We start from the raw sequence: 576,230 nt of genomic DNA on the forward strand, positions 1-576,230 counted from the left end.
AGGGAAAGGTTCTGTCTATGCTGGAATATGTGACTGTTTCTATAGGAACAGTTGTATCACTGTACATTTTATAGTGATATTGTTAAATGAATGTGCAGCCATTAAAATGACATCAATCTTTGCATGGCTATGATTGCTGTAGATTAAAATAAGCCTTTTGACTGTAGCTAAAACTCTTTCCAAAGCAAAATAGTATAAAGGGAAGAAAACATCCAGTTTTTACAAAAGGAATCATGCTGCTACAAGTATTTCTGTATAAATGCACATGTTAGCACATGCAGTATTACTTTCCATGTGAAAAAAATCTGAGATCAATTCCTTCAAAGGAGAAAAGAAGCAAGTCACAGAGTAAAGGACGCTGAGAAAAGGATAAACTGAGGAAGGGAAAAGAATTAGAGGAGTCACTGTTCAACTTCTGTTGTGCTAGTATGTGACTTGAATGAGGAAAAGAGCTACACTAAGACCACTGCTACCTATGCAATTTATTAGCAATTTGAAAGACAGACGCTAGTAAAATGTAACTATTCATAAATTACTTAGATTAACGCATTTGCAGGGAGGTCTAAACATTTTAAAGCTGCATTTAATTGCATAAAATTACAGGTCTGGAAGGCACCTTAAGAGGTCATCAATTTAAAACACCCTCATAAAGCAAGGTGAATAAAATCTGTTTCACTGCTTATGTTTATTTATTCAACCTTTTCCCAAATTGTATGTTTCTGGAAGTAGAGATGTATCTCCATGCTTCTGATCCAATTAGCTCTAATTTTTTAAATTGTATGAATTTCTAATATTTCTTGTTCTTTTTTATCATATCAAAACTAAAAGAAAAAGAACTTATGAAAATGTAGAACTTACTCCTCCACTAAGCTTAAAGTAACTAAACCCCATTTTCTTACAAGTGTAAGACAAGGATATTATAAATGTGTAAGAAATGCATTTATCTTACAAGAACTTTTTAGATGATTGACCACAACTCACAGTTTAGACTGAAGTAATATCATGCCATCAATTTATATAATAATAATAATAATAATAATAGAACTTGTAATACTAATGCATAAATATATGGGAAACCCTCAGCTTGACATGAACTCTGAAATATGTTTAGCTTTTAGCACATACAAAAGATAAAGAAGAAACAGAGTCCTGGAAAAATAAACTAAAATTGTTTAGAAGCATAGTACCATACACATAGAATTGCATGTAAAAAATTAAGATAATTTAATATACAGAGAATAATAACTGCAAATGTACTCAAAGTTTAACTTGGTAAATAGCATGGAGAGTAAGAAAGACTCATACCTTTACTATGTTCTCTAATGGAAAAGGGAAAGGAAATAACCTATTGAATTAAAAAGGAGTATGCTCAAAAGCAATCAAAAGAAACAAATTATGGATCTCACAACCTTTTCAAATGAAATTGTCATAGCCACGATTTTCTAAAGATGTAAGAGAAGCTCATGTTCTAGTGAGAAGAAAGTCTTTTGAAGCCAACTCACGTTGCTAGCAAAAACATTTTATGACATACAGAACTTCTGCTGCTGGTTTGAAGAACGTGTGTCTATGAAAGCCTGTCTGGCTTATCCAGTTGTACCAGCTCATCTGATTAAAGAACCACTTTTCTACTCAGTTTTCCAATTAACTTTTATCACCCACAGGTATGATAGTCACAATGCATATATGTGCTAAAGGATAGCGATACTTGCGGTTTAGGATTTATTACAGCAGTATGGGGCCAGAAAGAAACTTCCAGTATTGGTAAAACTATTATTTTATTTCTCTGTCACATTTGATATCTATTGCACTTTGAAACAAGACAGGGACTACATTTCAGATAAGCATTTTCACTCTTTATGACACATGGCTTGTATTTAGTGAATAGAGAAGAAATCTTCCATTGTAAACATACTGCTCGCTATTTCATAAATCGCCACTCACTGAAAAAACACAAACAATTCTGTCATTTATAACTATTCACTTTGTGGAAAACATGAGTATCAGTTAATTGGGTGTTTGTCCAAGCACAGAAAACTATCCTTTCTCACTATCTCCTTTCCCATCCACTCCCTCAATTGGTTCAGTAAGTGTGTTATGAAAAGCCTACTGACAGCTTTCTGAAGCAGTTCTGCGTCTCCACTGCTGGTCCTCAGCTTCAGCTGCCACCACATTCCTCCACTGGTAACATTTTGGGTGGAAGTTTTGTTCCATCAATTCATGGTGTTCTGATCAGCCTTGTTCACAAAACCTCAGTATTAATAAGAGCAAAATTTTGTTCTTTGGGATGTTTGCAATATTCTTTCTTTTTTCCACTGAATAGTTTAATACCTAGTTTAAAATAATCTCTAAAAGCTCACAATAGGTGAAAATACTAATACTCTTAAATATATTAAAATATTAATATTTATGATATAACTATTTTCTGAACACCACTTACCAAAAAAAATCACCTGTTGACGAACTAATAAGGAAAGACAATGTTTCTGACTATATTACAAGGAAAGAATGAGCCTCATGAATGAATGGTGAAAGAGCTAATTCATGTCAACATGTATGAAAAAGGATGAAACTAGATTTTAGTCCTGCCAAAGCAATCATAGTCGGAGAGAATTGATGGCTTAAAGCTAGTAGAGAAAAAAATGGAGCAAGGCTTGATTACTCTTACTTTAGTAAATAAAATAAGGAATACATTTCTGAAAAACTGCCTGTGTACAAATATTCCTTCACAGATATAGGAAATTGCTTTGAATCCTTCATTGTAAGGCTTGATACTGTACTTAAAGCCCCTAAAAAACCCCAGCAGATGTTTTGAAAAGTCAATGTAAGTATTTCCATCTTCAAATATCATATATAACAGATTTAAAACAGGATGGTTGTGTTAAGTAGTAGTTACATTTATCAAACACAGCACAAGATATAAGAGTGAGGAATGAGATCCACAGTGAAGTATAGAATTTTAGAGCTTGTGAGAAATTACAATCCATGTACTAGATGTTAGTATGGAGTGAAATTATTTTCACCTCAAAAGGATAAAGCCACGTGCTTACTCCCTTGCATGGTATGAAATTTGACAAAAGTTAAGCCAGTGAATTACAAAAAAAATGCCCAAAACCAAAAAAAAAACCCCACCCCAAACCTCAAATAAGGTAACTAAAGTACCCTGTACTGCAATTTTATCTAAAACATTGGTATGGGCTCTAGTTAGTCAACTAGACTAACTAGTCACACTTGCTGGTGAAAATAGGATCAAAGTAGATCTTCTCTTAAAGGTCTTGCAAACCTTGCTTCCTACAGCCTAACATTATCTTCAGATAATAGTTTAACAGTATGATAGATTTGTCAGACCTGTGCAATATCTTTTAGTATTTACCCTGCTATAAAAGAGCAATCAGAAATTATTACTTCTAGGTAAACTAAAACTTTAATAAAACTAGTACTACTCCCAGGATGGCTGACTGGATTTATTCTTCCCCTATAGCATAACGATATTTTTTGATATCATATTGTTGACAGACCTTGCATTTTATTGTCACAAAAACTTAGAACTTAGTTACTGTAATCAACAGCAGAAATAGACAATAATTCCACAAACAGACACAAATGGGATGCAATTAAAGTGACAAAATGCAGTATGTATCGCAGCAAGCTCAAAAATGCTTTCTTTCTGACTAAATGTAGGGGCAGGTTGTGATAGCAGTGGTGTTGATTCATGGCTCAACCTGGCAATCAAAGTCTATGAGGAATGTTCTACATGAGCAGATGGAGCTTGAAGCCACACGTTAGCTGAAACACTCAAGCAAGGAAAAGTTGCTTTTATATTGAAATGGTTGGTTGTCATGCAGTCTCTATAGTGTGATGAAGATGCTAAAATCCCATATTTCTCTAAAGGATGCAATTTAGTCCTAATCTTCACTGCATGCTGTAAAGACAAGTCATCACATGAGCTGCTGTAGTCCCAATGGAAGGCACCTTTGTCCAGTCTTTGCAGACCTGAAAAATCAAAAGCTTCTTAAATGTTATGCAAATTTCCAAAGCTAGTGGACAAGTGTGTAGCTGTAGGGGAAATCTGGGCCAATACAGTCAGTAAATATCATGTAGGGAATGCTTCTGTCCGGTGAAAGCAGTAAATATGAAAGGAAATCAGCACATAATTAGAATAGCAAAATTTCAAACATCTCTTTCCTGAGAACTGATATGAAATCTTTCACTAAGAAGTACTGATAATTTAAATGTTAGGGCTTAAGCATTAAACATTTGCTTAGTAAATGAACTGAAATGGTTATCTATGGCATCCTGCTTGCTCCTGATGTGGCTTCTCTATTGCTAGAGATTTACTGCTGAAAACTCATTTCCCATCTCTTATCAATATGAACAAGACAATCTGTGAAACTTTAAGGCTATGCACTAATAACAATGACAACTAGGATGATTGGATGTAGCTTGCTACCTGTAAAAGGATTTTTTTGTTGTTATTCATCTGCACAAAGAGGTAGAATCATTTTAGGAAAAATGCAAAAATAGCTTGTGTCCTACAATTACGCTAAGGCCCAGAAGTCTGTAGGCATTTCCTGGGAGTGCTGCCAACTGAATACAGCTCCTGTCCCACATTATCTGCTCCTCCTCTGCAAGAAATGAGAGTTAGGGATACAGCGTAAGCCATGCTGAGCACATGATCTCTAAACTTGCTTCGTGTACAAACTGAACAGTCCTTTATTCCAGAATGAAAGCATGCACAGATGATCTCTTCAGTCTTGTATACAACTATTGGCAAAGGGGTTGAGGACTAGAAAGACTTGGAAGCTGAAGTCCTTCTGTGTGTCTGTCTTTAGAAACAGCAGCTGAGACCCTGGAGGGAATGTGGAACACAAGCGACTGTGTGGGTCCTGAATGGTCTCCCAATTGCTCAATGTCTTAGGAAGCAACTGGCTCGAACTGGGGTTAACATGCCAATGGTAGTATGTGCTGGATACCTCTCAGGGTGAAAATCAAAAACTTACCACTGTTGTGACCAAGGGTCTCACTCCAAGTAGCCTGTTCAATTAAAAATAGGAAACTGGAACTACTAATGAAGTTAAGTGCTAAATTGAAAAGAGAAGAAAGCAATCACATGAGGAGTAAAAAACTGCCAAGGGTTGCATTTTGCTCAATTAGCTTACTGTGGTACAATGAGGGAAAGAGGATATACCAAGTAGGACGAAAGAAAAGAGGAAAAGAGGATATACCAAGTAGAATGAAAATAAAAGAAGACTTGTCTTCTAATTGAAAAAAAAATGGAGAGGATAGAAAAAAAAAATCCCAACAGTTTATTTACTGTCTATCCACAGAGCATTGCTTGCAGCTGCTGTTTTTTCACTGCTGAAAGCCAAGCAGCTTCCCAGGCGTGGCAAGGAATTTGACTTTCTGATTATGAGCAAAGGAAACACTAGTAAACTTTGTTTCACATTGGTCAGTTCTTTCCCATTGCAGCAGCTACTGGAAGAAGGCGAGGCTGGCAATTCATGGCTGCGCACCCTCACAAAATTCATTAAGACTAAGCGATATCAGGAATACCATCTGTTGCTACTGACTATCTAATAGCATAATCAGCTAGGATGACAATGTTGGCCAACTGGTATTGAGGAATGATAAATATTCACCTAAAGCTGATCTCCCTGAGCAAAACTTTTCTGAACAAATTATGTATAGAGACCACAGGTGATAGTAAAATACCCGCAGAAAGTAAAGGATAGGTCAAAAAGACCAATCTGGAGACAAAGCCTTGATCAAATCAAGGGAAAGAAGAAATCATTATAAATTTATATATCTATAAATAAGTAAATTAGATTGCAAAATGTGGCTTTGATAACAGAGATCACCTCTTGAAGCAGCAAGTGATGATGGGTAACCATGCCATGGCTCTCGTCTCCCTGGGAATTTGGAAAGCCTTTTCTGGGCACACCCTTTCCAAATCAAACAAATCCGGTGGATCTGTTTGAGCACACATGCAGTCTAGAGCTACTGTAGCAGAACAGCCTTTACTGGTATCCTGACTGAAAATCCTCTATGTCTTGGGAGCATCTCTTTATTGAGCTCTCCAATGAACCTGGGAAACCTCAAGGTCTGACTGTAAATATCACCCGTGTGAAAAACCTGCACTTCTCCTTCAAAGCAGTGAAGATGGCAGGATGAAGAGTTAATTCATATAAAACCAACAACCTTAGGGGTTAGACAGGTTGTTATCAAAGCTAACTCCCTATCACCAGATGCACAAGTATTGTAAATATTTCTTAAATCGTCAGTTTTTAAGTGACTCAAACTGCAATTCAGTCCTGTGTGAAGAAAAGGAATTTTGCATTTTTGGTTTGTTTGTTGCATAAGCAATTACTCTAATTACTTCAATCCTTGTTAGAAGATACTGATTGACAGAAGTGATACAGACATAGGCATCCAAGATGCTTTCCAATCTGGGCAACTCGAAACGAGTATGCTGATGAAGTTACATGCACACAAGAACACAAGCAGCGTAACTGATTTAAATGCCCTCTTCTGGGAGTCGGCTCTTGAAGCAGGATGCCATTTGTTTTAAGCTTCACTTTTGATTGACTTCACTTTGTCTAGGTTCATAAATTACAATTCTATTTTATGCATGGCTCTTGTGTGCTACAAGACTTGCCAATTCTTGCACACTATTTTAACAAATGGTTGTAGGCAAGACAGTACAATTAACAGACTACTCCTGTTACAGCAGAAGGATAATTGTCAACTGAACTGAACACTGCTTTGATACTAAGTGAACAGTTTTCTCTTAAAATTTGTCTGGGGTGTGTCAAAATGCTTGGTGCAAATAAGTGACATAATGTAAGGCTGTCTGCTGACCTATTGGTAATCATTATTGGTAATCAATTGGTAAAAGCTTTGTTTAATTGGTGACCTATTCTTCTGAGTTTCTGTCAGGACGACACAAAGCAGTGGTCTGTGTTTCAAGATACATGCAGCATATGTTTTTCTGTGTATACAGTGCCTTTTTTCCTGTGGACATGCTAGTGGGTTTTAGGCATGAAGGGCAAAGGGTCTTTGGACACAAGTTGTATATCATGACCAAATAAGATATCACTGATGCCTTCAATGCATAAAATGTCATGATGTTGGAATACTGTCCAGTAGTAACCACACACACACATATTGTCAGTAGCACTGGTAACATACGTTTGATAGGAGCCCACTCCGCTGTCAGCAACCATCTATTCAATAACATTCCCTGAACAGGAGCAAGAAATGGGCAGATCTACAGAGTATGCCAGGCTTGAGGTAGAGGCTTTCCTTTAGGGCTTAACAGGGTTTGTATACAGATGCTTTTGGCAGTATGGTACATTCAGAACAATGGGAACGATGTGACACAAGCCACTGACTCAGTTGCACCATTCAGTTGCTCAGTTTACAGCTAAAACTAGGAAAGCAAGAATCTGGAAGCCCAAGAAGGAAATCATTACAGTGATAAGCTCTCTGTGCTTTCTGAAGTGTAAGCAACAACTGTGTTACAGCTTTTGCTTTGAAGTAGTCATGCAAACTCTTAATTATTCCAGTTAATCTGGTCCACTGGAGCCCACTTAAACTTATGAAGACTTGGAACTAGATGATTTTCTTTGTAAGGATTGGCATGGGAGAATGTAGAATGTGGAATTCAACAATAAAAGGAAAATGTTGAATTTGTTCCCTGAGCTTTTTTCCTAAAAAGCTCTTAAAGCTAAAGAAAGACAGGAAACATATTTAACACTTCATCAATTATGATGAATGCATCTAGTGATGCCACTCTTCTTATCCAGGGATAAAACAAAGGGAGAAAAAGACACATCCCTCTAGTTACCTGGAGCCATACCCTAGACAAAAACCTAGTCTTAGAAAATTCAGGGATGACAACGTTAAATGATCGAGGAAATGTAATTTCATCTGTTGTGGAGTGAGGAGCATACTGCAGAATGTCTAAAGGAAAGTCTTGTTACAAGCAGAATAAGAGGTCGTGCTACCTTGAGAATAACTAGTTAAAAAAGATGAGTAAATCACCCACAGAGGCTTTATCGTGCATTATCCTACTGATAGGATTGCTGGATATGATCTACCTAGGCTGTGACCTTATAATGAATGCGCACATGAGGAAAATACTCTTTGAAAGTCCAGTATGGCTTCAATGTTAATGGTATTGATACAAAATCTGAAGTTAGAGTGTGCATGAGTGTGTCCATTTACATGTATGCACACTTCCTTAGGGAGAAAAAAGTGTTTCTGAAAACCTGGATAGCAAAGGCGATGGAATAACGTGTCTGAGATACAGCCGAGCGATTCGGCCACCAACAATTGTATAATAATGTAGAATTGTGAGAGCCTGAGTGTAAAAAGAAAAACCAACACCTCATTAGACTGAGGCTAGTCAACAGATGGCATATAGACCACCAATAGTCTATAAAACATCAGATGGCTGGTGTAATTTCTACACAGAACAGAAGTGTCCTTGACAGTGACAAGTCAGTACATGCCACGTAGCAGAACTGGGAGCTAGATTTTTATAGAGATATCACATCATTGAAATGGTGAGAAGTAAGAAAAAATGTGGTTTGGTTATAAATAAAATCAGGATGGTTAACATTTTTGGTAAGTGATATGCAAAACCACACAACTTGGTCTGTAGGTTATTAAAAACCTGCTTGATTCTTTGCTTAAGACTGCATAAGACCACATAGGCAGGAAAACTTCAGTTTTAGTGACCATCAAACACTGTCCCTTCACAGTTTTTAATTTCATTTACTAAATTCTTCCTTGCAGGTGCTAGGAATATCTGTGAAATATCCTGATAGGTGCTCGCAGTGCTGCTCTAAGTTTACAAGGAAATGTACAGATGTGTAAGGCTTTACCAGTGGAAGCACGGAGAAAACATTTTCAAGTAGACTGGCAATATTTTACATAGGTGATAGGTAGTTTATCTCCTAGCAGGTACTAAGAAATGTTACTGGTTTTCAGAAAAGTAGGAAAAAACAATCAAGAGGCAAAGGAAGAAGATACAATAGCTGCCAGAACTCATATAATGAAACGAGAACTCTATTTTACAGCATAAGGAAGTGAGTTTTGTAGACTTTGTGCTGTTCACAACAACTTTTCACACAGACATGGATGCTTCTGCAGAAAAGTGAGATAATAATGATAATGTCTGAAAAATGCCTCAGTGCTAGTCTACAGATAAAGGAGATGGATCATGGGCTTGGTGAATAATTTGAAATTGACAAATGTTGCTGTAACAGAAGCATCATTTAGATCAGAAACCAGATAGCAACTGGAGGTGGTACACAATAATAACTTTGGTTGCTTTCCTTAACTGCAACAAACTTAAAAGAAGCCTTGTCATCTGACAAGCACAGCAGCAACTGGTATGGCCTTCTCTACCACTTACCACAAGTGCTTTTGCCTTGTTTTGTAGATTCATTTGGAATTCCCCAAAAAGCCTGCTGCAGAAAAATACTGTTTGTCAAAAGCAGTTCTTACAGGCTGTCTGGGCTGAAGAGATGTCCACGCGCATTTTCCCTTCAAGTGTTTTCCATGTGGCAGTCTTGTCCTCATGCTATCTTTTATGTTTTGATTTGTGAAATGAACAATGAAGCTGGTGAACAACTATGAGAACTCCATTGTGAAAAAATAGGTTGTTGGGTAGGTTTTGTGGTTTGTTTTGGGGTTTTTTTTTAAATGAACCTTTGCTCTGAGCAAGTAGACAACTCAAGACTGACTGTGCAGCTCAGCATCATCTCCTGTCTGGTCCAAACTAATGAGTTTCTGGGTTGTTTCTGAAAGCTTGCAAGTATCAGTGATTTTAAATGAAACTGTTGCCCTGTTTTCTTTAATATCTTATAGAAATGAGGCAAACTTGGGTGGAGCTTTTTTTTGTTTTCTTCATGAAGTGGACAGCGAATCCTGCAGGAAAAGAACTCAAGTAGCATCCAGTTTGCACATTGCTTTAGGGATGAAACACGAGGTGACATGTGACACTTCTCAGCTTGAATACTTAAGGTTAAGCATTGGACAATCTTTTTCCTCACAAGAGACCTCTTTGACAGGAATAAACATCTTTGTACATTGAAACACTGATTTTACAGTGACCATTCAACCGGAGTAAGACACAAGTAAAATAAAGGACATTCAAATGAAAAAACACTTCTCTTACAGCATGTATTTTACCAAGGTCTAAACATTTTTCAACAGTTTGCTTATTTATAAAAAAAGCATTTAAAGCAGGTAGAGAAATTGAGCATGACTTCAACAATTAATCCTTTTAAAATTCCTGGTGTACAATTTAAATAAACTCTAATTTGAATCTTGGCCGTAACACTTTTGATGTTTATCAGATCGCAGCACTCTTAAAATATCTTTTACATGAAGAGCAATACGTTTTCGTTGCCTGCATTTACCATTGCAATTGGTGCAGAAACACTCACTGGTTGACAATAAAACAAGATCAGCAAAGCAGGAGTCGAGAATGGAGAATATGGCTATTCCCTAATGACAGGCTTCCAAAGTAGGCAAATTCACGTGACTTTTAAATGTGCAATTTCTCTACAAAGAAAACCCATCCCTTATTTGTTTTTTTGGCGTTTTGATCTTTTGAGTTTCAAGCCTAAAACAATCAAGAAGAACCAGAGTAACAAACTTAATTTCCTAATGTCAAAATATTAAATATGATATTTCATATCTAAAGTGGATACCTCTGAGTGACATCCTTGTTTTATTGGAGGTTGGACTAGATGATCTTTTGAGGTCCTTTCCAACCCTAAAGATTGTGTGATTCTGTGATTACAGTGCATTAAGTAGCTTTGTCATAATGTCATTTTCTCTTTAACTTCCCCCTAAGTAAATACTGCATCCTGAACATCAGCATGAGCACATCTGTATTGCTATAATCCTTTTGAGCACTGCAAAAGATACAAGTATACTTGGCTGTTGAAAGTTTCTAAGAGCTACCTTTACTGCAGATGAGGAACTTAAATTGCAACTAGTCAGTCTCAGCCACTTGGTCTGTGAAGAGAGGCTCTTGTAGTGGGGGACATGGGTCAGGGCATCCATGTATTAAAGAAAAATCACCATTTCCTGCAATTTAGCAAGTGGAAGGGACAGAGGAAGGGACAAAATTTAGTCATATGGCCTTCAAAATTGGATTTTATGACCATTGGCAAATTGTACAGTACAGTATGCTGTATAAACAACTAAGTGGAGATAGATGTTCAGTGTCTTATTTTCAACAGGCGAGGAACAGTCTTCCAAGGCTTCTTCCAGTGTTGCACAGCATACCCAATTCTTAATTCAAATTCAGAAAACAAATAATCTTGAGCACTTTTTGCTCTCCAGCCACTGAAAGGTCAAATTATGAAGACTCCAAAAGACCTCTTTTTCTTTACTAATATATTATACCTTTTTATTAACTTATGACATTTTCTCATATTCTTATATGCTTTTTTTTTTTGCTGTGCTGCTGATGGAAATATCTGTTTCTACTCTCAGGTCAACTCACTTTTTTCTTGAGAGCACCAGCATTTGTCCCTGTGATGTTTTTTTCCTGGGTGGATGGTGCTAGGCCAGCTAGAAAGGAATTCATATTGCAACCACTTCTGTCAGTGTGGTGCTAATTTGGAACTCCTTCCTGTGCCCACTGCCTGAAAGAAAAATATTTGTTTTCAAAAAATCTTTTCAGTCAAACTAATCTCTTCTCTGTAAGATAAATTAGGGCTGCTGTAGTTGAACAAAAGCTTGTTCATCAAGTTGTACAGTTTCAGACAAATACAAACCTTAGGAACCTTGCGGATGACTTTCACACCATCTGACCGTGATAAAGTAACAGAACCCACATTTTTCTTGAAGTTAACTTTGATTTTCACACTTGTCAAAGGTTCGGGAGTTTAATTCCTGAATCTGTACCTCAAGTGCGCTAATAAGCAACGTCTCCGACCATTCGCCACAAGCATTTGAGACGTAGTACTCAGCTTTATGAACTCTTGCAACTGCTTAATTTCCCGGTTTGACACCCTTTCTTGAACCTCATCTACACACAATCTTGTTCTGGCAGTTTAACAGGAGGAGCTCGACCCTGCTGTGAGGCACCTTAACCAATCGCACTTTCCATCACGAGCTCTTGGCTTGTTTCACGTTAATCGTCCTGGTCCACGACACGAGGTATTTCCAAGTGTCCCGCTGGTCCGTGAAGAAAACCCAGCACGCTACAAATTGCAACGTAAGGGAGCTGTTTCGATGCCTTTTACAGGCACTTTGCCGAAAAGAAAAGAAAAATACGCACTCTCTTTTTTTGTCCTTCCAGCGGTAAGTGCTTCTCTTGGAGACTGCGACTGGAGGAGGCTTTGACCGAGCACAGGCCCTCGGCCAGGCCCTCGCACCCAGTCGCCTGCCCAGCCCGCGGACTCGCCCCCGAGACGGCCTGACCCAGCTCGACCTCCGCACACGGGCCAGCCAGCAGCCAGGCTGCCCCGCTGCGTCAGTCTGAAGCGGTTAAAGCAACCACCCGATCGTTCCCGGGGCAGCGAGGGCCTGTAACCCCCAGCCCGGCCCTCGCCCGGCGGCTTCCCCCGGCTGCCGTACCCCTGCCAATGGCGAGCGGACTCGGCGGCAGCGGTGACGTCCCGCGCCGCTCCGCCCCTTCCCGACGGATGTCGGACGCAGCCGGAGACTCCCGAGCTCCCCCCGCAGCCCTTGTTCCTCGGGCGGGGACTCGCTTCCTTTCCCGGCTCCCCCTTCCCACCCACCTCCCAGTCAAGATGGAGGACGGCGCTTGCTGCAGCCACCGGCATCACGGCGGCTAACGCAGCTGCTGCTGCTCCGGCTCGCTTCTCGCTCTCTCAGAAAAAAACCCACCCCTGGAAACGTTTCTTCTTTCTCCGCCCATCGGCTGCGCGGACCGCTGGCCCTTCCCATGCCGTCGTCGTCCTCCTCCTCCTCCTGCGATTGTCTGCGCTCCGGCTGCCGCCCGTCCGCCCGCCCTGACTCCCTGCATGCACACGCCGCCTCCTAGGTGGCTGCGGGGGGTGGGCGCTCCCGGAGCTGCCATTCCGCACATACCTTCATGTCCGTGCGCTCGCCGTGGCCGCCCGCCGCCGCCCCGCATCGCTCGCCCGCTCCGGCTGCCGCCCCAACGGCCGCTCCCGCCTTGAGGTGAAGCCGGGACCCGCGGAGGGGGCGGTGGGGTTGGCAGAGGGTCTCGCCCCGAGGAGCAGCCGCACGCAGCAGCCATGAGCAGCGCCGCTACCGCCACCTCCGCCGCCACCACGGCCGGCAGCGGCGCGGGGGAAGGGGCCGAAGAGGCGGCCAAGGACTCGGCGGACATCGCGGCGTTCTTCCGATCCGGTGAGTGCGGCCCCGTCCCGGGGGCGGGGGTGAGGAAAGACGGGGCAGCGGCGAGGCCGCGGCTGGAGGTGGCGGCGAAAGGTGGAGGGAAGCGACGTCTTTCCTCCCAGAGCTGGGAGAGAGGGCGAGGGCAGCCGGCTTTGTCAGGTGGCCGCAGGGAAGGCTCGCCCTCTCTTCGCCGCCGCGGCCGCCTCGGCAGTGCCCGTCCGCACGGGGCACCGCCGCGCTTGTTCGGGCAGGCGGCGGTGCGGTACCCGGCTCGCGCAGGGCGGCCCGGCCGTGCGGCAGCGGGGGAAAGCCGAGCCGAGCCTTTGCGCTCCGTCCTGGGGGGCAGCGCGGCTTCGTCTCCGGCCCTGCGGCGTCCGGCCAGCCCTGCCGCTAGCAACGAGCCGTGCAAACGGGTGCGGCGGGCGGCCCGGCCCGGGCGGGCGCGGGGGCTGGAGGCAGCCCCGAGGCGATGTCGGCGGTGACAGGTGCGACTCTTGCTGCGATGCCGGCCCGATAACGGGCGTGTTACCCGGGGCCGGGCGGCACTGCTTGGCGTCGGGCTGACTCGGGCCCCCCAGAACGTCCCGTCGGGGTCTGAACGCGTGGAGGGGCCGCCACGGGTTCGGGCAGCCCTCGCTATGGAAGGGAGAGCGGGGCGGCGCGCTGCGGGGAGCGGGCTGCGCCGGCCGGGCCCCCCGGGGAGGCAGGCGGGCAAGGACGGATGACACCGCTATAAAAGGTAACGCGCCTCCGGTCGCGTTCCGCCGGTGCCGTGCTGCTGGGATGCGGCCGAGGGCAGCGTTGAAAGCGGGTGTTTATAGCAGAAAGGGGCCAAAATAAAAAAGACAAAAAGGGAAGCCCTCGTTAAGGGATGTCCCTGCCTCGGCTGAGCAGCGGGGGCCGGGAGGCGGCGGCTGTCGGGCGCTGCCGGCTGGGAAGCCAGGCTCGGTGCAGAGGTTCGGGAGGGGAAGGGGGGGAGCCTGTTGACAGGCTGCCGGGATAAAAAAAATGGAGGCCGCCTTCTCCCTCGGTGCTTGCTCTCGGTACGCAATCGGGCGGGGAGGGTGGCTGCCCCCGCTACCGAGATGTGGTCCCCGCGGGAATGGCGGCGGCGACGGAGGGGAGGGCACGGCTGCCCGGGCCGCACGAAGCGCCGGCGGCGGCGATGGAGCCCTGCAGGCAGCCTGGGCGGCGGCGGCGGCTGAGCCTCCCTCCGGTGCCGGGTGCCTTCTCCCGAGCCTCGGCGGCTCCTCCCCTCCCTCCCCCCTTCCTCTCCGCTCCGCCGGCGGCTCCGCGCCCCCCCGGGCATCCCCGGCCATCACTCCCGGGCGGGGCGGCAGGGCAGGGCTGTGCACTTGCTCCCTTTGGATGCCTAAAAAGGAGCGGCGAGCAATGAAACTGCAGACTCACCGCCAGAAAGATGAGGGGGATTGCCCATTTCGTATGAAAAAAAAAGAAAAACAGATAGTGGTGACAATAGTAATAATAATAAAAAAGAAAGCTGTGTTAATTGGGTTTTCAAGGAAAGTCCATGAGGGAAGTGGGAAACGGCATCATTGGTGCTGTTCATGGTTGGTACTTGCTGCTGAATGTGCTTCATTTAATGAGGATGAAGGCGGAGGTGTGATTTGCAGCAGGCATCCCTGAAGCAGGATTCTGAGCTGCACTTGCTTGGACAGGCATCCAAACAAGGGCTGTGTCCCATCTGAAGGACCTGATGCTCCCTTGGCAACCTGTTTCACATGACAGAAATAAGCGTGAAACTCCTTGTGGAGTCAAGATGCTGGCCTTGGTGGGTTTTGTCATCGAAGAAGGACTGAGCTTTGTCATTCTCAGGAAGAAAATCCCCTTGAAAGGGAAATGATGGATTACAACAGTAGACTTAGAGTCTACAAATGGATATGTGTGTAGTAATCTGGCAGTTTTGGAAGACTATGCCAGCTGTATTAATAGTCAGCTTCCACATTTATGTGTGGGTAGAGGGATGACACAGAGTTGATAAGCTCATAAGTGTTGCAGTGATGACTTCTGATACTGGTGACTTCTGATAACGGGGAAGTTGCACTGAGCTTAGTCTTGCAGCAACTGAAAGTCTTAAAGCACTAGAAGGACATGTCAAATGCTTATCGAAAAACTCTTAGAGCATATTTAACAACTGGCGTTCTCATTTCCGAATTTACGTGTGGAGATTATCTGGTTCGGCCTTGGCCGTGACATATGCTAGAAAATGTTCTGGCATCTCTCGTGTTTGATGTTGGGAAGAGCTCTTTCAAACTTTGCCTCTGTACAAGATCCACTCTTCTGTAAGGAAAGGGTCTATTAAGATATCTCCGGTGCTTCCCTTTGTTTGAACAGGAGACAGGGGTTTTTTTTCAGTGAAATACAATGAACATAGGGATCAATGAAAGAGTGAAAAAAGTTCTGTGTATGTGGAAGCAATAAAATAGCCTTCTTCAGAGCATTTACTGCCTTTTTCCTGTCACTTGCAGAGAATGTCAGCAAAACTGTAGCTGTTACTTAAAGCAGAAAATTAATAAAAATGTTGCAGTGGTTTCCTGGAGGGGAGAAAAACCCCAAAACATAAAACCCCCCCACCTGAACAGTCAGTTCTAATCTTGGTTGAACTGCCAGTGGGGGTTATTGGTTTTCCTCCTGTCCTTTTGTAAAACTGAAGCCTGTACTTATTTGGAAGATTTTTTTAAAATATTTTTTTTTTAAGGATATTGAAAAGCAGCTATGTTTACATCACCTGAAGTGTGTACATTTCTAGTTTTCACTTTGATTATTTAAATGTAAACTCACTCTGAGTTGTTGTGGAAATAAGTTGCAACTGAAATGTGAAGAGAGCAGCTGAACTGGAAGTGAAATAGTAATATGAGAACACAAAGATTATCTGTCTTGAATTTAAATGAGGAATCCCTTTATTGCAACTGGAAGAAATGGAGATGCTTTACTTTTTGTTTTCTATTTGCTATCTAAATCTCATTATTTGAAGTTCAAAAGACAAGAAAGCCTTGTTAGATCTGTCACCTTCTTTGTGTTTGGATTAAGAGCCAAACTGCTAAGAAGCCAAGTTGAGAACCAAGCAAAGTAGTTACCTTTTGATGGAAAAAACACAGGGGTTGTAGAAAGTGCTTCTCTGTCCTATATGTAAACTGGAGATTAGAGACAACTCTGTAAACTGACAGAAGTGGTATTTTTTGAGCTAAATATATATAGCAAGCATCCTTTTTTTTTTGTTATTAAAAAGTGCACTGATGTGACTTGAAAGGACTAATAAAACCTTTTTAGAAATACGAGGAATCAGACTTCTAGTGTATGAAAACCCAGTGGCACAGAGTGTAAGTGACTGGGTAGTGGGATGTTAATACGTGTGTTAAATATGCAAGATCTATTCTGTATGAAAAACTATTAAGGTAAAGCTTTTCAAAAGATATTCTAAAGTTCAACTTGAGATTCTATATATTTGGAAGGGCTGAAAACAGCTAACGTGAGCAATATTGGACTTGAGGGACTGGCATCAAGTCATAGCTTACAGGCCAGTCAGTAACTGTACAGAGGATTTATTTGGTGGTTGTTCTTCTGTTGCTTAGATCTTCATCTTTGCAGCATTGAGGCCTCAATACTTTGGGAAGGGGACTCTTCAGAATGCAAGAATGAGTGCTACCAAGGTCAAATCATGCTAATAGAATCATTTCAACTGGAAGAAGCCTTTAAGATCATTGAGTCCAGCCTTTGTCCCAGCCCTATGCACCACTAGAATTATCAACCAGTATTATAACATCATCTTCCAAACCAAAGACTTTTTGCTAACTGAAGTTAACTTTCTTTTGAGCATAAAGAATAAGACTTCATGTAGGTAAAAGATGTATTGATTATACATGTTGTATTTAAACGTACCTTGCTGATATGGTGGAGAAATCTGTGAATACCTAAGGATGCAGAGAAAAAGGCTTGTAAGTGCTTCAGTCAACTCCCAAACTAGTACATCAAGCACCTTTATAAAGTACTCTGACAAGTCTTAGTGGAAAAAAACCCCAAGTTATGAACTGATAACTCTTTGTTCAGGGTTTTACGTCGATGGGTGTTTTTCCAGAAATCTATTACTTTGTCCTTTGAGTTGCTTTAGTCAGTGTGAAAGTTGCAGCGGTATTACTACCTGTTGACTTGGGCTGATGGAATGGGTCTTAACATGAAGTTTTGAATCTCATTCCAGCAGCATCTGTTCTATGAAGATAGTTAAAATTCATGCACAGGGGAAATGATGTTTTGAAAAACACCATAGAGAAATGTCACAACTAGATAGTTGCTGATATACAGTATGCAGAACAAAAATAACTACCGAAATAATGCAGTTTCGAAGGAGAATTAACTCTGGGAATAATATGTTGGATTGACATTTCTTGGAACAATGAAGATGAGGACAGAGAACTTCAGTGTGAAAAGCAGCAGCTGTTGTGCAACTTGGCTTAGTGTGGAACAGCCAGACTTCTCAGGGGATAGTGAAGGATAGAGAAAGTTAGAGCTTAGGGTGTGTTTGAAAGAGTTGGAGGCAGAAGTCATGAATATTTCTAGGAGAGAACAGATAATTACTTGTAACATCTGTGATAGCTGACAGTTGATGAACTAAATGCACATTTGGAGTGGAAGGTAGATGGGAGTTAGAGAAAAGCCAGGCCCATTCCTAAGAGAAGTATATTTGAGCTGGCATGGAGTGCTGATGTGCTCAAGAAGGAGCTGACAGAAGTAGGAAGAGACTTGATGCAGCTGAGGCTTTCATTAATTGTGGAGCATGGTCACTATGTAGACAGGGTGGATAGTAAATGTTTCTTAAAGAAGTGTTTCCTCTCCAGTTAAACATGTCCCATAGCAACACAACAGAAAAAGGAATGAAATTTCAATCTGAAATATGATGCATCTTCCAAAAGCTTTTCTTTGTAAAGTGACCACTAGGTAAAGAAAATCTGAGCTAAGACTGGACTGACTTTTGCTACTCCTGATAGAAAGAGAAAATGTTCATGTTGCTCTACTCTTTCTTAACTCAAAATGGAAAAAAAAAAATTCTAGTGTCAACAAATGTGCCTGTTTAAATGCAGACTGTCAGGTCAGTTTAATAGGGTGAAACTGCACAGTGATTTTGGTCTGTAGCTTGAACAGATTGAGATCACTGAAAAGGGCCGTTTGTGGTCAGCAGAAGTGTTGAAATAGCAAAGATGCACTGAAACTTCAGAAATGCACTGGTGGTTTAGTGATGTACTTCTGAAAGTGTGTGATTTTGATAAGAACAAAGGATTTTTCTGCTTGATGTTGATGAGAACCAAATCTAATCTTAAATGCTACTGAGAAAAACAACTAAAAAAAAAGAAATTGAAGGTCATAGCAGGCTGTTTGAAATCTAATGACTAAAATGGTTGCATCTACTTGGTTTTCTCATAAAGAAATATGCTTAATTTGGAGAAGAATCTTTGTTTAACTTAGCATTTTTCTTGGTGCAGCAAAATCAGAAAGTAGACTACTGGTGAAGTAATACTGATGATCTGCAAAGCTGAGTCATATTCCTTCAGGAAGGATACTGCTGTTTTGAGAAAACAGATCACTTACCCAGTAGTGAGGAGGAGGAATTGAAGTGACAAGGAGCAACTCAAGTGCTTTTAGCAGTAGACACTACAGTACATTAAAGCATCCGTTTTTCAGCCTCTCGAGTAGGTTATATTGATATACAAAGAAGAAAGTCATAAATTAGTTGTGTCCACAAAGTTTCACTAAACAGTCTGAGTGACAAGACTCTGCTTTAAAGATACAAAGCTCTTTCCAGCACCTTCTCTGCTCTAACCCATGTGAAATGGGAGCTGTTGATCCCAGCCTTTTGTGGTTGCACAGCTGAGGAAGGAACAGCCTAATCATCTTTGTGCATTTGTTTAAAAAATAAGGTTATTGTCCAAGATTGTTGAGCAAAGTCTCCTCAAATCATGTAGTCAAATTTTGTTTCATCTCACATGTCACTGTTACTGCCATGGGTAAGTGGCAGTAGCACTGGTTAATAAAATACACTGCAAGTATGTATCAGGTTTTCCTATTGAACAGTGCCTAACTGTGCCTCTGGCTGGTGCTTTGAATGTGGCAGTTTGTAGTCTGGACCTTACTCAAGGTACTGAAATCAGAATTACTGTTTTGTAATTATGATGTTTTTTTTCTTTAGAAGAAAAAGGAACCTTCACAGGGAGATGAGAAAGTTCCTTAAGTTCTTTAGTCTCTCAGGACCTAAGGAGATAAGGAAGTAAAATGTAAATGATAGGAAGAAAAGTATAGACTTCCAACACTAAAATATGCCAGTAGTTTGCTTTATTTAGTGTGTTTTTAGCACAGTGTTTCAACAGAGTGCTCAGATAATTCCTGCAAATCTGTGTAAGAGCCAGGTTAGTGTTACTGACTTGTGTAAGAGAGTCAGAATGTGAGGCTGAGGTATTGGAAGGTCTGTTTTACCAGTGTGCATGGGGATATATGTGTGCATTTATACACAGTCAAACTAAATATTCTGCGTAGCTTAAAAAACTGAGTTTGCATGGTGAATCTTTTTAACGAGAAGTTGGAGAAAGTATGCTGGGCATCAGGTGCTGAGCTGGACTATTGTGAGTAATCCCGACGTGTTCTAGCTGGGTGTGAAGCTACCCAAAGCTTAATTACTTATGTTTCCTTGTAGTCTTAGTGCATGTATGAACAGTAATAGTTACTTGTGAGATGTCTGCAGACTGTGTAAACAACCAGTAGTGATTTTTGTGGTTAGCTTCATACGTAACTGTTTAGCAATTAGAGGCTGAGGGTCTGGGGTCATAGCGAAGTGAGATTTCCTAAGTCCTAGAAGTGAACAGGGAAATACACTGCAGCAAGTAGGTCTCACAAGGACATGTTAAATACCTTCTTGTTTTTATGTAGTCCATACCTCACTTCTTGCATAAAACAATGGATTAAAATCCAAACCCTTTAGATTTTAAACTGAATTTTTGCATTTTTGAGGCTCAGTGAAACCTGTAGCCATATGAGATACTTTGCCAAGGAATTTAGTCCAAGGTTTTTCACAAAGCTTTGTGATGTTCATGTAGCTGGTAAGTAGCTTTGAGGCCATCAGACAGTGAGGAAACATTATTGCCGAGATTTCTTGAAAAAAGAAAATTGTTGAACGTTGAAGTCTTGGGGACTGCTTGTTTTCAGAGCCCAAGCAGCTGTTAAATTTTGGGATGAAATGAGGTGATGTTTCTTAGAACTTGGCCTAGATACAATACATCAAGGACAGCAGGAGAATACATCAAGAACACGCCAAGAAGTGAGTTAGAATAAATGAGGTGTTTAAATACTAACTAGCCTCTTATGCTACACAATGGACTTTGCTGTACCCATTGTGTACAGATTTGGCTGCACACTTTTGGATATAGTTTTCTATCAGCATTATAGTAGGAAATCCTTTACTTTCAAAACATGTATCATGCCACTAACTTTTGAACAAGTTGAGTTATGCAGCATTGAGTGCAAAGGTGATATCATTTTCTGAGATCATAATGCTCCTCCCCCTTCTAAAAAATTTAGGCAAAGGTTGAAATGTCTTGGCATTTTGTAATTCTTCTGGGATTAGAGGAATAGATATCTGCAGCTGAAAACACAGAAGAAAGGTAGAAACCTGTCAGCAAATCAAAGTGAATTGAAATACAAGTGAACTGGATTGTCCTATTTTATGTGAAAGCTGATAATACATAGTACGGTGAAGATCAGAATTAAGAGCATGTCAAGCCCTCTCTTTAGAACTATCCTTCTGTCTATTGCTATAGGGAAATTAAGATATGATTGCTTTGCTAAATAAACCAAACAGTTGTAATTTTTGTTGTTTATTTTTTTTTAATAAAGCTTTAATCTCTAAGCCTTATCCCTGTCTTCGCTGGTTTATTTACTTTATTAATATTAGTTACCAGAGCCTTTTTGGCTGCATATTGCACATCAGATTAGTCCTAAAAAATGTAAATGGACCTGTTACCAACAGTAGCTTATGCCTTTGCTTTGTATCCCTTCAAGTCACACTTTGGGTGCCTCAAGTATTTGTTTTCTGCATTTAAGGATAGTTGTTAACTTGTAACTTGCCATGACTTGCAAAGTTCAAAGAGGAAATCAGTGCTATGCCTTGCTTAACTGACAAGGGATCAGGAGAGCCAGGCTTCTCTAAGGATAAAGACAAGCCAAACTACATTATCTTAGGACAGTGACACTTTCTCAGTTGGAAAGGTCAGGCTTACCTAGTAGCTTGTTGATTGCCTTGTTATTGCTTTATATAAATAAATAAACATAAAGAGACCAGCTTTTCCGGATACAGTGGAAGGCTGCCTTTGGAAGGAAAACAAGGACACTCACTTGACTGAATTTCTTGCCTCAGTGGTTGGGCAGAACATTAGAAACCTGAACTTTGTTTCTGTTCCCATTATGGGAAAATCCTACTATTTATTGGTTGAATTATGAAGGCAGCAGAGCCAAGTCAAGCCTGCTTATGAGAAAGTGATAAAATACTGTTTGGCTAGTGATGATCCTTGCAGAATATAGGCATGACATGCCATTGCCTGTCAGTGCGGAAGGAGCAGTATATTTTGTATTACAGTTTGAGGACTGGAGTCAATTTGGCCTGTCCCTAACTCTGAAAAAGGGTACAACTCTTCCAACAATAACCACTTGGCATCTGTGTGTTAACTTTTTTTTTAGCTTGGAATCAGATGCATCCTCCTCTAGCCAAAGGGAAACATTTGAGAAGCTGTGACGCATTTACTCAGATGAAGGAAGGAAATGTCCAAAAGAGTCAAAAGCTAAAAATAGATTAGTTTACTGAGTTGAACTCTAGGTGGGAATTGAAGAGCTAAATATAAATCTAAATTTGAACCTTTGTGACTTAGATAAGTGAGAAGTGTAACCCTTTCTGGTTTGTTTTTTTTATATTAAACTTTATAGTGGACAGCTTCAAGTGAAAACTTGTGTCAAGGCTTGTGAGGTAGCTTTTCAGTGCTTTAAATAGCACTGAGAAGTCTGATGGTTATATATGATTATTATTGTTATAGCATAGTTCAACTTACTGGAAAAATGGATTGTGGGTTGGTTTTGTTTGTTTTGAAGAGCTTCTCTGTGGAAATGATATCTTCCAACTCTACTGAACTGAAGTTGTAAGCTGGTAATTATTAGAAGCAGTACCTGTGAGATTAAAAGAAGAGGAATAACTTTAATTTTTTCCCCAGCTTCTCCAAGAAGCAGTAAATTTACCTCTGTCTGACCTGTGTGTAAAAAAACAGTGGTAACCTAAACATTTAAGAATTGATCTTTGGTTGTCCAAAAAAGTTTACCTTCTGCCCTACCACAATGCCCAGTTTGTAAACTTATCAGCTTCCCTTTGTGATAAATAAAAAAATAAGCTTGTCTGAGTGTTTAAAAATTGTGTAATGGAGGAGAATATTGAGGAAATTCTTCGTCTGTGAGAGTATTCTAAATTACTGTCCTTAGATGGTAGTGCCATAAAAATCAAGATAAGCAATTTTTCTTTCACCCCAGAGCAACACTCTGAACACCTGGGGGAGGAACTGGGGCAACCCACACAATACTACTAACTAAAACCTGTCCCTTTCCAATCCGAAGAAGTGGGGCAAGTGCAAGTGAATACCTGAGGTTTAGCATTTGTCAGCTGCTGGCAAAAAGTGGGTGTTTCATTATGCTACACTTAGTTCTAAACTTTGCATTGGAAAGGTGAAATACATATAGTAATGCTTTGACTTTATCAGAAAAATAAACTTTACTGTTCAAATAGATGTGTTTACAAATGTAGTAAATATATATATAACTTATGGGTAAAAATAGTAGCATTGATTAGGTTAACTTTAGCAGTAGCTGTCTTCCCCTTGACTCTCAAGATGGGAAGGTTAGTTTTTATATTTAATACCTTACCTTTTCTTATTATGTTGTCTGCTGTAGAGTGTTTACTTGGTAGATGTATAAATAGTTGTGCTTTTGTTTGCAGTGTTTTTGTTTGGTTTTCAAGAGGATTTTGAGAATGTATTTGCCAGGTTGTTTTGAACAAATTTAGTGTCTTTGATTACTAAAATAGTATTTGTTCCAAGCAGCAATTTCCTCTGTTAAAGCGATGAGCAGTTTGTTGCAAAATGACCTAACTACCTGCAGTCATGTGTATATACCAATGTGCCAATTAGAACATTACATAGTAAAACATGGGAACTGCTGTTTGTAAAATCTTGTTTTTCTAGAGTATGCTTTTGAAGTGGATTTGTCCATGTTGCTATCTTCACTGTGTTAATACAGTGTTAGAAAGTTAAAGCTGTAAAAACCTTTGGAAAGACCAGTTGGTTAACTGGGCAGCTGCTTAATCTGTAATGTTTCTGCTTGTAGGCAAGTTCGTGATGTAGAATCTGAGCAGGACGTGACTTGCAATTCATATCCACTGAGGCAATGAGAGTAGGTTCAAAGAGCAAGAAGGTGCTGCTCTTCATAATGCTGTAGTGGCCTCTAGGCAGTGAGAGGAAGTGGCAGAGCCCTGCTTTTGAGTGTGGGAAGAAGAGAATGGCTATACCTTGATACTAAGGCAGAGCACTTAATAGGCAGCCTTTAAGTTGTTTGGGCTGCCTGAGCTCCCTTCCCTTCTATGCATATGCTGCAGTTTTAGGGTGTGTTGATAGTGCAGAGAACTAGAGACAGGGCTTTTGTGGTCTTGAGCAGCAAACGTAGTATCTTAGGCTGTAATTTATTTCTTCGTGGAGTGCTTTCAGTACTTGAAATCTCACTCTCACTTGCCCCCTTGCTAAATACTTTGTGTTCTGGCTCCTGTTGTAGTTACAGGGCTTCATAGGTGGTGTGTAAAACTGGCTGGTTAGGGTTCCTCTAGTTTAATGAGACTTTCCTAACCGTAAGAGAGATGAGTGTTAGAAGAGGGATAGCTATCTTTTTCCAGAGCGACTTTTTACTGTCTCAATTGTTGTCATCACTTGTGCTATCCCTTCTTTTGTTCCTTTTCCTTAATAACTAAGACAGAGGTCCAAGGGACAATAAGCTCAATCACTAGGCATCAGTGTTCATCTCTGCAGGAGGTCCATTATGTGTACAGAGATAAGTAGGGGATCTTATGGAAAGCACTGCATAGCTTGAGTGTTACAGCATGTGTGCTGCTCTGACAAATAAGGGTTGCACAGGCAGCGTTAAGGCTGCATTGCCTAGTTTTTTGAGTGCTTTCTGTTGCAGCTTCGATCAAGTCTGGGCCTAGCTGAAGCCATTGTTTAGCATTTATGTAAAGTTTTCATTAAGTTCCTCAGTGGATGACAGTAGATGACATTAGTTCTACCAGACTGCACTAGATTACTGTGTTACATCAGGGTTATTTTAGGAATAGAAATACATTAATTCACTATATAATATTAAGCAAGATGGATGTGTAAGCTGCTTGATCACATAGACATGGTGAGGAAAACATCTCTTTAAACATGTAAATACTTTAAATGGAGGCTTTTTTTTTTGGATAAACAACCTGAGTACATTCTACTGTCACATTTTTAGGGTTTAGTTTGTGAGTCTCATGTTAGTTCTGCCATGCTAGTAAAAACAAAATGAAGCAAGATGTAAAAAATGTCAAATATCAAGGAGGAAAAAAGGAACCAAATGCTAAATTATCCTTTCATAAGCTTATATGTAATTAAAATCTAAAAGTGTGTTCAGGTGAGAGAAGATTTCCACAGCATAACAGGCTAAGTTGCACGTGCAAAACTGCTACGGAAGAGTAGATGACACTGAAGGATTTAATTGGAAATACATATTGATAAATGATGTAAGTTACTATGCTACTTCTTTCTTGCCAGCTATGTGGACTGTATTAGGCAATCAAGTCGTACAATTGCTGCTTTAATAAGAATCTTTCTGAACTGAGTTGTCATGTAACCTATAAGGAAGGACCAAAATGAAGGTGAAGGGATACTTCTCCTCAGGACTCAGAATTATGTTGCTATGTAAAAGCCACATTCCTCTTGTTTTGTGAAATAGAAATTGGCTGAATAAATTAAATAACTGTTTCTGTAGTAAACTAAATCTCTTAATGCAATTAAATAGGTTCTTTTTTGAAAGGTGGCTGGGAGGATAGTTCTTGGTAAGGGACAAGGTAACCCTACATTTCCATAGTGGAGTCTTATGTGAAAGGTGACATCTAGAAATGTTAGTGTTATATTTAAAACTTGAATATTCATTGGTTTCCAAGTCCTGTTGTTGGAGATTGGTTCTCTTAGCTTTTAACAGCACACAGCAGAAGGGTGGTATTATCATCTGCATTAAAACCAAGAATTAATTGATTCTATTTAAGTGACACATTTTTCATCCAAGCATCCATTCCTTTTGAAGAAAATTGGAGCATAAGGCCAGGATCCAAATCAAGATTGCTATTTCTGTTGTGCTATTGATATCTTGGGGAAAGGGAGGGAGAAGTGAGCAAAACAATTACTCAAGCGATGGACCAAAGCAGAGAGGTGGGATTTCTCTGTGAATTGTTGAGCATGTCGTAGTTGAAATAGAACTCTAGAGAATAAGTTGTTCTGTCCTTATCTTGGATCTGGCAAATATATTGATGTTTGATACTGATGTCACATATAGTCTTAGAGAAGGCAGCAATAGTTGCCCAAGGGGCAGGCAGGAGCATATTTTAAGATGATGGAGGATGAAAGACAGAACAAGGAAGGAGAAGGTAACTGATGGAATTCAGGGTGAGAGTCAGTCACCACACTACCTACCTACTACAAAAGCTGCTGTCTCTTTTGTGGTTGAGGTCTCAGAGTAATACTGTAGAATTAACAGTTCTACTGATGTACACATGTAGATAAATAGATGCAAGGGAGCCTAAATTTTCTGCCATTTGACAGAAAATGTACTGTTTTCCTGAAGTAACTACTGATTTCAAGGCTGACGAGAAGGTTTTCTTGTTGTAAAGCAGAGCATCGAAAGAATGAGCTTAGGCAGACTGAGAGGGAGATAATGGATGTCTGATGCAGAAGACTTGGGATTGCAAATGTGTTGAGGTCATGAGGAGAACTGACCCTTGAAAGAGACAGGGAGGTGCGTTGCCTTTTATGTACCCTGCAGCTCAGATGTTTGCTTTACAGGGATAAAGTGCTTAAATCAGAAGGACAAGCCGTTAATATGCCTTGGCCCAGATAGGTCTGTTTATTTCTGGAAGAGCAAGAAACAGAAAGGAAGTTGCATAGAATTCCTTAACTTTGTACTACAAAGTACAATCTTGATGACATAATTTAAGAAAAAGTTACTGTTAACCCATTTCTACATTGAAATTACTTCCCCCCCCCCATGCCACTCTTCCTTAAATTCCTGCCTCTCACAGTAAAAACTTATTATTTGGCTTTGTGAGGAAAGAGCAGCTCAATTGTTCCAGGAGGTCACTGATGCAGTCTTAGCTTCACGAACAAGTTGGTGATGAGTCCTCTGGCTCTACTCTATGATCCGACAGGAGCACTGCAGAGGATATGTGTAAGAGGCTGTACTGATATCAAGAGATTTGTTAAACCTTATCTCTAGGTAATCATCTTGTTGTGTTCAGATGAGATTACTAATCACATCTTTTAATTAGAGAAATGTCATAGCTGTAGGAAAATAAAGCTATTAGGAAACGTTGGTGATTATTTTGCTGACAGTCTCCTCTGCCTAAGGAGGCTGGTTCACATCTCCTGCATAGGCAAATATATGCTCTCGAATTAAAACAAATGGTGACTAATTTCGGGATGACTTCTTCCAATGGACTTTTTCTTCTTCGTGGTCAAAAGTTGTTATTTGTGAACTAGTGAGAGATGTGAAGCACAAATTGCCTTATATTGAACCTATGAAGAGGCAACTAAATCATCCTCACTTTAATTACTGTCTTCTAGTAAAGTATGTTGAAGGAAAAGATGACATATTTAATGTAAAGATAGGTTTCCAAAAAGGGCAGTTCATATAGCTGAAGTAAACTGAAGTAAAGTTGAGGGAAAAAAGAGCTAACTTGAGTTTACTCCCTGGGCTAACAGTAATTTCAAAGTTAACATATTCTGAAATGTTGCTTTGACAGCAGTCTTGGATCTAATCCTGCAGTATGCAATTAGAATTGTCATTCCCTGTGATATTTAAAATGCATATAACTGGCTTCTATTTAGCACAGAAAATGAGTGTTGCTGAACTATTTTTTTGAATAACATCTACTTCAGCAGTTGCTATCTGTGCAGTTTATCTACTGTTAACAGGATTCGAGTGTCTAAAATTAGAAACATGTTGCCATAAGAAACAAGCAAACCACAGTCCCTGTGTTTTGCTCACTGACTTTGAGTGGTGTTACTAGTGGGTATCCTGCTCTTGTAGCCTATTTGGTCAGAGTTCTCAGTCCATTGGGGATATTTTGGTCCACGTCTTGAAGGTAAAATGAAAATCAGTACTTTGGCATTTTGAGCTGGTGGAGGAAATTGTCAGTTAGCCAAATGTATGAAATTACTAATTGGATGATAGCTTGAAAATGGTTCTTAATTAAAAGCATAAGTTTTATAAAGATAGCTATGTATTAATGAGGTAATTTTATATTTTCCTGTAAAATTTGCCTTGCCAAAGGGAGGCTTTGTGATGGCATCCTGTAAAGGTAGGAGTGGAAAAAATGGTTAGTGGAATGGAAGGACGGATAGAAAGAGGTTGTTGTTTATGTACAATTGAAAAAAGAAAACAGGAAAAAAAATGATGTAACAGAAGAGCTATACTACTAAGAGGGAAAAAAAGTTCGAGGACAGTAAATTATGACAAATGTAATGCACAGTTCTAAACAAGATCACAGAAGTCCTTAAGAGCTTAGCTTGGGTATAAAATGTTGCACCCCTTGTGCTGCCAGTGGTTCTCTCTGTGAATGTATTCTGTTCCAGCTTTTAAGCTGTAGTCGTTTCTAAGGCTAGAAATGGTTAGTCAAGTTCTACTGAGACTTACTATCTGATAATACTACACTTTTTCTGGCTGTTTGGATGTCTGTGGTGTTTACCCATTCCCCTGCTGCTTAGAGCTGGCGTGTAAGTCTTTCCTGAAGAAGTGGCTGTATACCACCAGACTTTCCTCTGCTTTGTTCAAGGAACCTGTGGTCTGCCTGGCTCTTGTGTGTTGAAGAAGAGTTGGATGTAGGCTACGCAACTTGAATTCCTGAGGAGAAAAAGGTCATACATGTGTTCTTTAAAACATTTTTAGTTACTGTATCTCTGCCCTTCCCTTAAGCTTTCAGAGACATATCTGAATATAGCCTCAATTAAATTCATGTCCTTTAATGAAGGAAGTCCTTTGCTTAATGCATAGCTGATATACTTGGAACATTAGGGCATCAGTCAGGATCCAAAATTAATTGCCACTTGGGACCAATAATGCCACATGGGCATTGGAAAGAACATTGTCTCTTTCAAAAGCCTTCTGAAATGGTCAGCTTTGAAAATGAGGCACATACTTACTATGTTAAAGGTAGTGAGTATTGAATCTTGCTTCTCGATTTCACTTTGTAACCACAAAAGCAAATATTTTATCTATTTAAGATGGCACAAGTTGAAAGTCGAAAGCCATAACTTCCTTATTTGCTGCTTTCTTGCTGCCTTATGCTCTCTGTCCCTTCCACCAGCTCCCAAATGCAGGAGGAAAAAGCCCAAAGCTGGCACAAAGGGAAGAGGGCATCTCGTTCCAAAACCAGTGATTAATGCATCAGTCCATGGCAGAACAAAGTTGTTTTAACGTGGACAAGTCCCTGTTCTTTCTTTCATGTTGATTTTCTTTCTGTTTAGTAACACTGTCTTTAAAATACACTTACATCAGCTTGAATGGTAGAAGCTTTGTGCTTATTGCCATAGTACTTGTATTCATTGTTTGGTGCAGCTATTTCAAGTAGCAAAAAGGGAAAAAAAAGAGTTAAGCTGGCATTGGCTGTGAGATAGCAAGTCAGTTTGGTAGCTGAGCTGTTACAGCATTCTAGATGGATGCAGAGTTAAAAGAAGGCAGAACTAGGGAGGAGCTGAAGCTCAACATGTTTTTGGGAGGAAGATCCAGCAATCAGGCAAAACTGTTAGATAATGTGGATCCAAACGTACAGCTGTCAGTTAAATAGCCCAGATGAATCTCAACTAATGGATGTTAAGAAACTTGGTGTCAGCTGTCATGGCCCCTCGCATTTTATCACTTAATATAGGAGTTTAGGCTTCATTTACACGATTAAAGGAAATGCGTAATGTTCGGTTAATGTTTGAGCTAATATTCAGGCATTTCTGTGACATGGACTTCAAAAGTAAAATTGGAGGTAGCTACACTATGTGTTCTCTCTGACTAGTTTCTTTGACTTGTATTGGAGTGGTTGTGGGCAAGCAGGGAAGGGAGAGCACTGCTTTTCTTCAATAATTGTATAATTAAATTCATTGATGGTAGGCCAAGAATACTGATCACAAGGGCTGGTGCTGAATCAGAAGGAATACTATAAATGACGCTCTGTTGAGCAGAGATATAATTGCCCTCTCTTTCCCTGTCTTGGCTTATTGGATGACTGAATTGCTCATTTCATACGTGACTTTGAGTGTGACTAGAGCTGTGAATCAGTGTTTGTTGGAGTTCTGCATCTGGTTTATGTTCTGACTTCCCTTTCATGAGCTGGAGAGGCTGTCTCTGTTATTACAAACTATGTAGGGAAAATGTTCTTAAACTCTCCTTGTTATGAGTGGGTGAAAATGTTTGGCAAACACACGAATCAATAATTGCTTATTTGCCTCACTGCTGCTTTTCAGAAGCCTCACTATCCTTTTCCGTGTTTGCACAGATAATCGATGTCTGTCCCCAAATGATAATTAACAGGGATAGATAACTTTGAAGCCTTGCTTTACAAAGTCATCCTGCCACTGTGCCTCTCTGAAACTGCACTTACTCCATTTCTGACCTTTCACCATCAGCAGCAAGGCCTAAATCTAAATTGCAGTACCTTATATGCAGTTAGAAAAACTTGCTGATTGTTTTAGTTAGAGTGATTCACTGGTTTACCATGCTACTGAAATGTCTGGAGCTTTCTACATGACAAAAAGAGTAAATAAACTGAATGAAGGCTATTAAAAGGGAAATAAACTCAGGTCTCAGTATGAGGAAAAACACCACATATAACTTGACCTGTCAAGTTTTTATAAAGAAGATACTGGCTTTTTAATGACCTCGTCTAACATGTCCATTTTGTTCTGCTGTTGCTAGCTGAAATTGAAAATTAAAATGAGGGAAAAATATCCTTCATGATTATAGTTTTCCCTTGGGAACTATTTAAATTGTGGCTTTCTCATGAGAGAGATTGTGGCTTTGTTTCTATTTCTGTAGCATGAAAATTCAGATTTGTGTAGCCTGTTTCTAAAGTTAAGAATATTCTAGATGCCAGTCTTGGAAGACACAACCAACTTCCAGGTGCCTGCAGTTTGAGGAAGTCCCTAGCTGAATCAGATTGCTATCTTGATGTGACCTTTGCCAAAAATAACTGGAGTAGTACATGCACAAACTGTCTACACAGTTTAGTATGGCGAAGACAAAGACATATGTTTTAATATACAAGATCTATTTGCTTTTTTAGATTTGCATTTCTGTATTGGAAAGGCAAGCTTTCAAAAGTGTCTGTTTTACTTTATTTGGTGTTCAGGTCAGTGGCATCTTACTCTGCTGGAGAACTGCAAGGTAGACTTGAGCTGTTCTCATGATTCCAAATCAGTGGGGCTCACTGTCACTGAGCGACCTGCTTCATTCCAATGCTTGGCTTTGTCACCCACTGAAAGTACCATAATTGGTACCATAATGTATGCCACTGAAGAACTACTTCTTGTAGTTTATATTAGCTGGCTGATAACACAATTAAAATGTCAAACTATATTGCTACATAGATCAGATGAACCATAGATGCAATATCTGTACCTGCCAAAACCTTAAAGTAAGTGCAGATTTTTTTTTTATCTCAGTGGTATTGATATAATGGCAACAAAGTTTCTTCAGTGGACAGAAAGTAGAGGGAAAGAAAGATGACTTTACCCTGCATTCAGTAGGTCTGGAACTACATATCATTGATATGGATACCTAGAGTCTTTTAACGGTGATTTCCCTTAGCAATTTAGTTCAGATCAAAGTGTGTTTTTGAAGCACATCTCTTGATTGTCCCATTTTATAGTTCATTGCTCTTCACTGTGGAGCATCTCAGGTGCTCAAATAGGATTCCTTTCAGATGAAATTGAATTGGAAGACATGCTCTAGTTACAAATAGATATTAAGTGCACAGAACCAGACAACAGCCAACTGAAAGTAAAACTTCCAGCAAAACGTGTAGAGGCCTCTGTACCAAAGTTTTGCTGCATTAACCCTCATCTCATGTGCTGAGTGACAAGCTGATGTAGACTCGGCCAAAAAGGGGCAGCAGGTAAGTCCTGAGAAGTCATCAGATACCCTAATGAAGTAAGAAAAACCTTATAGTGACAAAGAGTTAATTTATTGTGTGAATTAGGTGACCACTCTACAGAAGTGGATCCTGTTTCAGAGCAAGGACAGTTGACCTTTCTCAGTATCAAAATAGTCCTGGGGCTCTAAGGATTTGGAGAACTGAAGGAAGGGAAGAGACGGTTGCTCAAGATACAGGAATGAGATGAGGGGCTTGGTGCTGCCTGTAACACAGCAGTTGTTGCAGTTGTGCTTTTGTCTGTGGCAAAGTATTTATACTACCTGTCAGCGCTGCTGTAATGCAGATCCTAGTTTTGACTGGGACGTGCACTTCATCTTGTGAAGAGCTCTGTGTGTCTAAAAAGCACAAGTTAATCACTAATGCTGTGGAGAGGGACACACGTTCAGGATTCCTCTCTACCTCATGTGACTGGATGGAAGGTGTGAAGATGTTTTCTTTCTCTACATATTCACTCCTAGAGAAAACATGGTTGAGGTGTGAGCGGGAAATTAACTATAGACTTCCCACTCCTGTGTTTGTTGGAAATGGTGATTTGTGTAGAGCTGCTCAAAGCCAAGAAACAAATGAAATGCTATTGGAAGAAGATAACCAGGAGCAAGCGTGTGAACTTACTCTCAGATGCAGATATGCTGGTGAAGTCCTTCTCACCCAGAAACTGCTCTGAAGTTATGTATTCAGAAAGGAATTCAGTAACTAAATTGTCTTCAATAATTGAGCACTGGTCATACCTTTTGAAAAGTTTGAAATGTTATTGTAGAATTTGTCATTAGTTAAAGTATTTTTGCAACAGGGTGGAGAAGTATAACTATCCAGTAGATAACATTATCCTTTCACTGTGTCCCTTCTGATGGGCATACATTGTTAGCTCTGAGTACCTAAATGAATATTGGAGTTGAATGTTACTAATTGGCCTAACATCAGCATAAGACTTAAAGCTCAAGTAGACGTGCTGTGATAGCTAGATTTTACTTCCTTACCCCATTTGCCAGATTTTTAATCTCTGTAGTAATCTGAGTATTTTCTGAAGTTTGAACTGTTTGATTGCAGCAGCATTGTAGTTCACTCCAAATTGTGCTGGCTTGTGGGTTGGAAAGGTGGAGCTTCGGTCGAGATACCAGCGCTCCTGCTTGTTTTCTCTTTGGTTGACTTCTGTAATAGGAGTGTGTCAGGATAACTCCGTAAGAGCAGTAACATTGCAAGCTGTAGGCAATATTGATCAATTTTGATTAAAAATCTTGGTGTGGAAACCTTGTACTGAAGGAAGATGTACTGAAGGGCCTGGTGAAGGTCACTGCTGACAGTAGGAGTTTGTTGAGATCCTATCTCAAAGGCTACTGACAATTTAAAAAAAAATATTCCAAGAGCCCTGTTGATTTGGCTGCTGAACATGTTTGTATTGCCCAGGATGGGGTGAGGGGAGGCTAAGGTGAAAATTCAGATTTCTAAAGACCTACTATGAATGAGTTCATTTGCTCTTGCAGACTTATCTGGAGACATGATCTGGCAGATGAGTGAGACACTCTATTTTTCAGTCTATCATGAGTTGCAAGTTGACACTATCACATTAAATTAGAAAACCTTTTTTTACAAGTTAACCTGAAAGACTAGAAGTGATAATTCTAAACAAGCCCTCCGGTTCCTCAAAGCCCCAGGTGTAAGTTTCATATTTAGTTCTGATATAAAAAGACTTAGCATTGAATTTGAAAAAATATCAGAATCTTTGGCACTATAAGTAAGACTGCCAAGCCAGTCAGAGTTATATAGATTCTCAGCGATACATTTGGATCTTTCAAATTTGTGCGTCTTATGTGTCTTGCCACCTTGTGTTTAGTTCCTTGATATTGACATGTTTTTTGCTGGAGGATGATGCAAACCTTAGTCCCCTAGCAGTCCTTTGGGTGCCTGGACATGGATGCATCAACAACCAGCAACCATCTGTTTCCTACTGGACTTTATCCTTAGCCTGTCAACTCTAAGCAGATCTAGTTGTACAGCTTCATTTCATGAGAGGGAGACTAAGTAATGGTGTGACTTAGTGGGTATTTGATAAATACTTGTATTAGTAGACTTAGTTTGATTTTTGGATGAGTATTGCTAATAGCATTTGCAAAAAGAATTTATTATATTTAAGATGACAGTATTACTAATAATGTAGTGGAATAAAAATGATGTATTTTTTAATCTCAGAATCAGTTGTGAAGGAACACGTATGAAGGGAGGGTGAAAATCTTGTTTTAGGAAGGAATTAACTTTGCTTTCCTTGGTTCCATTTACAGCTTGAGTTGTTGGTTTCATAAATTTGGTGGTAGAGCTCAGCCTGTACTTTGTGTATGTTCTAGTAGCACAGTTAGAATTTGAAGTAATGGAGAATTTCAGGCTTGTCTTTGCCTCTTTTCTCCTCAGGGAAAGGAAAAGATTGTGACTGGAAGTCAGTCTGTGACCACTCAGGAAAAATGGCATATATGGATAAACATGCCTGCATCTTCTTCACGGGAGAGATTGTTTTTGCATCTCTTGTTTTCAGTGAAAGTGAAACAATATTTCTAAAGTGTGCTTAGATATCAAATCTGTGTCCTGAAATGATACCTCAGCCTGTAGCATATTCTGACTTCCGTCTCTTGCTCCCTATGTCCCAAACTTTGGTATGTTTTTCTCTCCTCTGATGGATAGTCACAAGGAGTTGTAGCGTTTTGCATGAAATCAAAATGGTCAGGCATGATTGAAAACAGTCCCTACAGAGCCAGAATTGCTATATTTGGAGTTGTCTAGCAAGAAAAGGGGAGAGGGAATATTTGTGGGTTAATTTTCTCCTCTCCTAATACAGCCTGTTTCCCACACTGCCACTCTATTTTGCAGTCAGTGCTGTAAGCTCAGAAGTTGGTTGGTGACAGAGCTATTGAATGCCACAGATATCTGTGTCAATAACAAGCAAGAGATCTCAGAAGAGGTTTTACTGGAATAGACAGAGCTCTGGTGGGAATGTCGTCTCAGGTTGAATTCTGCCTTTCCCCAGTGTAAGTTGTGCTACAGATAGCCAAGAATTCAGTGTTGTCTCTTTCAAAAGTGTCTCTTATCCCCAGTTGCTTATTTGACTAAAGTTCTTATGGATAAAAGACCACACATTGCTTTCATATTTATTATCAACATTCAATTGAGAGAAGCAGTCGTTCCTCTAACTCCAATACTGTAAGCACAAAGATGTTTCCTAGGTAATAGTAAAATGACTAAAGCAGTCTTTTAGTAACCTGTCATTCTAAGATGGTAAACTGTGGACATGAGTTATCACAGAATGCTACTTATTTTTGTGTTACGGAGTTTGGTTGCTATCCCAACAGATGCTGGTAACTGAAATGTTGTTAGCAACTGAAATTCCTGCCTGTAAATTTTTTTTTTTATATGTGGTTAAGCTACAGGGTCCCTACAGGTCAAGCCAGATGTACATCTGCCCTACTATCCCACCTTTGCTGGTGACCAAACCAGATGCCCAAGAAATGCCCCACTAGGATGGGATGACCTTTGTGGAGCTTCTCTGTTTTTTGGCCCCAGCATGCAACTGGGTCTTCCAAAGTAATATTTTCAGTGCCACGTAGAAATTTACTTTTCTACTAACTTGTTCAGTGTCTCTTTGGGCCTGTGTGTGCTTTTATATCTTGTAAATCTGGTGGTAGACAATTTCATAGCTTTAACTACGTACATTGTCAGAGAGGCCACCTTCTTGTGTTGTTCCAAACCTGCTACCTTCTAGTTTTGTTTGACAACTCCATCTCTTGTGTTAGAAGAGTTTGTAAATGATTGCTTAGCAACTTTACACAATTGTATGATGTTTTATCTTTCTTTGCCATTAATTCTGTATTTTTAATACTTTTCTTCCTGTGTGCGTTGTTTCATTTTTATCTATATTCAGCATATACTTGAAGAAATGGTGACCAAAATATCTAGTTCACTTTTAAATTAAGCTGAAACTACTACCACATCACAGCCAATATAGTTTAGGTGTTAGATACTGAGTTAAACAACATCCTTATGTAAGAAATGTTTCGTATTTATAAGACATATGCCGTGAAAATAGAAAACATTTGTGGCCTTGGATTGCCTGATAATGGGTAGCAAGACTCAGGTCTAAGATAATCTTGAAATGAGTTTGGTTTTTTAATCTTTAGAAGTATAGTGGTTTATTTCTAGTTTCCTCAAATTCCATCTCTCAGAGATGTTAACTCAGTTTTGAAGTAACTGACCTTGGGAAACCTTAGGGACTCAAGTATATTTGCTAAGGAACAGTGTGGCTTGTCACCCGTGTTGCGTAATAGCTATAACACAGAATGCCTTGTTTAAATGGTCATTTAGAGATATGCAATCTGTTACATCTGTTGATGGAGTTTTCAAACACTTTATGCTGGTAGTGAATAGAGAAACAAAATGCTGTAAGATGTTATTCTAAAATAAGCTCATTATTTCATTGTAAAGAAAAAGTTTGGACCAATGCTGTCATAATTTCCTCTTTGTGTTTGGACATAGGGTGAAGGAAAACCCTTGTGCCTGGTGATACATGCATGTGGCAGTACTGTTAATAGCAACATTCAAATTGTTCTTGGAAGTGGGCTTGATGTGTAAGCTCTGACATTTGTACTCAGTTCTGAAATTGTTGTGAATGGCCTCAGTTTCCAGGAATCTGTATTATGAAATTTTATGGTGTATGATGTTTTGTGCTATTACAGGAGGTAATTTGATTGCCGAGACTCACTGAAGCTTTTTATGAGTACTGCCACGTAAATCTGTAAATAGGTATGAATATGTGATCAGCTTTGAGGAATTATTACACATGAAAGAAAACAGAAGTAGTTGGTCCAATGAAGAATGCACTTTCAACTTTGAAGATTTTTTTCCTTTGAATTCTTTTTTCTCCCATTGAAATAACTCCTTGGAGTTTGAACGCCAAACCTGAATTAGAGAGATGATTTCTCTTTACTGAAGCACTGAAACCAATGGCCATGAATGGTGAGGAGTGTGCTTCATGCATATGTATTGGTGCAGAGGAAAACAATACTAGTTACAAGGGGATTGGAGAGGAATTTGTCACAAGGCCATGCTGGCCATTCCTTGCTAGGTGGAGCCAATTGTAAGAGAGCTTATGATTTGTTCTGTTAGAAGTATGAAGAGCTGATGTTGCACACAAATTCCACTTGCTTATAATGCTGTATACAGCAGAAATGTGAAAATAGATTTATTTCCAAGGACTGATATAAGGTAACCCTATAATACTACAGCTCACATTGTATATATTATTCACCTTAGCCAGATAATTCAACTGATACAGAAAAAGTATTAACTGGTTATTGTTTGTGGAACTTGGTATTTACAACAATAAACCATGAGAACTATATATTGCCATATAGTTTTATAATAATTATAATAATTCATAATGTAATTTGTAACATTACCAATAAATACATTGTAAAATTCAGTCTAAATGCCCTTCATACAAGAAATTATAATAAACAAAGGTACCTATAATCTTCTAAACTGCTCACATTACTATATGCTCTCAGAAGTGTCATGTATCTTCAGTTTAGTCCTGCAAAATTGTGAAGCCTAACGATGAATTAAAATGGCGATGGAATAGAGTTTCAGTAATCTGTAGACTATTTTTCTTATGTAGAGGAAAAGCCAACAATTCTCTTACAAGTTCTCAGTCGAATCCATTTTTTAATCTACACCACCTGTATTTGGTGATAAAATGACAGTGCCTGATTAGCTGCAGATACTTAAAAGATAAACTTGGTTTTCAATTTTAAGTGAAGTGTGTCACTGGCTTTGAAAAAATGCTGTCCCTTTAAGTGTACAATACAGAGTAAATGAGGAAAATACACTTGTAAACTAGCAGTAAATTTCATTTCGTTTGGAGGAGGAAGTGGTCCTTTTCACAGAATACTAAGTAGTCAAGATATATAGAATTCCAGTATTACAATAGTGTGAAGGAATTTGGAATGCATGCATAAATTTACTACACTGGTTCACAGAATCTCAGTGGTTCATACTTACTTTTATCCTGGATGTAGGATAACATGACTTAGTGCTTTATGAGGAAGACACAACTAGCTGTTTCTACTTTGAAATGCTTGTTGACAAAGAAATTTTTAAAAAACCCATTGTCCTTAATCATGCTGTGGTCCTCATAAAACTAAGACCAAAGCTCCTGTTTTGGTTGCAGAGGAGTATTTTTTGGATTAAGCTAGAGTTTGAATAAACTTAATTACAGAAAGAGAAAGTCTATCTCTTTGGTTCTGTGGAAGTTGGGAAAGCTACTGGCCGTGTAAATGAGAATTGTTAAGGCGTAGTCTAGATTAGCTTCTACTGTCCTTGTGGCTTAGTTCTCTTGAGGCTGCCTGTGTTGGCAAATACTTGATGCTGATACCAGTTGAACTTCCCTGTTCATCCTAGTAATAGTATCCTTGAAAAACCTGTTCATGGCCTCGCTGAAATGTGTATGTGCTCAGAACACTTTCACTTTAGTTAAGTAGCACTTATGTGCTGAATTTAAAGTAGATTAGGTGTCATTAGTTAGCACGGTTAGAGAGGGGTCTGTTTTACTTGTTTGTTTATTTATTTGTGGTTTTTTTCTTAAATATTTGCTTCAAGCTTGTAATAATATTTGCAACTATGTTGGAATTAACAAGAGTAAAACTCAGTGTTATTTTATTTCACTTCCCCTTTGCTGAACTTCTTGTAAGAAAGGATTTGGAGAATCAGATATGCCAAATAGCTCAAAGTAGTATAGGTACAGTAATGTCCAGTTACAATAAATGGCACCAAGCATTGTGATTAAATGCTTTTAAAGTGAGAGAGTTGTTACTAGATCTTCCAGAGTGAAAATACTTTTCATGCAGTACAGCAATTGCTTACGTGAGTCATGGCTGTGTGTAAGTTATCTGATTTTGGTGGGGTTTCTTTGAGAGGCATGTTCCCAATTCAATTTGCAATGTTGCTTGGGAGAGTTAACATTTTTTTACTATTAAAATAGAACAATGAGATAAGGATATTCCTTCTCAGAGAAGGATTGTTATAAACAACTCCAGAATGTATGGATGAATAAAAACTTTGTGTTATTTTGGATGTTAATTCAGTACTGATTAAATCTTTATCTATGCAGCATACTGACATCATTTCAGTCAGGCTTTAGCAGTTACACGAACTCCTTAGTTGCCCCTAACTATACTTCATGAAAATGTAAGCAGCTTAGTTTAAATGAAATATTAAATTTTAAATACCAAATTAAGTTAGTCATTTGTTGACACAGTTGGGTACTCTCCAGAGGCAATAGGCAGTCCTGTAATGGTATATTGGCTAGTTCTGATTGTTCAAATCAAGTTGAGTCAACTAAAAGGTTGTTATTGATCAAGTGCAACGTATATAGACCAATTTGAATGCTATTTAATTAGAATAATGTCTGTTGTGTCTTGGAAGTGCTATTAAAGGACAGTGTCTTGAATGCTGGTGTGCCATTGGTCATAGCCAGCACTTCTCTAGGGCCTGGAGGAAAGAGAATCCCTTTTGCATTGCCCACGCCTGGGAGAGCAGGAGCGTGGCAGAGGCCTCAGAACTAATCCAGAGGTTGGAGAGTTTACTGAAGTAAACTAAATGGTCAATTTTTAAGTGTAGTCAGCTTTAACACTGAGATCTAAAATGAACAGATGTATATTTAAATGATAGATCCTCAAAGGGGAAAGGAGCAAACCACACTGACGTGAAGACACCCAACTGTGGAATCAAATATGTCCTACTCAGTTATGTAACAGACTTTTTGCTTGGAAATGGCATGGGCATACCAAAAGATTGCAAGACTTAAGATTGGATAAGGACTTCTGTTTATTTTTACTACCAAGTAATGGTTAAAGATCAGGGAATCAAGTAGTAGTGTTATTTTTGTAATCTCGTACTACGTGCTCTATGTTACAGTGGGAGACTTCTTAAATTTGATGTATAGATTTCAATTTTGCTTTAATCAGATAATATAAAGCCAGCTATTTTTTAAAAAATCATGTTTGTATTAGTTTACATCTTCTGACACAAGTTTATGGTAGCTTTGTCACAATTAACAAAAATAGAACAAAACCAGCCAAACAAAAAAAGCTGTGGTATGTGTCCTGGAGTTAAGAACTTGCCTTTTTTTATGTTCCCAGATGTGAAAAAGTAGGACACCTTCAGTCCTTGTCCTTGTTCTACTGCCTAGTAGTGGATGTTATCAGTGGATGTAATAGTTGATTGTATTAATTGCACAGTGGCTTAGTTCAGCCTGTCTGACAATAACACTGTTATAACCAGCACACATATAACGCTGCTGAGTGGAGAAATTCTCATTTAATGGGAGTGACTTAATCCCCTCTCCCAGTTTGCTCTAATGCTTGGATTTGTAGCAAAAATGCTAGTTTCATAGAGCTTCTGTAGTTGGAACCAGTAATGTTCTTAGTAAAAACTCAAACTAAGACCGTAAATATGTTTTGTAATGAAGCTTTAAAAGCATTTGATAACTTCCATGTTTTAAATGTTACAAATTGTTTCTGTTGTTATAATTTTATCTTTATATACATTAATATAATTATTGTCCTAAGCCTGGTGATTCAAAACACAGAAGTGATTTTAAAGCACACAAGATAAGTGGTATTCAAGTCCAGAAAATAAATTTGCTTTCTAATTATTTCCTCTTGCTCAAGAATCTGTATGTTGGCTTGACTAAAATATTTATTCTACTAAGAAGCTTATGAATACTTAACAGAAATAAAAGGAGACTGTACATAACTAACAACTTAAGAAAAATTAATATAAAAAATATACTTATTTCAGTTACTTTTTCCAAATATTCAATTCCAAGACAAACTGCATGAAAAAAAAAAGAAAGTTGTTAAACCACTTACCTAGATGTTTTGGATTGCAGACTGATTAATCCTCATTGATTTCATATATAATAGTGAAAGCACCAAAAGCTAGAAACTGGTGTGTAACTGCTCTGTGATTTGTTTGGCAAGTAGTATGAGAGTTCATTTTCAGTACTAGCAATGTCATTATGGTGTTTGGAATGCATCTGAGTTTAAGTCGATAAAGCAAAAAATCAGCACAAGATTAGTACAGGTAAGAATTATATGGGGTTTGAACCATATTTGGCTGAGTACTGCAGGTGAGTGAAGTTGCAATATTTTCCAGTTGAAAGGCAAAAATGAATATGGACAAGAACAGAGAGAGGTGCAAATGAGCCATTTCCTGACTTAATCTGCAAGTGTAAGGGGCAAATGTTCAAAAAGGATTGTGTCTGAATTGTTTCAGATTTATCTGTTCCCCAAGTGCCTTTGTAATGAAACAAAAATCATTATTGTTGCAGAGTTTGCTGTTATTTTGGGGCACTTGAAAGTTGGGATAAAACCCAGAATACACTCAGAAGATACAGCAATATGCTTTCCTCTTGAAACAGTAAATAATTTTGAAACAAACTGAAGTTTAAGTACTGCATCAGGAATACCAATTTATCATGTTCTTCAGGATATGACGTAGTAAGAAGCTTATAAGTTTTAGTTAAGATTCAAAGCACTTACTGAAAATAGACAAATTCCTTCAAGCACAGAATGAGGCCTTATTTGCATCATTGAAAAGTGTGAAGACTTTGAATGCCTTACCTTTATTTTCCTTTGGCTGACTCACAGTACTGACATAATGCTGAATGAAGTTATAAAACGTCTTTGCTCAAATATAAGAGCTTAAAATAATAAATGTACAAAATTTTTTATAAGCTAATTCATTTTTTTATTTTACTTCCAGGGGAAGCAACTATGATGTAGAAATGTGAAAGTGACTTTAGTAGTTGTCTGGCAGATGGTTTGATTTACCTTTTTTCTTGATAATCTAGTAATAAGAAAACAAATTTGCTTTGCTTAGGCTTAGTTGCTTGAAATTTAAGTTCTTTCTTCCCAGCCTCACCCACTTTTTTTACTCTTTAGCTTATGCAGTTGTTTCCTGAATGTAGTGTTAGTAGCTAACATAGAGCTGTAAATTTACAACCACTAAATGATTAAGAGTGTTTTGAAAATAGTCTTGAAATGGAAGTAGCATTTCTTTAAGGTGAACTGTAATCACTACAGTTCATGTGGTTTTGGTTTTGGTGTTTGTTGTGGATTTTTTGGGGGGGAGAGGCAGGGATACTCAGAAATATAATTTCAGACTGATGTATTTCAAAGCCTAATGTTAAAGCACAAATTGAGGTGGACAGAGTGAGAGGCAAGATATCTGTGAAAGGGGCTTTTTAGTAGAAGACAAGTTGTATCATCCAAAAACCAGATTGTTAAGAAGTGTGAACTTTGTAACTTTATTTAAATTCTTAAGTGATCAAAAACATGTAGAAATCAGTTAATTCATTAGGCTTTGACAAGTGAATGAAATGCAAGCGTCACATTTTCTGTTTGAGCCATGACTTTGTTTAAAAGAAAGAATAAACCTGAAGATAAAGTAGATACACTGAGATACTCAGGAATATCTGCGTCATCTAAGACAAAAGAAAAATACTTATGTATGATGTTAAGCAACAGAAATTAAAAGAAGCACATATGTTTATATTGGGGTGTTTTGTTGTCTTTTAATGTGAGAAAACTGACAGCTGATGAAATAGGAGTTTGAGAAGTTGGAGATACCTGCAGACAAAATGATGAACTGACATTTATAACTTTCTTCAGAGTAGTAACCAACCATGTGCAGAAGGGATTTGCTGAGGATATTCATAACTTACGAGACAGGATTTGCTTTGGGTGTGAAAGAATAGAATGGAGGAAGCTGACTCTCAATTAGGAACATTACCTTGTAAGTGAGGTTTGTAGCCAAGAGGAGAAAATTTGATAAAACACTGAAGAAACCTTATTCAAAGAGAAAGTTTATTATGTGCCTGTGGCAGTTACCCAAAGGAATCTCCATACTTATTAAATGGTGGGTCATCACAGTCTATTCCTGTGGGTGGGTGGAATGTAAATGTGCTAAAACTGAACGGGGACATTGCTCATAACCTTGTAGAAAGGAATCTGGAAATTTACTGAATATTGTCCTTGAAAAATACACTGTAACGTGTTAAGTCGGTGTTGGCCCAACCTGGGTTAGTTAAACCAGTAAGGGAAGTGCTTGTTTGTTTTCCTATTGAAGTGAAAGTGATTAGAATGAGTCGTGTTTGGAGGAGGATCTCGCATGTAAGAGATCCTAACAATATTTTTATGAGGTGCTGCTATAAGTATGTCTTTCAGTCTGGGCAATAGAAGATTAGTTGACTCACTTAAGATGGATCTGGCAATATGCATTGACTGCTGATGTTGATTCACATAGATTTCCTGTTTAGAGGATTTTGAAAAGAAATACATTATTTATTTATAAATGTTGGTGGAAAAACCTATTTCTAATGCAGAGAAAAGGTATTTTGGTGTAAGTACCAAGCTGTACCATTAAGAGAATCTGAATAGAATAAGTAATAAAGATACAATGATTTTTGCTTTTAAAATATGTTACATCAGGGGTCATCTCAACTAACTGAAGTTGATTGGGGAAAATTGATTTATTCAGTTTTAACTGGTTGTTAGAATACATGCTGGCAAAATGTGGACATTCTTAAACACAGGAGTAAGAAGAGACCAGATCATAATCAAAAGTGCTCACACAAATCAGGTTAAGCACGTGCAAAGAGGTAAGAAGTAACAGAGGTGCTCTGGAAAAGCTAGGAAATGGGTTTGTTTGGGTCTGAAAAATGGTTCAAAGCAGATTTACTGCTTAACTGAACTGAAGAATGGAGTTTTATATAAAAAAGGGGAATAGAAAGATTTGTATAATTTTACTATGACTGTATCTGCAAGTAGGAACATGCAAATTGGTATTGGTAGAAATAGAACGGAGCTGACTGCATACAAATACTTTTACTTGCAATTAATATTTTCTTAAATCCGTGATGTTCAACAGTGGAAAGTAGAGGGGAGCAAAACTCTGAACTGCAAGCAACTTCTGCTTCACAATCAGAATAAACAGGGCTGTATTTTTTGACCAGTTTTGGAGTTTTTAATCATTCTGTAGTATATATTTTTCTGTCCTGCCACAGGAAAACACAGTTTAAGGAGGAGGACTGTAGAATGCCTACTTATAGTGAGATTTTTCATTTTGTGGTATGGTTTAGGTTATTTTTGTTTGTTTGGATCTGGTTTTTTTGTCCTTGGGGGTTTATTTTTTTGATGTGGATTACTGGATGTTTTTTAGGAGGATGGTGGTGGGTTTTTTTAGTTGATATGGATGAGCAAGCATATGAATTAGGGTCAGTGTAGCTAGTACATTGAAGTAACATTTAACTGAAAACAAGGCTGATGATTACTACTTAAGAATTTTAGTTGGTTAAATCTCAGATTGCAAGTTGCGTGTGAGAGTTTTTGGACAGTTTGTGAGCAAGGAATAAAAAACACATCAGAAAGATTTTTCTTGTCATTAGATATTAGTAAACAAGATTCTCCAAATGAACTGTTTGGGCTTCACAATGTAATGTGTGTAATGCCTGTCATTGACTTGTCAAAAATTGGCAGGTTTTTGGGCAGCTGTTGGAAGAAGAAGGAAGTAAGTAAAAATTTGTAGAAGTCTTTGGTAGTTGATATACAGGAAAGAGTAAGTATATATTAAAAAAAATGGTGTTATTGCATTTGATTAATAATTCAATGAAGTACTGGGTATGTCAGAGTTGGCAGACAGCTCAAATGGAGCTGAGACATCCGGCATTTTATGGGCTACAGAAAGCAGGTGGTGATATCCTTCAATGAAAATAGCTACTAGTGCATATAGAGATATTATGATAGCTCTTCTCCTTGGTAACTCTGTGGCTTAGATAAGATGAAATTTTGAAGCAGTATATCTCCAGTGATAAACTGTTTCCAAGCTATGCAAACTCATCTTCTCTCCCCATGTCATACTTGATTGACAGAACACAACTCCATTGTCAGGCATTGCCGTGGTGTTGTCTTCATCTTGTGTTATGAGCATGGGATCAATGCTTGGTGGTGGTTTTTTCCACTTCAGAATCCAGTAATTCTTATGAAAGACAGAAGCTATTCAGTGGTTCAGAAAGCTGGCAAAAATATGAGGCGTGGAAAAAAAAATGGAAGAGGAAGAAGGTTGCATTTTGAAGGAGAAATTTAGACATACACTTCAATGCATTTTTTGTAGCTCATGGCTGCAAGGTATACATGTTATATGTCCAGTGTCCCTAATTTGCCTGGATTTTCAATTTGTTGTGGTAGTTTTGTGGCAGATGGAATATGAGCTTAGATGAAGTGCTAAGGGAAATGGTTTAGTTTAGTGATGGACTTGGCAGTGTGAGGTGAATTATTAGACTTGCTCATCTTAAAGGTCTTGATTCAATGATACGATACCATAATGATTCAATGAAAATATTGATGCAGTTGTGTCAGTTCAAATCACCTAGCCTGTTACTTCAGGTAGTAAAATCTGCTTTTGAGATTGTGCTGAAGCAGAGCAATGCACACAGGTGACCTGCTGGTTGCTCAGGCGCTTGTGTAAGTGCTTCATGTTAATCTAGCTCTTCAGAGATATTCTTCATATACAGGCATGGCCAATGCTGTGAAGAAGGAAGATGTTTTGATCTGACATGAAACAGTGGAGAAACAGCTGCAGATTCTCTGCAGTTTAAGAAATGGAGCTTTGCAAGCTCTTTAGTGTTTCTGGTAATTTGATTAAAATTTTAACTCAGTTGAATTAATGATGACTTCTTATTGTTTAATGAGCTCCTCCTTGTCTCTTTGGTTAAATATAAAATAAGGGAGGGGAATTTAAGCGTAGATAATTGTCTGTTTGGCATACGAGGGAATGAAAGTGTAGCACTGACAAGAGGATATTAGAACAATTTCTTAAACAATTTGTCTCAACCAAAAAGCAAAGGCCATAATTTAGCTTGGTGGGTACAGATTAATTTAAACCATGTGCTTTTTTCCCTCGCCTTATACGGAAATGCAGAACAGTCAGTACAACTCTAGACTGCATGAGTTCACTTAATACAGGGGAAGTGAGTCTTGCTAAAGATGTTTTTTGGAGCCATTTTGCATATTGATAGCAAAGAGTATTTAGTCTCTTGGATAAAACATTAACTCATTCAAGCTGGACTTGGTAGTGGCTTTTGGAATTGTTACTGAAGGCTCCCACTGATGCAAGAGAAGCTCCACGGACATCAGTCTTGTAAGTTGAGGATGCAAATCATATGAGTTGTTACTGGAGGAATTCAATTTGCTTGTCAGCGTCTAGATGTCAAGGTCAACAGTGGAAAGCAAGCAGGTGGTTTTGTAGATCCAGAAAAAAGGAAGAAGATTCTTGGTGAGGAGCTTTGTTATTTTTATTTGTAGCCAAATAATTACTATTTTAGCTCAAGGGATTCCCCGTCCCTTGTCATGAGACAGTCTTCTGCCTACCCCTCAATTCTATTGCTTTTGATTGTGTTAACAGGAGATTTGAAGTTTGCTGGTTGGTAGCTGCTAGAGCTCTCTCTAGTAAATTTGCTCATGATTCAATCCTGCTTGGTCAAATAGTGCAGGTCACTAGTATTTGTAGTAAGCTGCACTTAGGGGAGCACTCCATTGTATTATCAAGATACTTGGGCTTTCCAAGGGGATTTTGTATGACTAGGAGGATTGTTATCTTGGAGATTGTTAAGCATGTGCTAATTGCACTATTTTCGGACAGATTACTTACTGGGAGTAGTGATGATGTGTTGAAGTTCTGTCTGATTGAAGACATACTGAAGTTAAAAATGATGATTAGTGTAATCATAGTTAGTGGCTTCACTGGAAGAGAGGAGTAATATGTGGACTGTACAATGAAGTATATGGTCAACTCAAAGTACCTTCACTTGTTTTACTGCCTTAGTCAAGTACTTGTAAAATGAAATGATATTAGGTAGTCAGTTTTCATTAATGATATTCAGTACATGTAATCCTTGACTTTTTTCGCCTGTATCTTCCCCTGGTAGTGTTCTGGTTCTTAGATGTGTATGCCACAGCCACTCTCTGGAAGAACTTAGCAGGGAGTGAAGTAAACCCTTTAAAAATAGGATTTGGATATGAGTAGTATGATGCTTACACAACACCGAGACTATTTTGTGTGTAGTAGAAATTTATTTGCTCTTGTTTGTAAAATTTCTCAGCAGCCATATGCTTAGGGTGTTCTGTGGCTTTTTGAAACTGGTGAAGAACCAGCAGGGTTGAGGTTGAGCCTGTACTAATTCGCGTGATTTGTTTCCGTGTGGGTAGTGTCTTCACTCAAGGTGCTTAGTCTAAAAGCACAGGGTTCATGCCAAAGTTTGGCTTTGAATGGAATCTGCTGTGGTCTGTAAGCCATCATCAGATAGATGTTTCATAACTTAAAAAGGCTGCTATTTCTGTATCTAAGCTGACCCTTGAAATAACAGAGCACCATCTGCTTGATGATGCATATGCTTCATCCATTTTGGACCAGAGCTTAATCGTGCTGGTTCAGAGCCGCTTCTCTTATCTATGACATGGTTCACCTGCTGCAATCCCCAGTAACTAATATACAGTGAGATAAATTACTACTGTTGATTGTCACAAAAACTATTAGTGGGAGAGTAAATAAGGAAACTGTCTTCCAATGTCTTTAAGATTATTTGCTGTTATCAAAGCCTGTGAAGATCTCCTAGAGGGTACAAAAGAGAGCTCTGTCCAAATGACAAGCTGGGAAGCATTCTATAGGTAGAAATTGCATATACTTTGGGAAACAAAAGCTGGAAGATACTCAGTGGTTTGGTTTGTGGAAGATTCAGTGCAAAACCGAAGTTACTTGTAAAAATAGTATTTTACCATCTGCGCAGAGTTGAGGCAAATGGCTTGTCATGGAATTGTCACATTGAACCCTGGGTTGTATGCTAAGTGAAGGCACATAGGAAGTTTACTGGCAGACAGCATGTTAGAACTGCATGAAATGCTTTCTTAAATCCAAAGAAAAGGCAGTATTCATCAGCAACAGGTCTACTGAATTTTATTAGACAGTGGAAACGTAACTTGGGCATTGAAGGGAGCGGGAAGCTACATGGTTCTGAGCTATGGTAGTTATCCATTGAGATCCTTCTGTCACTGGTAGAAGGACAGCTATCAGTGTTCTGAATGCAGAGAGCATCTCCTGTCTCCTTATGCATTGTGTAGTTAAACCTGGAAACCAGATGAACACTTTAATAGCTAGAAGGGCAGTGTGTGGAGTAAAAGTACACCTGAACTGTTAGTGCTTCAGACAGTAGTGCAATGCTAGTGTATGGGGAGTAATTTTCAGTGGCTCAGTGACAATTAGTAAATCAGCTTTTCTAATCTTGCAATTGAAATTGCAACATGGCAGAAAAACTGCTAGGAAATTACTAAAATGGCTTTAAGTTTTTTGCCTTAATTCTTGTTAAAGGGTAATGGATCCTTGAAGGAGGGTTAAGGATGTCACTTCTTGGTTTTAATGGCATGTAGAAAGTAGGTGTGTCGTCTTCCTGATGTGGATAGTTTGGTTACTTGGGGATGCTTTACATCAACTGAATATTTGACTGTGTGATAGAGAAAACTTTTTTCTTTACTTTAGGGCTTTGAGAAGCCTTTGCCTATTAAGTGACTTGAAATAAAAGGGAACTGTAGGAAGAAGTTAACCATGGATCAGTTGTTAATTGCTAGAATAAGGGAACTTTTAAGCACACTTTTAACTGTTTGGAACATACTACTTACTGATTTGCTTGGTTTATTTGGTGAGTACTCTTAGAAAAGGCTTTTCTTCAAAGCACACTTATTTAAGTGAATTTCCTCAGCTCTCCATTTGGATGCCTTACCATTCATATTGCTATTCTAACAGGGGAACTTTCAGATTTTTGGCTGAAGGTGTTTGAGGAGGAGAAGGTTTCCCATTATTCCCTACTGTTTGAGTTTATTTTGAACTTTATGTTCTTGGTATTACAATCAAGTTGGGATAGTGATTTTAACTGGGACAAATTAGACTTTTGCTGCATTGTAAAGGGCAGGATACTGAAGTTCTTAGAAGACATTTGTTGTTTAAAGAAATAAATACACTTGCAAGGACAAAATGAGACTTGTTAAATTTCAGTGTATGATCATGTTGTTCCCTGTAGTGTGATGAAATAGCAGGAGAAATAAGCACAAGAGAAGTTTTGTATTTCTGTTAAAAAAAAAAACCCAAAAAACCCTAACATACAAACAAACAAACAACCTAAAACCTCACACCAAAACCACAAACTAAATATTATCACTCAAAAGTTTGGCATTACATTATGTTCCTAGAATGCACAACTGAAATGGAAATTAATGAATAAAATTAAGACCAGAGCTAAAAAAAATTAAGATCAGAACCAGAATTTATTGTACTGAACAAGAAATTTGAATATATTATACAAAGGCTAATTTTAGAATCCGTTGATGCTAAAAAGCTGACAACTTTTTCTATATCGAGATTATTTTAGTCTGAAGAAGGAGGTAGTGTGCTTTGGTAGTAGAACAAGCCTGACATATAACTGAAATTAATGTTCTTAGGAGTATTTTCTTCTGTTGTACTAGAATTTCTCCTTTCTTCCAATAGACAGGTCTTCTCACAGACGTAATACAAAGGTTTTGTGTGAAGGATTTTAGTTTTGATATGAATAAGAAGATATTATTAAATGTTTCTAACCAACCTTTCTGTAATAAAATTTCAGGCAAAGCAGGAAAATGCAAGTCTGAAGTCAAGTATTAGCTTGCACCCTAGCTTTGAAATATAGGAAAAATTAAGACATTAAATAGTGTTTGTGAGTAGTGAAACACTCCAGTTTGTGAGCCTAAGACTACCTAAAAATGGGGCAGAAACAAACCAAAAGAAACCCACCCAAAACACTCACCACAGTGTAACTCTACCATCACTCAATATATTGCCAAGCAGCAAGAGGACTGTGGAGTCTTGACTCAACATACGCCATCTGCTCTCATGCCAACACCTTCAGTTTGAATGCAGCTTCTTCATGCTTGACCTCTTCTGGCTCTGTCCTCCTGTACTTCCTCTCCCCTACCCCACACCTCCACCGTTTCAGTAGCATGTTCTTGCCTTGCCTGGATGGAGTCACACCAGCAGCCTTCAGCCTAAGTATCCTATCTGAAGTCACCTGCAGGGAAAAGCATTCCAAAGGCCTTTTGTGACTGTTAGGAAATCTCTGACGGGTTTTGGTTTGTAGGAGACAAATGGGACCTCAATTAAACCAGATCTCGTAATTCAGGGTGGCAAGAAGTCTTAAAGCTGATTTGGCACTCAGCAGAAAGAGCCTGCTGAGAAAGAGGATAAAAAGGATCTTCACCTTAGGCTGTAATTCAGTCTGCAGTTTGGAAACAGTGCCAGATTGAGCTTCCTGACTGCTCATGCTGGTTCCTGTGCACGCTGGATTTGAACAAAATTGAGCCAGCATAAGACCTTCTCCACACCCACCCCCAGTCCCTTCAGCAGGTTATTCTTTGGCTGGATCAGTTCCCTGCTGATTTTCGTCACGCAGCTGCATAAATACTTCTGTTGGCACAACAGTGGGAGCAGTGTAGGGGCAGGACAGCTTAGGGATCCACTAGTCACAGTCCTCAAATTTGCTCTGTTGAAGGAGAAAAAAAGTCTCATGATGGGACTTGTCTGAATGCTTGACTCCCAGCTCTAGGGGGCTGCATGAGTAGCCTAGAGTTTTAGCTTGCATAGGCTTGGAAAATATCCATGTATTTCATCTGAACCCTGTTTTGTCTGGGGGAAGCTGAACATGAGGATGTCATACTGTGTTAGTGACTTTATTGTGCCTTGGCAATGGGTTGAGGTGCTCTCTATAAGTATCATTGCAGCCATTAAATGAAGCTATCCATGGCATGCAGAGGTTATTTCTAATTCAGTATTGATCATCTACTACAAAATATACAGAAATGCTCTTAGTTGTTCTGTAGATAGAAGGGAACATTGGCTTAATTTAGGTGCTTTCCTTATGCTTATGTATGTGAAAGCTGAATTGTTTAGTTGTGCGGACAGCTTAACTTGTTTGAGCATTGATGATGAGTAGAGACTGTTGGAGACTGGAGCACCGTGGAGTGGAGCAGATGGAAGATGTCTAATTTCTTCTTGCTTTGAAAGTCCTTGTAAACCATGCCTATAAGGGTGAGGACCTTCTGACTGAGTTCACCTAAACAAACTACCCTTTGTCTATGAAATGATGCATTTGGGTAAGATTTTTTGATAACACCAATAACTTTGGCAGTGATAACTGACATTAATTTCTTTCTGCACCGTTGGTGTCCAAATGTTGCATAGCCACTTCATTTCTTTAACACTGATAGGGCATTAAAGCTTTTCTGCTTTTGTTTATTATCATGTTCTTGCTTTTGTAGAGATGCATCATGGGATGAAGCTGAAGTCACAACAGGTTGATTTGTCATTGGGTTGATTATGGAGAAAGTAGCATGAGAACAACACTGAGACATAGAAAATCATATTAGGGCTACTGACAGTATTGTCAAGTCGAGTGGAATTAATAGGTAATGTGCAATTGGCAGGAATATGGCTAATCAGATATCCAGTGAAGAATCGTCTTGCATAAAAAGAACTGTTTCCAAAAAGTTGCTTGTGATCTTCAAAACATGAATAGCTCATTTAATTGCCTGTTGACGACTGAATTGCTGCATTGCTTTAGCTGATGTTTAGGAACTCCTTGAGAGCCAGGAGCTGAAACACTTGTTTTGCTCTCAAAGGGCTTTAACTATCTGGAAATAGGTTTTAGAAAGAATGTTCCGTGTAAATTTTAAGTGGACTCTTGAACGGTATCCCTACAGTGATGCAATACGTATTTTAAGACACTGACTCACTTTTGAAATACTGCCAACATTCTGCAAAAAGGAAGATCTGAGTAATATTATCAGTTAGAAAATATGTCTACAGGGACAGTTAATGGCAGAGATTATTTTCCCTCTATCTCCAATAAGCAGGGTATTGTTTGGGGATGGAGATCTATCTACCTATGTGTTTAACATTGTTAAAGAAGATGAGCGGATTTTTCTAGGTTCGTTTAGGTATTTTTAAAGAGACTTCAGGGTGGTTTTAAAAATCATTTTTGCAAGTAAGTTGATATTGAAAAACTATGGAAAACATACTTGATAAATCTGTAAGTACAATCTAAGAAAACTGAAGAATTACAGATGAAAACTAATATAAAAGCTGTTCCAGCTGGAGCAAAAAGCTGCCAAGTTAAGTGACAGGACCTAACTGCAACACAAAATACGCACAAAAAGATTGGACTCCTTAGTGGTGCTGGAAATCTACTCAAATTGGTACATGAAATAGAAAGAAAATCTCTGTCATTTAAGCTAAGTTATGAAATTGAGATGAAATCTCGTATTTCTGCCAGCTTGAAATGGAAATGAAGGAGAATTTTCTTTTTTGTGTTCTGTATTAAAGCAGGAGGCATAGCTAATGCTATTATTACATGTAGTTTTAGATGTGCATACTATCTAAGTAGTGGCCTTTTTGCATTTACTTCTGAGATGAAACAGTTTATAGCTCCCACATCTCTTCACGTTCTTGAGTACTATGGGGAAAAAGTACATAATTTCAGCTTCGTGTCTTATCCAGTGAATGGCCATAGATGATTCCTTTGTGAAGCTTTACTTTCAGTTCAGAATGGGAAAGGGAGAAGATGTTGGTGGCTGTACTTAGAGACCCTGAACTGTACCCTGGTTGTTACTAATAAAAAGGGAAGCTGTGACAGCCTTATTCCCTCTGATAAGATGTTTTTATGTCTTCCTCATTACATTTTGTGGTAAAATCAGCTTAAAAATCACTCTAAATGACTAAGCTTTCTTAGGCTGTTGGACAAAGAAAAAGTGATACTAGCTATTTGTAATAATCAGACTGGCTAGACAGCAGATGATGCCTGCTGATGGTTAGATATGTATTGGTTGAGACAATGAAAATTGGAAGATGGGGGAAGGCAGTTGGGAGCAAGGGGTATTTCTTATTTCCTTTGCCTACTTACTATACTTGCAGTTCATTCGCTCTCTAAATTCCTTGAAATGAAAATAATCTTCATGGAATTGTTGACATTTTAGCATTGAACTTTGTGTACTCTTATGCAGTGTTATGGAAAACTGAAAAGCTAGTAGTCCATGTGTCAGGATTTCCTCCTTGTACACAGATATTTAGGTGGGGAGGCAAATAGAAAAGCTGAACCAACATGTGGACTGTGGTGATAAGCTTCTGCATCAAGATGCTGGTTTGTCAATCTTACCTGTTCTCTATCAGATTGCATCTGTGTATCAGCCTCCTAAATAAAATTCTCCAGAATCTTTTGTTGTATTTGGAAGCTTATATCATGCTGTAAAGGGAGCTCTGGTTCTGTTAAGAGTGACTCAACTTTATTTAGTGTGTTAAATCATTTAAGAACACGGTGAGAACTTGACAAAAGCCACAGGAACTAACGCTGTGAATGCTTTAAATTATCTGACAACAATAGAAATTAGTCTTTTCAGATGGGCAGGCTGACAATAATAAGGAAGACTTCCAAGGAAAATCGAATCTCCACTACATTACTTAGGTGCTTGTTTGATTACTTAAGCACCAATATATAGTTTCTTATGGCAGACATTGTTTTACTTGCAGTGTTACAGCCTAGCTTGATTAGATTAAGCTATATAGATAGATGCAACTTGAATTGTTCAAGCCCTTAATTGGCTGTATCGTGAGTGGAACAATAAAAAGCAGTTCTTAGGATCTTTTAAGTCTAAAAATTAGTATTTTATAACTGAAATAGGATGAGCTAAAAAAACAGTGACTGCTGCTACCTGGAGAACTTTTATACTTGATGTATAATGTAAGCTAAAGCCATAGAAGATAATAACATTTTAGAATATGTTGCAATCTGAAAGACATTTTAAACTATAGTAGGAGACAAGGATTCAAGTCTCTGATTGGGCTTCACTATGTGTCTGGTGAGTTTCCATTTGTGTTTTTAAACTTAAACTGGCTCCCGGTCCTGCTGACTGGTAGGCACGTGTGACAAAGCTGGTGTTCAATCGAGCTCGTGGCTGTAGGTAACTCAGATGTTGGAAGTCTCTGGAGAAGTCAATGTTAGCACTGTCAAGCAAATAAATGACCATTTCTGGAAAAAAACAAGAAAGGGTCAGGGTCCTTTCTGTATGATTTGTGGCCTGACTTGCAGACAGACTTTTGAACTAATAATTAGGTGGGCAAAAGCTAACTTTGCCCTGGCAGAAATCTAGGTAAAGAATTCTATTGTTATTATTATAATTGTTATTACTTTATACTGGAGTTCTCTGGACTCTAAAGTCTATGTTTAATGGCAAAAAGAGAAAATGTGAACCTTCTTCCTCTGTACACTGCAAGTATCTTTATGCTATTACAAATAATCAGAGCTGTTAATTGGCACTTGAAGTGCTTAAAATACAGTTTATAGATTAATGCTGTTTATTAACTGAGTTTAAGAGTAGGTAAGAAGGAGGAACTTTGTGAACAACAGAAGCAAGAGGTGCAAAAACTGTTAAGTTTGTAAATGTGTTTTCCCCTTGTTCGTAACCAGTAAATTCAACCTTAACAAGTTTAAACTTAAAAACAGGTTTTAATGTGTCCTACCCAGTTTGTAACCAGGAGCTTTTTCATCTTGTATATATGAGAGATTTTGACATGAAATCTGTTGGCTTAAGAGGAACTGTTATTTAGTTTGGTTGGAAGTTTATGTAGGTTGTCTAATGATTGTCTTGGTGAAATGTAGCAATGCCTAGAAAAGTGCATACTGGCTTCAGATGGATTAAAACACAGGTTAACTATTGTACCTGTTGTACATGTTTTCACCAACCTTTATAAATAATAATTCTTGAAGTTCTAATATTGTAGAATTCTTTTTTTTTTCTTGGTGAAATTTTAAAAGTCTTTCAGCTACACAACAATAGTTAGCCAAGGGGGAAAAAAAACCCCAAACTTGCTAGTAATTTAAATAGAAACTAGGGGGAGCAGAGGGACAGACTATATTTCAGTGAAGCTCAAAGATAGATGTTTGATTTCTCTTTGTATCCTTTTTCCCATATAAGTTCTTTGAAATTGAGTTTGTTTTAACTCATATATATTTGTATAAGAATTTTCAATGTTCAAATACCTTTGTGGATTGCTTTTGATCAAGTTTGACCCTCTCAGTTGACTGGTGAAAACTGGAATGTGGAGTTCATCTCACTGTTCCAGGAGTTAAAATATTTTTTTCAAACCTCAATCAACCTTGAGGAGCCTTGGATTCCACAAAGTCTGGGTGTGAGCTAAACCAAAATCAACTTAGAAACTGGTAAGTGGGCATTAAGAAAAACATCAATCAGTCCAACCATTGACAAATGCTTTGGAGAGATGTGGAATATTTTTTTGACTGGATAACCTTTTCCATTGACACAGGGGCACGACTGAGATGCTCTAACGTGTCTGAAAGAAATGAAAGCATCTTTCAGTTCATGTCTGCATGATTGCATGGCTGTTAGCCTGTCTAAAAGGATTTACTCTTTGTAGGTTTGCTTACAGTACATGCGTCACTTCACAAATTGGTGCAACTGTCACAGCTACCTAAGGCATAATGTAGGCCAGTAGCTGAGGTGGCCATACAGGCTAAACTAACCTCTTCATTCTTGATGATGTACTTGATACCACCACAACTGTTTTCAAGTTATATTACAGACTGTACTGTGTGCTTAATTTCTGAGTATGGAATGAATAGTCATAGTTGTCAAGCACTTTCTGGATGACTTACAAAGTATAGTTCAGAGAAGAGTCTGTACTTACTAAATAGAGATTCTTTGTAAAGGTCAGGAAATGGTGGCAAAAGTACCTAAAAGTTCAGTGTTTGACTTCCATAAAGGTTTAGGAAAATATTATAGATTCTAGTTGAATTCCTTTGGTTTTAAAAAAAACAACTGAACAAACAAAGCATAGTCAGCTTATCTTTACCATGTGAACATGACATCTTGTTGAACATGGGCCAGTATTTCATAAGGTAGAGGATACCAAAGGCATTTATCTTGAAAGCTTTTTGATTTAACCAAAAATTTGGTTAAATGTAGTAGCAAAATTGCAGGTATGTTTGCAGAGAGTTTTGGCGTGTTTGAGAGACTTTCCTTGAAAAACTGGCCAAGAATTATATAGCCCTTTCTAAGAGTACACAAAATTGTTAAGCATTAGTAGTACATGGTGCTCTGATGTGCAGAGATGAATGTTAGATAGCATGTAGGTTGTGGTTTCAAAATTAGTCCCTCAAAGTTGTTTTTCATTGTTCTGCATGTTACATGTTTCAAGAACCTCCTTATTCTAATTTTTAGCTCTAGACCTACCTTATTGTAGCAATTTGAGAAAGATTTATTTTTAACTTGATCTCTGTTACAACATATAAATTTTGACAGGAGTAATGGGGCTTTTTTGGGGGGATGAAGGGAGAGGAGAATGTCTAAATTGTCTTTACGCCTTATGCTCTTGCCTCAAGTAGTCGCTTTTAAGACATTTCTTCTAGTTTATCTCCTTATCTATTTAAAAAACAAACCTTGCTGATTTTTTCTGAAATGCATCCAGAAACAATCTCTTATTGCCATTTGATCTGAAATTTCCAGTAAAAGTAGTTAGGATGTTAAGCAGAAGAAGCTTTTAAGGCAGGGAGATCATTGACAAAGTCAACTGCGGTATTACAGAAAGCACTGCCATTGTTGGCTTTGCTTTTCTTGGTTCTACAGCATTACTGTAAAGAATGTTCCAATGGCTGATATTGATTTCCCAAGTTGAATGTATTTCATTTCAATGGGATAGGAATTAAATGCCTATCTCAGCCTCATTTAAATCTTCTGTGAAAGTTAAATAATATCTATGTATATATAGATTTGTCTTGTATATAAATGTAATTAACTGGAGCTGAACGGTCTGGGTACTGGAAAAACTAAACACAAGAAAGTAAGTCAGCATTTATAGCATTCTTACAGCTGACACAAGTTTTAGAAAATGAGTTAGCCACAACACATTTTTAAAGTCAGGTCTGATATTGAAGTTTGAAAATATTTTAGCTGGACAGAATCCACATTGCCAGTTACATAACTTAAGCAAAAGGGAGATATATTTCAGTAACAAGTGAAATAGATAATTTTCTAAATACATTTAATAAATGTTTATGGTGAATTTGATGGGTTGAGCTCCTTAAGGTGGATCATTGTCAGTGGAATGGAAGGAAAGGAAATGAGGTTAGTCACAAGTGGACGAGAAGGAAAGCTAGACAGTGGAGAAATTTCTACTGAAATAGAAGGTTCTAAGTACACAGAAGGTAGAGCTGTCTAACCTGAGAAGACATCTGAGTAGTTATTTGTTTAAAAAAACCGAGCCATATATTACAGACAGGACTGTTGTATAGACCTGACCTAAAAATTTGCTGTCATTTTTCAAGGTATACAACTAAACTTAGTCCTCCATCAGATGAGTGTTATGCTATGGTGATTTGTTAGTTATGTTTTACATTTCTGTGAAATGGATTAGTTAATCTCATCAGATAACTAGAATGTACATACCAGCACTTTGATGTGGCTATCTGTTAAATTGGCAATTTACAGTGGAAAAAACCCTGCAACAGAACCATTGGAGTCAGTGAGGTGAACTCACATCCTTTGCTTTGGGCTACAGTTCCTGCATTATGGGTATTGGCACTTGATAAAAAAAGATTTCTTTGAAAAACTAAACTGAGAAATTCTACCCTAAGATGGTGTCTTGGGAGGATGGAAAAAGTTGAGTAATGAGAAGTGTTGCCATGTTCAAAGCTGTAATTGTATCACTTCACTGACTAGCAAAAATTCGGATAAAATAAGTTATTTTTCATGGGGAGTTTTCAAAGTGTTTCCAACCTGAAGCCTGTTACATGTGTTCTTTGTGACAGTCAAACTTGACAAATATAAATTAGTTCAGGTAATTGCTCGCTTACAATAAGGAAGGATTTTCCTGATAACTGAATTGCAGTGTTCAGGAGACTGAAATCTCCTCCCAGTGCAACCTGACAAGAGGAATATGAAGTTAGTGGAATGAAGTGCAACTAAACCTATCATAATCATATTAGCTTTAAGTGCTATGTTAAGCAGAAGCATCAGTGGAATTAGGCTTTCTGTGATACTTGCACTGATTAATGGTGATGTAATTAGGAATGGCAATATCAGAGTTGATCCATCTTGAGCCACTACCAGGAGTAGTGTAAGTAACTGTTGACAAAACAAAAGCAAATGCTTAGTTTAGCACCTGACTTCAGTTGTCTCTGAAAAAGTAAGTAGTTTCATTTATGTATCAGAGTTGCTTTTAGAAGTTGCTTAACTTTTCTTCCAGCCAGGGGAGACAGATCAAAAATGCCATGCTTGCAAGCTACAGGCCACAAGAACTCATCTTTCTAGGAAAACATCTATCTGTTATGTTTATTGTGTTTCTCAACCTCCCAAGTAGAATGCCTTATTTGTCTAAAACCTCAGTACTCTTCCCCAAACAGGCTATAACTGTGTCTGTTGAATTTTTGGCTTGTTAAATTTAACACCAGGGCACAAACAGCATTTTATACCCCCCGTTGCCCCAAAATTTGATGGTTTTCTGGGTCAGAATGTTTGAAATTACAGAGAGCTGCTGTTCTCTCTGTTAACCTTTGGCTGAAGATTACTGAAGGGAGGTGGATGCAAATGGCTAAATTGTTGGGTTTGCTTTGGCAGGAGTGAATAATATTATCATAACACAGGATGGTTTATTGCAACTTTATATATGACAAGTTGACCACCCGTGTTTTTGAACATGATGACTCTGTGGTTAGTTCAAGATTCAATTGTTAAAAACATTGCTGTGATTTAATGATCAACAAAAGATTCCTTAGATCTTCTTTATATATTTACAATGGTAGTGTTTTCTCTGTCACTTTTTCTTCAGAGATCAAACTAATAGCCTATGATATTGTTGGCATCTTTTTCTATTTAACATCTTTCTTACTGCAATCATCTGGATTTATAACAAGAAGGTTAATAATGTGGTAGATGGAGTTTTCTGGGAGTTCATATGAAGAAGAAAATTGCTCATAACTTTAGATGCTCATATGCAGTTCTAGCAGTGACTTTGTTAATATGTTAATTCAATTTGGTTTGCCTAAAGGACCTCAAAGTTTGATTGCAGATAGTTCAGTCAAGAGAGGTTACTCCAGCAGAATTGGAATTGAGTTATTCTGTCACACTAGAAGTGGTTACTTATCCTTTTGTTTCCTGTAGTTGTTCCCTGTTTTAAGGATAAACTGTGTTCTGGATGTTTTTCAGAGATCAAATAAGAATGTACCACATTCAAGGGTAACTGTACAGAGTTGATCTGTTGACTGGGATTTTTTGGAACAGGTGATTAAAAACTAAATGGTTTACAAATAATGTCTCGGTGCACAATGAGATGGTCATTGTTGTACCTTCCTTGCTAGGTCCAATGATAAATTAGAGTTTAGGAGCAATAAATTCAGGGGGAAAGCTCTTGAGACAGTGAATTAGATGAAGTCCTAGAAAGTTCATGATACCAGTTTATCTGCGGGAAAAGTGCCAAGTAGTAATGCAAAGGAAAGCAAAAGTTCAGCCAGAGTTGAAACGAGAGATAGACATCAAGGGCAACAAGAAGAGCTGTTGTTGCTGCCTTAACAGCAGAAGAATAAAGAAGGAAAAAGGGTGCCTGCTACTGAGTGGGGTGGATAATTTAGTTACCGTTGATGCAGATGGGTCTGGGGTACTCAGTGCTTTCATTTCCATGAAGATCTACTAGCTCTTTGTACCTACAGACAGAATTTGGGGAGGAAAGGAGCAGCTAGTAGCAGAAGAGACTCAAGTCAGGAAGCTCTTGAAGTCTTGATCTATACGAAATCCAAGGGACAAGGTGGAATGTATCTAAGGGTGCTGAGAGATCTGCCAGACGTTAAACTACCCCCACTATATCATCTTTGGAAGATCATAGAGATTGGAGTCAGTTAATGACTGTAGAATGGTCTACTTCACTTTGGTCTATGGAGAAATTGTGAGCAGAGTGCACTTGGAATTCAATTGTGGGCATATGAAGGTGCTGATGTTGAGTTGAAATAGGCATCATGGGTTTACCAAAGATAAATCATGTCTGACAACCCAACCTAGTCACCCTCTGTGGTGAAATGACTGGGTCTGTGTATAAGGCAGATGCGCTTTGATTTCAGCAAGGCTTTTGTCATGGTCTCCCCACAGCAGCAACCTTGTATTCAAATTGGGACATTGTGATCTAGATAGTTAGACTGCTTGTTGAGTGAAAAACTGCATGAACCTTGAAGCTCAGAGATTGCTGGAGCTTGATTCATTCTGTACCTGTTACAAGTGGAATTCTATTATTCTGTTCTGAGCTTTGTTCTCTCTCATCCTGGTCAGTGACCTGGAGGAGTTGCTGAGTTTGTGCGTGTCACGAGACTACAGAGTATAGTCCATATGCTTGAGGGCAGGCTGCCATTCAGAGGCGCCCAGATGGTAGAGCTATGTGCCGACTTCATGAAATCTAACAAGGACAAATGCAAAGCCCTGCATGTGGAATGGATTAACTCCCTGCATGGATAAAGGCTGGTGATGGAGTGGTTGACAACAGCTCCCCATAGAAGGCTGTGGCTATCCTGGTAGACAGTAGGCTAAACATGAGCCAGCAGTGTGCTCCAGCAGTGAGGAAGAGTAACAGCGTACTGGGCCATGTTGACAGAAACATAGCTAGTAGATCAAGACAATGAATTTTCATCTTGTACTCAGTATATGGAATAGTGTGTTGAGTCCAGCTGGTGAACCATCAACATTGTTGGGTTGGAGTGAGGAGGGGCTGAGGTGACTGGGCTTAGTCAACCTGGAAACAAGAAGGCTTCAGGGGATCTAATGGTAACTGTCTGATACACAGGAAAAAGGAACTGAGAAGAAGATGGGCTCTTTAGATGCATAGTGGGAGGAACAAGAGGCAACAGTCATGAACAGAAACATGGCAGGTTTTTACTTTAAGGATCATGGAGCATTGGAAAAGGTTGCCCGGAAAGGCTGAGGAATATGGCCCTTGGAGGCTTCCAAGACCCAACTTGATTAAACCTTGAGCAACTTGATCTAACCTCAGGGCTGATCAGAAATTGCCCAGTAGGCCTCCCAAAGTTCTTTCCAATCTGAGCTATTCTATATTTGGAGCCAAGGTACACAGCACCAACAGGAACTGCTTTTTTTCCTAAGTCTTAAAATGTAGTACTTACCTGAGAATTTTTGGATTACTTGTTTCAAATTACAGGCTTCTGTTCACCTAAAGGATGTAGATAGAATCTGAATATTCAGTAGCATCTTAAGACCTTATAGTTGGTTAAATATAGGTCAAAAGATAGCAGTAAGGACTGGCTGGTGTTGATATTTTTGTTTCTACAACTGAGTGAAGAAAACTTGTCACTCGGAAAGCTGAGGGAGAATAGGGAACTCCTGTGTTGGCGTTGTAGGTGTAGCTGTGGAACCACTCCCAGTCAAAGAAAGCAAATTTAAAGAAATGCAGCATAGTTTCTGCTGCAGGTGGAGAGAAAATCATGGACTGTCCATGTCAAACAATTCCTGTATAGCAGTGAAGAACTGTAGGTGGAGACGTGAATCTGAGCATCTTGTTACATTAACAGCAAATGTCTTAAGACTACCCAATTTAACTACTTACAGGTCCTTGTTATGCAGCGTGCCTTCAGGTGCAAGTTTAAGCTACAAGTGTCTGGCGTGTAAACATTGGCTCTAAGGGTGGAACACTAAAGCTGCAGTTAACGGTTGTGACAAAGGGGTCACTAGAAATCCCAGACTTAGGCAGTGTCACAACTCTGCTGTAATTCAGGTGGCATAAACCATACATTATGCATGTAGTCCTCTGTAAAGTGCATGTTAAGTGTGAGGAATTTTTTTAAGTTAAAGTGTAAGATGTGCAGTGCTCCAAGTTATAATCCATTTTCAGATATGCCAACACTGAACAATATATTAATTTTGAGCAAGAATAGACCAAGAATGGAAATAATATTTCCTATTAAAAAAGACCTGGAATGTGAGAATTATTTCTATGACTAGTGAAAAAGTTACCCCCAAATCCAAATCTCTTTCTCGTACTCATGTAAATTAAAAGGAATTATTTAGAAATAGGAAAAAAACAGATCTATAACATCTAGCTCCATGAATTGAATCCTACAGTGATACTTCAAGATAAGATAGAAAATTACCATGGGGGTGAGATTGTATGAAAGGATACAGAGAGTGAGGACAGTGGTCAGTTTATAACTTCTTTGACTCTACCATATGTGCTTGTGCTTTCTGTAGGTATGCAAGCTGTTAAAACACTGCATGGTTTTGTGCTGTTGTAGGATGGCTGGGTGTTCAAGGGCGAGTGACCTGCTGCTGGTGATCTCTAAGAGTTACAGGCAGGCACAGCTGGAACTCTTCCTCCCTGTCTCCGTGGTGGGAGCGTCGGGGCTGTGCCAGGCAGTTGCTGGGGAGAAGTCAACAGTTGCAGGGCTTGATCCAAATGTACGTGCAGTTGCGAATGAAAGAGTTACCTATGTAGCTCATGTTTAGCTTGGAGTTAGGTAGTGTGTATAGACTGCCTTTTTTCCCCAGTTCTTCAAGGGATCATTGTTTCTTTGATAGGTTTGCCCACATGATGTAGTCAGGGCCAGCGTAAAGTCTTGGCCTGTAGTCCTATGTAGATACTTACTGGCCTGTCACAGTGAGCTGCATTCATATTCAGCAGTCAACCCTGGCATCCCGTTGTAAGTTGAATTGCTTGCATAGTTGGCATAGTCTTAGTGGAGTAATTGCTGATGTATGGAGCAGTGTTTCATGGTAAAATACTGTTTCAAGTGCCTGAGTCATGTTGGAGGCATGTTGTCTGGAAATGTCTAAAAGAGATTCCTGTTGGTTTCCTTTGTACTCTCATTTCCTGAAGAACAGGGTGGGGGTTAGTAATTTTCTTTTTGTATAGCAGACTGACATGGAATTGTGGTGGCCCTCAACTTGGACAGCCTGTATGGTAGGTCTGTTGGGAAAGGTATCAGTGCTGCAGATTGATATGCTTGCTGTGACAGGAATCAAATGTTTTCCCATTCATATAGCTCACTGTCAGTGACACTTTCTGGTACATCCATCAGTGAGACGTTCTTTTATATGGGGACTACAGGCAAAACAGTAGAAGATGACCTTGATTTGCTTAAAAAAAGCTTTTCTTAGTCATACCACTTTTTAAAATGGGCTAATCTGCTGTAACTATATCATGCTGCTTTGTTTGGAAGTCCTGGAAACAAAAGGCAAAGTTCATAAAGTATTGGCAACTGTGTGTAGAAATCTGGAAATTATCTGTCTTGCTCCTAGTTTTTCTGTACAGGCTGTTAAAAAAAAGTCTGGGGAAGACCAATGTGGACTGGGAAACCGGAATCTGTGTCTGCCCAAATACTTCTGCAGTACAGAAGAGCAGTGAGTAATATTCCAGACTACAGTCATAGAGAAAGGACTGTCTTAATTGAGAGCTGTTGAATTATTTAAGCACTGAAGTGGCCATGTCTAATTTAAAGGAAATAAACATATTCCCTTTGCCTTGGTGTAAACTGTAACTTAGGTAATGCAGAGGCCAAATTTGAATTCAGCTTTTCCCAAAGCATTAAGGCAACAGCCTGTGAATAAAGCTTAAGCTGTAGTCTGATAAGATGTGACACTTCACCAGAGCTGTCATGGAGTAGAGATGTTGAGTCAATTTGCCTGGAAGTGCTCCAGTTATGGGCTTGGTTTCTTGTGCTAGCACGTGTGCCGTGTGACTGCTAGTCAGTCTTGGAAAATGGCAATGAAAATGAATTTTTTACATTATTTATAATATCTTTGTCAACCCAAATGTGCCAGGTGCTTTAACTGAACGAAGTAATCTCTTACATCTAGCATCAAGAAGTTTAAATCCGTAAGTCATGTTGTTATTCAGGTACGTTGGTTTGTTGATTAGAGGTGATGAAATACTGGAACATTAGATATCTTTAAAATGAAATCAAGCAGAAGACTTTGTTTTTCTCCACCCTGACTTATCTTCTTTATGATCATCTTATGCTGTAGGCATCGGTTGTTATGCATCCTACTATACTTAGTTTGTTCTTAATTAAATTGATAGTGTAGGCTGTTATTTTAATCTTAGGTATGTGTTATGTTGAAACAATCAATTTATCAGAGAGTTAAGAAGTGTTCAGGTAATTTGTTTGTAGCTGTAGAGTAGTAATTAGATAGAATATTGGGGTGTTGATAAGTTTTTGTTTGTTTGTTCCTTTTATTTTGGAGAGGATTTTCTAGTGTTTTAGAGATCAGGATAAACTTTGAATATACCACTTCAATTCCAGTTTTCCAATACCATGTGTATATCAACTTTCATTTAGATCATGGCAATATCTTCTTCAGGATGATGAGCGTTTCAGAAACTAGAATGTGGACGTTCAGGGGTAGTTGAAGGATTCTGTTTCATGTAAATATAAACAGAGATAAAATAATTCTGGATTTTGTATTGATGTGAGATCTCCTTGCTAACAAATTCTCATGTACACTAAAGCTTTTTATGTAACAAATATTTATTATTGTACCGTGATGATTATATAATAGACGTCACAAAAACAAAACAAAGATTGGACTCAATGATCTTAAAGGCCTTCTCCAGCCAAAATGATTCTATGATTCTATTCTAAAACATAGGATTAAGTTTATAGGTAATCCAAAAAGAAGAGACGATACCAGAGATACCTGAAGTTGACAGCTCTGAAGATGGCACTAATAACTGAGCATTGCTAGCAAATGTCCAGCTAGTGTTCAACTTCTCCAACTGTGTAAGATGAGTGGGCAGGGAATATTGAATTTAAATAACATTGCTTTGCACGTTTCAGGTTTTGTTATTTATGGCATTAATGTATGAAGGGCAGCTGAAGTACAGACATTCAGGTGGTAAATGCTGATACTCAATTTTATTGAAGTGTCATATCCTAAAGCACAAACATTCTAAATTTCAGGTTATTGAAATCAATTTTGGATTAAGTAATTAGAAACCTTATTTATAATCGCATGCTTGTCATAAATAAATAGATAAAATATTTCTAACTTTTATCTGCAGTAGTGGTCCTTTTTATTGTTGAGTTTTGTAGCTACAAGATTTCTAGTGCAGGACTCCACATTTGTGTGTAGCCAGGGAGGAGACTGTTTTTAAACTGTCCTCCGATCTGGAACAGTTGCATCTGGGTATTATGTAGGATTAAATAGCAATCATTGTCAAAGCCTATTTGGTGGTAAATCCAGGCAGAGCAACTGTTAAGCAAACTGACAGTCAAGCAAAAACTGTACAGGCAGAAGATATGCATTGACAAAGATGATTTGGATTTTAAACATGTATTGTACCTTTTTTTCATCTGACTGCTCAAACCAGACTAGTTGAAGAATGTTTTTACTTGGAAATAGAGCTTCTTGGAGAAGCTAGAAACCTAGCAGCTATGGAAACTATCAGATTCACTGGAGTCTTGAACTAAAATATGAGGTTTTTAAAATCAGAATTATTTTTTCCCGATGAAGGGATAAGGATTTGATTTGCTGTTGTTTCCAAGCGTCATTTAGTTTATCCATTCTTGTTGACTACAGACATATTGAACCTCTGGGATATGAACAATGTGTTCTTACTTATAAATGGGATACAAACAAAAAAAAAAATAGGTGTGCTGATACTTCTGAATGGTAAGTCACTCAAATATGTTTTTAACTTTGTCTTGTAATGGCATGTTACTATATAATAGTCAAAGTTAAGTTGAATGTGTAGCTGTAATACGTTAGAACGCTTTCTACTTGCATGCTAGTTAATGACCTTGTGAGATACAGAAACAGAAAACATAGCAATGGTGGGTGAAGCTTGACAGTACTTTTTGACAATGTGTCAAAGCAATTCTGTATTCTTTTACTCTCCAAATAGATGTGGGTAACACTTCATGTTTTAGCATGACGTAAGTGATAACAGCAGCTATGGTATTAGGTGTCAATCAAAATATTGTGCTTGTAATATTAGTCATCTGCTGAAGGGAGCATAAATGCAGATACTGAGCTCATTATGAAGAAGCCTTTGGTGTGTTCAGGTCAAATAGCTCTTCCAAGTAAATGGACAAGATTCTGGAGATAAGGATGTACACAAATAACCTAATGGCTGACAGTGTCAAAATAGCATTGCTCACCTCATGGCTATTTATTCAAAGACCATCTTTGAGACAGTGACAACACAGTTGTTTTCTTAATCTAAAGCTGCTATTCTGGAGAGTGAAAAATCAGCGGATGGCATTGTAGCTGACTAGTGTAATGCAGTAATTCTGGCTTTTGTGATTTGATTGTAATCTTTAGTGACTTTCCAACATGTACTCTTGTTTGATGTAGGTTAATGCTATTGCAATGCAGGCATTCCATAATACTCTCCTTAAAAATTTCTTTATCTCTATTTGGAAAAAAGAAGGACCACTGAAAATCTTTCCTGATTGTACTCTTATTGGCCTGTGACATAGAGTGAACTTTGCTTGGGCTTACCACTGGTATGTTAAAACTCAAACTCACAGCTGAGCTTCTAATGTGTGGTACCCCTGAAAAGAAATATGTGTGGGTACAGTTGGTTTATTTAACTTGGATCATCTTTTGTTTGATGGGTGGGAATTTCAGAATTGGATCAGCTCCCATAGTCTGGTGCTGGGACAGCTGTTAGTCTTCAGTAGTATGCTTCTGTTCTACTATACTTTATAACTGTACACAGATACCAGGCATGTTTTGAATGAGTAGGTCATATTTTTGCTTGGTTTTTGATTGTAAGCTTAAGCATACGGGCCTTTTTTTTTTTTTATGTCCGCGTTACACATTTATTTTACTGTGTGATTTATTGATTTCCGTTATTTATAGGCAGTCACTGTATTAGAAATTCAGTAAGTAAAATGTTTTGAGTTTTCGCTAAGTCCAGACTCTCCTTGCAAGATTATTCCACAACTGAAATCATTGAACGGTTTTCCATTACAATTTGATTAATTTAACTTGGTTTTTGGAAGACAACTTGCCGAGTTGCACTCAGATAAAATACTGATGGTTCCTTAAGCAATTTGTTTAGATGCCTGTTTAAACACTAAATTACATTTCTTTTATTTAAACAAAGATCTGTTTTAAGATAACATCTTCAGCCGTGAATTACTTTGTCAGCTTTAGGATGCTGTTTTTTTCTAAATTGAGTTGGGTTTCTTCCAAGTTAATTTAGTGTTTTCATGGCTGTCCTACAAAAGTATTTTGTATTGTTTTTGCAAAGTAGCTCTCCAACTGGCTTATTCAAGTGTTTTGAAGTTCATGCCCTCTTGCTCTTGAGGGTGGTTTGTTGGTGTCCCTCTGCCTTCATGTTAGACACACATACCCTTGTTGGAGTGCCTTGATATTGACCAATAACTGCCTGTCAGTCTTCTCTTAAGGAAGACAAATATGAGCATTTCAACTTGTGTATTTTGCCTATTATTAAAAAAAAGTAAAATCCATTAGAGATAATTGACTTAAATGTAGAAGTCTGTATACACTTGTCTTGAATAAAGGGTTGTTTTGTTTCACCTTGGATTTAGCTCAACTATCTGTCTTGCTTTAAAATTGTGTTTGGAAGTGTGTCTACATGCCTGCCTCGTGTTGGGTTGTGTCTGTGAAGAAAGTCTCATCCTGGTAGAGGATGGTAGTTTTCATAGCCTTTCTTCTTTCAGATTGTGGAGAATTCTATTGAAAATTTCCTGTAGATCATTCTTTTACCTCCCTTAAAGTGAAAGTTACCTAAAATGTTTCTCTCCCAGATGACATGTTCATTTCAGTGGGGAGATCTCTGTTCAACTTATTATTTTTTTTAAACCAGTTTGTCAATGGACAGCTGTACTTGACAAACTAGATTTAATACATGGGAGCCTGTGTTCAGACTACTGATAACTGTGGTGGTTAATCAAGCTAAGAATCCTCAACTTGCCTTGGGTAATTATCATAAAACTCTGGCATAAGCAGGCAATACCACTAAAAGAGAATATTCTCTAAATTGTGTCCTTGATAATGTGATTGCATGGAACATGACAGAACCTGTTCTTTGGCTTTTGCTCTGTGCTAGTGAATATGTGCACACATGTATACCCCCTGCAATCATTTCAGGAGCCATCAATAACTGTTTGCAGAGATGTCTATACCAGAAAATTAAAATATCTCAGTTTTGTAGTGGAATTCTGAGTTAGCATTTCCATTAAGGCTTAATGCTTAATAATGGGAGTGTCTTCTTTTTTGAGAACGATAAGTAACTACAAATAACTTTTCCCTAGGTCTTTGTTTAGTGCAGCCACCAGCAGTTACTTCGTGCTTACCCCGTATCATATTGCAGTATATGTTTGGTAGAAGGAGTTACAGTGCTGGGTATAATTAAGCCTTTAATTCAGTGGTAATCTGTTAGTAGGTGCTGATAGACTAACAAGTAAGAACACTGGACTGAGCTGGTGAAATAGAAGGAGACTGGAAAGTTTTACTTCCTGTTTAGAGGCTCTGTAGTGATTCCTTCTTGCTATAATTGTAATCTAAGAGTGATTTGAGTTATTTAGATATTGCAAAGCAAATACTCAGCGACAGTAAGGGGCTATTGCTCAGTATCATCAAACCTTAGTTCAGCAACAAAAAAAGGGAATCACAATAAACCTGACTGTCACATTTAATTGGAAGACTTTGTGACAAGTAAAGTTTTAAAACCCCAGTGTCTTTGACATGGAACAGAATGTTCTAAATTGGAGAGATCAGGAAAAAAAATATGATAATGTCAAGAAACTTTGGTCCGCAGAAAGTTATTGAGCCAAGTGCTTAAAGAATGACAGTTTGATTGCTATTAAAATAACTTTTCAAATGATTATTCTTGTATCCAGATCTTTCAATTACCCAAAATGATCAAAAGCAGGCCTCATGTAAGGATGGGATTATCCTGCATCTGCCAGCGATGGACTGCTTTGGTAGGCAACGTAAGCTTCTAATATTGGCCTTGTCTGAGAAGCATTTTGCCTCATTCAAGGTATTTTCTCATACATTCAAATAAACTTGAACATTGTTGATTTTTGTTCTTAAATTATCTTCCTTTTAAAACAATTACTTAATAGCAAAGCTATCAAGAAGTCAAGTAAAGACGCTGTATTATGATGCTGTAACTTAGATCCTGAGTGTCATCATGTGTATCGTTATTACAAGCGTAAGGTGACACAGTTAGTTCCTAAGTCCCGGTAGTTCAAAATCTTACCATTGAAGAGTCTCAAGTACTTTGTATTTGTTTTTCCCAGATGCTGAGATGGTAGTACAATTTCTTAGTCTGCTTCGAAATTGGTGCAGTTTTTTGCCGCTAACAGTGTTAGCATTCTAGCTAGCTTACTTGCATCTCCTTTTAAGACTTACGAGCCATGGAGTTTGTTTTTGGTGCTCAGTTGCTGAATTCATTGGAAATGTATTAATTTGAGCTAACTCAGATAAATTTGTATACAATTCTTTCTGAAGAGGACTAGTCCTTCTGATACATGTTGTGATGAGTAAATGGATAATAGATAAAATGCTCCATTTACTTTTATTGTTCTTGTAGCCAAGTAGTGCCAATGAACTGACCTATCATGAGCACAAGCAAGGTTGGTGCAGTGGTAGTGAGGATAAAAATTTAACAGGAAAACTGTGTGTGAAAAGACTTACTGAAAATATATAAAGTGTACTAGGCAATGCTGGTCATCCACACTAGTACTTAGTTAGGGAAGCATAAAGGGAGGTTTTTGTGATGCATCAGCTCTGAAAACCTTTGAGGAAGTCTTTTGTAGAGAAGTTTCAATCCAGTTCTTGCAGTCTTCTGACTGAATGCTCCATAACACAATGCTGGACTCATGACACTTTCCCCTCTGCTGAGTCCAGAATACAACTGTTATTTCTCTATACACTTTCAAATACCCACGTGGCTTGTGCTGGAAAAGGGCTTGATGCTACTTCAAGCTTTCAACAGTTGCCAGGCTAAAAAGACTCAGTAAACCTCTGACATTACAGTTTCTCACGTTTGGTTTGGTTTTTTTTCTTTTAAATAATAGTAGATAACGAGAGCTTGGCAGTTTGGCATACCATGGTATTGGAGCACAAAAGCAAATAAGAATGCTGCCACAGGACTTGTCTAGAAAAAAATTGGCTCTTTACCAAAAGCACTTGAGTAGAGAATGTTTCTCACTAATGTGTAAAAATAAACATATTTGCCAAACTAAATAATGTATCAAATGTTACTGTGCTGTACTACTGTCGTAAACGTGTTTTAACCTGATAAGAAGAACATAAGAGTTTGGTGTGGGAATAATAAAGGTGAAGAAATCTTAATTTTACATTTGTTACTATTCTACTCTACAGAAGTTAATGTCTATAATTAAACTTGCTAGAAGTATACCTATGGACTGCAAATTGGTTTTAGAGTTCAAAATCTTCAGAGACAACTTTAGGTGTCTTTCATCAAGTCAGGAACCCAAGACATGAAGGCAGAGGCATAGTTAACATCTTACCCAGTGCTTTTAAAATACATTGTAGACATCTAAAGTAATGCATTCATATACATGCCAAAGTACACTGCTGCTTTTTAATGCAATTAAAATGTTAGCTCCTATTGTTATCTCTAAGAGCTTTTCCAGGAAATCATATGCATTTAGGGTTTTGTGTAGAGTGAGTCAGTGTTGTAGAAGACCAGCAAACCCGTTTTAATTGAGCTTAAATTAGGTAGGTTTTGTGAACTTAATTAAAATACTGTAACTTGCAGTGCATGAATCGTTGTCATCCTGATTTGCAGATGGTATCACATGGTGTCTGTACCATACTACATAATGCTTGCTAAGTCTGAGCGTGTTCTTTAAAGGCATGGATCAAAAGTGCTACAACATACCCATGTGACAAATATTCCCTATTGAAATAAAATAATATGGAAAACATTTGCTAGTAGTGCTATTTTGCAGAAAGTGTTACAGAGGAGAATGGCTGCGTAGTTTGGGTATATAACATTCTAATACATCTAGCCTAGAGAAGGCTGAAGATGAAAGCTGATGGGTGAATACCCGTTGCCTGTCCTAACAGACAAGTAACGGGCTGCATTTTCTTATTTTAATGGCTGCAACTCTATCAAGGTCCATGGATGTTAGAAGTTTGAACATGAAATACTGGAAGCTCACAAGTATTTATTAGACCAGATTTATCGTACTGGTAAGTAATAGGAAGTGGTAAGTTGTGGTCAAGTTTAAATACTCTTTCTCTGTAAAATGAACAAGGTTTTCTATCTGATATTTTTGAAGCAATGGAAAGAGAACTTGATTAGCAGACTTGGGAGTATAATGTAGTATTCCTACTTTCAAGTAACTATTGTTTCCAAAGAGATTTGCCGCTAGTTTAATAGATATCAATTGTTTGAATATGCACATGAACATTAGAAACAAACAGTTGACTATCTGAATGCCTTTGGAACATTGCATCTACAGGCTTCTGTACTAAAGAGCATTAGAAGCTGCTTGCTTTCTTATCTGTCTCAGTACTGCATATGGTATGTATCCTTAATAAAAATGAGTTTGGAGCTCATTTACTCATGACTTGAGGATAGGTGAGCTGGTGAGAAATCCTGCCCTGGTTTTGAGTGCTGAATTTGGAACTCTGCTTTGGACCGGAATCGTGACAGTGCACATTCTACATATATAGTAATGTGTGTCCATTTACAGAAATGGATGAAAGAGAAGCCAAGACCTTAATCTTGTTCTTGTTACAGTAACGTAGAAGGAGCTGAGTAAGTGGAGTTTGCAGAGAACGCCCAGCCTTGATTTAGGTTAAATGTGTGTGCTTCAATAACTGTGTAAAATGCAGCTCTAATGAGATTCAGCCTGCTTGCCTTTGTCATCTGAAGGGAATAATCTGTTAGAACAAATTTGAGAAATGAAGAGTGAAACCTTTCTTTCTCAGTCATGAAGATCTGCAAAATCCTTTCTGTTGTTCTTTAAGGATATCCGTTCACAAAGCAAAAATGCGTTGAGGGTCTTTTTGTTTCTAATGACATTTGCCAGAGGGATCAGATAGGGGGAGGATTTTTGGCAGGGCGGGGAAGAGGAAGGGTTGCAGTGACTTGCGGTGGCTCGTATTCCCGCCTCCGTAAGGTCTGGGGGCTGGATCTAGGGCTGCAGCGTGTGGCAGCACAAAGCTGGTGATGTAATGCGTGCGGTGGTGGGAGCGCGTTGGCCGCTGGGGAGCGGCGCTGTCAGCGCAGCGGCTGCCGTGCGCACCGCACCGAGCTGCCGCCCGCCGCTCACCCCGCTATCACCGCAGCCGCTGCCTCCGCAATGCCTTCGCCTTCCATTGTCTTCAACCTCGGGTTTTAATTAACGGGGCACGTGTGTTAAGAACGCACCTGCTCAGAGCAATGCAAGCTGTAATTTCTAACGTAATCCTGGAGCAGATGAGATGGGTGTTGGGACATCTCTTTCGGCATTTCATGCTCATCTTGCTCTCCCTTCTAAAGGCAGGGAGGGAGCGAGACAGGTTGCCGTTAGCAACCGCTTGCATATTAAAAGTGAAATACCCAAGCTTTAATTCCCCTGGGGACTTCTGATCACTGTCGTTTTTGTTTTCTTTTCCTTTTAGGAATTGGTTCATTCTAACCATCAGCATATGTTAATCGGTGTTTTAAATAAAACCTGCTCAGTGGAAAGATAAAAAGGGAGAAGCTCTGACGTCAAACTTCATTTGCCCCCCTCTAAATGCTTCTGTCACGTGTCTGAAACTACCAACTGTATAAAACTAGCTGTAAATAATTCTTTTCTCTGTTATTTGAATCAATATAAACTTGACTGTTTTACGATGCAGGATGAAGACAGGCGTCTCCCCCTTCCTCCTCACGCTGATCTTTTGTATGCTCGCTGTAACGTAGCAGAGAAGCTCAGATTCATCCTACATTTCCTGTGCTTTGGTGCTCTTATAGCTCAAGCTCCCTACAGCTGCAAACTAATAAAACAGGAATTTCAAGGAATGAGCACTGTGCACACATCAAGTTATTTGACATACATCTTACTGCAAACTGCTAGTTTTGACACAGAAGGAATAGAAAATGTCGTGTAAAATATGGGAGGAGTATTCAACAAGAACTAGTTAAGTATTAATGTCTCCAAGTATGAACATAACCTAGTCTATTTTTTGCATATGAATCTTAATAAAGAGATCTAAGTCTTGTGAGAATGTGTGCCTGTTAAGAAAAGGGTGGGGAAAAGGAAAATAAAAATCAGAAAATGCCTAATCATAGAGTCTATGAATGATCGGAAGCCCAAAAGCAATACTTGGTGCTATAAAAAGGCATTTGTGAAGAATATGTAGTCTGTTTTTTTGTATTTTTAATTGACCTTAGGGCTGATGGAAATAGTTCATCCTATTGTTACTCAGGCTAAAACAATACAGGACAATTTTCAATCTGTTTTAACTTGCTTACTTTTACTGCCCTTGCTGTAGTCTTCATCAATTTCAGTATGGAAAGCGATTTCTCCAGATGGTGGTTTGGAACAAGAGCCAAAGGACATGATCTAAAATGTTATGTTCCAGCTGTTACTGTGCAGAATTTAGAAGCTACTGCCTTTCACTTGATCTGTGTTTTGAACAGGAAAGAAATAAGTAAAATTGCTTACAGACCTTTAAAACAATTGCATGTTAAACAGATCTTTTATAGGAGACTGGCTACCCTCCTGATAGTCCTTAACAGCATGGACCCCTTAAGCTATGAGTGTCTGTAGGGAAAGCATCTGACTGCAGTGAGAGCAATCTGCCACTGCTGTATTTGAACACCATTACAAAACTGTTTGCCACCTCAGCAGGGCAGTGAATTGGAGTATTGCAGTGCTTAGACATGGATGATCAGTTCCCACCAAAACAAACGAACTCCCAACCATGTCGGTAGGATAGCAGGACAGATTAAACAACTTGAATAGATTGATAAATTTAGGAGTACAGTTAACTTCAAAAGGGGGAAACTGGTCATGAACATGGCTACACTTCTGGCTCCTGCATTTTATAGGAACAAAGGATAATTCGGGTTGTAAAGGACCTCACTACAAAACACAGATAACTCTTAAAGTTCCTGTTACCCAATTAAAAGGAAATTGCATATTGCTAACAGAGAGATAAAAGATTTGGAGTTGTCAACTACGTTCTTAAGAGAGCTCTTCAAGTTCTGCAGTACACACCTGAGGTAGCTTGTTTCCTGGTAATTGCTTCCTCTTAACTAAGGAATAGATGAGTATGGAAGCTTCCAAGAAAAGGATGGTCATTCAATCACACAGAATCTTAAGGGTTGGAAGGGACCTCGAAAGATCATGTAGTCCAACCCCCCTCGCCAGAGCAGGCCACATGGAGCATGTCACACAGGAACTTGTCCAGGTAGGTTTTGAAAGTCCCCAGAGAAGGAGTCTCAACAACCCAGTGCCCACAGTGAATAAATCAGTGAATTTGATGTTGCTTCAATATTCGTGGTCAACTACTAATAGACATCGCGATCCCCTCATAATTTACAGTCGGAAGAGGCACGTCCAGGTGTCAGGACAAACCACAGAGCTGTTAAAAATGGTAAGAAAAGAACCTCTTACACCTAGCAAAAATGCCAAAAACCATAAGTAGCTTAAAGAGCTAGTAGCCTTCTAACAAATCTAACTTTCTTACTTCAAGGTAATTTCTAAGCAGTCCACTTCTTTGAGGTTCCAGTTGCCATGTGGTAGCACTGTATACCAGCTCAGTACTAATGTGGTGCAATTCCTTGCAACATGTAAGGAGAGTGCAAAGGGTGCAAAACAAAACAGGGAGAAGAGGGACATTTCTGTGAGTGATTAAAGTGGAGATTTGAAGTGATAATGTTTTCTGATGATTGGATCTTAGGCCTGTTCAGTGCTGAAGGAAATCAAAAGCCGGACTCGTGTCATGCTCTTGTAATTGCTTGAAATTCAAGACTGGCTTCTTAAAATTAAAAGAAAAGCTATTAGCTACAAGAAATACTTAGCTTATACTCATGGCTGTGGCTGCAGAACAACACTGAAATCAAACACCGCTTATATTCATCTAAGCTGTATCCTTGTTGGAGTCACCTGGAGGCTTTAGAATCTGTACTAAGAAAAAGTGAATGAATAAATGATGAATGCTAAGGTTACTGATGTTCCCCAGTGATCTGCATGTCATTTAAAAAAAACCCCTGCTGATAGTTTCTCATTTGCTCCTAAAAAGAAAGATGTATGTTCTTCAAGGTGCCATGACAGGCATACTGAAAAGTTACTGTTCCTGAGATGAATTGCCATTATACCTTTTTATGCTGGTCATCTGCAAGCTCACAAAGCTTCAGAGAAGAGAATTGCAGTCTCTGCCGTAATTTCCCTGAATTCTCTTGCATTGTTGCAACGTGAAAGATGGTGTGAGATTGCTGAGCACCAATGAATATAGGGAATGTCTATAATGGGAAGCGATAACAGTGCAGTTGGTGAATTGACAGCTGATTGCTCTATGAATCCTTTACTTGCGTACAAAAGTATGACTTTATAGTTAAACCTACCATAAAATTGAAGTTGACACCTAAAGTACTGGAGTTAAAATCAAGAAAAGCTATTGATAATCCTATACATGCACAAACTCTAGTTACCTTGTGCTTCCCTTTCGCTAACCCCTTTGGTTGTGTTATCAATTAATGCTGTGTTTTACCATTTTTGGCTTTATGAAAGCTTCAGTTTTCCTTCTCATCTTTACCTCAGTAGTCTGATGTAATTTATAAATCCAAGAACTTGTGCAGTTCAACAATTATTTTTCCCAAATTGGAAGGAAAAAATCAGATGATTCTACTGAGTTAATCTGTACTGGTTGCTATGTAGGAGCTTCAGAGTTCAAGGTATAAAAGGCTTTGTGATGGCTGCTTGTGAATCTCCTCGCATCCCAGTTAAAATTCTTTTCCATGGAGTAATACCATCTTTACAAATTTGCCCACTCTTGTGTTTTAAAAATCTCTCCATAGCAAAAATGGGGGCACAGGAACCTGCTTTGTGCTCTTTTTCTGGACAGATGGGAGGTAGTGTATAAATCAACTTGCAGCTGAGGTTTATTGAACACAGTTGTTAATTGATAAGCAATGTTGAATAAACCCAGGGCTTTCTAGGATTTAAAATCAATGTCATCATCTTGTGATATCATGGAAGAGAAAGGATAAATAATGAAATCTTAGTCAGTCTCATTTTATTACATCTGAGCTTCTTTATTCTTCCTTTTGTTTTGCTTTTGGGTTTGAGGTGAGGTTTTTTTCCTTTTTACTTAGTTAACTAGAAGGCAGTTCCTCTTGAATTGGAGCTAGGATGGCTTTACAATTGGAGGAATAGCTCAGATTTCAGAGTCGGTGATACCATTTATGCTGTGAAATAGAGGAAATGCTGAAGATAGCATCTTGGATTATTTCTCCTTAAATGTTGAGTAGCTACACGTTGAGATTTTCTGTTCCAAGGTGAAGCTTAATCAACACAAAGGGATGGGTGGATACAACTTGTGCAAGACTGTTTACATTTCCTGCTGCCTTACCTAGATGCAGGAAGTTGCTCCTTGGCTGGGAAATGGTCTCTTCCCCACCCATGGAAGTTGTTTAATTCTCATCTTCTTTCAACTTATGACTAACCTAAATCAGTCCAAATATTACCCGCTCCCCAATCACCTGGACTGTAGCAATAGCATAGCAGTTATGAATGCCCCTGTTGCAGTTTCTAAGTGGGTTTTTTTCCTTCCTGTAGAACTTGGCATAGCATGTGGATCTTTGTGCAGAAGCCTATCAGAGCAGATCCTTTGAAAAGAAGAGTAATCTGTGGGAAAATAACTCACTGAAGGACTTTTCTCTGGTTCAAGATGAGTTTTTTGTCAGATAAGAGGTGGAGATTAGAAGACTAGTGCTGGAAGTGGCAGTCGGTAGATAAGGCACTTGCCTACTCTTGGTGACAGAACACATGGAGTCATTCTTCTAAGTTCCAAATACAGCCTAACACACCAACATATTCTGGACTGACTGGCCCTTTTTTTGTTTTTTTGCACCTGTGAAAAGGTTTTGTTTTTATGTTGCAGGGTAAAACACAGCTGAGTTCTTAAAGGTGCGAGTTTTCAGGATGAGAGCGTTCCCTTTCCTTGTTTGTGTGGTTCATTTCTAGCCACATTTCAGAAAGGTTTCAATTGGGTTGTGTATGACAGCAATGGATGAGTGCTTTGTCAGCCCCTTTGCAAAGAGATGCTGCTCTTAGCTTCAATTTCCAAGTTTCTGCTGTTGATTTCTGTTTCTGTCATTTATGTTTGTTGCCGTAACTGAATGATGCACATCACTGAAGATACTTGCAAAGTAACAAAGACTTCTAGGTTCCTGGGGCAGCCATGCACCTTTGGTGAAGCTGTTTTCACTGTTCCTTTTTATTGTATTACTATAATAAAACTGTTAGCTTAAAAGATGTGTTTAAGAATTTATTTGCTTCCTTTAATTGTGTGGCTGACTAATTGGTGCTCACTGCAGTGCAAGATGGTTATCAGAGTTAACATGATTCCTGTATCATTTGGGCACCTCAGCCTCAGACTCAATACAGCATTTGCCTTGGTTGCATAAACTACAACACAGAATCTCAAAGGTTGGAAGGGACCTTGAAAGATCATCCAGTCCAACTCCTCTGCCAGAGCAGGAGCACCTAGAACAGGTCACACAGGAACTCATCCAGGAGGGTTTTGAATGTCTCCAGAGAAGGAGACTTCACAACCCATCTGGGCAGCCCCTTGCAGTGCTCCCTCACCCTCACAGTGAGGAAGTTTTTTCCTTGTATTTCTTTAGAACCTCTTATGTTCCAGCTTGTACCCATTGCCCATTGTCCTGTCATTGGCCATCACTGAGAACAGCCTGGCTCCATCCTCCTGACACCTGCCCTTTATGCATTTGTAAACATTAATGAGGCCTCAGTGTCCTCCAAGCTGAAGAGCCCTACCTCCCTCAGCCCTTCATCAGAAGTGAGATGCTCCATCATCTCCATCATCTCTGTGGCCCTGTGCTGAACTCTGTCCAGCAGCTCCCTGTCCTTCTTGAACTGAGGAGCCCAGAACTGGACACAATATTCCAGATGTGGTCTCATGACGGCAGAGTAGAGGAGGTACTTAGTTTCTGTTACAGCTTAAAAGGTGACATCCTCACTGTATTTCAGTGCCCATGGGAAGTTCCATCAACTTGGGTACTGAGCAGCAGAATTATTGCAATGCTGTGATTTCAGGGAAAAGGTAGCTCCTTTACACTCAGTTACTCTTTGATCTCCAGGGCAGGTGGACATGCAGTACTGCAGTTATTTCTTGGCCATGGGAATTGAGACCTCTTGCAGCCCATATGAGAAGGGTGGTTATCCTGACCATTTGGTTAAAAGGTTCTCAGAAACCTAGAGGTCATACCTCTAGCCAGGAACACTGTATTTTCATGGCTCTTTCAGATTGGATACGTTAATGTATTCCCGCAAGATATCTTAGCTTCATACAGCAGGAGAAAAAAACAGTACAGACAGTTTAGTTTGTTAAATTTGTGTGGCTGATCCTGTCATCTGTCCCTGAAGTCCAAAGAGGAAAAGATGTGTTTTTGGGAAAAACTTAAGAATTTTCCAGTGTACATATCTGTATAAAAAGTTTAGGGGATTTTGTTTTGCTTCTTTCTCATTTGTGTATTTGAAAGATCTTCAAGCTATGCAATACAGTGGCTTCAGTAACTGCCCAATGATAAGAGACTCTTATTGCAAGACTGTATTGCTTGTAACTCAGGAGACTCTAATTCTGAAAGCTTCACTATAGAATAAAATCTCATCAGTTGAAATAAATGGTCTATAGTCTTGTGTTCCTTTAATCTGCTAAGACTGAATATTAATTAGCATAACTTGAGCAGTGGCACAGGCTGCCCAGAGGGGTTGTGGAGTCTCCTTCCTTGGAGGTCTTTAAGTCCTGCCTGGACATGTTCCTGTATGACCTGATCTAGATTGACCTGCTTCTGCAGGGCAGTTGGACTAGATGATCTCTAAAGGTCCCTTCTAACTCTACCATTCTATGATTCTTGATGGTTGTTATGGAGAAGCATCTGTATGATGTGAGATAATAGAAGGGCATCCACTACCTGTTAAAGGTGTGAAAGTGGAAAATTAGTAGTAGCTATCAAAAATATAATGGGTGGCAGTCCTGTTCAAGACTCAAATTGTCTGCAAAAGATGCTAGCGCAGGATTTATCAGTAAAACCCCTTCCGCGTCAGGTGAACTAGATAAAAGGAACAGCAGCAGAACGCGACCGCACGCTCCGCAGAGCGCAGGCTGTGCCGCGGCCGTTTGTAGCGGGGCCGAGCCGAATGGAGCCGAACAGGGCTGAGCATGTGCCGTGCCGTGCCGTGCCGTGCCGTGCCGTGCCGTGCCGTGCCGTGCCGTGCCGTGGCGGGCACTGCGGCGGCGGCGGCGGCGGGAGCGGTGACGCCAGCCCCCGGGCCACGTGAGGCGGGCGGCTGGCGCGGGGGCCGTGCGGCTATTTATGGCGTTGCGTTCCCGTGCGGTGAAGGACTTTCCCTTTGTGGAAAGGAAAACAAAAACGCCCCGAAATCCTCCTAATCGCAAATATTGCGGACTGTATTTGTGGTGTAGAAGCTTAAAAAACAAAGAAAGATGGGGAGGACCCAGCCCAAGCCCTTAAGACCTGCGCGTATCGCCGGGTTTTTGTTTGATTACTGCACTGCCGGAGATAAAAACATGCCGCTTTTCTTGTCGTATTCCTTCTCTTTGCTCCCCAGCATTCTTCCGTCAATTGTAATCCTCGCAGTCTTTTCAGTTAAGCTTTAAGGCTGCGGAACTGGAATAAAAATAGGCTGTTTAGAGCAGCGGGAATATGATAATCCAAAGCAGTCAGCCTTAAGGATATGCAGATCCGGAACGTGAGCCAAGCGCTAACGTGTTTGCCAGGGTGTTTACCTTGAGCAGCCCCTTAAGAGTCAAGGAAACGTTAGCTAAGTCTTTCTCCCTTCTTACACGCCACGGGCAAAGTAAAACATGCAGCTACTGCTCATCATCCGAGATAAAGTAGTTTTTAAGGGCTTACACATCTGAGCAAGCAAGTTGCGGTAACGCCAGTGTCTTGGGTAATTTTGAGCCAAGATAGACAGCAAAGTACAGCACTAGCTTTTGCATGCTTTTTATGTGAGGAGAAAGTGTTTTCTAACTCGAAATTTGCTGTAAAGAAAAGGAGTTGCCATGGTTGATACAAAAGCTGAGCATGCTAAATTGGCATTAAGCTTACAGTGGGTAGCTCAGAGCATGTTAAAAAAGTGTTTAACTCTAGAAGTGTGCCTTAGCAGTCAGCTGAGTCCAAACGTTGCAAGGTGGAAAAAGATACTTGCTGTGTTTTTTAGATGAGTTTTTTTAAACCCAAGGTTTTTCATAAAGTCTGGTTTAAAGCTTTAGTCCATAGTGTATGAAAACTTAGTAGAAACTAAACTGTAGGCAGTTTCAGTAAAAGTTCGGTAACCCATAGCCAGTACTTTGAAGGAAGGAACAATGCAAGAGGTTCCTTTGGAGCTGTCTCAGGCTCATGAGAGTCTAAGCACAAACAGGAAAGGATTAGCTGTGTTCCTCCACAGCTTTGATGGTCTGGAGTTGTTGTGTAATAGCAAAAGATTGTCTATTTTGTAGAAACCCTCCATGCTGCATGGTTACTCAAGGAACCAGTCTTCCTAGTCTAGTCTTTGAGACTGCCTATCAAATTTTGAGTTTGTTTTGGACTTACTGGTGTTCATGTAAAACCAAGGAACTAGCCAATGGCTCTAAGATGATTTGTTTCATTTCCTTTCCTTTGTAATCTGTGGGTGCTGAGACAGTGTCTGAGCAAGCTGAAGAGAACTCATTGCTGACAGAGGTTTGTCTAAATGCATCTTAAATAAAACCCTCAGTCATGGATAGTCCGTAGTCTTCCTCAAGCAATCCCATGTGCTGCTTCCAGTTATTTCCTTTACAAAACAGCCTGCCATCTAAAGTAAACCTCTCACTGTAATTCTATCCAGCTTTGGTTACCAATAGATTTTACGTATTTTGACATTTGCTACCATGTCTTCTCTCAGTTCTTCAGACTAAACAGTGTTATTCTGTTTAGTCCTCCTGCATAGCTTGTGACTTGGAAATGCTTGGCCATACTTGTCCCTCGAGTGTTCTGTTTGGTGTGTCCTGGGTTTGTTTTGAAGGGTGGTACCCATAATTATATACAAAACTAGAAGTCTCAGTATTGCTGGCTGGAACAGAAAACTTGTGACATATATACGATGTCTCTGTTTTGAAATCACATATTACTTGATGACACTAGTATGAAATCTTCAGGTTTTAGCTCTGAAGTGCCTAGAGCTGTTGTTAAAGCTCAAAGCCTAACACCCAAAGATACGAAATATTGGGATGTTTTTGAGGAGGAAGAGAAATAATTGCCTCCATGCTGGGTATCAATGACAACTTCTGTTGCTGTCTCTAGAGGAATTGTAACCTTGTTGCTCAGAGGAAGAACAATACATTTTAGAAAAAGTCTGCCACACATATACCAGAACTTGCTCCTGTAAGATTTCCCTGTAAATAAATAAGCTTATTTTACCTTCTAAATAGCTCAAACTGTTGCTTTTAAGGAACACTACTGCTGTGTTTTATCAGGCTACTTTGGGCTGTCTTACTCAACAACACTTCTGGGCGTCAACAGTGATACAGAAGTACTTTCCACTTACCCTAGAAGAGGTACTTCTTCAGAAATTAGATTTAGTAAAAAAAAAAATACATGAATCCAAAGAGACTGAGAAGGATCCATAGAGAGTTAGGTGAAGTGTTTGTACAAAGCCAACCAATTTCTGTAAAATTAACAAAATTGGCCCAAAAGGGACTAATTCTGTATGGTATAGGTCAACATGGAATATAAGGTCATAAATAAAATGCTGCCGAAATCTCACTTATTAAAGAAAGAAGTTTAGCGTGTGGCCATAGAAGTGTAATGGAAGTAAAAGGGAGAGACAAGTTGGTGTGTTGCTTTGTGACATTGTCTGTAATCACTCATCTTGGGGACCATTTCAAACTCCATGGGTGCGTAGAGCTAATGTGGCAATGTGTGCTCTCTTACAAAATGCTGTTCCTGTCAGACAGTAGAAAAGACACAGTTTTTTCTATTAGAAAAGACACATCTTCCAATTCTGCTTATTGAAGGGATGTAAGGAAAATTGCATGTAAATAGTGTTGTGGCATTTTAGTGGGTCTATTTGTGTGTTGTTTTTGAGAGGTTGGGAATATGTGGGTCTTTTTGGTTAGTATATTTTTCTGAGGTTACGAGTTTTTTGGGGGATTTTTTTAGTTTGATTTTTTTTTGATTGGTTTGGTTTTTGGCTGGTAATTGTCTTAAAAGTAGCTACTGTTATTGGCTTGATACTAGTTCTCTCTGCTGGAACAAAAAATGACAATGGGATTTGAAATGCATAAAAGCAACAGAATCCAACTGATACTTCTTATTCACTGATGCAAAGGCTAATTTCAGTATCCTGTTTCCTACCAAGGCTTGTTGACAGACCATGCTATTTATGTTAAGCTAGTCAAAGTGATTACTTGTTCATGAATATATTCTTAAAAGTATATTCTTTTTTTGCAACCATTAAGATTATCTAAACTTTCACAATCATAACATTCAGATGCATTAATTAAATGCAGAAGTTGGGCAGGTCTGAGTTTCTGACCAATCATCTTTGTCTTTACTGTTTTTTCAGGGTTTCGCAAAAATGATGAAATGAAGGCTATGGAAGTTTTGCCAATTTTAAAGGAAAAAGTTGCATACCTTTCAGGTACAGTTATTTTCTTCTGTTGTGGAATGCATGACTGTGTTTTTATTAGATGTAAAAGGGTATTTTAAATACTTGAAATATCATTACAAAAGGAACACCTATTCCAGTTGAATATCCCAAATCTTTGTGAAAGGAACTGTAATAAAGAAGATCTGTGGTTTGTTGAATGTGTAACTTACTCCTTGTTGTCATCCTGGTTGTCATATCTCCCTCACATATCCAACAGCACTACTTAGAACAACCTGCTGTACCATAGTCATATTCCTTCTCCTATTTCTGGTTCTTCTGCTAAAGTGTTTTACAGAGAAGGCTTTATTACTGGCTCATCCACAGCACTGAAGAAGTATCTCTGTTGCAAAGATGAAATTTAGTGCATACCTTTTGAAGTATGCTTAACATCTTTGTAGTGAAATGAGTTAGCATGTAATTTTTAGCTATCTCCAGCATACACCTTGAAATTGGTTACTTAACAAGGAATAGCAGAGGATTTAAAAGTGGGGTTTAGATGAATGAATACCATAACATCTTCTATAACTTGATCAGTACTTGATGGAATGGTGGCTGAGGTGCTTATTCTTCTGAACTGCATTTTTGTGTGACTTTCTGAAGTAAGTACTTCCAAATCTATTGGATCATCATTCTCTTTACCATAATCTTGATGCCAAATGGTTTAGAGAACAGTCTCATATTTGAAAGGGTTGCTTTTTTATAAATAATTTGTCAAGAACTCCAAAAATAAAGCTGTTTTGTGTAAATATTAAAACATACAAACTGATCCCTGAAATTGCACTCTTCAGAAATTTGCTGTGCATGTATGCTGATGCTTGTAAGTATAGTATATAGTTCACAGTACTTCATCCTGTCCACTCTGCTATGTGTAATAGAGAAGTAAAGCAAAACAGATGCTTTTTTGTACCTCCCATTGAGGTACTACTTTTTTCTCCAAGCGTACTATATTGTGTTTTAACTATATTTATGTGTTTTCCTTTGACTTCCAATAGGTAGCTCTTTGATCTGTGTTAGCCTGAGTTAGACTGTAATTCTGTATCCTTTTGTTGAAGATTTTGCTTTCATTTATGTACAGATAGATACATTTAACAGATCTACTCAACACCCTTTTCTTTGCACAGTCCAAGTCCTTCATCACTGGGAATTTTAATAGTTGCTTTTGCTCTGCCATAGATCACAGTAAATGTGATGTGATTCACTTTTGCATTCTCTTCCATCATCACAATCCCTTTATTGAGCTGTTAATGATGTGGTTTTGTAAATGAAAAGATGAGTGGAGTTTTCATAATTTAATGTATCTGAAGATGTATTTAGATGGAAGAGAATTCTTTCTACTTGCCTTTGTTATCTATAGCACCAGACAGGGTAGCTTTAAAAAAAAAAAAGAAAAGGAGACAAAACGGGTGAATTTAGAACTAAATTTTGTACAATAAAGAATGTACAAATGAGGACGTTGGTGCATAAATGTCATCTGAATTTGTTAAAATCTGTATGTTTCTTGTATCTTTTAAAATATGTTGGTGTTGCTGTGATGTTCAAACTGTTAAAAATGTAAAGTTAGTGATTGGATGTTAGTTGGAATGAGAAGAAGAGCTGCAGTGTCTGAGAATTCAGTTCTGAAACAGATATATATATTTTTTTTTTTGCTAGGGACCAGGAATTTCAGAACAAATCCTTCTGGGAAGCATTGCAAAGTTCATCTTGTAGGTTGATAACTGTAAAATCCCAAAGCTCACCAAGATAGCCTGAATTCTGAAGTTGATTCTGGAATCAATTCTGTATTGGAAGTACTTGTCTTTCATGAAACCAGTCTGACAGATGTGTAGAAACAAATGCTTGGGTGCAGCTTCCCTGTGAATTCTGTATTATTTTTCTAAAATGGTCAAAAGAGTGGTTCAACAACAACAACAGAGAGTAATGGAGGGAGGGGAAAAGCCTCCTTGAACTGATTTTTTGCCTAACTGGGAAATAATCTACTTAAGTATTGAATGTCTCAACACTTGAAATAGAAAAGCATCCTAGAGATGTAACCATAAAGTACAAATAGAGTCTTGGATGCATTTTTTTCTAAGTTTAGATTGAAGGCTGATGAAGTAAGGATACTCTTATGTTTCTATACATACTTAAAGAGGAGAATATTTTTCTTAAAAGGTTCAACGATCTTGGTTTGATATGAGGAAACAGCCTTTGATAACTTGCCCTGCTTTTCAAATGTACCAGAAAAGGTCACTGTTTAGCTTTACCAAAGTACTTTGAAACTTGATAAAAAGGCATTTCCTGACAAAATCACACCACTCAACCCATTGGATTTCGGTGACATTTGGAGACCATTGACAAGACTGCTCTTAGTGATGTGCACTAGACAGCAGTGATTCATGTTAGGTGACTCATGGGAGTTTATCAGCCACTTACATGACACATCTTGACATAAACAGAGAGAATATTGCAATACTATGGGGTTTTTTAATAGAAGAAAAGGGATAAAAATGGAAATCTCACTGATGAAAGCTGTAGCTTAATGTTTCTGTTAAACCAAGACAAATAGGGGGCTGAACTGTATAAAGACTATTGTGAGACAGGAAATTCCCACCTGATGCCTCATACATTGTTGCTTTTAACATTCCTGTTTGTGTATGACACAGGAGCATCAGGAGGAAAGGAAATGTGAGTTATTTATTGGAAAAGGCCTAAGAAAGCTTTCAGTATAGCTTATGGAAAAAGCCAAGTGATAGGGATTTTTTTTCTTAAACTGGATACCATAATTGTAAATATTAAGACTGGGTAGTGAAACTCTTCTCACCAAAAATCAAGGCTGTAGCAGTTTCTTCATTACTCATCTAGACCTGAAATTTGTACAACAGATTCTGTCTCTAGTGTACAAAAATTTCTGGATATGATTTATCAGAAGTTTAAAACCATACTTTAAAAATCCCCCCCCTTTTTTTTTTCCTGTGGTGTATGTGGAGCTGGGAGACAACTCAAGTAGCATCCAAAATGACATAAAGAATATGGGTTTCTTTCCTCTGCCACGTAGGAGAATTGCATGATACAGGAGTTGCTGTGTGGGAAAAGCCCAGAGGACTGATCTGAGGTGACTTCGTGTAACGAAGCATTTGTTTAAAATGCTTGGAGAGTGTTAAAGACAATTCAGCTTATGCTTTTCCCTGCTAACTGCTGCTTTTTGAAGAAGAATTTTCACCCTGTGGCAATCAAGCACTTTTTTTCTGAGGGCTTGGAATCACTAGTGTTTACCAGTTGAATTTTTAGGATCTGTAGCTGATGACCTGAGGTGCTCTGAGAACATTAGGGGCTGCAGGAGAATTTCTGGTACTTCTAGTAGCTTTGGAGCCCAGACATCACTCTGGAGCTGAGGAAATGCCTGGACTGTTAGACTCTCAGTCTTGTCATTTATCCCTCCTTTCTCTTGTGGCTTCTGTTTTGTGTTTATGTTGTCACTTTCTTTGTAAAAATCCTCAAAGCCTCTACTTGGCAAGTGGGTTGGGGTGGGTCAAGACCACCTCTAAACATTTGCCTGCATAGTAGCACAACTCTCTATTTAAATTTAATCCATACAATTGCTGATTCAAAACTTAAAATACATAACAAAGCACCATTGCTGGAGATGTCACACTGGCAGTCAAACTTGAACGTGACTGTAATGTGTAAGTGTATAGTGCTATGGTTATTCTTTGTTTAAATCTTTTTTGACAGATACTTTATCTTTGTAGGAATTGTGATAATATGCTGATTGATACTCCCAAAATTCCAATTTAGGCTGGTCTCTACATGACAGTGTTGGCATTTAACTTGAAATCATTTCTTTATCTAAGTGGATATTCATGAAACAGCGCAAGACTTAAGTTTTCCAAAAGTGTCCCGAGACCTAGTTTTGCAAACAAGAGTAGTGTTATGCTGAGAAGTCTTTTTGACATGTTTTATTTTTCAGGTGGCAGAGATAAGCGTGGAGGTCCCATTCTAACGTTTCCAGCTCGTAGTAATCACGATAGAATACGGCAAGAAGACCTTAGAAGACTAATTTCATACCTAGCGTGTATTCCTAGGTAAGTGATGGTCTCTTGATAAGCTCTGGAGCTGTAAAACCAGTTAAGTGAATTATGTTGTGATAAACCCACAAGCTGGAAGACTGAATGGATTGAGAAAATGAGCAAATTCATAGCAGGTTCTTTCAGCTACTGTTTTGAAACTGGTTTTTGGAAGAGACCTAAATAATTATGCTGCCTTGTATAGAAGGAAGGCTAGTGTGCCTTAATTTGCAGTAGTTTGTGTCTTGTAAATGGCACTGCTGTGCCATGTTGTTGTTAATATAGAGAAGATTGCAGATACAACTCAAAGCCTTTCAGTACATCAATAATTAGAAACAGGCCAGTCATCAGTCACAATATGCTTTGTGTGACGTGAGGTCAGCACAACACTCTGGTTATTTGTATTAGATAAGTTACAGTGTCCTGATATAGCACAGGAATAACCAGGAGAGAGAGATGTAAAATTGCTTGTACAGGGCTCAGATAGAAGTGTGGAGAGATCTGTGAGAGTACTGATATCATTGTATTATCAACAATTTAAGCTATGAATTACAATGTGCTATTTAAATAAATTGGCAGAAGTCAAATCCAGTGCTAGTGTGTGCATATATGCACACTAATATATATATATATATCTATCTCAACTGATATATATATATATATTTAGGAGTTTTGTTCTATGGATGTAAAAAAGTTAGCTCACACAGGACTTTATTCCTAATAGTAACTGAATTAGGTACAGAAATGATTCTAAGACCCTGAGTTTAACTCCATCTCAGAATCTGTTAGCATTTAATACTGGAGCAACACTGTGCTTGAATATGCCTCTGAGTTCAAGGAGCAGTTGTCATTACAGTTGAAAAAAAAATCCCTTGGATGTCACCCATGAATGCTGTATCTCCCATATTTCTGCAATGTATTCCATTATAGACAGTCTTGTTTGCACCTGATGGAATCAGATGTCAGTTTCAGGTTGATAAAAGTGCTTTCATAAAAATAACTTCAGGACATGCGTGACCTGCTCTAAGCGGCCCTTCAAACCCTTAAGATTCTGAGACATCTAGTTAACAGTTTGCACGGCCTCCCATGACAGCAACTGTTGGTATAATTCAGTTATTCTAATCTTTATTTCACTCTGAAGTGTAGGAGTGTTTAGTACTTCTTTACTTTTTTAGCTCTGAAATAATTTGACTGCTTGAGATGTATTCTAGCCTTCTACAGCTTCAAATTACTAGAGAAGGTTATAGGTAAATATGCATAAAAATGTGCCCAGGAATATTTTCTAGAGATAATCTGGCAAAATACAGTGGTCCTTTGGCAAAAGATGGATTTTAGTTTAGCATCAATAGATTTCAAATGAGAAGAAAGTTAGTGTAAGCTTTCTGTCTTTATAAGTATAGCAAAGCTTTGAGAATAAAAGGAGCTTTATTAAAAGCACAATTCATTTTCATACAACTCATGTTTTAGGGACTGATCATGCAAGTCTTGCTAATTAAGAAGTCCCAATTGTTACAAATAACCTTAAACATTTGGTGTGTCCATTGGTTATTGCAGTACTGTTACTCTGTGTGCCTGAAAATTCAGAGGTATCAGTTGCTTGGCAAGAATTCTAAACACTTAAGGTGATTCTGTCTCTCACTTTTACTAATTTAACAATTAATCTGATTTAAAAATACTACTAAACTTCAGTCCTCCATGCTGACAGGACCAGATATTAGTTCAGGTTTACCTAACAGATGACCTTGCATCACATGTTGAGGGACTTGCTTTCTACAGCCCAATAAACATGTGCCTCAAAATAGTGGCAAGAACTCCTCATGCAGTGTTCATTTTTTGTGGTGAGATAGAGATGGACTGAAGAGCGCTTGTATAATAACATACAGCCTCTCAATAATGAGTGGATCATTAAAACAGGAGTTGTTTTTGGCCTTTAGTTCAGTGAGACTGTTAGAGAACATTTTCACCATGGTCAGAAAATTGTGGCCTACATGTATTCCAAGCTAGTCAGTTTTCATGTATTTTTCTACTGCTCTTGCCATTTTTGGCATTCCTATGTGCAGGTGGGGCAGCCAGCATTTATCCTGATAAACTCCTTTTTTAAATGATGGTTTGTGTGTTTGACTTGTTTTTAAACTTTAAAAAAACTCCTAAGGAACTTGTATTATCTACTTATTTTGAGAAGCTCTTCTGCTCTCCTGTAACAGCCATAACTTGTTTTTCCACAATGTGACCAATGGGACTGTGTAAAGTGTGCCAGTGAAGCTTCCCTACCTATTGGACATTCTGAAAACCTCACAACATGAAGTCCAGGCTTTCATTTATATTAGTCATATCCCTGAAAGTGACTCATGTACTCAAATAATGGGTAGTTGGTCCCTTTTGATAGTCCATTGACTATGACACATTGGCTTTGAAATATTTTCCCTTTCCATGTTAGCCAGAGCACGTAGCAAATTCTACTGGAACAAAATCAAATTCTCTGATGTTGGTGGTGATTGCTGCCTTCAGTCAGTGGCAAGCACTGACATAAAACAAAAGATACTGATGAAAAAATTGTCTGCCATTCTCAGAGGAGTTGCCAGAGAATTTGGATGTAAGGTCTGTCAACTTTTGGACAGCAAACTTGAGCTCAGATTTTGTAGTAGGATGTTGATGCAGTTTTGTTCACAACCCTAAAAAGCTTTCTTACCATTAAGCATCCACAAATCAGTTCTGTTACAGACGGAATGGTCAACAGTGAGGTGTTTTCCTTCTACAGACTCCTTAACTCTCAGGTAATATGGAGTTACATCTGAGACAGTTTAAAAAAACACTCGCAGAAGGGATAGGTAAGGATAGTATGCCGTCTTCTGTCGTTCAGGGAATCCCCTCAGTTGTTAGGCAGGAATATTGTCATCAGTAAAGCTCTGTGTGTTCTGAAGAGTCAATTGCAAATTGATTATATATATCTACTTCAGTAGGTGATGTGTTTAATGTATCTGAAAGGTAAAGGAGAAGGAAGACTGGAAGATGAATCATTGTGAATATAAACAATGAAAATGAAAGAGGAGATAAAGACAGATTATCAAATAATTTTGAGATACAGGTGTAAAGCTGTCACCCACAAGGAGTTTGGTAGGGGGTAGGAGAAGCTCCTTGAGAGGTTCGTGAGGTCTGTTGTTAAGTGTCAGCTGGTCACCAGCAAGACCCCAGAGTGTTAACAGCTGAGGAGATCGTGTTCATTAGGTGGTGTAATACAGTAGAGTGCTGTGTTTCCAGTTGTAACACTTGCTTGATAACCTGTTCTTCTTTCTTCTGCAGTGAGGAAGTATGTAAACGAGGATTCACCGTCATTGTAGATATGCGTGGGTCAAAATGGGACTCCATAAAACCTCTGCTGAAGATTTTACAGGAGTCCTTTCCATGTTGTATTCATGTTGCACTGATAATCAAGCCAGACAATTTCTGGCAGAAACAGAGGACTAACTTTGGCAGCTCTAAATTTGAATTTGAGGTAATTTTCCCTAAGGTATACAAATTCACATTTATTTCATGGTTTTAAGTGTGCTCACGACTTATCAGCATCTCAAAAACTCTCGGATAAATTATGTTCTAGATGAGAGAGTGTGTTAGACTAGTGGTGCTGGAACCAGCTTGGTTTTCATCATGTACTTAGGCTGGGTAGTTATACATGTTGTAATTTACATTCTTTTTCTGAGTGTGAAAAAGGTGGAATTACTGTTTTGCTCCTGATGGTAAAAAGTTAGATTTCATCTGTTTGTTGTCTTGGTGTGCACTGTGATAATTGTGCTATCAACAACATCCAAAGGAAAGCAGCCAACTGAACCTTGCTGTTATTCTCCTACTGCTTTACAATAAGCAAAGTCAAAACTTAAAACGTTGAAAAGGATGGTTGCTGGTTTCTCCTTAAGTGTTGTAAGGTAAGAAAGAAAGAAAATCTTTCATTTGGGAGAAAACCTGCAAGACAGGAGGCTGATCAGAATTGATAGTTGAAAAGGAGTGTACGAGAAGTTTTCACCTGGACTTCATGAGCAAAATGATCTACTCTTACAAAGACAAAAACTTGAAAGGAAATTTCCAGTTCATGTCAGTAACAGCATTTTTTAATGTTCATTTTTCTTTTAGACAAATATGGTGTCTCTGGAAGGCCTTACCAAAGTAGTTGATCCTTCTCAGCTAACCCCAGAATTTGATGGCTGTTTGGAGTACAACCATGAGGAGTGGATAGAAATCAGAGTTGCCTTTGAGGACTACATTAGCAATGCAACCCATATGCTGTCCAGACTGGAGGAACTGCAAGATATCTTGTCAAAAAAGGAAATGCCTCAGGACCTGGAAGGTGCTCGCAATATGATAGAGGAGCATTCACAATTAAAAAAGAAAGTTATTAAGGCCCCCATCGAGGACCTTGATGTGGAAGGACAAAAGCTGCTCCAGCGGATACAGAGCAGTGATAGCTTTCCCAAAAAGAACTCTGGGTCAGGGAATGCAGACTTACAGAACCTTTTACCCAAAGTATCCACCATGCTGGACAGGCTGCACTCAACACGGCAGCATCTGCATCAGATGTGGCATGTGCGGAAGTTGAAATTGGACCAATGTTTTCAGCTCAGGCTGTTTGAGCAGGATGCTGAAAAGGTAAGGGATTGAAGGAGAGGAGTATCAATGGGCACTGCCTGGGGGACTTGAAGTACCAAGGATAACAACTGCAAGTAGTAATTTTTGTCTTCACAGTTAATCCCTAGCCTTTCAATGAGAAATAAAGGATTTTTTGACTGAGAGCAACGTAGTCTTCAGGAGTAAAACGGGTGATGTGGTAATTCTGAGTTGCAAAGGACACAGGTAGTTCTCACTGAGGAAAATTTTAAGTGGTAGTGACTTAAAAGCTTTAGTAAGTTTTCATTCCAGACAGATGCTTTTGCGTGCATCAAGTGAAGATGAATGCTGTGTACTTTATAAATCCAGATGACTAAGGGCTACATCAGTCTGCCTTTGAGTGACCCTTGGGATTAAAATGTCAGGCAGTTGACAAAGTCTGAAGAGACTGACATGGGGAACTGCTTCATTCATGCAGGATTTGAAGTCCCAGGCTAAAAACTGATATATCTGTTTTGACAGTGCATATGTCATTAATAGAGGACTGAGTGATCTCAGAATGTTTTGGGCTAACCAGACCCTTCAAGTGAGAAAGCCATTGATTGTCATGGAATTTGAGGTGGAAATAGGACAGGCAGTGCACTTTGAGATGAACTCAAATAATACCTATTTACATGTAGAATGGTTTTACAATCACTTATTACCTTATTGCCCAGCAGCAAATAGCTTTATGGAAAGGTGGAGAGTTTTTCTCAAAGGGAAGGCATGTCTAGGCTATGCAGTCAAGTGGCAAGTATGGTCTTTTGTCAGATTTCTTAGAATATTTTATGTAAGGATGCCTGAACTGAATGAGACCAAAGGTCTGTGTTAAACCGGTATCCTGCTCTCCAGCAGTGGTCATAAGCAGATGCATGGGGAAGAGTAAAAGCAGAGCAAACATAGATAATGCTAGTTCTTTCTCCTTGTTCCTCTGTTTTCTTCCCCCATACTTTCCCATAACTTCATCATTTCAGCTAGGGACTTTCTTTAGACTAATCTTAATGTTTTCTACTGTGTTTAAAAAAATAAGTAGCTTTTTATAAGTATCACTTTAAGTGTTTACTGAATAAGTATAGCTGAAAATAGTAGAGGCATGTCAAGCTGAAAAAAATCTGATGAAGTGAATTTAGAGTTATGAAGTTATTTAGACAATAACAAGCTGTTGGTGTAGTATTGCTCTTTCAGGCCCAAAATGCTTTTTGGCAACCTTTCAGACACTTAATTATAGCATTAATTATTCTTTATTGCAGCAGGAACAAAATCTATTTTGACATGGTACATGTGATATTGAAAGATAAGTTGTTCTTTTACTCATCTAAAAGTTGCCTACATAACTTTAGCTTTAAGAAACTTCTTGTGAAATACTTGAGCCCGTGGGATCAATCTCTGTCCTGCCTTGTGGTTGTGTAAGCTCCTACCCATGTTTTCTAGGTTCAAAATTCCAATAAATGTCAATATTAAATTAATGCACCTTGTTTTTTTTCAAAACTGAGGGAAATGTTAGGCACCTCAAAATGGGGTTTGAAAGCAGCTATCATACCTGGGGCATTATTCTCTCATCAGCAAGTAGAAAAAGATGTTTGTATACTGTCCCAGCTCACTTTTGAATTAATATTTCTCTCTTTGCCAGCATATTTTAAAAGATCTTTAAATTAACAGTTCCCTTTTTTTGCTGAACATTCTTTTTCAGCTTTTCCGGAGAGTAGGTGAGTCTTCTGAGCTGAGATCAAGCAAAGATTTCAAGACCACTGCAGTGGATGTTAAACTTTGCCTTTTGCTGTATTGCTTGGTCTTGGAAAACTTTTTCTTTCAGTGCCACTGTTAACGGTGTACCTCCATTGGTGGCCATTGTCAGATAAGGTCTTTCCTAAAATTTGTTCCTATATAAAGGTATTTAAAAAACCCCACAATAATACAAACTTATTAAAAGATTGTCTTTAAACTTGTCTAAAAGAAGGTAATGTGTAGTGCTGTGCTAAAGTGTAGCATGGAAGAGTTGGTTTTGATTCTGCTGTAAAGTTATGAACTAAAAATATTAAACTTGCTGCCAAAGTACTTGATCAGCAAGAATGTATTTATATTTAATTTCCATGAGTTGCCATTTTCATTCTAAATTACTAAGCTGCTGACATCATGAAGTGCTGACACTAGAGAACATGTAAGCTTGGTAACTCAGGGCAGTGCTCCAAGCTTCTTTGTTTACTATGAGTTTGTTGTAGTAATGAAGTTTATGACTTTATGACCTTACTGTAGCTTGTTGAGAGAAATACTGATAGTAAAGATTTAAAAGCCTCAGCTGGTTTGATCCAAAACCTCAGACTTCAGCAATGATTTGGTTAACATATGCAATAACTTAAGATGGGGAGAGCATCAGTATTAATTTTCATGGCTTTAGACTCTTTTCTGTGTTCACAGATTTCTCACACTACTTGTCTATAGTTTCTGCCATAACTCCTTAATATTTTCTTGTAGATGTTTGACTGGATCACACACAACAAAGGTCTGTTTCTGAACAGCTACACTGAGATCGGAACCAGTCACCCCCATGCGATGGAGCTTCAGACACAGCACAATCACTTTGCCATGAACTGTATGGTAAGAACAAACCTCACTTCACAGCACTGACACTTTATCTGTTTGATCTGTGTTATGGTAGAAGCCACAAATTATGCACATAAATCCCTTCTCTTAGAAATAGTGTAAATTTTGTAGTATGGTCAAAATAATCAACTTTTCCAAGGGAGTGTTTTTGTAGGACAAGTCTATGAATTGTGGAGAGAGAGAGCAACAAAGTAAACTTAACTAGGTTACGCATGTTGCTGGAATAAGGGAAGGACTAGTAGGGCAGCTTTTGTGTGTGGTAGGGTTGGGGTTAAGGCAATAAAAGACACAAGTAGAGAAGGACCAATTTAGGTTTGGAAGCTATAGGTTCACTCCATGGGCATGGGGACTTGCTCCTTCATGAGTACTTTGTTATTTCTTATTGTTCTGCATATGAAATAGAGCAGAAAGAAACCCTCAGAAGGACAGTGGGTGTCATGGGCATGAGATGACTTTTGGAACTTAGTAATTTTGAATGCCTTTCAGGCAGTTCTTGGGGTTGTACTCTAAAGGTTAAATTCTTTTTCTGTCAGCCTATCCTGGTATTAGTTACTGTTATTTTCCTACTCCATACTGTTCAGATGCTATCAACAGTAGGCAGCACTTCAGCTGATGTAGCATAATTCCTCTTTTGCTGTTTTCACTGTGAGTCTCTTGCTTGTAATCTCTGTTTTGCTTGTAATAGACAAAATATTAATTTCAGAGGACTTTTTCTCAGCCTGTAAAATGACTTCTTGAAGTGTACAAGGAACAGCTTACATTTGGGGCAAATTAAACATTCCAAATGTTCAAAAGGGGAAAAACAAGCCGCAGATTTTCAATGTGTTCCTGTAGCGTGATCCCCCCTCAAACACACACCAAAAGGGATTCTTTGGCACAGAACAGGAGAATACAAATTGAGTATGATCAGTCCCTGGTTTTGATAAAGGGCAGCACTCAGATATTCTGGGTTTTATTTGGTTAAATGGCAAAAGTGTTACATGTAGATAAGGGGAAAGATTCAACTGAATGTGACTCTAAAAAATTACATGAACGGATTCAATTTTGTCAGGCCTTATTTTTCATTAGCTTGTAACAGGAAAAATGTTGTACAGACTTAACTCCTGCAAGGATGTTCAGCTTCTCCCTGACTATTCTTCAAGTACACTCTGTTTAACAAGCTACTATTTGTTCACTGATCCTGTTAGTTTAACTCTTCTGTAATTAGAGTTGATTTAAGATCTCTTATGTGAATAACACTAGAGATGGATTAACTCATCTATAGCCATGCAAATTTATTCAATTGGACAGGTTAAAAGAGGAAGAGTGACAACTCTGTATAATGTTTATTACATGCACGAGATTTTGAAGGCTTTTCTTTGTGACTCTAATTGGACCTTAATAGCTCTTGCTTTCCAGGCAGTTTCCTTAGGCTCACTTTAGGTGGGTAAAGGCTGTTCAAGGGATAAATGCTGCCCAAGTAGCTAAATGCAACCCCTTACACTTGCTTAAGGCTTAACCCTGATAATTGTTGTTGCAGCTGCTTTTCCCAACAAATTGTGGTTGCTGCAGGGCACACGCTCAGCTTCACAGCAGGTGCTACCCTCTGTCAATAGCTGGCTCTCCCATCTCCCCTGCCTTCCAAAGTAGCAGCTTGGTTTTCTGAGAGGTGCAGGAGGGCAACTTCTGCAGCTGCTTATGCCAAACTCTGGTGAGAAACAGTGACGGCCTTTGGGTGAGATGCCAGAATTTGAATCTGGTGTCCCAGTCTGAAATAAGCCACCTGGATGTAAACCGTTGTGAAAGCTGCTTACTTCCTGTCATGAACAGGAGTTGTTTACATCAAGGACAAAGAGGATTTGCTGAATATTTCTTTTTTACCTTGTAATGGCTTTGTGCCATTTTTAGAGTCTGATTTTTCAGTATTACAGCCTAGAGCAGTTGGAAGCTTAAACCAAATGTTATAAAGCAAGAAGATGAAGACTACACTGAGGGGGAGGAGATTTAATGTACTTTCAGCAGTTGTGCTGTAGCTACTTTCAACTGTACTTAGCAAGTGATAGGTCTAGGAATCTTGTCTGTTCAATATGTGATATGCTCACATGGTTACCCTTTAAGGTAATACTCTTAATACACCAACTGGTTCTCATTGCAATGAAACTGTCTCATAAAAAGCTGGACATAAAAATAGACATAAGTTTGGTTACCATTACCTAACACAGGTTGATGTGGCTACAAAGGCTGCTGCCTGAAAGGTATGTGACCTGCTATTGCTGAATTCAACAGACTATATACCGATAAGTGTCAAAGCTGTGTCTATAGGGCAAAGAGGTCCCACGTTCCCTAACTCTGGGGAAAAACAGGCTTACAACAGTTCTCCTCCCTGAACATGAGGATGGATTTTCGGTACAATTTGAAAGGCCTGCTTTCAGCAACAGTAAATTGCTGTTGTCAAGTCCTGAGATTTATTTGAGTTAAGCAATACTCCATTTCAGCCTAAAGTTCCTCTTCGGGTGACTAAACAAATGCTTCACTTCTCAGAGCAAGTTTTTAGTACCTTTTAAGGAAGAAGCTTGCTAATAAGGCAGCATAGGGGTTGCAAATAGAAAAATCATTTGACAAAGTTTTTGAACTGCAAAAAGAAAGTACCCATGATGATACTATTAGTCAGTCTTGCATGCAAGAGTGTGAGACACTGATTCTGTGTCTGTCACCAATTTTTCCTGCCATTTTCTATATGCCTACTGGGACACAAGGGAAATAAAAGCAGTTTTGTGAAATCTGGGTGAGGAGGAAGATGTTACCTACTTGAATGATTTCTTCTAGTCTTCTTGATAGACCCAGTGGCCTCGTTTTCGTTGTAGCTTAACTGTGCCCCTCACTGCAATGGTGAGGGTCAAAATGATTGGGAAGTGATATAGCCAGAAGGAAGCCTTCTTTGGAGAAAGCTGGTACTGACTACTATTAAGGGATATGCTGTGACTACTTATTATCTCAAGGCTGATAGGACCATCAGTAGAAGCTTGCTTTATTAACTATAATCCAAAAAGCCCTGTGTCTGTTGTAAGTATATTGGGCAGTTGATTAATGTTCTCAGAGCAGACTGTTTGCATATACTAAACCATTTTATCAAGGTGGTAATCAAATAATTAATGTCATCTAAAAAGAAAGTGTCAGAAATGGGCACTGTTGAGGGTTTTGGGAGGTTAAACACATCACTTGAGTTTACAGAGTTAAAGGTTACAGAAATGACTACTTTAGCTTAGCTTGCTCAAATCCAGCCACAGAGACTGGTACAAGTTAAAACATTAAGAAGCTCAGAGGAAGGAGAGATTGAAGAACATGGACATTTACTGTGAGAGATGAAGGTAAGTGAAAAATAAGAGAGGAAAGAAGGTGATGTTGAACTATACAGTCTTGCAGTAAGATTCCCTAGGTCCACCATGAGAAATGGAGGAAAGAGAGATGATACATTTGGAGAACTCTAGAGTGAAATTATTTCACTCGTTCCTGTGCTGATAGCAATGGTTAAATAGTTACCTGAGACTATTTTGAGGATCCTTGTAGTTGAAGAGTAGGCTAAACACTTTCCTGAATTGTAGCTTATTTATTTTTCAAGAGAAGAGATCAGGTGATACAGTTAGTTGTACTTAAGCCCTTATCTTTGAAGTCTGGATTCCCAAACTGCCAATTTTACTGTTGCTGTGAGACTGAGAATAGAAGAGACATTAGAAAACATTTAAATGGTTAAAGCAGGTGTTATTTTATACATTAATGCTATGTCTCGTCTTATTGGCCATTTGTATGTGAAGTGGCAGCTGATTTGGAAATTACATTGCTAAAATATTTCCATCACAGAGATGTACCACTTATGATGGTTATGGACCATGTCACTGAAGTAGTTGTTTTTAACACTGAATGTGTAATAGTCTCCCTGTCAGAAAACTTCTGTGTGAAACCTTGAGCTAAACAAACATTTTCTTAATGGACCTGGAAAAATCAGGAAGTAAAATAGAACCTTCAGGGCATCTGCCAGCTTTGTTTTGTATTGAGTGTGAAAGAAGTTCAGTTAAGCTGACAGGCTGTCACCTATATTTTCCCCTGTGTACCTGCCTTTCAGGCACACACCAAAGAATGACCCAATGCACTACAGCTTGTGGTAGGCTACTAATCTGCATGGTCTTGCTTAGCAATACTTATTTTATATGTACACTCTCTTGAGGGAATAATTCTGCCATGAGGAGCTTTCCAGATGCTGTAATATGTCTTTCCAGATTCTGGTTAAAGTACGTTGTGAGAGAATATAATTGTACTAAGTGCATTCATGTACTTACTATACATACTGTAATGCCGTAGCTTGAATTGTTCCCTTTTTAGTTCTGTTACAAGTGTCACATGTAACACAATGAAACAAATGCAGTATCACTTCAGCCTTTCATTCTTTAGACAGTTGATCCACATTTAGAAGCTGCAGATGCTTGATGTAGATTCACATGATGTAAATGAGGTGACTGAATTAGTTATTACCTGGTAGGTGTTGCTTCTTTAGCTAAAACCAGGATGGAACTCCATGCAAGAAATAAGATGTCAGTCCCTGGGGAATGAGCACCAGCCTCTCAAGCAGTGCACATAGTTTCTCATATAATAATGGCAGCAGACCTGTCTGTCCTTTTAGAAAATGGAACAGAATTGTTAACCTCCAAGAATCAGTTAACGACAGTCCAATTGTACTGAGTTGCTATTTGAGATTCTCTTGCTCCTTAACTCTTTGGGTCTCTCTTAGGTCATTGCATTCTAAAATACTGAAAGTTAAATCTTTAGTGAATATATCAGGTAGTGAGAGATACGAGAGGGGCATAGGAGGGAAGTTGAGATCATTATAAGATGATATCTTTTTGGAGGAAAGGAGTGTGATACACATTCCTTGGAAAGTGTTCAACTGTCAGCGTATTAATTCATATTCGTACTGCTACAGAGAGTATTCTTCCACACTTGTGAAGCCAGATTGTCAGGGGAAAACAAATGCATTTCAACCACAGCTCAGTTCTGATTTGTTTAACTTCACATTTCTGGTTCCCTGTTCTTCTTATCTAACTGTCGTTTCAGAATTTCCAAAATTCCTTTGTTTTAAGACACAGACAGTTCAAATGGCATTTTAATGGCCTTTATGCTTTTCTCTTTTGACACTTTTTTTCCCCACCCCTGTAAAGGCAATGCCATGGCTTTCTGGATTTAGCAGTCTCCTGTTGATGCTACATACGTTGTAATAGGCCTGAATGTTCTCCAGTCTTTTACAATTTGTTGGAAGTATCAATGTTCTCTTCCAATTGTTTGGTCATGCATAAGAGGAGAGCATAGGTATGTGGGATAACCTAAACAATGAAAAGATACTATTGGACAGGAAGGGAAAACAGCCAACATAACACTGCTGTGCTCAGTGTACTTAAATGGACCTCTTTACTAAGAGGTATAGGCTCGTGCTCCTGCTTGCATATGTGTATACAGTTAGAATTAAGAGACCTGTACCAATCACCACTTAAATGAGTCAGAAGAGTGAAGCCTGGAGGAACAGTGACACTTGCTCCAGACAGTGTCAGACTCTGGGCTGTGGCTTGATGCCAATAGGTAATGATTCCACCTCAGATACTCAGCTTCTACATGGCATTGGGTGTCCATCTGCCAGTGTTCTCCCCTGACCCCTCTTACTGTTAGAAGCATAGTCAGATTTTGGCACAGACTGCCCATCAAATGTCTGAACAGTAATATAACCATAGAGTTTTCTAGCAATTTCAGGTTTTGTTCTTCTGTCACTTTTTGATGCGTGGCCTTTACTGAGGCTTGTTGCAGTCAGTTCTGTATCCCCTGGCTCATTGGACTCAGTTTCTCAACCCTTGATGAAGGAAGGCTGTGATGCTGCTGCTGACAGGTAGCTAAGTGCTCCATGGCATTTCCTGCATGATGGCATTCCAGAAAGTATTGTGTGGACAAGAGGGAAAAATCACTGCAGAATACTAAGATATTAATGATGTTGGTTGTTTCCTTTACAACTGACAGTGTGGCCCTGCATGTATATTTTTAGGCTATTGGCAAGAACAAGTGCAGCTAACAGAAATAGCCAGTAGATGCAGCAGTTTCTGCTGCAGTTCATGCAGAAACGGCCAGCAGCTCTATGCAGAAAAGCATCTATATACTCAGCAAAGGTGGAAATATGCCACAGGGCACAGTTCCCAGCGGCTGCTGGACCAACTACCCCTTGTAACATGAGAGACCTCAATGCAGAGGGAGCTCTGGAAAGAGAATGCAGCTCTGCAGCTCCAGGGCTGGAGGCAATGCCTGTGGCCTCTTGCCAAAGCTGGACCAGCAGGAGATGGTTTCCTTGCCCACAGGAGGTGTGCAGTTATTGAGGACCTGTGTCACCGAGTCAAGGAACTGCAGGAGAAAGTAAGCAGTCTGCACAGCATCAGAGATAACAAGAAAGAGATTGACCAGGTCCTTTCCATCACTCTAGAGCTTCAAGAGCACAAACTATCAACTGTACTGAAGGGAGGGAGGATCAGGCAGAGTCTGTGCCTGTCTAGCTGAGATGCGCAGGCTCCCATGATGAGGAAGGTTGGAAGATAATGGCTTCTGGCAGTAGGAGGAAGGTTTCTGCTCGACCTGAAGATTTGCAGCTACAGAGTAGGTTCACTGACCTCACAACTGCTGAGGAGCCGGGAGCTGTCAAAGCATCATGACTCATTCTCTACGGAAATTTGCTGCTTGGTGGAGGCTTGGATTTGGGATGTTGTGGAAAGACAACCAAAGCTTGTTCAGCTCTCTGACTATTACCTTTTGCATCTCTTCCATATGAGCACCAGTGATACTGCCAGGGGTGACCTGGAGACTCTCAAGTGTGAATACATGACTTCAGAGGCAATGGTCAAGGGCCTGGTAGCCCAAGTGGTTTTCTTCTCAATCCTGAGGGTGAGAAAGTTGGTGGATCTTGCAGGTCAACAACTGTTTACACAGCTGATGTTGGCAACAGGGTTTTGGTTTCTGCAAACATGGAACTCTTTCTCTGAGGATCAAGGATTGCTGGTGAGAGAAAAGTATCTTTGCCAGCAGGCTGGACAACCAGATAAGAGCAGCTTTAGGGTAAGAGTGATAGGAGAGGGAGAAGAGGATCAGTAATGAAGTGGGAAGCGATGGACTGGGTTGGCAAGCAAAGGGCCTGCTGTGATATGAACAAAAGGGATGCTGTAATTAAAGAAACAGGACTGAGCAGGGGTTGCTCAAAGTGACACACAAATTAGAACGTGCAGATTAGTGTTATGCAGAAAGTTCTTATTCCCTTTCTGTGAAATTGCAACGACCAGGTTCCTCTCTGAAGTAGCTATATAGTATGCTTGTGTTGTACAAGGAGGGACAACTGGGATTTGTTACCCTGAATAAAGGAATGCTTAGGAGGGATCTTTACATGTGTAAAAAACTAGGAATATCTAATGGGAGGAAGTAAAGAAGACAGAACCAGACTTTTCTCCATGGTGTCCAGTAATAGAACAAGACATAATGGGCACAAGTTGAAATACAAGAAATTGCATTTTACATGAGAAACACTCAAACAGTTTGTCCAGAGAGGTTGTGGTTTCCTCATCCTTCAGAAATTCTCAGAACCCCACTGGACATGAACATGAGCAACCTGCTCTGATTTGAACCTGCTTTGAGCCAGGGAGACTGGACTAGATCATCTCCAACCTCAACAATCCTGTGGTTCTATGAGCTTCATTCTAGATGTATGAGAGTCAGCCCAACTGAAAGAAGTGACAGGTCAGCTTATATACATGTAGGTCTATAAAAGCTTTCTCAGACCTTTTGGTGGTGAAATTGTTCTTGTTTCTGGCTTGGAAGAAACCAGAAACCCTTGACTGAAAATTAGAATGATTAAGAGCCATTAGTGAGTAAGGTAGTGTATCCTGGAGAATCTCTCTGCTCTTTGTCCATATTTGTCTAGTTTTTGCTTCTAGCTGTGAGGCAGTATAGTAGCAGCAAAGTAAAAATACAGAAATATATTGAACTCCTTAGAACTCAGTTTGTTACTTAAAAGGTAGAAATACTTGCAGAAGTTTATGTGAATATTTGGAGAGTGATGTTGCACACATACATACCATGGATAAATAAGTTGCCTAGTAATTATACTTTGGTTTTCCTATATTGCGTGTGTCTGAATGTCTTGTTGACTTGAACATCTGTAAACGTTCTCATTGAGAATGTTGTAAAGTACAGTTGATTTTTCCTCTTCATTGTAATAATAGGTCTTCATATAATATGATTTTAAGCTGACTATTGACATTGAGACTCTGATCATTTCAAGCTGTTGTAATATGGATGGGCTGTTATGTTATACGCCTAGATTCCAAAGTTAGGCATGCAGAAACTTGGCAAATAAAACCAATCTATTAAGCAATACTGCAATACAGAAGAATCTTGTGGAAGTATACCTCTGTATTTTAAATGGTCTACTAAGTTCCAATAATTTCTTCCCTCCTCCTTCTCCACAGAATGTGTATGTAAACATTAACCGCATCATGTCAGTAGCGAATCGCCTGGTCGAGTCTGGCCATTACGCCTCACAGCAAATCAAACAGATCGCCAGTCAGCTGGAGCAAGAGTGGAAGGCCTTTGCTGCAGCTTTGGATGAACGGAGCACGCTGCTGGATATGTCCTCCATCTTCCATCAGAAAGCTGAACAGGTTAGTGAAAGGGGAGAGCGCCAACAAAAGTTTCTGAGCGGGAATGGTGAGTACTGTTTGCTTTTGACTTCAACAGAAGTTCAAGAGAGTGACAGAAAAGGTCAACAAGAAAGCCAGAGTGTTCATTTCTGACCGTTTCAGCTGATACTCAAACAAAAACTTGTTATATTCAGGACAGCCTACTGCCCTTGCATTGACATGGGAAAGGCATTTTGTGAAGAATGTAAGATAAAACTTAGCCAAATTAGTTGTATGAATTGAAAATGAAGTAGACTTGAATGCTTCACTATCTGAAGCTTTGAAGTTGAAATAAAGGAAAAAAACCAGTATAGTGAGTATCAATATAATGTCTTTCCTACATCCAGAAATCATCACTTGCTTTATTGTCCTCATCGCTCCACCCTCATCAGTCCTTGAGTGTTAAGTTTTAACTCAATAAATCCTTAAAGAAAACTAAGTTGAACTGACCTGAAAGTTAAGAAGTTAATTAACTGTCTTCTGAATCTGAAATTGTGGTGGCGGATGTTTACTTAGTATCCCATAAGAGATTCCTCCTATATTAAACAAAAATTTTAGCTTCAGGCCTATACCAATTATTTTAATTAAGTCATTAACCATGTGTAACTGCCAGAGAAGAGGTATGTGAAGGGGAAATAGGAATAAATATCCCCAAGTTAATAGTCTGGATGGTGAAAGCCTATTTTCCCTTCAAGGGAATTCAGTTCAGAAGGAGAAGCGATGTGTGTGTTGTTGAGTCACCCATTGATATTACAGACTGTCTGCTCTCTACCTCTCTGGTGAATTCAGAGAGCAAAGGTTCTTGACTGGTTATGGTTGAAGCTCTGGGGTGCTGTGTGGCTGCTGAAGATACTTTTCTGTTTGCCTTGCTAAATTGGATCTAAGAAAAGCTCTCATGCCTGATACAACTTTATTTGGAATAAATGAAGGAACCACTTGGGAGCTGATAACTGCACAAACAGAGAGGCAGTACACTTTTAAAAAGTGCATTTTTTTGTAGTTTGTACCACATAGATATTAAGCTTCAGAAATGTCCAAAAATCAGAACTGTGAACGTATTAAAATGCAAATATACATTGCTTTTCATAAAGTTAGTGGTGACATTAATTTAATTGTCCTTAGACAGACTAAGGTAAAGTATATAAATTGATGCCACTGTAGTAAGTATTTTTAGCAGATTTTACAGAAAAACCACGGAAGACAGAGATGAAGGAATTGTTTACCACTATAAAAGTCACCAATCAGCTTGAAGTATTTGATAGACACAGTGTGGTATCTTACCAGTATTGATGCTTTTCTAATGGCTTGGGTTGTTCTGGTTTACATTAAGCATACACACAAGAGAGAAACAGTGAAATATAAACAGATAGGAACACTCTGCTGTCCTTTTTCATAGGGAAATTGATGTTCATCAGAAGTCAGGGAAGTAAATTTTGTGTGTGCGCTGGGGAACTGTGGTAAGGGTCTGTTACCTTCTTCACCACTAAATGTAAGTGTAAACAGGAGGAAAGAGAAGAATGAGATAAAATAGTGCAGCATCTGCTGGGATTAATTTACTTTTTAATTGCTTCTTCTGTGGTTTTCGTTTTATGATTAACTGTGATGGATTGTCCTAGTTGCTTCGAAAGATACCTGGCTGTGATATATTAGCTGTTTCATTAACAGTACAGAGCTCACAGAAAAGGGTTTGGAATGAGAGGAATGACCCCTTTAGAGACTGGTGATGCTTGACCTACATAAGTTGATTAAAAAATAAGCAGCCAAAAAAATTGCACATCCTCTGGAAGTGACAGGTGAGTGTGACTGCCTACTGTCAGATAGAGTGAAGACTGCACCCAGCTCTCAGTCCCTGCTGACTGGTGCACAAGGTGTGTAGCTCTGTCGTTCTACATGGAGCTTCTTAATGTAAGAGACTTTAAAAGTTGTCCCTTGATGAAATGAGAACTAAGAACCTTAGAGTTAAATACTCTCTCACCCTTCCTCCCAGCTTTCAAACAATAATGGTATACCAGGAGTGGTCTGTGCGTTACTTCTTCCTCAAAATACTACATGTGCCTCAGGAATAAAGATACATATGATGAGAGAACTGGCTTGGTTTCTTAAGACTTTTGAGACTTGAACTTGACAAGAATAGAGGATTGTGGTATCTGTAGTATACTTGGCTGTACTGAGTCTAACTATGAAAACCGGAATCGTAGAATCATAGAATGATAAGATTGGAAGGGACCTTTAGAGAGCATCTAGTGCAACCCCCCTGCAGAAGCAAGTTCACCTAGATCAGGTTACATAGGATCATATCCATGCGGGTCTTGAAAAAGCAGATTCTTTTTTCTTCTTTCCCTTGCTAGCATAAGGGTATAAAATTCATGCCCCCTAGCTGTCAAAAATGAATTGACAGAACTTCTGCTGTGCATTGTATGCTGTGATGGCAGTTTCTTGTCTGTCAGGACAGCTTAAGCTTCAGAGATAACTTAAATTGTCTGCAGAAGGGATCCTGTTGCAATATCCTTGTATTTCCCCTGAAAAGCTTGACTTGAACAACAATGCTGACATAGCTATGCACTACAAGTTCAGTGTTAGTCCTAAGAGACCCACCACTTAAGCTGTAAATCCCTTATGTGCATGCTTCTATAGTAGCTTGCCAAACAGATTTAGTGCTGCTCTGGGTGTAGAAGTTAGTGCTTCAGAGACGGAGGTGTGAATTGACTGTGCTGTAAGGCTGCTTTGTCTCCTTTGATGATCTCTTTCTAGCAAAAGACAACTATAGAGTGTTTCAGTGAACAGTTCACCATTAATTCTTTGTGTGTATGTGTGTGTGTCTGTGCACACATGTACAGAATAACTTGGTTTTCTCTGGAGATTTAAAAGATGAGGTGATACCTCACGATATCATGACTATCTCCACAGGATGTTGATGAGTAAGATCTGAGGACCTGAGAACTGTAGCATGTTTTACCTCTTTGTGTAGACAAGACCTTAATTGGCTTTCATGCATTTGAAATGGTAGGTGCAGGGTGAAGTAATTTTTTTTAGCTGCAGAAACAAGAAAAGGAGCAAGAGTAAACTTGAAGCATCAGTATGGCCAAGAGCTTAATTGGTTCTGAAGGCTGCCAACATACAACTAAGCTTGCCTGTCTGAATGACTCAAAAAGTTCCATGTAAGTAAAAGCACCACTCAGACTTGAGTATTTGTTTCTGTCCTGTTATAAGCTTTGTTTCAGTCAGTGCAGAGAGAAGTACATGAAACATTTTTCCCTTAAAAGCCTTTTCAGTGGCTGTTGCACAGTTACTAGTCCTTTTGTAAGTTACCAGCATGGATGGACTTACTGATAGAACCCAAAATCAAGTAGAACATTTTTCTCTCTGTTGCAGTACATGAGCAATGTGGACTCATGGTGTAAAGCCTGTGGTGAGGTGGAGCTTCCCTCGGAACTGCAAGATTTAGAAGATGCTATCCATCATCATCAAGGGATATATGAGCATATTACCTTGGCTTACTCTGAGGTAAGTTTCTTGTTTGCTCCCTTAGGTTGCTGACTTGATAAAATGGTGTAATGCTAAGTTTGCATCATGATTGGCATCACTTGTTGCATAGTGTGTTAGCTGGAAACTCAAGTGCCAGGCTTCTTTTTTAATTTAGTATACTGGACTTTCCTACTGTTGTTTAAAAGTTAAGTATTCTCCTTAATCTTCTGAAAGAAGTTTAAAAGACAATATGGAACTGTGTGTTGTACAAAGTATGCTTCACCTCACATTTGCTTATTATTGCCTTTTAATAGCAGTATAAAACTATCATTTAAATGTTTACTTGAAGGGAAGCTAGATGGCCATTGTTTGGGAAAGTATTCTGTTGACATAGATTGCTTTAAGTGTGTTTTTAAAATCCATCTCTGAAATTGCCTCACAAAAAAAGGCTTAACCATCGAAGTACGTCACTTGACAAGGCAGAAGGTAACATGCTTAGTTCTGCCACACTCAAAGACACTTCAGTGAGCCAATGTGCCTCTGTAGTCAGCATTGTTAAGATTAGCATATCTCCTGCTGCTGCTCTAATCTTGGATTCTGCACACAATGAAATAAGAGTATTTCTCAGTATTTCTAATAGTTGTATTTACAACTCAAGATAAAATGCTTATTCTGAACGTGGCCTAGAAAGTGATGACTAAAGTATCTGTTGCTTGCTGTCGGATTTGGAATTCTCTCATGTGCTTTAGCTGAAGTGAGAAATGCAAATGGGTATTGATGTCACTGTTAGCTAACGTGTATTTTCTGTATTTCCTGGTGAGCTTTTCTTGCTTTCTGTTTTTCAGGGTTCTCATCACAGGGTAAAACTATTTTATGGTTAAATTGGACCGATGGTATTCTGGGTTAAATACAGCCATTTCTGTTTTCTTGAGAGTTTCATAAAACTATGAATTTGATTAAATTACAGTAAAAAATGGTCAGTGACACAAGTTAGGCTACAGCTTGCACCTCCTTTTCAAAGGAGGTCATGGTATTGGATTAATGGTTATGATTTATACATTACACATTACATTCTTACATTATACATTACATACTATTTTCTGATGAGCCAGCTCTATTATGGGCAACTGAATCATAAGTCTGGTCACATTTCATTTAGCAGAAAGATTAGTGTTGATGATCAGCCTTATTGTTACTATATCAGAACTGGATTTTTTGAAAACCTGCCATCTTAGGGTCTGCATAAACTTTATTACAACAAGTCAGATGTCCAGAGTTCACAGAAGCTGCAATTGTTTTGTATAAAATACACACTGATATCCCCATTCCTGATCTATGCAACCTTACTGTGTTATCTGGTCTAAGCACACCTTTGGTGTTAAAGCTTGTGAGCTTACTACACGTGCCTGTTTTAATTCAGTCTTGAGAGTGTGTTTTGTAGAACGTTCCCTTCCTTATAACCTCTTTTAATTAGGAGAATCAATTTGTACTACATCTCTGTCCCTCGATTACGTTTTCAGTAGATTTATATGAAAAGGGCAATCTGAGATGTGTGCTTCACAAGAGTACAGCAAGGAATAAGAAAGGCAGGGCTCTTTAGAATAATGATTATAAAGCATTGAAGTTAAAATAGTGGGATTTTTTTTGGTTAGTTGGTTTTATTTGTTTTGGATTGAGGTGTTTTTGTGTTCTTTTTCATCAGGGATGTGACTGGATAGGAGCCTGCTGTTAAGTGTAAATAAGTACTGTGGATTACCATGTTAAATAAGTTTGCTTCCTGGTGATGCATAATGAAAATAAATTAGATGGGTAGATTATAGGATTGTTCTGACAAATACCTTGAAAATTTATTTAGGATTTCAAAGCTGTAGCTTTTGACTTTGGGATAGCTAGAGATTTTAATAAAACCTTCATTGCTACAGCTCAGAAAACCTCCCAACATAAGATACCTTTTTTTCCGATTACAGGTTATTACTCTTCCCCATTTGATAAAGCAATAGCTTTGTCTTTAGCATCCAGAGTTGGTGCACAACTAATAGTTATATGTACAAATCATGTTCCTCCTCTGGACAGAAGGCTTTATTTTGCCTTATTTAAACACACGTTTCCTTTCTGAAGATTGATGGAGTTGTCTTTCTGTGTAAAGATACCACAGAACTATTTCTTATCGTTATTAGATGTATGATTTCATTTCTTTTGCAGCATGGAGCACCTTTCATTCTCTGATGAATGAACAGGGGAGGGAGAGAGAGGAACGCTGTGGAAATTACAACACTTAGTCATTCATTTTAGATTACAATGTCTTGACAACATGACTTGGTTGCAAAGTGGAAGGCAGTAATTTTAAGAGAGTAAATGGTTTTTAAAGACTAGACAGTCTGATTTTACTAAGAGTAATTGCTGTATATTACTAGAGAAGTAACTTACTAGCTTACAAGCTTAGATAGCTGGTGTGCCTGAAAATCCAATATCTGTACCTTAAATTAAGTTAAATACATACATTAAGAGTCATATATCTCACAGAAATCTTAAGGTAGTCATGCACTGGAAAGGATACTGTGTTAATTCCAAGGAAGAAATGTACATGATCATTTGTTTGTAAAGCTAATAAACTAATAGATCACAGGTTTGATCACAGTTGATTATTTTTTTCCCCTTAAACTTCACAAATTCTGAATATATAATTGAACTCTATTTTGAAATACTTGAAAGACTTGTACTAGAGGATTGCTTTGGATACAGAACATTTTTTAAATAATGATTGTGATGACTACTATGGACTATACTGTTGTTCTACCTGGCTTGACTTCATAGGACCTAGTTTTCCAAGTGAGCTTCATTCTCCGCCTTGATACTTATTACTAAAACAAAAAAAGCTTAAATTGATACTGAGAAATGAACTCACTTGTAAACTAATTAGAAAGGAATTTTCATTTGGATCTGCTTGGCTACTGAATAGCAAATATGAAATATTCCTAGATTTAGTGAAAATGGCTGAGAATGGCCACTGGGGGAAGACCTTGACAAATTCTCTGTTTCTGACATAATGTTGGTTTGATGATGGATTCAGGCTATTGTTTACACTCCAGTCTTGTGTTTTTAGGGTGAGTTTTTCCTATCTCTTAGATGAGCTGTTAGAAAAGTTCTTTACAGATAGCTGAATGATACCAAATGTAACAGTTCCCTGAGCTTCATACTGAAAGTGGCAGAATAGTTAAAGGTCAGTGAAAAGGGCTTTCAAGAGCCTTGGCAGGTATTGAATTTCAATAGTGACCAGATAAGATAGGATTATTGCTTTTTAATTATCATGCAAAGTAAATCTAAATATTGTTACTGTGGTTTCAATCGGAGAAGACAACAATTAGAAATTCCTAATGTTTGCTGTCAGGATCAGTAGTTAAACATGTTGTGGAAAATAGGATCTTTCTGTGCTGCATGGAGGGGTTTTAAATGATTTAATCAGGTTTAAGTCTACCATAGCAACAGTTTACCTTTGGCTTACCAGTAACAGTAATAATATAGAACTTATAAATTGTGTCAGATCAAATGATGTCCTAAGTTAATATCTATTGGTCTAGATGTATTCATCAAATTAATGTTAGCCTATAGAAATTAATCTCCCTGTTCACCTTCACAGCAAACAAAAAGAGAAATGAAACAAAAAATATTCTTCCTGGAAGAATAATTTGGGGCTGATGCTTAAGTTTTGGTGCTTGGTTGACTAGAGAAAGAGTTGGAAGTTAGACTTAACCTGTTTAAAAGAAAAAAACAATCACTTTTGAGGTAAAGCATTCTTGTAATCAAAAAAGTGAAAGGATAGGCTGTTATTTGGAAGAGTGTTGCTACTTAAAATTATCTTACATACGGGGAGAGAATCCTTTTTTTTCCCTCCAACAGCTGCATATAATCATGGCTGGAATAAAAAAATATCTTCATCACTTCTCCCCGAGTTCTTCAAGACATCTAAAATGGGGAGAGGGAGTGGGGAATGAAATAATACTCTCACAGGCTTTTGGCAAGACAAGTAATTCCATGTCCTTTCCGGTGGTCAGGTGAGCCAAGATGGAAAGTCGCTGCTTGACAAGCTTCAGAGGCCTTTGACTCCTGGGAGTTCAGATTCTCTCACCGCTTCTGCCAACTACTCAAAAGCAGTTCATCATGTTCTGGATGTCATCCACGAAGTGCTGCACCATCAGCGCCAACTGGAAAATATTTGGCAGCATCGAAAGGTCCGCTTGCACCAACGGCTTCAGCTCTGTGTTTTTCAGCAGGATGTTCAACAGGTAGGGTTTATTTCACGTTGCCTAAATATCTTTGCGCTCTGGAAGCCAGTGATTTCAAGCTGATTGCGTTGACAGGTGGGTTTTGATTGCTAAACCCCATGTTCTTTCATTCAGTAACTGAGTAGTTGCATGGAGTCAACTGATTCCAAGTTCTGTGTGTTGCCAAAGGATATTACAGGCTGTTACAGGTAGAAGTGATGTTTCTAAGCTTAGGAACTAGAAAGATTTGTAGGAGTAACATAAAAAAATGGAAAAGAACCTGGAACAGATTATTAGTTCCAAATTCTTAGGGATATATAAATGACTTAATTGGGTTTCTTTAAAACCTGAGAGTAATAAACTGAAGAGATATATGAAGTATAAAAATTAAAGTGGTATAAAAATGAAGCTGTTGTTGAATTAATGCTTATTAGCTGTGATATATGACATCCATAAAACTTAGTAGTTAAGTACAGGCATTAGTATCTCTGACACAGTTTTAGCTTCAAAAGTAAAGCTGTGTAGAATTCCTTTATTGATAAGATTTTTAGTAAACACAAAATGTTTGCCTTAGGCTGCAATTGATGGAGAAATGAATAATTTATCTCTTAATAGCTCATCTTCATAGAAAAGTAGAGATTGCCAGTATTTGCTGATCATGTTCTTTCATTTCTCTGTAAAAGTGTTCACAAACCAGCAACTTCTGAATGGGGTTTTTAGTCAGTCATACATTCTGGTTAAACTAATCTTGTTTCTTCCAAAATTAGTTACACTTTAAGCCAAATTTCTTGTACTCACTGTTTCGAGAACGTGCTGGGTGTGAGCAGTTGGGAGTGAAGTAACCTGCTTTCCATCATTTACAGTGATTGAAAGAGATAATTCAGGCAGATGGTGGGGAGAGTGAGTAATCTTTTTAGCTCAGCTTTCTTCTATAAGCAGTGCCTATCTCTTTGTGTTAAAGAGAACAAAAATAGTTAAGCAGTAAATCAAGTGTAAAATTATTAGAACTTCATTGCTTAATTTTCAATGTAAAAAGAGGCATATATAGAAAGGTAGGCAATTACGCAGTCTTTCAACTCTCAGATGTGATGGAGGATGCAGAAAGGCATGAAAAATGATAGCTGACGAAAAAGTAAAAGCAGAGTTAATGAAATGGTCAGGAAAGGCACAGAGAACCAAACTGAGAACATATTATGCCACTGCATAAATCTTACAGTCTCGTCATCAAGTTTACTACATAAATTGTACTTAGTCAGGAAGGTCCAGTGCTTGAGTAGTCATTGAAGGGCACTTGTCAAAACTGATGAGGCACAGTCTACAAATGAATCACCTCTTAAAATTAAAAGGCTTCATAAGGAGTCTTCAGAAACTGAAATTAACGTAGTGGTTTGCCTCTCATAGATAAAAATCTAGGTCTTCTCAGTGGTAATGTAGTGCCAAAAGTGTGGATTGGATCCTGGAGCTTTCTCTTCTAGTTAGAGTTCAGTTCAAGTAGGACCTATTTGGGCGACCTAGGCCAAGTGGTCTCCTGAGGTTATTTACCAGATATGGGCCTGTAGGCCAGGCTGTAGGCAGTTTATTTCCTAGGGGAAGGCATTCCCTTGCTGCTGTGATTCTTAGTGTGCTATTCCTTCTCTGCCTTAGTTATCTTGGGAGTAGTAAAATGTTCTCATTTTCTGCTACTTCCTAAGTCTTGGCTCTTCGACCAACACCATTTTGTTCTTTGAGATTTGAGTCTAATGAAGGGTTATTTGACATTCACTGTAGAGTCACCATCAGATTCTTCAGCAAAAAGCTGGATTTTACTTCTCTGTTTGAAACCTATGAGCCCTTTGAACTGATGCATTTAACATCAACTGGTCACAGGTTTGAAAACAACAAAGTAGACAGCTTTAAACAACAAAGCAGATAGCGTTACCTCTTTTTATAACTTCAGGTATCCAGAATGTGTTATCCATGCGTATGGATTGTGAGTATACCACAAGTTTTCAGGATGAACCAATTTGCTCAAGAGGGTTAATTCATCTAGGCTTATGATTCAGTATATGTGTTACCTACCTGTTGGAAAAATTTCTTCCCTTCTGATTACACCTCTGGTTTCTTGATATGCTTTGCAAGGCAGATCTTGCACAAAGGTACTCAGATATCCTCTTGAGCATTTGAAGCTGTGGCCTTTGGTGCTAATGCACATCTTTATCAATGCCTTTAGATTTCAAACTAGGTCTTATGTACAGAGATGTAGCCCCTACTTGCTGTGTTCTTAAGCCCTTCCATTAATATCCAGTCATTATCACTGACAGAGACTGGATTGTCCTTTGGTTTGTCCCTGTAATGGTCATTAACCTTCACTTCGGAGGCTTCTGAAATGTTGCATGTGGATGCAGAGCTCCTTGTTATGTTACTTTAAGTTGCAAATATTGGTGTATTTTGGACTCTGCCATATGAATCGCAACATGGATTGTGGTTAATGTTCCCTTCTTTATATGGCCTTTCATACTTAAATTTCAGTAACTGTAATGCTGTAAAACAATGATAATTCAACATCCATAGCAGACAAATTAATGTAAATAGCTAGGTGCAGATGCCTTAAAGATAACAATAAGCACATAATGGTATTTCCCTGGAATAGCTTTGCTTTGGCAGATTGTAGCTCCCTCAGCTTAGAAAATCCATCAGGGGAAAAAAGTGATCTTGAATACTAATGATTATTTTTTTTTCTTGCAAAACAAAACCAAAACAACATTATCAGATCATCTAATTTATCTCAGAAGTGTTAGCTTGTCAATTGAATACACCAGTGCATGAAATTGCTCTGTTTTGAAGTATTGGTTAAATTTATATCCAAGACTGTTGTGGAATGGTTGATGTAGAGCTCAGAAGCAACTTTCTAAAATACTTTAGTATCACTTGCACATTGTCTCAGTCTTTTTAGTCTTTGTTTAAACCTTAACAAATTTAATTAAGCTTATCAAGCACGATTTAAACACTAAAATGAAAAGCTTTTAAAATTACTGTCAATAACATTACATGTGGCTTTTTCAATGTAGAAATAAATGAAGTGTGTCTCTTCCACTGTTTATGGATAACATGCACATAGTGGCAAGCAACCAAATTCCTTCTAAGTGAATCTGTAACTTTCTTTCAGCATGAGTCTGTGATTGCCTCTTTCCCTCTGCTGGCATACTTTTCTGTTGTATTAATGAAATAAATGAGTTAATGGGAGTGTTTAAGTGAGTGACAGAGCTGAGTTGGAGGAGGAGACTGTCAGTGTCGAAATGAGACTTGATTTTGTGTTACTTCCACTTTAGAGAACTTGTGGGTTTTTTCTTTTGCCTTTTGTGTTTAATGTTGGGGGAAGTGTTTCTAGGGGAGCTTTCCAAATCAACAAAAACACTGTGGTGCCAGCTGTGTACACCAAGAATCACCTGCTACCTTATTGGAGCAAGTAGTAAGAAAAGTAGCACATCAAACATTCAAAATAGTAGTTTAGATGTAGATTAGATTAGATTCAGATTAATAGTAGGTTAGATTAGAGTCTAATTATGTAAAATCTGAAATATTAAATGAGAAAACCTATGACAGTCTTAAACTGAATAGGATTTGGAATCTGACCTTAGATAGCAGAAACATGCCAGGAGGTCTAGTTCATGGTTATTTTGTATATTAACACACACAAAAAAAGGGATATGAAGTCATTAGCTGTTGCACTCAATTGTTGAAAAAAGCCCTTCTAATGTCAAACATAGTAATAAAAAGTATAGTTTAATGCTTCAGAATTAATGAGCTTACAAAGTGGAAAGGATACACCAGCCTTTCACCTGAGGAAAGGAGCTAGCTCTGATTCCAATACAAAACTATAAATCAGACTTGCAATAGCAATATGTAGTTTTGTGCTGCTGGGCCATGAAAAGTCACAACGGAACATAAAGATAATATTTCTGTTTAGAGTGATACTGCTGACACTTGGAGGGTGAAAGTTTTGGGGCCTGAAAAACACTTCTGATGGCTCACAAGCCAGAAGTTAGTAAAACATAGTGGTTTTTTTTTTCCTGAGCATAGATTTTTTAGGTCTTACTGACCTTTAGATGTCTGTGCATTCTAGATAAATATGCTGCTTCTCCTTCCTTAATCTGCCTTTGTCAAATACTCCATCTAAGTTGTTGTAACAGTCACTCTTTCAGCCCTGACTAATGAAGGATGGGCCAAGAATGCTTGCTTGCTACTTGCTCAGCATCATTATCATGCTGATCTCATTGGGTGATTCTCTTGAGGCTTTAGGAGGCGGTTACAGTGTAAAATGATTTGTTTGGAGAGAGTATTTCCACCTTTTAACTATCTGAAGATCAGAAATGCAGATTTCCACGTTCCTCTTCTGAATGTTATGACAGCACCAAGTAAGAGGTGGACATCAGAAATGTGAGTGTATGCAAAGTAGATGATGTGGTGGGGAGTAAGGACTGGATAATAGTGTGGGAAAGATGGATGAAAATGAACACTTTGGATCTTCAAAAGATCAGACTGATTATCTCTGCAAGCAGGATATTAAAAAGATATATTTTAGAGCCATGAGCAATGAATTGGTCAAAATTAAGCAATCTTTCCATAGTATTTATTGTATTGTATATTCAGTATTGGTGCTAGAAAAGTAAACTTTTTTTCTAGATCCTACATTGGACATAAGGATGATTCTGCTGAGGCTGTAGTTGGAGCTTAACTGCATCGTTAAAGGAATTTGCTGCAGTAGAGGATAATATTATTTGCCCTTTAAGTGAAAAGTATTGAGCCTCCTAAACTCCTGTGTGTTACTAAACTACCTGAGTGAATTTCATGCGCTTTCAGTGTTAGTAGAAGACTCCTTAGTGGGTTAGTATGATGTTTTCTGTAACTCTTATCCCTCCCAGAAGAGGGAGAAAATGCATCAATTAAGATTGCTAAATGGGTAATATCAGTGCAAGCTAAAGGTACTGCCCTTTGGTCGAAGTGATATGTGAAAGCTCTCTGATGGGCAAGAGCATACCTTAACTGTGACTCTGCCTTTACGTGCTGTGGAATTCCCAAGTAGAGTGTTTCCTCCGTTTTGTTAAGACAAGGTAAGAAGGCTGAGCATGGCTGAGACTTGTATTCGTACTGATGTCAGAGGCAGCAATGTTTCTCTAGTTGACTGGTTTATGTCATGATCTATGTACTGGATTTCTATGCCAATTTGTTCTCTTGAGAAGTTACTGAGCATTATTTGGAGCAAAAATCATTCTTCCTGGGCTTCTTTCTGCTTTTCATCGGATGCTTTCTGGGACAGATTTTGCTGTTGATTTTGTTTGTTAGCTTGTAAGTGTTAGCAGTCTCCAGAGTCCAGTCTAATTCTCTTATCCAAACATATCTCTCTTTAGCTCTTTTTCAAATGCAAAAAGCAGGGTAGTTTCCTGAAACTATTCAAAAGCATTGATAATATAGACAGCACAGATAACTGAAGCCATGTTTGACTCTTTACTTTCTCTGATCAATATTTTGAATTGACCCAAGCCACAATGATATTCCTTTGGCAATACTTACTGGAAAAAAAATAGTTGTATAAGTTGAAGTACATCTGTGAAATGTTGGTGATTTGAGATGCTTGTGTTACATGACATTATGGGATTGTTTGTTCTTCTTAAGATCTTCAGTAGGAGGGAGCTTGCAAACCAAAGAAGATTCTAAGGATCTAGATAAATGAGAAAATCACAGCAGATGGTTTAATTTTTCTACTAAGGAAAGTGTGGATGTTTTGTATGGGAATAGCATGTGGCATTACATGTATGTTGAATGTAGCTATGAGGGATGCTGCAGGAAGGGTTCTTAAGTCTAGAAGAAAAAGGAAGGAAAAAACCCAGTCTTTCTCTTTAGTTACAATATCAAATGCTTTCAATACAGGAAAAGGGGAAAAAACACCTCACCTGACTTCAGGAATCAGAGTAGAAAAGGGGAGAGATAACGTGGTTTCTGGCAGGTATATCCAAAACAAAACAAAATACTCAGGTTTTAAAGAAAAAAGATTGCTGGAGATAAATATTAGGTCAAGTATTCCGCACCACTGCATAAATACTGTATAAAAATCCTTAGCTGACTTAATGAAATTGCTTGTATGCAGTTGTCTTTAGTTCTGAAAAGCATTCTGGAACCTCTGAGTATCTTTCAAAGAATTAAATACCATATGCATGCTAGCTAATGAATGAATGAAGAAATGGCTAAGATGTATTAGTGTGGAGAGAGACCAGATGTTTTGTTCATTCACACTCATCAGAAACTTGGTATGTGTGCAGTAATCCTTTGTATTAACTGGCAGGAACTAATTACACATACAGTTACTACTATTTATAAAACTGTCAACCCAGTCATTGTGGTAGAAGCTTTAATGTCCTGAAAATGTTTTTTGTTGCTCACTCTTTCAGCTATAAAACTGACAATAGACAATTATGCCTATCTGATGTTTTGAGGAGATGCTTCCTGAGAATTGGGGCAAAATACTTGATATACTCTGAATGCAAACCTCGTCATTCATCTCATAATGACTTCAACTCAGTTTAATTGTGTTATTTAAGAAGAACTCTGTAGTGTCATTTTTCTTGACTTAATATTATGTAGTAGGAGAAGCAGCCTCTCATCTACTCATAACTTCACTGTGTTATTCACCAGCCTTGTTGGGGAATGTGCGAACTGCAATAGTGTTACATTACAGAAAGATGTCAGCTGAAAGCATAAACGGATTAGAGACACCCTCACAAGGGGTCTAGCCACTTGGATCAGATTACTGTCAAATTGATAAATGTGTAGAAATGAGGTTGTCCTTGGTAGGCTTCAAAATAAACATACAATCTTAAATCTCACGATTTAGCTAGTTTGAGTTAGTTATTGTGTGGAGAAAAGCTAACGGGATGTAATTAATGTTGTTCAATGGCAATACTGTGTTTTAATCCAACAGTATGGTTCTTTATAAGCCATTCATTACAGCTTCTTAGTTCCTTGAGTGGTCGTCCTTTCATTGCAACAGTCAGTACATCCACTCAGAGGGATTATTTGTGTTTCTCTTCTGTACCACAGGTGTTGGATTGGATTGAAAATCATGGAGAGGCTTTTCTTAGCAAACATACTGGAGTGGGGAAATCGCTGCATCGGGCTAGAGCTTTGCAGAAACGCCACGAAGACTTTGAAGAGGTGGCGCAGGTAAAAACAATCCCATGAAGGACTGTATAATTGTAATGGAAATAAATAACAGCAGCCTGCTCTGGCACTGAAGGACTGGGCAGAGGGAGCTCCACTACCAAAAATTAGTTTTAAAAATTGACTATTTGGTTTCTTTTGCAAGCTTTTATTTCATTTCTCTTTTGCACTTCAGCTTCAATAAGCAAAACGACAAAGCTCCACAGTCTTACCGAGAGTGGGAACATAAAGCCCATCAGAGCTGCTGTTCTTTATTTTTAATTTATATTTATTAATATTATTTTCAAAAGCATACATTTGAATGTTGAGTCACAGAGGAATAAAATCTCTCCTTTTAAAGTAACTTCATTCCATGGTATTCTAGGATTTAAACACTTGTGCAGCCTGTAAGAGAGTATGGACGTGAATTGAAATCCCTACTTCCTGACTTTAAACTTTGAGAGTTCCCAAATCCCCACAGCAGTCTGATAGCCAAACTGTCCAACCTGGCCTTGGGTTTTATGTTCAAATACAGTTGAGTTTATATATGCCTTCCTGTTCTGGATCACCAATGCCAATGTTTTCTCCGTAGGAAGAATTCAGTTTTAGCCTTAAGTGTAATTGATGATAGAACTTCGAAACACACTTTTCTGTGAAAGAGTCAAACCAAAAGAAACAGAGATAGTAAAGAATGCCGGGAGCATAACAAGAGGAAGTTGGTTTGGGTGGCAGCCTTGAAAAGGGAGCATGTGGTAAATAAAACCCATAAGACGCAGAGGCTTCTTCCCCATTAGTAACAGTCTGTCTAGTCTTAATGACTGGCAAGAGTATATATATCTTGAAGATTCATCAAGAAAAATCTCAGTAAGATAGACTTGATACAGAAAGCTTCATCAATAAGCTTCATCAGAGAGCCTCCCCAATATTGTTCTCCTACAGAATTTTCCAAAATAAAAAGTGTTGTTAGTTTCATACATACACATACTGGATTTTTCATGTGCCTGTCTAATACTTCATATTTAGTAAAATGTGTAATGTTTTCCATGTGGGAAATTTTTCTCAGTCAGACAAGAAAGAATCTATTTCTGTAAGACACTTAACAAAACCTGAATGATCTCATATTTAATACTGTGTTATTTGAGCGAGGAAGGAAAAAAAATCTTTGAGTAACCAAAGGGGCTGAAGCACGTAGAGGAACTGTTAGTGGGATGTTAACTGTTAAAAAAGCATCTTGTTAATTTGCATTATGCTTTAAAGTAGAAAGTTGTAAAGCAATACTTAGCAAAAACTTCCTAAAACTGAATGTTACTGGAATTGAAAATAATCTTCAGGGGATGGATGGAATTTCTTTTTTTGGAGACACTGAAAACTGAGACTGGTCAAAGGACTTAAATATACTTCAGGGGACTATCTTCCTCCAACAGAAGGATGGACACAATGATCTAATAAGTTGGGATTTTTTTCATCTCTAACTCTTGAATGTGTAATGACTGCCAAGAGAGGCACACCCTCAGAGTTATTCCTCTTACTGATGGTCTAAAACTGATTGCAGGCAGGCCCCAAAAGGCATTCCTGCTGGTGGTGTTATAAGGAAGATTATGTTCAAATATAACACCGCCATATGCAGTTCTTGTTAAAGCATGAATAACTTGTAGCTGATATATTCTCTAACTACAGTTCTTGTTGGTTCAGGTCTTTGTTGTGTTTTGGTTTGGGATTTGTTTTTGTTGATGTTGATGTTTGTTGTGTTTGTTTTGTTGTCTTTTTTTTAAACTAAGGACCTTAAGCAGATCCTTAATTAAGGGTGGGGGGGGGGGGTCAGTCAGCTCTAGGCAGAAGCTGGGATGAAGCACTGTCAAGTGAACTGTCAGTGGCACAGCAGTGTTTTATCACATGCAGGGAGCCAACAGTTATATTGAAGTGTTCCTGATTGAAGGCTAACTCCTGATTTTGAGGGAAGAAAAATTAATGCTTCTTTTTTTCTTCCCTCCTGCTTGCTCCCTTCTTCTTTTTTAATGTGAATGAGGTGCCAGTTCCTCAGAAGCGTTCAAAGATGTTAAAATAAGCTGTGTCAAATAGAAAAGATGTTGCAGAGTCAATGGGTTGTGGGCTCCCAAATTAGTCACTTAAAGATTTGTGTGAAACAAAGACTTTCTCTTTCTTTGGTCCTTTTTGTTACCTCTACAGAAACACTAAATTGTCAAAACTCAGCCAACTAATAATCCTTCCTAAATTCTGATGTATTGACATTTGTGCTATACATATGCACTTTGGCTCACACCCACTATTGTACAATTGTGTTGCTCTTTTCATGTGAAGCCTGCAGTTCAATTTCTACTTACCCTTTTTTTTTTCTTTCCTTTTTCCCTCTCCCTGTAGTCATCTTTGTATTTGTGAGGCCATTTAGTCAAAGTGTCAAACGGACTCCAAATTTTGATATAACTATTTTACTTCATGGTCATGGATTTTCAGCTCAGAAGCATTGGATGCAGATCAATATTATGGTTGTACTTCCTCATGCATTTTTGACTGAAATTCTAAGTCAGTTTCTCCTGTTTCAGCTATGATCAGTGTCTGCTTTCTGACAGTAGTCTAGGCTCATAAACATGAAATATATATGGCAAGAATTAGTTAGCGGTATCTTTTTCCACAAGTTCTTTTCTCCATGTGCAGACTAAATCCGAGTAAGGAACTGAAGTTTTGGTGCAAGAAATGCATAAGAAAGATTCTTCCTAACCTTGTTTACATATACCTACAATTTCTCTATGACCACCAGTTCCCACCTCCTTTAAGGTTATAAAAAAGGGTTCTGTATTTGAACTGGTTCTTAACTTTACCTTTGAATGACTGTAAAGCATTGAACTAAAGATCCATGTCTTACAGTATTCTGTTGCTATCATCAGATGCTTAAAAAAAAAGGGCTGTATGCTTAAAAAGTTACCTTTAGCCTCCCAGTTGTCTGGACGTATTTGATGTTTGGAACTGAAGAATGCATCAGAACTGGTGTTTAATAGTCACTGATGGACTTTTCCCGTAATCAGGCTAGCTGCTTTTTGAACCCATTTATGCTCTTGGAATGTGTTCCAGTGGCAAGGAGTTATGCAATTTAATTGCACTTCAGATGAAAAGGACTTTTGCTTTTTAATTGTCTGTTGTCTGATGCTTAAATGTGATAACATCCACTGTATTTAATGAGTAATCTATCTTGATTTTCTCTACCTTTAATGATCTGTATACCTCTGTTAATCTCCCTCCATCCATGTATCTCCCTTCCCTCTTCATAGTGCAATAAAGTCCACTTTGTGTGAAATTCAGTCCATACCTCCTCTCACTTTTGCTGTGTTTATTGTCAGTAGTATTCATTTCTTCACTAGTCTCTTAAATTCAACTTTGACTTTTCTCTAACATGTCACTTCATATGGTTTCCAACTGTATGGTGGTTTTTTTTCCTGAAGAATATGTAGAGAAGATTTCTCATCAGGAAGACTAGGAACGTAGTTGGGGAAGGTGGTAAACTCTCCTTTACTGAGCATCTTTCAGCATTTTGGAGAAGAATGCTGATTGAAGAAGAATCCATTAGCGTTGAATGCACCACAGGGCAAAGAGTTCGACTATAGAGGACTTGTTAAAGAGAGCTCTTTAGGTTCTCTTAAAGATATTATTTAAGAAAATCTTAAAGCTCTTTAACTGATTCTTCTTCTCTGGGATTTGGGAAGACTGTCCTGGTGGAGATATTCTGAGAAAGTGTTAATCTGTTTCCATACTGTATATTGAATTTGCCACTGTGGAGGCTCTTTTTATCAATTTAGGAAACGGGCATAAACAGCTTCAAGGGAGAACTCCTGCTCTTTCTGTCTAACTTTCTCTTTTGTAACTGGTGGCAGCCCCCTGTGACCAACAGTTTCAATATCTTCACTTTACTTCTTTTTTTCCCTCCAAGCATTGTTTAGAAGTAAGCAGTGAGTTGGGAAAGGCAGTAGTTAGTAAAACACACCTATGTGCTGCAATCTCTATTCCAAAGGGCAGTTACTATCTACCAAGATAAATATTTATATTATACTTCAACTCTACTTGGGGGAGAAGTTTTAGTGATAAGGCCTGTGTCTGCTGTTAAGGTTTGAGAATTGCAATCCCTTTTGAAGCAGCATCTAGGCTGTGATGGTTTTCTAAGTACAGGCAGTTCACTATCCAGTTTACAGAAAGAGAAATCTGATGTGCTGGGGCTTGTGTTACGCAGAAGATACTCCTGGAATTCATAAACAATGCCTCACATGTGAGATAAGGCTCTCATTAAAATGGGAAACTTCTGTTTCAGCCATCTGCAGTGGGTGTGACTCTCTGGGTTGATGAAGTAGTTGTTATTTGAGGAGTTCCTCAAGGCTTTTCAGCCTTGCCCCTTGAACATGTGTGAGATGAGACTGTGGAAGTCAAAACACCAAAGCACAGATCAGAGCATGTTCTGGACCAGCATGGCCTGAGCCAAGGAGCTGGAGTGTTGAGTAGGTTTATTTTAGCTTCTGCAGACTTTCCTGGGGAAACTGGGAGGAGTTCTCTACCTTTCTCTGCAATTACCAAGCTGAAGGTTAAGGAAGGGCTAATATGCACAGAGTCAAAATCAAGGAGCAGCATGGATTTAATTCCTTACATAAATGGATGATAATAAATGAAGGGGAACTCCCCTCAAAAGAGTGGGAACATATGAAAGCTGCACTGAGGCATGTGATCTATCTTGGGCTTGCCTGGCAATTTGCTTGAAACTCTGGAGGGGAGAGTTCATATTTCCTGCTCCTTATTTGAGTTTTAGTGCTGGGCTTGGATTTAAGTTTTGTGGATATTATAATGTTGATTAGACGTGTGATACTATATTTATGGCAAAAAACCCCACATTTGCATAGGCTTAATTTATCTTGGCAAGCAGTGTTTTACCTGATGTAATTGAGGTTGGGAGAAGAAGGGAAAACAGAAAAGTGTAGTTTATATTGTCATGAATTATATGGTTTTTTAATAGCATGTAGTGCAAACTTACCAGGAGATGTAATGTAGCGACGTAAGCAAAGCTTCTTTACTGTAGACTTGGCTTCAGTCTGTTTTCTCCAGAGATTATAACTTCCTTCTTTGCTTTCTTGATGAGTCTGTTTTGAGAACCATTCTAAAACATGAAAACCCAAGTTTAGGCCCAAAAAGAGCACTTGTATTATAACAAATGTTTGGAATCTGTCCCACTTTAATTTCAAGAGAAAGATACAGATTCAGGCTGCAAGCTCTAAGCTTAGGAGTTGCTAAACATCTCTCTCTTCTCTGGACCACTGCATACTCAACACATCAGGTACCAGACTTTACCTCATTCTGTTCTCTACTTTGACCCAAGTCTCCTTCAGGGCTTCTGGTCTGCATTTGTTAATCCTATGGTGTACTGGAACAGCATTCCACTCTGACATTCTGCCACAGCTGACTTCTAAACCTTCCTCTGTTGCTGCTGTTTCACAAATGATGATCCACTTTACATGTGAATTTTTGGTACCTCACTTCTATAAGGATGGAGAAACATTTTATCCTTCTGTGCCTCATCACTTTCCACCTTCCTGCTGGATGTGTGGATCTGATGCTAAAACATCATTCCCAGCAGCTAGGACTTTCTCACCTCTAATGATACACATTTGAAAGATCTTCTGTCTGTGACTGTAGTGATTTTTCCAGTATTGAAAAAAAGACCACTTTGCATTTAGATTCATCTTTATTCTGGTTGTGAACATAAGATACTAATTCCAAAGAAAAATAAGTAGGCTTCCAAATTCTGGATGGAAGAGACATGAAATAGACATAAATAAGGAACTAAGGAATGAATCTATTCACACTTAAATTAAAAAGTATCTAGAAATGTAACAGTAAGATTATATTTTACTACCTTTAAGCAACAAAGAAATAAAGATACACTCCAAAGGCCTTTTTGTCCTTTGATTTTCATTAGTGGAGCGGCTTTAAAATATCCTGAGCGAATTCTCTTTCGTTTAATCCTGCAAAACTAACTTCTTTCCCTACAGAACACATACACCAACGCAGATAAGCTCCTAGAAGCAGCTGAACAGCTCGCTCAGACTGGGGAGTGTGACCCGGAGGAAATTTATCAAGCTGCCCATCAGCTCGAAGACCGGATACAGGATTTTGTTAGACGCGTGGAGCAACGCAAGATCCTGCTGGACATGTCTGTGTCCTTTCACACTCACGTTAAAGAGGTAAAACTCTGCAGCTAAGCTACACTCGTAACTTTCTGCCTTAAAACCAATATTGTACGATGTTCCATTCATTATTAGAACCTTGCCATAGAAAATCATGAAACCTCTATTGTACGATGAGTTTTGGTTTGTAATTCACTGTGGATTGAGGGCTGAGGTAGAGTGGTTGTTTGCTTTATGGATTTTAAAGTTTATCAGCTTCCACCTCCTTTGTTGTGCGAGCACATGTGTGTGTTCAGTCACAGGGAAGGGGGGAGGGTCAGATCAGGGAACTGATACAGCTACAGGACAGCACTGCAGTGGGAAATGCTGTGCACTTTTGGTTTTGTTCTTTTTTTATCCAACCAGCTCTCTGGTGCAACTCTCTAAGTTGTCAGACACATGGTTAGACAGACACAGTTCAGGAGATTGAAACACAAACACATGAAGCACAAGGCTGTTTAATGCAACTCTGCTGCCCAGAGAGGGACTTTGTTTTCTTTCTATTTTACACATTGCATTTTGCTCTTGGTATATTGATGGCTCTTCACAACCTAAAGAACTTATCTGATAATGACAGTGTTTTACCTTACATTTGTAACCTTCAGAGGTTGAATTGATAGACTAGAAACAGTCATACACACATAACTTTCAGTCAGATCAGTTTTATGCTCAGATCCAGAACACGGGTCATACAAATATATAAGCTCATGGGAGAGGACAGAGTAGGCTAGAGCCTACTCCTAGGACTCGAGTAAGAGATTTTAGTTAAAGGTAATGGGAAATTTCAGCAACTGTAGATTGCCTGTTTTCTGTTTGAAGCTCATTTGACATGTTCTCGCTGCTTAAACTAGATGAAAATATGAAAGGCTTCTGGATCACAGCATGCCATTCTTCCCTGCCCCCCCCACCCAACATCAAGAAATGGTCTGTTCAGTGGGGAAGTATAGTATTCAAAGTAGCTTCTTCAGCAAAACCTTGTAGAGGATAAGGGTAGGATCTTTTTCCATGTGAAACATCTGCTTTGCACTTGAAATAAACACACAAGACAGTTGCTCTTTGAAGGAGGTCAGGATTGAATTGCTTTTTAGCTCTAGACATGAGTACATAGCTCCCCCGTCAGTTTTCTCTTAGGTGCTTCCTTGCCAATATTCTCCCAGATCTCTGTTTAAATAAAGCATAAATGCTCTATTGTAAGCTATTCTTAGGCAGCAGCTTTTGTTTCACTTCTCTGCAACACATGGTTTCATTACCTGTTGTGAAGCACGGGAGCAGTCAGCTCCTGAAAAGCGTTCATTATTTTTCTTAGCATCAAGAAGAGCAGCTGGAATGGCATTTAAATGGATACAGTTGGTTGTAATGATAAAAGATGGAGACTGTAAAAGGATTTGCAAGGAAAGGATTTTTAAAAAATCCAACAAACCCAAAGGCAGACTGATCTGTGAGTCACTGTTGAGTAATTTTGGGAGGCTGATCCAGATGTGCTGGAATGTTGCCACTGCTCCCCTAGATAATAACGTTTTATTGGGGGGGGGGGAAATCTGTAACTTGATTTATTTCTCGGGGAAAATGGATATTATTGTGACCTTGTAAATGTACACAGCTGTTACTATGGCAGCCTCTTTGCAGCCTGGACTTTGGAGGAAAAGGTGCTGTGACTGTTGTACACGTTGATTTTTTTGTTGTTGTTCTTGTCATGTGGCTGACTTTTGTAGCCAATAAAGCAGGGAAAATTAACAAAGAATATTTATTTATTTGCATTCTACTTAAAAATAGAAAAGAGAGAATGAGACAGGTGATTCATATTTAGTAGGCTGGTCCTTTGGTTACACTGCAAATAGCAAACTCAAAGCTGTCTTGTGCTTTCTGTATTCTGATCTGCTTTCACAAGCATGTTGTTTGTTACCACACATGCATGTGGAGTGCTGAGAAGGCACCACAAAGCAGATGAAAGATAAAAAAGCCTTAAACCTGAAAGTCATCCATGCTTTGTTGGCATTTCTCCTGCAGGATGTGGGAAGCTGCTGAATAAATCAGTGCGTACCTGTAAGCACGTAACCTTTCTGCTCTGTGGTGGAGTGAAGGAATTAGTGTGCATGCGCAGCTAGTGAAGAGAGGAATTCAAGTAGTAGGATAGTATGCTAGCTGTTGAATCAGAAAGGCATGCTTCAGTTGTTAAAAGACTCCAAAAGATCTCAAACAAAAACCTGTCCTTCAAGTATTCAGCATGAATTTTGTTTCTTACATCTTCCTTGTGTTTTCCTTGTGTAAAAACTGGACATGAAGAAAACCCCTGTTTGTGTGTGACAGTTTGGAAGGAGCCACAGAGCTAAGAGAAGCTGGTAATTGGAATTGTTAACTGTTTTGAGACTTTGAAATCTGGCTGTGGTAGCCATCTAATCTCATTATTTTTTTTGAAGTAGGATGTTTTGTTGTGTTTTATTCTTTGTCCCCAGAAATACTTCACGTTGAATGAATGCCTCTCATCTGGATGTGAGCATTTCAGTACTTTTACTGCTCTGTAGCTTTACATAACCTTTATACTTGACACAGAATTTAGCTGCAACTTTTCCCAGCTTCCCTGGGAAGCATCAGCTCTGTAGTGTCTGCGCAGTACCGTTACTGCGTTCACAGTTAGTAAATCAGTAGTTTCTGCTTTCAGAAGCAATGTGCTTGCCACAAAAGCAGTAGATGGGCTTGACACGTCCTAGAAGTAACAGACTTCTGCTGTACCTTTGCACAAAGCAGTAGTATGTGTGCAGCAGCCTGTTACGATGCACGTTGGAAATGCTGTCTGTCTTTAACATGTCCAAAAGTTCCGTAGCCAAGTGGTTACAAGCTGGTAGAGCTCACTGTGGCTTGCTAACATGAGAAAACAGCATACGAGTTCTCAGACTCCTCATAGACTAACCTCAATAGACCACATTTCTCACTGGGCAAAGAAAGGATGTATTCAGGGAAGCCAGAAATATGATGTTATGTAATGACATTGCCGTTACTCATTTTGCTTAATGATGATCCAAGAAAATCAATTACTTGCTACATATAAATTGTGGTTCTATGCCGTTACGTTGCTACAAGTTTAAAGTTTGTAAGGTTGTGAATACTGATTTTTATCTCCTGTGCAAACAGGGAGAAATTTCCATCTATAAACCAAGTTTTTCAGTAGGTAATATACTGAAGTTAAGCCGCGCACTTGCGAGCTTTACAAGTGTTTGGGACCGTAAATATTCCTAGCAGAATGTTTGCATTGAAAATAGTGTGTCCTGACAGATTCCCAGCCTGAGGATGGATGAAATACAACTGAATGTCTGACCGCTGCAAGACAGTGAATCCCTTAAGGCTTTTGTGCCTTTTGATGCTTAATAACATGGAGAGGGACAAGGGGAGAAAGAAACTTACACCGATAAATGATACATCTCGTAAATAAAGAGTTATGTGGGAAACAAAGGAGCAAGAGTCACAGTAGAGTCACGATAGTCTTTGCTGTCAAATCTGTAACCAAGTAGACATGAACAGGGATTTGATGTGAACTCAGATTCTTCCATACACGTACCTACAGACACGTGCACACACAGTCGCTCTGAAATGACTCCCTCAGCATCTCTGAGTGGGAAGACTGAAATCCTGGCCAAGCCAGGTGTTTGTAGTAGTGCCAAAGTAGAGCAACAGAGATTTTCCTAGCTGGAGTCAAGTGTGGGAATACAGATCAGGCTGACTACATGTTGAAGAGAATGATCTCATAAGAACCTGTTAGCTTTTTTGCAGATAAACTTTTGTGTGCATTCTGACAAGTTGATTATAAAATAGCTCAAAGCATTTTTTTATGTATACACAACATGCTTAATGGCGTTACTACAAGAGACCTCTCATCTTTTTCTCATCTTACTTTGCACCAGAATAGACTGAGGTTGAAACAAAGAAAAGGGAAGTGGAATTGGCTAAGTTTCCAAACACAAAACATCACTGTTCCTGAAAAAAACTAATAAAACTGTAGTCTATACAAGTTGTGGAAAGAAGCTGGCATGGTTTTGAGGATGCCGGTGCACGGGAAGGCTGAGGAGGCCACAGGGCTGCCAGTTCGTTCACATCCAGCTACGAGACTGTATATTTGATTCAGAAAAACTTTTTGATAATGGTCTGGCTTTTTGTCACAGCTGACTGACAGAAATATGCCCTCCTTTTCATTATCAAATATGGAAGGGTGTCCATCTGCGCAGCCTTTCCTTAGTTTGAATCCTGGGTGGACCCTGAGGTGACAGACCTACTCTTCTGGTTGCCTGCTACTCATGAGTATTTGTGTCTTCTGTGCTACTGTTCTACAAGTTAAATTTGGATGCCATTATGAATTTGATTTCTTCTCTGCATGCCCTTCCCAGTCAGCAGGGTAGCTTCTGGATGCCCCTATGTAAGTGTAAAGGGTCTGACCCTTGGGCTTTTGTGTTTCTCTCATACCTTTACCGTATCATTATAGCGTAGCAATGCTCAGTGTGATGAGTCTGGCAAAATCCATGAAGTGCAGTCTCTGGTCAGTACTTTGATATGTTGATCATCTTGAATCTGAGAGTTGAGGAAGAGAGTTTTTAAACCTGAAGTAAGAGAAGCACATTCAGTGGAAGCACATTTAATTGTGTTGTGGTTTTCTGGTTTGATAGAGCTGGATTCCAGTTACCCAGCACAGATTTTTCTCTTGAGTTTTCAATACTGGTAGCTACCATGCTTGAAAAAGGGGATGAAATTTAAGTCCAAGCATTATTGAAATAGAACTAAGTGTTTGGGACGAGTGAGGCAGAAGTAGGCCTTTAAACTGTGTAAAGCTGGGGTATTGACACTTCTTTCTTGTTCAGTTAAGAAATGGGATGAATGCTAAGAGGGTAATTTTAGGAAGATGTGAGAAACTTGGTTTGTCTTCAAGGATTAATTTATTCTGAATAGGAAACTGTTCTATTATAACTGTAGAATGGATAGGGATATTTTAAGCTTTTTAAGATAATTACATCTAATTTTCAAGAAATGTGCATGCATTTAGTATTTTAAATGTCACTGAAAGACCCTGGAAGACAAACTCAGAGGCATTTAATATCTTACTGGTTTTGTTTTTCAAAAGATGCAGTTTTTGTCCATGGCACGTGGCATATGTCCTGAAAACAAAAGCTTACAGACAGACACACAATCCCTTTTTATGCCCAAATATACTTTTTAGGGAATACTGTTGCGACATTTGGCCCTGTACAAGTAATAGCTCCTTAAACACCCTTGTCTGTGGTAATACACATACTGCAAGGCAGTGGTAAGGGGCAGGGACTGAAAGAGGAACTGGCAGTTTTTACATGCAGAAACTGTGTGACTGCATATCCCAAAGCCAGTATTATAAAAAAAGGAAAGTAAATCAGGTTGTGAAACAGTGGAATGGATATTTTACCCTAATAAAATATCTCTGGGCACTGGGGAAGTTCTCTGATTATATTCAGCAAAATATACAGTAAAGTGTTATTCAGCTGCAGTCGTTCAGGAGATTGCAGGGATGGGACTTAAATGGTTAGAGGCCCATGATGGAAAACACTGAAACTTCCAGGATGTTGCAGACAATTAAAATAATACCATCTCAGTGACTAATGGCATGCTCCCAAGAACTTAGGAAAGAGGTAGCACAGGATGCAGGCTTGTTCAAGCAGATGTTTCTTACTCTATGCTATATTTAGATGAAGAAAAAAAAACCTGCTGGGTGAAACATTTGCCTGTCAGGGATTCAGAATTTTATTTCCTTCTTCAATTTTAATTCTGATAAGATGTGAAGAGCACATTAAAAGAGAAGAGCCTCCTTCTGTGACTGGATTGAGTTATTTATACAGTTTCGTCACTGTGCATTAGAGCTGTCTTGCCACTGAATGAAGCTTTTACTGAGGTCACAGGACTTGATGGGTTTTTTTAGGGATCTTTGTGCTGCTGCTTCAAGAGATAACAGGAAAAAAACATGCCTGGAAGTTGCTGAAAAGTTCACACCAGCAGAAAGTTAATAGATATTTAATGACAAATTTGTTTTGTGTTTATTTTTTTTTTGTCCCCATGGATTTTTGTCTCCAATCTCTCTTTTATGGAATAAACTGTTACCTCAGAAAATCACTGCACTATAAAATCTGTAGTTCTGCACTGCTGAATGTGTTTGGGTAAGCTCCAGTCTCTGTCCACCCCCTATAGTAAACTGCTTTCTTTTGACTTTGCTGTCCAACGTCGTACTGTCTTCATTCTTAGTTTTGTATCCAAAAACAACCTAATTTATGTAGTTTCCAGTATATCCAGTGCTCATTCTGGTTTTCAAGCTGTACACAAGCCCAGCTGGCTTTTGCCACCCATTATGAATTAGACTTTTTTCAGAAACTTGCATTAATTTCTATCCAACTTTTATAACTTGACCATTTTGTTCATCTGTGGTGGCTTTATTCTAACTTCTGTGTATAAACCTGAAGATTATTTTGAGGGGAAGCTGTTTGTCAGAAACTTACTTGGTGGAAAAGTGTAAAAAGCTTATTTGGTAACATATTGGAGTGGCTTTTGCTATCAAGTGTCACAGAGCTATTTAGTCACTTCAGAAATGGCTTACATTGTTCCACTTTCATCAGTGTATGAATCACAGCTAGGCAAGTAATGCATACTAATTATTCTCTTTCTGAACATAGGAAAAATGTTTGTCCTTCCCAAGCAGTGGGCAGTTGAGCTAAGGAGATGGGCAAATGCAATGTCTTTTTGAGCTCTTTGGTACCTTGAGGGCAGGACACTATGCTGACCAGGCACTAAGCCAGTCAGTGCAACACTGTTGTCTTAGTGCCCATGTCTTTCTGCTTGAGGCAGGTACTGTTGCTTTTAACTGGCTACACAGAAGGGAAAGCAGGTCATCTTATTCTATGATGGCCTGGTCTCCAGCACCCAGGTGAGCTTTAAGGGAAATTTGCACGTGCATAGTACATCACTGGCCCAGTGCTCACAAGTTTTGTTGCTCCTGCTAGTCCTCTCTCCACCCATTTATAGAAGTAGCTGAAGCATGTATAAGAAATGAACAGGTGAGGTGTCCCTTGCATGGGTCTCACACAACCCACCTGCAAAGGACATACTGGAAAGATCTGAAGCAGTTCTTGGATTTGTCTTCAGCTGCCTGCAGTACGTGTGCTTGTAAGGAAGACAAGGTGCAAACCTGATTTAGTCCAAAAGACGCAAAATGGTTTTAATCCTGGTTTGTCTGTGGTAATCATCTCTGAAAACTGGGCCTTTTATAGGCAGTACAGTAAGCATGGAAGGTACAGGTCTTCCAGCCACCACTGAAATCATTAGATTTGCAGGCAACAATGAAGCCCTGCTGTCAAATGAATGTATTTGCACAGTTGTGTGTACACACCAGCTCACTTGGAAGGTCTCTAAGGAAGTGCTCTCTTATTGTGGCTCAGACATAAACTTCATAAACCAAGAGAAGAATTAAAGCGCTCCACTAGGCATAAAAACCTGAGTAAAGTTTTCAGACCATAACATAAAGTCATAGAATGGTAAATGGGACCTTTACAGGTCTAGTCCAACCTCCTGCTAAAGCAAGACCATCTAGATCAGGTCACACAGGAACACGTTCAGGTAGGTTTTGAATCCATAGATATTGTCAGGCTTATTGCTCTTCAGTTTCGTTTGTAACCAAGTGAAATTTGAATTCCTAAGTATGCATTTGGAAAACAAAAAAATAAAATTGGATGCTGCATTGGGTTATGCAGGATTGTAAGTGCTTTTGACCCACTTGGTAAGTTCTATTGATTTGTGCTCCTTTTAATAAGAAAGACTGCTGTAACTTGAGCTTGTGTTTACGGCTATGGAGTTGCATTCAAATCTGTGACAAACATTGTCTTTGAAGCGTATGAATAGTCAGAATAACAGTGTGTATCAATAGACAGTTCTGTTTTTTAAGGGCAGTGTTTAATAGGTTCATAGAAAAGAATCTGGTTAAATGTCGTTAATTTCTCTCATTTGTAAAAATTTAGTCTATAACTTGGTTAACTCAAAAGCTAGCTCAGAAGGCATGGAAGTCTCTTAGGACACAAAAACTAGCATTTGTTTTTAAAATAAAGCTTCAGAGGAACTGATTAATCAGGATCTAGATCGCCTAATTGAATTTTCTTCTTTAATGTAGCTCCATTGATAGTTAGGAAACATGATCAGAACATTATATAAACAGCAACATGAAGTAAATGTTTCTGTAGAAAATGTGAGGCAAAAAAATAAAACATTTGGGTTTTTATCTTTTTTAATTAAGCTGATTTTGATTGCTTACTCTCTGTATTTTAACTGTTAACCTTTTAATTAGGTTCAAAGTTAATAAAGGCTATTTGTATCTCTAAAATGGATAAAGGCAGAGATTAAAATGTAGTCAAAAGACCTTAAAACTTCCAGTCACATCAGAGTTTGAGGATTGTTTAAGGATTAAAACCAAACTTTAATCCTAGTTCTTGGAATCACAGTATTTGGAATGTGATGGTAAAACAGGGAGGAGGAACCTAGTTTGAGTGCTTCCTGCAAGAGTAGCTGTTTCACTGTGCTATTATCACTGCTCAGGACTTTTGCAAGAGGCAGCTGTGCTCCTCTTCAAGCAGTGTTTTTTATCAGTTGCACAATAGATGGCTAATGGTTTGCTGATGAATAATTTTCACACAGACCTTAGGATGCAACAACTTGCCTCATAAATTTGTGGAAAAGAATATAGTAGGGTTCAAGTGACCCAGCTAGCACATACCTAGGGATTTTCAGCTGCAGTGCTTGGGCAGTCCTGAGCAGGGATCTGCACACGTGTTAAGTAGAGAAGGAAAAGTATTGAACTACATGGTGGAATTACTCCTAAAGATTTTTGTTGTAATAGTGTGAAATTGAAATCGAGAGGGTAAGCACCACAGCTGTAGAGATCATGGCAGAAAAATTAACTTCTTGCATCTGATTGGTCTCTCTGTTTTGTTTTCTGAAATGCTCTTTTTGCTTTCCTTTCTTTGAAGGCCACTGAAAAGCATTACGTTGTCCATGTGCATGTGTCAGCCTGGCAGCGTAAATTTGATGGTGGCTACAATACATCTCCCTTCCTTCCTTCCCTCCTTCCTTCCTTCCTTTCTCCCTTCTCTCAGGGAGTGTTACCATAGCATTTCCCTCGCAGGGACTCTCGCGCAGAGCCGCAGATGGGATTCTCGCTATGAACTCTGTGCTGCTCAATCGGATACACTCAGTACTGTAGGAGGAAAATGGGAAAGAAAGGGTGACTTAGCAACACGGATAAAGCTTTCCTGGTATTTCCAAGAAGCAAAAACCTTATTTGAAACAAAGGCTCGTTCTCATTAAATTGAGAATGGCATTTTTCTATGAAGAGAAGCAAATCCTGTTTCTCCACTCCACCTCGATCTGTTTTCTCTTGTCCAGGAGGACTGATTTGCAGTAGTGACTGCCTGATCCTAGGGCTTACATATTTTTTTTGCTTTGTTGTGATTTTTTTACTCCTCTCCTTTAGCTGTGGACATGGCTTGAAGAGCTACAGAAAGAACTGCTTGATGATGTCTATGCTGAGTCTGTGGAAGCAGTCCAAGACCTGATTAAACGTTTTGGTCAACAACAACAGACCACTCTGCAGGTTACAGTCAATGTCATAAAAGAAGGTGAAGATCTTATACAGCAACTAAGGTAAGACAATTTTTTATTTCAATCTCTTCTGATGTGCATCTGATATTCTGTGAGGCTCTTTCTGTTTTGAAGGTAAAGATGGTAACTACAAGATATGACCTATAAATAAAACTTGTAAATATTAGGACTACAAGGATATTTCATGCTGTACTGGTGGTCTCTAACCCTCTGTTTACAGGAAGCTCAGCTTATAAACACTACCTCCACAAGAAGGAGACTTATTTACATAAGCTACGTTTTTCATTGAAGCAAACACCAGCCTTTGTAGTCTGGCAGGGCTCCTTGGCATTTGGAGTTCTGAGCAACAGCCCTTTTGTAAAGAGACCCTTGAAATTGTTTTGCAGACTGACAAGTAACTTCATTGTTATAAAGACAGTCAGTTTGCAGTCCATTTAATTCAGTAACAGTCTTAAATAAATTTGGGCCCCAGCTGCACTGATACACGTCCCTTTTGCTGCAGGAGCTGATATTATATTTGAATTTATAGGTTTTATACTAAAGTAAAAGATGAAGTAATTTTTTTATTATCTGATTTTTATTACCTAATAAAGTAAATAGTTATCACATACCACTTCCTTTTCACAACAAAAGGATTTGCCTCAGGTTTTAAATTTTACTCTTCCTGTAAACACCATGTCCTCAAATGTGGATTAGCAAAAAAATGAGTGTCGTTTCCTAATTCTTTTTCAAGTACCAAAACACAATTTGTGCTTTGATTAACAAAGATGTACAGACTTAGGCTTCATGTAATATGTATTGCACTGACCTGATCTGAAACAGTTTCGATTTTGTGGTCATGTATAGCATCCAAATTGATCTTTTTCAGTAATACTTTTTTTCATTCTCCCCCCTCTCTCTGCTTTGAATAGGGATTCTGCCATTTCTAGTAACAAGACCCCCCATAACAGCTCGATCAACCACATAGAGACAGTCCTGCAGCAGCTGGATGAAGCCCAGTCTCAGATGGAGGAGCTGTTTCAAGAACGCAAGATCAAGCTTGAGCTGTTTCTGCAGCTCCGCATATTTGAAAGGGATGCCATAGATGTGAGTGTCTGCTCTTGCAGTTGTACTGCACTTCTTCTCTCTTGCAGGAATGCTGAGATTGGTGTGTAGTTGCATTGGCATGTAGCTCAAATGGCTGATAGACTTAGTTCTTACCTTAACTAAGGCTTTTGTCCTGTATGTGAAAGTGTCAGGAGGGTGCAAAGCTGAGGCTTTTTCATGTCAGCTCAAGCTCTGATTGACTCCCAGTGCATCTTTAAGCATTATGTAAAATCATAATGTACCAGTGCCTTCATCTTGTGGGTTTGGTCTGAATATCAAGCTTCCTAGTGTATTTACAGTTAATATGAATAAGACTTGCAGGATGGTTTAGTCCAAACCCTCTAAACTGTTGTTTTGTAGTAACAGCTCTCTTTCTTTTCCAAGCAGCAGTCTTTTTTCAGTTGGCAACTGAAAGTGGTGTTTGGAATTCTCTTCTAGTGTTTGGGGATGTTATAGGGGTTGTCTGTCTGTCTTGGTTTTTAAATAACATTGTTTTTTCACCTCTGAAAGTAAAGCAAAAGCAGTTGTAGTGCCACACCCCTGCAAACTTAAAAGTTTTGACACAGTCCAAATTGGGGAGGAAGGTTACAACTTATCAGTTGGACAGTTTCTGTTTGTGTGCAGGAACATGTATACAAGCAGACGTGAAACTGCACTTGGAGCTTACCTTAATGGAATTGCATTGAAAAGCTTCAGCTGAGTTTATGTGACTTTTGTAAATCTGCTGATACTGAGAGACTGAAACTGAGTTGGTGCTTCAGAAGATTCAGGGTTATCCATTGGTAAAGGATCCTGTATAGTGGCTTATCTAGAGACTCTGGAAACCAGGAGTTACAGGGATAATAGTTACTTTGCTTGTATGTAGTAAAAGCTGCAACTGTTGGCTAGATATGAGTGATATTAAGGGCAAAGAAGCAGCTGGCAGAAACAGTGGCTTCTTAGCTTTTGGGTTTGTTCTTAAAATCAGGATTAGATATTATTGTTGAAGTCTGGTTTAGCTAGGCGCACTGGTAGGTTCAATGCAGGAATGGGCAGGCACAGTTCCTTAATCCATCCCCATAGAGGAAGTGAGAGTGTGCACTCCGCAGTAATAACAACTAGTGTAAAAGAGGACAAAGAAAGGTTCTTTTATTCTGCAAGTCACACTAGTCTGCAGACACTAGTCTGCAGGGAGTTTACAGCTTCATGGGAAAGGCTTTGGCAGAATTGTGGTTGTAATACTTAGTTGGATGACTGGTATATATGGAAGAACATAAAAGGTGTATCCCCTTCTATGGGATTGCCAGCAATTTTGCAGTCTCTGCAGAAGTAATCTGCAGTGCTTGCTGTCTATGTGATATTCTCAGAACACTTTTATTGAGGAAATGGCAGCCATGGAAGGCAAGGGCATACCAAGATGATTTATGGAAGAGGGAAGAGTTAGGTTAAAGGTTTGAATGAAGTTCGTGATTAAGATGATTGCTTTCTGCCGTAGGTTACATAAACAAGGATTCTGTAATAGCAGAAGGCTGTTTGCAAGACCTCTGCTTTGCAGATATGTTCTAGTCCTTCAGTGCAGGACAGCGTCTGTATAGATAGTGGTATTTCTGTGTGTGTTATTTGGTGATGCCTATAGTTGGTATATTTTGTTAATATGGCTTGGAAACAAAAATCAAACTTACAAATAAGACTGCCAAGAAGCTCTCCAGGGAACAAAATGACCCTGGCTGCAGAGTGCCTTCAGCAAAATGTTGATTGCTTTGCTGTCTCTGTACCATGCCCTCTCTCTGCTTCCTCAGCAAAGCATGCTTCTCTTTTCACTCTCCCTGAAGGCAGACATCTGCTTGGAAACTTCCAGGAAGAAAATGCAGAGACTGGTTCCAGGTCAGTTGTTTGAAAGCAGAAGTTCAGCTGAAGTAACATGATAGTGAGGAGGAGCCAGATGCCAGCTAGGAACTTGCAGACCTTGTTTTGACCTCCTCCCTTGTCAAGGATTTTGTGTGATTGGTCCGGTCAATTAAGACTTGGCTGTAGGAGCAGTTCATTCAGGGGAGCATCCTGTCAGGACAGGTTTTTTGGAAGGCCAGTAGTGTTTCTAGCTTGTCATACTGCTTGCAAAATGACACAGGCTAGAATAGGACAAAGAGTTCCCCTAACAATGCAGAATCGTATTGTGCAGCTGTCCTTCTAGGGACAGGGAGCAGATTTGCTGGCAGAGTTATTCCTCCTCCTCTTGTCTTTACTCTTCCTTTATAATTTGCTGATAAAGTTCTCCATTTCTTCTAGTTACTGTCTCTTACCCTACAACTTTTCACATTCTCCTGCTTTTCTGAAGTTGCTGTAACTGCAGCACAGTCTCTGTTTTGCCCCTTGGTCTTGGCACATAAACTTGACCTTCTTTATCCTCTGTAGGCTTTTAAGTGCCATTGGTTGTGAGCTATTTCAAGGACTCTGTTGTGAATGACTCTATTAACTGAAGACAAGAAGGAGCAAAATACTGTACCTGTAGAGCCCTTTGCTAGGGTAATGAGTAGCATAAGGAAGATGTGTATGAGCCTAGTGAGTAGGACAGTAACATTGGTGGTATTGTATGCAGCCTAAAATGTGTGTGTTTCATCTGTGTCTGTGCATTTTTGCTTGTCTGTAACTTAAATACCTTGAGGCCTGTGTCAGGGCTCCACACAAAGCATACCACACGCTTTTCAACTCCCAGCTTTATCTCTACTCTATTTTTGGACCATACTTACAAGATGCCTGTTAAGTCATACAGCTGAAAAGGCAAGGATGCAACGTGCTGGATCACAGAGACCTAACTCTTCTGCCATTCCCATTTTCCCTTTTTCCTTCACCCCAGCACATAGTATTTTCCAGGTCCTTTGTTAGTCCTCAGTTGGTACAAGGAATGCCAGTTAGACCCTTCTAAGAAGAGACCTGTGGTTCTTAATTTCTTTCCTACTCAGTGTAAAAGTGTTGGCATCCCTTCTGTGTTACACCCTGCCTTGTTTCCCATTAGTGTTACCTTGACATTTGTTAAAACCTAGGAATGTCAGGCAGCTCAGACTCTGCACTAGAAACTTCTTGAGCAAATGGTATGGTAAGTAGTTACCCTGTGTTTGTGCTGGGTTGTCCATTTCCTGAGAGTGGTATCAGTTTGTGATTTGGTTACTTTGGATGTTTATTAGTAATTCATCTTTGTTCTGTTTGTTTAATGCTAATTGTCTTGACAAAACTTTATGCAGAGCATAGGAGCCTGCTTGCTCTGAAAGTGTTACTTGTAAAGCAGGACTTGAGAGGGGGCACTGAAGAGCAGAGGCGGAGAGAGATTGATTCACAATATTTTTAATTCTGCTCTTAATGCATTCCAGATTTGCATGATGGCTGCAGTGGCTGAAATAGACCACCTTGCACCACCTAATTACTGCTGAAAAAATGGAAGTATTACTGCCCTTTTTAGGAACCTCAGCTGTGATGTTCATTGACTTTGTATGTTTTGAGTGAGTGTGGGACCACGCTGGCATTATTTATTGAATCGTGGGCTTCCTGGTATTTTGACAGGGGACAGCAAATGTCTTGCTCTTATACAAGAGTGTTTCAGACTACTTTCAACAATGTGCGAGCTTAACCTTGGAGTTACATGAAATAACATGGAAAGAAGTTATTTTTACTGTTGTTCATTGTTTTCTTTGGAGGCAGCATCACTGAAATCTCTTGGCTGAGGTGACATAGAGTGTTGACCTCTTAAAACTACCTATTGCTCCTGTCAGGCACAATGAATTCAGAACAGTCAAAGAACATAGTGACTATAATCTACTTGAACCATTACATTATTGTAGAAATACTGACACTTAGCTGCAAGAATGTTGTTTTGTGAGCTGCTTGTGTTTGTTACTTTCTTACTAGTAAATTCAGTGGAAATAGTGAGAAGGTTTTGACATCTGTTCTGAAGGGAGATGGGCTGGCTTTGCTTTTAAAACAGTGGCATAAATGTATCATGTTAAATCTTAATCTACTTTTACTGGTGTTTAGAAAGACAATGAAAGATGATGCTTTGTTGGTGGAGTTTCACCTTCTTTAATGCTCATATTTCTCAGTCCGAAAAATCTTAGTGCTTTGTGAGGGAAACTTGGGAACGTTGTTAAGGGAACTGGATGAAAGTAAGATGGTAAATGTGATTTATGAGAACTTACATAGTGCAGTGAATGGATTGGAGAAACAAATGTTAGGTGGTCTCCACCGCTTTTAGTAGTGAATGAACAAGAGTTTTGAAGACCAATTGGCAAGAACAAGATCAACTTTTTCCTCTAAAAGTGAAGATAAAAACATTTTAACTTAATCCGTTTCACAAGTGATGTGTTGATGGAGTACCTTAAATAAGGCAAGGATACTGACGGTATTGCAAGTGCTGGTTGAAGGAGACCTATAGTACTTCTCAAAGTGATTCTTCCAGATTATTTGCCAAAATTTAAAATCCATGCTAAACCAGCCTATGTCTGAATTCACCATGTTGAACCTGATCAGTCAAGTCCGTCAGCAGTGAGCAACTTGAGCTCCTGACCTTCATCCTAAGCGCAACATCGGAAATAAACACGTGTTGTAATGGGTAATGGAACATTGTCTTCCTCCTTTTTCCCCCCCAGATAATTTCAGACCTCGAGTCTTGGAATGATGAGCTCTCTCAGCAGATGAATGACTTTGACACCGAAGATCTTACCATAGCAGAACAAAGGCTCCAGCATCATGCAGACAAAGCCCTGACCATGAATAACTTGACCTTTGATGTCATCCACCAAGGACAGGATCTGCTGCAGTATGTCAATGAAGTGCAGGCATCTGGTAAGATGACTCCTTTATAGTATTCCAGACAGTGACTTTGTACGAATTATCCAGTTATTTCTCCATGGGATGTGTGAAAATGGGATGTTGTTTAACTGTAAACTGAAGACATGTGAACATTATTTTTGTTCTTTATACTCAAATCATTTGACAGTGTTCATGAGCACTTATGCTTATTATGACATGTCGTGGTCATTTAGGCAAGTACTCCAAGGATTAAGTAGAACTTTGAGAAAGAACTGGAAAAATAAGTGTGAATCAGTGGAAATGGGCTATTTGTCTTCAGAGGTCTTGTCAGTCATTTATAAACAACTATCTGATTCCAGGTGTTGAGCTGCTTTGTGACAGAGATGTAGACATGGCAACTCGTGTCCAGGATCTGCTGGAGTTCCTCCATGAGAAGCAGCAGGAGCTGGACTTGGCCGCCGAGCAGCACCGCAAGCACTTGGAGCAATGCGTGCAGCTGCGGCATCTGCAGGCAGAGGTCAAGCAGGTACGCCTGGGCTGTGCCCCCCCATGCATGGGGGTATCACCTCCCCTACAGCTATTCCACACCTTCTGGAGAGGTCTGTTCCCATGAACAAATGTGGAAAATCAGTCTTACATTCAGAGGAGGGAGGCAATTCGAACTGAGCACCTAGAACCTTCATCCTCTGTCCACATGAAGTGCAGTTCTAATTTTGCATCAACAGTCCATAGCTTTCCATGAATTTGAGTCAAACATTTGAAGCGTGGAGCAATCTGAACTAATATTAAACCCATACATTTTATCATCTGTGTGGTGACTAATGAAAATGTTCAGTGGTAGTCCCTACACACTGGCCCAGTACTCTGTGGTGTATTGTTTGAGACATCTGCAAAAGCTGATAACATCATATCAGCATGATTTATTTTCCAGGAGAAGAAAAATTAAGGTTTACTTCTCTTAGCAATAAAGCATCAAGTTTTGAGGTTATTATCTGATAGATACCTAAACCGTTGGTGGATTTGAGATGCTGTGGGCAAAATCACTGAAGCAGGTGAAAGTTTAAAGGTTTTGATCTTGCTCAAGCTTGGCAGCACTGTGGAATTCTGCTGTATTAGTATGTCCTCTTATGACTCCCAATGCAACTTGTCCTCCTTCTGTTTGTCATGGGCTCTTTCAAAAAGGAGTCTCCAGTCTCCTTCGTGAGATTGTGCATGGAAACTCCTGAAATGCAGCCTAATTTAAAAGGGTTCCAGTTAGCATAGGAGAGGTGAATAGAAGATGCCCAAATGCAGCTGTTAGTTACTATGCAGCAGCAGACACGAAATTTCTGGGTGGTCTTGAGTTAAAGGAATGCAATAAACTGGTAGTGTCTGCTCTCAGTGCAGTGCAGGCATTAATGAAATATATAAGCTTCTAGTTCAAATCGTTGCATACTCTGAGCTATCCTGTATCCATCTTGGCCCTTGTTCATCTTCATCAATGCAAATTACAGATGACTCCTTTCACATGAGTAATAATTGAGAGAAAATTATTGCAGATCAGACTAGTTTCTGTACTTGGCTGCGTACGATCTTGAGGATGAAGGAAAAGAGTGCACATTTGCCAAGGAAAGAAAAAAATGGAAAGAAAGAATGTGAATGCCAACTGAAACAGTCTCATTCCTTTGCTGTACATCAGTGGGTTAGGATGGGATGGATTAGTGGGAAAATGAAATGATTAGTTCCCGTGATACTGAAATAGTAGTTACAGAATATGGCACTTGGGTAACGTTTCAAAGTCACACTATTAAACAGTTATTGATGTTGCGTGCTCCCACAATCAAGTGAGCATCTTGCTTCACTGCTTTTTTTTTGCCTGTAAGTTACATGTAGCAAGACACATACATGTGTTTAAAACCTGTATTTGCAGGACAAATGTTCTGTATATTGGCAGATACAGGCAGATGATGAACATCATAGATTGTAGGAGAATATCCTTATTGCACTTAGTATGTGGTTTGCAGGTCATTCTCTAAGATCTTTAACTTCTTTCAAACCACTGCTAGCCCTGGCTGAAACTGAAGCTCGAGTTGAGATTTTCAAGAAAGTCCTGATCTAGGTAATATACTATTATAGCCATTTGCCATTTCTCCTAAACCAGAGTCTATTAAGCAAAGCTTGATTCTCTTTTATATTCCTAGAACATATGTCAAGTGGAATTTTATGTTTAAATGCCATAATAGATGTGAATTTAATAAACAACTTTACATGAGCATGTAGCTGACAGAATGTTCAGGTGTTACAAACTTTTTCCCAGTTTTCATGTAGAGATTAACCTAAAATACTTTCCTAGCCTGAAGGCCTAAAAATTGAATGGAACTAAATCTGGATATTATATTGTCTCATAGTTTTTCTTATGATCCTCTTTTGGATCCTTTGAGGCCAGTAACTCTTAATGTCATTATTTCAGTTGCCTTTTCAGAAAACCACCTCTGACTTATTTTAGATTTCATTAAATATTGTGGAGTGTGATCTTCTCCTGTTTCCTCTGCACTAAGAAAAACTTCATAGCTCACCAGCTCACAGCACGTGCTTTACCTAGGAGTAAAATAGTGGGGCAAACCTCCTTGTCAGTCTATTTTGTTTGTATTTTGTTGCCTGAAGCAGTGAACGTGTGGTTTTACTACTTCAATTACTGTGATTTTCTGCCAGATTTATTGTTGATCAGCTGGGTGTAAGCATACTTATTATGTAGATGGGGTACTGTTTCCATAGCAAGGATTTTAACAAGACTTCCATTTGTATTTTTTTGGCCAAATTGCCCTTACTGCTATTGTATTTATACATATATATATATATTTTACATATAAAAAATACATATCTAGTAGTCCTGTGAAAAGATTAAACTGGAACACCACAGGAATTTTTCCAGAGAGTTCATCTCTAATTTTTGTAACAGAGACTAGCAAACTGTCTCCTGGCTTAGTTTTTTATTCAAATACTTGCAAGGAGTTTCTTCAGTATTAGGTAGTGAAACATGAAGCTTGGTGAATTCTTGTGAAATAAGCAGAGAAAGCGAAGAACATCCAGCGTTGCTTCTCCCTTAGCTACCATAACAGTTCTGCTTTGTGGCATTGAAGTTCTGTAGATGAAGCCTCAGGACTGGGAGGAAACAGAAGAGCCAGAAGACAAACAGAGGCTTAAAGACAACCTGCATACAATTTGTGTGTCAGCTTGATGTGTAATAGGTGCAGAAAGGGCAAAACCAGATGGAGGATTATAGCATAGGAAAAACTCAGAAGACAGGGAGAAGAGAGTGCTCACTGAAATAAGAAGGTACAGCTCTATGTGGGAAAAACAGCATGGAAAAGAAAATGGGACCATGTTACACAGAGCAGGGACATTGCATGTTTGCCAGACAAACTTTTTTGGGTTTTGGATGATCTAAGATACAGCTACTGGATTACTTACTGCTGCATTCACTCCTACATAGTCACTTTGTACAATGAGTGTCTTGCTCTGCTTAACCTACAGCATCTACCTGGGTCAAAATCTCTACCAAGCTCCACAAACAATCCCATTGTCTTTAACCCTTTTCAGTGCAATATTGTCTGCTGCTCTGATAATGGTGTATGTTTTCGGATATGTACCGATGAATTCATACCTGTACAACAGTGTACAGATACTTGCACCAAGTACAAGCTTGTTCCATCAAGAGTACCTTGAGCTACTTTGTGTTCCCACACACAGATCTTTTAGCTTGTTGCAAGCATAGTCCAGTGCTTGAGCTCTGATTCTTTCAAAATACTACTCAGGAAGAGTATTCTGGCACTACCCACGGTGCCATATGGATATGAAGATGTAGCTAGGACAGCAGGCTAAAGTGAGTGTATCTCATGATCACGTTGAGTTAGAGTCAAAAACCAGTCCAAGAAACTAATCTTAGGTCAAGCATTTAGCTGTTGAACTACCCGTTTGACCCTTTCAGGTGTCCCAAACTCTGATTTATTTCCACAGTTTTGCTGAGGCTCTACTGATGCTTTTCTAGCCTGCTGAACGCTGCGAGGGCACAGATGGGGGGGGTGTGATCCACCCAGACAGTGAGGTGATGGGAGCGTGCCAACAAACACTGGCAGACAGCAGCCCTAGAGGAAGAACAGGCTTGCTATTTAGTAGTGCTTAGATTTTTCCCCTTGAGTCAGAGCAGAGGGAAGGGGAAAGTGTTGCTGGCAACTTCCCTCCTGGGAGTTCCACCAGCTTCTGTACTCGCACCCTGACCTGCAACAAACGGGAGGGCAAATCACTGTGTTTGAAACGGCAAGTTCTGTGCTAGCTGTCTCTGCTGTGTATGGGGGGATGCCAAGTCAAGAGGAGCTTTGAATTGGTGCTACTTAAACATTCTTCCTCATGAATTCTCTGGAGAAGGCTAAATGTGTTTTAACCCTAAGAAGATGTGTTTTGTTACACTATACCTGGAAGAATCCTTTTCTGAAGTAGAGAGAGCTTAGAACTGCTTTCGTAAGACAAAGCAGAAATAAAGGATTTTAAAATATCTTCTGACCCATGTCTTCTTAGACATATTCTTCCCTCCAAGTGTGTTTTCTGTCTCCAGTCTGTTGGACCCATCTGCTTCTCTCAGAAATTGCCCTTTTTGCTCCCAAGGCTTACCCAGACTTGCTCCCTTGAGTACTAACAAACCCCAGGTACCTTAGCAACTTAGAAACTCCCTTGTTCCCTTTCATGTGCTGTATGCTGTGATCTGAAAATGTTTCCTGGCAGCAGGATAGGTTGTTCCAAGGCCAGAGCCATCTTCCCCCTCCTCACAAGGCTCCACTGACCCCGGAGCTTTCCGCCGAGAAGAGCAGAATGTGCACCCAGTTACATGTCTGGGAGATGCTGTCACACCCTATGGCTACACTGCAGACTAACCCATTTCTACAGACTTGCTGGTTTTATATAGATTCAAATGCATACTACTGGGGAAGAAAAAAAAAGCTTGTTAGGCTGCCCAGAGGAGTTGTGGAGTCTCCTTCCTTGGAGGTCTTCAAGACCCACCTGGACATGTTTCTATGCGACCTGATCTAGCTGAACCTGCTTCTGCAGGGGGAGTCAACTAGATGATCTCTAAAGGTTCCTTCCAACCCCTACCTGATTCACTTAGTCATAATATAGCACAGTAGCATTATTGGTAATGTCAAATGTGAATCACTAGATGAGAGTATGTAGTGTTAAGAGCTAACTGTGATTTAGTACTTACTAACTGAGTTGAGGTTACTGTGGTTTGGTAGTTAATATTTATTTATTGCCAGTGGTTAAAGGTTTCAAATCAATTGGTAGGAAAAGGTTAGAGAAGGGATGCTGAAACTGATTATTTTCAAGTCAACTGAGCCCAAAGGAATTCACCCAAGAATGCCTAGAAAACTACCTGAAATAATGACATAGACATTAGCAATTTTTTTCTCTCAAATTTTGGAAATTGGATGAGATTCTGGAGGCCTGGAACTCAACATCTACTTCTCAGAGGTGGGAAAGGATTAGTTAAGGGAGGATTGTAGGACAGCTACTTTACCATATTTCCCAGGAAATACATAGAAGCAAGATGATTAAGCCTGAATGGTGGTGACAAGAGAAGAAAAGGCTGATGTAGGTTAATTAAGCATAGTTTTCTGTTGATAAATCTTGTTTCTTCCTGATGAGATAATAAATCATCAGAGTAGAGGGTAAAAAAACTTCTATAAAAACTTTTAAATTAGTTTAGTTCAATCTATCTGCCCTTAGCTTACAATGAGAATGTCACGTGTGACTACATTACTGTGAATAGTAACTTGCTGGAAAACTCAATGATAAAAGTGAGGAGACTCACCAAGTTAGAAAACATTTCAAAACATTAACAAATTAAATCTATGTTTGTATACTAGTTCATGTTTTCAGTCAGAAAATCTATGTGCCAGAGTAGAGATTAAGCTTTTAAGTTTAAAGGTAAAGACAAAAGAAGCTGGAAAAAGCATTTGAGTTCATCAGAAGACCCTGGATTTCTGTTAAAAATTATCTTGATCTGTAGGAGATTTGTGCTGCAGGAAGGATCTAGTGACAAATACAGAACATGATGTACTGGCGTGAATAATCATCTAAACAAATATAGCACAGGGTTAATTACTGCCTGGGCAGCAGTTCAATAGAAAAGTTCTATAGATGACAGTGAATAACCTGAATTATGTCCAGCTTTACTCGGTATTTGAAAGATTTTGACCAAAGTCATGGTTATCAACTACAGAGAGCTTGTAAAAAGGCAGTGGGGAAAATAATGTAGTTGACTTGGCATGAATAGACTGTGGTCATCAGGAAAAGAAGAATCTAGAGGAATGAATCAGGTAATGTTCTTAATGGAGAGAAGAGAGGGAAAAACAAAGGTGATAAGAGGCAGAAAAAGTCTTTCTTTTTTTCCTTTTTGTTTTTTCCTTCTTTCTGTTGTAGCCAAGAGAAATGAAATAGCCAAAATTCAAGTGAGAGAGATTTGAATGACAGACATTAAAAAAAGACTTATGGTGATAAAAAAATATCTGGTGAAAGTGTGGGATTGGAGTCTTGAATAAGACCAAGGCACAGATCTTTTGGGAGGGGACTTAAGGTTATGTGATTGTAAGGAATGACTGGGTAGCCTCCAGAGGCTTCTTCTCACCTGGGTATTCTTCTGGTTTCGGTGGACATGTCAAAGCAGGTACAGTCTGAAAACTGAAGACCTTCAAGCAATTGGAAGACATTCAATGGTCACATTTTTCTCAAATGTTCAAATTATTTGCTTACTTTTTTACTGAGCTGCATGCTCTCAATTTATGTTACTGACACTGACTCTGAGGCTAGTATTGCATGTAACTCACTCCTGTTTTCCAGATGACAGAAATGGTTTTCAGAAACACAACCTTTTTCAGGGTATAAACTGAAACCACAAGCATGTAGTTTGTGTAGTCAGCATGACCAAGAGATAGGAGTTGTCAGCCAAGTCAAATTATAGTGAATGTTATTAATTGTGTTTATTGAATGTCTAATTAACTGTAAATATATAATCGATAAATTATTTAGTAATCAATTCCAGTACTACCTGTGACTCTAAATAGTTTTTGTCCCTAACAGGGATGCTTTTCTTGCTGGCAGGCAATGGAATGGCATATTTCATGGTTGTCTTTTTTGTTACAGGTTTTGGGCTGGATCCGAAACGGAGAGTCAATGTTGAATGCTGGGCTTATCACTGCTAGCTCTTTGCAGGAGGCAGAACAGTTACAGAGGGAGCATGAGCAGTTTCAACATGCAATAGAGGTAAAAGCACCATTTCAGTGACCATAGCCAAGTTCTGTAGTACAGTTAATGAGTCTGCAATTCCAGGTCAACACATTTTCTCAGTACGTTTTTACATCTTTTGTAAAGTGATAGTTCCTCAATTTAACAAAGGGAAAGGTTAAGGCATCCCTTTTTTCAGTGATATCTAGCAACAGGACAAGAGGTAATGAGATAAAGCTGGGACACAGAAAGATCCATTTAAACATAAGGAAAAACTATTCTACTGTGAGAGTGAGGGAGCCCTGGCACAGGCTGCCCAGGGAGAGTGTGGAGGCTTGGAGGTCTTCAAGACCCGCCTGGACACATTCCTGTGTGACCTGATCTAGGTGGACCTGCTTCTGCAAGGGTGTTGGACTAGGTGATCTCCAAAGGTCCCTTCCAACCCTACCATTCTATGATGCTGTGATGCTATGACTACAAAGCTTAAATTCTGACTGTTCTGTGTCATTCTGTATTCAGATATAGTAACACTGTAGTTAGAGGCTTTAGAATATCAGCAAGAATATATTTATGCAGAAAATACATTTAAAAATCTACTTGCAATGGATGGAGAGTTGTCTTTTGTATCAGCCTGCAGGCCTGCACCTTCATTTACTCACTACTAATGTGCAAAAGATTGCAGTAAAGCTGTGAGGGTAGTAATAGCAATCAAGCCAAAATAAGATATATCCCTTCCATCTCTTTTCCTCACCAAGAAGGGAAAGAAAATCAACCTGAAATTTGTAATTGTTGCCAATTGCAACATAGATACGCCATGTGTGTCTTGATACTAGACAGTGGCTATTGCTTACAAACTACTAGTCATTGATTTGACAATAAGGATTTATTTCCTTTTGCATTTGTGTAGTGAATCCACACACAGGCTAATGTTAGTTATTTTTGGAGTGATGGATGTGTGTATTGAAGTGTCATTGATACAGTGGAAATGCAAGCCTTTGAGGTCTTAAACAAAAACAAGTGGTTCACTAAACTCATTAATTTCTGACCTTTTGTCAGAAAACACATCAAAGTGCCCTGCAAGTTCAGCAGAAGGCAGAGGCAATGCTGCAGGCGAATCACTATGACATGGACATGATCCGGGAGTGTGCAGAGAAGGTTGCGTCCCACTGGCAACAACTGATGCTGAAGATGGAGGACCGTCTCAAGCTTGTGAATGCCTCTGTTGCCTTCTATAAAACTTCTGAACAGGTACAGAAATGCTAAATTTGTCTGTCATGCTTATTTCTTCTGTGGGGCATAAAACAGCATTACCTAAAAGGATTGACTAAGGTTAGGTTATATTTTACTGGTTTGATAACACCTGCAGCTATACAAAAAATACAGAAAGCAAATCCTCTTAGCAACTACCTTAGAAAGAGAAACCATGTGTTGTAAGATGGCTTTATATATTGAAAGGCTACAAGGCAAAGTCTTTTTATCAAGGCCTGTAGTGACAGGACAAGGGACGAGGGTTTTAAAGTCAGAAGGTAGATTTAGATCAGATGTAAAGAAGAAATTGTTTACAATTAAGCTGATGAGACACACTGAGAAGTTGTGGATGTTCTCATCCCTGAAAGTAATCCAAGTCAAATTATATGGGGCTTTGAGCAACCTGATTTAGTGAAAGACATTCCTGGCTATGGCAGGGAGATTATCTTTAAAGGTCCCTTCCAACCCAGCCCATACTATAGTAAATGAGTAACAGACAAATTGTACTACCTGCTGAGAACTACAGTGTAATTGGTCTGGCTACACTTGCTTCAATTAGTAAACTTCAAAGAAGGTGCATTAAGGAGTTGTAGTGATTATTGGTGAAGACTGAAATCATCAGGCTCTTCTGTCATTCTCCAATTAAATGTTTTTCAGATTCTTATTTTTAATTGAGAAAAGTCTTGTAGAATATGTTCGAATGGAAACATGCTTTACAAGTGCTTGGTTGGATTTCTGTTGTTTTCATTAAGTTTTGCTTAACCTGTGAATGAGGTGCACAGAGGTTTTAACAGAAGTACTTTAGATAGCTAATTTGGGGGTTTGTATGGGAATCAGAGTAAAATCAGCTTCATCCTGTGTGTTCACAGAACAGTTAGGTGGAAGGCTGGCATGGTTGCTTCCCCTGCAATCATACTAAGCCCATCTTGAACTATGCAGTCACAGAGGTAGACAACGATGAGGAACTTTAGGGACAACCTTCTGAGCAATTCCTCAGAAGCAAGCCAATGTTTGCAAACCTCTAGCCAAAGTTTGTTGCCTTCTCTAAAGTCCCAGTCAAAACATGTCAGAAGCTCAGGTATATGTAAGGGTTAGATTAGTATTCTGGGGCTTTTTTTTTTATTTGGCTTGAATTCTTATTTATTGTTTTTTTTAAGTTGAATGACATTTGAGTTGGGTTCTGTTTTCCTGATAGGTATGCAGCGTGCTGGAAAGCCTGGAGCAAGAATATAAGCGAGAAGAAGACTGGTGTGGGGGAGCAGATAAACTGGGTCCCAACTCTGAAACAGATCACGTTACCCCCATGATAAGCAAACACCTGGAACAGAAAGAAGCTTTTCTAAAGGTGAAGTTTGCCAATTTTTATTGTCTTCTGTGTCTTGGAAAATGTGTAGGTAGTAACACTTATTGTTACAGTGCTGAAATGTATGTGGAAAGCTGTAATGCCCATTGTACAGGTACAAATCCAAGCTGCAAAGATGTGCAAAGTGGGACATAAACTGCTTCTGAGAGTGGTTAGGAGAGCAGTGCCAAATGCATAAAACTGTAGCCAGTTTTAGAAATGTATTTCCTGTTGAACTTCAATAGATGTCAGATCTCCCACTGTGACTGAAAAGGAATTGGGAATAACTGCATTGAGCAACTGTCATTCTAAAGAGTGCTTGAAGACTGGTGCTTTGGAAGAGAAGTGACAGTCTCATAGTGCCATTTCTGCCTGTGCATCAGAGCAGCTCTGAGATGTATTTGGATTACAGCAGAGTATGGAAGGAGGAAATTGCTACACAAGCATCTGGGAGTAGTTGGACTTGTGTGTTGGTCTGCAGAGAAATGAAAGAGTTTTGTTCCAGCTAATGTCCTACTGAAGAAGGTTGTTGGTCATACTGAATAAATGTGTAATAGGTTTTGCAAAGCAATGTGATTAACTGTGTAACAAAAGCCTTTTTCCAGCATCACCTTGAAAGACTAAGAGTTTAAAACTTATTCTTATTTAAAGCCTTTTTGTTCTCAGTGCACAGATGAGAAAATGCAAAAAACATGTTAGTGTAGCTGTGAGTCCTCTGTTAAATAGATCCTCTGCAGCTGGCATGAGAGCTACCAATCTTTGTTTTAAAGTAGTATGAGAAATGACTTAGTGTCTTTGTCATTGGATTGAACTGTGCTACCTTTATCTGACCTTTTAAAGTAGCATTTCATGGTCTCCTCATTAAAAATACGGCAGCCCATATGCAGTGCTTGGTGTACATTAAGATGAAGGCAGCAGCTGAGCTGAGTGTTGGCAATACAGCAGCAAGGATTGAAAGCACTCTAGGCCTTGTCTTAATAATTTAAGGGCATTTAATACTTCAGAATTTCTGGTTTCACTTCAGCAGAGCATTTACTTTTTGTTTAAAATACTGGTGGATGTGTTGGAATATCCAGGTGAGTACATAAGCTTGTGCATTCTGTTTACGCAATAAATAACTACAAGTGACACATGGCACGTGCACAAACCAAACTTATCTGTAAGCTCTGAGTCATGCTGAAAGCTGGCAGTCATTTTTCAAGATCTTCAGTGAAAAAGGAATAGCATTTTGTTTGGGGTTTCATTATCTTTTTCCTGCTGGATAAGGATGGATTAATTGCAATTCATTGGGAAAATTATTTTAGTGATTGGATTGGCTTAATTGTAGAAGGATTTAACAAGCAATGCTTCTAAAATAGGAGAGAGTGGAAGATGCTCAAAAATGTGGTGAGAAAGGTCCTTCGTACCTTTTTGGATGTATATTTGTGCATCTTCAAATAAAATATTACCATTGACTCTCTAGGCTTGCACACTGGCTCGGAGGAATGCTGACGTCTTCCTGAAATACCTGCACAGGAACAGTGTAAACATGCCAGGGATGGTGACACACATCAAAGCACCTGAACAACAAGTCAAGAGTAAGGATTTTGTTCTTTTTTTCTCCAAAGAATGTGATCATCGTGTGCCCTGGTGCCTCAGTGGAAAGGGTTCTATCAGTCTTAACAGGAAATAATTAAAATAGCACACAAACTTTGAAGGAACTGACAGTTGTCAAATTTTCTTACACTCAGATAAAGTTACTTATCATTTATTTATCTCCTGCTTATACTTAATCTTATTTCCATTTGAGACTGAAATATGGCGCTTAGAGAAAATGAGGTAGTAAACTTCCATGTGATAATGTTTGGTCTGAAGCCAAATGGGAGCTGATCACTTGTAAGCTTACTCAGTCTGTTAGCCTGGTGCGTTCTGTGAGTTCCTTGGGAGTACCAATGTCATACAAGATAGTCCTTTGGATGATTCCCTGAGGCCTTTCATATAATTGAATCAGTATTAAGGAGCTTCATGCAATACAGTATAATTGACATGATGTTTAAATTAGATGAGTAGATAGGTAGTAGCTGAGGTGAGGCAGGAAAGAACTTTTACATGGGGCTTGGCTTTTGCTAGGATTAATTCTGTACAAAAGTACAGAAATTAATAGGGTGTGTATAACTGATGGGTGAGGTAAGCAGATGTGTTCCAGCTTCATCCCATCACCCCTTGTCCTGTTGCTAGCTACTATAGAAAAAAGGGATGTCCCAACCTCCTGACACCCACCCTTTAGATATTTATAAATGTTAATAAGATCTCCCCTCAGTCTCCTCTTCTCCAGACTAAACAGCCCCAGTTCCCACAGCCTTTCCTCATATGAAAGATGTTCGATACCTCTGATCATCTTGGTGGCCCTGCGCTGGATTCTCTCCAGAAGTTCTCTGTCCCTCTTGTTCTTCTGGATCATTACCCACTCATACTCAGTTATATACTTAAAACTGTGTGACTGTGACTAGTCTATAGTATATAAATGAACACTTTAAAAACTTGAGTAAGCCTTGAGTCTCTGCAGAACTGCTGAACATTTTTCAAAAGCCTAATTCAGTGGCATACTTGATCCTTACTTGCAGCTCCAGATTATGATACCTAAAAAAGCCATGTCTTAATCTAGGTAGAGTTTAGCTAAGCAAATACTTCACGGGAGACAGAAATCACAGTGGTGCTGAACTGAGAGGTGTCCTTCTGTCCATTCATACCAGTGTAAGTAATCTCCTTCAGCTGCAGTTAGGAGTATCCAAATACTGTATAAGACACCATGCCAAAGCTGAGTTTTAGGAAGGAGTTGTGGCCTGAAACTGTGTTGTGGCAGGTGGATTCGATTGATGATGATTTCTGTAAACTCAGAAATGGACAGAAATCTTTGTTCCTGCTGCTAATTTTGTGTGATTCTTCATTACCTGTGTCTCTGCTCTATAAGCCGCAACTGAACATAGTATAGAAAGTTTTCTAGCGGTCCTTGTATTTTTAGATAGGTTGCTAGAGGGTGCAGGATTCAAAGGAAACAGCTGAAAGTTCTCTGAGCCTAGAAAATAAGATGAAAATTTAGGAAACAATCCTAAAAAATAATTGGAATCAAAGAAAAACACAGGGATTATAGTTCAGAAGGCTTGAGATAGAGCTGCTCATCCAGACCTAGTATTAAATATTCATGTTCTGTAAATTCCTTTGAATATTTTAAAGGATATTTTTTTCTCTTATCAGTCCAAGGAGTTAATGGCAGTAACACTAACAATGCCTAGCCAAATATCTCTCACTGTCTTGCCATCTGTATCATGTCCTGACAGCACAAATGCTGTTCCAATTAGCTAAATTCACCTTGCTTGCTCTTTGTCGGAACTATTTTGTTTGCGTCATTATCAAGATGTCTCTTTTATACGGTGTGTTCAGTGGGGTGTATTGCATTGCACAGTGATAATTGTATCTCCCCCTTCCCCCCTCCCCTCCAAATTCTGTTATATATTCTGAGCAAGCATTTGGGTGATGGTTTAAGGCAGAAAGAAAACTGTGAAAGCAGATGAGACTCATGGTAGATCAGCTTATGCCTTGGCTAAGGGACGGATGAGTTGAGACATATTTGAGGGTAGCCTGACCAGCAGGAACAAAAAACCTTGGCCACAGGGACCAGATACCAAGAAAAAGCAAGTTCTGGGTGATCTCAGCCCTCTGTGGCAAGTGGGACTAAGGTGCTTCCAAGCAGAAGGATGCTGGCAGTGATGCAGACAGGTTTCAGAATCCTCAGGGAGGCTGTGACAAGTGGTTGTAATTGTTCTCAGATCACAGATAGAGAGAAATGCTTTTCCCTTCAGGCTTCCTTGATTTGAGCTTCTCTGTCAAAGTGTTTGTTAGAGTTGTTAGCTTTTGGGATGTAGGACATGATGGAACCTGCACAGTGGGACACGGAAATGCTTTAAGAGGCCTAGCACCTGATTGTCTATGTTCATAACTATGGAAAACAGTCATACGTGGGTGCAAGTAGTAACACAAAGTGTTATTGTGAAGAATGAGTGTTTTTCTAGTCTCTTCTGCTCTGGTAGACCTCTGTGTCTGTGCACTTCTAACAAAATCACCTGGCCGAGGCATTGGGTATTCTTGTTTCTATGTATTTCAGCTTGCTATCTGGATTTTCAGTAGCTACAAAGTCTTATAGGGCTCCTGCTCTGGAAGAAGCAGTGGGTAAAGTGAATTTCACAAGAAGATGCCTGGATTTCTTTGAAGAAAAAAACCCCAAAATATTAAAGAAACAGAGTTTGAATCAAAACTTTTGTGTATTGTAAGCAGATCTTTGCTATCCAGGAAGAATTTATAAGCAAGACATGTGGAATTGCAGGTTAACAGTAGAATTCAGATCCAACTTCTCAATGTCAGACAGTTTCTAATACTCAGGAACAGAGTAAGAAATTGTGGAGTTAATTATTTGGTTACCTGGAAATTCTCTCGAGGCTCAATGAACACTCATATTTGAACAAGTCAGTGTGCTCAATTATACAGCTGTTAGTTTTGATTTTATTATTTTTATTTGAAGGGGAATTACAGACTTAGTAATTGAAACATTTTTTATTACTTGGGTTCCTGTACATTTAATATCTGCTTATTTTGCATTACTTCTTGTAGTGACTGACAGTTATGTATTCACCCATATATATTAAATCAATTGTTTTATAAAAGATTGGGATATTCAGAAGAGTTATTCCTTAATAGTGATTTACTATGAAATGTTAAGCATGTTGTGATTACTTGTGCATGTTCGTTTTTTCTGAGGTAATCCTACCAAGAACCATCTTTATCACACTATATTTTCAATTCCATTAAAAGCAATGTCAATCCCTGTATATATTAAAGAGAAAAAAGGTGTCAGCAGTAAATTTTAATTGCATCTGGTTTCTTTAACTGATGTAGCTGTAAATAATAATGAAAAAGGAACGCCGTGTTTTATAAATACCAGGAAAAAGAGCAAAGCAAAAAGTAACTGAAACAGCAAGTGTATTGTACATTCTACTCTATGAAGCACTTTATTCAGCTGATTTCAATGGGGTATTTCAAAACTAGTTGTCTTAACCTCTGTTGAAACCATTTTCATTTCTTCAGATATATTGAATGAACTCTTCCAGAGGGAGAACCGTGTGCTGCATTATTGGACCATGCGGAAAAGACGCCTCGATCAATGCCAGCAGTATGTGGTGTTTGAAAGAAGTGCCAAGCAGGTGAGGGTTTGATTTTAAAATCCTCTTCAGTGTGATTGAAGTTTGCCATACACTGACTCGTCCCACAAATTATTTGCTTTTCCATTAATACAGAACAACTAAATCCACTGAGGCAGGGTATCTTTCCTACTGTAATGTAAAGATAGTGTTTTGCTTTTGTCAGCTTGATCTGGTGCTAGTGCATTTATTTCTGCAAGCTTGTGTTTGACAAATTGTTACGCTTGTTAACTTTTATATGCACACCTAATTTGACCAGGAAATAGCAGACAGCAACATTTTTCTCAGTTGTTGGGAGGAAATAAACATCTAATTAAGTTGATTGGCAGTTGTAGGAAACTGACAAGTTGGATACCTCATTAAACAATAACCACTAAATGACTTCAGTTTTGCAGTTCTGTATATACTTGGTTTCATGGTTTCTTGCATGGTCGAATTTATCAGTCTGGAAAGAACTATTAAGTAATTATCTCTCACACACACACAAATCTTTTTCACTAACTGAAACACACACACTATAAAAATCAGTAAGGGGTTTCAAGGCAGAATTAGTAACTGGAGTGATCTGCAGTGTTTTTTACCTTTTTTTTTTAAACTGGATATAGGACAAAGAAAGGAAGCTATCTGTTCCTGTTCTACAGAAAAGGTCACAACGCCCATAATGTGAAATATAGCTAGAGCTACTTTAAAGGCCTCAAACAATATATTTTTAATTTCTTTCTTACAGCCAATATGGACAGTAGCTTAAATGATAGTAGTCTGGTTTGGTCTCTTGGAAGATTTCAAAAGTCTGTCTTTCATGCCTTCACAAAGTTAGGCAAGATAAGCCTTCTTGGTGTGAAGTTAAACATCAGTACCTCTTCAAAACAGCAACACCCCTCCTTTTCTGTCCCCTGCCCCACTGTTGAATAACCTTTGCTCCAACCTCTGCCAAGCACGTGACCTACTTGCTTTTATATAGAGATTACTGACTAACAGTCAGACTCTGGGGATAAATATCTGTCAGCATTTTAATTGTAAGTCCCATTTTTCAGCAATCACTAGTTCAGTCATCACAAAGCAAAACAAACCATATATGGACTCTACACTGATTAGACCAAAAAGTGGAAGTGTTGCTGTCTTCATTTAGATAATTATTTGAATGTTGGAACAACCCATTCTTTGTGCTTTCAGAACTTGATGCCCTGCAATGGGAGCAGATACCATAGTTGTTTTTGAGGCCAATGGTAGACTAAATCGTTCCAGAATTAAGGGCTCGCCTGATCACTAAATTGATTGCTCCGGTGTCTCTACAGAGATATGTGTCTCCAACATAAAATCCTGATCTTCACTTGAAATGAGAGCAGTTCTAAACTGTAGTAACTAACACTGAGATGAATTTTCTGTCCTATTGTGACTGAGAGAGCTGCCAGAAAGTTATGAGAGGGCAACATGTTGGGAAGGGCAGCTTTTTATTGTTCAGTCCAGCATTGTGTAAGAAATCCACCATACAAAGGTAGAGGTTAAAAAGTTGAAAGCGAGAAGTATCAAAAGAAATGTTGTTTGTTACATCAGCAGTAGCCGTGTAGCTTGTCCAAATCAGTCTTCACTTGCAAAGATTGGCATTAGAATGACAGGGAGTATCATATAAGGAGTTGGCTGAAATATCCCTTTTCTTGACAATAATTCAAGAGTTGGTGTGTTTCTATCAGCAATGCTTGAAATGTACAGGCCCATCCCATCAGACTTGCGTTTGCCCTAGTGTGTGACTCGGTAAATGGCATCCTAGCAGCCACATTCAGTGGTGAATTTTGAAGGCTTTCTACTCACTTTTGGTTTTGTACCAAGAGGCAAAAAGATACTAAGTGGAAAAAAAATAAAGTTCTTCAATCACAGGCTTGATGAGCTTAAATCGTTGCAAACTGTTTGTTACTGTAGAGGTATTAGGTGATTGCCACAAGTGACAGAGAGTAAAATTTACCTGTGGCCAAACTGTGTTTGTGAAATACTGACTATAGGTGGTTTATATTTGCAAAAGTGTGTTGCCTTCTTTCTTACATTTCCTTCATGATTGCTTTATTTAGGCTCTGGAATGGATTCATGACAATGGAGAGTTTTATTTATCTACACATACTTCCACTGGCTCCAGTATCCAGCACACTCAAGAGCTGTTAAAAGAACATGAAGAATTTCAGATCACAGCAAAGGTAGAAAACATAAATAAAATGATGTAAGAGTTTTAAAAACCAAAACCACCCAAGTTCCCCCTTCCCTCCCAAAAAGACCCCAAGAATGTGTCCATTGAGATTTGTTGACACGCAGTGGTTTTCTCTCTGTATTTCTGGTGGGAACAGAGTAAATCAAAAGCTAATCAGAATATAATCACTGTTACTGGAGCTGCATCAGCCCTATGTGCTGTTGATTTCTCATTACAGAATCGTAGTCAGATAGCTTAAAAATGTTTTGTTAAAGCCTACAAACCGCACAGGGCTTTTGATTTGTCACTTCTATATCACTATGTCTCTGGATTACTGCGTGTTCATTTATGATATAAAATACAACAAGACATTTTATTATTCATCTGAGATCTAAGTAGAAGGCAGTAGAAAAAATAAGGCCTTACTGGTTAGGTTACTGATTTTATTGACCTGTTCTGTGATTCTGCTGTAACTTTTTGAGCCATGGCAGCATTGTGTTATTCTGTGTCTCTGGAGGCCTACACAGGGATGCAGCTGTTGCTTGTGAGGCTTACCAGTTTTCCCATGTGAAAGACAGGCAACTGGTGCACAGCTGAAGTACCTGAGCTTACATGCCTTTGTCTGTCTCTGTTTTGTCAGTCCTTCAAACTGTCACCTCTTTCCACCTCTCCATATATAATAGAAATAATAGAACCCAAGAAATAAGCAAGTGCTCATTTCTCTGAAGGACTACCATAGAAGAATCTTGGAGATGGAGTTGCTCACAGGACATGTGGGAAAGGAGAAGAGAAAAGAGGGTCCAGAGAGAACAGAGAATGGTTTTTTGCTTTCAAACCCATATTTTCTTTCTTCAGAGTTTTGCTCCAGCCTTTGTTCTGCTGGATCCTTTCCAGCAGGCAGAGCACCCTTGCCCCCTTGTTTCCTCTGTCAGGCAGCAGATGACGTGGCTGCCCCTTTTGAAAGGATGTTGTTAATGCCACTCCCTTGGCGTTTTGCAACCTGTCGGGAGGATGTATCAGCCCTTGCTAATTCCGTGGTGCAAAGAAATGCTCAGATGAGGGACCATTAAGAAAGAAGAAGAGTTAAAAAAAGGAAAATCAACAAAACACCACACTGTTGACTTTCCAGCTGACATAGGTGTCAGTTTTTTTACTTTTTTGCTTAACTGTCTGTTACCAAGGGCCCTAACAGTACACTTTGACATGGTATCAGAGAGAGAAAGGTGGAGGTATAAACTCATCTGTTTTGGATGATTTATGGTTTACAGGACAGAAAGTGCATCTTGTTAACTGGAAAGAACACTTAGTTATGGATTTAGTGGTGACTACTTGTTCTCTTAGTTTCTCTCAAGCAACTATGTGACAATAAAACATTAAAAAGATCTAAAGAGTACAGTCTTAATCTGTTGAAGTGTAAAGCATGAAAGAAGACTTACCTCCATCTTGACATTTCAGTGATGTCTAAGGGAGGTGGTTTCTTGAGACTGTAGGCTGGGTCCATTACCAGTGCTTCATCAGTAACAAACAAAATATCCTCTTTGGCATCAAAACACTTTTGTATTACTACACCCATGCTCTGAACAGCTTGCAGAGCAGAATTTAATCTCTAAGTTAGATATGAAGCACATTTTTGAAAGAAAAATGTACTACCTGCTTCTAGTCATGTCACAATAAAACCCAGGGAAACCTGTATCCATCTGATGCTATTTATGTTAAGAAAAGGCTATCATTCAAAGGGGTTTTGGGAAGAGAGAGGAGGAAGCCTGCTCCTTTGATAGCTTCTGCAACTGCACTTAGTAGTAGGTTAAGCAAAACGGCTCCTTTCATGACAGGTCGGGCTACTAACTGTTCGATATTTTCCTGTTTTCATAGCAAACCAAAGAGAGGGTGAAGTTGTTGATACAGCTGGCTGATGGCTTTTGTGAAAAAGGGCATGCTCATGCAACAGAGATTAAAAAATGTGTCACAGCAGTGGATAAGAGGTACAGAGACTTTTCCCTGCGCATGGAGAAATACAGGACCTCTTTAGAGAAAGCTCTGGGTATTTCCTCCGATTCCAATAAATCGGTAAGAGAAATTTGAGTGTAATCACAGACAAACAAGCTTTACTTGCATTTGATTTAGCTATAATTTTCTCCTGTCTCCTTCCTTAATCAATTCTTCCTTTCTTTAATAAAGAGCAAAAGCTTGCAGCTGGATATAATCCCAGCCAGTGTCCCTGGGTCAGAGGTGAAACTGCGTGATGCTGCTCATGAGCTTAATGAAGAAAAGAGGAAGTCTGCCCGCAGGAAAGAGTAATACATTTCTTTATTTTTGATCAATGAGAATGCATAAATCAATGCTGATAATGAAACAACTGTCAGGGCTTGTCTGGCAGCTTAGAAATTGGATAAGTGCTAAAAAGAGAATGATACTACTCAATAGCTTCTGTCTCCTTTTTTTCACATGCTTGTTCTCACAGATAATTCTAGCATGCCAGAACCTTAAACTTTCAGATCTGTTAGATTTACTTTAACATACTTTTTTTCTTTTTAGAAATAATATGAAATAGATGTGTAAGGGGAGGAGGGAGTACAGCAGTAAAATGACTGTAGCAAGTGAAGAGCATTTGAGAAAAAAATCCACCTCTTTCCCCATTTCTTTTTGCACTGGTTAGTAGGAATGAAGGGATGTTACCTCTTATGTTTCCTTCATTTGTTGGCTCTGTTCATGTTTCAGTTCTTGTAGTTTTTCTTGCAGCAATGGGAAGAAACAGCAGCTGATGGGGAGAGAGATGTGTTCTGTTTTTTATGCATTCCTAATGATCTAACAAACTGACATTTGATTATTCTTTCTGTTGTCACCTAAGGTTCATTATGGCTGAGCTAATTCAGACAGAAAAGGCTTACGTAAGAGACCTCCGGGAGTGCATGGATGTAAGTTGTCTTTTTGTCATTAATCTCTGAAGACAGGATTCAATCCGTTGCTGTTTCTTTCTGGTTTTGACAGCCAAGCGTGATTGATTTGCAGTCACAGGACCAAATGAAGTCTCTTTCCTATTATTTATAAGAAACTGAGAATTACATCTGATAACAGCCATTTCAGAATTCATCCTCTGTGTTTTGGTTGTATCAGTATCAGAGTTTCAGTGTTTACTCCTTTCCCAATTCATAAATGTGGGGGGTTTTTTGGTTTAGAGAGCCCGGGGAAAAAGGAGGGATTTACTTTATTTGCTTTGCTAGCAGTAGAGAAGAGCTTGTGTTAATTCTCTCATTATCTGTATCACATGTTCTGCTTCTAGCTGACTTTTTGAATAGAAATTCAGAGAGATTCCATGGAAAAGTGCCCAGTAATTGTTAACACTGCAGCAAGTAACGTTCAGTGTTAGCTGTTGCACAAAGCATGAACTTCTAGACTGCAGACATGACCTTGATAAGGAATATCCTGAAGCATTAGAGGTTGTCAAGAACACTATGCACTTGAAATGATGAAGTCTCAGGGACTATGTTAATCTGTCAGTTTTAGAACTTGGATTTTACTGTCAAAATCACGAGGTATATTTGACACAACAGGTACTGTCACAATTGCAGACAATGATGCTGCATGATCTTTTTGTGATTCCTCTCCAGGAATGTATGCTTACAGATACCTGGGTGCTTCTGTTCATGACTTTTCATGCATCTTTTTTGTTCTGGGCAGACATATCTATGGGAAATGACAAGCGGAGTTGAGGAGATCCCACCTGGTATTGTAAACAAAGAACACATTATCTTTGGAAACATGCAGGAAATCTATGAGTTCCACAATAAGTGAGTGACTTATCTTCCATTTCCATATTACTGCTAAATCCAAATGATGACCTGAGGGGTTTCCTAATGAAAATATTGTGTGTATGAATAATGGATGCTTTTCCATAAAAAATCTAAAGGATTTCTTCTTGCACTGCTGAATTGTTTCAGTAGTTGCTTTTTGCAGCCAGTTAGATGCACCATTAGAAACTTTTTCAGTCTCAGACAACTTTTATGTTTTAATAAATGATTTAAACACATAAACATTTTTACTTTAGGTTTTCTAGTTGTTCTAAAGAGATAGAAACCACTGAACTCAATACAGATATAAAACAATCACCGATTTAAATCTGTGTTGCCAGAACCCTCATTCCCTATGTCTAAGTGCAACTGCTAGGGGGAAATGGTAGAGCTCTCTACTCTTTCCTGACTCTGAAGCTTCTACGGAGATTCCCCATCATTGTTAGATTTGCTTGAGCATAGAGCATTGAAGAAACTTATCCACTACATTTCCTCTGAGTGGAATGGTTCCTAGACAGAGCTGTATACAGAGGTCTTGCTCTAAATCTTTCCTCATTGTCAATTCATTGGTGTTTGTACTGGGTTGGGATTTTTTAAGTAACAAAATATACCTAGCATATTCCAGAACCTGATTATACAATCCTTTGTATGCTTTCTGTTAACTTGAGCATCCGAAAAGCATGTCTCCTCCCTTTTCTCTTGAGATGAAGGCTAAACTTCTTGAAACAGAAACAGTAGGAAACCTTCTTGATGGAGAACAATGGCATTTACTAAATTTTTGTATACTCTTATGTGTTAACTGCATGCCTGCTGGATCAACTTCTGATCCTTCACATCAGAATTTGTATTGAGTTACGTTTTATATTGATTCTATTATTACACATTTTCATTCATTCCTGTTATCTTTATTATCATGGGGGCAGGTCTAGTTGGAGGCCTGTCTCTAGTGGAGACTCTCAGGGATCTGTGCTGGGACTGATACTGTTCAATCTGTTCATTAATTACCTTGCTGAGGGAACAGAGGGCACTGTCAGCAAGTTTGCTGATGATGCGAAACTGTGAGGGGTGGCTGACACACCAGAAGGCTGTGCTGCCATTCAGTGAGACCTGGACAGGCTGGAGGGTTGGGCAGAGAGAAATCTAATGAAATTCAACAAGGGCAAGTCTTGCATCTGGGAAAGAATAACCCCATGTACCAGTACAGGCTGGGGAAACTCGAGTGGTGTAGGGGAAAGGGACCTGGGAGTGCTGGTGGACAGCAGGATGAGCATGAGCCAACGATGTGCCCTTGTGGCCAAGAAGGCCAATGGCATCCTTGGGTGTATTAGAAGGGCTGTGGAACAGTAGGTCAAGAGAGGTTCTCCTCCCCCTCTACTCTGCCATCATGGGACCACATCTGGAATATTGTGTCCAATTCTGGGCCCCTCAGTTCAAGAAGGACAGGGAGCTGCTGGACAGAGTTCAGCACAGGGCCACAGAGATGATGGAGTGGAGCATCTCACTTCTGATGAAAGGCTGAGGGAGCTGGGGCTCTTTAACTTGGAGGAGACTTGAGGGGTGATCTCATTAATGGTTACAAATACATAAAGAATGGGTGTCAGGAGGATGGAGCCAGGCTGTTCTCAGTGATGGCCAATGATAGGACAAGGGGCAACGGGTACAAGCTGGAACATAAGAAATTCCAAAGAAACACAAGGAAGAGTTTCTTCCCTGTTCAGATGAGGGAGCACTGGAACAGGCTGCCCAGGTGAGATGTGGAGTTTCCTTCTCTGGAGACATTTAAAACCCACCTGGACAAGGTCATGTGTGTGACCTACTCTAGGTGGTCCTGCTCTGGCAATGGGGTTGGACTGGATGATCTTTTGAGGTCCTTTCCAGCCCTTGAGGTTCTGGGATTCCTGTAACTTATGCTGTCAATATGACTTACAGGAAGTTTTCTCACCGCCTTTGTTCACAAACAGTAGATCAATATCAACTGAAAATGTTTCATTTATCTTACACTATTTATGTCTTTTCTACCCATAGTATATTCCTCAAGGAGCTGGAAAAATATGAACAGTTACCAGAAGATGTTGGACACTGCTTTGTTACTTGGGTAATGAAGTCAGACTTGTGTTTAGAAGTAAAAAGGGAGATAGGAAGCATGAAGGGATTTATTCTTGCTCTCAGGACCCTTTTTAATATGTAAAATTTATAAAAGTAGCTCTTTCTTGAAGTTGTAGTAAAAATGCATGAATCTTTGAATTACAGAAACAAAATACAAGGCACTGCTGTCAGATGCCAGTGCTTAGCTTCTCTTGAAGCTCATGCAAGTTGCCTAAACCTGCCTTCAGGTTTGGTTTGGTATCTTTCCTTTTAGCTATGAGTTATCTACTTCTGCATACATTGCTATTGTTTTCAGTCTTACTTGCCTGGTACATTTTCTCATGCTGCTAGTTTGAATGTTAAAGTAATTCTGTATAGTTCAATTTCTTGAGAGAGAAACTATACTTGCTGATAACCCATTTAAATGTGTTCTTTGTTCTGCAGGCAGACAAATTCCAAATGTATGTTACTTACTGCAAAAATAAGCCAGATTCTACCCAGCTGATACTAGAACATGCAGGGGCATACTTTGATGTAAGTACCTTGTCTCCATCTTAAAAGGATGCCTTGGCAGTTTGAACCATGTATATGTAGATATGCTGAGTGCCTGATTTCTTAAGTTTCCTGATACTAATGCTGCAATTTAGTGTCAGCTTAGGAAAATCAATCCTACATCTCCTACGGTTAACTTATATCTCTCTCTCAGTCTAATAAAACCATCATGTATCAGAGCAGTTCAGAACTGCAAGCAGTTCTGGCAGCAACAGTTGAGACATGAATCTTCAGCTCTCACAATCACATTCTGCAGATCTTAGCCTTTTGATGTGTGCTTTGTTTACATGGTATGTAATAAAGATAGAAATCTTTGTTAAATTTTTGGAGCACCTTTACATTGTCATTGTAGGTAGTGGTAATTCAGTTGGCTGCCATTGTTGGGCTGCTAAACCAATCACCTTGCTTATTCAGACCCAAGGTTACTTAGTCTATATGTAATATTCCACATGAGAAAGAACCAAATTGTAGCAGCCTGTTAAGAGATTTTAGGGAGGAATTTTGACCACACTTTGAGTGAGTTTTGCTAGAAGGAGTATTTACAGGTTAGTCAGTTACAGTGCTCTCTACCCCTTTTTGTTTCCTTCTCCACTGGGCCAAGCCACTAGCTGTGCAGTGACACCACAGTTGTATTTTAAATGTTTGTAGACGTAAAGGGAAAGACATCATAAAAATCAAACAAAAAATCCCTGAACTTCTTGGGGTTAATTTTAAAAGTCTCTCATTGAGGAGATGGGGATTTTAAACATTGCAAGGCAAAACCATTTTGTAAAGCTTCTGTTGAGTCTTCAGTGTTCAAAGGAGGGCAGGTAAGTTACAGGAAGTTGTGCAGATAAAAAGTTAAAAGAAAAAATAGTAAATAATAGCTTAAAAATAACTGAGGGCTCTGTTAAAACTGTAGTAGAATTAAGCTCTTGCCATCACCTCCAAAGGATCCCTCGGTTTTACCACCGTATCCAGAGCTCTCCATCCTCTAACCCACCTAGATTAGAAGTGTGAAGACCTAATTTTGGGCACAGGTAACTTCAGGAGCTTCCATCGATGCCACTGGAACATGTAAAAATGTCATATGTATCTCATCTTGGCAATTTCTGATACCTAAATGATGGTAATGAAGCACAGAGCTGTGCTGCATAACTTGCTGCTCGAAATTGTGTGGTTAAAATACATCTAATACTGTGATAAATGGCAAACACTGTCTGAGAAATTCGACCACGATCAGCACTTGAAATCTCTAATTATCCCATATAATTGGCCTCAAATTCTGTTTTCCTCCTTTAACTTTGTGTGGAGGTCGTGTTTTTTTTTTCAAGTGGCCGTTTTCTTTCCGTGTGTTTGGCAACCTCTTTTAATTTAGATAGAAAATGTTACTTCGTGCTCCCCCTTGTGGGGTGTAATGCCTTCTGTCACTTAGTTACAGTTTAAGTGGTGAGTGATGCTGAGTTTCACTTCACTACTCCTATGATAGTCCTGGCTGTTCCCTGGAACACTGAAATGTGTTTTCTTTTCTCTTGCAAATATCAGAAGAGGTAAAGATTTTACTTTTTTTTAAAAAAGGTGTTACAACGTATTGACTATCCCTGATAATCCTTATTTGTATTTAGGTTTGTTGTAACACTTCACAAGTACTCTTGGACCTAATACCTTTTGTTTGTACAAAGCAAGCAGGCAGATGCACAACAGAACTATTTATTGTGGCTGTAATATATTGTCATCTTCTCTTTTTTTCTTATTTCTCTTCATTAAAACCAACTTTAATGTATATTATGCCATAGCCCTAAAAGCAGTCTATACCTGAGGATTGGTGCCTACAGCCCTCAAACATTTGCTTTTTTTCCACATAGGAGATACAACAACGGCATGGACTGGCCAATTCTATCTCCTCTTACCTTATCAAACCTGTCCAAAGGATAACAAAATACCAGCTTCTTTTAAAGGTCAGTATTAATTCAGAGTTCTTCATCTGTTTCTGCTGTTCTTGAGAAGGCAAAGCTCTTGCTGAAATTGGGAGGGCCGTCCTACTCCATACTCTGAGACTTTCAGCATCTTGGGCAGCCTCAGATACTGCTGTGATGTATTTTTTTTAGGAGACCACTGAAAATTAAAAAAGGCATAAATAAGCAACCTTTTGTCCAGATTCCTGTAGATCAAAAAAGACCCCTCTCTACTAATGTTTACTTAGAAAATATAATTTGCATTTTCAGAGTAAAAAGCTAATTCATTGCCGTATAGACAGGCACATCTTTGTAATGGTTTCTGCAACAAATTTTGGCAAGCCATTAGCTATGTTTATGGTATTAATACTGTAAAAGATATACTTTTTAATACCTTCATAAATAGTAAAAACCCTATAATGTAAAATATATGTAAAATATATCCATCTATATGTGTATACATGCACACACACTGACTTCCCGTGAAGCTGTTGCACAAACAGTCGTTGCTTACAGTGTTGCCTGTAAATGACAACACTAAGCTGTTAAACAAGATTTTTTGAAACCTTTAGTTAGAGCTTTTACACAGTGGACCGATCCCTTCTTGACTGAGCAGCAGTGTTCATAAACTATGCTGAATCTCTGTTGGGTGGCATTGCTTGTTTTTTAATATCTGCTTACAAAAGCATTGTTACCTGATCTATGCCTCCCCTTAGTACTTGAGAAATGCTATGGTTGATGGGTTTGAAAATTCCTGAAAAACATTGCAGACTATTTCAGGACAAGCTGGATGGAAACACGTCCGTCATGGAGTTAAATCCAGTTGACAGCCAATCACCAGTGGTGTTCCCCAGGGCTTGGTGCTGGGACCTGTTTTGTTTAACATCCTTATCAATGATCTGGATGAGGAGACTGAGTACACCCTCAGTAAATTCACAGATGACACCAACCTGGGCAGGTGTGTAGACCTGCTTGAGGATAGGAAGGCTCTTCAGAGGGACCTGGACAGGCTGGAGCAATGGGCCAAGGCCTATCACATGAGGTTCAACAAGGCCAAATTCTGGGTCCTGCAACTGGGCCAAAACAACCTTGTTAAATGCTACAGGCTTGGGGAAGAATGTCCTGACAGTTGTCTTGCAGAAAAGAACTTGGGGGTGTTAATCACCACTTGAACATGAGCCAGCGCTGTGCCCAGATGGTCAAGAAGGCCAGTGGCATCCTGAATTGTATCAAAAATAATGTGACCAGCAGGACTGTTGTACTCAGCACTGGTGAAGCCGCACCTCGAATACTGTGCCCAGTTCTGAGCCCCTCACTACAAGAGGGCCACTGAGAGGCTGGAGCACGTCCAGAGGTGGGCAACAAAGCTGGTGAAGGGTCTGGAGAACAGATCTGATGAGGGAGCTGGGGATGTTTAGCCTAGAGAAGAGAAGACTGAGAGGAGATCGGATTATTCTCTACAACTACCTGAACGGGAGTTGTAGTGAAGTGAGAAGTCAATCTCTTCTCTCCAGTAACTAATGATAGAATGTGAGGAAATCAGCTTAAATTGCACCAAGAGAGGTTTAGAATGGACATTAGGAAAAACTTTGTCACCAAGAGGATTATTAAGTATTGGAATGGGCAGCCCAATGAGATGCTGGAGTCACCATCCCTGGGGATATTAAAAAGACACATAGGTGAAGTACTGAGGGATATGGTTTAGTTTAGTAATGGACTTGGCAGTGTGAGGTTAGTGGTTGGACTCAATGATCTCAAAGGTCTTGTCCAACCATAATGATTCTATGATTTTTAACTGAAACATATTGTCTGTTCTCCCCCTACAAAAAAGGTGCAACTTGACTTAAAGAAATACTCTAGGCTGTGGTGTTACAGAAATTTTAGGGTATTGATTCTGACAATTACTTTTAATAAAACTAGTTATGCCTTAGCCACCACATAATTACAAGTGGGATAGATGAGTTTCACCAGTGTTTGTAGAGCCAGATGGCCTTGCTGTATAGTAAAATTGATTTGTTTGGTGGCTGCTGTTTTGATTTGGTGTTATTTTTCATATAGGGAGAGAGATGTAAAGCATCAAATGGTAGCTGAAACATTTTACAGAACTTCCAGAAGTTCTGCTATTTGGAAAAACAGTATTGAGGCTTGTGCTCATCTGTGCCTCCTTACACTCAGTTTTCTGGGGAGTTGTCATGCGAACTTTTAGTGTGATGATGTAGAGTTTTGCTACAAGGGGGGTATTGTCAGTTAAACAAAAATAATATAATGCTGATAATAGTAGGAGTCACCTGGCTTTCTCTTGAAAATATGAAAGGGAATTTAGCTTGAAGGAATGAATTAAGTGGGTCATTTGAATAACTGAAGGAACATAATATGCCCTTTTGGTTATGTAAACTGTGTTTTATCTTGATACTTTTCAAGTGTTCAAAAGAACAATTTGAATATCAACTCAGACACTGAGGGATCTCAGTTAGTATCTGTGGGATGTCCAATAGGCAGGGAACTGCATCACTTTAAATTCCACTACAGCTTCAGCATATAACATTTTCCAACTTCTTCCCATTAGTCAATGCTTGTTTGTATTTAAAAGCTTTATCTGTAGGATGCTTTGAAATGTGTGAACACAGAATGTAGTAATTCATGGAATACTTAAAATGAAACATGTCTTTTTATCAGCAGTAGTACAGAGCAGGTCTTTGGTGCAGTGGAGCAAAGACTGCCATGGGAGTAAGGCTTTTGTGCTGTTCTGCTTTCCACCATGTACATTACTTAGCAGCTGCATTGCTCTGGGTCTTGATGTAGCGTAGCATCTGATAGTTGTGCCTGTGCTTATCAGAAAGAATACTGTCCTTAATATAACTTCTGAAGATTTCTTATTAAGCAGAGTTTAAGTTAGAGGTGGTTAACTGAAAGCTGGTGCTGCTCCTGGAAGAACAGGTCTTGATAAATACAATGTATGCTGTCATGTCATTGTCAGAGTAAGAAGTTCCAAAAGATTTGACATGCCAGAAATGATTCTTTGCTTGTTAGAAGTACTGTTTGGTTGTCTGTCTTATTAATGTAGAAATACATTACAGAGAGTACTCATGTCTGCTCATCATTTGCAGGAGCTACTCACTTGCTGTGAAGAAGGTAAAGGGGAGATTAAGGATGGCCTGGAGGTGATGCTTAGTGTGCCAAAGCGAGCCAATGATGCCATGCACCTCAGCATGCTGGAAGGTAAGATTCAATCTGGCATTCCAGTTCGGTCCTATGCTGTGGATTAACTTTGTTTACTAACATTCTGTAATACTGTATGTTGAGAAGATCTGAAGAATGTGAAGATTTTCTTGTTTCTGGGTTTGTATTTTATGCATCTTTTCTTTGGAGGTATGTCAAATACATACATTCAAGAAAATGATCTGTGAGAGACAACTGGTACAGTTTTGTTAATTCTTTAAATATTCTTTCATGCTGATTTATAGCTCTACCACTGCAGATTTGAAAAATATGTGGACTAACACAGTTTTCCACTACTTACCTAAAATGTAATAGGTCAGGTATGATGACTTCAGCTACATTTCCCAACTAGTATCCTTGGCTTCCTTTTATGAAGCTCATAAGTGTATTAGAGGTGATTTTGATGATTTACGTATTGAATAATTGTCTCCAAGAAGTTTGTCGTTTTCACATCTGTTTGCTGCCTGTTCCATTACAGACTTCTGGTTGAAATTAAATGTATTATCTGGCAGTAAAATGTCAGCATAAGCCAATTTAGCCTGATCCCTAGCCAGAACAGCATAATTGTGTTCATGGCAGACAGTGGACCTTAGATGTAATTGCTTCTATATGCTTAGCACAACTTTCTGCCAAAATCTGTTTTGTAATTGGCACATTATCATGTATGATGATACCATCATACATTTAATAATAGAAGTGTTTTTCTTTGGCATTTAAATTTTTGATATAAAAGCAGAGCCTTCATGTAAGACTTGTCATGGAATTTCCTCTATCATCCAAGTTACTATAGAACCCTTTTTGGTTTGTCGTGTGACCTTTGATCATGAAAAGGCTCAAAATCACCTCTCTTCCCTGATGTTAAAGAAAAGCAGTGTTGGTCAGTTTGCAAGATAGGTTCCAAATGCTTTGTTTGAGAGGTGATGTTACTGTAAATGCTTACCAGCTTTGGTAATCATCTTTTAACACTGGGAATGGAACTCTGGAGAATATCCTAATCTTTCACACAAGTTGCTTTTATAACAAATCATGCATGTATTGTTGAGTCATCCCACGTTAGACAAATATAATGAGTGAGCACATTTCCTCTTTATGTCTCTGGAGGATTCTGAATGAGTATCCTGATGCAACTTGCTTCTGATGCTCTCCACATTGTTGCCTGAGTGAGAACTGTTGTTTTCTTGAGAAGAATGGTGCTCTTCTGTTTAAAGAACATTGTCAAGCAGTATCTATTTAAAATGCAGTTTAATGCCACTTGGAAGAGCACAACAGACTGATTTCTCTTATCCGACAACACTAGAGCTCTGTATTAAACTGGGAAAACAGTGTGCTATTACAATGGAAGTGAAATTGTTGATATTCTCAATCTTCATCTTTATTTTGTCTCAAAGTAATCCAGTTACTAATTCTTTATTGTGGATCCATGCTGGAGTGACTCAGTGGCAGGGTGATCACATGGCAACAACTCCAAGCTGCCAGCTTTTTTATGCCCTGTTGGAGTATGTTTGCAAGTTTCTCATTTTCTACAGTGGCAGAAAGTTAATAAGAGAAATAGTTTTCATCATAGGAGAGGTTACCAGAAGCTGACATAGCCAGATCTATCATTTGTTGGTGAAATACTGCCAGAAGAGTTGGTAAACATCTTAACAGTAAATCTCCAAATTTAGACATGGACTTGAGCTACAGTTGCGTTCAGTATATTGCTATGTTGAAGTCAAGTCGTCTTTTTAGTATTGGTTCCTTGGAATCTGTATTGGGGGGGAAAAAATAAAAAGATACTGTTTAACAAACAGAAGCTGGGCTTTTTAATTTCCATGTATTATCAGCTTTTCACAGTAAACCTTTTCTCTGTTGATTTTTAGGCTTTGATGAAAATATAGAATCTCAGGGAGAGCTCATCCTTCAAGAATCCTTCCAAGTGTGGGATCCAAAAACTCTCATTCGAAAGGGAAGAGAGAGGCACCTTTTCCTTTTTGAGATGTCTTTAGTTTTCAGTAAAGAAGTAAAGGATTCCAGTGGAAGGAGCAAGTACATTTACAAGAGTAAACTGTTTGTAAGTATGAGAGAACAAGTGATCATATTTGGAAAACTATCTAGATTAGACTGTGACTAAGCTCAGGTGATTTAAATATGCCTGAAGAACTGAAACAAATATCATAGTGCACAGAAAGAACAGTCTTGAACTGTGTAGACTGAACCATACAAGTTTGCTATTTTGTTATGCTTTTGAGGAGAAAGAATAGGCTGAAATTAACTTCTGAAGTGGCAGTCTTGGTGTGTCAGGACAAAAGATAATCAAGTTTGGGCAGGACTGATTTTTCTTAATTGTGTGTGTTAATTGTTGGTTCTTTGAGGCTGATTTGTATAAAGCAGAAGGATGTAAGGAGTTGACAAGCTGCCCTCATCTTGCTTGTTTACTCTTGCTGTTGTAGTAATAGTCACGTTAAGGATTCGCTTTGGTGCATATTCTGCACACGCTGATCTGGAAAGGCAAGAACTCCTTGTTATGGAGAAGTTCATTCCAGAATGTCTACTGACACTGGTAGTCTTGCTATAATGTTTTATAAAAAAATGATAGCTCTTATGGTCTACTGAAAAGGTATAAAGATGGAAGTGTTTCTCTTCCCATTTAAAAACCCCAATATGAAAAAAACCAAACCAATCCACTCTTGCTTTGCTTTCTTCATCTGTAACATGTATGCTTTACAAAATATGGCCCTGGAATTCATATCCTAACCTTCTTGTCTCACTGGATGATGTAGGTGAGAGCAGTATTCACACTGTAAATTTAGCTAGCCAAGTGAGAAGATAACCTCCCATGGCTTGCTCTGCATCTGTCAGAGGCAAGATTAGCTTTTCTACCAGACAGTTTAGAACAAGTAGTTGAAATGACTTTGCAGAGTAACTCTCAAAAAGACATTATTTTTCTGTTGATCCTATCAGGATATAACTGAGTCTAGATAGTATAAATACTGAGCCTTTTCTCCCTGCTTCTGCTCGTTTTCCTTCATTCTTTTCCCCTTCCCACATCTATGTCCAAACTGGTGAAGCAGGTTGGTTCAAAAAACCTCTTTTTTCTCTGTCTTTCTTTGCATACACTCCTTTCATTTCCAACACTCACTCTCTTTCCTGAAATAAGGTAGCCAGCAAGTAACACAACTGCAGCTCTTTTGTTGATCACACCTCTCTTTGATGCTCTCAAGAACCTGAAATACAAAAAAACCCTCATGATGTACTGGATACATCAGCTACCCAGACATTGCGTAGAAAGGAAAACTGACTGAAAAGTCAGTCCCGTAAGCTTGTCATGTCAGTTGCTCTGGCAGGAGTTTAATAAGAGCCATGGGTCCTACAGAAGCTGCTGGAAATCTTGAAGACTTTCATTGTCCCTTATTTTTAAAATACAAGCATTCTTTTTGTCTTCATATTCTATTTGACAAAGTATCCTGTAGCACAACTTACTATTTTAGCAATTCTTACCATTTGATCTTTAGAAAAGGCATTCATATAGATACTGAAGGCATGTGTGTTGATTTGAGCTGAAGATCTTTTTGTCATGTTATCCTGTCTCCTACCTCTGGAAGGTGGTTTTACAAAAGTGAGGTCCTCCTTTTGACTTTGGATGTGATGATTATCGTGGTTTCCCCAGCACAGGGTACTCAATGACATCACTTGTATTAGCCATGGAAGAACGTGTTAATGACCTCTTTTGGAAAGAGAGAAAATGTCCAAAAGCAAATGCTTGAGGGCTATGAGAACAAGACAAGGAGGTGTTACTTTGCCAGAATACTCTCCCAGTCAACAGTAACAGTCAGTTCAGGGACTTCTTCACCTGAATGGGGTTTCTATGCATTCAGTAACCTGCAACAGATGTCTTTTCTATGAGCTTGCCCTTGGACCTCATACAGACTTTCAGCATTTACAGTGTCCTTTGCAAAGAGTTTTATTGTTCAACTACATATTTAGCACAGGCCAGCCTCCCTGTATTGGGTTTTCAACCTCACTCCTTCCCACTAGTTTTACTTGATGTCTACCCATAATTGAAAGGGACAGTGAACATCTGCCTTGCTGCTTCTTGTTGTACAGACCTCTGCTCCAGACCTCAACTGTCCCTTGTAAAAGAAAGAATATTCACAAGTATACCAAAGCCTCTAAATTTACTAAGCTTCAAAAAAGAAACAATATTAAAAATTGTACTGTCCTGCCCATTCAGACTTATATTGACTAGTGTGGTAGGATTTCTTTGAATTCCATAATGTAATGGTAGATTAAGTAGTTACAAGTTTTTTTAATACACACAGGAGTTTTTGGTGAGTCAAGTTTAAAATGCATCACAGGCTTGTATGTATTTCAATGAAGAAGAGTCCATTTCACCAAAAAGAGATGATAAAGCTGAAAGGGTGGATGTATTTGATTGGGGATTTTTTTGGGGGGGGGAGTGGGGATGGGAAACCAATCACAAAACATCACCCCAAGCAAATAACCAAACAAGCTGGCATCCAAGTGAGAGAACTAAAAGACTACTTTTACTCAAGCAGTGAGTATCCAACATCTCCTGTAATGAACTACGTTATGTGTCAGTAACAATGCATATGTGGAAAATACAACTTCTAATAAAGTAAGAACACTGAGCAGCTATCTCTTTGAGTGAGGGTTCTTGCAGTTTGAGCTGTATTTCTTAGTTTGTGATTTATTATTTTTTTTGGAGCAGAGCCTATATGAATTGTTGAACTGGAAACCAGTTCACATGATTGAGATGTTGTTCCAGTTGGAAAGTGAAACATTGTTCTAAACATTCCCCAAAACTGATTGTTAATGTAGCTGTCCCACAAAATTCTCCTGGGAGAACACATTTCTGAATTATTTCATCTGTTTCAGAGGGAAAGGAAACACTCTAAGAAAAGTTCCTTGGCAGAAAAGAGATCAGAGTTTTGGATGATATTGAGAGAATTCTTAAGCCTATCTTATCTGAGAGAAAACATAAAAACCAATAAGTAGTGAGTGTTCCCTGACAGAAATCAACAAGGAGAGAATCCAATGCCTATTTTTTTTTACCAAGCACCTTTTTTTAGAGTTATAAGGCTTTTACAGTGAAGTTAAAAATGTATAACAAGCAATTTAGTATTCAGATTATAAATGATATTATTTACAGGAAAAACAGTTTCACTTGCTGTTCTTCATTTCTCAAGAAACCCACCACGGCTACCTGAATAAAGGATTCTCCCTAGCATATGAATTAGCCTTAAGCTTCTAAACATCTGTTTAAGTAGCAGAATTCAATTATTTAGAATATTAGCATCCCTTTGTGACTTCTGAGGAAAAAATGCCATGTCATCCTGACAAATCTTTCTTAATTCCAGACTTCTGAACTGGGTGTCACAGAACACGTAGAAGGAGATCCCTGCAAGTTTGCTTTATGGGTTGGAAGGACACCGACTTCAGACAACAAAATTGTTCTCAAGGTAATTTTAGCAGATGTGCTTGTGCAGTCTGTAACAAGCCTTGTAGTTGTTGTTCATATTTGTTGAGAAGGCAACAAGGCAAGTACAACAAATAACCTTCCGCTGTGTGTAAAGGATGTGGTATTTATCTAACTCAGGAGGTTTGACAGCAGAAGGGAATCTATGTGGTCTATTGAAGGATTAAACAAACTTTCTTTCACAAATAGAGGTGGGAAGAGGTTTGATTCTGTGGACTTCTATAGCTTGAAGACTTCAGCCATAGGTTTACGTTGATTACTCGATAACACCACTTAAAAATGACCGCTCACATTTACATGTTGCCACTCAAGTTTGTTTCCTTAGTGAATTACAGGCTGAGCTCACATTAGTTTTCTGACAGTAGCCAGTGAGTGCAAGGAAATGAAATGTAACATCACTGAATAATACAGTTTGTTCAGTCTTAATACTCCCTTAATTTCATAGACAGTGCTGTGCAGCCTGAAATGATCCTCCCAGGGTAGTGCAGTATAAGGGGTTTTAAGGACATTCTGTGAAAGTCCTTAAGGTGTTTCAGCTCTAATTAGAACACAGGAGATTTAGATAACTTGCATGGTATATGAAGCTGTTCAGCAATTCTGTTAATTTTTATTTATTTGTTTGTTTGTTTTTGAAGGTTGGAAATGAGCACTTCCTTGGCTCAGTAGTATAATAAGTAAAATCCTAAATAAAAGATTTGACAAAACTTTGTATTCTTTCCCTAAATATTTGTGTTTGCAGTAGAAAACAAAGACGATCTCTTTCATAACTGTTCATCTGTTCCTGTAACTTTCATCATCCCTTTAGAATTCATGGTGATTAAGTATTAATAAAATACAAAATACTTATATTCAAAGCCAATTATTTCAGGAGGCAGCAATTAAGAGAAATGGGAAGTTTACATCTAATAGCATTTCAGGTGCAGGGTTAAATAAGGGTTAGCAATCAGATTACAAGTCAGGCAGCTAGGTAGCAGGTCATTTCCAGGCTATCTTAAAAAATATAGATGGTATGTTACAGGGATTGTATTTTTATAACTGTCTGCATTAGCTTTCTGCTTCCAAGTATGTTCCAAAAGTGGGAAGGGTAACACATCAAATGTGTTGTGGGAGTATGTGCTGCGGTGTAAGTTAATTTTTCTGTCAGTGTTAGTAGGTTATTACATGAAGTCATCATTGACATAAAAAGTAGCATGACTTTAAAATGCCGATGTTCAAGGTATTATTATGGGAATTCTTTAAGAAAGTCAATCCATTCTCTTGGGTGAAATGCATACAGGGCTTTGGACTTCCAGTTATGAAAGAGGAATCTGAATCTAAGAGAAAATGGTTTTGAAATGAACAATATTAATGTTGATGTAAAAGAATGTTGGTGATTCAAAATGAAGACCACTGGCCAGAATTTCCTTTACTCTGTTAAGCTTTCAAAAATGATTCACAAAGTCATTCTCTGTGCCTTTCTCTTTGTGTTTATTAGTTCACTGTATGTGTGAATTTTATCAACTATAATAGTCCATTATGGGGGTTTGTTTCCTTTGCATATCAAAGGCATCCAGTATAGAGAATAAACAGGACTGGATCAAACACATCCGGGAAGTGATACAAGAAAGAACCATTCATCTGAAAGGAGCATTGAAAGAGCCGATCCACATCCCCAAAACTGCACCAACAACAAAACAGAAAGGAAGAAGGTAAGTAGTATTTAAAATAATCAGAGATCTCTGAGTACACAAGGGTAGTCTTTCCTCTGTAGTGTTGAATTTCTAATGACTTTCAATGACTTGGACAAGATCGAGAGTCATTTTCACCAGCTTTATCTTAAAGTTAATTTCCACCTTCCTGTAAAGCTGGATTTGTTGAGATATCTGCTCAGAACAGTCCCTGACTTGTGTACATCCAGCTATTCCAGAAGGGATTTGGAACTGCAGTGCAGGATAGATTTTTTTTTTACATGCTAGATTTCTTACAATTCTGCATGTGTTATTCAGGTCCTTGGTTTCCTTTCACAGAGCTTAAAATGTATGACTAAGTGTTCTGAGCCTTGCTAACTTTGGCTGTAGAGGTCTTTTGCCATAGTTGTGACTGGTTCCTCATTGCCTTAATTCTACATGATGTAAAAACTTCAGCAGATGAATCTGTTCTCTTAAGAGAATAATGTATTAAGTGCTGGATATTTGATTTTTGCATCAGTTAGTTTGTCTGCCTGGTGTCCATTGCCAGACTGCCTAGGTGCTTCTTCTTTAGAGCTGCAAGTAGGGAACTAACATGTTACAAACACCATGCTAATATTGTCCTGAAAACTGAATTATTTGCAGAGATGGTGAGGACCTGGACAGTCAGGGAGATGGGAGCAGCCAACCTGATACTATTTCAATTGCCTCACGAACGTCACAGAACACGCTAGACAGTGATAAGGTAAGTTTCCCAGATGTTGCATTGTTATGAGAGCAAATAATTCATCCCTTACTTTGAGTCATGGCCCAGAATTGATCCTTATTACTTCCAGAGCGGAGGCATGGAAATATTCTGTCTCTTAGAAAATAGCTGTGTGCTATAGAGAAATTATCTTCATAGCATGGGAGAGCAGAGGTGATTGTTTAAATCTAATGAGTCATGAAGGAATTAGGTTTATTCAAGCAGAAACCCATTTTGGTTCCATCTTTTCTGAAGTTTGTTTGAAAATTTGACCCAGTTTAAAAACAGAATTGTATTTTGTGTAAAATTTTGATACTCATGCATAGAGTTTTTCTTGATGTTGATCTCAGTCTTATAAAAACTTACCATTCTGCTCTTTGTGTTAGCTTGAGGTTGGTGTTTCATTTACTTTTGTGCTGGAAAATACTGTCCAGTGCTCATGGGTTAGAGAGTAGGACTGCTCACTTTGTGCATGAGAGCTGATGGAAATCACCATATTAAAGAGGAGTAATCTACAACACTATGATCTGATACTAGTGCCAATGTTCCCTTTCCTCCATTTATGCTTGTAGATTCTGGCTGGGTTGACCCATAGCAGAGCCAGAGTTTCTCATGGGTACAAGAAGGGTAAGCATCAAAAAAGCTCTTATGAAACGTGTGTGTTACATCAGAATTGAAAGAAGAGAGCAATCTAGCTAGGTAGCAGTGTTAGGACATTGGAGGGGGGTAGAAATGGGTAACAGAAGTTTGTCAAACAAAAGAATGACTAAAAACATGGAAACTGTGTAGCAAATGACTTTGACAATGTGGTTAGTAATTTCTGAGCTTTTGTTTCATTGGGTAAAATTGTTCTGATGAGCCATTGAAACTCACTCAGGTAAATAACCAGTGTATTACAGGACACCTAAGTGACCAGATTCTCAGAGTAATATTTTGACCATTCCCATTTTCATCTAAAAGAGATTTAGTTTTCTGTATTTTTACATGTCACTTAAACTCTGTGATTTGATTTCTTTTTTGTTTCCCATGCAAAGAGGAGAAAGACAGAAGAAAGGTTGTACAAGATGCTTAGGATTGCTCTTGCATTTGTCAAAAATGGCTTATGTTTTGACCTTGTGTACTGCAGTTGGTCTGTAGTTTTGGTGTGGTTTCTTCCAAGGATATCTGGTAGAAAAATGGTTGGTTGTAGAAAACAAAATGAGTTTTTGGATAACTCTTGTTTTGTCCTTTTTTCCTTGAATTCTTACTTAGATGTTTAGTGATTTACAAAAAGTGTTTACAGTAGCAAAGGAAGGAGTTTTTTAATGCGTTCTGAAGATTTTAGGTCATCTGTCACACTCAAAAGCAAGATATACTGTCTCTGATTTCTCTTATTATTGGCTGAGATAACAAGCTGTGTGCACATAGCCTAGCTGGATTGTGCTTCAATTCAAATGGAGATGATGCAATCCATTCCTGCCATGCACAGCTCTTGCCTCTCTTCAGTTGTTTGGTGTGCTGTTTACTGGGAAGGACCACGGATTTTCTCCTGTTAACCTTCATGGTTGATATTTTATGCATCATGTGAGAGTTGCTAAGAAAGTTGGCCAAATGAAATGCCCTCAGGATTGTCTTTCAATGAGGAGGAGTCTTGCCAACAACCTGTTCTACAGGAGTTTGAAGAAAGAAGAATGGAAGGAAGCGGTAATGGAGAAGAATTTAGCCAAATTTAAAACTTCATTTGTCAGGAGATTATTTTAGTGAGCTTAGTGTTGTTTTACAAGTATTTTTGAGCTCTCAGGTTAGTGTATCCTTTAGTTTTTACACTTTTAATTGACAAGAAAAGCAAACTGAAAACTGGGAGACTCCCTGGAAGCTGCTTGTTCTGTGTATTATTTGTCCAAAGAAGGAATTTAGTGCTTCTGCACTTTTCAAAAGTGGATGAATTAACAGAGTAGCTTTGTTTAATATTCCTGTTATGTTTTTTGCTTTGTTCAAGATATTTAAGAGGAGAAAAATTAGGTACCACATCCAGTTTTGAGTAGAGAAGTTTAACCAATCAGTTGTCTATTGGAAGGGTTCCAGGGGAAGGGAGTTAAGAAAAAGATAGATAAGATGTCTACCAAACGTCACTTACACGGAAAGATAAAAAGTTGGGACTAATGAATCTAAGGAAAACAGATAGGAGGAAGAACTTCAGTGTATGTGAAAAAAAAGCCACTGCACAGAGTACAGAGCAGTCTTTACCCATATTTTCAGTGGATCGGATTAGATCAAAGGACTTGCCCTTAATAAAAGATTGCAATAATATGGTTTTCATGTGTATGAAATGGTGAAACTCTAGAGCAGAGTAACTGTGAAGGCTGGAGAATCTCCATAGCTGGGGATCTTTGAGAGTTTGGATGAATGGTGCTGATTTACATCAATGCAGTTGATCATGCTCTAGAAGAATAAAAAGAAGTGGACAAGGCAACTTAGAACCATTTCCAGCTTGTTTTTAAAATCAGAGGATGTGTCTTCATATTTGGGAGACATACTAAATACATCCATAGCACAGACCCATCCTGAACTCTTGGAAGTATAAAGGAGTCCAAGGTGAAATTGAGGCTTTTTTGAAAGAAAGATTTCTCTTCCAGCAAACCATCTTGATTTTCTGAATGAATGTCCGTATTGTACCTTTCTCAATAAATATTTTGCCTTTCACTTTTCTCAGCATTCTTTCCATTCACCTTTTGTAGCCTTGTACCCAACATTTTAAGTGGCTAACAAATAAAGTAGATGACATTTGGCCCGTGCACTCTACCTTTGAACAGATCCTAGCCTCAGAGCTCGATCTGATCTTAACATCTTTTGAACTTGATCCAATGCGTAGGAAATGAAATGAGAAGGCTGAAGGAAGCAACATAGGTCTGATAGGTCTTCCCATGCTTCTATTAAGGAAGCTGGTAGAAATAGGAAATAATCCAAACTACTATTTTGGTAGCTGAGAAGATGAGAGGCTTTTAGAAAAAGAGGTGTCATAGGGAGGTATCCTAAATAGTAGGAATTATACTAGCTGCTGTGGGTGGGCAATGGAGCAATATATGTTTAAGAAATAGTCTTTTGTGTTCAGCTGGTAACACTTTGTACTGCTGTCTATGTGAAGTTGTATTTCATTCTCATGCTTCTTTAAGCTTGTGTGTAGTACTTTGGAAAACAGAAAAAGGACTGAAGCAGCAGGAGGCAACCAAATATTTAGTTCTGCCAACTGAAACTGCAGAAGAGAAAAGGCTCCCATCAGCAGAAGAAAATGCTAGTAAAAACCAGACATGACTCTGAGTGTACACCTCTCCAGAGTCAGAAGCCAAGTTTGGGCAGCTACCTGGCCAAAGCAAAATACTCTTTATTTGAAACAGAACTACTATGTATCTCCTATTTCTTTTCTCTTACAGTGTACTTATAGAATCATAGCATGATAGGGGTTGGAAGGGACCTTTAGAGATCACCTAGTCCAACCCCCCTGCAGAAGCAGGTTCACCCAGATCAGGGGACTAAAGATTTTCATGCTTGAAATATCTGAAAAATCTTATTAGCTGCTGTCTTTCCTTTCACTTCTTCATGTACAATTACCATGAGACAGTAAATTTAATTTGCAGCCCTGAGAGGAGGTTATATAGCCTGATGTAAAGGCTGTTGTAAGTGGCAAAACTCCTGTCAGTGGTAATCTTCCCAAGATGAAGTCTTTGTGCAGTGTCTTGTGACTTGAGCCAACCTATGGTAAGAATGTATTCAGAGTGTGTGTTACTGTTTTCTTTTTCTTCCCCTCTTTACAAGTGCCAGTGATTAAAAAGCCCCAGAGAGATGAACATAGATGGTTAACATTAATTTCAGCAACAGCAAGACACTACGTCCCGTGATAAGCTGTTTAATTAAACCTTGTGCCTTTTTTAATCTGCAGTTCTATTTCTGTCTGGCTTTTGTTTCTCATCTTGTCTCTGTCTGTCCAGTTTCCATGTTTCAGACATAGTCTCATTTATTTTTATCATGCTTGATTAATTCATTTTACATAAAGGGTTTCTTAAGAAGGATGGATAAAGTATAGAAAGCCCTTGTTCAGCCTAAATTTCGATTTAGATGGTTTGTGACTCTTTTCAGTGTAAGTCAGTCTCTAGATTCTGCTGTGCCTCTTGCTTTTCCCTCCAGCTAGCCTAGAGAGCCTTCTCAAAGCTGTCCAACAACAGCTGTTGAGCAATGTGCTTAATCACAGACACTCCTTGCTGTCCAACTGCATTTAATCACTGCAAAAGATGAAACTGTTTTCAGAAAGTGTGTTATGGAGAGAAAACGAGCAATGAGACAAAGAGGAAAGCAGCGCTTCCGAACCATTACTGTTGTGGGGAGAAAAAAGGGCTGTAATCCCAAAGGAGGGGAAAATGGTAAAACACCTTTTTGGTCAGTTCTCCATAACATAGATGTGTGCTGGGTAGAGAACATCATTGTTTTGGGTATGTTAGGCAGCAGTGGAGAAATCTTGCACTAAGTTGCATCTAATGGTGTATGTTTGAGGATGGTGTGGAACTAACAATTGCACGTGGGAATTGTCTTACATGCTGTACTCAAGCGTGATTGAATATTGAATGTCAGTGGAATACTGGCCAGCTAGGATATCTGATTCCCACACTGTCTGACAGACTAGGATTTTTTTGTACTTTAATAGTTTCTGACATAGCCACTGACAGCTTTTGTTTGCTTTTTCCGTTAGTGTAATACTATATGAAATATTTAGTGACCATAAAATCTGAAATCTTTTTGTTTTTATTAGGGGAAAGAGAAGAAAGAGCATCTATATTAAAACTAAAAACCACGTGGCTGTTGCATCAGTCACAAAGTAGATTTTATTAATCTCTACTTGTAGGAAGCAAAGGGGCAGGGAAGCAAATAGAGAACTAAAGCTATGGCTTTGTAGGTATTTAGAAGAAAATACAAAGACTAGATGGCATTTCTGGAAAGTGTCAACTTGTTACTGTGTTAGTGCTTACACTGGTTGGGATACAGGCTCTCCTGACAAAATTTGAGTCTGCACTGGGAGCCTTGTGAAGTTGTACTTCATCAGCTCTTTTGTTAGTCCCCATCAGGCATACACATGGTTTCAATTGTTTCCAAGTTTGTCTGAAGAAGGCTGTAACATAAATCAATACCAGAAAACAAGGAAAGCTCCTTACTTTTTCCCCTTTGGCACAGTTTTTCATGGACTAAAAACTAATATAATATGGAGACAGAGTGTAAGGGAACAGGGAACTTTTTAATGAGGGAGGTGGTAGCATGTTTTGAAGATGTAATACACCCACCCTGTAATTTGGGTATTGGGACTGTCTGCAGAAATATACTGGCAGCAATGTGATTTATTTTTAGCCTGGGTCAAAATGGGCACAGCCTGATTTATCTTCCTTAAACACAGAATGTATGAGTTGTTTCTGCCCTTCTTGGCCCTTGCATTCTCCCAAGAAAACTTTTTCTTCTTTATATGCACACTCAAGCAAGGGTAGCTGATAAGATTACCAGGCAGATAGCATGGGAAAGCTTTGGAGTTACTCCAGGCTGTTTGCTGGGAGTTATGTCCTGTTGTTTGTTGCAGGCTTGAGGAAGAGATAGTTGGAATCAGCATTTGAGTCTTACTGGGGTTCTGCTGGTTTGATGATGTGCTTTAAAATTCTTGCTTGATAACAGAGTTAGCCTAGAAAAGTTTCTATGTGGTGCTTCAGTTCCAGGCTTGTAATGAAAACTAATAAATAGTAACAATGCAGGCTCTTATCTCCTTTTCCTAAAGCTCATGGGATGTTGCTGGCAGCCATGTGAACATCTAAACGTAATAGTCAAAAAGAACATGACAGGAACTGTGAAGTATGTAGGCATAGCACGTGTTTCTGTATTTGCTGCAGTTTGAACTCTCACAGGGTATTTGTCCTCCTTTGTCAGCATAGAGCATTGCAGGATTACCTTGCAGTGTTCATAGAATCATAGAATGGTAGGGATTGGAAGGGATCTTTAGAGATCATCTAGTCCAACCCCTGTGCAGAAGCAAGTTTACCTAGATCAAGTCGCACAGGAACATGTCCTGTTGCTAGCTATGATAGAAAAAAGGGATGTCCCAACCTCCTGACACCCACCCTTTAGATATTTGTAAATGTTAATAAGATCCCCCCTCAGTCTCCACTTGTCCAGACTAAACAGCCCCAGTTCCCACGGCCTTTCCTTATATGAAAGATGTTCCAGTCCCCTGATCATCGGTGGCCCTGCGCTGGACTCTCTCCAGAAGTTCTCTTTCCCTCTTGGACTGAGGAGCCCAGAACTGGACAGAGCACTCCAGATGAGGCCTCACCAGGGCAGAGTAGAGGGGCAGAAGAACCTCCCTTGACGTGCTGGCCACACTTCTTGATATATCCCAGGATGCCATTGGCCTTCTTGGCCATGAGGGCACATTGCTGGCTCGTGTTTATCTTATTATCAATCAGGACTCCCAGGTGTCTCTCTGCAGAGCTGCTCTCCAGCAGTTTGACCCCCAGCCTGTACTGGTGCATTGAAGGTGTTGAAGGTATTTACTGGCTTGGTACAAAATTACTGGATTCACAGAAGTGATCTGATTCACAGCTGAGATCTGATACGAATGTTGTCCTGAAGCAGCCTGAGCTGTAGAAATAGTCCCGCAAAAAAAGCTCAAGTAGACTGGAAGGTCATCGCTGTATGGAAGGAGAAGGAATTCCTGGGCTGTTTGCTTAAGCTGGATGGGTGCTCTGATGCTAAGCAATCTTGGGAACTTTGCAAAGTTCTGATAGTAATTTTCATTTCACATCAAAGAAGATGAAACAATCAAAGAGAGGAAACTTAAATTTAGGCAAAGTAATTCTAATGTGTTTCGAAGAGGGGGAGGAAAACTCTGAGCTTGCCTGCTTTTAATTCAAGTTTGTGTCTTTTTATTTGGGGAATCAACAAAAATCTGTAAGTTGTAAGCCTCTGTGGATCATCTATCAAATTGTTGGGTATTTGGGACTCTTATGTGCAGAACCCGATGCTGATTTTTATCATTATGTATGTATAATTATGTGTCCTAGATGATTTTATGACCTGCATATGTGAATTTTGAGTGGGGTGGGAAAAAGGCAGTACGCTCATTTGAAAAAGTCCCTCTTTCTGCCTGGAACTTGCAAGATACTAAATACAACCATTCATGAGTTTTGATAATATCTGGCTTTTTGTTGCCAATTATCACTCATAAACTATATTCTGAAGCAACTACTACTTTAACTTTCAGGGTAAGGAGCAGTCTAGCAAGAAAAACCACTTAAATCCTCCACCCAGCACTGTCACAACCAGTGTGCTTTGAACAGTCAGAGAGGAGCAGCGTTAGAAATCTCTTCTAAAATGCCAGCACTGCCTGGTTTCAAAATGATCTCTTCATGATGTGGAAAGTCCCAGAAGCTTGCTATCTCATCCAAAATAAGCATCCTGCCAGCAATCCTAAATAGGTAACGGTGTGTGACGGATGGTTTGATAACGAGCACTCATCTGGCTTCTCCTTGTTGTTTTTCCCCCCCTCACAGTTGTCTGGTGGGTGCGAGCTGACGGTGGTAATCCATGACTTCACTGCCTGCAACAGTAATGAGCTGACAATCCGCCGTGGGCAGACAGTGGAGGTCCTGGAGAGGCCCCATGACAAGCCTGACTGGTGCCTGGTTCGAACCACAGATCGGTCGCCAGCTGCAGAAGGCCTGGTGCCCTGCGGGTCCCTCTGCATCGCTCACTCTCGCAGCAGTATGGAGATGGAGGGGATTTTTAACCACAAAGGTAAGAAATCTTGGCCATCAGCAGCACAAGTTTTAGGTGATGGGGAGTACTGTGCAAATGGGAGCTTGGGTGTTCTTGCACTGTTTTGGTCTCTCATTTTTGATTAGATAAAACAATGCTTTCAACAACCTGCAGCCACACTGTCTATTGCAAAGTAAGCACTCAGCCATTCTCAGTGTTAAGTGAAAATGTGACTGAAGACAGGGAAGAGGTTTAAGCAGACTGTGCCTTAGTGAACAGAGCTATATGCTATGTTAGATAGAACTGTGATGACAGGAAAATCTAGACCTGTTTTGTGCTGAAAGGAGGGAGGGAAGAAAATCTTCAGCATGCATTGTCAGTGGTTCCTGAGAAACTCCACAGTAAGATGTCATGACAACACCAGGCTCAGTGATGCAAAGGGTAAATACACCAATCTATATGCCCTGGCACAGGAATTGGCTATTTGGACTTCTGTATTTTACTTAACTGAGTTTTTCAGAGTAGCAGTGGCACACTCATCCCTGTTTCCCAGAGTAGTTCTGAAATCTCATTTTGTTCTCCCAAATGCATTAAAGACTGTGCCTCTGAAGGCTGCAAGAAAAATCTGATAATTTTGGGCATGTTTTTAAGGTTTTGGTGTACTCTAGTGCTTTGTCTCCATAAACTTTTGAACGTTTTTAAGGGTTTGGTGTGCTGTAGTCCTTCGGCTCCATAAACTCCCCAGGCTCACAGAGTAGTTTATTAGAGAAAATGCTTACTCACTTCACTGGAAACTACTTGAGTTTGCAGCCTGTGAGCTGAAAGCATTGTCAACTTAAACAGAAAACAACAAAAAAAGTTTATTAGAATGTGTTTAATCACATCCTAGGGGAAAAGGTGCATTTCAAAGTTAGTTATTGCAAGTAGCAAGATGAGCAGGAAAGTGGTGTTCAGGAAAACCTGTTTTCCAAAACATAAAATTCTGGTTTGGGGGAGTTTTTCACAAATATAACAACAGTTTTCTCAATTACTTAGTCCATCCCAGTTATCATGTTACCTTTTTTTCACAGTTTTTTGAGCCACTGTATAAACATACTGGGCTAAAGAGGGGAGAATGTGTGTTTCTCACGTTAGGAGCGTGTACAGCGGGAACTTGCTGAATGCAGGGTGGTTGAGGGGGAGAGTCTGAAGAACTGAGCTTTAGTTAGAATACTTTTTTCATCCCCTTGTGCCCTATAACAGTTTGGACTCAGACAGTTTGTAGTTGTTCTGATTATAACACTGGAAAATGTATTAAGGTATCACTGAAACATTTCTTCCTTCGACTAAGGGGTGAAATTATGGAAATGTCAACAGGGTTATTTGGTTTAAACAACACACATAGAATTGATAAATCCAATTTCTCTAGTGCTTTTAGGACTTCACCTTTGAATACAGAGAATTTTATTAGGAGAGACAAGCTATACTGGACAGTATGTGTTACATGAAAAATAGTCAGACTCTTGAGGGAGAGACAGAACTGGTTTTGTTGCTTTTATTGATCAAACCAGTAGACATAACTTGTATTGCTTTTTTTCCTTTAGTACTTGGGTATAATGAGGCAGAGCACTGTAAAGTTACTTTGGTTTCTGTTCAACGTGTTGCTTTGAAATAAAGAACAGTAATTAACTGCATTCATCATAGAGACTGAAGAAGAAAAGGCCATTGCTAGAATGAGTATGATTTGCAGAGTTGAGTGCAGCCTCGGAAGTGACTTCTGTCTCTGCCTCTGCCACAGGCTTCCTGTGGGATGTTATGGCATGTCATCTAAACCTCAGCTGATAAGAAGCGGCTGCTCATTGTTTATTCCCACGTTACTGGGTGTCAGGCTTCAGGAGCTGGATGTTTCATTCGTAAAGTTTTCCATGCATGTGACTGTTACTAGTGTGAACTGTCTTGAACATACAAACTATTATATAATGTTAAGCAATATGAGGAGGGGAAAAAAAGCAAAAAGCCAAACCAACTTCAGACTGGGTGCTTGTAAACCACTGGATGTGTTTGGCTTCATCTGTTGCTTGAAAGAGATTGTTAGCAGCGTTTGTTTCACAGAGGGATTACAAAAATTAAGCAAAATTAGTGAAGTGCTTTGCTTTTATTTCCCCCCCCCCACATAGTGAAAAGTATCTCAGACAATCCCACAAAGCAATTACTTGTTCTCAAGTGCTTGCATTTGATTAAAGATCTTTAATTAAGGCATTGGGGAATATGCTAATCAGCCAAATGGAAAAACAATTAGATGGTCTTCTCAGAATTGTTTATTGTGGGCATTGATTGAGGTATTAATTCCTAAAGGAAAAAAAAAGAAGAAGAAAACAAGAAACAACCCTCATAGCAAAGAACGAGTGAATGACTTCCATAATTCAAGGCAGTCCTTGTACTTGGGCAGACAGCTTCTAAATTTTATATTTCTGAGAATCTGCAACTTCAGTCTTTTTAATTACAGGTTTTTTCTCTTTTATTGGCCATAAGTAGAACTTTAAGAGTTTTTGGATGATTTCACAAATTAGAATATTGCCCTCTGGAGTCTTTTAGGTCTGAAAATAACATTTCATATGTCAGGTTCTCAGTGTGAGCATGAGGTCTGAGTAATTCTGCACAGTTTCTGGGTTAAGCCACGTGCAGTAGGCACGAGCATGGAATTTGTGCATGTCTGGCATCGCAAGCTGTTGTCAGAACCTCAGGGAGAGAGGTTTTATGTAATTCCAAAGGAAAAAGAAAGGAGATCATCATCAGAAGGAGGGGGAGGGGGCTGCTTGGATGTTCAGTGTTTAGCCTGTACAAATGGCTTGTTGAAGGTAAGAGTTTTGTACTCTTTCCAGTACCTATGGACCCTACAGTTTTGATCTTTTCAACAGTGTTTATCAATAACATTTGCCAGCTATACAAGTTGGAAAGCCACAGTGTATCTGAGGTGAAGCAAGCTTCAAAGTTTTGAAATGGCAAACAGCTTCTAATTTATGGCTGGTTCTTGTCACTGACTACAGAAATGTTGGGTGATACTTCATGCCTTAAATAACTTGAAATTGTTATCCAAAGTAAAGAGAGATTAGTAAAGCAGAAAGTGTGTCCAATGAAGTGTAGTTCTGACAGCTGATCTCAGTCATTCCTTGTCTGTTTATTACCTGTCTGTCATGAAAGGTAATGTTTTTGTCATGAAAGGTAATGTTTTTTTCATGTTAGAAGACAGCCCCAAAAATGACCTTCATCACTTGCCTACAAGTGTAGATGTTGCTTATCCTCTGAGGACTTTAAATACCTAATCAGTATCAATAGGTTAAAAAAAGAGACATTCACTAGGCCAACAGTCATTTTAAGGGGAAGGTTGCTTGCAGGTTCCAGATCTCTTGCTTGCTCTGCTGGATATCAGATCTACTTTTGTAAGTTATTTGGGTCATTTAATCACTTTGACGTGCAGTTTAGAGGACTACATTTAAAAAAACCTAAATCCCTTTTATAATGGGGAAAAAAGACAAACAAGTGGGTAGTGAAGAGGTTGAATAACAGTTGGTGCACTCTAAAAAAAAAAGCCCCACTAGCTTTGGAAAAACATGTTTTTGACAAGTAATACATAAGGCAGTAATTGTTTTTTGCAGTGATTCCCCACGTTATTGGGCATGGGGGAGAAAGAATGTTCCTGGTTTATTTGCTGGTTCTTCCTCTTCTTTTTTTTGAAAAGGGTTTCTTTTTATTCAGTGGTACATCCTTTTTGTATGTATAGTTCTCCTTCCTTTGTTTGCAGGGCATTTACACAGCCACAGAGTTTGGGGTAAAGGGCAGGGGACAGAATTCACTATAACCAAGTTGAATTTGTAAGCTGAGAAAAATTGGCATGTATTAAAAACTGTTTGTGAATATTTTGCCTGTTCAGATCACAAGTTCATTATTGTCTTTTCCAACTTTGAGTAGTTCTGAACTCCGAGGAATTTGTGATAGTCCATGTTATCCCTTCTGTAAATGCTACTGTTTGGAGAACTACAAAGGCTACAACAATTGCTTTTGCTCATGAGGCTTACATTTCCTAGCTTCTTCAGAAGTTAGAGGGCTTTTTGAGACCACATCTAATTGCCAATTCATGTAACTACCTGTTTGATTCAAAACACAGAGATAATTTGTTGACTTAGGAGAAGACTATCTGCCTGTTTTATATGTTCTTATAATCCAGGTATGTCAATAGGTTTGTTTAGATCTGAAAGGCAGGTGATGTCTTAGTAACATGGTGACATACACACACCACTGAAATACCAAGTACTGCCTTTTGATTTTAATCTTGGGATACAGTCCTGACCGATGCCATAAACAGAAACATGTTATTTCAGCAGTCTTCTTTTATTCTTAACTGTAGTATCTCAAAGAATCTACCATAATAAGGAGGATTGAACAGCTGATGCTTTCCAACACAAAGGTTGACAAATGTGTAGTAAGCCCTTTTCTATACCTGCAAGATGGGAAAGAATGGTATAGGGCAGGTGTTGCAGGTGTCAGAGCTGCTCTTGAAATGGTATGGGAACCTCTTATTCAGGAATTAAGGAAAATAAATATTACCTGAGTGATGAAGAGATACTTCCCTAGAAAAGAGAGGTATTTATAGTTGGGGCTACAGATAAACAGGATAAAGCAGCGTCTTGGATTTGTTACATGAGGTAAGCTTGTTCTCTCACAACTGCAGAGCTTCTCTTCAGAATATTTTAGATAAAGGAGGGAGAGAGTTAAGGTAAAACATCTTGCACATGATGGGGAGCTTTGAAAGTAGTAATTGACAAATGGAGCATTCCCATGCCTGAGTCCAAATAGCGTTACATAGGAAGAGGAAGCTCTGGATAGCAGCAGAATTTGATGAAATAAAACAGGAATCCAGTTTGAGTAATTGAGGAAGGACTCCCTGTCTGTAGTGTAAGAAAAGAAGAAAAGAGGGATGACTTGGGCAGCAGTTGTTTGCTTACAAGCAGAGGGAGGCTGTAGAAGGGGGGAGGATTTATAGTTTTGAGAGTGGGAGCGACTGAAACATGGGCCATGAGAATAAGGATCCCCACCCATGGCTCGGAGCCAAAGCGCTGCCTGTGAGACTGACAGGGTCTGCAGCTGCAGGAAATGAGTTACAGCCCAGGCTAGCAAGGAAAGGAACTCTGAACAATGAGTAGGTACCTTGGGGCCACGTGGCAAAAGGTGGGGGCTGTAGTTTCCATGGCAGGATACAGAAAGGGATCTGCTTCTGCTGCACAGCTAGATGCAGTCACAAGCACCAAGTGATATCGAGGAATATGTTGTACAAGACGCTAAATATTAATCTAAAAATTCCTGTTTCTTGATGAATCAATTACTTCCTCATAAAATTTTCAAATAACAGGCTGCCTATCCAAATAGCCATCTGACAGAAAGCCTCATGCAGAGCTCACAGGAGGCCAAGTCGAGCACTCAGTTGGGTTTCACACTCTGCTTGTCTAAAATAGCAAAGAATTGGAAAAGCCATGCTGCAGTCTTAAGTTCAACATAGTTATCAGACTTGAGCTTGAGCAGAGGTGCAGGCATTTTAATAACTGAAGTTCAACTTCACAATGATCGGTTGTTTTAAAACCCTGATAAATCATAAGTGTCCGTGTAATTGCAGATATTTTGCCAAAAAGTTTTGCTAGTCTAGCAGTGGCAAAGATAGTTTGAATTCAGGTTTTGTGTGGGGGGTTTTTCAAACATCTTCTCATGCTTTAGTCCAGGTAAATAAAATAGCTGCAATATAAATTAAAACATAAATTCTCTGTTCTGGCTTTCTCAGCTTGTGGTTTTAGCTGAGTTTGCAGTTAAAGTCATGCTTTGAGCGTAAGGAAACTTAAATAAAATGTCAACAATTGACTGTGATCCATTATATCATAATCTTTGCATTGGGCTTTATAGACAAGCTGTATCAGATGATCTGAGTTAATAGCAAAAATCTAATCCAGTCTTGAATAAACAGTAAAGTCTTTATGAATTGCTTCCTTGGCATTGTGCTAAAGTAGATAAAAAGATTCAATGAATCTCACAATTTGAATTTGTAGAAGAATTCCCTCTAAATAAAGTTTATATGTGCTCTGAAACGTCATAGGATTGATTTCTGTATAAACCTGCCTTTAACTCCTGCACTATTCTTTTATCATAACCCAGTGTAGGAACAGATACAGCTGTAATTCCCATGCTGACTCTATTTGTGGGAATAAGTATATGTGGTTAATTTGTCTCTGGAATTTTTGTACATAGGTAATGAAAGCTTTTTGTCCTGCTTGGGAGTTCAGTATTACAGCTGAGAAGAAGAAATTTTATAATGCTGGCTTGAATGTACTTTTGATCCCAAACATTTGCCAAATATATTTCTCATATATATTGTAGTTGGAAAGGAAATCAGTGTGTGTAAAAAGTATCTGCCTCAGAACAGATGTATTTGCACAGCTGATCTTTGTGAGGTAGAGGGTGGATATAAACCAGCAATTCTGATGGCTTTAGATTTCCCAAGGGAGTTGTTATTTGGCTTGCAATTAGCCTTTCTCTGAGAGCAGTTTCTTTTTCTAACCAAGGTACTGAGGCAGAACAGAGTGCAAACTAAAATCGTATGCTGCAAATGTTGCTCTTAATGTTGCAGTTGAAGAAAAACCTCTGGGACTGGTGGTTATTTTCCTTAATTATCCATCTTCAGGTGTAACAAATTGTTGAAAAAGTTGCTTCAGTGTTAAGAATTACTTCATGAGGGTGTCTTTGTTATACATATTTTACTTTGGATTAACTAAATCCTCAGAGATACTGAATTTCTCTTCTGTTTTAAAGAGTAAGTATTTTGGAACAGGAAGAGTGGGGCACCTATTTGGGTGGACAGTGCTCCTAGAGACATGGAGTTGACATAGGTAATTGCTTTGTTCATGATGGACAACAGAGAAATACTGGGGTGTTTTTTTCTGTAGCTGAGGTGGTTGTTCCTATCCAAGGACCGTCTGGTTAATTTTACCTGTTTCAGTTTCTTTGTGTCACGGAACTGTGAAATATTGACAATGTCCGTAAGGTCTTCTGTTCTTTATCCAGCTATCTAGTTTTCTAGGGCTTTGTCTGTTGTGGCTCATATCCTAAACTTTGGTATTGGCAGGAGTTATTTATGTGTTTCATGTTTACCGGAGAGAAGAAAATTGTTGAGGAGCAGGCTAGAGCTGATGTTCTTGTGCACTTTTCAGGACATCATCACATTACATCACATCATCTGTCATCATCACTACCTGCAGATGCATGTAGCAGAATTTAGCTTTCCACTGCCTTCCTCCAATTCTCTTTTCAATGGGGGGAGGCTGCTGAAAGTCTGTGATCCATTACCTCAATTGCACTTTTTTTGCAATCACATGCTAGTCTCTGTTTTGCATGCTAAACTAGAAATGTTGCATCAGTTTTCATGCATCTCTTTCAGGAGCTTTTTAACAGATGCCCTTGATGTGTCTCAGGTTGTTGGCACTGTTTTCAAATCACTGCTTCATTATGCAATGTTTTGCCACCAATTTGCATATTCACTGATACAGGTATAGTTCCAATTTGCTTGTATTTTCTCCTAGCTTTGAGTACAAATAGCAAGACATTTTTTCTCTATTTGGAACAGCTCTTGAACTTAAATTCTTCATTCCGTAACGTGGAAGTTATGCAAATAAATGACAGAATTCTTAGAGCAAACTGTGTTAAAAAGTTGTTGTGGTAAGTGAAAGCATCATAAAAACATTTTTATGACCCCAGGAAAAGTGCTCTTAACATTCTTCAGAATGTTTGCAATGTGCATTTTCTAGTATGGATGTATAGTGGTTAACTCCTATAGCAATAGAAGACACATAACCGACGTGCAGGCATAATGGCAAAAGCTACCTTAAGTAAGCTGCTTATCAAGTTATCTTTGACCAGAACCCTGTGGTCATTTTCCGTGTCATCATAAACCAACTGTGTCCAACCTACTGTATGTTAACAATTTACAGTGCAGCAGAAATAGTCCCTGTTACAAAAAGCAGTGAAAAGTATAACAGGTTTTCAAGAGCAGACTGGACAAAGCCCCAAGGAGTCTGGTCTGAGCTCATAATTGACCCATCCTTTTGAACAGAAGATTAGATTATATGGATTTTGGGGCCTCCTTTCAGCTTGAGCTATCCTAGTTTTTAGTTATGCTAAAAATTAGCATTACCAACATGGGTTTGTTGTGTACAAAGCGTTTCCATGAGTCTTGGACTCTCCTCAGTGTCCATGGGGATATCAGAAATGCTGAAGACTTTGCCCCTAAATGTATTCATTGCATGCAAGAAATGGAAAGGAATCATAAGATGTATTCCTGCTTGTGAAAAACACTAGTTATTCTTGTTGCATCATGCTGGGCGTGATCAGAGCCTTACTAGACATCTGTTCATTTGTTAATATAAGCTTTAAAGTATCGGTGATGTGGCGATTCCTTACAAACACAGTTTAGGGAAATCTAATTGCATGTAAGAACCTGCAAATATGCTGAAGAAAGGAAAGCTGCTAGGGAAGCCACATGGAAAGAGGAACTAGGCAAGCTGAATGGTCATCTGTTGCTTTCTACAGAAAACCTTAAGGGACCTGGAAGTAAATATTGTTTAGTTGGTAGATATGGTAAAGCTGGAACACAAAAAGTCCCATTTAAATATAAGGAAAAACTATTCCACTGAGGGTGAGGGAGCCCTGGCACAGGCTGCCCAGAGAGGTTGTGAAGTCTTCTTCTCTGGAGACCTTCAAAACTAGCCTGGACATGTTAATGTGTCACCTGATCTAGGTGGACCTGTTTTAGCAGGGGGGTTGGACTAGATGATCTCTTAAGGTCCCTTCCAACCCCTACCAATCTGTGATTCTGTGATGGTTGCCAAGGTCTAAGTTGCTCTTCCAGTTTTGTATAACAGGAGAGGATTTTTAGTAATGTTAAATATAGGGAGTCTGTAATGATGAAGAAGATCCTGAAAGTGAATGAAGAAAAAAGCAGGGCTCACTAATAAAAAAGAAAAGTACATTGAGTGAAAGGGTTTGGAGTTCTTTTAAAGAAAAAACAACCATCACAAAATCCCCAAAAGACTGGATCAAAGTATGCTTTAGGCAATTTTAAACACAAAAGTTTGTTTGGTGAAAGCCAGCAAATCGGTAACCATGTATCTCAAAATGGTAACGTCAGTATCTGATGTATTTATTTATCACAGCCTGAGGTGTTTGTCGATCCATCCCAGTGTGTTCGATGCCAACTTTTCTCATCGTCTCATGGCTAGCAAAATATATGCCCTGTAAATCCTGTCTGATTTCATAGAACAGACTTAGGTGTGTTTATCCTTTCATCCTAAAGATGTGGCAGGACTAAATGCAGTTGTATCAGAATTGGTTTGGTAACAGAATCAGTTTGGAAACCACTGACTGAGGACTCTGGTTACAGGCACAGAGTAACAGTGCTTGCGGCAGATTGTACCCTGGAGGTACATGCTGTGTTCTCCTTGTGTCCTGGTTGCTTGCTTAAGTGAAAGCCCAGGTTATGGGATCCAGTGGTCACTCACATCATCTTCATAAGACTATACAGAGATGGCAATCCTGAGAACTGCAGAAAGTTAATAGCAGTGCTATTTCACTGTCTTCTTTCACTATTTTTGGAGTAACAAAGCCATACATTATTGAAGCTGGAGTGATGACAATTATTTCTATTTCCATATTTGAAAAGAAGTATTTTATCTATTCAGACAGTCTTATCTTCCATGTAGAAGCATTTTATGATTTTTTATAAGGCAAAATACCATTCTAAATTGCAGAAGGAGATGGCACTGTTTTATCAGATCGTGAGCTTCTGAGCAACAGTATTACCTTTTGGAAAAGTTTAAGACTGCTAACCTCATATTTTTGTCAGCAAGAGGCACATGTATTAAGATACAGAGTCCATTTAGGTCTTTTTGTGTGCTTGAGGAAGTTAACATTAGTAGTCTAAAACTTCTACTATGAGAACCTGCTGCGTTCAGGAGGAACTAACTGGGAAGAGTGCAAAAATTTGATGGCAGTTTAAAAAAAGCTTTCTGGCACTTAATTGTTAATCGTAATCCTAAAAGATTTAGCTTAGTGTAGTTGCTTTCTGAAATATCTAAAGCATAGAATTAGAGTCACTATTTTTGTACCTGAGTTTTCACAATTCTAGTAAGAGGTGATGATTGAATTTGTACAAAGTGCACCCTTTTTTAGTTTTGTCAACGGAGCAACCATGTTTGGTTTATGGTTCTGAGCTTTCTTTTAAATGGATGTAAAACATGTACTGTGTAACCCAAACAGAAACGTCTTGTATTTTTCAGGACTGAATTATTCTACACATAAAATTCAGAGTAGGTACAAAGAGTGTTCAGCACATTGCAGAAACAGATTTGTGGAATTGTCTGACAGTGCGTGTTTTCTGCGTTATCAGTTGTTCAACGCCTGAGAGACAACGTAGAACGATAAACCTCTGTCCTGGAGATTTTTTGCTCTCTTCTTTCTCTTCTGTATATGGCAAATCTAGCCTCCAAAAATAATTAAATCTGTTAAGTAACCAAGTTTGTGATTTGCAAAAACGCAGCATGTGAAATCCAGGCTCAGAGAGAGACAAAATGCACATGTCTGATTTTGCTCTCCTGTTAGACATATAGCACAGAGGAATTCATTTTGGTAAAGTATCTTGTACAATATAATAAAGGAAGCTGTGAAAGTATGTAAGGGTGGGGTTTTTTTGTGATAACGTCTAATGTTTTTAATCCAGACTGGTACTTTTAATGCCAAAGTACCTTTCCTGCTTGCAGAAGCAGCAGGGTGTTGGGTCATGGCTGGACTCCATCTGCTGTACCTAGCAGTGCTGTGTGGCTTAACTCTGTGTAATACATCAACAGGACTTTTGGTAGGCAGTCCTGAGCAGAGACAAAAGGAGAGATCTTGATGTAGCTCTTTGTAACTAACAAAAATGCATTTGTACAATTTGAACTTAGCAAAGGGGAATAGGAAGTGTTCCAGTCAGTAATACCAACCAACAGGTAGTTCACACAGCTTGCAATTCCTCCAGATGCCAATGTGTGGAACATATCAGCATCAGTATTTCTTACAGGGACTAAGTGTGCCATTTTAAAAGGATTTCTTTTCTTTTTAATGACCTAGTTTGGTTAGTCAATCTGTTCATTTTCCTTTTAAGTGACTTAAAAGAAACAAATATTAAGGCGAGCATAATTCAATATTCTGAATGCTTCTGATGAATGTATTCTTACCCTTTCTTTATGTCTTTGACAGCATACATTTCCAGTTAAGATAATTAGCTGAAGAGATTTATGTTTAAAAGAATCCCAACTCCTGTACACGCAGTAACAACTGGTTTGGAAAATGAAACCTTATTTTCACCAGATTTTTCATGCCAACAGGCTGATTCCTTTTGCCTTTGAAGTGGGCAGAGAAATGGTGATTTAAATGAGGTTGAGGGGAATACAGCAGAAACTTCAAATGAAGGGAGGGGAAAAAAAAGGATGATGAAGAGTAACTTGGGTAATAAAATTAACGTCAAAAATGAGTGTTTCTTCAATATGTCTAATTAGGACAACAAGTATTTCTCACTTGGAACACATTTTCTTGTTTTTTCCAGTGTAGAGATGAGACATAGCATATTTCTTCTCCCCTCCCACCCCTCACTAAGTAGTGAATGTATGTGGAGCAACATTCCTTACACTCATCCAAAAGATTTTGTTTGAATTATCTGAAGATGGTTTGTTGTGGTTTTACTGACAGTGGCTGGGATCCTTCAAGCCGATTTGGCATGCTACAGTGGTGACTGTGTTGAGGAGTCAGAATTTTCCCAAAGCTTTTCCAGATAAACACAAGACCAGGGACACTGAACATCATTTCTTTTGAAAGATCTCTTCGTTCTTGGGAGTGGTACACAGGCTCTAATTCCACAACTATAACATGGAGCAGAAGGGAAAACTTAAGAAAAGAATAGTCAAATTATTAAGATGGGAAAGAGTTTACATTGTCATGTGCTTTTTGATATTCTTTCTGAACTGTAGGCAAAAGCAACAGCTAGGGCTGTTCTGTAGAGCTGGAGACAGAAAGGGCTTGTTTAGGTCCTTGCCCTGGTGACTGAATAGTTGCATAAATGATTCCTTTCCCAATACTTCTGATTAAAGCCTGAGCACTTCAGTATCTTGGTATCAGTTGCTCTTGGCAAATGCTTTACCCAAGATGTAGAAGGGAAGGTTACTAATCTCTCAGCTCTGAAAATATCTCTTTACTCTCAAACAGAAAATACTTCTTCCAGGTTTGCCAACTAATTAAATAGCCAGCATGCTTTGTTAGAGGTAGTTGTTGGGTGGGTTTGTGGGTTTTTTTGATTGAAACACGCAGTATTTTGAAAAGAGTTCTTGGAAATCTCAAATTAAGGATGTTCACACAATTCATTGCAAAATACAGTTTCTGACTGATTTAATTGAAAGTGTCTGTGGCAGCTGGCAGCACTGGTAGTAAAGAACAGGAAACAACTCACTGAATATAAGTCCAAAGAGCCACTGTTTGTAATGATTCCGCTCCTTGCAGACCGGCAGTGCTATCTGTGAGACTGAGGAGCAGTGAGGCTATTTTGTGGGAACAGGATGATCTTTGTGTGTGGAGCTGAAGAAACCAGATCCTAGTGGCGCAGCTGTGCTCCAAGCAGTTAAACTGTGGACACATTGTACACTGAGGAAAAGGCAAAGTCAGGCTCCTTTCAGAATTTAGATGGTAGTGTGGGAGCTCACCTTTTGAAGATTCCACCTCAGATTTATTTAGTGACGCATTTTTACCGTCCCACAATTTCTTGGTTGTGTATTCTGGTGTGAGGCAGTGTCTAATTTGCCAAAGATTTGTTTGTATGCAAAGTCTGCCTGAATTTTTAATATATTTTTTTAAAATAGGAAATGCACATTGTAAATAAATTCCTGTTGGTTTGTGCAATGTTGATTTGGTTCAAGAATTTTAATAGTTATGGATTTATGCCTTAACTTTTGACTGCTAGATCTGGGTGGTCTTCAGTCTGAATCTTTTCTCTCTCCCACACGCAGAAACAACTCAAAATTGCAAGAACTGTGCACTTCAAAATGATTTTTTGCAAGTGTGACACTTAGATGTTGGCAGAGCTGAATAAGAATTCACTCTTCTATTAATTTCAGCTATTTGTATATGCTTCTCCACTCATGAAGAAGAATTTTTACAATAGCTTTGTAGTACTGATTTAAAAATCTATTAATTGCTTTTGTAAAGGGAATGTCTGGAATACAAAGGGAAAGATTCCTTTTTTCCCCTAAAAGGTAGATGTTAAGGAAAAAAGGTTGGCTCTTTGGCTTCTTTTTCAGGCTCTGAGGCAACTCAAAATCGATGTTTAAAAACGAAATCTCTGCATTTTATCAACTTCCCTTTCTTATTCTGCTTGTTTTCCCCAATATGATGTAAAATGTAATGAGGGTTTACAAAGATCAGGTTGAAATGGTGTTTATCCCTGTTTTATTATAAGTCATTTCTATTCCCATAAAAAGGTCTTGAGATATGAGAAATGCAATCAGTTTAACTCCAATTGTCCTCTGAAACAAAAGAAGGGATGAATGTTTCCATTCTTAAGTGCAGGGTTATGGTACCCTCAGATGAGGTAGCACGTCCATAAGGAGGTTGGTAGATTGGCAAATGGCTGGTACCTTTGAGAAGGTGAAGCTGTAGAAAGCTAATTTGTTCACTGTCAATGGTGGAGGCTGATGAGCTGTGACTTCTGTGCTGAGCTAGCAAAATATTAATACCTTAAAATGCTTTTGACTGTCTGACATTGTCCATCAGTGAGTCTTGAGATGAGTTCCAGGACGTTGATCTCATTCCTTCAACTGTAGTAACAGATACAGGCTGTGGTGTTTCATTTATGTGTAATGTATAAAGTATGTGCTACTTTATCTACTGAGGTTGTGTGGTGCTCTTCTAATTGGGTTTTGGTTTTAGTTTCTTTATTTGCTCACTCAGATGTAATCTTTCTTACCAAATGCTCTCTTAAAAGTGAGAAGGCTCTTTCGCCTGGGATTTTAAAACCTTCATGAAATAGCTATTGACAAAATTTTCACCTGGACACTTACTCTGACACAGATTTAACTAACTGAGAAATGTCTTAAGTTGCTAGGGCTCTGAAGGGTCTGTCAGTACTTTCTTTCAGAAATGAAGCTGATAACTGTGCACTTTTTTAAAGAAGAGAATATGAAATGTGTAGCCAGGAAAACTCACTTCTGCTTTATGGGGGATAAGGTGAAAAAAACAAACACAAAAACCAGTTAAGTTGAATTATTCTTCTAAAATACTTTTTTTAATGCTGTCAAATGTCATGAGTCAGCATGTGAGCTTTTTAAAAATGGATCTAAGTGTGTTGTCCCGTTTGTCTGGGGTCTACAAATATTTAAGTGGTGGATGAAGAGGGAGATGGTTCATTATTAATAAGGATGAGTTGCTACAAAACTTTGGTGATGTGAGGAGCCACAGGAAGAGCTGTCTTGCAGACAGGGAAAGCTAATGCAGGATAGGGCTTGGGAATACAGAAAACCTGATGGGACTAAAATACAAAGAGAGCTTTGTGATATAGAGCCTGAAGTAAACCACAGAAGGGCATTAATAGGCTGGTGGTTTGGGCTTAAAATTACATATGGTAATACAGATAACTGTCTCTGATGAAAATTGAGATTTGGGGTACATCTTCAGGTGTTTAAATCTCATTTAAGATGATTGGGGTACTAAATAGTGATCCCTGCATGTTAAATTAAGAAGTGTTGGGTTTGGGGTGTAGAATTCATCTCCCTTCTATTTATACTTTGGTATGAAAAGTTATAGTTCTAAGCTTTCTGTCTTGGACCCTAAGAAAGTTGTAGCTGTTGTTTCTATAGGTGCATAGAGATGTTTTCCAGTCAAGTTCTTACCTAATACACACTATAGAAGATTCATGTGGAGACTGCTTTCTCCACTCCAGTGCTGCTGTGAAGCAATTGCCTTTTCCAACAATTGTGTCTATGGAAGACAATTGCCTGTCTGTGATACTTTCTTCTTAATCATGTAACCTGTGAAAAATGCTTTAGGTACAGTGGTTCATATGGTTGTTCTCTCTTCCCTGCTACCTTCATTTAGTTGTCAGTGTTGTCTTCTAAGAAAGGGCCACAGCAAAACCTAAAAATAATAGTGTTTCATTAGGAACAGAAGATTTTGCAATAACAAGAGGCAAATAATATGGGCATTTAAAGTATCTTCCTGCATATATTATTAGTGTTATAAGGTCAGTCTACATGCAGCTAAAAACAAAAGAAAACCAGCTCAAAACCAGTTTTATGGACAAATTTTGCTGTGTTTTATTCAGAAGCTTTCTTACACGTGGAAATCATTATTTCAAAGGTATATTGATAACGTCACTAACTTTCCCTAAATGTTAAAGACAGGAGAATTGAACTAGAGTAAAAATGGCTCAATATTTTTTAGTGCGCTTGATGTGCGTGGGAAACGTCGAGGAGCAGAGGAAAGGGATTGTTTCATTTATTTTGTTTTCCTTACTCAACGAGAAACTAGAATCATTTTCAGATGTTCTACTATTTCACGAAGAATAAACTAGCTCGGTGGAAGTCTTATCGTAGGTGGCAAACTATAAAGTACTTATTCTGAAGACAGAAGGGTTGTTTTTTATTCTGCTGCTTCCCCCCTACACCCTCCTCAGGAATTCAGTGTCATTTGAAAGTCGTCTTGGGTCAGAAGTAAAATGTCCAGGAATCAGAATTAATGGTTTTCAGTTCAGGAGGCTCTGAAGGAGAAAGTAATTCAGAATTTAGGGTGTCTTTCCTTAGAAATGTGAAGAAAGCAAAATTTTAGTCTCAGGTGGAGGGTGAGCACAGCTTTTTCATAGTGCAAACAGGATAACACATGTATACCCAACTTATTTTAAGTGCCAATGGTAAGCCTGCTTTGACTCAGGGACCTTATAGACTCTCAACTCCACATAAAATTCCTATTTATCCCTGCATTACATGCAGTTTATTTGTGCCATGATCATTGGCCTGTGTGTTTCACAGTACTGCTTGTCATGAGAAAAGAACACTACAATGAGATTGACCAATATGATAAAAGCATTTAGTTTCTGTTTTTGCAGGAAATTCAATCTTTGCTTTGGCTTCGTAGCTGTTGTGAACGTAGTGAATGTAGCTTTTTGTTTGTCCTTTAAAATTAGATGATGAGGTGTTCAGGGGAAGAAACCAAACAGCTTTCCTAGGTTTTCTAGCTTAAAAAAAAAAACCCCAACAAACCATAAATGAATATTTATGGACAAATGCTTGTGTGGCATGCTAGGTAAAGAATGCATAGATAAAAAAAATACAGTTTCAGTTTCCTGAACAGAAAGACAGCTTGAGGAACTAGACATTTATTGTTGTAGAATATGAGGTTAGAGGATACCTGAAATGTAGTTTAAGCCAGGGCAAGATCTTCAATGAATTTATCAAAAACTGGTGATTTTCCAGTGTTTGGATTGTTTTTAATATATTTTTCACAAACGAAGCTCAAGAGAGGATAAAGGTAGGAGAAGAATCTGTTATTTGGTACACATTTTGTCAAGAAAAATAGAAGTTCTGGGGCGAGTGCTGCACAGTTTAGCTGGCTAAAATATCTCTCTTTTATGTATTTATGGCTTTAGCTAAAGCATTAAAAACTGTAAAAGAAAAAGAGGTGTTAAAGATTGGGGGTTTTTTGTGTTGCAGTTGCTATAAAGCTTTGTAGAGATACTAGACTGTACATTTTCTGGAGGCTGACAGGAAAAATAGCTGGTTTGCTGTATTTTTTAAGATCATCTTGAGCCTCAATTAGGGTAGTTACGGTAGAGTGTAATCTGCTGCATCTGGCTATTCCCACATGTGAATTTAAAGACTGGAACTGTGCTCAGTGAGTCAGAGGAGAGCATCCCTAGAAGAGAGGAGCTGCTCTGACGGCAAGGCAAGGGGCTAAACCAGACTGAGAAGATAAACAGCGACTTCCTCCATCCGATGACATTGCTCTTAATGTTATCTGGGTGATCATCTCCAGGAGAAGCTGTAACACATCCCCGGGGTGCGGGCGAGTAGGTTATTTGTAGGCTGTGGGTATCGGAACAGCTGACTCCTCACCATGCCAAACAGGATTAAACAGACTGACACTCTGGGATCGCTTCACTCAGTAAATCCTACCTGCTGCAGCAATGGGCAGCCGAGTGGCTGTAAATACTGGATTCTGGATTTAGGTACAAATATATACAATAGAGATATAATGGGCTGAGGGGAGAAGGGTGGGTTGGTTGGTTGGTTTGGGGATGTTTTCAAATCACAGGAGTCTGGTAGGATGCTTTCTTTTCTCCTTTACTCTCTGCCTCTGCTCTCCCCTCCTTCTGACCCCAGTCAGAAAATGCAGAGTATGGCAGAAAGAACCTGTATGGGAAAGGGAGCAGTTATGAAACGAATCTGCTCTGTAAACTACTAGGATGCTGTACAGTAAGCTCTTTCAGAAAAAGCCTGTAAAATGCATGTGCTACTTTTTTTTCTTTAGTTGAACTGTGGAAATGAGAAATGGTAACTCTTGCTCTGTGAAATGTTATTAATGGTAGTAGTTTGTTTTAGGAGCACAGCAGAAATTTTCTTGGAATGTTGCTGCTAAACAACAAAAATTCTTAGGTTGTTTAAGATATAGCACTTCTATCAAATTGTTGTTGAGAAGTAATGTTTTGGGGAATGAAGCTTGAAAAGAAAGGGTGGTTGGGAAGTGAACTGGTCTATCTGAAATTTACCTAGAGATATCACTGATTCTGAAATGTGATACAGAAGAAAGCTGTGTTTTAGTCTAGACCAGAGGAGCACAGAGGTAAAGGTAAGGATGTTCACGTTAAACTCAGTCTATACTACTTCATAATTTTAACAGCAATCAATATTTGTCCTTGGTATTTAGACTGTTGCTGCAGAACGAATTTGATTCTGGTATGTAAGAGTTTGAAATGTCTGCAGGTCAAAACAATGCTAACCTTTGGTGTCTGGAGCTGATACAGCTGTTGGGATACTTCCTTTTCTGATGCAAGTTGTCCACAGCCAAATTCCAGCCTTACAGACCTGTTGCTGTACGCATGTTAGAATCTGTGTTATTTGATAGTATCCAAACTCCTGTTAGGGATGGACAGAGAGGAGGGGGAGGATGGTAGAAGGGTTGCAAACCTGAGGTCAACGATATAAAGTAATCTTATAGGAGCCACCTGAGATAGGGTTGCATGTCAGTGGGATGGTAGTAACTCTCAGTATCCTCGAAAGATAATGGGGCATTGGGGTGGCAGCCAGAGGGAATTAATGTCAGTGGGCTATGCTCTCTGCTCCCAGCAACAGATCAGTGTTCTCAGAAAGCCGCTCTGTAGCCCTCCTTGCTGCACAGTTCTTCCTAAACCAACAGTTATTCCAGTTTTTAGTAGGAAACAAGTGCAGAGTTATCTTGGAGAGAGGTGGGTGTGAAAGGAACCATTTACAAGTAGTAATTGATAGGCAGAATGTTTTGCAGTCAAGTATTTTACAGCAAGTGCTTACCCAAAGCTGTGGCTGGCAGTCGGTTACTAGCACCACAAAAGTCTTTTCTCTATTCTGTTGCTTTGCATTCTTCTGTCTTTGCTTGAACTCGTTTGCTTCATTTTTGAACTCTTATTGCTGCTGTGGTTACTGAGGCTCAGATCTATCTGGTTTTTACTTCCAAAGAGATTTTAGAGAACATGTTTTATAAAGTGCTGGGTGTAGTCAATCCTGATCAGCAAGATGCTTTCTGTTACTACCATAAATTAAGGTCATAGACATGTATGATGTCTCATTTGGCAAGCATACGTGATTTCACAAACATTCTTATTGTTCTCTTTCTGTGTCTTAAAAACAGATGTCTGTGTGTACAGACCGTGTTGTAAGAAGGCTCAGTAGCCTTTCACAATAGGGAACAAAGCTTACTTGCATGCCCCAGTATAACTGTAGCTATGGCATCTCTTGAACTGGAAGGAGTAAAAATTGTATCTGTAGTATTTTTGGCCACTGCTAACCTAAAACTGACAATTTGGGATTTAGGCTGAATATTCAGAATATACTCTAGTGTGTGATTTTATTCACAAGACTGTAACTGAGGCTTCAACTTTGCTTAAAGAGTTTTCAAGGAATTAAAAAGTTTGGTTTAGTCTCCATTGAAATGTTAGAGTACATGTGCAATTAATAGTTACGTACTCCTGTTTAAATGGTCTGATTTTTTTCACTCATTCTGAAGGAAGAAAAATGAATTTGGATATAAGGAGAAAGAAATTAGGGCTTGCAGTAATGAATTGGCAAGAAACTACTGAAAATAATAAATATTACATTTTTGCCCTTATGTGACATCAGTTGGAGAAAGCAATGGTGATTGTAGGAAACCGATTCTCATGGTAATTCCACCCATCCCTGTAACTTAAAAATGCTCTGCATTTCTGACAAGTATGGATAAATATCGAAGCTGTTTATGGTTATCTGGCTGCAGAGAATGTTGAGTAGTTTCAGTCTGGAACTGAATATTGGAAATAAAACCATATTTTTTTACTTACCTTACAAACTAGGAGAAACAATAAGGATGTATCTGTTTCAGTCCCTAAGTGGATCATGTGAGTCTGTGTTTCACTTGGGAAATCTGAGAGGCAAATTTCGTGGATAAAATCCAGGTAATAGATCTAAAAAACCAAAATTTATCCTGAAGTTATTACCCATCTGGGGGCAGGGTTTTGGAAGAGGAAAGATGATTGTAGGAGTAGAGACAGTTCTCATTTGGCTTTGAAGAAATACATTTATTATGTGTGCAATAGGTTGCTTAAAAGAATGTATATGAATCAAACTAGCTTTCTTTTTTTCTCTTTTGTAACATTTTATGATATATCAAGCCTCAGAAATAATTCATCCATAAAACAGGATGCTTTTACTATAGAGTAATTGTTAGCAAATGGTGTCCAGGAGAGGATAAGAGGTCTCTGAGGACCACACCAAGAGGATGCAGTGGGGAGAGTCCAGTATTACTAATGGGTTGGTGTAATTCTTGGCATAGATCCACCTCTACACTTTGAAAGTCTATTCTTTTAGAATACAGATGGAAGCTGTTAAGTATGTACTGTGTGTGCTTTTCCATCTCCATGAAGAGCATGTAACAAAAATCCTCCCGAAAATGAGCTCATGTATCAGCTATATAGGTGCATACACAAAGGTACTAGTTTCCTTACCTCTGTCCTTCCTCACTGTTCTTCCAACATGGCTTTTTCAAATCCTGAGGCTGAAGGATTTGCAAGAGAATTAGCTGAAGGTGCTGTTTCACGGTCAGTTAAGATTGAACTAAGTGGCAGATACTGCCAGCTTATATACACTGCACTTGCACATGTGATCCAGCTGCTTCTCTTGCATCAACACTAGCAATCACACAGGCAGCCAGACCAGGGAATTGATCCAGCAGTAAATGCCATGCCACTCACTCCCACCCCCAAGTTCTGGTGTAGGAACTTACAAAGGAGAGATGCTGATGTCGTTTCGTAGCTGCCAGCCCTACTTGTGAACCTGAAGATTTCTTAGTGAGCTGATAAGACCCACAGTTATCCATATTTTCATCTGGACTACTCCTAATTTTGGTCTCCTATAATTCATCCCTATCTGTTTCAGTCACATGAAAATGCCATATTTTCATTCGTATAGCTGTCAGGCTGGTTACTTGTTTCCTAAAATAAGCTAAGACCGAGAAGCAGTGCAGATCAGATGTGTTTATGGAGTTAGCCTCAGGCAGCCTTCTGCCTCTAATCATTGGAAATCTCGCTCCTTCCACTGCAACTCTTTCCACTCTGACCTTGTGTATAAGTGCTGCATGAAAACAGTCATTTAAAATGAGCCTGTTAGACCCAGCTCCTTCTCAAACCTAGTTTAAATGATAGTTTTTGAAAGAAGTAAAAGGAAAATATCTGCTCCAATGAAGAAAATGTAGTTACATTTATAATGCAAACTTCATGTAATAAGGACTTGTAATTCCACTTCTGCAGTAAGAAAAAACTGTTTCTATGAAAGCAATTTGGGATTTTGCTAGAGGTGACTGTATTCGTGTGCATTGGCAATGAAGCATATTCAAAATGTTAAGTAGTGAAGAATTTGTAGTTTGAGCTTCAAAGAAAGATGGTGGGAAAAGGAGTAGTCAATATCAAGAAGGCTTCTCAGAGAAAGACCTGAAGAAATGCTGATGAAACTTTGAAAAGAAGGATGGAGTTTGATTTCATACCAGGAAAAACGTGGCTGTGTCTTTACCTCCCTGTCACATCTCTCAGAGAATTCCTGTGACTAAACATCTGATATATAGCTTTGTATCATGGTCAAAAGTCTGTGTTGAATGGTTGGGTTTAAACTGAGCAAAGCAGAACCACTTCAGCTCGTATTTCAACTTAATTTCCCTCTTGCTGTGTTACAGCTCTGTTTTAAACAAATTACTTCAGTGAGGCAGCAGCATAGGAATGAGCTATCACCTTACATAATGCAACTTACCTCTAGGCGCTCATTGCCAGACTAGTAATGAACAATGTATTCATAATCTGCCTTTGAATGTGGCTGCAAGCACCTGTAACAATCAATTGGATTTGTTCACCTAGGCCTGTGCTGACTCTTTTAGCAGACATAAGAACAACAGAATTTAGGTGGCATAAGCATATTCCATCCTTCTTCGAAAGGACAATAACATCCAGTAACATTAACCATCCTTTCCAATAAAAGCTGTTTTTCCTCACAGAGAATAGTAAAGTGTGTTTATTAAACCACTTAGGGGTGGAGGTTTTTAGGCTTTTTAAAGTTTGAACACGGGATTGGACACCTCCTGTCAGTCTCCTTGAGTGAGTGGCTAAAAAAAACCCCAAAAGCAAAACACCACTCATATCAACTGCATGGGGTAGTTTGCCCTAAGAAGAGAGCTGTCTAAATGCATTCTTGGAAGTGCTGGGGACTTAGTGAAAAGAAGAAATGGTGTTTTTTTCAATGGTAAAAGGAACAGAAGCTAATTAAATTCCTTATCTCGCTTCTTCCAGATAACTTAGTTTGCCCCTAAATTTAGACTTACAGATGAATCTCTAAGTTAAATAAGGTGATTTACTGAAGCAGTAATTATTGTTCCGTAGAAGTTACCAGTGATACAGATTTCCCTCTCTGCCTCTGCTTCATGTTTAATTAAAGCAAATAGTAAGAATTGTATTTTATTGTCTTTTTCTTTCCCTTTTTGTTTCTTTCTGATTCCTACTTCCAAAGCAGTTTGGGACAGCTCTCCCATGATCCTATTACATCATTTTCCTGTGTCCACTTAGGTAATAGAAGATGGATGGCAGCTGGGGAATAACTCCAGGAATAGAGATATAGATGACTGAGTGGTCAAGGCAGTTGATGAACATCACCTTCCTCCTTAGCTTTTATTGGGAAAAATGCAAAGGAAACAAAAGCAACAGAAGCAACAGAAAAGTTGCGTGGCAAACTGGAACTTCTCTCTGTGTGTGCATGTGATATAGGCTTGATCATGCCAAAGAAAATTCACCAGTGCATATGTTATTCCTCAAGAGACTGTAATTAACATAACGAATATAGCAATGATGGATTCCATTTTCGGTATTCAGTCTATTTTAATTGAGATAAAATATCACACTGAGATAAAATGTCACATCTTTCATAAACTTATAGTTTGATTGTTTTAAAATATATCTGTACCAAGGAGTTATCTTTCCTCTTTTAACTCGATCATTATTCAAGATTGATGAATTTGCAGAGTAGTATCTTCTGCTCTCCTAATCCCTTAAAATACTTGATCCTGAAAAGACATCTCTGCAGCAGTTTGGCATTTTGACTTTCAATAGCTATCTGCTAGTCATCCTTGACTGTGAGTCTGTTTATTAAAACCTTACATTTCCAGTGTGACTGACCCTTATTAAAATCATGTGTGCCCTTATTGCATTGCTCAGGTTACATTTCCATCTGAAGACAAAAAGTTTAAAACCAGTTCCGTTTCTAATCACCGTCATCTAAGTCTGCTTTTGATAATGTAGTTATTGAGGTGGGATTGAACTGAGAGGAAGTTGTCTGTCATCACCTACAGTCATCTAGCTAGGCAGTGTGCAGGCTGGAAGCAGTGGCATGGCTGCACGGGCTTGGCTCTGCTCAGTAATACCACAGGTAGTGTGTGCCCTGAAAAGGTCCGTGTTTTATGACACAAAGAAAATGTTACTACAATTAGTTTCTATCCCTAATATCAATTAATTAGATAAGGAGGAAACATTTTCTCTAGGAATTTTGGAGGGACCTATTGGTCATGGATTTAGCCATTCCATCTCCCTTCCTAATTCCTTTAATTACTTTCTCAATTTATTTTTTGAAGGCTACAACAGTATAACATTTGGAAAGAGAAAATGACCAAAGTTATTGTAATAGCCCCAAAGCTAAAGGATACGAGTATGTTATTATTAAGTTTATGGCAAAGTTCCTAACTCAAGATTGATGTGTTTGTACAGCTGTTTCTAAAGCTGTGGCTCCAAACAATTGCCAGTTGTTCTAATGAGCTCTTCTGCTTTGAATCAAGAGGATGAGGGGGAAAGAAAAAAAAAGACAGTTAAAATTGCTGTTGGATTAGCATGTATTTAGGTTAACATGTATCTGCAGTAGGTAAGGAGGAAACAAGGTCAATTTTCTTTTAGTACAAGTAGTCCAATAATTCGAGGGAGTTAATAATTGATAGTCATTTTTTATTTGGTATCATTTGTTCCTCTAACTTCATACTAGAACAGCGTACTGTCTCTTTTTATTTATGAACTCATTATATATTGTCGCAGTTTCACTAGAGAATTTTTTGAGGTTTTCTCATGTATTGGAATTTTTTAAGGCATTTGAAAAGGAGAAAGAATAAAATTAATCTACTTCCCTGTTCTCCTAGAGGCAGCTTATTTGTAAATACATGATGGAGGATGTACTTGCACAAATATGTCACACTTATGGTCAAAAGAAAAAGTAATTATGCTGGCTCAGCATCTTATGCTGATTTTATGTATTATTGTTCTTTCTTTTCATAGGTGTGAAGCTTGTATTTTATCACTTACATGAGGTGGTTGAAGCTAATTTCCTCCCTGTGTGTATATTGTGTTTCAAAAGTGTGCCAGTAGAAATGTGCAATTCCTGTTTCCTTTTAAGATCAGACTTGTTTGCAATATCTTAGTTAATATGCAGCTTTTTTGTTGGAGTAGTGGAGTGTCTTAAAATCTGCAGAGGGTACATTCCTTTTGTTGGATCATCTGCATTGCTAGACCTTTGCATAGGGAAGCATGTGTTGCTTTAAATAATTTCTGAGTTTGTGATTCCTCCTCATGCAATTTCTATAGAGTTGCTTCTCTCTCTCCTTTCCCCCATGGTTTTCTCTGCGTTCAGTAAAGCTGAAGACTTGCTGAATGCTTCTGTTTTTCCCTTTGGTTGGTCAACCTCTTATCTATATTGATTTGGACATTTTTGTTTCATATCTGTTCATAATTTTCTGGACTGATGCACACAGCCTATCAGATAAGCTGCTGCACTGTTTCAGAGCTATATTTCTAGGACTGCAGTATATTTTTGTCCATTTCCAAGGGAAAAATTATTTTGCATCAAGAATTAAAGTAGCAGATGTTAAAAACCCTGCAGCTCGGTAACAGATGAGCAGAAATTAATTGTGCAGTTGCCCCAATTAAAATCTGAAACTGCTTATCACAAATCTTGTCAATAGTGGTTCTCATTTAGCTCTCTACCAAGAGCAGAGCCACATCTTTGGTGCTAACATCACACAGCACGGTTCTTCAAAAGTGGATTGCACGCATGAGACAAATAGCTTGTCAACAGTTAGCAAAATTCTCTGTCTAGTGTCTTAAGAGACCTACAAGGCCCAGGCCCAAAGCTTCTGCCTTCACTTTTTTCCTCCTTTGTCTCAGACTTTGCTTCTCCCTACCAGTTAGCTGCTTGGTTTTGTCAATGTGCAAACTTGGATATGCAACTTGGAGCAGTTGGAAAGAAGTTAATGCTGCCAGCTCCCGCTGCTTCGGGAGCTGTGTTGTGCCCTCAACCAGCTTCTTGTGCTGAGATCTTAAAATGACGAGCAGCAGCAGTAGCGGGAAGCAGGCTAGAGGCAAGGGCTGTGTACAGCTCTTTTGTAACTCAACCTAACATGGAGGCAATGGCTCTGGACCTGGAACATGGTCATTCCCGGCATTCACTGCTCTCATTGTATCTGTTCTTCTAGAGAGAGGAGTGGATGGGCTCTGCCTTCATCCGATCGTCTGCTTCAGCCATCCTAAAATAGTAGGATATTGCTGATGTTAGCCATCTGGCAAAAGTAGCTTATAAAGACTTCTTAAAATATACATGACTCTGTAGTAGAACACCAGAACACTTATAATTTGGGTGATGCAGTTAAGACTTTATGAAACATCTCAGCGATAACTTGCTTTCTAACATCAAAAAGCAGTGTTTATTCTTTCCCGGTTTGTACTGAAGAACTTTTACAAATATTTAATGAAAGTGCCACCTTAATCTACTTAATAACATAGTATGTGTCAGCCCTTATGAGAGAGTTAACTATTAGCACATAACTTAAATCTGTCAGTGAAGATCTTGCCTATTGTAGATCTGCAGAACAAGTTATTGCGCTTCATGGTGATGTGAAATAAGGTCACATGTTAGGAGGCACAAGTGAAGTGCAAAAGATGAGTAACTAACTGATGGACCCAGTTGGCCCAAAGAAACTCACTGGGAATCGTGCACTTCTGTTCTCTTGCTCTTACATAAAAGCATGCAAGCCCTGTGCAGTTAGTGGTTAGTGGAAATCCACCTCACCTTCCAGGGGGAAATAATCGTATTAAAACGCTCAGGGCAAGTGCTTTGATCTGTAGGGAGGTAAGAGAGGACATCTCAGTGCACTGACACACAGTGAGAACTTGACTGAGAAACAGTGCTAAATGACATAAATCTGTCCTTGACATGTCCTGCCAGGCCCATGGGTGTAACTATCTTTAAATCCGAACAAACAAGTGGTCAAAAGAGTGGAGCTGAGATGAAGATATTGCCTGTTAAAGTATGAGCTGCATACAGAAAAACTGAGATTTAATCCATTAAAAGCTTGTGGTTTTCACAAACTGTGAAACTAAACTTCAGCAATGTGAGTAACTTTTAATACTTCCTACTTACGACACAAAATATATTTCTCTCTAGAAATAGGAGAAAATCACAGCTTATTGAAAAGAATGAAACAACCCCACAAAATCTACTCTCCTCTTCTTTAGTGCTGCCTTGCGCTTGTAGCAATATACGAGATTTAGGTTTGGGGTTTTGTATCCCTGTGGTCTGAATTCCAGGGAGCACAAACAGAACTACTTCTGTTAACCTGGGAAAGTTTGTTCTGGCACAGTATCATGCCTTCTTCCTGCTTTAAAACATTTACAAAAAAATATAGAAGAGGTGGGGAACAAGTGTAAATGATAAACTGTCCAGCAGGTTTAAGAGGAAGACTTTTTTCCGTCTAAATTTTGTTGGTGATTAGCTCCTAGATAGCAGTTGATATATTTGTGGTTCTCTCTGCCTGCAAGATATCATGAATGTGAAACTATTTAAAAGTCTAAATGTAAAATGTTGATTTTATATTTACAGGGTGGGAAGGCAGAAAGAGTTACAATAGTATTAATATAAATGTATTAAACCTTTCATCCATATTCCACTGATTTTTCAAACTCAAATGAATAGTATATTCTTTTGCCCTTAATCAGAGATTATTTCTTTCTCTAGTGCTGCCGTCTATTGGATTACTTAATTTCAAAGAGACCTTTGAAAGTCAGTAAGGTGACAGTTTCTGTCTTGGGGGGAGGGTTTCTTTTTTTTAATTGCAGACATGCTTATGGGGCAGCTTAGTATCTCATTAAGAGAAGCTGAAGAGTATCTAGCCTCAAGCTTAGAATTCCAGCCTATGTGATAATTCTTCAATCAGCTTTTGATGACTTGGAAGACTTAATTATTTAATTCATTTAAATCCAAGTGCTCCGGACTAGTGTCTGTATCAGTCAAAATTAATACAGCTAACTCATTAGTCATAGAAGGTAAACTAAGGAGTTGAACTCTTTGTCTATTCACATGCTGAAAATACTACATCTTTTATTTCAGCATAGTGTGTAACTTGAAACAAAAGGCAGGAAAGATTTGCTGACCAGAGGGGAAGAGAGAGTATGTTTACACTACTCCAAACACAAATGTGATTGAAGAATTTTCTTCAATGTATTGAGTACTAGCTTTCTGCATTTTGTGAATTTCTTTATGAAACTAGTTTCATGAAAATGATTGTTCTGTTTCTGTATCATAAGTGAAAACTCGTGCTTCCCAAAAGGCATGGTGGAAATTCCCCAGTTACGATCCTGATGATGTTCAAGCTGTGTTGTCTTTAAATGGTGACTGCTTTTGTCGTGCCTTGCTGGAGCTGAAACACATCTAATGGCTTCTGATGTGTATTCTAGTATTGGTTTCAAAAAAATACACAGTGAGCATAGCCTGAAGAGGATACACAGCAGGGGAGAAGAAAATTTCCCAACAAGTACTAAAGTATCTGAATGGTCTTGTACTTAAAAATCAGTTCCCAGGCTGAAACTGTGCATGTGTGTGTCCATAAATAAAGTAAACCTTGCACACTTTTTTCAAGCTTTCTCCAACTCAACTAATAAGAGATTATGACAATGTATGTGGCAGGGTTTTATGGGCTTTTGTCGTTAGATGTTTGTAAACTATTTTTGCTTGTTCTCATGGTACATTTACTTGGCTCAGATTGGGGTTTGTTTATAGGTAGATGTGGATTTTGGAAGATCACTGAACTCAGTTTCCAACTTGCATATTGAACTTGAAAGTGCACCAGTTTAGCTTGTGCTCTCTGTGTTTTGAACCAGCTAGCATCTCTTGTTCCTAAATGTAATGCAGCCTGAATCAAATGTTACTAATCAGTTGGTTCATTGCTTTGTGTGATGGGTTTTCTGGGCTTTGAAGTCCGTGGTGGATGGCAAGTCTGCAGTGACAGCGTGGCACACCAGTTGGTCTTACTACGTTTGCTTTGCTGCATTTTCCATTCCTTGCCCAATCCTCATTTCATAGTCTAGAGATGATGAAATGTTCTGATTTTTGGTTTTAGAGCATTTGGGTTTTAGAGTTGCAGAGCAGGTATCAGAGTCAGTTTGATTGCTTGTGTAAAGGAATCAGGTTTTTGTAGCCTCTTGCACTCCTTGGAAGTACTAAAACTCTAAAAACTGCAATATGGAAATAGTTAATATGAAGCAGTCTTTCAAGTCATCAACTAGCTTAACATGGCTGATTTATTTTTTAGGGGAAAAAACAGTTTATTAATCACAGATGTGCATGTTTCTAGTGTTAAGAAAGCTGGGACTAGAATGAGAATCCCCATTTCCCTTACAGTTTCAAAAATTTGCCTGTTCATTGGAGGTAACTTTATCTTCTAGTTTGAGGGGATCAGAACTCATAGTGCCTGCCCTTTTTCTTTAGTTTGAGAAATATATTTATGGACTCTCAGTGAACTCTCTGACCTCACTACCAAAGCAACATATGTGGTTTTTACTTCGAGAGAAATGGCAGTTAAATGCCTTCTTTTCTTATTGTGGCTATGAATTATAAAACAAAGGCCATCCATTAGGGGTTTTTTTAAAATACTTTATTGAATCACAACGTTATCTCTACTTGAGCAAACAGCAATTTTATTAAATTCTATCGTTCCTTGTTGGATCAGTGTTGCTGTGTGTGATTGTCATATGTGTGTTGGGCTCTTTTTTTTTCCTCTCCAAAATGGCCATCTGTTGCATTTATCTTCTTCTAAAAGGGAATCTGACACTCACTAGAAAGTTTACCGTCCTTGAAACACAGTTGGGGTTAGCATACCCCAAATTTATTCCATCTGTTTTGGTTTTAAAAGTCCATGTTGTTCTTGGTTTAATTTTAAATACTCGCTCTTGCTCTTAGCATGTTTTAGTGATAAAATATTCTTGAGCAACCCTAGAAAAACAATTCCTTCTTCCTCTTAGCATGTTTTAGTGACAAAATATTCTTGAGCAACCCTAGAAAAATAATTTGCTATGTAGTCATAAAAGAAACAAAGCCAGTTTAGTGTAAACAATCCTGAGCATGGTAATCAATCAAACCAAGTCTGTATCCCTAATTATGTAGATAGTACGTAGTGATAGGACAAGGGAAAATAAGACACACTCGTAATGCTGTTCTCATCATAGTGAAGGTTAAAGGTCCTTCTCTGCCTATATTGGATATTGATATTCCCTAATGCTTGGACCTGGCAGTGCCTCTACGTGAATATATGAACTTGAGCACCTAGGTTTTTTCATCACTGTGCCTGTAGCATTGTAACGAGTCTCCTGAGGAAGCAGATGGGAGTAAGAATTGGAGAATCTAGACTCCTGTCAGCTGGGATGGGATGGGATGGGATGGGAAAATGAACGGTAAAGGGTCTCCCTGGGGAAATGCTGGCATGAAATATTTGTAGTTAGTGTTAATATTGACCTAGGAGGCTGTAGGGATGTTGTCTACAAATTTAAGGAGAGATGAAAAATGAGGTCTGACCTCTGCAGAGGCTAGTGGGTTGGTATTCTGCTCAGGTTAACACTGGTGATATTAAACCTCTTTGTTTAAAAAAAAAATCTTTCTAAATATTACATTTAAGCTGATGCTTTTATGGCAGTGCAGTATTTTTATTCATTTTAAGCTTTTCCTCCTCCCCCAGTGCTTTCATGCTTTAAAGAGCAAAGTACTACTTACTCCACTTTGTCCACTTTTATGATTCCCTGAAGCCCTAATAATATTCAATAAGTACTTCATATTAAATCATGCAGAAAAGAAGAGGAGAAGCAGTTACATGCTGCATGCCAAATGAAAACTAATGCTGTGTGGGAGGATATGGCTAAAGTATGTGCTGCGAAACATGTCTGGCTAACATTGTTTTGTCTCTTAGATCCTCTCCACTTGAGCAGAGTGTATGTATTTCTTCCTGTTCTCTTCTCCTGCCCACAAACTCTTGGCCAACTTAGGTTAAGAGTAGGAGTGGTACAGCAGAAGTGCAGTCAGACAAAAATACTCGTATCCCACAGTTTCAGGGGCTCTGCATTCTGCTACTTGGTTGTGTAAGAACTTCAGTAATTGATAAGTGTTGATTGTCAAAAGGATGGGTGAGAATTTGAGGAGGTGGGGCACAGGTTTTATAAAAGGAAAAATGGGTTTATTAACTGCAGCCATGTTGCATATTTATGTAAAAGTAAATGTTATGCAATCAGTTACTGCACCACCCTGCTGCCTTTTTCTTTGAAAGGAGCAATTGGAAAGAAGTGCAAAAAAATACAAAACAGTACATGATGAACTTCTGTGAAGGCTTGGTAGCCCTTTTTTAATAAACAAGTGAATGTGCTCTATTTTATTTCTGTGGAAGGAACTTGTATGAACCATTATTGGGAGGAAAAATATATACAAAGGAAAATTTGGCAGAGGGATTATAACATCTTCAAACATGGGAGTCTTGGAAACACAGCATTTAGTTCGTGCTGTAAAGAACTTATTTGAAAGGATGTCAGAACTGTTTTCCTCCTGTGTTCCACTTGTGGAGTGGCAGAAGGTGATTTTTTTGAATACCCATCAGGTAATATTTGCTCATATTTCTGAATCAAGGCATCTGATAAAAATTAAAAGATGCATGATACAGTAAAGGAGAAGTTGTGTTTGGTGCAAGAGCAGTCTAACTAACTTCTTACAGAGGTTTAATAGGAGATTGTTTGGATTCCTGTGGAGAACTCACAGATGGTTGCAAGTTCTGTTTGGAATTTTTTTCATAAGCAAATCACTTTTTTTTTTCAAATAAAGTAAAAAAAAATGGCATATTTTGGATGCTAATGGCTAGTAGGCTTGCTTTTCTTATGTATGTGCTGAGGACCCTTAAGCAATAATCCAGGGGCCTTGAGGGGTACTCAGATTGCAAGTTTAAAACCATTGTTATAGATAATTAATTTCTTCCTTATGTTTCCTGGATCAACAGGAAAATAAAGCAGTAATTATGTAGCACTGCTGTCCCATGCTTTAAAGACAAAGCCAACTAGTGTAGCCCTGTAGCTGCTTTTTGATAGTGCTGATTACTTGAAGCCTGGAAACCAGGTTAATGGCATCACAGGACGTCTCCTTATGTGTGTGCAGCACAGATACAGCCGTGGCTAAAAGATCATTCTGTAGATGAATCCTGGTTCAGGGGGACTTGCTTTAAAGTGTTAACAACTAGCTTGTTGAACTGAAAGTATGCTTTATAAAGTCTGATTATCTTCTGCTTTATGGAAACATGATGAAAGCGGTGGTTAATAGCAAACATAGATGTGTTCATACAGTATAAGTTCCATCAGCTCTGATGCCCAGAACTCCTCTATCTCAATGGTCATATGCCATTTGGGTTTTATTAGAATGGAGAAAAAAACCTGACAAGCAGCCTGATAATCACAATTTTGGATTCCAAGGAAAGGATGCCCTGTTTTGGAACAACAGTGAAGGAAAAATAAGAAATCTTTACTCATTATATTCCCATTTTTTGTCTCTCCCCATCTCCATTCAAAGTCAAAATTTGCAGTTCATGGAAATGGAGAAAGCTGACATATTTGTGTGTAGATGCAAGGCATTTGGGTGTATTGCCACATCAGTGTGACCATATTATTCTAGAAAATTCAGACTACCTCTGGTCGGACTAGCAATACGCCTCTTATGGAAAAGCTGCCAGAAGAGGTGACCTGAACAGCTGTGTCAAGCTTCAAGAAGGAACACAAGCACTGCATTTAATTCCTGGCATTAGAATCATTCAACAAAACACTATTTATGTCATCCTTTTGTAAACTATCTATGTGCAGAAGTGAACACACAGGGGAGAAAAAAATCCCATATTTGACAACCTAGGAGAGTCTTGTTAATACTTTGTTGGTAGATAATATTCACAGGGGTGGTGTCATGAAAATGTATCCAAAACCCAGAATGTTCTGGGGAAAAAGGGAATTGTGAGGGGGGAGAGCATTATACTGGGTGGAGAAAAAAAGAAATGTAGTCTCCCAATAGCTAACCAATGAGTGTTTATCATAAATATACAGTCCAGGTCAAGTGACAGTCTCAGTGGGAAAGCAGTATTGGCATCATGCACGTCTAACTATGGCTTGAGGAAAGTGTATGCTTTGACTACAGAACTTCAGGCATTGTCATGCTGAGAAACACTGCTGATCCTGAGTATTGAGCAAATGAGCTTTTAAAGGTTTGATGTTTTGTGCTTCCTTAAAAAAGCAAACAAAACAACAGGCAAAACTGTTTTGCTCAAATCTTCTCAGACATTTAGCTATTTTCTGGATTCTTTTTCCTCTTTTCCCAAGGGTAGGGAAAATAAATAAATAATGAACATAACTGGAGCATTTGTAATAGAATTGGTGTTTGAAAATAATTTCATTATCTGAGGCAATTATTTTTACTCATGTCCATGCTCAAAGCAATAACACATTATGGAAGGACATGCTTGTTTTATCTTTTCAAGTTAGATGACATATGCGAAGCATAATCCACTATCAAATAAGTATCAGCAGTGATAAGCGTGAATTGCAGTTGAGGCAGGAATGACTTAATGAGGCTTGATTGTTGTAAGCTGTTGTATAAATACTGCTTATATGTGGGTTGCCACGTGCAGCATGAAAACTTGATAGTTGTGGTGTCATTAAAGGCCAGGTTACTTCAACATAACCTGATCGATTCATTCATAAATCCAACTTGATATCCACTGTTACATATGTCATTTGCCTCATTTCTTACTGATCAGTGTATTTTCATCTTTACAATGCTCCCCTCTTTCTTTTTCCAGACTCCCTTTCGGTCTCCAGCAACGATGCCAGCCCTCCTGCTTCAGTAACATCACTTCAGCCCCACATGATCGGTGCACAGAGCTCCCCAGGCCCCAAGCGCCCCGGCAACACTTTGAGAAAATGGCTTACCAGTCCCGTGAGGCGTCTCAGCAGTGGGAAAGCAGATGGGCATGTCAAAAAACTGGCCCACAAGCATAAGAAGAGTAGAGAGGTTCGTAAAAGTGCCGATGCAGGCTCTCAGAAGGACTCTGATGACAGTGCAGCAACCCCGCAAGATGAAACTGTTGAAGAGGTAAGTGTTCAGGGCAGCTTCTTGGGCTTGTTTTTATGTTTTGCAAAGAGCTAAATGTTGTCAAGTGAAGGATGTCTCCTCAGTTGACTGTTCAGGGGTTGAAAGTGACATGTGCCATGTGCCCATTCGTAATGACAACTGTTCTCTACATAACCACTGTGCCAGACAGAGCTTGTGGTCTTCTGCATGGAATTCTGTTAGTAAGCTCTGTGGAGAAGGATATCTATGTAAAGGGCAGGTGTCAGGAGGATGGAGCAGGGCAATTCTCAGTGATGTCCAATGACAGGACAAGGGGCAAGGGGCATAAGCTGGAACATAAGAGGCTCCGAAGAAATACAAGGAAGAATTTCTTCACTGTTCAGGTGAAGGTGAACTGGAAGGGGCTGCCCAGATGGGTTGTGCAGTCTCCTTCTCTGGAGACATTCAAAACCCACCTGGACGAGCTCCTCTGTGACCTACTCTAGGTGGTCCTGCTCTGGCAGGGGGATTGGACTGGATGATCTTTCAAGGTCCCTTCCAGTCCTTAAGGTCCTGTGATTCTGTGATAACGAGTTGAAAAAGAGAAATGAGAGAGTAAAAAGTTGTTCTTTGGTTTTGCTCTCATAGCCAACTCAGAAAAGCAGCTTTGTGAGTAAAGGTTTCTGTGAATACTCTGGTCATTTTATGCTTCCTTTTCTTTTCTTGATGATGGATCAGAGAGAATATAGGGAGAGCTGCTTAAAGCTTTATCTACACTTTGAACAAGAGTTAAAGCACAAAGAAATTACTGTCCCCTCAAATCAAAAGGTGGTTACCATCAGCCAAATAATAAACATGGTGGTTTTCATTAGAGGGAAGGAAATTGTGAACTGTTCCAGATTTTAACACCAAGGACACATTCTGAAGGTTTCCTTCCCTCCTTCAAACATGCGCCCATCCTTCTAAGCCTGGAACTCAGGGATGAGCAAAGCCTGCCTCTGGCTAGATGCAGACAGAGCCAAATGTTCTTCTGTTACAAACCTATGGTTCAGGCTGAAATGAATGGCATCTTACTGCTTACAGCCACTTGCATGCTGTGTAGCTACTCCCTTTTACCAGGCTTGGATCTGACTAGTAGTTTTGGTAGTTATTGTACAGAAAAGTGATCTCAGATGCCCAATTAATTATTTAGTACATTCTTTTTCTTGCTCCCAGCATATGTTTCTGCAAGCCTAGAATATTAGGGAAGTTATACAGTAACTTCAACATGATGAACTGGGATATGTAGTTTGGGAAGGAATATTAACCTTCTGTCCTTGAATGTCATTTTGTAGAAAGAGACCCTCTGTGGTGCAGTTGTATCATTGTTTTGAAAGGATCTGTTATTCTGCAGTTCTGAGTGAGGGAAGACCTAAGGCCATGGCTTTAAAGTCAGAAAAAAAACAGTAATCATCCATGTTGTCTTCCTTTAAAGATAGTAAACCATCCTGCAAGGTTAGTTACATGAAAATTTGTCTAATTGAATCATAGTTCTTCATATAATTGGAAGGTCTGTCTTTCAACACAACTATAAAACTTATTCAAGCCATCTGCTCTTGCTGCTTTAAAGGGAAGGAGGCAGAAAGGATAATTCATTAAATACTTCATGTTTTAATTTTTATATATATCCTTTAGAAGTCTTGCTTTGAGGCTTAGTACTTTGGATACGAAGTTCTTGAGCTTCTGAGGTGGAAGAGTGTGGCTTTTAACAGAACAGAACCTGGAAAGCAAGCACAGCTTTGGTACTTCCCTGCTGTAAATTTCATGCTGAATGTCTTGGTATCTCAATCCATCTGCTTTTACCAAACATTTGCTTTTTACCCCTTCAGTTGATCAGTTGTGTTGTGTCTCTAGGATCATAGTGACTATATGGACTTGTTGGGAGCAAGGTGAATCTACAGAAAAGACTTGTGACAAGCTTGTTATAAGAAGTTACATGCTGTTGAAGAGGTAACAGAGCTTGAATGTCTGGATTTTCTTTACAGAGAGGTCGGAACGAGGGGCTGAGCAGTGGCACTCTGTCCAAGTCATCCTCTTCAGGCATGCAGAGCTGTGGAGAGGAGGAAGGCGAAGAGGGAGCAGATGCTGTACCTCTTCCTCCTCCAATGGCAATTCAGCAGCACAGTCTTCTCCAGCCCGACTCACAGGATGACAAGGTAAGAGGAGGAGGCAGGGAAAGCTTCTCATGTTGAGGAAACCTGTTTGCACAAATCTTTCTTTCTTTTGTTTCCAAAAGTCTCAGTAACGTAGGTAATATAGCTTTATGGTAGGCAGAAGTAATCTCTATCGTCTAATCACTTTAGACAACATTAAAAGGGTTTCCTGTGGAAAGAGCATGAATTAAATGCTTCCCTATTTTGAAAGCACAAGTGCAGGAATTTTCACACTAGCACTTCAAATGTGGAAATGGGCTACTTTGTATGTTTACAGGGCTATCTACGTCTGTTTGACTGATGCCATAATTAGTGATTAGAATGTGATTGTTTTATAATCTTTGCGTACTGGGGTTAAAACACAGTGTGCAAATAGAGTTTGTCTGGAGAAATTAATAGTTGTATATAACCTTTTTAGATCATAGGCTGTTCACCAGGTATTCTGGATAACTTCAGTTCACGGAGAAAAAAAATTCTATGTACCTGCCTTAGCAGACAGAGTTGTTAACATCAACTCTAACGTAGGGTGTTACTTCTTGACTTCTGCTTTTTCCTTCTTTTTTGGGGGGATGGGGAGGTGCCTAAGAACAAGGTGTACTAAGAAGTGAATATCCAAGTTCGGGTAGTAATCCAGCTGATTTTTACAAGCAGAGGCATGTTAAAGGCACGTTAAAATGAAGGCATGTTAAAATTTGTATTTGTGGTAAAATTGTGGATGTAGGTACTAACTGCATGAAGGAAATCTTACTTGCATATGATTCGTTTTTCTTAATGATGGTCATGCACTGAGAGGGTTAATTTCAATTTTCAACATGGATCAAATATTTAAGGGACAAGTATCAAGCCCAGAAATAAAAGCTTTTAGGATGGAAACAATCTAGGCATGCAGCAAATATGCACATTGCTGGTTTCTTGCCATTTTGCTGCTTAAAATTTTTAACCTTTGTACTATAGCACTGAATATTGTTAATGAATTTTGTGACTGGTTACTCACTGTTCTCAGTGATGCAGAAGATGTTATTGAGAACTTTGACTAATCTGATTTACTTCTGGTTTTACCTTCCTTTCAAAAACACTGCTTTTCAGTGAGAATCTCACGTATCCCTGAAGCTATCATTTGTAGGATCAGAACTGCTTGCTCTGTGTATATTCAGTTCCACCATGTTTTCTGAATTGGAAGAAGTAAAACATAAGAATTGGGGAGTTGATATATTGGGAAATACTCATGAAACAAAACAAGCAAAAATAAACCAGAGAGAACATTTTATTGGTAGAAAAGAATCATCTCAGTTTGAGGTTTAGACATAGAATAAGACTTATGTTGGCGAACACATACTGAGGTTCCTACTGATCAGCTCCTGTATTTGCATATCCCTTCAGTGATATGAAAAAAAAATGATGTGCAAGTCTTAAAAGTTCTTCAGAGAAAAATGGATTTTGCTTATTTAGTTCTCTTTACAGAGCGAGAACAGGTATGTGAAGGGATAAAGTTCATTTCTGCTCACTTCTGTGCTTCTGGTACAAAGTCAGACTCTTACCACAGTAAGAGTAAGAGGCTTTGAGTAACTTTCAATCACCAGTAAACTTCATTTTCACTTCTTAAGAGGTTAGCATGCACCCACTGCAGCAAAAGCATGTTGGGAGACTTTTTAAAGTAGCTTAAACTGCATTCTAGGAATGACTTCCAAGAAGTTAAAATTTACTGTAGTTAATATGATACTATATTTTTTCAAAACACAAAAACAGTGATTCTTCTGTGGTGTATTGTTTTTATGCAATGTCAGTCCTACTGCATGGTGGGAGGCAAAGAAGTCCCCTCGTGTGGCAGCCTGGGAGGTCTTGTGTGCCTCCCTGAAGTCCACATACCAAGACAGACCACGAATTTCCAGTACCTAAAGCAAATACTTTATTGGAACGCAGAAGTGAGAAGTCAGAGCAAAGCTTTACCCAGCAGAATTCAACTGGCTCTATTGATGGAGTTACTGATTAATAAAAAGCTTGCAAACAAATTCCCGGTTGTCTCCCTTCTGGGTGGAGTCCTCCTTCACATTCCTGCCATGCTCAGTGGTTTCTTGGGTTGCTCAGCTCTTCTGGATCCCAAGGAATGTCTCCTCCCTTCAGTGACCTCAGAGGCTTGGCTTTTGTCCGTGCCTCACTGTGAGCATTTCCTCCCTCCAAGAACTCGTGGTCTACACTCCATACTGGAAACTCCCTCCTCGCTGGGTTTCTCACTCCTTACCCAGCCCACTGTGGGTTCCAGCAGCATCTCACATCTCTCTGTCCTCAGTTGCTCTCTCCACCTTTCCTTGTTTTCTGACCAAGGGATGTATTCTTCTCCCAGAGTATATCAACAGGAGGTCAGCAGGCAGACTTTGCCTATGCAACAGCTTCTTTTTCAGATATTATGAGATACCACCACATGAACTGGAAAGCAGCCAGTTCTGAAGTTTTACCAAAAGTCACACCCCATGTATTCCCATAGAGCAACAACAGAGGAAAGGGACTTTGACCAGAGTCTGATTCCAACACGATCAGTGTTTTTGAGGCTGAGCTCTACATCCCAAATAATAACACACATATAAGCACAGCCTTGGAAAACCTGGTCAAAAGTCAGACATCAGAGGCATACAATTGCCTAAAAGGCATGTTAGCTGTGGGATTACTCAGTTCTTGGTGTGCATGCAAGCATCACGTGCGTCCTTCCATGTGGCAGATTGGCTGCACGCTTCATGGGTTTGCATTTGAGGGCAGTTTACAGGTTGTTTGCATTTAGTTTTTGGATAAGCGGTATTAAAGTTTCAACATTGGTTATGTTAATCTGAAACTAATTACTTTTGCTTTTTGTTTTCTCTTTCTATAAACTCTGATGCAGCACTATGTTGACTTGTGTTCTGTCTCTGCTTTGGCTCAGATCTCGTATCGTTCCATTTAAAGCTGTCTGTATTTCCTTTGCTTACCCAAACCCCATTTTCCTTTCTGAATAACACAACTACAAGGCAAACTACCTAAAAAATCTGTATATTTTTTTTTGTCTTGACCTATGGGGAGCCTTGTTACACCCGTGCTTGATTTGGGCAGAACCTCTTGTGTGCCTCTTCTTCGTGCGGTTTGTTGGAAACATTTGCAGGACAGCTTACCCTGTGCTACATGGTGTTCACTGTGCTGTTTGTAATATGAAGGAAGGTTCATATTACACCCTGTTTCCACTTTCCAGTTATTTAATGATAGATGTAATATGCAAACAAGTCTGTTTGCAAATTACTGAGGCTGATTTTAACGACCTTCTCCCTGAATCCTTTACTGTGAACACCTTCTACCTTCAGTTGTATCTATAAACTGGCATTTTATAGCTTATGAGGCCAGAGATCTTCTGTGCTCTACACATACCATTGTGGAAAGTGGATGGCACAAGGAATGGTGAGCTTAATTTCCCCTCTGAATCTGGGCAACATACCTCAGCTCCTTTAGAAAAGTAAATGCCCCCAAGTTACTAATGTATTTTTTCTTAGCTTAATAATGCTTCCTCTTTCATTTCAAGTCTTCTTGGTTCCTGTTAATGTCTGCTCTTGTTGCTTTGTTTAGCTGGCAATTAAATGTTAACAAACTGTTGTCCACTAGGTCAGCTCAGGTGGTTTTTATAGCTATTTGTCAGGCGTTATCATAATCAGCAAGGTGAAGGATGTTTCCTTGACTTCTGTTGCGTGTAGGAACAGGAATACTTATCCCAGCATTTAACTTCTGTGGGGGTTACTTAAAATTTGTTTCCAATTCCAGTTGGCCAAGTTGGAAAGAATGATCTTAGTGTTATATTACCCTGGCAGTTATTGTCGAGTACCTTTGTCTGGCAGAGAAACAAAGTCTCTTGATCCTTGAGCACGTACCAAGCTAACTCTGGGATTGTCCTTCCTTTGTATCATTGCACAGACATCTTCTCGATTACTGGTGCGGCCAACCAGCTCCGAGACACCCAGTGCTGCAGAACTAGTCAGTGCAATCGAAGAGCTCGTCAAAAGTAAAATGGTGAGGCTGTCTGGTGGATCTATTTGTCTAAAGAAGTTGTGTCAAGTCCTGACTTACTATTCAAAGAAAAGCTATATATGTGTGACTCGATGCCCGTTTCAGAAGTCACTTTCTGGGTCATTTTGTACACTCTTGTGTAAAAGCACTTGCTGACTAGATAAATGGCTGTGTAGAGATGCAAAAAGCAATAAATAAGAGGCTGCAGAAAATATATCCTATTAGTGAAAAGAAAAGATCCTATTAGTAGAATGAATGCAAAGACCCAGGGTTATAGCCTGATAGACCTTTATTAGAAGAATCCCTAAAGCTGAATTTATAGCCAGTCTTGCAAGGTTCAACAGTAAAGCAGATAATTCTCACACAAGAAACACTTATCTAGCTAATCTTTGAACAACTTGATAAGAAGTAAGAAAAGAATAAAAGGATTATTCTGCATGTTAGTGCTTCCTTTCTTGCCTTTTAGTGTTTGCAAACAAATTCAGTAGGAGGAATTGGTGTCAGCTCTTTTAGGTTTCAGTGCTTAAGTGCTTTAAGTTTCTGTGTTCCTGAAGATGCTCATTGACAAAGCATCTACACCTACAAAGAGTAGGGTATATGGACAATTCCAGGAAGACCTTCCTTCATAGTCAAACCCAGCTTGGCCTAGTACTGTAAAAACCACTCTAGTTGACCCTGTTTGAGTGGAGAGATTGGACTATATGGTCTCAAGAGATCCCTCAGCAATACTGTGATTCCATCCAAACCTTTAAGTCTGGATTTTGCAACGTAGACCCTTCTGAGCTTAGTAAAAGTGCTGATGGGAAAACTAGAGAGAGCTGCAACATGGCAGCCCCATGTTACCAGAGGCTGGTATTGCACAGGTTTGTTTCTAAATTGAAGCAGCTTTGAATTTCATAATGACAAATTTTAATTACTCTTTTCTATTTCCTCATTGTTCTGGCTTTGGCTAGGATAGGAAATGGGGAAATTCAACAGTCTTTTGTAAGTGGAAAGTTTGATAGTCCATGTGTTTTTCAGACAAGCTGGCAGTGGATATAAATTAATGATCCCTGTGATAACTTCATGATCCACCACTCCCTGATAGAGATGTTCTCATTTCACAGTTTCGGCCAAGGGTCACCTTCCCCTGGTTTTTAGGCCAGTCACATCATTATTGGGTATTTCACTTTTTGTAGGGAAAGAGAAAAGATTACAGTTGAACCCCACCCTGGTGAAATAAATGTTTCTTGCATTAAAGGCTGCAAGGAAAATATGATACATAACTGTGGCTTGATCCAAGATTGTGAGCTTGAATTAAAGAAGGCCAATAAATACTTCTTAGAAGTTTGTTTGTATTATTTCTCCCATGGCTTCTCTATCTTTTATACAAACAGAAGTCTGTGGAGTCCATGCAAGATTGTGAGCTTGAATTTAAAAAGACCAATAAATACTTCACAGAAGTTTGTATTACTCCTCCCATGGCTTCTCCATCTTTTATGCAAACAGAAGTCTGTGGAGTCCATGCAAGGGAGACAGTGTATCTGGAAGAAGAGACGGGGACTCTCTCCTAGGATCTGAGCTGTCTTGAAGCTCAAAAGCAACAGTGACAGTGTAGAAGACATTATCTTCTTCAAGGAGTCATTGTTTTGACTAGTTGATATGATAAACAAAATGTTTGAGAAAGAGTGCACTTCAGTGGTGTTAAAAAATGTGACATCCCCAGAATTCCCCTTCTAAAGGTGTCCAGTTGATTAATACAACTTGCGTATTCCAGAGGTAAAGTATGATACATCCCATTTAATCCCCAGCTACAAGCACTCATCCATGTAGCTTCCACCATAGAAGTACTTGTAATCTGAGCAGGCTAGCAGGCCCCTTGCTGCTCAACCAACTGAACTCCTTTCTTTTCCTGTAAAGGAAAGACTGACCTATCTCAAATATGCTCCTGTAAGGTTAGATTATGTGTCCTGGAAAACCAAGCTGTTGGCTGGTTTCCTGGAAGCTTGGGACCTCTCTTGCTGAGATACATTACAATAAGTGGTCTCACGTAGGTTCTCATATACAACTGCATGCAAATGTGTCTTTTGAATAAAGGGGAAATAAATCTCTGTTTGCTGTCTCAAACACTTTTTCAGGCCCTGGAGGACCGTCCAAGTTCCTTGTTGGTAGACCAAGGTGACAGCAGCAGTCCATCTTTCAACCCTTCAGATAACTCTCTTCTCTCCTCATCATCACCCATAGATGAGATGGAAGAAAGGAAATCCAGCTCCTTAAAGAGACGGCAGTAAGACCACGTTTTCACTACCCTTCTTTACACTGTTTTAAAGAGAGAAGTGTTTAAAAAAATGCCCATTTTGAACTGACAGCAGAAGCTGTTAGTCTGAAAGGAGGAGGACTTGTGTTAGATGTCGAGCATGTAGTCACACTATGTAAAGAAGTTTCTCTTTTCTCAAACTGTAGTTGCTGTTTCAGTTTGCTGTGATTTTTAATTGTTTGACTTCCATCACATGTCACTCTCAAGTATTCAGCAAGATGCTTATGTTTCCTTATGTTTAAGTTTGACTTAAACATAAGGAAAATCTTTTTTACTGGGAGGTTGAGAGAGCCCTGACACAGGCTGCCCAGGGAAGATGTGGAGTCTCCTGTGAAGGTTTTCAAAACCCACCTGGACACGTTCCTGTGTGATCTGATCTCGGTGAACCTGCTTTAGCAGAGGGGTTGAACTAGATGATCTCTAAAGGTCCCTTCCAACCCCTACTATTCTGTGATTCTGTGCTGATCTTGACATTTCAGAGGGCAATTCAGCTTTAAAAAACTGGTCATTCCCCCTGTTCTGTTCCATCACATATGTAGCAGTAAACTGTTACCGTGGTAGAACAAAGATGTGACTGGTTTCAAAATTATTCAAATCTGTTGGTAAAGATTACAAGTTCAAACACTTTAAGAATCTCCAGAATAGAAACATAATAGCATTTAATTTAAAATGATAGTTAAATGTTTAATTTTAATGACACAAGAAAAATCTGACTTAAACAGAAGCAAGCCTATTCCAGTTCCAAAGTGAAAGCAGCACCTTGCTTAGAAGGAATGTGCATTCATTCTTCTGTTTCAGCTACACTTACCAAACATATGTGACTGCAAATGTGTAAAAAAAGAGCGTACCATTAATCCTCCTTAAGAATCTCTTTGATTTTTTTAATGAAACATACATTGACCACTTTTTTTCCATTGTAGCTACGTCTTGCAGGAGTTAGTGGAGACAGAGCGAGATTATGTACGAGATCTGGGCTACGTAGTTGAGGTATGATGGTTCTCATTCTCCTAATTTTTCTACTGACAAGCTGTATAGCTTGAGCCTCACAATTTTTTTTCCAAACAGAGCCCAGAAAGAATCTGAGAATGTGACTGTTTGCATTCTGGGTTTTCCGTCCTGCATATTAGCATATTGGAAGCATTGCATCAAATCTTATTCCCTTCTTTCTTCCTGTTAACGTGTGCACCTTATTGTTCTTTTTAAGAAATCCAATTTGTCATTTTTAAGATCACTACCTCTGTCCTAATGGTACCTTTGGTAGGTGGTAGATTTACAGTAGAAGACTGGATGGTTTCATTTAGCATAACTACCTTTACAAAAAGAATTGTAGCTCAGCATGTAGAGCAACTATCCTGGATTTGAACAACCTGCTTCCTCTACTACTACTAGGCTTCCTGTAGACTTCCTAGTTTCCCCTTCTGTAAAATGTGATAACATCACACATCTCTCTTCAGCTACAGACAAAATGCATTTGGAAGAGTAGAGAGAACAAGCATGACAGTGAATTTCAGCCTAACAAGATTAAATTCTTAAACTGTTTTAAAGGGATGGAGAGCAAGAAAGATCAGCATTGTGATAGTCTTAATAGTATTTAATGGGTGAATTAGAAGGCCATGAACAAATGTATTTTTGTAACTAACAAAGTAATTGCTGATGGAAAATGCTAGATGACAAAACATAAACTTTGCAAACTAAAACCAAACCAGGCTAATTAGGAAGAGAAGAAGTATTAGTTAAAAATAGAAGGAATAGAATTCCGTGAATGTTAACAAATTTAAGAACACTCCCAGCTCTTAACTATGCGGTGGAATTGCACCATGGCAAGAGTATATATACACCAAAAAAAGAGAAGACAAGACTAGGGGAAAATGTAAAAAGAACTTAATTGCAGCTGGAATGCTTGCTAATAGAATTGATGTTGATTTTTTTTGGTGTTCAGTTTGCTCATAGCACAAGTCATACTCCATGCAATGCAGTCCCATATGCAGTGCAGCTGCTTTCTTCCTCAGTGTGCTTTAGTGGAAGGGTTAGTGGAGATAGATGAAATAAGAAACACTGAGCCAAGGATCACAGAAGCCAGTTCAGTGGCTCTGATGTACCTTGTAACAGCCCTAACTCGCAAAGCATTGCAGCTGCTTCAGACAACGAGGGAAGAAGGGCTGTAGAGGTTTCCTCTATGCCTTGAGCCTGTTTACACAGGCTGCATTAGCTATGGTGAATTCATCTTTGTAGCACTAGGCAGCATTGTGTTGACAACCTCAAGCCAATTTGTGATGACTTTGTGTGTATGCTCTATGTTATGCTAAGTTATAGAGCAGCTTTTTGGTTTGTTTTTGTGTCCCAAGCAATCTGTTGTCATGGACCATTTGGGCAGCTTCTGTGAAAAGGGGGATTAAAAGACAACTCACTCTCTTTTTTCTTAAGTTAAAAATATTCACAGTGAATTTCCTTGGGCTGTTGCAGGGTTATATGGCACTTATGAAGGAAGATGGTGTACCTGATGACATGAAAGGCAAAGACAAGATTGTATTTGGAAACATTCACCAGATTTATGACTGGCACCGAGAGTATGTATTGACTTGAAAACAATCTGCTGCACAATTCTACCTAAAAAATACTAGACTGACTTTAAGAAACTGGTTTTTTGTTCCCTCAAATATTCAGATACAAGCTAAATACAGTTGGTCTTATGCTTTGAGTTGTACGTACTGTAGATTCAGGTTACAAATGTTGGTATGAAGAGTTACTTTAAGTAAGAATGCTTATGTATATCAAGTGCTTCAACCAAGAGTCTATAGTATGGATAGTGTTATGCACAGAAGTTTGTGAGGTTTTGGTTTCAAAAATGTTTTCTTTAAGAATACAGTCTAAAGGATTCATTAGGGGTTAGCATGGCAATAGGAGCACGTCAGGAATTCAAACTAGGAAGGCCAAAAGTTTCAATCAGTGTATGAAATTGGATTTGCTTAACGAACACCTCTATTTTTTCACCTTGGCATGGATTCAGTATGTCCTTTTGGCAATCTGTATTAACAGTGAAGTATTTTAACATTGTTACTTTGGACATATGGTAATATCCAAAGCCACTGGTACCCCTATCAGGTCACCTGCAAGTGGGCCTTGCAGTAAGAGCCCTTTGCCTTGCAATTACCTGTTGCTCTAATGTGTGCTAGCAAAAAAAACCCCAAGATACTAATTCTGTTCATGTTCAGCTTCTTTTTAGGAGAGTTGGAGAAGTGCCTTGAAGATCCAGAAAAGCTGGGATCTCTGTTTGTTAAGCATGTAAGTGCAAATGTCTTCACTGACAAACCCCTATTGCTGCTACTGACCACTGTGTTTGCTTATTAGCATGTACTATATTATATTACCCGTGTGTTCTGGTGCAACATGGTAAAGTGCTTTAAAAGATTCTTCACTGTAAGAGGTAGAAAGATAGCTTCTAAGAGTTTATAAACAGACTAATTAAATGCATTTGGTTTTGTCTCCAGTACTGTCCTGTGGAAAGAAAATATGAATGAGGGCCCTGTTTCTCAATTCACTTCCAAGTCTGTGCAAGGAATTGACATTTTTTATGACACTTGTCTTCTAATCCCAGGTATCCTTGCAGTACCATGCAGTACCATGCAGCATAGGAAAGGAAAATAGGAAAGAGGCTTATTCTTCTTTCCAGTTTTAGTGCATTCTAGTTCTATATCTTTCCAATTCTGAGAATCACAGTAGTGTTTGAGGTTCCTCCTTCACTTGGGGAATGAATTGAGAGTGCCAGAAATTCATGTCGTTTAATTTTAGTCCAACACAGTGCCCCTTTGTAGCTTTATACAAGTCCCTGGTTTTCCACTTTTCATTTATTTATTAAAAGGACTGACCATGTGATACATGTGGATATTAGAACACTCTGAAAGGAAATCAAGTGAACTAGTTGTGTAGAAACTAGGTATCAAAATTTGGGATATGCCAGACATGCCACTAGTCAGTCATTTTGGGTGGCTCTTTCTGTAGAAAAACAATTTAGTATCTGTTTGAGATGAGGTCTCAAGGTGCTCCAAATCACTCAAGACAGCCTACGGGAAATTTGCCTGCAAAACCATGATTGTTTGCACAAGTGTGCCAAAAATGAACGCAGATTGGATTAAAGCAGACTTTCCCTGCAGTCTGTGTTTGAAGTCAGTACCAAGGTAGCAAAAAGAGCACAGAACTGATGGAACAATAACACTGGAAGCCAGGCCTAATTCCTGGACTAATGATGAGGAGTGAACTGTTTCATTTCTGAGAGCTTATTAAAAAAGCCCCAAAAAGCATGAAGAGAGGGGAGTATGGAGGAAGCAACTCTCCCTGTACCTGATGTCTGTTTTACTTTCTCCTGGTGTATTTTTAAGTGAGCTGCCTTTGAAAGGGCATCCTTACCACTCCAGATGGAAAGGCAAGCTGTGATGCTGTGACAACATCCTGTAGCAAAACCCTGACTATCAGCTAGAACATGACAGTTCAGTTCCTGCACTTAATCCATGTTTTGTGTCCTTTTCGTTCTCCATCTTACTCCTTCCTCTTTTGTTTCCCGTTTATCTTCACTGATCAGTACTCCATAAATCTCTGAGCAGCAAAGCCTCTCACAACAAACCAATCCTAGCAAAATAAAGATTTTAGAGTAGGTAAAAGACACTTGTGGTATTCCTGTTTCTTAACCAGCAAAGTCAGTAATTGAGAAGGAATCTTAAAGGCTGAAGTGATACTCTCACTCTTTGGTGCTTTAGTGTTAAAAGCACACCCAAAAATACAGAATCAGAGTTTGAAAATAGCAGCACCACCATTTCCAGGCTACATCACCTGTGTCCCTACTCAAACCCCAATAGCAGAGCTAATATTAAATAGAAGACTTGAGAGTTTTTGCCTAACTACTCTGTACAGTTAAACAGGAGGAGGTCACTATTCTAACAGATTAGAATAATAATCAGATTATTTAAAAGAGTTAAAAAATAAAGTATTTCAAAGGTTCCATCCGTTGCTTTTGCTAAAAGAAAAAGATAAACACTTTGCATACTTAATTTCATTGAGAGACCTGCTGAGCTATCATCTCTAAATGCCTGCTGTTCAGGACTATTTATAACTCTGGCAATTTTCTGGCTCTTGTTGCCTTTCTAAAATCATCATGATATTCCCAAATAAATGTGTTTTCAAATATGTAATTTGTGCGTATCTAGCTGCTTCTTGTCCTCAAAGGTTGAATTTAATGTCCTTTTGAACAGCTGTAGTTCTTAAAATAATACTCCATGTCAGTCTGGCATGTATTTTTCTTGATGATGATGTATCTTTCTGTATCTTTGTTCCTCCAGGAGAGAAGGTTGCACATGTACATAGTTTACTGCCAAAACAAACCAAAGTCTGAGCACATTGTCTCAGAATACATTGATACATTCTTTGAGGTAAGTTCCTAAGAGGATATATACAATGTGAGGGGTGTGTACAAATCATTTGTATTATCTTATAAAAAACCTCAACTGAAGCAGCACATATCATTGTTAGTTTAAAATGATAATTTCTTACTCTTTCTGTTCTGGTTTCTCAAGTCTGGTCCAGGCTTCTAGAGATGTGTTAATCTCTAGGGCAAGAAAACTAAAGTTTAGGTTTAAAATGTTAATTAATCAGCAGAGTCTCATCCTCACTAGCCCTAGCCCAAGCAATTGACAGTGCGTATTATTTCAGGTGTCAGTTTTGGATGAGCAAAGATCATTGTCAAAAATAGACTATATATGACCTGTGATTGGAAAATTCCATCTCACTGAACACTCTTTTCAAAAGAATCTACGGAAGTTGTTTAGGGAGAGGAATACTTTGGAGACAAAGCTGATACAGATGAAGGAAAGGACTCGAGCTTTTGCTAACTTAAGATTAGATTCTGCTCTGACTTCTGCCAAGTTCTGCTTTAACAGTGATATATTCAACCATTAGTAGTTGTAAATCCTGTGTTACTAACTCAACAAAACAAACTTGTTCTAACTGAACGAACAAAACCCTGTTTGTTTTACAACCCTCAGGATTTAAAGCAACGCCTGGGCCACAGACTTCAGCTCACGGACTTGCTAATAAAACCTGTGCAGAGAATTATGAAATACCAGCTGTTACTAAAGGTGAAGTGATGTTGAGATCAATGATTTGATGTGTCAATGGATGTGTTTTCTTTTTTAAATGTTGCTGATGCTTTTCCACTCTCCTCCAAAAGAGAGCCCAGCTTTTTAAGCAATGGTGTGTATTTATTTTCTGAGCAGGTTGAGATAGCTTGGGCAGATTTTTGCTTTTAACAGTTGAAGACCAAAGGAAGCCAAGACAGTGCCATGGAAATGTTTAGAATTTGTACCAATGTCATATGAAAGGGAGAGGGATCTCCCAAGTATTTTCAGATGTAAATGAGGTATGAGTTGCTGGGACTCATCCTAATTTTCCCATCTACTTCTGCCGTCGTTTTAATATCACAGAAGTGTTTAATGAAGAGCAACTCCGTGTTTCACAGAGGTCATTGCCTTCATACACATTCTTGTATAAGCCAAATCAAAACAATGAATAAATGTTTTTTAAAAAGAGAGGGAAAGCACTGCAGCAGAAGCTTTAAAGAGAAATTTTTTTCTATGTGTCTTCTCCAGTCTGTTCTTCTCTGACAGAGGATAGCCAATTCAGATCTTCTTAGATTTCTCTTTGCTGACTGATGAGTAAAGAACTCATATTACTGCTTGCTTTCTTTTTCAGGACTTCCTCAAATATTCTAAAAAAGCTAATCTGGACACAACAGAACTAGAGGTACTTGAGACATTTTCTCTTAGTGAATTGAATGCTCTTTACTCTGAACTTCTCTTGTTTTGAGAAGTTCACTTTTCCTTTTCTGATCTTCTTGAGAATGTGATTATAAGTGTTTATTTTTCACATTTCTCTTCTAAAGCATAGAACAGAATGTTCTAAATGTGTTCTAAACCATAGCAAAAGAGACTAAATTTTACACTGCTAACTCATTTGGAAAATAAAACTCTGACTTTTTATTTGTCTTGAACAGAGAGCTGTAGAGGTCATGTGTATAGTACCAAAACGGTGTAATGACATGATGAATGTTGGCCGCCTCCAAGGATTTGATGTAAGTTGACTGGGGATTTGCTTAGAGTTTTTGTCAGAATCTCTAGAAATTAACCATTAATGTTGTGAGGAGAATGGGGATATGCTGCCTTGCTATCTGGTTAGCTGGTAGATGGAGCAGTGAATGAAAAATCATGTCTTAACCTTGTCGAGAACTTTTTCCTGGGAAACTTTACCTGTTATGTCAGTCATGCTAAGTAAATCCTTCTGCAAAATCTGTTACAGTTCCCTTACTGACTAATGACTGGTGGAATAGGGAAGTGATGTTAGCAGCAGATGAGCAGGCTTGACCTCAGTAACGTAGACAAAGGAGTAGTTGCTAAGGTCAATGAAGTAGCTGAGGCAACTGTACCCCTTCTCCTTGTTTTGCCAAGTCTGGAAGAGGTGAAAGTTGGCTGTTGAAGCAGTATACATCAGCCCTTTCTGCTACTTCAAGCACTTTCTTCTCCTTCAAGCTAGGAACTTGAATTCATCCCTTTTTCAGCTTCTGGAAGTCATTGGAAGAGTATGTGAGTTACTGTGGGAGTTACTGAGAATGCAGAGATGAAAGCCTTAGTGTCACAAGCCTCAAATTGCAGTATGAATTGAAAAGGTTGGGGTGGATTTTGGGATGTGTTTTTCTTGATGAAGTTTGGATTTTGAGAAAGGACATGAGAATGTCTTGCATATAGAAGGATCAATGAATATGTAATCATCAGTGACACTCAGGGATTGGGAAATCATACACAAAGCTATTTTACCCTGAGCATTTGCTGAGAAAGGTTGATTGGGAAAAGAAATGAAGAACTGCACTAAATGTGTTTCTGCTTGTCTCTCTGTTTAGGGTAAAATTGTAGCCCAGGGTAAGCTCCTGCTTCAGGACACATTCTTGGTTACAGACCAGGACACAGGACTTCTGCCACGCTGCAAGGAGAGACGGGTCTTCCTGTTTGAGCAGATTGTCATTTTCAGTGAGCTGCTAGATAAAAAGAAAGGTTTCTCCATGCCCGGATTCTTGTTTAAAAACAGTATCAAGGTAACTGTTGCGTGTGAGTCTTTGCGTCCCCTGCACAAATCCTGCTAAGGTAACAGTTTCTGATTCAGTGTGGGATCACTAATGACATCTAGATGTACAAGCATATAAAGCACACTGGGGTGTCAGTCATTTCCTCAAGTTACTGCCTACCAAATTTGTGCTTACTCTAATAAATGGAAGTCTTTGGAAGGGTTGTCAGGCATTGCAACGGGCTGCCCAGAGAGGTGCTGGAGTCACAGCCCCTGGAAGTGTTTAAGAGACAGGTGGATGTTGCACTTAGGGAAATGGTCTAGTGGTTGATAGAGCTGAGACAAAGGCTGGACTTGATCTTAAAGGTCTCTTCCAGCTGAAACGATTCTGATTCCCACATGAATCATACCAAAACCAGATGTTCTTGTACAAAGCTGGACAAGCATTCACAAATTGTTTAGTCTTCAGCTCCGTGCTGTATGAACATCCCATTGCAAAGTCACTGCTAAGTTATGATAGTAACTCTTTTCTTATCCCTTCTTCTGAATTTCAGAGGAAATCAGTCCAAATGTGCAGGTGACATTTTTCAGCAGTGCTGCTTTCTTGGATGTGTCAGCTCTTCCTCAAACAAAAAGTATTTATGCCCACTTCAAGCTTTCTTTGAAACAAAAACTGATTCTACTAGGGCCCACCAGCACTCCTTATGAAGCCTTTTGAGTGGACCCTGCTTCCTTTCGTTCACCTCAGTGCTCTGCCTGCCAGCCAAGCATCCCATGTAGTGCTGGCTGGGCAGCCTGTTCCAAGGTACTGCTGTATCCACAGCAGAAGCCTTCAATGTGGGACAGAGGTAGAGCTCCATAGCAGGCTCAGCATTTTAAATAACACAAAGGGAGAGTAAGAGCTGGTGGAGAACACTGGGCCATACTGACCAGCTGAAGATGACAGTGTGGCAGTGGGCTGTACACTAGTACAGCACAGTAGTTTACTGTAATCCTTCATTTTGTGGTGGTGTACTGAGGGAAAGAATGGTCATCATTTGAAGATCTGACTCTGAGCTCCCAAGTAAGAGCTTTTACAGACATGTTCCTCATAAAATACATCAAGTAAATCATCTCTTTTGTGGGTTTTTTTTTACTGAAGGTGAGTTGCCTTTCCCTGGAGGAAAACGTGGACAGCGATCCATGTAAATTTGCACTAACATCAAGAACGGGCGATGTCACGGAGACCTTTGTTTTGCATTCTGCTAGTCCAGGAGTCCGCCAGCTATGGATCCATGAGATCAATCAGATTTTGGAAAACCAGCGCAATTTTTTAAATGGTAAATCATTTCCTCTCCTCAAAAGTTTATAATTGAACAACTCTCTCATCTCTCATTTCTTGGCTTTGAAACGCAGGCTCCCTTCTTCCTGAGCCACCGCAGAACAGTTGGGTGCTATGTGCCACGTTTCTGCTTCAGAACAGATGCTGGCATTTATTCGAAGGGTGGTACTCTGAATTTACATGGTGTTCTCTCAGTGAAATGTTCCAAATGTTTTGTAGGAGTGAATCAAGATTGGCACCATGCATTGAGGTGGAGAGTCTGTGTACCCTTTTTAAACAAAAGCAAGTCTTTAAAGGCTAACCTCAAGCAGAATTTTAAGCATCTATTCAGAATATGTTTTGCTTGTGTTATTTCGGTGGCCATTGTTGTCACTCTAATTGTGGCAGCAACATTCAGATTCTGCAGGAGAAAAGCAGAAGATGGTAGTGATTGCTGTGACACTAGAAGGTTCTTGCTGTAGATACCTCAATATAGGTGGGTTTTTTTAAGAGTTGTAATGGATGGAACAAGGAGCTGAGAATTTGGAGTAAAAGCTGTTTTTCTTCCAAACCTGGCTATTGACTGACATTGTGTTCCTAGAGGAGAACACTTCTCCCTGGCTTCTTTAATTAGGGGTACCATGTAACAGGTCACAAAGCTGTGACATAGAAAAGTGGCTTGAGCTCTACATCATGACCAGCATTGCTAAGTGAGTTTATCTTATGTGAACAGCACTCCCCCTTTGCCAATAAGCGTGTCTGTTTTAAACTGTTCCTGTTCCCTTTCCTGCCCTCCTTTCCCCGCTCGTCCCCGTTGCAGCCTTGACGTCCCCAATCGAGTACCAGAGGAACCACAGCGGTGGCGGAGGCGGCAGCGGGAGCAGCAGCGGTAACAGCAGCGGCCCCAGCAGCTGTAGCGGCCTCCCCAGCTCCAGCCGTAGCCGGCCGTCCCGGATCCCCCAGCCTGTCAGACACCATTCCCCAGTCCTGGTCTCCTCTGCAGCCTCGGCCCAAGCAGAGGCAGACAAGATGTCAGGTATGTCCATTCACACTCTCTCCCTGCCACACTACACCACCTCCTTAGAAACTGGCCTGAGCCAGCCAGACAGGCACCCTCCCAATACAGAACCGGACGGTCCTCAGAGAGAAGCTGAGCAGATCCCCAAGATGAAAGTTATGGAAAGCCCCAGGAAGACAGCGGGAAACATTTCTGGCTCGGCCGATGGAGCCCAGAAAGACTCACGTGGAAGCTCAGAGGACAGTCGATCAAGAAACAGCATAGGATCACTGACGCTTGGGAAGCCGAGGCCAGGAGCCATCTCACCACTGAACTCTCCTCTCTCCACGACTTTCCCTTCTCCTTTTGGCAAAGAAACCTTTCCGCCCAGCAGCCCCCTGCAGAAGGGCTCCTTTTGGAGCTCCATCCCAGCATCCCCTGCCAGCCGCCCTGGCTCCTTCACTTTCCCTGGGGACAGTGACTCCCTCCAGCGACAGGTCCACCGCCACTCTTCACACAGCAAGGACACAGACCGCATGAGCACATGCTCCTCGACCAGCGAGCAGTCAGTTCACTCCACCCAGAGTAACGGGGTAAGAGCGCAGCACCTCTGTCCTGCGAGCTCTTCTAAAACCTTCCCGTGCTCCTTTTCTGTGCCTTGCCATCACTCTCCGTACTAACTTCTGGCTCTCCAGTGCTGCACTGCTCTGAAATAATCAACTGTTCCAATATCTTCCGCGCATTAAAAAGCCAAAGTCGTCTACCTCTGTGGATGTATACATCCAAACATGGATATGTATACAGACGCAAAAGCGGCTGCTAACATTAGATGCGATTTCTGCCTCTGCTGAAAACATAGATCATTAGGCTGATACTAACTTGCTGTCCTTGCTTTTTTCGTCTCTAATACGAAGGCACATAATTAACATGCTGAAGCGTGGCAGCCAGAGCACCTTGGGGGTATGCGTTTTGGCCAGCACTTAAACCTGACTTGGAGGTTTTGGCAGATTGCCTTGAGGCTCTTTTCCCTTTCACGCACAAATCCGCCACCGTTGTCCCCTTGAGTTTTAACTTCATGGAGACATCTACAGTATGTTCCCTGGGCTGCTCAGGTTTTATTTTTTAATCATTTTTTTTCTTTCCCCCCTCTCCTTTCAGCCTCAGCTGATGTGTACAACACTCTCTTTAAATCCGTTGTCTGATCAAGGAAGCTTTCTGCAATCCATTCAAAACAGGCCAACAAAACCTAGCTAAAAATAATACTTCTCCTACTACAACCAAACAGATAGCGGTTCTGCTTATCTCTCTTGCTTTGTAAGAAGAACTGGTTTAGGGCATCTGGAGATTGAAGCTTTTTATTATGCACTTGGTTGTGTTTGTGCAGAAAGTTTGGGTATCGACAGGATCCACGTTCTCTGTAATAACATCCACCAGGAAACGCAACACGGGAATCACAGGGGCATGTGCAGATATAAAACAAATCTTTCAAGGCACTTGCCATGGATGTGGTAGGCAGGCTATGGTGCCTTCTCTTCTTCGACTCACCTTTGATTCTTCTCTCACTAAGTGTTGTGTTCACAGATGTTTGTTTTTCCACTCTCTCACAAATAGAATGCAATACCAGTTTTGCAAATCACCTAACTTGCCAGACCTTTGTTTTTAAATGCATGCGTTTCTTGATAAAACTGTTTAACACACAGAGCTTTCTCACCTTCTTAGTTCTGACACTTTTGTAATACCTTCAGAAGATTAAAACAACTGTGCTTTGCATGTATTGTATTTTTATCCTGATTTTCCTTCAGCTTTTCGTTTGGTTTAGCTCTATCTTATGTTCTTCAGTATAGCAAAATATGATGGTAATATAATCTCTGGGATAATTTGAGTGGTTTGCAATTACCACAGAGTATGTGAATCAAGGTGGTGTTATATGCAGAGAAGACTTTGCATAGTGTTAATTGATGTTAATCCATTAAAAAAAGAGAGGGGAAGGGACAGGATGGCGTTGAGTCTCCAAAACATTTGAATTTCGGTACTCTCTCAGCAAAGACACTATTGTTTTTTGACCTTTCTGTTCTACTTCACAACTATCAATCAAAGTTTCATAGTCTTTCAGTTTGGTAATCAAGATGGGTCATAATTCTTCATTTATAACCTCTTTTCTAGACTGTACTTGAACAGAATTTCACACCGCTTTCAACAAGGTAGAGAAAGTGGGCTGTGAAGGTTTATTTTGATTTAACTATTTGTGTGTATATGTGGGAAGAGTTTTTTGTATTTTAATTGTAAATCCTTCCATAATCTAGTAATTGAGGTCAGTGATGACCAGCAGAACTTGCAGTAGGAAATATCAATTGTGCAATAATAGTTACTTCCTTGCAAGGCAAAACATACATTTCTGATACAAACACATTCACAAGAACATTTGTCACTTAGTAGCTACCAGGCACTCGTTTATTTAATAGATTTATTTGTCCTTGTTGAAAATAAGAAATATTCAAAGTTTTAATGTGATCCTACAGTTATTTTTTTAAAGTTACATTACAGGAAGGTCAGTCCTGCATCTACACAAAGTCTGCTGCATGCTCAGAAACAGTATGTTCAGAAATAGGGTGAGGGGCAAGGGTAAGGTCTTACATTGATTTTGCAGTTTCAGCCTTCTCTTCATTTCCCCCTGTAAGTCTAGCAGAGAAAGTTAACCAACTCTATTCAGAGAAACCATTTTTGTTTTCATCTAACTAACAGAATCTACAGAGTTGTAATCTCAATTTGAATAATGACTGAATAAGAGACTGGATTTTTTGTTCTACTCTTCCTACTTTGTCTGAATCATGGAAAGATCTTGCTAACACCAAAGACAGTCCTCTAAGACAGACAAAGTGAGTTCTCCCATTGGAAATACAACATATGGAATTAACAGAAATATCCTTTAGTAGAGATACCATCCAGGATGAGATTTTTCTCTCTGTGGCAGCAATTGCTTCATCATCCTAACAGGGAGAACAAGATGGAGCAGACTTGAATCACCCAATTAAATGAACTAGTCCAGATAGAATAAAATGTACAGACTCACTGGAAACCAAAGCATCAGTGTGCTGAACACTCTGTAAATGAGTCATCCCAGATTGTTCCTTTCCAAATGTCTTGGTTTCTCAGCCAAAGCACTCGTAGGGAATCACCAACCCTGAGAGGTGGAGTGACTTGTTCAAGGCCACAGGCAGATGAGAAGAGAACATGGTTTTCAGGGCTCTCAGCATACCATGCTGTCCACTCAGCCCTGCTGCATCCTCTCAACACCGAGGGGAGAAAGTTTTGACAGTTGTGATCAAAAAGGTTACAAGGTTTTAATCCTGTGTGCGAAGCTTTCCATTCCCTGCTGGCACATACGTGATGCTTAGTTCCATATAAGCAAAAGTAACCTTCAGCTATAGCTGAATACTGATTTCCTTCATGGCAACTGGTACTAAGCCATAGTGAGCCCTCACTGGTCATAACCTTAAACAGTTTGAAGTAAGAACAGAGACAAAAGACAGGCGCACACATACCTACGTGCCTCTTGACATACTGTTCTAGGCCATCCACTTCATTTTTTAACTTGTTTGAAGAAAGAAATAACTTATTTCAGGGAACAGGGTGCATAGTTTGATGACAGGTTTCACACTTCCATTTATTAAACCTCACATGAGAAGTGCATGTAAATGGACAAAAGGAGTCTTGCTTTTAAATGTACACCTGATACACCTGATAGGCTGTAACTAGCTTTCTACTAATGCTTGGTGGAGAAGCAAACAGTAGCTGAAAGTGCGTAGCACTCAGCTGTCACAGTCACTAAGCAGAAGTGAGATTTCCAGCTTTATTCTGATAGTTTGGTGGACTTATTTTGCCCAAGAAATGAATAATTTCTTGTTTCAGTGATCTACATCATCCCATGGAATAAACCTGATCATACAGATTGAACCAGAGACAAGCCTTGTGGTTTTGAAACACTCCATCCAAAGCCCATTTTGTTCTTTTGTATCTTATGATGCTTTGTGTGCCAGAAGGCTGGTGTCTGAGATGGGACAAATAGTGCCAGGAAAGACTATGTACATTTTTCATTGTGCATTTCCAGTGTTTATGAGGTAGTGATTGTGATTTTGAAACTGCACCTGTAAGACCATGAAAAAATTGTCCTAGGTGCTGTACTGTAGGTTTTTTTGGCTGATAAAGATGTGAGGTTCAGTGTCTGGGCTTGAAAGGAAAAGCAGTTGAGATCTCTGTATAAACTGACTCTTAGGTGAAGGAAGTAGCTTTGAGTAAAAGTAACTGGAATAGATTTCTGCAGCAACTCTGTGTGAAGGTATTCAAAGATCAACCTAACTTGCACAAGATAAATAGACATAGGCAGCTTTAAAAGAGAAATTGTAGCTCTTTGACTACAGCTTAAGTTGTGTGGATTATGCAGGTAAATGTAGCAGGCCAAGAACAGCCTGTCTTCCTCACGAACTTTAAACTTGATTCTTTTCCCTCCCCTCTTTCTGCTTCCAATTGCCGCTTGCAGAGTGAAAGTAGCAGCAGTAGCAATATCTCCACCATGCTGGTGACACACGATTACACGGCAGTGAAGGAGGATGAGATAAATGTCTACCAAGGAGAGGTCGTGCAGATTCTAGCCAGCAACCAACAGAACATGTTTTTGGTGTTCAGAGCCGCCACTGATCAGTGCCCCGCAGCCGAGGGCTGGATTCCCGGCTATGTCTTGGGGCATACCAGTGCAGTCATCATTGACAACCCTGATGGAACCATCAAGTGAGTGCCTGGGGGGATGTGAAAGGGGAGAAGGAAGAAAAACTTCCAATTTAGATAAGGCTTTGAATATTTTAACCAAAAGTTGATGTGGTGTTTGAGAAATAAATGAATGTCAAGCAGAATGAGTGGCTGAGAGGTCCATTAGCAAACTTCAAAATACAGGCTAGTAAGAAAGAGCCCAGAAACAAGTATTCTTTATTAAAAAGCTGTAGTAGTGCAATCTTCTGGGAAAAGATGATGAAGGAATACCTGATGTAAGAGCAGCAAAAGTTACTGGTTTGTTTAATGGAATGAATTATCAGGCTAGGCATCTCTGTTTAGGAAAACAGTCAGGGAATGTTTGTTCCACATGAAAGGAGATTGCAAAGTTCCTAGATCTCTACTTTGAGCCACAAATGACTAGTGGTGCTAGGAAGATGTCTCAGATCTGCAAGGGCAGAAATTATATCCAAGTTCTTATCAGTAAAACTTTCTGTAAAGCTTTTATAGGCTGTATTTGATACAGCAGGGGCGTTGGACTTAGATGATCTTTCAAGGTCCCTTCCAACCCTTAATATTCTGTGATTCCGTGTGATTTCATGCAGATCATTGGTCAGTTTGATTGGCAGTTTGTATTTTAAATAGAAAGTTTGCCATCTGAGCAATGATTTCAAGAAATGCTAAACCACAGACTAATCTTACCAGCTTGCTCATAGTCTAAGCCAAGGGCAGCATCTCCTATGGAATATTTAATGTGTGCCACTTCAGCAAACTTTAATACAGTGAAATAACATTTAGACGTACTCTTCCAACGCTCTTTGAAACTAGAGAGTGTAACACATAAACAGTTGATCCAAGTTAAATCTCCTGTGTTCAGGAAGTCAACATCTTGGCACACAGCACTCCGTTTAAGGAAGAAATCTGAGAAAAAAGATAAAGACGGCAAAAGGGAAGGCAAGCTAGAAAATGGTTACCGCAAATCCCGAGAAGGACTCGCCAACAAGGTTTCTGTAAAGGTAAGTGTTGCAAAGGTGTTGTTAATTTCCAAACCAAATTGTGTTGGGGTTTCTTTAAAAGCAGCTTCTGTCAGAATTTCACGTGGAGGAGTTAAGAGGTGGTTTAAGAGGATCTCTTCTGTCAGCCTGGAAACGTAGCTTAGGGGGTACTGCAAAAAAAAGTGGTGCAGAACTTCTGATGTTCAGACATTTCTGAGGTCTTTGTGGGTACAGCTAACTTCAACCCATCACTTGTGCTTTCTTTCCTACCATTCTTTTAAGTTATCAAAAGGTTACTAATTAATTCTTCAATTAATTCTTCGATTTCTTCTTTCCAGCTTCTCAACCCCAATTACATATATGATGGTAAGTAGCTTTAACTTTCAAAAGTTACACTAAATATAGTTTGATTAAAACATTTACTTTGCTTAAATTAAACTTGATATCAATTACATCAGAAACTGAGTGATTTCTGTCAAAATATACATGGGCTTTTTTTGGATGAGACAGTTAATGAAATACATGATACTGTTCTTCAAGGTGCAAGGAACACGTTGTTGTTCACTAGTCCAGAACAACATAAAACACAATGATCATAGAATCATAGAATGGTAGGGTTAGAAGGGACCTTTAGAGATCATCTAGTCCAGCCCCCCTGCAGAAGCAGGTCCCACCTAGATCAGGTTGCAAGGAATGTGTCCAGGTGGGTCTTGAAGACCTCCAAGGAAGGAGCCTCCACAACCCCTCTGGGCAGCCTGTGCCAGGGCTCCCTCACCTCAGCAGTGAAATAGTTTTTTCTTATGTTTAAATGGAACTTCTAGTGCTCCAACTTCTTTCCATTACCCCTTGTCCTGTTGCTATATACCACAGAAAAAAGGGATGTCCCAACCTCCTGACACCCACCCTTAATATACTTGTAAATATTAATGAGATCCCCCCTCAGTCTCCTCTTCTCCAGGCTAAACAGCCCCAGTTCCTGCAGCCTTTCCTCATAAGGAAGATGCTCCAGTCCCCTGGTCATGTTGGTGGCCCAGTGCTGGACTCTCTCCAGCACTTCCCTTTCTGTATGGAGACTATAGAATTTGAGCTTTGCTGAATTTGCAAAATAACAAGGCCAGGAGCTGGATCTGCTTCATTTTTATTCTTGCACCCAGTGGAACTTTCAGGGCCTCTCCAGTGCAGAGGCTGATCAGAACAAAGATTTGACCCTTTTGCGGTCAAACTGAGCTTTTGTCTCAATACACTGAACCAAACTTTTTGATTTTCACCTGTGTAAAGGGAAACCACCACAGTGTCAGTGGATGAGTGAGGTGTTTTCTGTTCCCTCTTGCAAACTTAGCTGGATGTAAAGGTAGCCTAGCTGAACACGTGCTGAAATACTTTTCACTGTAGGAGTTCCTCAGGTTGCCATAAACAGATTGGTTGGCTTCAGGGTTACCTGTGACATAGCAGTACTGTTGTGTCCAAGTTCATGCAGAGAAAAAAATCACTAGCTCTGCAGAGCCCCAGCAAGAGGCCAAACCATGGATGTGCTCCAAGGGTAGAAGGGTAGATAGAGCTGGGAAATTTCAAGTATATACTATTTTATCTAGTAGAAAAGAGTGAAAGGAATAGAAAAGTAGATTTATGAACTTCAGTTGGCCTAATGCCATTTGTTTTTCTTTTCCAGTTCCCCCAGAGTTTATAATACCATTGAGTGAGGTGACATGTGAGACAGGAGAGACCATCGTGCTTAGGTGTAAAGTCTGTGGTCGCCCCAAGGCTTCGGTTACTTGGAAAGGTCCCGATCATAACACACTGAGCAATGACAGTCATCACAGCATTTCGTACAGGTACAGTAATTTGTCTCATATTTAACAGGGGCTGCTGAAACTGGTCTGTTAGCTGTTTGCACCCTTAGTTCAGGATAGCTGTTGGCTTTGAGGTATGAAGATTAGGTTGCCCTCAGACAGAAGTATTTCACAGCTGAGTCTTCCCGCAAACGTTGTCTAACTTTCATGTATGACCCAAGTGTCATATACAGAAAATTCAGCTGGTATTTCTGAATAACTGTTGCAGAAGCCATTGTGGTTCTGTCACACTGACCTAGTGCTTCAACCAGATATGCCAGAGCTGTGACGTGCCATCCTGACAGTCCCTTATTTCCATTAGTAGTGGACCATCATTTTTGAGGAAATGACTGCTTTCAGATCACACTCCAGAACTTTGCAAAGAATCATAGAATTACAGAATGGTAGGGGTTAGAAGGGACCTCTAGAGATCTAGTCCTACCCCCCTGCTAAAGCAGGTTCCCCTGCTGACATGGTAATGTCAGTGTCTTCATTGTTGAAGCACGGAAATTAACATCTTTGGTTTTAACTGTGATAGAACTTAGACTAACTGGTAACTCAAACACTTGATTAATAAGAAGGAGATGTTGCTGTATTTTGCAATGTGAAACTGCATGTTAGGAAAGGATTTTTTTCCTGAAAAAGCATTCTTTTATGCATATAAAATGTTGTTTAATGAGTAACTTCAGTGTGAAGAGATGTCTTATTTATGAATAGTGCCCTTAATTCAGAATGAAGGGGGTTTTGAGAAAACTTTAATAGAAGAGCATGTCTCTTCTTGGAGATTGTGTCATGTAGCTCAGCTTACCTGCCAACTTGATGGCATGTTATACTCTTTCTTTTTTTACCTCCTGATGCTGTTGATTTCTCCTTTTCACTGGGTATGATTTTTTTAATGGGGAGACAGAGGTATTATGGCTACTGCATCCAGACTTTTGAGAGATTAGTAAGCATCTCATATCTAGAGAACTGGGAATTCATTTCTAGAATTCAGTCATAAATAGAATACTAGAAAGGAATTGCACAGAGGAAGATTTAAGTAGACATTTAAAGATAAACCATCAAACAAAAAAGGATGGTTGAGCTATGAGAAAGACAAAGGAAGGAAGAGTCTGCAGAATCTCTCTCCTATGGTCTTACATAATGTAGTGCTGTCTCTGCCCTGGAGTAAATGGAAAACTTAAATCCTTTTTAGTTTCCTCCCATATTCTGAGGTCTGCAAAGCTGTGGTGAGGTGTGCCTTTTGTATTGAAGGTGGAGACCTCTCTTAACAAGGGATAAAGTGTTAGATCAACAAAAATACAAGTGTTAGACCAGCTTCTATATGCTGGGAATCAGGGATGGAAACTAACCTTCCAGGAATAACAGTGGATGGTCATCTCGGTATGGCTTCTCATAATTTGTAGAGAAAGTAGGAATAAAAAGGGGGAAGCATTTGATTTTTCAAATACAGTGGAGCCTGGGACATGCTGAGACAAAGTATCAGTGAGGATGTTTTTCTAGTAGTCCATAGGACACCCCAAGATAGCTGATGGGCGTGAGGTGCTCAGATTCTGTTAAGACACTTCTGAAATGGCAGAGACGGTGTTTGCAATGTTTGTCCAGAGAGGGATAGAGGCTGGAGAATAAGAAATATTAAGAGTATCAAACTTTGTCTGATTTCCATGGCTTAAGGTGTGTAAAATGCCTGGGAAGTTAACGGATGCTGTTGTGTTTCCCAGTGACTTAGGAGAGGCCTCACTGAAAATCACGGGCGTCACTGCGGAAGACGATGGTATCTACACGTGTATAGCTGCAAACGATATGGGTTCAGTTTCATCTTCTGCCAGTCTACGAGTTTTAGGTGAGCCTGTCTCTCTCCTTGCTTGTTTGGTTTTTATCTAATAGCATTCAAAGTGCCTGGTACCCAGAGGATAAGAAAAAGAAAACCCTGCCTCTTGGGCACTCCTCTGTTGGAGGGGGGAGTGGTGTTACAACTGTGCTTCAGCAGGAATCAATGCACTTTTGGGATGTAACTAATTAGATAGGATGCTTACACAGTGCTGCCAAGGTGTACATGTACCTTGTCTGTCAATACTAGTTCAAACATAGTATAATAAAATCTTATTTTCCATCTGCATTCTTAGTTTGCTCTCAGTGAACGTTACTATGCTAACACATAGAATTTCTGAAGCAGAAAGATAGTAAAAGAGTAGCATTGCTGTGTATTTTAACACATGCCTTTTCCCTCAGTTGTAAAGTCACAGTGTTCAGGAGAACATAAAACTGTTTCTTGTCTTTGAGTCAAGGTTCTACACGTCAATTACATTATTTCAATACCTGAAGTAAGGCAACCTGAGTATTTGTGGGAGAACAAAAAGGAAACTTGCAGAGATGAAAAATGGCTGTGTTTTGGAGGCAGACAGCAAAGAAGGGAAAAATGGGGTGTACTTTGGTTTAATGGTATAGGGATAAGTTTCAATGAGTGTTTGTACATTCAGTTATTCTCTTAAGTGTTCAGGATCTTCCATTTTTAGAAACAATGAAAACACAGGGAAACAGCAGGATGGCAGACTTTCCTTAAGTGCAGTTATGACAGTTGATGCTATCTAGGACCTTTAATCTATTGAGAAGTCCATATATTTATCCACTGGTGAGAATTAATTAGTAGATTTTAGGTGAAATAGCTCTGTCTCAAATTGACTTACATAAAAGAGAACAAAACATAAAGTGCTGCCTTCTGTCTTTGTACATTTGGAGACTTGTACTGTTGTCCCAAACTCCTCCAAAACATGTTCTTTCTTCCCTTTTAAAAATAATTTTTCCATTTTCCTGGAATGTTGGAAACCAGAATGAAAGACTTGTCCCTTCCAAAACCTCATCTGAAATTATTGGTGTTTCATAATCAGTGTTGACACTTTGAGCTCTGCCTCTTGGCAGCCACAGTTAAGTGTCTTAGTGCCAATGTATTGAGGTGGTGATTATACCCAGCACTTCCCAAGACAGACAGTAATTAAGGCCTAAGACATATGTGTTGCAATATATAAAAGAGGCAGAAGAAAAGGATTGATCTTTATGTTAATAGTTCCTGGAAAATAGAGCTTTTTTTCCAGGTAGCTGCTACCTGGTCATGTTTTTCCCCCTCCTCAGTTGCAGGTCTATAGTTGATAATAGGTATCTTACATTATATCTCATTCTTTTTGCTATTTCTTTCAACTTGCCAAGATTGCTTATTCTTGTACAGACAATTCCCACTGCACCTGAATTAGTTCCGCTCTAGAATTTGTTCTGCTGCATTGGCTGGGCTGCTGTGGTGTGTAATCCAGTTTGTCTTGCTGCCATCCTGTGTTACATGGGGATTAACACAATGGGGTGATTCCACTGATAGTATCTCAGCCAAGGAAACTTTCTAGTCAGGGGAGTAAAAAGCTTTTGATGGACAAGAATCACTGCGAAACTGTGTGCTTTAAGGAACTAGTGTAATGACCATAGTCAGTATAGAAGCCCAAAACTCTGATTTGGTCAGAATTAGTCACAGAAGTCTTTTAGACTAAACTACTATCTTTCAGCCACAGTTCTTAGTCTTACTGATCATGGCCAAGAGCAGTTGTTCACTTTCCAATCAAAACTAAACCAGAATTTGCAATGTCTTGTTTAGTCTTCAACTGGACTCCAAAAGACAGGCAGCTGTATTTTGCTAGTCTCACAGAATCTCAAGGGCTGGAAGGGACCTCAAAAGATCATCCAGTCCAATGCCCCTGCTAGAGCAGGACCACCTAGAGTAAGGTCACAGAGGGACTCATCCAGCTGGGTTTGGAATGTCCCCAGAGAAGGAGACTCAACTCAGCCCTACTCTTGGCCATCCTACCCTTCATTTCCCAGGTCCATAACAGCAAAATGAAAACTTTAAGGCTGTAGCACAAGGTGTCAACGTCACAGTATGAAGTCTTTTTCAGTTCTTTGGACTTGAAGGACTTGCCATATGACTGTAGGCAATTCTTGTGCAAAGAGTGAAGTGCACTCTTTGCCTTCTGTTGCTGGAATAGTCTTTATAAACCGTCAGTGAAGTAGTAGGTTACAGAAATAATTCTCTTTCTGAGCTGCAAGAGGATGGACAATATGAGGCCTTGAGTTGTTTTTCGATATAGACATGCTCAACTTCTAAAGGAAGATGATAGATGCCAGTCTGACTGAGGCATATTCTTCCTGAGACCTTTTTCCCAAACTGCATATGACGTCCAAATATTTCTCCTTCAGCAAATATCTGAAACAAGATATTAGTTATAATGACAACAATTTAGTTCTGAGAAGGTTCTAATTATGTTGAATTTTGACCATACTATCTTCATCCTTTGTAGGTCCTGGAAGTGATGGGATCATGGTCATCTGGAAAGACAACTTTGATTCCCTCTACAGCGAAGTGGCTGAGCTTGGCAGGTGCGTTCTGTATGTTGGCATCCGAAACTGTTTCTATCAAAATATCATCTTCTCTTTCAAAGAATCAAATTATCTTTAAAAGGTACTTATCATATTAACCTAAAAGGACGAAATTACATTGGATTTCATAGAAATGAAGTGGAAGTGAAAATTTTATACCACCACTAGGTGGCACTGCATAAGCAGAAGGCGTTTGGGTTGAAGTGGTAGCACAGGTAAAGGGAGTTATTTCTTTTTAAGCATGGCTTGCAGTGGCTGATGCTGCTTCTATAGTGAAACCCTCCTAACCCTTTTTATTTAGGGCACAAAAATTACAGACAGAAAAGATATTATAATGGGCAAAATAAGTCACATAATATATACATTTCACCCACTTAATAATAACCTAAAATTAGGTCTCTCTCAAGATATCTTTCAAGGTAAAAGTATGTCTCATGGTTAATTCTTTCCTTTCCATGTTGTGTTCCAGGGGCAGATTTTCTGTCGTTAAGAAGTGCGACCAGAAGGGAACCAAGCGAGCAGTAGCCACTAAGTTTGTGAATAAGAAGTTGATGAAGAGAGACCAGGTTACCCATGAACTTGGAGTCATGCAGAATCTCCAGCATCCCCAGCTCATTGGCCTTCTTGACACCTTTGAGACCTCCACCAACTACATACTAGTGTTAGAAATGTGTGTGGACTCTTAATATTACCTGTAAAATGCAATCTCTGCAGCTGCCTTTCTGGGGCACTTCTAGTGGTTGATGAATAAGAAACTTTCAGATTCCATAGAAGTTGGAAAATATCTAAGTAAAACATTGCAGTTGTTAAGTGCTATTATTAAAATGTTGAGCTCAATACTCAGAATAAAACAACCTGAGATATGAAACTGATATGTGATTATCTTGCTCCGAATGTCTATTCAGAGCAAGATAAGGAATTATTTTATATCAAGTGACTGCGCAAGTGACTTAGGAATATTGTGATCTGGTAGCTCATATCTCCTCTTCATACCCTAGTCCTCTGTCCTGTTGGTGCTGCAAACTGCAGTTATTCCTGTAGTCTATGGCCTGTTATGTTTTTCTCTCAGTTATGATGTGTGGATTAACCCCTGTAATTCCAACAGGGCTGACCAGGGTCGCCTTCTAGACTATGTTGTGCGATGGGGAAACCTTACGGAAGGGAAGATCAGACTCTACCTGGGAGAGATTCTGGAAGCTGTGCAGTATCTTCATAACTGCAGAATAGCACATTTGGACCTAAAGGTGAGGAGTGAATGGGATTCCTGGCAGTGCAGGCCTATCTGGGCATAAAAACCTCTTTCTTTGCTTTGAGACTGTGTGAAGGTTATGGGTCACAGCTCCATCCCCAAATGCTTTATATGACTCACAGCCTGCAAAGCAGAAATGTTGAATTCCCAGTGCTTTCTCCTTAAAGCTTGCTGGCCCTGTGTGGTCCTTTGTGCTGGAAATAACTGCTGACAGGAACAGTTCTGTTTGATTTTTAGTTATTTGTTTGTTCATGTGTTTACTTTCTGAGAAACTTGCAGCAGACGTCCATTGCTTGCTCAAGAAGCTCAGGATTGTTGTGAAAGAGGCTCCTTTTCCTCTGTTCCTGCAAATCTGTTTCTCATCTTTGCACTCTGAGGGCTGTGTTATCTGTGTGACAGATGCTCTTTGAGTCTCTGTTCTACTCCTTGACTTTTACTTGAGCCACGGGGATTTGATGCATTTGAGTAGGAAAAGCTATATTACAAGGTCCTAATCTGAATAATCATTAAAAACTTGGGGTTTACACTTTTTTTCCCACCTGTATTTGAATAATAAGGAGTTTTAGCTTTGACAAGTCATCTTTGTAGACAGGGTCTCTTTAGCCAGAAGGAGTCACAGTGAGGAAGAGCAAAAAGAGCCTGCATCTTCCCTCCACGTTCTGTTTTCCAAGCAGAACCAGTCTGGTCTTTGCACATCATGGAGACTCCAAATTTAATGGGGTTTTTTTGGTGCTACGTGGAGCTCAACAGTACTTTTTACAGTCTTAGAGTACATACAGATGAACTAACTAAAAACCAGTTGTAGGTAAGTCACTCCTGTTTTGCTAAGATCACAGGTACAGCAGCGGTAGCTTCAGAAATAAAACCATACAAATGATTCCACTTTCCTCTCACCAATAGCGGGGCAGTTCTCTCCAAGCCATGTGCATCCAACAGGACCTTCTGCTGCCATAGTCTCGTAACAGTGCTTGACTTCCATCTGCACAGCTGTTACCTAAAAGAACCACCAAGTAAAGCTGGATTCTGTTGAAAGCATCATGAAATTTCTGACAGTGTCTTCCAGTCTTTAAATACGAGGTTTTTGTTATCTGTGTGTCATAAAGCAAATAGAGCAACTGCTTAATTCACCCTCTGTTTGTAATTGCTGTTGTTTAAACTTAAGTTGCCAAACAGGGGTTCCTGGGAGACTTTGTAAAGCTGCTATTGTGGACATCTGCAGTATTATCTGGCAGAACTACACTTCCTGCAAAAATTACAGTGCCAGCAGCTAAACCACATTCACTGTATACTGTAGTGGGCAAGAAACTGCCTGCTGGTTGTTCTGGGGGAAGCCTTGGTAGGAGGACTGCTTTGGGAGCTTTGCAGAGCTGGACTTCAGCAGTAATCCCTGTAGCTTGCAGCTCTTTGTTACGTTCTTGAGCTGGCTGGGAGAAAGTAGTGATGGAGCATCAAATGTGTGTTAAGAGTGACTTGGAGGGAAAAAAAAAAGAAGTTGTTTTAACTTTTGCTTTTATGTTTTCTAGCCTGAAAATATTTTGGTGGACCAGAGTTCCACTAAGCCAACAATAAAACTGGCTGACTTTGGAGATGCAGTCCAGCTCAATACCACGTATTACATCCACCAGTTACTTGGAAACCCAGAGTTTGCAGCTCCTGAAATTATTCTTGGAAATCCTGTTTCCCTCACCTCAGATGTTTGGAGCATTGGAGTGCTCACATATGTCCTTCTTAGTGGCGTCTCTCCTTTCCTGGATGAAAGCGTAGAGGAAACTTGCCTGAATATTTGCCGCTTAGACTTTAGTTTCCCAGATGACTACTTCAAAGGAGTTAGCCAGAAGGCCAAAGATTTTGTATGTTTCCTACTTCAGGATGACCCAGCTAAGCGTCCCTCGGCTGCACTGGCCCTCCAGGAGCAATGGCTGCAGCCGGGGAACAGCAAAAGTGCTGACAGCATTGACATATCCAGACTGACTTCGTTCATTGAGCGGCGAAAACACCAGAATGATGTTCGACCCATCCGTAGCATTAAAAACTTCTTACAGAGCAGGCTCTTGCCAAGAGTTTGACCTTGCTTGAAGTTCTCTCTCATTCTCTTTCACCTGCCAATCAGACTGGAGACGGACTCCTCCTGCCGACCGATCAGACCGGAGACGATGGACTCCTCCTGCCAACAGATCAGACTGGAGATGTTGATGGATGATAACAGACTCCTCCTGCCAATCAGCTCGTTGACTTGAATTTTTGAGGAAAGCAAACCCCGAGCCAACCAGCCGCCAGCGAGTGCGGTTGGCACGCCAAGGCGTCGCGGGGGGACTGGCGATGCAGACTTCACTGGGGTGGAGGACGAGAGCACTGTACTTTGTTGCAAAAAAAAAAAAGAGATAGAGCAGTCACAAGTGATAGTAACAGTATTTTATTCAGGTTTCTGCAAAAAAAAAAGTAGTTTTTTTAATAAACAAGAGTTGAATTTTGCAAGTGAACTTACCTACCGTTTTCAAGATTTATTCAAGGAAGAAAAAAAAATACCTATGTTCAAAGCACTGGTGTCAAACGAAACAAAAAATGAAATCATGCCTGGAGAAGACTCACCCAAATGGCTGCCCATTGGTAATGGCCTCCATTTCTAACAGCTGGTTTTCACTTGGTCCTAGAGCTTTCCAGTTGCCTCGCCTGTATGTATCTCACGTAGCAGTGCACTGAGATCAGACTCTGCTTTTAAGTGCATCCAACCTCAAAAGTTTTTGCATACAAATAGAATGAATCGTTTTGCTCTGATAAAATGTAGGCCTTACTTGTATATAGACTGTTACCTGCCTTCGGTCTGTAATTTTGGATTATTTTTTTTGCCCCTTCTCCCCTTATCCTGGGTTTTTTTTCCCCCCAACCCTTCCCCCTTTCTTCCTAAATGGTGGTATACCACTGTGCGGGTCTTCAGTTTGGGTCAGCGCTCACTGTCCCCTTAGGAAAAGGACTTGGGGTCAGTGCCCGGCTTACCGACCCGATGGTCAAGCAGTATACAGCAGGATGAAATACTGTAAATGCACTCATTTGGGGTTTTTTTTTTTGTTTTTCTTTCATATCATGTGCAATGTTGTGGCTTTAACATTTTATGCAACTATTTATGAGGACCTCTGTTGTAACTGTAATAAATATATAGAAAAAGCACATAGTACGGCGAGCTTTATGGTTTTGTTTGTGTGTTCCGGGTGAGGGTCCTGGGTGGGCAGGGGAGGGTGTGTTGTACCACGCTGTCATTAGTTTAAGATGAGGGTTAGCATAGAACATTGTCAAGACTAGTCAGTTTTAAGGATTGTTTTTAAAAGAGACAAGAGAGAGATTCGTCTCCCAAATTTCAAACTGCTTGAGAAGTAGGGTGACACTTCTTAAAGTTTATTATGACTAGTATTATTATTATATTCAAAATGCCAAAGTCTGACTTTCCCAAAATCAGTCTCAACGCTTAGTACTTCTTAGAATTTTCAAATCTGTGTTTACTCCTTTCTGTGAAACGAACAAATGGACTTGGTGTGCTCTTTGGTGAAGAATCCCTTCAGAACGTAGCGGTCAGGCGAGGAGGATCTTCACGCGTCGTGTGATTGTCTTAGTAACTTGTTTTCTCAAGTTTGGAAGTAATACTAATGTGAGCTATTTAAAAAGACAGAGATGGTTTTCTGTGCATCACTGAGTTCATTTCGGGTGTGTTGTCATCTATGTTTGTGTGAAATGCCATGTTTAAAGGCACCATGCCGACATCCCACGGTAGTTAGCTGTATGGGTCTGAAGCCATAACCTAGCTTTGGGGTAGTCTGGAGCTTTTTACGGCTTCCACTGTATTCTATTTATTCCTTTTTTTAATTATTATTATTATTTGTTTGGTTTGGGGGGGGGATTTGGTGATTTTTTTTTTTTTTCCCTTTGTAAAGTTGTACAGAAACTTTTTAAAAGAAAACAACTGACTTGGAAACTGGACGTGTGTATTCGTACCAACCTCATATCATTACCTTCGTGTATTATTTCTTTCCTTTCCTGTTTCAGTTCCGTTTTGTTTGCCTTTATTTTGCATGTATATTTCTTTGTACAGTGACCTGACATGTTTACACAGTATGACGTGATGTAAATATTTTATTTTGCCATCAGTTATTTTGAAAACAAAAAGGAAAAAAAAAAATTAAACATATTTGACATATTTGTCTGATCTCTTGCTTTTAAGGAGTTGCAAAGTTTAGGTTTGGTTGTGTTTTAATTGGGCTTTGTATTTAAAAAGAGACTTTATTGCTATAAAATTCCTTCTAAATCACAGTGATGTATCTTTCTTTCATGCCTTACGAAGTAATATTTGCCTTTGCTCCAAGTGTTGAGTGCTTTGTAGTGTCGTGATTGCTTTTACATAAAACATGAGTAACTCCCTTAACTGTGGAAATTCATTACAGTCTTTTTGCTGGTCAAAATTTACTAGCTAATAGCTTTCACCAGGTGTTCCCAGTTAAAGACCAAAAGGATCGTATTTCAGTTTAATATTAAACTGGGGGACAGATTTCCCACACCTTTTAGGCTTTCCAGCTTCATGATGGAGAAAAGTTAACTTTCAGCTGTAAAAACTTGGGGTTTGCAGCTAAACTGTTTGCATCCTATAGTGGGTGAAGCAGAAAAGGTTTTCCTTGTGTGCCTTTCTCTGTCCCCCCTTTCTGCCATCATTAATCCCTTTGCAATTTCAACTGAAGTGACAGGTCAGGGAACAATACAGAGTGTTTATGCCTCTCACTGCGTTGTTTACATGGAGGCAGTGGGAGTGTTCTGCTATTACTTTTCAAGTGATGAAACAATCCCCTTTTATTCCTCACAGTTTACTACCAAGGGAGACATTTTACATTGAGAGAGACAGAGGATACTCAGGAAGGATGTGCTGCCATGAATGAGCCACTGGAAGCTTTTTCAGTGACAAGGAAATAGGTGGCAACACGCTCCATGGAAGAGTTTGTATCCTTGAGTTCTTGAAAATAGTTTGTTGTGTCTAAAGTTAGACTAAACTGGAAATTTACAGAGAAATAACATTCTTGCATGTGTTAATCAGGAGCAGAGATGTGTTCTTCCATCTGTAAACAAGAGTGCATTAACATCTTTTGACAGAGTGGAGTTTTGTACCAAATCCTGCTGTTGAGTGCAAAAGGTTCCAGCTGAAGAAAGCTTGAATGTTGAGTTTCCCAACTTAGATATCTCTTCAAATGCTTTTAAGAGATAATGTATGTAAATTAATTTACTGTATAGTCAGGGCTGCAAATGCTTCTTGGACTCGGTTGGGGTTCAGTTCTCATTGGCTGTTCTGCACACCACAAGCTCACACTGCAGAGCAGAAACCGAAAGCATGAGTGAGAGCAGCTGCCCTGAGGCTTACCATCCCTGGAGATACTTAAAAGACACATAGCTGAGGTGCTGAGGGACGTGGTTCAGTGATGGGCTTGGCAGTGTGAGGTTAGTGGTTGGACTCAGTGATCTTAAAGGTCTTTTCCAACCGAAATGATTCTGTGATTCCAATGGGTAGCGTTGTAGAGCGTAGGGAATGGCAGTGTCATAGCTGAAAGTGGGAAAAGAGCCAGGGAGGTTCAAGAGAGGAATGTATCTAAATGCTTTTTGATAACATAGTGACATAGCTCTGTCACTTCTCACTAATGTTTTGGGAGGAGAGAAGAGGCTGCCAGACTTTAAAGTCAGTGCATGTCTCAGCACTGCGCTCCCAAACTCTGCCTGAAAAGTTCTCCATTGCAGATTTGCTGAGCACAGCTTAAGTTGAAAACAGTTGTGCATCTGCCAAGCAGAAAGCCTGGCTAGATCATATTTTCATGATCAAGGAGCAACCTAAGTTGTCTTCCTAATGGACAGAGGCCCAACACATAGGCCTGTGCTCCCGAGGAGCAGGTTGGGAGAGCCTGGGTTTCTCTTGTGTGAGTATAAGGGTCACTGAACAGTCATCCTCATTCTCCCATAGGACCATTAACATCCTGATGAAGTGAAGAAAAAAGTTAATTGTTTTTTTCTTTCTCCAAATCCACGTTCAGGCCAGGGAGCAGCAGAGATCCTCCACAATGACCCAGCAAAAGCATCTGGCTTCCTGAAGAAATTTCAGTACCTGTGCAAACTTGATTGATAGAGGAAGATGCTTGAAAACATAACAGGACGCCCTTTGCATGTAACCTACTGCTTGGTGTTGTCAGGAAACTTTGTAACTGCTGAGGGAGGCAGTGTAGGACTCCATCAGAGAGGATGAGAATCTAATGAAACCAAGGAGAAAAACAATAGCTGACTTGAGGTTAAGCCCCATGGTTCCCAAACTCTGAAGAGAAATGAAGAGAGGGATATAGTTAACAAGGATCTGTGAGTAGCTGGTATTTGGTGAATTATTTGGACAGACAATCTTTGCTGGGAACAGCAATGTATTGGTGTGCTGGGGATCAGTGCAGGGAGTGTTTTGCCATGTCCAGTCCAACAGATGAGCTAAGCTTTATACACTCTTTCCATGTTTGCTTAGATTCAATGTGGATGCGTTACTAATTCCTCTGCTGTAGGGATTCAGCTGCATGTGGAGGTAGGTGCAACCAGGTAAGATTGAGTTTCTGTATCTGTTTAAACCAGTTCCAGGTATTGCAGTGTTTTTGTGAGAACCAGTGCTTCATCCCTCAGGCAATCAGCTTCTGGGGAGTTTTTTTCTGAAGTTAAATCTTGATAGAGGTTATATTGGAGAGTAACAGATTTTGCATTTGGAGAGGTTGTACTTCCAGTATTTCTTGAACATTTGCATCTGTCAAAGTACTCAAGACAAAAGGTTTTTCCTGTGTGATCTCTCATCACTGTAAAGGAGACGGTGCTTACTGTTCTCTCTCCTTCCTGGCAAACAAAGATCAGCACCTCAGGCTTCATATGCTTGATGATCACCTCAGCATTTCCCAAGGAAATGCACTGAGCAGTCCTCCATGCTGTGCCACAACACTGAGCATCACTGCAAGAATGAGATCTGTTTCATTGAGCTGCCATGGGGACTTAAGAGCCTGATGTGTAAGAACAGGAGGACATGCATCTCTCATTATGCCATTTGTCCTCAACACGGGAACACTTCCACCTCTCCTAATTCCCTCCCCTTAACCCTATCCAAAAAAGCTTCAGGGGACTGGAGGGGTGGTTAGTAAGGAGAGCAGTTTGATCTCCTATTCCCCTAATAATGGCAGGAGAGCCAGCACCAAGCCTGCTCAAGATACATCTGAGGTTTAATATGTGAACTCTTTGAGCTACCATCAGGAAGGATGGTAGTCAGAATGTTTTCATTGTTTTCAACAATTAGATAAGAATCTGACAGCTGTTTTTTAAATTTGTTTTCTTCTTGAGGAGATGTGTAAATGAGGTATTTGAGACTGCATCAGTTGCAGTGGATAAAGCTTCAGATTCTGTCAGTATTTCCCTGTGGTTATGTGTTGGTTCTCATTGCTCCCAATTTCTGAGTTTCTGAAGGAAAATATCCTCTCTCTAAAGAGAAAGAATGTAGTGAACTAGAGAAAGGAGGAAAACTTAACACTAAAACAACACTTTAGTTTCTGTGAACTGAATTTCCAGCCCCCTAGAGACATTCTGTTTGTTACCACCCCAGCGTATTCTCCTGTCAGGCTAAATGGTCTTCCTGACAAAATGGTGGCTTTGCATCTCATGGAAGAAAAGTCCACTGAAGATTTCTTAATACCTAATCATTGTTTTAGAATAGCAGTGAACCATTGATACCCCTAACTTTGTGTAGCAACGGGTTGTACATTTGAACTCCTTACTATGTGAAGAACACACTGGCATCTTCCTTTGATGCCTCTGAAGCTTTCTCTTGGAAAAGACAATAAGCAGTTCATCTCCCCAACTTCTTTGCCCTACCTTACTTTTAATTTGGTCATTTGTTTACCAAGCTAAAGAGTACTTGTCTATTTCTCTTTCATAATGAAGCTATTTATTATCTTAATTGCCTTTCTCTGAACCTTCCAAGTTTGTTTTCTGTGACAGGAGGAAGCAAAGCTCACACAATTTTCATGACACAGGTGCATCATGAATTGCACAGCTGCAAGATGGTATTTTTTTCTCTATTCCTTTCCCAAAAGTTTTAAGTGTTCACCTTGCTTTGTCTTCTTCTGAGCTGGTAACTTCTAAGAATATTAAATCCTGAGAAGGTGCTCCCAAAGGTCAGTTTATAACCCATGATGGTGTATATAAAACTTGGATTCCCCTTTCAGCATGTTCCCCATAAACATGAATTTTCTCTCATTGAGTTTAGTCAGCTGTTTTATTTCCCAGCCGAAGCTGAGGTATTACAGTTGCCTTAGGGGCAGACTGTCCTGATGGAACCGAGTGTGGAGATCTCTTGTATTAAACAAATAGAGACTGAGTACCGCTGGCCTTCATCTTGCCACTCAGATAGTCAGACTACCTCCTTGACTTCTTGAAGAACACCTTTGGCAGGAGTTTTCTTGCCAGCTCCTGGAGCCGTCAAACCATTTCCACTCATGCTGAGGGAGGAAATTGTAACCTACGTTGGACTTGATTATGCTGAAACTCCTTGTACTTCCAAATTCAGTTTTGAGGACTGATTTTTAGTGAGGCCAGCACCTTCACTCCAACAGAAGGATTTGCTTGGGTCTCAAGCAGGAGGCTTATTTCCCATGCATGGGGAACACCTCTAAAGATTGCTTGCAGAAATTTCCCATTAAGCTTTCTGAAGAGTCAGCCAGCAGTAGTCAGCACCAGAAACTCACTGAGCACACCCTGAACTCAGTCTCAACAAGGGCTTGCAATCCTAGGGCCAAGGGCTACTCCCAAATACTGAGGAAGAGCTGGCAGCAGCTGCACGTTTGCCCTGTTGAACCACAGGGAATCTACCTTCTGGTCAAATAGCGATTTACATCCCGTGTCTTGCCTGTGTGTTGCTGAAGAGCATGTGATCCCTTGAGATGGATGGTTCTTCACACTCTCAGACTTTCCCCTCAGTGATGCCAAGATGGACTGAGTATTTTCAGAATGATGTCATTGAATTTGCCATCTCTCAAGACTGATGGTGAGAGTACTTCCTTCTTTGGTGATGAAGCACTCTGCTGGGACTTGAAGGGTTCTGGACTCTTTGTCTGCCAGGAAAACTCAAAGCTGGGAAGCTGTGTTAGGCCCAGTTACAGGAGTTCATCCATCCATTGCTTTGTTCTGGTTTTGCTGCTGTTGTTGGGAGGTTTAGATGCTAGTGTACGGTCCTGGCTGGTTCACACTGGTGCAAAAAGAATGTCATGATGTATCATGAAATATTCACGGGGGGCTTTTAGGATAAAGTGTCATGAGGGTGACTTGGTCACCACCAAAAACTGCCTGAACATCAAAATGATTCACTGGTCTTGGAGTTTGATGGAGGCCTAAACTCTTTTCTTCCAGGGATGTTTCACAAAGTAAGGCAGAGTGTAAGTCTGCTGATGATTGCTGGTTTTACTCTGATTACTGGTTGTGGATGACATCTGGGGATGTTCCCTCACTTTTCAGACCTGCTTGGAAAGAAGGTAAAGCATGCTGTCCTGCTCCATCCTACAGCCTGGATGTTGAATGGGTCTCAAGTCTGAAGTGAGTCTGGTTTTTATTTGTCTTTGTCTTTTTGGGTTAAGTACTGAATTTTCTATATTGACCTGATTTTTCACTTAATGTTTAGCCTTTCATTTTCCTTTCAACACCTCCACCTGTTACTTTTTAAAATGGAAATGTAATATTCTTTATTTGATGAAATATGGATATGATATAAATATTCGATAGGTGATGAGGTATAAGGTTGCAATAGGGGCTAGCATCTCTACTGAGGAAGTCATCTGCTCGCTGTAAGAGGCTGTTTTCTCTCATCCTCCTCTCCAGGTAATTTTTAAATACCAAAATCCTGTCTGAATTCCTATGACACTGGTAGTCATGGTATGAACTAGGCAGTCATCTGTGCTTGTAACAGCTTCACCTTTTGCCAAAGCTTTTTTCTTCCAGGAGTATGAGACACATTCAGGTCTAATAACTGTTCTTTCTAATGTTATTTATTTTCTGGTAATTTGGGGTTTCTTATGCTGGGCCAGTAGCTGTATGTTGTTTCATCCAGAAGTCGAGAAATTAATGTAATTGTTTTCTATCTGTCACATTTCTGTGGTCAAGGTGTTGCTTCATAACTCCAACAAAGCTGCCACTTTGTCCTTAGTACATCTGGTCCTTACCATCACCTCTGACCAAGGGAAGAATGATGCACCTGCAGAAACCAGGGCATAGCTATCTCTGAACGTTCTGCTTTTTGGTATGGGACTTTATAACACGTATGTCATTTACTAATCTATCTATTTTACATTATATCTTATATCTAATTTACACTCATACAGTGCTGTTTGCTGCTTCTTTGTACTGGCTATAAGTTGCCTGTCAAAACTAGCTTTAGAGAGTGCACTGCCATCTAGCAGTTCAGCTGTGAGATACATTGCAGACAACTTTCAACATCTTTGATGAGAGAAATGCCAAAGAGAATGGTAACCCCTGGAGATGGGAAGGAGGAAGGTTGGCTTGGAAACATGTTCCAATATGCAAAATAGTAATAAAGATTTTTACTTCAAGAAGTATTTCCAGTAATTTCTGATAAGCTACTGGGTCTAGTGGAAGCAAGATAAGAGTGTACTAAGAAAAGATGGCATCCCTTCAAAATAATTCACTGTGCAAGTTGAAAGCATTCCCCTGGAAGTATCTGCCGCTTGTCTCAGAAGCTCATCTTCCAGAGAGGCTGCAGAGATAAAGTTCAGAGAGAGGAAAATATCTGGGAATTAATAGAGATATTTTAAGTATCTTTGAGGGAGAATGTTCTGGGATAGTCAGTACATGGCCCATCGGACTATGATTCCTTTACCAAAGGATTTATGGCAGGGTAGGGATGACGTTTGTTTGTGCAAGCGAACGTCTGTTTCTGTTGGCATGCTGTGACTTTTCCAGCTGTGCGTGGTTAGGTAGGTAGTGCAAGCACTTGATTAAAGTTGAATCTTCCTCTTGAGTCTGTAATGTTTAGCTTGACAAATAAGCAAGAAACATATTTTGCTCTATTAGTCAACTGCAAGAGTTGGAGAGGTAACCTTTTACAAGGCCTGAACACCATCTGTCAGGATTTTATAAATAAGGAGGAAACGGTAATGCTTTTTTTCCATTTGTTCAGATGTGAACTGCTTCTGTGCTCAGGTGCTCCACAGAAACTCATGATCTGCTTTACAAACCTGTTCCCAAGTAACTTGAGTATCTTTTCTAGCAATTTTGCTTTTCTAGTTCAATAGTGTCTGTCACACGTTGGACCTTGTATCAGCGAGAAACCCATTGTGATAATCTACTTGAAGGGGGTTTTGGTTTCTTTTAAAGAAGTAGTATTGAAACCACATGTGCATGCTGTGGAATCTAATAATGTGAAAGCTGCAGCCCAAATTGTAAAGGGTTTCTTTTTCCCAGAGGTTTGGTATTACTGTCCTATGTAATGCAAGGGTTTATTTTCCATGGTTAAGTTGGCTTGATGTCATTGACTTCTTGCCGAAGTCAGGCAGAGAAGTATGGACTATGTTGTGGTTATGTTATTTCATTGCAGACAAGTGTTACACTGAAAGGCATTACCTTTAGCAGGTATTGCTGTTCTTATCTTTCTGCTGGAGCCCACAAACCTCAGAGCTCTCTTTGTACTGCTCTGGGGAGCTCTGCTGCAACTGGTGTCCCAAGATGTCGTCTGTGCATATTTATGGCTTTCCTACACCAGTCTGTGAAAAGGAAGGCAAAAGAGAATTTTGCTAATTATGAAACAGTTGAGAAGGTCTTTCCTAGTTGCTCTTTGGGGGTTAAAAATGCATGGGGGAGCAGAGTCAGGGGAAGATGCATAAATGACATCTCATGAGAGCTAAATGGGAATTCATGCCCTTCTCCTGACTGCCTATCCTCAGGGTGATGGACATTAGACAGGCAGGAGAGATGTAATTGCCCCAAGGACACAGTTTGGTGTCCAAAGTACCCTGTGTGAGAAGCAAAGTGCTCCCAGCCCCTCCCCAGCACCTTTGGGCTCCAGCCCCTTCCCCAGCTCCACTGCCCAGCTCTGGCCAAGCTCCAGCCCCTCAGTGTCCCTCTGGCGGAGAGTGAGGGGCCCAACACTGAACACAGCCCTCGAGCTGCAGACTCCCCAGGGCCTAGTATGGGGGTACAGGCACTGCCCTGGGCCTGCTGCCACCCCACTGCTGATCCCAGCCAGGATGCCACTGGCTTTCCTGGCCACCTGGGCACGCTGCTCACCACAGCTGGAGCTGGACATGGGACAGGGGGGAAGCAGGAGTCATTGCCTTTTCATGTCAAACACCCCTTTCTCATCTTCTGGGGCATTGAGCACAGCCCCTTGTCAGGGCTGCTCTGGCCCATTTTTGTTTCTTGCCTGCTGCTCCTGCACCTCCAGTTTTCCCTGGGTTGTTGGATGTGCTTGGGTGTGTGTCTACCAGCATGAAAGGGAGATGAGTAACTGTGGGACTACATATTTGGTTCACAAAGGATAAGGTGGTGGGGTCTGCCAGAACTTCAATGTTTCTACATGATTTTCAACTGTGTTAAACTGGAGATGTATTTAAAGAATGAGCTATTTTTTTTCTCACCTATATTTTCTCCTTGTTTAAGTTTCATCAGCAAATCCTATAAGTGCTTGCTGTCACGTGTCATTTGTGTGGTAAATACTTCTACATGCAGATTCTTCTTAACCTGCTCAGCCTTTCTGCTGTGTTCCACTAAAGACAGTGTTTCCACTGTAAGCCAGTACCTTATAGCTTCTTTCTAGATGATGTGCATCTTACCTATGAAGTTTTTGGTTGACAAATAATGTTTAGCAAATTCTTACCCTAAAAGTCATTGGAGTATGTGTTTGTTTACACAGCCACAGCAGGTGGGCTGGTCTTTAAAGAAAGGCAACATTGCAGGTGCTGTACCTGCTATGGCTCAGCCTGGTATGCTGCACATTTGGTGGGAGGTAAGATAAACCAAAACATTAACCTGTTGATGTTTGACATACTGCAGACTAATCTGGGAGAGAATAATTAGTGGCTTGTTATCACCAGATTTAACATGAAGTGTTTTACAAATTACCTAACCAAAAAGATAAGGTGCCTAGTTCTTGGCCAGGTGTGAAATCCACTTTAGCAGGCCCAGGCCACTGTTTGTGGAGCTCTATGAAATAAATGATAGCCTCATTTTTGCATCTAGAATGCTGTGTGTGTACTTCACAGGAACACACAGAGTCACAGAAAGAATGGGCATGAAATAAGGGTGTCACAGAAACTGTCATTTTACTGGAAATCACCAGCAGAACTGCAACGAGTTTGAATTCAGTGCTGCACTATGTACATTCTGTTATTACAAAACTGCCCTCTGGTTGAAAGCCCTACAACTGCAGCAGCTTGAAAGAGCAAAGAGCACTTTGAGGTTTCTCCCACCCCTCCTGCTAGCAAACCTCCCCACATACAGCAAAGCTGTTAGTTTGAAAGGAGCAGCAGTACACAGGCTGCCCAAAACTAATCTATGACAGTCTTTTATTTGCTCTTGGCAGCCTCCATTTTAAAGGGAGCAGCTTTTTCACCTCATTTAGGTTTATCAGTAGGCTGACTGCTAGTCAGTGTCTGCTAGCAGTACCAGATCCGTGGAGCACTCTTCTGCAGCACGCTTTCAGTGTAACTCTCTTCCTCCACAGTAGTAGCTGGATTCCAGTACACACAACATGCTGAAAAGTTTAATGCCAGGGACACCTGCAAAGAAATGTTCCTTTAAAATGATATAGATATAGATAGACGTGTCTGAGCAACAGAACCAGAATGTCACACCAGGAGAATCACCCTATAGTGGGCCTAAGCTGCATTTGCATTGGAGTGGCAAAGGTCTACTAAGGCAGGTAAATCCTTGGCAAAGTTCCTCTAGTGCACAAGGTGATTCCAGAGCCTCCCTAGGGCTCTTCTGGGGCCCTCGAGGCCTACTCAGAGCAGCCCAACACAAGCCGTGGCTTCGGCACTTGCCTTGCAGATTTCCAGCTTGAGATCATACAGTTCTTGGCTGATTTCACAGGTAGTCTGTCACAGCTTTGTAAAGAAGGCTATTCAGGACACTGCAGCCTATGTTATCTTCTTTCCTCATTTTTGTCTGGTCATTTCTCAGTACAGAGGCCAAACCGGTTGGTTTATACATCTTCAAAAAACCCCCAAGCATGACATTAATCAGTAGTTACAAACTTGTATGAGGCAGATCCATACAGTCTAGTGCACTGCTAAGCTCTTACAATGCCATGGCTGGAGCTGTGATGGCTTTACATGGGCAATATTTATAAGGTGTTTTGATGAAGACTATTCTTCATAAAATCTTTGACATTCGTGCATTACAGTCAAAGCTTCTTTACTGTTTTGTGGCAAGTTACACAACCCAATGAATCTGTTTTCTAAAACCCAGCATGTATGACCTGAAACACATTGCTGGCTTGAAAAACAAACCTGAACACTTGGTTTCCATGAGAGTAAAGCTCAGCTGGTACATGGAAGTTTCCATCTGGATCAGCTCTCTGCTAAGGGCTCCAAAGCATGCACCAGAGTGTGGGTGCTGGTGTGGATGAGAGATCAGCACTGGGGAGGAAGCAGCCAGAGGGGGTGAGGGTTCTCTTGACAGCTGTCCTGGCATGGCACAGTGGAAGTGGATCCCTAGTGCTCAGTCACAAGATCCTGCTGTTTCTCACCACAAAATGCTTTCCCAAAGTCAGACTCAATGGCACAAGCCTGTTCCCCCCGGCTCAAACACACACAGCACCTGGAAAGCTTACCCTTACCAGTTTAGATCCCAGGTCAGGGCTGTCATACCCAAACTTCTTTCTTTGGGGAAAAAAGAAAGGAAAACAGCTTTATCTTTCTGTTGCCCTGAAGGCATGCCACAACACCCAGGTTTGCATGCCCACAGGCAGCTTCTCCCCACAGCTGGTGGAGGGTAGAGGGAACAATGATTCATAAAATCAGAGAATCATTGAGGTTGGAAAAGCTCTTCAAATTCACCAAGTTCAGCGTTCCCCCAGCACTGCCACGGCCACCACTAGCCCATGTCCCCCAGCCCCATGGCTTTGGAGTGCTCCTGTCTCCCCTCAGCCTCCAGGCTCAACACTCCCATGGTGCTTAGAGCGGTTTTGTTGGGAATAATCTGTACACAGGGAGCACACTGCATGTCCTGGCCTCCCCCTGAGGCCACTGAGCAGGCACTACATCCTAAACCTGCCCTTGTGACGGCCACATCTCAGCTTTCTGTTCCTGGCAGGAGGCAGCTGACTCCTCCGTGCTGTCCAGCTCCTTTATAATGCTTCTCAGCCTTTTGACTGAGATCAAGTGTAGAATCTGTTCTTATCAGTTTAATATCTTATCCTCGATGAGAGGACTTCATATTAAATGGAGTTTTGGTGTTGGGAGTTGGACCCAGCACTTGCTTACTCCACTCTGGACATGTCCCAGGATTGCAGTGCCTCAGGGGAATGGGTTTTTTTAGCCAGTAGTGTGCCCAGGTGGCCAAGAAAGCCAATGACATCCTGGTTTGTGTCAGAGATTGTGTGACCAACAAGGAAAGGAAGTTGTGATTGGGGGGGTCAATCTCTTCTCCCAAGTAATGAATGACAAGACAAGAGGAAATGGCTTCAAGTTGCACTAAGGGAGGTTTATATTGGAGATTAGGAGAACCATTTTCCCTGAGAGAGTTGTTAGTCGCTGGCACAGGCTGCTCAGGGAGGTGGTGGAGTCACTATCCCTGGAGGGATTCCAAACCTGTGTAGTTGAGGTGCTGAGGGACGTGGTTCAGTGATGGGCTTGGCAGTGTGAGGTTAGTGGTTGAACGATTATGTGATTCTATAAAAAGCCAAAACTGCTTTAAGTGTTCATGACTGTAGTCTTTGACTTAGCAAGTCTCTCACAGCAGTGGAGGGAGGAGTAGCAGAGGTCTCTGCTTAGTTTGCACTATGAAATCCTGTCCCTGGTTCTGGTGAGGAAAATACAAGGCATGGCAGCTGTCTAGTGTGTATTTACCATTCCCTCAGCCACATTTAGGCTGCTTTTTTGAAACCTTTTGATCAATTCTGTAAGTAAGAGAAATCAAATGTTACATTTAGATGGGACAGACCGCTTTCAAAAGCTATAGACTCATGTATGGACACGCAGAGTGCTCAGTTTGCCAAACCTGCTAGCACCTGCAGCTTTAACTTTGGCATTTTAGGCCTCCTAGTAGTTTGACTATACAAATGTCTCAGCTTCTGTTGAGTTGCTCATTTGCAGCTGACACCTTGCCACTTAAAAGTAGTGGCTCATTTCTGGCTGATCTCCATGTTGGACTTTATAACAGCTCTCTGTATTTGTTTACTGAGCACCAATTATTTTACTATTGGGTGTAGCTCTTTATGAAGCCTGTCTCCTGGAAATATTGCCAGTGGAAGGAAGTATAACTATATGATATTGACCTTATCCTGTTTTAGTCATACTGTTTGACTTATACTAGTACATTTTGTGTTAGAGTAATACTTGAAGGTCTGTGGATGTAGGACTGTTCCTACATTCATTTTGGGGGAAAAAAAAGAAGTGGCAAAGCATAAAGAATCGTTCTGTTGGGGTTTTTTCACTTGTTGATGGCTGAACAGAGTTGTGCATGTGACAGTTATGTCAGACCTAATAAAAAACTTGAAAAAAACAAAATCCAGCAACATGATGCTTGTAGACCTGTATAAAAGTGCTTCAGAACCTTCTGGAATAACCTACAGTAGATGGAGAAAGAAGGAGAATAGCCTCATCTGAGTCAACTTTTTGAAATGTCCTGAAGATGATGCAGTTTTGGGACACTTTGTTAGCAGAAAAGGCCCCAAGGGCAAGGCTTTCCAGTGCTTCAGAGCTGAGGATCTATAGTTAACAGCAGCAATGGTTGTATGTTCTGTTCCTCATTGGTTTCTTGCTGTGCCTCCAGCATGTCAGATTCCTTCCCTCACAAAAATGAAAACCGAGGTGGTCTCCCTTTCACTTCTCCTCCCAGATAATTTGTCATGCATTTATGCTCTCAGTGCTAAAACAAGTTTATGAACATATGTAGAAACCATTTGAGCTTTCCAAACAAAACCTGTGGCATAAGGATCCAATTATGTGATTGTATAGTTAACGATCCTTTTCAATATAAAACTCCCCATAAAAATGTGGTGATGGCTTTTGAGCAGCTTCAAACTGTCATCCTGAAGTGCCACAGAAAGTAGCATTATTCTCATGTAATGGAAATGCAGATTGTTCAGAGGACAGGATTAAATTGAGAAGTAATTTTGAGGAAATAAAGGCAGAAACCCACGACACAGTCCTCTTTCTCCACAACTTAGAAGACTTCTGCTTTGTTCTTCTAGTGCTACTCAAAATCCACACCTTCCTTACATGAGATGGATGCAAGAAGCTGAGACAATACACTAGCTCCTGACTCCTGCAACTTACCATGCTGGGAGTCCAACCTGCTAGGTGTGGAACTGACCTTCTGACTTACTGTGCACAGACTACTTTATGCACTACCATGGGTGGCTTTGGGATCTTTGCATGCCTGAGACAACTGAGGGAACAACAGTTCTTGCAGGGCCATGGGGTCTCCAGAAAGGCTGTAAATATCCAGAGACAGAATTCCCTGAGACAAAATGTCTATGGTGGAAGGTAGGTCCAGGGAAATGTGTGAGTATGTTTATATTTGAGAAGAAACAATATGGGAATAGCCAGAAAAATTCATTTTTACATTCTCAACATGGGTTATTTCTTCAAGAAAATGTCATTTACTTGCCAGAAAAGCAGAAATCTTAATACTTGTGGTCTAAATCTTTGGTCTAAATCCAAAGGAGTAAGATTCAAAACAAATTGCAGAGAAAGAAATCACTGAATCCTTTGTGAGGAAGGTGCTGACATCTCTTGCAAGTAGGAGAATTCTGTCTTTATTCACTGAATGCAAAGGGAGACGAGTGCTGCTTGTCATCATAGCGGGGGCTGTATGTGCAGCTGAAGAGTCTCCATCACCATGGTATTTTCAGCATCTCTTAGTTTTAATCATCAGTCTTCACTTTACAGATGGAGAAAGCTTATTTCTTCCCACCCCCCCTTTATTTTTTGTAATGGGTGGTAAAAGGATTTGCTGAAGGTGTGTGAGATTTTGGCAACGGCAAAAATACTTTAATCTTCTGAATTCCTGTCCCATATCTTAGTTAAAAGAAGTTAATGTTCTCCTTTCCTCTATATTGTGAAATATATAGACAAGTGTAGTCTGTATTAGCTTAGGAGTAGGTTGTTTTGACCTGCTAAACGAAGGAGCACATACATTACTTTCGGGTGTCAGTATGGATGGTGATTCTGTCAGGAGACAGTGGAAAGAAAATGACAAATATAGTACCAGGATGGTTATCTTTGCAATTCAGAATAAGCAAACTATCAGCCACACAAAGTGTCTTTCAGAAAGGAACATCATCCGTTACTGTTTCTATTAATCTAGAAGTCATTTAGATCAATGAGCCGCATTATGAAAGGGGGCATGTACATACTCAAGCCCTTGACTCTCTGTGACTTTTCCATCAGCACTGTTGCTCTGCTGTGTACAGGCTACTGTTTTGTTTTAGTGTGGCCTTGATTTTCACATCTGTTTCATTTTCCTGCTTGTGGCTAAGTCTCCCTCTGAAGAAAGTTTGTTCATTTCGCTGATGGCGTTTGATGTTTTGAGTTGGGTTGACTCCTTCCTCCGAAGAGAATGAGCTCCTTTCTTCCCCTTAGTGATCCTGTTTTGCTGTTTCAGTACAAAACAAGCCATCCCTGCTGACTGCTGTGGTTTTTGGTGGAGGTGGCAGAAAGTGGATGGCTCCTCCTACTTCAGTAGAGAAGCTCAGGGAAGGGGTTTTCTCTGATCTTTGAGCCAGTTAGTCTCGGTGAGTCACTCACAGCACCCAGGTCTTAAAATGCTTACCTTGATTCACTGCTTTGCACTTTTGACAGCAAATCATAAATATTTAGTCACTGTTGCAAAGCCTAGCACTGAGACTAGACCAAAAAAAAGAGGCAAATTCCTACAATTAGGCTGTGTCTTGTTTCCTCTGGCAGTAATACCATACACCTTGAAGGAGAAACAGCTGAGTCTTTGCGTGCTGATTTCTAAAGAAAATGAAGCCATAATATAGACTCTTATTCCAAGCATGAAGTACCTGATTTACAAAGAATTGTCCAAAAGCAAGGCCCATTACAGATTTTGTAACAGAGCTTCTTTTTCCCAAAGATTTTGATCCTCTGTGCCCAAGCCCAGGCACTAGGAGAAAAGCCTGCACTAATTTGCTTATAGAGTCATAGAATCGTTTAGGTTGGAAAAGACCTTTAAGATCACAGAGTCCAATCATTGCTTTATGCTTCCCAAATCCTAATCTGCTCAGAAAGTAGATTGTATTGATGCTAGTCCCCTTATTAGTCTTCAGAAGGAAAAGGATAGCCTTTTGGACCCACTAAGTAACCTATTGTACACCTGCACAGGACAGTACCTCTCCTGCCCCCAACCTATCTGGCACCAGCAGAAAGTTGGCAGCAGTGAAGATAATTGTTCCTAAAAAGGTGACGTTCTTCCAGGCAGCAGGACAAGTTGTTACAGCAGAACAAAAGAGACTATGTGCAACCAGAGTTTGGGGATATTTGTCTATGTAACCTTTGTCTGCTTCTGATAGAAAGGGAGAAAGCAGAAAGAAGTTGTCTCTAGAGCTCAGTAATAAAGATTAAACTGCTTGCAACTCCTGGATGAACTCAGGCAGTCATTACAACTCAAAAGCATTTGAGCTTGAAGCTTTCAAATAGCTGGATCATGTTGTGCTGCATCATTTTTGTGTTTCCCAACCACTGTTGAAGACCAAGAGCTGTCCTGTCATTGGCGAGCAGGGAAACAAGCATTATGAGCTGTGGCAAAGTCAAACACAGGCCTCACTGGTGAAGTCAAACGCAGGCCTCATTTTCTGTGTCTCACAGAACCACAATGGAATGTCACGGGGAGGAGAGGCCGTCTGATAACAGCCGCCACAGAAGTGTGGGGGTGGACAAAGGAAATTTCCTCCTCAGCTTGTGAGCGTGATAAAGAGGGTAAATATGAAGGCATGCAAACAGTAACTACTTAGTAAAACACATCTATTCTGGGTTTGTGGACCGTATCAGCCTAGGTGGTTGCTGCTTCTAGCACACCAAGCCTGTTGCCTTCCATTTTAGGTTTCTCTTCTTCCCGTGAGCTTGCATAAACCTCTTAGATGTTTCTAATACAAAATACGCATGGGATGTGTGAGGGCAATTTATCCTGTATCCAGTTCCAAAGTTCAGCTGAGGCTTTCTTGCAAGGAAAAGGGGATACAGAAGGTCCTGGTCTGTCCTTTTCTCCCTTTTGGAGCCGTTTTTTTTGCCTGCTGCCTAATCCTTTCCAAAACCACTCCACATTCCTAGATTCATTCTATAACTCTGTGATTCCTACATCCCTGCCACACAAAGTGTTCATATGTCCCAGCATTTTCACCATTCCCTGAAGATGCTCAGAGGGCCATGGAGGAAATGCAGAGCTCAGGCAAATACTCATGCACCAGCACAGCAGGAAAGTGAGGTAATGCATGCTATTCCTCCTTGGATAAAGCTTAAAGAGTTATTAAAGAGCTATCCAGGTGAACCAGCTGTGTTTTGTTGGGAAATATAGTATATGGGTTAAAAAATGTGGAAACTGCAAGACAGGAAGATGAGTAGACAGTGTGAAAATCCCAGAGTTGTTTCTGACCCAAGCAAACCAACCTACCAGACAAAAATGGCTTTAGTAGTACAATAGAGGACTCTAAGATGATGAAAAGGAATTCAGTGGAGTGAAGACAGTTAATTTTCATTGCATAATTTAAACTAAATAGCTTTTTTGCTGTATTTAAAAAAAAAAACCCAACAAACCTAATTTAAAAAAGCAGTGCTGAGCAAGTAAAGCAAAAGAGGGCATGTGCAGTGTTTCTTTCTTTTCACCTAATTTCCTTTCCAAATCTCCCCTTGGAGACGTGTTGGTCCTGTAGCCAGCCCACAGTTTTTCTCCTTTCTGAACTATCTTTTTCTGCTAATGGAAACTGAATGCAGACAAAAAACACACATGCATTTATACATACAAGTGTGTGCATGTATATATATATATATATATATATATATATATATATACACACACTGTCTTTAAGTGTTCACCTGCTGCCTTTGGATGCTTGCTAGCATGAAAGCATTTAAAGACACCGAGCGAACATCTAAAGACAGAAAGTTCTTTACTGTTCCTCTCCTCCTTCCTCCACAGTAAACCAATGGAATGAGAAGTGTTTGTGGGCTCGTAGTCACAGGGCCCAAGCCTTGGACTGGAGCAGGGGAAGCACCTTGAGGTGCCAACAAACAGAAAGAAGAATGTAATCTAAGTACCAGTTACCCCTCCAACACCATCTTTCCGAATTTCCTTAATTTTCTTTTTAGCAAATGTTCCAGATGCGAGGGTGATAACGGAGAAATGGCATTTTAAAGCTAATTTAGCAAAAATACTGTAATAAAAGATGTAGAAAGAGAAACTCACATTCCAGTGAAAGGGAAAAAGTGAGTCAGTAACTGTATGAGTTCCAGCAACTTTTTTTTTTATCTCCATCTGTAACATGGAACAGAAGAGGAATTTGGTAGAGTAAATGGTTGCTTCCGCCTCTGAAACAAGAACTTGTGGGTATTTTCACAGCAGAAGACTGGATTTAGTGAACTTGTAAGCTATGGTATTGGGATATGTCTTCCAACAGTGTAATTAAGAAGCAATTAGTAGCCTTAGACTATGGAGAAACCATTGGCCCCATTTAATTGAAAGTGGTGAGTGAGGAGGGCAAAGAGAAGAAACTCTTGAAGCATCCTTTACTTACTCTTAACAAAAATCGTGTATCTATGAAGTGATTTAATCATATCTGTGTAAACTTTGCTTTTACATATCACCAGTCTGTGTCTTAATAGAGAAGGGATGCTCGTGTGGACCACCTGTTTCCTCTTCTTGGTCAGAATGTTTCTACAGAAAGCACACTGATTGCGTGATAAGTAACATTAAATGTTGAGCAATCAAACGTGACATGGGAGTTGGAAAGAAGAGGCTGTGACTCTCTGAAGTCTACCACCGAGGTAGAGAAAAGACCACGTATGGGTGGTACATCACAGCTTGAAGATCACCTTGCAATCTCTAGCCCTCAGACAACTTGGAAGATGCAGAGGAGAGGTAGCAATGTGACCTTTATAAATAGCTGAATTATGCTTGATTTTTTTTTTCTTGTGGCTTGGATATGGAGAAGTGTACACAGTCTGTGTCACTTTGAAAACTTAACGGAAATGAAACAGGAAGCCAGATCCTTTCACGGCTTGTTGATTTGTGAAGGCAAGCTGAGTCTGTAGGGACTCATTTTCTACCCCCAGCAAAAGAAGTCAGGGAAGAGATATCCAGCTGGAGGGATCCTCTGCAGGGAGATGCACAGGCGACGTGACAGGAAGGCAAGTGAGAACAGAGACCAGCTCACCAAGCAAGAAAAACGAAGCAGGAGTAACCACTCAAAGAGAAGTGTTGGTAAGTTTGCAGAGCTGTGCTCTTAAATTTTGGCATCTCACCAAGCTGGTGATCAACTTGAAAGCTCCTGTGCTGCAGATCACAGCTGCGTGGGCACTACTTTTACCTATGCATTGGGCTATACCTGGCCTTGGTAGTAGTAGTAATAAATGGTAATAAACAGGGAAATGGTTCCTGACTTAATAATGGACTTAAAAACTGAAAGGTGAAGCTCTCACCAGTTCTGCACCTTGATTTCCTACTTTTACTGGGTTGGATGCTGTTGCTTTTGTTGCAGAAGACCTTTTTTGCATTCCTTTTGAATAGTTTACATTCTTTGGGCTGTGGTTATAATCCTGCTGCTCACCTGCAGATGAGAGCAAGAACATGGCAGTTGCTTCTTGCTGCTACTGCTTTGTGGGTTTAAACAGAGGCAGTTAAAATGTCCTCACACTTGCTTAGCACAGCTTTTGCTGTAATTGCTGAGAAGTCTCATGTGGGTACAAGCAGAAGGAGGTAGTCACAGTCGTGCCTGTAGCTTGCAGATACCATGACCTGAAGAAGAACATGGAGGCTCATGTCATGGGCAAGTTCATAATGATCCCCTAAAGAAAGGAAATATTATAAATTGTTCCTAAGCAGCAGAAGTTTATCATCAGCATGTAGCCTTGTCTGAGTATCAGAGACATGCAAAATGCCATGACCAGAAAGTCTGGAGGAAGAGAATCAAACTTAGGCTGCTTCCAGTTTGAACTTGCGGGAGCTCTCCCCCCAAAGCTGCTGCCTACTTGGAAGCAAAGATGGGGATGATGAATGCATATTCTAAGTAAGGCCTTGTCTAGCTCCCTAACACTGTTTCCTGAGATATTTTGGGGAAGTTCACACTTTCCAAACTCTTGTAGCAGCATTTTTCCACTTCTACACAGTCTGTATTAGAAACCGCCTTCCAGTTAGCCACTATTCCCCTTTTTGCAGTTGATCCAGCTCAGACCTAAACCTTGCTTGCTCTCCTTAGGATTATGCTAACTCATGTTCTGTTAACAGGAATGGCAAACCCAGAGTAGTCCAACAGAGAGTGCAGGAGGCCTGTGTATTACCTGGCTGGGACTCAGCAGAGATGTCTGCATCCCAGGCTGAGGAGTTGGGCTGGTAAAGGCTGTCCTGTCTCAAAGACTTGCAAGGAGGAGAGACAACATTCTCCTGCTGAAGCCCCAAAATGGGAAAAGAGGTCCAGAAAGAGATTGAGGAGAAAGAAAAGGCACATGGACAGTGCTAGTTAAAAAAACACTTCAAGAGGTTTCAACTAAGTAATCTGATTGATTGATTGCCTCAGGGCTTAAAAGGGGCATAGGCTATGCTCTAGGTTACACTGAAGTGCTGAATAAAAGGCCAGAGAAGACAGCAGAGAGCTGGGAAGTGGGAAGGACTCAGTGATACGGGGGCTGATCTGCACTGTTTGTACTATGCGTGTTTCATCTCTCTACTCGAATGAGTCAGCAACCAGATAAACATTAACTTTCAGGCCAGTCTGCAGAGGAAAGTCACCTATTATATCCTAAGATGTTAACGCAGGGGAAAGAGGACAGAAAGGGGCAAATTTGGATTTTAGCTGGAAGGCTGAACCATCAAGGGGTATCAACACAGGCTGAGAAGGAAGCTGGAAAGGGAAGCCAGAACGTGATAGCTGCAGGCAAGAGGTGGCTCAGAAACAAATCACAAGTACCTTGGAGCGTTTGCAGGTGGATGCTGCCTGAGTTATATCCTAACAGCATCTCTCTCAGCTGTGCCTCCTGAGACACAGCTGTGTTAAATCACAAACTTCATGTCCAGGTGGAAAGCATCAACTAGCAGGTGCTGCAGAGAGGTGGCACTTGGTTTTTTTCTTCCAAAATGGATTTTTCGATGGAGCAGCACATGGTGCTGCACAACTGACAGCTTTAGGCCTCTTAACTGTTTGCTTTTGCTATTTTTAGCTGTGTTTTAAGCCTAGATTGTCTTTTACTTGGGTAAGTGTGTGTGGCTTTCCAGGAGTGCATCTACCAGTATTTAACAGGTTTTGTCTGTTTTGTTCTTTGACCAGATTAACTGAGATGGATGGGGAAGTAATCTAATATTCATGACAGCACAAATCTCTTCACTGCTTCATGAGAAGTGTTGGTTTCCTGTCTCCAACCATTTTAATATCTTGTGATATTTTAGAAGGGAAAAAAAAAAAGGCCAAACAACGACCAACCCTGTAAGTTTGTCCTAGCTCTGTACTAGAACCGCTTGTAACTCTGTAAAAGATTTAAGTCTGCATCACTTGTTCAGAGCATTACAATTCCCTTCTGTTTTTCCTGCAAAGTCCTGAGGGAGATGGAAGAAAACTGTTTTTTAATGTGTAACCAGAAAAGAAATTGCACCCGCCTGTGCAAATTCGCTATAAATTACACCTAAAAGACTGCTATAAAGGAAGGTACCTGGCAAGGGTGAATTTCTTTCTGGATGAATGCACTTCATCTTGTTAATGAGTGAATTAGTGAGGAAATCAACATTTAATGGTAAGGGGAAAAAATGGCAACAACGTTGAAGTTACCAAGTTGTGTTAACATTTCAGGGCTGGATTTTAGACAGATTCTGATGGTGTTCATCTCCGTGGGGGTAGCTGCTGTTATAAAATGTGAAGTAAGTTAGTGTGCCACCGACGCACAAATTATATCTGATGGAGAAGCTGTACCAACTGGAGAACTTAGCTGTAGACTGCAACTTAAGCTGAAGCCAGGCCGGGTGACAAGTGACAAGGGTTAATATGCCTCACCGGCTCGGGGTCTGCCACCACCACGCTGCCTGCATTACCCGCAGGTTGCTAGAGGCGGCTGGCAGCCCTCGGGCCTTCTCCTCACCTCCCTTCTCCCCCGCCGTGCTGCGGCCGGGCGGCAGCCCAGCGCGGCTGAGGGACCCGGCCCGGCCGGGCGGGAAGCGGCAGTTGGGGCGGCCCCGCGGGATCCCCGGGCCGGGCCGAGCCAGGCGGGAGGGAGGGAGGGAGGAAAGGGGGGCGGCCCCGTGGGATCCCCGCCCCGGGGCCGCCCCGGGCGGTGCCGACGTTGAGTTCGTTGCCGGGGTTTGATCCCCGCGGAGGTGCGGGCGGCGAGCGGCGGAGCGGGTGAGGCTGTGGGGGGAGGGGATGTGCTGGCGAGGTCCCCGCGGTGAGGCTTGGGGAGGGTATTTGTTGCTTCTTTCTTTCTGGGTGGTTTGTTTTGGGGCTCGGTTTTTTGGTTTTGGTGTTTGGGTATTTTTTTTCCCCCATGTTATTTGCCACTTGACTCTTTTGAGCCGTTTTCCTGAGGCGGCAATATCCGGAAAGGTGCTCGCAGGGTCCCCGCGGGTAGAGCCGGGGAGTGTGGGGAGACTGGCCGACAGGTCTCCTGGGAGGGCTTCTATGTGTTTGAGATGGTTTTGGGTTTCATTGGGGAACTGATGTGTTTCGAGTGCCCCTGTTGGCTCTGAGATACGGAGAGATCGTTGTGGTTTTAGAACAGCAACGTGTGACATTTTCACATCAGGTGTCCGTTTGGGTTTTACTGTTTGTTTTTTGTTGTTTTCCTTTGTTTGCTTTTCTTTTGTGGTGGGTTTTTTTCTTGTTTGTTTTTTTCCTTGCTGTGTGGAATCTGAATTTCAATGTTGCAGTCCGGCTTCTGTTCCCATCTGAAAGGTGAAGGTTTAGGAAAAGGGATTGGAACTGAACACATAATTTGGGAAGATGGGCATGTACCCCTTCTGATCTGCTTGCCGGTTCCATGTAGCTCTTGGTGGCTGAAAGTGAGCCAGCAGTGTGCCCAGGTGGCCAAAAAGGCCAATGGCATCCTGGCTTCTATCAGAAATAGTGTGACCAGGGAAGAGATTCCCCCCCTGTACCTGTACATTTTACGATACATTCCTACTTTGATGGTTACTGGTCCAGCTCTTGTTTTGCGCTGCCTTTCATACTAACCAACTGGTTTGCTTTTTGGAGGAGTTGTACAACTTATATTCAGCAGATACATTCATTTTCTGCAGTGGAGAAAGAAAGAGATTCCTGTGATATTCAGTGAGTTTTAATCTATTGCTAATCTGTACCAGTACAGTTATTCCCACTTCTGTCCTTTGGCCCACTCCCATCTCTGCAAGTGATGAAACAAAGAGGTAAAGTGTATGAAACAGGAAGAAATGGCTCATTTTGGTTTTAATGCTCAGAAAATTCCTTTGTAGCCATTGAGATCTGCTCCTTTAAGAGTTTTCTTTCTGTTCTGTTGAATGAGTAGTTTTGCAAATCTATACAAAACCCTATCAAGTGGAGGATGTTAGAATTGATTTTCAAGGGCAAAAGCATCATTACAATGCTGGTCAACATATTAAATATATGTGCTTTCATGGATAAAGCTTTGGACTTGGGTTTCTGAAGAAAAATGTTTAATTTTTGTAGTTGTGAGGTTTCTTTGCCATTGGGATGTAAGGTTTTTTTTCATTTTGTTTAACTTTCTGGACCAGATTTGCTTGACTAGATGGTGTGGATTTTCCATTCAGCATCAGGACTTCCTGTCCACCTTGTTTCTTAGATAAAGCTTTTAGGTTAAATCGTTATATCCTATCTATCAATGACGTAATAACAAACATTAAAGGGTTTTTCAGTACTGCCTGTGGTTTTTCTTGACCTGAATGGCTGAAAATGATTGACTTTGCATGATTACCCAGGCAAATGAGTTTGAGATTTCAGCAGTACCTCTATTGCTATACCTCCTGACCCTGTGCAGATGAACTGTGAGAGTCACGGTGCCAAACTGTACTAGGGGAGATGAGCGTGGCTACAATTTAGCTGTTTTGAAAACACAAAGGAATAACCAGTGCTTGGGAGGCAAAAGGTTGTGTAATTATGCTGCTTTCATTACACTTGCATGACCGAATTCGTGGGTGTGATTAGAATCGTATGAAGTTCACCTGAAGGAACTTCCTAATTTTCTCTCAAGCAGTGAAATCAGTTGTTTTGGGGTTTTTTAATTACCATTAGACCACATTAATCTTATTGTAACGATGTTTTTGTTCAGACATTCTGACTTCTAAAGCCATTCTAGTACTCTTTCAAGCCAAACGTTAATCTGAGTTGCTGTCTGACGTCTGACTCAAACACTGGTTCCTCCGTGCCTGGCTGCAGTGCTGGTGGTCAGATACAACAACGTCCTGCCTTCCAGAGAGACAGATAAATAGCTGTTTATTAACTAAAATGTCAGTATTTCATGACAGAACACTATCAAGACTCATGTGCCTCAACCGTGGCAACATCAAGTGGCCAATGCCAGTATGAAGAGCGGAGTTTGCAGCTGGGGATCTTGCAACAGTTCTGAGGTGCTACAGAGAGTTTAGTTTGTATATTAAAAAATATGGTTTGATGGAAAATTAGTTTCTTTGCCATGAACAAACTAACTTAAAATTGGGCTATCTGTTGCCTGAGCATATAAAACTGTGTGAAAGTTTAGCCACAGCATAAATGTGGGGAAAAAATGGAGAGATACATGTGCTACTGTGCACTTCTTGAGAAGGCTTCAGTAAAGGCAAACGTTGTAAAGTACAACAAAACTGCTGCAGGCTGTTTCATGAACTTTCTGAGCAGTGTTGAAGCTAGCAACTTTTAGTTTCTTTTCAGCTATATTCTATCTTTGTAGCTTCTTCCCGTTTTTTTCACTGCTGAAGAGTGATGCTGTACATTTTTGGCATCCTCAGGGTCCAGACTGTGGTGCTTGAGATTACTCTGTAGCCTGTGTAGAGATGCTAGAAGCTCCTGACAGAGAGATAAGGTGTGTCTCTAGCTCCTGTCCCCCTTTCACCAGTGGGGATAGATGCCACTTAGACTGTGTACTTGTGCAGAGGGATATGGCTAGCAAGGCAACTTGTGCTGCCCAAACATTGCTTTCAACAAATACTTCTCTGAGAAGGCTGAGAACTGAGTGGAAGAGTTACTATGTCTTATTTGAACCACACCATCTTAAGGCGGAGGGCTAAACATATCCTAGAATCACAGAATGGTAGAGATTGGAAGATCATCCGTCCCAATTCCCTGCTAAAGCAGGTGCCCCTCTTTCAGGGGACACAGGAACACATCCAGGTGGGTTTGGAAACCTCCAGAGAAGGAGCCTCCATACCCTTCCTGGGCAGCCTCCATCAGGACTCCTGTTCCGGATCGTATGGAATGATGTGTCTGTATATGCTTGGTCTGTAGTCCTGTCACTAGCTCTTCATGTGGTCTTGGTCAAGATTCCATCTCAGACTCCTTGTCCATAATATGTTGCTGAGATTTTCCAGGATTTTTAAGTGTTTAGCATCTATGTTTCCAGGATGAGGTGGTCATGTTGTGGGAATGGTGCTGTGGAAGTGGGAAATGTGTACTTAAGCATCAAATCAGCACCTTGATATGAGGTGGTGAGCACGGGGCTGTGAGCATCACCACGTCTGCCCTGTTATCTGGGCAGCAAAGGAGCACTATGGTAAGGCGCTTGACACTGCCAACAGCTCAGAGAAACACTGCTGAGTTTTCAGTTGCCAAGGTGGTGTAAAATCAGTCTTCCTGCAGACTTCAATTCTTGCTTCAGGTCTGTCTGTGTGACAAAGACATGGCCTTCTGGATCTCCCCAGTTTTGTTCTGAGCACAGCCCCATGCCACGCGTGTTCCCGGTCTGGGAGCAGCCCTCAGATGCGTTCACTGTCCTCTGGTTTCATTCTGTGTCGCTTCCTGCTCACGAATTTCTACTGTGGCACACTTGCCAAAGGCTAAAGCCTTGAAAACGAGGGATTTTATATCGTTGCAGATATTTAAAACTGCCAGGTTCCAAGTTTAGAAACTGTCTGGCACTCTCTCATTTCATTTTCTTAGTTTTCAAGTGAAAGTAAGCTGTGCTTCTGCCAAGTTCCAGCCCAGAGAGAGGAGCTGGGAATGCAGGGTCAAACTTAACCATATTTTACAGAGCTGCATAATCTGTACTTTATGTAGGTCTTGCCATGTAACTATCCAGTTTTTTAGGCAATTCTTGCAAATGCAGAAGTGTCAGGGAACAGTGGTCTCTTGGTCCCTGTGACTGATGTCCAGAGTGCTTCACTTGAAGCTTCTCTGGCACCCAAATGTCTGTAACAGTACCAAACCTGCATTAGAAATAACAATAATGTATTTTTGCAAGCAGAGAGCTTCCACACAGAATATTCTAGGTTCTTGAATTACATTTTAATGAAATATTTGTACTAGCAATGACTTTGGTATTGTAGTGAAAGATAGTAACTGAAATGTAAGTTACCTTGTTGCAGTTAGTTTTACCTTTCAACACATCTTTTTTGCTTAAAGACTTTAGGCAAGAAGTGCCTAGTAATGCACTCTCAAAAAAAAAAAGGCAGAAGACTCCTATGCATGTGAGCTAATTAAAAAATGCCAGTTGGAAACTGTTGCCCTTTAAAAGATGAAGAGAGCGGTTTAAGTACCCAAGTGCTTCCACACTAATAGCATTAGGTCTGCCAAATAAATCTGAAGTTTTGACTTTCATCAGACTGGACGCTGCCAGGCAGTGGGAGAGAGAGACAAGACCAATTTCTGTCATTTGCTCTCAGAGTGATGGCCTCAATATTTTGTTTTCTGTTGCATTTCCCTTCTGCTTCTAGTCTGTCTTGGGAAACGTGAGAGAAGTAAAACTCCCAAGGAAACAGCACAGCTGCACACAGAGTCAGGTACAGTTTCAGAGGGGGCTGTGCTCTCAAGACAGATAGATAGAAAGTCCGCCTTGTGTGAGGGTACAGCAATCAGACCTTGTATGGAGATGGGAATGATCAGCTACATGGATGCAGCCTGGTCAAAGGGGGAGTCAGGACAGGGTCTTTACCTGACAGCAAACATACTCAGCCCCTGTAAGAATTAGCAGCTGTGACTGACACTGCTCAGACAGTAAACAAGCTCAAATGAACTGATTTTTTTCATTTGCCATGGATTACTTGATGTTTTCCTGGCTGACACTTGGGATAACTGTTTAAACTTCCTTGCACTGGCAGCTGGTTCTCTTCTCTGCTGCTCTCACTGAGATCTTTCCCATGCAGGTTTCTGTTGACATTCTCTCTTCCTCAATTCACATGTCTTTCACCCATTCTCATGTTCAGTTGAGGGGCTCCTCTGTTTTACCACCTGCATCCTTCCTCTGGTGCTGATGTGGTGGCCACTGCTGCAGGTCTGCTGGAGTCACAGAGCCCACCAGTCCCTTCCTTTGGGGCAATGGGCAGCAAGCTCAAGAAGGTCCAGCTCTTGGGCCACAGCAACACCGTGCAATACTACAGACTTGGGGATGTGTGGCTGGAAAGCTGTCTGGCAGAAAAGGACCTGTGGGTGTTGACTGACAGTAGCTGAACACGAGCCAGCAGTGTGCCCAGGTGGCCAAGAAGGCCAATGGCATCCTGGCTTCTATCAGAAATAGTGTGGCCAGCAGGTCCAGGGAAGAGATTGTCCCACGGTACTTGGCACTGGTGAGGCTGCACCTTCTAGCACTGTGTTCAGCGTTGGGCCTCTTGCAACAAGTGGAACACTGAGGAGCTGGCGCGTGTCCAGAGATGGGCAATGAAGCTAGTGAAGGCTCTGGAGCACAAGTCTGTTGAGGAGCAACTAAGGGAACTGGGGATGTTCAGCCTGGAGAAGAGGAGGCTGAGAGGAAACATCATCAGTCTCTACAACTACCTGAAAACAAGTTGTGGTGAGGTGGGGGTCAGTCTCTCCTCCCAAGTAACAAGATGAACAGGACAAGAGGAAATGGCCTCAAGTTGTACCAGGGGAGGTTTAGACTTGGGATTAGGAAGAACTTTTTCCCTCAGAGGGATGCACAGCACAGGCTGCCCAGGGAGGTAGTGGAGTCTTCATCCCTGGAAGGATTTGAAAGCTGTGTAGCTGAGGTGCTGAGGCACATGGTTTAGTTTAGTGATGGGCTTGGCAGTGTGAGGTTAGTGGTTGGACTCAATGATCTTCAAGGTCTTTTCCAACCAGCAAGATTCTATAACTCTAGGGTGGCAGTGGCCATGGTGCCTGTGCTGCTGGGGGGCCGGGTATACATCCAGGCAGGGCCTGGGATGCTCCTGAAGCACAAGGGAGTCTCAAGGAGAAGGCAGCTGCTGCTTTAGCTGAATGGCCCTCTGCTTGGAGAGACCCAAGGGGATGCTGCCTATGGTACCACCCATCCAGCCCCGTTACCTCCTAATGCCTGCACAGCCTTGGAGGATTGAGCTGCAGGTACATGTCTTGTGCTGTCTAGCAAACAAGTTTGAAAAAGGGAGGAGGAAAAGAATTCTTCTTGCTAAGTAAGACTTCATCTTTTTTTTCCTGTGTAACCAAAGCTTCAGTTTTGTAGACAAATCAACCAAAAAAACCCAAGGTATTTATGCATCTTAGCCCTTTGGCTAAACTGAAGCGTAAGGTGGTGTTCAGGAGGAAAGTATTTCCTTTGCTCTTGTCAGTTTGGATTGGGCAGAGAAAAAAATAAAACGATAGAAGGCATTTGGAGAGTTGTGTTTGCAAATAGGTAAACTGGAAACAAACATGAGCAGCGGTAGGGATGACTCAACATGCAGCTCAGCAGCAGGACTAACAAGTATCCTTAGCGTGGACTTCCTTAAAGTCGTAGATTTAGTGCATTTATGTAAGTTCAGTTTGAAGTGTACAGGCATTAAAAAAAAATTCATCATGGTAACAGAAGTTTCAGAGGCTCCTTCTTTAAAAGAAGGTTGTTTCTTCAGTACCTTTTAGTCAAGAATAAGAGCTTTGAAGAGGTAATTTTCTGTTTTATGGCATGAAACACTTGTTACTTATTGCTCTGGACTGTAAGTTCTCTGAAGAATTCTGTCTCTGGAGGATTTCATAACTCACCTGCACACATTCCTGTGTGACCTGATCGAGGTGGATCTGCTTTAGCAGAGGGATTGGACTGGGTGATCTCTAAAGGTCCCTTCCAACCCTACCATCCTACGATTCTATGCCTTTTCTTACATAAATGGAAGTGTAGCTGAGTTTTATTCATCTGAAGGTCCTGGATGAAGCACCCTGTGCTTTAAAAAGGAAGCTGACTAGTACAGGACATCAAGAACTGAACTTTCCTTTTGTTCTTGTAGGCATTTGGAGAGAGAGAAATGGTACATGCTGGCTAGGGCATGCATTAATATCTTGATTGTATAGATTAAACTGATTTTGTAAAGGTAACTCTAATAGAGTATATTTTAGATTATCACCTGGGAGGTATGGACACGTTATGCTTGGTGTTACAGAGTAGGAGGAAATGCCACAACTGCATAGGTACATAAACAACGGCAGTTTGAATCCTGATGATGATCAAGGAGTCCAAAGTAGGCTGTCAGCCCATCTCTGTGTTTCCTGAAAGGTCTTTGCAGGAACACAAGGGCTGAGTTGAGAGAGCACTTGGGACTCCTGCACTAGACAGCTGTGTAAATAAAGCCTTTCTTGCAAGTGATGGGCCTCGGTGCTATCAAAACTATTCATTTTTTTTAGGTAATTGCGTGATTCTACTTAGTGTTTGGGGCTGGGACTCAGTTTTGTTATGTTTTGGAGTAGAAGTTGACATCTGATCAACTGACATAGTGTAACTTTCTATAAGTCACTGATGATTACCATCTTTGTTTGTAAATGATTCTCTTTCTCCTATTAGGCCAAGTAGACATCCTCATCCTCTAGTTGTTATGTTAAAGTGGGTAAAGGAGGTTTGCTTAGGAAGCTGACATTGCTTTGCTCTGCCAAGGGAGAGTTTTGTAATGCAAGGGTTGAATTAAGCAGTGCTTCCCACAGATCTTGCTATGTGTTTGATCTTTTCTCAGTAGGTATTGGTTTTTTTTTCCTGGTGTGCCACTGATAATAAACTGGGAAATCAAAGACTTTGTAATCACTTGGCACTACTTAAAAGGGCACCTTTCTTCTAAGCTGTTATGGGGTGTAATCTACTGTAGCTATTGACTTTGGATAATTAATAGCTTTTTGTCCGCATCTCCCTCCTGGTTCAGTCAGTTGAGTTGTATGTGCACATGTATGCATCTGTGAATCGTGTTCATGCTACTCTGTGAGTGTAGGTTTGCTTATTTTCCCTTAAAGGAGGGACTTGGACTATTTTATAGCATCCCTTGGTACTGATCTTACATAGTCTGAAAACAACCCCATTTGCAGCTGGCACACACTGAGTGCAGGCAGGCTTGGACCTCCATGCCAAGCCTGGCATCTCTCAGCTGAGGGATCTATCTTCCTAGCTGTGGCTCCAAGAAAAAAAGAAGGCAAAGGTGGAAGGTGGAAGGCAAAGGTGGGCAGTGGAAGCACTGGAACAGAGGGATCACAAATTCTGTCTCCCTCTTTCAGTGAAGGGATCCCTGCTTTTTGGGAACTAAGAACATCGTGTTGTGTGACAGGAGTATGAAACAAGGCTGCCTTGTGGCAACCAGTACTATGTCTAATACCAAAAAGTCTGTGAAGAAGAACTTCCTGAAGAGAAGTCAGACCATCAGCTTTTAGTTTTGGAAGACACTGTTATCTTCCTGATGGCCTTGTTACAGGGAGAGAGGAAAGCAGTAAAAGAGTGAAAGTGCCATCGGACAGGCTGGAATATTGGATCGTGCTTCAGTGCTGTATATGGTGTTGCCTGCTAGTTCTCAAGCTGATCCCTTACATTTTGCATTTCATCAGTGATGCCTTTTTAAGTTGACAGCCTCCCAAAAAGCTGTGAGGGAGTCAAATGTGGAGCTAATCCTTTAGAGACTCTGAGTTTTTGTGAAAGATGCAGATGTACATGTCTCTTACTCCTCATTTTTTCCTAGCCTGTTTTTAGTTTTGTTTTCCTTCTGCGTGTCTCTCCTGCTGACTTTGTGGGGACATGAAAACTTCAGGTTTGCCACTAGCAGGAAGTTGATGTGTCGTGAAAAGAAAACACGGTGTACTACTTGCATTGTATGATAAACACTGCTATCAGCTCTGTTCATCCAAGTTTCTGCTAGGATCTGTGTTAGAAGTCCCAGGGCTCTGGAGAGAAGAATGCTTAGGAGAAGAGTCACCCTTGCTGTCCTTGTGGTGATGCTTACAGTCAGTCTTCAAAAAGATGTGAGCCCAGCAGGTCACAGCACTGAGGGGCTGTCACCGTCTCCAGAGAAACAGGATGAATTGTATCCTTACCCCAGAGAATGGATTTGGTTTAAAAATACATGAGTTTCTTCTACTTCCCCCACCAATGTGTTATTAATTTAATTGCTCTTCAGCTTCTAAAGAATTTTTGAGGGGGTGGGAAGGAGGTGGAAAGATCTATTTTAAACTGCCTTCTTCTTTAATTCATGTCTTGTTAGTGATGTATTTCTACCAGCAGCACCTGCCACTTCTAAATGTCATTTACTTGAATAAAAAAAAAGGTAATTACATTTCTAAATGTGACATAAGCACTGAAAGTAGTAACTGAATCACAAAGTGCTGTTTGTACAGCAGCGTTCCCATGGCAGGAGGGAAACTTTATGAAGTCCAGGGTATGCTGCAATATAAGTGTAGCAAAAATACTCGAAAATCACTTGTTTGTAGGTTTTCCCAGCACTCCTTGAGGAACACTTGCTCCTGCACCTGTTAACCATATGCCCTGAAAGGAGGTTTGTCGGGCTCCAGTAGGTTTTTTCAGGACTAATATCATCAAAAGCTTTTGAAAAAGATTGCTCGATTCAGCTCAAAAGCTGATGCAGACTTCTCATCTTTTTGACTGTAAAAGAAGAAATGTTGCATTCAGATATATTTCTGGTATTCCATAAAGCAAAGGATGTCATTGTAAGAAAGGGACCAGCTCTCCTTTTTTATACTTCCAGTTCATTCATACCAAGAGGGACCGTAGAGTCATTTTGATTAACTGAAGTCTGCTGCATCTTCCATTTGATACTGTATGTTTAAATTGCCATTAATAAACTTCATGTGAGTCATCATTGGTTTTCATCCAATAGTGTGACAGTGTAAATCCTAAATACCCACTGCTCCATGGGCTGAACAGTATCTGTGAGCCTTCAGGTTCCATTCTAGTTAGCAGCAGGTTCAGTTATTTACAGCCTGAGGGGCTTTTTTTCCAACGCTGATGCCTCGATCTTAAAGAAAAGAAAAAAACTGCAGTAGCTTCAATCTGCCAGGACTGTCATCTGTTGTTAATTCTGGGTGGGTGTTCTCTAGGTAGCAAACTGAGTGCTTAAGAAGAGTGTGCCCATTGGTGTCCATCAGCAGTAAGTGTGTGTGTGAGCTGTGAGTGGGAGCATCCTGGTGTTTCCCTGAGTTATGCCACTTTTAAACCTTACAACTGATGTTTTCCTGCCTGTTGCTTGGCATTAGGAATAAACTTTTCCTGCAACTTCAGGTTTTTTGGTCTTTTTGATTGTGTTTGACTATGTGTCTTGCTTTTTCTTACTCAATGTGTGCAGATGTAATCCCTGGTTGTGCCAGATATGCACACCTTAGTGCAGCCTACAAGTGGAAGCTGACAGAGGACCTGTCCATTATCTCGTGTGTTCACACAGCATGAAGGTTTTGTGTGAATGGGAACTAGTACCCCCAAAACTTCTCCAATTACCTGGTTTATTAAAATATTTTAATTCAGAGCTCCTCACCTGCCTTTCTTTCATGGGAGAGACAAGGTCCAGGTCTTGCCTCCAGACAACTTGCATATGATGTCCTGTAATAAAACTTCTTCAAACAAGAGAACATTGGAAAAGACCAAATATCAGCAGTGCTCTGTATATATGCAGCAGTACTTGTAAAAACATATGCATGGCTGTTTATCTCGTTGCCAAGGCTGGGATTTATATATAACTCTTCAACTAGATAATTGTTCACAGTGCATGGATTTAAGTTCCTTTGAAAACTTAAGCCCCTCTTAAATTTCCTGTTAAAGCCAGGAGGGGCAGAAATTCCATTGCTTAAAACTGTTCTGACTGAATCATTCCCTAGGTGGGCTCTCTGAAGAAGGATCTTTTCAGCTTTCTCTGGGAATGCCTTTATAAAAAGTTGAGTTTTCCCAAAGGTTTTGTGCTAAATCAATAAATAAGGTATTAGAGAAGCTGTTGATCATCAGCTCTGCGAATTTTTCATCCAGAGGATAAATGTCTCACTCAGGGAGCAGATCATGCCTTTGGCAACTATTCAGTCTTCAAGCCTTCTCTCAATTACAGGTTTTCTAATCAACACAACGTGACCAAAACCTTCTCTAACCCTGCCTGTGATGCCCAGAGAGTGACAGAAACATGTCCTGGTTTCTGTCTGTGAAGAATAGTGAGAGTGTGAGAGAGATGATGGAGTTGTGGAGTCTCCTTCCTTGGAGGTCTTTAAGATCTAGGTGACCCTGCTTCTGCAGGGGGGTTGGACTAGATGATCTCTAAAGGTCCCTTCCAACCCTACCATTCTATGATTCTGTGATTCTATGGTCTTCTGAGCTTTCTACCAAGCCCTGGGGAGGAGCTTTCTTCAAAGTTTTAAACTGACACTAAACTTACCCAAATTGAGGCATAAACATTCCTTTAAGTCCTCAGGCAGTCATGTGATGCTTAGCTAATATTGCTTTGTATGGCTTGTCTGTAGACTACTACAACTCCTGGGAACCCTTGGTCTTTAAAATCTTGACTTAGTAAGAAAACAAATAGAAACAAGCATTGCGAAACAGTGACAAAATATTTCCCCCTCTCTTTTCATCCATTTTTCTTTCAGGAAGGCATGAGGTGCAGTCCTGGAAAACGGCCACCAAGCAATCCTTGTGTCTCATGTGGCAAAAAGTGAAAGTGCAGCTGATATTAGGCATGTCTTTCCTCGTTGCTGTTTTTTGGTACTGCAGAAGGCTCTACAGCTTTTTAGCACAGCTACTGAAACGGTAGGTTTTTATTAGGCAGAATTTAATCTTCCATGCTGTCGCTTATTTCAGTAAATATTGACCTTTTGGTAATTCCTCTTTGACACCTGTTTTATCATTTGGGTTACAGGTGGAGCAACTACCTTCAGAGAAAACTCATAAGTAATCTTTTTGTTTTCATTCCATAATCATTAATCTCCCCCCCCCCCCTTCCCCCATAACTAAACTTTAGATGCAGAACAGCAGAAGGTACCTAATCTGTGAATTAATCTTGATTTAGGGAATCTCAGTGTGCTGGCAGAAGTGGATCTACTTGGTTACAGTGCAAGAGAATGGAAAGGAGAAACAAAGCAGGCCAAACACATGAGGGAGGTAAGAGTTAAAGTTTAATCTCTGCATGAGGACTGGAGGAAAGAAGTACCAGGGAAAGCAATAGTACTCCCAGTGCAAGCAGCTGCTGCAGAATGAAAAGCAAAAGGGACTGCATGAACATGGACCCAAACTGAGATTGCAGCAGATCAGGACCGTGGGATGCAGCAGCCTGTGGAACTGTAGGGCCCTCTTCCTAATTCTCTGCCAATTCCTTGCTCTGAATTGCCCTAACAAGGGCTCAAATGAGAGCCAGAGGCAACACAGAGGAAATACAAGGAGTGTGTAGCTGGAAAAGGTCCATGTGCTTCAGCACAGAGCTGCCATGTCTGCTCAGCCTCAAGTCACTGTTGCATAGTGGGTTCAGGTCAGCAGAGAGATGGTTTTGCCAAAAGGAGTTTTCTCCAGATGCCTGTTCCTGCCCTTTTGCTGCTCCATGCCATACATCAGAAAAGGCCCTGAAGTGATTGAGGTTAAAGCTGTGATGGCAAAGAAGTCTTGGCTGCCCTGCTTTGATGTGATTGACTGTGTGAATGTTTATGGTATCAACAGTGCAGAGACTGGAACACGTTGCTGGATTTGGAGAGAGTGCAGAGTCACTCCTAAAGGGCAGTGACAGTTTAAGGTGTTTACAAAAACCATGGTATTGGACTATTTTTGTGTATATGAAGCTTAGAAATACACTCTTCTCATTCCCCTTGCTCCCTCTTACGAGTAGTTTGGAATTGGACTCCAATCAACATGGGTTTTGTCCAAGAACTAACATTTTTGTTTGCTAAATTTTTGGGGGGGATCTTTTTTCTAGGCATATGAAGAATTGTTTTGGAGCTGTCATATCAAATACTTGCGACAAGTCAGGAGGGACAACTACTGTGTGCTAAGAGCAGTACTTTTTCAGATATTCAGCCAAGGCATTCCTTTTCCATCATGGATGAAGGAGAGAGATATATTGAAGGTAAAATCCATTTCCTAAATGGACATGATTCAGGTAACCTTGCACTGCAGAAGGAAGCTTTGTTCAGTGTGAAGACTGATGTGTCTGCTGTGGAAGCAGAAGGAGGATCATTATCAGAATTTCAAGAGGAGTTTTTCAAATTCACTTGATTGAACATGAGTCTAAATGGTAACAAAACAATAAAGGCAAGTGGGTAAATGTTGCTGCTGCCCTGGTAGACGTCATGCCCTTAACACAAAAGGATATTTGAGTCTTCCTCATCCACATCTGTGCAAATTCCGATGGTTCTCTCAGGAGCTGCTAAGCGTGTTGCTGAAGCAGCAAGGATCCTGCCCTTAGCTCTGGCAGGAGAAGGCAGCAAGGAGGTGAGGAGCAGTGGCTGCTGTCTGTGAGGACAACTGGAAGGTGTTTGTAACCCTCAAGACCTCACTGAATTCAGACATACCCAGCTTTTTCAGAGTGTGGGTTATATATATATTTTTTTGAGTGTATATTTTCTTCTTTTTTGTCTGACCTTTTTTTCCAAGTTTCTTAAGGACTTGGCAGTCAAGTGGAGCCTCCTCCTTAACATTTGAGTTGCTCCAAGGCCCATTTTGTTTTGTTGTTTGAACTGTACAACCAGAGGATTTGGAATGACATTGTAAATTGTGCGTAGGCTAGTTTATATAACTTTTCATTCTACTTCTTGTTATGATTATGATTAGCTTTTTTGTTTGGGTTTTTTTTCTCTCCCTCCAGCTCCCTGAAAAGCTTTTGTATTCCCAAGGTTGCAACTGGATTCAGCAATATGGTTTTGGGCCAGAAAGATACACAGGTCCCAACGTCTTTGGTAAATTGCGCAAATGTATGGAGACATTAAAGACAAATGTGAGTACTTAGGAAATGCTTGGGAAGAGTGTAAGCATGGAGAAATGGGTTGAGATAGAGTTAAGGAGCTGCCCTGCTAAGATATTTCTGTGGCAGTCAGCTTCCCTCCAGGTTTGGAGAGCTGAGCTGCTGGGAAGGTCATCATCTCTCTTGCAGGGAAATACAGCTTTCAGGGATCCACTCGCTTAAGTACTTGGGGTCCTCCTGCAAGTTACAGAGGCTGTCCTCCCCACAGCTGTTACTGTGTGACTAGCTGCCCTTGCCACCAAGTGGCTCCAGCAGTATCTCATCATTTCCAGTAAAAATAACAACATGCTGGATGGAGTCCTTCTGGATTCCTTCCCCACATGAGAGGGAACAAATACACAGTGCATTTTCTTCTCAAGCTATCATCTGGTCTTTGCTTCCTTCTCCATGAAATGTTTTAATTATCCAGTTTTACTGTAATTTCTCTGTAAACTGGATTGCAAAGTCTGACAGCCTGACTGCCACCTCTCTTCACCTCTCTTCAGCATAGCCAGATTACACATGTTCCCTACCAGTTTAACTCTTATTTGTGTATTTAAATCTTGGGGAGTTTTATTAGCCCCAAAGCCTTCTGGAACAGAGATTAAAAAATCTACCTGACAAGACCTTGCACCTTCATTGAGTTTCTCTGGGGTTTGTGCATGTCAGCAGTTGCATAAGCTCTGGACAGTTTTTGTTTGCTTTGCCACAAGCTGTCCCCAGCACATAACCTCTCCTCCCCATCTTCCTCCACTGGGCAGTTGCTTTGGATGCTCTCCTGGGTCACAGCCATCACTCTTTAGTTTTAAATGCTATTATCACTGTTATTGTTACTTAAAGAAAAACACCAAAACCCAAATAGACTTATTTAGCTCTAGAAACAGAGCACTAGTAATATAAAGGAGTTAAAGTAGAGATCTGGTTCTTGTCCCTTGCCTGCACTCATGCTGTGCCACAGTGACAACTGCCTGTCTTCTTGAGACATGCCTGGTGCTTCTTGTGTGCAGTTACCATTTTGTTCTGTCACTCTGCATTTGCTAGTGTTGGGTTTGACTTTAACTTGTTGTAGTTCTTTTACATTGACGTTAGCCTCTTAGCACAAAGCATTTAAACTGGATGTTTGTACAGAAGAAGAGCACAGTGAACTAATCATACAGCTGCTCTGCAACTACTTGGGAGCAAGTAATAGCAGGATAGTACATCCATACCATTTTATTTTTATAAAGATGCATTTTGGCCAGTGAGATGGATTTTTGCCCCTTTTCACTAACAGGCTTCTCTGCTGCATTTCCCAGCTCCATTGTCATCTTGTGTGCTGCTGCCTGCAGGTGCTGTTGTGCCTGGGCTGTGTTGGTTAGTAGGTGCTTTACACTTAGGCCAGGCTTTGCCCTTAGGTAGTAGAGGTCCTCTAGCAAAGAGATGTTAGCAGTTCATCTATTTGGTCTCCTTTTTAACCTGTAAGGAAAGTCTTCAGGAATGCATGAAGAGATAGGACTAGCTTAGATTTTTTTTTTTAGTGGTTTTTTTTCAGTTGCAATTCACATTTTGTGGCCACTTCAACATATAAATAACATAAGCACAGAATTAACTACAGTTCATTTGAATCCCGCTCGTTGAGCATCATCTCTTACTGTGGTCCCAAGAAAACCTCTCAGCTCCAGATGGATTTTTTTCTTAGCCACTGTGTTGAAGACTGGGTGCTTTAAGCTTTCTGATTTGGTACCCACTCCAACATTATCTCCTGGATGGATCATTGCCTGGGTGTGTGCACTGGCTTTTGACCCTTCTAGAGCCACAGAAAGCTCAGGACCTCTCGTTATCAACAAGAGGAAAATTCCTACTCTCTTCATATCCCATGCATGTCTTTGCTAAATTTCCTTAACCTCATGAAGCAGAACACACTGAAGATGCACAAAAGTGTACAGTTCATAGTACCATTCTGGCTTTGTCTAGTTTGTATGGGTTCCTTCTGATTGGCACACTTCTGAGTGGGGCTCAGCATCTAAAGAATTGTAGCTAGGGCAATTCAAATGTAAAGGGTACTATAGAGGAAAATCAATGAGTTTTGAAAGATCCAAAGTAAGATCTTAATCTAACCTTTGCTTGTGGCTTTAGGGTGTATGTGTGATGTGCACACACAGATTTCCTGTAACTTTGTGAGGCCTTTTTGGTGGCTACTCTCTTTTGAGGCTGTTTACTGACAGAGATGCCTGGATTTTCTACAGTGGTGGTGGGTGACTTGTATAGGACAATTCCATTTGCTTTCTCATAGACTGTCACTAGCATCCAGATACTTGGAGCTGTCTGTAGCAAATAACTTCAGCTGGAAAAATGCAAACTGAAGTGTGTAAGGCTTCAAATTTCACTGTGAATCCAAGAGAGCCACCTGCTTATTTGCCACCACTATTTGGCCACAGCGATGGTCTGTGACTGGAAATTGTTTCCATTTTGGAATCTTTCACATGAAATAGAATTCTTAATAACTTGATTAATATTTTTCTGTGTGCTTTCCAGTGGATTGAAATCAGTGCTACTAAAGATCATGAAGAAAGAGGAAACCTGTGTAATACACTCTTTTCTGATGAGAACAAGGAGCACAGACTGTATGAGGCCATAAAATTCATCATGCTCTACGAAGTCGTTGAAGCCTATGAGCAGATAAAGAACAGGGAAGAGCCTGTACACAACCTTTTCAGCCTTCTCCTTGCTCGTGATTCTTCATCTGACCCTTTGAGTTTCATGATGAATCATCTGAACTCCATAGGTGACTCCCTTTGCCTAGACCAGGTAATGATATAAATGAAAAAGAAAACACGTAGCTGATTTAATCTCTGACGTGGTTAGGTGCCTACCATCATACATCAGCTGTGACTACTGGCCCATTTTTGTTCTTTGGGATGTGAGGAAGTAGACTAAGGATAGCCACTTATCTTCCAGAAAAAAAATGAAGTAGGGTAAAAGGGTGGCCAGTTTTCTTAGTGGGCCAGAAATAAATGTTGCAAGCTATCAATGAGACAGTTTAGAACAGTGATGCCTTTGGTAGGTAATTTTAGATTATGCAGATTTGACCTGGTTTTTTTCACTTCTCCATTCAGCTCCACTATCACTATTTTTTCCTCTCTCTTTGGTTCCCATGAGAGCTGATGTCTGTAATGAGAACTATTAACTATTCACTTTTGTATATTATCCAATTTGATATTGACTGAGGAGTTAAATAACTGATATCAAAGCTCCACGCTACTGTTCTCCAAATGGTTTCACTTTCCAATGGGTGGAATTATTCCTTATCATCAGTTTCAGTTATCAAGTCAACTGTTAGATGTGGTAGTCACCTTCAGGAACAGTTTGATTGTAACTGGACAAGTTCTGCCCTGTCTGGCTGTGCCCAAGGACATGAGCTTTCACCAGAGCATTTTTACAGATTAAGCAATCCTTTGCAAGGAGTATCAATGAAGATGATGATTGTCAAGTTTTGTGTACATGAAGTACAAGGCCATTTTTTCCTTTTACTGTTAAATTCCCCTCATGTAGCAAGTGATCACAAGGTGGCAGGCTTCTCATTTTTCAAAGTGTATCCATCTTCTCATAGTCTTTTAATAATAAGCTTTGAGCCAGCAATGTACCCTCATGGCCAAGAAGGCCAATGGCATCCTGGGATGCATCAAGAAGAGTGTGGCCAGCAGGTCAAGGGAGGTTCTGCTCCCCCTCTACTCTGCTCTGGTGGGGCCTCATCTGGAGTCCTGTGTCCAGTTCTGGGCTCCTCAGCTCAAGAGGGAAAGGGAAGCGCTGGAGAGAGTCCAGTGTAGGGCCACCAAGATGGTCAGGGGACTGGAGCATCTTCCATACGAGGAAAGGCTGGGGGAACTGGGGCTGTTTAGTCTGGAATAGAGGAGACTGAGGGGAGATCTTATTAACATTTACAAATATCTAAAGGGTGAGTGTCAGGAGGTTGGGACATCCCTTTTTTCTATAGGAGGTAGCAACAGGACAAGGGGTGATGGGATGAAGCTGGAACACAAAAAGTTCCACTTAAACATAAGAAAAAACTATTTCACTGTGAGGTGAGGGAGCCCTGGCACAGGCTGCCCAGGGGGGTTGTGGAGTCTCCTTCCTTGGAGGTCTTCAAGACCCACCTGGACATCTTCCTATGTGACCTGATCTAGGTGACCCTGCTTCTGCAGGGGCGTTGGACTAGATGATCTCTAAAGGTCCCTTCCAACCCCTACCTCTCTATGATTCTAAGCTGGTCCATTCTTCCCCCACAACTATGCTGTGTGAGGTGACTTTGGAAGCAGGTTATATATTGTATCAGGTGGAAGAGGGATGTTTCCAGAATATCCTCTGTGTGCTGAACTTTTCACATACTCCACTTAAAAAAAGGGCCCCTTTTCTTCCTTGTCTGCTGTTTTTAAGCTGGATGATTTGCCTTAATTATCTTTGATTCAGCTTCCTAAATATAGAAGCAAAATGTCTTACAGACTTTTTTCATCTTTAGGTTGAACTGTTTCTTCTTGGATACTTACTTGAAGTAAAGATAAGAGTTTACAGACTGCATAGGTTTAATACTGAGGAATTTCAAGTGAACTACCCAGATGAATACCGAAGGGAATGGAATGAGATTTCTCTGCTGACCGAGGATGACCGCTACTACCACATCCCCATTTACAGAACGTGAAGGACCAGTGACTTTTGTTGTTGTTGTTGTTCCCTTTGTATAATACAGTGAGTGACCAGTTGCAGTGAATTAGGTTTCTAATCAGCAGCAGTAAGATTTTGAGAATGCTCGTTAATGATTACAAAATGATTTATGCGTTTATTGTGTAAACATTTTGCTTTCCTGTTGCAGCACAGTTCACCATCAGTCAGCCATAAAAGCCATAAAATATATTGCTCTACTGTCTGGGAGGGGAAAAAAAAAGTCAGATTTGAGGGCTGTCAGACAAAAAAAGATTGGACTGCATGGCAAAGAAGGCAAAGGTAAGGGTGAGTTTTCCATTGCTAGCCTAAGGGTTTGCTCTGACATCTCTGGATGGGTTAAACTCAAGGTCCTCAAGGAATTACTGCCTTTCCCTCATCTTTTGCTGGAGAGGATGAATCACAGAGGAATCAGCTCCTGGGCTCCCACAGTTTATAGTCCAGGCTGTTAAACTTGCATTGCCTTGGGGCTATGTAGGATGGGAGGATGTAAACTGGGGCCTCTGTGTAGCTGCTTCGAATCCCCTTTGGCTTCCCTCGTTACTGGAACACCTCCCTTTAAGGGTGGGCAGAGCAAGCAGCTGCAGGATGGAATCGCTTCAGACACCTGAAATGAAGATGTCTGCAATCAGCACTGATATCTGAAGGTGAAGAAGTGTTACACGGCAGCAGGGTGAAACAACACACGCACACAGAGGAACACTGTGCCAGATGAACTGAAGGTTTACTTTATAACTGAGAAAAGTACATAAGCTTTCTCAAAGCTAAAAAAAGGTAGTATTAATTAATAAGTATCATGCAGTAGAGTGACACTTGGTAGCTGCCTATGGCTTTTGTCAACTTGTAAATCCTTTAAGGGCTGATATCAGCATTACCTGCCAAGATATCCTTTGCAATTCATCTGAGAAACCTGTGCACAGAAAACATTCATAAACATTGTATTTTCAGAAAATATTCTTTTTCTATGCATTATGTGAATTCAGCAGTGTGTATACATGTTTTATCCTCTGAGTATTTATTAATCTCCTTGCACAAGATTGCTATCTTTAGTTTAGACCTCAGTGTTTGAGATCTAAACTAAATGCTTGCTAATGTTTGAAGACATCTGTCCAGGACAACTAAATGAGTTGTACTTTCTTACATGGAACATTTTTCCCAGGTCTGTTTTCTCAAAGAATCATTTGTGGTTTGATTATTTAAAAAATAAAGGACCTTAATTTGAAAAAATATTAAAGTGATACAGCAGATCTAGCAGAATGTGTATGAAAAGCTTATAATTCCACAGGCATGTGGTTGTGTTGAGGAAAGTGGGGTTTACTGAGAAATGAAACCTCTCCTTTCTTTATCCTAGAGATACAGGGACAGGCAGATTTGGTTTTTAACTCCTGCACGAGGAACCACAAGCCAGTAACAAAAATGTGAATGGGGCCTGCAGGAGCTAAAGCAGTTGCGTAAGGTAAATAAATGGGAATGCTCAGAGTTCACAGAGAGCACTCAGTTCCTTTGTGTAAAGGAAAGAAATTTTATCCCTTACAGTCCTCTTATTTGTATGTATATGTAAATATATTTATAAACACAAACACTTGAGCTCTCTATTGCAACAGCTTTGTTTCCTGAAAGTTCTTCTGAGTTCAGTTTTGTTCAATAATTTGTAGCTTTTAATTAAGAAGGCTTGATAGCTATAATTTCATCTCATCAAAACTTGCATATTAAATACTTTATTTATTAAAAGAAGCTTTCTTTTTTTTCCACTGAATTAAATAACTGCTTGATTTAGATTTGGTTCTGCTCTGCATGGGGAAATGTTATAATGCCTGAGTGGTGGAGTATTGCTATTTATTTTGCATCAGCAGTAACATTTACAACTATCAACAAACCTGTCTGTATTTTATTCTTGTTTTGGGACAAGCAGACACAGCAGAGAAAGGATGTATTTTTATAGTGAGCTTTTTAATGATTTGCATCTTATTTATGAATAGGAATACAAAAGCATTACAGCTGGAAGTGTTAAATTGTCAACATGTACATTTTTGTAACCTTGGGCGTATTAATAGCAGGAGGCTAATAAAGATCTAACACAGATGGTGGAATTTCTCTCACCAGTGTGGATGTTTGCATCTGAACTCCTTCGTCTCTCTGCCTTGTCAGTGGAAGGCAGTGGCATGCCATCAGTCAGAGGACTGAGTCTCTACAAGGGTCTGGTTCCCCTCACTGACTGTACTGGGAACTGCCAGTGACTGGCATAAACCTCTCTGCTCTAGATGTCTGAAGTTTGGTGAGATTAATTTTGTCCCAAGAATCCAGAAAAGACATATTGAAACAGATCTGCTGACTTACCAGACGTCAGAAGTGCTAGCAGAATCACAACAGGAACAGAAATGGAATGTGAAGAAAGAGGAATTTGAGGTGTGGATAATCACAAGTCCTGGAGAAACATACAGAGAGAGCTCTACAGAGGATCTTAAGGTACACTGACTCAGGTTTGAGGCTGCACTGGTTTAATCAGGTTCTCAGAGAATGTATTTTTACATATAAAGAAATACATGTATGCACATAGATATGTGTGTGTGTATATGTAAAACAAAAATACATTAAAAAGAAAATAATCCCAAATAAAGAGCATCTGAAACTACTTGGTACTCTGGAAGTGAAGGTGCAGCAGCATCTTGTCCAGTCAGTGGCAGAGACAAGCTTGCTGTACAAATCCAGAAGTATACACTCATTACCAATATTCTTTAAAATGCAGTGTTGTAGGCAGCTAAAGTTTCAAGTCAGGATGTATTTCTTATTTATGGCTGCTAGTTTAGCAAGAAGAAGAAAACACAGTGGTAGGTTTGTGTTTTTTCCCTGAACTTGAAAGCATGTATTAAGAATGTAACAGAGTAAATGGAGAAATTGATGTCTTTTACTATAATGGAGGAAAAAGATCATTTTTTAATGTCATCTTTTCTAAGAAGTGTGTCTCAAACAAATGTGCACATATTTCATTTTAACTCCACAGAAAAAAAACACTGGCAATTTTGATTCTTCAGCTCTAATACTGAAATTGCTTCTTGTCTAGATGGTGGCTACTAAGTGGATGAGAATTTAAAATGACCCAGTGTAGGTGTTTGTTGCTGGTAAGTCTGCCTGTTTAATCTTGAATTGAATGAAATACTTTCCAAATGCAGTTTGTACTTTGTCTAAAAGACAGGTTTCAAGAATATGAATGATTTCAAGTTAGTTTAGTTGTCCAGAAAAATAAAGATGGATCTATTATCTTCAAAGCACAGAAAAGACTTACACAATGGGGTTCTTTTTGTCAGTAGTTGGGGTTTCCCTGTTCCTCTGTACTTCATCAACATTACAGCAGTCCCATGTCACCCTGTTATGTTAGTGCCATTACAGCACTAATGGGGTTTTTTTTTTGAGTCTTCATTTCTCTGAAAAGCTCCTGGTTCAGAAAAAAAACATAACGTTGATATTTTGATGCCACAGAAGGCCTGGTCCTTCCCTCTTGCCTTTTGAGGGTTTTGGGGTGCTTGAAGGCCTCCCTGGCAGGAAAGAAGCTTTCCTTTTGGTCCTGGTTTTGTGAGAGGGTAGGATTTAGGTCTTTGAGGGTCCCTTGAAGTCATCTGGGAGAGGAGCCCTGCATAGTGATGGGCTGAGTCCTGTTGCCAGCATCCTTCCCTGATCTTGGCCCATGGATGGAGCAGGCAGCCTTGCAGAGACTTTGTTAGAGATTTGTCAGAAAATTTCCAAGGAAACTCAGGCACCTCAGAGACAGAAGTTGATGCACCTAGTGGTGACAGGAGATAAATGCAGAAAACTGACCTCCCTGAGGCTTGGCTGATTTGCATCTCTTCCTATGAACCACAGAGATTTGTGTCAGCCAGGGCTAGCGGGTGAGAAGGATGGCTGGGGCGCTGCTGAGAGCTGTGGCATGGGGTTGTGTGTGCCCATCAGTGCTGGTGGAAGGGGAAAATGGAAAATGTGAAAGAAACAGGGTGTGTCCTGGATGCTTTCATCTTCCAGCATATCCCAGTTTTGCACAATTCAAAGGTTAATGCCATGGGAGGGCATTTAACAAGAACACCTTCCTCTTTACTGAAGGGTTTAGCCATAAGCGGATGCTTTATTGAAATGTGGAGGCAACTATTTTGAATGTAGTTGTGCAAGTTTGCATGCAGCAGCTGCCTGAAGTCTATGGCAGATACAGCAAGTAACTCCCTGTGTCTCTTAAGCCATGTTGTGATGTTCAGCTGAATGTTTTCCCCATGATAGAGTTTTTAGGACTGTGATACTCTGCACCTTACAAATGTTGGAGGTGATCAGTCGCCGAGTTTCAGATGACAGGTTCAGCATTTGGCTATGAAAGAAGGATTTTGTGTTCTTTTTACCTATCCAGTAGATGGCTTCCAAGCATCAGAAAATGTAGTTCAATAAGCTCAGTTCCCATGGCAATTCTTTGCCTTTAGTCACACTTGCCCAGATGATAGTGGTGGGTTGGCCTGGGCCAACAGCCAAGGACCCACAGAGTTGCTCACTCACTTCCCCTGACTCCAGTGGGATGGGAGAGAAAGTGAGAAAAAGAGGAGCCAGAAAGTTTTTAGGCCAAAATAAAGACAGGGAAATCCCTTAACATGCACTGACATGGGCAAAACAGCCTCAACTTTGGGGTATTTTTTGCCTTTTGGCATAAATATTTAATTGCTGATTTAGGTATTGGGATGTGCAGCAAGCATGGGGAATGTGGCATGGAAATAGCTTTGTGTCATGCAAAGCAAGGCAGCACAAATACCACCATATCATGGTCATGTGGCAGCCTAATATTGTTCAGTAAATATGCAAACACTTGTTATTTTGGCCCTGCATGCCCAGCCATCTGTATGGTTTTCTTCACTGCTGAGGGATGAAACATCACTACTTTTTTCTCACCTGACTAATGACCATCCTTTTCTGTCCTCTTAACTTGTAGTCCCAATGCCCTCTGCCGCCTGACACCATGTCTCACAATGAGCCATAAGCTCAGGAAACTGTGATCAAATTCCTTGTACAAGAGGAATGTACAGAAATTTACAGAATATTTATTGGCACCCTGATGTCTTTAAAATCACTCCCTAGGTTCTTTACCCTCTACCTACCTTGTCACCTCCCAGGTCCCTTCCAAAACATCAGCATGTAGAGGCTGGTTCCATCTGGCAGCTGCAAGGCTATGTTCTGACCAGCACCTTTTGCAACAGCTGATGGGCATTTTGGTGTGCTGGAAAGTTCAAGTAGCTGCCAAGTTAGTATCTGTCTTCATAAATTAAAGATTATTCTGGACAACTTCATCAACACCCAGTGGTAATCCATGCATACTTGCTCTGCAACACCTGATGTCTGCAGTGGGAAAAAGGAAGAATCAATCTCAGCTGCAGCTTCCCATCTTCCTGGAAAAGTAGCTGGTGAGTTCTGTTACTCATTATTTCTGTTTGGCTGGAAGTGTCGGTTTTCTTCCTCTCTGTGCTTTGTTATTGACTTGAATTCATGTTCAGACACCTGTAAACATCATGGTTCATGTTATCCCATCTGTATATTTCTGCTTAAATAAGGCATTGCAGCAGCTTGGGCCATGGAATGCTCTTAAACATAATGAGTAATTTGTCAGCCTGGACTGTATGATTTGCTTTCACTCTTCCCACCTTTGAGGATTTCTGGCAGCAATCAGAGCCAGGTAGGCATATTGTAGCTTGATTACTTAAGTGATTATCAGTATGCTAACTATACCTTTGTTGACCCCTAAATGTGGAATAGTCATAGAAAAATGCAGGGATGTTAACAGCAAACTTCACAAAACTATATTTTTGAAGCTGTTGAAAAAGAATAATAGTTGCACATAATTTTAGTGTCCCAAATGCATGTATTTTAGTTAGAAAGCAAATTAGTCCTCTGAGATACTGCCAACAATCAGAAATACCCAGTTTCCTGACAAGCATTAAAATCTGCAGCCTTCAAGTGAAGCTACTTCTCCTCCTGCTTTTCTAAATTCAGTTAAGACTGCAGAATTGACCTCTTTTATTTTCAGTTTTGGGGAAGCTGAGTCAAAAGAGGAGTACAGAGACAGCTCTCTGGGCTCAACTCGTACCAAGAACATAAACACAAGGAAGGAGAATCCAAAGTATTTCTTTCACGTCTGTCTATGAGACAGAAAACTCCTGATGATGCATTTCAATCTTGGCACATGACCTGGGAGTCCTATTTTTATTTTCTTTCTTCTAACTAACACAAGCAATATAGAACTTGGGCTCAACACTAACTCATGTCTCATCCTGGGCTGCTTCATGTATATCAGGTCATTGTTGATATTTTGGTTTAAAACACATGTTAACTGTCTCTCTCTGCACACAAAACTTTTATTGGGTCTGAACAGAAGGCTGTTTGCTGAAAACTGGGATCTCAAGTATCCAACTTGCTTGATACTCTCAGACAAAGTAAGCAAGTGATACTTTCATAGCAGTAGGAATGTCTAGATTATAGGGTTAAAGTAATAGATTAATATTTCACCACTTTTTGTCAGTTTAGAATATTGACACAAAGGCTTTTTATTAGAAAGCATGAGTTCTTGAATGGAGAAAGAGTTTGGTCCCATATCTGAGTCACAGCACACATTCCATATATATGCCATCATCTCCTGGGTAGCACAAGTCCATATTTAGCAGTGCCTAGTCTCTTGATGTACCCCTGGTGAATACACCACCTGGCTTGCCTCTTTTGCCTGGGGTCAGGTGGGAACTACAATCCCAGAACTTGAGGCCAGATAAGAATCCATGACATCTGTTCCAGGCCCTGTTGCCTGAGGAGGGCATGCATAAAGACACCGAAAGCTGCTCAAGCTTCTTCTACAGACCTGAGCTAAGAAAAATAGGATGCTGCAGGATAATGTCAGTATTCTGCAATGCAAGTTTCTGTCTGGAAATGCCTCTTCTGCTAAAATGGCACATAGCCTCAAAAGGACTTAATGTCTCAATCTTAAGCCAAATAGGCACTTGGAGCACTGTTGCCCCTTTGCGGCACTCTGCCACTGCTATTGGGTGAGTAATCCTCCCAGCAGCCATCTCCTTCAGTGTTGGTGTGCAACCAGCCACTCTCTGTGAACTAAAACAATCTTCCGAAGACGTGGTATTTCTCAACAACTGAAAGTTCCCTGTGCTCTTCACTGATCCTTTACTTCAGAGCCTGCCTGGACATCATGAGACTCTTCGGGAACAGATGGACTAAGGGCACCCACGGCTTATTGTGGTCCATGCATGCAATGAGAAGGGTGAGGAAAAGCACTCCTAAAACTAATGGATGTGACTTGAACTCTTGAAATTACAGACTCTTTGTTCAGATTTTCTGACTACACGATAGTCACCACGGATGAATTTTAAACACTCAAAAGAAAGTTGCCTTTTAAGAGAGCAGCTCAATATCTTACCCTGTTGCCTCCAAAATCCATTGAGGATGCAATTTGCTACTATTGTTCCATAGTAATTAGTGTGTTGTCTAATAAAAGACTATGTTATTTGTTGCTCAGATCATGTTACTGTTGTGCCCATGTAAGCTACAATGCAGATCCTGCCCAAACCTACATTCCAAGATGAGGACCTTCTCACTCCATATGTCAAAGATTGTTTTGAATCACAATAGGTTCTCAATCATCAAACTTGTTTTTTAGTCAGCTATTGAGGAATAGCATTCCTTAGTTTTCTAGCCCCAGTGAGAGAGGTAGAGATTTAAGGGCAGAAGTCAATTCAAACAATGGCCATGTCTTAAAATAAGAGCAGACAGAGCTGCATATTCTGACACCGACTACCACATCAAAGAACAGTTTATCCACTGAATCACACAATGCAAGAGGAGATGACCAATGACAGAAGGTGGTAACAATGATACTTTAGAATTTCCTTCAGCATTACCCCTGCAAACACTCCCTAAATAAATTGAAATGCAGATTGTGGTCACTGCCTTGGTAGTAGGATGGTGTCATTAAAATCACTTGTCACCTTGCAGTGATTCTGCAGGGTTTTGGCTGAGACATAGCTCCTGCCAAATGAAGTTAGCTGGAGAGTAGTTTCAGAGGAGGCAGAAATAGATTCTTGTTTCAGACAGATATTTGCAAGGTCAGCCACATCTAAGCAACCCCAGAGGCTCATTCATTAGGTAGACTTATGAACATCAGCTGAGAGGGATTTGTTCCAAATGAATGGATCTAGTTAATTTGATTAACAAACTGAAAAAGATCTTGAGGGTGATCTGTTGACTCATTAAAATGCCACTTTTTCTCTTAGAAAAAAGGGGACTCATGAATTTTGAGTGCTGTAATAAAAGCCACTTAGTTTCTTGACTTTTGATACTAAAATACAATAGTTATGGTGGAGCTTGTATACTCAACTACTTTTAGAGTGAGTTCTCTGGGGTGTTTTATTATTTCAGTAATTCAAATAAAGGCTGCTTCTCTTGGTGTCTTCACCTTAATGGCACACACTACATCACAAGGAACATCTGATTACAAAAGACACCTCTCATTAGACATGAAGCCAGGCTTGCAGGTTTGCCATCTGTGCAGCTGATGAGAGTGGCCTCTTCACGTTCCTTGGTGAGGGTCCAGATGGGCTTCCGTCATGTAACCTAGTGTTACCGCTCATCACTTCCTCTTGATCAATTCTGGCAACTCCTACTTTACTCCTCTCAGATGGTGATCTCAGATTCATGATCTATCTCACCAAAGAGAAGGTCACAGTATTTTAGAGAAACCGGTGGCTCTGCCACCAACTTCATCCTTCTCAACTGAGACCCGTGTCAACAAACCCCACTAGCAGAAATCTTTCCCTGAAAAGAACAGACTGGTGCTGCAGGCCAGAAGTTGTGTAGCTTATAGCCCAGGTACTTCCCTTCATCATGTAATCCAGCTGATGGGCTGTTTCACAACTTGGTTTCGGGGAACTTCAGAAGTCCACTGACAGCAATGAATTAATTCAAAATAACAGAGTCAATTTCAGCAGCAGCAGTGACCATGCTGATGTACACAGGCAAAATGATACTTTCCTGCTGTCTTCTGAAAACACAATGCTGTTGTTTTCTTCTTTACACTCTAATAAAAATACATACATGTTTTGCAGATTTAATGTAAGATCTGGAGCAGTAACTCTAATTCTAAACTTCCACTGTAAGCTGAGGGAAAACTGACTATTCAAGCAATCAATAAAGGAAATGGATATTTGATACTATGGATGGAGAAGATGAGACAATGCACATGTGTATGTTTCTTAAATTACTGTCTCATAAAACTGCTGGAGTTTTGCATTTAGTATCATTATTTGGGTTTTTTGCAGACCTCTATTTCCTCTGTGGTTTTGTTGTGTTTGTTTGTTTTTTTTTAATGTAGAAACAACAAATATACAATTCATCCAGGGAGGTTTAGTTTATTAATTGAGCCACTAAGAGTGTCCTTGGTCTAGGCAACAGTCAGTAAATGTGAAGTGATACAGTCACAAATGTCATTTGTCATAGCAAATGTGATGGATACAGACATGTCTGATTCTCTAGGCAGAATGTTAGCACTCAGTGCTGGCTTACTCTGACATACTAATTGATGAGAATGTTGATTTACTGACAACATTCTAAAAATAAATTCTCTTATCTATTTTCCAGCAAAGAAACGTGACCTGCCCTTTGTTTAATAATGAAAAAGAATATCAGCTACATTCTCCTGTAACTTCTTTTAATGCTTATTTTTAACAAATGGATAGACAATATACTTATTTCTTTCAGTCTTCATGCATTTTCAAATGTGCAAAGCAAGTTTGCTCTGAAAAAACATGAAGGAGGTTTTAAAAGTGCCTTTGTTTTTTCTTACTGTGAAGACTTGCTATTTCAATAGTTCAGACTGGTGCACCACAAAGAACAGTGACAGATTTTTGATTTGCAAACAGACATCATTTTACCAATGATGTATAGATTATATTGATATGATTCACACATGCTCCATTTTCTGTTTAGGACTGAAAAAAACCCTACCCACTGCACCAAAGGCACAACCTACTTATTTTTCTCAGTCATTGAAAAAAGGAATACAGCATGCTGGAACTGCCTTTTTGCTTGGCAGACATCCAGTTTAGAGCTCACTCAGTAAAATATTAAGCTGAGAACTGTAGAAGTAGAAAGCAGCATGTATATATATATAAACCTTTATATACCTTTTATATATATATGTCTTTATGTATGAAGAGATACATCTTTCTAAGAATACACCTCAAAAAACTCTTTAACAAATACAAGGATGCTAGAGGAAAAAACCCACACAAGTAATATGTAATTACAGAAGTATGTAATGAGTATTGTAGTGCCCATTTGACTTTTACTGGTGGATTTTCCCCATCTATTTTCTTCTGAATGGTATTCCCCTATAAGTCACAGACTGATCACAAAAAGTTTTCTAATTGTACTCCTGAAAACTTTGGAGCAATTTTCAAGTGGTCATTTAGCAAAGAAGATAACAACTGCTGGCAAGCACCAGGATGCATTAAGGTAAAACCAATCAAAATATTTTATCATGGTGTTTGATGGGTTCTTTCTGTATCAAATTCTCAGTTGCCAGCGTCTTTCACCAGCAAGTACCAAGTACAGAAATATTTCTGAAGTATAAAATGTGATCTCTTGTATTACACTGAATGTGATGTATTTTCATGAAGTTTTTAAAGGATGATAAAGTTGCTTTAGCTCAAAAATGAGTAAAAAATTAATCCAAATGAAACTGTAGGTAATACAAAGTTCTTACTTGTAAACTTACATTCCAGGTTCAACCAGCATCCCAGAGATGTGTTCTTGCCAAAACTATTAGTTATTATTATAACACAGAATTGCAGTACACTAAAAGTAGAGCTCAGTGGTTTTCATTTGTGTTTACGTGATTGTGGTGTAGACCTTCATACCTTGGGTTTCTGAATTGAAATCTCAATTTAGTTTTCAGCTAGGAGTTTGAATGTCACTTTTCCCATAGGTATAGGAACTATCCAGTGTTCCCATTGGGAGTTACAGCAAAGAGAGAATTTGTATGTGAAATAGTCAGGGCTATTAATAGATGATACGCAGGACACACGTATTTTACAGTGTCATTACATAATACACTATTTTGCTTATCATGATGGATTTAGTCTTCAAATCCATCTTCACCTGTATTTAAAGTTCTGTGGAATTAATCTCCTCTGTAGTTCTCAGAAGGGTTGTGAAATGGTCAGCCAGTACATCTCTCCATGAAGCTGCTGAATGACAAATGTGGATAATAACAAACAAACAAACAAAGGAACCTAATTTTAAAAGGCAGGCAACTGTTTCTTAACATCTCAGATTTATTTAAGGTTCTTAAATGGCACTCAATATAAATTATTTTAAGTGTAGGAACATGGGAAACGGTTGGGTGTATTTCAAGTGGACTAGCTGTTTGAACCATAGTAATTCTGAAAGGGCCATCGTGGAACAAGAATGCATTTTGAGACAAACCTGTTGGTCAAACAGTTGTTCAAACAAAGACATTTTTCAAAGGAGATGTCATTGTCAAGAGCAATCCAATACAGATTTAATCTACAAGAAGAACAGGGACTTAAAAAAAATTAAGGTAATGCTTTTTTTCCTTCTTCCCCCCCACCCCTCAGCATTCATATGTTGCTTTCCCATGTCTCAAGGACAAAAGAAACAGCAAAAACTTCCTTACAAAATCATCCATCAGTCTTATGTGACTCAAAAGTTTCAAGATATTACAAATTACTTATCCTTGCCATTTTAGTTATAGACTGTAGTACCTGACCTCCACCTTTAAAACATCCTCCCCATACTGTTTTGATATATATTGTTGAATGTTGTTTTTAAAATCAAGTTCTTTTACTGTCAACATCTTTGTATTTTCCCCCAAATACTCATATTACTCAGAAAAAAAAAGGTATTCTTATGGGGGAAATTCCAGAAAGGAAAAAAATACTTTTCTCTTCCTTTTTCAGGACCAATTTCAAAGTTAATTTCACCAGTGGCCCTTTTTCTCCCACAGAGACAGCTTTTCTACTTTTTATTGTTCTCAGTATTCCTTTTTTAACTAGTATTGGTTATGTTTAGCTCTGAATAACATGTAATTGTGAAAAGTTTATCAGTTACTCTCTGTAGATTTCTATCCTGCCTGGAGTCTAAAAATGCACCTGAAGGTGTTCTCAGCTCCTGGAAGAGACTTCCAGTCTCAGATAAGCCTCGTACATAAACATGCCAACCTTAAGGAAGTGAGCTCCCTCACAAATACTGCTACGCGGAGCATCTGGCAACTTACTGACAGTCTCTGAGCTTAGGGAATTTTCATTTAATTCCTTTTATTTCATGTGAATTCAGAGGCAAGGCCATGGGCCTTTCCCCCCGCCCCGCCCGGCACCGACAGCCACACCGACGAGGGGGAACGTTCCCTCTCCGCCGGCAACGCGCATGCGCCGGAGGCGGAGGGAGGGCGGGCACACGGCTGCGCCTCGGCGCGCTTTGCGTGACGCCAGAGGAGGAGGAGGGAAGGAGGAGAAAATTGCGTCTTACGCTTAATTCCATCGCCAAGACTTTGTGGACACTTCTGTGTCCTGTGGATGTGCAGTGGGATATTGTATCCCATCTTTCCCTGGGACCTTTCGCTCACTCGGCGGTGGAGGTCAGAATATAACGCAAGAGCCGAGTTTCTGTCAGAAAAAGGGGTTTTTCATAATGAATCGCATTGAGACACAGAGGCACAGGTGTCCAGGCGCTCTGTGAGGTGGTTTAATAAATAACAGTCAACGCAGTTTAAATCTTAATCTTCACATCTTAGGCTGGAGGAGGCTGAGAGGAGATTTGATCACTCTCAGGGGATTGTAGTGAGGTGGGGGTCGGTCTCTTCTGTCAGTAGTGAGTGATAGCACAAGAGAAAATGGGCTGTAGTTGCGCCAGGGGAGGCTCAGGTAGCTTGTTCCCTGACAGGCTTGTTAAGCATTGGCACGGGCTGCCCGGGGAGGTGATGGAGTCACCATCCCCGCAGATATTTAAATGCAGAAGAGCCGAAGGACACGATTTACTGGTGGGTTTGGCAGTGTGAGGTAAGTGGTTGGACTTTATGAGCTTAAAATCTTTTCCAAACGAAACGATTCTAAGATTCTATTAAACAGTGTGAGGAAGAGACGCGTTACTGAATATGCACAACGCACGGTATAACCTTAGGGCCCCTTCAAAGCCAATGAATCGCAAATGAACGCAATCACGGGCGCATTGTGTGCTTTAAAGGCAGCCTGTGGCTTCCACAAAACGATGGGGCGGCAAGAAGGAAGGAAGGGAGGAAGCGCGGGCGCGTAGTCACGCAGTGTCGGGCGCGCTGACGACGCGCGCGGCCGCCGCCGGGGCCCCGAGAGGCGGAAGCGCTGTGCAGAGCCGCGGCCATGGGCCGACACTGGCGGCCGGTGTAGCCGGAGCTCCCTGCGCGAGCCTGTGGGACGGCGGCCTCAGCCGCGGGGAGCCGCTCGCCATGAGCAGCCCGCGGCGGGTGCGAAGCGGCGAGCACCACGGCCCCGCCGAGCCCCGCGGATGGCGGGCCCGCGGCGCCCCCGGACACCGGGTGCCGGAAAGGTGAGGGCGCCTGGGCTGCCCTGCGCGGCGTTGGCAGCGGAGGTTCGGCTTGGCGGTGTGCCGCACCTGGCCTGGGGGCTCCTGCCCTGCGGAGCGGGACTGGGCGGGCGGCTCTCGGCCTCAGCTCTCTCCAGCGGGGCGGCTCGGCCCGTGGCAGGGCTCGGATACGAGAGGGCAGTCGCATGAGGGAAGGAAAGGATTGTGGCAGGTGGAGGCTTTAACGCTAAGAGAGAAGTCAGAGTTGTCTAGAGGAGGAATGCCGCAACTGCAAAGCAGTCTCCTTTCCAATTCCCTGCTAAAGCAGGTTCCCCTCTATCAGAGGGCACTGGAACAAATCCAGGTGGGTCTGTAAATCTTCAGAAAAGAAGCCTCCACACCCTCCCTGGGCAACCTGTGCCAGGGCTCCCTCACCAAAGAAGTTCTTCTTTGTGTTTAAGTGGAACTTGTTGAGTTACAGCTTATGTCCATTACCCCTAGTCCTGTCACTGGCTACTACATAAAGAAGTGTTGCCACATCCACCCTTTTATGCATCAGTTTAAGATAAATTTAAGATAACTATCCTTGAAACATGTCGTAAGCCTTTGGCTAAGTTACTACAATGAGTTGTAGAAGGTCTTGTTTCACAGTAACTTTGAACTCATGGTGGAAGAGGCAGTTTGTGGCCTTTCCACTAAGCAGTAATCCTCATGCACTGGAAAGTTGCATGGAGCACCAAGTGAGTTCATGAAAATGCTTCTCTTACAGGAATGAAACTTGTTTCGTTGGGGTTCAGGTATTTCAGCGGTAACACCTTTTGGGAAGAGCAAGTATTCAGGCAGAACATTAATTATAGTGTTTGAAGAGCTGGCATAGGTTAGCTAAGAAATGTAATTGTTTTGCCAGGGAGATGAATTTGAAAACAGCTTGAGTGTTGTGTTATCTTACCAAACTCTTCTGGATTTTATTCCTGCTTTTGAATAATTTTAAGTACCCTCTGAATATAACATAACTGTTGAAATGTTGTAATTTCTCTTAAAACATATACTTTTGATCTTCCCTGAGAGGTACTCTTCATGTGTTTCTTCATTCTTCAAAGCCAGGATAATATTCAAGGGTGGATGAGAGACATAACCAGCCTTTCTGCGGGTGCAGAACAGGCACAGAAAGAAGAAAGCGTTGCCGTACAGTTGACGAAGCACGAAAAGGAAGTTACTGTTCCTTCTAATGAGCTTGGTTCAGCAAATGCAGCTACTGACCAGGAAGAGCAATCTGCATTAGAAATCAGAAAGGACTACATATGCAGAAGTAGTGGGAGACCTGAGAATACAGATACGATTGAATCTCTTGTGATGGATCAGGATGCATCTGGAAACTATGAACTCTATCTGCCTGTGTCTGGTAGTTGTTCAGCAATGGAATCATCTGAGGACAGGTGAGGATTTCTGTAAAAAAATACATTAGCAGCTTTTCTGTTGAAAGGGAGGAGGAGTGCTTTCAGTTCATAAAAGTGAATTTCTTGGCAAAATTTCATGTGTGTTAATGAAATAGGTCAAAATGTTAAATTTTAAACTTGGAAGGCCACCTTCACCCTTTAGATAAATTGCTTATTTTTATAGTGTCTCAGTGACCTTTGTGAAGTGAAGCTCTTAAGAGTAGGATGCAGACATTGGGAAACTAAGCATTGAAGGCAGATACTCTGGTAGCCTAGTTCAAACCTTGTGAACATTTTGTTAGGGGCAGTACTGACAGTGATAGAAGGCTTTTTTAAATCCTAGCGTTTCAGCTTTTGGGTTGCTTTTCTGTAAACCTCCTGCTATAAACTGAAGTAAAAATTTAGCTGTGTGATTCAGAGTTGTCAGTTAGAAGTCCTTACCAGAGCATTTGGTATCTGGAGGAAGAAACAGAGGCAAAGGTTTTAAAGAAAGGTACTCCAAACTTTAGAAAGCAAAATTATTGTACTTTAAGAGTGGCTTTGTTATTGAATACATTATTAAAATAAAAGAAGTGATTTATAGTTAATTGTCTTTTCTATAGGTATCCAGTGGGCTATTTTAAACAACACCCAAAATCTACAATAAGAGTTTAGTGAAAAAGTAACTAAAAATAAGTACATGTTTTCAAGGGTGCTTTAAATAGCTTATTTCCTGCTTAAATTGTTCTGTCATTTACGCTCAATCTTGTATGTTAATGAATTTTTAAATGTTAATGCACGTTTAACACTTAATACACAGATTTATATAAATACATATGGAGTGTTTCATGTGTTGTCAAGTGTGATACGTATGGATCGCCATCCTTCTGAAGTTTAAAATGATCTGCTACTTGGCACACTTAATTTGGTTTGATTTAACGTGCCTTTGCATGCACTATGAATAACAGAGAGTTTAATCTGACAGAAAAGTTTGTGATATTTATCCCTTCACAATAATAAATGGAAGGCTTTAGGCATTGTTTCCTCTTTTGCATTATATCTTCAATACCAGGAGTTCCAGTCCTGCAAATCTATTAGTATAAAGCTATTTCTGGTTTTGCCCTGGGTGTTGAACAAGTACATGAAGAAAGACTGAAGTACTTGCCTGTAGTCATAAACGGGGAAAAGGTAAATGACTGCTAAGATTTCTGTTGTTACATGAAATGTGTGTTGATTTTTATTGCAGTGAGGAGGACATGTATCGTGATGCAGAAGAAATAGAGAGAGAGAAAATGTTACTTTCTGAGACAAGCTCTTCAGGTACATTGGAACTTTGTTCTCTGTTTTAAAGACAGTATTACAATCCATTGTAACAGTTAACTGTGGTGATTCCACACACTTGTTTCCAAGGCCTTTTGTGCACAGGTGTGTGCAACAGAAGTTGCTTATCATGACTGAGTACATTGTATAGTTTAATTCACAAAATGATCCATTTTCTGTAAAACTAGGTGGTCTTAGTATTGATTTTTCACTTGTTTTTGTAGTTACTTTAAAAGACAATGTGACTCCTTTGGCAAGCAGCCATGTAAGCTATGCTGTGAGTGTTATGCTTGAAATTTACTGGTTTATAGTCGTTGTATCAGGATCTGATGTAGGGATTATGTGCTAATTTAGTGGTGTCTGTTTTGGAATGAAAACTGTTGGGATTCCAAGAGAAAAAAAAATGTATTTCTTCTTTCTACCATTGTTTCTGGCTTACTCTGAAAGATCTGTTAATTTCACTCTTGTACTCCAGCAGCAGAAAGGAGAGGAGAAAGTTGTGTCAAATATTATAAATAACACCAATGTTATTTTAAAGTGATAGAGTGTTTTTAGAAATTCAATAGTTTCTCTGTGTTGTTCTCTTTCACAGTTCTCCCTATAATGTTACATATTCCATTTTGACAGAATATAAATTGAGTGTTGCACCTGAAGTGGACATTATGCTGTACTGCAGAAAAGAATGGAGAGGAGACACACCAGTAGCAAAAACAATGAGAAAGGTATCAGTTCTCTTTTTGTTGAGTTTTGTTGGACGTTTTGTTTTCATTTGTACATTTAGTGGGTGATTTCCTACAACAACAGTCTTTAAAACAGAAAATGCAGTTGCAGTGTTTTCCGTTGTCTGGTCTTGGCTGGCAACTTGGAAGATGGTTTTGCTTGGGTTCGTTCAAATTGTTTTTCTGCATTCTTGTTGATAGTGTAGGGTTGGTTTATACTGTTCACTGATGTTTTAAGATGGGGAGCTTGAATGAATAGGCTCAGTTTTTTGTAAGTTTTTCCTGAATTTGTATTTTTTGTAGTTTTTGAATGAGTTTTTTTACATTAATCTCAAACTAGAATGGTAGAAAAAGCATAACATTGGTCAGTTTTGGTGTTGTTTTGTTTGAAAATACTTTCCATAAATAAAAAAATCCATGTATCACCTTTAAGAGTAAGAGAAGCACAGCTGCACAGGGCATTGGCTCTTGCTGGGTTTGCTGAAGAGACATACTGAGCTTCAGAAGTTACATGTCAAGGTTGCTGCTTCTGCTAAAAGTGTCTGTGTGGGAACAATGGGGAGGAGACAGATGTGCTGAGGCGTGTGTCAAGATACTTCAGTGTGAACACAAATTTTCCCTGGGGCAAAAACAAACTACATGTGACACATTAAGCAAATGGAACAAACTATTCCTGAAATGTCTTGTAAGAATGATAGATTTTTAGATTTATAATCTCGTGTGTATTCTGTTTGTATGTTTGGGTTTGTTTGTTCTTTGTTTGAAGCTGAAGTAGGTTACCTACCCACAGTTCAATGGTATTGCTGCACTAGCATAAAAAAAAAAGCCCCAACCAATTATCTACTTAAATTTCTTTGGTTTCTTATTTGTTACTCAGCTGAACTAAGGAAATTTGTTGTTTTCAAAGAAATTACTTGTGACAAAGGTACAATTTCCAAAATGGGTAGTGGTTCAAACCCTGGTTTTAAAAAAAACATCAGTATTTGGATGCCATTATTCTACTTTTATGATACTAGTGTATGATTTGTTAATGTTTCCATATTACTTGGATTTCTAGGGCTATGAAGCAGTTGCTCAGAAGTTTGCATCTATAAGGAGAGTACGAGGTGACAATTATTGTGCTCTAAGAGCAACTCTTTTCCAGGCACTAAGCCAAGCTACCCAGTTACCAAGCTGGCTGCAGAGTGAAGATTTTACTATGGTACGTGTCAAACTCTGATCCTCTGACAGCAGAGAAATCTTGCTTCCACTCTATTTGATAACTGTATGATCTTATTTCTCTAATATGCTATGTGTGCTTACCTCTCAATATCCTTTGAATTGAGAAGTAGTAGTGTTGATTTTTGTTGTGCATTTACAGTGATTCTTTCCACTTGCAGTGCAGTCCAGATCACCTTAGTTGTAATGTATAAGCATTACTGTAGTGCTGACTGTAATGGAACTTGCCTATCTTCATGTTTGCCCTCTTGCTTTCTTCTTACTGCATGTAATATGGCAAGAAGAGATTTCCCACAAAGCAACTGGTGTAATAACAAAAAAATAAAGAGAATATATTCTAAGCACATTTGAAAGAAACCTCAGCCTTTCAGAAGTCTCGTGTGTATTCCTGTGCTATGTATGGTTTCTCTAGAAAGTGGATTAACAGATTGGATGCTGCAGGCTTTTCAGAACATGACTGTTACTCATGTCTTCAATGCCACTTAAAATAAGTGTAAGAGCAACTCCAACCTGACATAAAGAACAGTTCATAAGGAGCACTGACAGATAGAAACAAAGATACCTTACTAAGAGGAGAAGAATTTTTTCTGAAGTTATCTTTCATTTGGTTACCTCAGTGAACATGGACAAAACATGTAAGAAGTTGTCTATACAGAAGTGGCCCACTTCGTGGAAGTAAGCTTCCAGTTGTTCAGGTTGCTGCTGGCAATGTAAATGAGTGTCTGATACAGACTCTTGTATATAGACTGGCAGTGCAGACAGACTCACTCTGCTGGAAAAAGATTGCCTTTTCATAAAAAAAGATTCTCCCAGCTGCAAGCACCTCCACGTTATCAAACTACAGATTTCCCAGAACATCTTTAAAGAAGGGGAAGACTTTTAAAAATGATGTACTTTTCAGTTTTTAATGATGTTCACCTTCTTTTCGTACTGATTTATAGAGCAAAATATGTTATATGGAAATTAACATTGGAGAAGATAGTGGTGTGTAATCTTTGTTTACTTAGTTCTGGATGTTCAGTTAGCAGAGGATGCCAGGCTGAGGTGGAGGAAGGTCTGTGTGTATCTGACAAATACTTGGTTGCCATTAAAGAGAACATACTGCTAATTTGGAGTCCTGATAAGATGCAAACATATTGGTTGGTGGCATGTGTGCTGCTCTTGCTAAATAGTGAGTTAATTGTGAGACAAGAGTTGCTCTTCCAGTTTGAGCAGTAAAATGAGTTAATCAAAAAAACTGGACTTGCAACTACCAGGATGTCCTTCAGGAGACAGTGTAAAAGCTCTTAACTGAGCAGGTGTAGGAAGTGAGTAGTAAGAGGCAATTCTGAGGCTAAAGTACAATCTAATACATCAACTGATCGTCACCTTCTTTTCTTCTTTGCAAGAAAACCTGTCCCATAGTGTTTTAATTATGTTCCCTGAAAGAAAACACAGTTTGTGTGTTTTGGACAAAGTAGCTTGCACTCAACCAAGACCTCTGGATTATCTGGCAGATGTCACCACATCTTTAACCTCTTCTGTTGGTTCAGGGCCACCTTCAAACACAGTCACTGTCATCTGCTGCTGGAGGAATTAGAGAAAGAGAAAAAACATGAGTAACTTGGGGCAATTAATCTATTAATTAATGTGCTTATGTATTGGTTAGATCTGGAAATAGTAACAGACTAGTATTCAGACTGTTATCCCAACAAGTATTATAAAGAGCCAGTTGTGTTTACCTATGACCATCTTAGTGTGATAATTGTTCAGAATAACATATGAAGGATCACTTTAAGGTGCAAAATGTTAAAAAAGCCCCAAACAAAACAACAAACCAAACCAGAAACCAAAAAATACTTGACAAAATAACAATGTGCAAGTTGGTGGTTTTTCCTTTCAAGACTTTTGACTGAAGTTGCCTTCTCTTCTCAACTTCCAGCTCCCTGAAAACTTGCTGAGCAAGTATGACTGGATCAAGCAGTGGCAGCTAAAACACAAGCTGGGCAGGAAGAGGGGAGAAATAAGTGATGAAATCAAAGAATATTTAATACTTCTAAGGAAAAAGGTTGGAAAAGTATTTATTCTTGGTCACTTGCAAATAAGAAAAATTACAAAGGTTTGTAGTGTGATGAATTTAGCATAAGGATGCTTTCACTAGTGAAAATAATTCTATATGTGTACTGCAAAAACAAATCAAGGCAAGTGTGTCTGCTTAGTTCTGTGGGAGTTCTCTGATCTTTCACTGCTTGCTTTAGCCTCGTGCTGGAATTAATTTGTAAGCAGCTCCACAGGAAACTGTTTAATGCAGTTTAAACAGTTTAGTTAATGCAACAGTAACATTTTTCTTCTGTTATTTCTTATATTTATTTGAAGGAGTGATGTGAACTGTGGATAAACAGTGTTGCTACCTTGAACAGGTCATGGAAAGGAGAAGGAAAAAAACCCCAAACCAGAATGATGCTGAAGTAATTTCAAAGGAGTAGTTTCTGTTCCACACTTAAACTTTTTTGTTTTATAGGTATTTTTAACAGTTTTAGGTTAGCATAACAGGGAAATTATTGCGCCCTTTCCTTATTTGCACCTATCTCCATCCTTCCCAACTAGAAACTCTGCAACCTTTTCAAAAACTCTCCAGTTGTTCCTGCCTTACTGTGTCTGCATTTTTGTCTTTTTTTTTTTTTTTGAAGGCTGTTAAGAATATTTTAAAGGCTGAATTCAAGCAATTTGAGGGCTGGAATGAAATATGCATTCTGAGTAACTGAAATGTAAACAATGCGAAGGAGGTAGGATTTAAGATACAGGAAACAAGAGGGTTGTTACCTTATTGCTTATTGTCCCATTACAATGTTTGTTTTGCTATCTCACAACAATTTCCAGCATCCTTGTTTGCTTTGCTTAAGGACTAATTTAAGCAAAATCAGACTAACTTGACCTTGGTAAGACTAAAGCTGTGGAAATAGTTGTTTATGAAAGGTCATACAGCCCTTCACTAATGAAATTCTGAGTGCCTGTGCTGAACATCTGTCAGTTCACAAGTGGCTAATTGCAGCTCTTTACATGATGATGGCTATTGATACTCGTGTGTGTGCTGATGTTTTTTGTTGCAGTGGAAGAATATAAGTGAAATCAAAGGTCCTGTTGAGAAACAAGAAGCTTGTGATAACTTGTTTAAAAATGAAGAGGAGGAGTATAGTCTCTATGAAGCACTAAAATTTTTGATGCTTAACACTGCCATCGAATTATACAATGAGGATAAAAGTGGAAGGAGAGTTCCTGTCTTCTCATGGTTACTGTTTGCACGGGATACATCCAGCAACCCTTGTCAGTTAATGCATAATCACTTGAATCACATTGGTCACAGTGGAGGCCTTGAACAAGTAAGGAGAGATTGTTCTTACAGTGTTATTTTCTGGATTTGGAGACTTTGGTTTCAGGTGGTTTAAGAAATCATCCAGCTTTGGATCTAGCTGAGTTTAATAGTGTAGCATCTGGTCTTTCACTGGGAAAAAATGTAGTAGAACTGTTTGACTATAAATGCCTTTCTTTTAAACATAGATTTTTGGGGGCTTTTTTGTCTGGCAGCTGACACTTAGGTAGCATTCTTTGCAAGTGTGACATTCTGTTAATAATGACATTTGTGTTAGCCTCCTAATTGTTAAAAAAAAAAAAGATGAAAGAAACTGAAGCTCAAATTATGAAGAGAAGATCTCTCTGTGTGTGTACTTCATGTATAGTACACAACTTGGTGAGTTCTGATAAACTTATGCCAATTACTGTCTTTATTTGTTCCAGAAATGGTGTGCATGCTACAAAAAAAAGCCCTGAAACAAAACATAGTGGTTAATAAGATGAATAAGCTGAAAGACTTTTAGAAACATCCGTTTCTGAGAAATCCCATTGAACACAAGTTCGGTACAGCAGTTAATGGCACTGTTTAACTGCAGACACTAGAAACATGGAAGTGTTATGTTTTGTTTCTGTTTATTAGCTTAAAAATCTGAGGACAGTCATATAGATGGGGCAGGTTGGTAGTGCTCTTAAATTAACTGATTGGTTGGTGACTTTTTTGCTGCCATGTTTAGTCCATAGTAAGATCACTTATTTTTGTGCTGATTTGATTTGTTTATTTCAGTGGTAGTCTTTGTGAACTGTTATTTAGAACAAGATATTGCTACTAGAGCAGATAAGTCAGAAGAATTTCCAACTTCTTTCTCTGAATTCCTTCTGATACTAACAGGCTTTGTAAGGGCTTCCCATCTACTTCTTAATTTGACTGGAGTTCAGGGTACCCTCTAAGAGGGAAAAGGTTCATTGCCCAAAACCTGCTCTTGTCTCCTTTAGTGACTTAATGGGGTGAATGCTGGTAAAGAGGATGTCTTTCCTACCTGTTTGTAGGGAAGTGGGAGTCTCTGTATAAAGTAGCTTTGTTTTTGAGACTTTTTTTTCATGCTGTGCTGTTGGGTCTGAAGAGCTTCATGTTAAAGGTATCTTGGAGGTGTATGACTGAGATGCTGAATTAGAGATACTCACGTATATGCATTCTCAGTAGAGGTGCTCGTGTGTATGCATTCTCACGTTGTATTTACATCTGATAGGTATTAGTTTAGTGTTTTTATGAGAAAAATCTTGCAAAAGGTAGGTTTAATTTTACACATCCTGTTTCTGTTTTGTTCCAATGTAGGTAGAAATGTTTCTCCTTGCTTATACTCTGCAGTATACCATCCAAGTGTATCGACTGTATAAATATAGTACTGATGAATTCATCACGCTTTATCCCAATGACCCGAAGGAGGACTGGCCTGTGGTGACTCTCATCACTGAAGATGACAGACATTATAATATCCCAGTCAGAATGTGCCAGGAGACTGTGCCATAAACAAGTAGGTTTTGGCAGACAAACCTGTGCTGCTTCTTGAGGTTTCCAGTGCTACTTTGAAACAGGATGATGATGACATCTGTATCATTAAATCTTACACAAGTTGAAATGTATCTTTGAAAAGTTTCCATCTGAGAAAAAAGTATCAAACAGGTACTAACTTAGAGAGTAATAATTTTGCAAGTATGGCTTTTGTTGCACAGAAAAGAAAAGAAGGAAATGTCTGCAGTCCTTTTTTTGAAGGACTTACTCTGAATTAACAATGCAAAAAGTATAGATTTACTTCTTAAAAGAAGATAGGTGAGACTGTGGTAGGACATGAGCTGACCTTCTGCTCCCTGAAATAATGAGATGATGATGATGAGTTGACATGTCTGGAAAATAAGCTGACAGGATCCTGACTGGTGTTTGTAATGCTACTTAGAAGCGATTTGTACAAAGCTTGAGTCTCAGGAAACAATAGAGTTCTTTTGTGTGCTTGTGTTAATGCCTGCCATGGTTTATGCTGTAAGAGAGATGTTAAAGTTCTGTAATGCTTTGGGACTTTTTCCCACATGAAGTCATCCATTACACTGAAAATGAGGAGCTGTCTCCTTTCAACACCATGAGAGGATCATGGCAAAGAGACTTGATAATAAGGAAGTTTAAAAGTTGGTTGTTAATAGGTCAGAAAATCAAAACCTACACAGAATTCCCTTTTGTGATAGCCGAGATAATCATGTGCCCACTACCTTCCATGGGTATTTTTATCCCTGTTCCTGTCATGTTAATTCTTAACTGCTTGCTGCTGTGGAGAACATCAGGGATTTTAATTTGTCCAGGGAGTGCAGAAGAGGGGAGTAAACTTCTGGTGCAGCTTCTCCCTCTTGGGAGGAATACGTGGGAGGCGGTTCTGTTTCTGCTTAGAATTATTCACTATGCTTAAAACTGAAGGAATACAGAATATATCAGGTGCTGGGAGTGCTGACATCCTTTAAAAAAGTAGTTAAGTAATAAAACCTTCACCTTCTAGCTTAAAGGGAAAGGATGCCCCACAGGATGATTCTCAGAACGAGAGACTCAGAGTTGATTTAAATGAAATGCCGACCATACACATGGCTTCTCTTAGAAGGCCTTCTGATATAAAAGGGGTAAGATGATAAAAAACTACTTTTTGTTAAAATATTCTGGAGGAAATGGCATGCAAAACTTCAGATTCTTCTGTTTTCTACTCCAGATTGATTTGGTTTCTTTTATTGTGAAATAAATGAGAATGTGTCTTCACGGTGTTCAGAAACGTGCTTTACACACGTTTCAATGAGGTCTGTTACAATGAGGTCTGTTACATACTTGGTGCTGTATTTATCATGTCTTTGCCTTGTGAAACAAACTTAGTCTGTTACTGAAAACTTCTGGGAGCTACAAGGGAATAAAAATAAACCAAATACATCTGGCAGTATTATTTTTTTTGGTTTATAGCCTGTTTTCTCTCTAGCTTTGTATTCTTCAGGCTTTCATTTTGAAGTCCTTGTGCAAGTTGGTTATTTCTTGAAAGCTGCAAAGCTATGTAACCTGTGTAACTCAAGGAATTGCACATGGACAGCAAAAAGAGTTTTCCTGAATTACTATTACCCAAGTCATGCTGAAGGGGAAGGAAAAGTAAATTAATTTTTGCAACTCCTTGAACTGATAGAAAAGTTGTGGCTGTGATTTAAATGAGTCCAATCTAATTGTGGTGTATTCTCGATATTAAACAGTGTTTGAAACAGAAGCAGGTCCGAATGTATGAGAAAAACCTCTAAAGTAGAGGCTTTTTATGGGCTGAGTGCAGTCACTCAGTGTGTAAAGACCTCTCCTGACTGGTTGGTACATTGGGCTGAGCAAAACTGCGTCAGCCTTAAGTCACCTGTCACTCCTGTAGAAGTTGAGGAACAGACAGTAGAAAACCTGATGTCACTTTTTGTTTTCCATCCATGTTTTGGAGCTAAGCAGTGAGTCTGTCTGCTGGTGTGCAGTTTAAGTAGAAAATGGACAACTGATGGTTTCAAATGTAGACTGGGCTGGATGATCTCTAGAGGTCCCTTCCAGCCCCCACCATCCTGTGATTCTATGAAAGTAATCTTTTTTAACTGGAAAAACCCCAGACTCCTGACTTTATAGAAATTTCAATATGTAGCTCAAAGTGGTAGGCACTTTTTTTTGGTCTCTCTTCCCAGAATCAAATAATTCTGCAAGAATTTGTGGCTCCCTGAGATGGGATAGAATGTAGACAGCGTCCTTGGTGTGCCCATTCATCTTTTATTTAGAAAGAAGAGAAGCTGCTGCAGTACTCACAAAACTAGTGTTGTCCTCAAACAGCTTCAACGTGTTTCATAGAACAATCACTGGCAATGTTCACTCCAGGTCAACAGCTGCCCCTGGTACCTGCTGCAGTGGCTGTGCACAGGAGCCAGGAACATCACCACTCCCAGAGGGAAGGCCTGGTCCCAAGGGACATGGAGGGGCAGCTGGACTGGTGGTACAGAGAGGCCTCCCTTCCCCAGGAAGGGTCTTCTGATAGGGGTCACCTCTCCCTGGCACTGGGCAAATGCCACACGCATTTACGGTGCAGAAGCAGCCACAATGCCACTTTCAATGTTTTGTGTGACCAAAATGCTGTTCCTTCTGACCTAGGGATCTCCAAAGGTGACGGTGTAGCAGCTCCAGCTTGCCTTTCTAGCCTCGTGTGAAGGGATGCCTTAGTTGACAGTAACAGTGCATAGGTAGATGAAGGACATCCTGAAGCTGTATGAGACACTGAAATGAAGTGGTAAGGGATGTGACATTTTTTCATTCCTCTTTTTTTTTTTTTAAGATCATGTTGAACATCAAACAGTTCATCTGTTTTTTACCTTGAATAAGAATCTGCTAGTAGAGGTTGAAATATGTAGCAACTCCTCTGGTTGATTTCTGAGCGTCTGATTTTGTTTATGTATTCACCCAAACCTTCAGGTGATGTATTGACACGTTTGAGTCTTCACAGCCAGAATAATTTCTGTAGGAACTGGAAGCTTAGCTGAGATATGTGAATCCTGAGCAGTGTTTTTAGGACAGCTTACTCTCTTGACACAAACACGAGCCTACATATAATGTATGGTGAGAAATATGTGAGGCTGAATTCTCAGATTGTCCAAGAGCAAATCAGATAACCTTTGAAATGTCTAAACCTGTTAGTTTCCAACCACATTTGCAGGTGCACAAAGAATACACTGTTTTTACTGTCCTTATAATAGAGGATAAAACCCCAGTTCCAACCAGAGAGGTTCTGTAAAGACTGAAAGTTCTTAGTGAAACAGAATAAGCATGAAAATTTTTTTCAGCTACTGCCTGTACTGTTGTTCCTGAATTGCTGAGGTGGTAAAAGTTATTTCTAGCTGAAATAAATGCATTCAGTGTAAAACTCTGCATCTATGGACTACTGGATGGAACTGTACGTGGCTGTTATCTTTAAAGGTGGAGCACTTGCTGGACTGCTACTCTCTTCATGTTTCTGAATGTTTTCTACATTGTAAGATTTTAGATTTTCTTGAAAGGTTAAGAGAAACAGTAAATGATATTGAGCAAAGGGGATATACAGGATAGGCCATAAACCTCCAAACTGGACATTTCACACAAACTTTCTTCTTTGAGTGGATGGTAATGGGATTTTTTTTCAATATTATTTAACATTTTGACTTTTGTTTTACAGCAGAAGTTCTGGGTGTTTTGCTCAGAGGGGTTCTGCAGAGCTGGAAGTAAGAAAGCCTGCTTCTTACCGCTTCTAGGCACGTTCACCTCTTGCTGCCAAAGTTTGGCTTCTGTGCCAGAGTGTTATGAAGCACATCGTGAATGCACTTGGAATTTGGAGGATTGTATTCCTTTCAGCAAGCAGGAGTTAGCAGCAGTTTCTGTTCTCTCACCTGAGTATCATTTCTGAATTTATATCATTGAAGGGTAAAAGAATCAATAATGAAATTTCTTCCCTGGGGTCATTGTTGAGCTGCTCAGCTAGCAGCACTGAAAACAAAAAGGGAAGAGGATTTTTACAACTAAAACAAAATCCCCAAGCTTCAGAGAATTAACAACTTTTCCCCTTGCATTAAAGAGCCTTTGCACAGTGGCAGACCTTGCTGGCTCCTGCTGCATGCCTCAGACTCTCATCTTCCATTCAAGTCTTCTGAGATCATCCCCAGAAAGCAGCCAGCTGGAGTGTCACTGGCCTCCTGCACCTCCTGCAGGTATTACCAGAGGGGCTGGCACATGGTGCTTAGGTACCAGCTTTTAGTATCTAATATTAGTGTTATTTTTAGACTAACAAGTGGCTCCATGGTGTTCATTTACTGATGAGCCCTTTGTAGAGCTGTCTTTGCTCAGATATGCTGGGCTTTGTCTCATCAAACCATGCTACAAACAAAAAGCTTCTATTATTAAACAAAATGAGGGCCTTTTAAGGGCAGTTGATTATTGTAAACTTCTTTTTTTTAATAAGAAAAGTGAAGTTGGAGCAAGGCTTAGGGCTGTTTCAAGCAAATCTGTGATGGCTTCTTCAATCACTTGGTTTGTAAGACACCAGAAGACAGAGGGAGGTGTGACTACATCCTCTATCATACACAATCACACAATCTTAAAGGTTGGAAGGGACCTCAAAAGATCATCCAGTCCAACCCCCCTGCCAGAGCAGGACCACCTAGAGTAGGTCACACAGGAGCTCATCCAGGTGGGCTTGGAGTGTCTCCAGACAAGGAGACTTCACAAGCCATCTGGGCTTCCAGACCGGGGAGCTGGACATGACAAGAGCCACAGCCAGCTTGGGGGTCTCTGGAGGCACCTGGACAGCCTTGTCACAGGGCAGACAGGATGTGAGGGGTCATTTTGTGGGCTGGAGAAGCCAGGCTTCTCTCTGAAGGTGTGGTCTGGATCTCTGCTGCAGGCCAGCAGAAGGAGAGCTGAGGCAGCAGAGTCCTGGGGGTCAGCTGCAGGTAGAAGCAAGACCTTACCATTTGGTCTCTCTGAGACCTTTTTGACAACAGTAGCTGTTCCAGTGTCACACCAGGAGACACTGTGGTGCCAGAGTCAGCCTTCTTATGGGCTCTGGGTTGCTCATGTTTGGTCACTTTGGAGTATCTAAAGGACACATTCAAAACCAAACACTACATTTATTTGGTTAAGGGATGTTTTCCCAGTTTCCTAAGAAGAGCTTTGGTGGCTTGCCAGATGAATGGATGACATCTCAGCTTGCTCTGGCCTGATGCTTTCCTGTAAGTACCGAGTGTCTATTTAACAGGAGTGATGAAGGTCTTAGATTTGGTGTGGAAAAAGTGTTCTGGCCATGGTGTTTCCATATCAACTCTCAGAGGCTTTGTAGAAACAAAGAGCTCGTTCTGCAGCGTTTTATGGATACCCTTGGATTTCATTAGCTTCAAGTCAAGACCTTGCATTTGGAAGCGTCATGTTCATAATACAAAACCAATTTGTGTGTTGGATTAATGTCTCACCAGGAGTTGTATTTTGTTTGCTCCAAACGAGAAGAGCACTTTAGACCATGTCAGGTTATCAGAATTAATAAACCAGAAGCAATCAGGATCACAAATCATATGCAAACTGTTAGAACTTTACTTAAAGTAATAAGAATATGAAAGCTATTGGACAATATTGGAGCACAGTCCATCCCTCCCCCCAGAGAAAGCATGGATCATTCTTTTTAACAATGCAGAACTATCCATCTCTGTTAAGTACATGAACAGCACTCAGTTTTAATGCAACATGAATGTTTATACTCTTGACCTTAGCAGTCATTTTAAAAATATACAAAGTTTTAACCGTCATTGGATTCTTTAAAGAGAACTCACATGTTTCAAGCAAAGCAGAAATGGTCATTGAAAGAACAAACCAGTAGCTGTGGCATTACAAAAATGCTAAATTACAGAAAGCAATGTTTATTTGGAGAGAAACCAAGTGGAATTCTGTGAGTGTGACAGAAAATGGTGCATGAGGTAACACTACATTTAAACTCTAGGATGCCTGGAGTGTAGTCTCAAAGGGTGCTCTGGCTCAACACCTACAGTCCTTGCAAGAATTGACTGAAGTAGTTGTGGATGGCTACTGGGCACACTGCTTTGCATAAAGACAGCTTTATCCTAAAGGAAAAAAGCAGATACTGAAAGATACTCTGAAAGAAATGAAAACCAAGCAACACTTCTCAGATGAAAGATGCATTTGCTTAGTCCTCAGATTTACCTTCGAATTACAGACTGAAGTGAAAGAGTGGGGCCCTTACTCCACAGAAAGCTGTATAGAGCAATGACCTTAATCCCAGTGTAAGTGCAGCATGCCCTGAAGCATGGCTAGCTGCTGCTCTTGCCTCTGTCAGTTCTGTAAGCCTGCTGAGAATACAAGAAGATCTTGCCCTGTAGAATACTCCATGGTCAGAGGGCCATGTTGGGTTAAAAACAAGGCCCCCAGACATCCCACCCCCTCTTTCCTCAGCAGACTTTGGACTGCCCTTTCTTTAGGTTGCTGCTTCCAGACGCTACTCCCCACTCCCGGTTTTAAAAGTATTTCCATGAAACCAAAACCAAGTCAATTTCAGAGACACCAAGGCACAAATAGAACATGCAAATATGAATTCAGTGGTTTCAGGCATTTCTGCAGCGCTGTTGCCTGTTGCATCTTTCACCGGCATTGATGAATTTTATCCTCTCCTTGTAGTAGAGCACTGCTATCCTTGTAGTGTTACTCTGCAAATGGTGCAGTCTGACCTTGCACAATATGATCAAAGCTATCTTGAACATCTGTTGAGAAACTGCATCTCCTCTGAGAGACTTTCTGGGAGTCACCTCTACACAATTTGTTTCTCCTCCACGATGATTTCCTGTGGTGAAGACAAAATAGTCCTTGTCTTCTGCTCTGCCCTTTAGCGTTTTGCCCATCTTTTGTAGTTTCTTTCTAGAGTGACCTTGTGGCTGGCCTTGCTTACGTAGGCAAAGATGGAGAGCACAGGATGGGTGAAGCTTGCTGCTCCCTCCATTGCAAAAGACATGGCAAAATGTGCTGTGTTGTGCTCCTGGCACTATAATGTTCATCTTCATCTAGTAACTAGCACCTAAAACACTGCCCAGTAACCTTTAAAGGGCCATGAACTTCTCAATGAAGATGCTAAGTGAAAGGGTTTTGGTTCTCTCTGCCCACCAATATGGTCTTTGCAGGTGTGAGGTGCTTCCAAAAGATACTTCAGCTCTAATTTGTGGCCATCTCTCTCCAGAACCACAGACTCCCTCCATGCTCAGGTGTTCCTGTGTGCCCTTGGGCACTCCTAGGAGCCTCCCATCCAGTAGAGATGAGGCAGGCCTTAAAACTTGGTGCTTTAAAGCTTGGTAACTGCCAGGCCGTGCTCCTTGAGCACCATCAAACCCATTTCAGCCATTCCAGCATGCAGAACCTAGCCCTTGGCCCCTAGATTGGCTTTCTGTGGGCTGTGGCAGGAATGTGCTCTGCCACTGTTGCACAACAAATACCACAAGCAGTGTAGGAGGCCTGAAATCCCAGGTTCAAGTCTACCAGCAATGTATTTGTTTCAAACAAAAAAAGCAAGGGCAGCAACCTCAAAAGCTGATCTAAAATAAGGGAGGGGTGAGAGCAGTGTTCTGAAGATGATCCTCATGGGATCTAAGCTTTGAGTGCCTTTATGAGAGCAGAATCTGGGGGGGAATCTGCCCAGTTGAAAACCATAGGTTGCATTTTACATCTTGTGTGTTTGCCTTTTTAAAAGATACAAGACATTGCAGACAGGTTTTCACAAACTCAGGAAAGTGAAGTGCACTTGGAACTATGTTACAGAATCACACAGAATCTCAAGGGCTGGAAGGGACCTCGAATGCTCATCCAGTCCAGCCCCCGTGCTAGAGCAGGATCACCTAGAGTAGGTCACAGAGGAACCCATCCAGATGGATCTGGAATGTCTCAAGAGAAGGAGACTCCACAGCCCATCTGGGCAGCCTGTTCCAGTGCTCCCTCACCTGAACAGGGAAGAAATTCTTCCTTGTATTTCTTTGAAACCTCTTATGTTCCAGCTTGTATCTGTTGCCCCTTGTCCTGTCATTGGCCATCACTGAGAAAAGCCTGGCTCCATCCTCCTGACACCTGTCCTTTATGTATTTGTAAACATTAATGAGGTCACCCCTCAGTCTCATCTTCTCCAAGCTAAAGAGCCCCAGCTCCCTCAGCCTTTCATCATAAGGGAGATACTCCACTGCATCATCTTCACGGCCCTGTGCTGAACTCTCTCCAGCAGCTCCCTGTCCTTGAACTGACAGGCCCAGAACGGGACACAATATTCCAGACACAGTCTCACTTAGAGAGGGATTAATTTCTTAGGCTTGTTGATGGTGGTAGGTAAGGGTCTGTCACCTATAAAAATGCATTTGTAGCTGCTTTTTTTTTTGGAGGCTTTGCTTTTGCAATTTTGTGGCACTTGCAAATTCTGCAGAGAAAAATCAGTTGATCTAAGTAACCAGTCAACTTAGTGCCTGTAGCCTTCCCGTTGTTTCATTATAGCTTAGGAAGGATTTGTTTTTGTTTATCACAACAGTACACAAAAGCAGAGTTCCAATAGTGCTGCTTTGGAGAGCAAAACACTCCAAAGTTGAGCAATGCACATTAATTCCAGGCTCTGCTGTTTTCTACAAGTGTCCATACACATTGATTTCCACCCAGGCAGCATTCTCATTAAAAGTTAATGCAAATAAATGATTTTTTTCTTTTTCAGTTCTCCTTTTTTTCCCCTGTTTGCTTTCCTGTTGTGTTTTTGCTGAATTATGGATAAAGCTGTGATTCCAATTTTAAAATGCATCCTTTCCTAAGGGGGGATTTGTATGCTTTCATTTGTAGCTAGGCCAAGCTGTTGTATTGCATAAACCTAAGAATTTACTCTGCATTACCTTGATTACAAAGGGGAGTTATCAGAAAGGGTAGGTACTTTTTGTAATGCTGAATGATGCAGATGAAGAGAGCTGGGAGGAAGCAAGTCACAGATGCAATTGCTTGCTAGTTTCAGGCATTTTTCCTTACAGAGTTAAGTGAAAAAAGGCTCAGTGCAGTACTCATATCTTCTCTGCAGATTCAATAGCTTGGTTTTGCTTTGCCCTCCTTGTGGGCACCCAAAGGGTGGGAGAGCACTTTACAGCTGGCTCTGCAATATGGAAGTTTTGTCATCAGTAAAAAAATCTCTGCAGCTTAAGATTTTTTGCTCATAGAATCATAGAATGGTGGGGGTTGGAAGGGACCTTGAGAGATCATCCAGTCCAATCCCCTGCTAAAGCAGGTTCCCCTCGATCCTGGGGCACAGGAACATGTCCAGGTGGCTTTGGAAACCTCCAGAGAAGGAGCCTCCGCACCCCCCCTGGGCAGCTTGTGCCAGGGTTCCCTCATCTCAACCCCAAACAAGTTTCTCCTTGTGTTTAAGTGGAATTTTTTATGCCTGTTGGTTCTGCCTCATTTCATGACACTGTCAGGCTTGCAACTGAATAGTGTATGTTGCAGAATAAATGTGGAGCTGCCCATCCTGGCAGGGCTCTGCCATGAGTCCCCCACCAGCAGCCTGCTCTGCACCCCCACACCCTGTGGGAGCCTGCTTCCTTCAAAAAATATGGTATTCTTGCACTTGAATTCTAGTCAAAAAACAAACAAGAATGAGGGAAAGGAATCCCAACATCTTAATTTTCTAAGATGTTTCACACCCCTCCCTCTGATGGCTCCTCTGCTCAGAAGCCAAATACTCAGAAGGGGAACGCATTGCCCCTCACCTTTTAGTCCCTCTCCAGGGCAGCTGAAAGAGCAATGGCAGTAGCCATAGCTCAGGTGTTCTCTGCCCTCTGGTTCGTACATCTCCACACCACACTGTTGTCTCTAGGATGGATATACAATAACTATAAGCTTTTCAACATCTCTTTCCCTCCCATTCCATTTGACTGATCTAAATCCTGGTATAGCTTGCTGGTAAGGGTGTTTTATTTACTCTTTTATGTAGCTTTAAATGGCAATCTTTAAAGAATGGCTTAGTCTTAGTCCCACATTAAGGTCGTGTTTAGACTCAAGTCCTTGTTCCAATGAACATTCTAACAGCCACAATAATAAAAAAGCCCACACAAGGCCCTGGTATACACACCCATCTCTGTCTACACAGCCTTCCAGTGCACCCATGGCTCCTGCAGCCCTGCTCACAGAACACTCAGCTGCTCCCAAACCCGTGCTGCTCACGCCACAACCGCAAAATGTCAGCGAGAGATGGAGCCGACGCTGCTGCTTTGCCACCCCCTGCGCTTGGCCGACGACGGCGGCCATGGGGCCTGCTCCTCGTTCCCGGGGCCTGTTACTCGTTCCTGGGGCCACTTTGTAGCCCGACACAAAACTCTGCCCAGCAACTCTGGGCACCCAGGCCTCAAAGCATCCTTTCTCCTTTCTTTTTAAGAGCAAGGCGCCATCCCACAAAAGAAGGCGCTCGGGCCTTCAAAAGGTTTCTGTTGGTGAGTCGTGGCCTGCCTGAATCGGCTGCATTCATCAGCTCGCCCTTCGTCTCGGGCAGCTCCCTCTCTGGCTGCAGATTCGGCAAAACACCGAGCAAGAGCCAGATATAAATCTCTCCCGCTCAAAGGAAATATTTAGCAGAGAAACGAGGAGAAAACAAAAGGCTTCTGTGTTACTCACCCGATGCTCTCAGCCGGGGCGGCCCTATCTAAGCAGCGGGCACCAGCGCGCTCCTGCCCGTGGTGGCTCTGCCCAAACGGCCCCAAGCACTGCCTGGGAAATGCAGAGCTTTTTCCATCAAGTCTGCTGCATGGTAAGCATGAGAGGCCTGCTTAGGACAGTGAGCAGAAGGGAAAAAAACACCCCAATGCATCTTGTTACTTCTGCAAAAGGAAAACTGGAGACAAATTAACACAACTTTACATCCGCATTAAAAGCTAAGGAACGTTTAATCCACAGCTTATCAGTGTTCTGCCCCTATTTTCCTGCTGTGTGAGCTGTTCTCAAATCAAATATGTAGGATGCAGATCAGCTTTGTTCCTTTTTGTTGTAACTGTGATTGATTGTGTCTTTCAGTAATTCTCAAGAAAGTCTGGAAAGGCCAAGCCTCCCTGTGGGTTTGTTGAGATGACTGCACTCCGGCCCTCCTCATGTACTAACTTAGCAGCTTTCTATTCTTAATTGTCAGACAGTCATTTCATAAGAAATAAACACATGAGGCAGCTAAGCCATTTTATAACTCAGGAAAGTCCCTCTGGGAGTGCCTCAGCATTTGCCTGACACTGGAACCAGTAACACTGACTGGGAGCTGAGCTGCAGAGGACAGCTGCCTTTTCCCAGCTGGAACCAATCAGCCTGGCTGGTGCTGAATCTGCCACCGACTGGGAATCGAGGCAGGGAGTGTTACAGGTGCTGGCCAAAGCTCCTGACAACAGTACCCAGGAGCAGAAACAGAGGCTGCAGAGGATAGATTGTTCCTTGGGAATGTGCCACCCTCCCCAAGCACTCTGCCTGCCCATGAGGAGAGGCCCTGTGGTCCACTCCCCTGCTCCTTCAGTATCTTCCAAGGTAAAGGACTATTAAGTATTATAGGAAGGTTTGGATTGGGTATTAGGAAGATCTTTTCCTCTGAGAGGGTTGTCAGACACTGTCCCAGGTTTCCCAGGGACGTGGTGGAGTCCCCATCCCTGGAGATATTTAAAGCCCTATAGCTGACGTGCTGAGGGACATGGTTCAGTGATGGGCTTGGCAGTATGAGGGGAGGGGTTGGACTCAACGATCTTAAAGGTCTTTTTCAACCAAAACAATTCCCTGCTTCCATTTCCTTCACAATTCAAAGTTTATCTTTTACAATACCGTTAATTTAGCTCTGTATGACCAATAACTTACTTTTTATATATGTTCATCTTCTAGCTAAAGCAAAAGCTTCAGTGCTTAATTTGTTTTCAATTTGTTTTCTTTTTGGTGCAATTATGACCTTGAAACCTGCATCAGTAATGTTCAAAAATGTATCAGAAAATACTGCTGTTTGAATTTTAGACATGTACCAAAAGAAATATTACACAAAAAGATGTCCTTGCTTTATCTCTACAGTCCCTGCAAACCTGCATCTTATGGATACAAAGGTACTGGAGAAACCAAGACTACATCAGTAGAGAAGAGCTCAAACGGCCACTGTGGTTTGTATCAGTCTATATACACAGGTACACATGACTGTCAGAGAGCCTGTGTTCATGAATGTGTACAGCCTACACACTGCACAGGGTTCATTTGTCTGAGTGTGGGGGGTTTTTTTACAAAATACACTTTTGTTACACCACTGCCAGAAATGAGGAGAAAAACCTTGTGGTAGCACAGAAAACATGTGTTTACTGCATTTAGTCTCACCCTCCTAGTGCCATTGCTCAGTAACCGTGAACTGACTTTTGCAAATCTCTCAATCCACACAATAATTTCTACCTTTTTGCTTGTTTCTTTCTTCTTGCATTTGTACATGTGACAAACCAGTACAAATATTTACAACAAAGTGTAAATATCTTTGCTGCAGTGCCTTATGTGGTGCCTGCAACTGGTTCTTAGCCAATGCTATACGGGTTTTCTTTGGAGACATTTTTATGTGAACTTGGAAAAATAGGAAATGTACTGTAGCTGAAAATAAATGTACATAATATACAGTATATATATTTAGACACATTTGTATGCCTACATACACATATACTGATACAGCATTTGAGTTTTGATGAGTTCTCAGGGACTACCTGGGGAATAAATCTAGGAATGGAATTTGTCCACAATTAAAGAACCATTTCTACAACTTAGAAAAATAGATTTTTACTAACTAAGGGTTAAATTCACTGATTTATGGATATAGCGTGGAGGCTGATGGTTTCCAGACTCTGGCATGATTAAATCTGAAAGAACCCAAACTGGTAACAGACGCTGCCCTGCAGCCAAACACAGAAGAGCACAGGAAAAAACCAAACTGCTGCTGCAGCCCTCAGTGAGTGGCACCCAGACCCTCTCTGGTTCAGTCACCTCTCCTCCAGCCTTCACTTCCAGTCACAGGTGGCCCTCACTGCCTGAGGTGAGTAGCTCTCCACATCCACACAGCTCTTTGGAGAGCTGATTTGTGATCAAAGTCCCTCATTAACTACTTCGAGGTCCACCGGCACTTGAGCTTTATGATCCAGACTTCGATCTGCTGCATAGGTAAATATATTATAGCAAAACATACATAAATGTGTGTGTGTGTGTATATATCTCTACAAAAGTATATCTACATATACACATGTGGGTGTGGGTATGTGTGCACTTCCATGCACACAATCTGATGGAGCTACACGTAGTGATGCGATGTACAATGGCATCCCGCCTGTGTTGTCCGTTTGGTTTTATAACAACAAAATAGATAGGCACCAAAAACAGGTATAGAGAGCAAATCAACCTTTACAGATTAAAAGTTCAATCAGTGGACAAGAACTTTGGTAAAGCTTGTCAATATTTATTATTTTCTCTTTTTTTTTAAAATTCAAATACAGTCAAAGTCTCTCAGTTGCCGTCACCCTCTTCACAAGAGGAAAGTGCATGGGTTTGGTTTTTCCTGGTGGGTTTTTTCCTAAAGAAAACTGTATGTCAGGTGGGGCTGAACAATTCAAGAAGATTCTGAATTAAATGTGTACAGTTTTTCAAAAGATCACTATCTTCCTGATGGAATGAAAGCTAAATAGAGTTCTTGTCCTGGGTGTATTTTATTCACCATCTGCATATATATATAAACATATATATATGTATGTCTCTATGTACCTGGGTGTATATACACATCCACACACTTTTCACATGAGAGAGGAACCTGTTTTTCTCCACTTTGTATGTGGAGACTTACATGTTCCTCCCTGTCTTGTATCCTGTGTAGTATAAGCTCTAGTGATGAGGCCACACAAAGAGATATAGTTCACCATAGTATATTAGTTTATGTAGCAAAGTCATTTTCAAGCAAGTAAAATAAAGCTCTGTATTCCAAACTTCTTTTCCTTTACACTTCTCATAAAGAAAAGGAAGGAAAAGGAAAGAGGGGAGGGAGTAGGATTATGGCAATAGCATTGAGCCAGTGGCATATATGTGTGTGTGCGTGTGAGCACATGCACATACACACACACACACATGTACAGAGAGCAGGGCTTTGGTTGGCAAATGCAGATTGTCCAGACAAGGTGGATGCATAAGTAAGGAAGACTCTACAGTGATGCAATTGTATCTTTTATGTTTGCACGGAGTGAGAAAACAAATTCAACCGGGGAGAAAAACCCAAAAAAAACAGGAGAGGAAAAAAAGCCAAAGCAAAGACCTCTTTTTAGGTCCCTCATCAGTGAGAGCATACTCAGTATGCTAGAGAATTTATCTGAAACCTTTTAAATCAAGGCCTCTTTATTACAAAAATAAAAACGAACAAACAAAAACGTATGAGAGACGAGAAGCTGCTGAAGTGTCACTCCAATCGTCCCTGCAGACACCAGCCCCAGCCCCTCCATCACTCATTCTCTTCTCTCATTTCTACGATGTCTGTCATCTCCTCTGTGTGAGGCATGTCGGTCATGGCGGAGTCTTCACCTTCTGTAGCCATCTCGTTCTCGTTCCTCTTCTTTTTCTAGATTGAAACAAGCGTTCAGAAAGCTCTCAGTAAGCTGTATGTGAACACAGTCCTACTAACTTTGGGCACTGGGAGAAGCAAGGGGAGAATAATGTGAGGTTTATAGAGCATGTTATTAACAGCCAGAGTATTTCTGTCATATTTGTGGCTTGTCACTAATAAGTTGCTTTAACTTAGATGGTTTCCATAACCTTCCCGGGGTTTCTCCTTTCTAACACGCATGCAATAATAGAGGCATTTCTTATGCGAGGCAACATCCAAAACAGGCTTCGCCAGGACTGAAGGGAAGAGAACATCTGGAATCTTTTACATCACAGACTTTTATTAAGAAAAAAGAGAGAGAAAAGCAAACAAAATAGGAGAGGAGATAAGCTGCTCTAGGGAGGGAGGCGGTGGTGGCAGCCTCATTTCTCAAATGTCAAGCTTTGGGAGTTTTAGGAGATGTGAGCCTTCTGGCTTTTCTTGCTATTGCTGATCCACTGTGATCTCCTACCCCACCAAGGCCGAGTAATATTGAAGTATTTTTGGCTAGCGAGAGCAGGAGGGCATTCAAGAGTCCTGTGATTCATCCAGGATGTCCTGGATTAGTAAAGCTAAGAAGCATTCAGCTCTACTACAAAACAAGTCGAAGCATCTGTTCCTTATTATCCATTTCTCAGCAGGCTGACTAGTTTTACAGAAAACACTTGTACAGCTGACAAAAAACCAATCCCCCACAGGTATTATTGATTCAGCTGAGCTGGGATATCAGAGTTTCAAAATTCCAGAGGTGACTACACAACATTTCATTCGCAGGTCTCAAACACCAACCGCTTATTGCCACTGTAGGTGAAAACAAGTTGGTGTGTGCAGCTACTGGTTGGCTCTGCCACCGTCACTTTGGCTGCTGAGGCAACGCTGTCAGCTACATACTCATTCTGGCAAGGGAATAAATCAGGTTGGCACAGTTATGATTAGTACTACCTGCACTCATCACTGCAAAACATTAAGCACCATGACCCTGGCCAGAAACACCCTATGAGCTGTTACTGTTACAAACTAGCCATGAAGAAGCCAGTCCCTACACATACATGTTGTGAAACCACAGGCCAAGAGCAGCCACTCCAGAGTCTCTGGGTTTTAATCTGGTTCCCAAGAAGAATATGACAGACTAATCATGCCAGAGGTGGATTATGAGCCTTGTACACTTGAGTCCATTGCCATGGCCTGCACTGCTAATACCTATCAAAACTGGTTTTAGTTTATTCCAACACAAGGCACAAGGCACTTTCATACTCCTTGCTTTCTTTTTTGCTAAAAAATAGAAGTGGTGGGCACCTTCACTTGGGCCTTAGTAAGAAGTCTAATAAAACAACAACAAAAAGCGAATGCAGAGAGAATCTATTTTCTGCTCCCATGCACAGAGTCCTTCTGCACTACGGAATGATGCACACAGCACACTGTTTCTGCTGGCAGTTGGATCTGGTGCCCTGCAACCCAGCCAGTATTTACCCTGTACCCAGTCACCCAGTCAACATTTAGCCTGTGTTTGACTCCTCAGTGGAATATTCTTGTATCACTACTGCTCTATACCTGCAGGAACACAGCGTGTGAAATATGCAACAGTATGCCCAAGAGAAATCCTCACTTGTTTACGTATCCATATAATAAGTAAGTTTGGGGACGAGTGGTTCACAGAATCACACAATCTCAAGGGCTGGAAGGGACCTCAAAAGATCATCCAGTCCAACCCCCTTGCCAAAGCAGGACCACCTAGAGTAGGTCACACAGGAACTTGTCCAGGTGGGTTTGGAATGTCTCCAGAGAAGGAGATTCAAGAACTCATCTGGGCAGCCCCTTCCAGTGCTCCCTCACCCTGAATAAATTCTTCCTTGGGTTACTTTGGAACCTCTTATGTTCCTGCTTGTCGCCGTTGCCCCTTGTTCCTATGTCTGTTTTATTTAAACCCAAATTGCATGCTCGTGAGATGAAGCAAAACCAGCTCAGGAAGTGGAGATGCTGTGGAGTTCACCTTTCAAAAGTGTCTTCTTCATCTGATCTAAAATCCACTAGGTCCATCAATTGTTTTCCCTAGGTCCCTCAGAGCCTAATCCTTACCTGTTTCCGATAGACGTAGCAGGCAGCTATTGCAACCATGGTCGATTCTCCCACAAAGCCAGCTAGAAGGGATCCTACTCCCAGAGTGGCTCCATGAACTCTGTGGGTGGCAGAAAAAAGAAAGTAGCCACGGTTGTGTGAGAATGCATGAGTCATATTTGCACTGGTATATAGAAGCAATCTGTTGTTAGAAGTATTTCCTTCAAAGGCACAACGCAGTGGCAAAGAAAATAACTGCTGCTTTAAAGCATTTTTTCTGTTTCTTAATGGCTTCACTATTTAGTCAAAGAACCCCATTCTGAATCAAACTATGGACTAAGAATTTAGAGTCTTGTACAGGGTGCTGTAGGATAGATGATTTAACTTAAAACACGATAGTCTCCCATTAAGTTTTCATAACAGTGCACTTATTAACATGGGAATAAATTCCCCTTAGGAAATGATTTTGCCTCTTTGACCCTTGTGGGTTTTTCCCAAAGTGGACATTACCACCTGCCTAGAACAGTCACGCTTGTACCTCTCTAAATGTTTCTTTTCCAGATGTTGACACTATTTATGCTTTATGTTATGGTTAGTGTTTGAGGAAAATGTTCTGAGCTATGCAAATTCAGCTCTCAAGTGACAGGGAACAGAAATGAAGAGGAAAGCAAACCCGTCAGCTCTGTGGAGAATAATGATTTACCCCAAGTAAGGCAGCACAATGAGACTCGCGATGAGGACGATAATCCGCAGCACTGAGCTGGGGGCCAACACAAATGTCTTCTTCAGAGTCATCAGCCAACCAGTCAAGTGTGCTCTGACAGTCACTGTTCATCAACAGGGGAAGGGGAGGGGATGAGGAGACAGGGAGGCAAGAGTAATAAAAAACAAGTCAGTCAACTCATACGAAGCTTTTTCAGGCAGAGAGCACTCTTCAGAAATAAGCAGAGTGAAAGATGTTTCTGGTAATTGTGCACACTGGGAAACCCTATGAGAAATGCAATAGATTTTGTATCCAAAGTGCTTTAATATACTGGTTTTTGGAAGAAAATGCACCAGTGACAGCCAGCAATCCTTCCTAAGAGCTGCTCTCTTACAACCAATTTATTTAATGATGGTCCATTCTGTTTTCTTCATTAAAAAAAGCCCTTATCCCCTTCCCTAAAGACAAATCACACCAAGGAAAATCTTCCATCTAGCTCCCATGAAGTCCACGGTGTAAAAGCCAGACACACACAAAGAAGAGATCTACATCTACCTGTTCTTACATTCCTGTTTTACCTTTATCACAAACCTGTCCTGTCACGTCAGCACAAAACACTATATGACATAGCACTTAATGATGGGAGTTAGAAACTTTTTGAGGGGGAACATTTTGGTGATTGCTGTCAAGCTGCTCTCTATCTTGCATTGGGACCTTTCCATTCATTCTCTATTGTTTCTGCTCTGATGATATCTGAAAGAGCCACCGAGCCTGGCAGCAGAAGGGGAGGCTAACGGACGTGATGCTCCTGTGGAAATGGTCTTAGACGCTATTGCAAACAGCTGATTGTGGTCTTGGCACACACATATCACTACTGCACTGCTTGCTCAGCTACAACAGAGTTCAGGCTTTACTTTTGACAGGCTGAAATCTGCTTGATGGCAGAGCGCTCCTCCTGCAATATCTGTACCTTGACTACTAATGGAAAGAGTCTACCCCAGCTTCAATAAAAACAGGATTAGTTATCCTGGGCGTGCCTTTAGCAACTCTTGTATGTACAGCCATGCCAGACTATCACCACACATCACACTTGGTTTGGTTTTGACCTTACAGTGTTTTCATCTTGTTTTTTTTACCTGGAACAGGAAAGAAGGAGAAGATGCGCAAAGGAACAACACACAGCTCTGCGAAAGCAAAGTCCACTCCAATTATGTCAACTAAAATCTTCTCTGACACGTTTGGAGTCCAAAACATCACAAAACAGAGCTAGGAAGAACAAAATTAAGAAATGTTTATATTTCAGAAGGGAAGCACAACAGAACACAGGCCTTTCTGGTCTAAAACGTTTCTTTACAGATGGGTAAATTACTGATGATAAAATTTGCACACAGAATATTTGTACTTAGCTTGCATTCAAATACCCAGAGTACACAAGTGTACACAAGAGAGGCATATTCACTTCAGAAGCAATTCCTACTCTTTTTGTTTCTCACATACCAAGACTGACATATACAGAAAGAATTTTTATGGTGCCTGCAAATGGTTGTACCTGAATGGTATCATTGTTACAAAAAGCAGTAAGGCTAGATTTTTACAGTACTTGCTCTGGTTAAGACACCCATATTCCCAAACAGATGATTAAATCTTTTAGTAACTAAACATTTGATGTGCTCCAAGACCCAGAGATGTGACCTAAATCTAAGCTGCTGCCACTAGTACTGTTGGTTGGAATGTGCCTAATAACAAGGGAAAGGTGCTCAGCATAGTCCTGCAGACACGCTGCTCTCAGGCCACAGATCAACTAAACCTTGTTAGTTTTATTAAAGCATGTGCTATTTAGACCATACATGAAAGGAAAACATCCACAAATAACCCACAACAAATGATATAGTGGTGGTACATGCTGTTTGGTTTTTTGGGTCCATACTGAGGTGGGGCTTCAGTCTGAGCTGAGGGGACGGTTGCCAGCTGGTGGGTCCAGCCTCGGTTCAAGGCACTCACTGAAGAACACTGCTGCAAGCCCTGACAGGATCCTTCCTGTAAGCAGGGGTACCTGATGTCCATTCATTATAACTACTTTGTTATTACACTTGTTTTTGTGGTTAAAAAAGTTACTTCTTCCCGGTTTTCTTGCAGTAAAGCAGATGTTGAGGAAGAGAGCTGACCAAATGGGGCAAAACTTGGGACCTGAAATGCTCTGGCACTCCTGTAAGGTTACAAACCAGCGTGCCAGGTAAATGATGTGCACTGATTGTACAGTCTTGATAGCTCTGCAAGAATTCTACAACCACTCTTCAACCTAGTGTCATAGTATCTGTCTCTTCCCTTTTGATCCAGTTGTGATAACCCTACACCTTCAGATGGCTTTTAAAGCTAGTTTTTGTAGTCCTCCCACCTTGAAGTGAGCTGAGATTTCACTCTCATATTTTTCATCTACGTGCCAGGGATGGTCCTTTCTGTTTAGCCTACAAGTTCTCAGGCTGCAGAAGCTTCCCAGAGCCTGTGACTGAGTGGCCTGTGGGAGGTCTTGTGTTCTGACTGCCTGGATGGTGAACAAAACCTTTCACCTTCTGGTAAAACGCTCATCTTCCATTTTCTTCCCCACTTCTTAGAGCAGGAACCACTACTCATTTTCCACAATTGAATGTTTTACTTGACTAACTTGATGTTGTCTTGTGTATCTCCATCACCTACACAGAGAATAGTAAGTGGAGAAAGGTAAGAGCAGAAGACAAATGAACTAAGTTTGGCTCTGCTTGCCAAACTACTTGTACAGGGTACAAATGAAGCAGAGGCAACAATCTAGAGCAGAGAAGGTCATGTGGTTGAGAATTCAGCTATCAAAAAGAAACTCTACAGTGACAGAGCAAATTCTTTCATTGCTGCAGACACCAACTGCAGTGATTTGTACTCTTACTGCAGAATGACCTCTAAAGCAACCATATGGGGCACATTTGGTCAAATCTTTCTTTGAAGTCTAATAGACAAAATATGATGCAAAGAAATCCACTCTTCAATTATAATTTACTGTTTTCATGAAAGCAAAGGCTTTTACACTGCTTGTACTGTACAATGCCATTAGCATCCTACTGAGCAGTATAGATATCATGCACCAAGATTCCCTACATTTATGCCAACAGCAGAGCAAGCAAAAGGCAAATAGAGAAACCTCTCCCTCTTCAACTGCTCTTTGAAAGAGTTACCAACAGCTCTTTGAATGTGGTTAGACAGGCAAACAAATAAGTGACCAGAAGCATGGCCCTCAATCCTGTTCTCTTTGAAGTTAAAGTTTGTCTCTGGCCTTGCTCAAAACAGACTCCACCTCCATCCCACTCCTATGAGAGGAAGGTCAGTGTGCAAATCAGGGGTAATAACTTACACCCAGGCAGCATGCACTTGTGCCTCCTCAGCTGTTACAAACTACAGTCTTCTCCACCTCCCTTAATCAACAGAGATTCAATGCTGATAAATAGCTTTCAAGAGCCCTTCTTTCATAGCAGCTACTGGGTAAAGGCAGCAGTGACTGCTAAGCTCAAGAATAAGCAGTTGGAGAAGGTAAGACGGAGCAGCAGAAGGATTTTCTGTTTCTGTATCAGTATGTTTCCATCTTTTTGGTTGCAATATTGATAGCTAGTTTAATTCTGGTAAGGGATTCCTCTCTGTCATTTCATGAGCACATGATATTCTTCTTGTCCACGGGGAACAAAGCCTCAGGAAAAGAAATTAATGCTTTGCCTCATGCAAAACCTCTGTGATTTAACTTGTAGAGTGCTTGCAGCTTGGGAAATTTCCATGTTATTTCAAAGACAAATTCAACATGGAGTGCAAAAAATCAGGCTGTACTTCAGGAGAACAGTAGTACTGAACATGCAAAGGAGGGAAGGTATTTTGGATCCTGATTTTATTACAGATGATGCATATTGAAAAGAGCTTTTCCTGTGATGCTGAGGGGTCTGTATGATGGTTGTGATTACTTTGGGGTAAAGGGTGAAGACTGATAAAGGAGACTGGAGAAGATAGTAACAGGCAAAATGATGCAAGTAGTTCAGTGTAGACAGGAAGCATAACACATGCAATTAGAGATGAAATCTAGAGGAGTAAGTGGTGTAAACTCATTGAGCTTTTCGCCAGGAGAGATTTTGGGAAATGGATTTACCTCCAGTATGGCCCCTGTCTTTCTTTTAGTTAATCACTCTTTGTTTTACCCCTTCCCCTCATACATTTCTGTGTATCTGCAAGGTTAAAAATAGAACAAGTAGGCGTGGGTAGGGTTACAGTTATACCTTCATTTAATCTAATCAAGAAGGGAAGATGAAACAGTAAAAGCTTAGGCACAAGCTAGCAGCATGCATGCATAATGGCACTGCAGCTTCAGGCTGCAATCGCAGTTGGCTGCAAGGACTTTATACAGTAATGAATACTGTGCTTGGCAACTCTGCCCAGGCTGAAGCATTAAAATGCTTTGGGAGTCAAGATTTTGCTTGTGGAATTCTAACAGCACAGCTGATTTTGATTATCTGTTATCTTACAGTATGAGTGCAGCGTGATATTAAAGGATAGTTTTGTTAAGGCCTTTGATCACTTAACTGGGACTTCAACTGAACAGTGACGATGGCTTTAAAAGTACAGGAAAAAATGAAGACATAAACAGGAGAGTAGAACACTACAGAATATACAGGCCTGAGTAAAGACAGTAGTATCTATTATGGTAGTGTTATCTCTGTATAAACAGCAGTAGCTTAAGCACCTCTGGAAGTGTTTCAATCACCTGAACCAATCTGAAGAGCTGTGCTACTGGGTAGTGTGATCTACAGTACTGTAGTAATGTGATCTACTGATCTACAGTAGCAGAACTTGCAAGACTTAGGTATGTCAATGATTTACAGCACCATGAGAAAATGAGTCTGTACCAGATCAACCAGATTAGCACCATCTCCCTCTGAAAGATCACTTAGGGTTGCCTGAGGAAAGTGCACAAAGAGCAGGGCAAGTACAGAGTAAGAGATGCCCTTCCCAGGTGCACTGTCTGAGCTGCTGGCAGTTACAGCTTCAGGAGCTGGATAACTGTCATGCACCTTCATCCCACACAGCAATATGTTGTGCATTCAGTGTGTCTAATATTACTATTTTTTACTCCTGTTGTGCATTAAAAAGTCAAAACCCCTCTCACTTGTGGCTTAGACTCTCTGTAAGTAGATGTACATACTTCCATGTGGAACCTTGCTATTCCCAGCTAGCAAATTCAATGTCTAGGCATATTAAGAAGTTACACATGAAAAACTTCTGCTGTCAAGAAGCCTGAGAAAATGCACCAAATCTATGTTTCTGTAGGGAAAGTATCAAACTGCTAGTGCTCAGTTCAACCTCTCTTTAATCTCTTTAAGTGCACTCCATGCATTTGACTGTCACAAATGGTTATGATGAAAGACTGTTTGTAATGATTGTAGGATTCTATGTGATGCTTCATGTGGGAGTTTGAATGCTAGTAGACCTTGAAAACTAACAGTCTCTTCATGCATCTCCTGGAAGCTATTTCCATTTGTTCTGGTTGCTGACAGGGGATTACTAAACCTCAGAGATGTAATGCATTATAAAACATTCTGCTAACAAAGGCTATTGTCATGTGTATGGTAATGTGCAGGGTGCTAGACTGATTTGCTTTTCAGCAGTTGTAGAAAGCTGCCTGTCTTTTTTCCTTTGTGTCTTATATTTATCAATGACTGTCCCCAAGAGTATTCCATGGGCTATGAACAACAGTACAGTGTTTCTAGACCTCAGTGTAGTCTCCAGTTAGAAGAAACACTGCTTGATAAGAAAGACATGATATGGCTCTATGAATCCAAAATGGATGTTTTTAAAACTAGATTGAACATCTAACAGCCTGCAGTGAACTGGAGTAACAGATTTTACTGTGGGGAAGGACACAACATGTTAAATATTCTTCTGTGATGAAGTGTACTTCTTTTTTTTTTCTCCTGCAAAAATAGCTCTCAGCAGATGTTTCCTATCATTTGTTGAACTTGTTATACCTGCAGAAGTATCTCTGTCCAAAAGTGATGTTTCACTCTCAAAAATGTTGTTTTCTGTATGTATTAAGGCTTGTGTATTTTCTAACTTAACCTGTGCTTTGTTCATGACCTCTCTATTCCCATTTATGTCATGTGGTGTCCAATGAGAGCAGAAGAAAGCTACCTTACACCTTATTACACATCTCAGCTTTGAATTGCACCTCAGATCTTTGGGACAGTAGCAGTTCAACTTAACACTGCTATTCATGTGGAAGAACAGGAGTCATATGACCTTGTTTTTGGAAGTGTGCAATAAACAAACCAAAAAGTAGCCTGAATTTTACATGGTCTGATCCTCTGATTTGCCAGATATCTCCATGGCCTCCCTCTTTCTCATGTAAACAGAACTTCCATAATTCTGTCTCTTTTCAGAGCTTGTATGACACCAGATCAGTTGGCCTTGCAGATAAGTTTCTAAGTCAAAAGACTGTCTTGTTCTAACTTGCAGCAATGTAAAAAAAAAAAGCCTGAATTTGACTCCTCTGTTCAACACCCTGTTTTGCAAGATGTTGGGGGAAGAAGTTGCATTTCTGAGTGCTGTTCTTATGGCTATTCCTTCATTGACCTTGACAATGTACTTGTCTAGATGTGTACTACTGAGGCTTATCACTCAAAAGCTTACTTCAGCATCTTAAAGGAAACTGCACTTCTGTGCTTTTATAAAGAATAACAGTACCATCAGCTTTGAACTCAGCTCCTAGTACTGAAACTACAGAAATAGATATTAGTTAAAACCCCTTTTCAGACTACACTTGGAATGTGTTTCCATGTTGAATACAGCTGTGCAACAGAATACAAATTCCTAATACCTCCTGAAGCACTCCTTCCCTTCTGCAGTCTTCCAAGTAGTTGAGCAACATGGAAAATGTTCAACAGGGTTCTTACAAAAGGAAAGAGATCCAACTACTCATCAGTTTACACCCATAAAGGATTTGGTGCTTTACTGTGGACCAAGAAATCAAGCAGTCTAGGTTTTATCACAGATATTGTTCCTAATTGACAGGATGTCATATTGAAGTTTAACATGAAAATAAACAAGTAACAAACTTGTTGCCTTTAAACACTCAGGTTTTGGTTTGTTTTTAAGCACACTTCTATAAACAATTATAAAGCTCTTTGGAAGCTATGGAGGAATTGCTGGGTATGGTATGACACCAGAGGCCAGTATTACTGGCTTGCCAGGGAAGCTGCATACCACAGCTTAGCCTGCACCAGAAGGGACCCGCAGGACCCCATGCTATCTTGGCTGTAAATCATGTCAGAGAGCAGTCTTTGCATATCCACTTCAGTTTTGAGGAGTTAATTAGGGTGGGGTTTTTTTGGTCTTAAAAGCTATATAGCAAAAACTTGATCAGCCCAAATGATGGTGTGGAAGGTTTCTGTGACTGGATGCTCTGTTGGGATGTATCACAATGCTGTGTTCACCGTGTGCTGCAGCAGTGAAGGGGGCAGAAAGTGAGTGTCTTTCTTGCATGGGAAATGCAAGGTTTTCAAGACTAGACTGGCCAAAGCCCCAGGGAACTTGCCCTGACCTTACAGCTGACCTTGCTCTGAGCCAGAGGCTGGGCCTGATGAACTGAGGCCCTTGCAACCTGAACAACCCTGTGATGCTGTGAAGCAAAAAGCCTTGGATCTGTGTGCAGTAAAAATGCCAGACCGCAGGCACATCTGAAAGCGCTTTATCATAATGTTGATGACTTGCATCACAAGGACATCCTCTTACAGCAATTATCCCTCGGGCACAAGCATGTCAGGATAGGTTTCTGTGAACTTTTTATTCTGCAAGGAGTGGTGTAAAGCTGAAAACAGCCGCCATAACGTTTCTCAAGCAGCAGGGGGAGCAAAAGAAACCAGAGCCTGCCTGTGGGAGAACTCTGACTTCTCATCTTCTCCTGAAAGAATTTGTTATTACAGGTCTAAGTTTCCCCCAGCTGCCTTCTCCAGCTTTCCTATAGTTCAGAATGACAGAGCATGATATCCCTCAGCAATAAAGCTAATAAATCACTGACTCTGATATCGTTAACACAATGCCCCATCTGCTTTCCCCCTAGCTGCTGCTGAAAATACATAGCAGGTATTTTTCAGGCTGGGTTGGGTCCCTGAATTGTTTAAGATAGACATTGTAACTCCTCTTTGAATTATGCTGCTCTATTTTTTTACAGAGCATTTCCAAAGCTCAAACAAACCACAGCTGGCAGTCTCCTAGGCTCTCTTTGAAAACTCTCATCTTCACAACTTTGCCATTCTGTTCTGTCAGGAGTTTTCTGCAGCCCTTGCTGCTTCCTATTGTGATGGCAGCGTTTGAGCAGAAACATGCTGCACTGACAATTTTTGACCATTCCTCTTTTGCTTGCTCCAGCCACTCCTGCAGAATAGACTCTTTGTGTGAAACCTGAACAATCATGAAGGAGACTTTAGTCTCCACCTCAGTGGAGCAAACAGAAATCCTTTGTTCTGGGACAAAGGCTCAGTGCAGTACCATGGATGGGACAAGACCCTTGTGAGGGTTTTAGAAAGTCAGCCTCTGGAGAGCCAGCATCTTCCTGAGCAGGCAGGAATGCTTCCACTCATGTCTGAAAGAATTTTTACTGAAGCAGGAGCTAAACTTGAAAAGGTAAAAAGCTTCTTGAGGAATGATGTTGCCAGTATGTCATTCTCCAACTGTTATTTTTGTGCCAGCAGCAAGAAGGTTAACAAAACCCCCAGTGGGGGAGTTCAGAGATGGGCTAAAGCAAAGCAGTGGAAACAACCTCATCTAAAAGCTGTCCTTGGCATTCCTAGAGTGTATGATAGTAAAGTCAAAAGGAAGTGAATTTACTCTTAAAAGTTAATACTGTGGGGTTTTTTTTAATGTGAATACCCTAGATAATACTTGTGAGATAGCCTCAATATAATGACGGTGTAATGAAGCCATTGATGAAGTAAGACTGGAGACTGTGGGGGAAGTCTGTCCCTCTTTTTCATTTCCTTTCTCTCTATATTCATGAGAGATAATGACACTGCACTCAGTCATCCTGGGAATTTCAGGTACTGGCACTGGTGGCAGCTGAGGTTTTGCTCTCTGAGAGGAAGCAGTTTCTTGCTACGACGTTTCTTCCTGTGAGTTTTACTGCCTCTCAGTCCTATTATACCAGGTCTCTGATAAAGCCCAGTTGCAACCTTTGATAATAAAGCAATGCAGAGCTGTAAAATAAAGCCAGTCAATAAAAAGACAGGAAAAAATGAAGGAAACCTGAACACAAATTCCATGGCCTCTGCTTAAACTTTGGGCTGCTTTTTGACCTGTGACACTGAACGTCACAGGTATACAGTGCTGGCAAAATGTGGTTCCTATGCATTTCTCTTTAAACTTGGGAGAAAAACTACATAGAAGGCTACAAAATGTTATACAGCACTTTGCTTCTGACAAAAATATGCAGTTTGTACTGTTTCTTAAAGCCAATTCCTAGCCACGCCTAAGCTCTTCTTTGATATAAAAAGTTATTCCTGAAAGCAAGCAGCAAATACCAGGAAGGGAGAGACACTGCAGTAGCTACTCTGAATCTGAAGCTCTCCAGCATTACACAGGGGGATTATTCTCACAAGCAGAAGAAGAGACATTCAGGGAGAATCTGTTGAGAAGATCTGTAAGCATGACTGTGGACAGGGGAGGCAGAACAACTGCTTTAATCAAAATGGACTGCATAATGTACTATAAGGTACAATGGCTTTGAATTTGGTGGAAGGAGAATGAGGAGAGGCACTATCAATCTATGATTTGCTAGTGTGTGATGCACTGGTAAATGCAAATTATTATGCAAACACTAAAGTTCCACAGTCAGACTGCCTTAAAAAACAAACAACACAAAACCCCACCAAAAAACCCTGGCCAGCTTTAGAAAACAACAAAGGCTTGCCCTAGTTAACACAGTAACACAAGCCTCTTTAAGAAAGTTGGCTCTCAAGTAATATTCCATCTATAAATTCTAGTGAAGTTGCTGGTAACTGATGCGCTGGAAGTACAACACTGCAAAACTCTGTCTCGTGTCCCTGGCTGTGTTTGTTAAAACACAAGCATCTCAAAATCTGCAAAGCCACCCAAAGTCCTATTACCTTTCTGAGCCAGAATTCCCATTTCTGATTTCTGCAGAGTAACAGCCTTGCAGCGTTACAGTTTGAGCATGTGACCACTGATGGACTCTACATTTTGTTGTTTACATGAAAGAAATCACCATGATGAATCCCATTTTCCATGGTGTGGCTAAGCCCTTCTTTCTGTTAAGGCAGAAAATGCTACAGTAGCCAAATCCTCAAGACAGAAGAGATGAATGAGGTTTATAACTAGGTGTCATATATTCCTTTTGCAGGAAAGATGTAGAGTATCTGAAAGGCCAAGGAAGTTAAAGTGTGGCTTTTCCTTTTCAGACCCTCATGCTATTTACTCAGCCATGAGAATATGAAGATAACAGTGGCCACGTGTTTGCTGACACTTTATTTAACAGGAAGCATGCAGCTCACTGGAGCTGCTGTTTGGAAATGTGTCCCTCAAGCACTGGGGTCTGTCCCAGCTGAGGTTGTTTGAAAAGGAAGCTAAACTGAACTGCATAGGTGACTGACTACTGCTCTAACTACTGACTGCTGCTTCCCTGCTACAAACCAGCAAGTAAGTACAGGCAATTCTGGGTTACTTTCACTGACAGTGAGCTAGGGAGCTTTCACAATGGACTCTGAGAAACTGCTTTCTCTGATCAGCATTTTGTATGCACCTCATGCAATGATGTTGCTTCAGCCACATAGAGCTGCCCATGCTTTTACCCAACAGCAGCGACTTGAGGGTGCTCAAAGCTCTTGCTAAGACATCCCTGGCCTTCCAAGGTAACTCTGGGACAGAAACAGATGCAATCACTCCCAGTCCCCTCAGAGTGAAATGTCCCCCTCTCCATATCAACTGGGAAAGGAGAGGGAAATTTGGCAGTAACTATGCCCTTACAGGCTGCCTTGGAACCCTTGTGAACTGTCCCCCGTGTGTGAGAGCTCAGAGACACTGCCACTACTCTAGAAAGCACAACCTGTTTGGTGTTACTCCTGCTGGGTAAGACAGGGTCCCCTTCAGCTGCTCACTCCTTGCACAGCCTGCACATGTACTCATGAGCGAAGGAATGCTCTCCCCTGACAGAGCAAACCTTTGCTGGAATGGAGAAATGCAGCAATTTAGCACCCAGACAAATTATCATGGGATTTCTGTGCTATTCTGAGACTGACACATCCCACAACCAAAGGGGATCTAACTGTGTCACAACAGTTTTTTTTCTTGGGAGTCTGTGTCTTCACTTAATTTACAACTGTGTAATGATCTCAGAGCTGAATTTTAGGGTCACCTAAACAGATCTAGCACTGAATCAAAATGCTGAGTTCCTCAACAGCCCCATCTGGCAATGGCAGCCAGGCTGCTGTTGGGAGCAGTATTTCTAAGTATATAGAAAAAGAAGCATTTTTTTTCCTAAAGTGCCTAATGGCAATGACGTAACAAATAATGGCAGGCAGCATCATGCATACTCTTTAAGCTAAGAGTAAACTAGCAAGCCTGCCTTATTTTCTAAAACTGGAACCAGTCCCCTAATTGTATGGGCAACATTCTTCAGCTGAGTCCTTCCCTCTGCTATATACGTTTTACATTCAGCTATATAGCCACAAATCAGAGCTGTTGAAAGGAATCACTGCTTACTTACAACCAAAACCACATGAATATAACTAATCCCATCAGCTCTCTTACATATTGGGACTCTAATGGCTTCTATTTACAGCCCTACAGCTTGTCTGTATTTTTTTCAGTAAGGAATATAGCTATGACTGTTGGGTTTTCTTCCACAACTGCCTGTTTGTTGCTAAAACAGACTTGTGCAGGAACAGTTGTCCCAGGGAAGATGCACTGCGTGATCTTTGATATCTCTTTGCACATGGAGAGTGACTTAAAGTGAAAAGCAGTGAGAAGAACTAAATAAAGCCCTAGCCTGAGTTAACTATAGCTGATTTTCTTAGTGCTCCAGCACTATGATCACACTCTCTCCTCCAGATAAAAGCAACAGAGCTTCATATGAAAAGACAACTCACCTTTCTTGAACTGCTAGTGCTTTTAGCATTAGGTAGAGGAGATAATGTTCTGGTTGAGATGAAAGCCAGAGAGTTGAACACAGTTTTCTTACCGTTAAGGACAGTGCCATGCAAACAAAAGTGAACTTCTTGATATGTGTTGCTGTGACGGTGCTGTTGGTGTTCACCAATTTATTGCTGGGGTTATTCTAGGGTGAGAGGAAGAGATAACGAGCATTAGCTTGGCTCCAGACTAGCAGGAGGCTGATGACACCAGGGTCACGTGTTGGACCTGACTGCCTCTGCACATGCATGGCTGTCCTTGCTTGTTTGCTTTTCAACCTAGAGCTTTCTGAGTACTTTGTACCAGCACAGAATATTTTTCCACTTAAACTGACAGCAGTGGCTTCTGTTGTCACAAAGGGCTGAGTAATCTCCCTGCTTTTCTAAGGAATAAATCCCATGTAACAAATTCAGCTTTGAAAAAGGGTGGTAGCTCTTTCTGAGGAAATTCCATGTTATCTTTTTTACCTTAGTTTAAAGTTTGTAATGTGTTTCTATAGGAAAAATAGGATTCCATTCCTTTTCACCACAGAGTGGTACCGAATCTGTACACCAATGCAAGCATCCTTACTGATCCAATTAGACAAGCAGGTAATATAAATAAAGCTCCTGGAACAGCTGGCTCTATTAATGCAGTTTAATGAACAGGACATAATTAGGACTATTAGATGTTCCACCTTGAACATGGGCTCTGTACTCACACCGGCAGCAAAGTTTTACTTAAAACAACAACACAAGATCTCTTCCAAATGTCTAATATAGCAAATGGAGCTGAAGATTTGAAATTGCCCTCAGGGAACACATAAAAACAAACTAAATGATCTGTAAAAGGAGAGGATGTGATATCAAAAGCAGGACACCTTTAGGAGCCTTGTAGCAATAGGCTGTTGGGTCATCTGTTGCATTTACCTGGGGCCGTTTGAGACACACAAGCATGATAAAACCTTTACCATGAGATACAGTAGGATGTTTATTCATCCTTGATGTAATACAGGTAGAACAGCAGTATCTGTCACATGGTCACCCTCCTTTGTTGGTTACTCATAAGAGAAATAGGAACATTTGAAAATGCATCTTGGGAGTGGACAAATTGTATGTGAGCTCTGTGAATCATAGAATGGTAGGGCTTGGAAGGGACCTTTAGAGATCATCTAGTCCAACCTCCCTGCAGAAGCAGGGTCACCTAGATCAGGTCACATAGGAAGATGTCCAGGTGGGTCTTGAAGACCTCCAAGGAAGGAGACTCCACAACCCCCCGGGCAGCCTGTGCCAGGGCTCCCTCACCTCACACTGAAATAGTTTTTTCTTATGTTTAAGTGGAACTTTTTGTGTTCCAGCTTCATCCCATTACCCCTTGTCCTGTTGCTAGCTATTGTAGATAAAAGGGATGTCCCAACCTCGTGACACCCACCCTATGAAGGATACATGATTTCACAAACATTCAAGTAGTTGATGGAACTTTGCAATTTGAAGCTTTTATGGTGAACAGTTCAGCAATGGCACCTGCAGAGTCCCACACACCTGCCTAAATATCTGCTTAGAAATTTAGGTGAGTGAAGGTGCACACTGACAAGACCCTAAATAAGGAAGCTACTTGCCTTCCCTTTTAGGAAATAGCTTATGAAAACTCTCTGTAAACATTTTTTTTAAGCATCTACTCTTATTTCTTGTGTTTCTGAAGAAATACTTTGTTTCTATTAGGTTTTACAGGTGTGAGGGTAGGTCTTGCTTACATCATTTGCCAGTGTTTAAACAAGTTCTGCTTCATGGCTCCACTTTCTAACAAGGCTAAAATAACAGAGAGGAAGGAAAGCACACCCAAATCCAATCATTTCATTCCTACTTTGCTGCTGCTAACTTTACCCTTGCTCTACCCCACCCTTTGTTCTAATCCTTGACCGTGTACTCTTTATTCTCTCTCTTGCATGCTACTCAGTTCTTGGATTAAAACTCTTGGCAGATTAGGGAGCAAAAAGTGTACCCATTCCCATCTGTTAATCAGATATGGTATTAATGAGTCCTCTCATGGTAAGTGGTGGTGCTCTGAATTAGATGGCACAGTCCATTAAGAGCAATGTCATTATCACCTCATAAAACAGAGCACAGAAGTGGGATATGGTTGTTTTCTCTCATGAAATCAGCAGTAACTCTTAACCCAAGTGTAACTGTTAGGCCATGAGGTTGCTCTGGACACTGAATTGAATTGGGACCTTCCATCTAACTTACAAATGTGAACAGAGGTAACAAATTGAAGACCAGAACCTGACATTCTCCAGTACAGCCACCGAAGAGCTGCATACACTATCTGAATACCAAATCCCATCAGTTGGTTAAAGCAATGCACATGCTTCTCATGGCCATCAGCTTTCTGAGTAACTGACATGTTTGCAAGCACGCAAACTGTTTCAGCACCTGAAAATGAAAATGGAGGCTTTACAGAGTCCAGAAATAGTGCTTCTATCTGTCTGCTTCTGAGAAAGCCTTAGCTTAAGGATAAACAGAGTTATTGAAAGGCATGGTGATGTGTAACCAAGGGTAGAGCAATTGTCACAGCAATGTGAAAACACCCACTGTGGGTTTCTGGTTTGGTATTTACTGTCTGAAGGGTATGGCAGAGGTATTTGCACAAGTGGTTGCCAGGAGGAGACACCCTTTATACTGCTGCTACCTCACTTGGCTCATTTTTGCCAAATTTCTCTTAAGACATGAAGCTAAAATCCTCATTATATACTTTCTTGGCAATTAGATAAATGATATCTATCTGTGCCTTAATCTAGCTTTTTCTTTCCCATATTTGTTCCACGAGAGCTCTATGAGAAGCCTTTTAACTGAAATAAACAGGCAAAGCATGGTTTAATCCTGTCACCACTAAAGCTCACAGAACATCTAAATCAGAACAGCTAAATAAGGTTGAATTTAGGAGTCTTAATTGCTGTTAACTTTGCTTGGTAATAGTGCATTTGAACATGGCTTGTAACAGGTGAGGTTAACAGCCCCTGTGTTATCTGTCCCAAACCACTTCTATCTCTTACAGCTTGTTGGTTTTGCATCTGCCATTCCTCTTTGGCAGCACGACTTCTGAGAAAGCACACATGTTGTATTTTATCTGACAGGTGAGTTTAGCTGTACACAGGCAGGTTAGGAAATTATCACTGACTTGGCTTCATATTGTTTTTAAATTCTCCTTGGAAATGTGGTGGATCATATGAAACAGGGCTTGCTGCACTTAAGTACATCCCAGAGCAAGCAAACACTTTTTTCATTAGTATTTGCAAGCAGAAAGTTCAGTTACTAACTGGTAAATAAAGAGAAGGGATAGGATCTGGCATTTGAATTCAAGTGTCACAGGGCATGACTATTCTTTGCACAACAGCTAAAAGGGTCCAAGTAAAATGAATTTTGGTTATATATTTACCCTGTGCTCAGTTCCAGGAGCAGTCCTTGCATTCTTACCCAATGATGTGATTTACCAGCAAAAATCTTCTTAGTCTTGCTCTAGCTAAGTCAACATTACTAAAATAATGTTTGTTATCTGTGCTGCTGTCAGTCTCTGAAACAACCTTTGCTAAGTATTAACATAAGCAAATGAACCCCAACCCATTGGAAAGATACCACAGAACCTGGAGCAGAGACGTGAGTTCGCTCACTCACTGATAGCACCTATGTGAGAAGTCACTTCATTAGCCAAGTAGCTACATCATGGTGAGTAACTGAGCACCTTTTGTAATCCTTAAAAATACAGCACCTATCTCTTCAAAAGGTAGCTCAATATCTTGTAACACAGAGCTAAGGTTAAAATAATAAGTCAGGTAATAGTTCCAAGCCACCATAAACCGACTATTTTTAACTAGGACTTTAAGGAGATCTTAGAAGTGGCAATAGGAACAATAGGCATCAAAAGCAAAAGTAAAGAGAAACAAGACAACAGAGGGCCATTAATGCTGCCCTATTTAATCTCTGTTTGGTTTCATTGTTAGAGAATCTGTTACACTTGATTATAGAACCATGAACTTTCTTCATCTTTGCTTGTCAGAAATTCCTCTGACACCGCTGAAGCCACCCCGAAATGAAGAAGTTGTGGACAGAAAGAGGAGGACCACACCTGTGAAAGTGACACAAAAGGTATTTATTCCAGGCCTCACATGGGCCCTCACCTTGTCAAACGCAGGGTATACTGCTCTGATCTCCGTCAGCCAGCCGTACGGCATGTGTCCCACGGGATACGTCGCCGTCAGAATCGCCACCGCCTATGAAGAGAGACAGGGCAACAGGAACTTCAGATCTTTGAACAGAACAGTTCAGCCAACACAGGGTGCCTTTCCCAACAGCCCCACACTGACTGGGACACAGTGAGAAACCAGGCAGGTGACTGGAAGCTCTGTTTCAGGAAGACTGTTGGAGTGGCCATCATTTGGCGTGGCTTTTTAAGCTTGTAAAATCTTTAGTGCCATGAAGCTACCTTCAATTTTTATCTACAGATACCTGCATAACAGCTCATGGTAGCTTTAGATCCTATCTCTTAATTTTAACTTATATCCATTTTACTTGGTTATTTGTAAGTAAAACAGTTGTAAGAAAGACAGACAGACTAGAAAACAGCAGGCCTCGGTGGCTGACTGACTTTGGACATTAAACTGACTGCTCTGGGGCAGGAGGCACTTAGGAGACATAACCCCAACACCTCTCCTCACTTTAGTGGTCATCAACAAAAACTAGACAAAAGTCGTTCCAGATAACCATTTTTTGTCACTAGAAACAACTGAGTACCTGCAACTTTAAACTAGGCTCCTTTGCACTCTCACAAGTGCAGTCAGAGGGACATAGCAGAGAAAACCCCCGTATTAATGTATGAAAGATTTTGCTGATGTTTCTCATTTTTAAAGTTGAAATAAGTGTGCTTCATGTTTTTCATGTAGGAAGGGTGTTTAGGGAGCTCTTCCTGCATCTGCTTGGAAATCTACTGAGACCTCAAGTTTCTTAGTCCTCAAAGCTGAAATGTGCATCTGTACTGACAACTGCCTGACACTCTTAATTCCAGAAATCAAAGTGCTTGACTGCCTTTTGTCTGCACATTCAGATCTGTTACAATCTGCCTAATTTCAGATTCATTTTACACCCTGTAATGGTAGAAAATGGGGGGGGTGTTTACTGCTGTCTCTGTTTCACTCCTAAGCTTTTGATGTATGTTTTCCCATTATAAATGTAACTGCTGTCCTTGCTTGCTTAAAAGATCTATACAGACACAGGGCCATGAGCAAGCTAATTTGTTCCCTGTGCTGTCTTAAAAGAGGAGGGAAAGTAGTGATATCCATAGAGAGGAAAACAGTAGGATAGATTCTTCCCTACTAATAATAGCTTTGATAATGTTTAATGTACCTTGAAAAAGTAATTGGTTTGAAGAAAACAGACTGTAATTTTAAGACTACTCTTTAATTGTACACCCTGCCATGACAGCAGAATTTCCAGCTGTATGAAACCAGGTTAAATCAAAGAAGGAATATGAAATGTATTTTGCTTCTTTTCACAATGAACTCCAAAAAGACTGCAAAGACACAGTAACTGTTAAAGCAAGCAGTATTTCACTGCCACATTTTGGATGCTAGATTCCACTTGGATCACATTCCAAGTTGTTGGAGTTTTTAGCAGTGATTTTTCCTTCAGTAGTTTCCCTCAATTGGTGGGATTCTGAAATATGTGCAGGAAAGCTTTCCTAAATGCCTACCATCAAATGTCTAAATATCTCCCTTCAAAGCCAACACCAAAAAAGGTACCTCAGTCCCTCAAACTGTGCTGGCAGCCCAAGAAGCAGTGGGAGCTGGATCGTGCAAATGGACATGCTGTCCTCATGAATGGGCTACAGCCTAGTCCCTCACGTCCTGCCCACTCTCAAAGCTGATGATGTTGTTGAACATGGGACCTATAAAACTCCTGTGTATATTCATGCTCCAGACACTGACATGTTGTGAGCACTTCACTTTACAGGGCAATTATTTGTAAGTTAGTTACATTACTGTAAGTAAGCATAGAAAGGCTTACAAACCACCACATGTATTTGAAGTCGTCCTCATAGCAACAAAATGCACTTGGTTAGCCATGAAATGCTATGTATGTAAAACCAAAGGTCAACACAGAATGCAAAACTGATCTCTGCTAACCTGCTCTGCCTCCCCTTCTACTGAGATTGCTAATAAGGCATAGACTGGTCCTCAATTTACACATATAAAACCATTAATTTTCCTGAATTGTCTCTCCACAGCTGTTTATCTGCAGTCACTGGCAAGTCCTGAGTGAGTGAAGTCCTGTGACATACGACAAGTAGTGCTGAGAGAGTGTTGGTTAGGCATCAGCTGTTTGAATTCTCCTTCCCATTTAATATCTTGCAACTTCTTTTTTCCTACTAAAAACTATGAAAGATTTGCTAATGACTAAGTGGATCTAGAATCCTTCCATGGAAACTGGCATCCCAACCCCTTTCTGTGTGATGCACTGACTGCAAACAGTAGTTTCACATCAGTTTGCACAGCCATAAATATACTTGACAGGAAATGGGGGAACATGGAACTACTGACAGCTGTCCTAAAACCTCTGGGATCTGAATGCTCCAGAGCATATGTACCTCTATGTAGAGAACTAGAAACTGGGATGCAGGAACTGTTCAGTGAAAAAGTTCTACTGGTCTTAGTGAAGGTAAAGTCCCACTAGGCCTGGCAGAAACACTCATGGTAAGAGCCCAAGGAGTTTTTCTTTCAAGGATAAAGAGAGCACTAAACACAAATGTACTGAAGAGAATTTTTTGTCAGCATGGCTGAGAAGAGAAACACAGAGGTAACTCCATGTAAATGACTGTTTGCTTTAAGGGTGAGCACTGACTTCCTTACCTCTGTGGCTGAAGAACTGCCTCCTAGGTCCCGAGAGACAAAAAGGTTGACAATGGGCCTACTTATTCTCTGAGTTGCCAAAATTAATGCCAAAGGCCACCAGAAACTCAGCATCTTCCTTATTGTAGCCTCTCCCTGCAACACATAGGAAACAATTAAAAAAAGAAGTGGGTTTGCAAAAAAAAGCATGCAGAACTGAAGTAAAAGCACAGAGAAAGGATCTTTGCTTTTCCCACCCACTGTCAGTTTGGTACATTAAGTTCAATATGAGGAGCCTGAAATATTTTAGTGTAAGTTACCGATTCCAAAGAAGCTGTGTCGTGAATCTCAGCAAATAATGCATAAGGTACCTATCTGCATAATTTGTTCTGGCTACTACACAAAGATATGTGAAAAGCAATATGACATTTGAGGAGAAAGAGGAATTCTTCCCTGTGAAATAAGGTATCATAGAATCATAGTGAAACAAGGTGTCATGGAATCCTAGAACCACTGAATCATAGAATGGTAGGGGTTGGAAGGAACCCTTAGAGATCATTCAGCTCAATCCCCCTGCAGGAGCAGGTCCACATGTTGTGCTGTCTTACAGCTCAGGACAGAGGTGCTCAGCGGACAGCACATCCCTACTATGGGAAGCATTGCCTCATGTGCACCGTTTCTGGAATAGTTTCTAACATGCCTCTTGAAGTGAAAATGTTTTTGGCTGCAGGATGGAGAGAGGAGGTCCTAGGTGCACAGTGCTTTAATATGGTACTATACCACAAAAAGCAAGTTTAAAATTGCTCAATTTGAAAAAGCACAAAGTACGAAGACAAACCCCCATTTCAGGCCCACTTCTGTCAGGAATGGCATCGTGTATGTTCCTGTAGTATCCGAGGCATAACGTGGTACATCGAACAAGTGCTCCCATGTATAAGGACAAGATTGGGATCAAAAGAGGCTCCCTGCACTCCAAGTGACTATGAAGCAAAATGGCTACAAAAACAACCTGGAGGGCAAACAAAATAAGTGATTAGTAATTTGTATGTTCCTTAAGGGCCAGCATTTCTCCTGTCTTGACTCAAAGCTCATCCATCTGAACCAACAACATGCTTGGCTATAGTATCTACGTGATTTCAAGCTTGTGGCATTTGAAAGCTTAATGATGACCCTCCTCTGTTTGGTCATGCAAATGAGAAGAACAAGAGTTAACATCATCCAGAAGCTCCATTAAACAGCACTTGAAGGTACAGGCAGGTGTCAGATTAGGAGCCATAAATAGGAGAAGGTTAGCATGGAAGTCTGGCAAGGTCTGGCAGCAAGCATGTGGCAGAGTGTCACCCTTCCCAGGAGAACGTGCTATTCTGATACACACTAAGGCTGCAGACATGCTTCTAAGGTCAGCTTCTAAACCCTACTACTTCTCTTTTTTTGGGGGGGAGGAGGGGTGGGGACTGATAGAGGAAAGGGCAATTAAAAAGCCAGACACTTTAAAATATTCACTTCAGCATTTGGAAGCAGGAAGCCTTCCATCACCCCAATTTTCTACATTTTTGAGTGATATTTCAGTATTTCATCATTCCCTCTTCCACTATCTGAATGCTACATTGATGGGAACTTCTGGGCTAATGAACAACTCATAATTCAGTCTCACAAAATTGAATGCAAAGGAACTGATTAACGTGATATTCTTCTCTTTGTTAGGTACAGAGCTGATGGCATGCTTGTTAAATTCCAAATGTGTCTGGATGGGAGGAACACTGGAAAGCCAACTGTGTTTAGTGCTGTGAAGAGCAGAATCAAGGACAACACTGCCGAGACATGATGGCATTCAAGTGAGTTACATGAAATACAAAACATGTTGTTCAGGAGCAGGTTCTCTCCTTCATTCCTAGAGCTTAAGAAATACTTGAGAAAAACCACACTGCACATGTTTATTAGGCAGGCCATAATGATTGTGAGGGTTTGTAAAACCCTACCAAATAATTGCTTTTCAATAAAGAGAAGCAAAGTCAGTCACAAAAAGCATTAGAATTAGCTACTGCCTGTATACCTATTGCTCATGTAGGGAGCAGATGGACATGTAGAGTTCTGAGTTATGCAGAGTCACAACTTATTGTCTTACAGACTTGCTCTGTGCAGTATTTTGTTGAGAGAAAATGACAGCTGTCTTATTCTTCACAACCCTGGCACCTCAGTCACTAACTATTGTGGAAAGGGCATTTGTGCCACAGCCAGACGAAGAATTTGTTTCTTTATTTAGCTGTATATGACCCAACACGTATCTAGGGTCAGCAAACTTTGTAGGTCACATCAGAACAAGAGCAAATCCTGAGGGTTAAGGTCATTTACAGTAATTGGTATTATCTTCAGGGATTTAGTGCAGTCTGTAGAGGAACAGACCTGCCAAACATAGAATCACAGCTGGCTGAATGGTTCAACCTGGTTGACGGTTTGGTTATATTTATAGTGGGAGGAAAGTGCTGTGGAAAGTTGAACTAAGTGCTGTTGACTTCATATCCTTTGATGTTGTACTAATATTACCATGTTTCTTAGTCATTACACCATTCACCTGGTAATGGGGCAGTACAACAACTGTTTCACAGATGCTGGGACTCTCTATTTTGTAAGTTTTATATATGCTTTCAACAGTGAAGTATATTGGTTCTCAAATGCTACAACACTGGCTATCACCAATGTGTATGAATGTGTTTTTAGTACAAAGTGACAGTATAGTTAACACCTCACTCCCAAGTGCAAGTTCAAATAGCATGTGGCCTCCTCTGCATCACCCAGGGGCTATCACCACAAATCCCTTCTGCTGCAGCTCTGAGCCTTCACCTTTTAGACCAGTAACAAGAACAGTGGCATACTGACACTCAGAAGATGGCTTACACTACTGCATTTCACTGGATTAGACAGCATGTGCACAATTGACAGGTAAGCTGGAGAATCAAGCCTTCACTTCCCCACCTACAAGCCCCCCTCAGGATTTCAATGCAACTGTGTGAGGCGTAGGGGAGAACGTGCAGTAGGGAGAAAGGTCTGTCTCAAAGCACTTTGTCAGCTTCTGGATTGGTAGCACTCATTGGTCTCTGCCTGACCTTTCATTCTCCCAGATGTACACATGTGTGTAACTTGTTTCTTGGCCATTCAGAAACAGGGTTGTGGAGATGCTGGTAGAATTGGCCCTAGCCCAGATAACCCCTTTTTCCTTCTACAGATGCTGATTTGGGACTGATTGGATCCAGTCTAGTGAGACTAGCCTAAACCACAACTGTCAGCAACTGGCCTCCACACAATGGGGAAACAGACAGAAAACAGCACACAAGATAACTTCTTCTGATGTGTGCTCAGGGTAGAAAGGGAAGACAGTCTCTCTGCAAGAGTTCCTGCTTAGGAAAGGATTCATTACCTGAGCTATGACATCTGAGATGGAGGCACATCCCACAAGGAAACTGTACTTGTGTTTCAAGAGAATCCCAGCATGAGTCCATGCCTGAAAACAAAGGTAGAGAAGAGTTTGGGAAGCAATCATGATATTTGTGAATGACTTCAGGTCACAGAATGCTGAGGTTTTTTGGTTGTTACACTGTACACAAAGAATTTATAAAGCTCTTTTTCAGCAGCAGATCTGGTGAAGCTGGAAAAAAGTTAACCCAGTAATAAACACTGCTGCATTCAGTTCCTCATTGCCAAGGCTGATAGGCAGAATAGGAACAATTTTATAGACTACACAGAAATTTCTGAGCAGATCTCATAAGAAACTGCCCCTTCTTCATGAAACAGATGCTGCAAAGGATGGATTTTCAAACTAAATAATCTGAGAGAAAAAAATGTTTATTCTCATTCACCAGCTGGATGCACCTCTGAATATTCATTCATACCTAGTCCTATCTGGCAAAGAAAACTTAATGGTTCTGCTTCTTTTCTTTGTCAGCTATTTTTTCAAGCAGACAAAGTGGCAGACGAAGTGGTGGAGGCATGCTATGAGAAGGTTACCCTTTACCAATAAGCCATAAGCAGTGAGCCTGGTTATCTGGGAAGCAGCAGCACACTCCAGGTGTGGCTCTCCTGTTCAAGCATCTTGGATACACTGGACTCAGCTTTAATGGCAAAAATTGATGGTAAGACATATCTTTTCAACAGATCTGCTTTGAGAAGATATTGAGCTTACTCCTTGTGAGCTCTGCAAGTGATCTGGGAATGCATGGCAAACCCAGCTCTTTGCTTACACATTGGAATAACAGGACACATGCAAACAACCAGTGCAGCTCATCACAGGATGACCAGTGCTTTCCAGCATAGAATCATAGAATGGTAGTGGTTGGAAGGGACCTTTAGAGATCATCTAGTCCAACCCCCCTGCAGAAGCAGGGTCACCTAGATCAGGTCGCATAGGAACATGTTCAGGCGGGTCTTCAAGACCTCCAAGGAAGGAGACTCCTCAACCCCTTCCAAGAACATACAGTAACTCTAGCAAGGCAGCTGAGGTTTTTTATGTTTACCATGATCTTTGGATGTTGAAAGTTCACCTAGATGCTTTTTTCCAGATAGCAGAAGATGATGTGTCCAGGTATACCCAGAGCTACTACTTGCAAAGGACACGCTTTCCTTCTGCACACCTCTAGTCCCCCATCAAGTAACAGACTTTGTGAACTAAGGTTACCAAAGGAAAAAAAAACCCACAACATTACTATTAACATTCAGTTCTGAATCAGGCACTCACCATGGCATCCATAAAAGGGAAGGCAGCAAGATAAAGGAAGGCCCTCCGAGTTTTACTTCCCACTGATTCATCCACATGGTGCAGCTTATTAATAATGTAATACCCCAAATCGCTATATGCTGTGGAGACACAAGAATAGGAATGAATAATAAAGGTGACATATGGACTCTAGGTGAGATACTCAGAAATACCTGAAAGATTGTGATGCTTAGGCATTCATCTGCTTGGCAAACAGCTGCAGAGGCTTCAGGATATTACTGTTTCACCAGCTGCTGTTTATGATTAAGGAGTGCTCTCATGGATCTTTTCCAAGTAACCTTTGCCAGAGGAGTGATAACAAATGGCTGGGTTGGGAGATGGGTATAGTAAGTGCCACATCTGTTAGCTAAATGAACACACTGGTACTCCAGAAAATCTACTGTTCTTCCATTAACTCAAGGCTCTTTGTTAGAAAAGCTGTTTCCACCATGCATTGTGTAGTTCATGGGATGAGGTACCATATAAATGCTGAAACCATCTATTGTTGCTGCATCCTCATGACATTATCTGAGAACCTGCCCAAGGCTGTAAAAGGATACTATGAATTGCAAGGGCATCCAACAAATCACACTCATTCTGCCTCTCCTTATGTGTTAGTACCCATGTTACCCAGCTGCTTTAACAACCCCAGAGCCCTCGCCATGACCAGCAATAACAAAGAATCCCTGAACCATGGCCTTTTACATCATATGCACAGTTAAGCAATCCAAACAGTTTTAAACCTTTATAAACTATGTTGTAGACCTGCATATCATTACTTGGTTTCCTCTATTAAGCTTGTAATAGCTGTTAAAAGTGATTGTGAAGTCAACCTCCCCACAGAAGCAATGGCAGAATTACTTGTGCCTGGGGAATCTTACCTCAGGTCTCTTGCACTTGTGTCTTTTCTAAGAGGATTATTTCAAATGTGAACATCTATCTGATTTTCCATTTATACCAGTTCTAATCACTGCACAGACCTTTATATAGAGTATTGTAGGAAAGTTATCCTTTTCATGCATATAGGTCTCATAACGGAATCAACAAATACCAACACCAGTCATGCAATTCAATCTTTTTAGCCTAAAACTATGTTAATGTCAGTGTTTGGAAGCAACTGAAGAGGAGTTGAAGTCACCATTGGTTTGTGGTGACTCTGAGGTACAGCACTTGGATGGTTAACAGGTCTTTTAAGTGTGAACATGACAGTGTAAACACGGCAGTAAAACAGCAGCAGGTGGTATGACAGCCCTGGGAACCGGCACGAGCCTCATTCCAGATAACCAGGACTGCCCAAAAGATGCTAATATGTTAAACTCTTCCCCTTTCCCTATGCTGGGCCATCTTTCATCTGAGCTACAACTGTTAGATCCACAGCCTCCCAGTTCACCAGGTAATCCCAAGTGACCTAGCCATCCTCTTGAGGCACTCCAAGCCTTGTTTCGTTTTGAAGGAGGCTGGAGAAGAACTTCAAACCAGGACTTTCTTCATTTCAGGGAGGCCAGTTTAGTTCTCTTTAAGCGTTCACGTGTTTGTTGCAGTCCAGTCACACTTCAAGCACTGTCTTTTTGCAGTTTTGCATGAATACCCATCATTGTTCACTCAGCATCACATGCATGGATTTTTGCATGGTAAGTCCTTGTGGAAAGCTGCTTTTACAGCAGGGCAATACACAGATGTCTCTGAACTGCCTTATTTGAATGAGGAAGTCTGGAAGGCATGTGAGGAAGCTGCCTGTGAGGGTCAGAACTGTCTCTTGGGTTCTGCTGAAGTTGCTTTACATTTGTCCTGCACAAAATCTTAGAAACTGGTGCAGGAAACACACCAGCCTTATTCCCCACATGGGGACTGACAGAATCAGTGTCCCCCTGCTCAGGAACCTGCTTCTGTGGTGTTTACAAAGTGAATAACAAATAACTATTTAACTCCAAAAGCCACTGAGGTGTTTTCATATTTTTTACAGTTCACTATAACAGAAAGATCAACAATATCAGAGGAGTCAGAGGCAGAACTACTCTCACTTCTAGGAACAGAGAGTTCACCACAGGCTTCTAGTTTATTGGCAGGGCACTCCCAAGGGACTTACACCACCACATTTTTAAGATTGCTAAGGATAACCAGCACTGCACTTTGTAAGCTTCAAGATTCTTCTTTTTCTTTCTCCCATCAAAAAAACCCACCCCAGTCTAACTGCACTTCTTAATGGGATTTTGATTTTAAAATCATAATGGCTAAGCTTAAAAACTACTCCACGTGTCAGTGGAAGCACACAATCACTTTTGCCTGATGTCTGTGAACGTTTGTCATAAAGAAAGACTGAGCAAGTTGAGGTTTACTGACAAATATTCAGGCATGTGTCTCCGAGCTGTGGATAAAGCAATTGCTGCTGCAATTAGAACTTAACCTTGGCCAACCTTACAAACTCATTATGAAGCATGGTACAAAATTAATAATGCAGACAACAGAGCTGAAGAATACCACATGAATCTAGAGCAGATGGCTCTTCCCATTCCTTGCATCGTTTCAACCAAAACAGAGAAGTCCAACTCCACGACAAGCTGCTTGTTTGCTCTCCTCTAGTACCTCATTTATTTTCATGTGTCTATGGATTAGTTTTGCTACAGAACTGTGGTAGTTTGAGCCTGGCTGGATGCCAGGTGCCCACCACACCGCTTTACCCCCCACCTCCCGAGAAGCAAGCCAGGGAAGGGGAGAAAATAAGATGGGAATCTCGTGGGTTGAGATAAAAGCAGTTTAATAAGTAAATAAGCAGCAAAGCCGCGCGCGCGGGAAGCAAAGCAGAAGCAGATAAAGCTGTTACTCTCTACTTCCCATCAGCAGCGATGTCCGGCCACCTCCCGAGAAGCAGGGCTTCAGTACGCGTAGCGGTTGCTTTGGGAAGGCCAGAAATGAATCTCGCCTCCCCTTCCTGCTCCTTTCCCCCAGTTTATATTCCTGAGCTGACGTCATATGGTATGGAATATCTCCTTGGTCAGCCTGGGTCAGCTGTCCTGGCCATAGTCCCTCCCAAGATCATGCCCACTCACAGCTATTGGTGAAGGTGGGGGAAGGAATGCTGGAGGGACAGCCCCGATGTTGTGCAAGCGGTAGTCATAATATTGATATCAACAGTAAGCACAGCACTGCAGGAGCTGCTGTGGAAAGTCACTACCGTCCCAGACCCACTACAGTCTGGTAAACAGGAGATCCTGGGTTCGACTCCCAGTGGTGCCTCCAGTTGATGAATCAACTCACGGATGGGAGCCAGGGAATCTCGGTTCGTGCGATATTGCCTCCGGTGCACTGTCCTGGTAGCAATTGGTACCTGTTGCTCTTGAACTTGCAGCAATCCCACAACAAAAGGGTCTTCTGAGAGGCCAGGTAAATTAGAGAGTTGTTTGATTTTCTCTGTATCTACAGTGGCTATACCAAAAGCCCATCGATACCCCTTGGGGTCTTTGAAGTACCCTCTCCTGAGGTAATCTATGCCAAGAATACAAGGGGCCTCTGGACCAGTCACAATGGGGTGTTTTTTCCATTTGTCCCCTGTTAAGCTCACTTCAGCCTCTAATACAGATAATTCTTCACATCCCCCTGTCACTCCAGAGATCCAGACAGAATCTGTGCCTCTATACCTTGATGGCATCAATGTACACTGTGCCCCTGTGTCTACTAAGGCTTTATACCTTTGTGGGTTTGATGTGCCAGGCCATCGAACCCACACAGTCCAGTAGATTCGGTCATCCCTTTCCTCCTCCTGGCTGGAGGCAGGGACCCTCTATTTCTGTTCTTCATCAGAGTATTCGCTATCTGATCCTTGCAATTGCAGACCTGAAGTCTCCTCATTGGCTTCGAAGGAAGTAGTTGCAGTTCTTCTATGTCTTGGAGATTGTTGATTGTCCTCTTTTGTTTTGGCAGCCACTCTGCTGACAGCCCTCTTGGGCGGTCCTTTTCTAACAGCTGCCTTCCCCCTTAGTTCACGTACACGCGCTTCTAGCTTAAAAGTGGGTTCACCATCCCACTTCCTCATATCCTCTCCTTGGCCACGCAAAAAGAGCCAGAGTTCATTTCGCGGTGTACTCCTGCGTCTGGGACTTCCCTTTCCCCTGGTCGGGACAGTGGATGACTGAATTCTTGAGGCAGATCTAACAATCAGGCCATCATCCCACACTGATGAGGAGGTGCAGAGGCTCTCTTCATAGTTCTGTAACCAAGAAGATACCCTCTCCACTGTTGGTATGTCCATGTCTGGATGATACACCATTGCCAGGATATTAGAATATGTAGCTGGGGCACTCTGGATCACTTTTCTCAACATGGCCCGTGTACACTGGACATCGTCTGGATCTGTGGAGGCCTCAACATTATCCAGATCACCATAGATGACTTCCAACACAGCTAATTCCCTTAGATATTGGATCCCTTCATCAGCTCTAGTCCACTTTCCTCGGGCATTTACAAGGTCTTCCTTGAATGGGTATCTTGCCCGTACACTTGAGAGGAGTCGTTTCCAGAGACTACAAACTGAGGTTTTCTTTCCAATGCCTTTATCAATTCCCCGGTCCCTAGCAAGAGATCCTAGCTGTTGGGCTTCTCTGCCTTCCAATTGTTGACTGTCAGCCCCGTTATCCCAGCATCGGAGCAGCCAGGCACCAATCCGCTCACCTGGCTGGCGACTGTAATCTTTTCGCATATCTCTAAGTTCTGTTGAGGTGAGGGACCGAGTAGTTTCCATTTCCTTTTCGATTTCTCTCACTTCTCCTGATCTCCTTACCGAAGGACCAGTTTCTTCTTCTAGCCTTTCCTCTTCCTCCTCGTCTGCCCTTACTAATCGATGATATGGACTTGACCTCCTTATCCACTGCTTCTTTTTCACTACTGGGGCAACCACTGTGGTTGTTGTTTGGTTCCCTGACTCAACCATGGTAGTCTCAGGTATAGTTTGAATTTCCACCTCGGCCATAGTTCTCTGAGAGGGCTGGACTGCGACTGACTCAACTATGTTGGTCTCAGGTATAGTTTGAATTTCCACCTCGGTCATAGTTCTCTGAGAGGGCTGGACTGCGACTGACTCAACTATGTTGGTCTCAGGTACCGTTTGAGTTTCCATTTCAATTACAGTTCTCTGAGAGGACTGGAATGCAGCTCGGTAGGCAGAGGCTAGGCCCCAGTATAGTGCCTGAACCTGATGGGCCTCATTAGGGTAGGTAAGACACCCTTCTATCAGGTAGCGTGTCAGTAAAGCAGGGTTTTTTATCTGTTCAGATGTAAAATCCCAGATTACAGGAGGTGATAACCGTCCTAGGAATTTGCCTAAATTCATCCACATACCCTGCCACCCAGGGACTGGCCGCTTCAGGGGGCATTTTAACATGTTTCCATCGCAAATTTGTACTCTCTGATACCCAGATGACTCCAGATTCCACAAGATATATAATATACCAACCATGTTAATTAGTAATATTAAAACTCTCGTATAAGGGTGACTAAGGACCTGGGAAGTCTGTGTAACAGAATTGTCTAGATCAGTCCGAGCTGAGGAGAAAGAGGTGCTTTGCCCCATGGCCTCCACAAGATAGCTCCCACAGCACACTAAATTCATCAGTAACAGAATGAGACTTGCTATTATTATTTGGGCCATCATGTTCCCAGGCCCTTTCATCCTCTTCACAAAATTATATAGCCAGCTTAGCAAAGCTATTAAGGTTAAAGCACAGCCGAGAGTCAATGTTAGGAGCATCATGTTCCCAAACATTAGAAAGTGTAAGATAAGCTGCATAACAGCAAGGCCCCGTGACCAGCACAGGAACTTTGCTCTCATTGGTTTACTGTAATTGCAATGCAGTTAATGTAAATCTGCTATTATCTCGCCCCACGTTGGGCGCCAAAAGGGCTGTGGTAGTTTGAGCCTGGCTGGATGCCAGGTGCCCACCACACCGCTTTACCCCCCACCTCCCGAGAAGCAAGCCAGGGAAGGGGAGAAAATAAGATGGGAATCTCGTGGGTTGAGATAAAAGCAGTTTAATAAGTAAATAAGCAGCAAAGCCGCGCGCGCGGGAAGCAAAGCAGAAGCAGATAAAGCTGTTACTCTCTACTTCCCATCAGCAGCGATGTCCGGCCACCTCCCGAGAAGCAGGGCTTCAGTACGCGTAGCGGTTGCTTTGGGAAGGCCAGAAATGAATCTCGCCTCCCCTTCCTGCTCCTTTCCCCCAGTTTATATTCCTGAGCTGACGTCATATGGTATGGAATATCTCCTTGGTCAGCCTGGGTCAGCTGTCCTGGCCATAGTCCCTCCCAAGATCATGCCCACTCACAGCTATTGGTGAAGGTGGGGGAAGGAATGCTGGAGGGACAGCCCCGATGTTGTGCAAGCGGTAGTCATAATATTGATATCAACAGTAAGCACAGCACTGCAGGAGCTGCTGTGGAAAGTCACTACCGTCCCAGACCCACTACAAGAACTTAGGCAGGAATTCTTGCTTTTAACTTTTCCAGTTGAATTTGAAGACCCAGAAGCTTAAGAAATGACACTGAAAGCTGCGTAACTAATTGGATCTCCTCTTCCCTACACTGATTTCTCTAACAAGCCAATTACTATCATATTAACTTCAGACATTCTTAAAACAGCTGAGCACACTCTTAATGATGCCAACAATCTGAAACAAATAGCTATACTGGAGCTGTCTGCTACCCAGAGTGTCATACAGCATAAAGAAAACAGAAAGAAACCCTCTTAGGAATTGATACCATTTACTTCCAGTTCAGAGCTACACATGTCAATATGAGCTTTATTGGAGGAAGGAAAATAAAGGTTTTGGGGTTAAAGCATGTTCTTTTTAGATGCATTCCACTTTCATTTCAGTTTTAAAAATAAACTTGGAGACTTGAGAAGTACAAATCTGCTCTGCTGCTAATGAGAAAGATGGTTCAAAGGACCAAACCTGGTGTTGGTCAGGAGTTTGTTCAGCTAAGAGAGTTGGGCAGATAGAGAAACAACAGTCTGGACAAAACGTCCCCAAACTGAATGGTAAATATTTGCTTTGAGGTGGCACAGGGTACCATGTATTTATGTCTTTGATTAGCTTGACTTAATGCAGAAGCAAAAACCCATGTCTCCCTTGTGAAAGCCCAGACCATCAGTGTTTTAGGCTTTGTGACTTTTTTTTCTCACAGTAATAAATGAATTAAATTAAAATATCTTAGGAGCATCTCAGTGCAGACTGATTACTGCAATCACCTTTTTCTGTGCTCAGCTCTAGTGCCAACATTGCATTAGTTGATTTTCCCAAATCTATCAATGACCACTGGTCTCCAAAATACCTTTAGGTAGGCCGGTATCTTCTCAAAATTAGCCCGTTCTAACTAAACCCCAACCATTGGTAAAGTAAATACAGAAATGCTTTGGTTATAAGCTTTTTTCTTCCTTTGCCCTGAATATCTTGCTGATAAGAAACTGCTCCTGTTGTGGGAGAAGGGTTTGGGCAGCTGGAGAAGCACACTTCAGCAACGGGCATCTGAAGATGCCAACATTCACGTGTGTGGGAAGTTCAAAAGAATCAGTGGAATCACCAGCAACTGCTAAAGTTTTCCCTTGTGCAATGTGCAGGGAGTGTCCTGTGCCCACTAGCCTGTCAGTAATAAACTGGCAGAAAACCAATCCCTCATGTCTTGACCATCCAGCCTGCTTTAGGTTTGCCTGGTTACTCAAGTTTCATCTGTTATTTTTCCTGATGACGACAAATGATCCATCATGTAGTTTTTCCATCTGGTGTCATGGGCACTAGTTATGCATGTCTACTTAAGCTAAAAGGATTTTTTCCCCAAAGTAACTTCTGCCTTGTCATTTCCAGAATCTCAGAGAGATGTGGAAAGTAATACACAAAAGGAAAGGAACTTTCTCAGTGTACTGTTTCTCAGTGAGCTAGTGAAAGGCTGAACAATGCTGGTTTATTGCCAAAGAAAATGTGCATGTCTTTCATGTCACTGCTGTTAAAAGGACTCAATTAATATGGAGGGCTTCCCAGCAACACCACGAAATGCATTATGTCAGCATATAAATGATTACTCTCCTCTGTCAAGCTGGCAATTTAGGAAGATGTCAAAAAGATGCACTGACAGGGTTAGAGTCTTGAATCCCTTCTCTTACAGCCCAATGTTCCCAACAAAAACAACCTCTGAGGTAATAGGACACTGTAACTTGGCTACATAGTGAACTTCCCACCAGTAAACTCTAACTGGTGGTAAGAGCTGCCCCTAAAATAGCACAGGAGAAGGAAGGCAGCATGATATCTTCTGTTTCCAGATCACAACCGAAACAGCAAATCCAGGAATATTGTTCTGACCAAGGTTTGCAGCAGCATTAGGAATGAGATGAGAATATGGTTTCAAATCCCTTTGGTCAAGGCCAATTTGTTTCTTGCTTCTTACTGCTGCTTGTACAGGAGAGTGATAGGAATGGTTGGTGAGGACTTTGCTGACATCCAGGGGAATGTGGTGGGGTGATGACTTAGGAACCCAGAGATGGCAGTTGTGAGTTTGAGTGGTTTGGTTCGTTCAGTCCCTCCACAGAAGACTGTGTTAGCCCCAGTGGGGAAGCAGGAGTGGGAAGATGAAGCAATGAAGCATAAGTCACGTGGCTGAAAGGGGCTGCTTTGTTATTTGAAATAAATGTTGTTTGTGAGGAGCTGTGTGTACAGACTGCAACGAGTCTCTATCACAGTTGGAAATGTGGTGATTCATTGTGGTCACTATGTTTCTACCACCACTTGTTTTCTTCCCGCTGACTTTCTGTACTCCTCCTTATTCCATCGGGTTTTTGCTCCCTGTTCCTTCCTGGGTTTTGACAGTCCACAGCAGACAGTCATGACATTTTCCTTGTCCCCACACACATGGCATGTGGAAGAAATTCAGTCCCCTGAGTGCTGTTTCTCTTTTTCATCCGTAACAGTAACCTGTATTTGCATCTCCTGTAGACAGCCTGGGATACGCCTGCAGCTGCTGGGGAGTAGTTGCAGGTCCTAGAAGGCTGCCTGTCTGTCACTGGACTCCTCTTCCTCCTGCTAGGCAGGTTGTACATCTGTGGGTGAGAGAAGAAGAATCAGGATTTGAAACAGGTTCAAAGGAAACTTGGAACATAAAACTTGGCAACATCACTCAGGCAATTGGTGCTAGAATCTGACTAACTCCATTCTCTCAGGCACTCTGCCAGTCTCTACTGTGGCCTTTGCATATTTTCAGGCATACACAACTTAATACTAAGAAATATTTTGCAGTCTGCCACCATAAGCAGCTGAAAGATTGTGTGAAGCCCTTCAATTCAGGACATTATGGCATGGTAAATACAGGCTGCTTGTTTTCCTTTCTTTCCCCCCAGTATCTGCAGAGAGGGCATCTCAGGGGTTCTGAACTCAGCAAGGCTTTACTTCCAGGCAGGGCAAGAAATTTATCTGGCATGTTTTCCAGTGGTTGCCACAAACAACCCCCTTCAGTCAGAAGCCCCACATGGGAAAACCTGCTCTATCTTTCACGAGGAAATTTGACAGATATACTTCAACTTTCCTTAAAACCTACTGTAGCTTAAAACAAAACACTGGATGACTATTAAGCAAAGCCAAAAACTTTGACTAGCACTGGCAGGAAAACAAGTGAACAACTACAAGTGCAGCTCTAGGGGCTGAAGAAACATTCCAAGCAAAGAAATATGAGAGCCAGACTTCCAAATGGGCCAAAGTTTGTGATACTGACTCAATAATGCAGCCTCAACTGTAAACATGTTGGAGAAGTGGCCAATTGGTATCAGTGATTTAAAATAACTTGAATGCATGGATTCAGCTTATGAAATTAGTAACAGCTTATCCCTGTCACAGAGTTGCCATGGCTAGTGGGACATCACTGTAAGCATTTATGATAACCATAACATGGAGTAAAGGTGAACAGCACAGCACTGCCATATCAGCAGTGGAGTAAGAGACATAATGGTCAAATAAATGAGTGCTTGAGAGGCATGGATGAATGGTGCCTCACTTTCAGGCCACTCTGAAATGTCACAGCAATTTTGGATGTTGCCATCACACCCACGTTTCCCATCTTTCTGTGAGGGAATGGCCCCATGCTGCTGGCTATCCAACTCAACCATACTGCATGTCAACCAACACATACCTCCATAGGCCGCTGCATTACCTCCCTCCTCCCAGCCCTGAGAGCTCCTAGCTTTTAGGATTTTACCTGTTGAATGCAATGCACTCTCTATTTCTTCTTCCAGCACCTCCTGTTCCATGTTGCTGAAGTCCAGAGGTTTTGGCTCTGCAGAATGAGCCAAAAGGTGAGGAGAATCTGGTGCAGTTCTTGGAGAGGATGAAGCTGAAGTCTTCCAGGTCACATGGCTTTTCTCTGCTGTGGCTGATGATTGGGTTGATATCCCATTTCTTCAGGCTCTCAGAAACTGGGAAATCCTGTGGCTGCCTTACTTGTTACATTCAGTTTGTATTTGCTTGTGTATTTTCTTTGGTTCAGAGTACAGTCAGGGAGCAAGTCTCAGTTTGGCATAAAGTACTCTCAGTAACTACTCTTACAGATTAATTATTCAACAGAAGTAGATGACGACAAGCACTAGTAGAGAGTAATATCTGATCTTTTAATGAGGATGTTGGCACCTACTAGCTTAAGAGTTTTGTAGTGTGAGACAAGTAACAAAGGAATAAGTATAGAGGGAGCACACAACAAGGCCATCAAGTTCTGACTACCAAGCATACCTTCAAGTTCTGCTAAATCCATTCAGGCAGATACTGCTAGCTGATCACCAGTACCCAAGGGTAAGACTGAGCTATCGGCTTCATGCAACTTGTCAGCCTTGCCAAAGTTTTGCTTACACACCTGACTGAAAGAGATCAGCAGCATGTTTTGCTGCCAGGCAGGAGAGCCCTGGGGGTGGAATCTGCTATTTAACAACCTATTTAAAAAGTAATACAAATCGTGTGAATGGGCATGACATTAACCCCAGATATTGAATGTCTTCTGCATCTCCTGTCTCATTTATAAATGAAATCCTAGCCTACAGATTAATCAGTTTGAAGAACAGGTGAGGCAAACAAACTGAAAGCCATATTAGTTAGATGTGAAGTGACCTTACCTATTAAGGTATGAAATACAGCAGCAACGGCACCAGCCACGACCATGCACAGAACCGCTTTGGTCCTGTCTCGCTTGCTGTTCACAAACACCAGACCTACATTTTTGAAGTCACTCATTGGGCCCGTGAAGAACTTCATCAGGGAGTATGCCAGCCCATAGCTGGCCAGCATTTCCACAGCATCTTCTTTGACAGCAGCAATGCCCCTATTCAAGGCCTGTTGAAACACAGAAAGAGCAAATCTTGTAGCACATGTGGAAGTGTACCAAAACCAATCTTCTGCAGCTGGTTTCTGAAGGAACAATCAAGTTCAGGTCTCATTGTTTTCACCTTGAGTTGCACCTTACATCTCTGGATTCAGCAGCAGTAACTTGTGCTTTGCAGCACAGGCAACTTCATAATATCATATGGTCAGTAAAATCAAGTCAAGTTGACTTAAAAATAAGATAAATATCTATTTCTAAAGTATATAATGGAGCTCCTGCCACACCAGCTGTCAGGCTCTTTCCTTTTTAGAGTAATTTTATGACTTGCTAATAGTCATGGATGACACAAGACTATTTATATGCTGCTTTGAGGCCTCAGCCCTGAACTGAACAGACTACAGACCTTACAAGCCATCTTTACAGGTAAGAACTGATGTTATTATATGCTGAAATTTCAGGAGCTCAGTTTCTTTTTCAGTGTAATGAGCTTTTCCCTACATCCCATGTAATTGTTGTGAATGGCTGACATTATGCTATGATGTTTGTTATGAAGCCAGGCCACATATGCACAACTAAATGTAACTGGTTTCTGATCATTATTTATAACTCCTTGTAGTGTGTTTAAAAAGAAAAGCAGGACATATATTTCATGGCATATTCACGTTCAGCTAACTTACTAATTCACTCAAAACCTGTATTTAGGAGATGTCTGCCAATGAATCACAGAGAATTAGATGGATTATTTTTATAACTAAGGTGAACCACAGAAAAATGTGTAACATTGCTTCAGAATCCAGCTTGCACCAAAATGCTTCTAAAACAGCGAATTAAAATGACAGGATGACAAGTTTTATCTGCAGCGTGACAGCATCAATCAGCTGGTGCACCCAGCAGACTGTTAAAACAAGATTAGATTCAAAAAAGCATGGAGATGAAATAGGACTTGTTTTCACAAGTATTTAGTTCCTAGGGATTACAGCTGATGTGTGCTGACGGGGTCAAGGCAATGAGGCCAGCCAGGAACACCTCAACCACCCACTCCCCAAATCTCAGTCTATCCACTCACACAGCAGTTCTAATATTGTTCTTTCTGAATGAACAAACCAGACAGAGTATCATCAGGGAACTGTGGTGAGGTCTTCTCATTTCAATTGTAAGAATAGGGGTTTTTTGTTACATTCTTTTGGCTTGTTTTTCCTTTCCTAAGACCATCATATAAGCAAGTAATTCCCATTGACTTTAAAAACAAATCACACTGCTATAGCAGAAATGAGCATTTTTCCTACTGTCCTTTTCCACTCTGTGAGAGATGTTTAATTCTTGAAACTAAAGCTGCATTGTCAGCACAGCAAAAAGCTGTAGAAAGCACCAACTTCTTCCATCCTTGATATCTGCCAAACCTCTCTCTTGCAATGTGCTCTGACCTGAACAGCTGAGGCTCCACATGTTTTCATCTGACTTATACCACTCTGACCCTTCCTGAAAATACCATGTGTCAGATATGGAATACCTGCAGCTGCCATATGCAACCCTTTCTGGGTATAGATAATTCCAACTATTGTACTGATAGGAGTTCAAATTGTATTTAATATGCAGGTGCCAATCCCATTTGTGGAAAAAGACTGTGGCCTCTGAAATGAACAGTCAAATTTAGCTGTCTTTTGGGGTGATGCTTGTGATGATGCAATCAATAGAGAGTGAGAATTTCTTCACTTAAACTTCTAAAGGTGCTGAATCTGCCTGTTGCTGTTGCCAGTAACAGGTAAATAGCTTTAGGTTAAGCCATATAGAGGATTCTTTCCTTGATTATGGTTCCCCCCCCCCCCCTTTTTTTTTCTTTGTTAATAGCGAAACGTTTCTGGTAGCTTCAATTTAAAGAGAAACAGCTAGCCAATTTCAGGCAGTGTGCTTTAAAAGCTTCTCATCACATGTAAACAGATTTCCAGCACAGTTTCAGAAGCACAAGTGCTTCCTTCCTGCTTTGGACAGCTACTAAATACCAGAGGCTGTGGAGGATGATAACCCACTTCTGACAAGGGGTTGGATACATGTGGCTTTAAGAAATCACATTCTGTCAAAAGGCACAGCACTGTGACCCTTCTGCAGAGAGACAAATCTTTGTGAGCACAGCCCTCTAATCAGTGAAACTACCTGTATGTGGCTTAGGCCCTGGTGTAACTAAGTTTTCCACCCAAGAAAGACACACAGAAAGACCTAAGTACTTCTCTTCCTCTCCCTCTCTGGTTTTACAGCCTGAACTTTGATCTCTTTTGTAAGAACAAATGACAACCAAGTAGATACTTATCTTAGAATCATAGAATGGTAGGGGTTGGAAGGGACCTTTAGAGATCATCTAGTCCAACCCTCTGCAGAAGCAGGTTCACCTAGATCAGGTCACGTAGGAACACATCCAAGAAGGTCTTGAAGACCTCCAAGGAAGGAGCCTCCACAACCCCTCTGGGCAGCCTGTGCCAGGGCTCCATCACCTGAACAGTGAAATAGTTTTTACTTATGTTTAAGTGGAACTTTTCCCCAGAGACACACTGTGTACCAGATAGGGTAAACTGGCAAAATTCAAAAGGCATTTCTGTAAGAGGTATGTTGCCATTAATTTATACCCCTGTGGAACAGTTGGCTGATGTGATGAAATACTCTAGAGGCTAGCCCTGAAAAAGCAATTCTCCTAAATGCTTCTTAGGAAAGATCCTTGGGAAATGAACAGTCAATAAGACTGTGTATAGATGATTTAGCTTCTGTAGCTTTTTCACTTGAAAATGCAAAAGGTTCTTCATCCCCAGCTTCCAAACACTGTACAAGAATTTGTGTGGTTTTCCTACCCCATGCACCTTAGAGTATTTTTGCTACCGAAGCTGCTGATGTAATATTTGATATTCTTAAAACCAGAAGAAATTGTAGATATTTGATAAAGTTACTTGGGTGCACAATATGAAAGACACAGGCAGTTGGTGTTTTGTGGCATGCCAGCTATAGAGTTGGTAATCTTCCAGTCTAATTTCCTGTTAGAGTTCAAATTAAATCTCTCATAAAGGACGGAAAAAAACCCCAAACCATAGCAAGGGCTCCATTTTATTTTTTATCTGACTCTATCTTGTATACTTTTTCTGTGAACAAAAATCAATAATGAAATTTCATCAGTAGCATCTGTATTCCTTGTTTTTTTTACACAGAACAGAGCATATCTCTCAAAGACTTGTGTAGCTTGTCATGGAAATCACACAGAGCTAGGCACTGCTAATAATAATGACAAGATTTAAAGTGAGAAGTTGGCTTGATCATATGTAATTAGGTTGTCATCCTACCTTCAGCTGGCTTGTTCACCAAACTTGAAGGAAGAACTAGGAAATCCACATAAAGACATCACAGGTGATGTCACCTTCTCCTGAGGTTTTTAATGAACAGCTAACTTAATGCAGTAGTAGGTGAGGCTGTCACAGTAAATTGCTGTTCATAAAGTGATTAAAACACAGCCATTGACATTGCTGACCCTTCTTTTAGAAACAGAACAAGTACAGAATACTTCCAGGCTGAACACAATCTGGTAGGTACATGAACAGCTTGGTTGAAGTAAGTCATATTCCTGAAGCACTTCACAAAAAGGCAGACAGTGAGATCCACTGCTACTTCTATGCCATGTTTTCTGCACCACGTTATGTTATCACTAGAAAGATGGAATCTTTTACTAGAGCAACAACCCCTTGAGCCTTTTTTTAAATGAATAGTTGTGTGCTGTCTCCAATGTTCACTAAAATCAGAGAGAACTAGCATTTTTTGAAGTCTTATCCAAAAGATTCAAGTCAGACAAAGACCAAATAATACACTTAGGTACTGCAGCTGGCTTTATCCTCTTAGAAGGAACATATGAGATCTCCATGAAAATTTCTGGGACATGCATAATGGATGAATCCACCAAACTTTTGCACATAAAAGCAATGGCTTAAAAAGCAACAGCTCTGAGAAAAATGCTAAGGGTCTAGCTTGTCTTGTTTTGCATGAGCTTTCAGCACTATTCACTAATGTTGGCAGAAAAGGTTTGGTTCCAATGTACAGCCACACCCCTCTTTTGCCAAAAATCCAAAGTACATCTCTTAAGCTGGTTCTATAGAGTTTGACCATTTCTCAGGTAACTCTTCACTCCCAGAGACTAGTGGGTGACTGATGTTTTATTTTGTACTGGATTAGGCATGTAAAAGCATCAAAACATACACTGAGAAAGGAACATGTAATGTGTGTGTTTTCTTCTGCTTTTAAAAACATTTTATTACCCAAGTACTGCAAAGAATTTCAGTAGTCTGTATCTAACAGGAAGAACAGATTTTCAACTTCATTTGAAGTTAACTATCGACTATGCAGTTGATGAATTTCAAGTACAAGCAAGTAAAATGCAAGAAGTGTAATTCTTGTCAGTCCTCAGTTTTGCTTACCCTGGAAAAGCAGACTGTGACCAAGTGGAAGCTGGCAAGTTCCTATGGCTTGTCTGAAGCTGTGATTCTGCCTGAGATGTTTTCAAGTCTGTTCTAGCTAGTTATCTAGTAACCTAAGGGTGACATCAAAAACCATGCTCAATTTGGCAGTATTTTTGCCAAATGTATGCTCAGTTCAGCGAACATTTGTAACGCATTCCCCTTCCCCCATCTTCCTACCTGCCCTCCCCTAAGAAAATGGAAGAGAGTCAAAGTATTCAGTTAAACAGCAAGCTGACATAAGGGACAGTCTTTCTCCTGTGTCAAATAATCTCTCTCATGATCATTGTTGGCTGAGTTTTCATTTACTAAATCCTGTCACACTGAAATCATAGAATCATAGAATGGTAGGGGTTCGAAGGGACCTTTAGGGATCATCTAGTCCACCCCCCTGCAGAAGCAGGTCAGTCTAGATCAGGTCGAAATCTTCATGATCAAATGTAGCAGCTGGTTCTGGCTGCTCTGTCACTTCTGCCAAGAGCTGTGCTGCCAGCAGGACACCTGACAGATCTGATGCTCTGTAAGCATGGCATAATCAGACCACTGTGTCCGTGCTACCTGAGTGTTATTACATCTGCATCTCTGCTTCTGAGTGGTTTCCTGTAAAGAAAGAAGCTACTGATACACAATTTGAGAGAAACAGCTAGTGCTCTGACAGATCTGTGTACAACTTCCATGGACATGGAAATAGAAGTGGGAGAAAATGGAGTGAAAATAGCACGTGGACATGTATTGCCTAAACATAACATATAAAGAGATAGCCCTGATGGGGTAGAGGGAGTCTGACCTCATAGCTTAAAAATGATGACTGAGGAGTGTTCATTGTTTTGGGCTTTTTTGTGGGAGGGGATGAGGTGGGGAGAGTTGCTTTAGTTTGCAATGCTTTTATCCTTATTCAGCACTTCTAATTTTGGGTCAGCATCTGTTGTAGATCATGTGTCAGATAACTGAAATGCCATCTAAGGTCAATTCCCATTAGCCCACTATTAAAATACTTCCCCCTTGCTCTCTTACTAAAGCTAGCTGTAAGAAAACAGCTAGTCAGCCCTGTCCACAGCATTGCAAAGTGCTGACATGGGCTCAAGCCACTGAAACAATCTCAGTCCCCAGCAAGAGATCCAGCTCCAAACCCCAGTCTGAAGGGAGAAGAAGTGCTCATCCTGAGAGAGCGACACCCTGATACCTCTGTAGCACGTGGGCTGTCCCTGCAGAGGCCATGCTTAGGGCTGTCCTGAAAATGAGAGCTGAAGGTCTTTTGTCTCTCCCTGCTTCATAATTCAATAGAAACTTCAAACTCAGGGTGGGTGTTTTGATTTTTCTCCTAAATGTTTGGCATGCTAGTTTGTTTAAGTAACAAGAATACGGCCTAGAAGAAAGCCCATAGACCCAGTGAAACAAAAACTAAGCCAGGGAAACTAGAATGCAATCAGTAGGGTTTTTTTTTCCCCCATTTAACTTTCCTGAGAGCAATGAAAAGCAAGTATGAACATTCTTGTGAGGTTCCTACTCTCACCTGAAACACCAGTTATTCTGTGACCATGATCAGGCTCTTGGTTTTGTTATTGTCCACTCACTATCTAATGTCAAGGCTGTATGAAAGTGTGTCCTGGGAGAAGTTTAAATAAAGACTAAATAAAAACCCAACACAATTCTAGAGCACTCACATCTTTCACTTGACCTGGGATACATCAGGGAACAGAACTTTTTAGCAGGCACAGGAATAACAAGGCAGCAATGAAGTCAGTGAAAAGGGGAAATCCTTCCCACTGCGAGAACTAAGGCAGAGGAGGACGTGTCAGGGAGCTGGAAGAATAGCTAAGGCACATTACCCTCGGGCACCTACTGCCTGTGTGAGATTCATGAATAACAACCAGCACAACAAGGCAGAGAATAATGCAAACCCCACAGGAGACTGCAGAAAATATTGGCTTAGGACCACGGGAAGGAAACCAAACTCAGTGAAGTCAAAATGTGCCTCATTTAAAACTGCATTTGACAAAGTGTCAGGCTATTTATGAGGAGGGCAGTCCTAGAGGGATGAATCAGTTGATGCAGATGGTTGCCTCCACACTGGATGTGGAGAACGCTGATCCCAAAGCTGAGAGAGCTACAAGCCATGACGGTGGGAAAATATTCAGGGCATATTCCCCAGGTAGTGTCTAATGAATGGGGATGGCTGATGTGTGTATGAAGGAGACTTAAACCACTGCCATATCCACTGAAGGCTGTGAAGAAACCCATCCCATAAGGCGAGACCATAAGCATTAACTTTGCCTGGCCTTTTTTTAAGGCAAGCAGTGCTTGTAGGGGCACAGGATGGAAGGATGTCAGAGAGATTTTCCTGTTCCAGCTTCCCTGATGTCCGCTGGCTGATGTGAATCAATTGTCCAAAAGGTATTTAAGGTGAAAGTCATAAAGGGAATGCTTTACTCTCAAAGCAGTAAGTGAGCTTTTTATTCAGGTTTCCCTGGAGCCCATCCACAAAGGTGAGAAGCATCTGTGATTACGATACAGGACCACGGCAAGCTTCAGGCTTAGGTTATTTGTCTTCATATCTTCTTCAGGTGGGAGCCACAGGCTCACTTTCTCTCAAAAGCTGTTTCTGTCTCTAAGTCTACGAGTATAGACAAATAAAATTGAGACATAAATCGAGACACATAAAACTAGGAGAAGGTTAGCTCCCTGTCTCTTCAAAATGCCCTGTGGAATAGCTATCATTTCTACAACAAATTCCATTTTGATTACTTTTAAGTGCTAGAAAACACTGGGGAAGGTACAAACGTGTATCACATGTATCTGTACCTAACCACAAAGAACATCTGCCTTAATCACAAGTGAGACAGTGTCTGCAGCAGTGCTCCCTTCTTTTGTTTTTAATTTCTCACAGAGTCAGGCTCTGTTCTCTTCCTCACATTATATCCCCAAAGTAACAAGTAAGATGATTTACTATCGGTTGCATATTTCATAAGATCACATTTCCTCATGTTTATAAATTAAATCTCTGCAAGGACTGTTATGAGACTTGTTTGTATGCATACAGCAAATCTAATCTACAAAGGTCTCATACCTGTCAGTCTCTTATAGCTCTGGCATATTGCCTTTTTATTAGCATCAACTCAGTTTCTGCTAAAACACTCCTCATGGCTCTCTCCTCCTGAAATGGAGATTGTCACTTTCTCTATGACTGTGCCTTCTTGCTAGGTTCCAAACCACAGAGACAGGTTTGGGTTGGCCTGGGCCCTTGGGGGCTAGTTTAGAGCACTGCCCTGAGCTTAACATCTGAGAGAAGCTGTGGAGGAGAGCCCACACCTTCCCTGGGCAACCACTCTGAGAGGCCACCCTTGCCCTCAACCTTAACACATAACCAGAACTGGCATCTGAAGATCCACGGCCGTGTCCCTTGTGCATTGTGAACTCCTGCCAGCAAAGGCCATGCTGCTACTACTGGCCTCAAGCTCCATTTCCCACATTTCCCTTTCCTTTCCTTTTGCTTCATTGTGCTATAACACTTCTCCTTGATGCTCCAAAGGCCTGCTCCATACCACTTCTCCTTTCACCAAACATCTTGTCCTTGACAGTAGCTCATCTATATTTTCACCTCACGACAAGAAACTTTGCTGCACTTGCCTTCCAATCTTCACTTTCTGTTCTGCTGTTGCTGGCTTTTTCATAGATTTAACTTGAGTAGAATAGTACTTTTTAACAATTTAGATGTTGTACTTGTTTCTTTTTGTATTTTTAAGGTCATGTATGGTATATGAAGCTAGGCTTTTGCTTTCTCCTTTTTTCACACACTGTAAATAGTTCTCCTAAGTGGTATTTTTCACATAGGGTCACCTGGTGCTTCCAATTGCAAGATCCTGTATCTAGTGTAAGTTTTTCCCCTTTAAAAAAACACCTCAGCCTAGGCAAAGACACAAATTGAAAAGAAAAATAAAGAAATCCAAGCAAGTACTTAAAAGTATCTGCAAAAATACTTCTGCCAGCTGCAAAAATAGGGGAAACTAGTGAGGTTTGTCCCTGGCTTTGTAGATTTTTTTTTAAACCATTTTCCTTTAAACTTTTCATGTTCAAAAAAAACCTTATTGCATGCAGCACTTGGTGAAAACATCTGAAATTTGGCAGAAGCTACCAAAAGTGCCTTTAAAATAGATAAAAACTTTGCAGAGCACCTGCAAAGTATGAGTTGCACAGGTTGAGTAGAACTTCAGTATACTTAACTGCACAGAAAGCCTGTCTGTATTTCAGCTGTGCCGAGTGTGCTCTGGGGCACTAGGCTTGGAGCAGTGAAGGTCAAATAACACAGAAGAGAGCCTATAGAGGTTTGAGCCTTTAAGGTACCAGGAGACACGGAGACACTACCTGTGTCATTGGCTCAAAGCAACAGGGAAAGTATTTCTCTTTCCATGGACTGAACTTGCAGTACCCTACTAAGACTTCTCTCAGGAACCGTGAAGTGGTTTATTCTCCCATCTTGGCTCCTGTGGAAAGGGCCTTCAAGGCCAGACCTATAAAATTTACTGTTATTGCTTCAGCTCTCGTATTTCTGTACACTTTCCACTCTCTGTTAGTGATTAAGATCCCGTGTCCTCCTACTTGGAAGACAAATAATTGATGTTTTTCAGTTCCCTTTCCACGTGGAGTTTAAGGGATGTAATAATTATACCCAGCAAACTCTGTGAGCACCAACAATCAAATTCAAGGCTGTCGATACTGCAGCAAAACATTTTAGTATTGGCTGCACGTACTATCCTACCATTTCACAGCTGCTCTAGAGACTACTCTTACTGCTGCTATTGTTCAGAGGTACCAGTTTTGACACAGCCAGAACTGGTAGTCAGCTGGGAGAGATGGATTACTTTGTTGGAGTATGGCCAGATAAACAGGTATACTAGGGTTTGGTGTAACAGAAGAGCAGAAGCCTCACGAGATGGATGTCCTGTGATGGGAACCTTCTGTCAAATCAGCAGCTGATCCCTTTGAGAAATCAACCCCTGAGACACTCAGCTCAGTGGTAGATGTTCAGGCTGTTTGGATTCCAAAAGATGGAGAAGTTCAGCCTCCGAGTGCAGGATGGGACCAAAATAGTTTCAGATAATGGGGCTGAAAGGAGGACACTCACTGTGCAAAAATAGATTTTTTTTCCTTAAATCACTTTCAGGTATGACTAAAGCATGAGTTAGTTACTCAAAAGCTGGAAATGTCAGAATCAGGGAGGGCTACCTTTTATTGTCTGCCCCTTATTCTCTCCCCCAGTGCAGTGCAAATTCATCAGTAGCCAGCAGCAGACCAAAGCAAGGGTAGCTTGCAAACCACCACCTCTCTGTTGTCTGTGGAGCTGTCCTAGTCATTGAGAGCTCCCTAGAAGTGTCATCACATGTGTCTGCTAGGCAAAATACCTCAAGCAGCTGAATCTCTGCCATTCTGTGAACATTACTTGTATATGATGAAAGGCTAAAGCAAATGGAAGCATGTGTCTGCAGCTTGGGTAAAAGTCCTCTCACTGCAGACAAGACAGGTAAAGGAGCCTTGTTGAGCAAACACATACAATTCTTGACTCGTCATATGGCTGGGTTTAGGAAGAAGAAAGGCAAATAATTGCAGTTCACTCTTTCATCCTCCTCAGTACTGCACTACGTCAAAAAAAAAACCCTGAACCATCTATAAAGTACAAGTCAAAGCTATTGTGATTACAAAAAATACACACATCCATCAAATAAGGCTTCTGTGCCTGAGTTAAGAAGTGGGAGCTTGCCCAGCTGTCCCTGAATGTGTAGTACAGCCCTGCCTTCATGTGTACTTAGTGCACTATGCAATTATCTACTGTCCATTAGCTTACTCACACAGCATTTACCTCCCCGTGTCGCCCAGCACGGATTTGTTAGTTATGTTTTAGGGCTTTTCCCAACTTCAGCAGAGCAGAACATTACCTGAGCTCTGTGATTTTTCACCAGCTGTTGTGGCAGGAGCAGGGAGCACGGCTGGTTAAGGTCCGTCATTAAGCAGCTGTTGCCTCCAGCACGCTGCTGGCTAGGCAAAGCACAGTTTGGGTTACACAAAGCAGAGTTTGTTAGGTGTGAGTGCCTGCAATGGCAAGGGTAGAGCTGCCAGATTAGCTCATGTTTTAATTGCTTAGAAGTGACAAACAGAGGGCACCTAGATCACCAGCCTAAATACGAACTCGGTGTTTCCACTGCAGGAAACAGCCCGTGTAAACAGAGTCCGTAACATCAGTGAGAAAATCTTTCATTTGTATCTGTTTTTCTTTCCCTTCCATTCTTAGTCTTTGTGCCAGCTTTGTGAGATTGAAGTTACTCAGTCAAATGGGAACCAAACTGTGGATATTGACAGTGATTCCCTTTCTTTAGAGCTGGTGAATTTATTGCAAAACACACTTTGAAGTCCTTCCAGTTATTGCAGCACTTTCCAATACCCACAGAAACCAAGACTCTCACTGAACTGGTAATTCTGCCTCTAGTGTTCGACTTAATGTATCTGTTTGAAATAAATGGGAAGTGGGGGGTAAAGATGTAGGACTGGAGGAAGGCAGAGAGGTGAATGGGTAGCCTTTTTCCAAAGTAATCTTTTTTTTTTTCTCTCAGAAAACCTAATTTTCTATGTCCTCAGCCCAAGTTTTGAGAACCTTGAACTTCTCTCCTGGTTCTTGCAGGTGGTGTTGACAGGATTGGCTAAGGCTTCCTTTTAAAAATAGCTCAGCTGGTTTGGTTGGTATCCAGTGACATGAAGTCAACAAGTCAACTCACAATGAAATTATTGCACATGTGTTTTTCCACACAGTGGCATATGGAGCACACAGAACTAAGAAGTTACTCTGAAATCAAATACTCTTTGAATTCACGGGGGAAAGCACAGTAATATTTGTTTCTAGGGCTGAAAATACCCTTTCTGATGTAGAAGAGAAGGAGGCCATGGGAGAACCTGATTACTACTGTTTATGTGATCTCACCACAGCTAGGAGCCCAACAGCTGCTGTTGTAACAAATGGCTTTCCATGATCATGGAAATACAGGTAGAATACCAATGAATCTGAAATGCAGTCAGGCTAGGTATACTCTGCCCTACTGATATTGGTAATAATGGGGAGGACTGGAAAATGTATCAGTGCTTCAAGTTTTTTTCCTCTCTATATCTTGGTAGCACCTAAGTTACAGAGGGAAACAAAAAAGCATTCTTCCTGAGTATACCAGGACACACAAACCCTAGAGCCAGGGGTTCACTAGAGTAACCTCTAAATGCCTGTCAGTCATTAATCCTGTTACATCTCCTTCAAATCCTTGGTTAATGCTTGTACTCAGAATTCCTTAGGCAGTATCTAGGCAGCCTTCTTGGGGAATAAGAGACTTGGAAGCACCAGTGAAGCTGTAGCAAACCCTGTAACTCTTATTTCTCTGTGTCTGGTATGGGTGGGTCTTATCCAGAAGTGCAGTCACAATTGACTTTGAGAGTGTTCTTGATTGTGCCAAATAGGTAGTATAATTTGGTGCTGACTCTAATTCCAGGGATGTCCACTCCTGGGTTCAAAAAAATCCAAATTACAACAAAAGAAATAATTAAAATGTCTTTGAGTTGATCAGAAACACAGTGGATGGGTTCCTTCACTAATGAGGAACTGTAAATGGGGCTGCAGTAATTAATTCCTAAATGTGTTCTGCTGTCTAACAACATCTCTACAGATACGCTCAGCAACAGAACACTCACCACCGTGAGATACTTGACATAGCAGCTCCATGCTGTCTTAGCCCTGTGCTACACTGAACTTAACGTGAAGCTAAAATCTATCTTTATTGACATCCTCTCTTACTTTCATTCCTTATGGTGTGATACAATGATGTCTTCTTACTAAAAGTGATTCTTTCCAGAGCAATTAGCATTTTTCTACTAACTCACTCCCTCTAACTCAACTTGAATTGCGTAACTAAAACTTATTAGCTCATTGTCATTTGTTTTATACAAGCACAAGACTCTGACTTGTCCAGTAAAAGCACTGAAGCATCCCAGAAGCTTAAGTGAAACTGATGCTGAAACACCACAGTGCAAGAGTAAATTTTGCCTAGTGGGTTCTCTTTCTGAGTCATTGGTTTTAAGTAATGGATTTCCCTACTTCTAGATTTCAAAAGCGGTAAGAAATGCAATGGAGATACCATTCTTTCACAGTTAATATTCTACACTGTGCAGAGATTTCATGGGGAGAACAGCCTCTTGTCACAGTCTCCCTACCCCCAGACCAGTCTTGTTCTGCTTTCTGAGTCATTTAACATTCTATTTCCACGGTCAGAGGAGATGCAATTTCTCTTTTATCTCTCTGTACCTGGGGTTTTTTGTCCTCTTGCTGATGTGCAGGGAAGTACATAGCTTGTAAAACATTAAGTTACCACAGCTAAAATTTATCTTTGAGCTGCTTTAATAGGAAATTGGCAAACTTGGCTTTGGATGGGCATCCTGCTAAGATTCTTACCATGGGAAGAGAGTCGAGATGAGAATCACACCATTGCTGTTGTGGGAACTGAAAAACTGAGCTGGCTTCCCTTGATAGCATAGTATGACCTATAAACTAGTTTTACTCAGTGAATTCTTCACTACATTTCTCTGTCTACAAGAACAATACAATTTATGCTTTGCTGAAATCTTCAGTGCCAGAGGACAAAATACAATACAAGGTACAAGGCTGAGAAAAACAAAACAAAAGGGAAAAAAAAAGACTCTCATTTGCAAAGCCTTGTATGCACAAGTAATGACAGGAACAATATTACTATGGACAAGTTGATGGGAACTAGCTCTATTTTGCCTTCAAACCACACAAAAATTGCAGGGGGTAACCAAACCAAACATGGTATTTTCTATGATAATCTACACAAACTGCCTGCATTCTGTTTGCTTGTACTGACAACTCTGGTAGGGCTTAGCAATGAAGCAGGAAACAAAGGACATGTTTCAGTTCTGCTTCAGTTTCTGAAACTGTGGGTGTAAATAGCTTATATTGTATTTCTGAGTGTGAAAAAGTGAAAAGTGTAGCACAAGAAACTCTAAAGGCTTCATCCTTGGGGCTTAACAACACGGTTTAAAGCCCTTCTTGAACATATATTCTATGTTCATTCATTTAGGTAGAAGCACTTTTTTTCCACTGAAAAGAATACCTACGGTGGATACTTCTTTCTTAAAGCAGGGCAGTTGGGCAAAAGCATTAAGGGCTCGCAAAACAGCTTCTGAAATGTGATGATGCTAAGGCCATCAGCTTGGACTGCAATGGGGTTACCATCTTGGGGTAAATATAAGACTGAAGCTCTTGTAGAAAATTTTGTTTTCATGTTTGATACTGGAGAAAATCCTTTGTTGAGGTTACAGTGGAGGAGAACTGTTGCTGTTACTGTAAATTTAAGCTACCAGCACGAACAATTTGTCGACTCTAGGCAAGAGTGTTACAATCTTGTTTTATAGTATAAACTGGGCTGCAATAATTCTGTAACTCAGTTAAAAAGACCTTAAACAAATACAGTTAAAACATGGGTGAAGAAATTCTTTTTCTTTTAGCTATATGATTTATTTCTCTCTGAACAAAAGACACACTCACCCAACTACATATTCAAATAATATCAAGTGGTTTTTTGCAGACAGTATCAAAGCTGCCACTGTTGATGTAAAAGCTTTAAGGAAAATAAGTTCTTTTTATTACAGAGCTTTCATGATGTTTTTCCCCTACAAGACTACCTTGATTCCTTTTAATAAAGATGCTTTTGAGGAAGCAGATGCATGTCACAGTGGTATCTAGTGGATTAAGCCTTTTCTCCATGAAACTGGGGAGGTTTATGACTCTTGTTAAACCAACCTCAATCTTCAACTGACATTGCCCCTCACTGCTCCCCTACTCTGATGGGATGGGGAGGAGAATGGGAAAACAGGTACAACTTGTGAGTTAAGAACAGTTTAATAAGTGAAATAAACCGAATAGTAATATTAACTGGAATAAAAAGGCAACAACAAAAAGAGAGAGAAATAAACTCCAATAAAGACAGAAGATGCACAAAGCAATTGCTCACCACCTGCAGAGCATCCCCAAGTAGCCACTGGCACCTCCTGGCCCACTCCCCTTGGTTTACATACCGAGCATGACTTTGTGTGGTATGGAATGCTCCTTTGGTTACTTCAGGTCAGCTGTCCTAACTATGCTCTCTCCCAGCTTCTTGTGCATCTTCTCACTGGCAGAGCAACTCAAAAATCCTTAACTTAGGATAAGCCCTACTTAGCTACAAGTAAAATATCAATGTGTTATCAACGTTATTCTTATCCTTACCAGCTACTAGGAAGAAAGTTAAATCCGTCCCAGTTCAAACCAGGACAATAACTGAAGAGCCTTGAGTTATAGCCATTGTAAAATTAAAAGGCAATCTGAAGCTCTGTTGCATATTGGTTTTGAAAATCAAATGGCAGAGGGTATAGAAGGATACTTCGAAAGTCTTTCAGTCATGGTATTTATTTGACACCCAATTTGAGGATCATCTCTTGAGCCTCAGTGCGGGCTAGCACAACTCTGTTTCCCCTCTGCTCTCAGAGTTCTGGAGAAAGATCTACAGCACAAATGATGTACTGTCAATGGTGACAGCACACAAAGTTTTCTGCTGTGGTGGGATGAACACGTAACGTGAGAGCAATGCACTCTCTTGGCCTAGACGATGTCCCAGCCCTGCGTGAGACCTGCTCGTGACAGCGGACCCCTCCGAAATGCCCTAGTAGAGTGACAGCACACTAGCAGTGAAGCTGAGGGCACAGGAGGGTACACACCAGTCTGATGACTTCCTGCAGTCTGCATTCATTTCTCTGGAATGGGAAGCAACAGGGCAGGACCATCCTTTGCTGCCTGCAGTGGGAAAGCACTCACCCGTGCAGCCTGCACAGGGGCAGGTGCCAGCTGAGGGGCAGAATGAGTTCTGGAGGAGTCAACAGAGCTGCATTAAACATCAAGCTATGTTGTCAGAAGCATTTCTAGGAAAGAAACAAGGGCCTAAAATAAAAAAAAAACAAAGGGAAAAAATTAAAGACCTTTGAAAAAAGGGTATTATATTTTTGGGATAGAATGTCATAATAGCCACAAGAACTTACAGCTGGCAGTTGTAAATCTGCTTCTGTCAAATTTGTGTTTCATGAATGGTAAGCAGATGCACTTAAAATGCTATTTTATGCAAGTGGTAGGACCTGATCCAGTAGCCTCTGAACTCAGTGCAACTCAAGAAGCATTTTTTTCCCTTGAGGAACACTTTCCTTTTGCTTCTCCTACCCGAAGACACAGAAGGATGTGTTGAGTGTTGAGACTTCCCACTCTCATGATACCTAGCCTCACAAACTTCAGCAGATTAAATTTTATCGGTAATAGAAAGAAGGAATGGTACAGTTCTGCATGAAGTAGTCATGCTAAGCTTGGCTTTGTTGAATTTGATCTTTCTTTTAATGTCTTTTAAAGGCTGATATCAACTCTCAACCCTGCTACCTGTGATCATGAAAAAATTCACATATTGTTTTGTATGATTTGGACATGTTTCTCTTACACTTGGTAGGTGAATCAGTCTTGAAGTTTCAGTTAAGTAACAGCCTTTGCTTACTGACCTAAATTCCTACATTGGGTATTTGTGGGTTGTTCAAAGCAGGCCTACAGTGGACATAGAAAAAATACATCCCTGGAGGTATTTAAAAGACATGTAGATGTAGTGCTTAGGGACATGGTTTGGTGGTGGACTTGGCAGTGCTGGCTTAATGGTTGGACTTTATGATCTTACAGGTCTTTTCCATCCTAAGCTCTTCTCTATTGGTACTACAGGACATTTCAACAATTTGCCTTTAGCCACAAGTGTTTTCTTTTTCCTGCTCCTAGAGAACCTGATGTTAACAGCATCATGCATGTGCTAGTTATTTCAGTGCCAGCATCATGTCCTGTCATAGAAGATAGTGATTTCCCATCAGGACAAAGTAGTTTGGAACAAAGGGTTTTTAAAAAAGGAAAGAGAACTCCAGGTCACTGCAGGAACGAGTGTTCTGCTTTGGAGCTGTACATACAGCCAAAGTCTTTATGCTTCATGACATTCAAAACATTTCTTGGACACTAAGGTTTATTAAGTTGGTAACAAGTCAGCAAGTTCTTTGAGATGCTGAGCAACGTGAGTTCAGCACACTTACTGAGCTCATCTGCTCACCAGGAAGCCTCTGATCGAAAAGCAATTTGTTGCTAGCAGGGAGGCAGCAAACCACGCAGAAACAGGCAGTCCTGCCTGCACCAGCAGATGTGGAATAGGGGCAGAGGATGTGTTTGGAAGATGTCGTGAGAAAAGGTTTATAAAGGAAGAAACTTGAAGACTTCAGACCAAAAAACACTTGCAAGGTATGGCATTGGAATTGAGTCATCATCATTCCCTTTTCCACTGTTCCAGACATGTCCACCTCTACCAAGAGCAGTAATGAGAGAGGACACCGTGAATTCAACTTGGGGAAACAAGGCCGCGTGTCTATTGCAAATGCCCTTTTTGACAAAGCTGATTTGGCTGTACACGTACATTTTCTTTTCAAGGCGATGGTGGATGTCATGGTGGAATGCTACCAAGTCAGTGGGAAGCAGGACTGCTGGTTTCAGCTCACAACAAATCCCAGTCTGCTGTGGATGCCTTTGCAAAGGTCTGTGGGAGTACTGCTGGCGCTGGTACTCCAGTGCATTCTGACCATATTATGTATTTTGCCCACATCAAGTAAACAATCAAGTTCGCATATTGCAGCAGTGAACACACAAAAAAGGGAGGAAATCTTCAAGTGGTGTTTCCATGGGAGAAAAAGTAATGATGAATGCTTCAGAAAATGGCCAATGAAGCAGAACATTCTCCTCCTCTTATTATTACTTAAAATGGTTCAAACTGTAATAATTTCAAAACTGAAATAGCATCTCACCACTGTATTTTCTTTGCAAATATAGCAATGTTGAACAAGGCAAAGCTGAGGATTGAAACTATGCTCAGCAAGCTTAATGCAGGGTCCAGACAACAACAGCTAGACAGTCTATGCTGTAAAGCTTCAAAAGAACCAGTGCATGAAATTGCAGGAGGTTTAATTAATTTGTCATGCCGGTGTTTGTACAATCTGATTAGGTAACAGCATCTGATATGGTATCACATAGGAGAGGATTCATCAGACTGAATAATTACATGGATTAGAAGAGGACCTCTGAATTGCTTACGGAGCTGGCTCAAAGAGAAATGCAAGCAGCAATCCTGAAAGGAGACACACCGGCCTCAAAGGAATTTACTGGTGGGGCTGATCAAGCTGATACTCTTTAGAATTTTCATTAATTTTCATTCACCACATCACCAAGCCACTGAATATGCAGACTGTATATGGCAAGGATGCAAAGCTAGTAAGCACAGATACTTTTGAGACTTGTATAATAAAAACAGGATGGAAAAAAAAAAGCAGAAAATGCCAAGCCAAATACTGGGGACTAATAACAAGAATTTCTGCCATGAGCCAGGAACTCATCAGTTCGACTGTGTGTACTAACACGTTGCCAAATGACTGACCGGCACTGCGATGCAGCCATGGAAAAAGGCAAAGGCAACTGGAGAATGGGGCTGGTGAGGCATCTCTGCTAGAGACTGAGAAATATTTTTGCTGGTTTAAGGCGTTTTTAAGACGACAGGAGGAATAACTCTGCACTGGATCAAGGAGGCTTTCAGAGCATCTCCAGTTCAGTGGAAGGTTACTAAGCTGATCCAGTGGTAACAGGGAAATCTGATCAAGTGAGAGGAAACCAGAAGAACTTGTTTTCCATAGCAAAGGGAAGGCTGAGAGGCTGCTCTATTTCAACATAATCATGATGGAAAAAACAGGGAAGAAGAGCCATTGAATTTAGAAACCGGTGCTGGCATTACAACAAATGAGTATAAACAGGTCTTGGATACATTTTGGCTGTAGTTTAGAAGGTGCCTCTCTAACCACTTGAACAGAAAACTGTTTTCCCTCCTCAGGTAACAAGGGCAATAAGATATGTGGCATAACCTCTCTCAGTAATATGTAACTTGTGTGCTTGAAGGTAGGGAATTAATTATTATTTCCAAGGGCACTATTGTTGCTTGGACTTCTTGTCCCCTTCTTTCACTACAACATGCTGCATGAGGATGAGAAAACAGCCCCAAAAGGCAGTTTTCAGCCATGGAGGCCCTCCCTCCTTTTGCAGAGTATGTTCCCAAGGACACCTTTAGCAGAGGGCTGTGGCTTAGGTGCTGGAGGTCCTATCCCAGAGGTGTTTTCCTCTCCTTCAGCTGTTTTCTAACACAAAAGAGCTGAGCCAGCCTCTGAGGCAGCGTGTTTCACTGCTGCTGAGAGTCTGTATGTGTGTGCAACAGGTTTGATACGTAGGGGGAAGGTTTTTTAATAGTCCTGCTTTTTTCTGCCTCTCACCCAACACTGTGGTCATAGCTTCCTCTTTCTTCCCATTTCCTCTTTAACAAATAAAGGGGCAAATTCATAGTCTTTCAAAAGAAATCTGTAAGGGAGGGATGAGTCACAACATCTCCCCTACTTTCCCGTGCTCCTAAGCACCACAGCATCTGTCTCTTTTTCCCATTGCACACCATATTCATGTCATGCCAGCCTGCCAGAACCATTCAATACTGTTATACTTACAAGTACCACTTCCTTTTTTCTTTTATCATGCTGGCTTCAGTTATTATCAAGCCTTGCCTCAACTTATCTCCTTTAGCATCGGTTAAACTAGTATTTTATCAGCATCACTGTTTTTACTTGACTACACGTGCAAACAGATGAATATATATTAAAAGATTTAAGGGAGAGAACTGTATGTGTACTGCAAACCAAGATAATGAGAAATGTGATTAAGGACTTTTGGTTGTATTTTTGTAGAAGTGAACTAACATAAGGACTCTGCACTCAATAAGGTTTGAAGTTTATTTTAGTAAGAGTGTCACAGGATCTGTGTTCTTTCCCCTGCTTAAACCTCAGAAAGACTTCTAAGAGGAAACAAGAAAGGGAAACGGGCAAGACCTTGTACACCAGTTAGGTATAGGAGCCAGCAGCTGTGCCTCAAAATGGTTTGAGGCTTGCTCAAAATGACTCTTCAATCTAAGAACTAAAAAGACCCTGGTCATTTCAGTACCTCATTCCACTGGACAGAAATACTTATCTCCCATAACATTCTCCCACCCCACCTTCCCCCTTTTCTCATTATTCAGTTTTTCTTTACTTTCACTTCATTGAATCATTGAGTGCTTTGTGTTAGCAGGGTCCTTAAACATCATCTAGTTCCAACCTCCCTGCTGTGGCATTTTTTGACCTTCAAAGGCTACAGACCCTGCCCACCTTAAACCTCAGTCTCTACCACTATATCTGCTTTAAAGTATTTATACCAGGGCAAATGTAGTCAAAAGGCCCCATCATAAAAGTTGGCTGCACTTGTTTTCTGCAGCAGCTGCAGAAGCTTCAGAGGTGAATCCCAAGCATCCTCTCTGTCTTCAGTCTCCCTTCCAACAAGCTTGTGCATGAAGAAGCGGCAGCAGGAAGCTTCAGGAAGGATTCTTCACTGCCTCCTACTTTCTATAGGTATTTGCATTTGGATGAAGAGAAAAGGAGGAAGCTCTCCTCCAGAGGTTATAAGATGGAAGGTAACTGCAATGGAAACTGGAATAAATCTTTCTGTTTTGACTTGTGAGTAATAACTGCCGAAGCCAACCTTTCCACACAAAATGCTCCATTGGTTTATGTGGCCAGGATGTTTTGCCACCAAAATCTAGGTGGAGTCAATTGAAATCTGTCCTGTGGGTTTTGTGGTACGTTAATATGTTTTCTAAATTGAATCTACTTGAGGGCAGAAGGCTTGAATTCCTGAAGATAGCAACTCCTGCATTTTTTTCCTTTTTCTTTCTTGCCAAATAGACCTAAAGGGAAAGGTTTCTTACAGTTTTCTCTTCTTTCCCCAACAGGCAAGTCAATGAACAAAAGTTTATTCCCTTTGCCCCTTTGGGAGTGGTGTTCATCATGTCTGAGAGAGCAAATGACTGCCAAAGGGAGCATAAACATCCTGTAAATGTCTGGAGGAAGGAGGAGCAAATTTGGCCATCTTTTGAGTAATTAAAAATTGAGTGTATCTCCTCCATTTTTTTATCCCTTTGAAGAAATATGATGAGTAGTGAACAGTTCACTGGGGAATCGTGAACTTCATTCCCTTGCATTCATTCAGTGCTGAAAAACTCATCAGCACATGAATAGTTCAAAGAATGGTGCTGAAAAGTGACAACAGGAAAGGCAGAGCTATGATTTGTCTGGCAGTGTACTTCCTGATGACTAAGTACTCACAGCACACGAGTGGAAAAATCTGATACTACACTTGAAGGCCAGAGGCCATAGTCCAAAAAACCAATCTCCTATAACAAGGAAAAGGTCACCAAGAATAAGATTTCATTTAGTCTTCAGTTTTTCATGAGCAGGAGGGCAGGCCTGCCTTCAAATGTCAGACCCGAAATTTTGATACAGCCAATTTGGCAGAGGATGAATGAAACCCCACCATTCTAGTCCCCAGAGATGTAAGGCCTAAACAGCTTTAAAAGACACCTGATAGAAGATAGTGTTCATTTCTTCTAAGTGAAGACAATACAATGATCTGAGCAGTCACCCAGGTTCTGCAGAAAGGAATCGCTTCCCTTCTAGAATTGCTTTGGCTAGAGAAGTTCATTGTTGCTTGACTCCTGTTTAGAGATGGCACTGTAATGTACTAATAGCCAAGAGACAAAGGATGACATTCATTTCTAGAAAAATAGCTCCATCTACAATTAAGGAAAATCCCATCATCACAATGATGGATTCCAACAACACTTTCAAAGTCCTAGTCTGGGAGCCAAACCAAACAGTGAGTCTTAAACCGCTGGCCTGAAATTTTGTTTAACTATGGCTGAAACTCAACAATTTGAGCAGAACTGAAAGGGAACATGAGGTGGTTTGTCTCCTTCTGTAGTGAACACTCATACCTTTACAGGCCTTTCTGTTAGAGGTTAACCTCTCAAACCTCTCTCCCTTATTTTCCAAGGAAGAGTGAGGATACAAGCAAGTCCCTAGAAAGCTAGTTAACTTTTTTTTCAGCGTAGTGAATACAAAATAATGCACAAAATGTAGCTCTAAGGAACTGGAAGCCAGACCACTGCTCAATTTACCAATACTGTAGCATTTTCTTCTCATCTCCTTGCTCCTCAGGGGCTAGATCTGTTAGGATAGGGAGTGACTCCTCTGTATTTGATCACTGCTTAGCACTGCTGCATGTATATATTTTTAATGATGACATCATGATAACAAAGTACTGTGAGGGGACAAGTTTTTGTTCACTTTCTCTTTCAAATCCAGTAAGTTCTTTCAACTAGCATTACCTAAAAACTTGCCATACTTGATTAAAAAGTAAAAAACCCAAAACACACTAGCCCTAGTGCTTCAGAAGCACTGAAGCATTAACAAAAAATGTCTACATCTGATATAAAAATACCCATTAATTACATTTTAAAAGTTACCATTTGTATTTTTTTAAGCCTTTGAAGTGTATGCTTTCGATTTTTGAGTCTGAAGTGTTGTCAACTTTGAAAACCTGCATGTTGGTCAAAGAAAAAAATCCACAAATTATCATTTTAGGAAATGCCAAATTTAATAAAATTTTAGGACAGTGAATGCCCAAGTAATTTTTTTAGTTGTTTCCTTTTATTGTCAACAAGCCTAAGTGTGACATATCCCTGCATACTACTTCACTGAAGGGCCTTCCTGCTGCACAAAGACATTTGTCTTCTCTATTTGTATTTAACCAAACTGGTGTACTTGTCCCAAGCCAAATCCTCTCTCCTACTCTGTACATCAAATGAAAAAGGAATCACGTGCTCTGATGCTGTTAGTAAGCCCATCAGCTGGACATAGGTGTGGAAAGGCCCTCTTCTTCAGAGGTTTCTCAATCAGATGGCTTTTTATGAAGGTTCTCAGCCACCTAATTGATTTTAAAAGCATCTAGCAGTGTTTAGGAAATCCAACTTAATGTGTTTTAAGCTGATTTGTTTGATGTGTTTCTTAGCAATGTGCTCAGCTGGGATTTCCTAGTAAGAAAATAATTACTTCTTTTTTTCCTGCTTGTAGCTTAGATGCTTGTTAGAGGGAGATCATTAATATCTCACTTGGCAGTATCATTACGTTCTGCTGTTGGCTTGCTCCGTGATTCACCCACCTTACCAAAAGAAGACAAAACAAAGGATACAACAATGATATGATGTTAATTGCCTTCAGTGAGACAGGTAAAATGCAGAGGGTGAAGAGAGCAGCTTTAGGAAGTAGCATCTATTCAAGTGGCTGCCACTGCTGCCTTTTTCTGACTTCTTTAAAACTACTGCCTTGGCAGAAGGCAATGCCCTGAGCAGTCCCTCCAAAGCTATTGTACACACTCCACAAGCTATTGTGCAGCCTAAGTCTGTATGGTGGATATAAATTTCCCTCCTGAAAGAAATAAATCTTTCACAAGTAAGAGAAAGAGGAGATATGGTTTCTAAATGAATGATTCATTGTTAGAGGGAGCCGTCTTGATTTGCTGGAGTTGCTACGATACTGCAGCAGCAATGCCAACTTGTCATAGCCCTTAATGCTCTCTGGAAGCTCAGTTAAGCCCAAAAGGCATTGCTGAGGGAAATTATTTATTTTTAAACAGCACATGTGTACTTACCATGAAACTACTTTCAATCTCCCATCTTTCTCCATAGGCTTGTTTGAAATCAGTTGTAGCTTTTTGTTTCTTGACCCCTGCCGTGGGTTCTAAGGAGAGCGAAGGGCACAAACAGGAAGGCAGCATCCACTGAGAAAGATGGCAGGATGCCCCAAAACGACAATATAAAAACCTCTCTCACTGCACGTGCCAAAACTTGAGTTTGGGCCTTTTTTTTTTGTGACAAAAAAGGGAAAAATATTGTCAACAACTTTCTGTCACATTGAAAGCATATGTGGCTCTGCTGAATCATGTTTACCTAGAAAAACTATGAAAGCATACAGCATATATTCTTAGGGAAAAAGCACAGCAGGGCTACAGAATAATAAGGTTAGAACTTCTCTTGCAAATTCTTGTGTTTAAAACTGTAAGTGTAGTAACACCAAACCTGTCCTTCAGCAGCTTGAAAACTCCATCTTCTACCTTTACTTCGTCTTATACCTATACTCCATCTGATACCTTTAACGGGGCTTCTGCAGCAAGTAAACGGTACAAAACAGGGAAACTAACTAAACACCAGAGCATCTTACTAAGAAAAACAGCTAGTGGAGATGGGAGTGAGGTTATAGGCAAGGAGAAAGAAATTAAGTACCAACATGCAAATTTCAGATGCAGCAAAGTGCAGGGAAAATATGAAACTGAATTGCTACTGTTTTTGAAGGAAACTTGGCTCCTATTGCAGTAGAGCTCGTGACAGTCCTGGGAAGATGAAAGCTCTGGAAGAGGAAAGACTTATGTCACATCCTTAACTTTCAGAGGAAGTGAAACAACAGAATTAAATTAATAAATAATGCCAGAGAGTCATTTCATAAGGATCATAATGATAAAAAGATGACAGGATGACAGCCTCTAGGTAAAAACTACCTCAGCACACTCGTCTCTTCTGCTGCAAAACCAACTCAATTTTCTGCAAAGAGCTGTAGTGTGTGCCGCCTCCTCCTTTCCTTCAAAGTTCTCATCAGTCCTCTTAAATTCAGGAAATAGAGTACTACAAAAGTGGAAAGTCAGAGAGGACTGCTATTAAATATTCTTTTGCTCCTGTACCTTGCCCCTGTTAAGTGACAAAGTTTAAATAAAGCAAGGGGGATGGAAACCAAAGGAGGAAAATTACTTGTAGAGAAGAGACTAGGTCAGGGAATGGACATCCAGCCTCTGCTACTGAAAGGAATCCAAGTGATTTTTAGCTTAGCTTTTTTTTTGGAAAATTAGAAATGCAAAAGCTTTTCTTTTTGAAGAAAGAACAGATTTCCTTCTGAATTCAGGGCTGAACTGGCATGAGAAGCACCTCTGGGTAGTTCTTCCCCAAACAGTATCTTCTCACTTAGACACTTAGGAGCATCACTCTCCTGCTGAGGCTGTGCTCTGTGATGGACAGTGCTGTCACATTTTGCTTTCAGTGCATGCTAGGAAATGATCCAGGTAGGTTTTACATGAGGATAAAGCTCCATTTTACTCATTTTTTTTCTTTTATAAAAGATATTTTTAAAATTGCCACAGAATCTCTCCTCATATCACAGTTAAAACATCTCACTGAGTTACAGTAGGGCTAGAAGGACATACAAGACGTTATTCATATATAAATGTCTTCTCACAAAATCCCTCATGGTGCCTGCTCCTTTCTGGCTGTTTTGTAAGACCATCCATTAAGAGATGTTCATTATCACAGAATCATAAAATAGTAGGGGTTGGAAGGGACCTTTAGAGATCATCTTGTCCAACCCCCCTGCAGAAGCAGGGTCACCTAGATCAGGTCGCATAGGAACATGTCCAGGTGGGTCTTGAAGACCTCCAAGGAAGGAGACTCCACAACCCCTCTGGCCAGCCTGTGCCAGGGCTCCCTCACCTCAACAGCAAAATAGTTTTTCTTATATTTAAATGGAACTTTTCGTGTTCCAGCTTCATCCCATTACCCCTTGTCCTGTTGCTAGCTACTATAGAAAAAAGGAATGTTCCAACCTCCTGACACCCACCCTTTAGATATTTGTAAATATTAATAAGATATTGCCTTATTACATGCAAATATCTATGAAGTTAATACTGTTACTATTAACATCCACACAGGATTCTTGCCTTAATTTTACAAACCACTCCTGAGCCCTAATCTTACTGTATTTTGTTGAAAATAAGAGACTTTTCTCCCTTTAACGCTGCTTCCTACTAGTGACTGACTCTCCAGAAATACCTAATAAAAGCTGTACAAAATGACTCAACTATAACCACTGGCATAATACTGATCACATTATGCTTCAAAAGATTCAGACTGAATCTAAATAGATGGAACCTGCTGGTGACATGACTTGTCATTTTGGAGTTTGCTTCTGAAGCTGAATAGGCAGATGTTTCATCCTGGGGCTGAAGGAGGATAGTCTTTCTAAGTTCTGTTACTTTTCAGTCTTTCCCCCTTGGTATTGCAATTTCTGAAGAAACTGCTGAGATCTCCTATTCCTCTGCTGCTTAAGAGCAGCAGGAAAACAGGGAGGTTAAAAGAGCAATAATACTTGAAATGGACTTAAAAAGACTTGAAAGGAAGTCCCAGCAGTGTCAGGAGGAAAGCATGCTGTCTGATTGAACGCACTGCTTTCCTACAGCAGCTCCAGCCTTTGATTAGCCTCAGCCCCATGGAGACTCCTGGAAGGATCCTAAGGGCTAATTAGAAAAATGACATGAAATGATGAGAGGCTTCCCAGATGGTCTTTATCCTCTGCTTTCCTTCTGAGAAGGTGGGGTGGGGGGGAAGCAAAAGGGAGGAATACTATACACACAGAGTAGAGATGGAACTATATTTATTATCATGGATATTCTGTCAGGTTTGTGTTGCAGTTGCAGGGACTGAGCTGCATGAAAGGAGGCCATAATACTTAGAAAATGCAAATTTCCTTCCTTTGCTACCAGTATTCACAAACTGTACCTTGCTTTAGTCGTTCTTGTTGGTAATTCTTATTGCTTTCCTCCGACACTGGATTAATTAAGAGTTTGGCATGATGTCTGATAGAGAGCAGGGCAGTGCCATAGCAATAAAAAAGTAAAAGAAAAAAATCAGAAGCCAGAATTGATTTGCCTGCACCAGCAGCTGAAACACAAATTAACATGGAAAAATCCAACAGCACCTTCCATGCAACCATGGGGTTGATACCTAAAGATAGCTCCACTTAGAAATAGGTACTGCTGTACTTTATTATAACAGAAACATCCTGTGACAACAGTGGAGGCAAGAATCAATTTTCCTTGGTCTGGCATTTCTGTGCAGTCAGATTGTGGCTGACTGCTACCAAAGCCTTATTGCTGGGTACATGACAAAGGAGTTGAGAAAATAAGTGACAACAACCATGACACAGCTGTCCTGGAGGAATGAGCTACACCTCTCACCCAAGCATCTTAAATCACTTCTGCACACACCACAAGGGCTTAGAAGCACAACATCATATGAAAGTTACAGAGTAAGATGCTAGTGGTGGTTGTCACTACTAAAAGCTTTAGTACAATGTGTCTCCAGGTTACAGATCCAAATCCTGACTGTCCAAGTGGAACCATCATATAAACTGAATTAGGCCCTATGTGCAAAAGAAGAGCTCTGTATCTAAGGACTATTCTCCACCAGAAAGTGACATCTGCTTCTTTTAAACTTAATTGAAATATTATTTCAATAGGTAAAGGACTCTGTATCTCTTTCACTGCTGGGAAAAACAGAGGTCTCAGAGGCCCACAGATAATACAGGTGTAATAGACAGACATGCCTATTTGTAGGGATGCATGCATTCAGTCCAGCCATGGGAAGAAGCAGAGACTGAAGAAAAAATCAGCAAGTGATAGTATCTTGGTGATGGATGAGCTGTTTAACACACAGAACACATGGCCCAGAGTTTTTAAGAACATGGTCTGCAGTGAAGAAAGCAGGTTCTTTTTCTGCTCTGGCCACAGACTCATATGACCCTCATTACAATAGTGTCTTTGCAATGTGCACTGAGAGTTTAAGTACTTAGAAACCACGCAGTGCAAAATACAGTAGCAGTATAGAAATAAAGCACACTGCATGCTGACCTTCACTGTGTGGATTTGGAGAGCCGATTTCCATATGGAAAAGCTGTGTTTTTCAGAGAATGATAGGAAGCTTTGGCCCTGGCAGGAGGAATAAGGCACCTTGATGAGGACAGAGGACCGAGTGCAAGCCTCTGCGTAACACAAATTTAACAAAACCAGAGTTCACCAAATGTGAATCCTAAAAATATTTTTTAAAACAACTCTATTTTACTGAATAAAAGGAAACAAGTGCTAAGCAGTATGAGAGCTTTCACACAAACAGGATCATCCTCCTCATCAATATGGGGCCATTTGAGCCCTCACCCCTGCTGCAGTGCCCACTCCCAAAGACAGACAAAACCTCCTCGTTGGCCAAGTTATTCCACAAACATCCCTCAGCATCAGCTACTGACACATGTTAGTAACTATCATAAGGAGTTGCTAGACTACATGGACAACTGGGTGGACACTGATGGACAACCAGAAGGACACTGGCTGCTCCGGTGTTAACAACATCAAATTACTCCTTATTCATACCATTTGAAATCCTACTAACCTACCTCAGAGAATGTTTACTGATATTTCAGATGTGGTTTTAGAAGAGTCCCATGCATAAAATGTGCATCTGACTTTATGGGAAGTATTCTGTCTTCTGTGAAAGTATTTTTTAAAAGAAGAAAGTCACATATGCAACTCCAGTCTGCTTCAAAACAGTGATGACAGGAAAAATTACAAGCCCAGGTCATTCAGCATTTGCAGGGTTAATTTTTTTGGTAAACGTTACATTAAGTCATGCTCTTACACGTGTAAAGCTTCAGACACTTTCTGAAGTCGCCAACCAAATACTTTCTATGATACATATACAGACATTAATAAATGGACAGAAACCAAATCGGACTAATTGATCTGGGTTTTTTAACGTATACTCGAGCTGACACTCCAAATGGTGTTCTACCTCAGTGCAATTAGGAGAGGGTTTTTTTCCAAAAGCCTTCCAGAGAAGGAGGCACCCAGCTGCTACAGGCTCTTAGCAGCAGCAGCAGGCAGCCTAAATCCCTCAGCTGATGCCAGGTTGGGGTTTTTACTACCTTCTCAACCTTCTTATCACTGTGCTGTTGAACTCAAATATGGTGGGTTGTTCTTCTTCATCAAGCAGAAGCACCAGCCTGATTTTGGTCTCTCATAAAAAGCTGGCTTCTCACCTCAGGTGTGTTTTGCCATTCAATAATTGGAACCATTCCACTAAGTTGTCCACCATAACTTTTGCTCATCTTAAATGATTAGAGCAGAAGACATGCAAACTAAAAATACTGCATGGATAAGTAGTCCAGAAAGTTTGGGACAAGAAACTACCTGACAGGGATAAAAGGAGTGGCCTCCCACCAACACAAATCTGAGGGGGAGCCGCTGGTCTCCTGCCCTTCTCAGTCCACACAGGACAGCCTAGCCTACCCAGAGGAGAGAAGGAAGGAGTCTGAGATGAATGTGGACACTGCAATCACTTTTGGTCCAAACCAAATCATGTGTATGGGGGTAAAAAAGAGCAAGACTGAGAAAAAAACCCCATATTGCAGAGCTAAGCTGTAAAGAATTTGTACCAAATGGATTTTGTACGCTTCCTAAGTGTTAAAAATGGTGACTCAAGAGGACTGGATTCGGCTTGAGAAGTCCACATAAATACATGTACATGTGAATGAAGAAATGAAAATGCTCTCAAAGACATGCAAACAAGCTCTCTTTACTTTCAATTTGCTAATCTTTTCCTAAACTGAGTGGACATGCAGTTAACCTATTAGCATGGCTGCATGCTCCTACAGCACTTCATTAAAATCCTTCTGAAAAAAAAGCTTTTTGAAGTATTTTCATTAACAGAAATGTCAGAATGTTTCAGGTCTTCCAAGGGAATTATTGTTATTATGTAGCTTTAATAATTTAAATGGCAATGTAACAATCCAGGAATGGAAACAGTGTGTTACAGGAATGCTACAGTGAATTAGTAATCCTGATCTGCTTGTAATTGCTGATTATCCCCACGAATTCTACCCAAACAAGTAGAGTGAGGTTTTTTTTACTGACAAAAAGAATAGCAATAATTGGGAATAATACTAACAAAACTGAAATCAACAGTGGCTTTCCCTCTTTCCTAAAAGGATTTGACTCTATTAATCATATAAATAATCAGCAGAGGTTCATGTATGGAGCAATAGACCCTACTGCTACAGCAAGGCCATGGAAAGAGCCGTGGACATGTCAACACAAACACTGTAGCAAGGGAAAGAAGAGCCAGCAGACAGAAGACAAAGAACCACAGCCACATGTCCTGGGCAGTTTTTGCATATGCCAAAACATAGTTGAGTGATATTTGGGACACACTGCGAAACAACATACGTTCATTCGGGTGTGTGTTTCCTACAGACTGTCACACTCAGCCTTGATTCTCCTCTCACAATATTCATTTTGAGGAAAGAATCGAGGGGGTGATGAACACAGCACTGTCATAAATTTAAATGAGCAAATGCTGGGTTTCTTGCTTAGCAAGCTGAGAGGTCAGATGCACAGTCATGAGGCAGTACCGATAAGGCAGCCTTTGAAAACAGGTACAGTTACAAAGGAAAATGTTAAAAGAGAAGTCTGAGATAACAGATGGTTCAGAAAAGGAATAAACAGACGTTTATTCATGGAAAGGAGACTAACAAGGGACAGGGTACACAGTAAAGAACAGTAAACAGACTAAAGTATACAGCCAAACAGACTAAAGGATAAGTAGATATAGACTAAAGGAGAGGAAAAGGTAAGAGGAAAGCAAAGGCTTTAAGCTTTGCCAGAGAGCAGTCACTGTAGATGATGAAATTAATTTAACTGGAATGAAACTGATGCCAATAGTGAATTCAAGAGATCGTTCATGAACTGAAGGCATTAGACAAGTCAGGTCTTGCAAATGAGCAGTTCAGAGCACTGGCAGGTCAGCAGCTTGTAAAAACTGTTGATATCCAAGGGTCGTCAGGAAAATGGGACAGAGGTAGCTGAAGGTGCTGAAGGAAACTGAAGGGCAGATGAGTAGGAAGTACCATGGAAAGACTGTGTGGAAAAAGGAATGATAACTTGAATAAAACTTACTCCGTGTCACGTTGGACAAAATACGCATTTTGGTGTCCTGAGCTGTGACACAAGAACTCACTTACCTGAGACTGGGTCTGTAGGTCGCACTCAGTGCCTTACCTCTGAGCCACACTTGATTTGTTCTGAGTGTCTTCAAGCCTGACCATGAAATAACCTCTTGAGGCATGCACAAAGCTTCTTTGAAGTCAGTGGAGCACTACAGGCATCTGCTCATATGCATCATGTACTAGGACCAGACTGACACTGACCATGACTTTATTGCTTGCAGACTACTTGTAATACACTGCTAAAGCCCACGGTGTATTTTGGCTCTCTATTTTTTCAACAAAGATATATCAAATCTAAACAGTTTGTGAAGTTTATGGTTATTATTGCATTGTGTGGAGAAAGTTGTGGACTTGATGGACTTGATTCTTCTTTTAGAAGTATTTATCCTATCATTTTCACTTCACAGCTCTGCTGAAATCAACAGTGGGTTGGTTATTAGCTGTGTAAAAAAAGACAGAAAATTGGCTCCATAGGTGTTTTTTAAATAACAACAACAATATTTAGACTGAATGCTTATGCCTGCATTGTGAAACTATGAACCTTACTGCCCTCTTTTCCTCCATACAAAAAAGCAGGAACACAGAGTGAAGCTATTCCCATGCCTTTCCAAAGTACTGTGGAAGTGAAAACGTTAACTGTAAAACATCCATGCTCACAAATTATGATGTGTGTATGTTTAACTCAACTCGTGCTGTCACTATCAGTTTGTCAGCCATACAAACAAAAGATTTTGTTCTTGCCCTTCTTCTGATATGTGTCTCAACATATTTGCTTAATCCACATTCATAACCATCATTTACTGAAGCACTAGACCTCCCATTTTCTACACATTTGCCAGTGCAGGATATTGCTGAGGTAAAGCACTGAGATTTTGCCAAAGTTCCTGTTACAGTTGCACAAGAAATGCACAGAATTAGACAAAACAAAAATTGGTTGTTTGAGTTTCCCAGCTTTGGAAGCTGTTCCTTTTGATCATTGTTTGCTAGGGAATTTGGAGGCCTTTGAAGAGTTCAGGGACCTTCACTGACATAGTTTTGCTTTCTGCATCTCTTCTCTTGAAAATGGCTGGCAAGATAAGTTCTTCCTGATAACCAAGGGTCATTGAGGTTTAGTGACCTTCTATGGACACTCTTGCAACATCACTGCTTGCAGCTACAGCCAAATGTGGACTGTAGAGGTTGTTAAGATAGTAGAAGGAGAGACTGGGCTTACAAACAAAATGAAGCTTGCTGTATGATAAAGGTGATTACAGGGAGAGCTCATAACCTCCAAAACGCAGTTTACAAGTTGCACTGTCCCCAAAGAGCCACAAGTGAGAAATCCTTTCTCCAGTCCACAGCAGCCAGCACTCATGCTCGTCACAAGGAAAGCATGGAAACAGCAATGGTGCAACACCATGTCCATCTGTCACAGCCAGCCTCAGCAACTGCTGACCTTGCGCTTTGGTGTGCTGAGGAGTGGGGGAAGTATTTGAACTTCACATATTACTTTATTGAGTAAGTTTTCTCTTTAGTCTGAATGAGCTTCTCAATGGTGTCACGAGGTGCTAGATGACGGCTTCAGAGCTAGCTCATTGTACCAGGTTTGATATGCCAGATCTGAAGGCATCTCAGCATGGGGTGCATAGCTCTCAGGCTCCGTGGGAGGCTCCAGGACCCCTGCCCACCCCAGGATGGGCAAGACCAAGTGCCTGCCACGTTTTTCTCAATTCACTTTGTTTCTTCCGTCCAAATCCACTGACTCTGATTTTGGCAAAGGGCAGTTCTCACTGTTACAGTGAAGAGCAGGAGGCTGGCTGTCAAAAACCATAAATTGAAACTTGAGGGGAAAAAGAAGGAAGCAAGGCTCATCTCCTTGGGCACATTCCAAATATCTTATTTATATTCAACCTTTTAATGTCCATTTCTCTTGTCAGATACAGACTCATTCTGCTAGCAGCAGCCAGAAATACCAAATGGCCTAGAGTTTTGTAACCTTGTTTCCAAACTGTCAGGTAAAAAAAAAGATAATCAATGCACAGATTTCATTTCATCACACTTACACAACAATTGGCTGAATTTGGTTCAGCCTGCAGCCCAAGGACAATATTTACAAATGAATTTGCATCTATTTTTAGATCAGATTGAGTATTCACTGAATAGGGAGGAAGAAATTGAGCAAAGCAGTGAGTGACTTGCATCACACAACTCCATGTATCAGATGGGACAGGTGAAATGGTGATGTGCACTTACAGTGAAGACAAACAGGAAAGTTGGGTGCTTAATTCTGACAGACATTTAGCAGTGAATTATAATTATCATTTTATTTCTTTACAGCACTCCTGATACTAACTTTTACTTCCTCAGATGATGAACTAACAAGTAGCTATTTATTTAAGGGAAAAATCAGTTTAAACACTAATGAGCCGTTTTTTTCTACAAGGACACAGCTGGAGAGCACTGTGTTGTCACTAACTCCTGTTCACCACTGCTCCCCAGCTCACAGCTGATCTGAGTTCTGGCTTGGTTAGCTTAACACTTATCCTCAAGTTGACAGAGGTATTTTAGGGACCCAGGTGAGAGCAAGTGTCAGAACTGAAAACGTTCTTAAGTGGCTCCCAGGGAAGGGTGGGGAAGAGAAGAGATGGGAGGCAAGGGAAGACATGCAACTGAGGTGCTGTTTGAGTAAGTACTTCTGAGAAGTGGTGAAGGGAGGGAAGGTGTTTTATGTGGAGGAGAATTTCCTGAGGATTGTGAGGTTCTCTGTGACTTGTATTTTGATAATTTGTGATCCTAAAGGATACTAACCACAAGGCTATGAATTACCCCAGTGCTGACATATAAGCTGAGGCTAGAGCAGCATCACTGAGATCTGCGATTGCCTGGTACAGAAAGCAATGAATAGGTATTTGTTCAGTATAACATCAGGTCAGCTCAATATTTGCAGAATTCATTACATATTTTTCCAGAAGAAGCATGACTCAGACACATGTGATCAAAAGCATCTGCACAGAAATTGGAGGCAGATGTTTGCTAGCAGGCAAAGTGAAAACTTTAGAAGCAATGAGCTCCATTGAAAAGGTGGGTCTTCAGGGTTCTGGAGGAAACAATCTTTTGTGACTACTTCTGTAACAGCTAATAATGGGCTACAGTTGCAATGTCATACAAACTAGCAAGAACATTAGAAGAAAACAATTAGTACTTTCTGTGGTTCTTTTTAAACAAGAGATGTTGGATGTTCAGATACAGAGAAACTACAGTCTAGGTGAGCTAGAATGCAACATTGCATTAAAGCAGAGAATACTGTAACTGAACTACAGCAATGCTTATTTAAACCCAGAAAGTGTCTTGTCTTCAAAGTTCAAGTTCTCTGCACACTGAGACAAGTAAGTCAAACAAGACATTGTAATGAAAAGAAGTTCCTTTTGCTGCATAAGCACCACTTAATTTATATGTTAAGCTTTGCTCTAGTGTCTGTAGATCTCTGTGTTTACTACTTAGTGAGATATTGAAATTGTGTGGTAAAAGGCAGAAACACAGACTCTTTAAATGCAGATGAATCAAGAAAATCACTTGTATTGTGGGCTTTTTTTTTCTTGGAGTGTGATTGTACATTTGAGCAGAGTTATCTCATCACCTGCAACTTCTTTCTCTAATATTTTTCCTGAACTGTAATATTGCAAATGATGCTGCTTGCTTTCCTCAGCTGTCATATAGCCTTTCCAATATTGAGTTGTCTGAGGTTTGTTCACTATGTGTTAGTGGATTTGGCTAGACAAATGATCTCTTCTGTTCCTGCTATTAGCTTTAAAATGTAATTCAGACAATACAACATTGAAACATTGGGGTTTTATCCATCTTCAGAAGAGTAAAGTGTATTGGCTGTAGCTTCAGAGCAGCCTGTTTCATGGCCATAATTAGCCTTCCTCCTTTGTTTAACTGTGGTGAGAATGGGTGTAGTCAGCTGTATGCTTTGTTGCTCTTCTGTAAGAAATATAAACACTTACCTGTGAAGAAAAATGCAGAAAAGGGGACAATTCATGTAGAGTGGCTGCAAATTTAGAGTTTCAAATAGAAACCCTGTGCTTGCCTGAAAATGTCATTTTCATGGAACTAGCATTAAGCAGGAAGCAGCTTTATCTGAACTTTATTCCCAGAGAACATCTCTCACTTCTGTACAGTGTGAATTGGCTTTTTGCTTGTTCAGGTCTGAACCTGATCTTCCCAGCAGCCTCTGTCCAGCTCTGCCAGCATGCAAAAATGACTTCCAATGGAGGCATCATGGCCAATGCTCCTTGGGTAGCCAGTGAAGGCAGATGCAGTGGTTTCCTCATCTCTTTTGGGAGCTCTGCATCTTGATGTAATAATAGTAATCTTTTTTTATAGAAGTACCCTTCAGTTACAAGTAAAGAGCAGGCTGTTGGAGCAGTAAAAGAATGTAACAGCCTTTACTTCATTCTGTCAATTCATTAAAATGTATGAGGTTTCACTACTGCTTTTTACAATTGCCATCCAGCAGCCTCATTAGGACTATCCAGTAATAGTTCATAAGCAAAGATGCTTTTTCACACATAGCTGCTGTCTCTTTCTGTCAATGATGAATGCTAGCTGCCTTCTCCTTCATTGTTGACTTCTCAGTCTATGGTAAACAAGGCCTGGTGTTATGAGTTTGTATGAAACAAAGGTATTTTTGAGGTAGTAATACAATAACTGCTTCAACTATTCTCTATTCTTTCCTCTCTCTTCTGATACACCACTAATATGCAATAAGCACTCAGCAGTGATTTTTAACTCTATGCTATTGGAATCAAAAGAAGCTGAATTGTGTTGTATGAATAAGCAGACACCTCTCACTTTTACAACAGCACTAACTTCTGACAGAAGCTGTGGAATCGTTAGAGCCACTGGTTTTGATGTTACATGAGAAACTCCAAAGGCACAGGTAGTATCGTTCCTTGTAGGTGAAAAACTGATGGACTTTCATCTTAAATCCACATTGGTCTGATGGGTTAACAGACTGCTGTTGGATGCCTTGCATTTGTTCCTTTCTCCTTTTATTGTCTGAGTAACGGGAGATTTGCTTATTGGCATATCCCAGGCTCTTAAGTTTTATTCTGCTTTTTACATAATAAGTTCTTTGTCCAGAGAGCAAAGAAATGTGATGACTATAGCTTTTGTTCCAAGGTCTGGGCTGAGTTTTGGGCCATTAAGGCTCTTTCCAATTGTAAGATCTTGTTCCCTCAGGCTTTTTATGTAATGGGTGATAAAGGAGTTGGAAAGCAAATTTATTGCCTCTTTTTCTTAAAGGCTTTCCTTTTCATCCTTGACAGTGGTAATGGGACCTTTACCACTGATGCTATTGGGTTTCTCTTGAGTGTCTTATTCTTTGGTGTCATTAACAAGATAAGTTATCCTTTCCTCGATCTCCTCCTCCTCTTCACTTTCAAGGGTCATGTTTTTTCATGGGTTCAATGTCAACGCGCAGGAAGTTCCCACCAAGTATACGGTGAGACTGTCTTCGATTAGGACTCCACTTATTGATCATTGAACTTCAGGTATTTTTTCTGTGGCTATCAGATACTACAGACAGCCAAAAACTTCCAGTGAGCCAAAACCCACTGTAGCCACTTTTATGTCATCTGACGTTGCTGCTCTTCCTTTTTCCCAGACTTGTGTCTCTGTTTTCAGTTTGGAAACCCACCATGGTGCCTCATATTTACATTCCCACTGAGGATTATTTCTGACGACTTCACAGTTTCATAATGACATTGAGCAACGGCTGACATCTCTCTGCACAGGCTGCAGTAATTTCTATTTCCAGACTGTCTTTATTCTGCTTAGTTAACAATGATACAGCAAATTTCTAACTACCAACAGTGAATGAGAAATATCATAAAGACTAGGGGTGAAGAAAGTGGAGAGCTTTTTTAAGGACACTGCTACCTACCTATGGCTACAGGGAGCATAATGACTATTCAGAGTGTGAGCATATTCAGGGAACACCAAATCTGCATCCATTTTCCTATGCATCAGTCTAGCAATGAAGAGGGATCATTAGAGATGAAAAGGGAATAGCTATACTGCAGGAAGCTTCCAACCTTTCTGAGTGTAGGATGTATAAACAGATCTGCAGCTTTATTTATGGAAGAAAGAATTCTGCTCTGATTAGAAAAACATATAGAAATGTCAACAGCCTTTATAAAAGCTGAAGGGTTCACTTCTCTAGGTACAGCAGTAATAGAGTGAGACAAACCTTTTGCCTCCCCCTTTCACTGGTTGTTCCTCCTTGGCATGGCTGAACAAGGAGTAGGGCCAGAGGATGGCTGCAGGTCAAAGCAGGTACCACACATCTCATGGTCTGGCCATTTGTCATTGTCTGCTGTCAGCGGAGTAATTAGACTGTTCTCAGTCAGTGCTTGGACACTCACCTGTATGTGATTAAAAAGAATAGAGGCCCCTTCCCAAGTCAAACAAAACTCCCTTTTCTCTCAACACATTCAGATGAAAATGCTTAATATCTCAGATGCAGAAGTAAGCCTCTCAAGTTTCAGCATTTTCTCTCCTTACAGGATGTGTTCCTCTAGTCACATCATGAAAATGTTTTAAAATCACATTTGTAATTAACTAGAGCAACATCAATATGGCTTCCTAGCTGCTCCATTTATGCAGAGGCCAACAAATTTAATGTTTGTACTTCTAAAATGCCACATTTCTGAAGGTACTGCACCTTGTGAAACTTGTGACAGAGTTTTTCTAATACCTCATGACTGCAATAATGGTTGCTTTGCTCTCAGAAGAACCAAGGCAGCCTAATTCAAAGGGATGAAAATATACAGACTGGGACTTTCAAGGCAGTCAACAGGAGTTAAGCATTTCTCTCCCTGTGCTCTCAGTGCAGTCTGGATGCTTTCCTCTCCAGCACATTTCTGACACTCTTGTTTTTTACTGAGAATAAGCTGCAGCTGCAATGTTTAAAAGGCTTTTCAAATCATAACATCAGTCTGCTATTTGGCACATGAGAGAAGACATAAGCAATAAGAAAATAGGAAAGCATTTCATGTTTTGAGATTGTCCTAAATCAGGGTCAATGCCAGCAATAATGCAAACAGTGATGCTTGGCTTTGATTTATCACTAGCATGCACAACTGGAAAAATGAACAGATAAGCTGTCCTGTGAACTGCGATAAAAAGGCATTGCCAACCCCCTCCAAATTTCATTTAATGTGCTGTTATTGAAAGCACTTCTTCATGAACCTCAATATACTTTGTCTTCTCTTGTTATATTTTTCCTCATTAAACCGAACAACCTCCATCCCCAAGCTCATTCTTCTTCTTTCCCCTTCCCCGCCTCCTGCTTGTTGTGCTGGAGCAGAGAATGAACAGAGCTTCACTTGTTCATTGGTGCCTGCAGCAGGAGTAGCACCGTCAGCCCCACAGACACATCCCTGGGTGAGGGAACACCTCGTGATTTTGGGAATCATACATCCCAATGAACTACCGTTCCCAGGAGAGAGCAGTGTCTGTGGAGGTCTCAATGACACAATTTTTGGCTTGTTTTTTTTAACAGGAAGAGAGATTAACAAATGAGTATTTGAGAGTGACAGCATATTGAGAGATACTTTAAACTTTGCTATGAGAAGCAAAAAGCATTAAAAATTAGGGCTTTGGTGGCAAGTTCTCTCAGGTAACCACTGGACAGCATAAGCTGAGGCCAGAGCATCTGCTGTCTTGCAGTTCCACTCAGGCCCTCTCATTCCTTTGTGTAAATATAGATCACATCTTGAATATATATATACACAAAATAATCATGTACCATGTTTTGCTTTCTCTCTTTCTTCTCATCACACAGGGAACAGAATCAGCTTCCAAGGGTGTAGGTTTCCATCCTCTGCTCTGCTCCAGGCATTCATGAATAGCATGACTTTCATTAATGCCAACTTAAAAACAAGTAGCTCTGCTTTCCTGGTCCTGCTCTTTCCAGAGCCTCATTCCTCTGGTAGCCTGGAGCCTTCCACATTTCCAGCTTAAAATCACAGATTGTCTGTTTACAGTCAGATGTTGCTATCCAGTTTTCTCTTCTTTGCATGTAGGCTAACCTCTTATCTACTTGCACAGAGCAGCCCCATTTATGCTCTATGCATCTTTGCTTAGCTACAGAAATCAAAATCTTTCCCTTTCTCCTTCTCAAATAGTATGATTAAAAAAAATGGAAAAACTAGTAACTGTGGGATTTTTTGCTTAATCTTTTGAACAAGATTAAATTGACTTAAGTATGTATAGACAGAACTGTGCAAACCATCCCAGGTGAAATGTCACTTGAGGCATGTATTATCTCTACTAGGAGACAGGTCATCAGAGAAATCCTACAAGGTCTCCTATCTTCTCATCTTTATGTCATTCCCACGTATTTTGTATTCTTCCCCTCCAGCCCCTCTTAGAAAACAGCAGCTCTTTGTGGTAACACTTCAGGCAGCTTGCAGGGCCTAGGTAGGGAAAACACTCATTTCTACTCATTAGGAGACAGCTCTGGTTTGGTAAAATTATATTTGCAATCAGAACTCTTGAGAGTGCTAGGCAAGCCAAAAGCTATCTGCTGCTGATTCACTAATTTGTTTATTTAAGATACTCTCTCCTAGTTTCATGTTTTGATCCTTCCTACTATAGGGTTGGCTTCTTGCTTCCTTCTTCTCTTCCACATTCTTGATTTATTTCTTCTTTATCCACCTCTGTAGAAATGCTATCAGCAATTTCCGTAAGGTGTGGAGACTTTCAAAGAGTCTTAAGATCAATGTTGGCTCAGCACAAGCTTAATTTAGAACATGTGATGGGTCTGACTCACACACTGCTATTCATGCCATCGATCCCTGATTTGGAACAAGCTTAGTAGTTTAGTTATGACCTGGAAATGTCTGAAGCCAAATTATATATAGATATTTATAATGTTAAGAATGGTTACAATCAAATCCAGGGTCACTCAAGTGATGCACAAATTCACAATAGACTACTGTCTGAAGCCTACATACTTCATAACACCTGGACCTCTCTGTACAATGCATTCATGCCCAGGTACAAATGACTGACCCTGTCAGGCTTTTCCCAAGTTTGCTCAAAGGATCGTCTTTAAAAGAATGCACCAAAGAGCAGAAGTACTCTCCAACCTATAAAGGGCTTTGCTGAGATTAGATTCTCTCAGCACTCCAACATTTTTGTCTCTGACCTTGCAGGTTAGAAAATGTGACCAGCCAGCTACAGCAACAAGACCTATATGACAGGATGAACAGGCATGTAAAGAATGCAGGCAATGTTATTCTCATCTGTAATCCAGAAATTGGCTTTAAGACTTAGTAAGAGAATAATCATCCCGACCTTCGTTTGCAACATCTTAACACCAGTGAGGACAGCAGGCACGTGGGGAATATGTGTCATCAGACACCAGCATGCAGGGAGATAAATCTCACTGCTTCTGTTACACAGCATCGTGCTGAGCAGGAATTTGACAAGCCACTGCGGTGAGGATGAGGAGCCACAGGTCACTGGCAGTGGCAGAGCTCTCACACCCACATCTCGCCAATGCAGTGTCATGCCTGCTCCCAGAGAAAAAATATCTGAACCACACTGACCTGGAGCTGTCCCTGACATGGTGGGATGCAAAAGGAGGAATACAGATAGCTGGGTAGCATGATCCCTGGTACCACAACTGCATGTCTGGAGGGAGAAGAACAGGTGGGTATGGATCCTTGGCTAGATAGAAGACTTGTAGCTTTACAAACTCACCTTCTTCACTTGAAGCCTGGCTGCCTCACATGAAACAAATGTCTGTGCATGAGCTTAACCCAGGCCCAAACTTAAAAGTCCACAAACATAAAAAAAAAAAAAATCAGTTAAGCCATTCTCTTGCTGGACTGGGTCTCTCGTTTGCAAGGAAGGACTCTGCCAGAGGCACGCAGTGGGCACCTTGTTGTCGTGATTACAGCAGGCTGTTTTTCTGCAAACAGCAATGGGACATGCTTTGGAGGCAATCCCTGGACAGGCACAGAAAAGAAAAAGTAGAGGGGACACAAAGGAAGCAGATATTTTAAGATTACTGACTGTTTTGGAGAAAAAACCCCAAAAGGCAGCCAATGGGTGGCAGGGTGAGAAAGAGGAGGCAGGAGAGGAGGCCTGGAGCTGTCCAGGGCCACAACCCATAGGCATGCATGGGAGGTCCTAACCCAGGGCTGAAAACAAAAATCCCAGGTTTTAAATAACTGTGTATAAACAAAGATCCAAATAAATGACACTCAAAAATGAGATTGATGCTTGGTCCTTTTGGGTTCAGCTTGGTAGGCTTTAGATGACAGGCTGCTGGTTATGGGGCAGCATCAGTGTGCTGCCATGCATGGATTCAGTGGAAGGGAAAAAAAGTATCACATTTTGTGTGCTCCCTTTATTTATATTCTCTTTCTCTCTTTCTCAATGGGATGTTTCTTTTTTTCACAAAGGAATCACAAAACAAAGGGATATCCAGAGAAAACTTGAGGTTATAGAATCTTATCTGGCCAAAACAGTGTAGAGGTATTTGATGCTAAATGTCATGGGACTACAGAGGCACTATTCTTTACAGAGAGCAAACAAGACACTCGTGCTTGTAGTGGCCTTTGAAACTGAATGCCAGAAGTTGCAATAATAACCTCTTGAAAAATGGCTACTAATCCTTTTTCTGCAACCATTCCCAGCTGCCTGCACATCTCTCACCCCTACACTGTGGTGACTGCAAAGTGAAACAAGTGCTTAAGGTCTCTAATGCTATCAGCATGTTAAGAGTAAAGAAGTTAAGTTCAAATGCCCTTTGTTTTTCTGGGTATAGAAATAAGCACTTCCCTGGATAGCCAATTTGCTTGTTTCTTGTCATAGCACTCCATACTTAAGTGTTCTCCAGGGATAAGGCAAACTCCTCTAGAAATCACTATATCCATATCTAATGGTTTCAGGTGCTGCTACTATTGTTATGTGCTCTTGAAAAAAGGTTGAGGATATTAGTGAGTCATGGTTTTTCCTCCATTTATTTCTCCAGTTCAGTGCAGGTTAGGCCTTTACTGCCAGCTGGACTAGTATTGCTTTAACATTCTTCTCTATGCTGGTCACAGAGAACTTGATTGCCTTCTTGTTAAGCTAAATTTACACTGGCATGCCTCCTTTGTCTACTTTAGGCTTCCAGCTGGATGAGAGAGAAAAAAAAATATCTAGTTCATTATTCAGCAAGATATCAGTGATGAAATTACAGTCACTTTGTCTGTAAGCATCTCAGCCTTTCTAGTGTGGCAAAAAGCTTTCGTTACCCAAGACAGGCATTTGCTGGATGTTAGGACTTCAGAAGTACCAGCACATCCCAGAAGCCAGAGCTGTCAGGCTTTTCCCATTCGTGCAGCTTCTTTGATCTAAACCCCTCTCTCTTACCACTCATTTCCCCTTTCAAAGCAGCAGATGCATGAAGAATACAACAGACTGCACATCTGCAAGCATGACCAAACCCTTGGAGCTCAAGTCACAAATAATATACTTAACATGAGGTTTCCTTGACAAAGTCCTGAGGCAATGATTGTGCCTTTGCTAGCTATTTTCTCCATAGTGATGCAACCACCCACAATGCGGTGGGAGCTTGCAGCTGACAAAAAAAGAGAAGGCATGTCATGATTTGGAAAAGCTATCCCACAACTACCCTGGCCTTTTCTGAACAGCAATTCAAAGCTCACCAATGGGTCAAGCCTACAATAAGAAAATGTCAAGTAGGCTACCTGCTGTGATTTCTCATAAATTTATTACAGAGAGAAACATTGGCCTCTGCACAGTTTTAGCTGAAAAACCTCCACTACTTATGTATTAGATCCAGAAGGCATTGCTGACGAAAGCTCTTCCCAAGACTATTTACAATGCTGGAGCATGTCCTAACCAGCAGACCGTTGACTGCATCTCAGAAAGCTCATATAAGAACAGGACTGTGAATGCTGAAAGGTCGTCATGCTTTCATGCTTTGAAATAAAACACTCTTGAAGCAAAAATGACTGCCCACAAGTATATAAAGAACAGTGGTGTGAAGATGGGGAGTGCTCTCAAGGTCACATCTTCATATTACAAAATCCATGTGCAAAACTATTGATTCAAAAATAAAACATTTGCACATGCAACCACCATAATAGCACCTAACTCGAGGTGGCTCAAACTATAGGTGACACATCAGGTGCAAATGCAATTACCTAAGTAGTGCCATGCACAGCTCTTGTCCTCATTTCCTTAACCATCTTGCCTTGCATATAAGTCAATAAGTAATCAAAACAGTACTTGAGCACCACTCTATGTATAATTGTCCTAAAAAGGCAGTCTCCTGCTTGTGACACTTTACATGTATGTGTGTATTAGAGAAGTACCTGAAAAATGTATTCACCTGTGGCAAACAAAGCTTTTTGTGGATGATTACCTTCAGTGTCTCAAGGATCTGCAAAATGCTTTGTGGTTTGGACTTTCTTTCTCTTTTAAAGCAAATAGTTAAGATGGGAAGATCATTACACCCCAGCACAAACACAGGAGAAGGTGACAGTGCTGTCATACTAAATTTGGAGCTCCACATTATCACTTGCTGTGTGCTACTAAGTGCAGAGAAAAATGATCAGAGCTGTCAGCGTGACTGTATGAAACCAAGGACAGCTCGGGTTATTTTGACGGGCTTCAAAAACCTATGAGCAAGAGAGGGTAGAAAGTACAATTTAATGAAGAGTATGATCCAAATACTCATACTGGAAGATTTATTCATCACCACCCTAGGCTGTGCCAATGGGGAACACCAGCTACCCTTCCACCACCTGGTATGTTCACTTCTGCCAGGCAGAACTGGGGGCCAGTTTGAACTCATCTCCTCAGCTGGCCTCTTGGGCTCAGCAGGTTACAAAGTTCAAAGTCATCTCCAAAATGCTATGGTAGGGGAAGAAGTGGGATGAATTGATGTAGTAAGTTACCAAAGCCAGCAACAGGACAAGGGCAAAATAGATGGGCTCTTTGGTAGCAATTAGAGTGAGGAGCCACATGAATGCTTGTGTAACTAAACATCTCCAGCACCCATGCGACAAACCAAGCAAAGGCAAGAACCTGCAAAACTGAGCTAGAAAGACTATAAGACTGCAGGATTGGGCATGCACTTAGTAGTACCACAGGACCTGAAATGGCTCCTGTGCTTGCTAAATCTTGTCTCATAGCAGCTCTGCCTTTAAGCCCTTTGAAGAACTCAACACATTCCCAATTTAAAAGCAGAGTTAGTATCTTCCTTGCTTCCACGCTGAGGACATCTTAACACTTCTATCATACTGGAAAGGTGGCTATATTTTGATAAGCTCATTTCTTTGGACATTTTTCTCCTGAGCTCCTCTGCTGGAGAGACCCTAGAGCTGCATATTGTTCTCCCAGACAGCAACAAGCATGCAAAAAGAACAAGACAGGGCTTTCACAGTCAATATTTCTATTAGCTACGCAACTCTGTTTTCTCTGCTGAGCAAGTGCTCTCTGGGTACTGAATCTGGGAGGCAACACATGAAAAATGGAGTGCTGTAAGAAAAGTGTATCACCATCACTAATCACAAATGATAGAAATTCTGCACCTCTGAGTTGCAGTTTTTGTGTATTTTACTTCAGTGTGTACAATTTAAAAGGAAGAGGCCATGCTGACAGCCCCTAACTACGCTCCCCTTCTAGGTTGCCCTATGTGTCTTTGAGGAGTACATGCTTCTCAAGCTGCTTGTCTTTCTCATGAGAATATGTGGTCTTCAGGCTTGGTCGACATGTATCGTGCTTCATAGTGATCACAATACTCTTTGCTTTTGGTGACTTACCGAATTTGAGCCTATGTAAAACACCACTACCATCTCCTAACTTAAAGCACAGCTCTTCATGTCACGTTTTAGAAGGAAGTAATGTATGAGAGGGAATGAAGACTAGAAAATCATCTGGATGGAAATCTTTTCAAGTCTAACTTGTGTTAAACCTCTCTATTCTCTTCTGTTGCTCCTGGTCGTGTTCTCCTCCATGGCAGTGACCTAGCCAACCCCATTTCCATCATGACCACGCTGCAGTTCATACAACTGCAGATGGTTATCAAATTCCCTTATTTGTCCAAACTATAAATGCCTCATTTCTATAATTTTTCCTCTTATGTAACTGATGTTTTTTCCCCTCTCACCAGAACCAGAAATACGAATAATCTTCCTCCCCTATAGTGCTGCTATAACTATTCATTTTCTTTTCAAATGGGCTAAATGCTTTTTAATTGGTAAGATGCTGATGGAGGAAATGGTGACGATGGACTTGTGTGAGAGTCTGTCTTTCATCTGCAGGACAGCAGATTTGAGATCAAAGGCTGCCAAGTTATTGGAGCACATTGGTATGCTGCAGCAAGGAAAGACTTTGCAATGAGGAGAGAGCTGCTGGAGGTTGATGAGAACTCCTTCACCTTAGCTGACCATGGCTGCACGAACAGCAGCTGCCGCTCGCTGACAGAGAGGTTGCAAAAGCAAAATACTGGTCATGGATACACAGCAGAGTGAAGGAGTAACACAGTGGGAGTAGGAAGTGAAGAGGAAAAAGACACAAATAAAATCTCAACATAAACCCTGTATTTTCAGGGAAGTAGATGTCAAACACCATCCTTAAAAAGTCAAGAGAAGAACAGTGGGTGACACGCGGTTCTGTTCTTTATACTTACACATGCTGCCCATCCGACTCAAAGGGAAAAAAATCAGTCTCAGCTGGCATATGTCAATGCTTTCCTCAGCCAGAGTTAAATGGAAGCTGTACAGCCACACAGAGCAAAGGCCAGCCCATGAACGCTCAGGTATGGGCTGCATATGACTTCATTCACTAATTTAAGCACAGATCACAGTTAAGAAGGCCAGAAGACAGACCATCCCCTGGCCAAATCCCTTTCAAATGTAGTTGTCAGCAAACGTACTCAGCATGTGCTTTGTGCAGCAAGCTCTCAGTCCCAAAGAACCCTGGATGTTAGGGGATATTTACAGGGAGTCAGAGACAGGTAACTAAAAAAAGGTAAATACAAATATAGCCACAGCAATATCATGTCAGAAGAACATCAATCAAGCAGAAGGAAATGTAATCTGATGATCCAATTGCCTATGAACACTCTTGTTTCTCTTTCCCCAAAATCTACAGGTTTCCAAGTGCAAATATGATGAGGTACCAATAGCTACTTAAATTAGCTTGTTAAAATCCAAGGTCTTTACAAATTTCCCATATATTTTAAGGAACACATGTTGTAATATGCCATTTAAACTGGAATTGAGCTCAGCAGTAATATATATGTTATTTAAAAACCACCACAGATTTCTGAAAGTAGCTACAAAGCAAAATCTGTTTGGAATTGCTCAGTTTTATGCATGGAGGTTTCTGCATGAGCTGGCAGATATATTTAAATTTGCTATTTTTACAGCAACTTGCAGCCATGTTTTACAAACATGAAGGAATAAACTTTGTAACTGCCTTGTGAAAAACATCACTATTTTAGAGCTGACAAAACTCACACAAAGAGAGAGATAAATGTCTAGAATCAAGACAGAAAGTCAATTAATAGCTAAAATTTGCATGTTTGGAGCTGATGCCTTGTGTGTATGGCTTCTTTGCATATAGAGTCACTTATCTTCAAACAGTCACAAGATTGTTCATGTCATATAAGTCTTTGGGTATAACCAAGTTCTCCAAGCAGCAGCAAAATGAGTGAAGGTTAAAAAGGAATCAATTCAGACCAAAACTTTCTTGGTGTGGTGAAATGCAATTGAAAGAAATTAACAAGAAACTCCTCCAAAGAAATCAAATGGTCAGTTCAGCTGGAAACCAAAGGTTCTTGTTTGGGGATTTCTCTCCATGATGCAGAATACAGTGGTTCAAACACCTCTCAAAATTTCAGTTCTGAATCCATGTTTTAAAATTACAGGCAGGGTATTTTCATCTCTCCTTCCTCATGCTGTCTTAGTCTAATAGACTCGTAGTTTTAAGACTAATTAAATCACTTCAGAAATAAAAAGAGGTTGTCTGGTGCTGCATGGGATTGTTTTTCCTTCTCTCCTTTCCATCCCTTTCTGGAAATAGGCTATCTCTGCAGCTATATAGCTAGCCAACTACTTCAAACATGCTTAATGGGTATCATCAAATACAAAACCTGTCAGTTCATCACAGTGTAGCATAAGAAAGTCTAGAGAAGTCCATAGACACAAGCTGACACAGCCATGGGGGGTGGGAGGCAATGCAAGTGGAAAGTGAGGAACTGCTGAGTTCTGTCAAAGAGAATGGGATGGAAAAAAGAGAAGGTACTGACCAAATGAGGCGTAGCACAGATCCTAGCTCTAGATTACGTATGTTACGCTATGGCAACAGGGAGCTCTGCAGGGGATGTACTATTCATTTCTAGGTTTACTCTCATAACTTCTAGCATCACCTGAAATCTTCAGTGATGATCACCCCACTGTTCTTCTGTTTATTTTGTACCTTACGTGCTATAAAATGCAAATATATATTGATTTAGCTGCCAGGAGTATCTGCCTTTGTTACCTTTAAGAATATCAACATGTTGCTGAGATTTGACTTTTTTCTGCAAATGTCTTATGAGATCTTTGACTTCTTCCCAGATCTCAGTATGCATTGGTTTCTGTGAAACTCCAGCAAATACTCTGCATGATTGGTGACTGCAAAGCCTGGTATCTAATGCCTGCTGCAACTAACATAGGCATAATGGCCTAATTAATACTTCAGCTGTGTGTGGTTCAGTTTTTGATCCTTCACATAAAGTCTCACTTGGGTTTTCTCATTCCAAACAGGTAAGTTACATGTACTTCATTGATACTTACCAGCTGCTTCCCTGACTATTTAGCTTGTGGATCCTGCAGGAGAGATGGATTCCTTCAATATATTACCATGGGAAATTAAAACCATATATAAGTATATATATAAGTATATCCAAAGTATAAATGTAGATGTTTGCTTCAACATCGTTTCGTCTGAATTTAATTTAAAATGCTGTGTAGGTCACATTAATTTTAAAAAAATGGGGTATTTCCATCAACATATCCTACTAACAATGCAGTTGGAGTAATGACATACAGTCATGGTCTACACCAATTATGAGACCTTGCTAGTTTTCTTATTTATATGGTACAAAGTCCTACATGATATAGATGACTCCCTGACCTCTCACAACAGCAATAACAGGAGTACTTTGCACTCACACACCACCTTTCATCTTGGAGCTCCCCTGACATGAGAATTTTCACTGCATCCATGTGACACACAGGTGGGCATCTAAACACACTTCAAAGGCAGGAGAACTATGCCACAGAAAGGTTACACAACTTGGCCCAAATCCCCGGAGAGCAGCTGGGAATGTGAACTCTCCCATTGCTTGCTTGTTCTAACCGTCCAGACAATAAAACCCTAAAAATGAGCTTCATAAAGCATTAATCAAAATGTTTAATCCCCTACTAAGTTTGTAAATGGCAAGGGCAGATGATAAGCTCACTAATTCTTTTTGATACATTATCCATGACTTGTTCCCCTTTTCTGGCAACACTTCTTTTTCTTAAGGAAGAAAAAAAACAACCCCATACTAAAAAAACATTCAAATACAAGAAAAATACCCAACCCAGTTTGTTTCCCAAGCAATTATTGCAAAACAATTTGAAATCAATAAAGTTTAGCACTTCCTTTATGGCTCGCCTGTTTGATCCCAACAACTACACTGCACACGACCTATGGCAATTCCTCTTCGGGACCAGAGCACCAGAGTGACCTCAGGAGAAAGCAGCAGCAGGACTCTGCTTGCTCGGTTTTAGTTTCCAAGGACCCACAAGCTGCCAAACAACGTGATGCCTGCATACCTAACAGATATGATGGCAAATAAAAACTGCCCAGCCAACAGCTAGTGACAGCAATTGAAACTAATGGTTTGGGGGCTGGCTATATGATAGCTAGAAAGGGAAAAAAAATCAAAACCCTCCTACTGTTCCCAGTGATAATTAAGGGACTACTGCAGACAGCCCCAAGTTCAAAATACTGCTCTCTGCTTGGCCTTTGCCACCCCGTGAGCAGCAGAGAAAGTTTTCAGACACATTTGCAAATTGTATTTAATGCTGCCTAGGGCTGATTCTGTGCTTCAGACAAAGCTGGTGAACTAACGTGCACCTCAGTTTTCTCCCTTTATAATAGTCCTAATGCAAATGGACACATCCACTACAAATCAGGCCACCGCAATACATATGAGCAGCTTTGAAACTGTGTTAAAAGGAAAACTGATGTGGGTGGTGAGGGATTTTTTTTGAGCACACAGGGTAACAGTGTATCATTTGCTGGGTGAGTTGTGTGAGGTCGTGTTGCACTCCATCAGATGGGAGCAGTTTATTTATTTATTTATTTCCAAATAAGTATAACCAATGTCATTTTCACGGGAGCTGGGATTTTTTTTGTAACGCAAACTCTGGTCTCCAACAGCTGAGCTCTAAATAAAACACTAATTATTGTGATTCTCAGGACAAGATGTTGAGTCAAATGCTCTCACTAGCATAATCTCTCTTCTGTTGGGAAGTGTTAAGTTCTTGAGATGGGAATGCTCTGTTGTGCATATTTGTGTGTGCCTGCCTATACCTAGAGAAAATAAATATATAATTATATGCATTCACACTCAACACACATACAGATACCCATCTGTGTGGAGAGGGAACGTTCACACAAAATATTTGGAGCTGTTTCCCTGAAAGCCTTACTCTAAGAAGAAAGTAGTATTTTACTTCATAAAAGCTATGTGTTTCTGTAAATAAATTGTAAGGGAAATGGGCTGCAGAAGGAAATTATGGAAATAGATTAGAAAAAGTATTATTTCTCTAGTATTCTGGCAATTTAGCTACTCATGGACCAGGACTGTATTTTTTAGAGGGCAGAAAAAACCCCAGATATTTCTCTAAGAAGCTTTTATAAGGTGAACAGATGAGGTTAGATTACCAGATTAGAGTAACTCTGTCATATAGTCTTGTCTTAAAGTGGTTTTGGATTAGGGTCCAAGGGTCAACAGGAGGCTTATCACTGGCTATAACAGTTCTGGAAGTGGTTGTAGGAGCTGAGCTTGTTAGCTCTTAAGGGCATTGCTCCAGCATTTTTTACTTCCTACAAACTAAGCAGACTTTCTGTAGCAAATATCTCATACAGGGCAATGGCAACAGTCATCAAGTATGTTCTGCAAATGCCCTCTAGCCTTACTGTAAATTTCTCTTAAAGGAGCAAGAAATCTAGAGACAGCTGCATGCCACAGATCTGGCAATTTCCTAGAGATGTTTGCTGTTGAATAAAACCATTCAACACCCAGAAAAGTCTCGAGATATAAAAAAGGTGAGATTCTCTTTCTTTTCAATCTCAGGTACCTGAAAGTATTAGGCTTTGTGTAGAGGGTACTGCTTTGAACACTCTACTTTCAAATACTCTCCCAGCTTGAGGTAGCAATGTATGAATATGACACATCAAAAGGGTTTATGACTTAGAGCATTTCTTAAACACAATTTCTTCCCTGGTCAGGAGAGGTCCCTTCTCTTATTTCTGACCTATATTTCTTCTGCCTCTTTCACAGTATTGCCCAGACATGGTAACATTACTTCACGTAAATGTTACTTCCCTTATCATTCTTAGAAATCTTTATCTGCAGCATACATTCACAGGAGGAGGTACAGGAGCCTTTTCAGAGCTCTCTGCTAGCACACCCATTCTTTTTAATGTTGCTATTCAGCCCTGTTATTAAAATTATTACAGTTTTGGATAGCAGAAAGGTGACTGGCTCAGCATGTCAACAGATTGCCAGCAAAGCATGTCCAACAATAATGCCCCACAAGTGTTAAAAATAACTCCATATACCATATACAGGAAAAGAAAATCTCTGTCCTTTTGTCTGCAAGAGTCTCTCCAGATCTGGAGTTACTTTGCTTCCCATTTTTCACATAGGTAAGTCTCTCTCACTAGTCTGGTATAAACAAGCATCTTTCAGTTCCAGCTCCCAAGCTGGAGTTTTTTGCAGGAGTCTCTCTGCTTGCTAGATTTTTCCCATTTAAGTACCTTGCCAGGCTGCCATCTGAGACAGGGGATAACCCCTACTCTCCTGGAGGGCTTTGCTATCAAAATAAAACACATTTCCTGAGATATTTTCTCCCTAACTGTCAAAGTTGGTTAGGTAAGTACTTACATGTATCATCCACACATTAACATCCACCCCGTGTTATGGGTACCAGGCCAGACAGGAGGCCCTTCACTTACAAAACTGTAACCTCTTGTTTGCTAGTTTTTTAAATCCTGGTCTAAAGCACACTGAAATCAAAGGGATGGGGTTTTTTTACGGGCTGACATGGTTTTTGAATCAAGTTAACCTTGTTATGGAGCAAGTTGTATACAGGCACCTGTCATACTGAGCTTGCCAATCGAAGTGCTTTCAATGTAACTTCTGCTGTATGTTATTAGCATGGATTATTAGCATTTAAATCATCTTTCCCCTTGGCATTTCTATGTCTAATTTTTCCTTTCCCCCCTACCCCAAGTATGATTTACAGAAGACTGACTTAGTGGGAAAGTATGTAGTTGTTAGATAACGATGGAATAGAATTTTTTTGCTTGTTTGGCTTTTTCTTTTGTCCCAGCCTCTGGCAAGGAGGTTGAAACTAGACGATCTTTAAAGGTCCTTTCCAAACCAAATCATTCTATAATCCTATGATTTTTTTAGTATCATGGCTTATTAAAATACGAAGCAAAATGAGATTAATACAACCATGACAAACGTATGATTAGTGACAGCTATTTTTTCCCACCATAGTATTTTTCCTTTCATTTTCTTCTTTACAAACAGGTAAAAGTATCCAACAGTTTTCTGACATTTTTGCTTAAGAAGCACTGGAGCAACTGCCCACTCTGCTTAAAAAATAAGAGCTTCTTGGCAAACAGAGCAACTTAGGACAAAGACGAAAGCTATTTGAGATGCAATATTTACCGTGGCTGCCCAGCTTAACGCTCATGAGTAAGTATAGTGTATACTGTCCTAGTAAAAATGTAATTATAGGCCTCATATAGTGCAGACTGACACAAGACCAGGGCCTTATCTGTCATAAATACCGTAACCGGGGAGGTCTCCTCAGTCCACAGAGCTATGGCAAACAAGCACCCTGCGTGGAAAGCTCGGGCAAAGGAGGAGAGGGTATGTAAGGCACAAAACACGTTTTCAGTGCAAACGCAGCAAGCGGGGATTAGGAGGACGAAACAGGAGCTGACCTCGACTCTGGGGACACCGGGGTATTTTCCTGGTGCCCAAGACAGGGGACAGCCTTAGGTCACGGATGCCGCTAGAGAATTTTGGCGGGGCTGAAGTGCACTGATCTGTTCTTGGCTCAAGTACGACGACAGCAGCTCCTTTAGCTGTGCCCCGATCTTTCCAGGCTTTTGCCCTGTGCCCATCACCGCGTACTCTCGGTTCACACACAAGACAGCGGCGGAGGAAGGCGTGCAACTAGAGACAACACCTGCCCGGAGCTCCGCTGGGAAGTCGCCCTGTCACCGAGGGGATGCGGAGAGGCTCCCCGTCGGACTGCTACCCTCCTCCCGGGATGGCGCGGCGGGGGGCTGCCGGCGGCTGGGGGGAAGGGGCCAAGCCGCTGCGGTAGCGGCGGGGCGGGAGGGGCCGCGGCAGCTCCGGCAAGCGGTAGTCGGGCCTTTTCCCCGCGCCCCGCTCCAGCTTGCCGGGTCCCCGCGCCGGGCCGCCCGCTGCCTGCAGGCTGGCTTGGGCTGGCTCCGCGCTGCACTGCGCCGGCGACTGCTGCACCTGAGCCGTCGTGTCAGCGCGGAGATAAACCACAACAAACCCAAACCAGACCCCGGCGAATGCATGATGTAATTTCAGATTATATAAGCTTGAAATATGAGGGAGTAAAAAAAAAAATAAACAAGCAAAAGGAAAAAAAAAACCCAACCCAAACCCCAGCCCAAAACCTGTCGTCTTTCCCCCAGCACGTCGCGGGGGTGTGGAGCAGCCCGTGCTCTCGGTCCGCCGCCGGGGCACGCACGTCGGCACCGGCCGCCCGCCTCCCCCAGTGCCGCCGGGGCCGCCGTCCCCGCCCGCCGCGATGCGCCCGGGGAGAACGGAGAGGCCCTGCCCGGCACGGTCCGCCTCGCCCTCCCTTCCCCGCAGAGGCTGCGAGCCCCGCGGTGCAGCCCTAAGGGAGGTGCGGACGGGGGGTCGCCCCCGGGGCAGGTGCTGCCTTACCTGCTCCCCGAAGTCGATTGCGATGTTGGTGATGCCGAGAGGGACCAGGAACCGGATCAGGGGCCAGTAGTTAGTGAGCGCTGGAAATTTCACCATAGTCCCAGCTACGCGGTGACCCCCAGCGCATCTGCCGCGGCAGGAGACGGCGCGGGAGGACGGCGGGGGGGTGGTGGAAGGATGAAAGGGCAAAGGAGGAGGGTGCGCGCGTGTCCCTGTGCGTGTCTGCGAGCGGGGGGGTGTGCGGGGATAAGGGCGAGGGAGAGGAGCAGCAGAGCCCCCTAAAAATAAAGCAGCCGGGGGAGCCGGTGTGTCCTTGCCCGGCGCGGCGCAGCTCGGCTCTGACGGGTGCGGGCTGGGCGGCGGGGCGCGCTGTGCTGCCGCCTTAGCAGGAGACCCGAGAGATCAAGTCCATCCCCGCCGCCCTCCTCCTACACAACAATGATCCGCCGCCGCCGCCGCTGCCGGAAAAAAAAAAGAGGAGGGACACCGCCGCCAGCCACTCGTGCGGGCAGCGCTGCCATCCTCGGGGCGCGGGGGCCAGGGGAAGGGCCGGGCCGGGGCCTCCCCCCCGCCTGACGCTCGCCGGCGGCGGGGCGACGGCCGCGGCGCCGCGCCGCGCAGGAAAACGCCGCCCTCCTCTCCGCCGCCGCCGCCGCCGCGGAGCCAATGCAGGCCGCGGAGGCGCGGGGCCGGCCCGTCCGCTGGCGGCGGAGGTCCCCGTTGGGGTCGGCGCGGCGCGGGGTCAGCGCGGTGCGGGGCCGGCGGCGGCGCGGGGCCGGCGGCGGTGCGGCGGGGCCCGGGCGCCGCTCCCGGCGCGGCCCGGCCGAGCACGTGGGTTTGACACACGCCCGGCTGCCGCTCGGTGCCTGCCGCGGCGGAAAGAGCGGCACCGAGCGGCGCCGCCTGGCGCCCGAGCGCCCGCGCTGCGCCCCGCGCCCGCCGCGGGGCTGGGGGGCAGCGGGCGGGCCCGGAGCCTGCCCGGCAGCCCCCTGCCCTGACTGAGTCCCGCCTGGGCGTGTGGGTGCCTCTCGCCCCGTCTGTGCGGCCCTGGCCCTCACCGCGCGGCCGGGGCAGGGGGAGGGTTTTCTGGAAGCTTCGGGCCTCGTGCAGGGGCACCAGTGGAGCTACAGAAAGGGTGAGGGTCCTTCACGAGGCATTTTCCGGGATGCATGACCCACGGCTTTCCTCTAGTAAGACACCTGAAATAAACGGTGAAGGTCTGCCAATGCAACGTTCTCCTTTTAAAAAAACTTCTGTCCTAGTCCTGCACAAGGGAACATGTTTGTGGCCCCAAGGAAGCTTGCAGGAAGGTCCTCACTGGCTGCCAGCGCTGGCCGCTTTCTGGCCCTCAGCCTTGACAGGCATCGCCAGCGTAAGGAGTGGGGAAAAGACAACCCCCTTCTGAACCCATTGTGGAAGTTTCTCAACAGTTTCCAATTCACAGGGAGGTTTCGGGGTTTCATTGTAATTGAGTTTCTCTGAGATATTTAGGCTTGTGGTGTCATCCCAAGGAGGGATGGCAAATATTTGGAGAAGGTGCAAGCCCTGTGAGGGATGAGATAGATACCTATATCTTATCCTCAGAGTAGTGGTGAACAGCCTTCCTCACCCAAAGGATCCTGTGCTGAAATGTTCTTGTGACCAACAGCCACTCGACGTATCTTGAAAGGGTCAACAGGAGATGAGCTCTGAAAACCTCCGACAGGCAGATGACAGGCTGTGGGGTGGGGCTGGAGTGCGAGAGCCCCTGGCTCCAGAGGCATCTCTGCAAAGTCAGCCCCAGCTATCACTGGGACATTTTTCCTTCCTGCAGCTGGGATTTGTTTCACCTGGTAGCCTTTGAGCTGGCTGATACAGCCTTGTGGGCTCTCAGGACTAAACTCAACTGCTTATGAAAGTGCAAACCTGCCTTCATCCTCTAGATCACTTAAAATGCCACAGGCATGGTGTCCTTGGGATGATGGAGGGAGCAGAGCAGTGCCAAGCAGGAGAGGACAGTAAGCCGAGGGGAGCAGGAGCTGTTTGTGATTGCCTAAGTGTGTCTTTGAATGAACAGCACCAAATCTTCATCATCCTTATTTCACGTGTTTACTTGCAGAATTTAAACATACCCTGTGTGAATGCTTATGTGGAAGTGGTAAAATGTCCACATAGCAGGTCCTTTTCTTTGAAGCCTTCAGGCTTTTGAAGAGAAGGCTGGATAGATTTCCAAGTGTTAATTCAATACACAATTCTGTCTTCCTGAGACTGTTTTTGGTTTTAGATAACTGTATGGCCAGTAACTCATTTCTTCCCTTATACAACTAGCTTGTATTGTGAGTGAGGTCATTCCTCCTTGCTGAGAACAACTTGTAGCTGAAACTGTGGAATAATATTGTTTACAGATCTGTATTTCTACACATTTTCTCAGTAAAGTGTCCTGATTTTATTTCAGTTTAGAGGGTTTCTTTTTTTTCCTTAGGGGAAAGAAACATGTAGTGCTGTTCTTGAGTCAGAGAAAAGTAAAAAGAAAGCCCCAAAGCCACTTGTAAATAATATGATTTTAACTTGCCGTTTGAAATTTCCAGGTGAGCTGATGTCTCAGGACTTCCCCGTCTCACTCCTGGCAAAAACAAGCCACCACGAAATTAAAGCATCTAGAATCAAAACATTTGGACTCTGAGCCTGTGGCTTACAGCACTAACTATAAAGCATACAGAGTGATTAATTACTTTGTCACAAAATTATATTCAATCCTGGAAATACCAACACATCCAAGTAGTTTAATGTAGTTTCATGATGACACCAAACTGGGAGGACTGGTTGATTCACCAGAAGGTTGTGCTGCCATTCAGTGAGATCTTGACAGCAGGGAGGAACTTCATGAGGTTCAACAAGGGCAAGTGCTGAGTCCTGCACCTGGGGAGGAACAACCCCATGCACCAGCACAGGCTGGGGTTCGAACTGTGGAAGAGCAGCTCTGCAGAGAGAGACCTGGGAGTCCTGATTGATAATAAGCTAAATAAGAGCCAGCAATGTGCCCTCATGGCCAAGAAGGCCAATGGCATCCTGGGATGCATCAAGAAGAGTGTGGCCAGCAGGTCAAGGGAGGTTCTTCTCCCTCTCTGCTCTGTCCTGGGGAGGCCTCATCTGGAGTCCTGTGTCCAATTCCAGGCTCTCCAGCTCAAGAAGGATAGGAAACTGCTGGAGAGAGTCCAGTGCAGGGCCATCAAGATGATCACAGGGGACTGGAGCATCTTCCTTATGAGGAAAGAACCCACTTGGGCGTGTTCCTGCATATGACCTGATCTAGGTGGACCTGCTTTAGCAGGGGTTTGGTCTGGATGATCTCTCGAGGTCCCTTCCAACCCCTACCATTCTGTGATTCTGTGGTCCTCTTGAGAGTTGGTTATGTGTTCACAAGGTAATTGATATTTTTTGACTCCAGTAGATAATGAATCAGGCCCCTTACAACTGTAATTAATTTCCATCTGATAAGTCTCTTGAGATCCCCGATTAACTTTTTATGTTCCTGCTGCCCAAAGCAATAGTACAGTTTTATTTTAAATGTAGTTTCTGTTTTACTTCCTAACATGTACTGGAATGCCCTGTGTAAATGTTACCCTTAACTGATGCTCTCTTGAGTCCATGTATTAAAACCATTAAACTTATTTAGTAAACTGTTAGGCTATGTTTTAGGTTTGTCTATCTGCTTCCCATTCTTGTCTCCTTTTTACGGGATGAATGTAGTTCTTGTGTGCTTCTCTTTCAGCCCAGGTCATATTTGCTTCTCGAATTCATTAGAGAAACCAAATTTTGTTTGTAACCAAAGAACAAGGATAGTTTCTCACATCTTGAAGTCAGTAGTTTGCTCAGCTGATGAGCTGAGGAAATAGGTCATTTTAGCTGTCTTGGACAAAAAGCAGTGATTAGTAATCATTTCCTTTCTAGCATATTTTCTGTTATACTACATTTCTTACTCATATACCAAACACTGTCTGTTTGTTTAAATGGAATGAAAAAGACACAGAGAGGATAGCAGGAAATAATTAGTTCTGTTTCTGATAGAGGAACAGTCTGATCCATGAGTATTTTGAATGGAAGGATCTCGCTGTAGAAGTCCTTATGAATCGAGCACAGAGTTGAAATGTGGTACAGTGTAAATGATGAAATGCTTCAGAAAAATCCCTCGTGCCTGGTAATGAAATGTGTCTGTAATTGTTGCTTAAGCAACAGGGTCAAAGTCTAAATGTGTCCCCAGTAGCAGATCATATCAGGGCAGTGCAGGTTAGCTTTACTCATGCGGTCAGAAATACAACATGCAGATCACCACATGAGCTTTAACATGTGTTGGAGTCCCAGTCCTCTCCTGAACTTAAAGGAGGCCCTTCACCTCTTATGTTCCAGTTTGTACCCATTGCCCCTTGTCCTATCATTGGACATCACTGAGAACAACCTGGATCCATCCTCCTGATACCCACCCTTTACGTATTTGTAAACATTAATGAGGTCACCCCTCAGTCTCCTCCAAGCTACAGAGCCCCAGCTCCACATCTCCTCACTCATACTGTGCTTCTATCTTGAGTTATTCCTCCCCCTGCAACACCTGCCTCTTGCAGGCATAACTTTTAAGTTGGAACGGAGTCTGAGGCATATTTCCAACTCTATAAAAATTAAACCTATAAGATTGTCATTTGAAAACGTTGTCAAACTATGACTGAATGTTACTGCAGGAATGCTCAGAATGTGAGTCTCGAGCACTTAGTGGAAAAATACTAATTCCTATTTAGTATTGAGGAATAAAAAGCAAAAATCATCTACCCAGTAACTTTTTTAGAGGACTGGTCACACACAAAGCTCAGTTTTAAGGAACCTTCATGACTCAGCTGAAGATCCCCTTCTTCCCTTGGCATCCTAGTTCTGCAGCAAACCTGTTCCTAGCAAAAATGGACACTCAGCCTCTTCCTGCAGGGCAAACAAAAGTTGTACACACAGCATTTTCTCTTCCTTGGTATAAGCTAAGCATATGTCACTGCAATCACTCTGACTTGTGGAGAAAACCTTAATCTCAAAGGTGGACTGATGAAACTCTCCTTTTCTTACTCCTCATGCATCAGCCTTGGGATTAAGGGGCACTGTGTTCCTTGACTGCATGCCTGGCTGTGACTTCTCAGCTATTGCAGTTCACAAATGGAAAGACTACAAAAATGCTGCAGGAAAAATATGTACATTTGTGTAGCATTTTATTCTGTGAATGAATAGAGATGGAATGAAAGGTCAAAAAACAGATGAAGGGATCTGAGCTGTCAGTCAGACAAGTGCCTAACTAATGCGATTCCAATTTAGCTACAGCTCTGTGTGAAGAATAAAAACGGTCTTTACAGTCAACCTATGTCCCCACTCTGTGGCCAAGTTAACTCTGTCTGCAGCTGGCATGTCAAGTTGGATGATCCCCGGAAGGAAGCCTATGTCTTTCTTTTTTGGCTGGCACAAATGCACTGGCAGCTTCAGGCAAAACTGTGTGCCAGCTGATGAAGCAGAAGCAGCTTCCAATTAATGTTTAATAGACCCAGAAAAAAAAAGAATATTGGGTTTCAGTGGCACAAGGTGACCTGAGTCTCTCAGAAGTGCCTGACTTATTTTTTTAGGTGAGAATCAAAGAGCTGTCTCTGGTTGCCTGCAACAGGGGACCAGCCCAGAACATTTGTTGTGTCCCAGGGCATCTGGCAGCGTTGGCTTTTTACCCCTCATCTTCACAATGGTGTCTGCTATGTTGCTCACTCAAGCTCACAGTTTGGGGTTCTGGGCTTTATAGCCTTATTTATCTTTTGATCTTATGTTCAGAGTTCAAAACAGTACCACCTTCTGAGACAACCTGAGGCATCTGACTCTGCAGCAGCTCCAAAACGAGGGAGCTGGTGGGAACAGCTGGTCTCAAGCTGAAGGCAGCCAAGCAGGGAAACTTAGTGTTGCCCAGCTGCAGCTCTACTCATGCAGGCAACTCTGTGCCATTTCTTAGCACATTAATCATCCCAACACCTCCTTCTTCGGTGTTGGAGTTGCATAAACATGAGTGCTGTGATGCAGGAGGCTCACTGTGGACTAGGCTCAGCCTGAGTTAAAAATTTCTCTCTTTCAAGCGCTTGTAGTGCAGCATTTGAGATCCTGAGGGACTTGAGTGCTTATGAACCATGTATGCTACAGAGAGGGTTGTGTTGTCCTCACGTCAGGCCTGAGGCTCTGGCATTGTTTCATGATCAGAGGGAGAGAAGCTATCAAAGCAAACGTTTACAAATGTTGCATTTCCTCAGCATGGAAGAAAGCAAGTCTTTAAACACAGGGTTTTTCTGTGCTGTGTGTGGGGTTTCACCCTCTCTAATTTCTAAACTACAGTTTATTTAATGATTATAAAGTATGCATTCAAACATCTTGAAAGAAATGCAAGTAATAAAATGTTTTCCAGAACTAGTTAATAAATTAAAATGTATTTATATGCTTAATAAGCTTTGATTTACCTGGACTTCAGAATCCATTTCTTTAATGTACATTTGCCATCTTTGCTCCAAGCATTAGGAAGCTCTCAGACTTTCTACAGCTTGTATGCTTCTCACTAAAACATCTACATGTAATATCACTTGCTGTGCATGTGATGTGTACATGAAATGCAGTAAGCATAAAACTTTACCAATACTGTGACATTGCAAAGGTCAATCTTTATGGCTTTGTGTATCATTAAACAGTAATCAATATTATACTCTAGCTCTCTTTGAAGATTATTGGTACAGTTGAACACCATTTAACTGAAACTTGTACAAGGTGGTGGTGAATTTATGTTCCAAACTCTCATATTCTATGTCCTTTTATGATGTTGAGCTCAGTAATTAGATTGTTAGAGAACATGTTTAAATGTTTCAGAAATAAGCATTCATGAGTTTGCAATACTTCACCTTCTCCAGATTTCTTTAGGAGTTCAGTCTATCCTACATAAATGTGTTGCCAAATATGGTTTCTGTGTTATTGCAGCAATCATAAAAATAGCCTCTGTAAACTACTGAGTCATCTCATGTATTTGTGAAAAGATAATAATATGCAAATGCATAAGTGTTATTTATTAGTGCTTGTATGACTGAAAATGCTGTAGTATGTGCAAGCCAATATTCCCAGAGTAGTCTAGAACTTAAAAGTAGTAGTAAGTTTTACCTTTAAAATGTACAGTACTGCTCTTTCATACCTCTCATTGATGTCCAATGATAGGATAACAGGCAACAAGTACAGGTTCCAAAGAAATACAAGGAAGAATTTATTCAGTGTGAGAATGAGGGAGCACTGGAACAGGCTGCCCAGATGGGTTGTGGAGTCTCCTTTTCTGGTGACACTCCAACCCCACCTGGACAAGTTCCTGTGTGACCTACTCTAGGTGATCCGGCTCTGGCAGAGGAGTTGGACTAGATAATCTTTCAAGGTCCCTTCCAGCCCTTGAGATTCTGTGATCTCAAGACCCTGCAACTGTCCAGCCATCTAACTATAGTATTTGCTAAAATTTGCTAATTTTATAGAAAGGAGATTTTGTTCTTAACTTCTTTTTACCTACTGTGAGCTTTTAAGAAATATTTGCTTTTTGGAATGAGAATTCTATTCTTTTATGATAAGGATGTTATTCAAGAGAATCCAAGGAAATATTAAGATGCCACAACAGTCAATTTAGGAAGCTATACAAAACCACTTTTCAGCACTTTCATTGCTTTTATTGCCTGCCAGATACAAAATGCTTTTAGAAACCTTGAGTTGTCCTCATGATACCAAGAGTAAGAAATACCCCTGTTTTACAGATGGGCAAATGAGAGGAAACAGTTTGTGCTGGTTAGGCAGGAGGACCCTTGTCCCAGACCTGTAATTGGCCCTTTTGCATCTTCTGATTTTTTCTGCTGAACTGAAATGAAGGAAAAAAGAGAAAAAAAATCTGATTCACTGTCGGAGAGTCTAAGCTGCCTAATTAGTTTCTAAATATTTAGAGAACAAGAAGAACTTTAAAGCCATGTATAGTCTGTCATTTGTGTGTGCATAATGTCCTTATCCAAGGTCTCAGCCATTTATTGTTCTTTTATAGAGAAAATTACATCATTGTCTTTTCTTAAAAGAACTAAAAGAAGAAAGTAATAACCAGCTTCATCTGAAAATTGACACATTACCTTCAAGGCATGGATGTTTTGAATTCTTTAAAACAAAAACCAGACTGTTGTAACTGATAAAAGAACATAAGCTGCTTTCACAACACAGCTACTATCTTACTTGACCTTTCAAAATACTTACCACTGAAAAATGGATTTTCCCTTGGCCATCTCTCTGTCCCTGCAAGATGTTCATCTCTTCTAATAAGAGAAGGATAGACACTGAAGCAAATCTGCTCAATTTCCATTCCCCGGTGAATTTTTAGTCATTAGAGAGACAAAGTCAATATTGGCCTATCCTAATGAAGGCAGTTGGTGTACTGAGGGAAAACAAATGGCAAAAATCTAAAAGCAATTTAACTCCAGAAATACAAATTTTTCTCTTTTTGTACTTTTTATGACTACCCAAAAAGGCAGGATGGTCAGATCCTCTGAAGAAGAAAGTAGTGATGGAAATATGAGTGAGAATTCTGTTTGCATGACCCTTTAGTAGTGGAATTGCCTGGTATATGTTAAATTTCAGCGGATGATCTCTCAGTGATCAATGTTGTCATTTTGATCAAATGTATTCCAACATCTAAAGATGAGTCTGAGATTTAAAAACATCTCAAGTACTTTCTTGCACTTACATTCAAATCTCATATGAGAGTACCTATAAACCTTTTAAAGGAGTGTACAGATCTTTTTATTTCTTGAAGAATGCTGAATGACATGAATATTGGCAATTTTCCTTGTCTCAGAATTGTCACTGTCATTTTATTCTGTACTTTTAAAACAGTGTTATGAAGGGATGGAAGAAACTAGGCACAGTACTGGCTGTCAATTGCATGTAGACAGGAAATATCTTGGGTGGCATTCTCTCAAAATCCCTCCTGCTTTCCATTCTGGAGATGTCATTAACAGGACTCACATTCTTCCTATGAAAACCTAAACATATACAATTTATTTATCAATCTTTTTGATTGCTTGCTTATTACACACGTGTAGTGCAATAATTTTGCTAATACTCTCAGACTCCAGATTTATACTTATTGTCTAAACCAGGTGTATTTGTATAGCCCAGATACAAATAATTGTTTCTTCTGTGCAGGTGGAATAAGACTCTTAGTATGTGAACCACACTGTGCTAAGACAAGCCTGAAAAAGGAGCACTATGATATAGTTTTTTCTGCCTATAAAAATTCAGATTAATATGTTGTTATCTTAAATTGGAGGAAAAATATATCATATCCAGTGGAATAAACCAGAACTGATCTACTCAGTTACTACTGAAAGTTAAAATCATGTGCTGAATGGATTTACTAAAACTGTCCAACAAACATGTTGTCTCAGTTGGTGATGAACTACAAGGAGTTTGGTGTAGATAAGCTCCAGACCCAGTGATATATTCAGCATTGATCACTACATTTTCCTTTCCTTTCTAGAAAAGAGCTCCCATCAATAAATAAATACTTTGAGAAGACCTAAGTCGTCTTGAACAAATACTGACTAGGTGAAAAAAAATCCTGTGGTGATAATCAATGTCCATCACATCCAAAACACATCACAGTCACTATTTAAAGTACCACCATATGGTGTAAACTCCTGAGAGTCAGAGCTTCTCCAACCAGAATTAACAAATTTGAGCTGTCAAGGCTCAGTGTAGAAGAGGATGGTTCAAGTTGCCCTAGCCTTAGCAGTATAAGGGAGGAAAAAAGAGGATGCAACTTGTTGTCCCATTTTGGTCATACACAGTGCATTCTGACATCTCAGCATCTTTTAGGCAGATTGGATAGGGCTTTCACCTGTGAAAGTGAAGCACAGCTTTTTCTCCATCCCTCATCAATCAGCCATGCTATGGATTGGTGGGAAAAACAGCTGAAAGGAGGTAACAGAGAAACCACAGGTGTTAGGGTGGGTTTAGTGTGATTGTGATGGAAAGGGGCTGGCCCTCTCTTGCAGCTTGGATCAAGCTATCTGAATGCAGCTCATCCTGTAACACCAGAAAGCACTGTGCTGTGAGTATAGGGGAATGGGGATCTGCTGGAAGTGGCATGAGGGAGTCCAAGCAGCTTCATACTCGGAGCAAGCCAGTGGCAATGACAATAGATGGCTAACATCATCTGCAGGGTAAGACAGTCTTTTGGGAGCATCTGTCCAAGAAAGTATGTGCAGTGAGTCAGGCTTGCTTTGATGGTGAGTAATGGCTTGGAACTTTGCAGTTTTAAATGAGCCCTGCCGAGAATAATAGCTATAAAGGTGTGGTGCTTGCTGTAGTCTGCAGTTCAAAGTGGTAGAGTTTTATCGATCCTGAGAATGTGGGTTTTTCTCCTTGTTTGTTAAAGGGCAGGAAAAGACTCCGTTGAAAAGGTTAACTGTTTTGAAATAGAGATTCTGTGAGGTTGATATCTACCCTCAGTCACTTGATGGAAGAGGTGTATAGCAGTACAGCAGTTGCTATAAGCAGTGACTGCAGCCAGCAAGGACAGCTGTTGGTCAGTAGAAGTAGCAGATATCCCAGGCACCACTGTTTAGGGCCTGAATGTGAACTCTTCCCAAATGGAGTAGGTCCGTGGAATCCTCAATCCCAAATATCCCTCAAAGACAACAGATTTACATCTTGTTGACTTGACATCTGCTGGATCTGATGTCCCTCAGCATGACTTCACCAGAAGAGGGAATACCTCTTTAAGTACTTACCATGGGGACAGACTAACTGCTGATCCTTGGAGAACTTGGAAGATTTTCCAAGACTTTTTCTTCTCTGGCAAAAATTAGTTGAAGGTGGGCAGATGGCTTAAAAAGTGTCAGCCAAAGACAAGTGGATAGACCAGCAAACAGCAGAGTAGTAGACTGCCTCATGTGCTTAGGAAACCCTTGTTCATGCTCAATATGACCTGTAACAACTGTGTCTTCAGCCTGAAAGTTTTATTGGTACATAAAATGGGGGGGGGGGGGGGGGGGGAAAGAAGAAAGACAAAGTGTCTATTTCTTTCTCATTTTATTAGATATTTTCTGTCTACTTATGCAAAAGGCAGTGGAAAATTTAGGGTAGGGTTTTTATAAAGGTGTAATGGATCCCTACAACCTATTAATACAGATAAAAGACATATACCTAACACCTATTAGTGCAGATAAAAGGCATTTAGGAAAAGAACTTATGAATATTGTTTGTCTGATATAAATCCCTGGGAATACAAAGTTAGAATCAATACCGTTTGCCTGAAGATTAAACTGTTAAGTTTACACATTGTTTGATTCACTGCATGCCAGCTGCCCAAACACTTTAACTTGGGACTCTGGTAGTGGAAGATGTAACAATACCATGAGCTAATTTGCCAGTCCTAGGTTCCTGCCATGTGCTTTGCCAGCTCTAGGTAAAGCTTCTGAGGCATATCCTTTGGCCAAAGTGATGAGGTTCTGTTACGTGCACTGAACTGTAACTACATGAATAAAACAGTCGTTGATGTCATGGGATGCCTTGCTTATATATTTTGACAAATTGAGTTGCATCTTAATTATTTGTATAGCTCCAGAAGGTGAAGGGATTCCTTTTTGCAAAAATAATTGCTTTTGTAAAATGAGGGCAATCACATCATTGTGCTGCTGGAGACTCTGTGGCAAATTAAGACCTGTCACCAACAAGCCAGCAATTGCTGCTTGTTTCTGCTGGAGGGTATCTTAGTTTTTATTCTCACCTTGCAAGTTTTAGCATAGAAAAAAATCACTCTTTTAATCTTATCTCGTCATGCATTTTGATTTACGTTTTAATTACTCAGTGGCTACCACACTACAGTCACTTTTGTGTGTGTGAATTAGCATTTGTGGAGGAAAGCAATGCAGTGCCCTGGGATTCCCCTGTCAGTGTTGGTTAGTGTCTCCTGCTGGTGGGTTCTATGGCATCAGTGGGAGGTAGGCTAAGCAAAGTGTTTCTTCTGGTGCTATTTCCATATATTTTCTAGGCTTTGAACATTTCTCATGGGTATGAAAATAGGGACTAAACTGGGCAAGGGATATTTTGCACTACAAAACACAAGTTCCTTGCTACATCTTATAACTCTACTGTGATGGAAAATTCCCTCCGGTAGCTTTGCTGCTGAGGGATTTAGGTTGATGAGAAGCAGTTATGTACAATGTGAACTTTGGGGCTGATTACTTGCTCAGAGGTGTCACATATCCAGAATCTGCTCTTGGATTCTGGCTGATGATACAGCTCCAGTACAGATTAGTTTAGCTATTGTGAGGAAAATCCATCATTACAAAGCTTTACTATTTGTATATACATAGATATTTCTCAGATTAGCTACTTGATTGTGATACTTGCCTTTTGAGGACTTTTAAACTTTTAAAATGATTGATCCTGAACTGGCTATGTGCAGAGCACACACGTTGTTGGAATTACAGGTATTCAAGTGCACTGAAGAGGCAGAGTTAAAATATATTTTATCTTTTTTATATCTGCTTCTTCCACCTCCCCTCACCACCCTAACTAAATTATGCTTCAGAAATGGATCTTTATTTTGTCATAGCAACAGGACAAGGGGTAATGGGATGAAGCTGGAACACAAAAAGTTCCACTTAAATATAAGAAAAAACTATTTCACTGTGGGGGTGATGGAGCCCTGGCACAGGCTGCCCAGAGGGGTTGTGGAGGCTCCTTCCTTGGAGGTCTTCAAGACCCACCTGGACATGTTCCTGTGTGACCTGACCTAGGTGAATCTGCTTCTGCAGGGGAGTTGGACTAGATGATCTCTAAAGGTCCCTTCCAACCCCACCATTCTATGGTTCTATCAAGAGGTTTTTGTTTTTTTAAAAGAACCTAACATTATTAAGATTTCCTTTTCAAAGGCAAAAGGTAGTAACCAGTTCTCCATTCTAGGTGACCCTTCTTCTACAGGGGGAGGTTGGACTAGATGATCTCTAAAGGTCCTTTCCAACCCCTACCATTCTACGATTCTATGCCTGTAAGCTCTTGGTTTTATTTTGAGTACAGAAGTGTTTACTAGCATGTACCAAATCATTCCATCTGGTAAGGTTCCCACTTCCTCTGGATATGGATGCAGAACAGGTTAGGTCCTTTGAGGATGCCTGATTTCATGAAAGAGTGTTCATTAATGCTCCATGTAAAACTTGGCTAAACTTTTAAATATGTTTTTCAGTAGTTCTGATAGTTCTACTCCTCTTCATTGAACAGATCTTGATATTTCTTTCTGGCATTTCACTACTCTTCTTTTGTACATCTAGACGTCTCTGGAATGCAGGAGTAAACAAACAAAAAAACCCTCAGACTATTTGATTTTAATTAGAATATATGCATTGAATTTAATTTCTTCTGGTACTTCAGGTACTTAATAGCACTGATTGACTGTGATTTTTGTTCAAAAGTTAACTGACAAAATACAGATGAAAATATGTCTATGTTTTCTCCTGAGGATGCTTTTGCTTTATTAAGTCAAGGTTTGATTCTGCTGTTATTAGCAGTTACCTTGTTTGTGTCAGTGTTTTTACAGTGTAACCAGGTAGCAGCTGTCTTAAAATGAACTTCTCATTGTTAAGTCTGTATTCACATCTAGGACAAGCTTCTTTTGTTGAAGAATGCATGAATGCATGTTTATTTCTAATGTAGCATTCGGGAAACTCTGCAATAGCTGTTCTCCCACTTCACTTGGTAGTAATCTTCCAATTTTGGTTACAACCCTCACTGTGACTGGAGGCTAGACCTCTTGTGGCTGTCTGAACCAAAGATGGTAATCTTTCCAGGATATGGGTGAACACAAGAGGTGTGATTCTTCTAGTCCACAAAACCATCAACCAGGAGGACACTGTGGGCTATTAAATCTACCATGAGGATATTTGACCTGGAGTTGGCTTTCAGGTTCTGAAGCTGTTCCTACTTTTCCTTCCATCTAGTTATTGCTGGCAAAGTGTCAGAAAGCACTGCATTTTTCAGCCACTTTTGCAGTAAAGCAGGCAATGCTTTTTGTTTAAAGGTTGTGGAGTCTAGTTCATAGCACACAGGGGTGCTCCCCCAAGGTGGGGTCTTCTCCAGTTTCTGAGAATGGGGATCCTTCTTCATGGTCACAAAAGTGGCATCTAAAACTGCTGAGGTGGTGGAAATTGGGTCCAAGTGAGTTTTGTAACCATTTCGTCCTGTACAAAGAGGTTCTGTCCATTCAGTTACACACTGTGTCTCAGGGCAAGCCTTTCTTACTATCAAAACAAACAGGTACAGGATTTGGAGAAGAATATGCAATACTCACCTCAGATTTAATGCAGATATGTTAAATACAACCTCGGGTACACAGCAAAAGGACTAGAACAGCTAAATTCAGGTGGTAAGTGGATGAGTGCAGCTGCATACTTTGCTGCCAGTTGTATTTCAGCCCGTGGTCCATCCTGCACACAGGGAGCTTCAGCCATAATATTTCTCTGCTGGCTGCAGTTTGTACAGCAACATTTTAGGTGTTTCATTTGACCTGTGAGGATATTAGACTGCCTCACACCCTGAGGGAGCAAGTTGCCAGGTGACCCTGACACTACCTGAGTCACCCACCCTGCACACAGGCACCTGGTTGTAGTTCTACAGATCCCTTGGTACAACATGGCATCTGCTGAGCGTGATTTATCTATTTCACATGTCAGAATAATTGAAAATCTTATTTTTTCTGTGTGCAGTGTGAAATGTAATGTGTTCATCAGTGATGGAGAGCCCATGGCTGCGCTGGCCCCGAGTCTGGGGAGACAAACCTGCAGGAGGGACTCGGGACAGGACTCTTCCCTTCACACCACTTTGTCAGAGGTAAGTAATCTGAACATGCTTTGTGAACTGAACATGCTTTGTGAACTGAACATGCTTTGTGAACTGAACATGCTTTGTGAGCCAGTCTGGAGAAGAGAAGACTGAGGGGGAACCTTATCAACACTTATAAATACCTAAAGAGTGGGTGTTGTTGAGGTGAGACAGGCCTGGCACAGGCTGCCCAAGGAGGGTGTGAAGTCTCCTCTGGAGGTTTCCAAATGTACCTGGATGTGTTCCCATGCAACCTGATAGAGGTGAACCAGCTTTAGCAGGAGATTTGGACTGGATAATCTCTAGAGGTCCCTTCCAACCCTCACCATTCTATGATCTATAAGAGCAATTATTTGAATGGAGATTTAAATGCAATGGTAATTTTTAATCTTTTGCAGATCACTGTTAATTTGTCCTGTTTACAGTTCCATACTCTAAGCAGAAGCAGTTCTTCCTAATCAATACACCAATTTGCCAGTTTATCTAGGAAGGAAGCGAGGATTTGCTGCCTGAGCACTTTATGCATAGGGATGGGATCCCATGAGCCTGCATCTGGAGGAGTTTGAGAGCTAGAGGAGTCTTGCAGTTAAGCAGATTAACAATGATTTCTTTTCTTCAGTCTGGCATCAGGTGTCTGTAACTGACTCTGTGCTTTGCAAGATGATACTTCATCAAATAAATGCACTGTCAGAGTTAATTATTTTCATTTTATTTAGCAATTCACTCCTATGCTGACATCCTGCCAGTAGTAAAAGTGCTCCAACAAAACCTCCTTTGTGGTGGATTTTATGAATGCATGAAAATAGGCTTTCTGAAAAGTAATATGAAGGCTTTATATTTAATTTTGCTTTACTGACTGGTGCTAGCAATATAGACACTATTTAAAGCTTTTGGAGATTTTGACCAGGCTGCTGAATTTCAGGAGTGTGTTAGCTATCTTCAGTTAACATTGTCTCCCACTGTTATCGTGAAGCCATGAACACATGGAAACCTGTGATCTGTGATGGAACTGTGATCATCACAAGGGATGACCATCTTTTCATGTATCACTGGTTGTGGTATGAAAGAAAACTGTTCTTTGGAACCATTAGTGCAGCGTGACAGGGTGCTTATCTGTTATTCTGTGAAGGTAGATGAAAAATCTGGGCTGAAGCAATATCAGTGAATGCAGTTAAGGTGCTCATCTGTCTGCCAGAAACTGTTTCCAACAAAACCTACACCTGACCTTTTATTTCGTAGCTGCCAAACTGCTTGGCAAGAGATTCAGGAGAAACACCTACATATTCACAACACTCTGGGCCATCTCTTTAGAGGCAGGGACTCTTGTCAGATCAAGAAATGAGATAGATAGATAATGTCTGTAGAAAATATTTCACCAATAAGGCAAGGTGATTTTTCACTTTCTGCCTAAGACACTGACTAAAGATAGCATTCATTGAAATGCTTACAATGCAAGAGATGGCAAATACATGGCAGTAATTAAGAAAACAATAGTAGCATTATAAGGCTTACACTGTGTGTTGCTTATCTCTCAGCAAAACTAAAAAACCAAAACTCAAACTAGAGATGCTTCCTTTTTAGATGAAGGATGTAGTACAAATCTACTGAAGCAAGGGAATTGGTTCATTTCCTTCAGAAGTCTGAAAAGTAGCTTGTACTAATAATCATCTTCAGCTGAGTTGTTGAAAAGATGTGTTGTGCTTTTATCTGCAGCTAAAATCAGATGTGCCCTTTTGTAGTTGTGAAATCTGGATTTTATACAGGCTACCAACAAAGGCTCTTTGATATTGTGAGCCCAAGAGGTTATTTGTTGACAGAATAGCATTACATTGATGCAGGTAATGTCAAATGGTGTTGGATTTTAAAGTGTCTTGTATGTTTTATCTTTTCCTTTATTCCAGTGGCAGGAAACATCTAGGTGAATAAATACTTTACTAACAGAATAAGAAAGTTCATTGAAAGTTGGGTCCTTAGCTCTGTCAGGATCCTTCAAATATTCTGGTCAGAAAACATCATCATGTGTTTTGAAGCAGCATTGTTCCAGCAGGCATCTATGCCAAAATATGTCATGTATCCCTGGCACTTGCATTTAAGTGCAATTGGGAAAAGAATCTAGCCAGGGCCTGGCTGTGGCATCAGTGTAGTAGATCAGCTCATGTCCTCCTAACTGAGAGGCCTGTCTTACAATGAAATTTGTCCTACCCTTCTCCTCAGATGGTGGAAGGAGATAAGCAGTCAAGATGCAACCGAGAAGGGATGAATCACCTTTTTAAAGTTCATGCTTCACCCTGATGATTATCTAGAGATAAGGGAGTGTAGCCATATTAACCATCAACGATGTGGTCACACCTTTCTGTTTGTAGTGGGGCATTACACCTACATTCAAAATCTAGACTTTCTTTTTATTTCTATTCTTAATCAGCAATTCCATAGGGGAAATAAACTAGGCTCTATGGTGAATCTCAGCACATTGTTACTGCTTCTGGAAAGCATCTTCAGTCAAGTGGACAGCCTCCCCACCACGTTGTTTGTTAATGGGGTGGCCACATCCTTCCCATTTACCCCTTTACCACCTTCATCCCTTGCAAAACTGCTGTGACAGTGTAACCCACAATTACCAGAAGCAAAGACCCATCATTACATTCCCATCAGACTGTGCAAATACTAATTTTAAAACTCAGGAATTCTTTGCATTGTTGCCTGACTACATTCTTTAGGAAAGAAACACACATGCAGGGGTTAAAATCTGTGACTGATGCTACCATTTTGACAAGCTTGGTCTTTGTACCAGTACATTTCAAAATGCATTAAGACTGTGTTTTCCTGCCTTTCCTGAGACAGTGAAGATGAACATTCAGGAAGAAATAATGAGGCTTTTCTAAAAGAAGCTGCAAATTTTGTTTTGTAGTTTCAGATTTTAGGTTTGTTTTTTTAAACCATGCATTTATAGTTCCTAGCAGGTCAATTTCTTTGGTTATGATTGCCATCTACACATGCCATTGATGTTCAGCACTAAAATACTGAGTCAATAGCTTGCAGTTCAAGTCGATGCTTTCCCAGTGAAGCTGACTTTTATAAAGTCTTCGTTTACAGATCTGTCACTCATCACCAGATGGCTAAAATCAGCTGTTTATTTAGGCAGAATGGATGGGTGGCTTCAACCAAGCTTCAAGAAGCTTCAGCCTTGTAACTAGGGCCAGAATCTAGATTGATGTGTGGCTACTGCAAGACGCATACAATTGTAGAAATCTTATGATGGATTAAACATGCAAGCACTAAACATGCATGCTTCACTTTCTGTCCAGCAGTGGTTAGAAACAGGAGTTCCCAAAGACATTAACCTTCAAGTATTGGAATAGTTAAGCTGAAAAGGCAAAGCAGGCATTGTAGCTTGATGATTTTCTAACAGAGAAATAAGTTTTAGGGTGTTTTTGTTTAAATTACAAATAATTAGGAATGCCACCCATCCTATCAAGCTTGTGAGATGCTCAGATACTTAGTGCAAGTGGATGCATCCTCCTAAGAGCTCCATCACTTACAACAAAAGGATAATTGTATAAAGTAACTAACCAGGGGACTAGATGGGACAGGATCCTGAGTTTGGCATCTGAAAATGTTGGGATTTTTCCCTTTCTTATTCTAATTGTGGATCTAAACTTACTATTGGCCTAAACAGATCTGTTTTCTGAAAATCAGAGAAAGAAGGGTTTTTTGGTGTATTTTTTCAGAGAGAAATTTTCTCCTAGACTAAAAGCCAGCAAGGAAAGCAATCCAGATCAGAACAATAGAGTGTCTGGAGCTCTGTGATCAGTAGCTAGAGCATTATTTTCCTGTGGGGTGTAGGTGTGGAAGAAGGCTAAACTACTTTGTTTTTCCATTGTGATAATTTTTCGGGAAGACCTGAGCTCCTGGAACTTCTTTTTTCACAGTCACTTTTTGGAATTTACGGTAAATTTAGCAATCAGGAAGTGGAGTCATCCTTCCTGACTTATGATGAAGTGCAAATATCAGCTCTTTCTTCTCCTGAAGGTCATATGACTTGAGAATTGCTATGACTGTCAGCTTCTCACACCAAAAAGAATACACAGAGTGTTTTCAGCTGAAAGGGCACAAGGTTCACAAGATGCTTAAGCTTAATACAGAGCAGAAACTGTTGCAGTCATGTCTCTGGAGAACTATATGCCTCACATGCTCTCTTAATACTTTGAACACAAATAGATTTTATCAGCTGTGAGTAGCATGATGACATTTACTTTTCTCTTATTATTATAGGCATTTAATGCTTTTAGCTATGTCCAGGTTAATTGTTTCTGTTGAAAGTTGATAACATGGAGAAAACAGAGGAAGAGACAAAGACTTTGTATCTGTGCAGGGTATGAGAGAGTCATAGTCAACACTGAAACACCAGTATAAAATGGCCATTAAGGTATCTTCATGACAGTACTTGTAGTTCCCAATGTTTGGACTAACAAACAAGAACTGATAAGATCTACTAGATAAATGTTGAGTTCTTAATAGTTATTAACGTGCAATCTACTTAATCTCAAAACCTGTGACCTCCTTGACAACCAAACGTCTTCTAGGAGGATCAAATATACAGCTTTCTTTAGTAGAGACAGCAAAGTTCAGTGGTAACTTGATGACTGTGTAAAAGTCTGGCATTTTCCTTCTATTCAAGGAAAATTGTATGGTACACTTTTGTTCTCAAGACAATCCATCATGAGGCCTGCATAAACTAAGGAATGCATGTTCACGTCAAATATTTCACCCATAATTCTTAGTTTTTCATCCTGAAGCTTGCTTAAGAGTAGCACAAAGTGGATGTGTGTGGGTGGGCAGGGGAGGGGAAGGCTTTCCTAGCTGAGACCCACATGTCTGGAATTCTGTCTCCATAGTCATCAGCTGGCCGAGTAAATATCCTGTGTGGGATCCTTTGCAGAAAGTCTCAAGATCTCTTCCTTTTCTCTTTATCATGCTTTCCCTGTAATTGCTGTTTTGTGTGCCTTTGATGTAAGGGAAAAAGAGGACAGTGCTTTTTGTTCAGAGTGTCTTTCAAGTGCCACTCTGAGGTCCTCTAACATAATTATTTCTACATTACGCTGTTTGATTGGTTGTTAATGAGATTCTAGGCAGTGGTTATAGAGTTTTCCCGGAAAGGTTGCTGTTAAGTATTTGAAAGAAGCTACAACAGTCTGAACCTTCCCTAAGCTTTGAATGGCCACCTCAGTAATGTCTCTTGTCTGTGTCAGTTGGTCATGTGATATCCTCTACTTCTGCTGAGGTAAATCTGGACTACAGTCGCTGAAGTCACTGCAAGTTTGTGCAGCCTGTGCTGTCTAGATTCTGTTTCTAAACTCCATTTTCCATGTGCCTTTTCTTTGAAAGGGAATATAATGAGAAGAAAACCTTATTCTTCAAGAGTTTTCCACTCAGTTATGCAAAAGATATTAAGACTTAGGGTTCAGCTATCGACCTGGGGTTGGATAGGTTGTTTTTCCTCTTGTGATTAAGTGGCAAGGTAAGTTTTTATTGCCAGAAGCATAGCTGCAACACACGTAATAGAGTGAAACAGATGAAGAGTTTTGTTTTGCAGACAGGCCAGACTTATTTTTGGTGGCTTTGGCTTGGTCTTGTTTCAGAAACCTCATTCCATAAGGGTTTTTCCTGTCTTCAAAACCTCAGTTGTTTTAACAATAACAATAACAAATTATAAATGTCTCCATCTCTTAAGAAAGCTATCTTGATCAAATTGAAAGGCTCATGTTATCCAAGACATAGGGAACAGTGTGCTTGAGAGCTCTGCAAACCTTATCCAGAAACGTTGCTTTTAGACCCAGTGAAGATTCTGGACAACAGAATACCTGTGGGTACAGAATTTTGCAAAATACCATCTTTACAATTAATGTAGAAGTAAGACTGGTTCTAGACTGGTCTCTAGACTGCTGTTGTTAGTTTCCTTGCAGATGGATAGGTAGCTTCAATAGAAACCTAACATTTCACCTGGTGTGGCAGATAGGCTGAAGAGTGGACTGTACCACCATTTATAGTTTGCTTCCAAAACTGACCCACAACTAATTCTCTAGTTCTATAGCTTCCTTCTTGTATGTTGTTTGGCTAGACCCTATCAGAATCTGAGTTATATGGTACAGGGTGACTTAAGCCCTCAACAGCTATTTTCTCTTCTTTATGGTAGTCTGCTGTGAAACCCTGTGGCATATCCACAGGGCAGGAAGAGATATTACAGACCTCCCCCACTGCTGCCTTAAGGCACGTGACTAATATCCTTTAATGAACAGAACCCTTCCAGTGGTTTAAAAGCGAAGGCCTTCAGACTTGAAACTTGTCAATCTGATATTCCATTAAAATGAAAAAAAGAAGGGAATTCTGTGATTTTTGCCTATGCTGCTTGTAGAAATGACAACAACAACAACAAAGTAGTTGGTAGGGAAGGGAGATGAGACGTGTTTCATATTAGAATAATACTTTAAAAATACAGCAGAAGCTACTTTGTTCTGGAGCTCTGTTTTCATTGTGTTTTACTGTCTAATGAATCAGACAGCAAATGTGTAATTTTATTGAAAATATAAAGTAAATCCAGATGTTTATATACAGTAAAGTCTACAAGGAGCGTGTTATCCTGCTAGACTTATTCCTCTAAAAAACTAAACAGCTCATGCTGAGTAAGAGTGGGGCTTCCGTTCAAACAGCAGTGGTAAGACTGGAATCTCCTGTATGAAGGGAAAATTTTAACACTAATACACATAAAGTCTGTGGAAACATAATACACTGAGCTCTTTGTGCTTTAGAAACATGTAATGGTTTGTTTTTTGAGAATTTTGTTGTGTTGCATTTGCAACTGTACTAAAGAATTTATATAAGCTCTATCTAAAAGTGCACCAAAATATTGGCTAGGAATTTCTTGTGATTTCACCTGGATGGGCTGTATGTTTGGCTTTTATCCTGATGATCAGGTTGTGGAAGCAACTTGAGAGTCCTCAAAGTTGGAGACATCATTCAAAAGAAAACAATTCCTTTCTTGAAGGAGAGACTGAGATGACTGAATGTGGAGCTCCACTATATAAAGTTCTCCCCTGTTATCTTTTCTGAGCCAGACTTTCATCCCTTGGGAAGATATTCACCCAGAGCATGTTTGCAGTGACTGATCTCTTCCTGTGGTGTCTGCTGGCCATAGGCCTCATACAGAGGAGTGGCTCTCAGGTTAGCCTTATGGCATGCCAGTTCTGAGAAGGAGAAATGAAGTTGTCCTGTTCCTTTGAGAGTTCACATCTGCAGCAAGAATTGACAGGGAAAGTTAAGGCAGCCTAGCTTAAATCTATTTGGAAATGTAATGCTTTCTAGTTAATCAAATTAAGCCTCATGGATTAAAGGAGGAATTTATAAGAGCAGCCTCACAGTCTTGAGCCTATGTGATGACAAAGTGAAAACATCCAGTATAATCTATTATTTGTAACTTGATTCCTCTGGCCCCTGTGGGTTTTTTTGTGTGTGAAGGTGCATGACAGTCAAACTGTTTGAAACGTTGTAGTAAGTGAAGTCATTGGGGTAGGAACAGAGGTGTGGGGACTACCCAGACAGTCTTTTTCCATTCCTGTCTACAGTTCTAGTTTGATTCCTTGACTGTGTGCTTCAATGCAGTCTTTAATTAGACCACATCCTATTTTTCAATCTGAGGTGGGAGGATGAGCCCTCCCAAAACTGTTATGATCTCCAAGTGGTTAAATACCATTGTGTCTGAGGAACAGTGAAAACTGCATGTGTTTATCCTGTATTATTGTCTGAAACATGTATTTTGTTCATATACATTGATACATAATGTCCACAGGAAAACACTTTTCACACAGAAGGACACCAATAAGTCACCAAAAGAAAGAAGTCCCTCACTGAGGCAAGGAGTTCTTCAGTAGCCAGATGAATTATAGGACATGATCCTGTAAGGTATCTGAGTGCACTGACAGACTTTGCAGTCTCCTCACACTCCCATGGGGCCTGAGTGATGAGCTGGCACGATGAGGTATAGGGAGACAACTCTATCTTACAGTGACCATTAGTAGAGGAGGGTTTTAGGTGTACAGCGAGGTGTTGAGGTGTGTCTGGACAATTCAGGGCTCATGAGAAGCTGTTGCATAGCTGCCTGAGGTTCTCTTATTCCTCTTCCCTTCCTAATGCTAGAGCCTATTTACAGCAGACATTACAGTACTTGTTGGCAGGATCTTTGTGGACATTCCTGTTGTGGACTTTGAACAATGACCCTTCCACAAACATTAGTTTTCATGGATACTTGTATGAACTGTGCAAAGGGTGTTGCCCTGACTTTAAAGGTGACAATCAAAACAGAGAAATTAAAGTCAAAGCTCTTTGGTAACTTGAAGTAAGCTCTTTGAGAAGCCTAAAACCTGAATGTTAAAGGGGTCACATAAACTGTACAGTATGTTCAATGCACTCCTCCCCTGCTACAACTTTATTTGTAGCTCTGTATACTGTGCATTTTTAAGCCAGACCAAAGGGTCTGCTGTGAGTGCCCGGAATTAACACTTTTGAAATGTCTGTCTTGGATGAATGTCCTGCATCCCATGGGGGTTGTGTCAGAGATGGACATATCATTTCCTTTTCCAGCACCAGTATTCATTTGCCTGAAGCAGACACACTCAACCTCAGAGTGATTTTTCCCTGCAACTGCATCTTCTGACTGCTTATCATTTTTATTTCCAGGGAACAAGTAGAATCACTGGATGTATCTGTGAAAGGTTCATTGTATATAGCACAGATAAAGTCTTTGGGGAGACAGAATTTTTACAGTTAAGTGGTCTTTTCTAAATGCATGGATTCTGACTAGTTCAAAGGCTTGTATTTGGTCTGGGTTTCACAGTGATTGTTAAGGTGCATGCCTTTTACCCCTGTGACTGTAGTCCCATCCCAGTAGACCTCAAATCTTGCTGAAAAGCACCAAGTATGATCTTCAAAAAGGAATGGTCAGGAAGACTCTTTCCACTTCTTAGAAATGACAGAATTGATTCTGATTCTATCTAAGCTGTAAAAGTATCTGATTCAATCTAAGCTACAGGTTCAGGAAGAACCCAGTATGGAAGATGTAGCTTAAGTCTTTTGGCAACAGGGGAAAAAGCATTAAAAGGGAGAGATGTTGGCTAACTTACTAGCTACGTAGAACGGCTATTTGTTTTACAGCACCAGACAAAACTTTCCTCTAATTAGAATCTAGAAAATGGTGGAATCAAGCCAAGAATATTAAGGGATATTTTTTCATACTGCAGCAGCAGGGAAAAAACCAGAATTAAGTGATAACAGAACTGAAAGAGGCAAAAAACTTACAGGGGTCAAAATAGAGTTTCAACAAGAGCTCCAGGTTTTTAAGAAGTCTATCTTAAAGTTGTACTTCTTACAGTTTAATTGCTTTAAGTTCCTTAGACAGTATGATGGACAAAACATCAGTGTTTTGATGTTTGCAGATGCAATCCTTTGTTTTCAGGGTTTTTTTTAATAAGAACTCTCATTCTGAGTTTACTTCAGGTTTAAAAGTTGATTTAACACTGATCAGTAGTGTTATTTTTTCTTCTACTACTGATTCTTGCCCAAATAAAACATTTCTTACTTGACAGATTACACAAGAAATAGAAGATGACTCTCTCCTTCATCGGTAAACAGAAGCCTTGTTTCTTTCTCTCAACATGCTCTTCATTACCCCTGTTTTTCTTGCAGTCCTTAAATAATTGGTAATTATGTTGCCCCTGTCCCCCTTACAAGATCCCAAGATTCTTTCTGCTGTGGTCAGGTCTTTCCTGCCTCCTTTTGGAAAACAAGGCTGTGAGTTCATCATATTGTGTAATACAGTTTAAATTAGTGCAGGAAAAGATTGTACAAAATAACATTTTTTTTATTTTTGAAATAAGCTTCATAAGCTGAGGGTAAAAAGAAACAGAGGTCACTGATCTAAAGAGCAATTCATTTGCAGAGCAATCTACATAATTGCTTGTAGCATTTTTTGGGGAGGCAAATAAAGGTTTGTTATCTTGCAATGTAGGGCAAAGTATGTTGTGAACAGATACATGTTTGAATACTTTATCTGGGCAGAAGTTTTTGTTTGCTTGTTTTGCAGATATAAGAAGGCCTTTGTTTTATTGTTGTCGTGAACAATAAATTGCATTTGTCTGACTCTCATGCAAGTATTGGAAAACACTTTCTTAAATTGCCTAACAAGGCCCATCATAAACTCCCCAAAAAGGTCAGCATTACAATCTGCTCTTAGGAAAGGGTAAACCAATTCGGAAAGTTTGAGCTACTTTCATGTGATTACACCACAAGTCAGTCTGCTTCTTCAATATATAACCTGAGATATACTTCCAAACACTACAATACTTTTCTTGTTGAGGAATCCATTATAGCTCTAAATTTACAATTATTTTCCCCCTACTTTTGGGTTAGTTTTCAGATTTATGTATCTTACCTGAAACTTCCATACTGACGTTTTGTACAAAGTCAAGGTCTTTTGACCAATAATCTTGTTTCTGGTTATAACAAATGATCCTTGAAGTAGTGTAGGAGTAACTCTTCCTTCAGTCTTTTGGAAGAAATTGTTCACTAATTCTCCTTTAGAGTGATCAGACTGTTATTTGCATACGAATTCCATTTATTTCCATACTCATGACACTATTTCCTTCCTTCATGAAGGAAACATCTCTTCTGAATTTTATATGCACTTTCACACCAACAGAAGTGAAAAGCAGCTACCACCATAGCTTCACCTGAAAACAGCTGCATATCTGGTTTTTTTGTTCATCTTCTCCCAAATAAGTTAAATTCTGGATAATTCTCATCTGTTGACTTTGTTTTCCAGTGGAGTGATTTCAATCCTTTTGCAGGGCAGAAAGAAGGGTTGTGGAGGCTCCTTCCTTGGAGGTCTTCAAGACCCGCCTGGACATGTTCCTATGTGACCTGATCTAGGTGAACCTGCTTCTGCAGGGGAGTTGGACTAGGTGATCTCTAAAGGTCCCTTCCAAACCTACCATTCTAGGATTCTATGATCTCATCCCAGGAGGAAACAGACTTTGACCAAACTAGGGTTTGGGCATTAAATTCAACATGAGCAAGTACGACTTGTAGTGTCATGAGCTTCTAAAGTTCATTTTACTTAGTATTTGAGTTGGTTGCTGTTTCAAAAAAATTAAGCCAAATGTGTCTAATATGCAGGATGGCCTGTGTATCCTTGTGTGATAATAGCCATACAATAAGCTTAAAATAATGACTTTGACTGTTACTTACATATTTCAATTTACACCCTACCTTCAGGATGCTGTGTAGTCATGACCTGACAGAAAACTGTGAGTAAGCACTTGATGGAGAATTAGAATAAAAAAGCAGTGCAGAATTGGAAAAAAGGGGTTGCAAGAAGCTCTGAGTTGTTCCTGGGGAATAGAAATGAATCTTGACAACTTGTCAGGGACTAGGTTTCCCATTCAATGAGGTACTTCAGTGCATATCTTGTATGGTAATTGATGTCCTTGAAGTTTGTGGAGAACCTGAGAAAAAGTCTGAATTCTTTAAACAAATGAAAGTCTCTTTCCTGTGCTCTTAAGTGTTAAGATACAATAACTGGGTTTATCTGTGATGTTTTGCTGGTTTACTGCTTTTGGTGTGTTGACTCTACAGTTGGATGTGTATCTGACTTGGCAATGAGTTGTGAAGCACACTGTGTTCATTTTTTTTTCCAACTTCTCATTTTTTTTTCTCCCTTATATTGTGAAATTCTCAAAAGTATAATTGTCAAAAGCAGGGATTCGTGCTGGGAACATGGATTGTCAATCATAAAACTCCCTTTAAAATGTTATAAGATTGCCAGAAATTTACCCTGTTCTTTTCTTAATGGACGTTTCCAGTGTTCCACAAGGAGCTGGTAAATTGTTGTCTAGAAATAGTGCTGCAATTAGCCTGTTATCCTGCACTATCACCAATGACTAACTGTCTGAAACTTCTTCCCTGGAAACTACTGTTCCATTGACATCAAAAGACTCATGCTATAAGGGGTGCTCATGGTGATTTCTGTCCTCCTGATCTGCCTCTAGTAGTTTCCAGAACTCCCTCCATTTGGAAAAGTACTGCAAAAACTCCTTCAGCGTGAAAAATATTCTGTGCAGGACAACCTCCTGGATCCTGTGAATGCCACACAGTGCAATGAAGTGTGCAGTGTCATCACATGGTTTAATGGTAACTTGTGTCCTAATGTTTTACTAGCTTTTATCTTGGGATGATCTGACTGGGTGCTCCTTCTCCAGAACTGAGCCCTGCTCCTGATGATGTCCTGTTTCTCAGGCTACCCTTTTTTCTCTGTTTTATGTTTTAATCCGTGCCACGTTCCTTTGCTCCCGTTGGCTCTGGTCCTCTGGCCCTGGACATTGGGTGGGTTTAGCAGAGAGATAAGGTAAATTCTTGCATGTTGTTGGGAGGAAAGAGTTTGGGAGAATGTTTCAGTTTGGTGAATACTTTGTGTAAAAGAAAAAGTCCAGTACTTAGTGTCCTCAGATCTGTTTTGCTAAAAAGCAGTGATAGTTTTGTTGGAAGTATCATGTTAAAACTTTCAAAACTAAAGACATTCTTTCATTCTGAAAACATAAGTGTTCCATCTTATTATGTACAGCTTAGTTCTCCATTTCATTGCAGATAGCACAACTGTAGTGGAAATGGCAGAGGTGCTCTCTTCAAATCACCTTTGTTTTTTCTTCCTTATTCAACATCCAGAACTGAGTGAGTGTCTTCGCTGTTTTTAAGCTTCTTGAACAGCTTTGCATGTTTAAAAAGTTATTTGTAGGTAAACACTAGGTGTGCTCAATAAAGTCTTTCTCCTCCTATCAATAAGTTTAATTTTCATTTAAATCAATAAAGCTGTTTCCATTCCAGTCACACTGCTTGTACTATGGAGTGGCCACAAGTAGAAATACAGAACACACAGAATATGTTTTGTTTTACACACACTCAATGCATTTTGTTTGCATTTCAATGATGGATTAGAACCTTACAAAAGTCTTAATTAAAGCCTTCATTATGACTTCATATTGATAGTTTGAAAACATTGGTGAGCAGCTGCTTACTATTGCAGAATTAAATAACTCACCTTGGGATTTTCTGATTGTAAAAACTCTTTCCATGTTAGGAAGCAATCTATATTTTAGCTCTCCAGCAGTGTCATCACAGTGTTTTACCATCTAACTGCAACATTTTATACTGTCATTCACTAAAGTTGAATGGGAGTTGAACCTGCTTCTGCAGGGGGGTTGGACTAGATGATCTCTAAAGATCCCTTCCAACCCATCCATTCTGTGATTCCTTGAATCATGATATATAGTGAATCCCAGATGTGCAAAATGCTGACCTCTTTGTTTTGAAGCATTGACCTCCAAATTTGAACTGGCAGTTTTACATGTGAGAATGAAAACTGTGAAACCCTGTCCTTGATGCATGTGATTGACAGGCATTGATAGAGTTGGACATGAGCTCCGTGCATATACCAACACATGTTCTTACATGAGCTTTTCAGGAAGTAAAGAATTTCAGGATTGGATTATTTATTTGTTTTTACTGTGGTGTTAAGAGAATAATTGATATTTGATATTTGCAATCAACAGCACTGTTTTATGTTTGGTGGCTTCTATGTAAATATATATAACAACATCTTTATTAAAGTGTCTGTGTTATGAAAGGAGGTAACCTATAAATTTTGTGGGTTTGAAACAATTTATTTCCCTTGAAAACTAAAGGATGACTTACTTCTTGCTGTGGCATTTATTCTAGGTGAAGAAGTGATGATCCCTTCAATTTCTGTCACAGTTTGAAGAAGTATGAATCTGCAGAAACTGTACTTAGCACCTTCACAAATAATATTTATCAACAGTAAAATTATATCTGTCAACAGAAAAGCCATTTTAATTGCAGTAAATGTCTTGTTCAGAATCACAAACTGCAGATTTTTGGCTCAAAATGATAGACAGCTTCTTGCAGAATAAACCTCTCTCTGATTCATTTGAGGTATATCGTGATTTTATCTTTGGGCATAGAGAAACAAGCTTTTGCTGTGCCAAACTTTATCCCACTGAACAAGACATGGGTTTTTACCATAGCTGACTCATAGATGATAAATGATAACATATTGGACTGGGATTTCAAGTGAGGTAACCTTATTTTTTTCCTCACTTGACACTGGAATCCAGCAGATCATCTCTTAAGTGTCAAATTCTGTACTCTCCTTTAATACTGCCTGTTTGAAGAGTCAGTGGTTTATTTTGCCTTCTGTCAACCTCTTTACACTAAGAAAGGGAACTTCAGTTTAGAGCTTGCTTTAACCACATAGGCTGATACTACTGTAAAGCTGAAAACTAGGTGCAGCCATTTTGAAAAGAAAAACCTTTGATAAATTGATTTCAACAGCAGTGTAGCCTCAGTTCAGCTTTGCCTCAGCACAGAGTGAGAAGCACTTAATGGCTTTAGTAAGATCTAAATCCGAATTGCTTTAGGAAGATCTGAACCTTTATGAACTCTCTGTTTGCCAAGGAAGACCAGCCAAAGCCTTAGCTATGACTTTAAGTGCATTTAGAAATGCAAAACATGATTTTTATAGTGCAAACGTCCCTCTTTTCTTGCCATGCCAGCTGCAGCAGCTGAGCTGAGGGAATCCCCAGGTAAGCCACGTGTTGGACATTTTCAAGGAGCACTCTCTCTATGCACAAATCAGAAGGGATCCAAACGTTTGAAACAGGCTGAACCTGTATTTTTATCAGAGTTTTTTTGGCAGCTGGAATGAAACAGTAACATCCTATACAAGTGGATTCCAATTTGGAGATTGTAGGAAAAATAGAGAGTCAAATGTAAAGCCAAATTATGGTTCCTATGAATTTATGTATACAGGAAAAAAGTTTCCTTTCAGATGCATGAGAACCCACCCACTCTCCCCAAGATTTCTAATTAGAGCAGCCAGTTATAGAATCAGTGCTGTTTTTTTCACTAAGATCTTTAAGCCTTGCTGTTGGTCAAGGCAGCAGAGCAACTTTGCCAACTCAAAAAAGTGTGGGTCACAGGTGCTGTTCAGAGAGGATTTTCTCACCTGCCTAGCAGGTTTGAAGATGCATGCTGAGAAATAAGGTTGCTGGTGTTCTAAGCTCAGTGACTTAACATGCTGGTAGAGTGTTGTATTTAGAAATATGACCCAGCATCTCCTTGCTTTTCACTTCTTCAAGACCAAGCTGTGAATCTAATATTCTTTGGACTGAAAGGGGGGAAAAACCCCCACCTTGAAAAACCCAACAAAAATAACTCTGTGAATGCCATTTCTGAAGAGGGGAGAGAAAACAGGCAGATGTACTTTGTTGACCATTCTCTTCCCCCACGCTCTCCTCCCACAACAGCTTAGATCATTAAGCTCCTGTATAATTACAACTTGGTCCAAGTCACACTAATTCTGTTTACTGGCCACAGTGAAGGATATAAATACCTAATCACTTCCTTACACAGAGGCTGCTTCCTGCTGGTGGTTTGCAGTTGCAAAGGACTCAGTCCCTCAGCGAGCTCCCTGTACAGCTGCTCGCCCTGCGTGAAGGAGCCTTGCTCCAAAGTAGTCCCCTGCCATGGCACGTTTGTTTCCACACATCCCTCCTCTTGTTTTTTCAAAGGGAGTGATGTCACTTTCTATAAACAGATGGCATAGAAAGAGTATTGTTGAAGCACATAATAACTGGGATTAAATTTACCCAATGAAATTAAGGAGAGATTGTCTTTTGGGGTTTTCTCAAGAGACTGCTGTTCTAATGGGCAGCTGAAGCCACAGCATCAAAAGGCTTCACAGACAAATAGGTCCTGAGTATGAATCCATTGAAGGCATAGCGATAGTCGGTTGATGGCAAAGTAATTAACACAAAATGTTCTCTCCCCAACATGGAATGCCAACAGTCCATTGGTAATCCTTGGAGCATTGGTAATCCTAGTGTTGCCTGCAGTATGATTTTATGGGCCTCCTAGCTCCATCCAACACCCTTTTCTCTCTGTAGGAAGGAGTAACTGGGAGAGGAAAAGCAGAGAAGGGGGAGAACCTTCCCAATTCACATCAGTGAAGTTGTCAGAAGTAGCAGGCTTGAAATAGCTACTCCTAAACTCCAGTAGGACTGACATGGCTCTGACTCTTTGGAGAGGGGAAGGTGTACTGACAGTTGTACAAATGCTTTGAGTTTGCCTCTAGGGGAAGTCTCAAAATGTAATGGATGGTTTTCTTGAGTCCCAGAGCTGTTATTCTTGCCTGTTTTGGGCTCAGCAACTCCAAAAAGTTACTTCATGAGCTCTTGCTTCCTTTGTGTAGGCAGAAAAGGCAGAACTGCAAACCAAGTGGAACTGAACAGATGCACTGCAGTCACAGCCCTTTGCTGGCAGTTTCAGGAATTCCCACTGTTTTACTGAGTGATTAGAGTAAATTATTTCTGTCTTTCCTCTCTGATTTATGAAAGCTGAGTGCTGCTATAATCAAGTAAGGTTGGACTGTATTTTACTGGTGTTTTACCTGTGCAACTGGGTAAAGTGCTTGGGGGTGAAAGATAATAGTTACATGAACAAGACCTTTATAGCTCTTGAATAAAAAAGTCCAAGTGGTAGTGAGTAAACTGGTGTCTAAGATATACTCAAAGAATGGCACAAAATACATCAGTCCTGTCAAGATATACAGAGGCTTGTTGTGCTTTGGTGTTGGAAGTGAATTTGCTTCTTTTGAAGAGTCTTTAATACTTCTTTAAGCTATGTGGTAGTGATGGCTAACACTTGTATGCTTTAGCCTGTGGCTCCTAATGTGTACTGATGCTCCAACTGAACCTTTTGTAGAGGCATTGCCTTTATCTAGGTTTAGTTACATGGGGTGTTAGTGACAGAAGTAACTGTTAAGTAGTAGCCAAATTAATTATACCATGAAATTGATACAAAACTTTCTGGGATCAAGCTAGAGACAGATCTATTTGAACTGAACCTCTGTGAAGTAGAAGCAATTTAAAACACATTTGTTTTGGCTTTACTCATTCTCTACCAGAGATTAATACTGACCTAAAGGTCCCTGTGCATTTAATTCCTGGCTAATGTTGCTTGTTTTAGCACTAATGATTGCAATAGTTTCATTTTAATCTGGACCACTTAGTAAGCATTAGAGTTGATTTATCTTGTTCTCCTGTTGTCTATACTTTTGTATGCTTCCCTACATTTCTACAGTCTGTTCATCACCTTCTACAAGGCCACCTAACATCTGTCATGCTTTGTCCTCCCACTTCGTGCAGGCGGAAATGCAGTGCTTTGCCCTGTGGGTGATTTTTAATGACTACATGCAGTTTTCTAGAAGAGACAAAACAAAGTGGGGATGAGGTTTGTGCCCGATATTTATTTAACAAACTGAATGTGAGACCTTTTGTCTCCTACACAGCCAACACTTCTTCCTCTCTGGCCTCCTCCTTCCTCTCCCCAGGAGATACCCACAAAGTCAGAAAGGAAGAGTGACCTACTCCATCTGTCAGCCAGAAGTTGCAGCTGTTCTTTTAAAATAAGGCTGCTGAGCTGTGATGTGACTACTGTTTTACCTACCTCAGCTTTGGTTTCAACTAGCTTTTCCTCATCTTTTAATTGGTCTTCTCCAAATACTGAATCGTTGGGTGTAATAGTCATGCTCTGTGAACAAAAAGCCAAGTGTCGTCTGTATATTGCTAGTAAGTATGTGTTATCTGGCCAGTTCATCCAAGGATTTAGCATTGGAAAATGCGTGTTCAAAGCGTGTTGTGGATCTGAGGTAGGGATACGGTTCACCATCATAAGCTCTTCTACTCCACTACTCTAGAAAACAACTTCTGCTTCGTAGAGTAAGATGATGCAGAAGACAGAAAAATATGCTTTGTTCTCTATCCACAAAGGACAGAAATTTGCATTAAAAAACCTCTGAGAAAGACAGTGAGATTTCCACAGAGATTCGTGTTTTCAGTGTAAGGAACGCTTGCTTGTATATGAAATAAATATTACCATTTCAGAAAATGTTATGTTAAAATTCCACACTTCTGAGGACAAATACTTGGTTCAACCTCATGCACAGTTCCATAACTGTTTTGACCATAATTAACCATTGCAGAGCAACTATCTATGTAATTACAATAAGTAGCCTCAGTGCTTCTCCCACTCATTTTAGAACTTTCAGGTTCTATATTTAGTTGTTTTAATGTGTTATTTAATGAAAACAAGAGGCAATATGTCTCTATATGGATAACACCATTTTTTAAGCTGCAAAGAATGAGAAAGGAAGGTAAGTTATTTTATTATATTCTTAAAAAATGCTGTCATTATATTGAAGACATCATCCACAACCTCTAAAAAGAGAGAAAAATGCTGTTTCTGAGTCCTTAACACATTCACAAGTTTAGTATGAAACTTAGAGACTCAAAGAGAGAGGTTTCCAGAGATGATTTGGAATATTTGTGGACTTAAAATGAAACTAAAATCCATTTCCCTCCTTTTCTTTAGCTGCTGTGGTAATTCAGAGTACTTTGCATACGTAATATTGGTTGGAAATGAGGGACGTGGTTGTAGGGCTAGTTTTAAAAAAGCTGATTTTGTTTTAATTATATTTCATAGTAAAGTAAGAAATGTCTTCCAAAGATGAATGTGTTGCCTGGAGTTTTATCACAGGGAGCTGACTGGCACTTTTATTTGTGTGTTTTCCTTGTTGCTGGTGTGGTTATCTGGGATTTATATGCTGCAACTTACAGAGGTGACTGTAAGTTATGAATCTGCAAATTGCACAGGCACTTTGGCTGTGCTGCTTACCCAGTTGCTGTGGGTGCCACTATTCACATGGATCAGGCTAGCATGATTATGATGTGATGCAAAGCCCCTGACAGTCATTGCAATATTCTTTACACTGTCCTCCTTGTCAAGACTGGATGATTTACTTTGCAGGTCAACCTATAACTCTTGGCTACTTTCCAAACTCAGTATTATGCGATCTACAAATCACTTCTCTCCCAACAGTTCAAGTCAAACAAAAAAGAAAGAGAACTTAAATGAGCAAGGGAAAAAATTTGCCCAATTGAGTGAATAATTGAAGATGGAGTTTGGACCAGAGAGAGAGGTATCTGAATGTGGGAAATAAAGAGCAGCAGAAGAAATGGCAGCTCTATAAATAATTGATAAAGCCTTAGCAGCAGTCCTTTTGTTGCTGAGACTGAGAGAAATAAGGAAGCAATGCTTTTCACCTCACTCCTCAAATGGACTGCAGTGATTTATCTTTTAGGCAACTGCCTGCTTAACTGGGACATGAGGGGAGAAATCTCTGAAGGTGACTGCAATGGGAAAGGCAGTGCGTGGCTTTTCTGTCTTTTGATTTGGATAACAAATGATGTGCACTAGTTCTGTAGCAGAGAAGAGTGCAGATTTTCACCGTATTTCTTCAAGCAAGTTGATCTCTGACCTGTGTATTAGAAGCAACATGTACTGTGGAATCGATTTCTAGGTATTGCCTTCATCATTCCCACTTGGGAAGACAGAGATGATGCGTCTTGTGAGGTCAGCAGTCACCATTATACAGAAGTGACTATGCAACCTGATCTAGGTGAATCTGCTTCTGCAGGGGGGTTGAACTAGATGATCTCTAAAGGTACCTTCCAACCCCTACCATTCTAAGATTTTATGATCTTCTCTAGGCTGACCAAAATAATGATACTGAGAAATCACTTCAGTCCAGTATATCTGAGGCTGACAGTGCAGCTGGGATCTAAGAAAGAGTATGCATGAAGATGCCTTTGCTACTGTATGATACTGTGCTTTTCAGAAAATAAATGGGAAGATGGCATCAATGTCATAACATTAGTTGTTATTTAAATGCGACAGATTAGGTAGAGGAGAGGTCATTCCCTCTGGTGTATATCTAGAGATGTTAATATCCATCTGTCTTAGACGTGTAGAACAAAGTGTCCATGAGACTGTTGCCATCAAGGTGCTTATGAAAACCTTTCCAAAGCTATCAGTGTGTGAACATTAAAAATTCTGTTCTTGAGGTAGCACTATTTAGCAGTCAAGAAACTGCCTTCAGATTTAGGCTTACTATGTCATGGTAAAGGCTAACCATGTTGGACTGAGGCACAAGAACTGAATATTTCCTTTGTGAGGATGAGAGAGTTCAAATCGGTTCATTAACTCACAGTAGACATCTAACATATGTAATTTCTCTCTCTGATGAAATGAGAAAATGCTTGAGTTTTCACAGCATGTATTTCAAGGACTAGATGATCTCTAAAGGTCCCTTCCAACCCCTACCATTCTATGCTTCCTAGGGCTGATTCTGTCCCAGCAGGGCTCCAGTGTGTAGGATGTTAGCTTTGCATTTGCAGGGGGCACATACCTGCAAATTCATTCCTAAAATTAATTAGGATCTTAAACTAATAATTTTCTTTTATTACTGGTTGAAAATATATATTTAAAAATCCAGTTTCCTTGGCTCTATGGCTGTCAAAGACAGCCAGGACCAGGATTTACCAGCTGCACAATGATCTGATAACCGTAAACCAGCAAGTTTACACACTCAATTTGGAAAACTGAATGTTTGTGTGACTTTTCATACCTCTCTGGTGTATACAAGAGGGGATGTTTTAATTGGAAAAAAATTAGTCAGCATCCCAAGTGCTGTCTACTTTTTCATGGGAAGAAAGGGGAATGAAAGAGTCAAAGCCTCTTTGTTGGAGTATTTACGTAGGAACACTCAGCTTCTGGCATGGACAGAAGTGGGCACAGCATTTCTTATCCTTGAATGTACTTAAAAATCTAGAAGTAGTCAGGAGACCTGAACTATCTAATTAGGCTTTTTGTACATGTCTAGGGTTGAGCATACTTGACAGTAAGTAGTTGGACACCCAGACTATTGACTGATACCAGTGTTACAGAAAAGCTTCCCTTTCAATTGTTTTGCTACTGGTGCCACAGTGTTCAGGGTGTAATAACCAAAGGAAGCTGTAAAGAGTTGCAGAAGAACCTCATGGTACTGAATAGATGTAGAAGTTCTGTGCAGACAGGTATGAATTGATGCTCAAGGGGCAGGCAGAGTGAACAACTCGTCTTGCACAGACAGCACTGTTTGTCTTCCCATATTTCTGAGGGACAGCACATAGATTTTGTTGTAGTCACCTGTATTATTGTCAGCTCAATGCACAGTAATGGTTGGAGTCTAGAACAGACAGTGGCCCAGGACCACCACATAAATCTGTACTACACCTATATCTGGCATGTTGTGTATTGTTATGGCATTGCTTCTCCCCCTATACTCTTCTTTTCCACTTAATCTGCCCCTAAGCATATCTTCAAAAGACGTTAAAGAAAACAAAGGAAAAAAAAATGTCAGAGGTATGCACTGACTTCTGTATGAGGAATCATCTAATTAACTTCAGCTCTTCAGGCTGGAATTGAGAGAGCTCACAAAAAATAGACCTCACATGTAATATTTCAAGTTTCACAGGCACTGTGAGTGAGGTTTGATTGCTTAGTGACCTCTCTGATGCAGAAAAAGGGGCCACTGGCTGAAACTGGCAGCTTGTTAAGCTGCAGAAATCCCTGCTATGGGATATTTTTGATCCTAGATGTTTTACATAGGTCTAAGGGGAGACTGGACAGATTTGTGGAAGAGAACTCTGTCCTCTGTTGTTAAATATTAGTTATCTGTTACGTATCTGAGCTGGGTCATTAAAGACTGTATGCATGTTACCAGTTATCTCTCCCCTTTCACTCTGGTTGTACACTTTTCCCTGGGTATGTGCCTTTTGACCACTGGCAGCAGCAGGCACTGAGACTGGTCCAGGTCCTGTCTTCTGAGAGGCTTCTGCACCTCAACTTTATTGTATTGTCAGGTGATCTTTCTTAAACCAGATGACATGTATTAGAGACCCCAGCTAAGAGCAATCACCAGCAAACCTAACCAGTGGTTTGGCACATCTACTATTGAGTTAGCAGATGTAGAAGGTATTTTGAGTTGATTTCCTGCTGGAGAAGTAATGAGCGGTGTAATTCACTGTTCTTTGTGGCTGCCAGCTCCCAGCCTTCAAAACAAATCATTACAGCAGATGTGTAGGTCATTATTTTGTTTTTTCAGTAATCCAAGCAGTACTCACTGCTTTGCAGTAGGCAACATGTGCAAGAGTGCCCCCAGGATGCTCTTCAATTAGATGGCTCATTTCTGCTCTTTCTGTTCACCCCTTTCTATGTATGACTGTATGTGTATACACACAACTTCTTTACCAGAATCCCATAGAACCATACAATATCAATTAAGAAGTCCTTCCAAAACTTCACATTTTCTCTCATGCCAGGATATATTTGAAATATTTGAATGTAGACTGTTTGTCTTGCAGGCATAGCCAGGCTTACTAAGAAATAAATGTTATGCCATCTGCTGCACAGGTGTATCCATATATGAAGACATGTCCTCTCCCCAGCAGCTTCGGTGTGTTCAGTAGTAGCTGTGATTTTAAGTGTCAGACTACCTGTTGCCTGAAGAGTGGGTATTTAGCTTTAAAGCTCTTCTTCAGAAACTGCAGCAGTAGATGTAGCCTACAGCCCACTGGCCTAATGGCACAGGGGCAAATTACTCTTTTTAGCATGGTATTAAGATAAAACCAATGCATAGAAAATATGCCTCGATATTCATCAGATGGTGAAGGAATTTGTCAGGTTATTTTTGTTTCCAGGGAAACCTGTTGTGTCTGTAAAGGAGACACTTCACAAATGCATCCTGTGAAGATTTTTCACATCCTCAATAGGGAAGTAGCCTAATATTTCATTCTTTTTCCCTTTAAAAATGCTCAACTCATATTTCATTGCAATATTGAGCAAGTGGAATAACTCTGTGTCATAAAAACAAATGCTATTTTTGATGAGCTCTGAGTATGCAAAAGTTTTTATAATTAACAAGACAATGTTTTGCCTCACTATGCAAAACTACCTAAATTCCAGCACAAGTTTAGATTGCTTGTTATTTTCAAACCCAGTAAGTAATATTATTGTTGATATCCCTTGTCCCCTCCCCTCTTTTTAGGCAGTTTAAATACATGCTCATTGCTATATTTTTTCCTGCTTTTATTTCCTTCATTTTCTCACTCCACATAAAACATTAGAAGCACCATAACCCACCAAATCCCTGACGTCTAAGAAGATGGCTGGTTTCTAGTTCTCTCACAGTATCTCCGTCCCTTTGTTTTCTTCATAGTAAAGTAACACACTACTCTTTTATAATCCAGGGGAGACTATTACCCTTCCCAGCAGTCAAAAAAGGAAAAATTAAGAGCTTTTAAATGTTTTTCCTTTACCCTTTCACCACATGGCTGGAGCTTTTTATAGCCCCAGCCATCACGTCACCTGGGCCTTTCAATGCACTGTCTTTAGGTCCCACCACTTGCTGTTTAAAATGCCAGACTCTGAAAGAACTGTCCAGTTTCTGATGTGTTACAAACCCTGAGCCCTTTGAAGTTTAGAGGAAATGGTATCTTTCTGCAGAACATCACAGCTAACTTTCTGATTATTCCTAAGTCTCTGCATTACAAGGTTTCTCCCCCTAGGGAAATAAAGAAAATACTTTCCTGGGGATCCTTTTTTTCTGCAGCTGGTTCTTGAGGCTGGTAGAGCCAAGCATCTGCAGTCCTGAAATAGCCATGTGGTAGCAAGTGCTCTGGCTGCTGCCTTTCCAGCTGGTCTGTAGAAAATAGCTGTAATGATTCTCTCTTCCTTACGGCTAATGTGGCATAATACTTAGAAGCTATGATTTCTGTCTTCCTCTAAACTTCCAGATTTTGAACTGCCTGAAGGAGGTTTTTCTTTGGAAAGATAAGTATAGGCTAGTCAACTTCTTATAGCTGAAAAACCCCTAAATATGTATTTGATAGACAGAAAGAAGAACTAGTAATTTGGTTTAGTATCCTGATGAAAGGGAATTACTATGTACGCTTAGACTGCTGAAATTGGGGTGAGGCTGCTGTAACCTCTCTGACAAAGCCCTGAAGGTTGCATAAAGATGTTAATTCAGAGGCACAGGCTGCTAATGAGCCCTGCAAGCAGAGTAGATGCTTGCCCAGTCTTTATGCCATCCAGTGAAAACCAAGGTGTTTGAAAGGTATCCCTCCAGGGCCATATTTAATTACAAATGCATCCTTCTACAGAGCTTTCCATATAAGTTTAATGTTATCATCTTGGCCTTTTCCTTGAAATAACACATGAAGACAGAGAAGAAAAGGTTCTTACTAACTCTTTCCCAAAAGCTTAAAAGGAACTTTGAAAATGATATTTTTGTCAGGTGTCTTTAGTATTTGGAAGAGGCTGCAGGTTTGTGATTCCCTTATTCATAAGACTTGTTTTACCTCATACAGACAGTTCTTAATTGAGGCCTTGGGGGCAATAACAGGCCCTAATGACCTTGATTAGCCTCACCTGGGGCCAATTGGCCCCGGAGCTACATTTCAGTTCAAGCCCTAGGTGGGTCCTTAGTGCTGCCTGAGCTGCTCTTGAGGAGTTTGTTATACTTCTGCCTGGTTATGGACATTCTGGTTCCTGGCCTGAGGACTGATGTCTTGGTCCATCTCCAGAGAGGTACCTGAAGCTTTGAGAGAGGCTTTCAGAGAGAGGCCCTCAGCCTGCCCTGCTGCCCACCTGGAGCTATGGAATAGCCCTGAGGAGCTCATGGCACCTTCGTCCTGAGGCAGCAGCCAGTCCTCTGAACACTCCAAAATCCTACTTTGTGGGTAAGCAATGAAAATATTTAAACCTGTTAGCAGGGATGTTTGTTGGTGGCAAATCACAACCCACTTGCTCTTGTGCAAATGAAGTTTTGCCTCATTTGTATTGACATATGTGAGGTGAATAATGAGCATTTGGGAAAGAAAAAAAAGCTGCACAGAACACAAGTGAATGGGTTCAGATTCACTGCATTTCCTTATACATGTGTATATGAAGACACAAAAGCTTAAGAGGAAGTTATCAAGCTCCAATAAGTGATCATAGCTTTTGGGGGGCTTGGGCATCTTTAAACTGTCAGTTTCATTGTTGATTTGTAAATATCACACAATATCCAGAAAACAGGTGACAGGAAACACTGAGGATTATGGTCGCCTTTCTCTAGAGTTTAAGCATTGAGGGAAATGGGTGGGGAGCTCTCTCTGAGGGTTAAAAGACCTGTACCCCCAGAGGTCCTGGAGCCTAGAGCCTTCTTTAGAAGACAGGCCATGGAAGTTAGGGATTTATTTTTCTCATTCTAGAAATAGTCCCTTGTAGAGCAGAATCTAGTATTGTTATTGCTTGCTAAGGTATGCCAGAACATGGGGTCTCTGATTTTGGAGAGCCTACTCTTGCACTGCAGTCTAGTTTCCATTAGAAGGTAGTCATCAACTTTAGTCTCTGCTCCCGAGACTGTATCATAAACTGAATAAATCTGAAAGTGTCTACATCACTTGATGGCTGAAGATAGCCTTTGAGACTGACTGTTAGTGGAATCACTTGAAGATGTGAGCTGGTACCCTGGGGCAGCAGCTGTGTATTCACAAAACTATTGAGCAAATGAGTATGTATGTGTAAATCTATGTTTCTTGCATTGCAAACTGTTCCTTTATACCAGTGCTGGCTTGCAAGCTAGCTTAGACTTGCTTGATCTTTTTGACTTTTGTCTTAGTAGCATTTTGTCTTGGTATGAGTCTACTGTAGGTAAAGTGAAGGTTAATTAATTACAGAATACTTTAAATGTTCCAGCTTGCTTGTTCAGCTGAAGTGGCCTAGCACTCCCTTCCCAAATAAACCACTTCAATCCTGCTGAGCCTTCTGTAAGGGCTTGATGAGAGCCTCTCTGGTCACTGGAGGCACTTGTGGCATGTGGCAGGGAGCTGGGCAGGGGTACAGGACCTTGGAAGGGGCAGAAATTCAGCCCACGTTGTTTATCTTCTCCCAGATGACCTCAGCCATTGTTTACACTTAATTGAACCAGCACGTGAGTGTCACTGAGGTTCAGGTTTTGTAAGAGCTGGACACTTCAGCACTTAGTCCTGTAACTGAGTCCTCATCTGTAGGTAATTGTCCCAGGGTGATGAGAGTAGATTCCCATTTACAGCTGGGCTTGTATAACCTTGGTCTGAGGGCACTCACAGCTTGGCCTTGTTACATGCTTTCAGAGAGGATGGTTACCCAGAAGTGTCTTATGTAAGTGTCTTACATTCAAGATTAGCCAAGGTGTTGGACAGAAAATAGTTATTCTTTGTAATGATCCCTGTTTGAGGAGAGAGGGTGGTGGTGGTAAAGCTTAAAGTCTCATTATCCTGCATTTGTGAGTATTTTTTTTTAAAGATGTTCTGACACTGTACTAATCCTCCCATGAAAATAACTGGTTTCCAACCCAGCCATTCCTTACCTTCTTTTAATCCTCTGCATTTGGACCCTAGCCCTTGGCCAGAAACAGTTGTTTCAATTTGTTACTTCAGTAACTGTTATTTTATTCTCTATGCCTGATACTGGTGTTTCTATCGATTGTTATTTCTGGCAGTCACAGGGGCAGCTTAAAGCTAAAGTATCTGATAGGTCAGTACAGTTGTTAACACTGTAATTTTAGTCTGCAGGTAGTTTCTTCCTTCAGAAGTGCTGTGATTGGAAAATAATCAATAGTAACTGGTTTGTTTTTTAAATCATTTATCACTGATACAACTTAGGAAATGATGTACTCATCTCTACTACTTTCTAGCAGTACTGACATAACTTACAATGAGCAATAGCAATAAAACCCCACTGTGGAATGAACTACTTCCCTGGACTTGTTTTCCCCTTCTTAAATACTGTTCTGTTATTTGTTTTTTAATCAATTATCCGAGTAATTGACTTCCAGGAAAAAAAAAAGTTGACTTTTACTTTTCCTGTTACCATTTTTATAAGCTTTTTCTTTTCTTTTCAAATGAACCTACATAAAGCACTAATTGGTTAAAAAAAAAAGGTTTTGGTTCACAAACAACCAGAGTTACCAGTGCTACTCATTTCTTGTTTTTTTCCAGGATTTTATTTGGCAAGCAGCATCAGTGTCTGTGGGAGGAAAGAAAGTGAATTAAATTTGGGGAAATACAGGCTGGAGCTTGAAAGGGTGTGACCTCAAAGATGTGTGCACATGTGTCACACTTGCAAATTGGGTAATTGCATATTTAGTTTCCTGTCTGTATACATGTGTGGGAGCAAATGTACGGTTTGTCTGCCATAAGGGAGATGCAGGAACTGAAGGCATCATAGTTTTCAGACTGTTTTGAACCTAGTGCACTGGAAGAACTTACACAGTGGTGTAAACCACCGTGGTGACTCAGAAATTCAGTCTGTTTTACATCTGTCTACCAAATCTTGGTAATAATTGTGATGTTAAATATGTTTTGGAGTATACTAGTGTCAATTAATCAAGAATATGCTGGTGTCTGGGGAGCCTGTTGTCCTCGGGAGAGCTTGGCTAAGAGCAGCATTATTCCACTGTGAGTTACAACTACAGTAACATCCTTGGTAGTGCCTGTGTTCTCGTGGAAAAGTACCCTTACTGTTATATTTTTCATGTTGATACTGCCACTTGGATAGCTTGCCACAAAGCTGGAGGCGTAGGAGCTGTGTGAAGGAAGAAAGAGAGGGCACATATGGGTCAACATGCAGCGAGAGTGAGGAAAGGCATAGAAAAATGATGAGGTTTTTCTTGTAAACAGGTTGTATCGGTTGTTAACGAAAAGGATAAATTTAATGCTGGTTTTCGTGTTTCTATTCTGTATCCCCAGCCTCCCACCTGGTGATGCTCATCTTCCGTTTCGAGTCTGGTTCTGGTTATAAGTATGAAAAATAAGCTATTTCTGATACACCAAGAAGAACACTTGCTTGCTAGTCCTAAAAAACAACTCCCTGCAATTACGACTGTGGTGACTGCACATAATGAACGATAGAGTTAGTGGTGAAAAGTTTTGCTGTCATTACCACCTTTTTAAGATGTAAAATTTCCAAATAAGCACCGTGCTGTGTTTGCAGTTTACATTTCAGATGCTCCAAAACACATAATATGAGTTGAAACTTATTTCTGGCATGAAAACAGATGATATGGCTATTCAGTGGAACAACATTGGGTTGTTTGTTTGCTCTGTGTACTTGTGCTTAGAAGGCATTGGGAGACTGAAGTTTCCATCTTATTTCTCTGTTTGTTAGGCTCTTAAATTAATTTCAGAATCAGTATCTTTGAGCCCTAATGAAGGGTGGTTATTGTCAGAAATGCAGATACAGCTAAATGTGTGTTAACTTCTTGCCCTTTATGGCAGAGCTGAAATAGAATGTGCTACCTATAGAACTTTATTGGCCACCTAGGCATGCATCACCTTTCATCCTTCCCATCTGGAATTAGAGTTCAGAGACTAGCATTTTTATTGAGATACAAGCATCCTTCCCTGTTACTTAAGAAGTTAACCTAATTGATGCTCCTCTGAGGGTTGTGAGGTCTTTGAAAAATTAGAGGGAGCATGCCAAACTGCAGTTATGAAATGATTGACTTTCTGGAGGATTTTCCAGGCTTCTGGAAAGGTTTTGGCATGCTGATAGTCTGACTCTAATACACTTACATTTAATTATTCTTAATAGAAAGTATTTGGGTTTTTTTGGGATTGGTGTGGGATGCTAGGGCAGTGTACAAGTAACATAGTTGGGCAGGTGTGTCTGTTCTCACCTCCTAGATGCTTGCTAGGTTTGGTATGGGCTGTTTGGTTTTGGGGCTGTGTGTCCAGACTCAGGGTACTTGTCTAGAGCTCTGCAATTCAAGGGCTTAGGCCTTGCTTACATCAAGATTGTTTAAATCAAGATTGAAACACTCTCTGGGAAAAACTCCAGTCTTACAAACTGATATTTTTCTTTCACAGAGGAAGTGATAGGCTGTAAGAAGGGGTTTGGTTTATTTAATGTTTTATCTTTTTCTAAATAACTTTAAACTGAAAGAGATAAGAAGTTACTCTGCCCAGGGCCACCTCGGTTTTTCTGCTTTGATTCTACAATATGTTCACTTTGGAGCTGTGCCTCTTCAGTCAGCCACAACAAGGATCCTTTTCCAGAAATGGCTGAGTAGCCTGTGCTTCCTGGTAAGGTGACCTGTACCTGTTAGAACCTGCCAAGATGGAAAGAAGGTGACAACAAAAAGCATACTCTAGGCCTTCCTAATTGCTCTTCATTAATACCTTGCACTTCTGTGAAAATGTTCCCACTCTGGTAGCAGCCTCACGGCTAAATTCAGCTGCTCTGGTTCTTTTAAGCCTTAAAGTCATCCTAACAGTGTGAATTGATCTTTCTTTTGGTTAAAAGCTCCCCGTGTTTTTGCCTCTGGTCTTGCTGAGGCATGTTTTTGATGGATCATGAAGTGAGGGGAGGAAGTTACCGGAAATATTTCAGTCTATATCAGCTGCATGCTGCTCAAATTATCTCTGTGCATGTGTGAGCATGTTGCTCCACAGTCATGCTCTGTTTGAAATTCTGTGTGGATTCAGAGAAAATGGATCTTTTTGGGCTCAAAAGATGTTCCTCCAGCTAGGTAATTGTGTTTTTCAGCTGAACAAGAGAAAGAAGGTAAGAAGATGAAGCAGGCAAGCCTCTGCACTGAAGCAGTCATTCTGGGAATGAAACCCAAGGGACAGATGCAGCCAGTACTGGGCACAGCTGGAATCAAACTACTTGCTATGGCAACATAAAGTCCTTGTGGATTTGCATGCTTCCAGTGTGGGAGATCTAAACCTCATTTGCTCAGGTCCTGTGGATTTTGAGATGGATGGATCCTGTGGCTACTGTGACTATAGCTTTAGTCTTTTAAATTCCTTAAAGTGGATTCCTCCACTTGTTTTGCACTCCAGGTAGATGCCTCCCACAGGTTTAGAACATGGAGTTGAACTTTGTCATTCCATATAATAGTCCTTCTCAAGAGCATAGACCAGCAACTGCCTCCTCTCCTGGATATAGCAGGTCTGCCTCTGAATACCCTGTAGCTTATTTTTCAGAGACTCCATCCATATGGACTTTAAATCTATGTTTATTTGGGGAACTGGAAATATGCAGACTGAGACCAGCCACTTGGCATTTTTTTTCCTGCAGCTCTAAAGAATCAGTTGGGCTGGAGCAGTTTCACAGTTTCGGGTGGGAGACGACACGTGACAAGTCTCAGAGCTGTATCTAGGAGATCTAGCTCTAGAGAGCATTGCCAGTGTCTGTAATGGAACCAAATCCTTTTGCTACAAAACCAGTATTCCACTTTCTCCCTTCTGTTTAAAGGTGGATTTTGTTTCTTCTTTTTCTTCTGCAACAGAATTTTCCATTCTGTTGCTCCTCTTTCAATAGTTATGGAAAGTTTATGCTAATCTCTGTTTCTTGAGCCTGATGAAAGATAGCAAGAAATCTGACCAGTGGATGAAAGAGGCAGGAGAATAAATATTTCGTACCAGAGAAGGCAACTGGTGAGGCTTAATAATTGACTACTGTCTGTAGTTTGTAAAGGCCTTGTCTGGAATGGTGAGGGACTCTGTTCAGGCTAAAAGGTTTCTTGAAAGAGAAACCATTAAATGCAAATGACTGACTGGTGTTCATTAGGTGGCTACAGTGCACACATTCTCACTATATGGCCCTGAGTGGAAAAGTTAAAACTACACTTTTTAATTTTGCTACTGGATTTCTGAGAAGCTAAGAAGTGTTTTGTCACTAAGTTTGGTTAAATCTGGCTTGGAAAATGCCATACCAGTTGCATCACTTGGAGGGGAAGTGACAGTAGCAAAGCATGAGCAGAGATGCCACTGTTTAGTTTCTTCCACATTACAGGAAGGAAAAAAAAAAGGGTTTGAAGTTCCTTCTTGCTGGTGAATTTTGGTACTTTTGATCACTATGCACTACATAGGAAGCAAGAATTTATTATTAGGGACTATTTTTCTCCTTATATTAAACCTCAAAATGCTTCTCAATAAGAGTTCACCTCTGCCTTTAGAATAGCTGCTGTGTTGTTTTGTGCTATGGTGGTTATTGGTAAGGAACTGAGGAGTTCTATTTGTTTCCTGGCATGCAGGTTGGAAATTCTTTTCCTGCTCTGATGTACAAGCAAAATGAATGAGGTGTGTGAAAGCTTGTCTGAAAAGTTAATGTGACTGTTCTGCTCTCAGTCAAACAGTTTTGAGGGCTGTCTTCTCTCTTGGCAAGGATGCAGAAAGAAATATGGCCCTCTAAAGAATCTTAATCCCTCCTGGGAAGCCCAGGCAGTGCCTCTGAATGGCAGAATCTGCTGTTGATTAAGCGAGCAGTAGCTGGTCACTTAGCTGAGAGTGAAGTCGGTGCCTTCTTAACAGACTGTTGATAGTGGTAGATTAGGATTAGCTGATTGATTTGCCTGAGACACAGTTCATCTAAACCAAACCATTTTTTAGGTATGCTATTGTTTCTCCTTCCTCTCCTGTGCAAGAAAATGCAGGATTGCATTTTTTTTTCAATGCTTTATGGTTGAGACTAAATCCTTTGAAGTAACCTACATGCCTAATTGCTAATTTGAAGTGTGTCACTTCAAAAATTTCAGGCATAAAAGGTGTTTTTTTTAAACAGATACCAGTGACTTATGTTGTAGTTATTTGTCTTCCAGCAAGCCTGTGGCAGCACATGTGCTACAGTGGGTGTTGGTACAGAGAAGAGAGTTTAGTCCTGCCACAGACATTCAAGAAACTGGGATTTATCGAACAGTCTTTGACTTCAGGAATAGAAGCACTTCTCTAAGATGATATCATGGGTAGTTATTTTGACAGAGTAGATGATTATAAGAACCATATATTCTCTATGTCAGGGTAAGATGGGTCCAGGAGCCCAAGAGAGGGGAACCTGCTGCAGCTCCACACCCTTGGTTCGAACCACTGGTGGGGCTGAGGGAATACTCCCTGTGTGTGCATGTGCATCACCACCCTGCACATGCACAACCCCTGCACACCCAGCTGACCATCCAGATCAGCAAATGGCACCAATGGCCTCCTGTTCTCCTCTGGCTGAACAAGATACAAGTCTCTCTTATAATTACTAATGTTTCACACTGTGATATCCCTCTCAGTATATATGTACACACCAATAATTATACATTAGAAATACATTAATGGTATTAATGACATATCATATATATTAATTACTAGTAATTACAGAATTACTGTCAATAATTACCATTAATTATTACTGGTTATAGTTACAGATGTAGCTATATATGCACACATGGACAATCTGGATATCTCCAGTAGCTGGGCTTGGGCAAACTGCCCCTCCCAGTTTCTGGCACTTGGATGTATGTGCCCACAGCCATCCTGCTACTGGTCCAGATTTCTCTGCATGCACAGCTTGCCAGGACCCCCTGGCTCCTTTTGGCAGCCAAGCCCCCACAGAGAGGCAGAACCAAGCCATTAGAGAGACACATGTACATAAGCAGGGGTCTCTGACTCCCAGTCCCTACAGCCTCACAAGTAGCTGCCTGGTACCCAACTGATCCTAGTCAGCTTCTCCAGCCTGTTGTCTCCCAGGGAGATTCACCAACTCACAGGCAAGCTCTGCATGATATTTGCTAGTTGATCTCACACTCATTTGCAGACCCAGAGTTGACAGGATGAACCGCACTGGTCAGATGTGGGACAGGGCCTGACAAGCATCCTGACAAACTGATGTGATTGACCCTTTTGATTTCCTTATTCCTCCATTATTCCATGCATATACCCCCTGCATATACCCCCAAACCTCATAGTAAATCCTATGCAATCCCAGGTGACTGTCTAAATTATATTCTCTTTTGTAAATACCACCGTAGCCTGCATGTGAGATGACATAAAGCACCACAACTGGGGCTGATCTGCAATGCCAGGGAGAGTCTGTGCAAGGACCAGGCCTGTCCACATCCCTTAGCCCTTAACCTAGCTAGCTGCTCCTACATGCTGCTGACAGTCCATGCCCCTCCCTCTGCCATTTATATAGGGACTGAATCACAGCCAAAATAAGATTGTCATTGCTGCTGCATAAGCGTGTTACACCAAAACCCAGAGATTTAGCTTCTCTTCTGAGTGTTCTAGTATCAAACCTGGCACACATGGTGGGGATCTTAAAAATCCCAAAACAAATGTTCCATCTATTTTGATAATGATTAGTAGCAAATGCATATCACACAAACATTCCATTAAAGCCTCTTAATGAAATTGTCAGGCAAAATACAAGATGTTTGAGAAAAGCTAGAAATGTTCATTAGAGGAACAGGAACTAATAGTTTGTATTTCATTGAAATGGTCCATCCTCCCAGTAGAGTCTAGACCAAGTGACTTTTTCCATGCCCTTTATAGAGGGTTAGCAGATTGCTACATGTTTCTTAAATAGTTTCTCGTTTTAGTACTTCTGAATTATATCAAGTGGATGGGAAATGGAGGTGGGAAGGCAAAACAGGTGCTCACAATAACATTTTTTTTTTTTTGGTAGGAAGAACTACTCTCATGTAGAGCCCGTTTGGAGTTGGTTTGGCTTTTTTTTGGTACTCTGTGTATGTTGGGTTTGTTGGGCTTTTGGGGATTGGAAGAGTTGACTGTTTATGGTTTTGGTTGGGTTTTTTGTTTTAAGAGCACGTGAAGTGCTATAAGTATTAATGTTTAAAGAAGGTCTGTCATCTCTCATCATAACTGTAGGCATTGATCTTTTGTAATGTAACACCAGTCACTTGAACAAATCAGGTAAACTCAGTTAACAATTGCCTTTGAAAAGCTTGATTTGTTACTCATCCCCATTTAAAGAAAAACTCAAGTAGCAGAAGCAAAGGGTTTAGTTTTATCTCCCAGAACTGAATTACTTTGACCAACAGACTGCCTTTTCATCTTAGTTCATCAGAAAAGGAACGAGACCAATAGAAAATAGTTGTCTTCAGTCCTGTGGGTGTCATTCATCTCAAGGGCAAGTCTCTTTGTGCTTTGACTAACACAGAAGTATTCTGGATTAGAAGGGGGAATAATCAAGGATGCCATAGGGTAATTAAAAATGATGGGTTCCCCCCCCATCCCCCTTGCTTACTGTATTTTGAAAACAGGTCTTTGGGAGCTGTATTTTGGAATTATTTTTGTGGAATTTTTGGCAATTTTGCTGAAGCCTTAAAGGGAAAGTAAATGCTGTCCAATAGCAGCGATCTGCTATCTACATGGGGATGCAGTATCTACCAAAAGATCACTGCTGCTTGAATTAATAAAATGATAGACATGGTAACAGGAATCTTCTATGATCAGGGCAAGACATGATGGGTCGCTATCAACAGATATCTGGTAACAAGACATGGGCATGTTGTCTTCCCATTTTAAGGTGTTAGAAGGAAGTCCTAAGACTTAGTTGTAAGAGTATCTGTCTGGTTTCATATAAGCAGCTGTGTTTTTGTTTCAGAGTTGGCAGTAGCCACTGCAGCTCGCTTTTCCAAAAGTTATTGTACATGTCTCAGAGAGTAGAGGCCTCACTTCTCATGGTCATTCTTTTGTTGTTTGAAAACAAATGATGGGAAAGTCATATCAGGGCTCAGAGTAAAATTTCTATCAAAAATGGTAAATCGGTAATATTATTTGGTAGTGTTAGCAGAATCCTGCAAGGAAATCAGCCCAGTTTCTTTCTTCCTCTCTCTGCATTGTTGAAGTGTTAGAATGCACCTCATCAAGACTTGAGCCTCTATCCCATGAAAACAATTGTTTCCAGATATGGATAGGTACTTTGCTATAGCAAAGTCGATAAATACATCACGTGGAAAGGATTAAATTTGTCATTAACAGAGGTGTATGATCCTTTAATGGAAAGGAGGAATAGTGAGAGGAGAAGAAAGCAGTTGACATTCAATGAGAGCACAGATACTCATGTAACCTGGCTTACATGGTACAATAGGCACCTCCTTCACAGAAGTTTTGAACTACCGTTTGAAATAAAGGATAATGATACTGCTGTGGTAAGTTAGAAAAGACCAAGTGTCCCTGTGTCAGCGATCCCTTAAGCTTATTAAAGGGCATCTGTTGCCCTCTAGTGTTTCACCTTCCACTTGCGAGTGACTCCTCAGAACTATTGGGAGTGGGAAACGTGTCTTGGTGTGGCTGTACCTGGAGCATTCCATTACTGAGAAAAAGAACTTGTTTGCAATGATCTTCTTTGTATGTTATCGTGGATGAAATTGTGTAGACAGAAACTGAGGATAACGACAAACACAAGGTGTGCCATGCTTGAGGTAATGGGCATTACTCATATTAACCATGAAGTTCATTTGTAGCAGCCAGATGAGTGTGAGCTCTTAAGTATAATCCTTCTAACAGCAATAGCTGAGTATATATAAAAAATAGATAGGAAAGTTTACAAAATATATGCCTGATTTTAATTTGACTACTAGCTGGCATCAAGAGCCAGGGTAAACCAAACAGCTCTTCTGATTTCACTGAAACTTTCACTCTGACTGGGAAGTTGGGACATTACAAAGCCTTTAATTCTGCAGGACAGGTTTAGTTGAAGACACTCAAACCTAAGATTTTCAGTATGCAGTTGAGTGATTTCCTCTGTGTTTTGCTTGGCTTCTCCATTCCTGGTTCAAAGGGAGGCTTTTGTAAGTCTGCGCAAATAGACCTGCAGAAACATCTTACAGGGCCAAAATCCTGCTACTGAGCTCTGAAATCCCCTCTACACACAGAAATCAGAAGAGATCTGAGTTGCTGAAGTGAATGATGAAGCTAGGCCCAGGTCACAGCTGAGAATCAAAACTGTGTGATGTCTTTTAGGGTGCTAGCAAAAATCCCAAAGCAACAAGTACATGTCATGCTATTTTTTCTACACTCAGTCATGTATTTCTTAAAGAAATATTGCTCAATTATAATCCTGAAAAAATCCCCATGTTTGTGTGTTTGTGTATAAAAACCTTTTCTTTGTGAAGCACCACTCAAGATGCTGCACTGCACTCATCAGGTGACCCATTCAGCCAAGAACTACTGTGTCCTGTTTCTTCTTCACCCCATTTCTACAGTGGTAACCAGTAGAGTCATAAAGGGGACCTGTGGTATGTACTGCTGATTGAGCTGTGTTTATTTGCTGATAAAGTGTTTTGACTCTAAACACTCTATTACCTGGATGCAAGTGTTGTATGTTACTTTATCAAAAAAAGATTTCTTTCTTTGATGGAGGGCAATGAGTGGGGATCATCAAGGCATGTCCAAAGTGATAGTTGAACACAAGCTGGAGCTTCAAAAGCTAACAAAGGCACTTATCTGCTTTTAAATTATGGTGTGTATATATATATATATATAGAGAGAGAGAGAGAGAGAGAGTCCTCTTGAGACAGTTTAAAAAGAAACAAAGTCTTTAAGATGACAAAGATTCTTGTGCCTTATAGAAAATGTGTTTGTCGAAGAGATGTGATGGGAAACTGTGACAGTCAGTCTAGACAGTCTCTGAGCTATTGCTGTTTCAGTGACTGTGCTGATGGGGAAGCAGCAGTACTCATAGTGATTGTATTCAGGAATGACCTCAAGGACATTGGGTAGCTGGGCAGGTTTTTACCTAATGTACAAGACCTTTTTGAGAGAGAATGTTTAAGTGTGGGGAGGGGCTGCCTTTCCTGACCATGAAGGCTATTCTATACCTGAGAGACTGCTCAGCAGAGCTTAACCAGTGCTGCTATGGCTTACAAGGTTTTCTTCATGCAACCTATAACAGATGCAAATTGCAGGGGTCTTACATGCTATCAGGTCTGATGTTCAGGATGAGAGGTTGCCTTAGAATTTTAAGATCATGTGCACATAATCCTTGTGGTAAACTGGAAGCTAAAAATGAGATAAACTGGGATACTTGTGGATCCTAATGTGGACAGAACTTCAAATTTGAAAGCTGAAATGGACCTTTTCTCAGACATAATGACTATTCCTTCCTGAGCACTTCATTCTGTGTTGGAAAGACCTTTACTTTTTAGCACTTAAAATAGTTGTCTTCGCGGGTCTGATGAGTAACTGAATCAGGACTGCATCCAGTACTATGTGTAGGCTGAGGTCACCAGATTAATTAGCTTGTGTAGTGGGCAATCAAGCTGCTAATACTGACAAGCTTGGCTGAAGTGCTGAAGAAGACATCAGTGACAGAAACATTGCAATTCTTTATTTTTAGTGTATTTTTGTGAAAAAATGCCATGAAAGAAGTGAATTTGTATCCCAGAGGCTGTCTTGTCACATATTGAGATGTGTAGACGCTACAACTTTAACTGTAAAATAGTCCTGAGATAACTGAAGTAATTTCTACAGGAGATTAATGTTCAGAGTGTGTGCAAATAAGACACCTAATAAAATACCAAGGACAAAGTCCTCAAATTCTGATGATTCAGTTTTCTTGGAGTAGAAGGTTGGGTTTTATTAATGAATACAAGATTACTATGTGACTTATAGATGAAGGAAAGCTGTGTGGCTATAGGAATCTTAAAATGTTGTCCTTGGAGAACGAATCCCAGAACTGAAGCCATAAAGACCTGGAAAATACCTACTTTCACTGATGCAGTACAATATATTGTATAATTGCTGCAATAGCAGAATCTATAGGAAAACTGATACAAACCTTTGTGGTTTTATTAGTGTCACCTGTTTATGAGCTGCTGTGCCAATGAAAGGAACACAAAGCTGTGTTCATGAAGGGCTCTTGAAAGGTGCTAGAATGTCTTTTCTCTGTTAATCCATTTATACTGCTCTGCAATGCTGGAGAGGCTACTGCACTTCTTGTTGTGTTGTGGGGTTTTTTTTTTCCTCTTAGGGTCATCAGAGCTTTGTCAGAGTTGAGTTCTGTCTTTTGTAGCTTGCTAATACAGACAATGATGGCAGTGATGCCAACTTTATTGCAGGCAGCAGAAGCTTGAGGGTGTACAAGAGTTCCCAACATGTAGTGAACTCATTTCTACACACTTGTGGTTGTATTACCTGTATTGACCATACCTTGAACATGCATTATGATCACACAGCAGTCTGGTGTTGCAGAAATAATCTTGGTGCCACTTCCCAATGAGAGGTCTTGTCTCTGGTGGTAACAGCCTGATGCAGGGATCTCAAACTAACCTGTGATTTCAGTATGAACAGGGAACCTGTGTCATGGTACATGATCATAAGATGCACATATTTGAAAAAGAGGCTTTGTAGCACTGGCTTTGTATAGTTAGTGACAGCCATAGTTAGATGGTTTTATGGATTTTAACGAAACCTTTTTCTCTTTTCTCATTAACACAAAATAGTGCCTGTAAAAAGCATGTTTTTTGTTCAAAATTGCCTTTTTTTAAAAAAATCCCCCATTCACATGAAAGATGAAGTGAACTATTCTATTTCACAATGAGGTTTGCAGTGTTTACAGTACTTACTTGCCACTTTCAAATGATTTGTGTATCAGATTGTCAGAATCAGTAGTTTCTGTAAGAATCATTCTGTGAAATGCTGAACATTTGCTTTGGTACTTGAATGTGTCTTATGACTAAAAGCACAGAAACAGGAGAGGCCATCATGGCTTTATTGTCTCTTAGAGTGTCAAAGTGAAAGATCTGTCACCTCCAAGGAAGCTTCATAACTAGGAAAAAAAAAAGATTATCCCATAGAATATTGTGTGACTGAGCAATGATGCTTACTCTTCCATCATAATAAAAAACTATTTCACTGTTCAGGCGAGGGAGTCCTGGGACAGGCTGCCCAGAGAGGTTGTGGAGTCTCCTTCCTTGGAGGTCTTCAAGACCTGTCTGGACATGTTCCTATGTGACCTGATCTAGGTGACCCTGCTTCCGCAGGGAGGTTGAACTAGATGATCTCTAAAGGTCCTTTCCAATCCCTACCATTCTATGATAATGTTTAGGAAAGCTGAAGTATTCCTGAGTTGGTAGCTTAACAGTTCACAAGAGTAATGAATCTGACTGTTAATGGAGATGGCCTTTGTTATGGTTGAAATACTCCTTTTTGTGGTTTTTGATGTATGGTAAGAAAAGTGTCTTGTCTTTGGCCAGTCGAATAGTAGAGCTGGTGTTTTGATGTGAATAATTCAAAAGGACAAAAGGAAACTTGAAGAGTAGGTTCAAAGTACTCCTTTAGATGTATTTTAAAGCAGCAAAAAAACTGGTTACACAGTTCAATGTTGCCAAAGTATTCATTTTGAAAGATAATTGCAGGCTGCCTACATATGTGGACATGGATGGAACTACCAACTGATGCTCTTGTAATGATAAAAGAGAAAGTAGTGACGGATGCATATGATGAAGACACAGGGAATCAAGGGAATGGCAAATCCTGCCTCCAGGTATTCCTCCAGGTAGCAGCCTGCAAGAGGAGAATAACTTCAAGATGAGAGATTGTCACATTGACTTCAATATACTTTTTAACTTCAAGTTACTCTTATTAAAATTTCTTGCTAGGGGTTTAGCTTATCTTTATCTTACTGTTCTGGAGTTGCAGCCAAGTTTTTGTCACAGGTGATCTCTTTGCATAAACAACAGGTAAATACTTCATACATGATTCATTAGAGATGTCTGCTCATGTCTAATTCAGTACTGTAACAGTCTTTCATAGGCAGTTTTGTTAAATGTTACTTTTGACTTGCAGTTCAAATTTCAAGTCAGAATACCCTTTTCTGTCTTAGAATGTCAGGATATTTTAATGCATCTTTAATGTGTTCTCCCAAGGCTACTTAGAGTACCAGCTAATATATTAAAGAAAGATAAAAAGGTATAAATTCTACTTGAACCTGACTGGGATGGAATTTTCTTCTAGGTGAAAAAAGTCTAAAAGTAAAAGCCAACACAGACTTTTTCCAAGGCCTCCATTTCTTGAGGGTTTTTATTTTTGTCCTGCCCTCCCATTTGCAGAACTAGTGAGTCAAACAACAGGAAAACTTTCAAGTACAACTGAAAACTTCTCGCCAGCAAAATATAAGTAGGTTCTTGATTAACAAATAGCAAATACTTAGTTCATGAAATGCATATTTGCAGTAACTGGTTCATCACAGTTCAGTGAGGCTGCTCTCATTGATAAAGGGTTATTGGTGAGCAAACACAGAGAGATTCTTTATGCTTTTAGTTGTTCAAGTAGGACATGTGGTTCAGTTCTAATCATAGCATTTCTAAAATCATCTTCTTGAAGACAGGTGTAAGTGCCAAAATGCTTTTGGCAAGAATAGGGACTGCAAATTTCATATGTGAACACTGGCATATGTTTCATGTTAATGAAAAATGTCTGACAACTAGATCAAGATCTCTTGTTTTGGAAGAGGAACATAGCTTTTCAGTGCAGTTCATCTTCTCAAGAGGAACACTGATACAAGGGTCTGCTGATTGCCTGCTATCCTTTCCCTTTCAGTTGGCATTTTACTCTTGGCCCAGATAAAATGTTGCACAGAGATTAACCATGTAGTAACAAGTACAAAAAAAAAAGTCTCTTTGCTGTGCCTCTCTACCTTGCATGCCCCTTGTATTTGGCTGTGTGAGAACTTACATAGCTGTGAACTCTTGCATGGGCTGCATTTGAATTATTGCTCCTTTTCTCCAAGGCAGTATCTTTTCCAACAGATGTTTGCACATTTATTTTAGAGTTTTTGGAGACATCCTGGCTGCTTGCCAGTTCGTGGAGGAGCTATAACTATCCCTTCAGTCTGTTCCCTGAGTGCACATAGAACAAGTTTTGCTTGGGTGGGAAGATGGTGCTGATAGCAGTAACAGTTTATATTCAGGCATTCATATGTTAAAACCCAAGAGTTATTTTTAGAGTGGATTTTACAGAAAATGGTTGTCTAGATATGAACTCTACAAACTAAGTTTTGTATGCTGGCAGTTTGGTTGCTGTTTGAGTCGTCTTCTTTCAGAAATGGATGAGCTGCAGAGCCTTGGGAGGACAATGCAAGTAGATGCAAGGACAATGCAAGTAGATTAACATTTCTAAAAACAACTGGTTTGTGTGGTTTCTTTTTTTTAAGTAGAAACCTAACTGCCTGAATTTTCTGTGATTGCATTTCCTTCTGTGGTCCTTTAGGCTTCAAGATATACAAAAAAGGTTGGTTGTTTAAACACAAAGACAAGATCATGGTGCTGGCTGACATAGTGGTTTACCTTCATTTATTCTGCATTTCTTGCCTTTAGTTGCATTGGATACACTTGTAAAAATCCAGAGAACTCGTTTAGTGACAGAGTATTGCTAATTGCAATGCAACTTAATGTAGTAATGTAGCTGCTCAGTAATGCATTGTATTGCAATAATGAGGTTTTATTTTAGGTAATATATTTATGCCTTCTTTAATGTGAACTGAAAACTTAGTTATATGAATAAATCATAGATGATGCCAGATAAGCACAATGAAGAAAATCCTTTGTTCTGGTCTCATTACTTCAGTTTCTCTTTTGAAATACACGGATATAATTGCTTTGGATTCAGGCATTTTTCCAAAACATGACATTTTGTTTTGGGTACTTGAACAAGTACAAAGCAAATAAAAGCAGTGTGTGATTTTTAAGAGGCAAAGACTTCTTCAAGACAACATACCTATAGCATACTTCCTACAGAAAGTCATTACCATTTTCTTATCTACAGCTACAGACATTTGCCCCATGTTGGTTTGGGTTGTTTTTAAAGTCTGTAATGCACTTCAGTAGGTACATTCAGGGTAGTGAGCTGTAGGGACACACAGGGTAGTGAGCTGTCACAAGCACAAGCAGTGCTTACAGGAATGTATAAGTTTACTCAATAGACAGCTGTGCAAGTAAGCAGGAGCTGTGTGAAAGCCCTTGAGAAGGCAGCAGGAACAAAGCACAGGACAGGAGTTATAGGTAGGAGATAAAGCTGATGTTTCACCTGCGTGAGGCACAATGCCTGGCTCTTGCCAGGGTTCATCTTGTGCCTCACACAAATAAAAGCTATTATCAATGTGACTAAGTTAAGATGCCCTATTTATTTCCCAGTCTTTAACAACAGCCTGATGCATGGTATTAGTGAAATAACTTTCCAGTTTCTCTGGAAGACATTATAGTCTGGATATAAATTCAATATTGGACAACTTACCTTATAGAGGAAAATAGTGTCTAGTAGGACAGGCTTGGAGTTGATAAATGACATCACTGAGCAATTAGATGAGCTGCACAGCTGTGCTGATGTCATGCAGCTGATTGCATTTAAATTTATGGCTATGCTATTAAAAGTGTAATGATAACAACAGAGACCAGAGGAAGTGGCTAAAGGTTCTTCAGATAAAATGATGAGAGGAGACTTAGATATTTATTGCAGTGCTAGTGCCTTGTGCTTTCCAAGAAACACAACAATAATTTCCTTCCATCTGGTGTAGTCTCCAGTGGTATGTTAAATAGCACAAGTGACTTGTCTCTATTTTGGTAATAAGAATTATGAACATATGCCCTGTTTCAACAGTTTAAAGCCACTGAGATATCTAAGGTCTAGTTCCTGGCAATTGGCTGAGTTGCTTTGTATGCAGAGGCTGACAGTGTAAGTAATGTAGTGAAAGGATTTAGCAGGAGTGTTTGTTGCATTGCCTGACTTATGAAATTGGGCATCTTACAGTAGGGAGAATGCAGGGGGAAGGGGGGAAAGGCAAGAGTGTCATGCACACAGCTGTTGAACTGAGACTGAAGAGACAAGAATGAGAACCACAAAGATTGTGGTTCCCATGAACTTCACCAGAGCAAGTCTTGTTTTCAACAAAGGTGCAAATTCAGGAGGAACCATGCTGTAGGATATTGCTTGGAATATAATCTATGGAAGAACTGTGGATTATTTTTTTAATGTACCAGATGTCACCTGAATGTTAAAAGGATGTCTGCATTTCTTATATTCAGTGTTTCCTGCAACAGCCTTGCCCAGGTGGCTGAATTCTGCCTCTTGGCTCTTCAGTGAAGGTGCTGATGTAGGAACCACATGATAGAAAGGCAGAATTGATTTGTTTGGTTTTTACCAGAGAAAGATATGTCCAATGGGTCACTCTGCAACCGACCTTCTTAATGTAAAGATTTCTTTTTCATCTTGAGGGCTAATTAGCTTTTAGGCTGATACTTTTGCACAACTGCAGCTCTTCTAGAGAAATGACTAAATGCAGAAATATCAGTATTGTTGGTTTTCTCCCAAAACTTGATTTTTTTTGTCTTGACATGCTAACAAGCTCCTTATTCTGCCTTTCCTCTCCAAAAGAAATACAGTCTGTCAATAACTGTATCTGCAACATGTTTGAGAGAACAGAGAAAACCCATCTCTTTGCTGTGAAAGAGAACATGGCTTGTGCTCAGCATGGAGCTGGACTGTGCTGGGAGTTCTACAGGTTTCCTGAATAACGATTACCCATGTTGTCTCAAGTACAGAAACTGAAGAAAGTGCTATGGGAAAGCCAATTGCTTATAGGAGAAATGCTGACAATTTTGCAAGGAGGTGAGGGTGAAACAGATTTCCATGGGAAAACATAAACAAAAACTTCCCCCTTACTCTCCTTATTTGCCCCACTGTTTTGTAGATTCCCTTAAGAAGTTAAAGCCGTTGTAGGTCTGGTGCTGTTGTGTGACTGTATATGACATCTTGATTTACCTTACATTTGTTTTGAAACTTTCAGGACCGTGCTCTAGTAACTGACCACATTTGTTGCTAGAGCTTTTTAACTTGATGTGGTGTTTGCTCCTACTTTCCATGAGTCTTCTGAGGGCTGGAACCCCTGATGGTGGGTTGGTTAGATGGTCAGAGGACTCCTGCTGAGCAGAGCTTCACCATACAGAGGAGGAATCATTCCCTCAGCACCTGAAATGTCACCTGTAAGCTGCAGCCAATTACAGTGTTGTTTGGAAGGGGAGGTATAGGCTGGCTATTCAGGTCATGGGTAATATAAGGTAATGCTGAAGCTGGTGGTGATGAGGGAGGAAATCTTGGACAAAACTGAATGGCCAGCCAGGTTATCTTTTGTGCTGATGGATGTTTTAGAATCTTAGGTCCCCCAATGCCACTTCAAAGAGCTTAAACACTGCAAGATGCTGTTTTATAAAGTAGCAGTCCAGCAAGGAAACAGTTGACTGGCTGACTAACAGACCTGTGCACTCATCCTGGCTAGTAGGACAAACTGTTACAAACAGTCAAAAGTAATCACAACAGAACCATTATAAATGCAAGTCTGGGAACATGCAACAGTAGTGCCGAAAAACCTGTCTGGTATGAGAGAGCAGCCTGCTGCTGCTCTGGACTCCTGGATGCATTTCATAACCCAGCTTCTGGATGTGAGGTATTAATTCATGGGTAAGGTACAGAAGTAGGCTGGAAAGAGGTTGAAGCAAGATATAACTTGCTAGCTTTAAACATGATCACAGCACCAGGGTTTAACCCACTTGCAGAAGCAGCAGTAACCTTGCAGACACCGGTGCTGTGAGCAATTATTTGGCAGCACTGAAGTATCTCATGTGATACTGAACAACATCTGACTTGGCCCTTGGCATTTCAGAGCCAAAGCGACACCTTTGCTTTTTGTGATGAACAGGGCAAGACAAGTAACACTTGCAGACACTATTTGTGAGAAGCATGTATCTAATGTGTTGGCAACTTGAGGATCACAAACCTTCCTCCCTGGGGAGACCTTATGGACTGGAATCCCCTAAGAAAACAACCTTTTTGGCTCCATCGAGGGAGCAACTGCTTGAGTTTTATGTTATCTTTGGTCTCTGCATTAAGTCTGCATAAACCTTTATCAGAGTATGAACAATTTCTGTGCTTTGTCTTGTGTGTTTTTGGTTGGTTCTCATTTCAAACAGTGGTTTTACTGAGTTGTTTTTTTCAGTGCACTCATACAATTTTGTGGGGTTTACGTTTTGGGCTTTTTTGTTCTTCTGTTGTTTTTTTTTCCTCAAATCTGTCTTGAGATTAGAAATTAGTGTATCATAATGTATTCATCACAAACTGTGTAATTATAGTTCAGACTTCGGTTGGAAAATGTCTTAAAACTTTGGTAGACAGTAAAATCTGAATTTAGCCATGATGTGACATAGAGTTAAAAAGCTTGTGGTTTTTTCAATTTCTTTGGTTTTAAGTTGCAGAGTTTTTTTGCATTCTGCAGTGTATTTGAATTCTTTAACCTGAGAAATTTTGCAATACTTTGGATGAGCTGTATGAGAGCTCTTGCTGTCTTATGTCTTTATATTCCTGCCTTGTGAATGGAGAGAGGGTTTGACTTCACTGTGCAACCAAGAGAAGACTGATTGCATCTGAATCATTAATTCAAAGGAAAAATGTCATTAATACAATATTGACATTGTGATACCAATTGCAAAAACCCTCAGTGCTGTGTTATGCTAAAAGGAAATCCCCACATTCACTCACAAGAGGTGATAACTAGAACTGATCTTGTTACCTGAAGTCTAAATGCCCAGGAATTAATTTTCTCTGGGAACCTTCAATGATTTCTATCATATAGCTAAGTTGTCAAGTATTTTTATCCCCTTGGCTATTCACTACAGTTGCATGTGGTGAATCATCAGTTTTGTGTGATTGGAATACTTTCTACTGCTGTGGTTACTGGTCTGTTCTTGTGGCTTTGCCCTTCAAAGACACTGCCACAACACTCAGGGCATAACTTTGTGCATATGACGGTTAGAAAGTACTCAAAACACAGTCTGATCTCTCTTATTTACCACCCAGCCTTGACAGAGGCTCACTAAGTGCTTCCAAAATGTTTCTTGAAATTATCCAAAGGTAAAACAAATATATCTTGTTGAATATTATTCTCTGGACCATTTGTTGTGCCTTTGGTTGACTTTCTTATGTACCTTTTAACAAGGAAGGAAAATGAGGAGTTCAGTGTTCAGTGCTATGTTGAATGATGCAGTAAAGATCATGTTCTTCTTTAGCTTGAGTTTATAGCCATAGGGGAATATAGTGAGCATGACCCTGTCTCCAGTCCTCTCATTGCTCTATAACTTTTTATTAGTCACATGGCTTTCATTTGGTAAAAGTAATGGGTATGTCCTTGGTTGTTCTTACAACCTTCTGTATTTACAGACTCTGTGACAGAATGAGTTAAAGATTTTTTGCTATTTTTGTTTGATCCTAAGGTGGTAAAAGAGCACAGAATCATAGATTATTTTCATTTTCAATGAAGATAAAAGAGATCACAAGGGGATACCCTTCTAGAGTTACAGCCCAACCTTTACAAACCTTCCAGACGCTGTAGGTGGTACTAAAACAAAGCCTAAAGGTAACTTGTCATGTTAGACAAGCTGTTGACAATAAAATTTTGATGTCAGGCTAAGCAGCAGTTAAGGAGATGGCAGTGGAATAAGTGATGGGAATGATTAGTTAGACAACAGGGGTTTTTCTGTTATTATTGACACACACGTTTTCCATTAGAACTGGCAAGAATGAGGTTGTGAAGTACGTTGCTTGGGAATATCTCTCGCCTAAGGTTTGCCAGAATAGAGCAAGTAGAATCATACAATATTTTATTTTTATGAAATGAAGGACAAAAGTCCATGATTTTGGTCTTACATGGTGACCCCATGTCTGAAAGTTTACATATGTGTAGATATTTCATCTGACAGGCACAAAGCAGACTTTTGGAAAAGAAGTGCACAGGCAGTTCCTGTATGTGATTAGTTGTTTAAGTTGATTGGGGCTAGCTGACTATCTGATGCTTAATTTTAGGGAGTTAGAGTTAAAAAGCTAATTGCAGCTGAATTGATGTCTTTCTGGTTTATATGACGAACTGACATTTTTTTGGACACAAGTATTCCCTGTAGGCTCAAGGATTTAAAGCTGTGATGAAAATGTATTCCATATATTCACAAATATGTATATTTGTAATACTGTAAGGGATTTTTGCCTGTAAACTTCTGTGCCTGAGGAGAACAAATTATCTTCAGGATATTTTGAAATAAGAGAAACCTCTGACTTTAAGATATATGTAAGCATTAAAAATGAGACAAAGATTACTTATACTATAGGCAGTATTGTGTAAAACAGGAGATACAAGCTTGAACCCCAGTTTTGGTTGTCAACTGTTTAATGAAAAGAATGATTCCTGTCTTGCTCTTGCATTCTTACTATATGTATAGCCTTATTTTGTCTGTCTAGGCAGCATGGAAATATTTAAAAAACAAAGCCACTGTAAGTCAATTAATAGCTTAGACATTAATGTCCCCCACATCTTCACAGAACAAAGGAATAGTTGAGGTTGGAAGGGACCTCTGGAGATCATCTAGTCCCAGCCCACTGCTCAAAAGAAGTCAATAAGGTCAGGTTGATCGGGACATTGTCAAATTGGGTTTTAAATATCACCAAGAATGGAGGCTCTACAACCCCTCTGGACAGCCTACTCTAGTGCTTTACCATCACTGCAGTTCCTTGTGAACTGCTGTAGCATGGATCTCTTCCCCAGGGCTGCAAGTCCTGCCACAGCAAGCCTGCTCCAGAGCTGGCTGCCATTGGCTCTGTTGGACGCAGGGGGAGCTTTCAGCAGCTTCTCATAGAAGCCAACTAGCTTTGTCCCTTGCTTCCAAAACCTTGCCATGCAAGCCCAATATGACTGATAAGTTCTCTCTGAGGGATCTCATAATTTCTTTGTATATAAGATGCTTCAATCCCTTGATCAACTTTGTGGCAGTTCAATGCACTTGTTACAGTACATCCATGCCTCTTGCACTGGGGAGCCCAAACGTGCATCCAGATTTGGCATAAAACCACTGCAGAGCAGAAAGCAAGGATCCCCATGTCTTAAACCTGCTGGCAACACTTTTTCTAATGCAGTCCATGATGCTGTTATCTTTCTGTGTCACGAATCTGCATTGCTGGCTCATGGTCAACTTTGAGTCCCAGTCCTTTCTCTGCAAAGTTGCTCTCCAGGTGGTTGACCCCCAAACTGTACTGCTACATGCAGTTATTTCCTACACAGGTACAGGTTGCACTTCCCCTTCTTGAACTTCATGACGTTTCTGTCAATCTGTTTCATCACCTTATTTGTCATGCTTCTGGATGTGATTTCCAGGATTATTTACTCCGTGACCTTCCCAGGGACTGATATGTTGTCTCCTTATTGTGTATTGGGGTGGCTAAAGCCCTCATGATGACTAGTGCCTGGAAACGTGAAGTTCTTCAAGTTCTCTGAAGAAGACCTTATCTGTTTCTTCTTCCTGATCAGGTGATCTGTGGCAGACATGCACCACAATGTTACCTATGTTGTTCTGCTCTCTAATCCTAACCCTTAAATATCCCCAGTTACAAGGCAGAGCTTTATGCTTTCTATCTGCCTTTCCATATACAGGGCAACTCTCTCCTCGCTATCTCCTCTTACAGTGCCTGTATCCATCTATTGCAGCATGTGAACTATCTCCTATGTCTCTAACCCCAGTGAGATCACAACTGTAACTGCACACAAACCTCTAATTCCTAAATGTCTGTTTCCCATACTGTGTACACTGGAGAGTATCCAGCTGTGCTGCTGGTATAGAAAGGGAGCTAGAGCTTTGCCTGTAATTCTGTCAGTTGGGCACTTGTTTATGTGGATATACTTGATGTAGGCTCCCCTTCAGTTCAGTTTTGTTTATGGGGTGCCTACTACTTACATCACCCCACAAATTTTATCACTGTGACCTACAGTTTCCTTATCCGATTGTTGGTCATTATCTTCCCCCCAGCCCAGTCATACCTTATTTAAAGTTGTCCTCAGCAAGCTGACCAAACCATGTCCCTCTCTGCAGAGCTGCTCTCCAGCAGGTCACCCCCAACCTGTGCTGGTGCATGAGGTTGTTCCTCCCCAGGTGCAGGACTCTACATTTGTCTTTGTTGAACCTCAAGAGATTCCTCTCTGCCAAACTCTCAAGCTTGTTCAACTGCTTCCATCTGGAACTCCATCTCTCTATTGGAGCAGTGTGGTATCATGGAATATTTAAAACTGCTTCTATGTCTACAATAGAAAACTACTTTTAAAAATCATTATTGTGCTGGAAGGAGCGTGTGCCTCGTCACTGAGCACAGCACAACTGTGGGGTCTTTTAGAGGAATTCTGGACCTGAGAGGCAGTTACGGTATTCCTTTTTTAGCATAATCCTTCTGTGTTTTTATACTTGTAATATGTTCTTATAGTAGGATAATTCAATGTGGAAAGGACATCAGGAACTCATCTAGTTTAACCTTCTGCTCTATGGGGAATGAAGCAGGAAATCAAAGTGATAAATAGCGTGGTATGGGAGGTCAAAGGTAACGACAAGAAATTTGGGCAAAACACAGGAATATTTAAGAAAACTTTCATTCCTTGCTTAAACATGAACTGTGTTTACTTGCTATATGTGTGCCATGTACACTTGCTTTATGTGTGAAAGCAAGGGGTTTATCTTTGTACCACCAACCCAACACACCTTGGTTACAGGGGAAGTTATGGCAATGGTGATGGAAAAAGTTCCACAGAAGCTTCTATGACAACTTTGTGCTTTAAGCAAGAGGTTGACTTTTCTCCTTTGTTGTTGGCAGCTGGATTGTCGATTGTTGCTTTTTTTTATAAACTGTGAAATGCTCTGGGTTTCACTTGCTGAAAATAACTTATTCCACTCTTCCCACAGAAATATTTTGAATAAGGAAATACTTAAGAGAGGATTGAGAAACTGACTGAAAACCACTTTTTCTTAGGCAAATTGATTTGCTAAAAAAATTGTAGAATATGATGTTTCCTGACCTACCTTACATAGTTATGTATAAAGAGAGTGACTGTAGCTCTCTTATTAGTACATGCTGCTTCCTGACACTTGCAGCTTCTCTGGTGTGTTCAGTTTCCTCATGAATCACAGCTTCTTTAGTTTCCTGAACATTCTGTTTCTTGTTATCTCTTCTTAAACTACGATGCTCTATATGTAAACCATCTAGATAAAAGTCTGCACCCTGTGTGCAGTTACTGTGAGGACTGGCAAAATGACAGAATGGGTGGCAAAATGACAGAATGTGCAACCAGGCCAGTAGGTGAAACCAAACTATGCCAAATATTTCCTTCATGAAAGTTTATTTTAAAGTTCTTTAACACATAATTAGGCCATCTGAGCAAGCCATGCACTTTCCTAATGCAATTATGAGAAAGCAGTATAGTTAAATTGCTAGCGGTTGTCTAGACAGCCTACAGGAATCTTTTGGGTTGGAATTTAATTAAATGGAGGGAGTTTCTATGGTTCTAGACGTAAGTATTTGGCTCAAACGTCTTCTCGTTGAAGAAGTGGTTTGGAGAAGAACTTACAGTTCCTACGGGGATAGCAGAAGATATCTGGTTTTGGAATTAGGTACTAAATAGAGGAGAGGAATTGGGGTTATAAAGAATACAGCTTCTGTTACCACTTCCAGGGCTGATCATGTTCCTGAAAAGAAGGTAGGACTGTACCAGTATGGCTTGGCAGTAAGTTAGAAGTTCAGAGAAACGTTCCCAGTTCCCTGTTGCAGCCCACAGTTACCCTGCTGCTTTTGCCTCAGCAGCGTCCACAGTTATTTAACTTTTAGCTCTTCATTTTTTTAGGACATAAACCATAACGTTTAATAGAAACAGCTTTTTCCAATCTTAGGGTGTACTTCAAAATGAATTATCCCATGTGAGCCGTTCTTCTCCATCTGCTTGTTCTAGGACCTCTTAGTGATTAAGTTTGTGTTCATATCTGCTCTGTTTATTTCCCCGCTGTTGACTTGGCATGAAGATTTTGAAGTTAGGTCCTTGGAAGCAGAACTGTAGGAGTCCTTACTCTGCTGGTGCAGTATCAAGCACAAAGGATACTGATTCCACTTGAGCACTCAAAATACTACCTGTCAAGTGTAATTACTGAGATGATTTTTTTAAAGAAAGGAGTTCTCTTGGCTAAATGGGAAGTTAACAATATTGAGTATTTGCTTGGTCCATGTCTGAAACGTGGAAATGTTGGCTGCTGCTTTTCTGAGATTGGAAGTGAAATTAAATACTATGTTAAGTATTAGCAGATGCTACAGGGGTGCTCAGAATAGCAAAGGAACCTCTTTTGTGGACAACTGATGGGATTTAAAACTAAATCAAGCTTTGTGCCACCATCTTGGCAAAATGACTGGTTTTGCTGATGTTCTTAATGTCTTTCTGGAACACTAAACTAGAAGTAGACTGTCTTATAAGTAAAAAAACCCCAAACAAATCCTGATGTCTATCACTCTTTGGAGAAAAAGGAAAAAAACCCAACTTTGGATATGTAAATGACATTTTCCTATTTGTTTTTTGTGTGCAGTAAGAAGAAATAGCAAGAAATTTTTTGGTGTTTTTCTTTAGAGATGAGCTATCTGTTTATTGCAGGATGCCAACAGTTCCTTTTTTGTAGGTGGGGTTTCTTTTGTTAGTGTGATACTGAGTAAGGACTACAGCTCTTTGTATTCATCAAGTAGTGTAGCGGTTGAAGTTGGACTGGTTGTATTCCAGTAGATGTTCTGCAAAACTGATTGATCTTTATAAGGATTATACACTCTTAGGTCAGTGACCCGTCTTTTGAAGAAAAAGATGTATCTGGTTATCAGAACAGGCAAAATCACAAAGCTGACTTCACTTCCAAAGTGTTTGTGAGATTTTTACTGACCTTTAAACTGTCTTGTGGCACCATTTGCAAGTTCTAAAACAAAAAAACTGGGATCAGATTTAGGTCTCCAATCAGGATTTGGAGTTGGAACACTCAGTTTTGGTTTTCAATATAGTACAGGTGAAATCATAGAAAATATCCAGCAGTAAAAGTTGGATTTAAATCATCTGTTTGGGTGGGGTTTTTTTTTTGTGAAGAAGACAGAGCTCTGCTGTGTTTCAGAAGCACAAAGTTGCTTTGTGATGCTGGGAAAAATCATGATCTCGGACACTGAGACACATAACTTTATAAAAACATCTAAAGAAATGTTTATCTTTATAGTTATGAAGCAGGATTTGTTGATTCAGTGGTGGTAAAGGTATGTGGGCACATATACTGTGATGCCACTGGCAAAGGTAGCAATGCTAGAGGATATACAGTTGCTTTCTTGTACACTCCCAAGATTCCCATAGAGATATATAGCATCTCTTCCCAGAGAGTATATTTGGAAGAAAAAATGTATCTGTAGCCTCCTTTAGGCTCCTGCAATTGGGGAAGCAGTGAAGATCAAGAATATCACTCAATTTGAGGAGTTAAAGTATATCAGTCCATAGTATAGGACATAGTCTTAACATCAGAGCAATCTTATCCCAATACCCTATGGTATTTCAATTATAACCCATCTCCAAACACCAGTAAGGCAGTGTCTCTGTTTTGTTAACCATATTTCCACTTGTGTTCTTGTATAAAAGTCTGCATGTTCCTTTGAGATCTATCCTCGAGTCTTACGCTTGCTTTACTGTCTTGTCTGAAATAATCAATGCTAAAGGTACTTGTGTACTGCTCAGATTCAGACCAGGGCCATTGGTTTTAGAAGTGAAATAGCTAAACCCTATCCTACTCCTTTCAACAGCAGTAGGAGCAGACCTGTATCAGCTTATTAGTCCTTCTACACTACTAGAAAGGAGACAAAGGGTGAAGGATGTGGGAGCTCAGGTTGTATTATCCTCAGTCTCACCCACAAAGGGAAAAGACTCAGGTAGGAATGGATGCCTCCTGAGAATTAATAAGTGGCTGTATGACTGACTGGTGTTGCAGAAAGTGTTTTGGCTTTTGTGACTATGTGTCCCTTGTCAAGGAACGACAAATGAGATCCATTTGACTATGGGATAAAGCTGCATTTGTAGACTAGGCATAGGATGATAACAGCTTGCACTTAAGATGAGAAACAGATTAGAGATGTCAAATACACGAGCAACGTGAAAGTACTATTGAGAACGGTAAAAATGGCCCTAAGGGGCCAACTCTGAGCACTTGAACAAGTACAAGCAAACTGGGAAATCAACAGGAGCTGTGGGAGCTCTGTATGTGGATGCAGGACTGAGGCATTCCTGGCATGACTGAGACACTGTAGAACACACTGCATGAAAGTGTCCAGGCTATCTAGTTAGGATGGTTGGGAAGATGAGGAGTAGCAGTTTCTTTAACCAGAATGCTCCAAAACCCATAAGTGAGTTCCTAAAGTGAAAGATGTGGTAGTCTGAAACACAGACTTGTACCTGACACTGGGTACTGGCCCTCCAGAATGAAAACCAGACATGTGTTTGTCCTTGGCTAAAAACTAGATGCTTTAACTGCCAAATGTAATAATGGCAATAAGACTCTTAGACCATAGCAATAACAGTTAGGAAAACACAGAATCCAACGTGTCTCAGGTGCCACATTCAGGTTCTTAGCTGTTATACTTTCCATCTACATACTGCTCATGTCACTCTTTCAAGCTGTCTTGTCTGCGATCCTGGGAGGCGAATGCAGCTGCAAGCTCTGGAGTGAAGTGCTGTTGATAGCAGCACCTCTTGTGGCTTATCTAAAATAGAGACCACCTTATTTCACACATTCTTGGTTTATGTCCATTTGTGAAGCAAAAAGGTGTTATCTCAGCAGAGTCCTCTTGCCAAGGCAGTGCAGGAGTTGAAATGGGATCAAAGTCTCTTGGTTACTTCTTCTGTTTTCATTCCTATGGCCTTAGTGTAGGTGAATCTGCTTGGTGAGTTGGTGCTGGTTAAGTACAGCTGGCTCTTAATGAATAGAGATCATAGTGCCAAAAAAACATCCTGCTTCACATTAGGGTTTTTTTTTTCCCTCCACTCTTTCTGGGAAAGGAGGGAATTTCCAAGCAAAAGGAATATTTGCAGAATGTTGGGTAGTTTATGCTTTACCTTCCTTTCTGGGATATGGTAACAAATGTGTCTAGCAGGTGCAGACCTTAAAAGGTAAAAATGTAAAGAAAATCTCTAGTAAGTAGTAAATACGTATTGCAGTTTACTTAACACTTGCTCAAATCTCTGACAGCTGGAATGAAGACAAAATGTAGTTTTCATGTATTTCTCAGCTGAGGTTTGTTGTAGAAATGGGACCTACTATTTCCTCTTACTTCAGTCTCACTTTTGAAGGACTGCACCTTGCTACTATAGGTAGGAAAAGAAAAGCACTAGAAGGTATTCTTCTGGCAAAAGACTAATAGAGGGTTTTGCTATAGGATGCTGAAGACTTCTCCAGGGAATTAACTTTTTTTAAAAACCCAATTTATTATAGTCCTGCCACCAACATTGAGGTGGAAAGATCCCTCAATAAGTTCATTTAGTTGTAAGTTGTAAAGACATGAGAAGAGCATCAGCTTTTACTGTGCTATTTATTCACAAGCTTTTCTGTTTTCATAGCTTGCTTTGTATGGTGTTTGTGCCTTTGGAGTACTTAGTAGTCAAAGAAATCAATCTTCAACTAAAAAAAAAAGCTTTAGTGTTGTATGACAATTTTTTCCTACAGCTAGTGTGGCCAAGAGTTTTAAAGATCTCTTTGCTTCCAATCTGTTTATGCCTATTGAACTTAGGAATTGCACTCAGATTTCTTATCCTGTTAATTAAATATGTTGTACAAGTAAAAGCCATTCTGAATCAATTTCTAAGTGAAATGAGTTTGCAAGAATTTTACTAGTGAATGAAGGCTTAAAAATCTAGTTTATTAGTAAGGACTTGACCTGCTAATTAACTCAAAGTATCCAAACAAACAATCTTTTCTTCTGAGATTTTAATATTACTTCTTAAAGAGGAAGAACTAGAGATCCCCTCCTGAAATTAGAAAAGTGGAATGATGGTTTTCCTAGCAAATTTGCTCGGGAATAAAACCTCTTGTCTAAATAATTGTGTTATGTTGCAAAAACTATCAGTGCAGGGACTTCTTTATTCCACAAAGCAAATAGTTGAAGATATTTAGACAAGATTTAGGGCTGATTTTAGAAAGCAAACTACTGTTTAGTTAGGTATTTTAATTCATGACTTTCGTAGAAATAGTTTTTAACAGTGGAATGCTTGCAATGAAACTCTTAAAATAGCTTTCTCTGAAACATTTTAGTATGAAAGCAAACCCAAGAAGTTTAGTTACTCTAAGCTGCAGGCCTCACAAGTCTATTTCTTACAACAGGCACAAATATGACTTGACTATATGCTAAGAAAGTTCTCCCACAGTAGATGTGAGAAAAGGCTGCTAGGACATAATGCTAAAGTTTTAAAAAGTCTAGTAGTAAAGAGGTAAAAGCATTGTAGAAATGAACACTGATTCCTTACAATAATGGTAAGGTAATTGAAAAATTGAAAGCCACAATTGTTGCCATATGACTGCCGTCCATAATTTGTCTCAAAGAGAACTTTAGTAAACTATAAACAAGCTTTTGTCATTGGTTGTATGTACTTGGTAACTCTGCAGTTTACATTATGTATTGCATATTTATATAACTTCCATTATCACCACAACTGGAGTTCATCTTTTCTTTTAGAGGGCATGAGTAGTGATGATAAAAGGTATAATTGACTTTATATGTGTAATTGTAAGCATGTGTAGTGCTACATGTAAGTGTAGTTGCTAATCCAGACCACTCAGTAATGTGATCTACTGTGAGTCTGTTTTCACGACTGCTTGTTTAGAGATAGACTTGTAGGAAAGCTGCCTACCCAAACACTGTGAGGCTTAGGAATCTAAATATCTCTTGTTTAATTTTGTCTCTTAGTAATTACAACAATCTGTTAAGGCCAAGAGATATTTCCTGGGAGTGGTGGAAAATCAAGGCAGGGAAGTGGATATATTTTTGTTGTGTGGATTGTGACACGAGGCTATTGAAGCACCTCCTCTGGGAAGGGTGACTAGTGCTTCCAATTATCATCCCAGGAATAAACATGTACAAGAAATTCAGGATGCAGCTTTTAAAAACACAGGCTTATATAGTAAAGAATTAAGGTGGATAACAGCAATGATTAAGGTGGAGTCAGATTTAAGATGGTCTTCTGTCTAGGGTGATGACAGAGAAGTCTCCTGAATGCAGACTGAAGATGCCTTTCAAGGATTTGCTATTGTGTTCAAGAATACTGAAATTTCTGATATCCTGCAATATCTGTCTATTGCCATCTGCCTCAGTGTCTCCCTGGAATAAAACTGCCATTCAAACTCATTCTGACTTTGGTTTGAGGTTTTTTGTCCTCGTAGACTAGTTTTGAAACTGAAGCAGTGGGAAGTTGTCAAAGTTTGTATTGCCTGTGGACTACCACGAGATGGCAATGTTATTTCTGTGCACAAGGGGACAGAAGTTGACATCAGTCTTATACTAAAGGGAATGGTTAATGGATATGACTCCCTTCTTGGTACGAGTTGGCATGTGTTAGTCTTGTATCTTTAATTAGATCCCTTAAATTTTAACCTAGAAATTATGTTTTAACTGCTTTTGATGTTGCAATTGAATATAGTGATACCATGTTGAGTTTGGGTTCATTTGGTATCTTTTCTATAGAAATAAGATTGTACTTTGATAGTAACACAGAGGCACATGCCCAATAAATGCAAAACCTAAACTACTCTGCCCAGTTCAGTCCATATTTTATAAGTACAACTAGACTTCAGTCTTGAATGAAATATCCCTTTCTCCTCAGTCCAAGAGTTTGTCTGGCTATGCGGGTTGACACTCAATGCTGGAGTGTGGCTTCTAAGAATTTTGATGACTGCCGGGTGTAAGAGTCATAACCTGTGAACTGTTCATGATTTTTTAAGTAGTACACTTTTTGACTGCATGTTACAAAATTAATTGTGATGTCACCTTGCCAAAGTCTAATGCAAAAGTTCCAAGAGCCAAATAAAGGAAATAAAATATTACTGGCTATGCAGTTGTCTTTGGACCATCTCCATGCCGAAGATGTTTTTTCATTGTGAACTACTAGAGGTCTCAGTGTGAGACCATTTCTTAGGACCCACCACAGGGACCCCACGAGTGCCAAAGCCAGGAGGGGAAGAGAATTAGTCAAATACTCAAGGAAACCCAGCGAGTGTGGTCTCATCACCACATAAATCCCCACTTAAGCCAGTTTTGCTGCATAGTTTCTTTGTAAAGGCTCCAGTGTCAAAAATTTCAAGTCAGAATAAAAATGTATGAAAAGATTGCCTTGGGCAAGTGGATTTTCAACTCTTAGTGCAAATGCATTACATTCTTGCTCAAATGGATGATCACTTCATAATCAACTTCCTTGCTTTCTCATTAAGAGTATCTCTTTTATTCCAGGATTATTCAAACTGTCATGTATTGGCAAGCTTGTTGTTTATTGGTAGCTACTGGCCCTAGAAGGTCTCACATGAAGAATGTCAATGTTGTGCATGAAAGTAAAAAGAGGACCAAATTATTGATGCACTCTTGTTTTCTGTGTGTTACAAGAATCAGAACAACTTCTGAAACTCTACCTGCAACAAAATGCAGCATTCTTCCCCAAGAACCAACTACTAAGGAAGAAGACTGGATCCATTTTAAGCGTAGGCTCAGGCTTTTCTTTTCTGAATTATATCATAAGTGTCTCTGTAACAAACCTGTCTCTAGCCTTGTCTCCAGGATGTCTCTCAGACCTACATTGTAATGTTGTCTCAGGCCCTGTCTCTTGCTAATCCTGACAAGACAACCTGGATAGACCCTGAACCTGATTCATCACCTCAGCACTTCTAGGCCTTTCAGTGGACCCTGCTATCAGCCCCTGGCTCTGCTCCACCAGCTCAGGTGCTGCAGGATTGTGCCCTCACTGCTGAAGGAGTTGCCCTGCCTGTGGTCTGGTCACTCCCTGCTTGTCCTGCCTTGGGGAGCAGCCATTTCTGGCAGCTTTCTGCTGTCTTCGTCTTTGTGTCATTGCCATTTGTAAGCTACTCAATTTGATGAAAACCGGTTTTCATTGATCTGTGACAAATAACAATATCCCTAAAATTTTTATTTCAGAGGGGAAATTATAAGGGAAGGGGAAACAAATCTTCTATATTCATGCTGTTTCCTGATAGTAGCAGCATCTACCTTGCTGTTCTTTGCTTGGCCATTGCAGAATAGAAGATGTTGATATACCGAAGAGTGGCAAATGGAAATTACAGTTCTCTATTGTAAGCTCTTTTGTCTTTTAAATGTTTGCAAAGAGAAGTTTTGATAAGGCAGGACACTTCTCGGGCCTGACAATGTCATGTGCTTCAGAAAAGAGCTTCTTTCAGGAACTTTATCTAGGTAGGAGGTAAGAGAAATGTTTATAGGCTTTTTCTGTTGCCTGCATGCATGCATCTCAGTAGCTTCAAAGTCTCTTACAGCTTAGCTGATTAATGACTCTAGTTCCACACGTGATCTCATTAATGCAGATTCTATTTCTGATGTTCCTTCTTAGGTTTTATGAAATACTATTGCCACGAAGGAGCTACTGTTGTTGCTTGCTTACCTTTCTAGTTCCTTAGATTGTAAAGAAATGAGAACTGGCCTCACCAAAGCTGAGTACAGGGGAACGATCACCTTCCTCCTCCTGCTTAATTTTCAAGTAGTGAATTTCTCTGCACTTCTTGTTTTGGTGTAATATTTCATTTCTTCAAGAGGAATTTCAATAACAAAGTCAGCCCCATTTAAATCCACTTAGAGGTTTCATTCTGACTTGTAACTCCAAATTCTTTGTCCCTCTGATCTGTGGTAACATTGGGGTTGAGGTTATGATGTTTATGTTGTGCCATAGTTCCTGATTGTCATATACCTTTTAAAGCAGTATCTCAGTGATTACGGTCATTGGCAGCCCTTCATGAAGGGTTATGCTTTTTTATCAAATGAGGGAATGAGTGTGATGCTGATAGTCATCAGCTGGTGAATGCTAAGGATCTTCTAAAAGCCCCTGAATGTATAAGGAGGGAACTCAGAGTAGGGGGTTGTGCAATGTTCCTGATGGCTTGTACAATGCCCGGTGGAATACTGCAGCTCATTGTGCTGTGGAATCAGTCTAAACAGACCTTGCAATTCCTTGAATTCAGTCTTGAGGAGATTCAGTTGCTTTTAGGCTCCCAAAAGGAATTAAGGGAGACTTACTAAACAGTAAATACATGCATTTGATGAGTGCTTTTTCATTGTATAAGAAGATATAGTAGGTTGCAGCAACTGGAAACTGAAGCCATATTGCTGCAGAATGAAAAGACTAATAGTGGAAGAAATTAACCTTTGGGAAAAGTGATGACAGGGTAGTGGTGACTTCCACAGCTGTCCATTGGAGACTGGATGCCTTCTGAAAGACAATATTTTTCTTAGTTTCTAGACTAAGCCTTATGTCCCGTACTTAGACATTTTATTGGACCAATTTTTTCTGGCCTTAACATATGAACACTGATGTCTCAAGGAAAGTGTCTGCTCAGTACATCAGCTTTCAGTTCTGCTTTTGATTCTGTTAATATTGCTCATGGCCCCTAAGCACAGTGCTGATGGAGAAAGTTGGCCTGTTGGTTCTGAAATTTACGGTACTGGTTGAATTTTGAACTGACATTTGACATTCCAGAAGTGAAATTTGGAAAGGTATACTTTTTTTTTTCTGTAACACAGATTCTATATTTGTTGACTTCAAACATAACTGGAGACACATTACTGTAAGCCAGTGCTTCCTTCTCATGTTTTTGTTGAGGTAAAACATGACAGTCATAGAGGTTGGGATCAGGATATCATATGTGTTCTATCATATGTTGTTTTCTAATGAGTAAAATGGTAAAAGTGATCTAAAAAGAAAAAGCTTGGATGGTAAAAGACATTTTCTAGCAATGCCAGTGACTTAAAACAAATTATCTCTGAAAAAAAAGTCAATGGTGGGTTAGCACTGGGTTATTGCAGCTGACAAGATTGATTTTTGTCTTCATTAGAGATCTCACCTTTTCCATTTCCATCCCACTCTCTCAACTCACACCTTTCCTAGGTTTGCTGGCGTTTATCCAGGAGCCACCTTTGGTGGTGTCATGTGCTTTATTGAGGTGTCTGTTTTCAACCTTTCTCTATTCCAACAGACATCCCTGTTAGGTTTTAATGATGGATGGGAATTGTTGAGACATTACATTAAAAAAGAAGATTATTTATTACGTACAAGTGACGATAACTGTCTTCTCTAGCCTCCAGTGGTTCTCAAAGTGTACAGCAGAAAAGTAGAAGCAGTCATCTTGAAACCACTAGGTATTGATACTTTTGGCTGAAAATCTAGAAGTGGTTTAACCTTGAAAAAAATATCACAACTTGAAAGGAAAACTGATGGAAACCAATATTAACCTTCCAGTTTGGACAGACTGAATTTGTACTACTAGTGAAATTTTCAATGATCAGTCTTAAACTAAATGGAGCTCCTGCATTATCTGAGGGTAAATGCTTTTCTTTCTTCTGAAACAATTTCAGACTGGACTGAGTTGAAGTTGGCATCACTCCCTGTGCTCCCCACGATATCAAAGTGCACTATATATTTTAACTTTTTAATAGCTTCTGCCAATGAAAACAAAAGTTATAATTAATAGTCTCAGCAGTTTTACTGCCAAGGGTTCCTGGCCACAATCCTTAGTTTGTTTAATGCTACAGATGCATACCTCTGAACCTTGTTAACAATTTTTTTTTCCTTGCCAAAGATTAAAGACTACTGCTGTCCAAGCAATGAGCCCTCCTTGGAAAACAGAAGGGATTAAAACGTGGTGATAAAGAGTTAATTTGCTCCTGAGAAAATATTTTTGGGACAAACTCTTTAAGGGCGTAAAGATTCTTGTTAAGGCTGAAGCCCCATCTCACATATCAGTCAATTAATTGTTCTCAAATAATTTTGACTACAGAGTTGTGTTGTAGATGGGATATGTTACAGTACTGACAAATGACTCTGCAGAATAAATGTATGGGTTAGCAGGTTGAGGTCTTATCTCTCTGCTCTCAGGAGCATCATGTAACTGCCATAATAATCTCAGTCCTGTAAGACTGGTAAAGTCTCTTCCATGGTGATGTGATACTTAGAAACATATTTATATTTTAATAGTTTAAAAATATATGCTCGGATTTCTGACTGTAGAGGTGGCTTGGAAAGTGCAACTCTAACACAGGACCTTTAGGAAAAGACGATTTTTACAACAAACAATAGGTGCAGTCTCTTAAAAAAGGATATTTTTTTTCCTCCCTGTTTGAAGAATTAGACCACACAGGCTGGTTTTGTGTTATTGACAACTGAAGTTGGCTCCTGAACTTGCTTCTGGTGGATTTGATGGTAGACAGTGCTCATCTACCATGTAGCAATGTTTAATTTTTTTCCTGCTTTGCCTTCCTGGTAGTCTTGCTACAGTAACATAAGATGGATATTGGTGTGGCAGGACTCTAATGTCTTGCTCAGCTCTTTGCTTTTCTTCCAAAAAGCCTTTTGTTTTGTTTATATCATTTTTGGTGACTAATTCCATAGAAGGCTCCATATGGATTGTTGTTCAAACACTGTATCTGATCAGATATTGTTTACCTAGGTCATCTGATTAATGAGCACTTGTGTGAGTGGGATTAATACTGCAATAAATCTCAGACACAAACCTAAGGAATAGATGCAGGCTGTCATCACTTTTTGTAGTGCTTTGTGACTGAGCTGAGGAAAACTTTAAATGGAAACCTGAGTGAAAAGATCTCTCTGTAATTTATCTCTTCCAGTATTGTCATTTCTGTATCTTCTCTACTAAATAAATGTCTTAGTGCTATTTCAGCATCCTGTGACTACTTGAAGTATCCCAGCAGGTAGTGCCTGAAATTTAGCTTTTTCTCCTTTTTAAACACAATTCTCATTTGTCTTCCTGTGTTTCTTTGTTCACTTGGTAATGTGCTACTTTTATAGTATCTAAATGTTCTCCATATGTATTTTGTATTTATTATACTCCTCTACACTATGTCAGCTTTTCCAGGAGAGACTCTGAAGTGCTTATGTAATTTGTGAATCTCACTTTGCTCATTTAATATATTCTACTGCATTTCCAGCTTTTAGGAGAGTGATGTTTCCTATTTTTAGAAACTGCTATATTTGAGTCTTAGAGCTGACATCTTGGCTATTTCTGAAAATCTTTTGTTTAAAGGGAGCAAGTCTTCATAAAAATAAACTTCCCATATCAGTTTTGAGCATCTAAAAAACACTACACTTCTGCTGTCAGGACAAGTTTTTGCACCTTACTTTAATTTCAGAAGTAACTTTGCTCTATCAAGGATGCTGTTTTAAGTGCTTGGCAAGATAACCTGAGAGTCAATGGCTTGTTCTGGTCACTGAGGTGATTCCACTTTGGCTGGATGCCAGATGCCCAACAAAGCCACTCTTACTATTCCCCTCCTCAGCTGGACAGGGGAGAGAAAATGTAATGAAAGCCTCACAGGTCAAGATAAGGACAGGGAGATGACTCACCAATTACTGTCACTGTCAAAAGAGCTTCAACTTGGGGAAGTGAATTTAATTTCTTATTAAATAATGAGAATTTATTATTGTAATGAGAAATAAAACAATCTTAAAACACTTTCCCTCCACTCCTCTCTTCTTTGCAGGTCTCTGCTTCCTCCCCACCAGCAGCATGGGGGGATGGAGAATGGGGATTACAGTTAGTTTATCACAGATTCTATACTACTCCTTCCTCTCATTAGGAGGACTCCTCACACTCTTCCCCTGCTCCAGTGCAGATTCCTCTCATGGGACACAGTCCTTCACAAACTTTTCCAACACTGATCCTTCACAGGGTTCTTCACAAACTTGCACCAGCATGGGTCCCTTCAATGGGGTGCTGTCCTTCAGGATCAGACTGCTCTACCCTAGATTCCCCATGGGGTCCCAAGTCCTGAGACCAAACCTGCTCTAGCATGGACTCCTCTCTGTCCATGGGTGCACAGGCTCTGCCAGGAGCCTGCTCCAGTTTGGGCTTCCCATGGAGTCACAGCCTCCTTTAGGCATCCTTCTGCTCTGGTGTCGGGCCCTCCCTAGTCTGCAGGTAGAACTCTGCTGACCCCATGGCCTCTGTGGCTGCAGGGACAGGGGCTCACCATGGGATGCAGGGGAATCTCAGCTTCAGTGACTGGAGCACTTTCTGCCCTCCTTCACTGGCCTTGCTGTCTGTGGAATTCTTGCTCTTGTATTCTCACTCCTCACTTCTGCTGCAATTTTCCCCAGTGCAATAACTTTTTCTCAAATACGTTATTCCAGAGATGCTCCCACCATCACTAACTGGTTCAGCCTTGGTCAGTGTCAGGTCTGTCTTGGAGCCCATGGCATTGGCTCTGACTGACATGGGAGAAGCTTCTAGTGGCTTTGCGGAGAAGCCACCCCTGTAGCTCCCCCCCACCAGTACCAAAACCTTGACATGGAAACCCACTACACAGTGCCATAAAGCTGAAATAGAGGAGCAGAGGACGGGTTGTCTCTTATTTAACAACCAAATGAGGTGTGACTTAAAAGAAATCCTAATTTGCTGACTTGCAGTACCAAGTGGACCACCTATCCTGCTGTAACAATTCCAGCAACAAGTAAATCCACCTGTTCTGAGAAGTAAAAAATGATCTGTGGAACAGCTGACCCTCTGCAAGGACATAATACAGAAAAGATTTTTGATCATGGTTTGTTATGATTTGTAAAGCTTGAAGATATTAGTTGCTTGCTACTCTGGCCCCAGTTTTGCCATGCTTGCTCACCCCACTCTACTTTCATCAGTAGAGATCTGAACTAATGGGACAGAGGAACTGAAGCTCTGTCAGTGCAATGGCTGACATCATACCTTGGCATGGCTGTGCAGCAAGTAAAAGAATGGTATTGTAAGACAATATAGGCAGCCTGCTTCAGTGTCTTCAAAATTACCTGAGCTTTTCAGAGGGAAGGCAAATGTCTGTAGGCTGCAGTGTATTTCCAAATGTGGGAGCTTGGGCTGGTGAATAGTCCATTTTATTATTACTGTCTTTAAGAATATATATTAAAGAAAAAAGGGGATTTCAGTCAACATTGCTGCAAATGGAGTTGTGCTGCAACATGAGTTTAAGCTGTGGGAGGACAGCAGGAGGTGGGGTTACCACCTAGAGTTAAATTAGGTTTAAGAACATAACTACAGAAGAAATCTAAATAGAATAATGGAGAGGTTCCTGCTCGTAATTATCCTCTAGTGGGTCCCACCTCTAGGAGTTTTGAATTGCCCCAGGAGGACTGCCTCTCCTGCTCAAGGTTTTCATTTAACATTTCTTAGCCCCTGATGCATGTGGAAGATGCTTCAGGATTGCTGAGCAGCACAGCAGAACTTCCTCTAGTCTGTGTTGAAAACCAATGAACAGGAAACTACTTATTTTCTATATTGTAGTTCGCTTAATAAAAAGCAGATTTTTGACATTTGACAGCTTTTCATCACTAGAACAGTGACTTGATCAAATAATCACTAAGAAAAATCTTGACTCTTATTTTTTTAGCTTTCCCCCATTTGGATAATAGAAAAAGTAGTATCAGAGGGCAAACATGTTATCTTGCATCACAAAACACTGTGACCACTTGAATCTCTAAGTTTTTGGTGTTCCCACAACTTGTTGCTATAATTCTTTTCCAGTTCAGTGGTTTACCTACAACCAGGCATCCAGCAGGAGTGTGCAACTCTGCAGGCACGAGAGCTGGCAAGCAGAACATTCTGTGTACAGAAATCCCCATCTGTGTGGCAGAACTAATGGGACATGCTATGCTGTGAAAAGTAACAATGGAAAATTAAAACCTGTCTGTCTTAAACTGAAAAGTAATCTACTTGCTCTGTACAAAAGCTCACTAGATTTCATAAGCAGACAGTGGCATCTCTGATGCTGTACATTGCTGTAGTTTATCTGACAAGAGCTGATGTAGTCCACACTGAACCCAGTGAAATTTAAACTCCCCTGGAATTAACTGTAATAAATACCTCTTGAGTATATCTGACAAGCAGCAGTTGTTGCAGTGTATATAGATGTAAACTGTGTCCCTGGAAAGCTTCAGTCTACAGCAGATACTATGCCAGAAGAGTTTAGAATGAGGAAATCACTTTTTTGCCCACAGATTAGCACCCATGTGGCAAATGTAATATTTTCTGTCATGAAATTTATATTGAAATGATAGGTTTGTCTTCTCTCTCCCCCACGTAGAATCATGGAATTATTTGCCTTAAAAAGGATCTCTGGAGGTCACTTGGTTCAACCTCTTGCCTAGAGCAGGGTGAACAGAGGTCAGGCCTCCAACACAACATAGAATTAAAAGATATTATTTAACTTCTCCATGAAAAGAAGGGTGTAATCTTGCGTGTTGCACCCGTAAGTAACTTCTAAGGTTGTTCTGAGTGACCAGATCTTAGCTGCTTTAGTGATAGTGTATTCAATTTGCCACTACATGGCAAGTAGATGCCATTGCAGCTTATAATATTTCAGCTGTTGTGTAAAAACAAGCAAACAAAAGCCTCAAAAAATAGCTTTGGTTCTTCCAATACCTGCTTTCTCTGAGGTGACACAACACACAGGCAGCAAGAAGCACTGGGTAAGAACAGCAGTGTGTGGTAGCAGAGCCTTCCTGGACAAAAACTGTGCCCCTGCTGAACTATTTGCAAGCTCTTTCTGAAGCCAGCACATGGAAAAAATTGCAAGTTTTTTTCCCTTCTTGGGTAGGAGATTTTCTTGTGAGGCTCTACAGGTCTGAATGAGAGGAGACCTTGCCAGTCTAAGTGGAGCTACTTTTCACAACAGTCAAGTAGCTGGCAGGGTGTGGTAAATACTAATAAAAAAGACCTAGCAAAGACTTTAATTACAGTAAGAACTCTACTAATGATGTTTGAGGCTGCACAGAGGGAGCCTGACACTGGATACATTTTTCAAAGTGATGGAAGAGAAAAAAATTAATTACAGTCCCAGTCAGAAGTTGAGGTCATTTATTTAAAGGGAAACACTTAGTGCTATGGTGCTTCATAATTTATATGACTGGGTATGCTTTTCATAGCTGGACTTGTAATGTGATATGTACTTTTATGCACAACGTTATTATGTTCTTTAAAGGAAACTATACTCCAAAGAGGTAAAATGAAAGTTGTCTTGTGGGAGCTGATGCTACTCTTCACTGGAAGCAAGTGGTCTGATTTCTTTTGCTGCTGTGCATCCTGGTGGCATTTTTGAAAGCTATTCAACTCAATAACACGGGTATTGCATACTAGTTCCTCTTCTGGTCTAATAATGGGAAAGACAGAAGCAAATGTGGTTTGCTAGAAGCTGTGGAACAGTGCAGACAAAACTTTGAGTTACTCTTATTTTTGTGCAGCACTGACTAATTCTTCCTATAACATCAGTAAGCAGAGAGCGAACCTGCCCTTCCCTGGGTGCTGATGACCTTTGCCATTCTGATTTAGATGTCTCAGTCTTGGGTTGAATGGTAACACAGATGAGGCAACCAGCCATGCTTACATTGACCTTTTGTAAGGGTAAGTGTATCTGGATTGCAGAACAGACTGAGCTTACTCTGTATTCTTCAGAGACCCTTATTGAGCTTTATTTACCCATTTCAAAATAAGTTGAAATATTTGCCCCTCTCAATGAGGAAAATATCTTCCCATCTTGAAGAGGATGCTAGGGAAAGAGTCTTCTCTTGGGCTTTTAAGTCCACCCAGGTTGAGTGTTACCTATTAATGGAAGATTTCTCTGCTCAGAAGCAGGTTTTCCAAGCTAGGCAGAGGATAACATCCATATTGGGAATGCAACCTAATTGTTTCTGAGCATCTGCACATACCTAAGAACCACGAGCAGAAGTCTGTACTGACACTGATTAAGTGAGGATGATTGACAACAGATATAGGGCTGCAAAAGGTAAAGGACTTTGTGTGTGGAGCCCAGCACCCCAGAGCCTAGGAGGTAGCTCAAGGTACCTGGGCTTTTCAGATATTCTGGTTTTCTGCAGTGTTTTGCCTCTTTTGCTGCACAACTTTCTGTGAAAAGAGAGCATATGAAACATCGTGAAACTCTTTCAGTAGCTCTAATTTGTCTCAGAAGGAAGTCTAATTGGAATGTCATCATAACAGACTGTTAAAAGGCATATAAACAAGGCAAAAAACCTTTTAAATGCAAAGACTAGGAAGGTCCATCTGAATAATCTGTCTTCTGAACACAGGGCATCACAGACAAAACCTTTGAGAATCAGTTTTTCATGTGGAATGTGATCAAGTGGTATAGAACTATGTATGGTCTGATAAAATGAATAAGCATAGCAAGAAGCTGTGAAGTCTACAGAGGAAACACAGAAAGCCACTGTCTTGGTGGCAGGTAGCAGGGTCTGTAGGAAACCCACTCTTACCTTCTTTATCTAGCTTTTGAAGAGCAGGGCAGACATATACATATATATGATCTGTTCTTGGCTTGATCCAGCAGACTGAGACTCACAAGTGATTTCTGCTGGTGTTAGAGTTGTGAGAAATGAAGCTGAAAAAGTTAGTGGTATGAGTATAGAAGTATCTGTAGGACTAAATGTCTTTTATTAAGCAATAGAACAAAATGATTTAATATTTGTAACCCCCCCAAAAAGGGAACAGTGCATGCCTCATTCACTACTGTGATCTCAGATACTGGAGCCACAGAGCTAGCAGGACTTATTGGGGAAAGTCCATGGAAAGATATCAAGAACAGGGTGGGAATATCCTGTCCACTGTCAGAGCTTCTCAGCAGCAGTCAACAAGCTGACAGTTGAGAATAGATGTTTGTGGCTTTGTACAGAGCTAGTGTATATGGCTACGAGACAGGAAACCAGAATCCTGGAAAGCTGGATGTGACTTAAACGGTAAACCTTAAATAAGCATTTAGGGATCAGATGTGAGGTTACTACGTGTTTCAAGCTTGGTTTTAAGTTTTTCATCTATTAGTCTGCAAGGTGAATTTTCAAATAAGGAAGTTGCTCACTGTAAGAAAATTCAATTTTTATCTCTTGTGTCATTTTGGAGAATATATGAAGAGGCTCTGACTTCTCAGCAGCTCAAAGGTGCATTTGTTTTGGTAGCAATTTGCTCGCAGTGTTTTATGATGGTGCAATGACAGATTGGTTGTTTATCAGTATGAATCTTTTAGGAATGAAATCATATTCCATCAACCGACTTCTGTTGAAATTCAAATGTTAATTTACAGTTTTTGGAAGAGCATAAGAAGCCAAAATTGCTGCTTAAAACATCTGGAGAGAATATGCACTGCACTTGGTTAAATCCATTCATCTGTTGGGATAGAACTCATTGAGGAGAAAAGAGAAAAAGGTGAAGGCCAGCACAGGAACATTTCTTTTCTCTCTACTTCCTCCCTCCTCTTTAACAAAGAAGTTTGACTTTTCAGTGTAGCACTGATTAAATTATTCCCAGAGTTTTAACATCTGCATTACAGAACAATCTCATGTGATTGAAGTGCGGAGGTTGAAAAAACAACCTACCTAATACAACTCTATAGTCTCTGTTTCATGCAATACATTAACTGAGAGACAGGAGAGAAAGCTATAAAAAGCTCTATGTTCACTGTATATTTCTGTTGTGAATATTGAACAATGTATTTACACAGAGTAATAGACAATAATGTGAGAAACTAACAAAATTCCCTGTTTACTGGTCGTTATCTTGTGCAGTTGCTTTATAGTTGTGAGAAGTGGTGAGGGAGTGAATTGAAATTCTACTGTTTTGTTAAAGAAGGGTTCTTCAGTCATGTTCAAATGTTGAAGTACGGATTGACATTCATTTTTAATAGATAGTTCATCAAATGGCTTCCTTCTGTAAAGTGGAACTGAGATAGACCTTTAAAAATTGTTGACAAACAGGTTTTATTAAAATAAGAGCTAGGCTAGCTAAAAACAATGACTTGAAGAAATAAGCCTTGAAGCTACCCACATTTGCATGAAGTAGAAGTTCAGACCTTCTTATTTAAGCATTCCTGTGTTAACAAATGATTTTCCTGTGGTAAAATACAACTGTAGAAGCATAGCTGGGAAGTGAGGGGATAGTACAGATAGACCTTTATTTAGGTGGAATGGAAATAAATATTTCTTTTTCTCTTAAATTCATCAGGTTTAAAAAGTATATTTTATCTACACATTACAAGTCTGTGCTGATGTTTCTGGGGCATGGATGCTCCTAATGCATAATGGGTGTTTGAGAGATCCTCAGTTACCATGGTATGAGATTCCAGCAAAAAGATATTTCTCTTCCCCTCTCATTTTTTGGTATATTTGAGGGAATAAAAAGAGTTTCCTTTCCCTTTGAGTATTCTCTTTAAGTATGACAAAGAAAGTAAATGAAATCTGAAAAGGGGACATGAACAGATCATCAGTATATATTCTTCATAACTGCGTGCACAAGTTCTGTCTTTTATTTTTTGACACAAAACTGGACACAGTACCCTAGACGTAGTTTTACAAATAGAAATTAGAAAGGAATAAGCGATTCCATTATTCTGCTATCACACATCATGGTATGTAGCTCATTTTCTCTACTGCAAGGGCACACTGCTGACTCTTTTTAAACTTGCTTTTTATCAGCACACACAGGTTTTCTCTGTATAGATGCTTTCTAGCTTATCAGTCCCTGGCCTATACTGTCGTGTAAGGTTATTCCATCCCCTGTGCAGGGTTTGGCATTTTCATTTGTTGAACTTTTCAAGCTTTCTTGCCAGCTCAATTTTCAAGTTTGTACAGGTTCTGTCCTCTAGAAGGCAAATAAATTGGTCAGGCATGTTTTACTTTTGTTAGATCTTGTGTTGACTTTTCCCCACCGTCTTTTTTTTCCTCTGTATGCATGATAATGCCCTCCAGGAAGATTTGTTCAATAGCCCTTTGACTGAAGTTTGACTGACTGGCCGGTGGCTCCCAGGAGTCTTTTCACAGAATCACAGAATGGTAGGAGTTGGAAGGGACCTTTAGAGATCATCTAGCCCAACCTCCCTGCTAAAGCAGATTCCCCTAGATCAGGTCACTAAGGAACACATCCAAATGGGTTTGGAAATCTCCAGAGAAGGAGGCTCCACACGCTCCCTGGGCAGCCTGGGCAAGAGCTCTCTCTCACAGTGAAAGGGTTTTCCTTCAGTCTAAGTGGAACTTTTTGTGTTCCGTAATTTTTCCATTACCCCTTGTCCTGTCACTACATGCAACAGAAAAAAGTGATGCCCCAACCTCCTGACATCCACCATTTAGATATTAGTAAATATTAATGAGATCCCTCTACAGACTCCTCTTCTCCAGACTAAACAGCCCCAGTTCCTGCAGCCTTTCCTCATGAGGAAGATGTTCCAGTCCCCTGATCATCTTGGTGGCCCTGTGCTGGACTTTCTCCAGAAGTTCCCTGTCCCTCTTGAGCTGAGAAGCCCAGAACTGGACACAGGACTCCAGATGAGGCCTCATCTGGATGAAGGGGAGCAGAACCTCCCTCAACCTCTTCTTGATGCATCTCAGGATGCCATTGACCTTCTTGGCCACAAGGGCACATTGCTGGCTCATGTTTAGTTTTACTGTCACCAGTGCTTTTGTGCTTGCATCTTATGTAGAGATATATGTAACTCTGGTTTCTGGGTCAGAAAAGTAGATAGATCCTTAAATGCACTGTGCTCTATATAGCATTTGTATGGGGGAAAAAAAACATTGCCAACCTTATGGTAACTATTTTTTCCTTAACATATTTTGAAACTCATAGTGTGTTGGGTGTCTGTCTTTAAATTTTGGTGGGGTGTGAAGGAGAAGTGTGAAACTGAAATTCTGCAAGTGTTAAAGAACAGAAAAAATATATTTGCTTGCTTGTTCATCTTTTGAAAGCCTTTGTTTCAAAAAGTTTCTATAGAGCTGACAGGTGGGAACTGCCAAGGGAAGACTGTCTCTGTGATGTACCACCCACATGTTCTGTGGGCATTCCTGTCACTTTTGTTAAATCCAGAAGCTTGTGTTTACCAAGTATGACCTAGTCTGAAGTTTGGCAGAAATTTTTCCCCGTGTTTGACTCCTAATATAGCCTCATAATGCTTGGCCTATCTGTGTTTAATTGTTAACTTGGTACTGATTTCATACAGCCAAGCTTCTCTTTTAATATTGTTATTATAATTGAGGTTTGATTGCCAAAGATTGTGTGATGCTGAAAAATCCCCTAGTGAGGGAAAGACCTGGTACCACAAAAATGTATATGTTGTCAGAGGACTGGTGGCCTGGCTGTGTTTGCTCTGAGATCTGCAGAGCAATTTGAAAGCGCTGGCTTTTCAGTCCCAGAGATGCTGAGTTGTCTCACAGGTTGAATGCAGTGTTAACTGGAAAGCTGCTGTTGGATACTGATACTGAACTGCACCCAATAGAATGAGTAATTGTCAACTAGAATGGGTTAAAGTCAGCTACCTGTTTTTGGAAGGACTTGGCATCTGGGATCATCAGCGCTGTTCAGATATCCTTGTGTTGCACTCCATTATGCTCCTGTGGCAGAAATATTAAAGTTGTCATCCTGGAAAGCCACTTCAGGTCTAGTATTTCCTTCAGGCAGCAAGTGATGCTTGGCTAACTTGTGATTTCTAATTTTTGAGTACTTAAATCATGCAACTAGAACGTTCTCTTGCTTCTTTCAACCTCATGGTTGCTAATGAAAGTTGAAGTGATGTAGGTGTCACACTACAATGCTGTTTGGATGCATCTTAATTTTATTTCAGCTAGAAGGTGTAAAAAGAGTTGAAAGTGTAGTGCTGGTCGTTGCAATGCTTGAAAAGGTCACTGTTGAATGGAGTGATAAAGGTAAAGAAACAAAACAAACCCAAACCCACAAACTAACCCCTTTGGTGTTCTAAACTTTTTCTTGTGGTTGTACATTATGAACAAAACGGGTGACTCAATATAATGACTTTCTTAAAAGATGTTGGTAGCTAGCTTTTGATCATCAAAGAGTGGAGTCAGTAAGCTAAATGTTCCTGATGCTTTTATTTTGAGATTATATGTGACATGAGAAGATGCATCTACAAAACAAGCCATCTCTGCATAATGCAGCCACTAAGGGTTTGCTTAACTGGCCACTGGATGCCAGTATTGCTCTGCAGAAACTGGTTGTGGAAAGCTCTTTTTTTGTGACTAATATTGCAATGGCTGCTCCAATGTCAAAAGCATTTCATTACTTGTTTTCTAAACTGGGATAAAGTGGGGATGAAGTGTTAGAAGTAAGCACAATCCACTTTGATTTATTGAAAGGCTGAACACAGAAGAGTGGTTGATTTTTATTTGATCCCTATTAAAGTAAATTAGAATTGAGAATCACCCACAGCAGCATACTTTGTAATGAAAATAACATCGTCTTTACAGTTGGCCCTTTCCAAACTGTCATTAATCTTGTCCATTGCTGATCTTTCCTGCTTTGAAATAGCTTGCAGAAGGAAACTTTTCTTAGCTAGCTCAGGATGGAAAATTTTGATTGTGACTGCCCAATTCTGTAACATCTGTGGCAATTTAAACATCTTGTACCTAGTGCACACAACTCCAAGATGTGTGGGACTTCCCAATTTGAAGACAGTGGCTTGTGTCCTTAAGTTCAGGAGTTCACATTGGAAGACATAGTGGAGAGATAAGTTTATTCAGTGAACTAATTAGTGCAAGGATCTTTGTCAAGGAGATGCTTCTAATCTCCTAATGACTGTCAGAGGCTGAAATGAGGTTTTGCATTGTTTGTTGTTTTGGGGATTTTTTTAAGAGAGACTTTTTCATGGTGAAGATTCAGAAAGGAGGATGTTGCCAACTTAGCCACTATTGCCACAAAAATAGTGTACAGAATACTCAAAGGAGCACACCACGTGAGTTCACCTCATGCTATATGTTCACTCAACAAGGAGACAAACCTAACTGCCATATTGAAATGCTTGAGCAGGAAAGCAGGTTTTCTCTGTTTCATGTCAGTTCAACATGGCATCTTGTGCTGGAGCTAGCATGAAAAATCATTACATCCCAGAGAAGAAGTCTCTGGGTAAGTGATCAACGGATAAAATGGAATCGGCGGTGACTTCATTATTCAGCCTTAGCCTTACCATGCTTTTACTTTGTTCCTAGAAAAAGTAAAAGCTTTTCACTTTAAGTGTGCCTTAGAGAGAATGTTAACCTGGAAGTAGCTGATTATAGTACTATAGGAGAGATAAATAACTTCAGTATTCTACTAGTTGGTATGGAGAATTGAACAAAAGTTTCTGTAATATCCTTCGGTTGTAGGGGAAGCAAGAAGCTGTTTAACTGTGGAGTCCCTTTGTTGGAAAGGAAGAGTTACAGAAAGAAGCTGGTGAGGTACTAGTCTAACTTGAATTAGTATTACTGTGCTGCTTAGCTGCTGGTCTTTAAACCACAGAACACTGGAAGGGATTCAGAAGTTGAAGTAACTGGAAGTAACCAAAAACATTGTCCTGTTCATTAGCTGGGTATTCAGACTTCTGTTCCTGGTAGTCTCAATGCTTGTTGTAACTCACTGTGAGGGGCTGTAAGGGACACAGGTTCCCTCTCGGACCTGAGGCTGTTGAGGTTCATGACCAGCTTAGAGATGGTGCAGCTGCAGCCTCATGGTTGTGAGCCCACCTTGTTCTTAAGTGCAGCCCAGGCAGTGGGATCCACAAGTTTCCACCAGCTGGGTTGTGGTGACCAGCTCTTGCCTGTGGAAAGAGTCTGAGCCCAGAGTTTGCAGGAACCAGGAGAGGTGCAGGCAGAGTCATGCCTAGGGCAAAGCGACAGGAGAGCTCTGGGGACTGCAGCATGTTGACACAAGTGGTGCAGAGAGCCCGAGTAGCCCATAGTGTGAACCAGGAGTGGTGCATAACTGTGATGTGCTCCCATGAAAGCCTGTGATAGATCACTTCTGCTTGAGAAATAGTCACCAAGGCATTTTGTGCCACCTTCAGTTCCTCTAAAGAGCAAAGCAAAGTAAGTAGGCATTTTTTTCTCACGTTGTGCAAGAAAAATGAAAACGAGGCTAAGAATTTAAATGTACATAAAGGAGGAGAGAGAACGATTGAATCATAGAATCATTTTGATTAGAAAAGGCCTTTAAGATCAAGTACAACCACTAACCTCACACTGCTGCCACTAAACCATGTCCCTCACCACCTCATCTATATGGTTTTTCAATGCCTTCAGGGATAGTGACTCTCCCACCTCCCTGGGCAGCCTTGGACAGTGTCTTAACCCTCTAATTGAAAAAGTTCTTCCTAATTTCCAGTCTCAACCTTCCCTGGTACAACTTGAGGCCATTTCCTCTTGTCCTAACATTCATTAGTGGGAAGAAGTGACCAACTATCACCTCGCTACAACCTTCTTTCAGGTGGTTGTAGAGAGTGATCACGTCTCCCTTTAGCCCTCCAGGCTAAACATCCCCAGCTTCCTCAGATGCTCCTCTAGGAGACTTGTACTCCAGACCCATCACCAGCTTTGTTGCATGCCAGGGAAAAGCCAGAGCCAAATGTAGAAAAAAAGCTTTCTGGATATGGAGATGTCTGACCTCCTGGATCTTGTGCAAAGTCCCAAGAGACAGAAGAGGTGAAACCCCTATAGAAATACCAGCCTGTTAGAGGCTGCTGTTGTTGCAACACCCCTGAGAATCAGAAGCATGAGTTCTTTTGTAAAAGTAATGTAATTGGTTCCTAACTTACGTGAATTTGGTGTGAGATATGTCCAAAATCTGTGGAATTTTTACCCATTTTCCCTCAAAATAAGTTTTATTTAAAAGCTTTAGAAGTTCCCCTTACTGTGTGTGATTGATTTATTTATTTTCAGAGCTACTTTAGGAAGCAGAGCAATTAAAAATCTCTGAAGTGCACAGAATGCACTGGAGAATACAGACATTCTCACTTAATTTTTTTTCTTCCTGTCATTGAAGACATAGACAAAAGCTAAACAACAGCAAGAAGTATGACTCTAAAGAGGATGCAATCTTTTAGTTCTTGGTGCATTTTTTTTCCCAAACAATTTATTTTCTGTTGCTGTCTGGTGACAGACAGAAATAATACTTTCTGAAGAAGTGGTCAAGACCTAATCCATCTCTCTCTGCTAAAACCCCCCAAAAGCAGAAACCCTTCAAGTATGCTGCAGGTCTCTACAGGTAGTTCACAGAAACTAAAGGCTCTACTAGACTGTACCTGACTTTTTGTTTGCTTGGCAATCATTTCCCCTTAGGCCTGATGCTCTAAGCAGGCATTGCTGATCAGCATCAGGATTCTTTGGCGGTCCTGAACACCACTTTAACTGAGAACTTGTTCTGGCATAGGTGAAAACCCAGATAGTAATAAAATTATGACAATTTTGCTTGGATAAGAAAGGGTCAAATTTATTCTTTTGAAGCTCAGGGATGCAAAGACTTCCATATATATATAATCCTCTGCGCACCAGAGAGATCAAGAAGTTCTGCCACGCTTCAAAAGACTTTAAGATGTTTTGTCCACCACCTCCAAGGGCTGGAATCTATAGGTATCTTTGTTATGTTTTATGATACAAAGCTCATCTACACATGCAGAGGAGCAAAGTGAGATGACAGCAGTGGCAGATCTCAAATAATACCCAGCTACTCCCAGGCCCGTCTCGGGAGCCTTCAGCCCATCAAAAGTCCCTCTTCACAAGCTCAGAGGAGCTCAGGGGCCAAAGGCAGGCAGGAACCTCCACTGAGGCAAAGAAAATATGAAGCAAGGAAACTTTGTTTTTTAAACTGTATTTCCCCTTTTCCATGTTTCTGTAGAACTGCTGTATGTAACTATTGTTTTATTGACCATCTGTACTAATTAAAAACTCAACCAGCTTTTAATCCTGTTGTTCACCTTTTCCTAGCACAAATGGTCTAGGTTTTGCTTCACCTGTGCTGTAAAACAAAATAGGCTTCTTGTGGAGTTAATTTAAACTTTCACTGCAGTCAGCATATAACTGCTTGGTTTTCCTTTAAGGGATTTGAGTGACTCTTCCTTTTCTTAAAGCATTGCCCCTTTCAGAAATTACAGCTAACTTGCATTGCATTTCAGTAGCTTTGTTTACACTTAAATGCTAAATATTTGTTCTTTTAAGCTTAAGGAAATTAAGTGGGCTGTGTATTTGGGAGTAAACAGTTTGCAACAAACCAGGTGAACAGGTATGTTGACAAATTATCTCATGACTAATGCTCAGATAATGTGAACCTATGAAACGTATATACTAGGGAGCTGTGTGTGTTTATAGAATGGACCACACTCCTCTTTCCTTCCTTGGAAGTACCATTTCAGCCTTTGATGTGTGTTGATCCCTTCAGAGTAGCAAGAGGTATACTGTGAGACATTCCTCTTATACAACTGTGAAGTTGTGTGACTTGAGAGCAAGTAGCAAGAGGTATACTGTGATGGAAGGGGGGGAAAATGTTTGTCTACCAAATAATTATTTCTTCTTTTCTGAACTTTGTCCTCTGTATTTTGGTGTTCTGTTTAGATAACTGTTGAAGATACAGAGTTTGGAGAATTTTAAGTATAAAATCAAACTTGCAGAAGGAATTTAAATGGCTGCTGGATGCTTTTCCCCTTCCTTAATAAATCTGCTGATCCAAACTTCAGACCACTGATTTTTCTTTATGATATTATGAAAATACACAAACTAAAATGAGATACAGGGCTATATTGTTCAATGAAACAAGTGTCTTTGTGGAGAAATCTCCGTCTTTTAGTGTGCATTCAGTTCTTGAGTAGAACACTTTTTTTTTCCATGCTTTTAACATGAGGAACATGATATTCTAAGTGTGATTTCAAGTGCATGTCCTATGGTTAGTTATCCTATTTCTTGCAAGAAAAAAAATGATCTTGATCCCTAAGCTGGTGCTGGGACATATTAAGCCTTTTGATTGTGCACTGTTCTCCTAAAGCTCACCTTCAGAGCACTCTTTTTCAGGGTTTCAGTTCACTGGGAACATTTTGTGAAAGGCTATGCAAGAAGCATAATTCTTACATGGGACTAATATGCTCTGAAGATGGACTTATGCTTAAAGATGGAACTGTTTGGTTTGTTTACTCCTTTGAACACACATTTACTGTCCTTCGAACATAATTTTCTGAATGGTAGACCTTTTGGTGATGCAAGTTAAGTTACAGTTCTTGCATTGCTCCTCTGAACTCTGTCAGTCATGACAGAAACGCCTGTGTTCAGTTCTTGAAGCTGCAAAATATCCTTATCATCAAAACATGACACAAAATGTCATCTACCAAAATCTTGAGACGTTATACAGAACTCTGTCTTCCTAAGAGACAGCAAGGGAAGAGGGAGGTGGCATGTTAAGTCTCACTTTTTCACTGTAAATGATACAGATGAGGAAATTGGTTTGTGTGTGAAGCTTTAGGGAGGATGCTCTCCTCGTTTCTTTAGCACCCTATTTCTTTGATGTTTTAAGTCTAAGAAAATGATTGTTTATCTGTTCAGTTAAATTGTTCAGATTCCATCTGGATGCCAATCCCATTCTTATGTCTTGTCTTTGGCAAAATGCTCATAAAATACCAGTAAATGTACATGTTTCTTTTTGTTTAGCCCTTGGTAGGGAGGATGTTTTACATTAACTGTAACTATGGAAGAGATGCAACGAGTAAATATTTGTGAATAAGTAGTGCACAGACTTAGCTGATGAATCATTTTGTCCTTCTAAGCCAATTGTTCACTGTCATAGCTCTGACTTCAGTGAGGCTATGGATATTGCTTTACGTTATCTGAAGTTCTCATGACAAGGTTGTTGCTCCATAAAGGGAGATAGGAGACAAACCTAGTTGCTTGCTTACTTCATGTGACTAATTAAACGCTTATTTTTACTTTACTTCATCAATTCTTTTATTCTTGGAGTCTAAAATCATATCAAAAGTTAAATGAACCAATCCGATGCATTTCCACACTGCTTTAAAGTGATGGTTAACCTTAAAGCAGGAAGAGTTATAATATTCTAAGCCTTTACAACCCCTCAGCATTTCCTTCTTGGAAGGCAGAAAATTCCATGCAAACCTGTGCTCATATTTTTCTGTCTTCTGTTTAATAAGTGCGTGCCGCATCCATTGGCTCCTGTTTCTCAGATCCATGAGCTGTTTTTTAAGGAACAACAGACAATGGGCTGTCTTTTTTCTTTCTCTACATCAATTTAATTACATATGTTTTCCAGACAGTACCACCACTAATTTAGCAAGGCACATGTGCATGTTGCAAAAGCTCTTGTAAAAGGAGAATGTTTGAGATTTCACATTTCTGCAGAAGGCAAATACAATAAAATCCCTGCAACTGGCCCATGTTTGCTCTGCTGTTCTAAAACTATAAATGTTTTATGGAAACACTGGGATTTATATGTGCATTCATCCTTTAAGGAGAAAGAAGAATGGGTCTTAATCTACTGGGGATTTGGCTTACTAAGGATGTGAATCCTCTGGCCTTTCTGTTCCTGCTGAGTATAACTTTCTGGAATATGGGATGACACTCACACCAGAGCTCCACTGAGCTCCAAGACAGATGAGCAACTGATGGGTGATAGCTTTGTCACTAAGTAGACTGCTTAAAAATACCAAATACTAATGTAGTTACTGCAGTATGTTCCTGATTAAAAAAATGTCCATTTTGCATTCCTCATCCCCAAACCACATTTAGTAATGCCAAAAGAAGCAATGAAGTGATCATCCTTACATAGTAAAAACACAAGAAAGCCTCCTAGTGTTGAGAGGTTAGTGTCCAAGCTTTGAGACCTACAAGATTTCACCTACAAGATTGCCCTAGATCAATATGTCAAAAGATCCACTAGTAAGAGTGAAATCCAAGCCATCATCTAAGTGGCCAAATCAGGTTGTGTCATCTGGCTTGGACATAGTGCAGTGGTTTGTTTTTTGGAGAGACTTTTTCCTCTTGCTTTTTGTCTTTTATTCTTGAAACAACTATGAAGTAAAGGCAAACAGCTGACAGTCCCTTTGTTCCATCAAAGCATGGAAAAATGTAGCCATCTGCCTTTCTGTGAATTGCAAGGGAAGGAAGGGAAAGCTATGCTAAATATCTGAGGAATGATGAAGTCAGGCAAGCTGTGTGCTCTGATTTTCTGTATCAGCTGCATAACTCATCCATCACTATTACAGTTTGCAGCTGGGGATATTGTGGGGCTCTGACATGAGCTGTAGTGGGAGATGGAAACATCCTGGTGAGTTGTCTGGCTTGTGTAGTTATCAGGCATCTGCTGTTACTTCATGTTGTGAATGCTCCTCTGTTGTTGTTATTAAACAAAATGCTTGAGTGACTTCTAACTCTTGGAAGAGCTCAGACCAATGACCCATTCTTCCAACGTTGGTTAGGTCTGGGTTTTAAAAGTTTTTGTGAGCCCCACCTACTCTGCAACCTTCTTGGTGTTTTCCTAACCTTGTTCCTCAGCTCCACACATGGAGGGGAACTTGTAAGCAGAGTTAGAATTTCAGAAGAAAAGGATGATGCATTATTACCTCCCCCAGTCACCAATAGTTCAAATGTTCCATCCTTTCAGTTTCTTCCTTGCTCGTCACTTGTCTTTTGTCTATACCTGCTACTTCAGTTGTTTTTCTTCCTGACTCTTTGATGCCCAAACCCTACCTCTTTCTTTAGTCACCTGCCCTGCTGGAACATTTCACTTTCAGATTTGGATTCCATCCTCTCCTGGTTTTAACAGTCTCTATGTCCTGTCATTTCTGCCTACTGTCAGCCTGTGAGTGCTGTCAGAAGAAGATTGCACATGTTGTGAGCTCTTAGGAAGTGCTGTGACCACGATAAAGCTAAGCTTTACCCATCTCTGTTGGGAAAAGCAGAATCACTGAGATGTGGAGAACTCCTTCCAAGCCACTAGTATGCAGCAGCTTCACTGCAAGGCAGTGGCAGTGTTTAGAATGTATGATGTATGGTTTTAGTACAGAGAGATGGCTGAAACTGAAAGAGTTCTTGGAAACCTTTCAACCTAAGTTTTGAATTTCGGAGTTTTAGAGAAGTTTCTAAATTCCTTCCCCAAAATTCAAAGGTTTAACATTTTAGTTACAGTTTGGCTAGTATGTATTGAGTTTTAGGAGCTGTGTTTTACTGAGAAATCTGCTGTGCTGCATTTTCAGGGAACCTTTCTATCTCTACTCTACTGTAAATCATTGCAGTCTGTACCAGCTTTTCTTCAGGGTTTTCTCGTGACTTTCAATGGATTCTAAGCTAGCCTCAGTGCACTAACCTTATGATCTTTGGGAGAAGTTATCAATGCTGTTTCCAGCATAACAGGATCCTACTTTAATGTAGGACTGACATACCTTTAACACTCCTTTTTTTTCTTAACCTTTGGAACACTAGAAAAGAGAACTGATGTGGGGTTTGACAACTTAAATATAGGAAGTGGCGAAGGATGATCTCACTGCACCAGCAAGTGGAAAAGGAAGAGAATTTCCTTTTTGTCTTGAACATTGAGGTATGTGCTGTACTAAATAACCTACATGTGTACTGAGGGGTTGGTTATTTTTCAGCCAGGCCTCCTGTTCAGTGTAGCGCTTGTGATACTGGGAGTATCCACTTTCCCTTTTCCCAAGTCTCACAGCTTGACCATAGAACAGACTGCTTTCCAAAGGTGTTAAGTTCTTGAGTTTGTCATAGCTACCAGTGATAAATTATCTTTCCCATAAAGACACAGAAGGAAGGAGGTAGACATAACGATTTGTGTTCCTTGGTTAGTATCCTTAGAGCAGGCTAAGCTGAAGGAAGGACCTGAGGGCTCAGAAGCCTCACAGGAGGTCAGGTGGGATACTTGAATGGGAACCACATTTTCTCTTTGATGACACTACTTTCCTGTGACCAGGAAAGCCCATTTAGTTTTAGCCACTTTATTTTTCTGTTCTGTCAGTGTAAAAACAATGTTCCTTTTTTAGAAAGCTTTTAGTTTTACTTTTCTTGGCTTAGATTGGAGGTTTGCCTGCTTAGGTTTTACAATAGTTATAAATATAGAATTGACTATTCATAAATCTAAATAAGGCTGTAAAATACAACCTGATTGTGAAAAAAAACAATGGAAGGGATCTTTTAGTTTAAACATATGGTCTCTTTTTTTTTTTTTCATGTGTGCTTGCATCCCCTGCTCCATAAAAAAAGCTCAGTAAGGTCAAAAACCCCAGCATTTTGCATTGTGAATCCTCAGTGTGACATACCAAAAACCCGTACCTACTTGGCGGTTACTGGGGAGCAGCAGGCTTGTGAGGAAGGCTTCAGTTTTTGTTGAATGATTTGATGTAATGACTGTAGACAGAAGGCATTGTTAATACTTTGTAAAAGTTTGTTGATTAGTTAGTTAATGCACGCCAGCAGGTGAAGATGCCTACAGCCTGTTGCAGCCGCAATATGGGAGGTTAGAGAACTCTTCACTGCTCTGTTGTGACACCCCTATGGTGACTCCAACAGCAGGAGCTATGTCACCAATACCAAAGCTTTTCATATTCACTCTCAAGGTTTTGAATATTGAGTTTGATACTTGTGATAGATCCATGTCTCACTCCAGTGTCCTGCAGGTTACTGGGAAGATAAGGCATTGGCCATCAAGTCTAGCGTTAAGGTTTCATACTTCTCCCACGAGTCTGAGTTGGGGATTCTGTTCTATTCTACTCTGCCCAAAACACTGTTTCTCTAGAGAAAAAAAAAAAAAGTGATATAATGGACTTTATTGCTTTCAACAGAATTTGGGATGTGTAGTGGCTTGTCACCTCTCAAATACATGATTTAATGCCTTGCAATGTTTTTGAATGATTGTAGAGGATAATACTTTATGGAGATTGGTAGCTGGTCAGGTCTTAGTCACAAATTGCTTTTATTCCTTATAATGTTCCATTTCATTGTTTTGTGCTCTTGCCATGAAACACTAATGTGCTTTAAAAATAGTCTAAACTTGCTTGATGAACTGCACCTTGATTTTTGCAGTAGCTACATAAACCAGCTTAACAGCTGAGATAAGAAGCCTCTTTCAAGCCTGAAGCAAATCTCATTATATCTAGCTAAGGGGTTTGGGATGTGTATAAGTACCTGGCATATGTGAGCACGTGACTTGGGGTTACAAGAGATTTTTCATGTAAAGCAGTCAATTAAAACTATGAAGCAGGCTGAGCAATCCCTTGACTGACTTTGCCACATGCTTTTTGCTGTGCATTTCCTTCCAAGGCACATGAGCCATGACTGCTTTTCTACTCTGGGATTCAGTTGCTTCAAAGACATGATGATACTCAGTAGAGCTAATGCTAAATCCCTCATCTTTATTTTATATCTCAGAATTGCCAATACTGGAACACTTTTCTAACACATACCTTTTTCCTCATATCCAGAAAATGTGTTTTTCTCTCACAGATTCTGTGTGTATTCCCTATCATACCATGACAGACTAAAGCAAATATCACTCAACTGGAAACACAGTAAACTTGGGCAGTTTCTTTTCTGGAAGGCACCTGCTATTTTATATACACCCCACCCCCCAAAAAATGTTTTTACTAACCATTAATTTACTGCTGCTGTAACACTTTTAAACTTACTCCCTTTCACGTAGATGTGTAGCACCAGCCCATGGTAACAGGTAGACTCCAGGTAATACCTACTGTAATCATAAATGGTCTCTAAGTCCCAGAATTGATTCTCTAACCTTTCCCTGCAAAGTTTCCTCCTGCTCTACAATGCTCACAGACACATTCAGGGAGCTCAGCTGCAGGATCTGGGCTAGTGTCTGGTTTGTTTTGTATAGACACACACACAATAATGAACATCTTGATGAAGAAGTGCTTAACAGTTTAAAATGTGATTTAAGTTATGTAGCTTTCTGTTTCATATGAGTATGTTTCATCCCCATCAGAATGGGCAAAATTTCCAGGCTCTTCTTTAGGCAGGTAGGCTGAATGGTTACTGAATTCACTTAAATAGAAGTGCTGTTGTATGGGAGTGGTATGTGTGGTAATGAAAAAAGATGCCACAAATTTATGATGGTCTAAAGAGATTGTAGTGTTGGACTCAAATGGCCTAAGATGAAGATGGTGAGAATCCCTGGTCCATCCCCAAAACTGGATCTCATCAGCACTGTTGAAACAATTTGGCAGCAAAGTCCTATGCTCAGGTTGCTTCCCAGCATTCTGACAGCTGTGTGCTTTCTTCATCCAAACCCATGAGAAAGATCTGTAATTAATTGGCAAGCTTGTTAAATTATTTACATGTGTTACTTGGAGCATTTGAAAGGTAACTTTAGAGGCATGGATTTTGCTTAGGTGATAAAATAATTCATAATGCCCAGTACTTCCCACTGTGAAATTTTGCACTCAACTTTCTGTATTTTTTTGCTAACCTTTAACAGTTTGAATGGAAATTTTCCTGGACCTGGGTGTGGGGAAATGAGCTAAAACTTCTTTGATGAAAGCTAAACAGTTTCAAAGAACTAAGGACATGATGTCTTCTCCTTTCCTACAGTCTAGTGGCCTCGTACTTTGAAGGACTGACTTGATGTTTAATTGGAATCAGCCTTGGTAATTAAGTATTCTCTTGCTCATCTAGGGAGGGTTAAAAATCCCAACATGGTTAAGGTATAAGACTCTTAAAAACACTATGAAAACTGCAACTGAAGCATGAGCAGACACTTGTACAAGTGATAGCGTTTAGTATCCACAGCACAGTTTGTCTGCATGGATAACAATTAATTTTCATGAGTCACACTTGTGTTTTAGTAATAATGTTATATAATGTATCCTATGTTAGATAACCTTTTAAGAATTGTATTGTGCAGGAGAGTTCAGGGCAGTGCATTAAGCAGCAAGAAGAAGACAAAATACTGAGCAAATGCTTTGTAAAAGAACATTAGTAACCCATGGCTGATCTGGTGAGCATCCACTGGTGAGGATGTAATGCAGTACAGTACCATATATATACACAAACATATGTGCACACCTATATATACACTTATGTACGTATCTAGAATCATGTAAATTAAGATGAACTTTGCAGTCACACTGACAAATTAAATACTTTTTGCATATGTGTATAGAACCATAGAATCATTTCAGCTGAAAGAGACCTTTAAGATCATTGAGTGCAGACTTTGTCCCAGCCCCATCAACCACTAGACCATTCCCCTAAGTGCAACATCCACCCATCTCTGAAACCCATCCAGGGATGGGGACTCCAGCACCTCCCTGGGCAGCCCCTTCCAAGGTCTGACAACCCTTTCAGTAAAGAAATTCCTCCTCGTATCCAGCCTGAACCTTCCCTGGTGCAACTTGAGGCTGTTTCCCCTTGCAGAAGTATAAAAAAACATTGTATCAAAGATGAAAATTCCAACCAGAAAGTGAATTTATTTTTTGGTGTTTAAATTTCTACTAACTGTGGTAAACTCAGAGCAAAATTCAACTGCAGGGATTTTTTCTTGCCAAAATAAAATGTGAACAAATGTTCCAACTGCTGGTAAGGCCTGAACTTATGGAATTTCCAACTGGTCCTAGGACAAATGCTTATAATAATGGTGAAATGAGTGCTCCATTAGTGATAACACAAACTTATGCCCTTGGTAGACAGTCAGTGTTCAAAATATCCCTGCTGCTGCTTCACATTGTCATGCATGCATGCTGACAGTTAACATTCATTAGCAATCTTTATTAGAAGCAGGGTTCTGCTTTGGCCAGAAGAGATCTGAGCTGCTATTTCTGGAATTTATCTGCTGATCAAGATTTATTCAAAGTCTAAACTTAACAATTCTTTTTTATTTTTAAAATTCATTGTAGTGTAACAACCGAGCTGATAACAGTTACCAAGAATGTGTCTGCTTTTAGAGCTGGAGTTTTGACAATGTTTGTGTTGGAAGCAAGCTTCTGTTACTCTGGTTTATGTGTCACTGATCTTTGTTTTCCTTTTGTGGCTGGAACATGAAGTTCAAGAATTGGGAAGGTTTGGGAACACCTGAGCCTCTTCAATTTTTGAGGGTGCAACTCTTTGGAGATAAAAAATTGTATTTCCATTACTAATAACTCATAAATGTTAATTTTATCTTATAGTTTCAGGTTACATTAATAAACACTAGTTACTCTTGCCTTGCAGGAGCTATTTTTAGCAAGCAAAAGAAACTAAAATGTTACTATCATCTTGAATGCAACAGTGCATATTCTTTGAAGGAGTATTTATTTTCTTTAGTATTTTGGGTGTCTTGTAACACAATTTAATGTTTCAGTGTTTTACCAAAACAATGATAAAAGCTCTAACGTACTCATTTTATTGTTTACCTAAGTATGGATGCTAAATATAGCTAAGCTTGGAGTTCTCAATAGGCAGCCCAAGAGTTAATGTAACACATGATAAAGCATGGAGTATACCAGTGGGGATCTAAGCCTATAGGACAGGGAGAAGCTGGATGTGTCACTATATCAACCTTTGCTGTAGGGGCAAAAATGACAATTTGAGGTCCTAGTTGTGTGATCAGGTCAGAGAGGCCTCTTCAAAATGTTTAAACACTTCTTCACTTTGTAAATTGGACTTTTCAACTGAAGTCTAAACTGCAAATGAATTTTCATGTAGCTTGACTCTCACCTAGGCATATCTGAAACAGCTGCATGTCTGGTAAGATTTCAGATGATGTTTTAAGGTTTTACAGTTTCTACATAAAGGTGAAAGGTAGAAGAAGGGACCCATGCTGTAACTTAGAAACTAAACTGACAGTAAAAGCTTTCCATTATAGATTTTTACCCATATCAAAATATACAGAATAGTGACACAATAGACTAGTCATTTAAACCTGGCTTTGGCAGAGAAAAATAAGAAACAGATACCAAAAATGTCACATGAGCTTTTGCTATTGAGGCTGCAGCTACTGGTTTCTTTACCTAGTCATGGCTCTGGAATAACTCAGAAATGGAGTATGAAACCCCATACACAATAAGAGAGAGGATTTGTGTTGTTTAGCTTCAAAATATTTCTACCACTTGCTTTTTACCTAGTTCCAATTGCATATGTTTGCTTGGTTTATTCTACATACTGCTTGTCCAATACCTGTTTTCTGTTTCTCTTTACCTGCCTACTCTCACCCTGTCACTTGTTTCTTTCTCTTGCTTTGTTTCCAGCTGTCATATCTCCTTGCTTAACTCTTCCTTGATGCAGAATCTGCTTATATGGTCAATAAGAAAGTGAAATTGAATGTTTATGTAGTGTAATCTAAAGGATCTATTTATTTCTTGTGAAGGAGTTACATCGATAAAACTGTAACTGATACGAATAACTGTTGTTATGTAACTCTGTGTGTATCTTACAGAGAGCACCAATTTTCCAGCTAGGTTAATCTTTTCAGCTCTTACTTGGATGAATCTTGATATGCACAGTAAGATAATGCTCTGGTGCTTTTCTTGGCCTAAGTAAATACAGTTGTATGAAACACAAAGCAGTAGCCCCTTTCAGGGCCTGTGATGAGTGAGGAAGCATGAATTTCATTGCTTACTTAAAATTTGGAATTCTTGTCAGTAAGTCCCTGGTCTGCTTTGATTTATATGATAAAATGGAAGGATACTAAGTGTGCTTCCTGGCTTATTGTTTGAACAGCCAGTGCTTTATATTTTTTCTGTAAAGTCATGGCAAAAATAGCTTGTCTATCCCCATCATTATCAACACAGGCAAAATGAAAGCCACCTTTGTCTGCTCTGCAGCCCTTACTCAGAGTTAAGTTTCTGTTGGAATTTCCTGGTTCTTGAATTCAATTTTAGGCAGAGCTCTCTCTCAATATTGAATGGATTTATCTTTAAAGGTACCAGAATGTGGTGTGTCTGAAAATAATGAAGAGCCACCATTGATAGCAGTAGTGCAGGTACCTTGGGAAGCAGGTGTAACAGATCTGTGAGAAACATGGGGTATTTTAAGGGTAACAGTGCTGCCAAGGAAGAAAAACATGAAAATTTACATCAGGTTAATGCTTAAAGGTACTTGCTGGGTTTGGCTGGAAAAGGGAGCTTTGAGAAAATGCATCTCTAAGATTCTGGCAAGAGCCAGATCACAGGATCATATAATGGAAGGGATTGGAAGGGATCTCTAAAGATCATCTAGTCCAAACCCCTGCTGAAGCTGGTCTCACAGGAACGTGTCCAGGCAGGTTTTGAAAACCTTCAGAGAAGGATACTCCACAACCTTTTATGCAGAACCTCACCTTAGGCAGTAATGATCAGATAAAACCCAAATTTTCAGTGGAAAGGTTGTATATTCAGTACATGGGTGCTCAGAGCTGGCAACAGAATGTGTGTAGCATAGAAATGTCTGAAAACTAGATGCAGAAGGTAAAGAGCAATGAGAGAGCATTTTTAAAGGAGATTTAGCTTGTTTTAAGCTTCACTCAATGCTCTTTCAAGAATTGTTCTTAGTACTTTATCTCAACTCTTCTTCTCAGCAGGAGAGCTCAGACCTTTGAACAAAGTGTCATTGGTGGAGGCCAGTGCTCTTATGGCAATGTCGCTGCTGTTAAGCCTGTAGGTTTTCCTGTTATTAGAATGATGTCCCTTCATTTCCCTCCAGTTTGTTGACATGTTCCTCATCTATTCTTTTTTCTACTTTGTTGATACTGTCATTAGTGTCTGTCTGGTCAAGTTCCACAAAAGCTAACCAGCTGTAGCCATGTAGTTGTGCACCCTGTAATCACAAAACAGAAGTTTTGTTCTCCACAGTCGCTGGCTGGAATTGAGGTGTCTCTATTTCTTAGGTAGCACGAAAAGAAATCTCTACCATTTCATTGCTGAAGATCTGACATTCTCATACTGTGCTATAACCCTGTCACGAATTTGTGCAAAGTAGCAGTTTGTAGTTCAGGATGTCAGTAGTCCTTCACTGCACTGAAAGTTGGCAAAGGAATAGGTCGAGTTACAGAACTGTACATCACAAATATGAGTCTGCATTACATGGGTGGTTTTGCCTAATCTCATGCTTACCTTTTGCTTCTGCTTTTTTTTGAGTTTAAAAGATTAAAGTTCTTCCTGTTACTCAGCTGGAGCCTTTTTTTGGAAAAGTTGTCATTTGAGTATACTTTGACAGATCTCTTTCAAAACTTCTTACAAACCCTGTAAACAGTGATGAGAGATGAATATTGTGTTGTGTCTCCTGGGAATGTGGTTGGTGTCTGAACAAAGAAAGGAGCGTTGAGAATCAAGTTTCAAGTAGGAGACTGTTATCTACCTTGAATACAATCTTCTGCCACTGCTCTGTAATAAATAATTGGATATAAAAACTGAAATACTAGGCTGAACGAATGTAACACACACTAAAGAATAAGAAATTAGCTATGGGATGAGGGCACAGTAAATACTTGATGATAGGTTTCATGCTTTTGGTTTAAAACCACATTAATAACATGTTTTGATACAAGGAAATATACTCCTGGGAGTGAGAGAGATGATACCCTGGTGTAACATTTAGTTGCTGTTGTTTCGAGAGAGTGAATCAGTGAAATATCTTAGTGCATACTATACAATTTGATGTTATGTGATGGCTGAACTTTCTCATTTAAAAAGAAATAGAAATATTTGTTCGTAGTACCAATTTGTGCCATTCTGAGAAGCAATAAACCTGGTGACTGGATGGGTTTGTCGGACTGGTTGAGTTCAAGAGGAGGTCCGTGGTTATCTCTAAGGTGGGATTAGTAGCATGTCGGCAGTAATTTCTAGAGAAGGGAAATGCTTTAGCAGTTCCAGTGTGGGATTTTCTTACATTTCTACAGCACTGTTGAATGATATCTTGCATTTTGTGACACGTGTAAAAGGTACAACATGGCCCCGATACTACTGCATGAAGGGGCTGCTACTCCCTGCTGGCAGTGCTCGCTCACTTCAGCTGTGCTCTATGTGACCCGTCATCTGTCTGGACTGATGGGCTCATGGAAGAGCCTAGGAGTAATGGACATAAGCTGGAACACAAAAACTTCCACTTAAACTTAAGGAAAAACTTCTTTACTATGAGGATGAGGGAGCCCTGGCACAGGCTGCCCAGGGAGGGTATGGAGTCTTCTTCTTTGGAGAAACCACTTGGACGTGTTCCTCTGTGTGACCTGATGTAGGTGGACCTGCTTTAGTAGGGGTTTGGACTAGATGATCTCTAGAGGTCCCTTCAAACCCCTACCATTCTGTGATTCTGTGAAGAGGATTTAAAGTGCACATTTTATACTTGTATGTCCTCTGAGAATCCATAAAGAGGAGGAAGTTATTCAGAGGCACTCAAACACCAAGAAGATCATCATAATTTTCTTGTCTTCTGTGTTCTGCAGTTCCCAACAAACGTCAAAGCTGGGAACAAGAATCAAGATAACTGTTCTGCAGGTTGTCAATAAATGGATTTTGGTACTTAAGTGATGCTGATGGCAGTATATTAAAAAAAAGAAAGCAACTCTGCTGCTTCCCTCCAATAAACGGAAGAACGCAAGGGGCATGCACATTCTGTGTGGTTCTTCTGCTAATTAGTGCTTTGAAAGAACTGTACATGAAAGGCTCCCCACTGAGCTTACTGGATTTTATATAACAGCCTTATTATCTGGTGTTAGTGTTAAATATCCACTTTCTCTCGTGTCCCAATACTGGCAGGTTAAAACTTACTGTTTTGGGCTTCTTATGATGTTTGCTTGATTGTACACAGTGCTAAAGGAAGACAAAAATCCTTTCTAAATGAGCTCAGAGCAAGAAAAATCTATTCCAGTTGGAAAAGCACTTGAGACTGTGTGGGAATATGTTGTTGTGGCTTTAGCAATAGTGAAGTAAAACTACCGTGTAATGTTTTAGCTGTCCATGGGACTTTTTAAAAAGCAAACTGTATGATGTCATTTCTCCCATCTTCCCTGCTGTTTTGGGAGAAGGAAGAGGGGGAAGGTGTGGGATGGAATTATGAGAACAGTCTCCAAGATACACTTTAACTAAAGTTATGATGTGAGGATACTTGAGAGTTTCTTTGCTTTAATAAGTAAGTTTCTTGCTTTGCCTGCAGCTTTTCCCATGCTTTATGTTCCCCATCCAAGTTTTGATGTTTATATGTATGAGAACTGGCTGCTTGAAATACTTTAATTGTTATGAAGTAGGTAGCTGGTTTTGAGTTGTGATTTGCTAATTGAATTGTGTGACTAGAATATTTAGTGTGAGATAATTCAAACAGTCATAATGTATAAATATGTATACATAATATATAGCAGTATGGTAGAAAGCCTAAAAAAGCTGATACATGCCTCTGTTTGCTTCCTCTGGATTCTTGTGGCATTTTTGACATAAGCATTTTGATCTAACAGAAGCTACAACTACATTTGATAAGTGTACTGCAGCAAGCTAACACTGATATCCTGCTTCATTGCTTTGTTGTTCATACATTAGTTACACAAAAATTAAATATTTAGACACTGCCTTTAAAGAAGAAGCACTGAGTATATTTTCTGAGGGAAATATTGAGCCCTATTGGCCTTGAAGATACTTTCAATTTATTTTCTAATTGCCAGGAAGATTTAAATCCATGTTGGGAAGGGTCTTCTACTGAAATATTTCCTCCCTACATCCCATGCAATGCCTCTATTGCCATAAATTGTGTGTGACCTGTGTACATGTTGCTGTATGCCTTAGCCTCTAGGTAAAGGAGTTGGGACTATTCATGACAATTTTCACTATTTACCTCTCCAAGCATCCTTCCAAAGTGTCTCCATCTTGCTTCAAAGCCATTTTTTTTTAATCTCATCACTTGTGGTTACTCTATCCTCTCCACCTTTTCTCTTCCTCTCTGATATTGGTGGGCTGCAGCTTTACCCCTTCAGCCCAGGAAATGTCTAGTTTAGGTGACAATGTGGCTCTTGAGGTTGTTTTGGAGAAGAATTTGTTCTCAGGTGTTCAGTGTTACCGCAGTATAAATGCACATATTGTCAAGAATTAGAAGACTTCCTCATGGATAACCATGTGCTTGGGAAATGCTTTCTCTGTTATGTTCACAATATACTCTTTTACTTCTTCCCTTCAATCTCTACAACCTCTGGCAACTGAATCTGGAATTATGAGATATATAGACTGCCCTAAAGGATACTTCTACATTTAAAAGTTTCATTGTAAACTTCTGGTGCATCAGTAAACTGATGCAATGAATTTAAGCACATACTGTTTTATACAATTTGGAAAACAGTTCTAGATTTGATGATGTAATTGTGAGGTCTGGAAGGACCTCAAATACGCTCCTCTGGTCCTGAGGTGAGTTTGCACTGCTGATGTTTGAGAAGAAAAATCTCCCTTGATAAAACTATCCATGAGATTCATGTTAGTCCCCCAGTTAATTACTTCTCAAAGCTGAACGACACACAATTGCATCATCAAAGCCTAATTTATTCTGCTTTATAAAGTATTTTCCATTGTCTAGTAATACAACTTGAATCTTAAAATTAAGGTACTGAAATGAGTTGCCTTTTGCATTTTATTTTGAGAATGACACTTTCAGTGTGAACTTTCAGCTTCCTTTAACAGTGGAAACAACAGCATCTCATGAATGTTGACACTTAGTCTATGAACGAAATCAAGCTCCAATATTATCTATACCTGTGAAAGGGGAAGTAATTCACTATGTTGTTTCATACATTACCATTACTGTGAATATTCTCCATAAACAATCTCCATATGGCATCAGATATTTTCACCAATCTCTCACAATCTCTAAGTTATTTTTCCAGGTGTTGCCTATTTAAAAATTATACATAATGTTCATTATTGCACCTACAATACAGGTACTTCATTAAATGAACATTTTAAAAGTAAATGGACCATAACCACTTTTAGAGATCTTTTTTCCTAGTGGAAACTGTTTTCACATTTGGACACTAAATAATAGTTTCTCAGATTGACGGAAGCTTAGACATTGTTAAATATATAAAGCTACAGAGTTATGATATGAGATTTTTGGACACTAACCCAAAACAGTAGTCTTAAGGGAGAAATGAGCACGTAGATGCAGAGAGGATTTTTGCTGTTTTTTTTTTTCTCTCAACTGTGACTATCATGAGTTTAAGACAGACCTCTTAGACTCAAATTGGACACAGTGCTCCTCAGTCTCCTTCCCTCTTGAGTTTTGGACTTGAGGAAAGCTAACCTTCAGATCTCCCTTTTTTATTATTGATGCATGCCTCAGTGTTGTGGGGTTTTTTTTTGCATTTAAAAATCTGTAACAATGCTGTTCAGTGTGAAAAGCTCAGTTCCTTAGCTTTGAAGCTGTCCAAGCTTCTCCATAATCTCCTGTAATTTAAGACCATTAAAATGGAGATTTTTAGGAAGCTATTCCTGCTTTTAAAATATGGGAGGTTTTTTATTCATCCTGCTTGAATTTGAAATAACTTAAGATAAATTCCTGAGAATGTTTTAACAAATGTTCATGTCTTAAGACGAAGGCTAATCCATATACACAAAGCTGATGCACACTGTGAGCTGCTGTTTGCTCATTTATCTCCCTCCTGCCTTCTCCCCCATGCAGTGTCCTCTCTGGTGCTTCTGGCAAGTTAGTGACAAGTAATTTAAGATGCTAAATTTCTAGAGAGTGCTTAATTTTCCCCTCTTCTCAAGTGAACTGCTTCACATATAGGATATTTGCTTGTTTTTGCAAGATCATTCCAAGAAAGCATAACAATATCATTTAAATTAATGAGGTAACGTTGGTCAGAGCAATAGCTGTGAAGACATAGGATTACCTTTTCCAGTTTATTCTAGATGCTGAATGTGGGCTGTACTGCTGTTGCCAAGCTTTTGACATCTTTCAAAATTGTAATGATAAGTTTAAATCCCTACTGGTATACTTTTGGGGAAAAGCTGTCAATGAAATGTAAGCTACCAATCCAGAATAATGCTATATTTTGAACCCGGGAGTCGACTTAAATTAATGTCACCTCTAGAAGACAAATATGATAATTTTTTCCTATTGTTCAGTCTTTCAATTGGGGCATTTGTTGTTTAATTATGTTTGACTTGTATGCATAAATTACTTTGCAAGGTTAATACATTATTTTCTAGAAAGCATCTGGACACTTTCCCATTGAAAAATAGCCAGTGTTCTTATAATACCCTTTTTCTCTCCATTCTTCCTTCCCACTTTCAACTCTACTTACCATCTAAAATGTACCAGACTATTGTTCAGAAAGGCATCTGTGTATCCACAGGCATTTGGATTAAGGAAATTACTTCCAGATTTAACACCCTGCAAGATTGGTTAAATATCAGCTGATAAATATGACGCTTCCAGTTAAACTTTTCAGCCCAGATTCAGAAGACGTGGCTTTGCCTTGTTACAGTTTTATTGCAAATTTTATCAGTGGTAGTGGAGTTACACAAGCTGTATTGAAGGAGTACTAATTTTAAAGAGGACCAGCATTTGCCATACAGTCACACAATAGGTGAGCTCGAGGGATCAACTAGGTCAGGTAGACCATGCCACCAGCTCACAGCAGTGCCAACATGATGGTCTTGTTCTGAGCATCTCCAGGGATGGAGACTCCTGCAAAAAACAGCAACCTTGTCTGTGCAAATGTTCTGGGTTTATGGGGAGATTTTGATGTGTGAGAAGGGCAGCGAGGGCTGTGAGGCGGCCCTTGAAGGGACACATCCCATTCCAGCCAGTTCCAGTGGCCCCAGCGCAAGGCACAGCTCAGCCCCTCAGCCATGGGTGGGCCAGCACCTCAGGGAAAGAATGGGCAAAACGCTGCCTTGCAGCTGAGGCTGAGGGACTGACTGGGAGAAACAGCTCTCCAGCCTTGAGGGAGAACAGGAGGAGCTCCAGGGACCCCTGTGGAAATTTCTACTCCCTGCCAAGTGTGTATTTGGTAGAAGACAGTAAAATGATTCATTCTTTTTCCAGATCTGTACAAGGCCTAGGTTAGACATGAACTGCAGAGATCTTTATTTTCGATCTCAAATGATTATCCTGTCTAGAAAATGGAACATTTGGAATAAATAGAGCAGCTAAGGAGTAAGCTATGTCACTTGAATATCTATGGACAATAATTCCCAATCTACTCTGTAACCTGCATTCCTATGAAGAAATGCACAGTTACCAGCTTGAGTGATTTTTGTGCTGCATGATGACTGATCAGGCCAACCGTGCATTTTCTCACTGTCTTTTTAAACGATGGATGTTTACATTTTTACATCATACTAATTTTGTGCTCTCTGAGAAATTAGTTGAAAGCTGAAACAATCGTAACAGATAACCTGAGGAAGAAAAAGGGCTTTATGTTTAAAAACAGAGAATATAAATCTTCATTTTGACTCTAAGGTACATTTCTGACTGTGTAGGTTAGCTCAAGTGCTTTTTTATTCCTCTTCAGTAGGATTACTTAGATATCTTAATCCTGTCCTTCGTACTTTCAAAGAATACCTGGAAGAAGCTCAATAAACATGAAAATACTTCAAACATTTTATTCTTTAGAATAACAGTGTTAATTTTAGAAAATACTTTGGGCCAGCTCTGGAGCAGGTGCTATTGTGCAAAAGCCATCAGTATAATTTGTGTTCTGCAAGGGGAAAAGAGACATAAACATGAATTTTTAAACAAATGTGTCATTCCTATGTCATCTTTAACTGTTGGAAGTTTAAGAAGGAAGATAACTAAATACTGCTGAAGTTCTGTGAGCAAAATTATTGGTTTCACAGGGTTATATTTTCAAGTTGTCATTTTGCACTTCAGTCTTTGTGATAATGCTTTCCTCACGGCCTCATCTTCTGCATTTTGAGCAACTGAAAGCCCCGCACAAACTAAGATGAAGCTGTCTAGCTGTGCTGATGTAATTTTAGTCCATGATGGGACAGGAAAGGGAGCAACTCCCTTTCTCCAACTGGTCGTGGTGTGGGAGCTACAGTCAAGAGAAGCACGCCTTGGTTGCCTCCAGGGCAATGCGCCATCCTTTCTCCTGCTTCAGGGCTCACAGATGTAGCTGACGGGTAGGTGAGGCTGGTCAGCTGCATCCAGCCTGTGTCTTTGAGGAGTTGAAAGAAAGGTATGCACTATGTTTTTTTGGGATGAAATATAGTAGGTAAAGAGTTATTAATTATATTATTATACTATCAGTTACTGTGATAAAATATTTTTGAGAACCTTTCAAGCATACTTTCATGTGTGTGTGGGACAGACAGTTTAGTTTCTTCTGATTCGAGGTGTTTGCCTAGAGCACAAGGGAGTAATATGTAGCTTTTGCATCAGGTGGTTGGAGTCCTAGTCATCTCAGTCCTGGTACAGTATAAACCTATCAGAACAAACAGATCCCTCCTAGCTTGACTGGAAGTTTGACAAAACCTGCATCCCACTTAGACTGTTTGTTGGTCAAGGCAAGGAACTTTTGCAGTCCTGCAGTTGGTTCATGTACCAGTGCAATACAGATGCTACAGACAAAAAATATTGGTTCTAGGTAATATAAAGGTAAATGTCTTTTATAGTGAAAGTCAAAGAAGATAAATGAGAAATTCATTGCTCTTAGTGAAGGATTTTCCTCTAGGAAATCTCTTTGTAGATTGCTGCTTCTGTCTTCTGTTTTGTGATCTTGGTTGCACGAGAGCTGCAATTTTATGCTTGTCCTACTATCACTAATTTTTACTGACAATTATGGTTATTCAAATGGGAATGTGTGATAAGATAATGTCTTTCCAGTACTTGCTCTCAATCTTGTAAAATCCAGTGACCTACAAGTGTAAGCTGTTCTGCTTTCAATTCCAATGTCTCATTCCCAGTGGTATGGGGACAGGGCACTGATCCTACTGCTTCGACAGCAGCATTTTATATCTATGTAACCTGAGGTTAACCTCAGGGAGATTTAACTTGTTTTCCTATTCCTGCAGTCCATTACAACATTAATTCTTTTGCCTCTGCTTCCACCTTCTTGCCTCTTTCCTCCTACTGGTTGATTTTAGTCCCGTTGGCCCATTGTACAGACTCATATTGTCCTTCTCCACAGCCCTAACTCCAAGGTCAGAACTTCCTCTGGTTCCCTTTCAATTCCTAACCATAAGCCTCACACATGTAAAATGGATTAAGTCTCATCCCCTTTTAAAAATATAAGGAATGTTTCTTTTTTATTAAGTCTTTTTAAAAGGCAGAATAGCTGCCTGTTCTGAGACCAGATTTCTTCTTTCTGTTGCTGGTTCCATTGGTTCCATTGCTCACCCACTGCAAAGATACTGCTGGTTTTACTTTTTTCTTCTCTCCTTTCTTTCCCCCCTTTTCCCATGCAGATGCCAAGCACACAGGAATGAAGGAGAGGGAGAAAAAGTAGTAGTATTAACTAGGATCCAAATAGAGGAAATTTGAGCAATGCTTGTACCACTCTTCCAGTATGCTTGAGTTAGTGGGGCAAATGGTTTGCAGAAGTGATGGAAAACCCCCCCCAGAGTTATATGTACACAGGTCTGAGTTAACAAATGGTCTTATCATGTCTCAAACCTGTAGTAAGTTACACTAATGTTACAGGAACTGCTCATATGCATAAAGCTTGGATAAAGTTCACTTGCTGAATTAAGGGTCCAAGTTCTCTTCCCTAATATATAATAGTTTTTGAAGTAAAACAATACTCTTTGTAAGTGATAAAATGAAAGAACCTAAGAAAGAATCTTAACAGGACCAATGAGTACTTTATATCAACCTCCCCTCTTTCTCCCTTCCCTTAGATTTGGCAGGAGCCTTCAGGAATGGAAAGCATACCTTAACATTAATCAGCATACATGAAGGGATTTCTCAAAATTTCTGCTGTTAGTCATCTTAAAGCCAAACCTTGAAAGGGCCTTAAACCTACACTTGCATACAATGTTCATGTTCACCTTTCTGATGTTTGTCTTTTAAGTGTTTTAATGAGCCCACAGTGCAAACAAGATGATGCTAGGGGGAAAAAAAACCCCAATCCAGTTGTACATATTAATGACTTGGAGAACCACACATCTGCAAAGATTATTCTGTCTTGCCTGTCTCTAATCACATGAAACTGAAGAACTTAAACGATGTGGATATTTTTTAAGCAGCTATTCAACTTGGATCCAGTTTGTATGCATAATTATATACATGCATGGCCTGATGACTCTCTGACACAGGTTTTATTACCAAGGGACACATTCCATTATTCATCATGCACACTAGTATAAGTCCACGCCCACCCTTGGATTTATGTTGCTGCAGTGCTTGAGAGCCCTTGTCATGGATGAGGAGTCTGTTGTGTTAGGCTCAGCGTGAATGGAGGAGATGCTCCCTGCTCCCAAGAGCAACCCTTGACAACCTAGTTGGATGCCTAACAGGCTTTTTTTTCTCAACTTCATCTAAGGGGAGGTTTTTTCCTCAAACATCAGCTAAAGATAATGCTTTCATCTTACATTGATGGCAATAGAGTTCTTAAGAGTTTTTTCATATTGTAAACACAAACCTTGATCTTAGTAATAAAAGTTTTTCATGATGTTCATCATCAAGAAAACTTTAAGGAAAATGGTTAAGTGGTGTTGCTGTTGTCTGACTGTTAATGTGGTAGTGTTGAATGACGTGTCTTCTTTTTCTGATAAGATTGTTAGAGCTTAAACTTGATGTGCCCAAGAGCTTCAAACTATGACAGGTGAGCATATGGATAGCTAAAAGGTATCAGTTCTCATATTTACTGTACAGTAAAAATAAAGAGTGAAGAGACACTAATGACAATCTGTGGAATGTATGAGTTAAGGAAAGAAGGAAAGTGCATAGAAGGACAGTTACTGCTCTAAAACTGTGGTGACTTCACAACCAGTGTGGGCAATCTGTTCCCACATGCAGTTTGCAGTTCTCTTGTTTCAATTTAAGCTCTTTGCTTCATATCTTCCCTCCTTTCACTGCTGTGAAGAGTCTGCCTCTGTCTTCCTCAGTGACTTCCATGTACATACTGGAAAACTGCTACTCAGTCCCACCAACACCTTTTGTTTTCCAGGTGGAAAAACCCCAGTCCCTTAGCCTTTCTCACGGGACAATCTTCCAGCCTCCAAACACTGAACTCACTTCAGTTTATTGATGTTGATCCTGGATCAGGGGCCTAAAATCAGACACAGATGACTGAAAATGAAATCTCCCAAGAGCCAAGCAGAGGGAGAGAATCTCTTCCCTTGATGTCCTGGCTGTGCCCCTGTTAACACAGCCTAGGGTGCTGTTGGGCTCATGCCCAGTTTGTGCCTGCTGAGGCCCCAAGATCCCTTCCTGCAGAGCTGCTCCCAGCCTGGTAGGCTCCAGCCTGGATCCTTGCACCAAAGCTTCCTGCCCAGGGGCAGCTCTTGGTATTTGCCCTCATTTTAGTAACCTAACAGAGAAATCAAATTCAAGTACTCTCTTAGTGCAGTTGGCATGCAATTGCTGTATCATTCCTGTAATGTTTTCCAATCAAATCATGGTGACTGTGTTTATATTGTATTGCTCTATATGAAGCTACAGAGAATTTATAGTGTTGTCCTAGCTATGTTATGCTATTTGATTAACATTGATCAAACTCTAAAGTTCAGATCTAAAAGGAAAAAATAAAACCCAAACCCCAACCTTAAGTAGAAGGCAGGAAATTGAGATAGTGAGGTGATACTGAACGTTGAAATGCAGATCCAGATTGGCAGATGACCACACTCAGATAAATGAAAACGATGCATCTGGAAATGCAAAAGCAGGTGAGAGAGCATCCTTGGCCCAGGTTCTTTTTTTGCACATTCATTTTCAGGTGTTTGATTAACAAGGATATCACTTGAGCACCAGATATCAGGATATTACTGTAGCCGAAGGTGCGTCAAGGCACAGAAAAGCAATGAGCAGAGATGGTGAAGTTCTGTAGAACCTGCTGTGGACACGAATCTGACTTTATCTCCTTCAAAACCTCTTACAGGACTTTTTTTTCCCCTTTCCTTTAATCAGTCTCCAGAGCCTATTAAACAGGAACAAAAAGAGGAAGAGGAAGTACACGCTATCTGCTTTCTACAAAGCAGACTGTATTTATTTGTTCAAGTGAGACAGAATCTCAATGTCTTCAGTCTTTCTTAAAAGCAGATTTAAGCAAATCATCCAGGCAGCCAGCCAGTCAGAGTGTGCATTTTTAGGCACTGACTCAAAGACAGTGTCAAGACATATTAATCTGGGTGCTTAGAAATAATATACATGAGATTAAAAAAAAAATACTAAAAGATCATCTTGCCACAGTTGTGACTGATTATTTGATAGAGGATGAAGAGGAATTGCCTTGTAAACCATGAAAGGGGCATGAATAATACTTTGAAATGTTAAGCTAATACAGCATCTAGGGCTGAATGCCATGTGATGACTGCTTCCCAGACACTTCACTATGGTGCATCAGCTGAGTCTAGTCTAGGAAGGCAGATGATTCAAACCATCACCTTCTCAGAATAAAAGAGGAGTTTCTGAATTATTTACTAGTGTGGAAAACTTACTTAAATGACTGTATGTCTCAGTAGGAGACTGCTTTATATTACCAGGATGGAAGAAAGGATGCTTCTTTCTCTCTTTGTTTTAATATGTGTATACAACAGCCCAAATTAAACACCTTGCTGACAAAATAACATTTCTGTGATGAATAACTGATTGTGTTCTTTACCTTTAGTGCTGAGATGGAAGCAGTATTTTTCTCAGCTTTGAGAAAAGCAACATCAAGAGGTAAAGTTTCACATTTTCCATGGCAAGATGAAATGTTTCATTTTCCTTTTTACTGAGCACTCATAACGTTGTACTTCTACAGCTGACTGTACCTTTTACCTGACATTCCTTGCAAGGCATACTAGGATTCTCAGAAGTTGATCTCAGTAGATGGTGCTGTTGTGTCTTAAACTACTTCCTAAGGGGCAATGCAAACACTGCCCTAGGCAGGAGAGGCACGGTAAAGGTTCTGCCCTGGGGAGATTACAGCCAGCTCTAAAGAGGTTTTGTTTGGTTTTGGGTGGGTTATTGTTGTTTGGGATTTTTTCCGTTTGTTTTGTTGGTTTGTTTTGGTCTTTTGTTTTGTGGTTATTTTTCAATGGGCAGGAATGATTTGGTGAGATTTTATGTGGCTGTAAAATCTGCACCAAAAGACAAATAAGCTCCCAAGTCAGTCATGCAGTTTAAGGGTGAAACGGATTCTGTGTGAGTTGAATCAACTGCACTACCAAGTCAGGAAAGAAAACTTTAGATGTCTACTGAATTATTAGTCCTTATGGCCTTTAGTAAAAATGATACGATGGTGCTTTGTCTGATATTGTACTTTGGGGGAGAAGTATTACATTGTTTGAATGAAAACTCTTGCACACATAACATGAAAAAGGGAATTACACAGAAGGGTTTTGTTACTAGGTGTGTGAAAAGAGCACTGTGCTATACTGGAGTACTCTGATGTTACTTCAGTACCTGACATGTAGAAATCAAGCAGATTTTCTTTCAGACCTGACAATAAAGCCTGCAGGCATCTATATCTACAAATATGACTGCTTGGGTTTTTTTCCCTTTAGTGTTTCTTAGAAGCATTTCCTCACTGGGATGTCCAGATTTCAGTAGTGCAACTGACTAGTGGTACAGTGGGAGAGCAGCTCTGGTCACTTCTGTTATGTTCCCAAAAGCTATTTTTGGCTTTTGTACAGGAGATAGCAATTCCTGGATCCTAGTTCTGCTGAGCCAGCTGGGCTCTTACAGCCTGTTTACAGTTGGGAGCTGTGCTGCTGAGAGACTGAGGACAGTAAGAAATATGGGCTCTCTCAGGATAGTGGGAGGTAAGGCAGCCCTAAGACAGTGGAAAATTAGGGCAGCATTAACTTACAGTCCAGGTCTGGGCCAGTCTTAGCCATGTAAGTAGCCTACATGATGGATAAACAACAGGGATTTGATCTGTTTAATGAGCAGCATCAGTTTTTTTTAAACAAATAGATGTGATTAAAGTAGCAGGCTGCTGCCCTACAGCATGCTCCCAGATGGCAGTACAATCTTTAGGCCAGAGTTTCCTTCTTTCTGTTTGTAGGCCGTCCCTAGAGCAAAAGAATTTATGGCTGTGTCTTAAGGCAGAAGGGATGAAGATCACAAGCACAAAAGCATCCCTTTTGTTGATGCATCCTGGATGCATCTTTTCTACCCTGAAGAAGTGATTGTCCACTGAGCTGAGCTCTCTTAGATGCTTCATTTATTCCTTAAGAGCTTAAAATAGTTACTTTTATATTGCATCAGTCGACTACCACCCCCTGTCATGAAATCCTCTCTTTGCATTGTACTCTTAAACATTTCTTTTAAGGCCAGAGGAGATGACTGTGATTCAGAGAGAACACTTCACTGAAAAAAACATGTACCTAGCTGGTACCCTCAAACTGCAGAATTTCCTGTTGTGATACATAAGAATTTGCACAGGAGAATCAATGACATGAGATGATGTTTTGGCCTTACTGCATGTTTAATGTATCATGGACTCTTAGAAACCACAAACAACTGTACAGATTGTGGCAGGAGAAGTATGTGGACGTACAGGCGTGGTATTAACCTGAACACTTTACTTCTTAAGGAGCTTACATTTTTATGGAGAAAAGCTGCTTTACATCCCATTTAGATGAAGATTAACTTGTTTAATGTTTAGCTTCATTCCCAGTAGAGCAGTGACTGAAATCTATTTAGTCTGAGCGATGTGCAAGAGCATTGTAAGTGTTTTGACTTAATTTAAATATTGCTAGTGATAAAGGACAGAGACTCTTGAAAATAAGTCCAAACAGTCAGCTATTTACATAATACTTGAGTCACTTGGTTGGACTGTCATCTCCTTATCTTCACATGCACAAGACTATTCCAGCCTACTCACAAGTGGTCTTAGGAGCCTGGATCCCAGCCTCTAAGCTCTATAAAGACTGAACATAATTAAGTGGCTGCTGAAATGAGACTAGCCACAAACATTACAGAATTTATAAATAGATGATTGAGTCTGAGTATAGCAAATCTCAAAGCCTCAAAGTAGACTGTGGGCTGTATGACATTCACAGGAAGGCTGGTGATATGAAACACACTTTGCAAGCAAACCAAGTTCGCAGAATATTAAAGCCATCATAAAGCTGACAACCCTCATTTTTCTCTAGTCACTATATTGTTTTCCTTCAAACTCAATGCATCTCCCACATATCACATCAGATAGAGGACCAGACTGTTCCACCTTTAAGCAATTATTCTCTGTGTCCAAGAGCAGCTTTCTTGAGGGAGACTCCTTGGGTCCTTGCATGCTGTTCTAGCTCATGCTTATGCTTGTGATGGCTTTAGTTGACCCCTCAGCCACAGACATGGAAGTTACATGGGACAAATGAAATCATTTTAACTAAACTAGCAATTATTTTTATTTGCTGAAAGTAAGATAGACTTCTTCCCATTTAAATCTCTGTAGTTGTGGAGTATTTCTGCAGTGTTTTGAGTTTTTCAATAGAAACTGCTAAGTCTCATTCTGAGACCTACTCTTAAGGACCAATCTCATCAAGTGTCAGATGAAGGAAGCTGTGACTTCCAGGAACAAATCAGGAAGGAGCAGATGTCTGTCTGCAGGATGTTATGCTGCTATTTGGAGCTTCCAGCTCCTAGAACAGGTTTCTGCTGTCAAATATGTTGTTTGTTTCCACTGGGAGCCACCAGCAATGACAGTCTGAGCTGAACTCTGAGACTTCCTGCAGGATGCTTCTAGCTAATAACCCAGCCTAGCTGTCTGCTTCTGAGGAGTTCAAACCATCCTATGACAGCTCTTGTTTCCTACATAAGGGGAAGAAAACCCCAAGACTGGAATACTTTCTAGATTTCTGCTGAGTCTGTTGATAACTTAGGAAGCGTTTCCTTAGGCTGTCATGTTTTTTGCCAGTTATGTCCAGCATCTGTTGTACTGCTGCTGTTGTGTTGACTGTGATGGGAAGGCGAATGTCTGTTTTCTTTGTGAGTGTCCCCATGATTGCTGCAGACAGCCCTGGAATGAGCAACTGGACCCGTGCTTTGAGTTACCTAGCAATATTTGTGGCACATACGGTCATTCTTTTTTTATATCTATTCATTATTCTTTTGTCCCTCTACTGGTGTTCCTCTGAGGTGCCAGATCTGCAATTTTGGTATGTGGAACTGTGCCTTTTTTGCTGATTTTCCCAGAAAAAAGTCTCCTTCCCTGGAGACATTCAAAATCCAGATGGACGAGTTCCTGTGTGACCTAGTCTAGGTGGTCCTGCTCTGGCAAGGAGACTTGGACTGGATGATCTTTTGAGGTCCCTTCCAACCCTTAAGATTCTGTGATTCTGTGAAAAGAGAGGAAAAGTACAGGCTGAGAATCTTCAAAAGCCTCTGAGACGCATTCATACAGCATTCTCAGGAAACACTGACATTTATAAACTTAAATAACTGTTAACTTCCTCTTTATCCTGTTCATTTTTCAGGCTAATCTGCTGTGCTGTCCATTTGTAAAAGATGCAGCCTGGCCACTACTTTATTTTGGCAGTTTATCTTCCAAAAGAAGTCTTTTTAACTCAAAATATCCACAAAAGCTGGGGGACAAAGGTAGATGTCTCTTGAACAAGTTGAATCCGTCAGGACATTGGGTAAAGTCATCATTTAACTTCTGTCTTCCTCCTGTGCTTGCCTGGCCCTGCCCTCCCCATGTCATAGGCTGGCATGCTCAGGTGTGATCTGCTTAGTCCCCAGCAGGTGATTGATTCTGGTGGCTGAGCCATGACAGGCTGCTGGGCAGGTGAGATGATTGAAATCCTGCATCATAGGGAAGGTATAATTCAGGCCATATGTCTGGACTGTGTCTGTAGGAGCGGGTGGGTAAGGGACCATGGTGGAAGTGCAGAAATAAGCACTGAGTCAGCAGCAGAGATGACTGAAGTTTATCCAAAACATATTGCTGAAGATTTTGGTAGCACCTCGAGTGTTACTAATGATGAGGCTGGGAGGTTTGGAGTTCCACTGATTGGCAGCTGTGCCCTCGGAAAGGGACATGGGGAAAACCGTCTCATCTGTCAGGATCTCATTGTTTGCAATGCAGTCTGACAGATCTAAGGTTACATGTGTATAAATCAGCCAGGCAGAAGAGGAAGCAGACAGGAATGTTATTTTGCAGTGGCACAGGGGGAGAATTGTCATCCCAGGGTTTGAGCAGCACTACCGTTGCTGCTGCCATGTGCTGAGCAAGCATAAACCATTCCCGAGTCCCTTCCGTCACTGCTCCCACTCCTTGCTGCCAGCACTGGAGCCTTCCTCCTCTTTCTTCCTCCAGAGAGGTCGAGGTAGTTAGCAGTGCTTACCTGTCCCCTTTCCAAGGTGTGTGGAGTTGAGATTGCAGCTGTATTGATTTCCTACAATGTTATGTCATTGCTTCATCTTCTCCTCGTCCTGGGAAAGATTGGGCTCGGGGGAAGTACCAGTGGCCTCTACAGTGGGAGTCTCAATGCAAGAATAAGATAACTTTTTTAGCAGCCAAATAAATCCCAGAAAACTAGCCCAGGCAGTGCTGAGAGCTAGAGTTGGGGTTACCAGGATCTCATGACAGGCTCTCTTGCCAACATCTTCACTTGTGTGTCTGCTGGACCTGAAAGCAGACTCAGTTTGTTATACATTTGTTTAATCAGACTGGAAGAAATAATCCAGATATGTATCAACTTCTAAAGGGTTTTTTTTCCTCATTGTCAGCTTGTGAGTGATGTGGATTCAGGTTTCTGGGGTAGATTCACATACTGTAGCCAGTTAGACATGCCATAAGCTGTGTAGACTTCCTGAGGTGACTGATTCAGTTTCCTTACCTGGCAACACATGATACTTCTGCCAGGTCTTTAAACTGGGTTTCAAAGCTTTAGACTCTAGCTACACAATATTCTCAGAAATTAGGCAGGATCTGAGATTCTTTTTTAAGGGATGAAAGTGTTGTAAGGAAGCAGAAGAAATGGCAGATGACAATTATCTTGGTATCTACTATTACCAACCTGGGAATACCTTCTCCAAAAAGATACTATAGAAAGTTTTTAAGTGAAGCACTGCAGGAGACGTTGGGAGAGGAGAAACAGTTCTGATTTCTGAACCCTTCTGTGGCACAGAACTGTTGATTCCCCTGTAGCTCAACCTAAGGTGAGGCACAGAGCCAACACCAATGTGTTGGTTCACTTGAAATTGTAGATCCAATGAGGAAGTTCCAGGCTGTCCAAGATCTGTGGTAGGATGCATGACGCTCCCATGTGGGTAAATAAAAAAAGAAATCTAGAGAATTTAGGTTCTGTCTTAAACAATAATGCTGTAAAACATAACCTCTAGTATACATGTGGATAGGCTTCTCAGGAAGTGAACAACTCTGGATGTTCAGCTCAGAAGCTCCTGAGGAGCAGAAAGTATTCTAATTTTACATAAATTTACTCGGGAAGAGAGAGATTTCCACTGTTAAGTATTCTTCTGCTTTCTCCCCTTATCCTCCCTCCTTTTCCCTTCCTCTTCCTCCCTCTCCCTTTCCCTTTTAGCAGTAATTAATCTAGATACATTACTGGGATGGTGTTCTGTTTTTTTCCTGCTTATAGTCCCAAAGCACCTAACAGTTTTCTTTGCCAGCCCTGAGGTTCATAAAGTGCCGGAGAAAATGAGTTTAGTAGCTTGTCTCCTATTCCTTTCTGAATGAGAGCATGAGAGGTTTTGTGTCTGTGCACACCTGTGTAGCCCTATCCCGTTGCTTCACTTGACAGCTACTGTCTCCTTGGGACAAGAGAGACTTGGAAAATGGAGCTGAGACTCATAGACCTGGCATCACCTGTCCCCCACCTCTGCCTCTTCCCTGATAATTTTGTGCTTGGCAGTGCTTTTCTTTCTCAATGAGAAGCCATGGATCCATTCAGCATCACCTCCTTTATTAGGCTTTCTAGAAGGGGCTGAGATGATTTCATTACAGAGCAGGAAGGAGAGGCACTAGGGGAAGGAATATTGAAGAGACCTGGGCAGGTGAACCAGAGCTGGGATGGCAGGAACTCAGGCTCTGAGTGTTGGGATTGACTGGGTTTGGGACAGTGACCCTTCAGCTTCTGACACAGGGCTGTTTTGGCTGGTTCTCCCAAGCAGGTACCGTGCTCTTTGATGCATGTGCTGAGGGAAGTTCTGCAAGAATCATATGCAATGTGAATGTATAACTTTTCTGGTAGAAACAGCCAAATGCTCAGCTCTTCCCAGTTCTCAGTATGGCTTTGACTCCTTCCACACCATTGTCCAGATTTCTTCTATCCTTCTCAGTAACGTGCTGTGATGGGGCTTTCTCAGCACTTTGCTTGACTAGTCGTTGTTATTTTTCACAGCACCAGAAAATGTCCACAATCTCCTCTCACTGTCTCTGCTTCCAAGCATCCTGCTGCCTGAAGTAATGCATGATGTATCTCATCTTCCCACTTTCCCTCTTTTTTATTCTTGTTGCTGTGATGAAAGACCCAGACCTGTTCATACCCTTCTCTCCTCTCTGCTGTGGGAGGGTGAGGAGTGTGCATTTCCCACCTTTTCTGAGGTTCTTGGGCTGAGCAGCCAAGAATACTGCTGTAGAGGACCTGGATGGCTGCAGAAAATGACATTTACGTCAGCTTATTCTCACTGGGGAACCTGCAAGTTGTAAAATGTATATGTGAAACCTGTTGGCTGGGGTCTAAAGTAAAAATTAACCCCTCACACTGTGCTTGGCCAAAATAACAGAGGACAGAGAAACCTAAAAAAAAGGAATGCCTCCATCTCAGGTGGTGAGGGGAAAGCAAGAGGGACCAATGGGCAAACCCAAAATATATTGTTTTTGCCATGCATTGATACTTTTAAGAGGAACTGCTGCTAAAAAGGGAGCAGAAGGTGGCTGAGACTGTAAGCAGAAGTCCAGGCCAATTAACCCTAATTGTGCCTGCGATGAGTGCATCAACTGCTGTGTGGGAGTTGCTTCCAGTGTTGGAGTGCAAAAGTAAAAATGGACAAAGAAGAGAAGAGAAAGGGATACAGATGTTTTTCTACAAGTGTTCAGCAAGCTCTGGCACAGAAAAGGCTTCTTATGAGTTTCCTGGGAGCTGAGAAATGAAAGCAGATGCTGAAGAATCACCTTAAGGGAGATTTCTGATAGACTGTATTTAGCAATCCGTGTTATCCTCAGTCTGTAAAGAGCTGAAGGAACAAACTGTGGGCAAAGTGGCAGGGAAGTTATTGTTGTTAGAAAGAGAGATGGATTGAGATGCATGACTGGCAGAGGGGGGGAACAGTTTGTGGCAGGTAACAGGACCTGCTACAGGAAAATACCACAGCCATTGGCCCTCTGAGCTGACACTGGGCCTTGCTGCTCATCCAGGAGGGCAAATGGTGCTTTTAGGAGTTGTCTTCAGCAGGAGAAAAAAAAAAAAGGTGGATTGTCATTACAGTTATACTTTGGGCATTTTTATCTTTCCCTGGAGGAGGAAAGTGCACAAGTGAAAGGGAGATGCTTGCACTGCATGTGAAGTCCATACTGAGAGAGGTGTGTGCAGGGTTGGGGGGGCCTGTTGGAGGAAATTACAGAACATTTCTTCACTTAAGTATGTTTATGAAACATTTCAGTCAGGACCAGTTGCACACCAGTGATTCCCACCTATATTCAGTCCTTTTCATAGCACAATGTGTTGCTTTCTTTTGTCTCCCATCTTGACAGCAAACCCTGGAATATTGTTGCTGCCTCTGCCTTTCTCCACTGCTGTCAGTTTGAGAAAGTGCCAGTGGAAAGACTTAGATAACCAGCCAAGCAAAGCATATTAGGTTGGTCTCTCATCTCTAACGTTGGAGTTCAAGCCAGAGAGGTTATTTTAATTGGGACTTAGTATTAGAGAACTTTATTTTTTTTTCCTGGAAAAGTGATTGTGTTAAATTTGAGATTAACACTGAGATTGATTAAATTTAATCTGGACCCCAATTTAACTTTCTATCACTCAACAGTGGCTTCCATAACACAGAAGAAAAAAGTTAAAGCAGCCTGACTATGGGTTATGTCAATCTCAGCTATTCATTTTTAGGTTATTACAGGAGGCCAATGTGTTTGGACAGTGAAAGGGGAGAAACAACCTGGTTTTAGAAGTGCTCAGTATGCCAGAGAGTTCCTGGTATACTTAAATTTTGGACACTAAAGCTTCCTGAGTTCCTGTTCTCTTGCTGTTTTGGTTGAGGTTTTTTTCTCTATTACTTCATTGTAAATGATTAAAACCTACTGACAGTATCTCCTCTCTCTCCTTTTTTATTAATTCATGATGAATTCTGTTTTCTGGCTGACATCAGTACCCTGTCATGGTTCGAAACTCTTCCAGTGCTTGGTTGGCTTGTTGCTTGCTTGCTGAAAAAACTGTTTATATCAGGATTTTTGGAAAGCAACAAAATGTGATGTTATGGGATGGGGGCAGTTATTTTGTTTTGTTTCTACAGAACTTGAACTTTGAGGTATTTACATTGTCTAATATGTGACTCATTAGGAAAAAGTCATACAAACTGTTCTGGTGTGTTTATTCCAGTCGTTCCTTTGTTATACCTTTGACAGTGCAGTAATCTCAGTAGGATGTGGCATTCCGTGTACATGCTGGGATCAGATGTCTGGCAGACTTGCCAGAGGGTACAAAACTCTCAGATATTCCCATGTTCCATTTCTTTTTGCCTCACTTGAGATTCATGCACATTTCACAGTCACCTGCTGCTCTCTGATTATGAGGTTTGACCTTAAGAATGCCTCGTGTTAAAGTCTCTGTGTCTTTGTGAATAATCTCTCACACGTGTGAGAGTTTGACCCCATAAGCGAGCAAGGAGTAAGGAGCACGCTCTCACCCCACTGCACAAAGTTTGAGGATTCAAGCCTTTGTCAAAAATCTTTCCACTAGAAAAAAGATGGGCTCTCTATTTTGTGAACACCATGAAAACATTAACAGATTAAGAATTCAGCTGCCTGAAAAAACAGAGACTGTTTTAAATCTCACGTGTTTGTTTAAAGACATCAAAGATGCAACTGCTAATGGTTTTGCAGGCAGAGCAAAGGAATGTCATTATTGTCAGAGATAGGTGCAAAGTTTTAAGACCTAAAATGATGATTTTTCACTCACTTACTGCTCCCAGTGCCTAAGAGGAGGTTGTTCTCCACCCCAAAACCAGAAATTAAGAAACTGCCCATTGACAGTTCCATCTGTTAAGAGATGTTCCTTCTACAGTGGTGTGTGTTTATGAAAATAAGAAATGACTTCATATGTCCTTGACTTGCACTAATCATGTGCGGTCTAATAAAGTTTCCAGACAGCCAACAGAGACTGTGGTTGTGACAATCCATGACTTACTGCACTGCTTTACATTTTGGTCTGTTGCACATAGTGCCTAACAAGAGATCACTTGGAGAAATGGTGTTCTGAATAACACTGTTAGTAAATCAGGGTCTTTTGCTTTGTATATCGTATGAGTTTGGTTCCTAAATTTTAAAAATAGGGTAATGGGGAGTCCTGCCTAGTTTAGAACACCTGTGTTCTTAGCTTGGAGAAGAGGAGACTGAAGGGTGGCCTCATTAATGTTTACAAATACACAAAGGGCAGATGTCAGGAGGATGGAGCCAGGCTGTTCTCAGTGATGGCCAATGACAGGACAAGGGGCAACAGATACAAGCTGGAACATAAGAGATTCGAAAGAAATACATGGAAAAACTTGTCACCATTCAGGTGAGGGAGCACTAGAAGGGCCTGCCCAGATGGGTTGTGGAGTCTCCTCTGGAGACATTCAAAACCCACCTGGACAAGTTCCTGTGTGACCTACTCTAGGTGGTGCTGCTCTGGCAAGAGAAGTAGACTGGATGAGCTTTCGAGGTCCCTTCCAGTCCTTGAGATTCTATGATTCTGTGATTTGATATTGTTTGGCACCTAACTAAAAGCAACTTGCTTGCTGGACAGCCAACTTACTTTAGATTGTGTTACCTACAGCCAAATTATCTGCCACATGTCGAGACTGGTAGTTGGCTGTGTGGGCAACCAGCAAATGTAGACTTTCAGGACTTTGGAGATTCTTTTTCTGAGTTGTTCTTGTAAACAGCTACTTTAATCTTTGGATTTTCAAATGAGGGTCAAATTTACTTCATTAAATACGTATCTTTCTTTTTCTCTCTTTGCTTAACAGAGTGCTATCCCTGTTTTACTATGTCCAGCTGGCATATCCATTTTTAAATGAAAGCATGCTGTTTTCATTTAAAAAATCACTACCCATTGTAGAAGCCAGATGTAGCTGAATAGCAGTGGTTTTGCTCATCATATCACTCTGCCGGCTGAGCTGTTCAAAGGGCCATTCCTGCAAACAGTGCAGTGAACGCTTCTAGAGTAGTGACATAAGGCATGAAGTGCTGCATTTGTGATGTGCCTGAGAGTGCTGTGACAAGGCAGCTGTCATCCCATGCTTCTAGGATTTGAGATAGTTCTTCAAACATACTGTTACTGGGGTTCACTTGAGCTGTTGCAAATTCCAAGCCAGCAGCAAATCAAACAGGTTTGCAGGCAGCCCACCCATCCAGCCTCAAACTTGCAGGTACAAATTTGTACCTGGGGAGCACTTTCCTCCTTAAGGCTACCACAACTTCCTTTCAAAAAGTGTGGAGCAGCCATCAATATTGTGAAGATCCCCACAAACTCATTTTATAGTTTCAAACTGCAACACTGTCAACCCAGACCTGATAGCAAAAATAACAGCGAGTGAGGTACCACCTGCATTAGATAGACCACTGTGATTTATGAGCATTGTTCATATTGTCCTAGGAGATGAAAGCTGGAAGGATGATTGTCACCAGGTTACAGCTAACCTGACTGCTAGATTGTTCTCTTTATCCCTTGCCTACCACAAGTAGGCTTTGTGGCTGTTCTTCGTGCTGTTGTTTTGTTGATAAAGAGATTACATTGCTGCATGCACATAATCTAAATTGGAATAATAGTTGGAAAGCAAACAACTAATAAGTATAAAGATAAAATAGTCTCAGGTAAGACTTCCACAGGAGAACCTTTGCTTTGTGCTTAAAATGAGAGTCATTCTTAATCTTCTATTCAGAAAGAGCCTGCCACCTAAACAGTCTGGAGGAAATAATGGCTACAGGCAAGAGCAGGGAACCAATCATGAAAAGGCTTGGGTTTTGGTTTAGGCTATGCAGAGCTGCTTTGGGCAAGTTGCCTCCTCACTGTTTCAATCCCCTCTCTGCGTTTTAATAATGTATAAGCACTCAAGGTTGCTGCACATCTTGGTTAAACTTGCCCTTTACATTTTAAAGGTGGCCATGTCTCTTTCTTCCTTGTCTAAACAGTCTCATGCCTTTGATCTTTTTTCATAGGTCCTATTTTTTAGCTATCTGACCATCCTCTTTGCCTTCCTCTGGAATTCTGTAACCAATCTATTCAGATCTATAACCAGAGTGCCTATAACTGGGCACATTACCCCAGCTCAGCCCTTCTCCCTGTGACAACAGAAGAGCTCTTTTTAAGGATGCTGAAGTGCACTAACTAGGAAAAAAGGAGGGACTGTGTGAAGGTGCTCTAAGATCCAACTGTTTTCAATACCCCCTGTGAAATCCTTGATCACCAGGTGCTAATATTAAGTCATCAATTGTAAGCATTCGTGTTGCCTCATTTAAGCCTTAATTGTGTATCTACAAGCACACTTTATAAGCTTCCTTTTGCCTGACTGTCTTTTCAACATGATGTTCTACACATGACCTTGTTTGGAAACACATGCAAGAACTAAATTCATAAAGCTCTTTTGGCTATATTAGGATCTAATGAGATTGTAGTAGAGTCATAGAATGGTGGGGATTGGAAGGGACCTTTAGAGATCATCTGGTCCAATTTATACAGGAACACAAACCCATCGTGTACAGAGATGAACTACTTCACCTCATAGTGGCCTCCCACATGACAGGAGGCTCCTGCAGTAGTAAGGGAACAAATACAGTAGCCATGTTAATCAGCTACAATACCCATAGCAGTGCTTGGCTGCTTAAGATGCTCCATACCATTTCCCTCAACATTATGAGTATCATCATTCATTCAAAAAGTTATCGATGGCTCTCTTTTACCAGATTGTTTTATCTCGTGTCCTACATTAAGCAGCTTAGGCATTGCAGTCATTGGTGTTTGCTTGAGTTTCACCTTTAAGGTATTTAGTTTTGAAGTTTTCTATCTTGGTGCTTAGTGCTGCATTGTTTCAGGACTAGCCAAATCTTTAATCATAGCTAAAACCAGAACTTTTGAAGAAGAAATGAGTCATGAAGAATAAACACTGTAGCACATTTAAAATTTTGGTGAGGTTGGTTTTACAGGTTTCTTTACAGTTTGCAGTCTCTGGAAAAGCCTGTCCTAGGCTTGAGCCTTGGAGAAAATTGTCTACTTGCTTTTGGTGGATGCTGGAGTTGTTCTGTGCTTCCTTTTCGGACCAGATGAATCTGGAAAGCTGTGTGGCAAACAACCTTTTGTTTTGGCTCTTAGTGAGAGTCCAAACAGCATTACCTCAAATGCTGCCGAGGAAGAGACATGGGGAGTGGAAAGAAGTTCCAGGTGCTGGAGAAGGGAGCAGGGCTGGCTCAGTGTGCAGATGGGGAGCCACACCTCTAGGAGGATGTCAAGTAGAAACGTATGCTACAGCTGGTCTGTAAGGGCAAGATGGGAGATGGGGCAGGGAGCTCTGAGGAGGTAGAAGGATCTTGAAGGAAGGTTTCCTGGCTGCAGCAGGGACACAGCATTAGAAAACAGAGCACTGAGGTGCTCTTTCCTGCTCTCCTCTCTGCCTTTCCCCTTTTCTTGAACTCATCACCAGAAAACTGAACTCAGCATCGATTGATGTGAAGTCTGGGTAAGTGGCATCCCTACCTTTCCCCACACTACTTGGGCAGGTGCCCTTAACCAAGTCTGTATGCTACTGCATTAAGGGATAAATCAAGGTTATATATGAAGGTTGCACTCAGTGTGAGTTTCTTCATAAACAACAGCAAAACTTACCATTGGGTGGCTTTAGCAGAGTAAGCATTTATAAGGTTTTTGAGTGCAGAGCGTACCACATCTGATAGGAAAATTGCTATTTTCATGCTATGAATACTTATTTTTTCACTTGGAATACTTTTTATATCTGTCATTTGAGTAAGATATTCTAGTTTTCTGTCTTTACTGAGAGAGTCCAGAATTTCACAGTGCAAATAAGCATCACTAACTTAAGGTTTACATTTCAAGTTTCAGCTTTACCGCAAAGCACTGTTGTATATTCTTCTGGGAATCCACATTCTTGTTCATATATATACAGTATGTATACTCTGTTCCTTAAAAATAAATCTTAACTAGTTGTGATCATGAGATAAACCCTAACACTTGAATCACCTGACTTTGAAAATGACTGGTAGCACATTTTAGACTTGAGTTCCAAATTGGACATTTGGAATAAAGTAGTTAAGTGATAGCCCAAATTAAAGTCTCATTTGTTATTTGCACAGACTATGTGGGGAGAATTATTAGTGAATGGAAAGAAAGTGATAGACCAAAACATGTAATTTATCTTACTAGTCTTATTTTCCCTACCTTTTATATGAGTGTTTTATGTATTCATGTATCAGTGGAATGGAGGAGCTTCCTTCATCAGCAACCAATACAGTCCAATATGTCTACAGCTAGACAGGGACAATACTAGGGATGCCAGTTATGCTGCCCCTGGGGAGAGGGAATGTAATTTCAGAGAGGATAGGGCAGGAGGACATCAGCACACAACCACCCTAGGAGAAAATCAATACGTTTCTGAGCACAAAGTCACTTGTAACTTTTAATATTGAAGCTGCCAAATACAGTGGGGAAGGGAGCTGCTTTTGATGCAGCAGGCAAAGGGTCAAATTCTTTCCCCTGCTGCTTGAGCATAGCTCTGTGGCAGTCTGCTGGGCTCCGCCAGTGAAACTGAAGAGGAGGATTTGGCTTGCAGCCTGGTTTTAATCTGCACGTATGGTATCAATTTTGGAAGCATTTGCTGGTTGTCCTCACAGTTATAAAAGGGTAGAAAAATATATTTATTCTCTTCCTCAGTTAAAAACCAGATTTTTGTTAACTCATTTGTGTTAATTCTCTAAGTGAAAAGTGCAATACTCAGCTTCAGCTTCAGTTTTGCTATAGGTTTGACTTCTCTGTTAGTAAGTGCCACTGCTGTCTGTCCAAAGGGAAAAGCTGCTCTGGAGAAACCAGCTTGTGCCTGCAGATCCCACTTCTGTCCTACAGGCATAGCTGGTGCTGAGTCTACTGGGACACTAACCTACAAGTCCCTCTTCTGACCATAGCCCTTGGAGCCTCCTGCCCATCAGCTGTGTTCCTCCTCTTTCTTAGCGTGTACCTACAGTTGTTGTTTGCCTGGAGATAAGGAGTATCATGGAGCATGGGATATTGCCAATAATTGTGTACACCTCCAACCAGCTGCTGAAGAGGGAATATCTCCTCATGCTCACTGAAATCTTCAGCTGTTGTGATGAGCACAGTAGGCACCAGCCACTGATAAGTGTCTGACCCCATTAATGAGTTCTGACCCTCTCAGAGCTCCGTCTCAAGCACTGACATAATTTTCCTTGTTGATGGTTTTACTATAAGGTTTTCCTGAGGTGGTCTCAGAACTCGTTTCTTTGGTCCCTTACACAGTGTTTGATGTCACTCCTTTCTTTGGTGTAAACACTGCTTCTTCCTGCTTGTGAGAAAGACCAGCAGCTCCTCGCTCTCCTCCAGGCACAGGACTGCGAGAAGCTTCTGTAGCAAGAATCTGTTTCCCTGTGTAATTGCAAACAGCATTCATATTTTCTTCAGAATATGAGAAAAATTATGTATGAGAGATAATTAAGATCTTCCAGTATCTTACCTTTTTTTTGCTGCTTTCTAATCTAATTCAGAACTGTTTCCCCTCCTGATTACTTCTTCCTTTGTCTGTCTTCCCACCCTCTTTTTGCATTCTCTTCCTTTTAATACCTACCTTGACACTCACTCACCACCCAAGATCAAAATTCCCATGTGGCTGTACAGACCTATTGCTTCTTGACTCTTTTAATAGCCCTAAAGTTCATCTTTAGAATAAGATACTTCAAGAAATGGTATACAATAACCACTTAAGCAGCAACTGAACAACAGCGGTGGCCTGCATGTGATAATCTTAGCTTCAGTTATGCTACCAGGGAATAAAGTGATTGGAGGTTGGGAAGTTATGAAGTAGGGAGATGAGCCAAAGTTGTTGGGTGCAGAGTTGTAAGGGCAGTCCTATCACACACCAGTCAGTAGATAACACTTGCCACTGTGAATTTCTGCTGACAGCTGTCCATATGTGCTGATAGGATTATTGTAGGTTAAGAGATCATTGCAAGTTCTCATTATTTCCAGCAAATTGGCACTGCAATTGCTTCTAGCAGTCTCTCTACACTCATTGACCCTAGAGCACCAGTAGTTCATAATGATTAAAGTGGGAAGCAAAGCAAGAAGTTTGTCATGCTTTCTAGACACAGTGCTGCTCTGGTGCTTTATATACAATATGTATCATCTGTGTTATGATGGTTTAGATTTCCCTCTTATGAAAGATAAATCACTAACTGCTAAACTAACTGAAATTACCTTCTAACATGCTTATGATGAAAACAAACTTTAATATCTCCAGACCAGTATGGCCATGTCTGTATTTCAAGAACTGAGAATGCCTGCAACAGGGTCTCTTTTAATAAGATGAAAAATCGAGGCTATATAAAACCATCAACTGGTGATGATCATTGTGACTTTATATTAATTTGGCTGTTTTAAACATTGAAGATGAGAGAGGTCTTATTTAAGAAGTACATTCTCAGTATTCAGAGTGATTAAGAAACCAGCCCAAGTTCTTTAATTTTTAATAACAAGTCAATCATGCAACTGAGACAATTAGGGTTTGTGTGTCTATCAGATTTGTTCTGGCTATCTGCTACCAACCACTACAACAGTTCCTGTTCACTTAAGTCTTTTGTGCAGTAGCTTGGTAGTTACTGTAAGTATAGAGCTGTTTCTGCAGCCTTCATGCTTAGTTTGGGGTAGTGGTAGCAACAGTGGGAAATCTTAGCTAATCAAGCCATTGGATACAAGCCTACCAGATGCCTTGTGTGTCTGGGGTTTATCATTGCACCATGAGACACGCTCTGGTCATCGTGCACGCTGCAAATTTAGATCTTCATGACCCAACTGACAATAATTTGTTACACTGGGATTGGTTTATGACATGTCCAGAATCTCAGGCTGTGCTGCACAACGTGCACACTGATTTCTAAGTCTCTGCACAAACTCTTGCATTGCTAGCGGGTTAAACAAGGCCATTGAAAAGTTTTCCTGAGGCTTAAGGATTTTTATGTAAGGGAAATTATGACAGCATATTTAAAATGTTTTGAGCTCCAGGGCCAATTAAAATGTAAAGAAACCTTGAGAAAATAAACTTAGGTAATGCTTTCACGCATTCAGGACTAGATTAATCAGGCAAAACCTATTTGAATGGATTTATCCAATGACAATGACATTTGTGTACACAGTATGCTTTGATCCCTTTTTCTCTTGCACCATCGAATAGATTACAAAAAAGCCCACAACTGTGCTAAACACACACAGTTATTTGGTTGTACCAAGTTTTTGTTCCAGCAGTGGAATTAATTAAAACAGCATGTTCTGTATATTGCCAGCAGGTCATCATTGCTTGCTCGAGTCAGGTTCCTGACCTTTATTTTCTCTTGCCAAGCCTGCTAGATTGTCTCGTTTTGGGGACTGTTAAAACATCTAGCAGTATTAATATATCTAGCATTACTTTTCTCATAGCTGAGAGTATCTGCACAGGAGTGCTCGTTGGTGGTCTTTGGTGGATGTCTACTAACTTATTTTATATAGAATCAGATGCTTAATTGTAAATAGCTACTGAACAGTAAGCAGTAAAATGATTTTCCCCTCACCTAGAGAAAATTTAAATGCATTTAGAAACCTCTTTTGGAGTTGAGGCAAGCATTTCTCTTTGATGGGATAACTAGGGGTCCATCCCGAGCAGCTACTCAACTGTATGCAGTCCCAGGGAATTATGTGGACGTGAAATTCTCTAGTCTGATGTTCTGGTTGCTTTTATAGATGTAATTAAGGTTAAAAAATCTTTGTACAGTGTTACCCCACTAACGTCTCCAGTCAAATGTGCCCCTACAGCCTATTCAGGTTGGAAAATGGTAATCAAGCCACAAAAGTCAAACTCAGCATGTCCCTAACCTCTATGCTTAAGTTTTGCATTTCAGCCACTGTCTTGGTTTTGGCACTAAGCACCTCAGTCCATACAAGTATAAATGTCAGGCCAACTCCTATGTTAGAGTTGCTGTCTCGTATCAGGAAATGATACCTTCTTTGCTTACCCTCCCTAATTTTGGAGTTATTCTAAGAGCAGACCTAACCTGTGAGAGTCTACAAATGCAGCAGTGATTGCTGTTCTGTCAAGAAATGGAAAACTGATTCAAATCATCTTGGCCCAAAAGGGTTTGAAACCTGTGTTTCCCAAGTAAATCTGCCAGTTGTTTTAGCAGTGAGGTGTGCTGCAGTGACAATTCTGACACCTTCAGTCAACACTGAAGAAAGTCAAATAATCTAAGCTTCAGTATAAGAAGTAGGTATGGCTGTCTGTGGATGGGATAGACATTCACCTGGATGAGGAGAATCATTTTGGTTTGAAAAGACCTTTAAGTTCAAGTCAAACCACTCACCTCACACTGCTAAGCCCACCACTAAATCATGTCTCTCAGCACCTCAGCTATGTCTAAGTATCTCCAGGGATGGGGAATCCAGCACCTCCCTGGACAGTCTGTTCCAACATTTAATATCCTAACCTCCAATCTAAACCTCTCCTGGTGCAACTTAAGCCCATTTCATCTTGTCCTGTCATCCATTACTGGGAAGAAGTGACCAGCTCTCACCTCACTACAACATCCTTTCAGGTAGCTGTAGAGAGTGGTCATGTCTTCTCTTCTTCAGACTTAAACACTCCCTCAGCTGCTCCTTATCAGATTTGTTCTCCAGACCCTTCACCAGCTTTATTGCCTGTCTCTGGACATGCTCCAGCACCTCAATGTATTTCTTGTGCTGAGGGGCCCAACACTGTATTTGAAGCGTGGCCTCACCAGCACTGAGTGCAGGGGGACATCATGTGCCACATTGCTGTTTAGCTCATGCTGGGCACCTCTCTCAGGAGAGACCCATGGTCAGTTCTTGGGAAGAGGCAGCCATCCGCTTCTAATGCCAAGCCATCTGAGCAGCACAGAGCAGCCAATCTGACCTCCTCCTTCTGTTCCCCCTTTTGGTTTGTTCCTTTCATGACAACTCCTTTTATCCCATAGTTTTACTAAACCTCAGCTCAATGTGTGATTTCAGGCAGCTTCTGATTGCCTGGTGAGGCTGATTCATTCAGAATCATTTGTCAGATCTTTAACTCTTGCAGTGTGCTGTAAAAAGAGCTTTAATAGCTGAGTTAGATTTTGGATCCCTCCTTGGAAACCAGGCACTCAGATGTTAGGGACTGTCATGGTCAACTCTGTGGCATTGATGTTGTTTTGGGTTTCACTTTTTATGCCTGTTCCTGTAAAGATTTGTGGATAGTCTTGAATGCTGGGATATCCTATGGAAGCAAGAGCCTGTGCTGAAAGCAAATGCACTGATTCCACACATAAATTTAACCACCTGCCCTTCCCACCACCAGTACTCTTTGAGAGATTTGAGGCCCTGGAAGCATAAAGGAATGTCTTCAATTACAAATGTGAACCAACTACATGGAAAATAGATAACTTAGCACAAAAACAATTGCTCCCAGAGCTTATTGTTGGTAATAATGGACTTTATCATATATTCCTTCTTGATCTTCACAGACTACAGAGATGAAACAAATTTGACTAAGCCCTTTGCCTGTTTGTGCTGTTTTAATCAAACAAAAATCTTGGACTTTAAAAGTTACCTATATGCAGAATTATTTGCTAAAGGTTTTTTTACTGGTTAAATAATCTGTCCTGCAGGTCTTTGAAATTAAATTAAAGGAGCAACTTCACAAACATTTTAGGAGTATGGTAACTACACTTGAGTGCTGGGCTCAAATATGTGCGAAGCTCTGGAAGAAACCACCCATAATGACCCCTCAGAATGGCAAACCTGGGACCTGTGCTGAGCCAAGGAGAGTTGTGTGCTCTGCTGTGCTGGCATTGGTACAGACCTCTCTGTATGGCACATCTGCGTCTGTGCATTTGCTGTGCAGAGTGAAATTTGCCATGACAAAGACTCTCTATCAGTCTGTTAAGACTTGTGCTCCTCATGTTTTCTTGCTGATGAGCCGTAAATATCCTCTGAGCTAGTTGTATGGTGTAGTTATATGGTGGTCAGGTTTCTGTTAAAAGTACCATGTAGAAGAGCCAAGAAATGTGAAACAGATGAAGAAGTTGTAAAACAACAATGAGATATAATGGCTGATCTCATGATAACTTCAGAAATTGTCAGTGCCATGGAGTGATGTGTTAGTGTATGGCTTTAGGAGAAAACACAAATGCAAACCAGGTTTTATGTTTTTCTTTAGTCAGCTAATGAGAATTTGACCAGGATATAGGCATTTCATCTTACACTGACCTGCTATTTTCACTCATTTTGGAAAACAAGCGAGGCTTGGTTATTTTGTGTAATGGCTTTTGTAATCCAACACATCCGTCTAATTTGGCAACTTGCTGGATCGTTGCATCCTTCACTGCAGTGTGGCCCCTATTACACACTGATGCACGCCTTTGCTCTGTCTTGACTTGATCTGAGTTTCCTGCTTTGGCTGCATTGTCTTCTCTCTGCCCTTGAGTCAACATTTTCTGTGCAGCGTTCCCTTCAGTGAACTGGGTGACAGTGTGATTTTGCACTGCAGCTTGTCTGAGATCAGCCAGTGCCTCCCTCCTCCTAGGGGCAGTGACAATGGCAGCTTTACCTAGGTGGATGATGGGAAGAGAGAGTGGCTTCAGCCTACTTGTCTTCCTCTACATAGGTACAGGGCAGAAAGAGGACTCCGAATCTTTCTAAGTTTTCTAGGGGAGGTGTGGATCCCAAGTATTTCCCTGTGCATGCAAGAAGAGAGCATACCTCTAAAATGTGTGATTGTAAACCACTTAATTCACTGTGTTAACATCATTTATTCCTATCATTGTCATTTTCCCTCTTTCATTTTACATTCTTCCTTTCCCTGCCAGCTGTGAGGGGGCCACAGAGGCAACCACACAGGTTGCCATCCAGGCAAGCTACTTCAGAAATTTGCCTTTGTCATATTATTGAGCGTGTGCCACAGCTGAAAATGCATTTCTCCCAAAACAGCATTGCCTCAGTGACAGTGGCAAAGTGGCTGAAGCCTCATTAGGTCAAATGATCCATTCAAGGTATTAGGGTGCTATTTTCAGAACGAGCCAAGACCAGTTATCACAAAATACTCTGTGACAGAATTGATTTGCCTAAAAGTGACCCATTAGTATCCAAATCGATATGAGAGATTGCCCATAAGGGGCATCTTAAAATGGGTGAACTACTAATCAAATGATCATTAAAAGTATTAGCAAAACATGATTTTGAAAGTGTACCACTTTCAGTGGTGCTTTTTCCCAGCTCTCTGTTTTCTGGTAGTACAAGAAGAAACAAATATCTTAAAACACAGGCCCATCTGCAGCCTCAAAAAAAGCAACTAATGTGAAAGAACAGTAACTCCAGCTCTGAGAGGGTTTTTTTTGTGTGTGTGTTGTTTAAAGCCCTACATAAATCAAGAGGAGGCCCATAAAGGGAAGACTGTTTGGTTTCAGGAACTGGTCTTGATTTTCTGCTTAGGATAATCAAGATCAGGAATCCATCTCTAATTAAAGGCAAACAGAAAATATGCAGGATTTTCACATACATTCTTCTCATACTCATAGTTTAATGTATTATGTATACAGTATTCTTTTCCTTTAATTCAACTTTCTCAAATTATGTGCAGACAGTTTCAGCTGCAGGGAAAGGTGGGAGTATTTAGGATATCTAGAATTTAACTGTTTCACTCCTACTACAGAAAGACTTGTTGCTTTATTAGGGGTATTCAATAGAAGCGTGCTTTCTGTTTTCAGCAGAAAACCTCAGTGGTTCTATGTGATTCAGAGGGGAGCAGTGATTCTGTGTGATTTGGTGGGGGGAGCATTGACTGGAGAGAGTGTGTTTTTGATTTGTTTTTTTTTAAATGAGAATAGAATATCCTAGGGAAGATGTTATTCTGGCTTCTTTGAAGAAATACATGCTTTCAGTTTTATATAACCCTAGTGCTTTTTCCTTGTCTGCTTCTGTTGTAGCTCTAGTCCTTTTTGCAGTGATTTTTCATGGAAATGTCATTCAAGTGAATGAAATTGAAGCAGGATGTGGGTTTTGTCACTTTGGTGGTGATGTAGTTTCCCTGATGAAAGTTTTTCATTAAGATATTAATATTGGCAGATTGGGTATTACAGTAAACTGAACAAGCCTGAGTATGTGGTAGGACCACATCATTTTGTATGGTGATGTTCAAGTTCCCCTTTTTCCCCACACAGTGAAATCTGGGGTTGATTGGGGTTGATTTACAGAAATTGCTAGATTTCTAACAGCAGCACCCCATAAGTTGAACTGTTCCTCATGCTTCTGGCTCCCTTTCAGAGACAGATTGCTGACATTTCCATCACTGAGTCAGTATAGCCCAATGAATCAATGTCTGATGTCTCATTTTTAATAGAGGGAAAGGTTTCTGGTGGTATCTGTGGTCACATTTAATTTTGTGGCAATAAGATGGATAAAGATTAAAGTTTGGTTGAGATAGTTCTACCCTGAGATCCTCTTCACTTAATGTTAGGAGAACACTTACACAACTTGACCTCGTCCATGATATACGCTTTCCATAATTAAAGAAGCTGTGTGTGTTGAACTGGATGCTGAGAGTCTTCTGCTAGGGCCAGTTGTTTGTAGTGGTTTAAACTATAAGCTCTTAGAAGGGAGAGTACTGAGCTAATTTCCAAGCAAGCAAAAGATTAAACTGTTTTTTCAGGTTAAAAATAAAAGCATTAGAAGCCAGTTTCCCTGAATGAAAGAGTGAATGCCCTTCTTCCCTGATATAAGAATAGTAATAGCTATGCAAGGAATATTGGAACATTTTTCTGTAATGACTCTCTCTATGGGCTGTTGGTCCAGTTTAGAGGCTTCCTGTAAAACACTTAAAACTAATGCAGGTATTTTGGAGGTATGTATTTTTTTAGCAAGTTTACTTGAAATAATGCAAACAAATATGCAATGTTGGTTAGTCACCAGTGTGTCCTTGACTCTGCCTTTTTCCTTCTCTTCTGTTTGTATGGACTTCACCGTTCACTCCTCTAGAACAAGTGAATGGTAAGAGAAGGCTGAAAACAGGCAGATAGGTCTAAAATAATTCATAAAGGACATTGCTGCAGAGGGAAGTTTAACTTTACCAGAATGCAAATAAACTGCCCATTCTGCCCTCAACACTGTCAAATTGCCTCCCTTCCACAGGGCTTTCGGATTGATCTCAGCCCTGCAGTTGTTGCAGCATACACCTATTCTTACTCAGATTTACTGAGTTACTATGATCTGCTTTCTGGGCCACACTGATGGCCTCTGGGTCTACCCTGTAGCCATGAGCTTACTGCACCTCTTCTCATTTTGCTTTCTTCTGGACATGGCAGGCTTTGGTTAGAGGCACCAACTCAGTAAAGGGGATGACTTCAGCTGGAATCCGATGCTGTTCCTGCTCTGTTGTCTGCCTAACTCCACTTTTTGGAAGGTTTAGCTCTTTGTAAAGCAGCTCCTGCCTCACCACAGGTAGCACAGTGATGTTTCAGTGGCATGAGAATGACCTCATGAGTAACTCATCCAGCATGGATGGTGGATGTCAGCAACCGCCTGTCAGGGCTGGCCTTGGCTGTGCTTGCTTGCAGGCCACAGATCTCTGGGTAGTCAAGCTAAGGGAAGTGACTGAATGTGATACTAGCTTTAGTCATAACAAATTCCAGTTTTATTTGGCTTTTTTAGAGGTGCATTTTATAGCTAATGTTTTTTACTACAGCAGTCGTCAATAGGAAATTAAATTGGCAAAAGGGGAGAATTGAGCTTGTTAAATGTTTTTATTTCTTACAATGAACTCTAAGCAAGCTTTTGATTTGTTTATTTTGAAGGGAAAAAAAGTGCCTTCTATCAATTAACATGTTACTTTTTTTCTTCTAAGGAATCCTATTAATTTCTCACTTTTTACATATTTACCATGGTGGAAAACTTCAATCCAGAAATATGTAAGAAATCTCTTCTTTTTTGTAACTTTAAAATTGGCAGTGAACAACTGCTGTGATTTTGGAGTAGCTATTCTGTATTCTGGTAAAGATTGTTGCTGCTTTTCTCTTCCAGATGAAGAATGTTCTTCCTTTTTACAAAGAGCGTAGAATATTGTGAACAGGTTTTTTGGTGGGATTTTTTTGGGGATGTATCTGGTTATATATTCTTAATTATTCAGGGAATAATATAAAAAACAGACCTTACAATTTTTATGGTATTACTTTTTTCAGATATCTTTATTTCAATCTCCCTCTCTCTCTCTTTCTCTCTCTTTCTCTCTCTTTCTCTCTCTTTCTCTCTCTTTCTCTCTCTTTCTCTCTCTTTCTCTCTCTTTCTCTCTCTTTCTCTCTCTTTCTCTCTCTTTCTCTCTCTTTCTCTCTCTTTCTCTCTCTTTCTCTCTCTTTCTCTCTCTTTCTCTCTCTTTCTCTCTCTTTCTCTCTCTTTCTCTCTCTCTCTCTCTTTCTCTCTCTTTCTCTCTCTTTCTCTCTCTTTCTCTCTCTTTCTCTCTCTTTCTCTCTCTCTTCTCTCTCTCTTCTCTCTCTCCTCTCTCTCTCCTCTCTCTCTCCTCTCTCTCTCCTCTCTCTCTCCTCTCTCTCTCCTCTCTCTCTCTTCTCTCTCTCCTCTCTCTCTCCTCTCTCTCTTCCCTGATTTCCCTGGCAATCTGGTTTTTTGAGTAGAGCACATGTAGGGATAAGAGTTGTCCTGTATAAAGGACCCCCATTGCCTGACCAGCACTTTTACTCAAGTCCAAGCAGGAAAGAAAAGCTTGTGGAATTTACACACCCTGTGGAGTTTAAGTCTGTTGGTAAAGGAGAAATAAAAGTGAAGAGTGTGCAACTTTGAGTCATCTGCTAACTGACTATAAATCTACAGCAGTCTATTTATCACTTCCACTAAGGCTATAGCAATTCAAACAGTCAGGAGAATAGAGCTGCCTTTGCCTGTATGCAGAGCCTATGGATGGGTCAAAAGCTGAACATAAATCAACAATATTGAGCTGCTGCATAAAAGGCAAAGCCCACAGTCTGAGGGAGAAATGGAGCAATGGCTGCATGTAAAGTAGCCCAAGCACTGCATGGAATGGTCACGTCCACCTTTTAAGTTGGTTATTGTGCCTAGTTCTGGACAGTTGCAAACTAAGGAGAGAAAATCCAAGACCACTTGTGAGGATGATCAAGGCTCTTAAAAATGTTTCTTTCGAGAAAGGCCTTAATGAAGTGTGGGGTTTTTTTAATCTCAGAGATGGGAAGACTGAGGGGGAGGTAAGCTTATTGTGCTTACATAGTGAGTACTTCACGTCTGCAGTGGGTGGAACAAAATCTACTGTGCTGTGGCAAAGAAGATTCAAGTTTGATATGAGGAAAAAGTTTCTCATGGCAGGATGGCAGGCATCTAGAAGTACTGGAGAGTTGTATTTGTCACCAAAAGTCTTTGTGAACGGATTAGATAAGCATGGGCCAGAAACAGTTTATGTAATCCCTGCCTTTCCCAAGTGACCTCTGAGACTCTTTCCAGCCTTGAGATTTCTGTTGGAAGACAACTTAAGTTTCTCCTTTCCTGTACCTGAATAATATAGCATAGGTTTGTTTTCTTTTTTTCCCCAAACTTGCCATGGCATAGCCTAAAAGCAGTGGTATCTACTTAAGCACTCAGTCCTACTCTAATTTATTAACTAAGCCAGGTTGTTGTTTTTTGTGAGAGCTTCTAAATTGTACCAGACTTTTATAAACATTTTTAAAACAAAGAAATACAATTACCAAAGTTTTAGCAACATCTTCAGAAAGACTTGGTGAGGGGACAGCCATCCTAAATAAGAAGAAATGTGTCTCTAGGGGTAGGTATAACTTTTCAGGGCATGCCAGTCCTGAGATATCTGTGAGGCCAGTCACTTCGTCTCTACTAACACATCTGAAATAATGAAGCGCTTACAGAGAGCTCTTGACTATTCAGCCTGATTTTATATATATATATATATATGTATTCCTTTGCACTTTTCTAACTGTTTGAATTCAGGCTTGTTCTTTTATTTTTCAAGGTGAAAGAGCACACATACTTCAAATTAATAATGAGGCAATAATAAAGCTGAGTTGCAATGTTCTGACAAACATGGGGCATGAGTGTGTGGGGTTAGGAGTCCTGGGGTGTCTGAGGCACTGTTTTACTAAACTGCAGGGGCCTCACTGTAGGCTGATAACTCAGGGTGCCAGGTCAGTGGTGAGGTATCTTCTTTAAGTGTTAGCCAGAATTTGTTGGCAGGCAGCAAGGAAGGGGATAGAGGATTCAAAGGTCAGATGTTGTTCCAAGTTTGTCCCAAGTATGCATTAGGGAACAGCAATGTGGGGGTGGACAGGGCTGAGATGCTAGATTTAAGCAGGAGACTGGTGCCTGACACCACCATCATTGCAGACAGGAGTGTGGATAAAACAACACAAGACTGCAATGCTGTTTTTCTTCAGACTTGTGAAATAATGAAATAACTGTAGGGCTGCCCATGCTATATCAGTGTTAGCCAGCTCTATCCAGTACAGAAAACATGACTGCGTACCGCAGTAGTTTTGAGGCATGTCTGATGAATGGCATGTGGATTCCTGACGATGCAGTTGCAAGCAGGACAGATTTTAACTGCCTACAAAGAAAGACAGAAACTCACTAAATCCTCTACAAAAGCAGACCAGCCATCTTGCCCAGTACACTTTCTTTTCAGCAATTTGGTTAACTATAGTTGCAATTTAGTGACATCATGCAAGATTAATGATTGCCACTGGCCAGTTCCCATTGCGCTGCATCAGATGCACTGCTTTTTGGGATGTTTCAGGGTGCAATCCATCCTGGTCCCTACAGTCCATCAATTTGTGTGACCCTTTAAGAATCCACTGATGCTGTCTGTCTCCACCATCTCCTGTTGCAGCAAGCTTCACAAAACTGTGATTTTTTTCATGAGAGGAACTTATGAGCCTGCCTTTCTGATTTTCCTTCTAGAAAGCTTTGGTTCCTGCACTGTGGTTATTTCAGAATGATAACTTGGAAATGTGAAGAGCTGGAGATGGAATTTTCCTTCTGCCTCCCCGTTTGCATCTATCTGTAGACTTTCTACTGGCTACCAGTGGGATTGCATGGAGGGAAAATTGTCCTTGTAGCTTCTTACCCTCTTTCCAGCATGTGATAGATCCTTAAGGTGGTGTCCGTATTTCACTATGTAGTGACAAAACTAGTCAAAGTATTAACTAAAACTGATGTATTCCCACCTTAATCTCTTTAGATGTCTGGGTTTTATTATTTAAGAAACAAGTGTTATGTGTGTCTATAGCTAATTCAGATCAGGTTCTTCTTCCTTCTCTTCTGCAGGAGGATGGGCAGTATAGGACTAGCTGTATGATAGGGAAGAAACTGTGAAGAGTGCTCCTTCTGTCTATAATTTTTGAAGGGTTAGTGTTTGATTCAGTGTTCACAATATGGGTTGAGGATTATTCTCCATACATACATCCCCTCAGTCTCTCTCTTGTGAGTGAATTCAGTCCTATGGAGACCCTTCCTCTCCCACTGCCCTGAGTGTCCTCAGTCTGTGGCCTGAGAAGCTGATGGTGGAGCAGCCACTGGAGCTTCCCATAGCTCTCCTAGATCGTCTTTTCAGAAGGATTTGAGTGTACAGAAGTTTCTGCCTGGTATAATAATAAAAGACTGGTATAGCCTCACACTCACAGAGTTTTCCAGGTGGTTCTTGAATGTTCACAGAATGACCTTCTGTGCAAAATGTTCAGTCAACCTTTCTTCCCCTGTGGTGCCTATTGACACACAAATATACTCAGCAGCGCTTCTTCTGTGGATTTTGACCATAGAGTAAACTATGGCTGGAGGTGCATTTTCAAAGCTCAGATCTGGAGTTTTTTGGAAAGTGGTGATGGTAGCTCACTGGATATTACTGCAGCCTGGAAAACAAGATTAAATTTAGATAGAAAAACAAAAAAAGGTCAACATGTGTCTGTTTTCTGTAATAGCTTCTATGTGACTGATCTGCAAAGGTTAATACCTGAAGTCAGGGAAGTAGGCTTTTTTGGGGTTTTGGCAATCATTAATCATTGAACTCTTTAACAGTTTTCAAGAACAGTCAACAAAAGGAAAAAAAAATAGAATGGTTTGAATGTTGCTTCAAAAAAAAAATATCCCTGATCTTTCAGGGTGGATTTATCTTTTTTTCCCTATAGATGAAACTTTCTCAGAAGCCTGGAGAGTAACAGGAGCTGCAACAGAACATATGAATTCCTTCAAGTGCAGTGTCATATACCTGGGGAAACTTTTTCAAAGTATCTTTAAAGTTTTGAAAGTTGAGGGGGGAGATGTTTAGCATTCAGAGGAACACACACACACTTTTCAACAGATCCAGACAAATTCTAAAAGGAGTGTTTTTGTGTTTGTTTCATTTTACCTTCTTGATGATAACTGTCAAAGGCTGAAAGAGTAAAACCTTGATTTGTTTCACCCAGAAAGCAATCTCCTCCTTTCAGGTGCCTTAGGCAGAAAAGAGCAGAGTTAGTGAAACAGAGCACTGCTGGGTTGAAAATGCTGCCAATACAGATGACAGCAGCACTTTGTCTCAGTGGAAATGCTTTGTAGCTTGAGTCATGCTTTGCCTCTTCAGACAATTTCCCCCATTCCCCACCTCCTTTTCACAGCCTTCCTAAAATGCCTTTCAATAGGGAGGGCTCCTTTGTTGAGGGTGAACATACAGCTCCATCTATTTCCTTTTTAGTTTTACTTCATTTCTCTAAAATATGGTTTAAATGTAAAATCCAATACGTTGCAGAAATAGCAATTCATCTAGTAATTCAGCCAAAGTTAAGATATTCAGAAGCAAACTTCCTCCTTTCTGTCTGTGATCTTACTGCACAAGTCCACATAGGATGCAATAAGTTCTAGTTGTTGGCATACTGAATTACTTTAATAAGATCATTTCAGAAGATTCCTTCTCTCCATTTCTCAAATTCTTCAGTCTTATCAGGAGTGTCAGAGGAACGAAGGAAGTGTGTGATAACAGTTGCATTGCTTATTTAGGGTCTCCCTGGGTTTTTAATTGATGTTTTCATTTGTACTTGCTCTTTCCTAGTTCCTTGATGAAATAGCAGAAACATCTGTCTCCCTCTTCATTGGGGAGAATCATTTATGAGTCCCAGATTTACCAACAGTATCACTTACATCCAGCAAACATCTCTCTTGGTTTTATTAATTACTTTCCATCTGTTTTTCCCTCAGGCATCTTGGTTAGCAGAAAAATGCCGACAATCAACAGTAATGGCTTCTTAAGTTAGTCATTAAGTCAAGCCTTTTGCAGATACAGTTTCAATAAATACATGGGAGTATTTTTGTTTGGGTTTTTTTTTTGAGTCATCTGTGAACTAGACCTGGTTGAAAAACAAAACTGCAACAATTCTAGAAGCTGGGGACAGCAGGGCCAGGGGATGGTTTGCTTTTATTTAATGAATTCTTTTTATTTTAAGCTGATTGATGGTCTTGGCCCCTGCTTTGAACTTTTAAGCTGAGAGAAGCGCCATTTGGATTCTGTAGTTGTATGCTCAACTCATGGAAAAAGCAGAGCTCCAGAAGTTGCTGTTAGAAGCAGTTACCAGAAGGGTATGGTCATACTAGGAACTGGGACTTTTGCTCTTGTCTTCTCTTTTTTGTTTTCCACTTAAGTGAACATTTGCATTCTTCTTTTCCCATGAATTTTCCCTCTTTTGGCTAGGTTGCTCCCTCAGTCTCCTACTGGGAAAGCAGCATTGAACTTGCAGTGCTGAAAAGATGATTAATGATAGGCAAAACTGTATACAACGTGCAGTTTATTGTGGGGGGAGGAGCACGCAGTGAAATGCTGCATTGGAGAATTCTAGGCAAATGGTGTGTGAAATTGTTGACAAATTGCCCTCATTAAGCTCAGTAAATGAATGTTTTCATGAGAACATTGGCTTGATATCACCATGTATAATGTAACTTCTACTTGAAATTGCATGGGCTGCTATTCTTATCTTTTAAACCCCTGTAACAGCTTTAATGTCTCGATAAAGCCGACCATTGTAGTTGTCTTCACTGTTTAGTACATGGGATATGAAGGAAAATTGCTGAGGGTGACTTCCATGAGTAGTTCTGAATTATTCATTAATTTGGTCTTTATAATGAACCATTCTGGGCTCAGTAACCAGAGTTCATAAATGCCAAAAAGTGGATATAGAAATGCCTTAAGTTCCTCAGGCTCTTTAATTTGATCCTTGACAATGAAAGGGGCAGTGAAAGGACAACAGTCACAGAAGCCTCTGTTTCAGAAAATGCAACTTTGGACACTGTTTAACCTTGTAGAAAACTTGAAGAAAGAATATGTCTTAATGGTAGTGGTGTTTGATGATGCAGCATATTCACTGGTATTCGAGTAAGGTCAGTGTGCACTACAACCCTGCCCTACCGAGTTGCACTCTCACCATCGACCTAGATATGCCCCACCAGGCAAATAATGACATGTGAAGCCACCACAGGGAGAACTGCATAGACTGCTGAGACCTTCCAAGATGAAGGTCTGGCCAAAGCTTAGTGTCCAGGCTTGTACCACACACAGTGTGTGTTCGTTACCAGGTTTTACATTAGTAGGAGAGAAATATCCATGTGAAAAGCTACCAGTGTACTGGCTTGTCTTTGATTAAGCAGTTGCTTTAGCTGCTGCAAAGGAGTAGCAGGTGACAGTCAACTTGTATTGAAGGATGATCCATGCAATGAAAAGTTGAAAAATCACTGCCCTAAACCAAATCTATGCCATGCAGGAGATGACATGAGTATACATATAAGATCGTCTTTCTGTTGAAGACTCATGGCCATTTTGAACGGAAATCAAAGTATAGGAAGGAAAATGGGGCATGAATGTATTGTCAACCATTGATCCACCTGAGGTAAAACCAGAGTGGCTTGTCCTTCTTAGAGCTTTTACTGTGAGGAGAGTTTGGCTGAAAAAAGCTGTCATACAAGATGAAGAAGAGAAGCACATCATATAAACAAGAGGAGACTTGTTTTACCTCATCTTTCTTCTCTATCATACAGTGTGACCTCAGTTCATACTCTTGTATGAATCTAGTACCCTCCTTTTCTTTCATTATAGCTAGGTAAGCATGGGAATATCAGGGAACTTTGGGAGAGATTTTTCATGTAACCTGTCTTTCCAGTATGGGAAAGATTGGGAATATTAAATGCCATCAGTCTACACTGTTATGAGCTACATTAAAAAACTGCATAAGCAGCTGCAAACAGGGAAGGGTTAGTGTGGGCAAAGCCACTGTGGTGGGCAGGAGTGAGCAAGCTGCTGTGTGGTACTTACTCTGTGGCTGGCTGGAGTTAAAACGTGTCAGCAGGTTATTTGGTTTATTTTCTTGATTTGGGATGAGTGGGAACACACCTTCCCCAATAACACAAACGATGCAGTTCAGTTTTCCAAGTTTAGGGAAATCTCAGATGATCTACACCACCTTGATAAACTTTCAACGAATGTGGTGTCTCTCCTGCAGTAAAAATCTAGATATTCTGTGGCTCTGATGTGCTGAGGCTAAAGATTAGAGGGGAAGTACCTCTGGGATTTAAAGTTGACTTCTGTTCATTAGGCAAGAACTTGAACCAACTAAACTATTATTGCAGACAGCTGTGTAAACTATGTCCTCACTGATCTCCCTGTTGACCACTCTCTACTGGTTAGTAGTAGATTATAGAGTACATTGGCACTGAAGTGGGTTCTTGAGTCTCTTAGAGAGGCAGCACATGGACTGTTGTCAACTCTGATCATAAATGTAGTGCATAACCTGTGTATCTCATTTTGTGTGATACAGAATTTAAAGCTGGTCATATAAAGTAATTTTTCTAAGACTGGTAAGTCCAAGCTTTCTCTCTTTTACCATTCATATAACTGACTTAAAGAACTGTTGATATGTCCTCCATAGCAAATGTGCTAGCCATTGCAGCCTAGTACAATGTCTGAGACATGTTAGAATTAGCAGGACACAAAATCAAGGTGTTAAAATAACAACTACCTTAACTCTCTGTGTTTAATCTGAGAGCTAAGACTTGCTGGGAAAAAAAGGAAGAAATGGGAATTGTGAAGAACACAGAGGAATGAATAATATCTGCCTTGGGCAGGGCTAGTGTTTCTATTGAACACTTGGGGTGGATACTTCCTAATCAGTACAATCAGGATCTTCCTTAGCAGTGTCTCCTGGGAGGTGTCCCCTGAAAACACCAAAGATTATGATATCATCTATGCAGGTGTTCATGGGTATGGGTAGCAATCATAGTAGCAGGAGTGGGTTTTTGTAGGCACCCCCAAACCTTTGTTGACACAGTTTGAGACTGGAAGGGATGTACAGAAAATCTACAATCTCCACAGAAAGGTGCTTCGAAAGATGTGGTAACCCTGCAAGAGACCTTGCAGCAGCTTTTTGCAGCTTCATGGAGCAACAGACTGAGCTGGCAAGGCTGTTGGGAACATCTCTGAGCCTTGACTGACCAATGGCTTGGTCTCAAGTGCTCTCAGTTGGAATAGACCATATTTAGCTGCTCTAATGCCTTGATGGTTCATTGGTTCTGGGGAGGATAGTTACTTCAGAGGTACCACAAACTTACATTTTCGGACCCGTTCTTGTGATTGATAAGTTAATTATCTTTTAGGATTATGATCTGAAGGAGAAAGCTGAAGTTCACAGTTTCTCCTAGAAATTGCTTTACATTAAGACTCTGTCTCATGTTCCTTCAGCAGAGGGCTGTGGGAGTTTAATACCCCACTGTCTGTCTATTTGTAATGTCTATCTATTGCCTGTGAACATGTGAAGTGGGAGCTTTTTGCCCAGATGCCTGTCGTTTCATGTTAACTCAAACCTTCATTTATTGATGGTTTAAGTGAATATGTGGCACCTTGGTTGAGGAGCAGCACTCAGATTTTAACCTATTTTTAGCTACAAGGCAGTGACTTCTAACATAGGGGGCATACAGCCTGAGATGGTAAAATCAAGCACCGAGCAAAACCTACCAGAAGAAATCTGTTAGAAGTTTAGAAACTGTTCATGGCAGTTTCCATGGTGGCTGGAAGATGCCAGCTTTTAAAGCATATAGTCTTAATTCAAGCTATTAATTTTGTTATTCCTTCAAGCAATATAATGTTAGATTTTAATATATAAAGATAGTGGGGTCTAAAAAATAAAACCTAAAGAGAAAATATCCAGAGTTTTAATAACACACAATATTTCTATATGGGATCTAAAGTTTTATGTTACCCCCTCCTGTACCGATTGCTATCATCATCTCCTTGATCTATTTGGTCTTCTATCCAAGTGAAAGAAATGAGTTACACACTCGATTCCAGCTTCTGTAATCTGGTAGTTGATATGAAAGCCTCCTCTTCATCTCCTTCCATCAGATCCTGAAGAAACGATCTACCCTTGTCTGTTGCAGTGTTTGCACTGTCATCACGTGTCTCTCTGAGCCAAGTTTTGTGGTAGTGAAACGGGGAGACTCCTTCTGGAGCCATCAGTGAGGGGTACACTGTGTGGTGAAGGGCAGAGTCTCAGAAGTGTCAATGAAAATCAAATTGAAAAATTAATGCTTTAGCTGTTGGCTCACTTTGTAATAGGATCCCTATAATATTTCTCTTAACTAGGAAGGACATGTGCTAGTAATTGAATATGCATGAATAAAAATATTTAGAATAATAGATCTGAATGTTAGAAATGAAGCCGTGACACTTTATTTCCCAGAAGCAATTGACTGATTTAATTAATCAATCCAGAAATTAGTCTGTTAGAAGATGGCTCATAACGTTTCTGGAAATACCAAATGCATGCTAAGTGTGCTGGCTTTATGTGTGGATACTGTCCTTATGGCTGATTTCCAAATTAGTCATGGACATATGGGACAAGGCAAGCTGTCTGTGAGGGGATGAAAACTGGGAGAGGCAGGGGGCCTTTTCACTGAACCTAATGCATGCTAGAGTCACTCTGCTAGAACATTCACCATACGTGGAGAAGATTTGTTCTGTTATTACATGAAAAAAACCTCGCGGCAGAGCACACAAATGAGACAGTCTTATTGTGCAAGGGGGGTTAGATGTGCTTTTCATATGCTCATGCTTGGGTAGTTCCTTTGCATCGTCACAGCTGCCATCAGTGTCCTCTGTGGGCTCATGTCTGGTGTTCACATTTTAGCTTAGTTTCACAGAATCATAGAGTAGTGAGGGTTAGAGGAGACCTCTAGAGCTCATCCAGCCCAACCCTCTGCTAAAGCAGGTTCCCCTCTATTAGGTTGCACAGGAACATGTCCAGGTGGGTTTGGAAACCTCCAGAGAAGGAGCCTCCACACCTTCCCTGGGCAGCCTGTGCCAGGGCTCCCTCACCTTTACAGGAAAGCAGTTTTTCCTTATGTTTAGGTGGAACTTCTTGTGTTCCAGTTTTTGTCCATTGCAGCTTGCTGTGACACTTAACAGAAAAAAAGTGTTGTCCCATCCTCTTGACATCCACCTTTTAAATACTTGTGTTAATGAGACTCCCCCTTCAGTTTTCTCCAGACTAAACAGCCCCAGGTCCCTCAGCCTTTCTTCATAAGGAAGATGCTCCAGTCCCCTGATCATCTTGGTGGCCCTGCGCTGGACTCTCTCCAGCACTTCCCTGTCCCTCTTGAGCTGGGGAGCCCAGAACTGGACACAGGACTCCAGATGAGGCCTCAGCAGGGCAGAGTAGAGGGGGAGATTCAACAGGTAGATGCTGATGTTTACACAGAGATGTGCTTTTCCTGCACTGCAGAGCACTAGTCCAGCTTATAGGATTGAAAGAGCTTCTCGTGCACGCTTCTTCAAGCACCCATTCTTCTCAAAGCATTACTCTGCTGTACACAAACCAAGTTCTGGTTCCTGGTTAAGTGCTGGGGGTGTTGATAGTATAGCATTAGTGTTACTGACAGCAGAGACACCATTTGTTGGCTTTACCTTTGGGACAAGGCACACAGCTTGCCTTCAGTGTAAGCTGTCTCAGAGGAAAACCTAGTTCAGCCCCCTCTGTGAGTTGGGTGACTCAATGACTGGCAAGATATGATTCTGCCAGGCCTGTGAAGAGTTTTAAGGGCATAACAGACACTTCTTTTTCGCCTCTAGTAAGCATCATGCAGAGCTATGCATGAGTTCTTCACTGAAAACCAGTGAAAGTCAAGCCAGGATCTGAAGGAAGTCCAGACTGTCTGTGCAGGGAGGGACAAAACCAAGGGAAAATGAGGCATTTTGGCTGCAGGCTGGACAACTGGGGTAGAATGTCTCAGAAAGCTCTGAAATACAACAAAACTTTCTGATAGAAGCTTGATGAAATTTCCATTCATGTGTCTAAACTGTGCTGCCTCTTCTTATGAAAGGGAGAAAGAAGTGGGAGGGAGCTCAACAGGACTGAACAATTCAAGAGCCACTGCCAGTGAATTTTCTGAGGATGTTTTGTATTAACACAAGTCTGAGGCAGAAGAATGGAACTGGCAGTGGCAGTGTCAAGAGACCAGAGGAAAGCCATCGTTCCCTGGCATGCTGGTTTTGGGATGCTGGGGCCGACTGAATAGAAAGGGAAGTTAGCGGAGATCAGTGCTGAGGAGAAAAGTACTGTGAAAATGAGAGAGGTTGCTGGTTGCTGCCTTGGGAGGGAAGACAGTAGAAGAAGAAAGGAGGAAAGGAAGACTGGAAGGGAGCTTCATTGAGTGAGATATCGGGGATAAATGGAGCCCAAAAAGCTGAGACTGCTGTGAAGAATGGATATGAAATAAAGCGTCGGGGTGTGTGTGTGGTGTGGCACTGTGTAGTAGTGGACCTCGGCCAAAGCAGAAGGAGCAGTGCTTGTAGACATGCAACAGTCTGAAGAAGCTGGGTCTAATGCAGCATCCTTTGCCCAGAACCCTGTGATTCCCTGTGATCACCTGCTACTTCTTGGGAGAAGATACACACGTCTGAAAAAATGAGTTATCTTTTTCCACTGTTGATGCCTGCAGGCTGTTTCTAGACAGGGGCTTCCAGCGTTTGTTCACATCCCTGTTCAGGGATTATCCACAGTGTGAGTATCCACTGCATGCACCTTGGGCACAAATCTCCCCCTACTCTGTTTTTCACAGAAAGGAAACCTGGCCACGCTATCTGCAGAGTGTATGCAGCCAGAGTCCCAAAAAGAAGGACTGCATAGACACAACCACAGAGCTTGGACAACCTCCCGTTGCCATCACTGCTTCTCTCAGTCCAACTAACATCAGTCTGTTCAGCAGAGCTTAGGCTTCCAACCCTGCAAATGATTGCTAGACATGTCAATGGGATGAGGCAATGTATCTTCTGAAGTTCATTCTTTGCTTAGTTCTTGGAGAATTCACCAGCCAAGCCTGTGTTTCAAACCGAACCAACTCACCTACGTTAAAATCACAAGGTCAGAGATAAGCTATGAAATGCCAGAATTAATTTTGTCTCTACAGTCCTACTATTTCTCCTTGTGCTTATTCATTATAAAGTCTCAATCTACACCCTTGCAGACTCCCTCTGGGTATGCAGTGGTTTTGCAGCACTGGCTGTAGCCCTCAGTCTTGTCTGTTGTGGAAAAGTGCGTTGTGGACAAAGCAGGGGAATTCAGAACAATGTTTTTGGAGTAGCCCACAGTCTTCATTCCTGTGTTTTCTGACACTTGAGCCTGACTTCACAAACAAACTGTTCTTTTCAACAGATTTTACATGTAATGTAAAACATGTTTCCACACAGTCCGAACATTATGTATCGATTTTATTGTTAGAAGAAGGGAAAAAGCAGGTCTGAGGGAGGATTTTTGGCTGTGAAACTAAAAAGATCGACAAAAAATGTCTTAAAATCTCAGGTTGGTTAAAATGGTTTTAAGATTTGAATTAGTTGAACTTCTGAAGAAAGTTTAAAGCAAACTGGATCTTTATTTGATAGAGCTGCCTGTACTTATCTCTTCTGTAATCTCATCAGCACCTATCATAAGACAAACTCGTTAAAGTCCAAAGTGTCCTAAAACTTGAGCACCATCTAGATTTAATGCATTTTAATCAGACCCATTGAAGTCACCATGGGACCAGAGCCTCTTCTTGGCTTGACTCTGTGTGAAGCGATGCTGTGAGAGTTCTCAGCCAGCAGGACAAACTCTACTACAAGCTACCCCTTAAAATACAATCTAAGCTATCCTTAGATCCTGCAGCTTTTTAGACATGTCACCTGTAATTATGCTAAGGCTGCTAATGATAAAATGGCACATACTCTCAGATCATATGGTGATGAGGCCATAACTTTTATCTCTAATGACAAAGATAATCCAGATGCTGTTTTTTCCTTCAGGAGTTAGGTAGTATTAATGGGTCATTTTGTAGTTAATAAAACAATCTGCTTTTGATAATGGCTTTTTAAGTTGCCAACAGTGTATTAATCAAATTTCTTTTGGATTCTTTTTCACTTTAGAATGCCCAAAAACAGTCAACACAGATATTATCATGGAGCATTCACCAAATATATGCAGCCATATGAACATGGTGATGTAAAAGTAGAATTAATTAGAAAAATATTGCTTGGCTTCTGCTGTCTTTAAAAGGATACTCTTTTTCCCTCCCCACCATTTTATTTAAAGTGGGAAAGTAAATGCTTAAAACATCTTGAGTATGAAAAATCAAATTTACTTCCACCAAATAGGAAACCAGTCTTAGTTTTGTTGCTGGAATTTGAAGGCCTGGGATATGAATGGCTTTTAAACTGAAGTTTGACATAAAGCTAGTTGGAAGTACCTGGAAATTTAATATTTTTGCTTATTATTTTTTTCCAAGAGGAAAATTTAGACTAAATTGGAAGAAAACTTTTAAAAAAGCCACCAAAACCAACCATGACAAAAATTCCAGAGCTGAAATATTCAGTCTTGGAATTGCTGTGCTGATACCTTATGGAAATAATTCAGTTGCTTTCAATTTTTTACTTTTTTTCTTTATCTAGAACCTTTTGTTTGAGTACTTATTCCAAAATCATTGTGGTTTCATTCATAGAATAGAAAAATGGTGCATCATGAGCCATATAATGAACCAGAGAGAGAGGCCCAGAATGAAGATGTAACACAGATGCTCCGAGGAACGATTGTAGCAGCACATCCAAATAGAGACATTTTGGCCCATAGCTTTCTCATTCTTCCTCAGCCCTAATAATTTCTAAGTTCCTCTCACTGGGATAAAGGATACAAGTCTAAGAAAAATGTATTGATGTCTCCTCATGTAAAATGGAAAAGGGTAATATAGGAAGGCACATCTCATAGAACAATGAATCTTTCCTAGACTTGCAAAACTAGCAGTTGATAGTAATCCATCTCCTTTCCTCTTAGGTGGGCTCATACTGCTTATATTAAGAAGCAAGAAACGTGAGAGTTATTTTTATCCTTACAGTAAGCATTCATCTTCTTGGATCACTGAAAGATGGCAGAGCTGATGTGCTTTCAGATTCTTTGCACCGTTTTGAAGGCTTAGGAGATCTTAAAGGGGTTTTGGAAGCAGTTTCACAAAGGATTTATATGATGTGGTCCAAACAGCTTAACTCAGTCACAGCAAAGAGACTCCTGTCAGTCCTTTGTATTTATATCTAAATAAACTACCTCACTTTGCCAAGAATGAGTGAAACATCTCTGAAACTGTTAAAAGAAAATACCTTCTTAGGTGTCATCTACAGGCACCATAAAGGTCTGAAGTCCCAAACCACATGGCTAGACACAACAGGCCTCCCAGACTCCCACAACGCATCCCACAATGAACCAAGTGTCTGGTAAACACTGAAGGGCTGTGAGATGACTCAATCCCAGTCAAAATCTGTAGGTCCTTTTTGAACTAGCATCTCTCAACTTCTCTGTTCATGTTGATGCTTTTGAGCCTATAAAGCTCCAAGGCCAATTGTCTTCAATGTCTTGCACAAAATGGTTGCCCGTTGTCAGTAGTATCAGCTGTGATGAGTATGGCTCTGCTGAAAGTTTTCATCTCTTTGTACCAAATTCAGTTTGTTACTTTACTCCTTCTCCAGGTGCCCTCCATCTCATTGTCTTCTAGAAAGAGTGTGATGGGACGTGCAGCAGAAATATTCAGTCCTCCTTCTGAAAGCTGAATCCAGATCCCCTAAACCAAGACGTTCTTTCCTCTCTAGGCTGATTTCTGCTTTTTATTTGTTTGTTTATGATTTGTTTGTGATTACCTTTTTTTTTGAGGAGGTGGGGTGGTTTTTTTCCTTTTTTTTTTTTGGTTCTAGTGATATTGGACTGTTTCTGGGATTTATGCCATAAACTTGACAGAGTGGCAACTCACTTATCTAATGTCTTAATTCTTTACAGGGCTCTCTCAACAGCTGAACTTTGCTGTCTCACAAAGTATCAGCCTATGATGAGCAAAAATTCTCTTTGAAGGGATTTGTTTTAGTTGTGGCACATCATATTTAGAGTTTGGAAGGGAACAGCTATATTCCTTTTCACAGAGACTCTGTTCTTTCTGAATCCCATAAAATCATTTACCTATGACTATCCATTTGGGTCTACATGAGATTATGTTTCCAATTGCTCTAAGAAATTTCTCTCTTATATGCAAGGAAGGCTGTTACAAGTACATAGCCTTCTAGGATTTAGAATTGGGATCATTTTTTTGGTTATCATCCTACTCTGCCTAGGTGAGTTCAGAAGTTTTTCAAACCCTACAAGCCACATGTCAGGAAAAAACCAAAAATCCTTGGTTACATGTCTTCGTTAGCAGTCTGTGAGCCCGTA

At 40.4% G+C, this 576,230-nt stretch overlaps 5 protein-coding genes and 1 non-coding gene across 15 annotated transcripts; 4 read left to right on the forward strand and 2 right to left on the reverse strand.

The window, feature by feature from the left end:
• The first annotated feature begins 12,776 nt into the window (after positions 1-12,776).
• Positions 12,777-253,631, forward strand: TRIO (trio Rho guanine nucleotide exchange factor). 2 transcript variants are annotated; one of them, XM_061996023.1, is made up of 57 exons: positions 12,777-13,365; positions 82,830-82,904; positions 86,860-86,974; positions 90,257-90,449; positions 91,082-91,594; positions 94,064-94,186; positions 102,709-102,900; positions 106,291-106,422; positions 110,436-110,666; positions 117,720-117,842; positions 123,860-124,051; positions 133,551-133,720; positions 134,590-134,764; positions 139,381-139,576; positions 139,903-140,069; positions 146,717-146,836; positions 147,854-148,045; positions 149,241-149,390; positions 150,850-150,964; positions 154,506-154,621; positions 156,682-156,804; positions 158,667-158,861; positions 158,973-159,088; positions 159,643-159,709; positions 160,473-160,582; positions 162,608-162,677; positions 163,112-163,201; positions 165,064-165,156; positions 168,261-168,372; positions 170,232-170,422; positions 173,730-173,831; positions 175,394-175,536; positions 176,161-176,260; positions 183,817-184,060; positions 217,040-217,332; positions 219,315-219,485; positions 223,407-223,502; positions 225,617-225,765; positions 226,716-226,782; positions 228,259-228,362; positions 229,008-229,077; positions 231,126-231,215; positions 231,828-231,920; positions 232,534-232,584; positions 232,835-232,912; positions 233,735-233,926; positions 235,037-235,214; positions 236,016-236,785; positions 240,730-240,977; positions 241,834-241,972; positions 242,290-242,317; positions 243,621-243,783; positions 245,502-245,623; positions 248,118-248,196; positions 248,666-248,866; positions 249,302-249,440; positions 250,969-253,631. In XM_061996023.1, the coding sequence occupies exons 1-57, from the start codon at positions 13,251-13,253 to the stop codon at positions 251,509-251,511; spliced, it is 9,225 nt and encodes a 3,074-aa protein (XP_061852007.1). In that variant the 5' UTR covers positions 12,777-13,250; the 3' UTR covers positions 251,512-253,631. The 2 variants fall into 2 exon arrangements, with proteins under 2 accessions (XP_061852007.1, XP_061852008.1); XM_061996024.1 differs by lacking the exons at positions 240,730-240,977; positions 241,834-241,972; positions 242,290-242,317; ... (4 more) ...; positions 249,302-249,440; positions 250,969-253,631 and having other exon boundaries at positions 236,016-236,231; positions 236,339-236,425.
• Positions 253,632-264,831: 11,200 nt separating this feature from the next.
• Positions 264,832-265,017, forward strand: LOC133625413 (U2 spliceosomal RNA). Its single transcript, XR_009818721.1, has one exon. It is a non-coding gene; the product is annotated as a U2 spliceosomal RNA (small nuclear RNA).
• Positions 265,018-271,925: 6,908 nt separating this feature from the next.
• Positions 271,926-295,983, forward strand: OTULINL (OTU deubiquitinase with linear linkage specificity like). Of its 3 annotated transcripts, none has more exons than XM_061995122.1 (8): positions 271,926-272,122; positions 286,830-286,989; positions 287,099-287,130; positions 287,249-287,340; positions 288,143-288,292; positions 289,031-289,159; positions 291,680-291,952; positions 293,661-295,983. In XM_061995122.1, exons 1-8 carry the CDS (start codon positions 272,026-272,028, stop codon positions 293,838-293,840), a joined length of 1,113 nt encoding a protein of 370 aa, XP_061851106.1. In that variant the 5' UTR covers positions 271,926-272,025; the 3' UTR covers positions 293,841-295,983. The 3 variants fall into 3 exon arrangements, with proteins under 3 accessions (XP_061851106.1, XP_061851108.1, XP_061851107.1); XM_061995124.1 differs by lacking the exon at positions 271,926-272,122 and adding an exon at positions 274,307-274,337; XM_061995123.1 differs by lacking the exon at positions 271,926-272,122 and adding an exon at positions 275,177-275,243.
• Positions 295,984-306,822: 10,839 nt separating this feature from the next.
• OTULIN (OTU deubiquitinase with linear linkage specificity) lies at positions 306,823-319,914 on the forward strand. 7 transcript variants are annotated; one of them, XR_009818705.1, is made up of 9 exons: positions 307,191-307,477; positions 308,554-308,889; positions 310,115-310,188; positions 310,816-310,910; positions 311,965-312,108; positions 314,047-314,172; positions 315,215-315,484; positions 316,789-318,113; positions 319,636-319,914. XR_009818705.1 is itself a non-coding variant. In XM_061996000.1 (9 exons), exons 1-8 carry the CDS (start codon positions 307,377-307,379, stop codon positions 316,981-316,983), a joined length of 1,341 nt encoding a protein of 446 aa, XP_061851984.1. In that variant the 5' UTR covers positions 307,191-307,376; the 3' UTR covers positions 316,984-316,987; positions 317,996-318,412. The 7 variants fall into 7 exon arrangements, 5 of the variants coding, with proteins under 5 accessions (XP_061851987.1, XP_061851984.1, XP_061851983.1 ...); XR_009818706.1 differs by lacking the exon at positions 319,636-319,914 and having other exon boundaries at positions 316,789-317,136; positions 317,996-318,412; XM_061996000.1 differs by lacking the exon at positions 319,636-319,914 and having other exon boundaries at positions 316,789-316,987; positions 317,996-318,412.
• A 10,567-nt stretch (positions 319,915-330,481) lies between these two features.
• Positions 330,482-422,877, reverse strand: ANKH (ANKH inorganic pyrophosphate transport regulator). Its single transcript, XM_061996055.1, has 12 exons — positions 422,297-422,877; positions 369,360-369,576; positions 358,214-358,332; positions 356,900-356,983; positions 354,323-354,493; positions 353,506-353,640; positions 350,782-350,874; positions 346,678-346,773; positions 335,564-335,693; positions 334,428-334,551; positions 333,746-333,845; positions 330,482-331,645 (listed from the first exon to the last, which is right to left on the reverse strand). Exons 1-12 carry the CDS (start codon positions 422,390-422,392, stop codon positions 331,529-331,531), a joined length of 1,482 nt encoding a protein of 493 aa, XP_061852039.1. The 5' UTR covers positions 422,393-422,877; the 3' UTR covers positions 330,482-331,528.
• LOC133625402 (uncharacterized) lies at positions 360,723-369,351 on the reverse strand. Its single transcript, XM_061996054.1, has 2 exons — positions 368,456-369,351; positions 360,723-367,307 (listed from the first exon to the last, which is right to left on the reverse strand). The coding sequence occupies exon 2, from the start codon at positions 364,050-364,052 to the stop codon at positions 362,010-362,012; it is 2,043 nt and encodes a 680-aa protein (XP_061852038.1). The 5' UTR covers positions 364,053-367,307; positions 368,456-369,351; the 3' UTR covers positions 360,723-362,009.
• Positions 422,878-576,230: the final 153,353 nt, after the last annotated feature.

Source organism: Colius striatus, chromosome 4 (assembly GCF_028858725.1).
Source record: "Colius striatus isolate bColStr4 chromosome 4, bColStr4.1.hap1, whole genome shotgun sequence".
Classification (NCBI taxonomy): Eukaryota; Metazoa; Chordata; class Aves; order Coliiformes; family Coliidae; genus Colius; species Colius striatus.

Coding starts and splice junctions, on each gene's coding strand:
- TRIO (XM_061996023.1), top strand. CDS start 13,251: ATGAGCAGCGCCGCTACCGCCACCTCCGCCGCCACCACGGCCGGCAGC. Junction 165,157..168,260: donor AATACCAGCTTCTTTTAAAG/GTCAGTATTAAT, acceptor CATCATTTGCAG/GAGCTACTCACTTGCTGTGA. Junction 233,927..235,036: donor TGTTTAAAAACAGTATCAAG/GTAACTGTTGCG, acceptor TTTTTACTGAAG/GTGAGTTGCCTTTCCCTGGA.
- OTULINL (XM_061995122.1), top strand. CDS start 272,026: ATGCACAGGCGACGTGACAGGAAGGCAAGTGAGAACAGAGACCAGCTC. Junction 287,131..287,248: donor CCTTCAGAGAAAACTCATAA/GTAATCTTTTTG, acceptor ATCTTGATTTAG/GGAATCTCAGTGTGCTGGCA. Junction 291,953..293,660: donor ACTCCCTTTGCCTAGACCAG/GTAATGATATAA, acceptor TTTCATCTTTAG/GTTGAACTGTTTCTTCTTGG.
- OTULIN (XM_061995999.1), top strand. CDS start 307,377: ATGAGCAGCCCGCGGCGGGTGCGAAGCGGCGAGCACCACGGCCCCGCC. Junction 307,478..308,553: donor GGACACCGGGTGCCGGAAAG/GTGAGGGCGCCT, acceptor CATTCTTCAAAG/CCAGGATAATATTCAAGGGT. Junction 312,109..314,046: donor AGAGTGAAGATTTTACTATG/GTACGTGTCAAA, acceptor CTCAACTTCCAG/CTCCCTGAAAACTTGCTGAG.
- LOC133625402 (XM_061996054.1), bottom strand. CDS start 364,052: ATGAGAGCAAAGTTCCTGTGCTGGTCACGGGGCCTTGCTGTTATGCAG.
- ANKH (XM_061996055.1), bottom strand. CDS start 422,392: ATGGTGAAATTTCCAGCGCTCACTAACTACTGGCCCCTGATCCGGTTC. Junction 353,641..354,322: donor GAAGTGGGCCTGAAATGGGG/GTTTGTCTTCGT, acceptor TATGTGTTGCAG/GGAGAGGCTACAATAAGGAA. Junction 334,552..335,563: donor CTCCTTCTTTCCTGTTCCAG/GTAAAAAAAACA, acceptor GTTGATGAACAG/TGACTGTCAGAGCACACTTG.